The sequence below is a fragment of the Melanaphis sacchari genome, unplaced genomic scaffold, assembly GCF_002803265.2.
Source record: "Melanaphis sacchari strain LSU unplaced genomic scaffold, SCAv2.0 Contig132_pilon_pilon, whole genome shotgun sequence".
Taxonomy (NCBI): domain Eukaryota; kingdom Metazoa; phylum Arthropoda; class Insecta; order Hemiptera; family Aphididae; genus Melanaphis; species Melanaphis sacchari.
In genome coordinates this window covers 124,786-691,764 of record NW_020270545.1, presented here as the reverse complement: position 1 = coordinate 691,764, position 566,979 = coordinate 124,786, and the positions used below count along the sequence as shown (strand labels likewise).

General features: G+C 24.7%; 11 protein-coding genes across 21 annotated transcripts; 5 read left to right on the top strand and 6 right to left on the bottom strand.

The window, feature by feature from the left end:
• The first annotated feature begins 48,588 nt into the window (after positions 1-48,588).
• LOC112591386 lies at positions 48,589-61,318 on the top strand. 2 transcript variants are annotated; one of them, XM_025335194.1, is made up of 4 exons: positions 48,589-48,855; positions 51,125-51,238; positions 55,969-56,163; positions 60,802-61,318. In XM_025335194.1, the coding sequence occupies exons 1-4, from the start codon at positions 48,759-48,761 to the stop codon at positions 60,978-60,980; spliced, it is 585 nt and encodes a 194-aa protein (XP_025190979.1). In that variant the 5' UTR covers positions 48,589-48,758; the 3' UTR covers positions 60,981-61,318. The 2 variants fall into 2 exon arrangements, with proteins under 2 accessions (XP_025190979.1, XP_025190980.1); XM_025335195.1 differs by lacking the exon at positions 60,802-61,318 and adding an exon at positions 56,393-56,551 and having other exon boundaries at positions 48,710-48,855.
• A 2,900-nt stretch (positions 61,319-64,218) lies between these two features.
• Positions 64,219-88,736, bottom strand: LOC112591349 (dynein light chain 1, axonemal-like). The gene is made up of 4 exons (XM_025335135.1): positions 87,113-88,736; positions 64,881-65,032; positions 64,382-64,674; positions 64,219-64,325 (listed from the first exon to the last, which is right to left on the bottom strand). Exons 1-4 carry the CDS (start codon positions 87,215-87,217, stop codon positions 64,219-64,221), a joined length of 657 nt encoding a protein of 218 aa, XP_025190920.1. The 5' UTR covers positions 87,218-88,736.
• A 502-nt stretch (positions 88,737-89,238) lies between these two features.
• LOC112591357 (probable 28S rRNA (cytosine-C(5))-methyltransferase) lies at positions 89,239-98,138 on the bottom strand. The gene is made up of 7 exons (XM_025335150.1): positions 97,945-98,138; positions 97,729-97,869; positions 94,485-94,755; positions 93,605-93,870; positions 90,800-90,915; positions 90,109-90,275; positions 89,239-89,968 (listed from the first exon to the last, which is right to left on the bottom strand). The coding sequence occupies exons 2-7, from the start codon at positions 97,867-97,869 to the stop codon at positions 89,253-89,255; spliced, it is 1,677 nt and encodes a 558-aa protein (XP_025190935.1). The 5' UTR covers positions 97,945-98,138; the 3' UTR covers positions 89,239-89,252.
• A 2,177-nt stretch (positions 98,139-100,315) lies between these two features.
• Positions 100,316-104,182, bottom strand: LOC112591355 (EGF domain-specific O-linked N-acetylglucosamine transferase). Its single transcript, XM_025335148.1, has 10 exons — positions 104,075-104,182; positions 103,833-104,013; positions 103,579-103,767; positions 103,173-103,321; positions 102,853-103,007; positions 102,483-102,757; positions 102,141-102,341; positions 101,945-102,081; positions 101,738-101,840; positions 100,316-100,525 (listed from the first exon to the last, which is right to left on the bottom strand). The coding sequence occupies exons 2-10, from the start codon at positions 103,974-103,976 to the stop codon at positions 100,379-100,381; spliced, it is 1,500 nt and encodes a 499-aa protein (XP_025190933.1). The 5' UTR covers positions 103,977-104,013; positions 104,075-104,182; the 3' UTR covers positions 100,316-100,378.
• A 14,392-nt stretch (positions 104,183-118,574) lies between these two features.
• On the top strand, positions 118,575-120,704 carry LOC112591381 (mitochondrial 2-oxoglutarate/malate carrier protein-like). Its single transcript, XM_025335190.1, has 5 exons — positions 118,575-118,809; positions 119,451-119,536; positions 119,672-119,885; positions 120,417-120,516; positions 120,602-120,704. The coding sequence occupies exons 1-5, from the start codon at positions 118,575-118,577 to the stop codon at positions 120,702-120,704; spliced, it is 738 nt and encodes a 245-aa protein (XP_025190975.1).
• A 4,556-nt stretch (positions 120,705-125,260) lies between these two features.
• On the top strand, positions 125,261-133,117 carry LOC112591377 (adenylosuccinate synthetase). Of its 2 annotated transcripts, none has more exons than XM_025335185.1 (10): positions 125,261-125,788; positions 126,651-126,753; positions 127,474-127,604; positions 128,413-128,561; positions 129,007-129,212; positions 129,291-129,445; positions 129,721-129,845; positions 131,997-132,123; positions 132,199-132,319; positions 132,711-133,117. In XM_025335185.1, the coding sequence occupies exons 1-10, from the start codon at positions 125,663-125,665 to the stop codon at positions 132,764-132,766; spliced, it is 1,299 nt and encodes a 432-aa protein (XP_025190970.1). In that variant the 5' UTR covers positions 125,261-125,662; the 3' UTR covers positions 132,767-133,117. The 2 variants fall into 2 exon arrangements, with proteins under 2 accessions (XP_025190970.1, XP_025190971.1); XM_025335186.1 differs by lacking the exon at positions 125,261-125,788 and adding an exon at positions 126,264-126,385.
• A 4,481-nt stretch (positions 133,118-137,598) lies between these two features.
• Positions 137,599-140,835, bottom strand: LOC112591369. The gene is made up of 11 exons (XM_025335175.1): positions 140,752-140,835; positions 140,586-140,672; positions 140,340-140,488; positions 140,148-140,230; positions 139,887-139,962; positions 139,709-139,821; positions 139,569-139,645; positions 139,212-139,284; positions 138,976-139,123; positions 138,801-138,915; positions 137,599-137,700 (listed from the first exon to the last, which is right to left on the bottom strand). The coding sequence occupies exons 1-11, from the start codon at positions 140,809-140,811 to the stop codon at positions 137,599-137,601; spliced, it is 1,083 nt and encodes a 360-aa protein (XP_025190960.1). The 5' UTR covers positions 140,812-140,835.
• A 1,346-nt stretch (positions 140,836-142,181) lies between these two features.
• Positions 142,182-170,532, top strand: LOC112591368 (hexokinase type 2-like). The gene is made up of 9 exons (XM_025335174.1): positions 142,182-142,244; positions 156,450-156,612; positions 156,681-156,823; positions 156,893-157,111; positions 167,903-168,002; positions 168,720-168,909; positions 169,015-169,170; positions 169,340-169,613; positions 170,437-170,532. Exons 1-9 carry the CDS (start codon positions 142,215-142,217, stop codon positions 170,530-170,532), a joined length of 1,371 nt encoding a protein of 456 aa, XP_025190959.1. The 5' UTR covers positions 142,182-142,214.
• Positions 164,769-165,106, bottom strand: LOC112591359 (ATP-dependent DNA helicase pif1-like). Its single transcript, XM_025335155.1, has one exon. The coding sequence runs from the start codon at positions 165,104-165,106 to the stop codon at positions 164,858-164,860; it is 249 nt and encodes an 82-aa protein (XP_025190940.1). The 3' UTR covers positions 164,769-164,857.
• Positions 170,533-178,379: 7,847 nt separating the features above from the next.
• LOC112591366 (E3 ubiquitin-protein ligase TRIM33-like) lies at positions 178,380-199,360 on the top strand. 6 transcript variants are annotated; one of them, XM_025335171.1, is made up of 17 exons: positions 178,380-178,530; positions 178,596-178,663; positions 180,709-180,829; positions 183,155-183,207; positions 195,012-195,169; positions 195,240-195,418; positions 195,484-195,576; positions 196,163-196,311; positions 196,797-196,907; positions 196,972-197,166; positions 197,227-197,351; positions 197,418-197,515; positions 197,780-197,903; positions 197,990-198,140; positions 198,200-198,395; positions 198,457-198,603; positions 199,055-199,360. In XM_025335171.1, exons 5-17 carry the CDS (start codon positions 195,025-195,027, stop codon positions 199,157-199,159), a joined length of 1,818 nt encoding a protein of 605 aa, XP_025190956.1. In that variant the 5' UTR covers positions 178,380-178,530; positions 178,596-178,663; positions 180,709-180,829; positions 183,155-183,207; positions 195,012-195,024; the 3' UTR covers positions 199,160-199,360. The 6 variants fall into 6 exon arrangements, with proteins under 6 accessions (XP_025190956.1, XP_025190958.1, XP_025190953.1 ...); XM_025335173.1 differs by having other exon boundaries at positions 180,490-180,829; positions 195,252-195,418; XM_025335168.1 differs by having other exon boundaries at positions 180,490-180,829.
• Positions 199,361-204,548: 5,188 nt separating this feature from the next.
• On the bottom strand, positions 204,549-555,294 carry LOC112591365 (calcium/calmodulin-dependent 3',5'-cyclic nucleotide phosphodiesterase 1A-like). Of its 4 annotated transcripts, XM_025335166.1 has the most exons (16): positions 554,749-555,294; positions 433,689-433,694; positions 361,050-361,070; positions 256,399-256,509; positions 247,073-247,247; positions 244,685-244,801; positions 235,963-236,097; positions 211,235-211,487; positions 210,498-210,614; positions 208,660-208,800; positions 207,846-208,015; positions 207,378-207,539; positions 206,319-206,521; positions 205,786-206,151; positions 204,901-205,023; positions 204,674-204,795 (listed from the first exon to the last, which is right to left on the bottom strand). In XM_025335166.1, exons 1-16 carry the CDS (start codon positions 555,023-555,025, stop codon positions 204,674-204,676), a joined length of 2,499 nt encoding a protein of 832 aa, XP_025190951.1. In that variant the 5' UTR covers positions 555,026-555,294. The 4 variants fall into 4 exon arrangements, with proteins under 4 accessions (XP_025190949.1, XP_025190951.1, XP_025190950.1 ...); XM_025335164.1 differs by lacking the exons at positions 361,050-361,070; positions 433,689-433,694; positions 554,749-555,294 and adding exons at positions 334,903-334,968; positions 378,360-379,191 and having other exon boundaries at positions 204,549-204,795; XM_025335165.1 differs by lacking the exons at positions 361,050-361,070; positions 433,689-433,694; positions 554,749-555,294 and adding an exon at positions 378,360-379,191.
• Between the last annotated feature and the right edge of the window lie 11,685 nt (positions 555,295-566,979).

The window sequence follows — 566,979 nt, the reverse complement described above, 5'->3', positions numbered from 1 at the left end:
ATTAGGATTTGGACCATAATATACAGTTCTGTATTTCGTTTTAGCGTCTCTCTTTTAGAGTTGATGGGAGAGAAGGGTTTTTGCGTTAAACAAATACAAAATATAAATACATTTAAGTATAAAACCTTACTTGCATTTTAAATAAATTTTATTATATCTAATAAAATAATGGTATAATTCTTACATGCGTTTACTTTCATACCATTTTCAATATCAATGATAAATATACTTTATTTTTGCCCCCCTATAAATCGACAATAAAATACATACAATAACAAAAATATTTACCTTATATTATATTATAATTTATTAAAGAAGTAAAATAAACAAAAAAAAAAAGGTCGTAAACTTATTACCCTAAAGTTCAACCCTGGCCACCCCCTAAATGTACATTTTTAAATGTTGGAATACAGAATTACCTAACCTATCTGGCTATATCATACTTGAGTATACATTTTTAATATAAACACAAAAATAGATTATTTAATTTCAACGTTTTCAATTTCCGAATTGAATCATCTTGCATCCAAGCACGTTTCTCAAGCATCACCTACCTAACATACTTGCATGTGTGTATATGTATATTTTTATGCATATATATATATATATTATGTGAGTGTGTGTGTTATATTCTCACTTATTTTTCATTTTCTATGTGCAGAATATTATTATCATTTTTTTTTTTTTTTTTTTTGTGGTCTACCATATTCCTTACAATTTGCGATCGACGTGTTGTACTTTTACGACCTCTTCGGCTGGATCTATCGACAACAAACTATCTCTTTCAAACTGAAATACCATGAAAAAAACGACGTGTCGGATTCGAACACAACACCTTTGGGACCGAAAATAAAAATAACAAGAATTGTACTTTTCACTGAATACATCAGAGACAGTCAATTCCAAATAAATTGTTGAAATTCACTTTTCCTCTTCAATCCTGTTCTAATAAGTTTGTGTGTGTTACTTTACTTATAACATATAAAGCGAAAACATAGAAATCACAACAATTTGAATGTGCATCTAACTGTTGACATGTCTTATAAAATAAATTAAATTTATGTGATACGCATTGACATTCAGGCTCATACATTATAGAATAGGTGATCAGTATATTCACGCGTGTAGTTTTTTAATTCAAAAAATTAATTATAAGCTTAAATATTAAATTATTTTGATCACGGTAGACGATAGTAATTCTAACATAGTTATTAATAGTTTTTAAGGTCAGGCTCTATATCCGGAAATATACATTTTAAGTGATATAATATGTACTTATAGGACCTCGATTACTTATGACGTGATTAATAATATGACAAATATAATATTCAAAAAGTTTCAAATTTATAGATATTATAAAGTTAAATATATTTAATTTAACGAATGTAAGTGCATAATATTATATTGATATATTGAATGTGTTCATTTGATATATATTTTTAAAGATAGCTTTCAATTTTGAGGAGTACGAAACTCCTCATATATTGTAAATTTCTCAACTAAAAATATCAAAAATCTATCGTCACAATATTTTTTTATAAGCGATTCAAGTTAAAATTTTGCCAAAATTCATAAAAAAAAATGTATTTTTATACCGTGATTCAAAAACTTAATACAAGATTTTTTATTAGTTTTTCAACCTAAAAACATTTTTAACTGTTTTACAGTATTTACAAAAATATTTTATTAAGTTTTAATTTATATAAATTGATATTATAATATGGTGTAAATATAAATTAATATAATAATTAAATACTAGTAACATACTAAATGCAATTTTTTCGGAAAAAAATTATAACAACTTATTGTATACCTACTAAAAGTAAAATAAATGTTTTTCATAGTTAATTAAAAAAAAAAAACAAATCACTTGGTGATATAGGCTAACAGACCGTTTCTACATAAAAATCGTTTTCCATGTATAATGATATATTATTGAACTAAAATTTTTTTTTAGAATTAACCATTTAAAAAAAAAAATATTGTTCATAATTTTTATATTTTTATTTTAAAAGCTAAAGATTAACAACTGAATATAAGATTCATCTTTATTTACACATATGCTACAGTAGAATCACTCCCCTATTTTTTTTTAAATTATAATTAATATAAAAAAAAAAACACCCAGCCGTCACTCAGCAGAACAAAACCTACTTTCAACATTATAAAGCTTATCAATACATTAGTTTTAATAGATTGACATTTGTTAAAAATTTCTATTCCCCCGTCCACATCTACAATACAAATATTATGAATGCTACGCAGTCTAGAAACTTAGAAATATTAATTTGTATAATCGAAACATTTTATATTCTGTTAAATGAAAGTTATTATCACTAAATCATTAATTAATTAATGTTTATTATTGTATATACAATTCAATTATACGAAATAAAACATAAAATTTGTCAAAATTCTTATTATCGTTAATTTAAATAAATAATTTTGAATTAAATTATTATGAAATGTACTTCCAAACAACCTTAGAATTAAACATTCTTGGACATTTTTAAAATAAATATTTACGTAGTATACGATTTGAGGTACCTTGAAAAGAATAATACCACGTCATTATAATATATCTAATAACACCTATGGTGTTGAATTTATGTCATGGAATGTTGAAATTCAAAATATCTCCGTGTATAATATTATACTGATATTGTAATTTAAACTTAATGCATGTGTGTAATTAATTAACCCGTTGAGACCCGCTTATTTGTAAATTCATTCGTAGATAATTATGTTCAAATAAAAAATTTAAAAAATTTAGCCAATAGAAAACCTTATATATTAACTAGGCTTTAAGTTTATATGTCTTTATTTCCTCAATTATATTATATTAATAATACAATTGCCAAAAATATAGAGTAAAATTTAACACTTTAATATCCAATAAACAGTTATACAACGTATTATTATCTTGTGTAGTTTTTATTTATGTAAGCACATGATAAATGTTTCAAAACGGTAGTGAGTTTTTATTGACTCTGAAATATTTGTTAAATTCTATCTTCAGAGATTAGTAAAATATCGATACAATACCAAAACGAAAAATCATTGACAGTTGATCATCATAACAAATGACGTCACACGGTAAACTAGGAAAATAAATTATAAAATGTTCATTAAACCAAGATGGAACGTTTTTACTAAAAAACTTAAAATAATATAAAAACGATTGTTGATCTATCAGTAAATTTTAAAGATAAACTTACAATGTATATTACTTTAAAACGTTGATGTCTTGTATATCACTATATGTGTTTTGAAAATGACGTTGGTAAATAGGTATATCTAGGATATTGTGTAAATATTATATGATAATTTTATTATGTAAGTAGGTTTGACAAATGTAATATGATAAACAATATGTTACATGATTGAATTATTTACAGGTCGTTTCCAGAAAATCTATGTAGGTAATGAGTTTTGTATGACAAACAGGCGGCGTGTTATTGATTTCTTAAGTTGATTACGAAGAAATGGGCTTTGTGAAAAAATTCGATGCCTTCTTCGTATTATTACTCTTTTTTTCTTTTTCTTTTTGTTAACTTTTTTATTTCACTACTTTCCTTTTCAACCTTCCTTGAGACTTTAGAGTGTAACAAAGCAAATAATAATAAACTTCAAGCTTTTGGACTCAAAACGAATGTAAATAATATTTAGATTGGTTTTTTTTTTTATTTATCTCTTAAGGATTGTAATTTATTTCTTCTCATCCTAGTAACCAAACCGTACCCACAACTGAAATTTTATCATAAGGAATATTTGAAATTCACACGATGGCAACGCCAATGGTTCTACTAAATGCTTATTGTTTCTCTGTGACGCAAGCACATAAGGTGTGCCATGCAGTGTCATTGTTTTAACGTATAATAAAATAAAGAGGACACGTGGTTGCGTGACTCGAATTCATTATTATTATTAATTTATAATTTGTTGTTTGTCTCCTGATCTGTATCGACATTTAATATTATTATCCATGACGGACATGGATCATTTGTATAAATTAAAAAGAAATTTATATTTCACAAGACCAATAGACCAAATATTGTATTCGTAAAACAATTCGAATTGACCCAAGAAATACGAGTATTACATATTATTACCAGTGTATATATTTTTTTATATAATCCAAAATTTGACCAACTCAAGTTTGAATAATGAGATATAATATTAGTTAATAATTTATGGTATAATTTATCAACAATCTTAATCTTTAGGGTATCAGTTCTACTTTATTTCGTAACGCAATAACATTTAATAATGCAAAAAATAAAAACACAGAGAATTTGAAACCAAACAAATCTAAACATTTTTTTCATGCTATTATTTAAATAAACAAAACTCTTTACTATTCTAATATTATTTAAATTTAAATAAACATTTGCAATTTTATATAATATTTATATTTTAAATTAAATATTAAATAAAATAAAATCGTAATTTATATGTTATGAACTGTGTTATTCATTTTAGTTTGTGTAAATTACAATTACAAAAGCAAATTTATAACTAATATTTTCTCTTCAACCAACTGGATATTATTACGTTTCAATAATTATTATTCTAAAAAAAGATTTACATTTTAGTATAACGGTTTTATAAGATAAAATAAATTAATAATGTTTTTCTGATACACAATTGTATATACCTACGTTTTAAACATTTACAGTTTTTATTAATTTCTACCTAATTATTGTAATTTAAATATTTATGGTATCACTTTAATAAGATTAGTACAAGGGAAACGGAAACTTTTACTGTTGGATATGCTAATACACGAGTAGTGACGACTGATGAATACTCAATTGTATACTATTTTTAGCGAGTAATTTGTTTGATTAATAATACATTTACACTTAATAAGATAGGTTTATTGGTTTTTGCAATTTACACATAATAAAACAATATATTTTAGATAATGACCTAATATACATTTTGTGATATTTTTTATTTTTTCTTCTTACACGTTGTCTTTCATAATACCAAATATACAATATATTTACCACTAAACCATTGTAATTTTATTAGTTGATTAACAAATCTTTGATGTAATCAAAATAGTTATACAAATAAAAACTTGTATTCAAATATGTAAATGGTCAATAAAAAAACTTTGTTAAAGTGTAGATAAAAATAACACGAGGCACATAAATCTGAAAAAGGTAACTCTTGTGTTACCAAAGAACTATTGTGTGAAAAAAATTTAAATTCAAATAAGCTTTTTTTTTAATACTAGGTAGTCTACACAATTTTCAAGCAACGAAAGAAAATAATTTATTTTAAAAATGAAAATCTCAGCTGGTGCTCGATTGTATACAATTACTTTAACATAAAACAAAGTAAATATTCAATTTTAAAATGTATTATTATCAATATGCATTTATTTGTTTTGATTGTTTTTATTTTCTACAAGAATTTATCACTTATTTGTGAATTATTAAAAAGTTTATGGAATTTGAAAAGTGTAACAATAAATCACATGTCTATTCCTTTATATTTATTACATTATTTTTACTTTGAACATTTGCAATGTGTATATAATTCTTTCATAGTTTAATATTATTTTATTAGATAAACTATTCTTGTTATAGTTCTAACTAGAAACAAAAAAATTAGGCTTTTATAGATAATTGTATTTTTGTAAATTGTTATAATATAATGTATTACAGATACACCTGTATTAAATGTCTTGTAAATTAAAAACAATTTATTTTTAATAGAACAATTATATAATTTTTAGTATTTTTAGTATTTTTTAATATCTGTGTATATTATTTTATTTACTAGACCTATTTTATGTACAACATTTAAATGTGATAATATACATTTAATGAATGAAAAGTTACATAGAAAATTAAAATTTATAATTTTAGTAGATCACCGGACCATTTTTTTTTTTTTTAAGTTCTGTACACTATTTCAGGGAATGCAAAGGGTAGTTGTTAGTTTAGGATAATTTAATTGGTTTATTAAACGAATGCTATACTATTTAAATCACTATGTAATGAAGAGTACCTATTGTGTTTTAGCTAATTGTTAATAAGTTGGTATTTTTAAGTCTTTATAGAGATTTTTATTAGTGATATAGCATGGTGATGTCGTTAATTGGAGAGTTCAGAGAGTTAATTGACGCACGCAAATAGATTGAAACGCATAATAATATTATGACCTGGTCTTAACTTAATTGCATAGATCAATATTCACTTGTTTCATTTAGTACATCAAATAAAGGCATTTTAAAGACGGACACTAAATGTATTCAAGTAATAAATTAACTAAATATAATTAATTAATAAACTAAACACTTAATGTTCTATTATTTTTAAATTAACTCTTTAGTAAAACAACATTTATTTTAGTATTTAATTTATACATATTAGATAATCACTTATTAAATCAATGTACGTCTTTTTAAATTGTTAGTAAATATTAAAACATAATTTAATTATTTTAAAAAATAAGGCAATAACGAATTAACAATTAAGAAGTTAAGTTTATTCAAACTAATTGTTTCAAGATTTTTATTAACTTATTTCTAGAAGGGTGTTATCACTGGTAATCTCTCTAATCTTAAGATGTATATTAATTATTTTCTATGTCACTTATAAACCCTATTAATTGTATAAAACTGTATAGACTATAGATTAATTTTATTAAAGAAAAAAAATTAACTTATTTATCTTTACATTAATTTAAAACCAATGTATAATTTTTAATATTCTCAATTAAGTCAACTTTGAATGAACTTTCGAACACAGAAAAATATATTTGTTTATTACCTTCTATAAGTTTATAAAATATAGTTAAAAGTATCAGAAAAAAATATCTTAAATAACTTTTTTAAGATAAAAAAAAAATTGACAATAAGTAGGTATATGGTAATAACTTATAATATAAAGCAAACATTAGTTTGTTAAATTATTTTAGTTATAATAAATTAATTAAAAAGATTTTTGATAAATAATAAGTATTTATTAATACGACTACTGCATGAATCTCAGTCATATTAGTTTATACGTTCAAAATGCACAGATAAACTTAGAGAATCTGCGCTTATCAAAATTAAGTTTAAGAATCATTATTCCCGCTTCTTACCCAAATTGGAATTTTAAATTTCTGTAAGACTGATCATTAGAAAATAATTCATTAATTAAATTATAGATTCTATAGAAACGACTACTTCATGACTGGATCTAACTAAAGTCGTAAATCAACGAACCTACACCAAATTTCCAATGTAAATTTAAACATAGACAATAGGTTATTCATTGTAGAAACAAAGTGAACTAATATGTGATCTCCTCGCACCAATAACAATGTGTATAACTATCCAAATTATATTTTCATTCATATTAAAAATAAATAAAATAATTTATTATTATATTATTTTATCTAATAGGTTACTATTCAGAATATATCAACGGATAATCTATATCTTTAGTTTCTCGAATCTCAATAAATAATACTCTACTATCCATACTTGTAAGATTATTTTTTTGATAGTACTTATCTTATAATAATAGATTTTAATTTTAAGGCAAATTACATTTCCTATTTTTTACTAACTGAGTTGGTGAAAATTACATATCTTTTTTCTTTTTTTTTTGTACAAATAACGCATGTTTGTAAATATTTAGGGTCAGTTTATTGCCTTACGTATATAGCACTATTGCTGTCATAGCTACATCACAATTAATATATTAAGGTCCTTATGCCAAAGTTAATGGTATAAGTATACCGTTTTTATGATTTAAGCCCAAATATCATAGCTTTAAAAGTATTATAAGTTTCCTATAGCACTATTGTTGACAAATGTACAACATTATTAATAATATAAGGTCATTATCACGATAGTTGTATACTTTTCAGTTAATTAATTACTTTTAAGAATTAAATGAATCATAAATAGGTTGTCATATTGTTATATTCTACCAATTTAAACAATTAACATAAAAAAATGTAGAAAATAAAAATGCCCAACACAAAACGATTTGATTATTTTTAAGTTTACGAAATAAATAATGAACATTTTTACAAATTATCACAAGAAAAAAGAGTAAATTTATACGAGTTGAAAAAATGTATTAAAACTTGATAAAATAAATAATGTATATGTATACAAATTTCAAATAATATATAATATTATTTTGTTTATAACTTTTCTTATCAGAAATAACTTTATCTATACGCAGTGTAATGGATTTATAAATGTTAACATTTAATTGTGCAAAAATGTATTCGTTTACAGCATTATTCCAAAGAATATTTAAGTATTATGCAATATACTAATATAGTAATATGATTATAAAATAAATTTAAGTTGGAAAATGTCTAACATGTTTTTATCAGGATTAATTAAATTAAATAAACACATTTATAAAGATCAGTAATTACTGAAAAAGATGTGAATTATTCCGTCTATTGATTTAATTTAATTTAAATTATTTTGTGTAAATATTTAACCATATAATATTCTTTGTACACGATAGTCACAGTAAACTGCAAGTATTATTTTTTATAAATAGATTAAAATCTGTTCTATTAGATCAGATCGTGACAATAATAGACATTTTTTGAACTCAAAAATTAAGTTTAATTTCGTGTACTGAATAAAATAAAACAAAAAAAAAGGTAAAATAAGTTATTTATTATTTAAAAATTAAGCAGATAATTTATTTTAAAAACTATTTAAACACTTCCTATTTGTTTTTTTTTAGATATGTATTAGCAGTTACTATTAAATCTATTCTTAAGAAGTACACTTCTTAAATCCACATCCAAATAAATCCCCCTACCAATGTGAAATGTATAAAATATTCCATATTTAGTACCAATTCATAATCATTAATTATCCAAACTATAGAGAAGATTTCCACCAACAGTTAGTTGTAGAAGTGCTTAAAATAGCTAAGCTCTATCTTAAATAGATTGAGATAAAAATATATTTTAAAGATACAAATTTAATTAATTACGTTTAAGAACACCAAAACTATCAACCACCTAATAATGAAAATAGAAGCATTATATATTTAATACATTATGTGTACTAAAAGAGTTTTGTCTGTTATTTTGTAAAATTTCAAATTGGATACTGAAAATAATTATAATATTAAAACACTTTAACTAAAAATATTTGATTTGAAAATTTTTTTTAATTTTTTTAAAAATATAATTGTAAATATTTTTATACACTATCATTATAATCTATAATCACTAGCAACTATTTAAATAAGCCAAAAATATTCAATTTTTGTGAGGCAACACTTTTATATTGGATTTATCCTTTATCAATCTATAGAGGTTAAAAATAAGCTATAAATACCTTTCTCAAAGAATCTATTAATATAACTTTGAAAATGATCCGGTAATTTCAGGCTTTTAGTGTATTAAGTTTATATGACATAATATCCTTGCTGAGTCCGTTAATTACTATAATACATAATTACAATTCTTGATATTAAGATAATAAATAATTTACTGTTGATAAATACTGAAAATAGTTCCAATTTTTTGGAATATGGTTATTGTTTGATGAGGATCTAATTTAATAGTTTTATTCAAAATAAATTCATATTAGCCAGTGTAATTAAATATATAGGTACTAAAGGGTTTTAAAAGTTAAAATACTAAGCAGAAAGTTAACTTTGACTAGGAATAATTTAATAAAGCAAGTAAAATTGCACGCATTAAAATTAATAATTACGGCTGCTCCAGTTTCCATATTTCGATATTTTAATTACAATCGTCTTATCGAACATCTAAAAGAAAAGGGACCGTGAAAAATTAATCTTTGAGTTTAAAATAAAAACGATGAAGACTTATTTTATAACTTTTAATTTAAACGTTTAAAAAAATATTATAAAATACGTAAAATACATATTTTTGGCACTGACAACGGTAGTAATTAGCCGATAAAAGCTCATTTCGAATGAACTTAATGATACAAATATTAACAGGTACCTATATATTTAATGGAAATAAGTCATTAAAAACGATTATCATTGTGCAATGAGTTATTCACGTATTCGAATACTGTATAAATGTGTCATGAGTCATGACTACGTTTACCTTTGCTGTAGTTTTATATAGAATCCATGGTTTATGATAAACTTACAATGTTGATGTATACGTTCAACTTTTGTAAGCAACAACTCTTGATGATCTTGTTGGTATATATAATTCAAATATGAAAAATACACATATTTTATAATATTCTCAAACTCTTGAATATGTAAAATATGCAAAATAACATTTTTAAATATTACGTACTACAATGTAATTATTACATTTTTGTTAAATAAGAACTTATTAAAGAAATTGTATTGCCCTTTAAAAGCAACTTTAACAACATTGGGTACGTTAATTTATTATAAAAATCGTGTTAAGAAATTTAATTGAACGTTTTCATAGAACAAATAAACGATATTCAATAGAAACAAGTACCAACAACGTGTGAAATATATTAATTTAAGAATTTAGTTGTTCTTTAAACATTTAATAACATTTCAAGTTTTAGAATATTTAAATCTTAAAAAAAAAAAATGCTCATACACAATTTAAATTTCATTAGTCATACATATCATAAGTTTCTATCATATTATTAACATCTAAAATATAATAAATGTGTTTTTTGTTCTTTGTAATGCACAATGTTCGTGCACAAACTACAAATATATTTTTATTTTTATTTTTATTTTATTTTTTGAACAATTGGCTACTTAATAAACAAATGTGAATTGTAATGTAACACAAAATCTTTATGCTGATTTGATGACCGTGTGATTTAATAGATCTCTTAAAAAATGTAATTAAATCTCAATTTGCTTTTAATAATCCATCCACTCCAAAAGAATGCTGGCATGCAGCCTATTCGCATAAAGGTTTTAATCAATATATAGTTAATTTATAACAATGACCTGCTTGGTATCTATATTATATAGTAAGCCTCATTTCTAATAACAATATTTTAAAGTAATTTTATTTACCATTAGATAATTACAATATTTTTTAAACTGTTAGATGTCAATATATTGCTTATAACGCATTATAAATAGTTATTTATGGCCTAGTTTGGTGCAACGGTTGGTTTCAATCATTAATGTGTTCTGAGCTCAAGCATCAACCGGCGTCGCTAGCTCTCGGATGGGTGACCATCCGAATTTCTTAGTGACGAATCTATGCCTCACAGTACACACACAATCCACTCATGTTCCAACTGTACTAACCAAACTTCACAAACAAACCTAACACAAAAAACCTACTGTTTCTATTCATAGTTAATGGCCTTAATTGTCGAGCTTAAATAAGATCAATAAAAAAAAAAAAAATGTATTTAAACAATATCGGGTATAATTTATTACAGTTAGTAAATTTAATAAGATTTAATTAAAAGTTAATTAATATTGGCTATTTTATAATTATTTACATTCTTTTTCTTGATATTTAATTCATTTATTCGGCTATGATTGTTATAGAAAATATATTATTTTGTTTTCTGATTCAATTTTACATTTTTTAATTTTGTATGCTGTTTGCTCATGTTATTTCTTTCCGTTCGTGTTGGATACATCCTATAACTCTAAATGGTTACCTTGAGTTTGACTATTATTAACTAGGTTCCAGAAATTGGACAAATAAGTGAGTATACTTTAAGCATAAAATGGTCATAGTTTACGTTACTACGTTTATTATACAAACGATTCTTTTAGTCTATTATGTCTTTATGTTTCGTATATTATTAAGATTATTTTTAAAGATATATATCTAAGGTTAAAGTTGTTTTTAAACTAGGTAGTATGCACAGAAAATTGCCAAGAACTAATATATGCCTAATTTTAAAATATTAACTGTATGATATTTTGTTGACATTATATTAACATATTAAATGTTATTCTAGATTATTCTGTATTGAATTAATATCGTTAAGTACCTCAAAGTATTACATTATTTGTAACAAACAAATTGAAAACAGTTATATTATTTCAAAAACTTATTTCAATGAATTATCATAATTTTTATTTTTAGTCAATTATTTAAAGAAAAAAGCTTTTTTCTATACAACTTCAAAAATGCATAAACATTTTCTAAATTTATTTAGTAGTATTTTAACTACATTATGATGGTAATAAATTTAATCAAAAACTTACCATGCATATTCTTCAAAGTTTTTCATTGTTGTTATTTGAATAAATTATGGTTTTGATAATAAAAATTATGTTTAATCTTCGTTAGAAATTTGTTATTGAAATAGCTCGATTCGTAATTATTTAATACTTAAATAAAATATGCTTGAAAGCGTTTTAAATCACCTAATGTGTATGAAAAAATCAAAACTACTGTTCATAGTGTTTCTAAAAAAAATTTAAAACTATGAAAGCGTTTGAATCAGTTTTAAATATTTTTTTATTAGTTTTTGTTAATTTAAATTTATTTTTATTATCTCTTTTTAAACACAACTAATAAATTTATTTAAATTGTATGTTCTTTAAAAATGACCTACTTATAAAATACAAGTATATTCAGTAATTTTCAAACATGTATTTTATATTTGAAACTTAGCCAAACATATTTATTGACATGTTTGGTAACATTATTATCTAAAAGTCATTATATAATAAACTTTATTTGATTTTCTTAGGTATATGATAACAAATTTTTCTTAAAAATATGATTTTTGATAACTTTATCATAAAAATTCTCATGCAAATATTTTACTACAAAATGAGTTTATTTTAAATTATCTTATAACTGAATTTTGTAGAATTTTCAACCTAAACCATAATGTTACTCATATTATGTATAATATATATTTATTTATTATTTTGAGTATAACTTTGTTTATATACATTTTTTTTTTCCAATTAAATATCTAAAGTAAATTAATTTATAAGTAAAAATTATAATGTTATTAAATGTATTATATGATTATGTTACAGATTTTAATAATGAATATTTTTGTAAATGATCAAAAGATAATAGTATTATTTTAGATATTTTATTATATTATATTTATATATAATAAATAGTTAAAAAAAAAAAATAAAGAATATTTTATTATATATTTAAAAAATAGATAAAATTTAAAAACATTTTTAATGTATCCAAAAGGTAGTTATCCATTCGTCATTATTGTGAATGATCAATGTTAAAAGTTATATTGTTTTGCTTTGTACAGTACGTATACAATTTATTTTGTATTTAATTCATAAAAAGTAATATAACTGCATTTTATATTAGTTTTTAAAATCAATATACTTGATATTAATTAATGATACTTACAATATTATTATAAAATGTATTATTAAGTTGTCTGTTAGTAGTTGTAAATATGGTAATATTTTTTGGGCTATATAAAATATATTAAAATATAAACAAAAAAAACTTAAATATATTACTCACATTAATAATTAAATTAGATTTATCGTTATATGCTTAAAAAAGGTGATAAGTGTTAAGTATATACAAGATGAAAAAAATAAATTTAGTTAAGTGTTTTGAAAGTATTAATTAATGTGTAGTCTGTGTCTTAAATTATGAACACATTGGTATTTTAATTTTAAGAATGAATATTATTTTTTCATAATGTTCTATACTGAGGTATTTTTGATAGATATTTTTTGTTGTAAATACTTATATTAAAATTAATTTACGTTAAATCTACAGTGTAAATTATTAATGTTTTTTTTTCTTAAATTAAGCAAAGTTGAATTGTATTATGTAATCACATAAACTACACAAAAAATACGTGTATGCATATATCATTTATAAAATCCTGTATTCTAAAGCTTATAGTTTAACATATACTTAATAAACGTAAACTTATACCAGTAATAAATATAAAATACATTGTTATAAAAATGATTAAACCTTTTCTAAATTATCTATTGAAATAAAAACCATTGTCTATGACGCATTTTTAACTTAACGAGTGAATGTGTTATATTATTATTTAAAACCTACCACATATTTTTGCATTATAAAAAAATGTTTGAAACTTCTTTTTTTTACACATATTTAATCATTTGAATTTGACCATGACCTTTTAAGTCAATAATTGAACAGTGTCATATTTTAATCAACATTTTTAAACGATTTAAATACGGTAAAGGGAATGTATATTAATTAAAAGTTCAATTATTACACAAAAGCCATTGAAAAATAAAATAAAAAGAATTGTTTGTTCAATACATTCATTTAAGGTGAAATTATTAACTCATTCGCGTGATTTACAAGAGTTTCTTTATATTTAGTTTACAAAATACTTTTAATGTATTTTATTTTAATAAACCATAATTAAATGTATTGTAGGTAAAGAAAATATTGTGTGAAATATTTCAGAATTGCATTCAAAATCTCTTTCATATTATTTATTTTCAGAATTACTTTATACATATTATACCATAAACTTAATAAAATAAATTATATTTATTAAAAAAAAAAAAATAATATTATTTTCTAACCTAATTTTTCAAACTTTACAATAAATTGAATAAAAAATAAAAAGAAACGAAAAGCAACTCGAATAAGTATAGAATATTACCTTCAGCTCTATCAGGCACCATTATATGATTTGACGTGTAATTTTAGTTAAATTTTTTTGGAAATAAGCAATTTGAATTTTCATAATACTCATTAGATAATTATCAAAATTCATAAATCTTCACTAGCTGAAAACTAATTTTCTCTATACCTTATTATTCTATGTCTGTTGGTTTATTCATTGTATCTTTTAACACCCTGTACGTATTTTTTTTTCTATACAAAGTTTCTGAATTCATTATTTTTATCAGCTTTTTCCTCTCTTCCACAAATCTCATAAAATAAGACTCTGTAATCTAGATACTACCTTGATGTTCAACAGTATATGCCAGTATGAACAATATAATATTTATATTTAAGCGGATACACACTAATAAAATTTGTACAATTTATAAACGCATTGTAATTATAATATCATAATATTATGGCATGACAAAAATATAAAATATAAGTGTGTGTTACTTATTTGTCAATTGTCAGATTGCTTACTTATATCCCATGACATATTTCTATTAGATGCAACAATTTTATATGTCATGATAAAATTATCTTTCGTTTTACATAATTAATTTGAATAACATCATCAAATTAACATGGAAACCTTAGCTGATTATGCTAATAATTCACAAATTATACAGTGTCCCTCGAGATCTTAGTGATTTAATTATCGTTCAGTATAACTATTACTATACTAAACATTTAAAATCAACAATAATTCAAGTTAAGGATATTCATTTTTCATACAAAGCTGCTTTACAAAATAGTATATCACAATTTTTCCAAGACGTTCGTATTTTTCAAATTTGAGGGGTACTATTGCCAAAAATTAAAAAAATGAGTTATGTATAAAAACGTATGGAAAAATGACGGAGATTCGTTTAAAACCAACCATCATATTATGCCTAAGTGTACTATTTTCCATTTATATATTGATAAAAAATATCGCAATCGCATCAATAAAGCACTATTGCTAATGATAAAAATTGTCAAAACGTTCTATCTAAGAGTTTATCCAAAGTATATTAGCCCATAATGTTTTTAAAATCAGACAATAGAAATACCTGAAAATGAACTATTTCCTCAATTATTGTCAAAACGTGCTATACCCAAAGTTCGTCATTACGTAATATTATTACCCTTGTTAAAATGGAAGTTTAGTTTATTGGTTATATTCAAAACGCATTATGTCCATTGTTCATATGTGACCAAAGTACAAATTAAGTTTATATTTATTCTAAACTCATGTTATTATCGTAGCTGTACGAATTTATATTTATATGTAATAATTACAACAACTAAACAAATTTTAAAAAAAAAGGTTTATAATTTTATTTCAGTACAATATTATCAAATGTGCTTCAAAACTTTCATATCGTCCGTGATACGTTCAGTTTAGTCTATTTAAATGATAAATATTGTTGACTGCTTTTATGATAGGTACATTGTTAAAAAAAAAAAATTAATTGATATTTTTAATAGTTATAGCTGGTATTTACTTATTAAGAGTTAATTTTTATTATATAATATCGTATTAATATTCCTTTTACTAATAATAATAAAATTAAACTTAAAATATTAAAAAAAAAAATAAAAAAATATTTTTTTTTATTATAAATATTGTTATCGGCGTTATGTTAGAAGATAAACATACTAAAGTCATTATTGCCCATCCTAAATTTATTTTTGATACAATGAAACTTTATTTTTATCATAAAATTTAATTTAATTTATAGTATTCAATATTAAGAGAAAATACGAATAAAATACGTTTTGGAAAAATTTAATTCAATATTATTAAATTTCTATGGTTATGTCAAAATTCACTTTTAGATGGAAATATTATTTATTTATAAAATAGTCAACATTTTAAATTATCAATTTAAGTAAAAAAATAATATATTTAAAAACATTTTGGCATTCAAAATACATTAAGTATATTTTTTCTCAATCGTTAACATATTTTATTTTTTTTTTTACTATTTAATAACAATTCACAATAGAAAATTGTGTTTCCTAAACAATATGAAAAGTAGTGGCAATAGTATATTTTAGAACTTTATCCCTTATATGGTTTCGTTTTTTAATTAGATAGTTACTAAAAGAGAAACAAACAAATTTTATAAATACCGTAATAAATGAATACTATATTTGTTTTTTTTGAGTTTAACATTTTTAAACGATACAATGTTGAACGGTTAAACGCCCTGTATGGTATATAATATATTCATATATATATAGTTACCGTAAGCCATGTACGGTGTGCAGTATGCTTACCCGTGAAGTTCGTGCTTTCATCCCAGGACCCTATCTTTAAACACTTTACCGTGCATATTAATAACAACAACATAAATCTAGTGATTAATTGTGATTTTAGAGAACCGCGGGTTGTGTGGCCGCAAAAGTGGTGACCAGCGGTAATGGCGTGTTGAGGATTTAACTACCGGAAAGGGGGAGGGGAGGAATGAGAGAGAGAGAGAGAGAATAAGAGAGACTTCAAACTAGCCCACCGAAGGGTAATTACGAATTCGGATAAATTGTTCGGCACGTCGGATAGTAGAAAAGAGCACGTGATCCGCATACATTATCAACTCAAGAGAAACAATAATACACCCATCTGGACATTGTCGTGTCCATGAATTCAAATAATCGCATTAAAAAAGCACTTCCTGGATCACTCAGCGCGATCGTAACAATACCACATTTTGCTTTCAGACGACAGGTCAGATTTCTAATGGTTTCATATCTATCCAACAGAAAATAAACAACGCTGGGTAATATCGTTCAGCACATCTGCATACGCAAAATATAACAATATTGTGATAATATACCAACTGCGGGGAGATAAATCTTGATAGGCAAATTGTACGGTTATCATCACCGCTTCGCTATAGTATTAATTGTATCCGTAAGTCTTTTGTATTGAATTATTTAGATTAAAGCGTATCTATAAGTACGTCACAAACACGAACATTTAGGTATTTTATTAATAACAAAAACGATCTCGAACAAACAATAGTAATATTGTACAACATCAACTACAGTAGGTATTTATAATTCAAACGCGAACAAAATAATAATAGCGACGTATTAATTACTACGTGTCATCGAAATATCTTCAAACGAATCGTAAATTATTAATTATAAATGTATAGATATAAATAAAATGATTGAACAACAACTCGAACACGAATACTAAACGTAAATCGTAAACGATGTAAATTGAAACAGTCGGGTTTTCGACTAAAAATGAACAATTTAAATGGCGTAAAAGCGAATCGTTAGAAACTTGTACGTAATTAGCATTACAGTAACAAATGGTGATTTTAAATTATCTCGCTGCTGCGGGCGATTGCTGTTTGATTTAGAAATATGATTTTAATGCCGTAAATAGAAGTTCAACGCTTCAAAGGTTATAATTTAAAATGAAATCGAAGCTCCTTCCTAAGTAAGAACAGCTGGTGAAAACAGAAAATCGTAGATTCAATCTACTCACGGTTCCAGACCCTGAATTTAAGTTCACGTTTCCTTAAAATGTGGTAGAATATAAACGAGCCAATGAAACAACAAAACAATACCGCACAATGAGCTTTACAAAAATACATTACACAAAATATCAAAGTTTATAGTGTTTGTGTATATGTAGTTTTAAATTACTAACATTGTATATATACTAACCGGTGATAGAAATTTTCAAACATTAATAATGTTAATTAAACTTGTTAATAATTGGCAATCGACAACAGTTTAGAAATATATAATTGTATATCTTAATTTACGATTATGTAGAACGAATTATTGGACAAAAGATTTATACTAACATCGTCATAATCATATAACATATAGTAGACAACAAATCATACCAAATTGTAGGTTTTATCAATAGAAATACGAAAGAGTTTAAAAACACAATATACTTCATTAGTAAGATCTAATCTCGAATTTGGTTCACTTATCTAGTCTTTTAATTATTTAAAATTTATAAATGATGTTGATAATTTAATTTCAATTATAAGTTTTTAAAAGAATTGCTTATGTATTTAATAAGCATATACCGTTAATGTTATTGAAAACTTCTTGACCCTAGTCTTACTAAACAAAAGACATAAACTAGTAGATATTATGTTAGTTAATGATATTTTGAACAACCTCGTCGAATTTCCTGAGTTGTTATCTGAAATTGGTTTTCGTATACCATTTAGAAACATAAGAAAATCAGATCTGTTGTAATTCCTAATTATAATACAAACAGTGGAAATAATACATTTTTCAAGAGTTAATGCTCTGATCAATAAGATTTTCACCAAATTAGATGTCCTTATATTTTTTTGGAACAAATTTAAATAGTTATATTAAGTAAGGTATAAGAATTAATTAAATTATTAAATCAGTATTAATTGTGTAAATATTCTATACTTATCAGAAACATTACAATAATTATATTAGTCTTGTAAAAAGGCTATTTTTCCGTAGATATAAATTAAATAAATAAATAAATATGGAACGTATCGTGATATTACAATGTCTGTTATTAATAAATCTATTCATTTAGTTCGATAAATTACATCGTATAGAGGAGAAAATAAAATTAAGTTTTTGTTCCAAATGGTTGCGTATATAAATGATAACAATATTATAATATAGTATTTTACTCTTCAACTTTGATACCTATGTAATACTGTGATCAAAGCATAAACGCCAGATTAACAATACCATAATTATTAATACATTGAAAATACAATGAAAAGGGTTAAATAGCGTATGTCAAACCGTTATGTTAGTTCGAGATTATATTTTTCGAATGTATATGCACACAATAAAATATATATATGACATATGTACGTACTATATAATGCCGTACAAAAATTCGCGTTGATCAATACCTGGAAATATATTTTCGTCTGTAAATAGACAATATATTCGTAAATAGTTTTTACTGATAGCGTAAAGACATCCGTAATTATTGTTATTTAAATACTATAAAATCATTTTAATATAAACTGTAAAAAACGGTGGATGAGATTCCGATACATTACGTTTTGTGTGTGTTTGTTTTTATATTTGGTTTTGTGAAATTGAAAACGTGTTTTAGTTGGTACTGTTTATTTATTTTTGTTTTTTACTATCATTTTTTTTTAATGTATTTACTTTTAAAGCACGGTATCATTAGGTTTCAAATTGTATTCAAAATAATTAATATACGTATATTTGAACGAAAAAAAATTATAATAATTAATAATAATTAAATTAATGATTATACACTTTAAGGCTGTGCATTTATTGTCGTATACATTTACAATAATATAATAAAACATACAGGCTCTTAAAAATATTATCGATAACAGTTATAAATTTTAATATACAGTAAAACTTGCTTAAGACGCTCTTAAAGAGACTAGCTCTAGCTAGAACGTTTTAAGCGGGAAACCGTCTTATGCGGGAATAAAAAAAAAATGAAGTGATTGAAATATGGAGTTAATTATTTTATAATTGAATATAATTTAACAGACAATACATTAATTATAATTACATACATACATACATATATTTTTTGTTCCTAAATTTAATTAAAGTAAAAATTATTATTAGATATTTTATTATTGTTTAATAAAAAAATGATTTATTTTTGTTTGCTTATGATTCTGACAATGCGTTTTAGCAAGAAAGTTTTCTATTTTGTTAAAACAATCAAAAACTTCTTCAAAATGTTCTGCTGAAGATAATATTTTTCGAATTTTTGATAGGTGTTGCAAACCACTTACAAAATCTCATAATACAACGGATTACAGTAAAGCTGTTATAATAGGTAATGATAAAATAGGTATAGCGATAAAATAAAACGATAAGAACAAGCAAACGAGTAAAATTTCTATTTTTATTTTTACAAAACTACTAAAAATTATCGTAATCTGCTGAACAAAGAACGTTTTATACTAAGAGAAAGAAAAAAACCTTATCGTCTTAACAGGTGGTTTTTTTACATTGACTAATATTGGAAATGTCATGGACCCACGGTAAATAACGTCTTATGCAGGAAAACGTCTTAAGTGAGTTTTACTGTACTTTTTAACGGCGATCATATGATAATATTCAGTTACAATTCTTAATATTTTTATTGTTTTATTTTTTTATTTTAAGCTACAATCTTTTTTTTCATATATATATAAATATATGTACAATGAAAATAAAAATAATATTTCTGAAACCGAAGTACTTTTTACTTTTTAGTGCTTCTTTCATTTTATTCAATTTATTTTGTATTTTTTTTTTTTTTTTTGCTAGTACTTTTTAACAACTTTTTTTATACTCTAAAAATTAAAACTCTAACCTTAATAACAATGTATGCTTAAATATTAATGTAATATAAATTGTGATAATAATACATTATAAATTATAATACTTTAAAAATGAATTCAACATTCAAAAATAATAAAAATTATAATTTTTATTATTTAATGAAGCATAATTATTATATAATTTACATTCTACAAATTGTTCTACACACATTTACTAACTAAAAATTATTATAATTATTTAATAATAATGATAATTAGGCTAATTTTAGAAAATTATATTTAGGTATATTATTTATACATTTTTAAATTATTAAATACACATTAATATATTTTGTGGGAGCTAAAATAAAGAATTCTCAGGCCATACCCTGGTTGTACTGCTCTGAGTCTCTCAAGCGGATGGTAAGATTTTAGGGCATAAAAAATATTTTTATACATTGCATGTAAAATTTTTCATTTAATATGATAAATGTACAAAAGGCTTATTTTAGTGATTTACTCTAAGATTCAGCACATACGTAACAAACACATATGATATGTAGTAGTATGTAATAGGAGATCTAGGAAAATAATATTATATTATATTATATGCATAGAGTATTTATGATTGGAATTTATAAGTTAAGTAATAAAACATAATTTAAATAACTGGTTACATTTATGTTAATTTATATTATAGAATAATATCGATATTTATTTCACAATAGAATAATGTAAACATGGGTGGGATTTAATCCTATGTGTATATGAGATAGCTTTAATATTTTTGTCTTGGTAAATATTTGTTTTGATGTTGATGTTTAAAAAAAAAAAACATGAGCCTATGCCACTATAATTTGTTTCCACAGAAATTAGCCCCATAAAACAAAATACCACTTGTTTTTGTATGATAAATTATTATTGTTTATATTAAAATATTAATGGTTTAAAATTTTTAAAAATGAATAATTAAAATAGGTGGATTACGTCGTCAAAAACAATTAAATTGGTGTTCAAACCTCAGAGCACCGATAGTATTAAGGTCTATGATTCTGACTTAAATGTTCTTTTACAATTTAAAAATTGATTATTAATAGTTCTGACTTAAGAATGTCTTGCAAATGTGCAAGTTTTAAAGTTATAATTATTAGTAAATACATGTTCGCTACTAATATTGGTTCACTTTTGTGGTTAGGATGGTGTAACTCTAGAAAATACAAGATTGAATATTGAATTACATCATGTAATGTATTGCATTTTATTGACGTTTGTACCTGAATTTCGGGGAGGGAAGAATCCCACATAGGTATGCTGTATATTCTAAATCATAAATTTTAAAATCATTACGAAAAAAAAATTTTGTAAATATTCAAACTATATCAATAGGTACAATCTAATTCAGGTTTTTTTTTTAACAAGGATGATACGACAATAAATATCCTGTCAGTTACTTGTTTTCATCGTTATCACCACTATTAATTTAATAAACACAAGTTCAAAAACTAGGTACATTAGTATGTAAATATAGATGATTGGAATACCTAAAATTTCAAAAATATAATTAAAATATATGTGAAGTTAGTCCCTACATTTAAAAAATATTAATAAATAAGAGTTTTCAAATTCTAAAAACTGAATAGGTTTAAAATTTCAAAATGTTGGCAGAGATTTTGTGATAATTTAATAACATGATGAAGGATAGGAAAACATCACACGCGTCATTAAAACGTATCTTAGAAACTTCCATTTAGTTATGTTATTCGCTCAGACACCATCATATAAACCATTATAGTTTTCCATACAATAATAGGCTTTTACGTTAACTCTTGTGTAAAATTGATTTTTAAACTTCAATTTTGTTGACTCTTGTTGCGAAAAATAGAATCTAATCGTAATACAACAAAACTTGTGTATACTTGATTAACATTAAAAAAAAATAAAATATTAAACTAAGAATGCAAGTATTTAAGGGTATCTATAGTGAAAAAAACTATACCCTTATATATTTAATATCAGATCAAATACATCACACTTTCAATTTGGATTTTAGTAAAAAAAAAGATAATAGGAAAATCGGTTTCAGAAATTGTACTATTTTATATCATTACAAATTATTTGTTTCATAATATAACGAAGCAATTTCTTAGAAATATAATAGCAATATTCTTAAAATATTATAATTAAATAACTACAGTTAATAAAATATAATAATGAAGGAAATATTGTAAAAAAATAATATTAAAAAATTAAAGGGTACAGTTATAAATTCAGGAAACTCTAAATTTTAAAGTCCAAAGCTTATTTTGTTCAATGCACAGCTTTATATTTAATTTGTTGCTTGGTAATATGGTATCATCCATACTAACTGCAATAAACTTTTTAATTAAATTTAAAGACTGCATTACTATGAATTTCTGTGAACTACAATAAAGTTTGCAATTGTTTATGATTTTGACGAATTTCGTCAAAATTCTAACTTTAAATGAATATACAAAAAAAAATTGTACTTATGTCTATTTAATATTTTTGTAAAGGTATAATATTTTTTATGGAAACTTATATTAAATTTTCAAACTTTTCTACATGACAAATTATTTTATTTTTAATCGATATTTATAAAAAAAAAAAATACCAAACAAATCATTTTTAATGGACATAAAAAAAAAAAAAAATAGCTAAAAAAAATTAAAAATATTTTATGATTATTTCTAGCACAGAAATAGTTAAAATATTTTGAAATTTTATTGTTAATAAAAAATAATTATATAAATAATTCTAAGTATCTAAGGTTATTGGTGTACAAGGTACGAGGTACATCAAATAAAATAAATGGATTTTGTCAAAAATTGAATTTGTATAAAATTTTACATTTTTTTCCTAATTTTTTACTCGTTTTTTCCAAATTATAAAAATATTCAGATTGAAATGATATATGAGCATATCTTTAACTAAAGCCGCCTAAAACTCTTAAACGTTTATTTTTTTTATTGTATTTTTTTTTACACTTCTCGTAATTTATATTTATTATTATTTATTATTTACAATAAACCTCTAATTGGGTACAATTATTTTAATAAAATCTCAATAACTTATTTCATAAATACTTTTGACTAAAATATCTACAGGGTTTTTGATTACAAACTAATTTTGTATATATATTATCTTTATATTTATAAATTAGTATTCATCATATTTATCCCTAAAAAAAATTAAATTATCTATTGATAAACATAGTATTTTTTTTTTTTGTTTTTCTACGAAATTTATATGTATAACATACAATGAAAATAAAATTAATTTGAAAATGTATTGAAGTGACAAAAAAAATCATGCTATTATTAACATTTGAAAATTGAAATGCACACTTTTATGAAACTGTGTTGTTGATAGAGAATACAAACTGCCAAATTCCCCTAGGCCCTTGATTGTTTTGAACGAGAATGATACCGATTAAATACATGAATGAATAATAAAAAATATAATTAAAAAACTGTTAAGCTATATAATAAAACTTTCGTGTTCAATAACAAACTTGTGTTGATTTTTACGGTTAAAATATACTGTTATTCATTAAAAAAAAAACTTGCAACAAATTATCTCCTGTTATAAAACATTTCAAAAAATGAAATATTTAATAGACTGTTGCATTTATTCCATGGTATGCCAACTTTTAATATTTCAAATAATTGCCATTATAATTATTTCTCGTTTACAACAATTTTATATCCCATAAAAATAAACGAAAAAAAAAGATACACGATAATACTGTATGAATAATTTAATCGAAATTTATAACTTAGATATTAATTAAAACCTATAATGTATAATATTATTTTAATCATGTACATTATTCCGAACATTAAAATCTAAAATCTAATTGGGACAAAGAATATATTGGTCTTACAACGGTGTGTTTTGTGTTAGTTGTTAACTATAATAAAGTATTAAAATTACTAAAAATTTTAACTTAGAGTTTGGTTTCTTGTAGCTAGTAGAAAATAGAAAATACAATTAAATTTATTGTTAAATAAATTTCTATAACAATAGATTGTTTTGAAAAATTAAATGAAAAATATACGTTGTGATTTAAAAAAGTAAAATCTTAACAAATTATATAATACAAATATAATATATTTCAACAATTTGGTTTTATGACGAATCCAAATTACTTAAAAAAGTATATATTTTAAAAAAGATCAAATTTCAAAAAGATTTATATTTAAATTTTATAGATTTAACATTTTGTTAAATTTGTCAATTCAAATAAAAAAATCCCAGTGCTTATTAAGAGATAAAACTAAGAAAAACAGTAAAGCTTATATAACACCCGCAATTTTAGACAAAATCGATTTTTTTTGTAATTAAAAAATAAATAATTGTATAATTGAAACTTTCATCAAATATTTATAGAAACATTTTTATAAATACAATATTAGTTTTAAAATATTTTTGCTACTTCAAGCTACGTTTAAAATGTTATACTTTTTATTTTTCTGATGATACTTTGTTAAAAATAAACTATTTTAACATTTAACACAAGGTTCCTCATAAATTAAACTGAACAAAAATTAAAATATTTGAAATGTAAATATAAACAAAATTCATTAAAACAACGAAAATTTATAACATTTTTTATAATAAAAAATTCTTAAGTTAGACAATAATTTAAAGGATATTTTATAGTACATATTATAATATGTTTCTATAAGTAATTTATTTTTCAACTAGTTATACGGTAGGTTAAATAACTTTTCAAAAACCAAATCACATAATTATTATTCAATTTTAAAACATTAATAAAAATATTTCATATGATATTTATTAGCTGTAATTATTTAAAAACCAATGAAAAGAGATTCTCAGTATAAAAAGCTGAAAATCTAAAATCTTTAATAATTTAATTTTGTAAAATAAACATCTAATGTGATATTAATAAGTGGCAAAAAATGAATGAAAGTCTCTTTTTTTGAACTACAAAATAACTAAAATCATTATTTTATACTTAAATACCAATATTGTCAAACATTTTATTCAAAATGATTAAAAAAAAAAAAAATTAAATTGTCCTAATATATTCTTAGAATGTTTGGTTATTAGAAAAATCTACTTATGAAAATATTTTAGACGAATTTGTCAACATATTTTTAACTTCAACTCTTAAAAAAAAAAAAAAATCATAGTTTAATACTTTTAATATTTTTAAACTAAAATAATAATAATTTATTTAAATAACTTTTATTAAGTGTTTAACCTTTTTGACTACACCTATAAATTTTAATCACTGTTTACGAACAAGAACAAATTTGAATTTCATACAAAAATATATTTCAACATTATTATTAATCTTTAAATGTATTACTACTTTCTAGTAGAGTAAAAATACTTTTATCATTAACTACAATAAATTTCCTGTCAGGAATACAAATCTAATTGATACTTGTGAAAAAAAATTTAGAAAACGGGAAATAATATAAAAAAAACTATTTTTGTTATTAATTGGTAGTTTATTTTTAATGTCAGATTTTATTTGCAACTTATACATAGCTGCCCTAACTATAATGAAAAAATAACTCCACTGTTAAAATAAGATATAAATATATGAAAATCACATTATAAAAAAATTATTTTTTTGACACGCGGCATTATATCTATAGATATTATAATAGATAGTCTTTAAACGACACACATAGGTAATAATATAATACTTATACAGTCTACAATCATTGCATACTAATTAAATGCAATTATTGTACTCTCTAAAATTTTTCTTTCAAATTAAATAAATAACGTTAATTGAACTTACTATTTAATTTAATTATAAAAAAAATTTTAATTTTAATAAAATAAATTATAATAATAATTTACTCAACGTTATTTAAACACACGTACATTTGAAAAACTAGGTTACTGTTTAATCAATTAAATAGTTTAACACGTGTATAATGAGAAAAAAAAAATATTTATATTTTTTTGTGTGTCAAAAAAGAAGGTTCACATGTGGGTCATAAAGATGAAATAGATTAAACGGGTAAAAGATACATAAAATATTTTAAAAGGAATGTTAAAAAATGTCATCACAATTAAACGTAATATTTCAAGTTGCGACAAGGTGATGCCACAAAAAACCATTACAGATCAATCCGACTCAATAAAACATTTCCTATGTGTACGCTCGTATATGAGTGTGTATGAGTGTATGACGAACGTGAACGAACAAATCGATGAAAGGGTCGTTTATTTTGTTCTCATATTTCCCGATTTCTAAGGCCAGATATTTTTCGTATCCCAATCTGAGTGCGATAGATAGCACAGGAACGTATCCGTCGCGTAAAAATCGTACGCGCATCACTCTCCTGCTCATATTATCCAGAAATGGTAGTGGTAGCTAGGTAGACGCTGTCGAAAATAAAGCGTCACACAGCTAGTCATGTTTAACGAACCGTTTATTTTACATCCGTTACTCGCCACCGATTGTAAAAGGACGCCATCGTCATCGTCGTCGTGAATTCATGTTATATATCGTTACACTTAAAATGCAGCATAGGGATTACAAAAGGCCTATAATAATTAAAATTCCAATTTTATCGTTTAACTGGTTAGATAATTACGAGAAACGCGTGCAGATAAGTGCCAAATATGAATACGTGACAAGAAATGTGTATACAAGAAGATAGAAATACACTTAAAACAAATTAATGAGACTGATGTCTTCTGATACATCGACCGCGATTATCATGCTATTAAATAAAGTACGAGTAATTACTTATTTTTATGAAAATCAAACTAATGAAGAAACTATACTCGTAAGATCAGATAATGAAGATAAAAATAATTTTCGAAATATTAAACATGAATAGACCAGGGAAAATAGTATCTTTAGGGATAAACACACTTAGAACAGAGGAAAAAAGGAAATTGGTAAATTCATAGTTTAATTTAAAGTGGAAATGAGTTTGATAATAATATGGTAGAGGCAAATTCTGAAGGAAAACTAAGTTCACATTTGACACAGCTTTTTCTAATTTCATTCTGGACTGGATATGAGCATCTAGAACCTTGGTTGTTGGAACCTTAGCAGACTTTTTTTTTGGTTTGATATTTTAGAAAGAATATAATGTTACTTATCATGGATTAAATGAAGCTTTTCATAAGACGAACGAGTTAGATTAACTTAACCTTTTTTATTTATTTTTACATATGGTACTATGACTGGAGGTGGCTCTAACGTTCTTATTTTACTACCAACCACATTCTTTATTACTCCAATAAATACTTTATGATGCAATCAAATAGAATAGGATGCCGGTTTAGAAAAGCTCTATTCTCTCAACATTTATCTTCTCCGTATATCGTAACATCTTAACTAAGTTTTTTACCTAAACTGAATTTGGTTCTTGTATTCTTTGGATTCCTCTTTCATTCTCTTCCTTCTTCCCTGTGACGTCATTGACCTAACCTAACCTGTAGGTGGTTACTTGTTGGGCCAATATAATAGAATATTATTAAATAAATATATTATATAATTATGAATAAATAATAGTACATAGATTAGCTTTTAATTCGTTAAACTCCGATATGTAGAGTCCAAATTGGTTTTGATCGTTCAAATTGCCCAATAATAGAATAGTTTCTAATCAAAATTATTATTGTGAGCCTTTTAAGTGACTTCAAACAACCTAATTAAATCTATGACAATTTAAATAACATAATATTGTATTCTTTGAAATATATAAAAAAAATGTATTAGTTTTGATAACACATCATTTTACATTCACTCTCTTATTACAGTAATATCGTAACAATTTATTTAATACTGAGTCTTACTACTATCATGCGAAAATTGAAAAAAACTGTATCTTAAAAAGCTTCAAAATAAATACAGAAAGTAATCGATAAATCGATAAATTTTATTTCAGTGATTGACTATACAATTCAATCAATTACTCTCCGTTAACAAACTTCTGCACCTTGGTATGTTTCTAACAACTCTTTCTAAAATGACTCTAACATTAAAATGATTAACTCAGTTGCATTTAACCATTACAAAAAATTCCACTCTTAATTAGCCACTCACACCAACCCACTTATAAACATTCAAGGCAGATTCAACTTGCCAGAACCCCCCCCCCCATTGGTTAAAATGACATTGGTACAGAAATTTACTAAACTCCTAACCATATAATGTCACTTGAGGATTCCGTCACTAGACAGCCTCGTTTCTTATATTATATTATCATGTAATTAGTATCATCTCATATTTATTCTATTTGTTTTTGTATTTATATTACAAATTTTAATTTCTATATTTTAATTAAAAAAAAAGAAGTATAACACTAGTAATATTTTACCGTAATAATATAAAGTATGAATATAATATGAATTACGTAATTGCTAGTGATCAAATAATATTTGATAAACCAAACTGATTTTATCATTATTATGTGCTAACATTCCACACATAATGGACAAGTCTTGTAATATTATATTTAGTAAAAAAACAAGCGTATAAATTTTATTAAGGGTTTTAAATTTGTATTCAAATAAATATCTAAAAAAATGGTATCGAATGATGGCAATATATGAAAAAAAAACATAAAAAATATTTTTACAAAAGTTAAAATAAAATAATAATTGAAAAATATCACACACAATCATGAACCTGACGAAGCAAATATTTTAACTGCAGACAATGAGTAACTCTTTAAAAATAAAAGCACAAGACAATCATAGGGAAAGGTCATTTAAGTCATTGCATAATGAATTTCAAAATTAAATAGAAACTCTAACATGAAAACAAATCGTAATGAAGATTTTTTTTTTGTTATTTGATGACCGTGTAAATATCATAATTATTTTTTCAACAACTGAAAATTTAAAATTTGTATGTGAATTTAATACAATTTACATGGATAGTATACATAAAAGTTATCGTAAAATTTTTACACAAATGTTAACTTTACATACTACTCATAATAACCACTATATTATAATTATATATTTTTATTTTCTGTCTTTTATAAATGTAAAATTTTATTCACAAACGTTCACACTTATTTGCAATAGCGATAAAATAAATTTAAATTTCATACCTGAAATTGTTTATGCCGATTTTAAAGCAGCAATTCACATAGCTATTCACAGTTTAGCTACAAATAAATATTATGGGTTTTGATTTAATCTTGACTAAAATTTATGACGAAAGATCCAGAATCTAAGATTAAGTAGTTATCATAAAAAAGATATAGAATTAGATAGTTAGCTAAAACATATTTTTTTTAAACTCCCATTTTTATCACCGAACGAAGTTAAAAATTATTTAACAAATGATTTAGTTTTATTCTACTCACCCAAATATATTTCAATATTTATACTCATTTTAAAAAATGTTCAAATCAATGATTAAACTAAAATGAAAAGTCTAGAGAGAAAAGATAAAAACTTTATAATATCTATGGAAGATTTCGTAAACAAAAAAATTACAGGAAAATATTGAGAAAAATAATTGCTACGAATTTTTTTTACCTATATCTTATACATTTTAAACTAATTATTAACTTATTAACTACTAACAAGTAACAATCATACGACGAATGTCACAAAAATTATAGTAAATATTAGAAAAAAACATTTTTACCCATATTTTTAGACTTTAATAACTAAATGTTGAGATACAAATAGTCTTAAGTCTGTAAAAATGTAAAAATGGAAAGAAAAATGATTTTTTTTCTGTGAGTTAACTTGTGCAGTATGTATAATTTTTAACATGGAAACCAATTAGTACAGTACGATTTTTTTACACGGGACTCAATTGGTATACATTTTGAAACTGGGATCTAACAAGAATGCGCTGATTAAAATATTTATTACACACATTGTGTATTTACTTGAAATAATTGTTATAATTAGTATTTTGTTTTTGACAGTTAAGCGAAATATTTATAGATACAAGGAACTTATAATTAATTATACATATCATACCATATATTATATTCTATATACAGAACAAAAACATTTGTCTGTTATACAATATTACAATAAATTTAATTTTGAATAGTAACTAACGCATTATGAAACTTCAAACAAACAATAAAATGTTATTCAAATAACTTTAGTAGGTGCAAAATTTCATAAGAAATATGTACCACAGTAGTAAAAACTTTCTAAAAATATACGAAGTTTGACTGACAGTTTGTAAAAATAAATCAGACATCGTAATATATATTTGTCAACAAGGCGTATAATTGACTAAACATAAGTTATCAAATGTTTCTGAAATATCATCTAAAGATTAGATATTATAAAGTTAAAAAACACATATATGTATATTGTATATAATATAGTTGTTTTAATGAAATACCTATACATAATTACACAAATTCAAATTCAGTTTTAATTTCATGACAACAGTTTAATGTAACATATTATTATTGATGTAGTAGTAATAAATCATAGACTATAATCAAGTGGCGAATCGAATATTTTCAAAATTTTATGTTTTCAAAACATGTAAAAATACTTTCAAAACTATTAAATAAGGGCTTAGCCAAATCCGATGAGCCACAACTATAAATTTGAGGTATGAAAATATCTATTTAATACCTATGTAAGTACCATGTAAAATAATGTTTCAATATATGATTAAAAAAATATTGGTTAAATAAAGCCCAATTTTAATTAATTAATGGTACATGTTTATATAATAATCTATAGGTACCTTAGAAATGTATTTATTTAAATAGGTATTGAATGAAAAATGTAATATCACATATTTAATAAACATATAATAATAAAAAGGTGCTTTAGTAAGAATTTTATTTAACATACTAAAGATATAAATATAATTGTCTAAGTCAGGAAGTATAAAATAAAATACGTACTTAGCGTTTACGGAATATCTACAATGTTTTGATGGCCCTTTTAGTTTTTACGCGCGTCAACACTAAACTATATAAGATGATTGATGGTGATTAATTAAAAATCGTTACATTTTAGAAACTTTATTACATCAACTGTAGGTACACAGTAGGGAACTTGTTAATTAACGGACAAACGATGGAGATCAATTAATTGCACTTCGCCATTTGAATGATTTGGAGAAGATTATCATTATAGATTAGTACACGGCGTACCAATATAGTCGAAGTTTATTGTCAGATTAAACTAAGTAATATTAAGTAATATAATATCAAGTGGTCAAATTTATTGGTAATAAGAAGTAACATACTAAACAATAGAAAATAACAACCAAATTATGATAAGTATTAATATGATTTATAATTTACTATTATTTAATAAGTATATATTATTAGTTTCTTTGCGATTAATATATTATACTTTGAATTCTATAGTTTTATTCGTGTTAATTCATTGATACGTACATATTTTTAAGAAAATCACTATGACTATCTATACTAAAATATTAATTATACATTTATGCTTTAAACGTGATATTATGATAAAATTATCACTGAGATAAATCTAAAGCGAGTGAATACATTTTATTTTTTACTTATGTTAGTTGCAGTATTTTAAATAATTAACAAAGATAATTGAATATTAAACAATTATTTAATGATTATTACAATGTTAAAATGTTCGTCCTGAGTATAGATACTATTTATTTAACTAAATTTAACAAGACAATTGGCAATATTGCACTGAAAAGAAGTTAAAATGAAAAATAGCGCATATATTATCATTAATTATAATCGAAAAACAGTAATTACAATTAATAATAATAATAATAATAATAATAATAATTTATGCTGTTCAGACTAATATAATACGTGTCAAATACATTAAACTACTATGATTACCCTGGATATATTAAATATGGTTCAAATTTATGGATAACACACAAATGAAGTTCACGATGATTTAACAATTATTTCTACTTCTGATGTTCAAAAAACTAAAACTAAAAAGTGAAGACTAAGTGCGGTAGTAATACGTCAGTGAAAACAAAAACAGAATACTGATTTCAGTGTTTAACTTAAAAATTGGTGACAGATACCTGTATTTATAATAATTTATAAAATGTTGAGAGTGGTTGTAGTTGAATAATTATTAAGGAATTGAAATTTTTCAAAATACAATTGCGAAAAATGTTTTGACGTCCTAGCTGTAATTTATCCGAATAACAATTGAACATTAGTGCATGAAAACTGTCTAAGTTGACCAAAAATTGTAATTTAATGACGATAAATATAATATAGTGACCGATTTATCACATATCACCCACACCTCAACCTAGCTCTTACTCAAGCCCTCTACCAACCAGCTTTAATTAATACTAATATTTGCTAATAATTATTACAACTAATGAAGTTGAGACAATTAAGGACTCCGAACAATATGATTTTAAATAGACCAACTGTTATAATCTAAATACCAGCCAATAGTTAAGTATCATATAATCAACGCAATACTTTATAAGTAAACTATGTAGGTGACACCCAAACTTTCATCGTGTAACAATATTTCAAAAATAAATTTTTCAAAAAAAAACTTTATTGTGATTGGCTATACTAAAAATGTCCTACGTTCTCTATTTTCTAACTTTGTCTTTAATAATATGTTTATATTATATATGTAAGTAGACACATATAATCATTTGACTATACCTTACAACTAGCCTTTAAAAATATATTTAAAAAAAAAACTATTCCTTTAGTGAATTTTAAACTTTTTTTAGATTCATTACGGAACAAATATTATGGATTTATTTAAGTAATGAAATAATAAAATATAAAATATAAAAATAAATTCATATTTCTGAAGACAAGTTTTAGATAGTAAAGTAGTATTCTAAAGGTTTCATGTAATATTAAATCGATTACATTAAAAAAATAATACTATTACTAACTTTCTTGAAATATTTTATAAAAAATATGAATAACATTTTAGTGAACAGTTTAACAACTTTCGATCAATTCTACTCATATACATTAATAGCACATAATAATAGAAATGAAATGAAAAAATATACTATTCCTGAAATGGTTTTAATTTACGGCTATTATAATTCATTTTTATCGTAACATGGAAGCTGTAAAAGTACCTTGAAAAAATTATTTTAATGGTAAGGAAGATCATTATATGTTCTATTTTTACGTGATTTATATTTAAAGCTGAATAGGCCTTCGTTATTTTTTTTTTCTAAACCAACGTAAAGGAATATCAAATGTAGAGGAATCTTGATAATTTAAAATTATCAATAACTCGAAAAAACCCTTATAAACTTTTTACACACTATAAATAATAATAATAAAAAAACACTCGTTATTAAAAATATATGACCTTTCTCGATAACACGATTACTTTTGCTATAAACAAGTATACCCACATTACTGTAATGAAGACATTTGAGACCATTACAAATTTACTAATGCACTATTTATATAATTTCGTAAAAAAAATCTTTAAGTTATAGAAGTCATGATATGTTTTGAAGAACAAAAATATAATTTTCTAGCTATCCAATTACTTACTAAAATTTATCTATTAATAATGAACAAAAATACACACGTACTTTAAGAATTGACGCTCCTACACAAATATATTTAATAAATCTGTGTTATCAGTCAAATTTATACATAATAGAACTATTTAAAAGCCAATATTTCAGGTTATGACTGAAGCTATAAAAATATTGGTTTTACAATATTTGCTTTTTTTTTTTTATTTTTTTTTTTTTTATGTATCTGTCATTATATTCTATAACAATATGACTATCAGAAGTAAAAAAATGTCCAATACTTATCAAAATAATTGACAAAACAAAAAATAAATATAAATATTTATGTATAAAAAAAAAATTATTAAATACAAATAATAGTTTTTTATAGTATATTTTTCATTTTTATTTTTTTATTGTTATCCAAAGTCGATTTATTTTTTACGTTGAACATATAAATACACATTTCCTGGATTTTTTGTAATTTTTAAAATAATTTTGTACTTTTTGTCATATTTAATATGTTTGATATATTTTAATTTACTTAGTTATTATTATTAATTTTTTTTTAGTTTAGACATGAGAAAATGCTTGAAATTTTAAATACAAAGTCTCTTAAGCTGTCCTTCCTTACTTTAATCAAAAACTATTTAAAATACATAGTATAATGAAAAATAATTGTATTTTTAAGACATTAAGACATTTTAAGTTGAAATTTTTACAAAATTAATTTAATAATATTTTAAATTTTAAGACCTAAAAATGTATAAAAAAACTCCTCAGAAGTTTTTTCTTGTTTATTTCACATTTTATTTAACATATTTGTGAAAAAAAAACAACTAAAAATGAACATAACTAAATATAATAATCACACTTTAACAAAGTACATTCATTATAAAAAAAATAAATAAAAATACATCAAAATATTAATGATATTCTACTAATTAAAGGCTATATGTATGTATATATATAAACTTACACATATTAGAAAAAAAAATGTTAAAACATTCAATTTTACATTTATTTATAAAAAAATATATGTTGAGAGAGAAGATAGAATTAGTAGAATGCGTTAATATGCCAATAAATCACGATTGATAAATATATTATTAATAGTTGTTTTCCAAGTAAATTATTTCTTTATAAACTTGAGGATAAAGTTATCAAAAAATTATAATTACTTGTACCTACTAAAATAAATAACGAACAATTTAAATCTTTATAAATAATAATTTTTATATTACATGACAGCAATAGTTAAATAAAATAATATTCGATAAAGTTCGACTTAGAGAATACAAAATTATTATAAATATCTATATTTAATCTGTAGATACAATTAGAAATAGTTAAAAAATGTTACTGATAAAATACAAAATAATTATAAACTAAACATAAAAATTAAGGTAACTAAATTACTATAATAACATATTTCATAATATTTATTAATTTTACATCCTTTTTCATTTTATCATTAGTTTATAATTTCTTTAAAATGCTTAAATTAATCATAACATCAATAAAATATGTTAAGTTCGTCTCTAAATTTAATTTTTAAACCATGATTATTTTAATGAAAATCTTTCAAACATCATATCAAATTCATTTCACTAATCTATCCAAAAATATAAAATTCAAATTTAAAAACTATGTGCGTAAAAAGTACTAAAAACTACTAACAGAAAATAAAAAAATTTCAGTACGTTTTCAATTAAATAATATATTTTTTGCGTATGATTTATGGTTCGTTAAACATTTTGGTGATTTATAAAATCTAAAAACGAAATAATAATTACAACAAGATTTTTTTCTCTGTCCTAATGTTAATAAGTAATAATCAACCTACATCAGGTATCCATAATAATATTAAAAAAACAAATTATAAAACCAAAGAAAAATAATCAACATTCATTAAACATAAATAAATAAATATAGAAAAAAAATATAAAAAAATAAAATAACATTAATAAACTAAATGTAATCAATCTAAGTTTACAATTATTAATTGAGCTTGAGAATGAAAAAATAAACTATAGCCTAAGTTAACTTGGAAGAATTCAATTTAGTCAATTATTATTGTCAAATTAACCATTACCAAAAATTTAAAATCAATTTCATTGCTTTTAAAAATAAATTATAATTAATATCTTTTTTGATTTGTATTTGTGTTTTTTAAACAAAACTTTTGTACAATAAAATAACAATTATTACATAGTTAGATAAAATTATTATAAGTTAATCAGTCCAATTATAATTAACACAATATTATTTCACAAAATATTTATTTGAATCTAAAATAATATTATTAATATTTTACAAATTATTAAAAACATTTATTTATTTTAGTTGATTATGTTTATTACTTTAGAATAATCTGAATAATCATTCATCGATATAATACTATAGATATCTATTGTACCATTTTCAATTTTTCACTAGTACAAAAAACTTAAAAAGAATTGTACACTAAAAATTAATAATAAATGTTTATGCGCGATTCATTTAAATATTGTTATATTGCATATAATCTTTATTTTATATGCGTACAATAATTGTGTGCAAGATTTGAATTTTATTTATTCTTCCGATTTTTAATAACTTTTTATTATTTAGTAATGTAGTACTGTAGTCACTCATATATCATGGAAAGTACAATTTTTTTTTTTAAATAAACTTAACGTGAATTATATAAATAATTAAAATAATGCAACCAAACAAAATTTGTAACCTTACTTGATTCATATACTATAAACATATTTTAATAATTAATGTTGTAAAAACGATAACATTTTACCATTTATTGTTTTTATTAAATCTATTTCTAAAAAAAAAAATACATTTTTCTTATAGATTGCATCAAATAAATTTAATAATATTATGAACACATTCGAAATTTCAAACTTACATAATATAATAAAATGTTGATTTTTAACACTCATACTTGAAAGTAGATTACTTAGATTATGCGCGGTAATCTAATTTATAAAACTAATGATATTTGACATAATTTCACATAAATATGGCTTTAATATAAAATCTAATGTGCAACACCAAGCTTGGAAAACTACTTAAGTTATATTGTAGTAAGGAAGAATTTTAGCATTATAATAATTAATGCTGATTTAAATCTTATTATAATTTATAATAGGTAATGAATATTCAATCGAAATAACTCGTGAGAAGTTTACAAGTATAATCTATAATGTGCAGTCTAGTATATGAAACTAAATCTATTAAATTTATCAAGTGTCTTTCAATACAAATAGAATATTATAATTAACAACTAAATTAAATTAACTATATTTTATCAGTTAAAAAAAACCCATAACGACAACTGAATAAGTTTTTATTTTTTAATATCTACACTCTACAGTCATTATATTGTATATTTATAGGTACCAGACTCAAGCCAGCCAAAACATGCAATAATAAAAATAAATTTTAACATTTATTCTCTACTGATATTACATAATTATTATAGATATATTATTTTTTTTAGATTTAATTGATGTGTTAGATTAAATATATAAACTATGAACTACTGAAAGTAATTGCACAAAATAAAAACTTAAAACACTGGAACAGGCTGTTGTCATATATTATTAAAAATAATAATTAACTGGTCAATTAGATCTGTGTAATACATAAATTAATTTATTTTAGTTTTCAAATTGGTTGTCAAAATGATATTATATCAATTTAGATATAACTTTTATAATATTTTTACGGTCATGACTTATATTATGAATTAGGTACCTGATATATTATTCTATCAACATTAAAAATTAAAATACTAACCTAGCTAATATTCAGTTACGATTTAATTCTGCTTATTTTGATCTAGCTCTTGTAAATATTAAGACAAGTTTGATTAATACGATATTATCAAAGACCTCAAAAATAACAATTTAGTGGTGAATGCATACTATCATGAACACTCGACGTCCTTTGATTTTAGTTTACATTGATCTTGTTATGTCATTATTATTAATTTGAATTTAGTATAATTTACTTAATAAATACGTTATAAATATTATATTATTTAATAATTAAGTATTAAACATTGATTAGAAGTAAGTTCAATAAACTTAAATTAACATCCATGAAATACTTTCAATAGTATCTACTAATAAATTATATAAACTTAACACACAACATTTAATTGGTGGATTAATTGTTTCATAAAATTAATAGGTACCTACTTACAAAGCGTATATATTTTATGAAAGTGAGTGCAGAAAATTATTTAGGAAATGTAAGAAAATCGTTTAGTTTAACTTTTATGTTTCATGATTAATTATCGATTATGCTATCGTGTTGAATTAAAACAGAATTACTAAAAATATTTAAAGCGTTAGACTTACATAGCACCTGTAAATCTTTAAGTATACCAACTAAATTATTAAAGCATTTCTATTTAATTTTTTATCATGAAAATTAATCAGTTTTTAAAACACTTAAATACAATTTAAAATATTTAGTATAATAATTAACATCTATTTATACTACCGTTCATTTTTTTCTGCTCTGAAATTAATTAAAAAAATTTTGTTTTTATTGGTTACGGACCCTAATTGCATTTAAATAAAAAAAAAATAATCAATGGATAGGATAAAAACAACTTAGTACCCAGATACTCAATACACAAAAATTAAGAACCATATATTTGAAACAAATAAAATATAGAGACCATTAAAAACTTCGTTTAACAGATGCTAATAGTTTCAATACGTTCAACGAACTCTATATCCACTACAATACGCCTCGGCGATGTTCTTCGATCGTAGAATAAAACGTGTATCCTTGTATTCATGAACTATACTATATAAATAAAATACTTCAGATGAGTTAGGAAAACGCTTCGTCAGTGTTGGTGTTGGATTACTAAATATTGCCCCTACACTCATCGGTAAAACAATGGCTGTGGTAGATGTTTGCCGTGAAAAATAAATTTAAGTGTGTATAATGTACTCTAGTGCAGTGTGCGTAAACGGAAAACGTAAAAAATTGAATAACAAATCAAGCAAATGCGTAATGGAAAAGTTGTTTCTTTTTTGTTAAAGTAAATGTGCGATTTATGTTTCTTCGAGTTTTAAAATTTTAAAATATATGAATTCTAATAAAACTTTGTTTGTTGTGAATGATAATAATAATTATAAGCAAACACAAAATTTCGTCTAATGTACTATACAGGGATATTATGCATAGTGGTTTGGTACCCGAGGGCCTTATTTGAATAAAAAAAATCTTCTTGATCTAAAATATAAAATCTAGATTAAGCCGGGTAGGGTTGAAGATATGGCCACAGTTCCACACTGCCTTATATTTTATTATGATATCATAAACATAACACACATTTTTATAGAAAAATTTAAGTGTATATTAAAGTAGTCGAAATAAATTATAAGTAAATTTTAAAAAATTCTGTCATTATTATTAATAAATTCACTATTTTATCTACGCCAGATTTTTATTCGTGTAGATACCATCGTTCTTGATTTATAAAAAAACTAAAAAAAATAACAAAGAAAAAGCTTGAAAATCTAAAACAAGATTCTTCAACAGTTATACTTACACTACTGAATCAGCTAACAACCTAAAAATATCAAAAATACATAAATTTAGACTGTTGGATAGATTTTTTTTTTCAAATATATTTTAAAGTTTAAACTTTTACTAAATTGAATATTTAACAAAAAATAAAAATGTTAGTTAATTTTTAATTTTTTTTTTTTTAAAGTATTATTTACAGAAACTTAAAACTTATGGAAATATTTCAAAATATTTAGACTAATTTTAAACTATTTACACCACGAACCTTCACATATTTTTCAGCTTTCTACAGTACGTAGTTATATAGTCTTATATGTTAATAACAAATAATTAAATTTTATTATGAAATATTCATATAGTTATTATCACACAATCAATGCTTTTAGTATTTTTTTAAAACTATTTTAACCTATCGTATTACTAACAAACCTAATAGATATAACTAGTGGAATATATTTTATAAAATAAGACCGTCTGACTCCACTCAAAATAATTTTTTGTATAATTACAATAATTTAATACTGAATTCAAATTTTAATACATCCATTACATTTATATACTCTATGGCAATTAACAAACTCAGTGCCTTTTAAAGAGCATAAAGACTTCCATAGTTTTTCAAATTATAACTGTAACTATTTTTTTAAATGTCTATAAATTGTTATCAGCAAATCGTATCGTTGCTAATTTACAATTTACTGATATTAAATCCATCAGACATATAAAATTACTCCAATCAATAAAGTAATTGTTAAGTCGAAGATGATTTGACTACATAAAATTTCGAATATTCAAACTCATTTTTATTAGCGAAAAATTCATTCCACAAATTGTACGTTGGCGTTAAATATATCATTATTAAATATGGTAATAATAATTAATTTTACTATTATAACTATTATGACTATCAACATTGTATGGTATAAAAATATCGTTAGTTTAATAATTACTAATAAATATAAAATAAAAACCAATGTTTTCTTGATAATTATTATCACTATAGAAGTAAAAGGTGCTTACTTCATATTATAAATTAATTATTTTTAATGTTTTTTTTTTTTTTTTTTTAGAACGTACAAAGTTCACATATTTTAGGTAAAAATTATGTTAGGACTAATAAAAAAATTACAACGAAAAATCATTAGACTTAACGTCAACAATATATTCAAATATTATCTGATACCGTATATTATTTTAATGCCTTAAAAACGTAAGAGTATTTTTCTATTACTTTCAAAAAATACGTGATAATATCTTATTAATATTAAAATTATGCACATTAAAACATATTTAAAAAAAAAGATCACATCCTGCTAAATGTTAAGTCTAACGGATTTAGGTTTTCTTTTTTTAATTAAAATAGTTTATATTATTCTGCAATTCGGTACATGGATAATTGCATTTCAATCAAACACTAACTTGATTAGTTATATATTTTGATACGCCTCTCAGCAAAGTGCTGCTAGCTGGAGTAGCGAATCGGACAGCAACAGGTGAAAAACAAACTACGCGTACATTGTGTACAGTGCGCCAGTTCAATTATATCCAAACCGTCAGACGCCCTGAGACGGTCCATTAAAATATTATGTTAAATATTTGAAGAACTCAATACGATAACGCACAATGGGTTAGGTATTTATAAGTGTGTACCTACCGTCAGCTAAATGCCACGGTACAATATATATAATATAATATAATAATATTATGACGCAACACACAATATTTGCTTTGACAGTATTCCGCGTGGGAAGTGCGCATATGGCACGTCATATTATATCATATTATTATAGTCAGTCTGTCGGCCTCTCTTTCTTACGTATATCTAGTTGACACGAGCGTTATTATTATCGTTATTATTGTAAAAATGTTCCGCGAGTCGATCGTCGAGGTCATTCGCATCGAATGTCGAGACCTTCCTTCCGGACCACTACAGCTGTCTGAGAGCAACTCTACTTTCGTGTAAACCACGTTTTAGTGTGCGTAGACGATATTTTTATTATGATATGTGTACTAGGTATTCAATGCGACCATGAGACAGGTCGGATTCATCGTTATTCGGCTAAAAAGTATATAAACAAATAAATAATATTATGTTGTGCGGAAAATAGGTAATACGACACTCGTGCTTAAGAATTATTATTTTCTACGCGTTTTTAATATTGATTCGTTTCGAAAATATGTAAATGTACACAAGAATGATGCCGTATCGTTATTTAAGCGAACAATATATATATGCTCTACCGTCGCCAAAAGAGAGGTTCACGTCATTTTATTGGAAAACTGGTGTATGAGAACGATATAATAAAAATCAAATGTGCAATATTTAACATATTATTAATAATAGTTTATGATGTTTATTAATGACGTATATAAGACGAAAACAAACGTACATTTCAATTTTGCAATACGCACATATATTAACTAATAAATTAATTTAAACCTAAAAAATCAATTTTAAAAAATGTCTGCATAAATTTTAAATTTATCTGAACTTGAGACATCATATTATATTATTATAATTTATAACAATGTATTCACCTATAAGCTATTATTATTAATTTTATAAATGTATTATTTTTTCTATAACTATAGTTATAAGTTTGAACTTAATATAATAATAATTATGTTAAATTTCTTGAAGCCAATGACTATAGTTACCGCAGCAGTTATTTTCAATAAAAAAAGAATATAATATATATGTATGTATATGTATAACAATCAACAATACAGTTTTGACTTTTTAAAAAAAAGTTTATTTGAACCAATCGACATTTTTGATTGAATACAAAATGCTCCCAATATTTTTATTTATTTTTTTTTTTTTTTTTGTTTTTTTCACTATGCAATTCACTAATTATGAAATCACTTTTTATTACATTCGTTAGAGTATTTTAGGTTAATTTAAATAAAAACTCTTTTTGCTGATAACGAATTTAATATCAAAATAAAGAGCAATCAAATTAAAGCTATTTAAAAAATAATAACTCAGGAAACTTTAGAACTTAACTCACATTATTAGGATTTTATTATTAGATAATAGTGATTTTTTTTTATTAAATTACAAATACTCATATTTTGGTTTTTGAGTAATATTTATTTTCTAAATACTTATCCATATTATATTTATATAGGTATTTAAAAGCTTATTTAATATTATCCTAAGTGTATACAGTTAGGTTTTTAGCTTGTTGGAATACAGTTAAAAAATAACGTACGGAGTAAGCTTTTTATTTTTTGAATGAGCAATTGAGACGGGTATATTAAGTACTTACTGTGAAGTATCATGAAAGTATGGATAACTGACATTCATCACTTTACTCACCTTGAAAATAAATATTAATTATATACTATTCTAAAACGATTGTAAATAATGGCATTCGAATAACAGGTTGTAATGGAATAGTAATCACCTAGTAGTTTTGATTTTTAAAACGTATTCATATTTTAAATCTTTATCAAAGTAATATTAGTCAAGATATTTGATATATTACATATGAACCAAATCATTTTTTGGAACCAAAAGGTTATTTAACCGAAGAAATAAAAATAAATATTATAAAAAAACCTCATTAAATGTTTTTTGAAACAATATTTTTTAATGCAATGATCCACCTATAGATTACGTTAATTATATTTTAAACAAGGAACAAATTTTCAACAAAAACGTTGTGTAAAATCTATAATTATTACAAAACGCGTTTATTTTATAAATTAGAATACAGAATATTATCTATAATTTTATATGATTTTACGGAATATACTACAAAAATAAACAACGAAAAAAGTAAGTAAAAGATTAGTAAAATATTATGTAGGCTAATTGAATAGTACGTAGAGAATAATATCGGGGTGACGGCAAACGAGAATACTAAAAATCCAATTAAATGCTTATGGCAAGGTCCTACAACAACTTTAACCATGATCTCAGAAACTATTTATGGATCGCTGGAATGTAATATTATTTGGTTACGAACAATATAAAATCTTTATTTATTTTTATAGATCATTATACTTTAATACATTTATTAACTGATAATGATTGAAACAAAAATGTGTAATCTGATTATAATTACATCACTACTTCAATTTTCGCATGTATTGTATTTTTAAGTCATAAATCTTCAATCGACTATAAACAATATTCGCGAACTATATTACCCAGACCATATGAAAATTGTTATTTTTATTTTTGTGTTTTTGATTCGTATTTCAAACAAACATTTATCGGTAATATCGTTAAAATGCCATAATATAATATGATAAAATGTCAATTACTCACTTTAAGCTGCAATAGATCCAAACCATTTAAATGAAACGAATTCTGACATTCAATTAGTACTCGTACATAAAAAAAAAATAAAAACAATTTATTCAAAAATATCCTTGAATATTTTTATTTATCTATTATAACTAACAACAACTAATAAGATACGAAGGGCATGTACAATAGTAATTCAATGAAAAATATAATCAATCGCATAAATGTGGCTTACATATTATATACTAATGTTATGTATACAAAATAAAATAAATTGCGTAAACAAAGTACTTAAATGTAATACACTATGTACGTATTATTTGATTTAAGAAAAAACGAAAAATATTTTAAGAATAATTGAGTAAAAACAATTCGATAAAATTATATTTTATATTATATTAAATGAACAATACTATTACTTAACTTTAAAAGAAATTTAACTTAATATTATATGCACTACGTGTATAATGTTTGTGTAAAATATTTATGACGTAAATCTAATTGACAAGTATTCAATTTGATCAATATCAATTAGCCCTATGAAAAAATGTAAAATTTAAACAATAAAATATCCTATTAGTGTTGATTTTATCCAAGGTAGAATATAAATTAATAATTTGTTCATTGTTGTAAAGTTGGAATAAAAACATCGCCAACCAAATTAATTGATCAAAAATCAACATTTATTGTTGATTTGGTTTACTAATATGAAATAATAAACCTAAATGAAAAATAAAAAATTCATCAATAAAATAATAGCTTGAGTCCGTATCATTCCAGGAGTATTTCATACAAAATTTATTGTCTCCGCGTATAAGTACATACCTAAATATTATATTAAATTGCTAATTGTAAATTTTAAGTACCGCTATAAAGCTTTTATATTTTTAAATTATATAAATATATAAAATAAAATTACCAATTGTATAATTGAGCTGAAAATTAAAATATAGTTAATAATTTAATATAATAATCCGATTAGGTCTTTGTCAAAATTTCGATAGCCACAATAATGTTCGTGTTTTTCGAGTTAAAATAACATGACAAACATATTTTCGGGTATCTATTAACGTAATAGAGCTCCCCATGAAAATTCGAAAACTTCACATCCAAGGGATTGGGACAATTTCAAAATTTAACAACAGTGTAAAAATAACGCTATCCCTTACACTCGTCGTATTCGATACAAGAACGAAATTAGAATATCATATTTTAAACATCACATATCGCCACACCCGTGAAACGCACTGTAAATTCGCACAATAACTAAAATGTCACGAACATAATATTGTTGTACACATCTCGCGAGTGGATTAGATACACACGACTCGTGTTGTACACCGAATCAACATTGACCCCGTTACCGAAGTCTGGTAATAACAGGTCACATCATATGCATATTATGTGGCCCGAAGAGAAGACGGCGTGCAGTTGTGGGTACAACAATCGTTTGTAATGATATATTTAGACTTGTAAGTCACAACGAAATTTCGAGACCGTGTGCTACAGATCGCCCGAGGGTTTTAAGATCTCGAATCACATCAAATAAATCATACGGTACCTATACAGAGTTCTGATAATTAACAAACAAATGTGTATAAATACGCTGTTATAAACGATAACCGTCAATTTTGGTATGAAGTTTGCGTGATTGAAAATAATATAATATTAATGCCGTTGTTTGTATTGTAAAAAAAAAAACAAAAAAAAACATCTCAAGTAATTATTTATGAAATGTATACGATAATATTAATCAAATATTGGACGAGTCTTTTGATTTCATTCGCCGTGTATATTTCTAATTACTTGAAAAGCAGCCTCATAAACAAAAATTAATTTATTTTCCTTGTTTAAATTTCAAAGTTTGCTAACTATTAAAAACGGTGTTTTCGAACACGAAAACTGAATTTAACCACCGTAACTATAATACACAAATTCCTGCGCAATGATAAATAGCACATAACATTTTTAACGGTTTGAAAATGATATAAGCAACAATTGAAAAACATATAAAATATATTTGGACGACTATCCCCAACTAATTTGGTTTTAATGACGTCCGAACACATTGTCAAGTAAATTATAGTAATATTTTTTTTTGAAAAAAACATGCACCCACATTAGTCGACTTTGAACTATTTGCCACGACGAGTCGAATCGTCTAAAAGCTCATACTGTTGTGAATCAAACTTTTATCCATCAATCCGTCATATAGGTTCGTAACGATGCGAGGTGAGAGAAAGGTGTTCGAAATGAACGAAATACGTCGCCTTACAAATATCTCAGTATTTTCACACATAATGTGTATACTGTGTTTATTACCTCTAATTCCACTTCACCCTCCTTCACCGTCATTCGTGTAGATTTTAAACTAAATCCATGAAATTCGTCCAATGATTCCACGCGATTTCCAAAATATCTGTAAATATATGTGACTTAATGATATACTTGTATAGTAGAGTATAGAACAAAATAAATAAATAAATAAGTGTATAGTATGTACCTTTTGAATGATATTCCTACTACTTACATCGGTCCAATAATGTTTGCACAGGTGACAGAGTTCAATGAAGTAATTTCAATATTAACATTTTTTATCGTCTAGTAAGTACATATACATTTATTGAATTATTTATCAAAAATTATATTTTATAAATCTTATTTTATCAACATTAAAAAATAAATTATTTGTTACTTTATTTAATATTTAACCTGTACAGTCGTGTCAACAATGAGTGGCTTTTTTCTACACAATAATCATAGTAATAAATGTACAATGTATATTATCTAACACATTTTCTTCGTATACCTCTTTTTCTGACAATTAATATTTTGTTAAAATCATTTAAAAAAAAAAAATTATAAAAATATTAAATTTGTTAAAAATTAAGTATAATATTTATCTGCATAAATAAATCGAAAATAATTCAAATTAATATTATCTTGTAATAATAATATAATACATAAATCGTCTGCTAAGTAAAATTTTAATAAATACCAATATTACGCAATTACGTATTTGAAAAAAATGTTGATCTAATAAAAATAAATTAATATTTTAAACTTTTGTTACGGTAATATACCGTAATCGTAGATGGCATTTATTATTTTTATCAAAAGTGTACCTTACCCTTTTCTACCAAATGAGATATCAACTAAGTTTGCAAAAAAAAAAAACTATATTTATTAATAAAAAATATTATACAGTTATTTTATTTAAAATATTTAAAAATATTAAAAATATTATACATATTGAGGAAATCATTTTCGTAGCAATAATAATAGAATCAATCCGTATCAAGTTTGAAATTATGCGCTTGTCAGTACGCAAAATATTTATTAAAACTACATTTTCTTTTATACTCCAGGTAAAATTTTGTAAAAAAAAAAAAAAAAACTTAAGATTTAAAAAAATAAATTAACAAATATTGTATATATGAAAAAAATGAGGTATACTTTTAATCAAAACGTGTTACGCCCGTCATCTACAGGACAATATTCAGTGACAATATTAGTACGCACATAAATTACATATTTTGTACACATTGGTATCAATATAAACTATTAAAATGATTTATTATATAATAAAAACTATGCATTTTATATTATTTTAATTTCTGGCATGGCTCGGTACAGGCTACAAATCAAATTTTCGACAACCTACTGCAGCTGTGATAGTTTAAATTACGGTTTTTCCTTGAATAAGCCTCCAAATGACCGCGACCCATGAATGGTATGATCCGGTAAAAACACAACTTCGGTCGTAGTTTAGTCTAACCCTGATCGCCCCCCCCCCCTCCACGCCACGGCATATAAATATGTGTGCCTACCTGTTCAATGCAATTCGTTACAATAATAATGCATGACATAATGTATACTTTAATATTATTCAATGTAATACTTTTATCAGTAAACAGTAGTAGTCCTATTTTAAGTAAATGGACGTATTTTTGAACAATCTTTAGTTCAAAATTTGAAATCGTTTCAAAAGCGAAATTTTTTATAAAAAATATACATTTTTAATTGTCTATTCTCAAACTCACTATTTTTCTAAATTATAAAAATCGAATTTCAAATCAGTAATAAAAATATTCAAACTTTAGATTACGAGTGGAATAGAACGTAAAACATACCATAAACATTTTGTTCTCTACACGCCACTCCGCTTTTTACTTTAAAAATCTAAATGCTCACACTAGGTAGCTGTTGTAATAATCGACATTCGATTCATACACCAATACACTAGGAACAACGTTGTCATGCTTCGGAAAATGAATTATAAAGTGTATGTTATCGTGTTTAAAATGGCCGATTACTTAAAAAAATAAAAATAAAAATAAAAATTTTAGAAAAATATTGTAACAATGACTTGAAATTATGCAGGAATTCGTGTTTAACAAAACACACAATAATATGTTTGATGTCTACTCTAACCTTACCGACAAGATGGTCAAATAATGTCATACGGAACAATCACCCTGTACACCTGACGTAGCCTACGGACGACGACACGACACAACAATAATACTCATAATAATAATAACAACATTATATTATTATTATTGTTGCGTTCGCGCGCAACCGGATGGAGGGAAAAGTAACCGCTGAGGGCCGACGAGTCGTCCGTGTGCGCGTGCGATTACCGCCAGTGACATCCTAGTACTCCGACGCTATGCGCCACCGGTTCGTCCTGTCCATGCTGATACTGTTGCCGGCCGTCCGGGCCACGGTCGGCGCGAAGAACGGAGGCTCGATACGACCGAAAAACGGTACGGTATACGTATGGATTTATGTATTTTTTTAATCGTTTAGTTTTTACTTTAGTTTAAAACAATAATATAATAATATTTTGCTGTTGCCATATCGCCGCGATGGCGAAACGCGCGAAATCGGTCGGTCGCGGCAGGAAAGCTCGGGCACCATTGGACGCCTCGGCCGTCGATTAATAAAACAAAATTCATAATATTATCATCGTGACTGGTAACATATAGTACACGACTACATTATTATTATCGTTTACTGGATCGAACGCGAATTTATTACACATATTTGTGTATATTTTTTTTTAACCAAGTATTTTCTGTCCATATTATTCCGTTTAGTTTTCATGGTTTACGATTGTTACTTTTATATTGTATAAAATTACAATTTTATATTCATGCATATTTCATTAATTGCTATTCAATCGTTGAGTTATTCGTGCAATTATTTTAACAAATTCCACGGAGTTTTTTTTCTATCGCCACTTCTTATATACTGTATTTTTATCTGTTTTTATCGTTACACCAATTATTTAAGTACAATCTAAATTATGCACGTAATGTTTCTATTTCCAAAATATTTCTGTACGCTGAGTTTAGGATTTCTGTTAATTGGTTTAGGTAAGACACGTGTCTAGGACCTCACGTTCAAAAGTTATTGATAAAAACGTAATAATCCTAATAGTTGGAAAATAATTGGAAAAAAAATATTTTTAAAAACGTTATCATATTTTTGGAAAAATAATAATGACGTACACAATTTGTCTAATTATAACATAGTATTTCTGATTGAGACCATCGTTATTACGATATCTCAAACTTTCACAGCCGGAGAAACCCCATCAATCAATACTATTCCTATTATAATTATTAATCGCTGTCATACTAAGTAACACGGTCGAATTTAGGGTTAGGTAAATAGGGTTTATACTATAAATCTATAGTATGCTGAAGCACAGGAACCCCCACAAATTTGAGCCCCAAAGTTTTGTAAGTATTTAAAAGTTAATACAAAACAATTCGTTTTATTTGAATTTACAAGATTGTATTAAAAGCGTATAATAAAATGAAACAATCTTAATCGTCATACACTAACACGCGTGGATCGTAACAATATTATCGAAAACTTAAACAAACAATTGTCTATGAATATATTACGTACTGACGATTCGACATTTTCAAAAATTAAACCAATTAATTTTGTTATTTGCAATTTGAAAATAAAGCAATTAAACTCATTAAAATTTTAGAAATAAAACTAATTTGGTTCAAAGAATAATTTGAAGTTTTTAAAAATAAAACCAGTAAATTTAACAATTTGACAAAGAACATTTAATTTATAAAATGCATAACAATATGAAGTAAAAGATTGTTTTCCAAATATTGAAATAGTTTTTTAAATTTATCTTGTTGTAATGATAAAAAATAACAGTAGTTAAGTTTTCTAAAACAAATAAAAATATATTTCGTACTTCTATGAATAGAGAAAAATTTAAATTAGTCGTAAGAATGAACTCGGAGCCTAAAATTATAAGAAAACGTAATTGATAATTTTGTTAAAATAATAATATAAAGAAAATGTTAAGGCATTTAATTTTAAATATTACTTGAACCCATCAAATTAAGAGGTACTGTTACTGAATGGTTTCTTCTCCCCTCTTCAATCCATTCAAGCCAAAGTTCACATATATTATTTCATCTCATTAACTTATTGTGTTTATTTATATAGGATGTAAATTTAGCATAAAAAAATAAATATTTTATTTATATAAATTAATTTAAATTACTTACACTAATATTTAAGCGATTTGTATTTTCATAATACAACTTCTTATTACATTAGTTACCCAATTAAATTTTTTAATTATTTTTCATTGTTGAATTAAATTATATAAATAGCACCCTAATTGGAATTACAGAAATATTAGTCAATATTATTTAATAAGCAAAAATCACATATTTAAATCATACCCAGTTAAATAAACCAAAACCTTGTCAACACACGTGGTTGATGGATGTGGCGTTCACTTCAAATAAATATTAAAGGATTCGATAAAATATTAATTTTTCACAAGACTTCAAACAAAAAGTCTAATACAATATGCATATGATCAATTTCACATTTCCCAAAATTCTTAGAAATTATTCAAACACTAACTCTTTTGTATTTTTTCATATTTATACTTTTTTTTTTTTTATTAGCTATTAGTTTACAACTATGACAGCTCGACTATTACAGATATATTTATACTTATTGTTTGTGTTTTGAATGTTTCAGATGACGACTCATCGATCAACAGCCTAGAAGATGTGGACCTCAGTTGCGACGGAGGTAAATGTGAATCAGACGTACAAGACGTCTCAGCAGTAGATTGGACTACCACCAAAAAACGTACGTAAGCAACACCGCTTTCGCTATTTCAGCGAATAATAATGTTTCTTAAAAAAAAACTGTTGGAAAAAACCACTCTTTTAATATTTCCATGATTTTCTAAGAAGATTTGAAAGTCTATGTCATTTTCCATGTAAAACTCATCAGTTTGAAAACATTTTAAAGAAACTACGTACCTATAGGTCAATCAACTTACAAAGGTACAAAAGAACTATTAAAAGAATGATTTTGTAACTCCTTTTCTCAAACTGCGTAAATCTGACGGGACTTCTAATGTGCTTAAAAAATATTACGTAGAATCAATAAAATAAGTTTTTACTTAAAATCCGATTTATTTTTAATAACTATACACAATCTTCATTTCGTAATTTTATGTTATAAATAAAATATACAGAATATTTTGAAATAAAAATTTAAGTTTGAATATTTTTCAGTTAAATAATTAAGCAGCCATATAAAGTTAAAAGAACTTTGAAAAATTAAATTAATTTAAATTAAAATATTTTGAAAAAATAAAATTTACGGAATCGAGAATATGATAACATATGTCATAAAGGCTGATCGTAAATGTAAAATTGTATTTTTACTATTTATGTTTAAAACATTTAGTTAAATAAATAAAATAATTTTAATAAATATAATTTATAGTAGTTTCTAATTTGTTATCTACGCGTACATTTTTGTCCACATTTCTTATTTTAAAATATAATAATTGTATCAAAAGCACATTGCAGCGTGCACGTCAATCAAACAAATATTTTCTATGCGTTTGCTATAAGTTATAACCCATTTGTTCAGCAATTAACCAACGTATGTAATCTTGTAATTGTTCCTCTTTGATTTTTTTTTGATTTTTAATATTTATATTACATGCATTTATTGTATAGGTTTATAAAATCTCATAAAATCTAAAGTAAAGACATATTACCAACATTATTATTAATTGGCTCATAAATATTCTATGAGCTTTAAACAATTTTAATTTTATCAACATAAACGTATAGTTAAATTTTATCAGTCCACTAAATTCATGACCTTCGTTATTTTTGACGATTTTTTGTTGTGATGATTGTCGTCACCTTTTGATCTATCATGACCAAATGTTCCTGTCACTACTCATCGTATCCACCCCATTATTACGTATTTCACTTATTTCACACACTTTTTTTCTTTTAAAATTTCCACCAATATATCCATCTTTTTATGTTCAATGGTACGTAGTTTTCAGTAGAAAAAAAAACGGAAATCTGGTATCTTATTTTTTCACTATCGTTTACTTTTTTCTCTTAGGTTCACATTTTTGTACCATTCATTTTATTTTACTTTCGATTTCCTTTGTACGTGCAAACAGGAAATTTTTATCGATTTGACTTATAAGGTTTTATTATGGACTATTTTTTATCTTTACCATAGAGTTAATTAATATATTATCTAAATCTCACCAGTAGTTAGTTCTCTATACTTGAATATGTTTGTATTAATTGATTATAATTTATAAATAACAATTATCATTTTTATACAACCATATAGTTACTACTAGGAATACGTGAAATACATATTATAACTGTTTAAAAAAATGGTTACCTATTTGTTTATGTAAACTATATTTACCTTTATTTTCTTTCAAAATACAAAACTTTAAACCATTTAAAAAAAAAAAAAAACTTATCCTATAAGTATAAGTTGCAATTCTTATAAAATTTTAACACATCGAATATACATATCCATATTATTTATAAGGAATAATTTCAACTCAAAGCGTAAATTATAATGGGATTTTAATATTCTTTATTGAATAGGTTTCCCTATTCGCGTAGTATAGACAGTATAATATAATATTTGTTCATATCTCGTTTGCATTTAATTTGATATTCTATTTAAGTAATAAGCATACTTAAAGTAAGGAATCCGTAAATTTTAATCGGTTTCACTTTACTTATACTGAATATAATTTGTAAACAAACTTTGAACCACGTATCTATTGAGTTAAAAAAATGATACATTATGATTAATTTTTAAGTATAGTTAGATTTCATTGAATAATAACTAAATATTTAACCAAATTCAATAAACTCCATTATTTTACCATTTACTCATAAATAAATAATAAATAATAATATATCAAAATCACTTATTTATTGTTATGCTTTTGTATAATAAATTTAAAAAAATGTAATTATATTTTGTGTATTATTTAATAGATTTGGATTATGTATGAAATAAAAAATTAAGTAACTTATATTTTTACAACAATAATAGGATTTTATTCTACGTGTTATTCTTCTCTAGAAACTCATTATTGAGAAACCTAAAAAAACTCACATAAAAGCTCTAAAGATTATATAATAATCACGTTTAAATATTAATTCGATAATTTATCAAAAAAAAAAGTGTTGATTATACAACGAAGCAATTAAGTAGGTGGCATTGATATTTATTGCTAACTTAATTATTTTTTATTAATTTACATATAAAATTATATCTACTAGGTCCGGAAATTGCTCTGACCAACACAATACAATCAACAACTTCATTTAACTACAGCTGACTAAAGCACTGCAAATTACATAATATTGTAAAAATTAACAATTATTGAAAAAATTAATTAAATGTCAAATGTTTATTAATTGTATACTAGTTTATTATATTTTGTTTATTTTAACAGGTATTTTAAATGCCTACTGTACATATTACCTACATAATATTAATTATTTTGTTATAATAAAATCTGGTGTCCAGACATTTTGTTAATTTAAAATTATAGGCTTAAATATAATACATCACAGACTCATACGATAATAAATGTTGCATACTTAAGATAATAACGTCTTTAAACTAAATTTAAATTTTCAAGTATTTAAATTATAACATTTAGATGAAAATGTATAGTTAGTAGTTACCTACATATAAATTATTTTGACATATTATACATTTGTAAATTGAGTAATGCTAATAAAAATACTTTTTGTTTCTCACTCTTTATAACGGTTCAAATGATAGGATAGATCAATCTAGTAACAACAACAAAAACCTGCAAATACCATAAAACAACCTTCAAAACATATACCATATATGCCACTGATCATGATTGATCGATTGCATATTTCATACTTTTAAATCGTGCATTTTAAAGGTTAAAAACTATGGAAAAGTTTGACGTTTTTATATTAAACTACTAACAATAATAACATTTTATAATTGATTAGTTATAATCAAATTTATTTTAATTTATATTTAAATTATTGAGAACTGTGTAAAGTCTGAATGACCAAATAGTAAATTGTTCATTAAATTTTATTATAATTAAACATAAATATTATTGCAAAAAACTAAAAATAAAAATATGACTAAAAATAAAAATAAAAATATGACGTGTATTTAATAAAAAATAATTACTATTATATAGCTTAATTCATATATTTTTTACAGCACAGTTTGTACTTTATCATACGTTTCACTGGGTCTTGTAAAATGTTGTTGTATTCTAAGAAACTACAAAAAGCTTACAAATGTTACTTCAAAAGTATCTTCTTCTTTAAATTAATGTATAAACTACATAGAACTTTTGGATCACTTTAGTGCCTTAAAAATAAATATCTGAGAAAATACACATAATTTTAAAAACAATTGCTCTTTGACTACTATTCTGAATATTATAGTAAATTCCACTTTCATTTGACCTATAAAATAAGACAGTTTCACTATCTGTTATCATCTATTTCCAGTTTATTAATAAAATGTTTTAGTAAATGCTTTAAAAAATCTAAACTGATGATATTGATAAAAAGTGTTTTATAGATTTTATATAAACTATTACTATGTTCAGTTAATTATTAAAATAATATCTTTGAATCATATTTTATGTTACCAACATAAAAGTTACTAAAATTCATCAATTTTAAAAGGTTAATTAAAACTTAAGTTATATTAAAATACAATAATATGCTTACTGAATAATATCGAATAAAATAAATATATATTAATGAACACTATATTGATCGTGCATTGACAGTTAAAAATATTGCTATTAAGTATAAATTTAGTCTTATCAATTTTCTAACATATTATTCTTTCTCCAATAAAAAAACCTCAGGTCAACGGTAGAATATTACTATTTTTCAAATTTTCCTTTTGATATTAATTTATAGATTACATATATTAATATAATACTGTAAGCAATTAATTTAAAATATAGTATGAAAAATGAAAATGTTTCCATAAAATTACCTTCAGTATTTTTATCGTTATAAATTGTAAAAGCACTCTAGAACTCTTTCTAATAAAATAATTTTGAGATACAAAATTTACAATGTTTTTATTATTATTATGTTATTGAATATACTTCTTCTAAAACTTAACTACAAAAATTTAAAAAAATATACAGGGTTTTTAATTAGAGATTTATAATCATTTGTAAAAATAATAATATAGTCCGTACAGATTACATATTATATGGTACAATAAAATAAATGATTACATTCATCAAAAAAAAAAGTTGGTGGCATAAAGAAAGAATCATTATTCAATAACGAAACTTCAGCACGGAATGAGTGTTAATTTATAATTAAATAAAACAAATTCCAAAAAAAATTTCTCGTCAAATATATAGTTTAACAACAACATTATTTTTAAAGTATTTTTTATGGTTTGATTAATATATTAAATTATGACTACTAATAATCAATTTAAGCCTTATAGATACTATTTACATTATTATTACATTATTTCAGCAAATATTTTTCAACTCAACAATAAATCGTGCCCTGGATTTGAACTGCCACCAGTTTTTCCTCGGCAACATTGTGAATCTGATAGAGACTGCTGGCCAAGAATATGTTGTGGGTACGGTGGACTCAATGGTCAAAAATATTGTCGAATTCCTTTGCCAAGTTGGCGAAATGATTTATTGAAAACCATTATGAAAAGTAAGTGCACACATAAATAATACCTACATTTACACAATTAAAAAACTAATAATTAACGTTAATGTAATTATACATGACAAAACGTTTGATTGTATGTTAATTAATGAATTCAGAACAATCTTAAACTGACATATACCATTTCTCTTAAACGGCCATTTATTTACATTACAACACAATAATAAATAAACACATATTATCGACATATTTTTTAATATGTATTTTTGATTAGTTTTAGTACCTACTCGACTAATACTGCCAGCAGCTCAACCGCACTAAAAAGGATATGAGAAAATCACTGTTTATCTTACTGCACTTTAACATTACACCAATCAAAAATGTCAAGTGTTATATTATACTTCTTAAATTTCAAAATACATTATTCATTTTAACTTGTTATTATAAAATAAATTTAATTTATTATAAAAATAAATTGTACTTTTACATACATTTTTATAAAATATACCTTCAACAGTGTTGAAAGATATTAAATATCTTGATATATTATTAATGCTGTTTCTTAAATAATTACGTTTTAAATATGTGATTTATTCTTTCTAATAATTTCAAAAAGTATATTACCCACTTCGTAGGGAATTTAAAAAATGTAAGCCCCATTGAAAGACGTGATGGTTATACACAACTTTTCATAATGATTATAGTGAATTTTTGACCTAACCTTAATTGAACTTTTCAAAAAAGAAAATAGTTTCCATAAAATATTTTCACAATATAATGTATGCTTCTGGTAGTAGTCAAACTGCGCTTTATTTTAAAATCATAATTAAAAATATATTGAATTTTCTTAGTAAAATACTTGAAATTTCTCAACGATATCAATTGAAATAAGAATAAAAACTAAGAAATAAATGTTTACAATAAATTAGTTGGTATTTTAATATTCTCTCATGCTGTGTAATACCTACCTATTATAGAGTGCTGCTTTAGACCATTAGAATTTTGATACTAATTACATTTCTATGTAAAACGATAACTGAATAATGGTATTTACCCACTATTAAATTCAATTTAAATTAAATAAAGCTCTATTTCCATTTTCAACTTTGACATGAAGTTTATTATAAATCCATATTTTCAAAAAGCACTGCATCTGTATATACGTAAATGATATTTAAGGAACATCAAAGGTATTATTTATTACAATAAAAAAAAACTAATACTTCGCCGATTGAAATGTTAAACTTCGAACAGATACAATAATTTCTAGTATTCAAATTATTCGATGCAGATATAATATTTCTTCTATAACCATAAATTCATAAAATATTTAACTAAATTCTCTAATATGAACTGAGTTTTCATTGTAAAATTCATATCAAATAAATGTAAAATATTACTAAATAATAATCATACATTATATAAAAAAAATATATCTGTATTTATTATACAATACATTTTAATACTATTACTTTTTTTATATTTAAGATAATATGTTTAATTTAATCACAATAAAAAATATGTATAATTAGCTAATTGTTAATTATCTATTCCCACAAGTTTCTAGGGTATACTCGTAATATTCACTTTAATAAGTATTTATAAGTAAAGTTTTTTTTTTTTTTTTTTTAAAAAATTTAATGAAATCAAAACCGTTTTTAAAATTTTTAATAGGGATAAATTTTACACTAAAAGTTTTTATACTTACGCATTTTAGAACCTTTGATAATCATTTTTAAAATATTTTTTGTCTATTTAAATAAAATATTGACGCATTTTCTTATTATAATCATAGGAATATTCCATGCACTCGTATTATTTTAACTATTTGTTTAAAATTAAGAAATATAAATTGTCTTTTAATTAAAAATTTCATTAATTAACCATTATGTAAGACGTACACAAAATAATATTACTTTATAGAATTCAATGCGTTCTGCGATAAATAAAGATAAATTGAAAGTGATCGAATTTTCTTTTCTTTTTTTTCCTGTAGTATTATTCTTCAATTTTATTTTTCAGTCAAAATACAAAGTACGAAACCATAGTGATTTATAGTCGGAAAATAATTTTCAATTTAATGCATTAAAAATAATATATTTAAATTGAAATATTGTTTATTATTTTTCGAATCAAATAAAATAAAATATATATACATATATAAATTACTAAATTTAAAAAATAACTTCTATTCAACGTACATCCATGTGTTCTTTTTCGAAATTCGAACTCGATAACTTTGAGTCCCATCACCAGATTTTACTATTATCTTATGAAATACTAAAAAAATATTTTTCTTACTCAACAAGAACCACAACGCAACTCTTATACATAATAATAATACGTTAAGTCAAACTAAACTGAAAATCATTCAAGTCAACGCAGGAATTATAGAGATATTTTTTCCTAATAAACCTAATCTCAACACATATGACTTACTTAAACTAATAATATAAACTTTATTATGGTCTAAGTACAACTCTAAAAATTCAATTGAAAAAATAAAAACAGTCTTTACGACTTTTGGTCGTGAAATCAACCATTGCCGTGACGGGCTTAAAAAATCATCGTTCGTTGAAAGACGTAAATCGAATGCAGTAATCAAAATCATGCGGCCATAACTTTTTTAAGCACCTATAATAACGACATTAGTCATTCATTATACACAAAACAATTAACTCTAAGCCTATTATTTACGATTCGTGTAAAAACCTCAATGAAATTATTTACATATCATTGTTATTTATTTATACAATATCAACAATAAACTTTGGATCATTAAAATGTATTATATATTTAGATGTATTATAGTCTATGCAATGCGTGTTTTTATTTAATTCATTTTGTAAATACTATAAAATATGCATATTCCAGAATTGGTTAATAAAAATCATTAACTTACACGCACTTAAAATGGCTAATTTCAAAAATAAATAATACAATAATACCAAAAATTTCTACTCTGAATATTTTGAGTATCATAAAAAAAATGTATACCTACAAAATTTGGTTTTAATCAGGGATGGCGAGATTTATCAAACATCACTAAATAGTGAAATAAATAAATTAAAACTATCATATATTATCTATGTCAATAAATTTTGTATTTTTTTGTATTAATACTAATATAATTTTATATGTGGCCCGCTAATTTGTCAACACGATTACCTAACCAATTTTAATAAGAAATAAAAATATATGTGGCCTGCGAAATCGTAATGTATTTTCAAAGTGGCCCGCAAGGTCATTTGGATTGGCCACCTCTGGTTTTAATAAATCCATGACTTATTTACACATACTCGTAGTCATTAATCAGTTTTGAAACATATAATATGTAACATATTATTTTTATATAAAACCTGCTAAGTGTACAAAATATTTATCTATTTTCTATGTTATTATCTTAAATTTATTTAAACGTATTCGTAACTGCTTTTTTTATTCATTTTGTGTTCATGAAATTATTATTATTATAAATTATGACTGTTCCGTCAATAATATAAATGTTCGCATAACAAAAATTATAAAAACACAATTTATCAAAAATGAAAGAAAATAGTTAATTGAATTAATATTTTCTGTAAAAGTTTTTATATTTTAAAATCTCACACAATTTAAAATATATATATATATATACATAACCAAATAATTCCTCTACATTATTCTGTTGCACTAAGACAGAAATTTGGTTTATTTTTTTATAGAGAACTTGTGTTATCCAAAATTGCTTCACCCCTAATACTAAGCCCCCATCTGAATTTATCTTTCCCCTTTATTTTTAAGCTGCTGCATAAATAGGAATCGAGTGCGTACACATCACCCGAGTTTATCTATGCCGCTGCACATCGTATAGACATTAAGCTCTATACTCATTGCCCAAGAGATAATGTATTTAAGCTTAAGTTATACTTCTATTCAGATTGAGATTTTTGAAATTTAAAAATATATATTATAAGGACCATTTTAAACACTTAAATTTTAATTTATAATTAATTTTTGTTTTTCAAATAGAAAGCTGAATATTTTGTAAACTGTTGAAAAATCTTGATTTATTTAAATTTAAAATTTAAAACAATAGTTCCTGAAATATTTTACTGTAAGTATCTAAATAACAATAATTATTGATCAACTTAATATGACGTTCTGATTATATAAACAAGTAGTTAGTTAGAATTTAATTATATATTACTGTAACTTTAACTTCAATAAAAACATTATAATATAGATTAAATTAAATTAAATTAGAACTAAATTTAGTTTTATTTTAATCTGTTTATGTCTATTATCTATAATAGAGATATTCCATCTCATATTTTATAATATTATACTTAATTTCCAGATTTCCCTTATAACGCATTAAGTAAAATTAAGTCGGCAACTACTAGTTCGAATTATTGTTTCAGTACATCGTCATTTTTAACAGAACTATTGTTTAGTGTATTAGAAATATCTTAAGGTCAGAATTTTAATAGAAAAAAAAAACTTAAGTACGCTTCGTACGATTTTTAAGGTATATTTGTACCATGTCATTGAGTGCCAATCGTACCTGATAATGGGTATTATTATTTTTTTACCCGCAATTTTATTATTAAAATTTTGCGATCGCGAGATAAGAAATACAGGTCGCAAATTGCAGCTGCAGAATCGATAGTCACAAAACTATTACGATGATCGTGTTCGCAGGCTTCAGATCCAGCCGGCCACCGTACCTTCAGTGCAGTCCTCCACCGCCCAAGCGCTACGATCTGTTCCCGCGGAAGTGCCGGACCACCGTAGACTGTCTGCCCGACCTTTGCTGTCCGGAAACCGGAAGAAACGTCTGCCGGCCACCCAAGAAACTAATACGGTCAATCAGGGTCTAGATTTCCATCGGATAGGTGACCTTAGCGTTCGTTTTTACCAACCATCTGTTCAAACAATTGAAATGCGGTCCAGATAACATTTAAAAAACTTTTTCGATTGCTATAATAGTATTATTTTAACCTACGGAATAACATGGTTGTTCTGTGTTATTGCGTAGTCGTATATTTCTAGTCATTACTCATTAGTGAATTACTGTTAATCGTAGAACCCATCTAAACACCCGAAAGAAGAAGGGATTACGCGTAACAACCAAATTCACACCTATATTCAATTATTATTGAATATTTGTATTATCATTATTGTTATTATTTATTATTATTATTATTAAATCATTATTTCATTATTTTTATTATTACTGTTATCATTATTTCTAATTATATTATGTACGACACATCAACTACTTGAATGCTTTATCTGAACGAATCATCCTTCATGTCTACATCGAACCCACACTATATGCGACGTTTATATGATAAGCTAAGTTATAACTAATAGAACAGCGCCGATGATGAATTATTATTTTCCAGACATAGGACACACACAAAGTCCAGCGAAAAATCCCAAGTTAATGTTATTATTGTTTCGTTAAAACTCTTTCACAAATGCCAAACCTAAACGAACCCATTTGGCTCTTAATGCGTTTTCGATTTATCTAGGACGTGTAAGATAGACTATAATAATAGTTGTACAGATAAATCCGCTGATCTCGATAATCGGGGTGACAATGCCAGCCACTACCCACGTGTCATATCCAATTAACTATTTTGAGGAGGCGATAAAAACAATAATTTTATTTTTGAACCGTTAGTCGAATAAAACCGTAGACGCGATTGTGTATATGTGATCACAATCCGAAAAGTCGCTTTGGACAATAATTGAAAAATAATAATGTTTAAAATTAGTGATAAGCCTCTGCAGTTAATCAAATTTGAATGTTTAGCAAACAAATTACTGATGATATTTAATTTATTATTAACTGTGTAAACATTGTAAACACTGAAAACAATAAATTATTTTATTATTCTTCAATCGATTACCGGTATATAGTTAGCTTGCAAACAATAACCTACTCCAAATTTAATTAAATGACACCGCTGGATACCTGTGTTATCCATTGTTCGTCATAATTGAACCTGAAATAACTGTGATGAATATGACGTAAGTACCTACAATGAGGACAAATGTATACCCACTGGACAACGTATATAGTGTAGGTATTGCACGCTTAACACAAAATATTAAATATACATTCAATTTTGTATTTGTGTATTACAAGAGAATTTATTACTATAAAATCAGATTGTTGTACCACAGTTTATGTGTAATCGCTATTATTTTTTTTAACATAACGATTGATCAACTATTATAATATAATTTTGTAAGCAAATAATGTCGTAGATACTTAACCTACCTACTAATGAATAATAACACATAGCAATTAGAATTGTAGAATTGCACATTTGCACTCAGTGGAGAACATTAAACAAACAATTATTTTCCTCGCCATTTGGAATATAATATACTTAAACTACATCAACGGTAGAAAGGCCAAGTGATGTAATTCACGCCAGCACGAAATAACGATATTAGTTCATACTCAATATATACACCTATTTCTCGCAGTATCCATTTTCCTCCAAAAATGAGAAACCGTATTCCTTCGTTAAATTCATTCTCCGCAATATATACATATTTAAATATATGTATATATAAATATATAATTAAATATAAAAACTAGACTATTTTCTACATTATCAAAATTAGTAACTATCGCCCTTTTAATAATTTTAAGAAGTACCCAAATCATCTAGCCCAGACCAGTTGCTCTATATTATATTTGTAATATTTGTATATATAAACACCACGTATGAAATAAATTAAAATTAAAATATTTATGATAAAATGTAATAAAATACAAAATGTTTGTAATTATCAAATTTAATACTTGACTAAAACTTAAAAATTTAATACGATGTTCTATTTTGGTTGTTCTCAGAGTATTTAAAATCTCGGTCTTCAAAAATACAGCCAGCAAGGGCTTGGAGACTATTCTGTTAAGTAGATTTAACTGACATTAATATTATCAATATATAATACCTATCAATAATAATAATAATGATAAAAAATAAAATAAATTTGCCATAATATTCAAATATTTTCTTAAACATTCTATTGCTTCTTCAATCACTTTTGTAAATTTTTCATACATATTATAAGATAGACTTTTTTTCGACTATACTTTGAAATCAGTGAAAATAATGCAATTTTTAACTCACTATTTATTGAACTATATTTAACTACTTAACTTTTTAATAATAACCAATTTACTCGTGTGATGGATAGACGACAGTATAATAATAATGATAAAATGTGTTAATCATTTAATTAACGCCTTTTACAAACAAAAAATTTTATAATATAGTCGATATAGATATATAATATCGACTACGTAATATGAAATAGTATAAAATTAAATTAAAGACCATTCACTCTTATAATAATATATTTATTTTTTGATATATTTTTGTATTTAATACAAGTCACATCTCATATACTCTCCAATCCCTTAAAGTTAATTATTTGCTTTCAATGAGCCTCTCTGTAAAATAGCATAATATTATGAATGTAACTTTTATATAATAATTTATTAGTATAGCTTATCACTAAATTTAAATTTTTAATCGTACTCCATTAATGTAAATTTATTAAATTCATCAATAAATATACCTATTTAAAAATTAAGATGATTATAAAACAATAATTAGAATATATTAGAATACTTAGTAGTGAACATTTTGGAATGTGCTTCTCGATATTTTACATTTACACATATGATGAAAATATGTCATATTAAACGACAAATTACAAAAAAATAAAATAATTTTATGATAAGTACAAACAAATTATAATAGTAATGAACAATATACATGTTTTTATTACTAAAATAATATACTCCAATAAAAATCTAACAACATACAAATATTTTAAAATGTGCAAGTGATAAAAACACAATAGGCTTTATTATAGAAAAAAAATATAAATATTAAAATACATCCCTGCCAAAACACGGTACATACCTAACTCGATAACTCGAACTGATTTGAGTAAATGAGTATTTGATTTTTTTTTTTTTATATAATTCAATTATATAAAAACGGGTTTTCTGTGGTATAATAATATATTTAATTTGATATTTTTTGGAACAAACATTGCATTAAATAAAAATATTGATGATTATTATTCTCTTATTATAGGAATTCCATCTAATATTGATATTTGTGTTAGTCTCTTAATGCATTCAGTACGCCAATCCTGTTCTTCCATAGACTCTTGTATGGGATTACCTAAAAAAAAATTTATTTTAACCATAAGAAGTATAAATATTAAAAAAAATCTTTACCAGTCAATACTAGTTCGTGAAGATTTTCTAATTTTGATAGTTTTTGCACTTCACTCCAACTATCGATTAAATTATTACTCATATATAATACTTTCAGTTTCTTCATGCCCATAATACCTTTCGTTTTTTCAATATAATTATACGATATCCATAATTCTTCTAAAGTATCAGCCAATTTTTCTATTCCATTAAAATTTTTCAAGTTATTCCGAGACAATGATAATATTTTTAAGTTTTTTAAAGTGTCAAGACCATTTATTTTTTCAATACAATTTGTGCTCAATGATAATTTTCTACAAAAAAACACCAAAATATACATACTAGCAAAAATATAAATTGAAAATTATCTATTCTAAATATTTAAAACTTAACTATACACATATATTAAGTATAAACGTCATGTTCAGTTCAAAAACAAATCATAAACACACCAATGGCTTAACAAATTAATAACTCGTTAAAATAAATAACTATTTCTTTTTTTTTTAATTTAATTTACTCGCAATTCTTTAAAACTGATAGGTTAGCATCCATCTTTTCAATTGGTGGCCATTGAAATTGCAAGCCGACATATACGGCTTCTGCAAGTGGTTCTTTGTTTATTTCTTGCCATTTGAGTAATGCTTCTTTAATTGTAGTCGCCTTTAAATCCTACAAAATATTTTGATGTAATTTTTTCAATATTAATAAAATTATCAAAATAATACTTCTGAGTTCTGATACTCACTCCCATTCCTCTAATAATTACAATATTATGTTTTCTAATAGTTGCATACTACTATATTACAATTTTGTTTAGTTATAATTTTGGTTGTTATGGTTATATTGTATACCTACCTAACATATGATATGTTATTGTAAATATTTTCATTTATTTCAACTAAAACCACAAATTCTAAATTTGCTTTATTTTTAAATATGCATTGCAAGTATGTAAAAAACCATTGGCAAAATAATTAAAAACTTATTCATATTAGGTACAAAATATTTTGTAATCAGTTAATAATATCCAAATTTTTAATTTAATAAATTTGTTCAGAAATAATATTATTTATCACACAATTGTCTTAAATTGAATGTATTTTCATGAGTAATTTGAGATAATATTTTATTTTTTTTTTATCCCGCGGCAACATAGGGCCATTGGGATTCTTTTTTTATTTTGTGGTAGGGGTAAGGTTGGTACGGTAGATTGTTTTTTTTTACGATTGTTACGGTTGATAGCAAGCACGTGTATGTGTGGCAAGATTTTTAACCACTATGATCTCAGGTGGTTACCCATCCGAGAGCTAGTAGCTGTGGCCGTTACTTACTCTCAGTCGCATTCCGCGACTGGTAGCAGCCAACGCGCCACGCCAAGCCACTTGAGATAATATTATTACTGATTTATACTAATTTATACTACATTTTTTGTTATTATATAATTACTATTGAAAGAGGTTTTCAACTACTGAGTCTTATACTCTAATAGCTTGTATACTTTATAATATGTTACATTAATAATTGGATTTAAAAAGTACAATTTTTAACATATAAACATTCGTAAATCCTATGTACATAGTATTATGTTATTAATCATAAGTTATTTATATTACATTTATTTAATTTTATTATTAGTTGATTTTTATTGATTGCTCTAACATGGCATATCAAACAAACTTTAAGGAATACAATAGTAATTTTGTAAATTTCATTAAAAAACAAAGAGGACTTCATAAATTTAGTGCATATGTATAAATAGTTACACTAGGTTTTAGACAACTTCGAATCATCAGTAATTTATTAATAATTCCATTAAACAATATTATCTCAGGGTTAAATCTGAGATGACTTTAAGATCTAATTTTAAATAACTATACACTTAGGAAGCTCTTGAAATACAAATATTATTATTTCAATTGAAAAAGAAGTGAAATGGGATACAAAAACCATGTATTGGACTCTTGATATTGTTTACAAGAAAAAACTATTCCAAATAGAGCTCAGCTTACTTTGTAGAGCTTAAAATCACTCAAATACTAAATCGTAAATAACCGTATCGATTAAATATGCATCTAAAAAATTTAACAAACATTTAAAAACATACGGAAAATCCTATTCATTTTTAGTATCAAATTTATATTAATATATAATATATAAGTAATTTTTTATGACATATTATTATGTTTTAATTTTTTGTCATTATTATAATTACAATAATAAAGTATAAGGTAAAATAAAAAAAATATATATTATTAATACAATTAATTTTAAATATTAGAAACGTATAAAATATAGAACTTGGTTTTGAGGATAATATTCAAATCGAAAAATGTGAATATTATTCTGACTGTGTGGTAAGTGTCGAGAACTCGAAAAGGTCACAATAATAGACGTGTTAAATTTTAATTCAATTTAATATATATTATAAACATTAAACAGTAATTCATGGTATACGAAAAAAATATTCTGAGTGAAAACGGTCTATCAGCCTATATAATTAAGTATATTTCATGTTATGTTTTTTGATATTGTTATTAAACTATTTATATTACGGCTCGTTTAATTAATTTTTTTCGAAAACACGACACTTGAAAATTTCATTGTGTATATAAAATATAATAATATTCGTAAAAGTTACAATCACAAATAGTATTTTTGAATCATAACAAAATAATGAATATCGTTATTTATAGTTTAAATAAAAAATTTCATCGATAAATATTTATAAAAAAAAATATATTTTTATTTCTTTTTAAAACTTGTTGGTTTCATTAAAATTACGTATAAGAAATTTCGTGATTGATTTTCAACTGTAAAATGATTTTCAAATTTCCATGATCTCAAAGAATTTTATCACAATTTTAATTTCAATTGCTTATAAAACTAAATTATAACTATAAATATTTTAAATATTCTAATATGTATGTAAAATCAACTTATAAGAAATCTTGTATGAAATTTTCAAACATTTTTACCTTGTGAATAATTTTTTATCGACAGTTATAAAAAAAAAACAACTAGAAAATGTCTTATGAATAACTCAAAAAGAGTAAAAACTAAAAATATTTTTAAATTAAATCATATATAGAAAATTATTATATAAAATTTCATAAAAATTTCAATAACTATGATTATTTGTTTCTAAATCATACTAAAAATACAAAATCGATTTTGTAAAAAACTAAATTTGTGTAAAAATGCCCGTCTTACCTTAAGTTTTTGTTTGTTTCTCCTGAAAATAATTTAATATTGACCTTAAAAATACAAACTTGATCCAATTTTTATCCAAAACCACTCTCAAAGTTGATAATCGAAATAATTTTTTAACCACTTATAAATTATAATAGTCATAAAAAAAAACCGTCATTGAAAAATCAATACATTCATTGCTCTACTCAGAATCTTATATAAATAATTTTATGAATTATATGATTTGTACACTAAGAATAAGAAAATATATTTTTATCTTTTAAAAACGCGTAGAACGTTATTTATATGTTTAAATACTGTATTCAATAGTAATTATGATATTCAATTACTTATTTATTAATAAAAATCATTATTATATTAAATACAAAATATTATTATCTTTGTGTAAGTTCTCGTCAAAAAATGAATATTACAAAAATTTTAATAAATTAATTTTTATTTAAATATATTATATTTGTAGGGTCTAAATGTATCATGAAATAAAAACGTCATTTAAGTATTTTATTTTCATAGAATTACATTAGGTAAAAATAATATGTGTACCTATAGTAATTTTGTATGCAAAAGAATTATTAAAAAATACAATTTCATAGATTAAAAAAATGTAAATGATTAAGATGTAATTAAGTTTATAATTTTAAGATAATAATTGATAAATTCAAATTTTAGGTTACAATAAATATTCTCAATTATAATTATCAAAATATCAAATTTTTTATTAAGATCAAAGACAAAGGGTATTATAATAATAGATTAAGTGTAAGCTTAAATTTTGATAATTGGATAAAGTAGATATTTACATTAATTCTATACCTTATTACATATCATTATATATTCATTTAAAGTTCAAAGGCAATTAATGTATTTTCAATTACTTATATAATGATACAACTACTGAATAATAAAGTTATTTGTAATTTTACATTATTTTCGTTCAAAATAATGTATTGAACATTTTCATTATATTGTTCAAATTATAATACTTACACTGAATAATCATCTTCTAGAAGGTTTTTTTATTTTTATTTCTCACATTTCAAATAAAAAATTATTGGTAACATTGTAAAAATTGTCATTTGCAATTAACTTCAATCATTTTTTCATATTGTGAATAAAATAAAATACTAGTGGAAAATAAATATAACTATTAAATATAATAAGCATGAAAAATTAAAAATGTTATGATAGACGCACGAAATTTGAAGGCCAAAGATATGCTTTTCGTTACTAATCACTATTATAGCTACTTGCAGTATACCTAAAACACATTTAACACGGTAAATGTACTATAAATTACATTCACTAAAATACCTATAAAATATTTAAAAAAGCAATTAACAATAAAACATAATTCATTCAAAAATATGTACAGCTATTACAAATTTCTAACTTCTAAAACGATAAAAGTGTGTACACAATTAGTAAAAGTTATTCCTTAATACACATAATTTATTATTATCGTCTTTTATTATTTGTTATTTTATGTATCTTGTGTTAGCTTAAAAATTGTTATATTGACAACACAAAACTAGTTTCGCTTATGAAATTTACCATTATATGAATCTAATAAAAACTCATAACTCATAAGCTATTTTTTTTATCTATGACTTACCCTAAATAAAATCAACACATGAAACGTTAAACAATACGCTCAAGACAAATATATTTAACACATAATTTTTGGTATTTGTATTTAACATATTGATAAAAATAAAATTAATAACTAAATAAATTAGATAATAATGATATGTTGTCACACATTTACTCGTGTGTTATAATTTATAACATTTGAGTTTAATAAGAAAGTGTATACAATAATACGGGTGATAAGATTTTAAATATTTTATGACATAAACTTTGACTATGAATTATGTTGAATTTCGTCAAAAGCACTAATTATTATATATAATTTATTAACTTAAATAACCTTATTTATTTATGTACTTAAAATTTAATGAATATGCATTTAAATTTTATTTTTTTATAATATTCATATCGGTATTGATATAATGGTGCCAATTAATGAACTTGGTAAACGAATAATTTGAATATTAATGAAATTAATAATTGGTAATGTTTCTACACATAGTAGTGAAGTATTTTTTTTTCAAATAAATTTTTATAAATGTTCTTTCATATTTTATTTATATTTAAACAAACATGAACTCTTTAAATAACCAACTGAATTGGATTATATAGGAGAATAACTTTATATAAAAGGTAAAATGAGGGAGTTATTACTTTTAATAATAATTTTGATTGTTTTGATTTATTGATGATATGAAAGTTTTAAAAAAATGTCATGTATAGCTCCTTTCAATTGAGAATTAAAGACAAATAGATATTATTATTTAAATTGAATTTCTCATTTTAAAAAGTTATTTAAAACTATAAAAACAATGTAATTATCAGTTTTAATGACACATCATGCATTTTGAATAAATCAAATTAACAACAAACCTATAAACTAAGTAAAAAGTTTTTTAATGCAAAAAAACATACAAATTTTTTATTGTTATTTGTTTGTAAAAATATGATCATAATATTTTACTTTTTAAAAAAACTATCTAATTATTTCTTAGTTTTGGATAAACAGTATTATATCTAAATTCCCTATACATATAAAGCGTCAGGCATTCTTAATTAATTGTTTTATTGAAATTAATTAAATAAAATATAATTATAAATTATTACTGTTCGTAGAATTACAACTGGTTCATAAAAATGATATGTTTGATTTATTTTAAGCAATATGTAAATGAATATACTACACAATTAAACGTTAGGTACACGTGTTTGTAATGTTTGTATAGGTTTCAATCCTACTTAACTCATATATTAAAAATGAACAAAATTATTACTAATTTGAATTTATTTATATTTATATTACGTAAGTTTTAAGACCATAGCTAAAGTTTAATGGATTTTTGGCTCTCTCAAAGAAAAACTGTTAATTTCTTAAAAATTTTGAACTATTTTTGAATATTTGACTTTTTGATCAGGGAAAATATAGTTTTAAACACGATTGTTCAAAGATCAAAGTAAAATATGTTAATAAAGATGTATATTTCATTAGCTATTCACCTCGTATAAGGTATTTTTAATATATTATTTGATCTCATACATTTCTTTGATGAACGGAAAAAACCATAAATTAAATATAATATACCAATGCAATAATAATATAATTCATTTGAGCTATCCAAAACCTATGACAATAAATTAATACTTAAATAGCATTAATACTGATCACTAGAGCTCACGATGTTGAACCTATAAAAAAAATAAAATAAATTTGATAGTAATTTATAAGTGCCAGAGCTGTGCAGAATTTTATCTAGATAATAATTCGAATAATTTTCAACTATAGTTACTCAAATAAAATATTATTCGACTAAATTTCAAAGATAATTATTTGAATAGTTTTCGGTTTTATTTTTTATTCTAATTTTTGTTATTATTATTTAATAGTTCGATACTTTTTATTATTGTTGTAATTATTACGAAATATTATTATTAATTAATAATTATTAAATATTATTCATATCATAATATTGTTAAATTATTATTATTATTAAAATATGATTAAAAAATACATATCTAATTCTTTTTTCTATTGATATATAATAAATTGTTTTATAAATAATATTTTTGAATTTATTTCGAATAAAATACGATTTACAATTGTATAACTTAAAATACAATGCCAGTTATTATTTTTAATATGCGTTTTTATTTTAATTATCAATCATGTTTATTCAAATAAAATAACCAAAAATTATTCGAATACAATTATTATCTAAATAATCATCTAAATAAAATGTCATTTGAATAACACCCTACGTTGATAAATGACACACATGAAATCATAAAAAGAGATAACCAATTAATGTAAATCATTAATGTACGTCATTATTTTTCTGTTTTAATTTAAAAATAATTGATACTTAAAATGCATTTTTAGAAGTTTATAATTACCCAATACATAAGGTGAGTGATTTAAGGAATTTTTTGAGGGCGATACGTTGTTTTACACTCTTAATTTATGGTGGGGATATCAAAAATTGCTATTCACTAATAAAAAGTAAAAGATGTAACTACCATCTCAAGATCTTGATGCTTAAACTTATTTAAAAGGTTACTCTGGACTCTGGAGTTAATTTCATACCAGAAAAATTTAAATGAGAAATATAAAAGTTATTTAGTTATATTAGGTATGGGTTAATCCTGTGATTACATAATAATATTAGGAAAAATAAATATAAATAGAACACAGGTTATAATGGTTTAATCAAAGTTAGTTGGTACTGAATGAACTTAATTTTTAAAAAAATGTAATTTTTTAAAACTATGAAACTTAACTTTTCAAGGTTATCGTGTTATAAAAAAAGTGGTGCATATTCGTAAGGTGAAATTCATCACCTTGCAATACACTAGAAATTAAAATATTCTTAAATCTAATATGCAGGAGCCATATACTGCTTAGATACTCAGTATAAATTATTTGTTTGGAGTAAAACCCATAATTTAGCTTTATTGAAGATTCTATGTTATCAAATTATCTACTTATATATTAATAATAGTTCTAAACTGAATAACTGTATAACTGTGAACTAAATGGGAGTAACGCTAGTCCTGTAGATATAATAAGAGTAGTATTATCTCATACATTTCTTGATGGTACAAAAAACTCCATAGCTTTTGCTTCATGTACTTTGAGAATATATAAAACAAATATGCTTAGTTCGATAAGGACGGGTTAGCATTAGTAAAATATATCTACCAATAGAATATTTATGATAGAAAATTAATTTTTAAAACTAGTCACTAAATGATAGTTAATATTTTCAAGGAAAAACATCCACGCAGCTTATATTCTATTGCACGTCATGCTTTATTTTTATCTAGTTAATTTTATAACAATGAATTTATATTGACAATAGTTATGTAGTTGCATTATTTAAATAGCTAGTGAATATAACAGACCATATGAATAGTTGTAAATAAATATTATATAAATCTGATTACGTCTAATGTTAAACTATTGTTGATTTATTTATTTATTCTTAGTTTGACAATTATTTACAACTTACAAATCTTATTATGACATCTTACTTAACACAGTACAATCATATAAATAATTATTAATAGTGAAAATGACGTTCTTAACCAAATCATCTTTTTGTAATATAACTACAAATAGGTATTATAGTTTCGTTTTAATCCGTGGTTTGACAAGAAAAGAAAAAAATTCAATTTGGCATATTCTTAATGTTTATACATTTACATAATATGTTAAACGTGTTTAGGATATGTTTAAAAACTAGAATTGATACTATAACAATAAGAGAATTCAGTAGAAAAGTTTAAATCTCCGAAAAATCATACACGAATTATCTACACATTCTCATTGGTCTATTTCACTGTTTAGGATAAACTACAGCCCATCTGGGATCGAAAAATCTCTACATAAATAGTTCAAAATTTTATGATGAGTAGAATAATACCTCTAAAGCTTGCTTTAGGTTGGATTAGATGACTATATTGTAGCTATAACATCAGCTATAGAATTACGGAAGAACACATTTACATATTTTATTGGTTGTGACTTTTGTAATAGAAAGTTTTAAAATAAAATATTTTTTGTATATTACCCAAAGTTTGACACGTCAAAAAAAACAGATATAAATATATTATTTTTATCAAAAAAGTGTCATTATACTAAAGTGTTTTATATTTTCTATGTATTTTACTACATCAACATGGAAAATTAACTAAGTTTACGCTAAATTTAATCAATTGCATTGGAATATCATATTAGTTAAAAAAATTTAAACAATGTGAACATGCTACAAGATAATATTGTATTCATAGATCATAGTGTAATGTTTTTCTAAATCATTTGCAAAAAACTACCCCCCCTCCCCAACTCTTCTCAACACAATATACATTAAAGCATCCAATGTATAATTCGATCGTTTACTCTATAACTTTTTAATGATGGGTCAATAGCGTCCACAAACTCCGAATGTATGAACATTCCTTGAAAATTAGCAATTAATTCATATGTAAATTTCCCGTTTCAAATACCTACCACGCATTTTCAACTTCAATGTTAAAATCCTAGCCTCTTGAACCTCCCCTCATTTTAAATTACGATGCCAAACACGCATATATAGATTACAATTATGTAATATAATAATATAACATAGTTCTCTTGCACAGCAAGTCGGGTGGTCATTAAGAAATGGAATACAGTGGTTTAGCAGTGGCGATCATAACGCATACAATCCATATTATGCGAAAACGATGCAGATCACGCAACATATTTATCGATTTCGTTAAGAAACCTAAGTTAAATATTAGTATTATGCAGAACGATTTAGGTTTATGACATTATTACACAATATATATTATTAAACATGATTACCTTAAATCTTAATATATTATAATGTTGGAGTGAGCTCGACTTTTGTATAGTGCGCGATAGACGACGTAGTTGTGAACCCGACTTAATTAGAGTAACCTTTTATAATCTTTACTCTGCGGCATGTACACTTCTTGATACTATAATTTTAGGTAGTTACTGATGCGATCAATGCAGTCTAAGCCTCGACTAAAACGATACTGCAGAGTATAACGTTAAACTCGTTGTAGAACACGATAAAATATCGAAATATTATCATTGTTTTATAATATATAACAATAGTAATAGAACGGAGTGAATATATGTATATTATAGGTTCGTGATATAAATAGCCAATAGGTTAAAACTAATCTAAATGTTTAGAAAATGTCATTGTATATATTATAAATTAACATAATAATATATAAATACAATTTTCAAATCATCATAAATAATATTTTTGAATTACTATGAAATAATTAAAATTGTAATTGTTCATTTAATTATCTTATTTTATTCAAATTTAAATTTAAAATGTCTATAAAAAAAAATTTCTTATTTATGCTTAAGATTTTTTGGATCCATGATAAAGCTATGCAAAATTAACAATGACTTACGTGGTATAATTTATTCTAATAACTAGTCTTTTCATAGTCAAATAATATGTATGTTAATATAAAACAATATCTTAACTCTTAATCCTTTAATACAGTACCTACTTAATATGAAAATGAATGCGTTTTTATAGAAATTATTAATTATTAATCATGCTACCTTTTTAAACTTAAAACATATTATAATCATAGAGTATTTTGCTCTAAACTGGTGGTAAATGATTCTTGATTAAATAAAATTTAAACAAATCTAATTATTTTAAAATTTATGAGGATGTAATAATAAAAAACACTAAAATTTAATTTTATAATACGAACAATATACAAAAAATTTCATGTTTATTTTTAAAATTTTGTTATTAACAAATAAAAAAATTATAGAATTATTCATAAATTTAAACTTTATTGCTTCTTTTAAAAACAAATCTCTTTTTGATAAGGTATTCTAATTTTTTAAATGGAACAGGGGTCACCGATGTGAAAAATTATTAAAGAAAATAAAAAATATATAGTAATACGAAAAAATATAATAAGTATATAAAAGAATGCCAAACTACTCAATTGATAAGAAAACAAAACGCATTTTTCCTTTACTTTAGTTGATTTTGAACGGTAGAGTGCATATCAAATCATTCGGTTGCGTGTACTCCGGCGGTAGAACGCATACGGAAATATAACTTTCTAGCAATAAAAATCATAATACCTTGTAAATTTTAAAATATTGACATTATCAGTATACAAAATAATGTCTTCAGGAGGAGCATACAAGAGAAAAATACTTAAGGAAAATATAACAAGCAAAAAAGAGAAAACTGTGGAGGAAGGGCAAAAAATAATGCTGTTATGAGAGAGAATGGTTTGATAAAGCATTAAAGAAAAAGACAGTAGTAGAAATACTAGAAATTGATGAAATATAAGTAAAAATATGAAAAGAGTAATGAGAAAAAGATAAAAATAAATTATTTCAACAAATTATTAAAGATACTTATGACGCAAGTTGACTGCCATATGGGATTACATAAAAATCTTAATATATGATTAACCTTATCCGAGAAATAGCAACACCAAAAAAATATGAAGAATTCCATACTAATAGCCTGCTATCAAATGTCTCTAAAATACTAACAAAAGTTATAAAGAACTATTAGAACTAATAAATAAAAAAGTTAGACAGAAATGTATGCTATTTCCAGTCATATTTAACACATATACTCAAAAAAAAAAATGTAGATATAATAAAAGAAATTACTAATCAAGGCATAAAAAATAATTGTCAGAAGCAAGGCCGAATTTAGGATTTGTAGGCCCCTAAGCTCAACTGTGGAGTAGACCCTAACAGAGGAATTTTAGAAAATGGAAAGGAATATTATGCTCAAATAAAGAGACTAAGCCACTTTTAAAATATTTTCAAATAATTTTCTTCCCAAAATCGAGTGTAGTGTAACTTTCTAACTTCTAGTTTTTTGCCTGAAAAAAATAACATTTAAAATATAGTATTGAAGTGTAGATTCAATTACCATATGGTAATTAGGATATTCAAAAATATTTATTAATATTGCTACGGTAGTAATTAAATTAACAAAATAATATACCTAATATTACATAATAAGTAATAATAATTAGGTTTAAAGATCTAAACTCTGAGCGATTTACGTCTAAACTTTGTATTGATGCCCTTAATTACTGGAAAAAATAAATTTTAAAATAAATTATAAAAACTCAAGAATTAAAAATACATTTTTTATCATAATAATGTTAAAGCCAAATATTTATTTTTTTCCCCAACTAACACTTTAATGATAGCTAGAAATTTAGTATTAACTATTAAGTTAGATTTATTTTATTGTTCAATAAATAACATAAACTCAGCATTAAATGTATAAACATTGTCTAATATTTATACTAACTTTTAATTACGAATTACTTTAAATTATTAATTACCTAATAGGTACCTCTAAATTATATGTGTTCTATCAATAAGGTTATGAATTTTAAATATAATTTAATAATAGGCTTATTAATGTAATTGATTATTACACCAATATGTGGATTATTTTTGTTTATTTGTTGTCATGTCTTATTGTTATTTAGATATTAATTATTACAATGTTTTAATTTTGTATACTGATATATAACATACGTTTGACTGCTGTAATTTTTTTTTTGTAAATGGAGTTTACTCCGTATGAAATAAATAAATTATAATATCTTCATACTTTATTTGTCTTAAAATGTGTGATGTGTGGTGAAGGCCCTATTGTAGTGCGGGCTCATAGGCTAGGTATAGTATATATAGCCTACGCTTAAATCCAGTCTGGGTCAGACTGTCAGAGGATAAGTTTATAACGTTTTTCCAATGAAATAACGCTTAAACACTAATTAGGAAGTAATAAGCAAGTAGTTTTTCTACTACTATTCTTAAAATTTTCAAACAATATATGATTATAATCCATATATATATATATAATTTACAAACGTTCTAATTTTTATGTTTATATTCTTTGAAATAATATCAGAAAGGAAGCTTATAGCAAGAAAACGAAATAAACGGATAAACAATAATATTGAAGATACAACACGACATTAATAATTATAGTTCGAACTAATTATAGAAAGTGAGACTATACATTTAACAATAAATAAAGGGCGAAAGATGCGACTCATCAATAAATGAAAAGGAAAATATAATAAAGAAGAGAGGAAAATACTTAATTAACTTTGTTAATAATATAATATATACGAGTATAGCGTTATACTGGTCGTTTATTTATCAAGTATAATGATATTATTATATTCTGTTTACAATTCTATTATTTTATTATTTTAACGATTTTAGATCTAGTAAATTTGAACAAATATAACTTACTGGATCAAATTAACAATTTCATAACCATTTAAAATTCACGATTTTAACCCCACGCAACTCAATTTTAAAAATACTTAAACATCGTAAAATTACTTAGAGGTAATCAAAAACGTGTTGTACACTACATGGTGCACCGACAGCATAACACATAAACTTTCAATAACAATACGTATACGTACGTAATCAAGATACTTTGTTGAATATTTCTAAAGGCTCTGTCAAACAGAACGCGGTATTATCGTCGCGTGATTTTGTAATTTTGTACAACGTCGCGTTTCAGCGCCGCTGACGAGCTATGTTTGACAGCCAATATAATTTGTGTAATTGAATACAACTCGACGATCCTTAACGCGACGTTAATACTGCTTTCGTGCGCGTGAATAACGCGTTCTGTTTGACAGAGGCCCAGGGCTGATGCTACAAATAATTACAGAGCCCCGTGCAAAATATTTTAAACAATATAATACACAATAATTAATGTATAATATATACTCTTTACTCTTTTTTTTTTTTTTTGAATTCAAATAAAACGATACTATCAAACACATTATTACTATAAATGTTATATAATTTAATTTAGTTTAACATGTCATTATGTCAATAACCAATGTTAATTTAAATACAGTATCTACATCAATACTGTTCTCTAGGATCAGGCCCACCACTAGCCGGTTGAGGAAATAAAATAGTGGCAGGTTGGCTAACGTCAACTTAAGACAAGTCAGTACCACGGGAAATAGGAGCCCTTATCATACGCCGAACCGGCTTATTGCTCGGATATGGTGCTCCTCATGATGGAGGAACCTACCTCGGCTAATCGAAAAGGTTAGGGCTCAATTCCGGTGGTTCATAAGCGACCCAAGAAGGTAAAGCGAATACCGAACCAACCGTTCCTCAGTGGTTCGTTACTATAGCGCACATCACTAAAATACTGTCCACGTGAAGATAGGCGAGAGCCACGAACCCCGGGTAGACCTAAGTTTTCTCTAGGATATTTTTAAACTATTATTTCAACTGTAATTTTAAAAACGTAATGTTATTATATTTTCTAGATTATAATATTTAATCATTAATGATTTATTTTTCAGTTTTTTCAGTTTTCTAGAGTGAGCTCCGCTTCTGCTGGGCTCTACATTTGCGCAGAGCCCTATACAGATACACCGGTTACACTGCTCTTGCACTGGCCCTGAACAAAACATAAATTCATTAAATAACATTAACGGGTTTTGTCTTCGAATTGATATTTTAACTGTTTAATTGCCTATTTCATAAAAATTAAATCATTAATAGTTATAAATTATAAACGGATACATAATTTTCTGCATTTTGTATTCTTAGACTATTCATTTGGATAGAAATTTGTTTTACTATGACAAACCGTTTACGACTTAAACGATATTAATTTAAATAAGATAAAATATAAGTATTTATATTTATATAGTAATTATATTTTAATTATAATTAAGTATCAACACTATATGTCTACGTAATACATATACATAGGTACTGATACGAATGTTAAAATGTATATAATAGAATGGTTTAAACTATTTGTTTCTATAACTCTATAGTCTATACAGTATACATACGCTTTATGACTTATGAGCATCCATCGAAACTACACGTTATCGTCAAATTATATAAGTTTTACTTAATAACTATTATATCCGGTTATACACTTACACGCGATACGCATCATTCGATGTACCTACGTCGACCGCGATTTACGGTAAACTCACATGTAATGCAATCTACCACAATTCGAAAATTGTGAATATCTATCAACTAATATACGCCCAAACCGTACAACAATGTATTAATTGAATACTGTTTTTGTATGTACTGTTTTAATCGGCAACGTGTAGAGTAGTACGATACACGATTCAATTAAAATACACGCCGGCGAATAACCTAACCATTATATTAAATTCTGTTTTTGTATAATGAATAGAACGTAATGCAAATTAGAGGACGTCTTAATATGATCATTTAATATTGTTTTTAAACACTATCAAATACTCAAATTCTCGTATAATTATAATTTCACCATTGCATTATGCAAAAATCGAATACACTCAAGCGCATTCTAATAATTGCAAGACATTTTTGTACAGTTATACCTATAGGAAAAAATAGTTAAAACATTAAAATTACTTTTTATATACTTTTTAGCACAGATAATTTAACTTATAAAATAGCTAATATATTTTTATTAGGTACATAGTACTTATATTTTTATGTATACTTTTATTGAGGTAAAACAAAAAAAAGTCCAAAATAAACAAATTATAATTATTAACAAATAGGATTAATTTGTATATATATTTACCAGTCATCAACCTACTTTTGGATTTAACCACATAAGTATTATTAAATATAAATAATAAATACGATTGATCATATACAATATGATATATTAAGCTCAATCTCAAAAAAATAGAATTGTTCCTCCCTCGAAACCAACCTACTTCAAAGTACATCATATAATTTTCTTACAATTATTATTTTAAATTCTAAGCGGAGCGATGAATATATTAAACTTAACAATCATGTGTGTTTTTTTTTCTGTCATTACCTTTTAATGCAATAAAAACTAAAAATGTTCCGATTTTCAATTTAAGTAGATTTTTGACAGCAATTGGATCAAATTATAGTACTCTATGCCGCAGCGTTTCTCAAACTGTGGGTCGCGAGAAGTAGAGTCAATGACTGTGAGTCAATTGTTGGGGGTCGCGAGAAGTAGTATTATATTATTATTATAAGTATATTATTAAAATTATTAATATTATTATTATTATAAAGTAGTAAATAAGAATTAAAAATATTTGTTTTTTGAAATTACTTTTTTGATTTTTTAAATGTAAAACTATTGGGGTCACGATAGATTTTTGGAAAAAACTTTGGGTCGCAGTCCTAAAAAGTTTGAGAACCACTGCTCTAGAGGGTTACAAGTCAAAAAGTGTACAGTATTTATTTTAATAGTTGGAAAAAACTAAAAAAAATTAAGGAAAAATTTTTTTATACCCTAAACGGCCTAAACCAATTTTTAACAAGATATATTTCTTTATTTTATGATAGGTATTTCAAAAACGAATAACCGTAGAAAAATGAAATTTTCACAAAGTAGTTAGTTTAAGTTCTTTTAACATTTTACAAATTTACAATCTTTATAAAAAAAAATATTAACTGAAAAATCAAATAAATTTTAGTAATTGTTTGAAATTAAAATTATTATGACAATATAATATTATATATTCGCCTGTATAATAACTATTACTTTCAAAACGATTTTTGTTTTTTGTTATAATTAAATAATAAATAACCATAAATACTTGAAATTTTCACAAAATGTCTATATTGTCAATTTATATTCATTGTATAATTTTAAAAACATTGTGAATAAGAAATCTTGATAGGAATAAGAGTTCCTTTTATATTTATAGCTAAAGTATGAAAACTTAATACGATTTCTCTTGTAAATATTTCTCACTAGAATTTATAATAAAAAAAAAAAAAATGTTTAAACACAATAATTATTGTTTATATATATTTATAGTTTAATTTTGGACGAAATCACGAACTTTAACGATATTAATTATTTTGTTATCAATCACAAACATTATTCGTACGGAATTAAAACTTTTATGCATAATGCATCATAAATTTTACTATATGCAATAAAATTTTCAAAATATATAGATTAATATTAAGATATTATCTATTTATACTTCAAATCTATTCACTCTATTTTAAGATAAATTTATAGTAATGTATTATTAGTTTATTACTTATTAAGTCATGACTTAATAAGAATTATTTAATACAATATAAATATATATTTATTAAATACATTTATTTAAATATTAAATTATTGAATTTTAATAAATATTTTTTAGAAAAAATTAAACAAACCTACTGCAATACTAAAAATAAAATAAATGATTTTAATGGTAATTTCAAAAAAAAAATCATGAAACGTACCTACTAAGTAAAATAAGATCACAAACTATCTCTACCTCAGAATCGTTTTTCGTATACATTAATATATCATTGAATTCAAATTTCAAAACACACCCATAATACTGATCCACTCCCATTCTACGCATCGTGTACAGCAGAGTAGTGGTACCCACTTTCCCACCTTTTTTATACTTATATTGATCTTAATAACAAACAATAGGTATATACGCTTTACAATCAAGAACACGTTCCGCCTGTAAGTTGCGTGGTATTTCTATTCATACAATCTTATGATTATAATATTTATTAGGTACCTATACAAGTAAACGTGTTTTTTAAATAAGCTCCTGAAATTGTTCGAAGAATTTCCAATGACTTAACACCTTTCAGTAAACTATCGTTTCGAACAATTTAATTTTAAAGTAAACAATTTTTTTTCTTTTTGTTCGATGACACGGAATAAGAAAAGAACGATTTATTATCTGAAATCTGCAGTGATGCGTAAAAATTAATTATGGTATTGATGAATCCGTATTTTTTACGTGCAATTTTTGATTTCAGAATATTAAATAGGCATACCTATAACAGTAACACTACTACTCATGCCAATTAAATGCAGGTAGGAATATAATAATTGATAATAAATAGTAAGACGAAGTATCCAACATTATACAAGCTTGAATTTATTTTTTGTGTGAGTTAATGAATTGTTTTTTTGATAAAATTATACAAAAAAAAAGAATCTATACTTGAGATGTTTTAAGATATGGAAAAATACGTCTTTGGGAGGTAAGATAACTTAAAAGTGTCGATGGTCTTAGTTAATTATAAACCATTCAAAACGTTTCAATGGCTTAATTTTAATTTTATATAAAGTTGAACTTTTAAACATATTCTTTCAACATAAAAAAAAAAAAAAAAATAGTATGATAAACAACACTAAGTACAGTACATCACACATATTGATTACCTAATTAATACATAATTGAACAACAATTCAATATCTTCCTCAGTTAATCAGAGTTTATTATATTTAAATTTTTTTTTTTTTTTTTTTTTATTTTTTTTTTTTTTTTTATTTATTTAAGAATATTTACAATCTATATACAATTTATATAATAAGTAAATATGATGATATGAATATTACAGGACTTGAAAATCTTGAGGGAAGGGAGTGTCCAATGACACTACTTCCAATTTAAACTTTGTGGGGAGGTAACTTTATAATAATAGCACTAGGCATTATTTAGTAGATCACGCGGCCATTTGCGTTTGAGGCGTCGAGGGGGGTTATCAGGTATTGTGCAAGAAGAAAGTTTAGATATGAGTGGGTTTGGATGGTTAAAGGTATTTTTATGAAATTTGTTATAATGATAAGAGGCAAGAGTGGATATTGATGGTATGTTAAGATCATGATGTAGGGTGCGGTTGCTGACGTACCAGGGAGCATTAGAGAGGACACGCAGAGATATTGATTGGAACGCTTGGAATTTGATTAGGTTTGAATTTTTAGTGGTACCCCACAGTTGAATTCCGTAAGTCATTGCTGGACGTAATATTTGTTTATAAATAAGTGTTTTGTTATTTAAGGAGATTTTGGATCGAAGAAGTGGTCTTAATTTGTGAAGCCTGAGGTTAAGGGAAATTCTTTTAGCTTTGATGTGATTTGCCCAAGTTAGTCTTTTGTCGAGAACGAGTCCTAAGTATTTAACGGAGTCGACAATGGGAATTGTTTGGTTATTTATGTAGACTGGAGGAATTGTTGTAGGCCTGAGTGTAAAAGTGATGTGAGTGGATTTATTTTCATTAATTTTAATTTTCCATAAGCTGAACCAATCTTGTAGTTGGGTTAGGTGGTCTTGGAGGTTGTTTGTAGTGGTGGCTATTTCGGAGTTGGTTGATATTATGGCTGTGTCATCGGCAAAGGTAGCTAGAGTAGTGTTGATAGATTGTGGTAGATCTGCTGTATATATATTATAGAGAGTCGGGGAAAGAATACTGCCTTGAGGGACGCCTGCTTTAATAGGATGTGGATCAGAAGTTTCGTCTTCACATCTTACCGAAAAGGTACGGTTTGATAGGAAGGATTTGAGTAAGAGGAATAACGGAGTGGGTAAAAATAATAATTTGAATAGAAGTCCTTCATGCCAGACCCGGTCAAACGCCTGAGCAACATCAAGAAAAACCCCAGAACAAAATTTTTTTTGTTCCAGAGATGAAGCAATAGTGTCGATTAGTCTGTGAAGTTGGTGAAGAGATGAGTGTTTACTCCTAAAGCCGAATTGAGCGTTTGGAATACTTTGTTTCTCGTTAAGTATCGGATAAATTCTTTTTAATATGATTTTTTCTAAAATTTTTGAGAAGGTAGGAAGTAAGCTAATAGGCCTATATGAGGAGGGTTGGTCAGGAGGTTTTCCTGGCTTGTATATTAGGATGATAACTGAGTGTTTCCAGGTGGGAGGGATATAGGATAGACGAAGAATGCTATTGTAAATATAAGTGAGAAGAAGGATTGCTTTCTTAGGCAGGTATTTAGCAATAGTATTAGTTATCAGGTCGTGGCCTGGGGATTTATTATTTTTTAAGTTTTTAATGATATTTAGGACTTCAGAAGGGGAGGTATGTTTTGTAGGGAGACACATTGGGAGAGTGTTTAGAAGTGATGCTTCAATATTAGAGTAGTGGCTTCTATTGAGAAAGTTTGGATGTGGTGAGAATCTATTTTCAAGATCTGATGCAAATAAGTTTGCTTTGTCAAGATTTGACGAGGCTAGGGAGTTGTCGGGGTACCGTAGGGGGGGGTATTTTACTTTTTTCCTTTAGGATATTTTTAGTGGCTTTCCAAAGAGAGTTGTCTGTATTAGAGAGAGATTCCAAGTAGTTGTGAAATTTGTCAGAATTATGTTTTCGAAGAATATTTTTTAAGGAGTTATTGAGAGTGTTGAAATACTTTTTGTCACTCGGCAAGTGTGTTCTTTGCCATATACGGCGGGCTCGACGCTTTTCTGTAATGAGTTGTATTATGTGTAAGGGTAAAACATTGGTTGTGTGGGTGGTGGGTGAGTTGTTTTTAGAAGCATCAAGTGCAGCATGTTGTAAGATATTTGTGAAGGAGTGTACTGCAGTATCTACGTCAGATGGGTTCTTTAAGGAAATGTTGAGGGTGATGGCATTTTCTATAGTTTGATTAAATTTTTTCCAGTTTGTTTTACCCGGAGTGATAGTTGGGTGATTTTTTGTAGCAGTTGAAGTATCGTTTAGAGTGAGTAATATTGGTGTATGGTCAGAAGAGAGGTCTGAGGAATTGGTAATAGTGTACTTTATGTGGCTAGGGAGCGTAGTGATAAAAAAGTCTAGAACGTCGGGACGTCTATTGACATGTGAGGGCCAATATGTAGGGTGGGGAGGAGATATTATTTTAAGATTGTGATCGAGGATAAATCTGTTGAGGGTTCGACCTCTAGTATTAGGTTGACTAAAACCCCACTGGGGATGTTTGGCGTTGTAGTCCCCACCTACCAGGAAGTGAGTACCGAGGGAATTAAAGAAGAGCTCGAAATCATTGGGATTTAATTTAGTGCCTGGACGGATGTAAGTCGATGAGATAGTGGTAGGAATATGATTTAGTGTTAGGGAGATGTTAGTGGACTGTATGACGTTATTTTGATATGGGGGAAGAGGGGTATGTTTGATATTTGACTTTAATAATATTGCAGAACCCGCGTGGGAAGAGCCATCGGGATGGTTACATTGATATGTGGTATAGCCAGGAATGTTAAAGGAAGAGTTTGGTGTCAGGTGTGTTTCACAGATGAGTAAAATATCAATGGATTTTATAGAGAGGAAGGCATGAAGTTCGTTTTTTTGACGCACTAGTCCATTGGCATTCCATTGAAGGATTGAGATAGAGTGAGGAATATTATTTTGTCTATTTGTCATTAGACAAAATTAGTTTTTCAATGAGAGTAGTGAGTAGAGAGATCAGTGGATTAATGGTGGATTGGAAGTTTTGGAGAAAAAGCGCCATTTGGTGGGCTAAGTGGTCGGGATTTTGGGATGCGTTGGTGGGGATGTCTTGCCTCGGTAAATCGGTTGTTGTAGCTTGAGCATAAGATTTTTTGGGTTGGGTGTTCATATTGGAAGTAGTGTTTACATTAGTGAATTTTACAATAGAGGGTATTTCTTTCAGGTTAGCTTGAGTTAGGTTTGACCTCTTGAGATGGTGGACAGCTTGAATTTTTTTGAACACAGGGCATCCTCTGTAATTGGCTGGGTGGGCACCACTACATAGTGCGCATGTTGCTGGTTGGTCAGCCGGTTTTACACAGCTTTCAGACGCGTGAGAGTCTCCACAGCGTACACACTTTGGCGGGTGGTTGCAGTATGATTTTGTATGGCCGAAGCCTTGGCAACGGAGACATTGGATTGGTTGGTTGTTTGGTCGGGGCTCTTCAATTTTTATCTTAGTATAGTAAAGGTGGTCAATTTTAAAGACATCTTTGTTGTTGATATCAGGCTCCAAATCGACGAAAAAGAGCGGGAGAGGTTGTTTCGTGGTTCTATGTAAAACATTTGTGATGTTACGAGGCATGTGCCCGAGAGCTACGAGTTCTTTCTCTATTTCTTTGATTGGTGTAGAGTGGTGAAGATTTCTGATAACTATTCTGAAGGATCTGTCTTGTTTTAGTTGATAAGTGTGAAAAGCAGCTTTATTAGATTGTAAAAATTTAATGACTGAACGATACGAATCTGGTGAGCTTGTAGAGAGTTTTATGCCTTTTATGGAACTTTTACATACGAAGGGTTCACCATTCGTAAGTTGCTTAATGTTGTCACAGAAGGCCTTGTAATCATTAACCACACTAATAAAAATAGGTGGTGGAGGTTTGATAGGTGCGGAAGAGTTTTCTAAGTGCTCAGGTTCTTGCTCCATTTTTTCGGGTTCTGGATTGTTTTCGGATGCATCGATCGTATCCGAAAATAAGGAAAATCGATTTTGAGTAACAAATACTTTTTTTGTAGCTTGCGGTCTTGAGGTTGGGGTGGATGGAGAAGTAATAGTGCGTTTTTCTGGAGTGGGGGTAATCCAGCCATCGCTGGGATCAGAATTTAAAGATTGATTAGGCGATCTATTTGGCACGCTCTGTATACGTGCTTTAGAAATGATAAGTGGAGATACGACAGTTTTAGATTTTTGTGATGACATGGTGGTTTATCGCTTATTGAGTGCGTTGCGCAATCGAACGTCGATTAACGGGACGGACGGCCGAGTGCGTCCGCCGTAGATAACGATTACAATTAAATAGAGGTACCTAATTAATTTGTTTAAAGTTACCAGAGTTAGAAGCCGGAGCCGCTTCGGTTGGATGTCGTTGTGCTTGATTTGGTTGTAGATCACTTTTAACGAGAAATACGTTTTTAAATGATAAAAATCGGAGCAGAATTGTTTGAGTAATTTCGAAATTATTGAACAATATAGTGGCGAACAATGTTTCATGGTCAACGGTCGCCACGAGAATGATTTAAATTTTTAAAAACAAAAAATCAATCACGACAAGTTAAAAAAAAACTTTATCAAATGGGAACGTGATGATCAACTTTTGTGGCGTACACCGTATTATATTTGTAATTTTAATTAAAATATAACTACAACGATATTATAATATTATATGCTCAAAATATTCATTACTTACACGTATAAATATTATATGACATAATCCAAATGACCAATGAGAGACTTTCATATCCGAGTCGTCAATTTTCGCTAAAAACATTGTTTTTGAAAAAAAATAAGACATAAGGTAAGTAGATATAAAATACCTTTACCGACGTATTATTTACTCGGTTGTGAATTCAACAAGACATCGATCAAAGCTTTTAAAAGTATCGAAACATTTCTTTGTCTATGAGTACCTACACTCACGTATAAAATGCACTGATTAAAACAATAATATAGTAGATACGTTGTATTTAATTAACGTAAAATGGTATGAGCAACGCTATCTATTAGGCCGATATAACACTATCTCAAATATTATAACAGTAAAATAATGTAACAAATCCATTACAATAATTCAATAGAACAGATAAAGCATTTTTTATTCTTTCCGCATTTAAGGAGCCTTTATCTAGGCATTTATTAAGGGGGAATCATTTAGACGACCAAACGAACAACGCATCGACATGATGGATTGTAACTTGTAAGTAATTATTTTGGTATGCTTTTCATACAAACCAGTAGATAGGTGGGTATCCTAAATCTCATCAAAAATGCCTGTACAAATCCCTAGAATTAATAAACACTTATGTGAGTTTAATAAATGTTTAAAAATGTAATAACGTTATGTTTAAACTTAAACATTAGATAGTCAATAGGTGGTAATGGTGATGAGATAAGAATTTTTGTAAATAATATAAACAATTTTAATTGAAATAAATACAGAACAACTAAAAATTAACATACTCTTAATCGATTATTTGTTGGAGTTACTAAAATACAAATATGAAAGGAGATAAAAAAAATATACAAGGTGCACACTGTGCATGCAATATTGCAATGTGTACCTATCTCAAGTTTAAATTTTGAATATTATTTTTTTATCATTTTTACTACCAACGTTTGAAATGTGAAAGTGCTTGGACTGCAAAACTCAAAAATATATTATTTATCATCCTCATAATAAAAACGATAATGATGATGTCGTAAAAAAAATAAAATATTCTGATAGTGAAACATACCTCATTAACTTAATCAAGGATTAAAAAAAGTTACAAAACATAAGTCTAATGCCGAGTAGCAAGACAAACAATAAATTTAATGGTTCACTAAAATGTAGTCAAAAAATCAATTATTATGAGTTTGTTAAATAATTTTTAAGAAACCACCCACACATGATTTGTTCATAATATGCAATTGATTATGCAAATTTCTGAAATTAAGTAATTGTTAGTTTTCAAAAAGAATTCTAAAAATAACATTTATTTTTACATTTTATGAAGACTTAGTATTTAAATTATTCAATCCAACATTGCTTAAGATAGGCAGTATAATTTCATTATCAATGAAAAAATGCTTTGTCTCTGTGCCCACAGTAATTACTAAATTCTAATCTTTAGTAAATAGGATATAAACAGTATTGTCAATGAATATTCAAATAATTAATTTTCTACTCTTACTTTTAATTAAGCTATAAAAGAAATTTTTATTTATTTTATATTTTTCTGGTAATTTCAATGTTAACCATAACCCTTCTTCTCACAGTTTCATATTATACAATATTTGTGGTTAAAAATTAGTAATTGTTGTTTCTTATTTATCTGTTTAGTTTTGTAAAATTTTATTAATTATTATTATTTATTTTTAATATCAAGAATTAGATTTTATAGCGAATAGGTTAAAAAAATATATAATACACAATGTTCTTACTTTTGCAGTCGCAAACAATCAAATGAGATAGGATTTGGGTCCTATGATAGGAACTAATTGTTGTTTAGATAAATGTTATTGAAAAAAGTAAGGAAATAAGCATCTAAAAACAAAATAGAACCTAAATTATATGCAAAAGTATACAACATAAAACATAAAATTAGAGATTTAGCAAAACCAATTAGTTTTTAGCTGACTTTTTTTTTTTTTAATTATACAATACAAATATAAATTAACTGCCCTAAACACAATGTTGGTATACGTATTAGATCAAGAACTTAAAAATGTCATTAAATACTTAGAGAATACTTCAATAAGTGTTTAAAAAAAAGAAAAATCTACTAAAAGTATGATAGTTTAAAGTTTTAATGAAATTAATAAAGTCAAAATCAATAATAATACAAGAATTAAGCTTCTTCTATTTTGACTTTTTTTTGTTTCTTAAGTTTTTTAGATTTTTTAATATCTGTACCATATGATTGTTCCAGTTTAAGCCTTCTTTCCCTTCTTTTTGCATTTTTACTTTTTACTAATGGTGTACATTCAATATTCTCTTTTTTTTTTACTCGAGATTTACTCTCTACATTTTTATCAGTATTCATAACTAACGATTTCTTAGATTTTTTATTCTTCTTATTAACAACTTCAGGACTTTCATTAATTTTTTCCTCTTCTACAACTTCATTATTTTCAGTTTCTTCTTTCTCTTCTATAACTTCATTATCTTCAATATTTATTTCCTTTTCTGCAACTTCTATTTCTTCTAAATCTCGACGAACAAACACAGCAATGAAAAATCCATTAGTACAATCATCATTTGGAACAGCATTAAGACACATTTCTGAACAATCATAACCAGGAACTCCTTTGTTAGTCCAGTCTTTCACCATTTTAGTACAATCCAAAAGCTTAAATTTCCCATTAACAGATAAAGCTTCATCAACGACAGCTTCGTTTTCTTCGTGATTTGCTGAACATGTGGAATAAACTAAGCGTTGTAAATTAGGATAGCTCTTTAATGCATGATTTAATAATTGGGCATGCACATTAGCTAATTTTTTCAATCTTATTTGAAAATTTTGATTTTGTCCCGATGAATCATTCCGAACTCTATCCACAATACCTGAAAAATCATTTTTAAATAATATAAAATATCTGAAATTTAATGAAGTATAAAATTTAATTATCACAACTTTATTCTAAAAAACATTTATTAAATATATATATATTTATAAGTAATCATTACAAATAAATTTTATTTACCAGAACCAGAACACGATGGATCTACCAGTATGTATTTAACATCATCATAATAAGGAAAAGTTAATGCATCCATATTGAATGTTTCCACATTTTTTACATGATATTTTTCCAACATTTTTTGCATAACATTGAATCTCTCTTTACAGCGATCAACAGCATAGAGTTTACTATAAGATATAATAATTAATGTATAATGGCAAACGTTCAATAAAAATAAAAAATTAAATTGTAGTTCCTTATCAAAATATAAAACTTATTATTGAATAATTTATATAACAATAGTTTAAAAATAATAAATGATAATTATATACAACATGCTAACTACTATAAGCATTCACCCTAAATCTCTCAACTTAAAACTTTAAACAAATTATGATCAACTTTATAAAACCTAAAATGTGTGTGGATAGAAGTTATAGAAGAAAGTATATAAATATAATGCACTCATGCGTCATGAAGAATAAAATATTTTCCAAAAAAATTTTTTTAACATGTATAGAACTGTCAACTGAGTAATTAAAATAAGTAAATTTAGCAATATATTACATTATTATACAAAAAATATAATTAAATAGTATAGAATTATTAGTCAAGAAATCTAACCACAGGTGTTGTTTTTTTAACATAAAAAAAATACAATTTACAACTAATACATAATTGTATGTTGTATAAAGTGTATAAATAAACTCACCCTGTATTTTGCATAATAGCAGCTAAATGTGATGTTTTCATACCAGGAGCAGCACACATATCTAATACAGTACTGTTTGGTTCTGGATTTAATAAATAAGCAGCCAAACAACTTGCCTACGGACAATAATTCTTAATAAATAACTTATATATTTATTTAAATATAAACAATAACAATTGAAATTCATTATATTATATAATATTATACATATATTATATAGGTGTGCATACAAAAAATACTAGGTAACATATAGCATCTCCTGTAAAGATAACTCAAACCTTAACTGTCAATAACTTCATATAGTTGTTTTAATTAAAAATCTATTTAACCTTTTTAAACATAAAGAATTTATTAATTCTAAATATAATCACAGATATATTTTGAATAATGATAATATGAGATGTTAATTTAATTACATAACAATGAATAATTAATGAAAACTGTTTAACCCAAAAAACACAAGTATTATTAAAATAATAGGTTGACTAATACAATCAAAAACTGATTATTTTGATACTTCAAAAGATTTTATTTACTAATGGTTAATATTGTGGCAGTCTTTTACATTCTTTGCTAGATTTTGTAATAGACACATCTAATAAAGTTCATCAATGGTTAGAACTATTATCAAAAAATCAAAAATGATTCAATAACCATAAAGCATTGCAACTTTTGTGACTATTATAGTTATTAGTTGCTTTTATAAAAAACCTTTTTTTTTAAACAAAGTTTGGTAAAAATAAATTAAGAAAGTGTTTGTAAAAATAAAATAAAATTTGATGAATTATTATGATTTTTAATTTTTATAGAGTAAAAATTTTCATTGCTGATAAACTCTAATGATTTTATTGATGGAAATACATCCTTTCAACCAATGATTAAAACTTGAATTATAAATTAAAATTGTATTCTTACAAGTAAGTTAAAATTACTTTAATGTATTAAATAATTCTGTGAAAATAAATTTTAGAAAGAAAATTATAGTTCAGGCCCTCGTGAATTCTTTATACAAGATATTAAAAGCTATAAAAAGAGTTATCTTATAAAATATTGACATCTTCAATTAAAATCTGTGCACAGTACACACATTTTTCATATGTACACTAGCAATTATATTGTATATATTGTATATTATTATGAGAGTATGATTTATCAATACATATATTATATACTAGATAACTACACGGTTACAAACATTAGTATATTATAATTGATAATTATTTACTTTAATATATAAGCACATAATCTAATTTGAATTCTAAAAATTGTTCTACATTGAATGTACAAACAAGTGTTAATACCTACCTTTCATTTTTGCTGTTTGCATTGATAAGTAAATATTATGAGTTTTCTCATTTAAATTTTAAATGCCAAAAAATAGAAGTGGATATTAACTATTAGGATGTGATAGGAAAATAACTTTGTGTTGTATTACTTTTGTATTTTGTGATAAAATAATTTTATCACAAAATAAATAATGATTATGAAATAAAAAAATATTTTTCCTACATAATTTAGAAAACAGAATAAATGATTCAATCACACATTCAAAATCTAAATTAAGAAACATAACAATGAATCTTATGTATTTTATGTATCAATAACAAAAAAAAGCATAAAGTTCTTGCGTAACAAATAATAGTATTGCATTATGATGTTTTATTTAACTTTAAAATTAAAAGACACTATATAATTATTCAATTCATACAAGTACTTAATTTTCATTGTTGTAAAAAATAATTTTAAAAAGTATTTACTTAAATATTATACTATTAAAAAATATTTGAAACAAATTTTTAACTATCTACTTTTTTTTCATCAATTAAAAAATTGTACTAACTCGGATTTGTTTATTTATTATTTTTTTTTTTTTATTGTGCACTTCTTAGTTTTAAATATCAGAAAAAATTTACTTGAAAGTTTTAACAACTAAATTTAAATAATTTACAAAATAGTAAAAATGTAATTATCAATTATAATACAATAAAAAAATTGTTAACACCTTACTATTGACTACTACTACATTTACATTTAAAATAACTATCGAGATAAAAAATTAATAAAAATTTTATAAATGAAAATAAATTTAAATTATTATTTCAATAATATAATATAAAAGTTTATTTAGAACACTTAAATAACATTATTTATTATTCATATTAACAATGACTGTGGTATAAAAAAAGATAAGGTTTTGGAAGTGATTATTTACTTTTAAAAACAATCCTAAATACTTTAAATTAAACCAGAAAATAGTATTCAAAAGAAAATATTTAATGCAATAATTAATATTAAAAATTTAATGAAAACAAACCTTGTTGGAAAATTATCTTCAAAATAAATATTTATTACTAAAAAATATGCATGAAAACTAATACTCAAATACACAATTAATATTTATATTAACTAAAGTATGTACTTATTATTTAGTTTTAACAATTTTTAAAGAGGTAAGTAAAACAAAATAGCTATTTCAATTATTTTACATTGTTAATGCTTTATTTTATCTACGTAGGGTTTGAAGTTTTTTCGTTAAAGGACACTGACAACAGTCACATAGGCGCCCTATTCATTCTTATATCATCATTGGTCAACAGTGATGTGCTCAAATAATATACGATTATAGTTTGAATGTATAATATTATCATTTTAACGTATGTAAAATAACTATGAAGTATTATGTATTATGCTGTTACTCAAATTAATAAAATAAAGTGATTCTGATAATTAAGTATCATATGACTATTTACTCAGCTCTCACATCTATTCATATTTAATTTTATTATTTAAAAATACAAATTTTACCTTATCTTGAACAATTAAAGACCCATTATTGTACTCTTCGAGTTCATAAAACTTCACTTTTGAATTGAAAACTAACAATTCTTTAATGTGAACATCTTGAACAAAAACATTTTTTTTTTTAAATTTGTCAGATTTGATTAATTCCAAAAATTCAGCATAAGATTTTGGTGTTTCTAACTTAATAAATTTAAGTTTTGATAATTTTTCTAACATTTCTTCAAGTGTAGTTATTAATGTGTTAATACGAAAAAACCTAGGTTTGAAAGCTGAAAAGTATAAATACATAAAGCTTTAAAAAATATAATGTACATTACACAGACAGTAAATAAAAAAATAATTGTTTTAATAAGATGGCATGTATGTACTGTACATATACATGATATGTGTTCAGCGTTTTCTCTATCTTAAAAATGAATAAAATAGTAAATAATTATTTAGTAGAACCAATTTTTTGTTGTTGACTTTAATATTAGAGTCAATTGATCTATAATAAAAATTAAAGATAAAAATATTATCATCGGTATTACATAGACTTTAATTAATATTTTACTTTTGAATGAGTAATGAGAATCTTAAATTGTAATATTTTATAATATTAAAAGTTTAATTCACACTATAAGTACAAAACTACTTAGATAATAATTGGTTAATTCACACTAAAATTAAAGCTAACAACATAAAATTAATTTTACTGATTCTAAATTTAATATATTATATATTTGTATAATAAAACATGGATATGGTATTTTCTAAGTTTTTAAGTTAAAAATAAATAATCAATTAACTTTTAACTCAATAAATTAATAAATATGATTTAGATATACCTAGAAAAATGTATAAATACGTTTTTAGTTTTTTTTTTTTTTTTTTTTTAACATACCTTTAGAAATTGTGGAAACAGATAGTTTTTCTAAATCATTTTCTTTTATAAGCTTTAAAAATTCATCCTTATATTTTTTTACTGCTAATATATTTTTAGCATCACTCTTTAATCCAAATTTTGACCACATCATTTCAGTAATAAATACATATACTAAATCACGGTCCATATTATTTTCTTTTTCTAATATATTACTTTTTTCTACTAATACATCTATTACCTTTTCCCATTTAAAAACATTCATCAACACAGCATTCAATAATAATTTGTTCTGAAAAAAAAAATTGTATTATAAAATATGTGAGCATAGAAGGAACAAATAAAAAACTAATTGTATTTGTAAAATCACATTAAAAACAAAAACTAATTTTGAACAAAACTTGAATAAATATTTAATAGGATAACAGCAATTTTATTATTTTGAATTATTCTAAATATCCATAGTATATCTACCAAAAATTCTCTAATCTGCTTAATATTTTATCCTGTTTTTTGTTACAAGTAATTAATAAAAATTCATATTTCTAGTAATGATAAACAGTTTTTAAACTATTATATGTTATTTTATTCATTATAAAATAAAAAAAATCAATTTTATTATAATATGAAAATTGTAAATTGGATTGTGTTTTGGTTATTTTTATTTGCTTGTTATACACAAACATATGAAAAGAAGAATAACTTTCTAACATTTAAGCTACATTCAATTTTCTACATGAAATATATTAGTAATACAGTGGTCACATCACTGCTTCTATTTGAAAAAAATTATAAGACATAAAAAAAATATAAAATGAATATAAATAAAACATATTGCAATTAATGTGTTTATCACTTATACTCTAAAATAATCTAAAATATTTATAAATCATGTATGGTGTAGATCAATGATGTCCAACCTATAGCTCATTAAATTCTTAAAAGTAATTTGTGACTAATTTTAGAGTTTAAAACTAACTATATAGGTAACCCATTTGATATGTGATAATGAGATAGATACAATGGATTCAATAGAATGATGAAATATCAAACTTTTATTATTGGTGGCTTGCACAAAGCCAACATTTTACATAGTACCTCAGCAAAAATAAATAAGGTACATAAGGTTATATCACTGGTATAGATAACTATTAATAAAAATATTCAGCAATTAAAAAATAAGTAAATTATAAAATAATCTACCGACATAAATAGTAAAATTGTGAAAAGTCTATTGGAATTTTAGTTTTAATTGGTATAAACATAAACCAATAAGCTATGGTTTTTAGTTATTGTACTCTAGTAGCCAATGGCAACAATCAATATAAAATATTGTATCTGTTATTTTACTCCAAACTGTTTTTAAATAATAAAACTATCCAATATTAAAATTATTATATCATTTTTTTATTTTATAAAACAATAATTTAAAAAATAAATTAACTATATCATGTAGTTATTAAGATACTTCTAAATAAAATAACTATGAATAAATGTATGATATAAATATGAATAAAAAATAAAAATATTTATGCAGAAGATCTAAATTTAATAACGTCTTTTATGATTTTATTAAATAAACACTTTTAACTTGAATGCTCTTAACTTTTTTCATTTTTATTTTGTTCTTTGATCAATAAAAAGTCAAGATTTTTATTAGGTATATACCTGAGTCCCAAAATTATATTTGTGATAGACTTGTAAACTATTTGAAGTGCATTTTTATTGTTAAAAGATAATCTGATAGAATCACTATATTCACAATACGTGAGTTTAAGAGCGTGGAGTATACATTAATATAAAACGTATGAATAGGCAATTCAATTTTCACTAACATTCATCTTTAGTAGTTATAGGCTAACAAAACAGAAAAAGAATTGATGATTCTCATTCTCACAGAACAATAAAAAAACCAACATTTAAGTAAGAATAAAAAGAGATGTATAGCAATGTCATAGTTAACATGTTTAATACATTTTTATATAATCACCACGTTTACGAGTATAATATACTGCAATTAATACGCATTAAGTTAGTCCGAGAGTTAGGTGCATATAAATGTATTTTTAATTTGTATTAAGGGTACTGGTTTGTTATAGCCCCACCATCTATATAACAAAAACATATATAAATATAAAATAATTCGATGGAAAATAAATAGCATTAATATTAGGTACCTACCTAATAATTGCCAATTGGCCAAATAAGGAAACGATAAACATAAAGGAACAGACAGAAATGTTTAAACTCATATATGGTACAATTTATGTGGTAATCAAAACTGAATAACAGTGATGTGTTTGACACAATATTTAAGATGTAGCAGAATTTTGGGAATAACAGAAACCATAAACATTTTTATATACATTATTTATACATTTTTAACATTATCAAATTTTTTAAATTATTTTTCATATTATATCAATAAATTATTAGATTAATAAATATCAATAAATAAACTCATTATTTTACATTTATACAATGTATTTATTGTTATATGGATGACAGGGCTATAAAGTTTTCATTCGCTGTGGCGTGGCTATAACAAACCAGTACCGCGTCAATATAATGTACATTTATTATTTAATTTGATTCGTCAAATAAAATTAACTCTTACTTCGAGATTTAGAAATGTATGTTAACACTTTAATGCAAATTAATATTTTAGCAGGAATTTCAAAGTTATTTTCATTAAAATATAACACTATAATAATTATATTGGTCATGGAATCCAAAGTATGAAGCATGAACTAAAAAACATTTGTATTGACTTTTAATTTTATTCAAAATCTAATCTTGATATTTTAAGTGCATGTAAATCCGCTCCCTAATGTGCATTAACTACTGCATATAAACATGGTAAATATCACATCCATAATTGTTTTTTTCACAGTACACTAGAGTACAATAACTAAGAAGAAATACTATTCAAGCTACCAAATCATTTACAATATTATTTCTTAATGACATTTAAATAATGCATACCTAAATATTATCAATAAAGACTTGGGAATAGAGAAAAATTTCAATAATTCAAATACATTTGATTTAATTTTAATGTACTTGGCATTCCTCCACATCTTTTAGACTTATAAATTAAATTAGACAAGTACTAATAGTAAGCAATGCAACTGTGTAATCTCGTGCATTATTAATACTTCATTTTTTTAGATATCTAGTACATTAATAAGTATGTTACAGTTTTAAGTAAATGTTTTAGTACATTGCTTTCCTAAATAAAGGTTGAAAATTTAAAAGTTCTTACTGGATACTGAGCTTGATAAAGCTGAGTTTTATAGCTGCTTCCTGTTCTGACTTTTTTAAGTATTCTTGCAGCAATTTTATATAGTCCAGAAGTTTTCTCTTGATTTTTATTCATTTTTTTGGTGAGTTTTTCAAAAGCCATCTAAAAACACAGTAACAATAAGTCTAAATAAATAAATAAATTCATGGGTAGTTTATTTGAAAGCCTAATACTTACATTAACAAATTTGATACAGTAGCTAAACGTATACAAAACTACAAGTAATAAAATTCCTTCTAGTTTAATTCCCTTAAACTGTAAAATTTAATAACTCGGACATCACATCCACAAAAATAAGTTTAGACAAAAATTGTATAAAAAACAAGCTTAGTACAAACAAATCAGTATATCTATTACCTAACGCGCACGTGTTTTACTCAATATTTAACAATATTATTATCTACTTATCTCAATGTTTGTATGTTATACTTGTTAACACCATATCACAGTTCACAATTGTAGTATCACAAAATAAATGATAATTATATCAACGCGAGAACGATGAGAACTGATAAAAAACAACTCAAACAACTACGAATACAGGATAAGTACTAATAGTATACCGTTTAATGTTTAGTATTTTTTTTTTATAATTTATATAGCTGTGATGAATAATAGTTTTAGAAATTATCCATCAATTTAATATTATTGAATACTAAGTTATATAATTAAGTTGTGAATCATAGTATTACTATTAGTGAAACATATTATTAGTGTTCATTAGCATCAATATTTATTCCATTTTCAATATGACAAGGAATTTTGCTAATTATTGAGTTATAAAAATAAATTTAAAGAATGTTTGTGTCAACTAACGAGTACACAACTAAGTCATAACACTGATTATTTTGATCCTGGATGCTGAATATCTGGATAGTGTTACACAGTCATATCATTTATTTTAAGCACTAAAATAACATTGTAGTATCCCTGAGTAGGACTTTATTCAAATAAAATTATATTTAGATGATAATCTAAACAACATTTTATTCGAATAACTGTAAAAATAATGTATTAAAATAATTTGATGAACGTTATTATTCAAATAAAAAACAATTTAAATAGTTTTAAATGTAATAATTGGTTATTTTATTTTATTAAGAATGAAATATATTATGATTTATAATTTTAAATACACAAATATTAAAAACAATAGTTCATTTTTTATTTTAGTCACATGATTATAAATTTTATTTTATTCCAAATAAATACAAAAATATTTTAAGCAAATAATGTATAGAATTATAGAAGAAAGTATATTATAGATTATAATATTGTTATAATAATTTTTTAATAGTAATAAATATTAAATAACAATAACAAAAATAAATAATTACAACAAATACCAACTAATTATCTCATATAATATTTTGTTGCATTTAGGTAAATTTATCATAGTTGCAGGTATTACAAATTAGAAGTTACAAATCAATACAATGTTCAATTAATAAATTATTATAAAATTTAATTTAATTTAATACATAATACAATATTATTTAATATTAATTTGAATAACTAAGATATTCTATATGAGACTATTGTACTGAAAAATTACTCTCATTATCAACAAAATTTTAATTTGTTGCTTGGTTTTGTGAGTAGAAAAAATTAATAACCACATAAAAAATAATTATTATCTACAGACTGTCTAAATAAAGATAATACCTACTTGTGTGATATAATTTATTGGTACGATTGTTACCACAAATTATGAATATACTGTACATGTTTAATTAAATTAATATTCAATAAATTAAAAATACATTCCCTACTCCCACCTTAAAACTGTCTAGAAATGCCTCTGCATTCAATAATCATTATATTTTATAAGCAATTTTGAGCAAAAAATTGAATTTAGTTCATTATCTGTAATTACCCACTTTTTGTTTACAAATTACAATATACACAAAGAAACCAAAAAATAACCAACATAGAATCTGTGTTATTAATATTTCAACTACAATAATACTGTTTGAATTATTTTTTTTTTTCAATTTTTAGTTTAGAAATATTTTTTAAAAAATAAATTAATCTGTTTACCATAAAGTCACATTTTTATGTTTATTTAATATAATTTCTGTTATATTATTAGTGTTTACTATAGATTTATGATCAAACCTCACAGTTGTATTTATATTTTTCATACTCATACTTATCATTTTTTACTGATGGCAATGGGTTTATGTAAAATTTAAAGACATCCGAGTTTATAACAAAAACAAACCGTTAAGAGAATATTTTTTTTTTTTTTTAATAATATTCTATAATCTATTTGATGTCGTAGAATAAAGCTTACAATTTACTCACCTAAAATTGATAAAAAGGACAAATAAATATACCAATAATGGCTACCAATCAATTCAGGAAATGTATCTTCATACTTCAAACACAATTAAATATGTAAAAGAAAATAAAATTATAACAAACTAATCAATGATAAAAAAAATAAACAATTATTTATTTAAAAAAGTGAAAAATGACATAATAAAAACAAAAAATAACCAAACAACATATTTTAAAGTAAAAAGTAAAAATGTCTTAACGTGCAAGCATAACATTAATAATTAGCAAAATTACATAAGAATCAGTTAATAATAAAGCACAACAAATATTAAAATTCATCATGTAAATTAGGACTATAACCGTGTTTATATTTTTTTACATGTGCAGATGCTTCTTCCACTAAGCTTATGAATTCATCTTTATCAAAAGAATAATTAGTAAACTTGGCGTGCGCACCCTGGTCTGGATGATGACCCTAAAACAAACAATAATGAAATTATTTTTTAAATTATTAATTATAGTCCTGATTTCAATTTTTTTAGTAAAAAATTCATAATAAAGATTAAAGTATATACAAGTGTATAATTTAAGAATAATAGTACATCTGATAACATTTTCAAATCCTAGAAATTTGGTAAAAATTTTTTTTATTTTTATAAATTTTAAAACAAATAATAAAAAAGGGAGAAATAACCGCTTATTTTTATACTAGATGATAAGTGTTCTTTGTCATAGAGTATGTTAAAACATATTTTACATCAAATTAGGTTATAATATGTGTTTTGATTTGAATTAAATGATAAATCACTACAAATCAAAAACAGTCTGTCAGCCTGTTTCACTCAGTACGTTACATATTCATTTTTTTTTTTTTAATACAGCTATTTAAATTAATTTATTATACTGTTAGTATTAAGGTAGGTTAATTTAATTATAGCTTTAAAAATTGCATTAATTATATTATCAATATTTAATTTATAATGGTATATATTTATATCATTTTTTATTTGTATTAACTTTTGAGTGAATTACAACTTACCATAGAATGGTATAATGTAGCGGTTCTTAGCCTTTTGTAAATCACGGACCCCTGATCAAAGATTTTTAGAAATCTCAGACCCCTTTATTAATTTTAATTTTCAAATAACGACCATACCGCGTACCCCCAATATGAGTATTGCGGACCCCAAGGAACTCTCAGACCACAAGTTAAGAACCACTGGTATAATGGGTTAGCACTATAAATAGACAATAACTTAAAATCATTCTAAATATTTTAAATATATCACTGCACATAGTATAATTCATAACGCATGTAAAAATTTTAAGCCTTTTAATAATGTATTTAAATCATAACAAAATAATTAACATAATTATTCATTATTTAAATATGTCATTTTGTTAAAATATTAACTTAAAATACCTATCTATAAATAAAAATTTTGCCATGTTTCCATAATATAAAAAAATGTTTATCAACAATTAACAAAAATAAATAGCAGCATTTTTTAAAAAACATTTTCTTTCATTTTTTTTTTTTTTTTTTAATAACCCAAATTTGATTTCCTTTTCAAATTATTATAAACTTTGTTAGTGTAACAAATCTGAACTTAGTTAAAATGTTGATATTACAATCACCATTTTTGATTTTAAAAATAATTCATTTTTAAAAACATAATATGCTTACCTTATCTTGCATAGTAAACTTATTTATATCTCGCCATGTTATGTATTTAACGCCTCTCAAACGAGCTAAATCTTTGTAGCAGTGTTCGTCCTCACAATTATACCTATTATTAAATATAATACACATAATAATGAACATCTATTTAATTATTATACTCTTTTAACAATAGATAGAAATTAATTTTCTATTAACAAAAATCATACTCACAGTTCAAATAACACTGCCCATTTTGGTAAAAATAAAAGATGTGTTAACCCAGCGCCGTGCATTCCAATAAATATATCTGTGTTATATGTTATTTTTAATTGTTCTTTAAAAGTTAGAAAGTTTCCACTATAAACAACCTGAAAACCATTTTCATTAGTTTATCAAATGTGTAATACATTAATTAAAGCAAAAATACCTTTTTTACTTCATACTGTGAATAATTCCTTAAAGCATTTATTAATTCATCCTCATTCAATACATTTCTATACTTTGTACTTCTAGACAAAAAGGTTATACTTATTTTACCATTGCTACTTGGTTTTTGATCAATGTTTAAACGATGTAATACATGTTGAGAAAATGCTTTAAATAAACCACTATTTTCACATCCATCAATCTGAAGCAAAAAAATAAATCTTTACAACTAAAACACGTGCTGTTATAGAAATATTTCATTCTTAGATAGATTAACTAGCTTATAAATGATAATTTTACCTCGGCAGATTTTATATTTAAAAAATAAAATAATTATAATTACCAATGGAGTATTATAATATAGCCCAAATATCATTCGTGGCAGTAAAGGTAAGATTATATCATTAAAACAAACAACTTGTCCTCTGAATGTATTTAAATTCCATATTGGATGCATTGTAAATGCTTGAAAAGTATCACTAAATGCAGATTCGTAGGCAAATGACTCCCAAACTAATATGTGTATGTTTTTTGAAAACATACTAGCTCCTGAGTTATTCACATGCTGAGATGCATATAAATTCAAAAAATCACAAAAATGATGGTACATATTCACAGCTAATGAAATAAAGGTTTAAAAACATTATTAAATAAATATTATCATAGTAAAATAAAAGTTATAAATAACTAAAATTACAATTGAAAGTAATTACTTGCGTCTATTTTCATAATGACAGTAGGTTCAGTTATAATTAAATCACATTTTCCAGGATACTGATCAATTGTTGTAAAAAACCTTAATTCGGGACTCCAAGACTGTAATGGGCTCAGATGATCACACTGAGCATCCAATTTCTCTTTATGAAACCTGTATATGAGTTACCTATGATATTAATTATTATTTTTTTTTCTCATAAAATTATGTTAAATGAAAAATATATTTAAATAAATAAAAAATTCTATGATTTTACAAAAAAACACAAATCATTGATATTTGTTCTACTAACTAATTTTATATTAGAATTATGCTTACTTGCATTTTCCACCAATTTGACCATTACTAAGTACATCCATTTGATATCGTATTGGGTGGTTTTTGTTCAATATGTTTTCAAAATTTATCATAATATTATGTCCACGACAAAATTTCAAATGGTTTGTACATTCTAATGAAGAATCACCCTAAAGATACAAAGTCAAAATATTTACATTAATATCATTATATCAAAAAATTGATGTTTTTTACAACTATTTATTAAAATTTTGAAAATATAAATTGCAAATTTTCACATTTTGAAACCTAATTTATATTGGAATAAATAAAATAACAATGCATAAAAGTAGCAGTAAGAATAATTAGAGTAGTTTATAACTTGCATACACAATGTACAATTCCATGAAAAATGTAAGTCACTAAATCTGAGGTAATGAAAAATTACTTGATTTATTGGCTCACACATGTATGTGATTTCTTCTCGTTGTTGTTTTACATAACCAAAATCTCCTTGATCATAGAAAGTGTCGATTTGATCTCGTTTAGTTGGTGCCCAACTAGTTTCAGGACCTGGACACACAGGATCCAAAAAGCGGTGTTCTATATCGCAGCCATTTTCATAGCCCCAACAGCGCTACAAATTGAATATGTATGAGCGACCATGCATTCGTTTGATATATTTTAAACACTGTTACTTACAGTTGTGTTGTGTTTTTTTATTGAGTCCAACATGTATGGTAAATGTTCTGGATGGACATTTAAATCCATCGGTACTCCATTCGAACGAACGATATGGTTCGACAAGACGAAACATGGTATAGCTATGATCTTGAGATACAACATGACGACTGCACGTTAAACAGGATCGGCGATGCCTAAACTACACATTAGGTGTCATCATTCGTCGTGGCAGAGTCGTGTGTAATAAAAATATTAGTCACCTCGGGGTAGGCGGTAATCCATTGCCAAGTCGTTGGCGGGCAACGCAATTCGGAAATCGGTTAAAGTAAATACTAAATAACCACGGCCGATGGCAGGCGACAGCGCAATGTTTACTAGTTCAAACGTACAAACCGTTTGAACAGTGGAGACTGGAGGGGTTCTCAAAATGTTACCGTTAGGTATCGTTACGGTTGAGGACGTACTATAGTACGATACTAAAGTAGTACAATCAACAAGTATTTAAATATTTAATTATTAAATTTAATATTATTAATTTTAAAAATAATATTAGTGATTGCTCTAACCTTTGGATCATAATCATTTCAAAACAAAAATAATACAATTTAATAGGTACATAGTTGACGGAATTTACGTCGAAAATTAATTTAACTGCCAAGGTAGTAGATATTAAAATACCTATAGTATATTAAAATTACGAATCGAAAACATGAAACACGAAAACCTGTAACTTATTTATAAGTAAATCGAAAAATTTTATCAAAATTCTGTTACATTTATGCAACATATTAGGTAGGTACCTACTATTGGTTCATTTTCGTAGAAAAGTTAATTGCGAAGTGGAAAACTGGAAAGCGTAATAATAAGTATATAATGTGTTTATGTTTAAATAAATATTTATTATTTTACTTTTATTAATTAAGTACCATTTAATGGCAAATGCCTACTTTATAGATTATAGCAAAATTCTATAGTTGCTAGGTATTTGTATGTAGATACTAGAACTAGATGCTATATGAAAATGCAAGTGCTTTGTAAAAAAATGAGTAGGTTACTCATACTTGTATAGGTAATCTTTACTTATATATATGTAATCCAATATTCAAAAGGTATAAAATATGTACCTAGGTACACATATATTCCAAACAAATTCCTTAATTTTTTTTTCTTTTATTAATACTTCGCATTTATTACCTATAGGTAATTTATAAATACACTTATTTAACTGCATAATTTTATTTTATTTATTAGATATTACTAATAGACTTAAATTTCAATGCATTTGTATATTTTTTTGGAATGCCTAACACAGTGCTATTTCAAATTGAATCAAATGACTACGTCATAAGTAAAATCTGTTTTGTGTAAATTCATTTATTTTTTAAGTACCTATATAATAATTGTAGGCATTATGATTTTAAAATTTAAAACACAAAATATGTTTTAAAGAACGTCATTATATTGTGTTTGCTTTACTATTGTGTGACATTGGAGTACCAATAAATTGTATATTCACTGTTCAGCAATAATTTAAATTTTGTGTGGTTAGCTATTAGAGTAAAATACCTAGTAAATTCATCTATTATCAAACTTAAATATAAAAACATTAGGTAGGTAGTTATGTTTTCTAATTGGATTCTTACGAAATTTTAATTTTTGAATGAGTTTTGAGTAAGTATGTAAATTATAAATTTTTTAAATAATTCAGTTCAACATTAAAATACCTTAAACACTAACGAGAGAATACAATTAACATTCTTTAAGTTTAATAATAATTTAATACTTAATTCATTCAAATATTTAAGCTGATAAAACAAAATCGGAATTGCTATTTTCCAGTTTGGTATGTTATATATGCATTAGTATAAGCTTAAATCAACACATGCAAATCTTAGTTATTACCCATCACAGGCATTATATTTATTTAAAATACAAATTTAAGGCAGCCTTTTCAAAAAACTTAGAAAAACCTTGTAGAATTTGGTAAGTACTATGGGTACTAATAATTTAAATTAGGTACGTACTAGTCTACCTAATGGATATTTCACTTAAGATATAGTAGTTAGGTACCTACTCCCTATGTTAGTTATTAGTTATTAACTTGTATTTAAAATATTGATAGGTAAAATGTTTCATTTTTTCCCTTTATGCTTTTACGGCGCATAATGTATATAAATATTTATAAGGCATATTATACCAATTTATGTCTATAGTTATTTTGAAAGTTTTAAATTGTATTGTGTCATACCTATAATAATAAATGCTTATAAATATTTGACATAGCACTATAGCCTAGAAGTACACTGTACTATCTCTCTACTATTATAATGTCATATAGATAACATGGTTATAACAATAACAGCATAGGCGTTGCCAAACTTTTATAGCAGGTATTTCTAAGGCGAAAATGTTTTAAAATAATTATTGAATTAATTTTAAAATAGAACAGGTTATGAACATTTGGAACAACACTATATAAATGTGCAAAGCACTGACGGGTAAGACCTATATTCTATAATAAAATATCATTTAGGAAATCGGTTTAACTTATAATATTGATAAAAAATAAATAAAATTGTTTTTCGCATAATCTTAAGGGTTTAAAATTTAAATCATAGTTCAAAGAATTTGTTAAGGATATATGCATGCAGTTGTTGCTATGGCATACGCAGCAAAACCCATGTAAACACGCATATGAATAATAGTATAGATAGGTACATATTATATCTATAAATTAAACAAAATTATTTACTAAGCATTCTATCTTCATTTTTTCTCTTAATATTGAATTTATTAAAATCATAATTTTAAAAACTTTTCAAATGAACCTACCTAAAAGTTATATTTTCAAATACAAGAATTTATAAGTTATTTAATAAAATGTGCTCAGTGGCATAGGTGACAGGTGTCAACTTCTATTTTCAAATAAAAAATCATCTTGTTCCCCTGTAAATTGTACAAAGTATTCTTTTAAAAATAAATAGTAATGTTTTTAAAAATATTTTTCTAACGTAGTAAAAATTTTGAATTCTACTTAAAATAAAATTGTTTAAAAAAAAAGTATGATTAATAATATTTTTTTATTTTTTTTTAAATAGGTACTATAAGTGTAACATTTACATTTTAAAATAATCACAAAAATATATTACACTATAATATTTTAATAACTTCGATGTAAAACAAACCATAAACTACAAAAATTAATAATTGTATTTTGTATTCTATAACGTTTGTTGATTACCTACCCACAAAAGTATTCGTGCAAAGTAAAAATAAGTTGATAATAACTAATTACTTGCTAATAAATACATGTTATAGAAACTTTACTATTATACCCACACCCTAATTCTGTCTACCTACTTATAAAGCTATAAATATAGTACATGCATATAAAATATGTATGTATTATACATATATACGCGTGTATACTTAATATATAGGTATACACATCAATACACCATAGTAAACGATAATAACTGTTCATTTTACCGCTTACAAGTATCCTGTACGAAAATAACCTAATACTCTATTGAGTGTATAAATTTGTATATTTAATGGCAAAACGATAACCAATTTCAGTGTTTCATTAATAATTGTTTATTGCTTTTATATTATACATATCTTATAATAACGAGCGAAATAAAATATGGATAGATATAATACCTACACGACGCTATAATGTGCCTTTTTATTTATTATTCCAATTTATATGGTATATAATATTATATAGGTACCTATTAGATACCCACAATGAATAATATTTAAAAATACTACGTTATAATAGCTATTATTCGTGTGTGTATTGCATTAAGCTCTCCTTTGTCTACATATTATTGTCTCTATAACTTTACATAGGTAGGTGTAATGCATTTTGCATAATATTATAAACTTGAATAATACTTTTATGTGTATATCATAGTATTATATATTTTTATACTATTAACAAATAACAGACAGCAGTCAACAAAGTTATTTAGATTAAGCCATGGTAGGTACTCAAAACGTGGGTGGTATATACGTAAAAATTTAAAAAAATATTCGAAGGCCAGCCTGTGTTCTAGCATTACTATTAATCATTTACCTACATTTTACCAACAATATAAATATGCTTATTTTGTATTATAATAAGATTAATGTAATAAGTTTTGTGCTTGGCGCCTATACCAACAGCGCATAATAGTAAAATATACTGCTGTAAAGTATTTCGTAATACACCTAATATGTACAAGACGTAAATATTAACATATTGTATAAATATAGGTATATATTAGTTATTATTTATTACTTATTATCTATAAGTGTATATACTGTAGGTACCTCTTTTGAATGGGATACAGTTTTATGAAGAGTGAATCATTGTTGCCCTATATTATGAACTATTTTTATAATGATATGTAGCTATGATCTACTCTTCACATATTTTAATGAGCGTGTATAGATATATCTCAATAATTTCATTGAAATGTTTTAAAATATTATATAAAGTATACATTATTAAATATTATATTATATTGAATACCTAATATAATATTACAATCTGTGTATGATAGAACTTATCACGCATAAATGATGTAGATAAAAGCAAAAGCAAGGCCTTGTAAAATACATTTTTTAATTTTTTTTAAATACTGATGCTAATACATATCCATTCAGATAGTAATTAAAAAAACAAGTAGAAATTCTTAGTACAAAATATAAATACTTTTTTTAATACTTTTCATTTTTTATTGAAAAATCGAAATAAATAAAAATGTGTGATAATTTAATTCCGAAATACTTAAATATTAATTAAACAATAAACGGTTTATAATGAAATATTATATAAAATTATAAAATATTCTATTGATAATAAATAATATAATTTTAATTATTATTATAAATAAAAAATAGTTTAATGATTACTAAAAAAACAATCTAATGTGTGATAAATAATTCTTTTGAATTTGGAAAAGTATTTCATTTTCAAATACAAATAATACATCCAAGACAGTATTTTAAATAGGCACTATAAAAGTATTTAAATACATTAACTCAAATATTTTACAAAATATAAATTTACTCATTGATCATTGACGACTTTTAATCTTTAAATATAGATATGTCTAAAATATTTTTAATTTTATAAAATATCACATCATGACTTACGCTTCAATTACTTGGACTTGGTTTACTGCCTGCAAGTACCTACTAAGTATTGTAATATAAGTTAGATTTTTGATCAGATAATTTCTATAATACTCTGATGATCTTATAAATAAAGCATTATTTGGTTTCTTAAAAATCAAATGGATTTTAGTATAGGTATGTAATGTACTTTTTTGTATTTGATAGGTATTTTGCGCATACATTTTTCAAATAGATAGTTAAAATGGGTTTGAAGATTATTCTGAGTAATTCAAGATTAATAGAGATTATTATTTTTTTTTTATTGTAACTGGCCATTGATGTATTATTAATAAATGATTGGAATTAATTAATAAAAATCAGATTAAAACTACAATGTTTAAAATTAATGATATATATTATAACTACATGTCTTAAATAGTTATTATTTCTTTAATTAAACAGCAAAAGAATCATACTTACCTAATAAATTTTGTTAAATATACGTTGTTAATGTTGTGATTTTATGAAGTACTTATATTTTTTTAGAAAACATTTGTTTAAGATGTAATCTAAGTGAATCGAAATTGTTTCGAAATTTTTTCTATATTCTAAGAGCCAAGAGGAACTTGACACTAAATTTTTACATAACAATCAACAGTTATAAAGTCATCAATTATAGTTAAATATTTTAGTTTATATTATAACTAATATATAGGTATATACAGTATTGCTATTGAATTTCAAAAAATTTCGCTTACTTTAAAAATAGGTACTTTATCATCTTCAAAAATTTATATAATTAGTTAGTATACCGTCTCCATTTAGAACCGATAAAAAAAGTAACTGTTGTTAATGAAATAAATTAAATATTTGAATATAAAAAACTGTGTTTATACAGCACGCAAAAATTTAGAGTTTAACTATATTTTGGAGCTTAAATAATATTTAAAATGATATAAATATAAATACATATATTTAATATTTTTATCATATAGGCACCTAGGTTCTTTTAATTGTTGGATTAGCTGGTATCACCATTTCGATTAAAAATAATTAATGTTACTAAGTGAAATCTCGCTATCTCAAAGTTTCTGTATGATGAATTTTTTTTTTTTCGGTCTCGATCATATAGTATTGGACTCAAGTTATTTCGGTACATCGAATTTCCATAAGTCGAATTTTTCTATAAGTCGAAGTCATTATCCGGTACCCACCTCCTATTACGACTCACTAACTCAAATATAATATGATAGATTAGATAAAGTATAAAATGCCCAGATTATAAAATATAAGATAATAATGACAGAGCTTATACACACAACATTGTAATACGTTTGTTATACATTGTATAACGTTGATATTTAATTATAATTCAGCTAGAGATCGATAACAGCGATAAAGTTACAAGGACTTTTTTGGATATTGATTCTACTTTGAGTATACCAGAAAGTTTAACCAATGCAGAAATTTTTAAAACATTTAATGTTCTTAATGAGCCAGAAACAAATGCTGATGAAGCATATAGATTATTGAACCTATCATATGTGGTGCCCAAGTTGAAAATTATTCATATTTATAAACTTCAAAGATCCTACGTTCAACAACAGTCAGGAGTTTCTGACAACATTTTACGCACTTAATATTTTAGGTAGTTTTATTGAAAATACTTCTAATAATAAACAAAAACAAACAAAAATGACAGATTTTCTATTTTCATAGAAAATAATGTACACTTACCCAAATAATGAATATTAATAATATGTACACAATATTATATAAATACACATTTTTCTCAATTATTAAATATTTTTATTTCAAATTTTATTTATGTTTTAAATTTCCTCGGTAACTTGGAGTTTCGATATGTCGAAATTTTTTTAGCCCCTTGCGACTTCCAGATACCGAGGTTTCTGCACTGTATTTGATTAATACATATGACTTTAAGACATGCATAGTGTATACTATATAATATATATTTAATTAATTCAGAATAATGTAAATATTTATTACAGTTCATAAGATCATAACCACTATACCGTTATTACTTATAGAACCGATAAATAAAGCAAAGTATGCTTAACATACGCAAATGCAGTATTTAATTAAATATCTAAGTAAAATATAAGTGTACAAAACAAATTACTGGATGTTTCTTTATCATTTAGCTTAAATATCCCAATAAGAACATAAACATTATGTTAGAGCGGACATTAAGTAATATTTATGATGAATTGCTGTTTATGAAATTGATGACTTAAAATTAATAAATACCAACTGATGAAAATTATTCTACCTGCGCTATACTATCTCAAATTATGGTTCTAATATTATTTGTAAATCTAAATACATATTAACAATTACAAAATTTACTAGTTGAATAAGGAAAAAATGTATCATAAATCATAATATTATATATTTTACAGGGACCCCTGAAAAACAAGTTACTCCATTTAAATAAAAATAGGCCTTAACAATATTACATGAAAATAAATTACGAATATTCTTTTGGAAGAATAAGACAGACCCCAAACCCGCATAAAAATATAATGTACTTGAATCTATCTTGTTTTTCACCAGAAAATAATATTAAAGAGTACAAAATTGTGGTAACAATATAAGATATCTCAAAAATTAAAATTTTTTTTTCTGGAAAGTTTTGAATATTGAGTTTACTAGTTTTTATACAAACTCTTTTAATTATTTTATGTTACAAAACCTAAAATATTTCATTTAAGAACGGACATATTATACTATTTCGTTTTAATTTGTAATCATTAATATGTGAATGAACTGACTGTAAAAATACGTTTTAATGAATGAGAAGCAATCAAGATTCAAAACACACTATCTTTCAATGATTTCATTTGTTATTACTTATATAACTTATAACATACCTTATTTAATTTAAATATTATCTTAATTAATTAGACTAAAAATAACTTTATTGACGATTTAGATTAGAATATGTTTAATTTCTCGTCTATTCTAATTAATCTCATTAGATGTTATTGATTTTAAAACCATTATTATTTTTTTTTTTTTTAATTCGATATCCACAATATATTACTTTATTGAAAACAATGTTTAATTAGAAAAGAGTTTCTATGTTTTTTTACATCTTAATTTAATTGCATATATAATATATATATATATGTTACGGTAAATGATGTTATATCAGAAATTAACGTTATTTGCCGGTTATTAACGTTATTTACCTACGAATGTGGGAATTATCGTTATTTTCTAGAGTGAATAACGTTAATAACCGTATGATTTGGGAAATTTTGATCTGATTATAAAATAAAAGAGGTTATTGCGGAAGATTTAAAAAAAATAACCAAAGAACCAATCATCAAAGAAGACAAAATCGGAAATTAAATCATAGAAATCGCAGAAAAAAATTCGGAACTTGGTACTTAAATATTTTTTAATTATTTAACGATAAATTTCCGAATTTTAAATATAACAAAAATAAAACTAAAATATAAATATTTGAAAATTATTTTAAATATTTTTTTGATGATTGTCAAGAAAATATTTGTATTGCATGTAAAAATTCAAAAAAAAATTTAGAAAAACAAGGAGAGGAAATGATGAAATTTTCTAAAGAAAAATTTCCTCAGCTTGAAATAGGCTTAACTGTATGTGTATTTATACCAAACGTTGATAGAGCTCGTGGTTCTATGCAAAATATACTATCAGTTGTCACTCAAGTTGAACATGATTTATACAAACTCTGTAAGTTAATTCTTAATGAAAAAATATACTATTAAAATTAAAATTTGTTTTATTATTTTATAAATACGGAATATAGTTTTCTAAAAATATTATTTCACATGCCAAAAATAGCTGTTTGCAAATAAAATCTATTAGACATGGACAATGTGATAAAATTAGCAGATGGTAGACAGTTGACACTGAGGGAAGTAGCTAGTAATAATTCGGTTGCGAGCCCTCGAAGGTACCAGCGTTGTCATTGCAAGACTAGTTGTAATAATAATAAGCATTGTGCTTACCTTGGGGCTGAAAAATTATGTTATATTAAATGTCATGGGAGTAAAACTTGTAAAAATAAATAAAAAATAATAATGCATTTATTCTATTTTTAAAAATATCTGGGTACTTACATAATTTTTCAAATTGTAGTATTTGAGATTCATGCGCTTATCTGATTTATAACATCAATTACCTGTGTATTTGGTCATTAACGTGATTATCCAGTTTATAACGATAATTACCTGTATATTTGGTAAATAACGTTAATAACCGGTGAATAACGTTAATTTCCATTTAACATCATTTACCGTAACATATATACCTATATGGCTATATTAATTATAGTTATTATATAGTTTAACTAAACATTCAATAAATTATGAAAATAAGGACTACTTGGTGAAGTGGATTATACAATAAAGATGACAATAAAGAAAGTATTATAAATTATAATCATACATACTTTATTTTAAGTGGATATTATGAATATTAGTAGTATTACATAGGTATTAGATAAGCATCTCTTCAACTAACATTTTTAAATTTTTATTTTAATTAAGTAGATAAAGTATTTGGTACCTATATAGTAATTTTTTATTTATTTTTATTATGAATCATCTGACGTATATTGACGATTATGATTAATACCAATAATATAAACTAATACAGTAGTTGATTTATTATTTAATCAACAACACATTTTATCTTGTCCAAGGTTCAAGTGTTCCTGTTTCACACCAGTACAAAGTAAACAATGTTTATACTGACAACTGACAAGTATTTAAAATACTTTAGTAATATTAAATTTATTAATATTTAGAAATAAAATAATTAAAAAATATTACAAGTTATATTCCTTGCTATGTACTTATTCAATATTTAAAAATATTCTATTTAGGTTTCCGTTTAAGAATAAGTATAATATTAAATTATCTATTAGGACCTTGGTTTCATCAATCATTTGTATAGTTTTACAAACAGCATTGTTGTTATAATGTCATATCATACAAGTTTAAATTATTTATTTATAAATAACGAAATCTGATTGATTTGAAAGGCTAATTATTAACAGATCTTCATTCTCCATTTATTTATACATTAGTACAAAAATCGTATTAAATCGTTTTAAACGCTAGGTATTTCCAAATTATGAAATTTACAAGTTTAATTTAAAAATATTATGGCAATATTAAGTTTTCTTGATAAAATATTAATATTAAATTATTAAGTATCTTACTTATATTTTCTTTTAATTTAAGACTATTATTGCATATTTAAATTTATTTTACATTTTTACTGCATATATTTAGACATTATTTGGAAGTAATTGCATACACATTCAAGCGTTTTTTTTTTTTTTTTAGTACAAGATATTATGAGTTATGAGCACTGAAGATTATTAACAATATGTATTTTATTTATCATACAAATGCACTAAAAAATATCCTATATGGCTCTTAAAATAATATTAGTTTACTTTACATCATTATTATTTATATTTTTCTAAAATTTTAGCCATTAATCATCGGCTATTTACCATAGTAAAAATAATACATGCACAATAATTTTTATTACTATAGCCAGTAGGTATCGGTAAAATAATTTTTTTTGCATATTTATAAGTAATAGGTATGTAGTTGAGTATTTATGGTATTATACTAGTATACAATATAATAAATAGCAATGATCGAAAAAACGTGTTTGTTTTCCAAGTGACACGTCATATTACTAATTAGTTACTATTACACCATTACATTGTCATTGCATAATTATCTTTATTAAACGGGACGGACATATTCACATTTTAAAGTCCGAGTATAATATAATTTTTTAGTGATTTTAATTAATACGCAAACTGTAAAATTACGTGCAAGCCCAACTTCCTGACTCATTAGTCATCATTCATTACAAATTTAACATAATACATTTTTTTCTAGTATAGTTAATGTTTAAAATTAAGTTTGGTTGCCCAAGGTAAATAAGTAAATAACTAAGCTTAGGCAGTATTAACAGAATTCTATTAAAAAACCATTTCTATACTATACTATAAAAAATTCAGATTTAATTAAAAATATCATATTTATTTATCAATTATTTTTTAACATATTCAAGAATGTTCGCAAAGTAAAGAGATGACAAGTATATGGGCAATTTTCCCTCTTGGAGTTTTTTTTTAAATTTAAAGTTTTTACTGTTCTGTATTTCAGACCAAAGGCCGGACTATGGCCATCGATATAGAGTTCAAATTTGAATATATTTGTTACAATATTTTAACTCTTTATTAATTATTATTATAGGCATTTGAAATTTTTTATTTTTTTTCCTATAAAAATAAAAATGCTTGAAAATTTAACATTGGATTTCTTATAAGTTTTTCACTTACTAATAAAAAGATATCATAAATTTAAGGTCATTTTTTTATATATACGTTATAAGTTTAAATGTTGAAAATATTCGTCAAAATCTTGAAAATTTACAAATTATTTTGTAATTAAAAACTCATAAATTGTTTTTTTACACTTAGATTTTAAAATTTAAAACTAGATGCATTCATTTTTATTCCTTTAAAAAAATAAAATAAAGTTTATCGAGAACTCATAATACATATTTATAATCATCTGAAGAACAAATTTTTACAGTATTAGGTATAACATATCTTTTTTTCTCCTCAAATGACTTTTATTGTTTTATTGTAATTTAAAAACGAATAATCGTAAAAACTTTTACAATTTTTACCAAATATTTATACTTTTATTTTTTATAAACGGTACAATTTTCAAAATATTTAACCATTTTTGAGTATTTATTTATTTATTCTATGAACCTATATTCACACTGGTTTCACTACTATTATACTAACAGTAAAATAAATTATTTTAATAACTATATTAAAAAACATATCATGAAAATATATATCTAGTAATATAGACTGAAAGACTGTCTTTACTCAAAATTATTTCATATAATATGATAATCACAGAATTCACATTTAACACATTCATTACAGTAACCCACTCGACACCTTATGTACAACAGAACTGGCACTAGTTTACTCATACTTATCTATTTTTTTTTTTTTAATATATTGTACTATTTTAATTACGATACATTTTAGTGTTTTAATAAACTGTTTTGATTGTAGTCAATCATTTATTATGCTGTGCTTGCATTTTAAAATTATTAATTAAATATAAATACGATTCAGCTTGATTTAGTGATTCAGACTGACTTATAAGTTATATTGACTGAACAATTTTTTCTTTTCGATCAATATTATTGGAGAGTATTTCATATTCATTGTGTTTAAAGAAAAATTGTAGTAGCCTGTATAAACATTTTTTTTTTAGTTAGAACAGTTTTTTTTTGTTTGATACATTTGTAACTTTAGCCATCAAAATTCTAGTTCTTGAACTAATACGTCTATTTTGACACTTCAAATAATTTAACTCTCAATTTAAAACTTAAGAGTAAAGAAAATTATAAAAAATAAATGTATGAAGTATTGTTTTAGACAATGCGGCGTAAGCAACAAAATATACAGACTTAATCATAGAGTGACGCGATATAGTCACATGTTATTGGCTTTTCGGATATTAATAAAAAAAAAAAAATGATGAATAAAAAGACATAAGACATTATATATTTCTATAAGATTTCTAGTATTTCAGCCGATAAAATATTATCTAATAATAAGTTGACAAATACATACCACATATATATTAACAATATTGCCTAAATATGTGGGAAAAATGAAATTATTGTGAAACATGTATTTATAACGAAATATGTAAAATTAAGTATGGCTCATTTTATTACAAAACATTTGAAACAAAATTATTGCTTTTCGAAATTTATTTTTCAAATCATAATAAAAATATGTATTTATGCATTAAAATTTAAGCCCATGGCCATAATATTAATATAATACAACGAATATGAATTGTGTATAAATACATATTAAATGTATAGAATATGAATAATTTTCATATATTATAAAAATATGTTAAAATTAGGTAAGATTATAGACGGTGAGTAGTGATAGTGTTTTTTAGACAGTGATTTTGATGACTCATGTAGTCATGTATACAGAGTGATTTCATAAACATGCTTACATCATATTTTTCTTCAATAATCCAGTTATTAAAAATCTGAGTTTTTGGAATTTATAAATAAATTTTATTTAAATAAGCCATATTTTTAAATTCTTGAGATCTTTTGTACTACTTATTAAGTGTTCGGTAGAGATGCAAACTTCTGTTTTTCAAATGACAGTCCCCTTTTATATAATAAATTATTTTGTAGATAGTTTTTTAGAAAATATTGACATATCAAAATCAAAATTCAAACGAGTAGTTTTTGAATTATTTCACTTTGTGTTCTAAATATATAAGAGATCCATGATATTAGGTTATGACTTTTGACGATATGGAGGCTATGGCAGTAATTTTGATAATTTATATTTATCCATATTTATTTATAAAAATGGTCAAAGCATAATATAAGTACAAGATTCCGTTATATATATTTTATGTTTTTGTAAAACTATTTTTAAGGAATATTATCCTTAGTATAAACATTTTAATAATTGAAAAACAACTTAATGAAATCGGTATATTAAAACTTTAAAAAAATAATTATTTACAGTAAAAGAAGGATTTTTACTTAAAAAAATGAAGGTGAGCATACTTGGTGAATCACCATTCACTTAGTAAATAATAAATTGCCCTTTAAACAGGCTAAGTGAATTTAAAAAATATTTCAGTTGTTTGCTATTAGTTTGAACAATTTCTGTTAACGCCCATCTGCGTGTTTATTGTGTATAGGTACAATGTACATTAACAGTTAATAGTTAATACCTATTTACTATCAACATATAAAAACATAACATACATACTATTGTATTCACTTGCAAATAAAGAAATAAGTGTATCAAAGATTAAACTATTGTACACAAATTTAAACCCTGTACCTATAGATTTTGAAGGTTATTATTTTATGCTTAAACCACGGCGTGATATAATTAATTCGTACTTTTCGTAAGGAGTCAAAATAATAAATATTATTATAAGTATTATTTATGATGATTGGTATTTGATTGTATTATATTTTATTTTTAAATTAAATTCAAATATACTTGGATACAAATTGAAGTACTTACCTAAATCCATTAATATCCACATAATTGGAAACAGACAACCGTATTCAATTTTAACGATGACCATTATGTAGATATAATGGATACCTATTACCTAGTTAGGTATATAGTTCACAAAGTGATTATAGTTATTTTATTTATTCGCAAACATTTTTTTAAGTATTTGGAATAATAACTATCTTTAATAATATTAATATTATACGAACAAAGTGTTTTACTGTTTATCTGTTGTTAAGCATAAAAATTATACCATTTTTCGTACTCAACCGTGCACGCGTATATTTAGTGAAAATTAGTTATTGCAGTTATATCGTGAACGAATAGAGTTATTAAATACTCAATTAAATTGTCAAAAGAAAAGCAAAAAAATGTTCTACCATTTTTTGCAAACTTTACAATAGCTGGATTGTCTGGGTAATAATTAAATACAAATACTTTAATTTAACTAATTTATGTACCTATAAGTAATTGCAAATAATTATGTAATCGTGGTTTGCATCAGGATGGGAGCTTCGGTATTCGTCCATCCATTAGAAGTGCTTAAATATCGTATGCAATTAAGTGGCGAAAAGGGTACAACATCGGATCACAAGAACTCGTTTCATGCAATCATTAACATGGCAAAAAAAGAAAAACTATCAGGATTTTATAAGGGCATCTCAGCAAACTTTATTAGACAACTAATTTTTATGTCAACTCGGGTAGGCAGCTATACCACGCTTATGGATGAAATGAAAAAGTGAGATTATATTGACAGATATTAATATATATTATATGTAAGTGTACATTTTGAATGCGTCCTATACGAAAAATTGAATACCTAGTTTAAAAATGCTGTTTCGTTTAAAATTTAAATGGAATCAGGTATCCAAAAATTAAACGTATCTACACACGACTGACGACACGCATGATATAATATATTATAACATTTAGATATATTATATAAATGATCCGGTTAAGTATAAGCAAAAAACCAGTTTAAAAGTCACATGAATCTTGTGTGAACGTGTGTACGTGACATTTGAACATAATGATAGAATTGTATATATTTAGGTATTATAGAAACGACGGCGTCATTAAATTTGCATGCTAAATTATTTGTTTTAAATAGAGTTATTTTTAATTTATTTTTAACGTAATAGCAGTAAATATGAATGAATTATATTATATTATTATGATATGCGTACACTAGCTAAATCTTAAATATCAATCGTTCTACATATTATATAATAAAAAAAAATATGTATTCATAAGTACCTACATAATCTAACGAGCACATCAATATGGTAGTATGATAATTAATATATCGGTAAGATTGGAAATCAAGTGATACTAATACATAATACTATGACAAGTATTTTATTAATATATGTGTTACTAACGAGGGCAAAGCAACGTGATAAATAATGTGATAGCCAGCATGTCTACCGGAGCATTTGCTGCGTTCATTTCCACGCCGACCGATGTAATTATTGATTATTCAATGTGAATATTATTATTTGATGATATATAAGTCTATAACCACCAATAATATTGAACGCTGTTATGTAGTATATAATTTTGTCGTTAATCGTTTGAAAACTGTTTAAAATTATCACAGATTGCTGTAGTCCGCATGACGGCCGACGGACGGCTGCCAGCAGAAAGCCGACGAAACTACAAACATGTGTTCGATGCATTGTGGAAAATCCGAAAGGATGAGGGCATAACAGGGCTTTGGAGAGGTATGGCGGCAACTGTGTTAAGGGTGATGACAGCTAACGTAACGCAATTGATGTCATATGACGCGGCCAAAGTATACATGATGGAAAATTGTAAGATCATTGGTCATATTTATTAGTTATTACCTATGGTGGTTTACACTAATAATAAGGGTACGTCATAAAATAACGGATGCATTTTAAAAAGAAAAAAAACTAATCGAATTAAATGTTTATTGTATCTACGAAACTCTGAAACGAATACAATTTATATACGTAACATATCATCCATATTATAGTGTCCCTGCACCTCCATGGATATACTATTTGTGCATATTTAATAAAATATTTTCTAAAGTTTTAAAACACTTGTTTCAATAATTTAATTGAAACTGCATTAGTGGTTAATCAGCACTTCGGTCTTAAGCCAATTCTTTTGCACCCGTCTATTGACTAGTAACACCTGGTACAAATTCATCCGTTTATTATGGCTTATTATATTATGTATTTAATATTAGGCCAAAAACCCAAAAATTATATTATATAGACTATACAGCGAATATTTCACACATAGGTTGATTTGGGTCGTATGAAACTGGTAGTACAAAAATATTAAATGTACTTATATTTCAAAAACGGTTTTAGATAAAATGGAGAATGGTTTAAAGCTTCACACCGTATCAAGCATGATTTCTGGAATTGTGTATTCCATCTGTTCGAATCCAATGGACGTGTTAAAGACTAGGTAAACTTTTTATTATAACTTTATGTTTCTATACACATAATATATGTATGTTATTTACAAAAATGACATAAAATCACATTCGTAGAATACAACAACAGAAAATAGTAGACGGAAAAGCAGAATATTCAGGCCTAGTAGAAGTGACATCGACTTTGCTAAAGACCGAGGGAGTGACAGCTTTATGGTAAGACTGGCCTTTTTATTATTTACGAGTTGCTCCAGGTACTGTCTTGTTATTTATTTTCATGGAACAGCTTAAAAAAGGATATGAAGAACATTTTATGAAAGTCTTGTAATCAATAATTAACTTTACTATTGATGGATTGGTTTTTGAGCAATTATACGACTGTAATTTTGACCTGCCATAACTATAATTATACATTATACACATTTATATATATTTTATATTATTATAATTATAATTCTTACTAAGTTAAAATATGTGTGGATAATTGAAAATTCGTTTGTAATTAATCAATTATTTGAGCTACTTTATAAGTCATTACCAATATATTAAATCAAAATAATTAATTAATGTATCAAAACCATCAGTCTTATAACCAAATGGTAAACCACGAATAATTTAATCAAATTTATCAAATAAATCATACCTACATTTTTTTTAAATGATTGTATTATTGATTTTATTCTTATAAGATAGGTAGTAAAAAATTCTACGAGCTTATACTTTGATATGCTGCTCCCACTTATAGGTACGAATTGTGAACCGGAACTTTTATCAATATAATAATCATTGACCATTGGTATTTTTCTTTTTGCTTTATTTAATAAATAATGGATTAAAATGGACAAAAGTCATTCTATCGATAAAATTTCAAGTTTGCGAGACAAATTCTTAATATATCAACGTGAGCATGGCGAAAAACTTGTTGAACTTTAAACAATGATTGTTTTTTATTTTCTTGTTTATAAAAGATATGACCATTGATAAAAATGTTAGTTTATATAACAGGTTAAGTTTGTTTGGTCTATAGCCTAAGTAGAATTTAATAACTTAATAGCAATTTTTTTCCGTTTGACCGTTAATTTAAATTAAAGTTAAATTGTTTAAGAGTAGCGAATAGTTTGTTGTTTCTAACAGCAAGTTGTTTAAGTCTGGTTTTACATATTATTATGCTTATATACCATTATATATGAATAGTGTAAAACACAAGCTTTAAAATATTAACATATTAGTGAAAATATTTCATTAAAATAATAACAATTAGGACGGAGAACTTCTACCAATTACATATTTGTTTAGACAATTATAAAAAATGTCAACTAAGAATAAATTTGTTCTATATTACGACAAAGCCAAATATGAAGTTTTGTACTACATATTATTCTTGAATGTTTAGCTATTTTTAGAGACAAATTAAAAATTTTTTTATAGCATTTACTTTTTTTGAGTTATTTTTACACATTTTCTTTTAAAGTTTATGAAAACGATAATCTGGTATTATACCATTTGTTTATTTAAAACCATTACATTGACACAGACCACAGTCCACATTGCTCTTGACTGAGTCATACATGTCGATTAACGATTGTTAGGTACAATAATGATATAGCCATTAACCTTCGATGAAAAATATTTAGCCCTAATTATCAAATGTATTTAATCAAAATTCTTTTTGGTCATTAATCAGTTATGATCTACATACCTATTTAACCACTCATAAAATAGCTTAAATTGAAATTCCTGGTTCGATGTAAAGAAGTTGATAATTGTTTAATGTGTCTGCAGCCTTAGGCAAATTTTACATTCACTTCAAGTGATTTTTGTATTTTCTTGAGTTTAATATATTTTGTATTGTAACAAACGTATACCTATTATCTATTGTCCGAATAATTGTAACTTAATACATTTAATATGTATACAAATTTGGCAAATGTGTGATGTCTAAAATTATTCTTAGAAATATTAAGATGTTAGTAAATATAAATAAGAAATATTATTATTTTAATTAAAACAACCTTAAATATTCTAGTAAAAATACTTTAAAACATAAATAATGATTATATAAAAAGCGAACCTATATACCATAGAATAAATTTAATTTATACAATTAGATACCTTTTTGTGCCTACCCTAGTATCTGTGTAATTTTATTGTTAATATTTAATTTAAAATTGAAATATTATTTTAATATTACGTCGAGTGTTACTGCTGGCCGCTGGGTAGCTACTCTCCTCATGATTTTACAGTCAACTTGTACTTTTCCGCTCATGTGATTATTGTATCTACTATTATAGATTGTATATATTCAAATAAATGTTAAAAAAAAAAAATATTATTATACTATTAAGGTTTTATTTTCAACGTCCATAGACATCGGAGATATGGGTGTGTGCAATTATTTAATTATATTTTACGAATAAAAAATTATGATATAAGTAAGTAGGCGCAATATACCTATTACCTACTGCACTTTGCACACAGAAACAACAAATAACTGGTAACTACTGCAGGGTATAGGCATGACCAAATTAATATAGGTGTAAAAAGAGCTTTTATTTCAAGTCAACATCTTCATCTATATATATTATTATTATATTAAAAAGTAAATGGCTGTCACGTATCTTCTATGAAACAACTAAACCGATCACCTTGATTTTCTTTTATAAATGAAATAGTACACTGTGAATCAAGTTTTAAGCCGATTTCTGAATGTATATTCTATAAGTTAATGAAAAATCGAATTATTAATTTTTTAATACCTAATCGGTAAATTTTGCCGATTATTAAAGATATTTATTTTTTTTATCCTTGTTAACAGTTATTAGTTATAAATGTTATTATTAAAAATAAGTATTTTAGTGAATAGTTTATGTAGTATAACAGTACAAAACTTTTTCGTTGTTTTTGATTCACACCATTGAAACTTTATGAGATATTGATTTTTAAAAAAAAAAAATAATATTATTTTTTAATAATAATAATTTTAAAAAAAATGCTGCTAAGTGATTAAAAAAATCAACGTTGTGTGAAACACCTATGAAAAGTTGATATGTCGGAGGTATCATACACCAATTCAAAAAACCGAAAATATTAATCCACAGTCGTTACTTACACTAAAAGTAAGCATTAGACAATCAAATTTAACACAACTGCATTTTGTACGGGCAACGAAGTGCACAGAGATAGCTATAGTAAGTATAATATACATAATAATACGTTGTTTTAATGACTCCTTATTTATAAAGAGTATCAAATATATTATGTTGTTCTAGGACGGCTATACTCAATCCAGCTCAGGGTAAGGTGAGTATAATAAGTACCCTTCTCAACATTATTAGATTGTCTAGTGCCTACTGCCCGTATCAAAATCATTGGATTTTAATATCGATTTTGAATGAAAATCAAACGCAAAAAAACGAAAATTGCTAGTCCGGCGGTTTTTGAGTTTTGATAGTAGTTGCAAATAGTAGTTTCGTCGGTTTCCTTCGACAAAAATAAATAAATAAATAGATACGTTGGCCGTCACCTAGAATAGATGATAATGTGGGAGTGTCGATGGTCGTACGGGAAAAAGCATATCGTAAATTTATGATTGGACTACTGTAGTAGGGAAGACATAAACATTAAACACAAGTACGCTTTAGGTAGTAGGTACAGTAACTGTGTATGATAATTAATAGGTGATAGGTACAACGGCGAACGGCTACCCGTTGCAAATGCTAGACACGAAACACGATGCGGTAACACTGAAAACACGGTCGGCGGCGTACGCCGTACGACTCTAGTTCGCGGGAATGGTTACGGGCGTTACGACTTACGGCCTACGAATAGGAACAATAGCTAGTATCATAATACTCGGTCGTTTCACCATTCGAATTTTCAATTTCCATATGCCCGCAGACCACCCTCAGACCCTTTACCTCACCCACACTACCACCCATTTCGGGTGACAAGTGAATTCGGTTTACCGCTCCGTACGAATGCAACGCCCAAATCCCGCTACGGTCGTATGATATACGATGTGATCACGGACTATGCTTAGATTGATATTTTTTTCCTCGGCATGTCGAATTGAATTTCTGGTCGTTTTCCACCTGAAAACATTCGTGACGCGTACCCCGTTGCACACGTATAATAGTACGCGAGCGTTGAGCCGAGTCAAGCTGCCGTCATACACGCGACAGTGACACGTGCGGCGGCCTCTCGTTCACAATATCGTCATGCAAGACGCGCATAGTATATATAACACTATAATATAATAATATATTATATCGTGTGGCTCAACATTTTTCGAACGATATTGTGCAAATCTCGTTCGTGATATTACATTAAATCAACGACGACATCATAATAATATGTCGTGCGAATATGCAATACGAAATAGGAATAGTCGTCGTTCCATCGTCAATCCCGATCGGAATGATCGGATAGGTTGATAAGCCGTTCGAGAAGCGAAAATAATAATAATAGTATGAACAATTATGAATACGAATATTGTCGAGCAAAACTCTGACGTCTTTGATGCGTTTGCTTGAGTGTGTGTGTGTGTGTGAGATTGCGGGTCGAGCGGATCCGCGAACGGTGATAATAGTAATAATAATAATAATGACGATAACAATAATAATATGATAAGAAAAAAAAATAGCGATAACGACTTCTATAATACTCATCGTTACAGCCGGTCGTCTTCACCGATAACTCGATATCTGCTCTCGCACGCAAAGACAACGACGACCACACTGTATTTCCGTGCATACCGCCGCCGCCGCCGCCACCGCCGCTACCGACGACGACGACGATTTGCGCGCGCGGATGACGTTGTTCCGTTTGGCGCTTTAGTCGTTTATCAGACATTGGCCGGTCGCTTCCCCGCCACCTCTGCCGCCGCCGCCGCCGTCTTCGATCATTAATCCCGCGCCGTTGACGGGGACGTCCCTCCTCGTGTAGAATGACAGCCGGCCGGTCGTAACGCGTCTAACACGAACACATCACAAAATCATTCGATCGTCAGACTCGCGTCGTTACGGGCAGTGAAAACCCGCGACTGCCGTGGTCTCTGGCCCGTCGGTTATTTATTTTTCCGTTCACACTCTTTCATCGAGATAATCGCCGATTTTCGTCGGCCCGCCGTCCGGTAGTAGTTTTGGTTTCGCGGCTTTTCCATTTTCTTTCGCGGTGATCATGGCCGTCAACGGTACCGACACCAACAAGGTGACCGTCGTTCTAGGCGCCCAGTGGGGCGACGAGGGCAAGGGCAAGGTAGTCGATATGTTGGCCACTGATGCGGACCTCGTGTGCAGGTGTCAGGTGAGTAAAAGCCGTGCGCGCCACTTTTACCGTACGACGATCAAATCACTGACCGTGATGATTTTTTTATTTTTTTTTTTTTACCGACTATTTTGTGTTTGAGTGTCAGTCGGTCGCGTGAGATTTTGACGGCCGTCCCACTGTGATCTCAACAACAACAATAATAATAATAATAATAACTTTCAAGGTTGCTGGTGCGCGTAGAGACAGCTCTATATTTTTATTATTATCTATATTTTATCATTTTACCTTCGCGACCATAAGGTCAACGCACAGTGCTCATCTTTACATTCGTATACAGAAATAAGAGAGACATTGCACACATCAAAAAATATATTTAAATAAAAATTTGCCATACAGTGCCAAAACAATTCTAATTTTTTTCCATCTCCAACAGATCTTTTGGCCTTCTTTTCTTTCATAATATTTTTCATGTCATTGCATACCACCAACCTAGGTGTTATTTTTATAATTTATTTTTTCTTCTTCGTTGAAAAATGATGTATATTTTTTTATGATACTTGGTGGTCTTGGATTAAACACAATGTGATGGCAATGAGTTTTAATGAGTTTTCCACTAATACTATTAAGTATTATGTAGGCTAAATTTTCTATCTTTAAATCATACTGTCAAACAACCACTCTTAAATTTTCTTTCTCATTTCCCCAGATTGCAACATTTTTCCACTTTTTTTTTTTTCTAAGTTCTTATGTCTTTATTTTAAAAATATCTAATTGATTACATGTAACATTAAAGTTAAACTACCTATTATTATTTTATAAAATAAATGCATTGAGTTTGTAATAATACTATCATTTTGATTTCTCAACATATCTAATTTAGGTTAATTTTTTATTTTAGGGAGGAAACAATGCTGGCCATACTGTTGTTGTGGATAATAAGGAATTTGATTTTCACTTATTGCCTAGTGGAATTATAAATCCAAATTGCAAATCTGTTATTGGTAAGACTTATATTATTTTATAATTTTTTGATTAGAAGTTAAGTACATACTTGAGAACTAAAATATACCTATTAATAGGTAAATAAAATTGGAAATAACATTCCACCAATCTAAGTATAGTTAACTTTTTTAGTACCAGTAGCATCGTTTAGCACAGAAATATTTTAAATATATTCTTTGCAAATTTTTTTATTGAAACATTTTATAATATTACAAGCTTATAAAAAAAAAACTTAATAAATAAATAAGTACTACAAAAAAGAAAAATGGACTGGACTCGCTTTACTTAATTTATCACATACCAGTATTACATTTTTGTTATTATAAACTTGTAGGTAATGATAATTCATTATATTTGTTATAATTTTCTTCAAAAATCTCTATTAACTATAAATTATTTTAGTTGAAAATTAACTGTTTTCATAGTTTTTGCCATTTACTTAACTAATGTTGGACATTTTCCAATTTTATGACATTTGTTTATTAGTACAATTTATGTAATACTTTTGGTAAAACGGCGGGAAACACTTTTAATTCATTTTTTTATAATTGTATTAATCTGGGTAATAATAACTTAGTAATTTAATATAGTAAAACTTTAACTTGCCCGCATCTATAGCCAACTAACAGCAACAGTTTAAATTATTAATTTGATTATTTTATATTAATTTATATAACTTTAATATAAAATAAATATTTTGTGTGTTCAAAATATAATAGGTAATGGAGTTGTTATCCATCTCCCAGGGTTATTTGACGAGTGCAGTAAAAATGAAAAAAAAGGGTTATTGGACTGGAAGAAACGATTGTTGATTTCTGATCGTGCTCATCTCGTGTTTGATTTCCATCAGGTAGCCCTTAATATTTATGAATACATTAACTATAATTTAAACTAGTACTTATATAATTAATAAAGTTAAAGATTTAGAAACATACAAATACAAAATAAAATAAAAATAGTAATTTTTATTTATTCAGTGATTGAAATTTTAATAGTAGAAGCATTTATTGAGTTATAATCATTAATTATATTTACTTTTTGTATTAATCTGGTCTAGTTCTACTAATATTTTAATTTAGTTTTACAAGATACTTAGTTATCCCAATTCTATAACATAATATACATTTATATTTATACATCAATACTTAAACTATAGAAACAATGACATTATTACTATGTTATTATTTTTAGTCATTAATTTACTGTTAATAGTAATTTACTAATAGACATAGTTATGTATTTTTTTTAAACTTATATGAGTTATGTGTAATTAATTTTTCATTTATAAGAAGTAATAGCTTAAAAGTTATGCATATAATTACTGTAGTTATGACTCGTTTTATTATGCCATTAGAATCATTTTGTATTTGTATGTGTCTGGTACCAACTAAATTGTTATATTGCATGTTTTCATAACGCCAATTGTTTATAAAGATTTTTGCTCCATGTTGAGTATGAATATTAAATTAGTTCTTATATCATATAAATTATTATAGCTATTATTGTAATGTTTTAAGTAATAGTTGGTAAACAAGTTTATGAACTTCAAATAACCTATAAAATTTAAAATATTTAAACAAGGTTAAAGGGTCATTATATCTCAACTAATTTTATATCATGGTTATAAATGTATTTATTTATATATTTTTTAAATATAGCAAGTGGATGGGCTCCAAGAAATGGAAAAGGGTAAAAAGTCTTTGGGAACTACGAAAAAAGGTATTGGTCCAACTTATGCTTCTAAAGCTACTAGAAATGGTCTAAGATTGGCAGATTTACTTGGAGATTTCAACATGTTTAAAGAAAAGTTAGTTAAATTTCTAATTAGTTAAATAAATGAAAACTAATAAATATATAAAGTTTTGTAATAGCGTTAATTTTGAAGTATATATGAATGTGTTAAATAAAATAAATAATTTTTTTTGTAAATTATAATGTAAAAATTAATGGTTTAAGGTAAATTTTTTTACACTAATATATAAATTTTATCATGTTATATGTACCCACATAAATACTTCATTAATGTTTACCGAAATCATTTAATTAATATTGGTCAAAAAATTTTGATCACTATCTCTGTATTGTATATCATGATAATAATTACCTATTACAAGTCCATACTTTTTTTGTTGAAATTTTAAATATCATCTTGTATTTGTACTTATATTAATTATTTTAACGACCTATTATGAAGTCAAATGTATTTTGAAATCATGATATTAACAGTATTATAATTATATTTATATTTGAAGGTTCTACAATCTGGTTGATATACATAAACGAATGTTTCCATTATTAGAAGTTGATACAGAAGAAGAACTAAAAAAATATGAATATTATGCTAATGAACTAAGACCATTAGTAGTCGAAACTGTTGGATATTTGCATTCCGCATTAAAAGAAGGAAAACGAATTTTGGTGGAAGGTGCCAATGCAGCGATGTTAGATATTGATTTTGGTAACATCATTAATTTATAAGATTGTTTTGATATTTAGTTAATAAATTAAATATTTAAATGGTTTTGAAATTGTGTAGGTACATATCCCTATGTAACATCGTCAAATTGTAGTATTGGCGGTGTTTGTACTGGTCTCGGTTTACCTCCATCACGAATTGGTGATGTTATTGGAGTTGTCAAAGCATATACTACAAGAGTTGGTGATGGACCATTTCCAACTGAGTTATTTGATGTAAATATTTGTTATACATAAAATATTGCATAAGAATATTTTTACTTCTACTTAATTTGTTTTATTTAATAAAGCTATTAAACTATTCTATTTCTAAATTGCGTAAAAAACTTAAAATATGTAATGGTATGGTTAAACTTCAAACTATTCTATTCTAATTTTATTTTATTTTACTATTATATTTAAAACATATATTAATTAATGCATAGAACTTTAATTGTGATTTTAGTTTTTATTTTAAAATAAAATAGTGGAACGTTTTTGAATTCATTTAGAATGTTGGTGAGAAGCTACAGACAATTGGAAATGAAATTGGTGTTACAACTAAGCGAAAACGTCGTTGTGGATGGTTGGATATCCCGCTACTTAAATATACTTCGATGGTCAATGGATATACTAAGTAAGAATTTTTCTATATATATAAAACTACGCTGATTTATTAATTTCTGGATTAAGAACAACACATTATAATGATAATTTATATTAGTTGATTTGTATTTAAGATTAACTAATTATTAAAAGTATCATAAATTTACTTTTTTCGCCAACAATTTAAATAATTATTTAATAACTCTTGCGCTTTAATTTATTTAATTTTAAATTTTAAATATCAGTATGATATTTTATAATTAGCATCCGTTTTAAACAAACAATTAGGTATAATTTTATATTTTAAATCAGCTCGTGAATTATCAAGTAAAATAAAAAGTAAAAACTTATCATTTATGACCTATGACATTTTTATTATCTCTTCGTTAACACTAAACAATATTTACATTAATTTAAAGAGTAAAATTATGATTTAATTATAATATTAAGTTTAATCTCAATCATTTATAATCAATAATTGTAAAACATTAAATAGAAAAAATACATATATTGAGTAATTTAAAAATATAATTTGTCAATAATATAGTAGAAATCAGTTATAATAAGTTTCAAGAGTGAATATATTTTTTTCTTGACTGTTAACTAATTAAAGGCACTTAATCTCAGATGCAGAGCTTTTGAAATTCTCTGCATTCATATTTTTAGCCCATTTTTTAGTTTTTGCTTGATTATTTTTGTTTAAACAAACTAATGCTACTTGTAACTATTGTCAATTTGAAAACACTAGAACTCATGGAAATCATGTTTATATACATCATAAAAATTAAGTATAATTGTATAAGTAATAAGTAAATGCATGCCTTCACAACTAAAAATAATGAACAAAATATAAAGCTTGTAGTAACTAGAAAATCATTACTAATAACTAAAAAAATTTTAAAGTAATAAAAAAACCAAAATGTTAATTAATTTTTCAATATAAAATTTAAAAAAAAAGAAATGTAAAAACAAGAAATATAGGTTAGCAAAAAAGTACATACAGTAGAGCTCCAATAGTTCGGACCCTGATAATCTGGTGAACGCGATAATCCGGATGGCTTATGTCCTCCATTTATTCGTAAATACATTTGTAGTTTGTTTGAAATTCTTCAGAAAAAAATTACTGACTACTATACTTAAGTTCTATTATTATAAATTTTTTATTGTTATTCATTTTGTTAAAGTTATTTTTTATTTTTTTTATTTAAAGTACAATAAATATAAAGGTGGTGGAATTAAATATAAAAAGTCTTAGTCATTTGAATAGGTTAATCATGAAAACCCTTCAGTAGTCTGTATTTGTTTAGACTATCGAGACTCTACTGTATATAGTATTTATTGGTTATTTTATTTTTTAATCCTTTAATTACATATTTTTATATTGACTGAACAAATGTCCCACATTTACTGATGTAATAAAGGCATAATTTATATTAGCTAAATCATTGATGTCCTAAATTTTTTGAAATTTAGTTCATATTGTATCTCTTACTTTTATTATATTTTCCGGATACACATGCAAACCATAATTATAAATTTCCTGTGACCTTGTACTTCTTCAACAATTTGTAGAGTTATCTGATATGTGCATATTTCTGGTTTACAAATATTTTATCATGTGAACAGATAAAAAAATGTCCTCTGTGTAAGTTATGTTATTTTTAAAATTAACATCTAACATTTTCCATCAAATTAATAGCCATTTAAATAATGTTGAATATTTTCTCATTGTTAAAAAATCTATAAAAATTTTATTAAAAAAAATTGAATAGATCAAAAATTACTAAAATATTTATAAAAATGAGGCTTATTTCAATTAAAATGATTTAATTCATACACATTTCTAATTAGATTAAAAATTTCTCATTCCAATAAAAATATATATTTATAATGAAGTCTCTTCCCTACTAACGACTCATCAGTATTGTTTCTTTTATTGAACTCTTAGCTCACATCTTTTTTACAACTATACTTGCTGTAAGCATGTATTTTAACATGCAATCCTTTTGTCTTCTGACAAGACCTAATAAATTTATGATTATAACCAGTATTGTATTATTCTAACTGACGTTTGTTATAATGATTCCTATTTTGTTTATTTTTAAACTTGAGTAGAATAAAATAATGACAATATTAATCTATTTAACATTAAATAGTTAATAATTATTTAACTACATTTCAGAATTTGTTTGACCAAACTTGATATATTAGATACTTTTGATGAAGTAAAAATTGGAGTGGAGTATCAGTTAAATGGAAAAGCGCTCAATTATTATCCGTCCAGTTTATTTGAACTTTCATCTGTTGAAGTATGTTTAAATTTATATTTAAAAATTGTTATTTTAATTATTGTAAAAAATTTTACTATTAATTTAATTGTTTAGGTTAAATATTTAACTTTGCCTGGTTGGAAAACTAATATAAGTGGCATAAGACACTTCAATGACCTACCAGAGAATGCAAGAAAATTTGTGTTTACTATCACAGAACTCCTTGATGTACCAGGTAATTAAAACAAACTATTTTTAGTATTTGTTTATAAAACTATGATAATTGCTTATTATTTAGCAAGTATGTAACTTATAAATTATAATATAAAAAAATAATGATAGTCGATATGAAATTTAAATTTCTAGTTAGAGTTTTTTTTTTAATTAATCTAAAAATTAATTAAGTAATCTTTAACTAAATAACATTACTTTTATAAAAAAAAAAAACATTACAAGTAATGTAAATTTGTTATTTTTAATGATGCAAAGTTATTGACAAAATATATTTTGTACTATATTATATTATATTTTTATTTGTTTCATAGTAATAAATTAAAAACATTTTTATCAATATTAATACTGCTATAAATTAAAATATATATATGTATGTGTTGTTTTTATTTCAGTTAAATGGGTTGGAGTTGGTCAAGGAAGAGAATCAATGATCAATGTTGACTACTGATTTTTTTTTCTCTTTTTAAATATTTGCTGAATAAGCTTAATTTTATCAAGTTATTACTCAAGTTGATAATTATTTAAGACACAAATTACATTTTTTTACGCTCTTAAATTTCAACTGTTGAATTTTGTACAATTAAAATATACTTCCTTTATAAACTTAAATTTGTATCAAACTAGTCAGACTATTACTTGAACCGGATCAATAATACAGACAATAAAATCGAACTTAATTTATATTTCAAATGTGTATTTTAAGTTAAGTTCAAAATTATGATTTAGATAACATATAAAATGTGGTGTAATAATGGCTTGAATACTTATGAACAAAATTATAATACATAGAAAATCAGAATTAAGTGTTTCTATTTTTATTTTAAATTAATAACCATCGTGTATTGTTATTGTTTCAATTAAATAATGTTGCACTTAGTATTATTTTCTTTGATGAAAATTTGAAGTGGAAAATTTTTTTCTGGTAATAAATATTTTTTGATATATTTTTTTTTTATAATTGTAAATACATCTATTGTTTTTCATGTTGTTACATTGTTAAACATATAAAAAAAAATTCGTTATACATTTTATGATATAAACTTTAAAACACAATTAAATATTTTACCACACCTATATGAGCTGTTATTATTTTAAATTACTATTACTTAAATGATATTTAATTTATGCTAAATGTTTAGTATGTAAATATATTATACATTTCCTCACCCCTGATTTTATATGATGAAAAGTATGTTGATATTATTTTTATTGATTTTATATGGTACTATTAATTATTATTGATAAATTCAATTTATGTAAAGGTTGTCTTACAGAACTTTCAATAATTTGATAGTTGATTAGTTTTATGCTTCAAATATCTTGGTTCATTTAATCTAAATTTCTTAAATTAAAATATTTTTAAGAAATTAGTTTTTCTAAGACACCTTGTAAATCTACATCCATGATACAAATTTTTACAAATTAAAATCACTAAGTAGAATAGGTTAATAAAAATTTAAATAGTATTGTTATACTAAGTTCCTATAATTATATACAATATATTATATATTTGAAGGCTATACATCTAATAATAACTACACAAAGTATTTCAATTTAAATTATTATATTAGGTGTTTTATACCACTTGTTAACATAAGCTTCATTAATTAATTGTTTCCAATATTCATATTGTAGATACACAACTTCACAAGATACACAGATGTCTAAATAAGTAAAATTAGTTATAATACCTTACTGAACTATGAATTAGTCTAGAACATAATAAAATAATGGTGGTTTTCAACCCAATGAATAGCAATGTACCTATATTATAATAATTTACATGTTATTAAAATTTACGGATTACAGAGCATGCATGATTCATGATTAGGTATCGATTACAGTAATGATATTTTTTTACTCAAATCGGTAATTAATAATTGAAAACTAACTTTTAACATCTGAAATAATTTTAGGTACAGAATCTACAAACTTTATCAGTGCATTTATTAATGTTAATTAATTACTCAAATACTCAATAACCATACACAAAATACACAAGTGTCAATAACTAAACTACTTGTATAATAGACTTTTTCCAAACAACACAATTAAAACTATATGATATAATCGAGGCATATCTCTCTAATGTCTACGTTAACTGTTAAGTAGTCGTATGTGAAAAGTAAAATGAGCAATTGTGAGTTTTTTGTTTGTGGAACAGAAAACATAAATAATAATAAATTGATGTAGAAAATAAATAATGGATTCAATTAAACTTTACCACTGGTAATGTAATTGGCTCAAATGAACTCAATTAGAAAAAAATGGTTCCGAGAACAATTAAAATTATGCTCAACATTATGTAAAATTAGAAATTTGAACACATTTTTTCGTTTTTCATTTTTCATTGTCATCAGGGAATACCAAAAAAATCAAATTCAAAACAATTTTCTTAATCCAATTTTTTTCTTCTATGTTTGGTCATTATCTTGACCTTTCTTTTATACTTATTCAACATGTCTACTAGATCCTCTTGAAGTTCAGGAAATACAGTGCAATGTCAATAGCAACAAATTATTAACATTACTTCAATTAAATTTAGATGCATTGAACACTTTTTTAATTAATTTTTTTTTTTATTATTGAAAAATTAACAGAAGTTATCACTAATAAATTATATTTAAATGTTTGTAAGTGTTTGTGGCCATAGTCTGTTCAAAAGAAAACCTACCTTGGTGATAGAATTGTGCACGTGGAATGGCTTTATTACTAAGTTCAGGTTTTGGTTAGAAGATTGAGGATAAAATATCTGATTACCGATGATAATTAATCACAGCTGAGGGTTGAGGTAAGGTATTATTAAAAAAAAACTATATACCATAAAAATATAATAGATAAATAAAGTACATTTTACAATAACTAATTTCAATAGTAAAATAATATATATTTACATTATACATGGATAAAACTAAAATAAAACTGCTAATATTAGATTGAATAATTATTGTACATTAACAAAGAAAATTTAATAACATAAATATGTCATTTAGTTTTAAATAAACAAATATTTTGTTAAGTATTATATTACATCTTAAAAAAAAAAAAAAACCTTAATAGTTACCAAAGTAATATATCATATAGACTACTTGTATTAAATTATTATTCTTGACCATTGTAGACATGCTATGTCAATTTTTCATAACCATAAAGCTAACATTCTGTAGTTCATATTTAGATTTATATTATCGATTACTAATCTAAGAATAAAAATATTATAAAAAATAAAAGGTGTTTCATAAAGTGTGCAATTTTTTTAAGGTTGTCAACCATATTTTAATTATTTTTGTCATCTATTATCACTCCGATTCTAAGGTTATTCGTTTTTATTGAACTTAATTGTCATGGAGCGATTTAATAACCATCAGCGTATATTTATAGTCATAGGCAGTAGGCACACATTAGGTGTAAATTTAGAGAGTGCTGGAAAATTAATGGTACACAGATCCGTGGGATTTTTGCCTCCACCCCTCTCCCAATATCATAATAAACTGCATTGCAATAATTTTAATTTTTTAAAATTAATATTAAAAAAAAAGATTCAAAAGTATTTATACTATAAATTTGTAATTTATATAAATAATAATATGTAACCACTAATTAATGTTAAACAAGATTTATTTTTCTGTTTGATAATGCAAATTTTTGCAATATGATTTCTACATCTGTTTTGCTGGTAAGATCTCTATCAATGCTAAGAGTAAATTTTTCTTGATCCATACTGATGTGTAACTTGGAAAGTAGGTAAAATCATTATTCATTACCGGCATGTAAAATATAAATTGCAACAAATCAAATCGTCTGTATGATAGTTAATAAAATTTGTCATTTCACAATCAATTCAGCGTAACTCGCAGTTTAAAATGTTTAAATATCAGTAAAAATTAAAGTTACAAATAAAACATAATATTGTAATCAACTGTGAACCGTAAGATAAAAATATAAAGTAAGATAAGAATATAACATATTATGTGATTGCTGTTTATTATTTAATATTTTGGTGAAAACTAAAACAGTGAAATGTTCATTCATACAATATATTTTTAATCGTGAATTCATAAACTACATAATGTCTATTTTTAATGAAAATAAAAAAATTTCAACACAATAAATAACAATAATTTTCAAATAATTTGTGAAATACTGAAATAAATTTTACAGGGAACAGGGGCGTTGATTTGAAGCCTGGGAGTGCTAAGCACCTATAAGTCATAATTCATACTGAAAACACATTACAAAAATGGTGAGTGCTTAGCTGTGATGTAAACTTTACATAACTTTTAGACGTGCAGAAGTTTCTACTATATCAACAGCTCTAGGGTTAGTATGGAAATTTGAACAAACTGGTTCAGTTGAAACACAAAATAGTCCAAGTCTAACCATATAATTTGTACATAGCCAAACATTGCAGTAATGAAAAAGAGTATGAACGTAAGTCCTGGAAATGACGGCCTGTAGAAACAGTGGAAGTGGATATATGGTGGATATAATTTTTGAACATTATATCAAATGTATTTTAAGTGTAATAAAATAAAAAGGTTGAATTAATTTATGATTTTGGCTGATTTATTGTATGTTTAAAAATCACGCACTTTATGAAACACATAACCCGTTCTGAGTGCGTTAATAAAGAATGCTCACATGTTCATTATTTTCAATATTTTATTATGGTAAGTATGAATTATGGAATACATAAATAATATAACTACTTAATACAAATTTAAACCTATAAATTTGACTAAACTATACTAATAATAAACTTACAAACACTGAATTAAAATTATATTTAATGATTATCATTTAATTTTTATTTTATATTTTACAAAATTAAAATTAAATGTTCATAGCAACAAATTATAAATAAACACATATACCCTATTTCTTCAAATAAATATAGGTGTAATAAGATTATTTTAATTAATTTACTTTTTTAATAGAACTATTTACATGTGATTTCTAATAAATTAAAATTAAAATTATATTAAAGTGTTTGAAAGTGTTTTTAGCTATACACCATAAAATTATAATGGAAAAATTAAATACATTTTACAATAATTAATATAAGTATATACATATTAAATAAAATACGACTAATATCAATAAAATAACTAATTATACATCAATAATAAACATTAAATAATCTTAAATTTTCATTAAGTTTTTATAAATGCTACAATATAATTAAGCATTAAAATAAATCTTTAAAAATCTTTAATGGTCACTAACATAATATTATGTCGATAGACCTTAATTGTCAACTACTTGATTGTTGTTATTTTTTTATTGTAGACACGCAATGTCAAGGTTTGGTATCCAATTAGTTAACATTCTATAAAAAAAGATCTGAAGTTCTTCTGCAGACTTATATTCAGGATCACTTGGCTAAAAACAAATATTAGAAATATTAATAAAATATATTTTTAATTTTTGAACAAGTTTATAAAGAATGCTCAAAAATTCACAAATTTTAATAATATAATAATATAAAAATATAGAATATGAACCATGAAATATATAAACATAATTAATCTTTTAAAATATAATATTAAAACTTATAAAATGTATAAAATTAAATTAATAATGAACTAATAATAATTATATACAATTATTACCATTTAATTATTTTTTTTTATTTAATGAAAAATCAATTTTTTACCTATTTATTTGTAAAACCGGTACTAATATTTAATTATTTTTTATAATGTAAAATACTAAATATTATACAATTGACACAAGTATATATTAGACTGTAATTAAACAGTTCTTTAGTATTTCATTGAACAACGTAAAACTAATGCTTTTTATATGCTAAATGACAATATAAAATTAAAAAAGATGTTATTTCAATTCAGAAGTAAATAGAGAAAATTTATTTTTGTTATTTTGATAATGAAATACCAAAACAAACATATACAAATACGTTTAATATTGTTTACAATTAATTTAAATAAAATATTATAGGTAGTTTGCCAATATTTTTTCTTAAATTTTCATCTCTTATATACCTATACTAATATATAATATTGTGATTGTTATTTAATTATGCATGGTTTATTTTCGGCGACATAAATAATATATGCTGGGAACAAGTTTCATGTACTTAGCTACTGAACCATGCTGTTATGAGTTCTGTGAGAATAAATATTGTTTAAAATAATTTATCAACAATATACTTACTGAATAATATGACATTCCATTTTTAAACACTTTTTGTACATCCCTAAGTGCATGAATGGTTGATATATACGATGCATATGTTATTAAATGCCGTTTTATATCATTGAGTGATATAGGATCATTAATTTTTTCATAATACAATGGGTACTAAAATACATAATATTTAATTTTGACTTACAAAAATGTTATCTCATTAACAATTATTTTATATTCATAAATCTTACTTGATCTCTATTCAAACAATTTTGATAGTATTTACTGTAAATATATTGACAATATAACTCCAATAATATACGTTCAATTACTTTTTGTTCGGCATTATTAATTATATTATAATCTGTAAAATCCTTTTTGTATAATGCAATGACATGTGTTTCAATGTTTTGACAAAGTGTACAATTCCATTTTTTCAATGATGGACTATAAAAAGTTAAATACAATTATTATAAAAATAAATAAATAATTTTAAGTATTAAGTACTGGTTAGGTTTAAGATCCTTATCTATTGGAGGAATATGACAATTATTATGATAAAACCTCTGACAATTAACGCAGTGTATTAGATTATTTGTTAATTGATTACAACAGCAACATATTGCAAGTGATATAAACTTTGGACTATCAAAATCTAAAATATAAATTTAAAAACAATTAATCATTATTAATATGAGCATCAGTATTGTTAAAATCTAAATTTTGAGTAGTTAATACTTTACTTATATCTACTATATTTTTATTCTCAACAATCTCCATGTTATCCTGTATCTCAGAACTTGATTTGAGAGGCTCCTAAAAATAATATAGTCAAAACAAATATTTATAAGTTATGCACATGTGTATGATATAGAATATTTTAATACAAATAATCAAAATCTGATTACTAAATAAAAGCTGTTTATTTTGCCAATAAAATAAGCATAATTGTTTAAAAAAAAATCATGCTTTGAAGTTTTGAATCTTAAGATTCAGTATAAGCTTAAATGTATACTAATAAAATAAAATCAGCATAATTATCAGTATTAGAATAATATTAAAACAAAAATTATTGTTACAATATTCTTACAGATTCTTACATCAACTTGAAGAGCTTTATTTGTTAACTTTTTCTTATCAGTTTTTATTGAAATAACATTTTTAACTCCTTCAAGTACTAAAAAAATATATTTATTATTTTATGAATATTATTAATGTACTAATATGCTTATTAACTTACATTTAGCAAAATTTCTCAGGAATTGTTCATCTTTGTAAGCCAAAGAAATCACTATTTCTCCCTCCATAATATCAGTATAACTTCTATTAACGTTCATTCGATTTACGACATATCTAAAATAAATTAATCTTATTTATCTGCACATTTTTATTAAATATTTAACTTAAATTTAACATACTTTGTATGTTTAGTGATATCAACCGTTTCATCTTGATTGATCAAAATGCTTAATAAGTCAAAATGATTATCATTTTCTTTTTTTAAATGATTTAGAATCTCTTTATTAGTATTAATTTCATCAACAGCTCTATCTAATTTTTTTTCAAGCATTTTTTTTAGTTGGATTGAACATTTATCAATTGTATTGTGTAACCTGAATCAAGAAAAAACAATAAACAAAATAATTTTTATTTTATTACAAAGTTCATAACTTACACACGCATTGTTTTATCAATTTTGTCATAAGTTTGAATCTTTTGAGATGTCAATTTCTCAATAGTTTGATTTGATCTTTCTATCCAACTATTTAAAAATTCAGTACTTTTTCTGTAAAATAAAAATAATTTTAGAATATATTATTTAATAGGTACTAAAAATTAAACATTGTTTACTATAATTTTTTTAACTATACTTTATTTCAAATAACTCTATGTCAAATTCAAACTTGGATTTGTTGGCCATTGTGGTAATAATTTTGAAATTGTGGTTCTCGTGATATTTTAATTTACAAAGAGAACAAATTATTTCCGAACATTTAGTACAATATACTTCTACATATCTCTAAAACAAAATAATAAAAATACATGTCATGTAAAAATATTTACTTCTATATAAACTAAGTAAAATATATAAGTAGGTATTTATAGTAAAAACTTACTTCAATACATTGTATGCAAACTACTTTTTCCAATGGATAAGTCATTATTAAGGCAGATTGATGATTTTGTTGATTGCTCAGATGTATCTATAAAATTAAAAAAATAAAACATATTTTAGATTAAAAAAATATATATTTTATATTTAATAAAGAAATTTAAGATAACCTTTGAACATGATTCACAATATATGCTATTGCAAGGCATGCAAATTTTATTTGCTATCATGTCACAATTTTGTTCACAACATATTTTAACCTGCGATCCATTTGGGTAATTAGTGAGTTCATCCTTAGTATATATGTGGCATTCACACCGTATACCTAGGTAAAATCAAATTTTAAGGTTTAAGTAATTTTAAACTTTATAATATTGTTTAATAAAACAAAGTTAGGTTTACCTAAATCAGTACTATTTATTGTAATGCAATTTTCACAAATAAAATGAAGACAATTCAGGATTTTTGGATTTCCACTTATTTGTCGATGACAAAGACGACATTTTTTTATTGAAAAAAAGTCAACATTTCCAATATCATCATTGTTTGAATTCATTATTTTAAACCTGAAATTCCAAACATTATATAATAAGTTACACTTTTTTTATTTAATTTTTATTCAAACCAACAATATTGAATTCTTAGTAAAAATTGTAGAATTTTGTACTTATTAAAAGTATTAGATCATTATTTTTTTTATAAATGTAATACCATACACAATTATTCATATCTTGAATTAGAAAAATTAAATGTAATATTACTTTTTAATTTAGTAAATATGATTTTTAATAATAATATAAATTTACTATATGGTCAAAACTTAAAATTATAGATAGTTGATATGTCTCAGACCAAGGTTTTTTGGGGCGGTAAATTTTTGTAAATTATTTTTTGTGTATAATATACAATCAGCTTTTTCACTCCACAAAGAGTCAAAAAAAAAATCATAAAAATTGTATGATATATCATATTATGGAAAAAACAGACTTGAGAAACAACTATTATTAATAAAATAATAACTATAACAATGTACTGAACGCATTATAAAGATATACAAAATTATTTCATAGTATACACTATACTGTATGTCTATATATACCATATAGACGTTTATGTAATAATATTTTATACATAAACACGCATACAGATAATTATATTAATATATTGTGGTAGTGTATACGAATAGTTGTGACTTGTGATACTGTGATAGTATAAAGAATATTAGAGTAGTGTATTTGTTATATAGTTTTTACAATCATACTTTTTGTGATAAATGATACGGGAGAGAATAATTCTATATCGGAGTGGAAATAAAATTCTATTTTTAATCATACCCGTTTGACCGTAAATGTTGTGTGTATTATTGTTATTATAAATTATAATCCTGATAATATTATGATTATTATGAAATAATGAAATATGTATTATCCTCTACGTCCACAGTCGCTAATTGGCAATTGCACTAGTTAGTAGCTATGCAATACGCATCTATGTAGTGAAATTTTGTCGTCGATTTAGTTTGTTTTTACTTTAAATTGTTTATTCATTTTTTTCAAAAGTGTCGGGTGTTGCAAAAATTAGAAATTTGGCCAAGCAAAATAAAAATAAAATCAAGGATTGCATTTCCAGCTGTATGAAGTTAGAAAGTTATTTTAAAGTTAAGGTATGTGACTTAGGAATTTAAATTATTGTTTTTAATAGTATTAATAGTAAAAATAATTACTATATTATATTGTATTTGTTATTTGTAATTTTTATTAACTTTCAAGTTTCAGTTAGATTTTTTGTTCAAAAAATTTGTAGTACCTATAATTGTTTAGTGTTTAAAAAAAAAAAAAAAACATGTGTATAATGTGGCAAAGAAATACGTGTACAGATTTATTCTAAAATACATCTTGGTTACCATAGACCACTTATTTTAGTATTATAATTATACTATGATAAATACATTTTATTATTATTCATATTAGTACTTCTGTAATATTGAATTAGGTAATCCAATAGTATTTTAAATTATTTTTAATACTTAGAAATAAAATAAAAATATTGAACAGGAAACTCAAACATTTAATCTTCCTACCATATTAAACAAATTTTTAATATTTTAAGAAATAAAGATAATGAACTTTTTAAGCCATCACATTTTTATGAACAACTTAAGAATTGTCCTCGTTACACTTGGTGTTTCAGTTACACTTTTCCAGTTCATACAAATACTATAGCTACGTAAAAATTTTCTTTTAATATTACTGGAAGATGGAATATTTATTATGTAAAATGTTTATATTTCAATAACCAATAAATAATGATTAACTCCTATATTTGTAGTTATTATGGAGTTTATATTAAACATTGATTTGTGTCATGCTTAATGTACCTATCTTTATCAACAATAAAATAATATTATGCATATTATTATAATATATACACACATAAAATAATTTAAATTACAAATATCATAAAACAGTGTTAAAATTATTGTTTTTTTTTTTATTATTAGTTCAAAAATTCTTACATAATATTTGACCAATTAATAGTTCAAAGCATCTTATTTTCTATTAATAACAATGAACGGGAAGCTATTTTATCACGAGATAAGGTGGATCTTAAATAATTTTTAACATTTCAAAGCTCTAAAAATGATTGTTCATCGGTAGCATTGGTGCAAGGGCTTTAATCAATTTTTTTTTTAACCACCTGGCGTTAAAATATTTTGTGAATAGTTTGTTGTATTAGTAATTGTATCAGTGATTTAGGTTTTTTTTGTAAGTAATCAAAATTACAAATATTACAACAAATTAATATATCAAAAGTACATTTTATTAATTACCTACTGTATTGATTACTTATTGGTCATAAATAGGGGCGGGGATTTATACGCTCTAAAAATCTCAGAAATATTTATTATAAAATATGCATTTATACTCTTATTTTATAGAAATATATCCTATATAATTAAAAATATCTAAAAAAATCAGTTAAAAAAAAAATCTTTTATTTTCAATAAATAAAATCGAATGAAAGTTACGCACACTCAGATCATAACAAACACGATTAATGTATGATTCGTTAAAGATTACTACTTGTTTCCAATAGGTCTCAGATAAGATAAGAAAATGGCTTCGTCAAATTACATGGACTATAAATATAACTATAAATACATTATTTTGATTAAAATAAGCAAAACATTACATATTATTCGTTTAAAAACTGTATATATGCATTAAAAATCGCGAAATATAGAAATATGCAGTACATGTTAAAAAATGACTAAATATGCAAAAATATGCAAAATAAAACTTTATATTTTGGATCTATTAACTACAAATCAAATTTGAAGCTTAATTTGCTATTTTTTGGACTGTTTAGAAAAAACATGAAAATGCATATAAATATGGGCTTTAATCATAAGTTACGTATTTTATTTTTAGATAGTTAGGTTAACATTGTCTCTGCAAAATTGTGTTTCATTCAACAACTTATTTTTGTCATACATTTAAAATATGTTTTTTTTTGTAAATATAAATGTATTTGTCCTAGTAGTTATGTTTTTGGATGATTGTAATGAAATAAATATTAATTTAGTACTTATTGGTCAGAATTTATTTTTCAATTAGGACGAAATTAAAAATTTGTTTGTGGCAGGAAGATTAAATGTTTGAATTTCCTGTTCAATATTTTTATTTTATTTCTAAGTGTTGAAAATAATTTAAAATGCTATTGAAATACCTAGTTCAATACTACTAAAGTACAAATAAGATTAATAATAAAATGTATTTGTCATAATATAATTATAACACTAAAATAAGTGCAAAATAATATTGCCCACTCCTATATATTAACCTTTACTGCGCTCCTAACCAATCATACTACAATGTTTGAACACATTATAGTTAATGTTTAATTATATTTAAATACCTAGTATAATTATATTATGAATAAGGTAACATCTTGTAAATGTTTTTAATAAGTAATATTGTCATCATGTAAATAACATAAATAAAAATTAATGATAAAATTTAGTGTGTTCGTTCTAAAAAATAATCAGTTGTGTAATGTGTAATCATAAACATAAACTTATAAACATTGATGTTTGATGTTTAATATTACGAGTAAACTTTGACATCTATCTTTGTTTACACATTTTTATTTTTATCTGATAGATATTAAAATGCTTTTACAAAAGGAAATATGATAACATAATGTAATTTTTTAAACAAAATCTAATTGTTTTAATCTTATTTATAACTAAGGCTCAGACTTATATGCGTTTGCATGTTTTTCTGAACAGGCCAAAAAATAGCTAGGTAAGCTTCAAGTTTGATCTGTAATAAATAGATCCAAAATCTAAAGTTTTATTTAGCATATTTTGTCATTTTTTTGACATGCATATTTCTGTATTTTATGATTTTTTATTGCATATCAACGGTTTTTAAATGCATAAAATATAATATTTTGCTTATTTTAATTAAAATAACATATTTATAGTTATATTTATTGTCCATGTAATTTGGCGAAGTCGTTTTCTAATTTATCTGAGACCTATCGAGACAGTCATCTTTTATTGAGTAAGTTTTAATGAATCATACATTAGTCATGTTTGTCGTGATCTGAGAGCGTGTAACTTTCATTCGATTTTATTTATTTATATTTAATGAAAATTTAAGACTTTTTTCAATCAATTTTTTTGCATATTTTTATTTTATAGGGTATATTTCTATAAAATAAGAGCATAAATGCATATTTTATAGTGCATATTTCTAAGGTTTTTAGAACATATTAATCCGAGCACTATTTATAATGGTTTAAAAATGTAGTTAACAAAAAAAACAATACATTTGATAGATTTTGAATAAATTTAAAATAAATATATTTATTTACTTTTATAAATTACATTTATAGAAGTTAAGAACGGCTGTATTTGTTTAACACATCTAATTTTCAATAATAACAATAAGTTGATTTTAGATCTTGAATCAATAATTTTAATAGTATTAAATTTGATTAATATTAAATATTTTAATAAAAATTGTAAAAAATGAAGTACAATTATATAAAAAGTAAATATACTATTAAACAATCAAACACACAAATTGAACCTATAGTTGTATCAATAAATTGTATAAACAATATTAAAACTGAATCTTCTTGTTATTAAAATTTAAATAAAAATTTATAAAAAATACTTTGGTATTTATAACATAACGTTTGATTTTTCATTACAGTAGAACCTCTATAATCCCTCACCTTCGACACTGGGGGTGTGGTCGAAACGTGAAAAAGGTCGGATTATCAGAATATACAGAATATTTTTTTATTTACATATTACATACAAGATTATATCAGAAATTTATTATATTTTACATTACTTAGAAAAAAAGTCAGTTATAGATTTTTGTTTAGTAAATGACATTCTAGACTTCACTGCAATATTTCAAAATACGCACACCGATAGAAATGATACGAGAGAGATCGGAGTACTAAAGTGGACAAGCGATAAGGGAAATATTAAACTAGCAATAATTTTATATAATATCTTCTATAAAGTAGAAAATCCAAATTGTATTTTTAAATTACATAGTATTCATATCGATTATACTATGGTCGGATCAGGCAGACCAGTTGAGGGCGGATGAGAGAGGTTCTACTGTACTTGTAATAAACCAATAATTTATTACCCCACTTTTAAAGATTATTAAATAAATATAGAGAAATAATGTAAATTTAAATTAGGTGGAAATGGTGAAATATTAACAGATAAAATTTCTGAATACATATGATAAGTGAAATTAAAAACTAATTAAATACTTATGATTTGCCTAAAATAAATCTTGTATTAAATGATAAATTAATAAATATAAGTGTTTCAATCAGTTTTTCTTTTGCTGAATAATTATCAAGTTGTTTAGATGTTCAATATATTTGAAATTTAAAACCCATAAATAATATAATATGGCCTAAATCAATATGACTAGCACTAAATATTAAATATTATAATATAGTAATAGGTTCAAAAATCAAATTTTTATACACGAGATTTTATAAAAAATATTAAAGGCTTTGTTCAAAATCAAATTAATAAAACAGAATTAAAAGTAAATTATTTAGTTGAACTATTAAATAGTTTTCTATCATTGAATATAAAAATAAAAATACTAACTGTTATATTTCAATTATAAAAAAAGAATAATATTTATTTGATCAAAATTTTAAGTTAAATCTAAGTTTTTTCAATCATAAATATTTTTTTTGTCATTTTGAGTTAAATTCTACATTAAATAATAATAATAATAATAATAAAATATTTGAAGTAAATTTAAGTTTAATTGAAAAATCTATTTAACATAATGAAATTACTCATCACGAAAAGAAAATTTTATTTGTATTCACATATAATTCTAATGAACCTTTGATAAAAAAATTCTAAAATTTAATATATGACATTATTGACATTAAATATGAATAAGATTCAAATTATAAAATAAATAATTATGACTATAAAGGTAATATCATTAATTTTGATAAATATTTTATTGTTTATCTTGATCTAATCAAAAATAAATAACATAACTATTTAAATATTTTTATTGAAAAAAAAAAAACTATTATAATTTTAATCAATAATAAATTCATCGATTAAAAGTTTTTCAACATTAAATTTAAACTTTGCACTAAAAATTAAGCAAATATAACAAATTGTATTAGTACATATCATATATTTTCACCATCTCTTAAAATAGAAAATTACTTAAAAAAGTAATGTCATAGCTATAATAATTTTATTAATAGACACAGAAATTGGGATATTTTATACTTGTAATATTTAACAATGTAATACATAAAATAAGAAAATTGTATTTATTTAAATATAGTATAACTGACATGAACATATTTTTTATTACTCAAAGCGGTTAGACACCTGTAAATTTTAGTTGGAAATCCAAAATAATTTTTAACTTCAATTAGATAGGTATTTTTTTTGTATTATTTCTATCTATGGAGTCTATGGATTATGACCTATGAGAGTTTACCGTTAACAATATATTATAATGTATATTATGTATATCAATGTGTATACTATATGTATACGCAAGGTGTAATTATGATTTTGTTCTGAGGGAGGATATATAATTTATTGGATAAACATAAAGTGGAGGCTTGGCCCATACACCTCCCTTAACAAGTTTATCCTTTTTTAAACATAATTCTATACACAATTAAATTTTACATAAACGTTTAACTATCATAAATTCTAATTGGTTATTAGCACCATTTGGCAACAACGTCCAAAAACCATGTCACACCATACCTTTATAGCCCTATATAGCATATTATATCCATGATTATAACATAATATGGTTAATTCTATAATCAAACAATCTAACATCGAGTATAATTCAAAGCATTAAACATTAAAAACAAAAAGGCTCTGGAGAGTTCTATCTCTATCATCTTCCCTATAACTATGCCATTGCTTATACGTATACTTACTAACATAATTTTTTAGCCTTGTTTTTAGTTTATAGCACAAGCATAAAGTAAAATAGTTAATATAAATAATTAAAAGCAGTAGATCCCTAGGTAAATTTTGACCTGGTTCGACCATACATATCAAAAATATACTTATCAATGTATCGTAATATTAAATACCTACTTCATGTCTTCGTTAAAAAATATATTTCAAAATAATTATAACAATTAATTACAATGCACACATGTTATACAGCCATGGCAGCAGGCATATGCCCCAACACCACCCTTCCCCAAAAGGGACACCACTATTTTTTTTATACCTCATCAAACTCTCAAAAGCTTAACATTATTTTTTAGTTTAAATATTAAAACTTTCATTATATTCAAGATAACGTTTTCCGTTTAATTGAATCCAAATTTTTTTTATATTTTAATTAATAATCATATTAAAGAGTGTTTACCTTGTGAATCGACTGTGTGTAATTAGTAAAATTTGAACTCCGGACTGAAGCCACGAATATAAAACAAATATTGATTAGCGATTATGTTTCAAACAACGTAGTTGTTAATTCGTACAAAGGATAATACTTTTTTTGGGTGGTTATAACACGGAACGTTTAGTTAATAAATTGCGTCTAACCTTATTCTTAAGTCTAAATGACTAATCATAATAGTAGTTCGAATAAAACGACGAGAGGCCGCTGTTTGTCATACACCATATACCTACTATGTGAATGCGCATTTGCGTAGGGCGTACAGTATTTTAATAACCGTACTTAGAGATCTAATATAGAAAAGAATGGCTAAACGATACGTGATAATTCGTACACGAGCAATTTTTTATTTCGTTTGATCTCTTTGATTCCTGAATAGCATTCGAGTAATGCAGATGATCGATTCATATACAAATAACTTTAATATAGGAAATATTGAAAAGGTGATTGGTAACTCTGTTCATTGTTTCACTTTGCACATTTTGGCGGGCTTCAAAACATTTTCTTATTTTACCACATTCAATAATTATGGTGTTATCTTGGTAGAAATTTCCATAATAATTATTTTTAAACAATTATTTTCATCTAACTATATTACAAATTAACTATAGATTACTTATAATAAATATACAATAATAAAAATATTGAGATTAGAACACGCCACATTATACAACACAGATTTTAAAATATACTTTTTAAGTAGGAAAATTTTTGTGTGAAGCAAATAACATTTACACGTATAAGGTAGGTAATTATCGCGAACTTGGTCCAATGACGTTACTCGTTTTTTTTTAATTGCTAATAACTTATTGAATAATGTGAGTAGATAGTAGATACGTTAAACCTATCCCATTATTCTTAGAACTGAATATTTAAATTAAAAAACATATTTTTTTTTATGTTTTGTGCTCCTTAAAGACTAAAATGTAGAAGTGGTTTGTCTTCAGATGCTATATATTGTAGAGGAAACAAGAGTTCGTATTTTGAAATTGTATTTATCCTAGTATAAGTATACTTAGTGCAATTTAAATATATAAATTTAAGCTTCAAATTTTCAAAAAGAATAGTATATAAGAAAATTACTTAAAATAAGCAAAAGTAATGAAAAAAAAAAAATAAATAAAGCAAGAAAGGTAGATAAGTACCGCTCAGCTGTGTATGAGGTGTATTCTAAAAACAAAAACAAAATATAATTAGGCAACCATTTAAATATTTATCATAAAATATGTATTGAAAAGAAAATTATTAACTTAATTATTAATTATTAAATTCTTTTTATTTTGAATTCGATAACAGCTAAATAGACTAGCATAATGATAATGGAGAAGACGACCGTGTTCAATATGCTTAATGTGTATCATTGTGTTTAAACCACAGTTATCTAGATAGCGGTTTAGACGCTTTATTTATTTTTACTGAATCATTCTTACTAAGAAAAATTTTTGGTGTAATAAAAAAGAAAATTAAAGAAAAATACTTGAATTTATCAATGTTTATATCATTTTTGTTTTAATTTAAGGTAAAAATATATTATTTTATATATAATTATAGAGAACGCTGATTACAGCTCTTAGTAACTACCAAGACTTCCTTCACTAATAAATCGATATCGATATATTAATTATACTGCACCGTTAATAAGATATTAGAGCATTTCTGGTGACTATGGTACAGTGAATATAACTAATACATCGGTATTAATATATTGATTATTTATCAGATTATACTATGTATAAGATCGTTGATATTAATTTTACTAACAAATGATATAGTAAAATCGATAGTAGAATTAATAATTAGATATCGATTTTTTAGTGTAGTCACCTGTAGGAGACTAGAAGCGCTGTATTCGGCATCCTGAAAGATTATACAGGTACGACTAGTCCTGGAGATTGTCGATCGATTAGTATAATATATGCTGTTTGCTGAGGTAGTTCTATATCTAAGTAAATCGTGCAAGTGTGTTTGACTCCGTTTACATTTCATAAAATAATAATAACAATATAACGTTAAACGTTAAGGTTCTTTATTTTTATTATTCGTTTATTTATAATACGTTGCCGCCATGTGCTTCGATGAAATCGCTCCATCTTCGTCTGCCGACCAAGTAACCGTAAGTAATTTCTTCTAGTTAAACATTTTTTTGTCGAGATGTTAGTAAAAAATTAAAATTCATTTTAATTTATTAAAATTTATTGCTTTTCTGTGACACCAACGGTTTAGACCAGCAGTTCTCAACTCTCGGTCCGCGATAAAAAAAAAGAAAATTTTGGAAAAAATTATATTTCCAAGGTATATTTTATTTATTTATTTTTATAATTGGTAGACCGGTATTGTTATATTTTATTTATATTCATTTATGATTTTAATATTTTATTAACTTTATACACTAATCTGCTGAAAAAACTTATAAAATAAAGCAAAATTTTTTATTTTTTAAACCAAAATCCAAAGTGGTTTATAGTCCATCTTAAAATCCATCTAGGTAACACGCGACAACAAAAAGGTTAATAACCAATGGTTTAGACTAAAGGCACTTATAGATGAGATGCACATTCTTATTAGGAAAGAGACGAGCTCTTAAACAAATTTGCCAAAATAAAAAATTGAAAATAACGAAATGTTAAAATTAGTATTAGAATTAAAATTAGCTTATTATCAAACGTATAAAATTTAAAACATTATCTGTGTTCAGACCATAATATTACACGAAATACGGCAGTTGTGTTTAAAGTAATATTTTAAGACGTAGAAAGAAATCTTGTGAGTGGATTGGGGGGTGTATGTTTCATACTACGGCGGCTGACCTTTTTTCGTGCACATAATTTATTACCTATTCCCCGCGACGGTGATGAAACATATACCTACCTAACCGGACCCATGGGGTTGAGAAATGACAAGATTTTTGTGTCATTGTTGTTAGTAGTACCTTAGTGCCTATATAATGTACCCACCTGGATTATTCGTAGAATTGTTTGCAGGTGATCATCTCCTTATTGTTAAAGGTATCCTGCTGCGCTAACCGTACCTCGTTTGGATACTGGATACGAATAAACATCATTCTATATATTATTCCAGGTATTAGGTACAATGTGCATCTATATTCTTTCTTGATAGTCTCTATCAGAGGATCTCTAACTCAAACCACCATATTTATTACTTGAAGAATATATTAAAATTTGAAACTGCAATCTAAAACGTATACTATGCAACAGAGTTTCCCAACCTTTTTATAATGGCGACTATAAATTTACTATTTATTGGTTATGCGATCCTCCCCCGCCAACATTAAAAAACAATTTTTGTATTTTACTGAACTGCGTGATGAAACTGGTTGACTGGTACCAATGGATGTGGTTTTACAGACAATAAATTTATCCATTAGAAAAATTAAAACTTAATACATTATATAAAATTTGAGTATTTAAAAATGAGTGTCTAATCGTAAACTAAAACTTATCGTTTGTACCTACTCTCGTACTCTCTCTATGCATTGCTTATTGCTCAACTACATGGAAAATTGACCGATACCACATCGAAAGTCATTAGCATGTATACCGATAAGATAAAAATATAATACAAACTTAATAAAGATATATTGATATATACATTGTATAATCTATAATACTAGCAAGATTTCACATTATTATTATACATAGAGGTATCAAATAAAATAAAAGTTAGGCATTCATAAATTTTCTGTTGAAATTATTTTTATGTATATTTTAATTAAAGGTCGCGACTGGTGACGCATAAAAATATTTCGCGATCTATAGATTGGGAAACACTGTTATACAATATAATACATATTATTATTAGTAATTACATTTATATTTTTAGTTTATTATGGAAATTTAAAAAAAAGCAATGAGTATAAATAATAAAAAATAAATAATTTTTAACTGATGTTATACGACTTGTCGTTATCTAAAGTTATTTTAATTTTTACTATTATGTATTTTTCACAAACTAAAAAAAGTGTATTACAATTTTGTTTAATATAGATAACAAAATATTAAAAATAATAAAATAACAAGTTGATTTGAATAGTTTAATTTTGCATTTGGTGAACTAGTAAGAACTTATTATACTAGCTGTGACATGTGATCATATGCCGTATTTATACATAGTATATAGGTAGTAGGTATAACACTATATTTTATACACAGAATATTTACATACAATGATTTGAATCACTGAAATTTGTTTAACAGACTTGCCTAATAATTATTGATAATGACTAGATTAACGTGACTTATTGAGTCTCACTTAAGCTATATATTATAATGAATTGGGAAAAAGTTCAATATGCATTGATTTGTACTGTATAGAACAATGCATTCAAGGAACAAAATTAATTTCATTTAATAGATACTTCAAATTAAAAGTCTTATTTTACTTTTTCACATAATTTTATTAATTTTTAAATCATATTTACACATATTTTGATTTTTTTTTTTTAATGTAAGATTAGGTAGATAATTCAAAATATTATCTCAAGAAATTTAAAATTTTATTAGCTTCAATACATATGCAATGCTCATAATTTAGCATAGTTCATATAATTTTGTATACTTAGGAAGAATCACTATTAATTTAAATATAATGTTTTCTGATAAAAAATCATTGCCAATGAGTCTTTTTTTATTTTTTTCGTATTCATTTTCAATGATTTATTAAACTTCCTATAAATTATTATTATTTTAATTATTAAAAACTATTATTATTAAAGTGTATGTATATTAAATTAATTTTTGTAATATAATAAAAAAAAAAATTGTTTATTATTTTTAAGTACATTCGAGCGGTAAAAAGACATCTTTGGCTTTATTTTTGATAGTTCTTAGGTCATTTAAATACTAGCTTTACTTATAAGTATAACTAATGACCCTTGTTTTTTAGAAGTATACTCAAACATCAAATTATATTATAAATAAATTAAAACGCATTTTTCTTCTACTTAAATGATTATGTTTTACTAACTTATCATATAAAACGTATGTATACGTAATTAGTTACGTGGTCAGTGCTTTTATCATAAAATTATAATTCAAATGAAATATATTTTTTAACGTATTCAATTTGATGAAAAAAAAAAATATATATATATATATTTTCACAATAAGCAAGCAGTGTAGTTCCTCATATAAAACTGCGTTAAGGTCATTATGAATATAATAATTGTTGATAAATGGTAAAATATAATAGCGATATATTACAGACAACGTATCAATGTTCGCATTAATAGTTGTCCACTAATGAAACATTAAAACATTAATGATTATTGTCTGCTAATGAAACATTAAAACGTTAATGATTATTATCCGCTAATGAAACATTAAAGGTCTTTACATACTAGGCGAATAGTTCGCTCGCGGACGCCATTTTAAATCGCTGCGAACATTCGATTGAAATTAAACAAATTGTATTAAATTAGACCATTCACACTACGCAAAGCGAACGAATAAAATCCGCAATCATCCGCGATTGATCGCACATACTTAATTTTGGGAGAACATTCGCGGTGATTTAAAATCGCATCAGCGCGCGAACTTGTGTAAGGGCCTTAAAACATTAATGATTCATAAAATATAAATCAATATTATTTTTGATTATTTATATTGAGATAGATATTTACTTAAAAAATTTGTATTGCTGTGATTATTACAATTTTAAAAATTATTTTACTTTATATTATATTTTGTTTGGAGACACTTTTTAAGGTTAAAAAAAAAAAAAAATGCATCGATATTTGACTACAATAACTTTCCTGATACATACTTTTCCTAATGATTATGAATAAAAGAAAAATTTAAATTTAAAAACTAGTTTTTTAACTAAATCAAATTTTGTTATTTTGTTGTAATTTGAAAACGAATAATCGTAGCTCCTTGAAATTTTAACGCATTATAAATACCTAATTACATTTTTAGTCAGTCAAAAAGCTTGGACATTTAACATTAAGTTCTTTGTAAATTGTTATAATACATATTTAAAAATACTAAAGGTACATCTACATGATTTTTTTTTTATAAGCATTTAAGGATCGTATAAAATCTTTTGATTACTTAAATGTATTTAATATATAAATTATATAACTGTTTGAATAATATTTACAATAATTCATTTGAAAATACGTCAAAATCATGAAAATCACAAAACTATTTTTAATTAAAAATCTATACAATTGTCAGTTTTTACAGCTAATGCTTAAGATTTTAAAATAAGATTTCTTTAATTTATAAGTAATGACTTAATGACGAGTAATATTCAATGCCTATCGTATAGCAAATAGGTTATCTATATTTTTCCCCTTTTTATATTATTATATTTTAATTGTGTTTTTATCTATTAGTACTAATTTTCATAATATTTTATACTTAATAACACGTTAACTGCCATGAGAATTAATATGAAATGTTTAAAAATTTTAGAGTTTAAGTATTATAAGCATTATAAAAAATCTATATGAAGCCCTAGATAATATCTTTCTCTTAAAATTTGATAATAAATCAGTTTACGACTATAATAAAAATAATAGATAAAAGCAAACATTTTTTTTTTTTAATTTGTATGGTATGAAATATATATATTTGTTTAATTAGATTCTTATTATATTTTGGTTTATTGATGATTTCATGCTATATCTATTAAAATAATGGATTATGGCATAAAATTAAAAACTAAAAATATATAATTAATAGTGGTAAATTCTTAACATAAAAAGCATTTAATATCTACATAATGATAGCACTGAAATTAAGGTCTTATATTAAATATAAAATTAAGTATTTAATAACTGATACCCGTAACAAAATTATGTAATCTTAGAAATTTTACAATTTAATTTAGATAATAAATTAACTTACAAATGACGAAAATAATAAGAATAATCAAAGAAATTCGAAACAAACTAAGTCACGAAGACTTATTCGTACATCTTAGTTCGTAATTTTCAAATAAGATCTCGTAGCAATATATTGATAAAAGTTTGAATATTGATGCTGTGATGAGGTGAGCGATCATTAATACGCCTATTTTTATTAGAGGTAGCTAATGAAACTTATTCTTTCGGCTCACATTACTAAAAAATTCAGTTTAATTATTTTTTTTTGTCAATTTGTATAATATATGTACGTCGTACACAGTATACGAACATTTTAGAAAGTCACATATTTTTATTCTAGTAATATTTATTTTCGCCAACCGTGTTTTATATGAGAGAGTAGCAGGACTAGTTCGATTTTCTTAATGCGTATTTCGTTATCGTTTTTTTCATGTAGTTGTTATTATCTTCTATTGGCATTAATGACTTCCGGTCGTTTTAATTTTTTATCGAGATAATTTTTATAATGTTGTATTAAAGTATATTTATTTATTGTTGTTTGATTATTAATTAATATTTGCGTTGTGTAAGTACATAAGCTTATTATTATATCAATAATATTTCGTTGTTTAAATTTCAAATGAGATATTAAGAAGTTTTAATGTTAATGTTGTATCACATTTTTACATAATTATTAATAATATAGTACTTTATTAGATTCTAAAAGGTTATATAATTATTGTACCTAGCTACTTTGTTTTGTTGATTCTGATAGTAATTAGGTAGTCATTTTTATTATTAATCTTGAGTTAATTAATAATAAAAATTAATTAATAATGTAGATTGTATAAATCTTGTAGAAATAGGTATCTAATATTATACCTATTCAAATAGGGTTATTACAATTTTTATATTGTGAAGAAATTTTTTTTGAGTTTTCTTTGTGTATGTTATAATATGACATGTTATACACTTATACCTAAAGTTAGAAATAATCTATTTGAATTTTTATTTATTATTAAATATTTTTTTTTAAATTTTATTATATGAACAATAATAGACACTTATTTTTTAGATCAAAGTTGACTGCAAATCACTTATTTTGTCCAATGAACAACTGTTCACCTTGATGAAAGATATGGATATATCCATCAGGAATGGTTTGAGCAAAGAAACCAATCCATCTTCTGTTGTTAAATGTTATGTCACTTATGTACAAGATTTACCTAATGGAACAGGTTAAAACAGTCCTATGATTACATGATTTAGTTGCTAATGGCGTTTAATTAATTTTGTTTTCTTTCAGAAAGAGGTAAATTCTTGGCTTTAGATTTGGGTGGTACTAACTTCCGTGTTCTATTAATTGAATTGGGAGAAGAAAACCACTTCCATATGGACTTTGAAACCTTCAAAGTTCCCAGTCAAATCCAAACCGGCAAAGGCACAGAAGTAATAAAATATAATCTTATTATTGATGATAACTAGGTATTAAACTTTGTTTGTTTTTATGTTATGTAGTTATTTGATCATATTGCTAAATGTCTGGCAGAATTTGTAAATAAGTATAACTTAGACAACAAAAAGGCATTGCCATTGGGATTTACTTTTAGTTTTCCTCTTAGACAAGTTGGACTTACAAGAGGATTTTTAAATAGCTGGACCAAAGGATTTAATTGTTCGGGAGTGGTTGGCGAAGACGTTGTCAGCCTTCTTAAAGACGCAATCAAGAGGAGGGAGGTAAATAATAATCAAATTACAAAAATAATTAATTTTTTTTCTATATACTTATTAAATTTATCTAGTCTTTATAGTCTTTACCATTTATCTTTATAGTATAACTAACTATCCCCATGCACTTCGTTTCCCGTAAAAAATGTATCCGTGTTAAATTTTGTTACCCTAACATGCTAAAATGCTAATATTTGGCGTAATGCGTGTTGATAAATTATATTTTTGGTTTTTTGATTTAGTATATAGATGATATTTCCGAAATATCAACATAGCTATTTCGTTTAATGTTGTTTTCTATTTTTTTTTATCATTTAATTGTCATTTTTTAAAACTATTTTTCATTTTCTTTTTGATTTCCTTTTTATTTGGATCAAAAACCAACAACTTATAAAATTTCAATGGTGTTAACCAAAAACAACGAAAACGTTTTATTCTGTTATACTACATCAACTATTCACTTAAGTTCCTACTAATTATTAATAATAACTAATAATTAGTAACACGGATGAAAAAAAAAATATATATATATATATGTGCATATTTGCCAATTATTTAAAATTAATTTATAGAATTAGAAATGTACTATAAATCTGCACCGTCATGTACTCGTTCATAAAAAAAAAAATATCAAAGTAATCGAATTCGTTATTTTAGTGTACATGGGCGACACGGATATATATTTTTCTATTTATTTAAATATAAAATATATATTATCTATAAATTTCTCGGAATAACTGATATCAAACACATTTGACGGGAGAAAGGTCAGATTACAGGTATTTGGAAACCGGCAGGCCACCGCGCCACATATAGGTATATAATTACATTTTGAATATGAAAAGTGACGTGAACATAATAATTTAGACAGTGATAAAATATAGATTAAAAACAGGTATGGGCCAGGAGACCCTATTAAATATACACATAACCGATAACATATTTAGTTGTATATGATTTTAATAAGGTAAAACGAATTTGGACTGAATCATATAAGATAGATAGTAAAGAAAAAATATATAACGGAAAAGTTTTGTTAGACAGTGTTTTTTGCTATAAGTGCATTTAGGACTGATGCGTGGAGTGAAATGAGTGGGCTCACTAAAGCATTTAAATTGGATATGAATTGGCAAGAAATACCGGAAATATTTTCTGTTGATGTGTTCAGATTTTTGAAAGCTTCCGTATACGTTTTGGGCTCAGGTCAATTTAGCACTTATTTTAATTATTAATAACCAATTAGGTATTAACTGACTAAATATATGCCTATGACATTTTCATGATCATAAGTAACACATAAAAAAAAAAATCCTATCAAAATTAAACCAATAGTTATCGAGTTTATTTTACTCAAAAAAATGGGCTTATAGCTTTATATATTTATATAGATTATTTCCATTGATTAAATATACATAGATGGCCCATAGCTATACGCAATATGGAAACCCGTAAATTAGTACAAATTATGTGACAATAGATAGCGTTGATAAATACTAAATTGTACACAATACACAAACCGGTAGAATAAAAATAAACCGCGATAAGAAGAATTCCAAGAATATAAATTAAATTGAATATTGTTATTTACTAAATCCACAGAATATTACATATATATTTAATCAATGCTAAATCTGAATGGCTAATCATATTATAATGTTATTTTATTTTCGAATATTATGTTTTCTCATGGCACTACTATGATGATTGCTGAATAAAGTTAAGTTTAAAATGTTAATTTTAAGTAAAATAATTATTTTTTTCAAATAATAATTATTCAAAAGCAACTCAAGCACACTAAGGAACATTATTGATTTATTTTTTATTTAATCAATGAGAATACACGCACCGTAGTTAATTTATTTTATATTTTATCAATGAGAATATAGGTACCATAGTTGATTTAGGATCTAGCAAAATATTTTTATTTTAAATAAAACAACTTTAAAACTTACATATTCATCTAAAATTATTGATAATAAATTTTAAAAAGGCTGTGATTTTACACTTTTACAAATTAATAAACACATAGATACATTATTTTATAATCAAAAATTAAAACAAAAGTAAACACAGGTTGGAACAGATCTAAAATATTAAAATTTAAGACAATAACAATTTTAAATAAAAGTATAGTATAGATAATATAAATATAATTATTACGTTTTACGTACTTAAGAGTTTAATGATAATCTATAAATAATAATAATTAAACACTAATAAAACATAAAAAAAAGTAATTAAAAAACCCCCAAAATAATTTTACATAATAATAGGTGGTAGGCAGTTAGGTACCTAATAATTATACACAAATTAGAGAAATGAGGATCAAACATTCTTTAAAATCTTAAGTTTAGCAACTGTTTGGTTTTTATTATTTTTAGACTTCCAATTAAAATCTCTAAGCAATTTATAGTTGATCAAATGTAAAATAATGAACTCTAGATGAGGTTAACATTCAGTTTTGAAATTAAAATAAGATGGAACTAGTTTTTTGTAAATTATTCTTTCAATCGTTTTTCCGATTTTATTCATAAATGGTTTTTCAGCTACTATATTAATTGACACTCTGTAATGAATTTTCTAAAATTATCGGTTGGTTTTTTTAAATAAAAGTTTTCTGATTTTATGCCGTAATTTTTACAAAATATTAAATAGTCCGTTTGTTTATTATAGTTTACTGGGTCAAGTTAACATTAAATTTTGACAATCAACACAATTAAATTTTTCATAACATTTTTTTCCTAAGTAACCACTAAAATAACTATCTGAGCAAACAGAAAGAGTCACGATAGGCTTAACTAAATTTTCATTTCTTTTAGCCAGTGGTGATATTGAAAAAGAAGAAAGACTAGAGTTGGATTGTTCGTCTTCTTCATTAACGGTAGAGTCATCAGTTGGTTTTATAATTGTATTTGTATCAAACTCAAACATAATATTACGATCGTCATCTGCTTCACAATTTGACAATGCAGATGGTTTCATCAATTGTATATTAGATAACATTTTAAAAGTAATTCTAAATGCCTTTGCTGTAGGGTTTGTATTATAACCACCTCTTTGGCGAAAAACGGAAAATGTATTTTCAATTACATCTTGATTTAATCGCGTCGTTAACAAGTATTCAAAACCTAATTTTGATTGTTCTTCATAAATATTAATGACCGCGTTAATTGTTCATTCTAATCCATCAAAACTGTATGGTCTAGAATGGCCATTGCATTTTTTAGATTTTGGCACCATGTTTTTGCACTTTCTAAAAATTCGAGTTGTTTAGGTCTCTCTTTTGATATTGCACACATGTAAGGATTTGAACTGTACAATGATCGACTATTTAAACAGTCAAAAAGATTATTAACAAATGTAATAAACTTAGCAGTAAACAATGCTGAAGATGAATTAAGTTCGCCAGTTTTTATACAAGTTTTAATTGCTGCACTCATTGTATTGCTAAATATTTGTAAAGCCAGTTTACAGCTCATTTTTTGAAATGGCCCGGGATTAATATGACTGTCCGTTATTTTAAGAAGAGCTCGACTTGAAGTACTTTGTTTATCAATTAAATATGTTTGTTTGATGTCCGAAAATGAAACTTTATTATCTAAACAAATTATATCGCTTGATAATAAATTATTTCTTAAATTTTTAAAAAGATGTGGTACGTCATATATGGCAAAAACTTTTATATTATTAACTATTAACCATGGTTACTCTTTTGTTAAATTAAGTTTGTTAAAAGCAGACCTGTTATTCGGGCCTTGATCACATACTATAGCTCTAACTTTTAACCCACAGTTTATTAATTGTTGTACATGATCAACAATCAGCTTACTCAAAGTAGTTGCTTTCATTGATGTAGCTGAAAGAAAATACGAAACAGGCATTTTCCAGCTAGAATACATGCCTCTAATTAAAAAAACCATAGCTTGAGTAGCTAATGCGTTACTACATCTTTTTGTACCCAAATCTTCATATCCTTCAACAACATCTAAATATTTGGAGTACTCTAAGAACTTTTTAATTTTCATTTCGTCAAAGACCAGAGTACAATATTTTTCTTCATCTGACATTGAACCGACTTTTAACGTAAGTTGTTTTAAAATATTTAAATTTAAGCCTGGCTTAAATTTATAAGAACTAATAAAACGTCTAATTGTACTGACCCCTGGTAGATTAATTTGTATGTTTCTTAAAAACTTATAGGCTGACGGAGATTTGTAATAAAGTTTAAGAGCAAAGTTTTGTTCATCTTTTGACCATGATTTTTTTGACATTTTACCTCTCATAATTTGCATATTTACTAATATTTGAGCATCTTTTGATGGAAAACGCAAGGATTTTGTTACATCATGAGAACGAAATAAATGACGAGCGTTACTTAAACTTTTACGGAGCTTTGATATTGTCGAACGTTTACTTTTTAAATTTTTTCTTAAATTTTCTATTGTTTTTTTAAGTTTCTCTATTTCGTGTTTAGAATCTTCATTTGTATTTACAAATAATTGAACTGGTTTAAATTTGAGGGGACTAGGAAAATTAATTGAATTTTGAATTAAATGTTATGTTTTTGGAGTAAGAATTGGTGTTGTTTGTTCTGATACACGAGAAGAATTTATCTTAGTTGGTGTTGGAATATAAATAGATTTTGTGGGAGAGTATTGCTTTAAAGTTGACATTGAAGGTGAGTTATGCTTTAAAGTTTTAAATGAATACGTTTTTATTGGAGTGCGGACGTGGAAAAAAGCATTTTCTTGATATGGTATTGGAATGGCTGATTTTTTTAAATATTTTTTAGTATCATTGTTGAAGTCAAAATCTTGAAAATGATTCATGCATATATGTTTTTTATACAAATCAGCAGTTTCTAAATGAATGAGGTCGACATTGCCTAAAAAAGTGTTTTATTTAATTTTTAGAGTAGTTTGAAATATAACACAATATATTTTATTAAACCAATCTATTATTATTATTAGTTACATAATTTATTATTGTCACTTGGTCACTATACAACCATAACTTTTAGCAATAGGTTTAGAATATTATAATCAACATAACAAAAAACAACTTTATTAAATAAAAAGTAAAAAATTTAACAAAAATAATATACTATGTAAAAAAACTAAGTCTTTATATCTGGTTATTAAAATATATTTTACCTGAATTTATAACCCATTGTTGTTGAAGTTTTGTGTTTTTTGGAAATCGGTAGAGCTTAAGACCACTTACGGTTCGTCCACTTTTACTACAGTTGAAATATAAACACTTGTGTCCACTTTTTCGAGACATTTATATAATTATTATAGACGCACACTACCAAAACGTTTAAATTAATTAAATAAAAAATGTTAAAGTATTTTCTACTGTGCAGAAACAAGATAATAATATTCGTGAACCACAATGACGTGTCACTACAGAACTACAGACACGTATAATTGATCAGTATTACAAAATAAAATGTTTTAAATGTTTGTTTTGTCAAAAATAAATAGTATATTTGAAAACTATTTATATACTGTGATAACGAGTTAATACCCATTTATAACACATATATACAGCAGTACAGCACATAATATTCATAAATAGTGTAATATCATCGTTTTAATAGTCAATTGTCGTATTGTAAAGATAAATAAAAAAAAAAAATCTGTTGTATCTTTGCAGGATTCGAAATCGGAACCCCTGGGCTCAAAGCCGTATAATATGACCACTGAACCACAAAAATAGCGCACTCTGATGTCTAGTTCCCATACTACTAGATTTCTGGCTCCCCCGGTCGGTTATTGGGAGCTTCCATACATTATCATTGTATGGGCCATCTATGTATATTTAATCAATGTTATTTCCGATGTTTCCTAGTTGCGGACAAAGTCACAAAAACCATGCGAGTTGCGGACGAAATCTAAAAAGGTAACATACGAATTGCGGACACAAATATAACATACTAATTGCGTACAATCAATTATTCGTGGTCCATGGCGTAAAAAATAGTATTTACGTACCATTATTTTTTTGTTTGTTGGTGGGCAAATCAGTTACTGATTATTGTACAGCACTAGAATTTTTAAAAAAACGTTCACCAATCCTACCAACTACTTTTCATATTGATTTTGAACAATCTATTCACTCAGCTGTTCGTCTAGTATGGCCAATGAGCAAAATAAAAGTATGTCGGTTCCATCTCGGACAAGCTTGGTACCGAAAAATACAGTTATTAGGTCTAGCTAAAGTATATAATACTGAGGGCGAAAATGGGAACTTTTTAAAATCATTTTTTGGTCTACCGTTTTTGTCACCTAACGAAGTGGATGACTGCTTTACAGATGACTTTATGTCTACGCTGCCGGCTGGCTGTACTGCTATACACGATTTTACAGATTATGTTTTTTTGAACTATATAAATACAGATTCTGCAATATTTCCTCCAGAAATATGGGCAGAATTTTCTTCATCTATTTCACGAACCACAAATGCTCGTGAAAGTTTCCATGCTAAACTTAATGGTATGTTTTATCGCAGTCACCCTAATATATATCAATTGATCGAGGCCATAAATGAAGTACAGACTGGTAGCTATACTAAAATGAACTATACTGCTGTAAGAAATTTAAAACGAGCCAAAAGAACTGTCGAAAAAGAGGATATTATTAGTAAACAAATGTTGCAATATTCAAATGGTGAAATCAGTAGATTATCATTTATACATGCTGTTTCAAAAAAATTTTTGCCACAAAAACTATAAAAATGAAAAAGTGGTGAAGGGAAATATTTGTGTCCGCAACTTACGTGATTTTTATTTAAAAAAAACTTTGTACGCAACTAGTACTATGATAACGAAAAACGTGTCCGCAATTGTTATGTTACAATATTGACCTGAATAATTTCGTCCGCAACTAGTATGCGTCCGTTATTTCGACAAATATGTTTGTTTTAAACAATTAGCGATAAGCATGATGTCGTGACTAATCTCCGCGCAACCTTCTAATTTTTTCTTCTATAAGAACTTTCTCTTGACAATAACAAATACAAAAAAAAAAAAGAAGAAAAGAATTAGCGATTTTAGTCAGTCGTTCACGCGGTTGCTATGACCAAGAGAAATAGGGATTCATTTTTATTCATAGATATAGATAGATATATTGCTTAATACATTTATGGTATACGATAAATGGTTCATGATAGATAAAACTACAATTAATTGTCCTTTTGTAATAGTTGACAGTATATTCTTGAATAATAAAAATATTAAAATAATGACATGTTATATATAACCCGGCCACGCGTTGCTGTGGCTAAAGTTTTTGTTATATTACATTAAGAGGAACAATAAGAGAACATCAGTCACGGAGTCCATTATGCTTTTTCACACAGATGGTATTTGTAAAAAGATATGGTGATCTCCTTATTTGACTTTCTACTACTATAACCCTTTAGTACAATGAAATTATTTACTAACAAAGACGAAAATGTTGATGTTGGTATACAAATTCACTGGATTGAGATTTGAAGGGGACGTACGTTGAACACAATTAATTAAAATGTTCTTACACTTGATATTAAGCAGAAATCAATAGGTACAAAATAAAAATTTATCAGATTTATTATTTCCATTTAATTTTATAACAAATATAAGTATATTACAGTATAATACAGTAAATAACATGTGACGCTTAAACTCATGAATGAGATAGGCAAGGCAGACAGTCTTAAACTTTTAAACATTAATATCTATTTTTTTGAATTATAAATACTTTCAATTTCAATTTAATTTAACACCAATCGGTGCACAATGTTTTTGGTTAACCTGTCTTTAGCTAACACAAATAGATTCGACGGTTTCCCAACACGTGAACATGCAACATATAGTTGCCCATGAGAAAAACATGGATTTTCCAAATCTAAACCACAAATGGACATTGTTTGACCTTGAGATTTATTTATAGACATGGCGAAAGCTAAACGAATTGGAAACTGTAGCCTTTTGAAGGATATGGTAGAATCTGATGGTATCATCGGAATACGTGGCAGCAGGACCACTTTTCCTTTAAACTTCCCAGACAAAATGGTTGCTTCAAGAATGTTTCCGGTGATCTTTTTGATGACCAAACGCGTACCGTTACATAATTGAGGTGGATTCAAATTACGGAGGAGAATAATAGAGGAACCAATCTTTAATCGAAGATTATGTGGTGGCATTCCAGGGATATCTAATGAATTTAAAAATTCAATCGGAAAATTTACACTTTCATTTTCATCAACAACAGTATCGATTGATTTAAAAGACATCAGATCGCCTGGTAACAACTGTTGTATCTGGAAGTTAATTTCGTCAACATCAACGTTTTTGGCTGCCAAAATACGTAACGCTAATAAATAATAACGCTCTTCACAATCGCCCATAAAACAAATTTGAAGAAATTTCGGATTGTTATCAGGCATTGGCATCAGTGATCCGATTTTATGGTACACCTGGCCTTGAATTTTGCATGTAGTTTCAAAATTACGTCCATCGTATGCACGATCGCAAATTTTAGTTGCCCCAAATGACGTCATTTGGAAGCAAGAATTAAATTTGCGTATCTTACGCAAAAATAATTTGGAATCATCTGAATTGCCAGTAAGAAGGGATAATAAAGGCTTCGGCGGAGCGGGTAGAGGTGACAGCACAACTTTTCCTGATGCGCAGCACATGCCGGCTGCTTCATTCCGAAATTTCAATGCCTGACAATATTGACATACTTTATCCATTCCACCGATAGCAATTTTTGAATGCGCTTAGTAGTTAATATCTGGTGCATATTCAAAGGCAAGCCGAACGAATGATGCACGTGTTATTGAGCGGCTAATCCGTTGCCTTTGTCGATCTCTTTCTCGTACTGTAGCTATGTTTCGTTCTCGTGCCGCTCTTGTTCTCGTAATATTCTGTTGTAGACGTTCGTCACGCTGTTCTTGAGATTCTCGTGCACGACTTTCTGCAGTCCTGATTCTTTGAGCTGCATTTCTTGTTTCGATTTGTTCTGGTAATTGCTGAGCTCTTTCAACACGTTTGCGTCGTGACCCTTTGCTGCTCGCGTTGTTGAGGTTAGATTTTTTCGGTGGCATGTTATCATAGCACATTGAAAATAAATAAATTAAATAAATTAAAATAAATTGAAATTATTGTTCCTGTGCTCCTACTGTGGCTATGGTAACGTACTTTTTGTATGCAATCATACAAATTTATTAAAAAGTTAATTAAAATATTTAATGTATTAAAAAATTTGAAATAAAAACTATCCTATCTTTTAAGTTGGACCAAATTACACGCGATGTAAAAAATTTCATCGAAATCGGTTAAGTGGTTTAGGAGTCCATTGAGGACAAACATTGTGACACGAGATTTATATATATTAGAAAGATATAATACAAACAAATAAAAAGCTAATTTGATTAAGTATATAATATTATACCTATTGTTTAATTGCCATCTTTATCAGCTTCATTTTCGATTTCTTTTTGAAGTACACTGTAAATGCTTTCAAACATTATTTTAAAGCTTCATAATTTTTATTATTACATCCAAGCTTTTTTGTAAATCAGTTAATTTATTAGTTATTCTTTGAAGTATGATAAAAATGAACAGATTTATACTCATTAATATAATTTGATATTATGAATTGGTCAGTAGATATGTTATTTAAAAAAAAATGAATATCACATAGTTGCACTTATAATAAGAGAATACTGAATAATTATAAAAATATTATCCATATAAAGTTCTTTAATCTGTATCAAAATACAATATTGTTTATTTTATATTTTTTAGGGGTATTTTAACGTTAAAAAAATCATAATAGGAAGCTAAGTTTCGATAAGTCCCCCGAATATTCACGTTTGGTCAACAGTCTGTCTTTCGCGCGAATTCATCCATAGATTACTCTTTTATAATATTAATATTTAATATAAAATATGTAATATATTATAATCATTAACCATACACCTTATCAGATTCACAGCAGTGAATATATTAATTTTGTTATGAAAAAGTAAAGCAATACAAATTAAAAGACAACTCTTTAAACACTTGAGTCCGAATAAAAAACAGCTGATTTAGTGTCTTGAAAAATTCAGTTATCGCTCACAGAATCCTGTGTTGAGAGGGTTGCTAGGGTGGTAGGTGCACATGCACTGGCGAAGGAGACGATATGGTCAATTCAGTCAAAAAGGTTAGCGGCTTCATCAAAAGCATCTGCGTTCCCACGGAATTATCCTTATCCTTGGCGGTAGACTCTTGTTCAGCCTTCCCCAATTTCTGGTGGCACACAAAAAAGTCACACGCTTCGTGTCTCATTGTTACCAACACTTGTAAATATTTACAATACAAGTTGTTCCTTTCATCACTGATGGAAAGAGTTATGTCGGAATTAACCGTTATCTGCGCGCGAAAACTTGACCGTTATTTATTTATTTGTATTTAAGCTATATACAATGATATTTCATCATAACTTAATTACAATGCATACAAAATATCGTTTTTTGACTAAAAACGGATTAGGTTCTTAAAAATTACGTTTTAAAAAACCCATAGAAGTATGTTTTTATCCAACATCTTATAAATTATTCTCTGAATAATATTATTATACCGTGAATAATTTTAGATGTTTGTTTTTCATTTTCATAAATTTTAATTTATTTGTTTGTCTTGGATACTCCATAGAACGATTCGAACGTAGTGCGATTTGTCGTCGATATTCGTACCTATAGCATTTCATATTAAATTATACTTGAATGCTTTTTTTTGAAGGTTTGTTTTGGTGTTAATTTTATTAGGACGTAAAGATTGATGTATGTGGAATATTGAACGATACTACTGGTACACTCATGTCATGCGCTTGGAAGACTCCGAACACTAAAATTGGACTAATAGTTGGTATGTCGTGTAAACAGATATTTTAGTAGATAAGTAATTAATTCTATTAACTCAATAAGTGTATGCAAACTGTTAAGTTTTAGCCATACAGTTTTGTGTTAACACACACAATACCACACAATATAAATATAATGTTTCTTATGCTAGTTAACAATGATTTTTATATGATAATATTTTCATTTTTAATTTTCTTCTAATATTATTAGTTCTTATTTACTTAATAATAAATGTATAATAATTTTTAGGAATTAATTATCTAGCTAAGATTATTAAAAATTATAGTTTATATTGTTAATAATAATTAATAATATCATATATTTTTATAGCTTATAATATGTACCTACTTAATTTTAAAAATAAGTATTTACTGTTACATTTTTTGTTTTTATGAACAAAATAAATTCGTTCTTTTTTTCTTTTTTTTAATTTTTTAATTCTTTTTTAAACATTTTATTTTACTTTATAGAAATACATTTAAATTAATTTATCAAGTGATATATCTTGTCGAATATTATGGAATATACACGTGATCAGATTATAATAATAATATAATAAATTTTGATTAAATTAACTCGCCTACAATTGATTTATGTTATTTATGAACAACGGATATATATGTAAGACTTATTGTGTATTTAGAAATAAATATGGACGACAATTAATGTGTAGCCTAACGGTGCTCAGAGTTTGATTGTCTATAAAATTGTGTTTATGTAGGAACGGGCTGTAATGCATGTTACGTTGAAAAAGTGGAAAACGTTGAACTTTTTGACGGCGAAAAGATAAAACCTCATGTGATCGTGAACACTGAGTGGGGTGCATTTGGGGATGACGGAAAATTAGATGCTGTTCGTACTAAATATGACCGGGAGATCGATGAGTACTCATTGAATCCAGGACAACAGAGGTAAGTGTGTCTTTGTTCAATATAAACGAAAAAATAAAATTTTTATTAATTTCCGTTTTACTGTGTCGGTGTTTGAAATATATGCTCTCCATTCTGTTATTTCAGATTCGAAAAAATGATTAGCGGCATGTATATGGGTGAAATCGTGAGGTTGACTATCGTGGACTTGGCCAATCAAAACAAACTCTTCGAGGGAAGACTTTCCGAACAAATGAAGACCAGAGGAGCGTTTGGCACGTCTTTTGTATCAGATATTGAAAGGTATCAATGTTAATTTATACCAAGATAACAGTGTGACATAGATAGCATTTTTCAGTGGTGTACATGCTTTATGTTTTAATATTTTATACTAATGCATATACATGTTGTGGGAAGAAGGGAGCTCCAATCAGGGAGTTTTATAGTACTAATTGTGATTTTATCGTCTTAGCGATATTATCAACTACAAAAATACGTGCCGAGTTCTAAGCGAGATGGGCATTAACGACCCATCATTGGTCGATTGTGCTAATGTACGGTACATTTGTAAGTGCGTGTCTAGTCGTTCGGCGCATTTGGTGTCTGCTGGCCTGGCCGTGATTCTCAACAAAATGGACGAAAAATCTGTCACAATTGGCGTCGACGGTTCTGTCTACCGTTTCCACCCATATTTCCAGAAACTCATACTGGAAAAGACTAGACAACTGACTAAAACCGACATCAATGTGAGTGAATAAGGGGCTAATATTGTTACCTCGTAGTTTTTTAATACTAATAAAATCAGTGGCGTAGTTATAGGGTGGAGGGGAAATGATGAGAATAGATTCCTCAGAACCTATTTCTTTTAAATGTTTAATGAATTTACTTATACTCGGTATAAGATTATAAAATTACCTATATTATATGTTATAACCACAGGTATATCCAATATAGGGCTATAAGGGCATGGTTATACGCCCTCCACAGTATGTTTATTCGATAAATTATATATTCCCCTCCAGAAAAAAATCATAACTACGTCACTGAATCAAATACTTCATACTAATAGATCGGTTTTATCAATAAAGTAAAGCTGTAGAAAGTATAAATGTTTTTATGGATGTATTCTTAAAAAGATTTAATTCAATCTCGTAATTACTTTACAAGAAAAATAAATTGTTTTGAACAAAAAATATTATTTAAGCTCAAAAATTATGCTTATGTTATACAAAATTTATTTTTTCTTTAAATTCTATTTCATGGTTTTTTTAAATTTTTTTATCTTATATCTATTTAACTACATACACTAGAAGCAAATATATAAAAAAGAATCATAAAATCTGACTCCTAGTAATAACAAGTAATTACTATATATTATTATATGTTACAATACCTATCACTTAATTTTTTGGACAAATTGCTTTATGTGATACAATTATTCTTAGTCATCTATTGTATTAATTAAGGTTACTAATTCTATTTTTATATAAAATCATAATTATTACTTGCAGGTTGGATTTAAGTTTTAATATTAGAATAAAATTAAAACTTTTTTTTTACATTTTTCAGTTTGAGTTAATGTTATCTGAAGATGGAAGTGGTCGAGGAGCTGCCCTTGTTGCTGCTGTAGCTGTCAGGGATACAATACCAGTAAGTGAAAGTTAGAGATGCAGTACCAGTAAATGAAGAAATAGAAAAATAATTAGTGGTACTCATCTAGTAAATTTAAGTTGTTACCAAAATTAATGTTTTATTTTTTATATATATATTTTATTTTGTATTTTACATTTTTTTATTAGTTTTTAAGTAGTAGTGGTGCGTTTATTGTATGATGGTAGTATGTACTATGTACATTTCATTATTTATAACATTTTAAAGTTATATGTTTGTTTTTGTTATGTGAGGTTATTGCATAAGATAGTAATAGTGTTAATTTCACATTTTACTATGCAAGAACCAAACAATTATTGTTATAAACTTTAAATTATGTCTTATGATTAGAATAAACATTTAAACAACCAAAGTTCAACAACATTTTTAACTGTGCTATAACAATACTATAATGTTTATAATATTACTGTAGTCCAGTGGTTTCCAAACTTTTTTTCTATCACGGCACATGATTATGAGTCACAGCACACTTTGGATAAATATTATCTACTTTCTAATCATAACTTTGCATTTTGTTTATTTTTCATAAGTGAAAAAATTTTAAACAATGCATTAACAAATAATAGAATTATAAAATCTAATATAATTAATATAAGACATTAATTATTCCTGAAAGCACTATGCCACTATAATTCTATAATATTTCCAATTATTAAACCATACTTAACAAAATTCAAATCAAGCTAGACACTTATTGTTCATAATATTATTGAGTAGTTAAGTACCAATAATTAGAGATTTCAAAAAACACAGCTACAATGATACGTTGTATATTTAATATTCTTTTAAAGCCCCAACAACTTCAATGTTTGAATGGGTTTGATCCCATTTCAACAAAAACACATTGCTAAAATTACATTGACGTATCAAAGAAAAAATTGCAGTTTCACATATATTTTTAAAATAAGTTTATACAGATGTGTGATATATTACATAATATAGGTATGTTTCACATTTTGAAAGGTACCTACCTAAACTGTTAAGTGTAAGCTACTTATATAGTTATACTATATAGTATATAGTATATACTTTTTGATTTCATCTTCTATAATGATACAATTTATAAAAACAAAAAATAGTTTTTGCTCCATTATAAACTATTTACGTAATACAAAAAATTTAAATTTATTATGGAAAAATATACAATAATTTAGTAATTAATTAGTTGGATAAAAAGAGGTTGACACATTTATTTTAATTATCACCTGAATCATACCTTGACTGTAAAACTTAATTTTTTTTTATTTAATTCATAAACATATTGTTAAAATTTAATACAATCTATCATTTCTAGTTTTTTCTTTTTAACTATTGTTTTCCACAAGCTATAGTAGCATAAAACTATAAAATTTACATATAAAATGAATATAAATTAAAAACTATTGTTTAATACCAAAATTAGTGAAAAATATGCAGGTGAAACAGGACAGGATTCCAATGTTACATTAGCACTGATAGGCCTTTAGATTGATATTTCTGTAGGTATAATATTGTATGACATGTACATTATCATACCAATATACCGAGTTATATAAAGATTTATTTTATGTGATTAAATCCTTAGTAGTTATGTGTCACCGACATCTCCAATTATATAATTAATTATGGATTATAGATCTAAAAAAACCCATTTTGAGAATAAAATAGAGCTCACTGTTTAGTTAAAGCTTGCTGTTTATTGAGTATTCTAAAAACAATCATTTGGGATTTTGACAGTATTTTCATGTTTCATAGTTTTAATTTACATGTTTTTATATATCTTTAAAGACATAAACAACTGATGTTTATACAATTTGAATAAAGGTAAGAATCGTTTTTTTTGTAAGATGGAATTTTGATCCATTTCAACATTTTTCCATCATAACATATTGATTAGTTTTGTAAAAAATGTAATTTATGATTTTCTTTTTGATATTTTACCGATTGGCACCACAATATACAATAATTCATTATTATGGGGTATAAAATATAATATATATTGTAAACAACATGTTTAAATCATTGTGAATTTTTTTTTAATCTTTTACCCAAAGTTGATTATAAGGGCCAAGTGTTGCCAATACTTTTAGTTATTTTTGAAACATCAAAACATTCTTTTATTGTCTATTTATTGATATGTTTAAACTTCTTTTCAACTTATATGTAATACAATTTTTGTTTGCAAGTAAAAAATCTTGAAAATTTACTACAAAGCTCCTCATAACTTGTTAATTTTTCAATTCCAAATAATGAGAATTTATAGTCACAATATTTTTTAAAAGTATTCTAAGTTTTTTCACAGAACCATAAAAAATAGTGAATATTAACAAATTATTTTTTGTAATAAGAAATTTATAAAAAAAAATTGTTTTTAAACCTACAATTTTAAAATAATACAAGGTTTTTTATAAGCTTTCAAAACCTATACTTGAGAATATTTTACTGGAAAGCTTATTCATTTTATTATGAGCATTTGAAGTTCAAGCTTTTGAGACATTCGATATTCCTCAGTAAAATAATTATTTCTTTTCAAATAACTTTTAATATTTCGTTATCTTAAAAATAAAAATAATAATAACATTACATAAATGTTATTACCATCAAATATTTTATCATCTTTTTTATTATACGTATAATGTATATCATAAAATTTTCAACATTATTCAATTCTTTCATAGCTACCTATTTATAAGCATGGAAAGTTTTTATCTTATAAACGTTGATTAAAAATTATTTGTTGATTAGAAATGCAAGCTCTATATTTTTTAAAACTGTTTAAAGTCAGAGTTCATAAAAATTATGAAACTTAGCTAATTATTTTGTAGTTAGAAATTTGTATTCGTTTTTTGTTTTATATTAAAATGTTGAAAGTTTAATATAAGATTTCTTTTAAGTAGTTTATATTGGAACCATAAAATCTAACAACTTATAAGTTATAAGTACCTTAATTGTAAATTGTATCAGCATAAATTAAAAAAACAAATACATACATAGAATTGGAAGCAATATAAAAATAGCCGTTGATGAATTAATTTATTTTGTTAAACGGTATAAAATTTAGAACTTTGGTTGTCAAATGACAACTGTCATATTATAATTAATATTTTTTTATTAAACTATAAATTTGTAAAAAAAAAAAAAAATATTTTAAATCTATGAAATGTGAATATGAAAGTTCTTAAATATAAAATAAGCAAATCGTACAAAAAATAACAAAATACGCAACAAACATTTTTGTACATATTTGAAATATATTACGTAATATGGATCGAATTTGTATCAACCAGAAGTTCAATATGCAAATGTCTTAAGCCTTGATTATTTATAAATTATAAGAAAATAGAAATTGTACTTACGTTTCACAATTTTCAATTTGAAAAAAGTAGGTACTGATTTTGACACTAGTCTCAGACAATTTGTGTATGCATGATTAAATGTGCAACTTATAATTATACGAATTTAAAGTTCTCATATTTTTCCACAATGACAAATATTTAATTTTATAGAATTCATAATTATTATATGCATTATGGGGTGACGAATTAAAAAAAAAAACTGAAAACTATAGAATTAAATGGTAAAACGTACAAGACGAGTGCAACTGTGCAAGTGCCAAGTCCAAGTGAACAACGAACAATGATTAATTCGCAAACTGATAGTTAATAATCAATCGGCGTAGCCAAACAACCAGCCAGTGGATATTACCGCAACACAATCCAAAAATGAATATACCTATTCATATTTGGGATTTTACAGTACATCGCACTATTTTAGTTCTGTAATATGCGTCTCTATTACAGACTACGACTTATATCGGCGTATCGCAACATTCGCAACTGATGTGTTTTATGTAATAATACTAAATATAGTTTTATACTTTCATAATATTTCATATTTACCCGTGATTTAAAATCATCACACTCGTCACAGGCTGCAGTACACACACGTCATTAGTAAATATTTTGATAGCAATATAATCTCATAATTGATTGTGTAAATTATATCGTTTGGGATTTACCATACCTAACTACTTTTAGTACAGTTTTAGACGTTTTAGTAGTTATGGTTCATTATAACTCGGCATGTAACTGTGTAAGGAAAATGTGTGCGCAAACGATATCTAATATTTTCGTCATAGGTAGCCAAAATATATGTGCACAATTGAGTTGTGTTTCTATGCGCAAACGAGTTGTAGCCAATAATTAATAGGTACAGATTTATAACTACTGTAATGAGTTAAAAATATTATATATAATTATTATTAAGAGATAGTATTTTAAATATTATTTATTTTTTAATGTTTTTATCTCTAACTCATCACTTGTAAGATAAATTAAGGGGTTGGGTAAGAGAGTTTTTCCTTTTGAATAAACTAATGTATGGAAAATATCTATTGTATGAATTTTCACTTACCTTTCAAATGATTCGAAATGTGAAATTATAATGTTTGATGCGACTTGATGTGATGGATACTGGATAACCGGGGTGGAAAGTGGTGTGCAAGAATATTATATTCAACAACTCGAAAGATATTAAAGTGAATTAAATTTTATTAAACTTGTAATAATTTGACACAGAAAAATATTATACATTTATTAATATAGTATTTGGTAAGCGACTGAGCGTGGAATTGGTTGTTTTTTGCCCTTTTATAGACATAATAGGCCGTCTTTATAATAGAATTTTGAGATTGCGGCGTTGCTCATTATCAGTATCTTATTTATTTAGTAGCTCATATTTGTACAGCTGCAATGATTGTGATTATTTCTAAGTCTAAGAATAATTTAATCTTATTGTTGATTAATTTAGTTCATAATAATATATATTTTTTTTAGTCTATGTTTGTGCAGCTGTACAGATCATTTATTATTTATTGTATTAAATCCAAAAGGCATATCAATGAATAAAGATATATAATTTTCTAATTTATGTTTGTGCAGCTGTATGGATATTTTATTAACATTTAAATAATGATATATAATAATGTATATATCAATATATCATTATTCATTACACTATACCTAATACAATACCTAATGCTAGGATATCCAAAATGACTAACATTGATTGTAAAATGTAAATACAATATTTGTATTCATAATCAATGGTTATTAACTATTAAGAAAATAATTACAATAATTATTTAATATAAAATGTGGGTAAATAAGACTTGGGTAGATAACATTTATCCGAATTATTTTTGATATAACTTCTGGGTTTCAAAAAAATATTTCATGTAATAATACACGATTCGGTTACTATAAATTATAGAATAATATTATTTAACTATACACATTTTACCTATTTATTAATAAATAAAAATTTACTAATAAATAAATTTTTTATCTTCTTAGTGAGTATTGTTATATTCCGTGGTATAGCTGTCAACGTCGTCGCCTTTTTAAGGTCCGAACCGGTCTGCATAATCGCGCAGTGTATTGAACTTTTCGACGACTCACTTCTTCTATAATCTATAAATTATAATCATTAATCACGAATTTTGTCGACACCGCGTTCGCTCGTCAATGTCTTAAGTTCGTCTCTGTTAGCTTTTAAATATGGGGGTCTTGTCCATTTTCGCGCCTTTGCGACTTACCGCAAATCGTTCTAACCCATGCGACATATATCGTCAATCACACTTCAATATTGTGCGTGAAGTGCGCACGTCGTGTCGTGGTCATTGGTCGTCGTATTCGGTTGTCGACATACCTTTGGATTCAGTGCGACCTATCGTAAACGTTCCGTGAAACACGCATTATTTTTCGTCACTTCCGATTGCATCTTTAATATGTTTTAAGTAATGTGAGGTGCGAAATCATGTAGCAGTCGTTGGAATATTATTATATTCCATTATTTAATAAATTTATTTTTAAATTCGCGATACATATAGGTATCTAATATATAAAATTCTCGTGTCTAACAGAAAATGTTTGTTATTTAACTCCTCCGAAACTGTTTGACAGATTTTCACGAAATTGTGTGTGTATAGTGTATATTCAATAGGTCTGAAAAAATTATGTAAACTATTTTTCATATTCCTAGATGTAAAGGGTGGCTCTCCACAAATATTTTTTTAATATTTAACGTGTAAAATCATAATTATTATTATTATTTTTTTTTTTTGTTGGCTGAAAATAAATAATAATGCGCAACCAAGGACACTGTTTATGGTCAGTTTCCACATAATAATATACAAATATTATTAAATTTAGTTTAACTCTAATAACAGAATAGTTATTAATTCTTTCTTCAATCTCATAAATTGATAATATGGTAGTACAATATTAAGCACCTACTTCAATGTGATCAATTTGTATGTTTTGTTCAATAAACAATTCCAGCAAGATACAATGGGTCTAATTTGGCCCGTCGAAGGACTAATACTACAGCAAATAGAGATTTGCTATGGTTTACTTATCGGTTCGGATCCAAATTTTAACCTTTTCCTGTAGTCAATTCGAAAATTTAATTCATGTTTTAAAATGACATCGTTCAGAGAAAAGAAATAGTTAAAAATAATGCTCCAAATGATCAATAATTTAATTCAACATTCAAAATCAAAGGCCAAATTTATCATAGAAATAATTTATATGGCAGAATACGTTTGCATTGAAATCCTCCGGTAAATCATATACTTACTTGCCGAACGGTCGATTTCGGGAGTTATAATTTATGAAATTGATGTCACAGAATAGTAGACGATATTAGAAACACACATCATTGTAAAATCAATACGTGTGGACAGAAAAAAACACATAATATAATTTAAAAGTTTTAGGTATTCTTCACAATAGCAGCTTCGCCTAAGGAACATATTGCTTCGTTAATTTCACAATCATGATTTATGAAAGTTGCTGGTCCCAACCATAACTTAATAATTTCATTGGTATTTTCTGATATCACGATTGAATAATCTCGAATACCATTTGGAAAAAAAAGACGACTGAAACCGTTGTCATTTGTCCATATAATTCGTTAATTTTTGTATATATATATTATATATGTCAAGTGTCGCGCTGCCATCTGTCAAATCGCCATCGACGTCGATTCATGTATATCTATATAATATATCATTCATATTATATCTATATTTGGCGATCACACGGGTCATTGTCTGTGCTTGCCCATCAATTTGGACTGCCGGGCGCCGGGTAAAATATCGGTAACGGCCGTGAGCAGCAAATTAGCCGCCGCTGATATTATCGATCATCATCGGATATTGATAAGTTTTATCAATTATCATCATATTATAATTTTATTTCGTGTGAGTATGTGTACTGTTGTCTGTTAACAGATGTCTTGCAGTTACAGCATAAATTATATAGATATACTTAATATCAATTAGTATTTAAATTTTAAATATTATACATTTATTTCTACTACATATAAATCGCTATTTGGTTTATTATATTATAATTCACCCTTTTATTGATTCTTGTTATATTATATAAACCTTGTGTTTTAAACCGTTTTAAAGTGCGAGTTGTCGAGTCAACTGCCAGGTATAAGAGTCTGACAGCGCACAACAATGAGTAACAACTAGGATATAATGAATAACAATACCACGGTCGAGGAGTATTTATGATTTACTTTAAACTGTAGTAAAAACTCTATCATATAAATAATATACAATAATATAATACGACAAATCGACAAAGTACTAAATGGGCTAGTGAAAACTTAATAATGAAATTTCAAATGGTCATCACTTATCAGTCACAAGTAGATAACAGTGGAGGTACCTTCACCGACCGACACGTATCGGTACGTAAAAAAGATAAGAAAAATTGTAAACACATGCAATATCTTGTAGGATTGCACAGAGAAACGAATTTTTTGATATGATAAACGAATTATAGTTATTAAATCTTAACTAGGGCCTAGGCGTAATAATAAAAAAAAAAAAAAAAAAAAACATTATGTAAAAATTTAATTTATTCAGTGAAAAGAAGTTGAATATTAAAGCAATCCGTAAATGGTGTTTAATCTTTAAATCGCATACATAGTGTTATAGTAAGTTAAAATAATCATGATTTTTGTAATTATTCTCATCATATTATATTTTGTTTTTAATATAGGTGTACATTAATTTTTTAAGATCGCAAATTGTGCTTCCTATCATCATCCACGTAGAAATTTAACCAAGGTAATATAAGAAAGTTCTTACTTACAGCTTATTGATTAAAAAAAAGTAATCAATGAAAATTTATGAAGAAATTATGTATAGAAAGTTATTTTAAGCAATAGCTATATCGTTTTTATAAATTTTAATTGTTTTAAAGTACAGTAGAACCTTAATTATCTGGGGTAATGATGGGGAGAGGGTCACACGGATAAATGAAAATCATGGTTAATTGAGACTTTTTATAATAATGAAATTTTTTATTTAGTTATAATTAGAAATACATCGGTACAATTTTATAATAATGAAATTTTAAAAATTTTGATTCAATTGTAATTAGAAATATACATAAGAAAAGAAGACGCATACATACAATAAATTTTCGGAAGAGTGGGCATGGTTAATCGCAAACATAGATAATCAAGTTTCTACTGTATATTAAACTATTAATCACTCCTTCATATTTATGATCTCAATGGCACAATATAAATTTTAAATACAAATCAATATTTATGATAATTTATTTTACAAAATCAAATGATAATTTAAGATAGTATAGTTTTGCCAACATGATTCATCATGTATTGGTTGAAAAGACAACAATATCAAGATTTATGGGTATCAAATATGTTTTATTTTTTTCCATCTATGATTTTAGCAATACATTTTTATTAATTGATGTTATGGATTAAAAATTATGTTAATCTTAAATATCTTGGTGTGAAAATGATTAATTAATAATATAAGTTATTAATTTAATACAATTGTTTCGAACATAAATAAAGAAAAAAAAATAATAAATAAATAATTATCTAATTAAAGATAGGTTAATAACATTAAGTAATAAATTTATAGTTAATAAATAATAAATTTAACTATAAAAGTTACAAAGTTATATGAATAACTCAAACATTTAAAATCTAAAAGTAAGTTAAGTTAATTATTATTTAGTTACCACTTGGGTCACACACTTATACATAAATCTTTTTTTTTTAAATATTAATTAATTATTTTGTTAAAAATTCATCCTATTATTCCTTTGTAACGTCCCTATATTACACCTTCGTATTACCTAGATACTGTAACAGTATAAGAAATTATTCATTTGTATTTACTTAATTATTAGATCATGAAAAATTTAAATGATTTTAAATTTTAACCATAGAGTATTTTTAATTCAGATTTATACTCTAAGAATGATTTGATTTTACAATGATATGTGTTTTTTATTTTATGTTTTTTGTTTCTCTTATTAATTTAAGTCTATTAGATATTTTGGGAAAGTGAAAAATGAAAAATGTCCACCATTTTTAAAAATTGTCAAAAAAATAGAAAAATAAGGAAAAACAGAAATTTTTATGCAAAATCAAGTTTTAAAAAAAAAATTTATTTTTCTTAGTATAATTCCAAAACAAAAAACTGAAGATAGATGAATTTTTCATTGAATGTTTATGCTAGCATTTCTAATAAAAGTGTAACTTTAAAAATATTTTATCTCTTTTTAAACTATTTATGGACATTAGAATAAATTCATTATTTTTAATTATTTCATAGATATTGTTAAATTTTAAAATGTAATATAAAGTTGAAAGTAGTTCATACTTCATACTAAAACAAAACATATTTAAGTACAATTTTTTTTTTTTCAAACAAATTTAGACAAAATTACATACTTAAACAATGTATAATTATATTATTATTTTATTGCAATTTTTAAAAATTGTTTGTGTAAAACTAAAATTTTAAGTGTATTATGAATTTTACTACACTCAATGACATTTTCAAAATACATTTATGTAGATTAATTTTTAGATGTTTTTAATAAATACATATTCTATAACATATTACAGCATTTTTAAAAGCATATTTTGAAGATTTTTTGTGCATATAAATCGGGTCCCTTGTCATGACATTGTATGATTAGGTAAACAGATTGATCATTAAAAATGGAATCCTTTAAGATAAAATAACGATTGTAATCGTTTATCGTTACCACACTGAAGGTATAATATAATGTTTTCGTATGAAACACTAGCGTATGACCTCTGTCAAATCTGTTTTTAAATAAGGGTTCTTTGGTTCTTAACCAGTAGCGTCTTAAGTCTTTCATGCGCTCAGAACGATATGGGCATTTTGAAATTTGAAAATACATAATATGATGATCAACCTCACCACTGTAGAATCGCACAGGTAAGCCCGCCGTCAATAACTACAGTTATCGGTACTTATCGTGTTCTGTCGGCGGTTGGTGCTCGCCGCCGTGTTTACGGAACGTTATAAGCAGTGCTTGATTTGGAAAAAAAATAGAAGGGAGACTCATCGGATATTTGATAAACGAGTGTTCCACACAAAATTAACCGTCACATTACCGTGGGGGCAAATAGAAGGGGTACGCTAAAAAAAAATTAAAAAAGAAGGGGGACCCCCCCACGACCCCCCCCCCCAAATCCCGCACCCGTTCCAAAGCGAAACCAAAAGAGGATAGTAGACCCACCCCCCCGCGGCGGGGAGGAAAAACGTGGTCCCCCCCTTGTATGTACGTGGAGTGTTGAAAAAATACGTTCAGGCTGTATACAACCGGATCGCCGTAGTCAATAAGCGCCATGACAGACCTCATGGCAGCATAGCATACCTACGAAAAACCAGCTGTAGCATATTTACGGGAAACCAATTGCAGTATTTTCGTACACAAGGTGGATATATAAAGGTGTAAAAACTTCGATTAAAAGTTGATTGAAAAATGTACATCACTTGTGATTTCCACCGGGAGCGTTGCCTACCCGATTAAGGCTCATAATGTTCATATTTCTATACGAAAATACGATGCTCGATGCTTGCAAAGCCATAAAAAAATAATATAACAATTAAATTTAAATAATGAATAATTTGGATGAATTTTGATTAACATATATAAAATAATTAAAAATTACAATTTATTGTAACCATTGGCATAATAAATATAAATTAAAGGAATTGTAAATTTGTTATTTCTTCGATTTGCTTCCTTTCCTTAGTCTCCTTGACATGATATGTTTATTTTTGTACAAACATATTGTAGTTATTCTAGGTAAGGCATAATATTGAAAATACTAGGTATTATTATAGGTATATATTTAAAATATTACTCAATAGAAATATCTCTAAAATATTTAATATATGTGTATAATGACAATATTTACATCATATTAGATATTCTATACTCTTTTGAAGTTATTCATTTAAGTACTTTGTACCTATATAATATACTCATTGAAATTTAATTTTTTTTATTAATCAAGTATGCCTCTTAAGTGTTTTGTGCCTGGGTGTAACTCTGGGTTACCCAAACAAAATCAAATATTTAAACAGCAGGGAATAAAACTGCCTTCGGTATTTCATCCACTAAAGGTAGATATTTCTTATATTAATTAATAATTAATAATTACCTATTAATTATTATATTATTATTATATATTATGTATATTCAATGAATAATTCATATGTATATTTTTTTTTTATTAAAAAAAAACAATTTATTAAATAATACAAATACAAGTAGGTACAAGTATACTGAAAACAATTTGGTTTAACTACCATCTTTAAGCTACCTTTCTTTCTTTTTTAAAATATTATTTAGATAATTAAAATATGACAAATGAACTAAATAGTCAACAAATTTTTGATCAATACCTTTTTTTTTTATTATAATTGACTTTTAGATCATATCGTATAGATTCGTGTTACTTTTATTCTGATCAAATTTTGAGTGACTTTTTTTAACATTGTGGATATGGAACATTATTCTATAGTTATGGATGAAGTTAACATTACTGGAGTCCCTTCCAAAGTTGGCTGTCTGGAATATCAAAATGAATTAACAAAACATGTTGTTAATTTCTATTTGAACACCAGAATGATATTTGCATGCACAAGGCATAACGATCAAATATCATATAAGAAAAATACTATTAAAAGATTAAAAAAAATATCAAAATTAATATAAATAAAAACTATTAGGTACCTACTTACCTTCTTGTAATTGTAAATGTTTTTCAAATTATTAAGATATTATATGCATTAAAAGTACCATATACACATATAATACGTTTAAAGTTACACTATTTAAAATAAAAAATATTAATTATATTAGGGCGTGAAGTCCATAGCACTTGTAATTCCTAAATATATTATGAAATAAGAAAAAATAAATCCAAAAATGTATTTCGCGCCATACAAATTTAATATTTTTGAGCCCTCATCGGGTAGTCAGTGCTCCCGGTGGCAGTCTCAAGTGGTGTACTTTTTTCAGCCAACTATTATAATGATACAAGATAGGAAGTGTTTACACCTCTATATATCCACCTTAGTCGTCCATTTTTCCTGAATTTTTGGGCATAGAGTATTTTGCCATATCTCTACTGTTTACTATCGGTGTTGTAGCTGACTGAAAAGTATTTACTCCTAGTGGCTAAGAAGTATTAACATTAGTGAACAAGTTATTTGAAGTTTAAAAACTTATTAATATTCGTTTTACAGTTGTGACTGCAATTTATAACTCAAAATCGTTGATTACGCGCAACCATTTCAAGGTAAAAACATTTTAATATAATAATTATTTAAAAAACCGTTTTATTTTGTAGAAATGTATTTATGAAACGATCTTTTTAATTATATTATTTTCCGTGTTCTCGAATGGCAGTAACATTACAAGTAAGTAAAATTCGATCGAGGACAAATTTATGCGCTTGTTTTAATTTTGGACGCTGCTATTTTGACGCCGCCGTTTAGACGCGAGAATAATATTCAATTTTAATTCAATTCTTTTACTTTTACACATACCTAATACCAGTAATACCTATAATAATAATATAACAATATATAACATATTATACATATAACATTTTAGTTTTATAATGATATTAGGGATTATCCATGAAAACTATATTGATGTTGATGAGAGGGTTTTAAAAATAATTAGAAAATTATGAATGAAGTGAAATTTTGTTATTTTGAGAGGAGATAGCCCAAAATATTTTTGTACAGTAACAATTACATTTTTAATTATTATATTTTCAGCAACGTTTTTAGTTACACAAATATTTGAATAAAAAGTATGTTTATAAATTATAATGTTTTATACTTATTTCACTCTTTTTCTTATGTTAATTGTTATATTATTGTAATACATATTGGTATGTAATATTAATATGATTTTGTCCTTGCGTTCATTTGTCTCCATTTGAGTTAGATTTTATACATTTACTCCTAGTAGTGTGTTCAGATTGACTTGTCTTTCGAAAATTTATTGTAGTCATATGAAATTTGCAAGATTCCTGAGGTATACATTTTTACCCTTTTATATCTATGACATATTGACAAACATTTAGTGCTGGTGTTACTTAATTATTTTGTAGTATAGTTAATAAAGTTCAATATTGTTAATAATGATTTATATTAGTACATATATGTCATAAACTAATAAAATATTTTAGATAACAACACTGTACACATACAGTATTCCCAAGAATTTTAATGGGGGGAAGGTAATATTTGTTATAAGTAATGATATGTTTAAGTGAATTGTGATGATCCAAAGACAAAACTAGCTTATAAATGTGTACATACATTAATTAGTTCACTTATTGAATAAACTTGCCATTTCCAGCGAATAAACAATGCATATTGAAATTTTAGTTTCCTTTAACCTGATAATGGACATTTGAAAGCCGGATTTGGATATCTATTTTTGTTTAATAAATCAAACTTTTCTTTAGAAGTTAACTAAAATATATAATATTAATAAAATAACTACAATAGCATATTTTTACAAACAAGCAATACATTATTTTTAATACCATATAGCATGATGAGCTTGCCAAACACTACTTATAGGAGGTGAGAAATTAAATTATTATGTAAATGTTTTATTTTTAAGCGATCAAAAAAATTAAATAATCTTCTATAGGCAAGTTTATTTTTATTAAATCTTGAGTGGCTTTATAGCTCTTAAAATACATTTACTCAATAACTTCAAATGGTTATCAAATTTTCTAACTATTTGGCATCATTTTAAAAGTTTCCGTGCATTACTTTGTAATTGTCTTATAATAAGCTTATATATAAAAGCAAAAATATTTCTTTTTCACTCAAAATCTAAAATTAGCTATTAGAATTTAAATAAATATACTTATAGTACACTTCTAACTGTAGTATATGTAACTAATTTAAACAATATATTTTTTATCCAAATTGAAGATTTCAAAGTTTAATTTATTTTTAAATATAGATAATTTATTAACCAAAATTATTAGAAAATGTATATATTTTAAAACATTTTAAAAATTGTAGAGTAAATGTTAGAGTTAATGTATAAAATACTTAACAAAAATTGAATAACAAAATATTTCATAAAATAATGTAAATACATTTTTATTTATTGTGTATAATGTTAGGTTAAAAAAAGTTCAATAATGGTATTTTAAAATTGAATAGGTAAATTGACGTTAACATGTACAAAATATAAACAAATAATCAATGTTCTTTAATTGTATAAATAAAAAATAAAATAAAAAATGATTGTAAGTTAGTGTTATAATTATTGAATTTGGTTTAGTTTGAAATTTTGTATTATCTCACACAGTAAAAATAATGAGTATAAGCTATTAATAGAATATTACCTATAGTTGTATTATGATCATACTGAGATATATAAGAATAGGAAATTTACTGGTTATTGAAGTAGTTTATAATTTTATTTATGTCTGATCAGTGATTACTATCAGGGCATTATTGAATAATATTTGATGATTTGGATAAACTATCGAATAGATATTAGAATGTTTTTAACTTAACTGATTAATAGTTTTTTAATAAAAACTATCGAATAGTCTGGTAAATTATTAAATAGTTTGGTGGACTATTTGAATTGCACTATCAAATAGTTTTATTTTTTCAAACTATTTGAACATTTCAATTTTTAAGAAAACCATTGGCGCTTATGAAAGTGCCAGGTGGTGCTTAGGACCCCCGCTTATATTTTGAGATAAAAATATTGTTTAAAGTGTAATTTTGCGTTTATAAAACTAAGTTTATTGAATTGGCATTGATAATTCACTAATGTCATGGATGTAATACTTTATATATATATGTACAATATTGGTTATTTGTGTTTGCAATGTTAGTATGTTTCTTATCTAGTATTTATAACAAATTTGGATTTTGAAAACAGGAAATAAACATCATAAATTATTGGTTCATCAATATTTAATTAAAATTTTTTTTTACAGTTTGGTTTTAATAACTAAATGTTAAATAGGTATGTTTCACAACATAATTTAGTCAATATAATGGTATTTAAGTGGTGATGTTTTTTGATATTTAAATTTTAAACTTTTAACAAAAGTGTTGTTTAAAAAATATATTTTTTTTGTTGGTCTACAGAAAATTTGAAAATAGAAGTTGTAGCAATTTTCTTTAAAAATTAATAATTATATATTAACAAGTAAATAAAGATACTGTTCAAAATTATGCTTAAATTTAAAGAACTCTAAAATTTAAATCTGATGTAATTCCTTCCAAATCCATATATAAATAATAAAATAAATTAGTTTAATTTTACTACTAATAAACTAAATAATATTAGCTATTGGGTATATTGATTATTGAGTATGATGACAATTAACAAATTATCAAGTTAAAACTTATAACTATGTTTTGATAGTTTATTTGAATAGTTTTTAAATTTAAAATAATTGAAGTTCGATTAATTAAAAATTATTTGATAACATTTTTAAATATAATACATTAAAATTATTTGATTAACTGTTCATATAGTTTTCTTATTAGAATAGTTATGGAATGACTATTGAACAGTTCGAATAGTGAACTATTAAATATTATAGTTTGATAACGACTATTCAATAGTGCCCATCACTAATTACCATGAACATATTTATTATTTAATTTCTGTAACCATGATATGTAGTTTGTATAGTGAATGTTTATAACGGCCAATGGCTGCAGTGCCAGTCTAGTACCTTAAGAGCCTTGGATGCATTTCTTCAGAAGGGCTTCCCAAAAATATTATTATTTTATTAAATAACAAAATAGTGCTTATAAGTAATGCAAAATACTATAATTTTTAAAAAATACTTTATTTAAAATAAAACAACAATTAAGTTAAGAGCCAAGTTAAAGTAATTATTTCTTATTCTAAAAATTTTTTACATAATACAAATAATACTTTATAATATTATACAACTTAATATTTTTAATGAAATTTATTAAAATTCAAAATTAATTGTACAATTAATTTTTTTTTGTATAAGTAATTTATTTAGTAGACTAGATAAGTTAGTAATTTTGTATCAATTAATTTATCTGAGTCAATTAAAATATCCTTTGATGGACATTAGCATCAATGGATTAAGATGTTCTTGGTGTAAAGAAAACTGAAATTATGTTTTAATTATTTTCAACTATGAAAATATTATTTCATAGATAGTCTGTGTTGATGGTAATAGCAAATGAAATATATATAATGTGAACAAATTCACATTATATATAAATTAGAATAGATTAGTATGACAGCTCTGGGAGAAAAATGAATGCACAGTATAGACATTTAGTGCATTTTTTACATTTAATTTGTTCGATGGGTTTAACTTCAATATTTCCTCTTCTTCAATATGTATAATTTTAAAAGATTTAGATTTATTATCATGAAAATCATTTTTAGATACTTCTGGTATAAAGTTGCTATACTGGCGAGAAAACTGTTTTAACTCAACTGCAATGATCTCTTGGGCTAAATCTGCTAATTTACATTTTGTGTTCAATGAGTCTTTGGGAAATTATTCAAGTTTATTAATAAAAGAAAATATTTTAGGATCTAGCCAATTAAAATCTTTTAATAACATTTTATCAGGTACAAATCGTGTTTTTATGCTATTCAGAATAGTATCTACGATGGAATAAGTATTTGATTTAAATTTTGTGTAAGGTGTTATAATTCTAACTTCATCTGAACAATTTTCTTCAGAGAATGTTTATTTTTTATTTTTGAATATGCTTAATAGGAAGATCTTCTTGAATATTTATCAGGCTTTCTTTATAAAAAAAAAATTCATTTTTTTGGGGCAAAGAATTTGCATTTTATATACTGAGAGTTTAGGTAATTTTCATTAATTTTTTTATCAATTTTCTCCTGTAAAGTTTCAATCATATTCCAAGCATATAAATAGTCAATTGATTTAGTTTGCAAATACACTGATATGGGACTTATTATTGCATATAATATATCAAGCCATAAATTAGCAATTAATATTATTTCAAATTTTATCAATTAATTATTAAAGATTTTGCTATGTATTCAGTTTGAACATTGAAGTTATCTTTACAGACTTCAACTAAAAACTCAAGTAAAGTGACAAACTCACTATTTTCAACTTAATTGTTATTTTAAATTATCTATACATCCACGATAAAAGACATTGATTTTTTTTTTTGCTTTAACACTTAGTGGCACTAATTTTTTATAAATGATTGAGTTTTCCATGTGCAGAATGTTTCTCTTCTATAACACTTATCCATGTTGTCATTCACTTATGAGAAGTAGTTAAAAACATTACTGATTGTTCAATTAACCCAAATAGTTTTTCTGCCAACTGTGAATTATTTGTAGACTCACTCATTACCAAATTTAGAATATGGCCAATGAAGTGAGTATATTCAATATCTGGATTGATTTTTTTTTAGATATACTTGTACTTATATGCTTGTAATCCATGATATATTCTCTTCATATTGGCTTCTCCACCAAAAGAACATGCCACAATATCTTCAAGTAATAGTTCATGAAGTTTTAAATGATCTTTTTACAATTTAAAAAGTGCTAACATAGATCTTACAAATTACTAAATTTATTAACCGTTCTTGTATGATTCCATTGAAAATATAATGAACACAAACTGCAAGCTGATCCATAGTGTTCACATCTTGAGTACTATCAATCAAGCTAATTGTTTTACATTCAACAATTTCTTTTACAATTTTTCCTTGATTAGCTGCTTCTATGGACATAATTCATTTTTCATTTACAAAGTGTTTTGATAAAAATGTTATCATCTTCAGCTGTTTTGTTTTTGCTTGTTTATGTCACTTAGTATAATTGATTTATCTATGTGTTGCCCTAGAATAGTATACTTTGCCATAAGTTTAACAAATTCTAAAAAGTTTCCATGGTTTAAACCATTATCAGTTAATGAATGAGTAGCTTTTCACGATATGATATACCCTGTTGCCCAATAAACAAAATTATCAATTAAACGCTTTAATATTTGTCTTCGGATTTCTACTTGTTGGATCCTTTTTGCCATAACATCTCAATTTAGTATTGACTGTATATCTTTATTTAATTTTAAACGAATAGCTGTATTTGTAGAATTATTATGGAAAATTGAATTTTCATGGATCATAATATCACGATATAAATATTTATACTCATTCATATCCATTTCATAACCAGATATAAATTTATTTTCAATTTCCTCATACTTTTCATGCACTTTACATGCCATGCAATTGAAACAGTATAAAGAATTTTTATCCATACAATATAATACCCATTTTCTTTGAAAAATGTCACCATTTGGTAGCTGTTTAAAGTATATTCTTTTAAGTCAACTTTAACTATTCCTGATTATACATAAAGTTATATAGGATGCTTGTCAACAAAATATTTTTTGCTGTGATAGAATCACTCATTGAAGTAAAAATAAAATCTGAAGTTGTACAAACCTTAAAGACAAGAAATATTTAACTAAATAAATAATTCAATTTTATTCTTTTATATACATTTACTTTATGGTTCTTAATAACTTTAGAATATTGAGAATATCGAGTATTTATGTTTAGCTCAAAAGCTTTATTATACGTTAAAAACAATAAATAAATAAATAAAACTATAAAGATTGATTAAGGTATTAGTTTGTTTATTATTATTAATTATTGCTAAATTATTTAGCTGTATTTATTTAAAGAGAATATTAATATCTTTTAGCATTTTTTTGATAGATTATTTTAAACAATCAAGTAAATTATGCAATTAATAATATATTTAATAATTAACTTATGATTTATGAAGAATTTAGTAAACATTTAAAATTTATACAATAGATGCATGTAAGGTATTTTAATTTGTATAATGTTTTATGTATTTCAGTATAAAACAAATCTATAGTTATTTTCACTTATGTGTAAAGTATATGTTGCAGTTATATTTATCTAGTCTTAAATTTATAGAATACAAATGATACATTTTTTTTTTCATCAAGACGTTTTAATTTTATAGATTATGTGAATATAATTTTACCATTTGTGTCTTTAATATAACTAGCACATTCACTGTTTTTAGTGTCTTCAGGAAATTCAATAACATTGTTTTCTGCATGAAAAAATATGCTAATAAGCAAATTACTTAATGAAAATAAATAAATATATTTTTAATAATAATTTTACCATTTGTGACTTCAACACAATTATCACATCCACTGTTTTGAGTGTCTTTTGGACATCTGATAACATTGCTTTCTGAATAAAAAATAATAGTAAACTAATTACTTAATGAAAAAATAATTAATTTTTGTTTGATTTAAAGAAGATTTGATTTCTAATAGCAATTGTTTATTTTTCTTATTACCTTTTTCATTACCTAATATGTAAACATGTTTCATATTTGATTATTGAATTTTATTAAATTAAATAAATAAATTAATAAATATTTTGATATGTAAAAGAACCCCATTCAACCACATAGAGAAACAGAAAGTTTAAAATAATAATATTATAAGGTGCATGTAAATTCCATTAATAAATAAATGAATAAGTTGTCGCTCTACATTAAAAAACCGATGTACAATGATGAATTTATCATTTTTGGACATTGTCGAATACAAAAAAAAGTATGCTCAAGGCTCATACTTATATACTATAAAATTGCTTCTAATAGTTTATTAGTTTATATATATCAGAAAATAATTGAAATAAAGCTTATTTAAAAAAAAAGTATCAATACTAGAGTATTATCATTAATCATTGATTATAAATACTTTTTATAAACAATGATTTTATTATAAACATTTAATGTTAACTAAATATTTCACCCAAGATTATCACTAAAAACCATAAGTGATAAAAAAAAAACAACAAAAAATCACGAAATAAGTAAAAAGTGAATCACAAAAATTAATAAAATATCATGGGTAAAACAAAAACAAAAACTTAATAATCATTTGTAAATAACTTTGTCATAAAACTATAAATATGTTTGAATTATTTTCACCTTAGTACTACCTATAATAAATATGGACACAACTGATGCTTATACGCCAAAAGCATCTGCTACAGATGAAATTAGATCTGAAGATGTAGAAAACATACAAAAAGATAAAGAACTAACAGTAAATATCATGTTCGATTTTCTATCAATTTCATGCGCAGGGCAACGTGTTCGGTCAAAAGAAAATAAGATATCTGTTCCTTTGACCAAATAATTAAAGGATTCTAAGGATACCATTCTCAGTATTCAAGAACAAAATAAACTCTTGGCTACAAGCATGAAAAACCTGAGTGAAGAGGATGATATTGACGTAATTTTTGAAAGGATTGCAATGAAGGTTAAAAAATTGTCTCCGGAATCGATCAAAGAATTTAAGCTTAGGACGCTTATGTTGATCACTGAAATGAATGACAAATATTCAATTTTTCAAACACTACTATAAGTTTATCAAGTATCATCAGACTATAACAACATATTGTACCAATATAAACTGAGTTCACCTGCCAACTCATACAGTACCTCAACATCGTCTTGAGGGATTTTATCATTCAGTTACAGCGATGGGTCTAATGTTTAACCATTGGAATTTTTTTACTTATAAGTTATAAATATCTGGTGCTCATAGTATATGTGTATACCAATTACTTTTTATTTCATGTTTAAAGAGTTGCCTTCAAGAACAATAATGCTAATAATACTAACTTTATAATTTTCAGACGTTTAAGACTTGTATTTTAAAACTAATTTGTAATAATTCAGAAGTTTGTTGATTTTATTTATAAACATTAAATTTACTAAAAGACTGATTTAAATTAAAATATATTTTGTTATTATTTTCAAGAAGTTATATTACCCATAGCTTATTTTTATATTTTATAATATTGTTTGAAATAATAAAGTATAAGTACGTTTAAATATAAAAGTGAGAATTAGCATCTAATGAAATTGTATATTTATCTTATAGTATATTATGGTTCTTTTGATTATAAATAGGTATAGAATAAATGTTAGAAATTAGAATCATTTATAATAATTAAACACATTTTTCGTGGGTAAACAAAAATATTTATTATAAGTTTGTAATAACAATTACGTATAATAATAATGACAATATAGATAATAATAAATACTATAAAACTATTAAACTCATATTCGCTACGTTAAAGCTCCTTCTGTACTTAAAAAATAAAAATCCACTTTCATTGGCTAAAGACGAAATGTTAGCACTAGGAGGTTCTTCTGAATCCAATTGATAAAATATCTTTCCATTTTTTTTCTAAGGATGCATCTTGTAACATATTATATAAATAACATGTCATAATTATTATCACACGTTGTTGTATTTATATAAATAGGTTGAAAAAAATACTCTGGATACTTAACTTAATAATCCGAAAGCACTCTGTAATTCGTCGAGTACGACTGAGTCGATAATTGAATATTGCTTTTTTACTGTCTATTTTAACTGATTTTTGCGAAAATGTTTGTTCAGTCTTAAAGCGTGATCACTGTATATGACGTGTGGCACTTTTATGTCAGTACTAGGAAGTGCAGTAAGTGCACAATCCGAAGGGAAGCCAAATGTATAGTTCAAAAATTGTTGCCCCATATTCAGTTTCAAGAAAATGCCTCTATCCCTTCTTTCCTTAACGATCCAACATCAATAGCTATACATTTATAGTTTGAGTCCACCATAAACAACAAAATGACAGAAAAACATTCTGTAAAATTAGAGAAGAAGGAGCCTAAATTACTTGGATATTGGATTCTAACGCGTTTTTCGTCAATAGCTAGTACTCAATTTGGAAAGTTCCACTTCTGATAAAGACTTCTCTAAGTCAACTTTACTGGGGCTAGGTAAAAATAGTGGCATTAATTTTTGTTTCATAACTACTAAAATTTCTCTTACTATAATGTTAATATAACTTTGGGAAATGCCAAAGAAAAGGATTCTCCTGTTGCCAGATACCTAAAAAAGAATAAGAAATTTTAATCAATACCTAGTATACTTAAAAGACTATAACACCTTGAGGTAGTAATTTAAAATTTTATGTAGTTATTTTTTGTTACTTAATAATATTATTCGAATGGCATTGAAACTTTTTAAATATGATATTATATTTCATACACAGAATAATATTTTTTATGCAATATTTTAAGATTTATAAAATAGTATTCTAGATTACTAACCAGTGTTGGGAAAAAATAACCAAAAAATTATCTAGATAAGATAACAGATAATCCATTGAAAAATTATCTAGGTGAAATAATAGATAAAACTTAAAATATTTATCTAAATAATAGATAAAAAAAATCACTTATCAAGATAAAAAAACAGATAATTTAAAAAAGTTTCATAATTTAAAGCTTGCATTAATTGTAAAATGGCAATTTTTTTATAAATAAAATAATATTAAGTTTTAGGTTTTGCCATTATGATTTATTTCCTTTAAAGTTATTTTTATTTATTTTCCTAATTTGGAGACAAAATAAGTACGATCTCCTTTTGTTTTTTACTTGATATCCAATAATAATTTTTAACCATAACCATTATATTATAAAACCAATTTTTTTTTCTTAAGATATTGAGTTTTAAATCAATTTATAATACCTTATATTAAAAGATTGATAGTAGATCCAGGTGTTTCAGGAAAAATTAGTTTAGCCAGTCCTAGTTGGCCAAAGCTAGGGTCGTCTGCTATACCATTGAAATCATCTTCATAAATTATTTTACCGCGAAAGTAAGAAAAAAAAAAAATCAATAATGAACATCGAATTAACAGGCAATAATTGCGGATTAACAATGATAGAAATATAATATAGAATGTCGTATACTCGTATGAATCTATATTCATACGTGGATACTAAAAATTATTGAGTTATTATCAGGGTTCGGAACTTATAGCGCTAAAAAGTACTAAAATATGTGCTTATATATGACCCGATAAACTTAAAAATATGCACTAAAAATAAAAAATAAAAAGTATTTAAGAATACATTAGCAAAAAGGATTTATTTTATATACATATTAAAAAAATTGTAATTTAAATATAATTTTTAATTAATTAATCCAAAAAATAAAATGACATCTTAAAAAATTGGGTTTTGAATGTCCTGAAAAAAAAATACACATTTATATTTAATAGAGGTAAATATTTACTAAAAGTTTGTCGTTAATAAAATGTTAACTTTCGTGATCGCTTTGAACTATAAGGTATTTTCGAATGTTTTTGAACTGAAAGGCTCTTATATTATCGACTAGAATATACTTATCAGTTATCTATTTGCAGAAAATGAAGGTTCCACGTCGACGGAAGTAATGGGAGCATATTTAAAAAATACTAGATTATAAGTATGATAAGTACCTACGCATATCAGAATTTTTCAATTAACCATTTCGGATAATTACACGGTTTTTTTATTTGTTGAATATTTATAAATCTCGTTCATGTGCAACATTTTTGTGAATGTTAGCTACACAAATAGTATTACTACATTCAAAACAAATTTTTAAATCATATTTTGAATCAATCGATAATAATCGTTAAATATGCGTCAGTATAACAAAAAACAAAAAAAAAATAAATATGCAAAAATCTTTAAATTATGCAAAAACCTCAAAAACATGTAAAAACTCTCAAAATATGCGAAAATATGCAAAATAAAATTTTTCATAACGAATCAACTATTCACAAATAATATTATTTTTATCAATAATACTTCTAAAAATAATTTTTATCCATAATGAAAATTTAAAAATTAAAACTTATAAGTAAGAATTACGTGTGGAAAAGACAACGGTCGTTATTGGCTCGATTCTGTTTTGTAAAATTAAACTAAAAGAGTGAGATAAAATTATTAAATAAATCTATGGCGTCTGACGCTACCTAGAAAACAGGGTAAACGCAGCGTCCAGACGAAATGCAGCGTTTCGTCGAGTCTAGACTCCGCGTCTAGACGTTGAAGGAAACCGTACCTTTACACTATTTTCATTGAAAATACCTTAGTTAATTCGAGTAAAAAAATTAATATATGAGAAAATGTTTTGCATTTCAGGTCTAATAAAATAATGAATCCAGGAAATAAAAATATTGACCTTTGGTCAATAGAAAAATGTGTATTTTGTAATGGACGATTAGAGAAAAATTCAAAAATCCTTAATTGTCTTCATGGTATTTGTAAGGATTGCGTACCAGAAGATGTAACTGATTCAGGTAAAATTAATTTAAGGTTTCATTATACAATATTATAGAAAGTTTAAAAATTGAATTATTTTAAAATTAGATAAAAACCTAGGTATACTATGTAAATGTGGAATAGTGACTATCAGTGAACTCATTAGTTACCCAATTGTGTCATCAGTTGAATCAACAGTTGAAAAATGTTTTGAACAAAATTGTGATGAAATTGCAAACAAAATCTGCATATCTTGTAATAGCTTGTATTGTAAATCATGTTCAAAGGTACTTTTAAATTTCTTTTATATTTCTATATTTCTTTAATTTAAAATATGTATTTTTGTTTATAGATACATCTAAATATCAATCAGGATCATAAACCTATATTAATGAAAACTTATCCATTGAAAGAAGAATTTATTCCATGTCCAGAGTGTACTGAAGTGAGTATTAAATTAATTAAAAAGTATTGCATTATTAAATAAACTAAATAAAAGGGGGGTAAGTGGATACTGCTTTGCTGTACAATTGTGAGTCATGGGTATTTAATGATATATATAGGTAATTATAAACATAAAATGATTTCAAGCAAAGACAGTCTATGAGTCTTTAATAATATTACTAAATAAATTTCATATTTTATTTTTTGATATTACTAATAAAGTAATTTATTTTAATATTTGTTAGACGAAATACTTAAATTTGAAAATGTCATTACCTATGTGTATAAAATATAATTATTTACACTAAAGTTATATATCCCCACGAATAATGTTTTTTGAATCATAACATACAAAAAAAAAAAAAAAAATAATTTTTGTAAAATAAAAATATTCATTGCTCCTCTTAAAATCTAAAATAACATTCTATACTTAAATTAAAAAAAAATTGGGTTCTAATTATATTTTAACAAAATTTTAACCAATATTTTATGTATGTATTTATTTTATTATTTTACTTAATTTGTTTTTAGGTTGATATTTTTATAATTTTATATTTTTTTTATGTATTATATTTATTTTGTATTAGAAATGTATAGAAGTATATTGTCTAAGATGTTCAAAAATGATTTGTCCTCTTTGTCATTTAAATAAACACCGAAGTCATGGTTTTAAAATTCTTAAGACTATGGCCGACGAAACCAAATTAAAATTAAATATGGATCTACTTAAAGTAAGGTATGGTATAAAGAAATATTAAAAATGTTTAATATTAAATACCAATTAATTCTTAAACTTCAATAAACATATTGACATGCAGTGTCCAAACATATTGTTCTCAGCTATAAAAGTACTATTACATTCTTATGTCTATCAAATAAAATACTTATCTTACTAGTTTTGAGATTATACAGAAAAAATATAGCAATTTTATTTTTATTTTGGTATAAATCATATAAATTTTAAATTATTATTTCAAGTATTTACCAAAGTACTATTAATAGATGCTGTGTTTAGTTACCTTCATTATATGAATTTAAAATTTAATTCAATATATTTTTTTTTAATTCCAAATTATAGTTGCATGTAATTAAGTTTATCATTAAATAATAATATTAAAAAAAATTAAAATTAATTTAACAGATAGAGGTATTTTAAGAAATTAAAATGTAGTGAAAAAGATTATTGTTTTTAAAGTTTAAAATCTATTTTTTATTTTGCAGAAAAAATAACATTTTTTTAGATTCTTTGAATGAAAAATTAAGTCAAGATATTGAAAATCTGCAATTTCAGAAGGATCAAATTAATGAAAAAATTAATGAAGCTATGAATCTGTAAGTTATAACTTGTAAATTGTGTAATAAAATTCAAATGATTTTGTTCATTGTCTTGTTGCAGGTTATATCAAGAAATTTATAAACGCTCACTTGAACTAAAAACATCACTTGAAATACATTTCACAGATCTTGTTGGTAAAATTATTATAAATAAAGAAGTCCTTAATGATTTTAAAAAAGAAAATGAGTATTATTTTAATTTGACAAATTCTATTATTGACAATAATAAAACATTTGACATTGTTAAAATTTCAAAGTATGTTAAATAAGATAAATAAACAATATAACATTTGTAACAGTATATTATTTATTTTAGAAATGTCACAGATAAAATGACACTTTCTAGAAGCTATATTGATAATATGCCTAGAGAAATAGTAAGTTTTAATGCTAGTTTGGAATATAATAATCATGAACAATCCATAAGAGAATGTATTGAAAGTAAGTTAGTATACAACCGAGTTTATAAATTATATTAATAAATTATTATTATTTTTTTTTCTTTAGAATTTCGAGGAATTGGAAATATAACTTCAACACCAGTTGTTAGTTTACCAGATTATAGAATAATGGTAAATAATGCTCAACAACCTCTTCGAAAAAATGTAAGGGCTTAAAGTATTGCAATAATATTTTGTTTTTGTTAATGTATTCTGATAGTTGTTATCTTAATAGTATAATTTTAGAATGTATTGATTTTTAAGATTGAACTATAATTTTTTAAACAATTATGTTTATTTTGGTAACAATTTTATTGGCAAAAAGAACAATTTTGTTTTAATATTTTTTTTAGCTATCAAGTTCATAATTATTTATAATAAAATATTCAACATATTGTAGTATATAATTTTTATTAAATAATTTTTTAGCAACCTCTCAATTCAACTCCGATAATGGAAGAGATTAAACCAGAAATAGAAGATATTAAGGAAGAAATAGAAGAAGTAGAAGAAATGGAAGAAAATAATTTATTTAATTTATTTTCGCAGTCTGGTATAATATTATTTTTCTAAATTAAAAAACACTTAAATATTAATGCTTATGTTAATTATATTTTTTTTTTTAATTTTGTGTTTTAGATTCTGATAGTTCGGAATATGAACCACTTTTAAATTGTTCTTGTTGTAATCAATGGACTGTTGATGAACTACTAAATTGTAAGGGTTGTAATAGGTTTTATCATAATGACTGTCATATTCCTCTTATAGACAAGGAGCTTGTACCTGACAAGTAATTTTTTTTTTTAATTTTTATTTATTTATATAATTATTGTATCTTACCTTTTATAGTCCATTATTGAACACGTGGACATGTACTCTTTGCCAAGACATTTCATCTCATGTTGAAGTTTTACTTCAAAAGGATGTTACAGCTTATTTTGTCAGTGGTCATTCTGAACAAAAACTCATTGAACGCATATTAATGATGTTGTATTGTCAAAATGAAGATAGTGAACACTATCGAGAATGTTTGAATAGAGCAACTGTAAATAACACTATTGTAAATAAGATAACATTTTAGTAATACAAGATTATATGTGTTTTAGTATCCACATTATTATGAAATAGTTGAAGAACCTATATCATTGAATGATGTAAAAGAACGTTTTGTATCTACTTCATCGTATATATCACTTATTGATATACTTAAAGATATACATAAAGTGTTTAAAAATGGGATGGATTATTTTGATGTAAGTATTGTGGATATACAATTTTAAATACCTAATATTTATTCTTGCAGACTCCGTAAAAACATAGTACTACAGCATAAAAACTTGTTTCAAATACATTATATTTTTGTTGTCAACAATTAGTCATTTATTTACAAAGTACAAACAACAAATATTTCATAATTTACTTATTTAGTATATATATTTTTTATAATCTCTATTTTATTTTGAATTACTTTATGATGGTAATTATACATAGTTTTAATTCAGTGTTTGTATGTTGATAATTAAAATATTTTAATATATTTTTGAAGTTCAAATATATTATATAATAACTATATGCTTATACATTTCATAATTTATAGTCGCTGTATATATTTAAAAATTAGTTGGTATTCTTTATTAATTTGTTTAGAAGGATAAGAATTAAATGTTAATTTACTTTATTAATATTTCTATTATTTGTTTTTAGATGAATGATCCATATTATAAGTCTGCTTATGAACTTCAGCTTTCTTTCCATGGAATGGTAACTTTATGGTTACCAAAAATTGATTTAGAGAGTTTAGATGTATAAAATGTAGAATAAGTAATGTTTGAACCCACAGCACCCTCAGTGCGCTTCGGATGGAACAAAATTCACAGCCCTATCATGATTCAATGCAGTGGGCGGAACTTGTTTGATTTTACAAAACATATGCATTCTTAGTGCCTCCTTCATGTTAATTATTTATTTAGTCATATTATTGACAAGTCATCTAAATATTTTTTATTTAAATTCACCTATTATATTATGTATATATATATTATTATTAAGCTTTTTGGGATAATAAAATACGTAATAATTTGTTTGATTTTGATTATTTGTCAAATGATTATAGAAGATCAGGATATTAAGTTTTATATAGGTACATATTGTTATAAAGTCAGAAATTATGTTTAGCCTTTTTTACATGAAAATATTTATTCATAGATGCTTTGAAGCTTAACTGTACGCTAACTGACATAAGACTCGGATAGATGAATTAAACATAGGTAGGTGTGTTTAAATCAAATTTATTTTATTTTACTTAATATTATAATCTCAAATTAAATATTAAAAACAGAAATATAATAGACATGTATTAGCTTTAACCAGGAGATAAGGTGCAAGAAAAATATTGATTGATGTTGGTAGGTACTTGGTATTAATCAATTTACACAAAAACCAATTTTTTCCGTTCACATTTATTATTAGGCAAAACAAAAATAATGAACTTAACAAATAAACATTGTATAATATAAGTACTATAGTGAAATAATAAGTAGGCATATGATATTGGTAGGTATACATAATAAATTTAAACAAAAACTTAATAGTAGGTATGATTTATCAATACACATGGCACTAATGTAATTATGTTATGTTATATCTATTCTAAATAACTGCAATAAATGAAATATTGATAAAATAATGTTATGGATTTTAAATTTACCTAATGATAAATTGTAATAACGGTTTTAATTGTTTTCAATTTTTTTTTATGCGAATGGACATTATAACAACTGTTCACTTCACATATACAGGGTGCACGATATTATCGGTATGTATAGGCATAATAATGACAAGGTTTGAATGTTATAAATTATAATATTATGATAGCCATAACTGTAATTACCTATGTATATGTAGTATGTAGGTACCTAATTCTAATTGTTGATATTATAGTTTATGATTTATTATTAAAACGATTTATTGATAAATATCGATACACTGACGAATGTAGGCATCGTATAATAACGTATAACATATAAACTATGTCGAAATTTTCAAACGATCGATGTAAATATTGAGAAAAAAAATTCACGTTAATTCGATGTTGTATAGTAGGTATGAATATATTATAACCTTAAAAGAAAAACTAAACACGAATTCATCAAAGATATTATTTTCATAATAAAATAAATGATGCTAAACGTCATGATAAGTCTTGTTCATTTTTCAAATTCTTATGAAAAATGGCTCTTGGTTTTTTGTTCTGTTTTAACACCCTGTAGATATGAATGTAAAAATATCAGTGGACATATTCATATCATGTGAATTAATATTCAATCGCCAATAAAAATCGTTAGGTAAATCAAATCGTTATTCAAACATTAATAATAAAATCATATTATAACAATTCAAATTGTAATCATATAATAGTCATAATCATATTATAAATACATAATATGTGTTTACTATCAATGTTCTTAATAATAATTGATTACATTCAATAATATATAGTACTTAAATTTTTTATATTTATTAAAATATTATATAATATATAAATAAGAAGTAATATTTGAAATTATGTACAAATAAAAACATATAGATAGTCTTAAAAGTATAAATTAACATTTTATAATTAATAACAAAAATCTAATACACCTAAAATCGATAAATAGGTTGTATAATATTATATACGACCTTGTCTTATATTTGTATGTACCTATAGGTACAAAATGGTCCAGAACTATGTCAACAGAATATTTGGATATATATTATATAGGAAAAAAAATAAAATATATTTTAGATTTCCGTTATTCCAGTTTAATTAAAAAAAAAATATATAAAAATAAAAGAAGGTACCTATAACTTGTAATAGGTTGTGGCATTTAATTTTCATTTCAATAGATTTTTTTAAATTCAATAAACGATTGGTAATATTATTGAAGTAAACAGTATTTCCGTTTATACCATTAGCTTGTAGTTAAGTGGTGTCAATGGAAATATTTAAATAATCGAGAAAAAAACCACTTTTTCGTTTATTGAAATTAGCAATAACTATTACTTTATTATTGAAACCCACACGGATGTGACATGAAACTTTTACAACGGTACCTAATTTCTGAACCACTTTTTATCTAATGTACCTATTATGTACTAGATATTAATGTGTAAAACTGAATGTTATTCAAATTTGGCACTGCATTTTTATTATATTAAAAGTCATAATATAGATATTTAATATTTTGATCATTAATAATTAATTACAATATAAATGGTGTTTGCTTGTACAACAATCAATTTTAATGGACGGGTGAATAGTTATTTTTGGTCGGATCTAAGATCATTGTTTTAAATGTGTGATACATATATTATAGTATAAAAAGAAATGTATTTATTTTTTTATATGTTACTACTCAATACTTCCCGTCTCTCTATGTTCTTAAAATATTTAATATATATTTTTAACATATTACGTTAAACAAAAAGGTCCTAATTAATTATATTTGAGAACATCAAGATAATTAGAAAATAAACATCAATATAAAGTTTAGGTTATTCGATTAAATTATTAAACATTAGTAACGCACATAATAATATATCCTTCTGAAATGTGCCTTAGACTAAAGCGCAACCAGCACATCGAACATTTTCAATCCAATTAGTTTATTAATTACTTACATTTTCATATAATTACCTTTTGCTCTTTATAAACCACACAATTTTTCAAATAATATCAACCAGTCATCCATTTTTTAAATATATGTCAGAATATTAGACACATAAAAGCATAGTTTGTGCGCTACTGTATCAACATCAACAAGGTTTTTACACCTATGATTAATAAGTGTATAATTGATTTACTCAGTTTTGATACTTTTAAATTAAAAAAACACATTATTTAAACCTGTGTATTAGATAATCAAGTCAGGTTAACTTAAGTGAATTATTTTTATTTATTTTTTAACTGATTTTATTTCATAAGACACCAATAAAAACATGAAGTGTTTTTTGGGGTATCACAAGCAAAGGAACAAATGGATCATCATAAGTGGTTAATATAATAATAAATTGTAAAATAAACACCTAATATATTATATCATATATCTCATACTATATCTACTGAACAAAATAACTAGTATTACTATTTTTTTTTTTTTTTTTTTTTTTTTTTTTTTATTTTTTTTTTTTTTTTTTTTAATTTTAATATTTGATTTAAATTAAAAAAAAAAAAAAACATATATTATCACAAAACTCAATCATAAAAACCAGGCGCATTCAGTTAAAACCCCCCTCATTTCAGAAAAAAAAAAGAAGCCACTATAGGCAACTCAAACAAATATGTTCAACAAAAATGATCATAATATTAGTTCACCGATGTTTGAATATACTTGGAGATAATTTTAAATATTTTTAAATGATAACAAACCACTTTCTGACGTGCGTCTTATAAGTTTGAAATTTCCTCAACCCCCCTCCCACGAAAATTAAAACCTTATCAGGTAATAAATTTATAATATATAGTATGAAATTATATACTATTCGATAATGTTTCAAGTAAAACAACTTGGTGTTATGATATAATTGTTTTCTATCCGAGTAGGTACGTATGTCATAATGACTTGACGAAACTCGTAATTTGATGTTATGTAAATATATTTGAAATGCATTCAACCGCAAGGATTAAATACTTAGTTAAGCCAATGGCGGATCCATATGCTATATTTCGGGAAGTAAAGTCCTGTATGTATTTTTATTTCAGATGTTTTTATTACAAATATGCTCATTTGCCCGCCACTGCTTTCTATCTGGTACACCGTAGTACCACTTACGTATATTATATACACAATTTATAATTTGCAAATATTATATTGGGTATTATATGACTTAAAGGTAACATTTTAATATGTAAGTTCCTTAGAAAATAGAAGTACTAAACTTGAATCAGCTTATATTAAACAAACAAATTTTTGATAACTGTTTATATAAGTATGTAAAACAAGAAACGGGGTTCATTATGTACATTTTTTTTTATTTTTTTAAGTTTTAATTTTATTCATTTTTTTTTTTTTTTTTTTTTTTTTTTTGGCAAAAAACTTGAATTTTGTTTATAACAATTTATAATTTTGTAGTTTATGAATAGCTGATTTATTTTAAATTAAGCTGATGATTCGATAGTCGTTAAACACGATAATGCGATATATTCAAATATTGGCGAAGTAATTTATTATTCAACGATATGTGTCCATCGCACGACTATGAACCAGAAACAAAAATGTCTATAGTAAACGTTATGGCACAGATAAATAATAATTTAACCGTTAAAATTGAAATTAGAACGCACTAACCTTTCATTTTATTTTATACTTTATTGTGCAAGCATAATTTGTATAGTGTTTCAATATATAATAATTGAGCATAGCAGAATAGTATTTTGATAGATTTCAGCTTGTTTTGAAAAAATAATGTGCTACGTATGTAATCATTATAAATACCATTTTGAATGTTTAACACAATACACAATATAATCCTGTAGTAACTTCAACTCACAAAAAAATAAATGTCGCAAATTAAGCTCACTAATTGTTTTAAACAACTTACATTTAACTAATACGACAACAATTTTTTAAATAGTCAATATACATTTTGTACAATATATAATACATACATTTTTTTATACCTAGTTAAGTTACGAGTTTTAAAGTTGAATTAATGAATTAAAAATAATTTAGACTTAATATCTAATTAAGTTTTGTCAGAATTATGTTTGATCATCATGGATAATAAATACCTACTTAATAGATATTGAAATAATTGTTCATTTCTTATTAGAGTTTTATGATTGTTAAAGATGTAATTAGATAAAGAAGGTCAACAGTTGTGATTGAAAAATTTAAACTGGTAAAATTAATAATTTAGATGATTAGGTAGTAATTAAATAAAATTCATCTGGCAGCTATAGGTGAAAACGCCTTGTATAGCGAAAAAAAGAATTTAGGTATAATATTATATACACACACACATGCATAAATATAATACATTATATACACATTATGTATATAAGCATATATATACACGTGTAGATAAATATATACATACATGGAAAACCTCCCCTAAACTCATACCTATATATTATGTACAGATATTATTTAGTCTCTAATTTACCTATTTTAAAATGAACTTATATTTTAAATAACTAATTTTAAATTGTCTACAATTTATGAAGAGTACTTCTAATAAATATTTACAACATATTGTTAATATTTCAAAATTCCAAATTTAGAATCTAATAATTACATGTCGATAGTCATGTGACTAAAAATCAAACTGCAGTATAGTCGTTTATTCTGTTATCTCCACATCTGTTGATGATGATTTGTTATCGTCTTGTGAAATTTCATCAGGAAGCGGCATTCTGATGTCACGCATTGTATATTTTGTCTTAGACTCTCTCAGTTTTGCTTCTATAAATTTGTATATTTTACCATTATTAAATAAGTGATGGTTTTATTTTTAATTGGCGTATAACACACAGTATATAAATATATATTATATGTATAAAAAATTACCTCTAGCTGCTTGTACTTTCCACTTCATTTTGTTTATGGCTAAACAATCATTCCATGGTTTTTTTATTTTATATAATTTATTGCTAGTTTGGGGATTTTCAGCATTTGTTTCTTGTTTTGGTTCTGAAAAAAAAAAAACAGTTTATAACTTTTATAGTTATTTTTAATTAACTACAGCTAATAGTTTATTTTTATAGAAATATGTTATTAAACATATAGGTACTTGGTAATTTTAAACGTTGTACTTGAATTTTTGTGATTAGAATCTTGTATAAATATGTACAATAATTAATGTACGCGTGTTCTTAATATGTTATTTATATTAAAAGCAGATTTTAGATTTTATTAATTGAATGCAAAAATATTTTTAGTAAAAAATGCTTAGTCGAAAAAAGTATAATTTTCTCGATGAAATACATTTATAATTAATAATAGATTTATAGTTGAGCAGAGAGTGATTTACGTATCTTAATTTATCTGTAATAATTTATTGAAATTGTTGTGGTACTTATTTAAATATAGTTTTCGATTTAGTCTTCGCAGTTTTTAGAAATACAACCCATGAGTTTGAATAATAATTTACGATTTTGCTTCAAACAAAATCTAACGATATTTCGTTGTAAACAAGTCTACTCTATAATATTATATGCAAAATGTTTGTTAATTATTCAATTAAATAATACATATACACATGCTTCAAAAATAATTTAATATTTTTAAAATAAATTGAAATTTAATTTTATTTGGATGATTCAATGTTTTGTTTAGCAATTTTGATAGGTAATGGGGATATTGATTTATCTAGTGGGTTTTATAACTGTAGAAAGTTGTACTAAACATTTTAGAATTTGGTTCAGTTTCGGCTATCAGTCGATGACATATTACCTTTGTCAGATGTTTCTTCGAGTTTTATTGCCGAGCTTACAGAATCCGAGTCATTAGTGTCTTTGGTGCTTTCGGTATTTTTGGTCTCTTTAGTATCTTTGACATCTTTCTTATCTTTAGTATCATTTTTAACTTCGATATCTTTGTTGTCTTTTGTATCTTTTTTATCTTCAATACTACAGCTCATTGCTGTGCATGCGATAGCTACGTCGGATTGGTTTGATTTATCTTCTTTCTCATCGTTGTCGTCAACCACAAAATTTGAAATATTCCTGGGTGGATTAACCAAATTGATTGGACCCAAAATTAATTCCAACATATCGCTACACACGGCCATGCTAGGTTCAACTATGAACTCAATAAACCCTAGAAAGTAAAAATTATTCTTATTTACTTTATTAGTTACTTATACTTTATAATTTTGTTAAAAAGCTAGTTATCAGAATATTTTTAATATTAGTTATTGTGCTGTTGTTTAAAATCACTTGCTTTACTCATTTCACATATTATGTTAGATTAATTAAAATACTAACCGATTTGAGACTCAGCAATTAGTGTATTATTTCTGTCACATAACGGGCTGAATGGGAGTCCTAACTTTTTCTCCATATCTCCTTGTAAAAAGAACTCCTCCAACAATTGGCATGTCCATCGATAGTGCAAATCCCATTCTTTGGCAGGATGTGATATATCAGCACAATGTAACACCATTGACATTGCTTTGGACTTGTCGATTCTGTAAAGTTTTCATAAAAATAAATCGCATTACGTACACGGAAATTCACGAAATTGTAAATTAGTTATGTGGAAACTAATATTATGTCTTTCAAAATAATATGTATTATATTTTTCGAATAAAGTAAAATTTATATAACTATTACAAATACTAGTTCAAAGAGTTTACTAAATAGTTATTTAATTGTTTAAGATCTTGTGTACGATAGTGTTATAAAAATATTTTAATTTTAAATTATTGCAGCAAATAAATAGCGCCCCAAAATCTGTTTTTCATACGAATTGTGTTCCGATAATATTTAACAACTACACTAATAATTGCCTTCGAGGTTGATGTTGATATGACATTTGATAATTCCGTATGAATTAATTTTGATGGATTATCTATAGATCGTCTATTGTCTTAAATTATTACCTAATTTTTATCTATTTAATATTTCAACAGAATAACTTGCATAATTATGTTCACTATAATGTTTAATATCTAACATTTAATTTTTATTATTTAACTTTACGTATGACTTACGTGTTTATTGCAACACGTCCAATGCTGTTTATAATTGTTAAATAATTTTTGAAAAAAGAACGGTGCACGATAGTTAACAACACATATTAACCGCCGTATATATTTATTTCATACATTTCAAGCAATTATTCGATAGATAACAGTCATAATACTCACATGTCTCACATCGATTATCGATTAGATGATCATATAAAGTGATATTAGATAATCAGGACGTGATATTAATATAGTTGTATAGAAAAACTGGGATGTAATTTATTTGTATACCACTTATTGCAATTTTTATACCGAACGCAATTCGTACGCAGCCAAAATTATATTAAGTACTTACGTAGGTTCTGGTGACGCTAAAAGACTCTTCATAGTTTTCAATTGTTGGAAATGGAAGCTCATATCAGTTGCTAATACCATATCAATGACTAGTGTACGGAACTCACGAAATTCTTCTTTGGTAAGATTTTGTAATATGTTACAGTCATCATCTTTTAATATTCTATAAAAACATTAAAATATTACCTATTTAATTGATTTTTTTTTCAAACAAACTATTTGAATACATTATAAATATAGTATAGATGTTTTCAAATTAAATATTTATATACAAACGTGTTTTTAAATTCATTGGCATTTAATTTTTAACAATATTTAAACAGCTGGCAAAATATTGATATTGATATTTTTTTATATACATAATATTTATCATAATAAAATAATGAAATAATGAAACTACATAAAAATGTATTTTTTTTTTATAATTTAGTTTTATTATTTAAAATTTATTTTCACTTAAGCAGCTAACCTGAACGTGGAACTAATATGATAATTTTCCAATACAGCGCGATCATTATACAATAGAGCAATCTCTGTGCCAGACATTACATGGAAGTTATTTGTTGTTCCGGTGTGTTCAAAGTCGTGTGTAATAGCAGCAATTAGCATTGCGAATATTTCCAAATCACTTAGCCAATTCTATAAAACACAAAAAATATAAAATAAATACATAGTCGTTTATATTAATTTTATCACGTATATTGATATTCTATAGTTAACGAGATAAATTATTCCACCTTACTAATAAAAAGTATATACAAGTACAGTAAATTTAGAAAAATTTTAAAATATTACAATTATATGTGCTCAAATTATAATGAAGTACTTTGTTTAAAGGATACATTAAGAATAACATTTATTTGTTTTTTATTTCGAGTAAAACGTTAGAAAAATATATTGTTTATATAATAATAGTAATTAAAAGAGAAAGCCTATTTTAAAATTAAATTATTGTAGTGACATTGACAAGCAAAGTATTAAAAATAAACATTAAGTCAGTTAAAAAAATAATAAAAATTTGCATAAAAAAAATTTTGGATTAATTAAAAAAAAAAAGGAACATTAAGGGAACAAAGAAATAAATTCTGTGTAAGAAGAAAATAAATTAGGTAAAAATGCAAAATAAATTCTAAAATAATTAAAAAAAAAGTATCGAAAAGAAATTTTTTGCACTGATGGGTTCCCATGTTAGTTTGGAGACAAACCTACAAACCTTAATTTATTCAATAGACAATATTATACTACAATCATGATATAATGTTTTGTCATATTTTTAATATTACCATAAGTCCAGTTTGACAAAGCATATAATGCACAGTTTGTGCGACATCAGCACCATGTAAATTGTTATGATACGGATTCTTATGTCTTGAATAGCCTTCTTCGATTCTGCATAAAAAGTTCTCCATCACTACCGATGGAACCTATTGTAAATCACACAAATTAAAAAATAATATTATAATGTAAGTGCATTTTACAATTTTTTCTTTGCTTATAATAAATATTTAAAAATTGTTTTTTTTTTTATATATAAATAATTTAAACACTATAATTAGTTAATTAGTATCAAAAATATTCCACTATATATTGATGATTAAATTAATTAAAAAAAATACACGATGTTATAATTAAATATTTTAGTATTAGTAATTTGTTGATAATTTTACGAAAGTTTTTATTTTGGAGTTTTAAGAGTATTAACTATTATTTGGCTTTTTTGATTTTGTTTTATTTAAGCTTGAATCATTATTTACCAAAATAGTATAAATTATTTTATTAATAATTTATCTTATAAAGAATATATAGTACTACTTTCGAGAGTAACAAAATATTTTTGATAATGATATGTGTAGCTTATAGTCGATATTTGAAAAAAATATTGACAAAAAAATATTTGTCTAAAAATTATCCAATAAGTATCTGTAAATTAAGTACTTTAAAAAAGTAATCAAGAAATATATAAAATTCGCTTACAAAAAATGTATATCTATAAAAAATTTATGTATTTGCTTATAAGCAAAACTGTATATTTTATTATTTTAAAATAAATAAATAATAATACGAGTATTAAAAAAAAAAAATGCAAAATACATGAAAATTATTCGTATCGCTTACAGTTCAAATCATAAGTATGTTATGTAAATATTATAAATCTATGACGTAAAAAAATGCCAGATAAGTTAAAATAAAAAATAATTAGTTATATCAAGTTGTGGATTATTTATAACTGTTTCATTAATATATGTTAATATTATATAATTCTATGATTGTCGTATCTAAGACTATTGTTCACAAATTGTAAATGTTCAAATTTTATTAGATTTTGTTTGATGGTATAATACAATTTGATATAATACATTTTAATAACACAATTTATTTTAATTTAGTGTATTATTTTTAAATGAAACAATTTTGCCGTATTAGCTCGATCACTTAAAACTCATCAGGTAATTTTTAGTGATAGGTAGGTATATGTAATACAAAATGTGATATAAAATGGGGCATTTGTATTAAAATCAATATCATCTCATCTTAATATTTTGTACAGCTATAATATTGTGATTTGAATTAAATTCTGTAGAACACATATACATTAAAATAGTTTTGAATTCATGAATTTATAAACATAGTATAAATTATAATTGTAAAAAAAAAAAATTTAATAGTATAAATATATTAAATATTGTTTTGAATTTTCTCGACAAGTGTTTGGGGTTTATAAATTTTGCATTACATGTGTTTCGAGTTTATGAATAAAATCTAGGTGAATTTGTAGGTCATACGCCATACATGTAAACAATATTACAAGGAACCTATTGAATGTCTGAAATTGAAATATTAACAAATTATGCAATTATGTTGGACCTCTTCTTTGCACATAAATTTTTAATTGTTATACATAATTAATTGACTTGTATTCTTGTTTATAAGATCAAAACATCAAAAATTTAGTGGTATACAAACAAATTGTCATAATAAATTATTATATTATAGTATTTGTGTTTATAAGTTGTTAAACATTTCAAGTATAGTATCTGAAAAGAAATTGTACAGTTGAGAAAATATTATGAAACGAAAGATATTTGATTATAACTTATAATATAATAAATAGTAAACTTACTTTAAATTTTTGAAATATTCCATAACGATTGAGTAAGTCATATCCCAAGTACTTGATTGGTTGTCCATTTCCATAATTATCCAGTTTATACACATCAAAAGACCAATCATTTAAGTCCTAAAACAATGAATTGTTTTGTATTAACTGACATAGTTTATAATGTTTAATAAGTATTATATAGTATATCAAAACATTCTTTATACAAAAAAAAATATATTTGCATTTTAATTTTGTTCTTGAGGTAAGTACTGGGAATGAAATGAAATGAATTATGGGTATCAAATTTCATGTTAGATAATATTGCAATATAATTTTATTTATTAGTATTAACTATAATACCAATAACATCAATAAGTACGAAAAAATAACAGGTATATTTCAAATAATAAAATAGAGATATCGAAAATAAATTAGCATGTTTTTTTTTTAATAAAAGAAATAAAATTGTACTGTTTTTGGTCAACAATCAGTTTTTATTGTTTGACTTTTAATTACTTTTTTATGTATTACACTTATATGATAAAAATCAAATTAATCAAATTCAATTCAAATAAATATAAAAGTGGATTGAGATCATTCGTATTAAACGACTGCATGGTCAATGAACACTACGAGAAAAAATGAGATAATAATATAATATTCATTGTTGAATCAGTTAAATAATATGCTTGTGTATACTATGGAAATAGTTATTTAAGTATTTATTTATCATTAGGAGATGAACGCTGTGAGCTTACTTTTAGCACTTCGATAACGTCTGATGGAAATGTCATCATTGGAGCATTGATCACACGACGATACATACGGTCAACAAATATTCCAGCACGAATGGCGTGTGCAACAGACTTAAATTTGGGTTTTTCTTCACCCTTGCGTCTTGTGCAAGCCATTTGTCTTGTGAATGTAGATGCAAGCCAATCCCTAACTTCTTGTGGTACCGCGTCCGGTTGTACTTCCGAAAGTTCGTCGTCCTCTTCTGCAGCCAATCGTCTATAGTTAGCATACATGCCCGTGAACGCACAGGCACACGCAAAAATTAAAACCATTAGTCAAACAATGTCACAATGGTACATATAATAATAATATATTCTAATAAAACATCGTTGTTGAATGTTTCATACCAAATGTCTGTAATTTTGATGGTTTAAATCATGTGCAAAGAAACCACAGGTTTTAACTTTTCCCACGAATAAAAATTAAATTTATATTTGTAATTATAGAACTATACATTTAAACAATTTGTTACTATGATTACTATACGTGCATTAAATACTAAATAATATGAAGTAAATTATTATTTATAAATAATTGATAGCAATATAATGTAAATATTGTACAAAAATTGTGAGATACCTCTATGTAAGTTAAAATACAAGTTCAAGTATTGAAGAATAACCAATTATTACAATTTCAAGATTCGATGATTTAATTTGAAAGAATTAATTTCATAAGTTATAATTAACCTGAAAAATAAATATGGTGTATTTATGTAAAATATAAGTTTGTTTGCATGAAAATAATTATCGACCATATTAGTGAAGAAACAAAATAAATAATACTATAGCAGAATCAATTAATTATAATAAGTATTTTAAATTTTTAACTATTTCATAAAAAGATTTAAAACTCGATTAATACAACCATAGAATAATATGCTATATATTATTAGGTACTGCATTTAATATTTACAAAATTTTTTAATCTTCATTAATAAAGCGTAGATTTTTAGGTACTAAAAACTAGCTAAATATGAACTAAAACTGATTAAATATGAATACATTTTGTTTACTATAAATGATAATTGATTTACTAATTTTATGTCACGTTTTCAATAAAAAGAAAAATGAACTAAAAACTTCAATAAATCGACCAGTGGTGTAAATTGCGTATCTACCTATGCTGCAAGTTTTTTTTATAAAGAAAAAAAACATTCACTCAATATAATACGGCCCTCTAACAATGACGGTTTATGATATAACCAATCAGGGGTGGTGAAAATTATTACACCGCCATTGTTAGGCCTGTATAAACACTAGGAATTTCTATTTTCTTTCTCTGTTCCATAAGGAAAACAAATTGAACTTTTTTTACTGCACAACGTCAACACAGCAGTTGTGAACTGTGCCATAACTACGCGAAAAATACGACAAAACACAATGCGCGTTGTACTGTCAACCGAAAAGTGTCATGGTTTCATGTGGTGAAAAAAGAAAAGGAGACGATGTTTATAAAAAGTAAAGTGAAATAAAGCCTCGTCTCTAACGTTTCAGTGCGTATAAACTCGCTAACGAAGTCATGCCGTGTTTATTGGTTATCGATGCCCGTGCATCAAATAAATAAAACTATATAGTCAGTAATATACGTATACATAACCTAACTTATATATAGCTACATATAGTATAGGTACCTAAGTATATAATGCAATATCGTCTGTGCGTCACATCGTATGCTGAAGCAGGCGAGTCAAAGCCGTTGAAGAATTTATTATTTATTACATAAAAAAAAAACACATAACAAAAAAAAAACGAATCAATTTGAAACGTGTTACACTATACCGATTTACATAAATGTTTTTTGATTTATTAATAAAATGGCTACGTAAAAGAAGGATTGATGAGACATTACGTGTACTGTGTTGTATTATAATGACTAGGACATATTCTAATAGGTATAACTACATATCGTTTACTTAACTGTTGACACAATAATTATACAATTTTATTTGTACACAATCCTCAGAAAAAACAATGTATCTTTTTTATTAAGTATATAAGACGTGTATACAGTGTAGTTTTTAAAAATAATAATTTTTTTTTTCATAATTTCTTCACTTCAATAGTTTTAATATATTAAAAAAAAAAAACCATTAATTTTTGGGTTACAGACTAAAGTATCAATGTATTGATAATAATATTTTATTACTAACTGTTGATTTTTGTATTGAATTCGACTGGGATTATGGTACATTCAAAGAAATAAAAATTGAAAGAATAATCAGAAATAATATGAGAGAAAAGAGAAATTTAATATTATCTATCAGAATATTATTTGTTATACACTTATACCATAATATAATATTTATATTTGTATTAGAAATATGAGTCTTGGTCTGAACACAGAATACGGATCCGCGTTATTTTAATATCAAATTGACACCGGAGTACAATTGTACATACATACCAAGTTTCAGCTCTTTTAGAGTGGCATAATTTGGAAGATTTTTCTGTTGCAGATTTAAGAACGAAAACACTCACAATATTAAATATATGGTTAGGTCGAGAATGCAATGATTTATACGAATCAAATTAATTAATACAAATATTTACAAATTTGTTTTTTTTTAATTAAATTAAATGTATAAATATCAATGAAAAAATAGCTTAGCAAATTAGTAGCTAGTATGAACAATATAAACTAATAGTTAAAATTTGTTGTATTCTTAGTTGTACGTATTATAACAATGTGAGTTTCATGTTAACTCAAATTACCTATTGTACAAGTTGGTTAAATATTTGTTTTAAAATTAATAGATTTATGATAAAAATAACTCTAACTGGGACATCGTCAATTAATGGGTCCATTTTAATTTACTCAGAATTCATAATTGGATAATCTTGAACGTGATCTCGGGCATAATTAATTTAAAAAAATAAAATGTTGATTAAAAATGACTAAACTGAATTTAATTTAATTATAAAAATATTATTAATATAAAACATAAAATTGAGTTTTAGTTTAAATATAATAATAATAATGGCCTGGTGTGACATGGTGGTTGGCTTAGGTCACTAATGTGTTCTAGGGTCAAGCATCGGCTAGCGCGCTAGCTTTTGGATGTGTGACCACTCGGGTTCTTAGCGACAAATCCATGGCGCACACACATACACATACGTGTTCCACAATCGTACATACAATTCATACAAACTTTACACAAAAAAACTCAAAAAATCCTACTGTATCTTCTCATAGATAATGTCTTTATTTACCGGGCTTAAAAAAGATCAATACAAAATAAATAAAATAATAATAATAATAATAATAATAATAATAATAAAATACTATTAAAATACAAATTATAACAAATAAAAGGACTAGAAAGTCGCTTTGATGAAATATCTGTTTTTGTGTATTTGTATCGTTGTAAACATATTTTATTTATACAAACATTCAAACATATGATTCAATTTCCACCTGGGTTCAATTGAAATAATAATTTATTAATAGTTAATAGTTTCAATGTATGCTTACTCTGATTACGATAATCGATTTATGTAGTAATGATGAGGTTTAATATAATAATCATTTTTTTTCAAATTAGTTTTAATCAGAAGAAATTTATCTATTAAATAAAAATATACAAATTATTTACATATAGGTGTATACATATTAATGTTTTTAAGCTACTTAAATATCAACTAAAAATAGTAAATACAAATTAAATATTAAAAACAAAAACAATTTTTCAGTAGGTGGCAATTATATATGTTCTTTAATGTATATTTTAGTAAGAAAAATCTTATTTATCACAACTTAATTCAATCCAAGATAATTATAAATAAATAAAAGTTTGGTGTTTTTATTTATTTCAGATTAAAAATTATAGATGTAGTGTAATAAAATATCATAATTTAAAGTATAATTCCATAAATTTAGAATATTAAAGACGAGCATGAAATTCATAAAGGCTACAACAAGGTACAAAAGATAATCTCGTCAAGTCTTAAATATTGACGTCATGGACTAGATTAAAATGACGATGATGATGATAATAACATTACATCATTATTAAATGCTATATATGATGGTATGACAGAATTATTCCTGTAGTGGAGAAAACGTTTAAACTTTTCACTCTAATCGGTTTACGTTACGACATTATTCTTGATGAATTAATTACACTCTGAGAGCAATGTTAATAACGAAAAATAATATTATTTACCGTTTATTAACAACACGTGGTTACATTGTGTCACTAATACATTGGCCGTGTTTAGTTCGGATACGTCATCTATTCAGTTTTTACTACTTATTTGGATATCGAATACACAAAAACTAATTAAAAATTCGGCTCTATGGGAACATGGTCCTGAGCTGTTGTATTATAGGTTAATTAAAAAGGTGATATCACTATTAATTTTTAACTGGTAATTACGTATTTTAAATATGTTATTGAAATGAAAAAAAATTGCATTTTTAATCTTAAATATATTAGAATACTTAATCAAAGTAGCTTACAAATGGTATTGTGTCAGTCATGAATATAATTGTCATCATAGTTATTATGTAACTACGAAATTATAATATATGAATTATATAAAACAGTTTTGGGTGAAAAAAAACTACTCAGCATATACTCACAGTCCCTAATTAAGAAACCAATTTATATACAATACAAAAGACAATATTATTATGTTTTGTGCCATATAGTGTGTTAAATCTTCAACGTTGAGAGGGATTATTAAAAAGCAGTTTAAGTTATAGTTTTTTTTTTTTTTTTTTTTTTTTTAACAGAGTTGGGTTACGTTAAAAAAGTTTAATATTAATATAGTTAACTAATAGTAAAAATTAATCTAATTCAGAAAAAAATCATTCAACCTATTGTATTACTAATAGCAATTTCGAAAATCATTAAAATGAAATATACACATACGTACTTAGTGATATAGTTCGATATAGACCGTCTCCGTATTCAGAATCGTTTTTCGTATACAATGGTAGAATTGAATTTAAATTAAAAAAATATTCATTTATATAGTGATCCATTCTCCACTTATTATATAGCAGAGCGGTACATATAAAAATTCACTTTTTTATTTCATATATTATAAAAGGCCAATAGATAGTTAAAAATAAATGCTGTTGAAATAAATGATTTATGTTTATTGAAAAATTCTAACTAATAAAAACAAAAGTAATTTTAAAGATTAAACATTTAATTTTCTAATGATATGTATCATCAATTATAATTGTGTTATATTTATTGTTTAATTTTTATTAAACAAACGGAATTTGGATTTGTAATTCGTAATTTATTAAATTAATATATATATATATATAAATTAATGATGGTAATTGTTAAATTTTTATGTTAGCATTGAGATTTTAATTGAAAATAGGATCTAGTTAGTACTTTGGAAGATGAAAAGTAAAAACTCACAGAATTTTTAAAATAATTGGAAGTATATGTATTCACATTTTCTAGATGTGATATAATTTTCAAAATATCTTTGTTATTTTTATGTTATCTTTGAATACATTTGAAATTATCCACTTTTATATTATTATTTTTATGTTTTGATAAATGTATGATAATTTTTTTTGCGAGTAAAAATACTTAACAGTATAGTACTTATGAGTGGTTGTATTTCGTGAAAAACGGTTTTGTGAGTGTGTGGCGTTCGTTTAAAAAACATTTCTCCAACGAATGAAAAGCCGCTTACGCCTAATCCTTAAAATAGCTGTACAGTGTACACATATATGACACATCGTGTTTAATTTCGTTTGCTAGTTCGATATTAGTTATGTTGATGTGAGCATATTTGTATGTTAACTTTGGTTTCACACTAATTGTTCCGAATAGGTTTATAATATTAATATTTCATTATCGATGAACACTATAGCAAGTTTATTATTGTCCAAGGGCGAAAAAGTGGCTACAAATGGTCAGCGATTGTTGTGTCTTAACGTTACTAAATAATTTTAGTGTTGACCGCATTAATTATTCTTGGTCTAACACAATAAATTACGTTTGAAACTATCTAAAAATATGGCCATTCAAGTAGGTTATTATAAAAAATTATTTTGATTAAAGCCATGCAAAAAATAAAGCAGCTCACCACCTGGCCGGAGCTTAGAAAAATGTTAGATTTAAGTAAAATTAGTTAATCATTTAAGTTAAAAAAAACTGTTTTGATATCATTAAATTTAAATGCCAAGGTTACTAATGAATTATATAATACAACTCTTTGTTAAATACCTATAATGTTACTCAAAATCACAAAAGTCACTATCGGTTGGATTGCTACGTTGCAGGAAATGAAATGTTATATTTTGCTAAAGTTTTTATTTTATTTTAGTTTATTTAAATGCAAAAGTAAGCATTTACATATATCAATATTTTTATTTCGTATTAATAAACATAAAATATATGTCTTGAAAATTACTTTCTTATTTGAATTTTTAATTTGATTTAATCAGGTTAGTTTATAACTAAATTTTAATAATTATTACGGTAATACATAGATATAGTGTATGATTATACAAATATATTTTTAATTATTTATTACTGATTTACAAAAAAATAGTGTCAATTCGAGAAATCTATATGTAAATTTTTTATCATCATTGATTTTGAAAAGTATCGTGGATAACATTACACACAATAATAAGTCGCTGCGTTCAGTTGTAAAATTTTGAGTATCATTTAATATTTTATTCTGAAATTCTGAACAATAGCGTATATATAAAATATATTTTATAAAAACTATTTAAATACTTACTGAACCATATAAACAAATATAAAGTAAAGGTTAAACGTTTTAGTAAAATTGAATGAAATTTATCTACAAAAATTGAAGAAAATTAAATACTTACAACAATATAGAGCGACATAAATATATTATATTAATATACTAAATTATTAATTACCAAGAAGATTTTCAGAAATGGTTGAAGAAAAATAAAAATTGTAATATATATTAGAGAACAGATTACCGGTTCTAAGTAGATTAAAATGGATTGAGCACTTAATTACAGCCCCTTTCCTCATTAATTAATTACGGCTTGTGGGTTTACAGTTGTAAGGATTACTTGAAGCGAGTTCAAAATGTCCACTAAGAGTACGAAATTGTTATCTTAAATTAACTATCTATTGTACCTTTGAGTAATCATTATATTGATACGTTTATAGTAGCTACTCATTCACATCAATTAGTTCAATAGAAAAATCAAATAAATTTTAGTGGAAATAATAAGCATCAAACAACACACATTAGATGGTTATTCTAGGAAAGTTGTTTTTAAGTAGTTATGAGTAGAATTATTTTATGATATTTGACCATATATTAATATATCATTTATTTTCAATAATTTTTGATTTATTATTTAGTAATTAAAAAGGATTTGATATCTATTCGCATTACTATTGACTACTGTTTATGTTTTGATATTGTTATTTAATTTATTCCTATGTTTTGATAATCATTATTAAAATAAAAGTATCATTTAACTAAGGAATTACTCCATAAGTCATTTGCATATATTGGTATTCATTGTAAGTTACTCTATCAGAGATTCAAAGATTTATTGACCCTAATAATCGATGGTTGAGATGTAAAAATAGAAATGTTTGAATGTTTAAGTTTCCTCCATTTAAATTTGTGAATGTATGGTATTTTCCTATTGATATTTTGATAAAACATAAATAAAATAAATAAAAAATTAAACCTTTGGTTATTCGAATTACTTTAATTCAATAACTTTTTTCTTATAGTTTTTTTTTTCTAAAGATAACATTAATATAGCCAGATAATACCAAATTTAACTGGTTTAAATATTAGCTTTTAGCAATAAATATTAAATCATTTAAATTCAAATAGTTTTTAGTTCTACCAAATATTATTAGATATATATTTTTATTAAATTATACAAAAGTAAACATTATTGGCCTACTTAGTTTTTTGGAAAAAGTCACGTTTATGAAAATAGATTTAAAAATAAATAGTGTAAAATAAATTATTTTTGTATGCATAAGAACGCCAAAATTGAAATAAAAGAATTATATTTATTTTTTTTTTAATCAAAGAAATTAATTAAAATATTTTTTTAACAAATTTCATGAATTTTGATAATCTTATCTTTGAGTATAACAACTGCATAGTAAGACCAATATAAATACGTTATAAGTAAAGAAAAACACGATCGACTGAGGAAATAATAACGAGCAAAATACATCAAACAACAAAATAATCACTTAATTTAGTGAATTTCAAATTCTAGCGATGGCGATTTATTAAGTAATACCTAACCTATCCCAGCATCAAACGAATCGAATCTCGATACTATTAAACGAGTAAACTAAATTGGAAGCATAATTTAAACACGAATAGGATTGTTCCTTTCAAGTTTCAACATTATTGTATACGCATAGTTCGGTAAATAACATTGTTTAGAAATGGTAAAATTGTATTGTATTTTTAGTTTTAACAGATATGTTGTAAAAATGTATTTCAGTGAAATAGATGACTTTTTTGTTTAGAAAAAAGAGTTGTGTAGTACCGACAATGTCCGTCGGACATGTATGGCTAATATTCAAATTTGTGGTCAGGCTTATTCACACTGCTGTACGCGTGTATGTATAGATAATTACTGTTAAATTACACACATTGATTATTCACTAATAACCAAATTTAAAAGAAAAAAATACGTTTCTTAAAAAAAAAAGTTTACACTTACTAAAACAAAAGCTCAAAAAATTTATGAATATTTAAGTGATCATATCTTAAATTTTTATTACAAAATAATAAATTAAGATATATTATGTACACGGGTAAACTTGATAAATGTATACTGTTATGTGGATATTTGGGGCTATAATTATTATGGATTAAACCCAGGGGTCCGAGATGCAATTAATGGGTATATCAACCACAATGTATATAAGTATGTGATATGAACCGAGGACTTGATAAGTTGGATTTAGGATTATCAATAATAATGACTAAATATTTGCATACACGGCTAATTAATTATTAAATGTGCAAATACATAGTTAAAATTATGAAAGTTGAAAACTAATAATTCAATATTATGAAATGAAAAAAAAAAACATAACTAATTTATTTAGGACCAATACATTATGAATTCAGTAGGTACACGCTGGAGGCTTTATGAATCAAATCAACTCGTTACTATCTAGAGTTGCATTACAGTTACGTGTTATTGATTATTGTATTTTTAAAACGAATCTAAGCTGAACATACGGTTTCAAGTCGTTTAGTGCAAAACTAAATAATACGAAATGTTATAAAAATAGCCGAAATATACTGAAGACGTTTGTACAATACTAAATTATTTATCCAATGAACATTCTAAGTCATGGGGGGTAGTTAAGTAATTTTAAAATAATACTTATAGTTTTTTTCCTCAGGTTTTAGACTCAAGTTTTTTGTTAGGCTTATCATATTTCTCGATTTTCTTGATTTTCTTGAAACCGCAGGGAAATTAAATTATAAAAATGACCCACAATAGAAGAATGTTTCCAATCAATCTAGGGGGTTATAAAAGACTTTTGGAGAGTTACTTTTTTTCCAAAAAGTGATTATATTTATATATAAAAGGAAAAAAATATTGCACGACCAATAAATTCTCCAATAAATTCTTAATTTAGTACACAATCTAAAATGAAATAATATTTTTCAAATTTAATAAACTGCTTTTATATTTTATATAAGTACCTAGGTATATATTATACTTACAGGAATATATTGTATAGAACTATACAATATATAACCATGAAAACATTTATAGAATAAATTCAGTATCAAAATTTAAATGTTCAAGAAATTTATTTTCATAATTATGTTAAAATTTTCAAAAGTAATCAAATTAATCTATCTTTGCGGTAAGCTAATTTTATTATTATTTTTAGGGTTTTTCTTGTAGAATTGTTGGAATTTTCAATTTTAACACAGACCTATAAAAAATTCTTCAATTGATTGTCTGACCTTAAGTATTTTAACACATTTAATACTTTTTAAAGCATTAGTAGATAATTAAAAATTAACTCCGTCGTAAAACAAAAAACTTTTCGTTTCACAAAGAGCTTAAAACAACATAAACTTTTTATTTTATAAATGTATTAATCAATTAATATTTATTTTCAAAATATATTTGAGTTCTCCAATGAAATATTTGTATAATGTAAATTGTATAAAAATATATAAATACAAAAAAAAAATTTAAATTTATAAAAACCTTTAAATATATATTTTATTTTACCGGCCATAGAATTATGTTGAAAATACTAAAATTAAATTGATCGATTCGCTGTAAAGCAGAAGTTTATAATAGGTAGTGAAAAATTATGATTTCATTTAATTTCCAAAATTGAAAAATAGATATTAAAGTCATACATTCAGATATCAAAGTAAATAAGTTAATGATCAAAGTTCTTTCAAATTATATTGTTTTTTATTATACTTCATACTTAATAGTAATATTAGTAATAACGTAGTATTATTTAAGGTAAAAATTTAAATTTTCAATTCGATATACTCTGGGCACATCGAATAGGTACAATGCTGATTGAAGTTTATGAAAAAACCAGTAACAAAACATCTCTGTGCGTATAATTTACGAGTATCTTAAACAAACACTTACAACAAGATGGGTTAAGTAGTTAAGTTAAATTTAAAATAACATCATTAATTCTTTATCTTAATAAAGTACAACTGAAATAACAATATTCTAAATAGTATTTATTTAATTCTACAAAGTTACAGAAATCTTATCATTGTGATTACTAATAAATTGTTATCAGGTATTATGAGGCTAAACGAGTGCTTTATATTTACGTTTAAAATCAGCTCAACTTGTGTCTAGACAAAATTTGTTAAATAAATGTAAATAGCATTATCATACAATGCAATAAGGAATTACAATGTGATAATTTATGTTATTAAAGGTTTATCGTGAATCTATAATTCTTGTCATAATTTTTAAGTGTTTTAATAGGTAGTATAATTCCCCTCGAACTTCAAGTTGCCGAGTAATTTATATTTTTAAGTTTGTCAAAAGTGTGACTTGTCCTTGGGATTATAAAACAATCACGTTATATTCTTATTATTATAGTTTTTATTATTTTTATTGTGTAAATCAAATGAGAAAATGTTTAAAATGACTTAATAGATTTATCTCGAGAACCCTTCAGTATTTTATGTGTAGGTACTTGTTGTAGACAGCAAACCTGCACGTACATGCCATACAATTATCACATTCGTATATTATTAAATGGTAATTTAAGTTTGTATTTAATATGTTAATACGTTCACATTTTTTATTCGTAACGTCTAATTTTACGAATAAAAAACGTTTTGACCATTTGTTTTAATGACAACAATGTGTTCAACTGTAAAAAATATTAAGCTCGTAAAAGTAATTTTCGATCGGATATTTAAATTTATTACGTAGTAGACCTCGCTTGTCGAATGTGGATGTCTCGACATTTTTGTTAAGCATCTCGAATAAAATTATTGCTATAGCCGGAACAATTTTCCATTCATGTATTCCTCATTGCGATTTCATTGATGAAAACATAAAGACTAATTTGTTTTATCGCCCTTCCCATTTGTCTTGAACTTATATTATGCTATGTATGTATAGATAGACCCACCTAAACTGTATCGTTACGAATTCTAAAGTTATGATTAATAACTAAGTGACTCAAACAACATCACAAACACCGATATAATAATGATAATTCCGATGATTGTGATAATAATAACATTGATATTACAGGGGTAATGGAAGAGTGATATACCCATCTATATTTTGCGTCTCTGAGGATCCGTTTTAATTGCAATCGGTGGTAATTGATTACTATATGTAGGTTTTTGGTCTCAGATAATGTCATTGATATTTTTTTCAGTTGTGTGGTTGTTGTTCTATATAAAAGTCTAATTATGTTATATTATCATAATAAACTATGGCCACTCGTTGAGACTTTACCGAAGTCAAGCCATACACTTCCGCTCAGGAATTATGATAATAATAATAATCATAATATTTTTGTAGTAACACATGTCAAACCATTAAAATTGTTTTTGCCATTGCTATTAGTCACGAAGTTTACGATATGATCTGATTATTGGGTATTTGGTCTAAGGGTGAGATGACTGCGATGCTTTGAGATAAAAATTCAAAGACCTTCGTATTTAAGAAAGTAATATTGTTTTAATTTCAAAATTATGTAGAGTTTTTAAATTAATTCATAATTTATTCATGTCTAAAGTATCGTCTCGTAATATTTTGGTTATATTATTTTTATGAGGAAATGATATTAAGGGTTGCACATATTATTATTATTATTATTATTATTTTATGTTTATTTGAGTAGCTATGTGTTATTTTGTTGAAAGTTTATGTTTCTGAAATATATAATATTGTGTTTATATAACTTGCAAGTTGTGAATTAGAAATTATCTTAACATTTTTATTCATGGCATTTAAGTTATTACATTGAAGAAGCGGGTGTTAGCGATAATTAACAAATATTAATAATACGTAAATTCCGCATTAGTCTCAAACTGTTATTGGTGTACTCATATTTTAATTGAAAATCATACTATATACCTACTATAGTAGTTTACTGTTTAAATGGTTGAACTTAAATAAATATACGTAAAAATTGACTATATCATCGATGAGCTAGCGAAATATCAAGAAGAAAAATTAACATTAGTTTATAGGTTAGTTCTATATTTAAAATTACTATTTATTATATTATTATCTACATATTGTAAACTTTTTTTTAATAACCTGTTACTTTTTTTGATAAAATAACAGTAATGAGTTGATTAAAACTAGTTTTTCGTTTCATACATAAATTTTTTTTTTAGTATCCTCGCTCCGCCAAGAAAAAATAACTAGATATGCCTCTAATAGTAGGTATCTTTAATCCCATTTACAAGGAGTATAATGTATATATTATTAAAATAAAATAAAACAATTGTGATTCCAAATGAGTTGATTAAGAGCCATATATTTTATTTTGGTATAAACGTTAAATTTGAGTATATACAACTTCTAACTAGTATGGCAAACACAAATAAGAATTTAAATTTGAATTAATATTTGAAAATTGTATAGTACATTTCAGTTTGTTTTATGAAGTCTAATTATCGTGGTAACATCAGAGTTTATGTTTAAAATGTCAAGAGTATTACAGGAAGTCGAGAATATAACACGAACGTATTGATATTATACTGACGGCCATTAGTAGTCAGCATGTCCGCAGGTACTTAACTATAAATTATATTCGTGAACGTAATATAGATACCTGGGTATAACCAAGTAAAATAGAACGCGGCGAGTAAAAATATAATAATATAACAAGGAGAAAATATCATCGTTGAAGAGTGGTTGATGACTGATGATTCTAGACAAACGTATTCGAGTGATAAATAGGTCATCGAAAAAGCATTTATTTCGACCACACAGAACTAGCGAGAGTCTCGTCCCTGGGCAATTGTACTGGAAATTGAGCACGTAACGAACAATTGTGGCAAGCGGATATTATATAGTGTTACTTCAGACGATATTATCATTATTACAATCCGATGGCCTATCGTAACTATATAATATTCCCCGAACACGGTTACATTATTATTAGGTGTAATATTATTTAATCGAGTTCAGATTTCCTGTGAGCTATTAAAAATGCGTGGAATGAAACAACAACTATCATGAAGTTGTTATGTTATGCGATCCGCAGCAACGACTTGTGCTTTATTTTTACTTATTGTTTGTGATCGGGAGGGGGGAAGGGATGCTTGAGTATTATAGGTTTATATAATATAGGTATATAGGTCACGCATATAACACTCGAGGGGGTTTTGTCTTACAGTCCCAATAAAATACGTTTAAAAAAAATATAAAATACCAAGTATTATAATGTATTATATCAAATAATGTTTTTATTATGATTCACGCGGACGGTGTGACTTTTTCCAGATCAATAACATTTCCAAAATAATTGATAATTTTTTATTCGCTTTTCTGACCGCTATGAAACCAATTAATTTAAGAATTTAAGAGTACGAAACATAATCCACGAACCGGTCAAATAAATTTGTTAAAAGTTTGACGAATTCAAAGACCTGTTGTAGACGAAAGTACAAAGCAATGGCCCAACAAATACTATTTTTATCAAAAGTTGAAATTATTGGGACGTTTGATTGTCATGATGATACATTTGTTGGACACTACGAAATATAACAATATATCAGATACAGACTAAATATCTAAAAGCTTCAAATTATAGGGGGAAGTATTGTTAAAAAACGATTAATTATTTTGAACAGTAATATCACTGCAATTATTTGTTTTTACATATCAAAAACAATTTTTTACGTCACTGAGTAATTAATAGATTATCGATAAATTTAATACAGTGTTGGAATTTTATTCGTATCATCAAAATCGTACAGATTCGGTCGTGATTTGTTGTGCCTATTGATAAAAATTTAAAATGGAAGCTCTAGCATACGTGATAATTCAAAAGTCTGTTAAAGGGCAGTCCTCCCCATTAGGGGGGCCTGTGCGACAGTTGGGTTAAAATAATTGCACACGAAATCCGTTTCCGCGGAGACGCTAATCCGGAATTAGTGAATTAACGACCGTTCGTGCCACTGACCGGGTCGTCGCACTGCGACATTATATCGGGCGGTCACACACACAGACACAGACACATTATATAGATAGTTAATGCCACCAGCCAAAAACGGTTTTACCGGCTGTCGGATCGGTTTAGTATAATAATAACAATAAATATACGTACAATCTATATTCTATACTCAAAGATAATACGTTCGATGGCGGGCGGCAATGCATATGAGTTACGCGCTCCCGGCTTTCCCGGTAAGTCGGAAAACAAGTAGTTGATAATTATTATCATTATCATCACCATCATCATCATCATCATCATATTGAGATAATCTCAATCACTGTAGTCGTCTTCGTCGTCGCCGCAAGTAGAACGAGTTAAATCCAACGATTTTAGGAATTTGGTTACGCAGGCTTTATACTGTTATAACGGGTGCGTCGGTATACCCTAATATTATTATGATACGAGCGACGTGAATTATAATGCTGAGCAAAATATTATTTATTGTTTACGGTCGGGTTTGCGTGAGAAATTCGATATTTACAACTCTATTGCGTGTCGATCGTTTATTATAATTTGTTTATTCACCGCGTGTCGTATCTATAGATCGACGGATTTTTATTTACTTGTTTGGCGCCACAAATTAAACGTAACGCTTTTGACGCACGCGCTCCGTATGAAGTCTAAGTGGCGGACAATGCACGTTGTAATACGATAGGTGCTTGCATATTATTCGAGTACAGTTTTGGACGGTTTGACGTTAGGACCTTCGATATTATCAACAATATTGCACAAATTGACCTTCTGAAATTAATTTTTGCGTCAGAAAAATGTCAAATTTGGAATGCCGGGACAGCGATATTTCTAGAAAATGACGTGAACAATTGTTGTGATTGTTTTGTATCAAATATCAAGACTTTCGGAAAGAAGATGCAAACTTTCAGTTGAAATTGTGCCTAGTCGTTTTCTTCCCGCTGAATCGCAAAACTACCGTATACACATCCTACGACTACGACATCGCCAATCTATGTGGTTCATAATTCATATTATATTGTGGGATATTATCGCCTTCCAGACACGGACTAGACTGCTTAGGTTGGAAAATCGGCTGGAAAACTAATGCGGCGTTATGAAACTTCTCATTGGTCACGTAGTTTGCAATGCTCAGACATATAGTACGGGTGGTATAAACAGAAAATGTGGTCAGCTCATATAACTCAAGATCGAGCCCAGACTCAGTCGAGTATATTTTTAAAATGTGTAATTTCGAAATCGTCTTCGTGATGACACACGACTTGTTCACGACCTATTTTTTAAAATTTTTTGTAGCAATGGTTGTGGATAATATCGATTCCATTGAATTCTAAAATGATCTCAAATCGTCGATAACACGGACGATGGCCGACCGGCTTTAAGGAAATTGTGCAATAATAATGTAGACAAGATGAGATTGCACGACTGATTTATAGATAGTCAATGTTTAATATTATAATAACCACCGTGTTTATTATTTTTTTTTTTTGTATTTGTAAATAGTTCTTAAAATCTTATCGTAGGTATAGTATTATAAATTATAATAATTACGAAGTATATTCAATTTGGTTACTCATTGAAATTTTTTACCAACGGGAAACGATTGAATATGTTATTTATTAAGTCGTTGTTTAAGATTAGGTAAATTGAGTCTGTTTTTAATTAAATCACTTACTTTATTTTTTCTGAAATTAATCCGTTAATAATTTACAATTTTATGAAATAATTTATCACTATAAAATGTTGAGAAATTATTTAAAAAATAAATTTAGCGATAAACCAAGAAAAGAAACAAATCTAATGATTTGTTAGTTGATACCATAATGTCTGATCAAATAGAGATTATCATTTTAACTTACCTAGTAAAAGTTTTATATAAAGTAAATTATTTCATAACTTAAGTAAAAAAAAAAAAAAAAACTAACCAGTGAGGAAAAATAAATTCAATGGACCCTATTTATTAAAAGTTTTTTTTTAAAAAATAGAACACTACAATAGCAACAATAAAGTAAGTTTTTGCGACCAAGCACTAAGTAAAAATTACCTTTTTTTAAAGAATCTTATTTTAAAATTTGATTAAGCATAGTTCCATATCGGTACTACAAATAAATTGTTTTTATATTTTTAAGCTATTTAAATCGAAAATTTATTTATACAGTTCTACAAACGTCGAAAAAGACTTAAAAATATCATAACAGCTATTTAGTAATATTATTATCGAATATTTGTAATTTGATTTTGATAAAAATGAATTCTATCTACAGTACCATTACTTATAAATATAAATATATGATAAAATATCCTTGGGAATATAGACAGACGGTCTTTGCTCAAATTCGTTTTTCTTATTCAAAATGAATGCATTTATTAAAGTACCTAGTGACCTACTCATTAATAAGGTACATTTTACATGTACTATAAACTTAAACTATTGAACTTTACATTTTAATTATTTATATCGGATTAGTTTTCGCAAAAAATTACCATAGACTATTATCAAAAAAAAATCTCTAATTAATCATAATAAACAAAAATAATGGTATCTGTATTTAAATCTTTAGAATAATAAGATTTATATATTTTATCGTTATTTTATCATAAAATTACTAAAAATTTAATTTTGTTTGTTTGTTGAATTAGTTAAACAATAAAGATACCTATTAAAATAATAATATAGTAAGTATCTAACTATTTTGGAATCTTCATGACTCTTAAAAAAAAATAAATTTTAATTATTAACTTTTATTTATTTTATTCATAATAAGTTCTATGTCTTTGTGAATATAATTAAAATTGGAAACTTAACAAATTGTTTTTTTAGAAAAATAAGTCTTACGGATTCGTTATCTTAAATAACATGAAAATAAAATGACGTTTTGTCTATATTATAATAATGATTATCCATATGTCAGTATTCTGCGGAAAACAGATTTGATAGAAAAATTAATTGAAAATAATGGTGTTAAGGTAAAAATAAAAAAAAATAAAATAAGAAAACGCGGTGGTCAATTTTATATATTATTAAATTTTTATGTATATTTTTTTATGTAACCATTATCATATTGGTTTTGCTAATTTGGTTTTAAACCATTCCATTATTTTTACTTTATTTGCGCACTCTATAAAAACTATAATTGAAAGATTGAAAAATTAATTTTATTCTTTATAATTATTTATGTTTTACAGTTATGTATTTATCTAATGTTCAATATCATTTAATATATTATTGTAAAAACTTAACATTGAATCTTTTATCCGAGTGTTATATGTAAGATATATGAAATTTGTATTTATACACTAACATAAAAAGTAAGAGCCAAAACCTTTTTCAACATAAACATTTTAAATTTTCCTTGAGTTGAAAGAAAAACATTTGGTACACAGTTTTTTCGTAAGTTCGTGATGTCGTTATTTGTGAAAAATGGATGAAAACTGAGGAGGTAAAATTATATCCCTAAGACACATATTCACCTCATGAACTTTTGGCTATACCAAAAGTAAATGTTTAAAACGAAAATGGAATAATACAAACAAAAAGAACGATGAACGTTACTTATGTTTTATACAATGATAAATTATTCTACTCGTTTCTCGTTTGTAGACTTCATGTACTGGGTGATGTACTAGCATGCTGATAACTCACTCTTAAATTTTCTTTTAATTATGTATTTATTAAAATTATGATTTTTAGAATTAATAAGTCTCATTCGCATGTAAGTATTGTCTTGGTTTAATAAATATATATACAATATTGAAATATTTACTGACAGTATAAATAATTTTGTGTCGTAAAATATATTTTTATATCAGAGTAAATTTACAGATTATAAAACATGCAAAATAATTATATTTGTAGGTATGAAATTACTTGTTTTGGTACGTTGGTTTTTACTCAGAAAACAAATTTCATTTCAAAATCTCGTTTTCATACAAATTGCGTTTAGATAATATTTAAAACTAATTACGTTAAAAAAAAAAAAAAATTAAATGATTATTCTAATTGCATTTGACATAAAGTATATATTACTTCTTTGACCATGTAATATAGACTCAGAACTGTCAATATTAATATTGAATGTACATATAAAGTACATACTTAAGGTACGTTAAAAATATTATTTCGTAATTATATAGGTATCAGAGGTATCAAAATCAAAAATATTGTTTTTCATTGTTTCATAATAATTATATACACTAAAAATATTGTTTCAAACATCAATTATACAAAATATCTTATTTTGTTCACTACCCGTAACACCACTCAAATTAAAAACAGAAAAGTGCACAACGGCTAACGACACATAATCTAACACGAAACGTATACATTTTATTTCATAAATTTCAAAGTACTTTCCGATAAATAATAATCATAATACTTATAATTAGTTAGATTACAGTACGCAATTAGTATAGCAGATAGGATAAATTAATATAGGACGAAATTTGTACACCATTTATAGCAATTTTTATATCTGAGATGTGATTCGTATGTTGCCTTGTTTAATGACATTTAAATTTTTAGACGGGTATTGAGTATATGAACTATCATAAATTTATAATATTACGTATGATTCAACGATTCATCGAAAATATTAATGTTTTCATTTTATTCTAAATAATTATTGTTACAAACAATGTCGAAGATTGGAACTACTTCTCCGATGGTTATTTTATATTCTGAACGGAGCAATGAATGTGTTAATTTATAGCGATCTGTGTTTTATTTATTTGTTTGTTTTTATAGCATAAGTATAAAAAAAAAAAATACCGAAATCCACAATATTGAAGGTAAAGCCTGGTATTAAAGCTAGAAAGCTAGAAATTGGATCTAGTTTGAAACTTTGAACATCTGGTGGAGGGAGATATAAAATTCTTAGTAATATATATTTTATGAAATAATATTAAGCGATATGTTTTTTTCAAAAATTAGTTCAACTTATCGTGTTACTTAAATAGTAATACAAATATATTAGAGAATACCTAACCTTAGAAATAGAGATTGAGTAGACAAATCGTCTCTACTCAGAATAGTTTGTCGAATATAATAATTTATCATTTATTTTTAATAATTGTTCATACCCTTTATAATAAAATTATCAAATGACTAGAGGGTACACTCGACACCTGCTTATACAGTAGAGCCGACATTTTCGTTTTTTTAATTGTATAGTTCAAAATGTATTGAATGTATAAATATATTTCGTGTATATTGTGCGTATAAAGATTTTATGTCAAATACACTTTTGTCTACACTTGTTGCGTTGGTTGCAGCTCATCATATTTTATATTCTGACAGCTTAATTATATGTTCGAATGTCTAATGGCATCATCAGGAGGGGGGAACAAAGTGTCCGAAAGAAAATTATTAAGTACGGATGGTTTTTTTTCTAATTGTCGAACACGTCGTTGTATCCTCTTGTAATAAACTTGGTAAATGTGTGTTGTGAGGATATTATGTTTAATGCAAAATTACACGAGAACCATGTATATCAACGTAAATTGTGAATATATTTTTTAGATCTTATGATATAAAATTTTTGTTTTCGGATATTAATTAATATGGATATTAGTAGTAGTGTTTTTAGTAATTTTGTGGTGTTTAGAAATAGAGCATATTTATATGAGCTAGATAGATAAAAAAATAAATTTTATGATTAAAACAGTTGGATTTGGATATAATTATAAACGTATAAATTATTATTTTTAAAAATGAAATTTTTTTAAGTAAAAAATTATCACTAGCATTAAATTTTTATAGATTTTTTCCAATACTGTATGCACTTAAAATTGTTATGTATCGAAGTTTTATTTGAATATTGATTATTTGCACACAAAAAAACCTAACATTATTTATGCATGAGTAATAATCTAGGACAACCTATTAAAGGTGTAAACATGTAGTAGTGCCATATTTAATTTAAACACCACTATTATCTGGTTTAAAAAAAATTTCAAGCCAAATTGTTTTATTGTAGTTTTAGATAATAATATTTTTTTTTAGTATTACTTTTATTTTGTATTGTTAAGGAAATTTATTAACAGAATGTTTATATTAAATTACTGTTTTAATTTTTGGGATCCACACATTTAAATTACACTTGAAACAAAACACTAAAAATAAATTAGTTAGCTATACATTTTAGGTTAGGTTAGGTTAGGTTATACAAAAATTTGTTCTTGAGTGTTTTTGAAAAATGTTCATGAAAATTAATTGTAAATTTGTGAAAATTGTAAATTCAAAAAATGAAATTGGAGTTATGTGAATTTTTATGCTGTTTTGGAGTTGGACTTAAGCATCAAACTACCAATCTTTAGAAACTAAACTATAATTATTGATATTCTTGCGAAATTTATGATTGTTATATTTTTTATTTGTAGTGTTTGAGAATGTATTTCAATTACCTATGTGAATCTTATATTCCATGAGTATATTGATACAATAAATGGAAGTAGTTAATTGAGTTTATCACGAGTTTGACTCGAATAATATTATCCAGAGCAAATTTTTGTTTTAAGCTGCTTTTGTTAATTTTTTTTATAGAGTATCAGATATCACCATACATGGGAAAAATTCTATTTAAAATTGTTTGGAATTACAATTTGAATAAATTACCAAAATAGTATTTCCAAAATATTTTTTTGCCCCCGTTTAACAGATTAATTATTTAAAGTAGTATTTAGTTCATTTTTATTTCGGTAATAATTTAAATATAACCATACTAGGTAAAAATTTAATTTTTTTATTCAAGCATGTTTAAAAGTGTGAATTTTTATCATCATATAAATTAAGGTATGATTGTTATTTTATTATAAGTATTATGTTTCATAAAATTAATTATTCATATTAATTCATGTTTTAATATTCAATTATTAAAGTTATAAAGCCTTAATCATGATATATAATATTAAAGTTACAATCAACACAAAAACTATAACTAGTTTTGGTTGTGTTTTCTGTTGAAATAGATTAATCTTACTCCGATTGTACCGATTATTCCAGTATTTTAAAAAAAACTTCAAAAAATCTATTTCGATTAGTTATGAAATTGATTATTTTTCCCTTTTTTTTTTTTGAAATTAAACTCTAAAACTCTGAAAAAATATTTTTTCATATTTTGAATATTAAGTACTCTCTTATGTTTATAACATTGGACCAATATGATTAATTTAAACATGTAAAAAAGTTTATTTAAAGTAAACTTCATGATGAATTCAAATGTTTACAGAACTTTTTTAGTTTTTAGTTTTAAAACTAGGTTAAAGTTAATTCAGTTGGGCAAAATATTGATACTTTTTTTTTTTTTAAGTAGAAAATAACAAAATATTTAATATTCATGTTGCCCGTTATCGACACGTGCATGAGGGTGGATTTACTGGTTCGCTTTCCTATTACAGTAATACTCGTATACCTAATCATCACTACGCACACATTTTCATGACATGCACGTATACTTTTAGAATATTGCCTACATTGAACTTTTTAAAAACGATTTCTCTTTAAAAAAATCCTGATATTATTATTAGTATCTATTTTTAAGTGTTGACATATGCAGTTAGTTTATTATATCTATTATTAAAATAACGAAAATTAATAAAATAATAATTTAGTATTTATTTAAAGGAATAATAAATGCTTTAAACATATTATTGTATTATTATTTAAAAATATAGTTTTAAATACTTTGTGTATATGATTAAGTATTTAAAAATATTTAAAATAAACTATCTTCAGAATACTGTTTAAGTATAAGTATGACTATTATTTTTTTTTTTTATCTATACTTGAATAATGTATGAACACGACGGTAGATTTATATGAAGACGGTACAGATTTATTTAGGGGTAGTTGACATTAAATGGTTTATTATTAATTTTTATATTTCTGTGATTTTTGTCTTGCACTATGTATTAATTGATTATTGATTGTGAATTGCTGTTGTTATGTCCCGTGTCAGTATATTAAGGAGATTGAGATATTGATATTCTCGAAAATAAAAGCGGTATTGTGTATATTTTCGAAAGAGAAATATAGCTACAGTAGTTGAGGAAGAAAATCAAACAAAATGGTAATCGATTCAAATAGATTTCAATATATTTTAATTATTAGCTTGTTAATTGTTAGAAGGTATAAGAACTTATCAAATTGAAATTATTTAACTTTAGCTTAATTATTATTAGTGACGAATTAAGTTAACGTTTTTATATAGGTTTTAAAATATTTTTGTTATACAATGTATGTGTATAGCCAAGAGTAGTGTTTGATTATTTATGGCTGATAGATGGAAGGAGGTGAAACTATTTTTTTTTTTAATTTAATTTATCAGGTAAAATTTTTAAATACGTTATTTATTAAAAGGACTTGGTGTATATTTTGAATATTTCTATAATTCTGCAAATATAATGTGTAAACAATTATGATGATATTGTTTGTTTAATGCCATAGATCAAATATATAAAATCAGTTATATTCATTTTTTAAAATAAGACATGTGAAAGTAGTCTTAAATTGGTGTGTTCTTTTAGTGAACCTATTATTTATTTTGTAGTTTGAGTGTTTATGTTTTATTAGTTTGATAAGTTATTTAGACTACAATAATGTGCAGAATGATATATTTAAGGCGGTTACGTTGGAACTACTCATAATAAATTATTCTTATTTTTTTTATTAACTTGTACGAAATACTAATATAATGAAAGTATGAGATAGTTATATTACCAACTAAAATGTTAAGTCTTGTAAGTTGCCACTCGCTATCGGCAGATTAAATACCACACAAGTGTTATTCATTTGGGATTAAAACAAAAACTGACGCTAACAATTATTATGTTTCATAAAAATAATGTTTAATGTATGGCGATCGGATTACTTGTATGGGATATTTTTGAGATGATTAGTTAATTACAAACTTTCAACTGATTAATGTGTATAATGTAAACGTATACATCTCAATGTATGTATGTATTTTATTTCACATGGAAGCTAATGGTGTATAGGTTATTTTTGCTACTTTCGTTTATGTTTTCTTTGGTAATATAATGGAAAATGAAAATATTATGCATCTATTTTTAGTTGCTTATTTATATTGTTATTGAAAAAAATAAATTTTTTTTCGAAATCAAACTTAATGAAATAAATTAAAAAATATGATTTTGTTAACATTATTTTATTTATACCTGTCACCTATTTAAATTATATATATATATAATAAAATATATTTAAACAAGGAAAAACCATTTTAACACTGTATTTAAATTGTTGATTTTATTTAAACACGCACGATTCAAATTTCATGAAAATGTCTGCAATACATGATACTAAATTATAGAACCCGAAGTCTTTTAAAAAAAAATTATTATTTATATCATTTTTAAAATAGATTCAAAATAATTATTGCATTCATACTCTAAAGTTCATACGTTTCAATAAAGTATTTATACAATTCTGCTGAAAGAAAAAAAAGAAGAATATTTTAATTTTAGATTGTAGTCAAAATAATTTTGCCAAGAAAATTATACCATTTGATAAACTCATCGTTATAAGTGAAGAACTATATCGTTTAAAATAAGTAACAACAGTATATGAAGTGACAAAATTATTTTAATAATTAAAAACTGTATCTCACCTACACATAATACTATGTCTTATTATCATTATTTAAATAATTATTGGTAGGTATACTCAATAACTTTAAAGTTTAAATGTATCATGAAATTTACTTATTATTCTGATAATACCTATGCTTAGAACCAATAATAAAAAATCATGATAACCTTCTTTCAATGTGGCTTGGGTATGTATTGGTAAATAAATATCTTATAAACAAATAATATAAAAAAATATTATATAGGTCCATTAACAAAATATTTCTGACTATTTAAGGCTACTAAATAAATCGCATGCGGAAATCAAAGTAATGCTGACGAATTAAAACATATCAGCATTTAGAAAATGCCGATTAACACATGCGCGTATGGAATAGGTACATCTAGCTAAAGCCACACACATTTTTTAAGGTAAATAATGACTATATTAATATAATGTTTAACAACCTTGCCCATATGGGTGCACGGAGTCGTTTTTGTCGGATAACTGGTGAAGTAGTTGCAGTGGCCGATGAAGTTGATGGTACTGGTGCTTTCGAAATTTCCTCCATTTCCTCTTGACTATTTTTCAAATCGCAATTACTGATGGTTACGATAATAAACAAAAACAACAAACACACAAAAATAGTACATTCATGATATTATTATATTTTATTCAGAACTATATATTTAATTTTTTTTATTTTATTTTGAAGAGCGATTTCAATTATGATTAGTAAACATTTTGTTTTCAAGTAGAATGTCGAAATCAATCGTTTAACGCCAGCTATAATTTTTTATTTTAAACATTTCTAAAAAAATAATTATTTTAGTTATGTAATATTTTAATTACTCAAAGATAAGTATTATATTTATGCGTTTAATCTTTGTTTTATTTGTATATTTTAATTTTTTTTTATTTGAATTATATTAAATTAAATTCTTACAATTTAGCATTAATTGTTATAAACTAAGTAATTTTTTCAACAGTGAATGTTTTGGTATTAAATATAAACAAAAGAATTAAATGATAATATTTAAATATAAATTTAATAGTTCCATGCACCATTTTTATGCTTTAAAATATTAAAATAAATTTTATTTTAAGTAATAATTATAAAGTGCTGTATATTTAGTATTATAATAATATTATTATTATACTTTATTTTTATTTTCTATTCATTATTATCCGCACGAGTGTAAAATTTCACATCATTCCATTTTTATCGGTTTGAATGTAATTTATTGATTTTTTACACCGATAAAGTCGATAAATTGAAAAGATTATACATTTAATTTCTATTCTTGTATTCAATTTAAATAATATTTCAATAATTTCTTAAAATTAAATTGATTTGTAATAAATATTAATCGACCGATGCTGATGTTTATTAATTATATTATATTAAATAAGTTCCATACTAAACAATCTTATGCCATAAAAATTCGTTATCATATAGAATATTAGGTAAGATAATTTGCTAATATACAGTATCTTTTTTCTGCTCAGAAAGTAAAAAAAAAGAAAAACATCAAATAAAGATAGTTCATGATTTAAAAAATTATCAAATTATGGGCCGTTAAAAATTTTTAAATGTGTAAGTATCATAGAAAATCAACATATTTTAGTTAAGTGTACGAAAGTGTAATAATGTCAAAAAATCTACGAGTTCACAAAATTTACACGCACTGGGGACTTCAATCTAATTGAGTTTTTTCAGACAGACCACTCGTGTGACAACTACTTAATATAAGGCTTAGTAATAGTCTATTATATTCATTAGTAGATACTAAACAACACACTGAAATATATAGGTATTATTTAATATTATATTTATAGTCTCAATTGCATTTGAAAATAAAAGATTTGTTATTGAAACGTTAGTTCAACATTTCTGTAATTGTTAACAATTAATTGTTGATTTCAATATTAGAGTAAAATAATTTATTATTTGGTTGTTTTGTAAAGTATAAACAATCGTAGAAAAACCTCATTTGAGTTCAGTAAAATATTTTTGAAAAATTATTTGACAGCCTGCAATATTAGGGACTAAATAAAATAATTTTTTTTATTAATTGTTGACAATGACAAATAGTTATACTTGGCTATAATTATAAGACGTCGTCATAAAAAATAAAGTTGAGAGCCGAAACAAACAATGATGATAGTGATTAATATAATGAGTGAAAATTTTGGAATTTTTTTCAGGCTATTTAGAAACGGAAACAATATTCAGAAACATAGAAAAGATCATAAAAACAAATGGATAAAAATAAATGTAATGAGATTGCTTTTATAGATCCGTAAAATTGTCAACAAAAATAAATGTAATCGTTATTGTAATGTACATCATTGCAATTACTCATCAAACCATTATAACTTTTAGCTTTAGTAAGCGATTAAAAAATAGTACACATAAACGCTTTACGATCGTTACTTCAACATTTAAAACAAGTTGACATAATTAAAAAAAAAATTAAAATTATGTTTGTTATACAATATAATAAAACCATAGTATTAGATTAATTTAAATACTATACAATTAAAATTTAATATAATCTCATCTAATGATTATATTTTTAAATTAGAATTATTTATTGTAACTTACCTAGATATCATTCAAATATAATGATATTGTATTATATTACACAAAAAATTAACGTATAAAAAATAAATATTGAGTATTGATTGAAAATATATTTAAATATCGTTTTTATTTCGAGAAATTTGGGTTTGCTCTAGTGTAAAGATTAGATACTTATTTAAATTATTTGCCAATAACTTATGAAATATGTCAACCTAGAATACACTACCTATGGTCACTTTGTTGTTTTTAAGTAATGAAAATGACTCCATAAATGGCGTAACCATAATTGTAAACAAGGATATAACAAACATAGTCCTAGGCTATAATACTTTTAGTGATAGAATAATGTCTGAAAAATTCCAAGCTACGCCAGTAAATATCAATATTATCTAAGTCTACGTTCCAACATCTACATCGTTTGAAGAAAACATTTATTACTTTTACAAACAGTAAACCAAAGTAGTTAAAACTATTTTATAACTAAAGAACTACTGTTTGTGACTGATGTACCTTAATACGTACAAAAATAGTCATCACTATCAACGAGGGTCATTTGAGATTTGTAATAGGAAAATATGGGATAGGTGTAAGAAATGAGTGAAGAGATTGAATTCTAGACTTCTGTATAGAAAATAACCATTTATTACAGACACAAATATTAAATATCATATTCGACGACAGTATCAGACACGTGCAGTGTCAAGGTGGTCAATAAAGAAATCAAATTAACTATGTACTGGTAAGGAACAGATATAAATCCTATATTAAAGACATTAAACTTGATTCTGGCATAGACTATGGTAACGATCGTAATTATCTAGTTGCAGAAATTTGTTCCACAGAAGCAGCACTCGATAAATATAAACTAAAAGTTAATCTAGCAATACAAGGTATTATGATGCTTGAAGAAAACAAAATAAAAAAATGTAGAAAAACTGTGGTAATTATTTAAGAACGTAGTTCTAACATTTTTTAAACAGACATTTTGTATTGATGTACCGAGAAATCTATAGATCTCACATTATAAATGGGAAATAATTAAAAAACGAAAACAAACAAAAATAAAAGATATCAGAGAAAATTGTTTATTAACAGAATACAAAAATCTATGCCGAATGATAAACCAAGTTTTACGAAAAAAAGATCAACTTATAAACTCAATATGCAAAGAAATTAACAACATGAAATAATTAAGATCTTAGGTTTCTTTTTAAAAAAAGTAGCAGTTTTTTTTGAAGTTTTAAACCCAGATATCTACCTATTAAAGACGAAAATGGCTCAATACTATCAACAAAGTAGGAAGTAACTAAAAGATGGTCGCAGTATTGCAAGAAAAGTATAGTCTCTAATAATACGAATACGATGAATCAAATACGAGTATATATAAGAGACGAATCTGAACCACCTTTAATACGCAGTGAAAGTGAGATGTTCTTAAAAGATTATACAACCATAAAGTTGCTGGTTGAGATTCTATTGTAGCTGAAATTATTTGAACAACTGCAGAAAAGGGAGATGATAATATAATTCATATTATTTTTTCCAAGATATGAATCACAGGTGAATGGACAAAGAAATAGTATGAATCAATAAACATCACTATCCATAAAAAGAGCAACAAAGAAAATTTCAATATCTATCGTACTATAGCTATGATTCCCATATAAGTAAGAGCATGCTGAATAAGATACAAGAAAAGTTAAAACCATATCTGTTTTCACAAATTTCTCGAGAAAAATCACGATCGGTAAGAGGAACGAGAAATCAACTTTCATAATTAATATCCGACAGTTAATGAAAAATATTATGAATATACCTTTGATACTATTTAATGGAATTCTTTGAGGCTCATTCTAAAAGAAATGGGAGTTCCCAAGCACATTATAGTAATAATTAAAATTTAAAATTATATATGTCAATAACCAAGATCATGTTTTCAAATAGGACAAAGCGTATGACAGAGCTGCATAGTATTACTATTATTTTTTAATAAATTTGGGGAATGAAAAACGAGACAAGTTACGCAAGAATGAAGTAGAAGAGTGTTCATTGGTGTTAAGACAATTTCAAATCTAAGATACGCCAATGATACGGTGTTTTTAGTAAAAAAAAAGGACTAATTTTATAGAACAAGTAGAAAAATTTTTCAACGAGGTAGACCTTGAAACTTAATAGATCAAAATGCTCAATAATGGCTATTGATAGGTCAAAAACGTTGTATTTTTTGTTTGATTTTACACTCGATATAAATTGTAAAGACAATATAATATATCTATAGGCACATTTTTATCAAATATAGGGGGTGTTCGAAAGAGGAAATCAAACGAAGAGTAGATATGGGTAAAAGTACGACAATCAAACTTGTAAAAATATGGATATGATGATATCAGGAAAAGAACAAAGTTGTGCCTAATACATAATATGTAATATGGCTCTGAATCATGGAATCTAAATTAATTGTAATGACGTAATAGAAGTATTATAAATTGCCACATATAGAAAATTTTTACGAATTTCATGGACAGACCAAAGAATAAATGTTTCTATAATACAGGAGCTTAGAATATAAGCCTCAAAATTATCTATAGATCATAAATAACAGCCAAATACTTAAATTTTATTCTTTGACAAAATTATGAGAAGAACTGGTATTGAAAAAGGATGAATTATATTGAAAAATTGAAGAAAATAGGAATAGAGACAGCCGTTTTATTTAGTGTATAGATCAGATTAAAACCCAAATGTCAATATCAGGAAGGATCTGAAATACAGAGAATAGAGATTTTTGAGGAATATTATATCCAAGACAAAATAATATACTTACAAAAGTCACGATGTATGTATGTATGAATATATTCGTATATAAATCTTATTTATAAAAATTTTCGTTGAATACTGAAATGTATAATTTAAATCAATTCAGTCACATAAAAAGAAAATATTGTATAGTACACAGAATAAAATGAGTACAAATTTCACAAGGCAATTTAAATATATTTTATTATTAAAACAAATAACTTGCCTTTATTTTTAAATGAAAACTATTGTTTATAATAATCAATTAACTTAATAGTCTAAGTATTTTTTTTTAATAAGTTAAACGGATTTTAAGTGATATGAATTTGAGTAAAAAATCACTTAGACATTCAACTGAATAACATTGTGGTGCGAAAAAAGAAAAGGAAGAGAAAAGACTCATTTAGATCAAGCTTCCGAGCATTTCATGGAAAGTTCTTACTTATTTTTAATCCGTAGAAATTAATTACCTTGCATATTCAAATTAAAAAAAAAAAGAAGAAACAGTTGTGAATTATTTATAATATTATTGAAACGTAATGTATTTTGCTGATAAAAGCATTTTTTGTCGCAAAGTTTGCAGTATATTACAACAAAACAATGTTTAAACAGCAACAAAATTATATTTCATAAGTGATGAATTTATTATTTATGTAATCGTAAATTTGAAATTCAATACAATGATAATAATTGCACTAAGTGAAGGAAACAGTGAGGTTGTTAAATAGATCTTCGGTATAAAAATAAAAATTATTCCCTTTCAATAAATAGTATTACAGTTTTTGAAATAAGAAAATAAGTCAACGATAATATTTTAGTTTTATTGTTAATACATTATTTAGCTGTTGTTTGAAAATCGTATGAGGAAACGTCTCGTTTAGATTGAGCAATAATTGAACATTTAATATACCTAATCAATGTTTATGTTTCGAGATGAATACGGCGAACTGGGTATGTAATATTGCTACACGCATGTCGTGCGTGCTGAATATAGGGCATAATATTGTTGAGCGAACAGAATCGTAATCGTAAACAACTGTCATTAAAACTGGGCAGTTACTAGTTAAATAGTTTAAAGTTATCAGTTAATATATTCAACGAATTTTAACTTAAGTAGTTAAGATAATACTTCTTTAAAAATAACTCAGTTAACATCTTAATTATTTTTCGTTATAACTGATTTTAACTATATTATTTTTCTATAATTGAGTTAATTCTAAAATTTATTTTATTGTAATTAAAAAAGGAAGATAAAGCATTTTAAGTTCTATGTAGAATAATTAATGCATTGATTCAATAATGAAGTGTTTTATTGTTTATGAATAGGTAAAATTTTTTTTTTATATAAACTACACTCATTATTTCAAAAATATATAATTACTGTTTTTGATAAAATTTTTTTTACATAATTTTTAGTTGAACTAAAACAATATTATTCAAGAAAAAATTATATTTTTAAGTTTTTTTACTTTTTTGAATGACAATATGTATTTTAAATTTAATATTCTGAAGCAGAATATTTTTGGAGTATTTTAATACATAAAAATTAGACACGTAGTTAATGAGTTGTAAGTATTTAAAGTTAATATGATCAGAGTAAAAAGGTAGCTGGTCTATTACTCTGCTTACTTAACTTTAATACTTACTTTTAACTCGTAAATTACATGTTCGAATTTTAATTTTTGTGTATGCTGTTATTTAAACAAGTAAAACAACTAAAAAAATTATAAAAATAAATAATTAAGCAGTAGATAATTGAAATTTTCAGTAAATTTTAATATGCTCATTTTGTATACATTATAAAAAAAATTTTAAAAACTTTTTTTGAGTTATTTATAGACTTAGAAATTTTTCATTTTTCATTTTTATTATTATGAAAGTTAATGAAAAATTGTTTTATTAAGTCAAAAAAAAAAAAAAAAATTAATATGTATATTTTTTTTAACATTTTAAGTTTAAATTTGAACGAAATAACATAATATTTAAATTATGTTGATTTATTATCTATTTTGTTATAGTTAAAAATATTATTCAAGGAGACATAAAACTTTCATGTGTACTAATATATTTTATAAGCACAATGATATTTTCAAATGCAATATTTTTGGCAAAAATAAATTTAACCTACTTATTAATAGCTAAATAAATTACTTTTCTTAATAGCAAAATAAAAAAAATAAATTTCATGAAATAAAGTTCGTGGTATAAGCTAACAAATCTTCGTTCAGAATCCTTTTACGCATACAATTATATGTATATCAAATTGAATTAAAATTTAGCACATCCATTATAGTGATCTACTCAATACCTGCCGTTCTACAGAACGGTAATCACTTATATATATTTTTAAAATATGATATTATAATAATGCCAATTACTCAAGTAGAGTGGTTTTTTAGTGTTAGCGGTCATTATAGATGATTAAAAATACCGACATCTCACTGCTTATTGTAAAGGTATAAAAAAAAACTCAACTATTTTACAGTTAGTTTAAAATATCAGTGTGAATAATTAAAAAAAACTTACTAGAAACTTTTAATTGGACTGGGTAAATGTTTCCCTAAAAATGTTTAACTTTGTAATTAAATTTCATTTATATTTTAAAATAACTCTAACTTAACTTAGTTAAGTTTAATTAGGATGACTTAATTTAATTTTTTTAAAATAGTTAACTGGCACCCAGTTTGAATTTCATATAAGTATTCAAGATAAAATATTATTATAATAACATTTTATATACATTGTTTGTGCATATTATATTAAAAAAAAAAAAAAAAACTCTATCGTATATCATATTGAAAATTGAAATTGCTCCTGATGATCAGTTAATTAGTAACTGAGCTAAATAAAAATAGAACATGCAGAAAAAACAAAGCATAGATTCACCACAACATCAGTCCATAAAAGTGGCATTCACGTAAATAGAAATCTGTTGCTTACTTATCAAAACCACATTTTTAATAAGTTTTCATTGTAAATACTAGTTGATATAGCTAAATATTAGTTTTGTAAGTTAGATGATAATTATTATTTGTGGAGAAGTGTTAATGGAAAATTTTTATAGTACATTGGTATGATCAGTAACAAATATATTTTATGGATAAACATAATTTAACCGAGTAAAATTTAGAAAATAATTTATTGGAATATGTTCATAAAATTAAAGCTTAATTTGATAAAAGTGTATTTTTATTTTTCTTAAAATATTATTTTGTATTTTATTAATTGTATTTTGAATTAATATTTTAACATATTTGCATGCTTACATGATTCAATATTGCTCAAAAATAGCGTTAAGCTTAAAAAATTTTCAAGATAAATAGGTACATTATAACTTTTTGTTATTTTACCATGCACAATACTTCGTTTAGTCTATGATACGTTTTATGTGTTTTATTATTGGATCATAAAAATATTTGATTTATTTAATGTGGTTTTGATATGTAGCAATGGTTAAATATCACGAACGACGTGCATAAAATTTTAATATGGTACGTCGTACAATTGTCTAACCATCAGTAGCTTGATGAACATAAAAAAAAAAAAAAAAAAAATGAAAATGAAAAATGATAAAAATAGTTTATATGAATATTCAATGAGACTTAATTAATTTTTATAGTAAAAAATGATCTGATAATCTATGATGGTGCATAACTTATATTGAGCTTACCATCGATTTGATTATCACATTTTTTCACGTTTTATTGGTACACACAAACATTCCCATGCAGATTAAAATAATAGTTAATTTTTTCGGCATGTTATAAATTAATAAACATGTAAATTATATAATACTAAATTCTTACATTTGTTCCTCGTCCATAAATGCTGATTCCAATACTTTAGCAGCGAAAAATAAATTTTTGTGTAATACTTCGGCAGATATTTCTCCTTTTCTCAAGTGGCGCAACAGACAACGCAATCTAAAATTAAACATACAATTGTATTTAAATTAAATGTAAAAAAAAGAAATACAGTAATATGACTAATGTAAGGTTAAAGTGGTTTAAAAAAAAGATTTAAAACTAATTTTAGTTTATTTATTTTAAGATATTTCATATTTTTTAGTTCAATAGTATAGGTTAATAAAAAAATGTTTTTCACAATTAATATTATACAATATTTTATAATATTTTAAAATATAATTCTTATAGTTAGGTAAATAAATTATTGATTGAACATTATTATACAGTGTTGAGAAATATACATTTTAATAGCAAAGAAAAACTTGTATAGTACTCGTATATTCAAAAATATCTCTCCATTCTTAGTAATATTTTGACTAGAACTAAAGTTAGATTTTATCCATGGACTCTAAGTAATGGGTAGTTACTAGTTTGAAGTATTCTTTGTGTTGTCTAATGTTAGATAAGGGAATGAAAAGGTCTTTTTCCTCGTTTACCTTCAGTTAGATCTCACGTTAATGGATATTAGCGATGGTCAGAAAGTTTTACAGATTTTGGTAACATAAAAAATATAATGATTAATGAATAATAATAATTGTGAATAATATTGAATAAATATATTTGTTTTGTTTCACACATATATATATATATATATATATTAAACGCGTAATTTAATCAAAATACTATCGAAATTCAGAAATTCAGAAAAAGAGAATACTTAACAATATCTTTAAGACTACAAATATGTCAATGTCATGTCAAGTACATAACATGGTATTTAATAGAATAACAGAACACTTAAATATTTGACCACTTGAAATATGTTTTACAAATTAAGTCATATAACATAGTTTAAGTAAAATTTCGTTCTTTAAAATACACTTAGAGAGAGGACTTGACATCATAGTTATCAAATAAGTAAATAAGTTTTATGATATTAAAAAAAATTCTTAAGTATGAAAGTATTAACAATTAATTTATTTTTTATTATAGTAACAAGAAATTATATCTATTATTTTATACGAAAATGTATTTGTTGCTTTTGAATAAAAATAATTACCATATCATTGTGAACATGTCATAATAAAATAATAATAATAAGTAATTTGATTCGTCGATTGCTGTAAAAAATAATTCAAATATTGTATTTATAGTTAAAGACCCTATTAAGAGCAAAATGTATACAAATTGGTTATTTCAAAGATGAACATTATTTTTTTTTTTTTTAATATAGTATTAATATTTTTGGAAATATTTTGTCTTACATAATTTAAGGACATAAAAAATGCAAATTTGTTAGTGACAAGTTTTTATTATTAAAATTTTTTAAGTTTCATACTTTTTTGAATGATTTTATTTAACAATATTTTCTAAACAATTGTTAAGTATGACTTAAAATCACGTAAAAAATAAATTTGAGAAAATAAGAGTTTATATATTATATTATTGTACTTTAGTTATATATTTTAGCATTATGGTAATATCACCCGACTATACATGTAGATCGCTCTGCTTAGTAAACGTAATCTAAAATTGTAAATTAATTAATTAAATTCTTATTTATAATACCTAGTTGTAATGAAATATTATGTACTAATTAAATTTTTTTCCATATACTTTATTTAATTTTTAAATATTGCTCTTAAATTTTAATTTAATATTATATTTAAACACTGCACACACTTTTATAGAACACTATACTATACACGATTCAACAGCACAAGTGTTAATAATAATTCATGGTACTATGTTTTGTATGCTTGTAAAAATGTAATCATACAATCTAAAAATTACAAATAAAGTACTTAACAATATCTTAAAAAGTTAAAACCGATTTATCCGTTATTAAATTTATGAGTACTTAAATTATTTAATTATTTTTGTAAGCCTTTAAGCCATAATTATTTTATAGATTACATAATCTTACGTGACGATAATTACAGATAATATTGAGAGCTTAATATACAAGTATGTGGTTTGAGATTTTGAAATACAAACAGAACAATAGTTTCTTATATCTTATATGAGAAGCAACGCCAGTCAATACATAATGAACTGATAGTAAAAATTGAAACTCTTTAAAGTTGCAAAATTTATCAAATGGAAATATGTTTTTATAATTTTAATTTTATACAATCAAAGTTATGATGCTCAATTTACTACGACATTGTGTCTTCTAGCTCAACAATGTATTACTTTGTTCGTACAAAATATTATTTTAACGAGATATTTAATAACGTGATGAAATGTAACAATTAGATAAATTAATAATTCTCGATTGATAATTACCTGAGTGCTGCTTTATCGACTGCTTCTGACGAATCAAATGATGGCATTCCGTCAAGGCTGAGATCTACTTCGTCTAACATCGATTCATTTTCTCTGGACAAAGCCATACTATATTCGTCCGAATAAGTACTTTTCTTCTGGCTGCTTCGGCGTACAATTGTCAATGCACCTTGTCCTATAAATTTATAAATATACTTATATTATGAGGTTTTTTCCTTAGTAATATATTAAGAAAACAGGGAAATTGCTCAGCCGTATAGAAGATTTAAAATGTTTCTCATCGTTAGTCAAAAGTCCCTATGACGGACATATCTGATTTTAAATTAATACTCAAAACTGTTCTGAGTAAAAACAGTTCGTTAACCTACATTTACCTATAGTATCAAATTTTGAAAAATATTGGGATATTTATATATTTATGAAGTAAGTTGTTATTTATTTATTTTTATATTAATATGAGTTGTACGATAATTACAGTAAAACTTTATTACATGTTAAAAATTATAATAAAAGTAATAGTTGAATGTTTCAAATATATCAAAGTAACATAATAATTTAATAATTACAAGAAAATAACTACAAGTGTTCAAAGAACAATGTTTTTAATTTCGTTTGAATATCTAATTTTGTTAAAATTTAAAAGAAAATTTATATTAAAATTTCAAGTGCTAGGTTTTACAATCCATAATTTTATAAATATTTTGAAATTTACATATTTAGCTATTATTTTAAGAGTAATTATTTATAGAAAAAATTGTATTAATACAATTTAGAATACATTTGATATTAGGGCATACAGTTTTTCAGTTAATTGTTTAAATAAGAACACGTAGTTATTATTTATTAACTTAATAATAATTGTAATCAAAGCCAATTTGTGTAATATTTATGTTATCATGAAACATTTTTCAGTCAATATTTTTTAAATATGGAATGAAGAATATCGAATTATAAAATGACAGCGATGTTGCCCTAAATATAAGAAATATAATATTAATTTAAGTTTAATAAAATAGTTGTGTTTACAAAATACGATTTCTAAATGAATATGGGCTTGTACATCCAACTTATTTATTGTGTTTTAAGTTTAATAGAACAGTTCAAATTGCTACATGAGAAAGGTTACTTGCTTAAAAATTAAAATTAAATATTGGTTCAAAAACGTTGATTTAGACACCACAAAGCATTCGAATAATAATGAACTAGTACAATATTTTTGAGTTCCATAGTTTTAATATCGTGTTTTTTGTTTTATTTTTTGACTAACCATTAAATTTAAAGATACGCAAATAATCTACTTTTGGCGTTAAACTTTATTAATATTTTAACTTTAAAGAAGGATTTTTTAAGTATTTTTAAATAGTAATATTTGAAAATGCATGTATCTTACTTTAAAATCAAAACATTGGAAAACCAATATTGAATAAATATAGATAATTTTCTTACCATTAAGTTTGAAATACAGTTAATTCAATTTTATATTTAAACAAACAACTTAATGTTGAAATTGCTGTACGATAATTTGGTATGCCATGTTATATATTTGTATGATGGATAAAATACACGTGATATTCTCTTAAAGTTAATAATGATTGATTTCATGTAAAATAATTACTTAAATTTATGAATTCATACAAAAGTTTATGAAAATATAATAAGTTTATTATTAATTGATTAGTTTAATAATATAACTTATAGGATTAAAAGACGGTATGAATAAAATACAAAATACCATCTAAACTTAAAGTTTCTATTTTTAATTTATACTGCATTTGCTTTATTTATAGCAAAACTGAATAATCATTCATCCAAGAGGAGCAAAGGAGTCTTTGCGTAGGTGAAATTGATGACACCAATGTTAAAGGACAAATTTTTTATAATCTAAAAATTATATAAAGTTATAAGTTAATAATTTAATACAATTTATTCTGAAGTTAAAATTAAAAGAAAATAGGTATTGCATGCCCTGAATAATAATTATTAAAAATAGTTTTTTTCAGTAAATTATTAGAAAAAAAAAAATAATTTATCTCCAAACAAAAAAGTAATTACATATAAAACAGTTCATACAATTTTTATAAAAATATTTTCTTCTTTTAGTCATAACATTTTTTGAATGAGATAATTTACTCTATACATTTTATCATAATAGTTATATTACAATTTAGAAACATCATATTTTACAAACAAACAACATATGTTGTAAAGTCTTGATAATTATTGTTAACTATTTTAGTTAACTAAATGATCGTTCATTAGTTGCTATACATTAAATGAGCTGGTATATAAATCGTTTGATCATACACACATTTAGTTAATTATGTTTAAAGTTTCTGATGTTTTGATTGTAATATTCAATAAGCAATACATTTGACTTATCTTTGAAATTAATAATAAAAACTCTGAATGTTGTTTTACTTATTTGTCAGTTATTTAGGAAAAAATATTTCCTAAAAGGAATTTTTTTTTACTTTATTTTGAAATTTTAAGGAAAATAACTACACTCAAATGGGTTTAAGAACACTCAGAATGACGGATCTAATATAAATATAAATATAAATTATTTTAGTTTGTTCTAAGATAAAATGCTCCAAGTATCTAAAATTTTATTGTACTCAGATATATAAAAAATTTTTATATTATATTTTTATTATAAGTGAATTCAATAATCCAATCTATTTAAATATCTAATAAAGCTAATACTCATGTGATACACATCTATTTGATTAAAATTATTATTTTGATCAATACCTAATTTATTCATACCAAATCGTATCAAACTATCTTTAAGTATATTCATGCCTATAATTGTTGATATAAAATAAAATTATAAAAGTAAAACTTAATAAAATCAGTACATAATTTTATCAAGTTCTAGAGATTTGAGTTGTTTTGTTATAATTTTAATTGTATGTACTAGGTATAATAATATGTTGTTTGTAAAAATCAGTGCTACTTTAAAATCAATAGACTGTTTTTTTTTTTTTTTTTTTGGAAAGTCCTTAAGTGTAAGATTTTATTTATTTTTATCCTAAATTCGAGTATAAGTATTAAATTCTACAACTCTCTCACACGTGAATACACTATTCGTTTTAGAACTACTCATTGCGATTATTATAACAATACGGGTTTTGTTTATTATAATATGCGATTATTACCTGTCACTTGCATTAGTATACTACAATCAGTTATTGTCTTTCATTTGTATCTAACATAAGCAAATGATTAAATTATAATTTAATACTGTGCTATAATTATATTAATTGGATTTTATGAAATTGTAATTGGTTTAATACTTTGGCAACAATGAATTTTGAAATTTTCAACTAGTTTTCTTTGATATAAGATTTTACATCATATACACAAATCTAATCGGCTAATATTCTAGGAACTTATACTGCATATCAAAAAGCAATGTAATAAACATCGTTTACATATATTTAGTAAAATTAAAATTTGATTTTCTTGTTATTCAATTTAACTTATGGAATTTCAAACTTTCAAAGTAGGTAGTTAGTAGTTACACATTAATTTTCTTATCTAACGATAATATATATCTGTTATATAATATAGGTACTCAATGTCAATATTTGGTATTACCCAAATTAAAATGTATTATTCGTTTAAATTATAATTTATTTTATTTTAGGTATTAAATGATTAAAATTATTATAAGATATATTTTTATTTATATTTTTTTGTATTTGAAAAAAATATTTTTTATATACTAAAAATGATTCAATTATAAATTTATAGAGAATTTTTTTGTAGAAAATTGGGTGTAGTCGTACCATTGGAAAGTCAAAAGTGAACATTTCATGGTACTTTTCAAAATAATTGGGAAAAAATCTTATACCAAAATTACAAAAAAATAAATAAGAAATTTTATGAAAAACTAGTTTTTGATAACACAGATTCATAATTTTAAAACGAGTAAATTTACTTTCTAAGTAAGATACTTAGAAATAACATTTGGAATCAAATAAGTTTAAATATTTTGGCTCATTTTAAACTAATTATATGCATTTAAAATTCTTCTTTTTTTAATTTTTATGAGATTTATGTATCATGCAGTTTTCGATTGTGAATAAAAAAACTTGAAATTTCAATAAAAGATTCCTCACAAGTATTTCTTACAAAAATTAAAACGTAGGTATAGAGATAGATATTTACAATTATTCTTTTTAAAATTGAGTAAATTTAAAATGTTGATAAAAATTCATTATTTTTTTTTTTATCGAAAGTTTAAAAATATAATACAATGTTTCTTATAAGTTTTCTTTTCAAGAATTAAAATAAAATTATTGTAAATCTACATTACATTTTTTAATGGTTTAAATATAAAATGTAGTCAACAATCAAAAAAAAATATCATGAATATTACTGTGCAGATGTATAGGTTAACTGTTCGCTCAGAATTTTTTTTCGTAACATATAATGATGTATCATTGAATTTAAATTTCCCTAATAGTGATTTTAATAGCAACGGGCGCAGCACATGATATATACTAAACAACAGATTAGTTGCTTGCTTGTCTGCTTTTCCACTTTCACTTTTATTAACGTTTTTTGATATTAAAGTGTTTTTTATTGAATTGTAAGAGTTATCAGATTTTTTTGAATATATTAACCTATGAATTCGGAGTAAGAGTAGTAACATATTAGATAAAATGAAACAGAGAAAAAAACTAACGAAGATAAATTTAATATTTTCAAGACAATAACTGTTGACCAGTATGACTATTAGGAAAATAAAATAAATATTTTTTTCAAATTAGTGTATTATATCAATACGGTTAGACTATAAATACATTTTCAGTGCAAAATATCGTTAAGGCATGTGTATTATAAATTAAAAACTTATATTTATTCATTGTTCATTTAATTCTCTACCATATACAATAAAAACACACTATAAAGGTGCCTCTATAGAACGGAATCTTTCTTATTATGTAAAATGACAATAGTCTCATTTCAAAATGCTCAAATACAGTAATGAAATTGACTTTTCTATAACAAAAATATACTTATTGGTCCTAAGTAATTCTATTATAGAGAAGTTTTTCTGTATAATTATACATTAAGATTTTATTTACTTCAATTTTAGAAAATGACCAGATTAGCATATTACTTTCATATATAATTGCACTATACTTCGCGTTGTCAGCGATAAACAAAGTATGAAAACAAAAACCACGTGACTATCCTGGCAAGGATGTTTTGGTTAGTGGTAAATATATTAAATATTTAAATGTAATAAATATTAAGTATAATATGGATATACATATACTTATTCGCATGTTGCTTTTCGCTCTAAATGCGCATTAATGTGCACGCTCGGATGAGTACACTATATTAAACCATGACTGTTGAAACGAATCGGTTTGACCAATCGACAATGTCGACACAAACTCTATGTGAGAATACGATAGGCAAATGGTGGTGGGATGCGTGAGTAATTCGAACGATGTCCCTCAAAGTTTTGTAATATACATTATATACTTTCGAAGTTCACTCGACGTGTATACAGGGAGATCCGCCAAACATGATCAATGCTCATCCTCATTTTCACGTCTTATAATTTCATTTATTTAACCTTTAATTTTTACTTTTAACTAAACCAACTTAAAGACCATATTTTATAAAACTCAAATTTTTTCATGCCACTCGAAAAGCATTAATCTAGTGACAATATAAATTTTTTTATTTTACAATAGTAAACCACTGATTTTTACTGTAAATTGTCATCGTTTAAAAAGATAATATTTATGTCTATAATTGATTGCTAAAACTATAGATTTTTGATTAAACAAATTGAAAATGTTAAAAAATGAATTTTGATTAAAAAAACTTTTACTATGCTGTGTTCTAGTCTTAAAATTTTTTAATGAATTTGTTTTTTTTCAAAAAAATTTAAATTAACATAAAAAAATAAATTGTGTATTTTTATTATTACGTAAATAGTTTCTTTAAGATAATTAAAATTTTAAACTTTAATCTTACAGTTTTTCAGAAAATATAACTTTTTTTAATAAAAATATCGCTTTGTGTTTTTAAAAATAGTGACTTTAATATATTATACTACATTCGAATTGGCAACGAATAATTTAAAAAAAAAAACTATTCACATATACTGGATATAAAATGTTTGAATTTGACCCATTTATTCTACTGTTGATTTACTTGTCAGTTGTCGCACACTGAAAATCATTAAAGTCGCCAACATAATTTGCCTAAACGCCCTAAACAGTTCTGTTTAAAAACAACTGAGTATAATCCATTTAAGCAGATGATTTTTTTTTATGTCTAAATCGAAAATTTACTTAATATTATGTCTGTTTATATTTTAAATTAAGGACAGTCACTATTGTCTTTCATACTAATTTTCAAAAAAAAAAAATAAAAATAATTTCATTAACAGGTTAGGTAAAATTAAAAGTTGTCACTTTAAATCAAGAATTATGTATCTTCATAGCAAAAGCTATGTAAATGATGTAGAATATTGAAATATATTTTATTCTTTCCAAGAACACTTAAAAGTTCCAGAAACAAATGCGTTTAAATAAACGCTCATTTATAGAGGAATTAGGATGAACAAGTGTGTAGGGTGACTCACTCTGTATTTAAACTGTTATCTCCCAATTAATAGACGCCTGCAATATGTCTCGTTCGACATTTTGCAGTGTATTCGATATCTTGTTGGGGCCGAGCTTCCCAGACACGGAAACGTATTATCTGTTGTCACCGATCAAGATCTCATGTTTTTCGCATTATTTCAAATACTGTACGTCTCCAGATTTTTAAAAACTTGACATATACGAAGTGCAAATACACGCTTGTCGACAATAGCAAAAGGTATCGAAAGAAATGTTAAATATTTGAAATTTTACTGTTAACGCGAAATTTTTTCCACTGTAGTGTTTCAGTGTTCAAATAACTTAAGGTTTGTTATGGCGTGTATTGTTATCGTTAAACTGCATTGATATGTCGATAATACGAACATATTATAAATATATTTAAATTCAAAGTTCCATTTTACAGTTTATTTGATATTTTATTGTTACTTTGTACGCTATTAGTTAGTATGCTCATGTGTATACACATTAGAGAGACCATAAAATATTTTTTTAAACATAATTTTAAATGTTTATAACTTATAACTATAAAACCGCAAAACATTAAGTCCTAAACACAGACAACTGTAGTGACTAGTAAGTATATATTTTATTATTCGTTGTAAGAATAAAACTCCAGTAAAAAGTGTATTGACATTTATTTTTTTCTCTGGATAATAGTAAATAATAATATTTTATTTATTGCATATTTATGAATCATTCGCCTGATATTTGTAAGCTTAATGCGTGTTTATTAGGTAATAATATTAATACGCTAAGATAATTTCGATAATTTAAAATAATGTATAATTGTTCGTACCTTGGTCAACTATTATATTGCTCATAGCCGTGCAGAAAGGATCTAAATTAATAGTGTTTCAAAATAATTTAATTAAAAAATAAAGCTGAACATTTTTAAGACGTCGTTTACCTTTTTTTAAATGACCATTATCTCATGTAATAATTTGTAATGTATTTCTATCACCAGTTATATTGATAATATAAATAAGAATTTGTAAAATTTATATTGCGTTAATTATCTAGTAAATTAAAATAAAATAAATGATTTGATTTTAAATATAATGTTTAATAATTTTAAGTTATTAGCGATATTTTGTCTGGCAATAATAAGTTTTAAATTTTAAATTTTTATGATTTTTCCATAAAATATTTTCACTAGAATTGTTTATAATTAATATTTTCAAATAAAACAAAAAGATCCAGTTCATAAAAAATAAACTGTCATGAAATATTTCAATTGATTTATTGAAAAAAATATACGATTGCATGAATAAACATTATGTATGGAAATTCATGTCTCGAGAAATAGTTTTTATTAAAATTGTATACCACTTTTCCTAGTTATTGAACTTTCAACGTCTTATTTTACTACGTATAAACTATATATTCAATCAAGATAAGATCGCTGATTGATAATACAATTGTTATATTTTTTTAATTCTACGAAACTAAAATATTTGACTTTCAAAGAAGGAAGTTTATAGTTTATAAATACGAAAAATAATAAAGTTAGTTCCAACGAATCGTGCAATAATAAAATGTCAATTACGGTGACAGCGATCGTTTTTGTTTCGTTTTGATAGTTATTTAATGATATTTTAATATTCCATCTGTACTATAATTTGTTTTTTTTTTTTTTTTAGAAAAATAAATTTCCTTAAAAGATTTATAAAATATATTCTTATTTCATTTCATTTATTGAATATACTATTAAGTACAGCGATAAATTAAATGTATGAAGTGTTCTAAATATATTTTAATGAAAGTTTACACAAATCTATATTGTATTTTAGGTACACAAATTATTAAATTATTTATTATTATTATTATTATTATTTTTTATTCTAATTGAGAGTTTATCAAACATATCAATATTGTTCATTCGAAAATAAAGGATACATAAGTTAAAAGATTCCATACTCATACTATTATTATCAGTAATAATTATTATGTAACGTTAAGATTTATGTAAGTCAAAATTATGATAAGTCCAAATTATTAATAGTTAAAATTTACAATCATAAAATTGTATATCAAATTATTTAAGCAAACTTAGTATATTCTATTAAAAACATAATATCGAGTCCTTTATAAGTATTAGGTGTATTTAGCGATTGCAATTTAATTTTGAAGTTTTGTTATAGATTTTCAGGGGGTTTAATTTATTCTATTTAACAAAAGTAATGGCACAATTTAAAAGTTAAGTATCGAAATAAGTATTTACTGGATATGGTAGTACTTATGTTATAATAATATATATTATTAATGACCAAAAATTAAACAAAACTATGTCTGTTAGAATGAATAATATTTAAAAATATTTAAATGAAGAGTATAACAAATTATTTTTTATTTATTAAATATCAGTAGTTTAATAAAAAATATTTTATTTTTTTTCACAGAAACGATTTGAAATTAGATATATATATAATTATAGGTAGTATAAATTATTAATGATTTGTAAATATTCAAGGTTGTTTTAATAACTATATAATTATTAAGGAATACAATACAAAATTAGTTTTAGTTAAATCGATAAAGCTTTTAATATCAACATAGACTATTGCTTTTCTATGTCTTATGTTATATTATATACGTGCTAAATTTTCATAGTTGTTAATTGGTTTTTTCAAATTAATCATTTTTACATTTTTCTCAATTCATAAGCTTAACAAATCTCATAGTACTTACTCGAATTTTGATCTGAGTCCTGTGTGCTACTAGTGCCTTCGTTTGTATCCATAAATACCGGATCATCTCTATTTCCGTCAAACGGATCCTCGGAGTCTGGCGGGCCAGCCACTGATACAATAAAAACAAAAAGTTAAAGTCTTGATTCTCTGATTCTTGTAAAACAGTGTTGTTTATCTTAAATAATTTTTGATTACACGAATAGATATGTTTATTGTTAGCTCATTTACTAATACTGATAAAATAAACTAACAGTGTACCTATCTAATTAGTTTTGTTTGAAAAGTATGCATAGTAATATTAGCCTATGGTTTTCAAGTCTACAACTGCAGCAGATACACATAGTTTTTCTATTCGATAATAACCAACTCTAATCGTCTAAGTAATGGTAATATTAATAATTCGTATTAGGTATAGGCAAGTTAGGTAATAATATTTTTATATTTTAACATTGAGGAAGGCAATCAAATGTTTTTAACAATTTCATGTACATAAAAATTATAATTTTCAGTTAAACATATATATTTTGTTATTTCTATCTTATTTTATTTTATTGGATGTAAAAACCTCAAGAATTTTTTACAAAATTATAACGTGTTATATTAAAAGTTTAAAAAAAAAACAAGTAGGAATAATTAAACAACAAAATACTGTATTACAATTTAACAAAAAATAAAAAATATGTTCTGCTATCATGCAGTATTAAATGAATTATCTGTTTGCAAAAATACGATTTAAAAATTGTATATAAAGTCATGAGGTTTCTAATATACCTACAATGATTATCATGTAATAAATAATACTAAATAGATGTCATTGGTTTATAATTTAACAAGTGAAATTTTATTTTCTTTGTACTTATATATTATTATAATAAAGTATAACATATAATTTCAAATTCATATTACGAGTTGTTAACATTTATCAAAGTTAAAAAATCTTTAAAAAATGAAAATAAAATGTATTAATAATATGATTAATACACTATTTATCCAAATCTTCATATTATACGAAATCTGTATTTGGATGTGTTGTATTTGTTAAATACACGCATAACATAGAAAATCTGTGTTTTAGATTCCAACTATAATTTATTATGTTACTTATGATCGAATTCATATTGGAAAGTATAAGCTGCGCTTGAGCAGTATTTTATCTTTAATTTTTTGTTTTAAAACAAATCATATAAATTTTAAAATAATTAATTTAAGTACTTGTGTTATTACTAATTTTAAAATAAAAATATACATAACACACATAAACAACACAATGTATGGGTACGACGTTCTTTTATCTTAAATATTCTGATCAGCTAAAAATATAAATCATTACTCATTGTTTAAAATTACTTTTTGATGGGTAATGTATTCAATCGGAAGAGGTTGCCAAACTACTTTTTACTATAATAGATCTTCAGAAAAATATTTTAGGTCGATTTTATCGGCACAATGTAGACTTATTTATGCAATACCGGGATTTACCCTTAACATGATATTACGTATATTTTATCATAATAACGTCTTGAATCTCACACACGGTGTACGTACTTTATAATAAATTACCGGGAATTGTGTGGCGAGTGAAAACGACTCGAACGGAACTTAGAAATATTGAAACGAAGAACTCCGATGCATCGATGTTCGCACATAGGATATTTATACGTATATAGATACCTAAGCGCTATTTTTGATTTCCGCACAAGTGTCTGTGCAATAAAATATAAATATGTATATATGTATATGTATATATTGTAAAGTATGTGATACGAACGATATTTCTCGCGTGGTGTATTTATGGTTAGGTTAGGTTATTTTTTTTGTATAATATAAATAATATACTTCCGTATCCGCGTTGCGTGTCCTGGTTATTATTCGAATAAATCGTTCGGTGATTTGTCGGCGGCTCGAGTCATTTCACACACGTTTTGGCCCCGTTAACATGCGTATACTCAAAAAGCACAAAAAGTGTAACGCGTACGCACGCACGCACCTACGATACACACCAAAACGGTTTGACTGTGCGCGTCGCTCGGGAATAAATGACTAACGAATAAAAACGACGACGTGTCAGACGTGATAAATAGTGGCTGACAAAAAAAAAAAAAATATATATAAAAATAATAATAATAAAAAGTCGAAGCAGAATAATGAAACGTATATATATATATATATATATATATACATAAATATACACACACAAAACGGCGCGTACGTGCGTGCGTACTATTATTATTATTATACTGGTCCTTTGCGGTGGTGTCGGTATAAATAATATAATATGATGTGGATGCGTGTATTTTGTATATTTTGTACAATGTTTGTGGCGAGCGTGTGTTCGGATGACAAACTGTGATTTTTCGTTTAAACGGACAAAAAAAAAAAGTAAAAAAAAATACCGCCCACCGATCTGTAGATGCCCGTGGGCCTATTATGGTTTTCGACATTTGTTGTCATGTTATAATAATATTATTGAATATTCATTTCAAAAACGGTTGCGCGTGCTGAACGATGACGACGACGAAGTCTTCTTGCTACATTATCGTATATTATACATTTATATACTAGGTACCTACTTAAATAGTTTTCATCGAAGTCGTCGTCGTTTATCGGTGGCTCGCCGACTTGAAATATGCAGTTTTTCGTATTCATTATCAGTAAGCGTGTGCAAGCACAAAATACGTTAAATGCGGCCGAAATAATAATACATATAATATAAATGGTATATTAGCGTCATCCCATTTATCATTTTTTTCGTGTGTTTGTGTGTGCGTACGTCAGAAACGCGTGCTAGGAAAGAGATTTTTGGCATTATATTGTTGTTATTATTATTGTTGTATACAATTCCATAATATTACTCGGACCGAACGAGCGAACAATAGGACATGACACGGCCGCCGGTGGGTGTTTTGCCTGTGTCGTAAGACATTGTCGTCGGGTTGCCACCACCATCGTCGATTAAATGTTTGACACTATTCACTGTACAGAAAAACATCGTACGAACGTTGAAATTACTTAAGTCTTTTTTCGCCATTTGTTTTTCGAATTTCGTTTATAAAATAAACATAAACACATGCTCTCACATACTTGAGTACAATGATAATAGTAAATACATCATACGAAAATAATTTACACAAACATAATATTATTATAAACAGGACAAAATCTTTTAAGAAAAGAACTAATCAAGTTTGTAAACTGAAGGCTTTATTATAAAAGTATTATTTTCATTATTATTATTTTTTTCGAATTTAACGATCAGTGTAAAAACTTTTCTACACTTTTGTTACAAAATGCGTTGTATCATCAATGTTTTAATATCAAAAACAAAATTAGAGTTGCAAAAACTATGTTTTTATATTTGGTGATAAAATTTAATAACAGACAATAATTACTAATTCTAAGTTTGTGTATTTTAGTATGTTTGGTGTTACACCGATGGCAATAATATTGAGCATGGAAAATAATGTTTTGAAAATATATAGCCATGCGATACGATTTTTTGATATTTTAGAAAATAATATATTTTGCGTATAGAAGCTATCTCAATATTATTGATAGTTAAAACAACAATTAAAAATCGATATTTCCGTGTGTAAGTGAAAATTATATAAATAATAATAATAATAATAATAATTTATAACCATAAATCGTAATAACACTGTGTTGTGTTTTTTTCAGATTAACGTTTAAGGGATAATAGTTCTAAATATCACGCGTCATAAATATTTATAAATTTAACAGCGAAAAAACAATGGATTGTTTGTGTTCGATGATAAAAAAAAAAAAAAAAAACGAATGCAGGAACACATTTAATTTCATTTGCCTCGTAAGAAAATAAACCGTTAATAACGTGTCCATATACATATAGCTTAAAAGTTAGCTACGTAGGTAGATGTTATGGTATAAATTGGTGTCAAATATTTAACCGAAATTGGACGACAATGATGACTACGACAGCGATTACGTAAATTTGTACCCATTAAATGTTAACGACTCGTCGAAATTATTGTGATGGATAATAATGTTTTGAACGTCAGGCGTTCGCCTCTCCGATGTCGCCGCCGTTTAAAACATTTTAATTCAATAGTATACCTAACTTATTAAGGCGACAGGATGAAGAATGAAAATGACCAGCAAACGGCATATTATTATAAAGCATCCAAAGAAATGTATTATTACTATTTTTTTGCAAATATTTTGTTTATAATCGGTTTCACTTATTCGTTTAAAGATTAGTTTAATGTTTGCTCTTTTTGCATAGTTTATATTAAGAAACATGTGCGAATGAATAAAAAAAAAAAAACTTTATTAGTTGGCTGAAAAAGATCCAATTATTCGAACACACGTACATGATATTATTAATATTATTATTAGTGATGCTAGCCTCGTACTTTATTTACGGTGTACAATTATTTAACTAGTATATATTTTTTATCGTTATGAAAATAAAGTGACCATTCAATTTATGTGCACGTTTTTTGTATTTACTATCATTAGATTAGGATTATTGTTAATACAAAATGGGAATTAAAAAAAAAAATAAATAATAATAATAATAATAATAAATGATATATTATAAGAATTGTGATTATTGAGTACTATAATTCGGTAATCACTATGTAATTTATTTTTGTACCATTATTGATAGTCAGCGTTCTATTATCTCTTAAATATCATTTCATCAGTAAAATACTAGTTGATAATTATAGTCTGATTCATATCTTTACTATGTATATAGTTACAAGTTTACAAACATAAATAGAGATACCATAATTTTATGTTATTTATGCTGTAATAAAGTCAAACTGATCAATTTTAATTTTAATTTATAATTATTGTTCTTATTTAAATATGCATATCAAAAAATGAATTATTATTCATATATCTTATAAACAATTTTAATGGAAGAGTTATTGAGATTATTTGTAAATTTGAAACAATCACATAGACTTTAAAAAATGATTACGAAACTCCATGGACAAATCAATTTATAGTATAAATTTATATGTATAATCGTTCAGTTAGGTATTCAATTTTTTTTACGAAAAATTCACTTCACCAATCATTATCGTCATCTCTATTTTATTATTTTGTTGAAAGTACTTTGTCGTCAACAGTTTGTTATTACACTATAGTTATATAATATCACGACGAGGAGAGCCAATCTCCGATTCCAGTCTTTTATTTCTGCCATTGCTGCAATCGTGTGTGCGCCGTGTCTACTTTGATGTTAGGTTAGCAAAATATTTATACACTAGAAACTACGTGATGGAAGGGCGGGGCGCATAAGCGTTTTGACGATTCATCATTTAGGCGGACGACTATAATACACAACTACTGCTAAAACTAGTAACTACCTACAGCAACAACTACCAGCTACTACGCAACAACAACCTCTACTGCTATTATTCTACATCATCGTGACACACACACACACACATATGATGGTTTCGTTGGAGGGTGGCTATACGACAAAAGGTGCGATGTTATTTTATATAATAATATACGAGAAAACGCGACCCGTCGTTGTATAAGTAGGTGTACGGGTTGGCTCATGGCTGTTCGTGATTGTTAAGATGTGAGTTGTGTAGGGTATATTATAATATGTATGTCGGTATATACGGTCCGAGATTAATATAATATACACGCGTACGCGTATATTAAAATGTACGTGCGACGATCCTTTTGAGATTAGAAACTAGGTTATATGTATAATATTATTATGATCAGCTATTCGCATTGAGAAGAATTTTTCATGTTGTTATTTTTTTCCATGTTACTCTGGACCGTATAACAATATTTTGCTATAATACGTAATATTATACAGTAATATACTACTGGAAGATTTAGACGAAATATCCTCCAGAAGAATTTAACTTCATAGAAATATACTGTTATACAACTATATCTATTTATAGTTATACTCCTGCAGTTAGTGGAGTCTCATTGAAAAAAAAACCTATAAATTTACTTAAATGTTGATAATATGGTCTATACATTTAATGATAAAACATATTTTAAAAATATTTAAATGTAATAAAGAAAGCTTTTATTGTACATACACAATATGTCAATATAACATTTCATGTATATAAATAATTTGTTAAATTTTAATATGTATTGATTGCTTTTAAATATAAAATAATAAATAATATTGTTATAATAATAATAATATTAATTGACTAAATTATTGAGAAAAAATTAGACTGGATAAATCTTATTTTTTTTTAAAAAAAGTTGCTAAAAATTGTTTAAACACTATTATGTTTTTCATTTACATTATCTAACGTCTAAAAAAAACACATTTTTCCAGAGCCTCTTAAATATAAAAAAAAATATACTTCTTTATTTTTTAGTGCAATAGACATTTCAGCTCTTTGTTTTCGTGACACATTACTTATTGTTTTTAAACGTTTTGTATTTTGCTGTTTTTTTTTTTCATTTATATATATTCCATTATTTTTCTTAGAAAAACTTAAGAAATTAATGTCAGTAAGAAAATTTTACTTAATTCAACTCCAGGTATCATTTCAAAAATAGTTCTTTTCGCAGAAAAATTAAACAATAACTTTTTCTTTTTTAGATACAATTCAAAAAATAAAACGTACTATTACTTTAAAATTTGTTAGCTTATTAAATATTCATTTATACCACACATTTTATTAATGTGTAGGTTGTTAAGTACCTATACACTATTCAGAGATCAAACTAAATTTCAGAATGTTCCATTCTATAAGAAAATAATATTTATTTTATGAAAACTTGAGTTCATTGAATAGGTTTACCTTTGAACAAACTCTGTTTCTAGTTTATATTATTCAATATTAGACATAAGTATATATACATTATTACTACAAAATTGCATACTAGTCTATATAAATACATATAGCTACTATATTTTAGTTATTAAGGTAAATTTACTTTGGTTCTATAGATTAATATTGACGATACATTAGTACTATTACGTTGAATGTCATTGTGTAAAGACCCTATATTGTATTTTTTAGTAGTACATAGTTAAAATTGTTTATGTTTATATTAAATATTTATTTTAATTACTCTAAAAAAATCATTTTTTAAACTGTGTTGAGTACAAAGTTTTATCAATATTTTGGTTGTATTATAACTTTAATTTAATCAAAAAATATAAGTTTTATCAACAAATTTATACAGCTATTAGACTATTATTTATGGTATTTTCTATGGTAGGAAAAAATGTTCAACGTAATTCATAAATAAAATTATGATAAAACGGCGTTTAGAATAGGCAATATAGCTACATTCTGACGTAGGGTCCATTTTTTTGGTATTTCGAGCATGAAATATTTTTAATATTCAACAAGTTATTATCATTTTTTTTAGTGCAGAATGTAATCAAATATGCATAACTTCACAAAAAACACGTTACAAATTGAATAAACAAAAGCTATTTTTGTATTGTAATAAATTGTGACCAAAATAATTTTAAAACTATTACACAAGTCGCTATCATGGTAATTTACACGATAACAATGCTTAATAAACAAAAAATACTCTTTAACTAACGTTACTTTTATTGTAAATGTAAAACAAATTATATAAATTACTGATTTTTAATTAAAATTATTATAGCAATAAATACAATAATCATTCAAAATAATATTTATAACATTGCGTATTATAGATTTTGACATCGTAAAATAAATATTTACACGTGAAGTTAATATACAACTAATTATAATAGTGAAACCCTTAAAATATGTTATAAATTCATAATTTATCAAACCAAAATTATAGTTTATTCACGTAATGTCTCGTTATAACCAAATTTTATGTATTCTATGTGTAAATACCTTACTTAGTATAAAATGAAAGTATGGAACGTACACGCTGCAAAACATAACTGTACGGAAACGGTATTAAAAGACATAACAATACTGTTTTTTTTTTTTTTAATTTTAAGTTCATTGGTGTATTTTTGTAGTCAACACAATGAAAAAAATTTTGGTAAAAATCTAAAGTTAAAAAATGATTATTCATCGAGATGATGAGAATTGATGAATTGCAGTGTGACGTCATAGAGCCGACGAGTGAGCAGCCAACTATGTTTTACGTGTAAAAGTATTTTGATTTACACAATGGTTTTAATATTTTAAAATAGTATTTCAGATTTTTTTTTTATAATCCTGAATATATTTATGTGCTTAAGACGATGGTGTAATTTAAAATTGAATATATCTTGTTGTTGCGTACATATTATAAATTATAATTTAGTAAAATTATTGAGTTTGCGATTCGTGTCGTTTATTTGTATAACAATCAAATTTTACGAAATTAACTATAATAGTTTTATCTTTTATAAAAAAAACTAAAAAGTATATCTAAATTATAATCACACCAATGCCATAAACACTAAAAACCACTAAAAGTTGCATAAAAAAAAAAAATTAAAAATATTATATATAACGATTGAAATCCTTGTGTTAATCTAGACACTTTAGCACGTAAAACATACGCCACTGTTTTGCTTCACATGAATGACGTCACATGCATATTTTCAAACGCATATATCTCATTGAATAATTAGTGTTTAAATGTGAGACCCACACCATATTTCTTAGATAAAGACATGCTTTAAATCTAAGTAAACTTATTTTTAGTGTTGTGATGTCCTTTAACTTTAAATTAAAATAGTTATTGGTAAATTTAAGATACTTTAGGATTTATTCAAGTATTTTAATAGGTCTAAATCGGAAGTTAGGTTGTGTACTTTTGTTGGTATTTTTACTAGAAAAAAATACTGTAGAAGTATTAATTAAAAATTGAAAATTCTTGGAAATTGTTATATGTAACAACTTTGAGATTGTTAGCTATGGCCAAAAATAATTAACTTTGAATTGATCAACTGTAGTCGCTTGAAAGACAGTTGATACAGTGACGATAAAAGCGCTATGTGGCGATAGGTATATACGTAGACCATAGACGATATAGCGCACCACACTGTTGCCGATTCCACACAATATAAAGGAAAGTTTCACCGAATTTTAAATGAGACGTTTTACGTCAGCCGAAGTTCTAGCAGGCATCCCATTCAAATATTACAGCATAGAAATGAGTATCACGGATAAAAGTTCTATTAACAACAACGCATTCAATATTTTATAGAGACCTGTGATTATGCGATAAGCTCATTATAAAATAACTCTACACTGACACGATGGAACAACTGAACCGAATTTTACGTTCAACAACGTAACGGGAAAATACAAACATACATTTACTGTATAGAAAACAAAAAAAAAATTGCATAATATGATTGTGTAATATAATGTAGGTATGATAAACAAGCCAAAATAAATAATAAATAAAACCAGAATTGAAATTATATTTATTTACTCTTGGCAGATGTGATTTGTGAATAAATAAAGAAAATAAAACAATTTTTGTTTCTACCCTTAGCACTTAAGCTTTGTTTAGCGCAAAATAAACACCAATTTGATCATTGGAAAACAAATTTTGTAAAAAAAAAAACACATATTATGTAAACCGTTAAAAAAAACATGAATACTGGTAATGTAAATTGTCTTTTAAAATAAGAACACGTATTCTGGAAATCCATATTTATTGTTTGGTTCTTACATACAATTAAATTAATTTTTCTTGAACATTTTTTTTAAGCCAATGTTGTTGGGAGTTGAAAATATTAGCCCCTCTGGTGTGATATATAAATGAATACTTAACTCTGTCGTCATTCCTGAGATTTTATTTTCATGGTCTATTTTAATAAAACCATTAATGTATTACATAACACGTCTTATTATATGATCCAAAATCCATATTATGAGGGCATACTATTATATATAAAAATATACATACTTGGATTAAGATTTACAGTGCCCGTAGGCTGTGAAAAATTTGGTAACCCTACTTTGTGAAAATATTTTATATATATATTTATAAGTTTATTGAACAACTTTTTGTATTTTTTAACAGATATACAAAAACCCGTTATTATTCAATTCAAATAATAGTTTTTTTAACTTATTGGACATATATAATCAGAAAGTAAAACAATCAAAATAAAACGCGATTACATAATAGAGTTTGTTTTATTTTAAATACATTTAAAACTGTACGTGTTGACTGTACAGTGAGGTATGTGTCGTACTGAGATCTGACACTTTTAAAAAATTTAAATTAAATTACAGTACGACAACTACATATATTAGACTCATATGTAGCCTAATCTATCAGAAAAAATAATAAAAAATAAATATATAATTTGTATTTTATAGCAGAAAAAATATATCGTGGCTGGTACTCATAAATCCATGACCAATCATAATTCTATAAGTTGTAATCTACACAAACTACACCTTAATGCGGGTCAGTAGAAATATATATATATAAATATACCTATATAAACAAACGAAATATTACCTCTAAACACACACTGAAGATAAAAAAATAAAATGACCCATGTTTGTGAAAACAAAATATAAATATTACATATTTTATTCTTTAAGGAATACATGATACTTTAATGTTGGTTGAAGAGATTTTAACTCATTTGACCGTGAAAAATGTTTAATGAGACCGCAATTATACGGATAACTGTGCTATTCTCACAGTGAATAGTGAAATAATAATTTCTCACTTCTGTTTATACTCTATTTATAGAACTGTAAAATCCATAACAAGACAAGAATCTATCTGTCTAAATATATGATTAGACAAAATTTGAACACGAATTTTTTTTTATGTGCGTAGATCGCAAGGCGTTATTTACTTTATAAGTTATGTCCAATATGCGTCGCAATTACTATTTATCGTACTATTCGGATTTTTGGCAGTTACTCTACCTTTTGAGTATGATCGTTTCAATATAAAAATAAAATATTACGATTACAATTTTTATGAACAGAAAAAGTTCCCCCGTGCGTAATAATATATAAACTATTTCGTTGGATGCTTAACGCGTCGGTATGTCATTATTTATGTATGGGAGGAAATCGCCATGAAATGCTGGTGGCACTCCCCCGGGCAATCAGCGCCTCGATCAGAATCGTTCGTACGTCATCGCCATCGTCGGTTTGGAGAGTTCTAAGTTAGCGTGGGTTGTATTCTACACGTGTACATAATATAATTATATACGCGAGTACAATTTAACCGGACCGCCTTGTTGAATAATACCTACCGTTTGAGTTGCAATATAAACATATTTCATGGGCAGAACATTGATAATGATTGATATTACAATATACTGCCTCACAGCCACTGTGTGAATTTTATGTGACGCATTAAATATTTTTATTCGTGACGCGCATAGCATATAATAATATTTTCCACGCCTTGTAAGTTTCATGCATAAGCACTCGAACACGATGACGTGTTAATTTAATGCATTATAATCGTCTTCATGCCAGAACTCAATCTGTCGCAAAGACGATTGGTGTTTATTATTATTATTACTATTATTTTTTTTTTTTTATAATAATTATTTCGTTCAAGTAAGTGGTAAGAGACGTTTCTTGGGGTCATAAAGAAAAATATAACGTCGTCGTAAATTAAAAATATAATTTTCAGTGTGTTTTTGTATTCGGAAAGAAACAGCTGGAGTATCCAGCAAAAGTAGTTCAGTGGTTTCACGACATCATATATTTATATATAATATATAGAAAATGAAATTGAACATGGATTGTACTTTAGAAAAGTTTTTTTCGAGTTTTCACTTGAACTAAAAAAAAAAAAAGTACAATAAAGAAATAAAAATAAATTTACTCGATTTTAAGAAAACATTGACCGTCTTTGAGTAAACTTGGTTAATTTTCTATTTTACAAAAGCTTAATTGAATAATTTTTTTTAATGAAATAATGTTAATTTTTATGTTTTAAAATATAAAATACGGACCATAACTCTTAAATTATCTTTAAGATATACAGTTTGCACATTATATAACTTAATTATGTCTTGATTAAATTATTTACAATATTTTTGGTACATGTTTTCGAGTTAGCTATTTGGGGATTATATATACTAATTTCTCTTTATCTACAAGTTTTTCGTCTTATTTTACTTTACGTGATATTTGATTAGCATTTTTCAACTTACCATACTGTCTATTAAATTGTGTTTTAATACTTATAACCGTTAAAGGAGATTTTTTCAAACGTAAAATAAATCAACTAAATCGACATTTAATAAACTTACACGATATTCATAAAATAAGAACTATCATTATTATTGTTTATAATTAAAAATATAAATACAAATAAAATTATCAAAATCACCATTTATATATATATATACAGAAATTTACGAGATTAATTATCTCATAAATGGTGAAATAAGTTTATAATTTAAAAAAAAATCTCAATGACCTAGGTTAAACATAGAATTATATTCATTAAGCCAATGTGGTATGAATATTAATTCGTCATAGCTTAGGAAAAAAATTAGGTATTATATTATAACAATAATAATACTAATCATCATCATTCTTAGTATTAATTATTCATTGTTTTTTACTGTCGCATATACAGTTGGTTTGTTATTGTTTTTGAATATAATGTACTCAAGTAAATAAATACATAATTAAGATAATAAATTCAAAATGTCCAACTAAATTTATATTTTTCCAACTATGACGTACATTTCTTAAAATATTCACTTTATAACAAAATCATGTTTAAAAAAAGTCTGTAAGTTTTCAACTATATAGCTATAATGAATAAAAATCTAAAACGTGTAATATTGTAACAATACAATTAGTTAATATTATTTCAATACCTTTTTTTTTAGCAACCAATAAAATTACGAGTTAAAATTAATTTTGTATTTTTATACGAAAAATCCGTTTTTGTTACCGGCTGTTGAAGGTTTTAGTAACGCTATTGTATTTTTTCATAAATAAGAATCTTAATTTTAAATCCTTACCATTTTTACGTTCGAATCCCGTAAAAAAGTTATAACAATAAATAAAATTAAAATTTCTTGATGTTTGAAAAATGTTTCCATTAAAAATAATTATTTGATATACCAATTAGCATTATTTTCTTTAAATTTTTATTCACGCAGTAGTTATTTATAAGAAAAATCAATACTTAAACATTCATGTTAGTTTATCCATTTGTAAACTCATAAAGTTAACATATAATAATATTACAACCAAATCGCTCATATAAAAACCAACCTAATAGGACTAATATACTAATATATATTTATACATATATTTACATATAAATATATTATTTTGTATAATATTACAATTATCACGCAACGAATTTTGACAAAAAAAAAAAAAAAAAAAAAACCACTTATGATTATAACTATTAAACGTATTTACTTAATAATGATAATATTTATATATTTTTATATTCTGAACTTAAGTGGTTTTATATTAATGCTTATTTTTTTCTATGAATAATTTGTCGATCAGAATATTTGATTATTTCGATTCATCTATCCATTTCTCTGTAGTAAAATTTATATTTTTGGTACTATTGAGTAGTTAGTTTTTGGTTTTCGGACATCTTCATTGAAACTGTAAGAAGAAACTATCGAAAAATAACTGGATAATTGTTCTATCTGAGTGTTATGGATTTTTCTTAAAATGATTATTTATCAAAGTGTTCCGTGAAAATTGAAATATTAACAAGTTATTTTTGATGCCGCTGAGTCACGATGATACCGTAATGAAATATTAAAATTCTTTTAATTTTTTTTTTTTTTTTTGTCGATTAATACGTGATATTGTAAGTTTATTTTTAAGTTAATAAAAAATATTATTATTTTTACAACTATTCTAAGTAAAGTAAGATCAATTTGTATAGGATTTTTTTTAACGAATTAAAACCATCTTATTATACGTTCTAAGTCTTTTTTTGGAAGTACCTAATTATATTTTTAAGAAATTTTTATTTCTGTTCATTTCCTATGGAATCAAACGTAATGGACTGTATTTCTTAATTAATATCAGCTACTGTGATATTATGCAACAAAACAATATTTTAGTTTTAACATTTGTTTGGCTATAAAATAATGTACAATGTTTATAGTTCATCATGGCTAAAATAAAATCACACATTTTATACAGTGTCAAGAAAGCCATTTTATTTATTATATTTTTAAAGCGTTTCGAATAATTTGGCATCGAACTTGTCATATTATTAAATATATTTGTTCACGCCGCCGCCTTCTACTGTCCCGAACCGGTCCGCGTAATCGCTAGTACAATGAACTTTTCGGCGACCCTCTTATCTATGACTACGGCTTTATCGACACCGCGCTCGACCGTCATATTATAATTATAGACATTTTCAGTACGTTCGTTTCCGTCACCGCGTGAGCGTCGGGGTCGTAGCCTTTGGTGCTGCTAAGTGCTAACGGCCGTCTTTTTTACCGGACCCACACGACCCGTGCGCGATCGTCGCTGTGAATTTTGTTCGTGTGCGACAGGTCGGATTTGTGGTCAGTGTTCCGTCCGGCAGGTAGATTTTTGGTGTCGAGCCGTTGCTCTGCCGCTCTTCCGGCAAGTTTGCGGCCCGTCTTATTGCGTGCAATCGACTCTCCGTTCACCTCGTGTTCGTGTCGCGTCACGAAACTTTGCATCCGGATTGGTGCACGGAAGTGTTCCGCGTGTTGTTATATTTCGTTTGTGTAGCCGTTATTTTTTGTGGATCGGGCATTCACGAAGCTTTACAGATATACTCATACCATGTGATCGGTGGTGGGCCGGTGTGTAGTTAGGTTAGGTTGCCGTGTCGCATTCGTCGACGATAACCTGTGGTGGTTTACCTTTGACGTCGCGTAGCAGTTCATCGAACTCCGTCGCGAGGCATCTCCGTGATAACGGTGCTATCACGGTCGTATCGATCGATTATTATTATCATTATTATTATGATTATCGTATTATTTCATTGTGATATTGCTGATTCGGCGTAACTATTTTATTATATACCATTGTGTTATTTTATTTTTATTTTCACGTCATAGTATTAGCGTGGAGACGTCCACCCTTAGTATTATTAGTATTATTATTATTAATATTTATTATTTTATTTATATATATTGCTTTAAATATTACGGTGGTGTCTTTGGCAATTTATATAGCTTATAAGTTTGCGTGTTTTTCTTCCATTTTATTATTTTATATTTATTATTAATCAACCTACGTGTGTAAGTCGTTGGGGCTAACTGTCCAATAAGAATCCCTTTGGCATACAATATTTGAATATTATAGCAGAGGTGTATGATATTTAATAATTAATTAAAAAATACTCACCATTTCCAGGTTATAAATATGATTTCATAATATTAAAATATGATGTGGATCATAAAAAATAGCAAATATTTTTGTGTTTAAATATATACGAAAACGTTAAATATTTCAATCAACTGAAAATTTTAGAAAGAAAGTTGTTTCAAAATTATCAATAACCAGTTTATACAAAAGTTCCGTGACAAAGTAGCTATTGTTATTCCTATATAATTTCAGACATTAATAAATACAATTTACTTTTGATTAACATTAAGTTGTTGATTAATTTATTAAATTATTAATTTTAAGTATCAAATTAATCCCTTTGAAAATGGACTTATGATAATAATTTTATATAATTGGGAAGAACGTGTTCCTTTATTAACTGGTGTAAGTTATAAATTATTTTACACATAGAAGCGAGCAGATATTAATTGCAAGTGGTGAATTCTCTTGTAATATTTTAAAATCTTTTTCAAATAATAATTGCCAATTTTTTTGAGAGATATTTTAAACAAAACAATGTATTTATTATTTGTTTTTATTATTTATAGGTATTAGGTAATAAATACTAAACTTTATTTCCCACGGTAAAAAATGTTTTCTATAAATCATTATTTCCTTTGGATTTGATTGAAGCAGTTCATCGAATTATTTTATAAAATTGAAGTCTCAGATATGCATTCCTATTGCTTATGGTTTAGCGTAATAAACAGTTGAACACTTTTTTATTCATGTATACGTCATGATTAATAATAATTATTGATAAAGTAGTTATTAAAATATTATTAAAACACATTATTTTTATTTGATATTTGAATGCCTTGCTCCAAATTTATATTTTTCGTTTTAAAATAGTTAAAATTTATTCCCAATGTAAAAAAATAAGTTAGAACATTTTAAAAACGAATTTAAAATTTTCTGAAAATAATTTTCTGAACGTTTGTAGAAAATACGGAAAAGCTTCACAAGCTGGATACTTATATTGTGTGAAAACAAAAACACGAATATTAATAGTCTATAAAACCGAAGAAAAATAATTGCTCTATAATATCACTTGATGATCGAATGCCGGATTCAGATAGTGCTTTCGTCAAAATGAAGTGATTCTGAAATGTGTTGTGGATATTGATTTTCTTTCGGTCAAAACATTGTGAATTAATAGTAAGTAAGTTATATATATATAATATTCATGTATCTCCGGGTACGGTCAACCCAATTTTCATAAAAAATATAAGTATGTAAACTAAATGCAAAGAGTTTTGCATATTTTTATTCAGCAAAAATAAGTACCTGTATTATATATTATACTGTTCTTGTATTTTTTTTTTTTTTGTTTTCTTACGACTTACAACCTTTGGGGCAGCTTTTTTTTATTTATAATCACATTTATGTATTTTTATTCTGAGCTTTATTTTGTATTTTCCTCTGACCTCTGAATCATATGCGATATTTTAATATAAATTTTTGTTTTTATGTCATACACAGGCGATTATATTACAGATATTTTATTTTTCCTCTAAACACCTGACCTCCTCGCCTCAACCAGTTTTCAAAGCTTCTTATTCTAGTCGTAGACTTTATTTTTGAGTATTGGATGAAATTTTTGAATGCAACGAAAAATTAAGCGAGAATAATTAGGCCAATAGATGATTTAAGACTTTTTTGCTCATCACACGCGCATGATGATCGAACTAGCTGCGACGAAATGTAAATAATTCCAAAACGACGTCAAATATTATTATATTATTAAATAACCGTCATTGTGCGTACCGAATTTGGCTGTCAGTCGGTAAAGATTATTTTTCGCGGCGGTATGTATAATGTAATCGGTACCACCTAATAATAATAATATGAAACTGAAAATAGTAAAATAACAATAATATACGGTGGCAGCGAAGCGACAGAAAAGGCGACAATACATGCAGTTTGGTGAAATTTTAGACATTATACTGAATCGCATTATATGTTGTATTATAAAAAGGCTTGTCGTGCGACCACGGCTTATACACCATGATATATTATTATATATGTTGTAATAGGGTACCGGGTGAAATGAAAATTCCTTGGCGACCGCAGTTTCCATAAACTGTGAGCGTACGTATTGTACATTATATCCATATATTATGATTATTTTTTTTTATTTTTTATTTTTTATTATGATACGCGAGAACTAAACGAAAACGAATTCACGAGAAAAAAACAGGCACATCTTGTAGAACTTTTGTCTACTTTATTTAATTTTTTTTTTTTTTTTTGAATTATGTGTGACGGAGTTAATCTCGAAACGGTCAAAAGGGGAAAAAAAAAATAAAAATAGTTTGGGCTTTATAAAGTAGATTTATAGATTTTAACGTACACTATATATATTATTATATAATATGTCTACGTAATATTATGTACAATGTACGTCCACCTTGTGCATACACAGGAGTGCGATAATAATGAAACGTTCAATTCGCATGCGAGAGTCGTATAAATAATGATATCACAGGATTCACTTCCATTATTATTATTATTATTATTATTATTATTATTATTATTATTATTATTATTGTGGCTCGACCTTTTGTATTAATGCTACAAAAGAAAGTACTCGGTTTTAAATTAATTACATCAAAGGGTAAAAATCATTTGAGAATTCAAATAAAACATCCCGTTACATTCGACATTATATTTATTCATAAAATACTATATATATATATATATATATATTTTTTTTTAAGGTAATCAAATAAAATGTTAAATTAAGCCAATTAAACGAAAAAAAAAAAAAGTTAAAAGCAATTTTTATACTCAGTAATGTAAAAAATCCGTTTAAAATATCTAATTTAAAAAACAAACACTAAAATATAACGGAAAACTGAGTCTTATTTTAAATAACGTAAAAATATAACTATTCATCAATTATGTAGAGAATACGAGTATACCTTTTTACTTTGTAGAGATCGCCGCACTTTATATACATGAATAAAAATATGTTTTATAAAACATATTCTATGTAAATTTAACTTTTAGGAGAAGAACGACTGACATTTTATTTTCATGATATAATTTCATTACAATATTTTAAAAAGTTATCAGAATAAAGAATACTGAGTAGTTCCTATTTATGTGTTTTAATATTATTAAAACCATCATTGAAACAATACTATACTTATAAAACATCACAATGAGTACAGCTCACACAGAATAACTTAGGTTTTCTTACAGAAGCCATTAAAATAGATACTGAGAACTAAATTCTGCGTTAGTGTCAATCGTACAACTAAAACCATATAATATCATCAGAGGTTACTGATATTTTTTTTTTGACATCAAAAGACATTTTACAAAAATCTATAAGTACTCTTTAATAGTATAGTTTAATATACTTAAACTTAACTTTGAATACATTTTTTTATTGATGAAAGCGATACTAAACCAGTTTAAAAATTAAAATAAATTGATCAGTACTTGTTACACAGAACAAAAAAAATAATTTTGATCGTAAAAATATAATTGATTTATAATATTTTAACCGATTCTACAGTATCTTAAAATCCAAATTTGTGGTATATTCATTAGATAATTTAATATTATTGGTTTATAGCAAAAAAAAAAAAAAAAATTAGTAATTTCAATTTTTGTGAATAATGGACAAAAATGGGACCATTAAACAATAAATTATAGGAATGTAGATTTCAAAATAAGAACGATCTCCTTAATTTGAGATGTCTGAAGTTCATATTACGTATACTGTACATTGTATATATATTTCAAAAAACATTTTCAGTTAAAATATATATGAGTTTGAATAGTGTATGTGTTTGTGTGCGTGAGTACGCATGTTTGTTTTAGGACATTATTTTATGTCCATTTAGTTTAGCTGCAGAGGATGATAGAGAATTTAGCCGAATTTGAATACCACGACTGTGTGGATGAAAAACGAAGGGTCCATTTCTAAAAGCGTTTATTATGCGGCAGTGACAATGATGGATCTCGCGCGATTCGTAGACATAAATTGACTTTGTTCTGAAATCGCGAATGAGTTCCAACAACTCTGACAGAATTCTAAACGATATCCTTATACAATAATATTGCACAAATATTCATGATATAAAATACACATAGGTGATACGTGTCTTAAAAACTGTAATAAAACAATGAACCGAAACGATCGAAACGGATTAATAGTAATAATATACATAGTCGTCCTGCGTGGCAAACGTTATTCTAGAATTATTCGTATCGTTGGTGTCACGTGTGTTCAAATATAATTATAATTATTACTTTATGCCCAGGACACTATTGCGGGGTTTGCACTGGTCTGTAGCTATTCTGCGGTAATGCGATCGGTTGTCGTGCGCGAAGAGCGTGCATTTTCCCCCGAGACTTTACTAAAAGTTGATGAATATTTTTTATTCAGTTAAACTGAGTTAAACGAAGAAAAATAGTTTATAACGTAGTTAGTTCGATTTTTGAAATAACGTCAATCAGCTTAGATCAAATGTAATTAAAAACTAGTTTAGCGATTTTGTCGTTTACACTATTTTTCCAGTTGTCAACTATGGGGGTTGCTAGTGGAAAATTCAATTTTTCAAATCTGTTTACATACATTTATTAAATAAAAAGATCAACTTGATTTTTGTCTAATAGTGTATGATTCAATTAATATAACAAAAGAAAAAATGTCATCAAAATAAGATTATCTATTGAACTTTATCGGAGTACGAAATAACTAACTTGTATTTTACTGTGTGAATACTAAACAGATACGTATGTAATTAAATTACTTAAATTAATTAATACTTTAATTACTTAAATAAGGATTGTTCGCCTGTGTACATTGCACAAATATACTATGTGAGCACTGAATTTCAACACAATAAAATTATATTTTGTACATTATCTCACTACACGGTCATAGCATTATAATTTGGTTAGATATTACTGTTGATAAATTATATATATGATATATTCAGTAAACATTCATTGATGCACAGAAAATATGAAGACCATGTGCTTATTCATATTTACCGTGATAACGATTATTATTGAGCGTTCGGTATCAGATCTGTAATTGTATTATGATGTCTGTCTGAATCTTGTTCAATAATACGTGTAATTGAGCCCAACTTTTTTTTATAGTTTGACTAGATAAAATTTTAGACGAAAAATGTTGGTTAATAAGATAATGACATATAAATATCGTTCTCTACGTTCAGGTTACATAAAATCGAAGATAACAGTAAATTTTTATAAATAACTTAATGATTTATTTTGGCAACCAACAAGTATCTAAATATATTAACGTAATAAAATTACAATGAATGATTAAAAGAAATGAAAGTATAAAAATAAATTGAAAAATGTTCTTGCGTATTGTAACCCTGGTAGTTTTACCCCTTTTATCGCATATTATATATATTATTATATTATATAAAAATAGAAATACGTTTGAAATAAATGTGTATTACCTTTACGGCTTTACAGTGGCAGTTGATTGTTACGGTAATAATAGTGGCTCAAAGCGGCTTCTGTGGCAATAAAAGCGTGCACACTGTACGAATGCATTTTTTTTTCTTTTTAGAACAAACGATAAATGCACTTAAGAGTATAATATTATTCATTCGGTCTATATTTTGTATTGTTATCTTCATGATTGTCGTTGCAATAATCGTAACAGTATTATATGTGTATACATATAGCAACCTATGTGTGTTAAAAATAATGACATGAAATTACATTAATAAAACAATATTCAACAGTCATTATTACAAATGAATCTAATTCGATGTCGGTATTCACAGACTACCATTAAAATTACAAAATTACTACGATGGTTTTAAGTTAAAAGAAACTTTCTCGTAGCAGTATAGCCATTTAAGTGTAAAAAAAATCAGAAAAATTATTTGGAAGTGAATTTTAATTCATTAATTAAAAATGAACTTGATTAAGGTTATTTATATTTTGCAAATTGGTAGAGTGAATAGATTTTACTGTAATACATTAAATTAGTCTGAAAGTTCAGTATGCTTTTGGTTAATAAATTAAGAACTTTTAAGCTTTAATTAGTATGTCCGTACATTTTGAATTTCGTAAATATATGTTTAATGTCTTGTTACTACTGTGCATATGATATATACTCTAAGAAGTCTAAGATAATAAAAAGCTGTGAGAAAATTTCTCGTGACCGACGTGGAGTCCTATGAGCCACTCCAGTCTTTATTAAGGTAAGATGTAAAATAATTAATTTGCAAAAGTAAGCGATATAAGAACGCGTAATGTAATTGCAAATAAAAAAATAAGTTATCAATAGTTGGGTAAGATATTTAAAACAAAAACATTTACTTTCGGTAAAAACAATACGATGTTATAGTCTTACATAAGTTAATAAGGATGCACAGTGATCCATTTAAGTACCTATATATTTATTATTTTTAAAATATTAATTTTATATAACATGATGCATAGATGCAACTACAATATATTACATATAAGATATAATTAATTAATTACTTTTTCTTAGTTAAATTGTATGTATAAAAGTCATTGAAATATCCTGATTCGGAATATAATTTTTTCAAAATTTGTTTCACATTGTCATCAAATTATTGCATGTAAACCAAATGTTTTTGAAAAGGCAAAACATTATAATATAGTAATTTTGGACTGTAAACACTTAAATAGATCACTTTATAACACGTTATACAATTGTAAAATATATATGTTTTATACAAGGACAAAAATACTTACATAATATGACGAGAAGATAAAATGCGGATTCAGGATTTTGTTGTTATGTTTTCTCGTTTGGGAGTATAACATAATAAATTATGGGACAAATCGTACAAAACTTCGAAAACAGATTATAACCAATCGAATTCAATAAACAACGGTAAAATTATTATGTTATATTTGTTTCGCTTAATATATTGATAGGGCTGTTATATTATTATTTATGAATTTCAATAGTTTGTGACTATAATGATTTAGAACTATGAATAATTGAGCAATCATGGTTTGTGAAGGAGTTTGAGCTGTTTTATTATTGTGAATATTATAATGATTATAGAGAACAATTTTTTTTTTAAATTTAAATATTACTTATTTTAGGTTAGTTATAAATTAATTATTTCAGACGTTTCGAAATTTGCCTTCAGTAACAACTTTAATAATTTTGAATATCGTTTATATTAATGAGCTATATTATGAAGAACTGAAATTTTTAACAACTAAATATATCTTGTTCTTATATATTATAGAACAATATTATTATTCAATGAGCAATTAAAATTGTTATTAACAAATTTGTGTTTAATATAAATGTATTAAAGATTTGAAAATTTTAGAATATAGACCTAAATTACACGATTAAAGAAGTGACTTGTGAACGCAAATTAATTTGTACCGTAAATTATGTAATTTTTAATTTATTTTTCATGAGAAAGACTTGATATTTTAATATATTTTTGAAATAATCAGAGATTTTACCAGCATCAATGAATATTTTCATTTTGCCTAGAATATATTTTCTGTAATATATAAATAAATTGTAACGTTCACGTGTAAGGAATGTTGTTATTGTTAATATAAATCAATAATAAGTAATATTATTCAACTTATTTGTATTTTGCTTAAAAACGATTTTTTTCGTTTTTGTATTTTAAATATAATATATACTAGGGAAAATAAAATCCTCTTTCGTGAGATACGATATGAGACTTATTGAATGTAATATTGTAAAAAAAAAGTTAACTCCTGGTTCTAATTAAAAATTAATTACCATTCATAAAGTTTTTAAAAATAATAATATACATATAATATTAAATATATAAATATTATAACTGATAATTGTGAAATATTTTTATATTTAGGTGTGATAAGTACCTATTTAGGTAAAATTTAAGGGGTAAAATATTAATGCGTTATTTTTTTTTTTTTGTTGCTAGTTCTTTTAATAAATATCTGCGTTATACCTAACGATTATAGCAATGATCGTAATTAAAAAAAAAAAAATGTTACGGCCGTAGTATCCATTCAAAAAATCACAAATTAAAGAATAAATATTTTGTTATTATTAATACTTTATATTGTCATTCAATAACAAAATAAAATTGAAAACTTATTACTGCAGGCCATCCTAATTGATTTATAATAATATATTACATTATACACTTCAAGTTAATGTTGTTAATAACACCAAAAATATAGTTATAGTTTTGAAATAAATAAAAAATTTATATTACTTACTATTAATAATATTTAAATATTCAAAATAGCGTGTCTGTGAAAATATTTGATGATAATTTATTTGTTAATATATCTTTCATATTGCTAAAAAGAATAGCGGAGAAAATTATTATGCGTAATACGTACATGATAAAATATATGATATAAAAATACTTCAATAACAATATATTAAATATTATAATGTAAAAATTGTCTGCAAATATTCTGCTTAAGTTGTTTTCATAAAATTGTTTAATATAGTACTGCTCAAAACGTCTTGTAGTTCAACAAAAATTAAACAATAAAATAAATCAGAAAAAAATGAATAAAAACAAAGATATTAGTGTTGTTAAAGTTAAATAAACTAATTTATTTTTAATGCTATATTATAATATATTTAATACACATTGATTTTTGAACTATTTAAATTCCTAACGTTCAACTAATATACGAGAAAAAAAATAAATATACATTATGTAGGCACATAATTATATAATAAATATATTACCAATATCAATATAACATGGGCTTAAAAACAAATAAACAGTAGAACTAGACTACGTGACTGACTGAATACTTTAAATATGTATACATTCAGTAGAGCTTAAGTTCAAAAACATAAAAAAAAACAAACATTTATTGTTTTATTCATATGCTGTCGACGACGAATTCCTATTAACAAAATTGTTTTCAAATTAAAATTCTGCCAGACGGCTGGTCAGCCAATAACATTCTACTGTTCAAGTTTTGAAAGATGGAAAATTTATTAAAATTGTTTAGCTCAAAACAAAATGCAAATAAAAACAGTGTAGTCATGGGTGGTTGGGGTGCCGGTGTTTACGGTAGAAATATGATAGTCATTCGTTAGGAGGAACCGGCAAAAAATAACGAAACCAGCAACTCAGCCGTAGGTAGGTAATTGATTAATCAGAGTGCTCCTGTTTGCGTCAAAACTGTATCAATTTACGTTTTTGTGTAATATTATTTCGAGTGAAATATTATATTTCGCTTTGAGTACACGCGCGAAAAATAAATATCGTAAATCAGCCTGTCAGCGCCGTATTTGCTTGCTGGGTCGGGAAGTGTTGGGAAATCGTAAGTGGAGGTGTAACCCTTAATTTGTCTTTAAAGAAATCTTTTATCGGGACATTAGAATACGTGCTTGCGTGAACCTAAGATAAAAAAATTGAAGACCCCGTCAAAGATAATCTTTTTTCTTTTGATAGGAAAATATACTGAGTCTGTATCTGTAAGCATATTAAGTTTAAATTGATCAAAAATACTTATGTATAGTAATAAATTGTTTACGCGTGGTCTTGTACATGTGAATTAAAAAAATAATGCAACTTGATCAGGGCTAAAAATGGAAATTAATTTTTTCAATTACGTTTATCTAATCAGTTTTTTCTGATCTATATTTAAAATGATATATTCATTTTATTATTTTATGGTTTATATGCCTTTGCACATTATCAATTTAACTTTATTCCGATTTTTAAGTAGATTATAGAAATAGTTATTATTTTAAATATCGCGTACATTTTAACGATATTAATTTTGATTTCTAACTATGTGCCATACGTGTTGAATACGCACGACTGTGAAATGGGCTAATAAAACAAAATATTAGTTATTACGTACTATATTATTAAAAAATATCAATGGACATAATTATATATATGTTGGTTATTGTTAAGTTATAAATCTATTATTTTGATGTAAATTATTAATATAATTTTTATTTTTATTGAATTTAAACAATATTTTTAAATATTCTGAAAATATTTCAATTTTGATAAAATATTATGAGATTTATAATGGTTATGTTAGTTACAGTCTTAAGAAAACTCAGTTATAAAAATGCAGGTACGTTTGTAACTCAAAAATTAAAGATCTGTCATACTATATTTGTATGGATTTAAAATCAAAATAAAACGGAGTTGTTTAGAAGTACGTCTCGATTAAGCGTAATTATTATAATTCAATATAAAATGGTGATTGATATATTTAATAATGTGCTACGTAGGATTAAATTCGATTAGATTATTGATATTGTAAAAGCCACGATGTTCAAAAACGAAAAATCTTTTTGATAAATTTCAAGTGCCGATATTTTAAGAAAAGTAAAAGTAAAAACATTGTATAATCTAACCTCGTAACAAGTCTAAAAAATGCCTGTTCGCGGGCGCAAAAACACTGCCAACAGTGCGCTATTATTGTTATGATAACGATTAGCACGGCAGTTGAGCGAGACGCTCAAAACTACGCATTTGCCCGGCGCGAAAACACGTCGATATCAGAGGAAGAAAAAAAAAAACGTGTCGGCAATGCTCGAAAAAAAAAATCGTTGGCGGATTACCGCGCGTTTTTTTTTGTCATTCATTTTCGAATACTTCGACGTTTGCGACGGGAAACGTGCCACGAAATTAGAATTATTTCACGTGTGACAGACGCACACGCTGCCGCTGAACAACAATAATAATTATTATAACGACATTATTCATACTCATACGGTTATTACACCCGCGACGACCACGATAATAGCTGGCTAATATTATCATATTATTCATATCTACAGGGCTGGCGCTATGTAATGTGTGCCGTGTGTTGACTCATGAGAGAGACGCATTCGCCGCGTGTGACCGTATCGCATGCGAAACACAACAGAAATGCACAACATTGTACGCAGATAAGTCGAGTAAAAAATAATGTAATAATATTATAAAAATAGTGCGCGACATGTAAATATGTGTGTAATAATGATAATAATAATGTGATACGATGCTTATTATTGTTATTTACGCTGACGGCGTTGTTGTACCGAGTGGAGTGGTGTACGTGGTCGGCTGATCCGTCGTGCTACCTATCGAAATGAGAAACTGTATATATTAATAATATGCACGCACAAGTCAATGTTGTAAAGAATTTGTAAAAAGTTTTCAATTAATGTTTTTTTTTTTTTTCAACGATTTTATTTTGTAAAAACTCGAACTCTATTTTAAATAGATTTTTTTTTTTTTTTACTCATGAATGCTTATACTATTCATTAAATAATTTTTTTTCTTTTTCCGTATATTTTAAATTTGTTTTCATTTGTAATCCTTAATAAATAAAAATACCGTATTATTTTACGTTTACTATACATATAACGATTATGCGTATACAGAGTTTTTCACCATATATTAAACTAATTCCGATTACAAAAAATATAATAATGATTTATTCAATTATGATTTATAGAATGTTTTAAGTATGATAAATGACCGTAAACTAATTATTTAGATTTTTATTTTATTATTTAATTTGAGGAGTGTCCTGTGACGATACAAACATGTTATTTTCAAATAAGTGCCAACTATTTTACCGTAAATTATTAAATAATATATTTTTTTAAATTTAGTATATTATCTAAATAAAAATAATTGTCAAAAATGGTTTTATAAAAATTTTTAATTTACTCAATATTGAATCTATAGTATTTATTATATCTGAAAAATTGTTATAGATTATAAAACATTGACAGATAATATTAAATAATTATTAAATGTTCAAACCATCACCTAATCTAACCCTTGTATTATTTTATGTTCTAATCGACTATCGTTGACTTTTTATTCTTCAATAATACTATTCTAAGTTAAATAAATAAAACATTTTCTTGATTAATTTTTAATTTTGATACATAAATATTTAAAAAAAAAATATCACCTGATAAACAATTTATTGGAAAAAGAGAATGATTCTCATTTGAAAAAGATAAGTAAAATAAACCTTCTTCAAATGTTATTTGAAACCTGAGTATTTTTAAATATAGCCTTAAAGTATATTTAAAAGTTTCAAAAATCAGAGCTTGAATAAATTTTGATACAAATAATTATCGAATCACTCTGTATAATAGCTTTATATTTGTATATATGTTACGGTAAATGATGTTATATCAGAAATTAACGTTATTCGCCGGTTATTAACGTTATTTACCTACGAATGTGGGAATTATCGTTATTTTCTAGTGAATAACGTTAATAACCGTATGATTTGGGAAATTTTGATCTGATTATAAAATAAAAGAGGTTATTGCGGAAGATTTAAAAAAATAACCAAAGAACCAATCATCAAAGAAGACAAAATCGGAAATTAAATCATAGAAATCGCAGAAAAAAATTCGGAACTTGGTACTTAAATATTTTTTAATTATTTAACGATAAATTTCCGAATTTTAAATATAACAAAAATAAAACTAAAATATAAATATTTGAAAATTATTTTAAATATTTTTTTGATGATTGTCAAGAAAATATTTGTATTGCATGTAAAAATTCAAAAAAAAATTTAGAAAAACAAGGAGAGGAAATGATGAAATTTTCTAAAGAAAAGTTTCCTTAGCTTGAAATAGGCTTAACTGTATGTGTATTTATACCAAACGTTGATAGAGCTCGTGGTTCTATGCAAAATATACTATCAGTTGTCACTCAAGTTGAACATGATTTATACAAACTCTGTAAGTTAATTCTTAATGAAAAAATATACTATTAAAATTAAAATTTGTTTTATTATTTTATAAATACGGAATATAGTTTTCTAAAAATATTATTTCACATGCCAAAAATAGCTGTTTGCAAATAAAATCTATTAGACATGGACAATGTGATAAAATTAGCAGATGGTAGACAGTTGACACTGAGGGAAGTAGCTAGTAATAATTCGGTTGCGAGCCCTCGAAGGTACCAGCGTTGTCATTGCAAGACTAGTTGTAATAATAATAAGCATTGTGCTTACCTTGGGCTGAAAAATTATGTTATATTAAATGTCATGGGAGTAAAACTTGTAAAAATAAATAAAAAATAATAATGCATTTATTCTATTTTTAAAAATATCTGGGTACTTACATAATTTTTCAAATTGTAGTATTTGAGATTCATGCGCTTATCTGATTTATAACATCAATTACCTGTGTATTTGGTCATTAACGTGATTATCCAGTTTATAACGATAATTACCTGTATATTTGGTAAATAACGTTAATAACCGGTGAATAACGTTAATTTCCATTTAACATCATTTACCGTAACATATATTTATTTATGGATAAATTAAATGATGAAATTTATTGTACGCTTCCATTTATATTTTCAATGATTACATTTGCCACATATTATGTCGAATAATACATATACTTTATTTTAGTTTACTTATTTGTTAGAGAATAGTGGAGCATTATATGTTTTTGACAATCGTAAATTCGTGAATTATATTTTGTAATCGTCTTCAGTGTTGAATGTTAACTGTTGAGTGGTAATGTACCTATTGTTTTGCATTGAAGTAAAACCGTTCATATATATAGTTTTCATTATTTAAATGTTCAAGTATTTTAACTTTATTTTAATTATAATACAATGAGTTATTGTATTGATGTTTTTAAAATGTGATAAACACATTTTTAATTAAAATAAATAATTTCTGAACTAGATGACATTTTATTATTTTTCAATAGAATAATACTTTACTTTGTACGTATAGTAGGTATTTAGGAGGTATTTTAAGCGCTATATATTACAAATTTTTTAAATAAATATTTAAAAAAATTGTAGTATAACCGCTGTTAATAGTATTAGTTTTTATACTTTGAATATAATTGATCTGTGATCTGAATTGGGGAAAAAAATTCTATGACAATCATAATTCAACGCCCCAAATTGTTTAGTGCTTTTATAGTTGGTATGAAATATTTTTTTTTGATAATTCTAAATCTTTCACACTTATATAATATTTTACACTACAGATCCGAATAAACCAAATTGCCACACCATAATTTTCTCAACATTGTAATCATGTTATAAGCACGTTAAAAAAGATATCATTCAACTCACAAAAATTACAAAATGTAATTTATTATTGTGATGCGTAGTACAACAAAAACACAAAAACGAAGTGTTACTATAATAACAATCGAAGGTTCGAGTGGTGGCATTTTGTGAAAAATAATTTGTGTTCCACCGATGGCATATTAAAACAAGATATTAATTTAGTTAAACCTCTATTTTCAAAGATATACAGTTGATAAAGTTTGTATTATTAAATTCTTGTTACCAAGTAAATTGGATAAGGGTGTGAAAATTCCACTTGAAGCCCTTATCCATTAAGTTTTTAAATTATTATGAAATTTATATTAAAGTATTGTTTACTTATAGTTGGGTTATAAAATACAAACAACACATCAATATTTCACTGCTTGCGAAAAATTCGGTTTATCGTTCAATGGATTAAATGTCATCAATATCAAACCGCGCAAAATATTTTATTTAAACCTAAGACAAAAGTATGAAACCCTTTTGAATTTGTGTGATTATTTATCGTTATTTGATTGTTTCTTACACTCCTTTGTAATGTATTATTAGATTTTGAGTTTCTTCATTAACAAAATTGTTTCGCGAAAAACGGCTTTCAATAGAGCTTTGCATAAAATGCTTACTAATTTATAATGTTTTTATGGGGCGAATGTGCAGTCATATTTTTTCTTTAGTAATAATATTCTCAACATACATGTTATTGTTTATTAAGAGTCAAAATGTTTTTTAGAAGAATTGTGCACATCTATACAACCAGGTTGTTTAAAATGAATCATGTTAACAAACGTTTAAATGTTAAATGTAAACACTTAAATCCTATCAATAAATTATAACTTCTATTGTAATTAAAACATAGTTGGCTTGAATTTAATATAAGCAATAATCAATATTCTATTTGAAGATGTAGCGAAATCTAATGACTCAACTTAAATATATCTCAAATTATTCTGTTTATTTTCAATTTTATTTTGAACGACATTAAAGAAATATATTTTTATTAAAATAAAATACTTTATTTTTTATTATATTAGATTATAAGTGAAGAAAAATTCTTTAATCTTTAATTTTGAAAGTAGCTTTTGATTGAGAATGTTATCTAATTGATACTTAATTAGGTTAAAAATTCCTATTAAATTTAAAAATTGTAGAGATAACTTTCAAAATATTTTAGCTTTTTTGTACTATTATGTATACTATCTATGTATGTATAAGTATCTAAAAAATAGTAACAACATAATAATCTGCAGTGTCAGGAATTGGTTTGGTTAGTATATATTACGTATGATCATATATTATATCTTAATTGATTATATTCTGTATGAAAGGATAATAATTTTTTGTATTAAATAGTTATAGGCGCAAATAGGGCGGGGCTTGGGGGCTTAACCCCCTTGATTCCATCTAAGCCCCCAATATTTACTCTCATATTAAAATTTAATATAGGTATTAATAATCAAATGTAGTTTTTGACTACTCATTGGCTGTACACAATATCGTCAATATTAATTCTTTTTTTTCACATTTTAAATATAGAATTAATTTATTTATGAAATATTGGAAATATAAATATTTTTCTAAGAGTATAAGACTTCTAAATAGACAAGTTATAGTTAAACGATGATGGTTATCGAAAATGTCTTGAAAGTTAATGTTGATTTGGAAGTTCTGTAAAATCACTTATACTCATTGAATAGCAAACAAATCTTTCCAAATTATTATATACTATTTAATATAGCAACAATTTGGCGATTCATTCCGCTACTCGTGATAGGTCATTTTCCACTATGAGGAGATTGAATACATAAATGAGTTCTACAATGTTCCAAGAAAGATTCAGTAGTTTAGAGTTAATTAATATTAAAAAGGACATTAATATTTACACGTTATCAGTATTAAATGACTTTGCTTAATCCAATAGAAGAATACATTTAAACTTATTACTTAGTAAATAATAGATATATGTGTATTAAATAATATTTTTATTTGATGTGATGGATTTTTGTTGAAAATATTGAAGGGCTTGAACCCCTGCCAATGGACCTCCCTATTTACGCCTATGTACATAGTCCGTTACAAGTACCGGAATCCATAAATGTTAAAGATTGTACATTTTGTATTTTGTTGGACACTCGCAATTCTTTGACAATGAGTATTATTTTTTTTTTTTTATGGACTTATATAAGTGATCGAAACACATGTTTTTATAGCCACTAAAAGCCACTGATTAAAAATATAATATACTTCACTTGTTATCTATTCAAAAATATTCCGTATAATAATTTTAATACATTTTTCGGGAATTGATGGAATGACATTCTTGACGGATGACACTAACAAATTAAAATCAATAAAAAAAACAATATCAACATGAACACATCCTCTAAGAACTTCCACTAGACGCTTCATACACATTCACCTTCTATCTTTAATATTTCCAAGAAACCGTAACCGTTACGTACAACATATGCTTCGTATTAACAACAATGATACACATCACTAATAAACGCGTCATCGTATCTCATCAAATATCTTATCAACAAGTCTCAGTGACAATGAACATATGTAAAAAAACTTAATATTCTTGATAAAATAAACAATGCATATACTCGTAAATAATGTAACAATCAGTATAAAAATATAAACACTGTTATTAGTATCAAAAGGTGCTTACTTGATTTTTTTAAAAACCACATTGTTATATATAATAGTTTAGATATCAGTGCACAACACTTCAAGCAAAAAAAAAAAAACTATTTAGGCGCATTCTTCAAAAAGTTATTAAAAACTAAAAAGTTCTTAACCAAAACTGTCTAAAAACGTGTAAACGTATAATAACATTATATTTTGCTTCAGGTTTTATTTTTTGGAAAAAATGCATTCAATAAATTCAAGACAATAATGTTCCAACCAAGAAAAAAATTAATATTCACAACCAAAAAGTTCTATCTTTACAACAACTCTTTGGCTCTCAACTGACATGCTTCACATTGTCGTTTTTATTGTGTTAAATTTTGCTTAAAACAAACACAAAAGAGAACACCTTTGTTGGTTTTCATACTTTACAATCATGAAATCCATTTGTTACAAAAGAATATAATATTATAATAGTTTTGAGTTGAAAATTATTTCTCTCCGGAATCATTAAATATTTTGTGATGATATCTTCTATAATTCTGAACTCACGAAATGTAGAAATGGAAAAAATTTAAATTCAATTATGTATAGACAAAAGTATGCTCATCAAATTGGAATCATGAGTTATAGCTAACGGTATAACAATTATTAATTATTATGATCGGATGCGTACATATTCATATTGCATATTTATTTATTCTGTACCAGCGACGATTCCTAAAGAATAAAATATTATTGCATTCTAAATATTATAACACATATATATAACACATGGTCTATTCAACGTAAGATATTCATTATTTCAAAACTCATGAACCTTTTGAAAGCATTTATCTATACATATAAAATACAAATATTACTTAGTCACTGATCGTCGCAACTCAAAAACTACGCAACGTACAAACTTGAAATTTGAAATAGAGGTTTTCATATTTTCACCATACAATAAGAAAGGATTTTAAAAAGTATTTTAGTAGAGTAATTTATGAGTTAAAATAAATTAAGAAAAATAGGAATTTTTATGCATATCCAATAATTTTTATTAAAATTATTGATTTGTAACCATGGTTACCATTACAACACTTATGTTATAAGAGTTATTATAATTATACAGAATCAAATTTTAAAAATATTTAAATTAATTTAGAGATATTAACTATCTATTTATACGAGTACAATTCAATTATTCGCACTATTTAATGGTAAGATTTAACTAATTCAAAAGTTAATAATAAAGTTCTTGAAAAATTAAAAAACAAAGTTAATTTTTGAGCCTCTCTGCGAGTTCTGCAAGAACAGGTTTTTTTATGTTCCCATTTTGGTGTTTTCACCAATTTTTTACACAGAGTTCTTTCAAATACCTTCCTGAATGTCATCACATCACCTCATTCTTAATTTTTTTTTGTCTGGAGGGGATGAGGAGGATGTATTGTATTTAATTGTTCCAATTTTCTGACGATACTATTTAAAAATTTTCCAATTGTTTTTCAATAACATATACCAAATACTTAATATCGCTAGAAACATTTCTATATGTTTTCATTAAAAAATTTTTGCATTTACTTGCTGATCATATTTTTAAACTATAAAATTTGAATAAAAAATAATTCTATATATCAATATATCATATTTCGAAGGCAAAATAAATAACCAATCACGTGCGAAGCCGTGACGGGTCGGCTAGTTTTATATAATTTTGAGTCGGTAAAAACTTAATTATTCTAAAAAAAAAAAAAATGTATTAATAATATTAGTTTATTGTTATCATTATTTTTTTACTTTTTTTTTATAGACAATAAACATTTATATTTATTTATCCCTAAGCAAAATAGTTTCATGAGTATTTCAATACCTAAATTTAATATTTTTTTTAAAAATTTATAAAGATGAAAATTGTAACAAATATTACTTTTCAAAAATGTTGTTTTATAATAAATTATAATAAATTTAAAACTTAAGTATTTTCTAAAAAATAATTATCTTAAATTTAATGGATCAACCTGGTTATAGTAAACAGACAGAAGTAGTACCTAATTATTATTTATTTTTAAAATGCATTTATAATAAGTTAGCATAATAATATTATATCATATGTAAAATTACACGTGTGTTGTTGTACATATGCACTTGTAATCGATTGTTCTGTTGAATTTAAACTAGATATAGTGATAATAATAATAATACGCTGATCATCATACCAGTTTATAAGTAATAGCTATATTTTTAAAGACAGATTTAAAAATTATTTACAAAACTATATGCAATTTTCAATGATTTAAAATAGACAATTTACGTTATTACATTGTTGAATAATACAAATTTATCTTTAAGCAATAGTTACAGACATTTATTTTGATATCAGTACACTTCAAAACTTTTATGTCAGTTATTACTAAACAGTAATTTTTTTTGACACATCAAAAATTGACAAACTTTAATTGAATATAAGAAATATTGAACATATTCTTAAAATATATTTATGTACTTAATCCTTCCTGATTGAAGCACAAAATTAATTAATGTGTAGTAAATCTAATGATAAAATTAATTTTTCATTAGTGTCACGTTAAAAAGTGTTTGATTACTACTAATTCCAACAACTATCACTTAGACCTTAGTATTTATAAATAAAATATAAATTATAAACATATAATCCATTTTTATTAAATTTGCGTGTAAAATATAATTTAATATAGTTTCTAAAAGTGTTGTAGCATATTTTTAATACAAAATAATTTCATGACAAAAACAATTGCATGTATGCCGATAATTTAATTAAACTGTTTTTAATGGCATTTTTTATTACACTTTATTCTAAAACAAATAAAAAATTATGATTAACATTAAGCACATTGTTGTTTGATTTAATTAAATTTGTCTAACATACGTTTTAAATTCGATTAGTGTTGTTTTTAAATTTTCTATAAACAATAAACATATTGTTTACATGTTTGGTTAGGTTATTATATTTTATTTCAAATACAATATAACAATATTATGAAACTATTTAATTTTTGAAATATACAATGAAGTCGTGTACAAGAAAATAACACAACTATGCTGTACAATATAGTCGTGCTCGTAGATCCACGTGTTTTATAATTGTTGTTGTTGATGTTATTCGTTTATAATTTATATCGTGGAAGCGATTTACACGAAAAATGCCAGTACTGAAAATGAACCGGAAGAATTGAGTTTATTTAAGACTGGAAACTTGGTCTGCAATTATATTGCTTTAAGAATTTAATGATTTTATTTTTTGTACAGGGCTATCCAAATTTAATGTAGTGAGTATTTTAATAAATATGCTGTTGATTCTTAAGCGATCTTAACCTTTTTTTTTTACAATTTGGTAGTTTTTGTGTTTATTGACTAACAGGTATTCATGTTAAAAAGGTTAACGTTTTGGATGTTTGCCGTATTTGTGAAATTTTCTACGTTATGTGTGTTTACTTTAAATAGTTAACAATCAGAACACTCATTAATTCGAGAAGAAAAAAAATTTTTGAACACGTTTAACTACATCTATGTATATTATATTATGTTAGTAACAATGAAGTAAATTCAGATAGTGTCAAAAAATAATACTACCTATACAATATCATTACAGACTACACATGTTAGAGAATAATGATATCCGTAATAATTCAAATCATTGATTTAATAAATTAGACAGTGTTATAAATAAATAAATAAATATATATATATATATATATATATATGTATTTATTGACTTGGTATTTTCGTTTTTCCTGATTTTTTTAATACCAATACTTATATTACCGATAACGAAAATGATAGACAGGTACGGTAATTATCAAAATGATTATTTTATTTTATACATTAATTTGGGTTAAGAATTTTAAATTGTATACAATTATCACTATTTGGATTTACCTTTGTCTATATTCTTTTGGCTGCTGCTTTGTGCGCATCAGATTTAATATATTGGTAGATTAGTGATGAGATGAAAATGCAATATAATTATGTATTTTGTAATTCATTTGTATGATAAAAATATTATTGTTAAGTCGATAATAATATAGTGTTATATATTTATTTTTAAGTGTCAAAATATTCCTATTTTTATTAAAATTAAAAACAAACATGCTCCAATATATTAGTTTCATATTAATAAATAATAGGTAAGAATTTTTATTTTTATTTGTTAGAACTTTTACATTATTTGTAGAAATTCATAGCAATGACTAAATGGATGTAATATATAAATCGTTGCCTGTTTCAGATAAACATTATTAAATGACTTGGAAATATCGTTATTAATTTAGCAGAATAGTCATTGACATTATTTACTAGTAATTCAGTATAATGGCTAACTATAAACATTGCCGATAATACGTTTAATATATTATATATATTATATATTTTACACAATTTAATCACTATATTTTTTAATGCTTGTTACTTTTTTAGGATAGATTACATTTTATATTCCAAAACAAAATATTTTTCCGATAATTTCAGTGTATAGAAATCAAATCACGGACGAGTAGTAGCTATTTAGTTAAAACTTATAAATATCTAAAGTTTAGATGATCGGGAAAACGAATAATACAGGGCATTTTCAACAGAATGTTGATTCATCATTACTCTGTTGACCCAAAATTTTAAATACTTATTATGAACTAATAACTCGTTGTATTTAAATGTTTGTTCACCAATCCATTAAATGAAACGTTCTGTATATACTTATGTACATGCAAATTTTCATGTTGACCTTTATACTATCTTTGTTTGGCACTATAGTCTATATGTCAATATATTTACGTGCCTTGTTCGGCCGATGCTTTTTATTATTCCCATGTCGATATTACCATATTATGCTTTCACATGTTATTTTTTTCTTAACTCACATTTGATAACTCGTTTTTCTGATTATATTATCTGCGTATAGTCTGAAGCAGCGCGAACAAATCCAAAACTGAAAATTCGGAATATTGCGCTCCACAGACAAAGTAACAAAGAGTCCCCCTGATAGGTCATACAATATACGGATCTCCCGATTGTCCAACGGGTAAATCCTTAAATCTACTCATCATGATCTAATCCATCTTGAAAAGTGTGTGTTGTGTGTTGTGTGTACATGTATATTGTATATACATATATGTATTTACTGTACACAAGTACGTTACCTAAAAAGTTCTAACTAAAAGTGTAACTAAAATATTTTAATTTCGCAGCTCACTAATCTCTTCAACACATTTGGCTAAATTACGATTATTTTGTATTACTACTGTCATTGTTACGGTCATTATCTATTCTCACGGTGCATGTAATGAAGCAACCTTACGGTTGATTGTAACCAGCATTTAACATTCTGTATCAACCTTCAGGTAAGCAATAAATATGTATTTATAGTTTTTATATTATTTAATGTTGTATTAGTATATTGTATTATTATATAATGTATTTATGCGAATGAATTATTTCAAATTATTTACCACAAAATTGAGATCCCACATTATTAAAATCATTATAGTTTATTTATCGCTTAAACAAATTACTTACTAGATAGAATATAACGTTAAATTGTTGAATTCAATATACAGTAGACGCCGCTTATAAGACTCACTTTGGGACCAGCACAAAGTGAATATTATAACCGAATGAGTCTTATAGGCGAAATGGAAAAAAAAATAATTACGTATTTATAAATTTTATTTTACTACATATTTTGCTTTGATTTTAATACATTAACACATATTACATATTACATACTTTATTATTGAATAAATTTAATAATCCCGATAAAAAAAACTAAAATTATAATAGGTAAATATTACATATTAAGATAACTGTGCAGCCGCCAGATAATCAGTACACTATAATAACAATTATCGTTGCGATAAATGTGAACTTTTATCTGCGATAAAAATTATTATACGTTATAAGATACCAACAGAAACTAGAAATAATCAACATGAATATTATTTAATTTTTCAATACCAATTTATTTCTAAATTATAACCAAAAAAGTTTATTTTCTACTATTTATTTTACGAAATTTGAGTCTTATAACCGAAGTGTTGAGTCTTATAACCGATTTTTTTTTAATGTATTTGGATATGTCCGGACCATTCCAGACGATTTTGAGTCTAATAAGCGACTGAACCTTATATCCGTGAGTCTTATAAGCGGCGTCTACTGTATTAATATTTAACAAAATAAACAAATTTTCATATTTATGAGTATACATTATATGCATTGTATAAAAATAATATAAACACGAAAAGTATGTAGGTTTTTCTAATCTAACCAACAAATACGATAATTATTATTAAATACATTTATTTTTAAAATTTAAATATCACAGTTGAAAATTTAAAAAAATGTTTAATATAATTTTATATATTACCCATTAAATAACATTGTTGATATCAGCAATAAAAATTATTAAAATAGATACGTATTATTAATAATTTATGTTTTTACTTTTATTTAATATAATGAAAACATATAGGTACGTTAAATTAATTTTATGTTTGGTAAAAGAACTACGCGCATTACTTATTTTCAAATGTTATTCGTAACTTTGTGATGAAATACAGAAGACCAAGTTTTTAAAGATTTTTATTATATTCAAATAATACCTACCTCAAAGTAGGTTATATAGTAGGTACTATAATTTTTTTTAAAACATTTTTCTTTTTTCTTTTTGCCTTGTTTTATTTATTTATTTTTTTTTTTTTGCTTATAATTCTTATTTCTTCGACTTTTTTAAGAATTTTCTTTCGGCATTTACTTGAGTATTTTAAGTACATTTAGGATTCATATTTTTCACATACCTACATAAGTAGAATATAATGTTATTATTTTCACATTTTTAATATTTTCTTTTTTCTGTTAGTTGTTCATTTATTTTGAGCTTATTAATTAAATTATAGATACCACTTATTTTTAAACTATTAGACTATTACAGGGTTTTTTTTTAATGTTTCTTTTAATTTTAAAATTAAAAATAACCTTAGAATCATTTGATATTATATTTTTATAAATTATAAGCCAGTTATATTTTTTCAATAAAAAACTGCGCAATCGATACTTTTTTTTTGTTTATAAAAAACAATACGTTATTCTTTAGTTATAGGCAACCTATATAACAATGTAAATTTTACTGTTTGCTAGACATCTGATGAGATTTTGGGACTAATGTCGTGACTACACTTTATTATCATAATAACTATAAAATAAGCAAAATACAATTACTATTATATTGTATATAACTCACTAGTTATATGGGTACTTATAGAAACATATTGTGTTTGCTTTATAAATACAATGTTTTAAATACAAATAACTGAATAAATAAAAATTATAATAATTTAATAAACTATTTATATACATATATATAGTCTTATTTGTAAGTTAATGAAAACTAGTTAATATCTTGTGAAAATCTAAAATGCGATATGCACCTACTTACTCATAATTCCTATTATAATAAATAAGAAAGATAATTCATAAATATACACTTATTGCATATATTTTTCATTACATTACGACAAAGATAAATTTAAAAGGGTTAAGTAATTAATAATGATAGAATCTGCAGATTGACTTTAAATGACTTAAGTGCTTTTACTTCTATATTTTTAGATTGAACGTGTCAAAATATTATAATAGAATTAAATACTTATACCTATAATAAAAATTAAACAACAGTTTTGGTTTTTCATAAATACAATACATTGCATTAAAAAAACCATACAATTCCAAAATATACACCTATAAGCCATACATCGTTGTTAAATATGATTATAATAATATTATATAATGTATTATAATTCATAATATTAGATAAAACATTTTTTTGAAATGAATTTTGAATTTGAAAAACTTTACCTGTAATATAGAAAGATAAACGAAAAATAAGTAAACAATTCTTAAAATATTTTCAAAAACTAAACAACTTAGAACAACTGCCGGGATTAAACTTTTTATTTTTATATTCAAATAATTTAAATATGAAATACAGTGAAACTATAGAAGTATATCTACTGGAATAAAAAGTGAATAACAATTTGCACAGTCACCATTATATTAAACAACATAGGTATTTGTACCTATATATAAATTAAGTATAAAATACAAAAGTTTTTTAAAAAGAATCAAAAACTAATTTATAGTTATATTTACAGTATAATAATGTTGATAAAATATAGAATATAACAACCCACTTTGACATAGAAAACTAATCTACGTCAGTTTAGAAAAAAATTCTGTGACCATGAGAAAACTTGACATAAATAGTAAATTAAGAAAAATTAAGTCGTCCACTTCTTCCCTTGAGATAATGATTTTATTATTTCTTGGCGTACCCAAATTATTATTCATATACTCTAAAGATTCACAACTTTAATTATTACATTACTATTGTTATTAAACACCTACTCGCGAAATGCTATGAAATTTAAACGATTTGAAACGATTTCAACCTTTATCAAAATGTATGCTTAATTTATACTTTTAACATCATTAAACCACGATTCAGCTCATAAAATTTCTCAACCTATCGAAAAATACTATATTTTAATATTATACAGCTAATACTTGGATCAATTAAGTTATATGTTTTTTTAAATTGTTTATTGTGTTAGTCAATATTTAATTAAATATTGATGCGTATCAAAGAAAATAAAACGTGTAGATACCTAGTAAAAATATAAAAAAAAAAAACTTAATTTTTTATCAAATTTCAATTTAAAATATTAATTAATAATTTTGATTTTAATATTTTAATATTTAATTCATTAAATTGTTTTTTCAATGCATTTCTTTATGTATTATTTATATAATTAACTTATGTTTTTTTGGACAAAATAATAACCATGCGAAATCATAAAATTAAAATTATTCGATAATACCTATACAGTATAGTAATATTATTAAATATTCTGTCAATACGAAAATAAACTATAATTATCATATTCACGCATGAATATAAATAATATAAATGTAATTGGTCATAATTTTAACATAATTTCATAGAAGACTAACGTATAATAAAGATACTGTAGTTTAATGGATAGTAATATTTCTATGAAAAATTTAATCGTCTGCCTGCAGTGTAAAACGGTTAAGGTTGTACATAAAAAAATAAAAATAAATATGTTCTTTATATCAAAATGTAAAGGTTTGCTTGTACCTATATAACTTACGTACTTATGGGTACTTTTTATACGCTGTCAAAACGCCGCAGATAGTGTAAATTCCGTATATTATGTTATAAAGAGGATATTATGTACGATCAGATCATACAGACTTGACCCTTTGTCGGTTGGTTAAAGTACATTAGGTTTATGCTGAGAAACTTTTTAATAGTTCTATATAAAATTATGGGAATAAACTGTGAACAAATTTAAAAAAAAAAAATTACCTCCAAATAGTTTGTGAGTAATGTAGCATCGTTTTAATTTCAAGAAAAAAAAAATGTTTAAATAGTAAAAAACCAACCATCACGGCATTTTTAATTCTTGAATAATGAAAAAAAAATCGGTGTTTTTCATCGTTTTATATTTTCATGATCATAACGTTAATGATGGTATGATTATATTCACGTACGGAGAATTATTAAACGCAATAATAATTCGTTGATGTGAAAATCGTTATCATTATTATTATTATTCATTATTATTTTTTATTTGAATTGTCTTGAGAATATTTCAGGCAAATATCTGTATTTTAAAAGTAACGTTTACAATTTTTTAATATCTAATCAATCTTAATATTTGACTCTTATTGCGTATTTTCATATTATTTCCGGTTGTTTATTTTGCACACGAGAAAAAAAGTAATCCACCTATCTATAATAACGTGGAATCGAACTAATATAATATTTGTTGTGGTTTCATTTAAATTAAGATGCGATTTATTGCACTGTTATGCGGACGTTATTAACAGCGTCATTGCTGCAGCCAAGGGTTAGAGGGCCCCATCCCCCGCACGTCCTCCCGATAGTTGAAATGGTAGTGCTTTATTCACTAACTGATTTTACAAGAATTAAATATATATATATATATATATATTATATTATATGCACTGTTAGCATATAATTATGGGTATAATATGGAAAATCCATATACCAAACCGCTGTATTGCAATATTATTACATACGAATAGTATGGTGTCGTCTTCAGGCTTAACAATGATCGAAGTTAAGTATTTCACTTGGGTAATGTGTGATCAAGCCATAATTTGCGTAAAGACGTCAAACAGTGGATTAATCCTTGAAATTTATTTAAGTAGATATTAAATAATATATAATATAATATGTGTATAGTTTACGATGTAATATTATTTTTACGTAAATTGAAATAAAAGTATAACACCTTGTATGTGTAAAAAAAAAATAAAATATTTATTATTTATAAATATAAGCTGTGTATTTTGCGCTGCAAACATATCATAATAGTTCTACAACTTTTGCCTCGTGCCTTTTGTGTAGATCAAAGATTTGGAATATGAAGTCATGATTTTTATATAGGTACGAAAAAAATCAATTTTTTTTTTCATTATCGTAACCTGATAACTAATTTAAGTAACAATCTGAACGTTAAATCTAGCTCAATAATATTCTTAAGAAGACTTGTTTTCACCAAAATAATTTACAACTTAGTACAATTTTACATTTAAAATAATTCATTTTACTCTTATTTTAAATAAATTATTGTGAATTTATTTGTTCTCAAATATAATTTATAAAGGTCAGAATATCATCTAAAAACTCATATAGGTATTTTGTGATTTTTTTAAATTTTAGTGTTTTTTTTTTTTTTTTGCTTTTTTAAGTTAGATATTTAGGTAACTTAATATTCTGATTAACTTTAAAATTGTAAAAAATTTGAAAACTTTAAAAATGCTCATATTTTTACTATAAATAAAAGTATTAAAAAATATCTAATTGAAGCTTTGAAAATTTTCTCACATTTAAACTAAATAATTTATCCATTTACTCTTATATTAATAGCAAAAATTAAATGGCATAGTTTGAATGTAAAAAAATCTTTTCCATTCGTTAATTATACGGAGATAATACCTTACTAACATTATTTTAATTTATTTTATTTTTCTTTGCTTTCCAAATTTAAAAACAACACATTTTAAACATAAATATATATTTTCAATAAATTTACTCAGCTCACTATTATAAGATTATTTTTAAATACAAATTTATAAGTATTTTAATGATGTTATTTTTTATCTTCTAAAAATTAAACTATTTAAAGAAATAAAACTCTAATTATTATAACAGAGTTTACATTAATATAAAATTAATTGAGTTTAATAATTTGTTTCCATATATATTGTACTCATTTTCGATTAAGCACGTGCATATTACACAAACTTATATTACATATTACGTAGAAGTAAAATCGATATCTATATGTTAATTTGAGGGTCGTTAAAATAAGTCGTTATTTTCTTCCACTCCAATCGGGCAATAAATAATAATATTCGCTATAATTAAACTACGTTTATGGTTTTTATGAGTAGGTATAATGTAATTTTGTGTTTTTACATTTTACGTATTCCAATTATTTTGGATAAATTAAATGCTTACTGATGATTTAAAGCTTTTAGATACTGTAACAATTCTGAAAGGATCACGTAGAGAGGGATGAGAGGGTAAACATTTTTTTCAAGTAGATATATCAGTACATTTTAAACAAAATTGTAGGTTTACATATTGAATTAATCCCAGATGTACAATTACGTAGGTATAACATAAAATATATACAGACATCGGGATGTCATTTATTTAAAAATATTTTTGTTATTTTCCTCTATAATACATTATACAATATTATACTTTTATTGAGATTTATATGAGTATATACATTATATGTGGTAATTATAAATAGATTCAAGTAAAATGTATGGTGTTTAAAAGCTAATTTACGTTTTTCTACGTGTCTATGCTACCTTAAAGGTTTTCAATTTACTGGGAGGTCAAATACAACTTAGCTTAAAATAGTAGGTTCTGTTAAACATTATATGCCCATTGCCCACGTTTAATATTATCTATCGTTTCAAATTTCAAAGGATAAACATAATTAAATAGTATAATATAGTAAATAGTAATAACATTAAGTAAATATTACTAAGAAACAGTTTATCAATTAATATACTATAATTTTGGTTCATAGGTAAATATATTATAATACAGTAAATAAGTTAAATTACCTAACCTTATATGAAAGGTGAAGTTTTAATAATTTATGTGGGTATATTCTAATGCTCTCAAAAATCATCAGGATGCCATGGCATCAAAAGCTTTAGCTCAGAAATATACACTAGCAGTATAATATCATGATTATAGAATTCGATAGTATGTTGTACCTCAATCGTCTGTGACAGTGTAGCGTACCTACTAATGGCCCGTTTAATCCTGTGTCGTCTACACGTAGTTGCCAATTTCAGGTTACCGCAATCCCGAATGATGTATCGTGGTAACAGACATCGATAAAAGCAGTGATTCGCAACGTAAATTATACCGCCCATTGTGGGAGTTTTTAATTTTGAAGGAGTTTACATAAACATTTTTTTAAATATAAAAATGTCTAGATAATAAATAGACAATAGGCTAATTCAAATATATAATTTTAATTTAATATTATATTATTATAGGTAACATTTCCTACCTAAAATTTGTTGCTACTTTTTTTTTTTAAATTGATAAAGGGGTGGTGAGATTTTTGAAAATCTAAAAATTAGAGTTAAATAAATAAAAAAAAAAATTGAGAACCTCTGATTTAAAGTTTTAATAACGACTGATGAAATTCGAATTTTCTTCATATAATAATTATTGTACGTTTGTGGATCTGCAAATAGGCATTTATTTTTTAGAGGAAAACCTGTCATTAAGCGATCATCGTAAACCATTTGGGATTGGAATAACGATGATAATTTGCTTTACCGTTCATACACACTAAATACTCGACGATTAAGTTTCTCGGTCTTGCCGACTTGATTAATTATATAGGTGAACGATTCCAATTGATTAACCGACAATATCGCGATTTACAGTATAAAATAATATATTATATATATAGGTAACAGAATGATTTTCCGTAGACCTTTTCACATAAACAAGTGCTATAGTTTATTCCGTATTATCTGCTCAACTAACAAAACAAAATTAACAACATAACGCGTTACGTTGGAAACTAGAATACATACATGAAAAAAATATGTATATGTATATCTATACATATATATATATATATATAACAAACAAAACATTAGTTGACACATTTTTTTTCATTTAAAGTTTAAGCACGGCATACTTCCAATGCATACATTGTTTTGTTATTATTATTATTCATTTTTTTTTTGTAAATGAAAGCTTTGTTTAAAACTAAAATCACAACCCATACAAAATATTCAATACTATGAAAAGTTTATCAACAAAAACATCGCTGAAAATAGCATAAAAGAAAGTCTCAAAGTTGAGACACCTGATGATAAGTTCCGTTCGAGTCGTCTAGATGGATTTCAAGGAAGCGCGCGTATTAATCAAACTGTGAGGTGGGTTATAGCTTGAAGTCATAGTTTAGGATTTGAATAATATTTGGCCCCGAAGCCGTTCATAAAATAAAAATTATCATTTAAATAAAAATAAACATAGTGTAGTCGTGTAGTGCATGGTTTCGTTGCCATATTATTATTCCATTAGTAATCTTGACACTTCATTTTGGTACAGATGAGCTTTTATTTTTTTTTTTTTTACCAACCATAATACTGTTTATAATTATTACGTATTGGAATGTATATTTAATATCAATTTTATTTTTTAGCATTCGTATTTACTATTGGAAACGTTCCAAAACGTGATTGATGCTCGTGATGGTTAACACTCAGGAACCACAAGTAAACAATTTATAATATCATAAACAACGACATCAGTCACAAAATAAACGGTTTTATTTTAATGAGGTTAATGTAATTAAATTTTATCCAAAGAAATATTAATGGTTTATTATATTACAAATTAAATTAATATAAGCTATTTAATTTTAAAACACACAAACGTGATTCTGAATGAAAACAAATATAATTAATTATTAAATTCAAGAGTCAAAAATATGCATATTTTAGTTTTGAAAATTACCAATAAGAACAAATAATAACTAACAATAATTATTAGCTAGGTAAGTGTGCTATGTAGTTTAAAATTAAATTTTCTTACTGACTATGAAACATTCCTTAACGATGTTGGATTTTCAACAGTAATTTATAATAAACATCGTGTTTAATTACTAAATTAATTTTAAAATTAAAATACAAATTGTAAATATTTATCAAGAATGGTTATATAGGTGCTATACGCAATTAGTTTATTCTTGGAATTCTGATATTTTTGTAAAGAATACATCAACAAAAGTTTTTAAAATCCAAAGAAATGTAATAACGTCATTAATAGAGTTTTTTGCAGAATAATATCGTTTGTTCATTAAAAAAAAAAAAAAAAAAAAAAAAAAAATGAAATAAATATCGATTTGAAGATTTTCAAACTATTACCAAACTTGTATTATTAGATTACTTGGAATACTGTGAATTACCCCTATTCAAGTCGTTTACTTGAATACTAAGAATACTATTTTTACGGAATTGTGAAAAGAAAAATAAACATTTATACTAACTCGTATATGCTGAGATAAACTACATCATGGTTCAATTCGATCTACGCAAAACGATTGCATTATACAGAAAACGACTTACTTTATTCCATTTTGTGGGCACCTAATAGGTATCATATTGTATTGGTAATATTATTTAATATGTATTTATACCAAAATACATAACTACATACTTTTTGTGTGCTCAGACAGCTCGCAAATACAGTTTCCTATTATTGTTCTCAAACGTGACGTGACGCGAACTTTCGTGATGGCAAGTTCGGATTGTGACGTTCTTCGACCGACTAATAAACGACCAAACTCGGTCGCCATGTTTATTGTTATTTGTGGGTGTCTATACGTATACAGCACCGCAGGTATATTACATACACACGATATGTCTAAGCCCTAGAAATTACTTTTTTTTTTTTTACAAATAAACATTTACGATGTATGATTTTAGAAAGCGTATCAATGCATAGTAAGGGCATCCGTGGACAGTCGCCATTCCTCCCACTATTATTATGAAATATATAACTTGTTTGAATATTTTGATATGCTATGTAAAGTAAACAATGTTTCAAATAATTAGTTTGCTTTAAATTTTGTTAATCTAAATTCTGATTTGTAAATATCGTTTTTGGGGATCAATATTGTCTCAACTGTTCATAAAGCTACGTATCCAACGAGGTAATCAATATCCTTCATATATATATATATAACAGTGAACGTAAAACAATATTACCGCATTTTGATGAAGTAGCCCACTAAGTAATTGTTTATCTCTAATAATTAGTTTCATATAACGAGTAAAAGTGTATTACTGATTTTTGGTTAAAAATTGACAATTCGTATTTTATTTAGATTACACCTTTCCAATCATTTAAAATAACGTCTTAAAAATACTCAAAATTGCATTATTTAAACATTTAAAAACTTTAAAAATAGAAGTTCTTAAATCGAATGATGACTAGAAATATATGAAGCCTTTATAGTTCAAATAAAAATAACAAATGTACAAAATCTCACTGTTTCATGAGGTGAAATAGTTTTTTTTTTTTTTTGTGAAAAAAGTTTTTGTACTAAATAAGAGGTGGTTCTGATATAATTTTACTATAGTATTATTATTTATAAATTTGTAACTTGATATACGAGGACACTAGAGACATTTAGTATAATATGTTATTAATTGGAATCAGTATTTTGAATTTTTAAAAAAAAAATTAAAAATGTAGTTCTTTTTTTTTTCTTAAAAAAAAAAAAAAAAACTTCTGAAATGGAAAATTCATAAACATTTCATAATCTATATTAAGGTACATTAAAAGACGAATTTTTAATATACATATATATATTATATAGTTTAATATATATATATATAGTTAATATATCATTATACAAAATATTATGATCATTGGAACCTTAATGTGTTAGCGACCAGAGGATACAAGAGCCAGTTGAGTATATTAGTAAAATAATATTATAATATTCAGTAATGTGCACAAGTGCGGACACAGTGAGACACACTCAATATAAAACATATGAACGCGTTTATTCTTGAACGCATAAACATACATGACGTGCATACTTAATAAACCTTTTAAGTATACAGAGTGATCAAATATGTTAGCCACCTTTTTTTTATTTTTGTTCAACAATGTGGTCATTCAAAATCTTATTTTTGATATTTTTAAATATATAATTTAAGCCCTATATTATTTTTAAATTCTGAAAGAGTGTCTTTAAGAGATATAAACATTTTTTTTCGAATAAGTAGGTACCTTATTTTCTACTGTGTATTATTTAGCGGACAATTTTTCTTGGTAATTTGACGTACCAATATCATATTTTGAACGTGTAATTTTTGAGGTTAGGTTTTTAATTGTGTGCAGTGTGTACTGAGGATACAATTGCATTAAAGGATAATGAATTAAAATTTAGGATGATATGGGGACTATAATTATTCATAAATTTTAATTAAAAAAAAAATATGAAACAAAATATCCAAAATTTTATATTTGTATAAAACTATTTTTAAGAATTATTAATTAATTTTGGTATAAGAATTTCAACAATTGAAAAATTACTTGTTAGAATTTTTAATTAAGGGCATCAACATTTTCAAAAAAATCATTTACTAATATAAAAAGAGGGCTTCTCAGTTAAAAAAACAGTAGAAACATCTTAAGTATTTGACAATACAGTCTAAAAATATTCAATAATAAAAATAAATATGAGTGTGATCATGCTTCGTGAATCACTCTGTACAGTATTATTACATTTGTACATAATATACAATATCTGAGCTGCCGACCGAATTATGCGCAACCCCGTCCCACGTGCCTGGTTATGGGAAAACGCCGTACGGACGAATACCTCATTTACAATATACTATTGGTCTTGAGCGTTAAGCGGCGGCTCAAAACCATTTTTTTTTTCGAATGTTAGTGATTAATTATTTAAAACATTAACATATAGGCAGTAAGTAAGCATGAATGTCATACCTTCTTTCTTTATTTTTCTTATGATAATGAATTTATTAAAATTCTGATTTTTGAATTTTTTAAGTTCACTAAAGGAACTCGTTTTAGAATACTTAGGTTTTAAATTATTCTAATTTATAACGAGTATTCTGTGTTGAAAACAACTATTTTCTTTCCAAACGAATATTAATAAATTTTAATATAAAATACTAATCAGATTATTTATTTGAGAATATTGATATATTAAAGTTTAAATACAATGGAATACTTCCTGAATTATTGAAATATAGAATCTAAAAATAGTGATTCCTAAGAATATATAAAAAAAAATTTTATATAAAATATATTGAATAATAAATTATCAGTAGATATTTATTATAATCAAACTTTTAAAAATTATACAGCTTAAATAGATTAATATTAATTAGTAATTAACATAATTTTAAAACCATCATAATATTTTGTAAATCTATTATGACATTATTTTGGATCTATTATCCTTAAACTTAAAAACTACTAGTTTAAATTCTAATTTAGATTTATCTTAATTCAAAACTTATTGAAAAAAGCATGATTATCACTATATAAAAAATCAGTTGTATTTTGATACTTAAATGGTTTAAGACTCGTAGTTACCTCGTAGTTTTATAAATGATCTTCACTATACTTAAAGGTATTTTATGTATTTGGATTTTAATTAACTCATTTTCAAAATAATTAGGATATGCTTGGAAAATCTTTCTATATATAATGTAGGTATCTTAATTGACACTATAGAAGATTCTACGGTATTATATGCTAGCCACGAGTGTATTTATTACTCTCTGGTTCACAAAGTTACCAATGTTTCGTCCAAATATATCAGTAAACTAAATCGATTAAATAATATTTAATTATCATATAAAAGGAATTATTATTACATTTGTTGATAAAATTTAGTGTTTTTCTAATCGGTTATTTTTACAAGATTATTGCGGGTGGTTCTTAGTGCTAAATGTCATACTTTGTTTTCGTTTTAAGAAATAAAAGAAGTAATTAAATTAAAATGCTAATGAAAATAAAAAAGGTGATCATATTATTAATAATAATAAAATTGTGACTAGGAAAACGAGTGACTGATTTCAATAATTTGTTTTGTACAAAAATGGTAATTAATTGTCGATGTGGCCATCAGATATTGGAATCTACATCTTAAAACATGTTTTTTTCTCAACTAACACATTGTATTAAAATAAACCACAGCTAATAATAACTTATTGATATCTGTGGTTTATCTATGTTAAATATTTATCTTAGTAGGTATACGGATTTCATCTCTTTATTGCACAGCGATTATATCAAATTATTATAAATATATACAGTTGGAAATATATAGAAAAACAATTTTTTTTTTATTTGTATAAATTATCAAGTATATAGATTGTGTAATCTAAAAAATAAGTGTATATTTTTATAATGGTAAAGTGAAAAATTGGGAAAGTTAAAAATATCTGTAGTTTTATTAATAATAGAGTTTGTTTACTTAATGAAACTTTCTCTGAATTTTCGATAGTGCTTTGGATATTTGACTTTTTTATAGAAACTAAACATTTTTACAGCAGGTAAAAAATTATAGAGTTAAAAGTGACGCTAAATATATTTTAGCATGTATAGCACTTTTATTATACAATTACAATTTTTTTTTTTTATGTGATATACCTGAAATTTTACATAATATATGTATAAGCATACAGAGCTTGATGCTAAAACTGGACAAGTTTTGTTTATTTTCAGTGTTATTGGTTAAACCCATCGACTAAGATTTATTATTCTCTTTGAATTTATTTAACGTAGGTATCTAATTATAATCGAAATCGCGTGACGATTTCCATTTCATTTTGACTTATTGCTTTGCCTTCCTGTAGCTACTAGGTAGCTGTTAGCTTTTAATCTAAATATGCATTTCGATCGAAATTTGCTTATTTAGAAGTCCGTTTTATTCAGAAATTGTTATTATGAAGGCCTGGATTAAACTATTCGGCGTATATTCTACTGAAGTATACATAACATGTATATTGCAACGTAGTTAGTGATTATTTTTGTAATGATAATGTACTCATATTACTGACAAAAATAGCTTAACCATCAGATGTGTTATTGCCTATATTATTAGAAAATGTTAAAATTGCATTATATCGAATTACAGATAATCAGCCCTTGATGTGGAACGAGATAAATTCCGTTGATATTTGCACACGAATACCTATTTACATTAATCTTATATCACAACAGAACGTGTTAGCGATATTATGAGTAATAAATAATAATAATAATAAAATGTTAAGAAAGTGTCAATGATTTATAGTGACGAGCTTTAAAATATCGCTTAAGACAATGATTTTTAAAAGTATTAGGTAATAAATAATAAAATGTAATATCGATGGTATACGTGACTTGCATTATAATGTGGTAATAATAATATTTATATTGGACTATAATTAGTACAACTTTATTTTCAGGTAATGGTTGATAAAAAAAAAAAAAAGAATAGACTACATTTTTTCATTATTAATAATACCTAGTATAAATGACTTTTTGTTTATAAACAATACCTTTGCGATTTTCAGTTTTTTTTTAAGAATTCGATAATTCGATAAATTATTCGGTAAAGCATGATTCCGTACGTTTTACCTTTTTGGGAACACGATTCCGTACGATTTTGTTCAAACAATAGATTGTCAAAAAGGCCCCAAAAACAACACGATTGCGTACGATTGTCTGTGCAATGTTGCCATTTAATATTGCCAATTCGTGTAAAAAAAATTTTAAAATTTAAAAAATGTAAAAAAAATAATTATATAATACATGATAAATATTTTATATGTCGCTATTTAATATTAATTATAGTTAATTCGTTTAAAATATAAAATTTATATAATAATAAAAAGATAAAATTATACAATACTTAATAAATATTTTAAGTCGATTCGTATGAAATATAAAAAAATTTTAAAATTTTAAAAATGTAATCAGGCGGTTGCATTTAAAATCAAAAATTTTGAAATTTTTTGGCGGTTCAGCCGCTGCAGCTCAACCGCTATGTGTGGCCCCGGCCTAAGTCAAATAGACAAATCTGGCAACATTGCACTAAACTCTTGGGTACAAAACGTACGGAATCGTGTGTCTTAAAATGTACACGATTCCGTACGCTGATAAGGACCGTACGGAATCGTGTTCTACCCAAATTATTATTTACTGATTGCACAAAAAAAAAAAAAAAATGAACTTGAATATAGGTCATTATTAAATTTATAATATACATTGATCATTAAAGTTAGTAAAGTAATATGAGTACTTTAGAAATATATTTTTAGTAATAAATTAATATTTTCAGTCGTCGTTTGAACTTTTAATTCACAATGCTATTCATTCAGAAATAATATAGTTTATACATATAGTAATTTTTTAACTAATTATTAATGTGTGTAAATGGATATAATATTCATGACAATTGAAAATTTCTTGCAAAATAACATAATAGTCTATGTATTTTGTAGGTACACGTTATACGTGATTATTCATGAATCACGTGTTTTTAAAGAAATTTAAAAGTTAGCAAAAAAAAAAAAAATGTTGATAGATTTACTACAAATTACATGCAATATGTTGTTTATAAATTTAAATAGCTTCGTTGATACTAAACTGTATTTTATATTGGCTTTAACTGACTTTTGTCGTACGCGATTCAAATAGAAATGATTCGTATTTGACCAGACTATCATTTGATTTATTATTATTAACTATAATAGTTATTAAACTCACAATGCTAATAATATAATACTTGAACGAGGGCTTAAGATCCGAAATTATGATCAAAATTATTGTCAAGAGACTATAGACTTAATGAAGCTGTCTGGTCTTTTAATGTGCAGTCTATTGATTATAGATCAAAAAGCATAATAACCAGAAAACTGTCGCTATCTATTGTGGCTATTTACCTTTTAGTTGCATGATAAAATAATTTATTCTTTTTCCTCTGATCTTTGATGTAATATCAGTATATCACAAAGACGACATTTCAAGATGACAATATTATAATTCTTGATATACATTGTATCTGTTATAATTTAAGAGTATTCGGATTGTGAGATTAGAGTTGATGTTTGAGATCAATCTTTAAGAGATTATTAGTTATTCAAATTTAGGTTATCCAAAATTATTGTTAACAATAGTACTCCATATAATCATTATACATTTTACTATGATTATATCATGTACTTAAATCTAAATTCCAATAGCTTAATATGTTAATTTTATTAGCCAAAATTTTCTCTTCCAGTTTTATAACCCATGTGCGAATAATATAGTAGACACATAACATAAACATTCGTAGTACAAAACAGTACATACCAAAGATATAAGGTATAATATAAAATCACAGATATTGACACCAATACAAATATTTTTTTGAAACAATATTTTTTTTTTAATTTGAATTTTAATAGTGACAAATACAACTATAGAAATAAATATTGTGGGTTAAAGTCATAATTAAAGAGGGTTAGGTAGATGAAGTTAAGTCCTTCGAAAACTAATAATCACTATAATATAATTTATTAAGTATAAAGATGTACATTATTTATATACGTATCTATACAAAACAAAACAATAGTGATTTTACGTACGTATGTGGCTGAATTTTAAATTAGATAATAGTTAATATTTGTATATTTAAAATGGTTAAATAATTTACTTGCGCCTTCTGGTATTTTATTTACGAATATTTTACATTTATTTTTAATTTTAGTTTTGATGACTTTATACAAATTACAAGATTATATTAACTGTATTAAAATGTGTATTTTAAACCTGTCTAACATTCGTGGTAAAGATTAAAGAAAGTTGTTGCTTAACTAAAAATAACCTTAATTCTTTCGACATGGGTGAGTGCGTAATTAAAACTCCGCGAATCAGAATAAAAGACAACGACAGGGCGGTAAACAGGTCAAATAAGTTTTTATCCTTTAATTAAAATACAAAACAATAGTTTTGAAAAGCTGGAGTAAAAGAGAGAGATGCTAAGTGTGACTGAGAGAGTGGTTGGTAGAGACTAATTATTATCTATTACTGTTGAAAAATGGATGTGTTTTCACAGACAACGCGTGTCTAACGGAGTTGATTTAGTAATATATCGAATCGGAATGAGTACATTTTTTTTTCAAACACATCAGATTGAACTTTATTACATGGGCAGAAGAAAATATTTGATATAAAATAGATAAGTCAACGTTCATATGATTTTTGGTGCCGATAAGTCGTTCCGTCAAAAAAATGTAATTGTTATAAATAATAAAGTCTTTTGGAAATTATCAACAATTTTTCCCTGTGATATTATAATTTGTAGTTCCAGGAGATAAGTACTTAGAAAATTCGGTATTTTTTGCACAAAAGCCTTGCAACTGATGTGTATTGGCCGCTTGCCACACGTGATAATAATTGTGATATTTCGCTTTTTTTTCAATGATAATGTGTTTATTATTTATATCGTATATACTATATACAAACATAATGTTTCAATATTCTATTACTGTTTGAAAATATTAACCAACAAATACCGTGGTAAAAACCGAACAAATAATTTAAACCCTTTAAATGGTTTTGAATAAATACTCCAAAATTTAATTTCTGAGAAAAATTTGGAGTAGTAAACCAATACGCGGACCTTGACACACCGCTGCTGATTTATCCTACATATAAAACGCGGTAACCGGTATCAAGAATAAACTAGTACTCTGTAGTCTGTGATAATTGGGTACTTGGTCAAAAAATAAATATAAATAAAATATTCGTTTGTGCACTACGGAGGCATGCCATTATAACGTAACAAAAACATATTATATGCTCGTTGTCTAGCACCAAAGTCGTTTTCTGTCCGCGTGAACATCATTTGTGTGTTATACACTATTAGCCATTATTATTATTTTTTCATGAAGGTATTCATTCTATTTCTCTGAAAAACTGGTTATTATAATACGTGCGTTAGTGTGGTAAAGAAGTCTTAAGTTCTACAACTTAAACCGATTCGGTACCAAAATTCAAAACGGTACATCTTTAGTCCAAAAATTAATAAATTAGACAGGATACTATAGGTATTAATGCAGAGTGAATAATATTGGTTAGCATTATATTACATTTTATTAAGGGAAAATGTGGAGCCGTTTAATGAAAATGACATGATGACCCCTCTGAACTTTATATTTTGTTAGTTCGTGTTAACGCATACTTTATTAAATTAATCGAAAATGTTATCATTGAAAATAAACGGTAGATAATAAGCTATTTTTTATCATTCAAAGTTAAAGGTTTTTTATTCATCACACCATAAAACATAATTCCATGGAAGTAATGGATTTAAAAATAATAGTATTTTAAAATGCATGTGTAATTTTTTTAAAGAAAATATTTATTTATTTATTATGGACGGAAAAAATAACAAAACAAACATTAGAACTTAAATCACTAATTAAATTTACTATTGATGAATAAACGAGAATAATTATAGAGATAAGCAAATTAAAAAATTATTTTCAATAACTTGTCTCATGCGCTCACCTACGAATAATAAGACCAACGAAAGCCCGTTTATTATGGTTTATTTCTTACGATTAATGATTTTGTTATAGTTACTTAAGTGCTAACTAAGTTTTTTATAGTTGTATGCATAATAATGTATATTATTACATTGATGACAAAGAATACTAACTGAACATAATGTTAGCATTCCAAAACTTTCAAAAAAAAAAAAAAAAAACAATTTTCTAGGTATAAATTGCGAAAAATTCAATAGTTTAAATACATGAAAATAAGCTTTCTATGATTTTTTAAAATTTACTCAACTTTTTAAAATGGCGTTAAATGGATTCAAAAGTTATTTACGATGTTTAATTTAAATATTTTTAAAACATCAAGAGAACGGAAAAAAAAATATGACAGTAATGTTAAAACTAATTATTATTATTTTTTTTACTTTTTTTTTAAAAACACTAACTAATAAAATATATTTAAAATATGATAAATTTTAATCTTACTTAACAAAGAATACTATTCTAAAGTATTTACCGTAATCGGTGTACAAACGTATTTTAAAATTATTATTAGTTAAATACTTTGAAGTATTTTAATACTTTTAATGATAAAAAGCTTGTGAATAATCTTAAGAACTTAAAATAATTACAAATCATTTGTTCATATTAATATCATACTTTGAAGTTGACTTAAAAATAAATCATTCATGCAAACGTTACGTACAATATTTTCCAACCGAACATAAGATATTTATTTTTCGAGAACAAGAAGACCAATTCTTAACGAAAATCAATGGACCTCATTAGTTCTTTTGAGAAGTATAATACCTTCATACATAATGTACACGCTCATTTCGTTTGTTAATGACGTTATACAGTGCAAAAGAAAATATGACATCGTTGAATATACCACGTAACAAAATATTCCGATAATAATTTAATTTTCTTAATTAAACAACAAAATACTGATCCGTCAAAAACCGCAGTCCCGGAGACGTGTTGAATAAAGAAATGACAATATTTTACAATACTTGGATTATAGGACTTGGATATTTACTATTGCAGTGGGAATTTCGAAATACCATAGATATATTATTAAATCGCCATTGTTGAAAAAAATAAAATATCGGTCTCTTTAAACGTGTGTACTGTGTGTGTGTGTATATATATATATAATACAAGATAAAATAGTATTTTTATGACAACTACTTGATCACAAATCTTACCAATATCTTTTAAAATTTTGAGTTAAAAATATTGAACAACGTTAGCTACTGATTTTCTAGTTTTTACTTTAATAATACATACAGAGATTTTGGTGGATAAACCTGACCGATTGTTCGTCTCCACGCACAATAGGATCTCGTTTACTTTCTCCAGAAAAAAATTAAGACAGTTCTTTAGTAAATACAAACGAATTTAACCACATATTCATCCAAATTTTGCCACAGTAGACTTATTAAATATGTTTTCCAACGTAAAAAATATCACCGAAATTTAATAAAGTACCTATACTTCTTAAATAATAATTATATACGTGCAAATCATGATGACAAAATTTAGAATTAAATAAACTTAAATATTATTACAATTTTTCTTCGATTGACAATGTAAAGCGTTATCATAGTATTAATAATTTAAAAATTACTAAAATATTACGAAATCGTATACCTACTACGTCATTATCATCAATTTTACGTATTTTACTTATTTATATAGTAAAACAATAAAACGCATTCTATTCATAATCGCTTTCAATATGGCTCATCAGTTTATAACTAATTATTTGATATACAATAAATACCATAGATCATTAATGTAATATGGCGAGGCCTACTAGAATTTTTTAGCGATGTATTATTTAGTTTGATTCGTCGAATATTATAACACATTATTTGATTTATATTAGTCATTATGATTGAACTTAGATAATAACTTTCTGTGTGCTTTGAGTGTAATTAGTAACTTTGACGTTCAAATATTTATATAGAAACAGATAAACTTAAAGATATTTGCTCATGGATAGTATCTACCCACTTGATATATTTTCATTAATTTTACAAACGTACAAAATTTCAATGATTGCTTAATAATGTTTATATAATACGTAGGTACACTACATGCATAGATTTATTATTAGTAAATTATTTAAAATGTAGAATGATGGTGTTTCTTTTCGTGTTAAAATGTTATATTTGTATAAACAGAAAATGAAAAAAACTATTTTATTTTATTCAACCCCATAAAAAAAAAATACCCTATATTATATAAATTAAATATAACATAAATAGATACCACCCTGCCATTCATATTATATTATTGGTAATATAGTTCTGTTATTAAATATATATTTTTATTTTAGCTAATAACTTTAAATACACGTTGGAAACCGTTTAGCTATATATTAATTATTTCATATGGTAAATGGTTCACGTAGAACTCGTAAACCACGTTTGTAGATGATAAAATATTTCTATCGGGGCTATTTTTAATAGTGTAGGTGTAATCATCTACACACTTAAATTCGTTTAAAATGTAGTTAATATTTAAATCGTATTTATTTTCCAAAAATTAAAATACATAACAAATAACAATAATGATAGAGTAAATTATATCCGATGGTCCATGTTATTATACTTAATTAGATCCACGGAATTCACTGCTACTTGTTTTAATCTAGCATTATTACTGTTTAAAGTTTTAATAAATAAAAAAGTGATATGTACAATAAACATTGAAAATGATGAATATTTTTTGATACCGTAAATATTATGAAAATAAACCCATGATGTGTATAACACGTTATTGTTCTTTATGAAAAATGCAATGCACGACTATAAAAATAATTGCACTATTTCTCATTTTATCGGATATAATTGCATTGATCGAGTGATGAACTTTGGATTTCACGTCAAAAAATTTACAACAGATAATATTCTATAACAATATTTTATAAACGTACAATAATGACACATTTTTTTTACAATTTCTGAATAAAAACTTTATAATATGATCGTTGAAGCTTTTAAAGATTATGACAAAACGTCGCGGTCAGAATTCTGTCACAGAACATGCAACTACTGCATTTCCATCACCACGTTAAGCCTTTTTATTAACATTTTTTAATAGTATTTAAAGATTAATTACGTCACGCACATTATTACATAAACCGCTTTGCTCGCCCGAACCGTAATATCCAAATTGACGAGATATTCATTTTCATTGCATGTTTTCCTTGTATATTTATTTTGTTTAGTTGAATAGTAAACGTCTATAATATTATAATGATATTATTATTATATTATGACCATTGTGATAAATTAATATATTTTAAACAGAAATTTATCTAAGATTTTAAAAATTTTTGAATACTATCGTTGTAATAATTATTTCAATAAATTCATACTGCGAATACGCAAGCATAAAAAAAAAGAAACTTGTTAAGCTATAAAATAATAATAACCTCTATTTTTTTTATAGCAAAGTATGTAGGCTTTAAAAAGGTTGGATAAATAAAATTATTTTAACTACGCCCAAATAACCAATTTGGAAAATTATCTCGATAAAAATAAAAAAATAAGTTAAGATTAGAATTGAATGTTTATAATTAGACGAACAGTAAAACAGTTGTATCTATTAATTTAAGTCAGAAAAAATATTTTTATGAACAGTGCTGACAAGTTTAAAATAATAATATTTTCTTTAGAACTCGCAAATCATGGGTATAAAATTTGAATTAAAATTTTTGTAACTCATCACAATTTTTTATCGTATATAAACGATAAAAACTAAAAATATTTGGGAAAAGAGGCACAAACTCAACATTTTTGTCACACGAGAACTGCTTAATGTTTTATCTTGAATCAATATCCTGTCTGTTAAAATGTTATCGATTGCTCAATGTAAAAGTAAAGTCCATATTTTATGAATATACTTACTTGTGATGTCAATTCGATCTCAAACAACATTTGATAAGGGATTATTGCCAATTTAAGTTTGGAAAAAGAAGATAAAAACGGTTGACGAAAAACGAAGTTGTCTAATTTATTGTTTAAGACATCTCGTGAGTTATGAAGTATATAAGTGACTGAAAACAAAAGGAATAACACTAACTAAGAGATATCCTTCATTGGATACATTAATAACTACCTAAACGATTTTAGTTTAAATTCACTTAATCGAGTTATAATGTACTTGGAATATGTTTATATATATATTTACCAAATCTTGGAGTAACGATGGAGTAACTTTATTCGGCCCTTCGACTATGCGAGGAACATTTACGTTGAACAAAAGGAAATAATCGATCATAGTGGCTAAAGGTACTTGGGAAACCACGGTTGTTATGATATTATCATAATTCGTGCTTAACATAAACAAATAAAATAAAATTACAACAAGTCGCTTTTCAGTGTATGTGTCGTTATAATATCATACGTGTTACAAAATATCATCAATTCTATCCGATATTTATTGAGTTTGGATCATATTATTTCATGATTATTACACAATATTATTAACTCTGAATTGATGTAGCTATTAGACTCATTATTCTAGTAAATAAATCATTCTTGAAATGTTTAAAATGTTTAAAAAGTCAATTAAAAAGTCGATTGTTGTACAGATTATTTTGAATATCGATTGAAACGTGTCTGCGAGATAGGTACATAATATTATAATTTAATAATAATTAATCTGTTATATTAAAACAGTATGTTGTAGATAGTAGTTTCGAATTATTTTAAGGGTTGTGTGATATTAAAATATAAAGTATTAAATCTAGTTGCTTTTTTAATAGGATACTTTCAATTGATAAATAAATACAAATAATATAAGACTTGTTGATTCAAGTGTTTTATAGTTAGTTATTTGTTAAGTAAATTATTATTTTTATAAGTATAGCTCACTACATCCAAAAAACATAAAATATAAAATTTAATAATAATAGTTACAAATAATATTTTCTTTGACTTTACTAATAAATATTTAAAAATGAATATACTGCAAGACTGGTGTTTTTTTTTTAATTTGACTGTTAAAATACGTTATGTTAACTGCTTATTTAAGAATGGCAATAAGAAACAAAAAAAAAATAAATAAATAAATAAATAAATAAATAAAAAATTATATTTAAATAACACTTAAATATATTGAATACGATATAATTTTCTTGTCATTGGACATTCATTTCATATTTAGTGCACAAAAATAAAAACTCAGTAAAGGTGTAGAAAAACTGTGCTCATATAATGATAAAAATATAAAATATGAAGGCTATAGTCCCTCTGTGGTGGCACTAGTTGCGTTTATGACCTTAAAATACGGTCGAAAAAGAGGTAAAAGATATGAATTATAATATGTTTCAGAAAACGGTAAAATCGCGTTGAACCTATATGATACTCTTTTAGTGTATATGCATTATGTGTCTGATGTTTTTATTCCCTTCTGGTAGAGGAACATATTTTATCTTATAAACTTCTCACACATACAACGAAAATGTTTTAGGTATCTATATATACTATTATACTCACATCGGGTGTTTTTTGTTTATGTTGCATGACTTATAACAAATTATGAAAATATATATGCAATCAAATAATAATCTTAAGAATAATTTTATTGTCGAGTATTAACGATTATTCATTTCTATAGTATTCCTAATAAAATAGTATTATGTTTAGTACAGAAAAAATATTTTGATAAGTTCCAGTAATTTATCCAAGTATAAATTAATACATTATTGATAGATTATAGGTATTGTAAAAATGCCATGTAGGTAAATTTTTGCCATTGTCATTTATCTAACTCTGGCAAGCTAATTTTACGATATTTCTCGAAAAAAAAAATACATGAAGCTAGAATACAGACTACAGTTATGATGTCCTGAATATTTCATTACATTTTTGGTGGATTAACCTTGAAGTTATATAAAGATGTACTGGAAAGGTCCAGTGGCATGGCAGTATGAATATTTTAATGGTAATCCAGAAAATACAAAAATAGCGTTTGCTTAGCTTATAATAATTATATTGAAAATTACAGTGACCATTATTTAAACGACATATTTTACTATAGATGTTTAGGATATCTATTTTTTGTATACATATTTAAAGCTTAGAAATGTACAAGACTAACTAAAATAATAATCGTATCATGCTATATACCTACTAATTCGATTTAAAGGAAATTAATTAATTTTTCATTACATTTACGTGTCATTCTTTTACTTGATTAAAAAAAAATACTGATACAAAAATGTATGAAACGAAACCTTTGAACAAATTTATCATCATACATTGGTGAATACTCGTCAAATTTATTTATTTTAATTTTATTTTAACTCACAAAATAATAGAACATGCAATTGAAAACAATATGCGCATGTAAATAATTATAATACATGTATCAGTCTCACAAATTAAACACAAAAAACAGCCCAGTTAGGTTTATACCTGCCTACTGGTAAGTTCACCCGTAGGTATGAAGTTTAAATACGTTAGTTTTTAACACGTGTAAAATATACCGAATAGAATTGCATATATAGGTATAGATCGAGCCACATATTCTGTAAGTCATATTCAGTATATTGTGGAGGTGTTTGGAATAATTATTATTATTATTACTTTACTGGACTCCACGAAGATTTATGCTGTTGTTTGTGATTTTTTTTGTGTTTCGCCTCTTGACCCATTACGATCGTGTTATCATATTATATACTTGTTTCCCCGCACAACGACAGATTCCTACCGCTCAATCACCATCGAGCCACACGCATCGTGTAGGTATATGTAATATAATACAAGCGCATTTCTATCTATATATTAATATAAAACCGATATTATCCGCAACTATGTACGTATGTATAATAATAATATAATATATCTAAGCGTTAGTCGATTCGTCAAAGGCCACTACCGCCGACGTTTCTTTACGTAAACACGTCAACCGCGATAATACATCACTGTACATAGCGGTCACATGCACACGATATACGTATATACATAGGGTATAATATCTCATAATATAATAAACTATACTAATATAATGCAATAATACAATAAACGTATAATATAGTTTTAGTGATTAACGATAAAAATTATTGAAGATGAATGACGAATCGCGTTTTTATCGGACCGACGGCGATGTAATACCAGTAACATGCATATTAAATTATTATAATTTTAGACAACTGTCCTATACACAGTAGCGTACGCAGGGTTTTAGTTCGGTTAGGGTTTTCACTATGGATTGATTAGATATTTGTGAAGGCTCTGCTCCCCCCACTCTATAGCTAAACTAGTAAATATAACCAACATTTTATAACACAAAATAATTCTTTTCTTATGTTAGAATAAAAAATATCTGATAATAACAATTAATATAATATGTATACATTATAAATAAAATAATAAAATAACTATGCAATATTCATACAATTATAAAAGTTATAATTTTATAAATTATATTTATTTATATTTTTGTATTAAATTTATGATAAATTATTGTTTAAAAGACGTTATTCTATAGATAATAGACATACGTATAATTTAATATATAAAAAAAATTTTGGGAGGAGGAAGACATTTTAAAGGAAGTTAAAACCCTAGATCTCTACTCCCATGTACGCAACTGCCTATAGAATAGGAATTAGTGGAAATGGAAAATTTAAGAGGGGCTAGGGGATATTTTTTGGAAGGTTTGTCATCAGAATATTAACATCTATTCAAATTTAAAATATCAATTGTTGACCGGAAGATGTGCATGAGTAAAACTAGAATTACAAATTTGGGGGATACTATAATACTTATATTTATTTAATGTCAAACTGTGTACAAATTCGTCAAAACTTCTCATTTTTATATGTATTAACATATAATTATATTCTATCCAATCAATTTTATTTTATTTTACTACACATTTTTCGTCTTTTTAATTATACATTTAAAAAACATAGAATATTGTTGGGACAATAATTATCACCCCTCAATGAAAAATTCCTAAATACGCCGCTGAATTATAACTGCGGTTAACTATCTATAGTCAATATCGTATGGATTGCGTTCTGGAACCGCTTCGAAGTAAATCGATCGAACGTGTATGTACCTACAACGAGGTTTCGAATATTTCACGAGCGTTTTTATGTGGGTACCCGCCTACCTACGCACGTATATTATATTCGATATGGCGTCCAAAAATCCAAGGCGTCTGCCTGACCACGGATCGTGAGACGAAAAAAAACATACGTTTACAAAAAAAAAAAAAAAAAAACAAAATAAGTATAAAACATTTATTATACAGAGTGGGGATATAATATAGAGGAACATGCATGTGTATATGAAGTGTATACCTGTGTCGATGTATATTATATACATATTATATACAGGTTGATTCACTCACTATTTATCATCAATAATCTAGCTATTCAAAATCTGATCTCCGAAATTTTTAAAATTCTCTACTTAATATGTACAACGTAAGGAGTGTCATGCGGACATACAAATTTCTGTGATTCAAATAATAACCTTTCTTTTCCACTGTTTATTATTAAGTGGATAATGTTTCTGCAAATTCCGACATATCAAAACAAAATTTGAACAAGTAAGTTTTATGTTATATTAAATAGTAGTTTAAATAATAATAGGTCTTTAACAATATGTTTGGAAGATATGTGGGTAATTGTGGTGACTTAAAAACTTAAGAAAAATAATATTACTTAATCACAATTAAATTTGTAAAATTGTCCTAGTATTTTAAACACTAGATCAAATACGTATTACATAATACGTATTTTTACATAATATAATTAAATTTTTTTTTTTAATAATTTTTAAGGAATTTTATTCTTAGTGTAAACATTTTAATTATTAAAAAACTATTCGTTAGCATTTTATATTTATGCATTAAAATTTTCAAAAATATTATAAACTAAGTAATTAACAGTAAAAAAGGAGGTTCTTATTTTTTTTTTTTAATAAAAGTTTGTGTCGCCATAGGATACTTCTTTTTAAGCAGTACACATTTTAAAATATGATCTTTAAGTACCTACATTAAAATATTCTGAAAATCAAAACTTAATGAATTCATAACTTAACGAAAAAGTTGGAGATGAACACGCTTGACGTGATTCACACTGTATACGTAGAATAGGTACTATGCATAGGAACACATTTCCATATGTGTACGGGGGCCGATATCGTTCAAAGGGACTTTTATCCCATTTAGTACCACAGCCACCACGACGACGTACGTACCTATTGCGTATTTGTTTCGTTTATAAATTATTCATCATTACACCTCTGCATAGTTTAAATATACGTGCGCATCTACGTTTATTTTAAATATATTATATACGTGCTGCGTAAAATATTCATGCAGTATCTAAATAATATGAATTTCTGTCTGTATTGGATATACTGGAACTACGTCCCGAAATATTCCATCGCAATAACAGTCATATTATTTTATCGTCTGAAGCGTAAATAATTATTGTTATCGTCTAAGATGCGACCATTTGGTTTACGATGGTAGTGGTTTACTACAATAATAGGACTACCTATATTATAATACGTACATACTAAATAATATTATTTTAATACGCCGCGATCGGATTGTATTTGTGTTTTCTCGTTTTTCTGGAACGATTTTGCTTTGTCCTGACTGCTTTTCGTTTCGATCTAATAATATATACCATTGTACCACTATTATTATATTATTATGCCTACGCATTGTTGATTTATACAAATTAACCCTTTGTGACTACGTTTTAACGTTTGAATGCGCAGATAAGGTATATTACAATAATATAGTACTGCAGATGAGTGTAATTAATTGATATCCCTTCATGTCCATGATGTATCATTATAGTTATGATATACTAGATTTAATTAAATTATAAAATTATTGTAAAATTAAAATTGAATAGTTTCAGTTAAAAATACAAAAAGTGTGACATAAGATATAAGTATCTATAGTTATTATTCTTGTATAATATGAATAAATTCCAATATAATTATTGAATAATTAATTTTAAATTAAAATTTAATATAATGAACGGTATAAAATTTTCAAATAATAATTTTAAGTTGGTGAACTTAAGCTTACATACAATTATTAAATATTACATCAGCTGTAAAATACGATAAATATTAAATACTCGTACATCGATGATAACAGTTTTTATAATATCTACTAGGCTTAAATTTTTTTTTTTTTTTTAAAAGGTCCTTATTGATTATTACTACCTAAAATTGGTACTACATAATTTAAGTAGTTAATGGTGCACATAACAATGTAGTAGCAGATGCGGATACGAGAGTGAACGTCCCCTATCTTGCCATTTTTTTCACGTAATTCTCATATTATAATGTGGCTGTAAATTTATTATAAGCTATAGACATATTTGCTGGCAATATAACTCCACATCATACAAATCTTAAATACGTAATATTATTATATATCTACTAATATATAACTGATCTATTGTATAAATATTTTTCCTTCTTTGCAGAACCCACGTATTTCCTTTTGTGTTAAAAATAATAAAGTATTGGGTAAATCTCTAGTGGACTTTAAGATTGATTATAGATAAATCAGGTGAATTTATTTTATCAAATATAATATTGTTTATAACTCTAAAACGATACATTTTTAAATTATAATGATGAATACTTAGTTTAGATACCATTAAAACTAAAAATATAATATTATAGTATAAATATCTTAGTTGAAATTGAATGGATATTTGATCATAATAAATTTATCAAATGATAAAAAAAAGGAATATTATTAATATTCTAGTGTTATTACGAATATTATAATACTATGATACACATACGTTCGAATCACCGACTGATTGAGTAAACTCTACAAACTGGAACTCTAATGATTCAAAATACTCTGAGCGTTTACAAAAATAAAACATTTTATTATTATTTTATCGTTTTTTCTGTATCAATCGATGGATATCGTGAGTGCCTAAGTAGTTACGCGTATAAAAAGGTTTCAGTGAATATTTCAAGGCGTTTGTTTGTGGAATGCACGAGCGAAGGTGGGACGTTGAAAATTTCGTTTTTACACCGTCCAATCGATTCTCGCGTATATTTTCAACGAGTATATCGTCACGGGGTAGAATGCAATGCGACATTTCATTATTATAGTGCCGTTAACCGTAAGTATATATAAAACGAAATCGTTTGTCGTACACATTTCTTATTATTTTTGCGAGACAAAGTTTCGTTAGGATTTAATCGTGGACGGTAAGGATTTTTTTTAAACCGATTTTCTTTGAAATCGTCAAAAAGTAATTTTCACACAACCGTTGTGAACGCGTTACGTACGCTTCGTCTATTGCAAAAAACTGATGTACGGTCTCTAACAAGACTACAAATGCGTTTCTTCGATCAGTTCGTTGGCACTAAATACATAACATAGTATTAACCTGTATGTAGCAGTCTGTGACATAATTTTTAAAAGAGGTTTCAAATATATTAACTGGGTTACCTTTAGTGGTAAAAAAAATGAGTTTCAAAACCTATTTTCCTTTTAAAAAAAATGTAGTTGGGGGTGTTATCCCACTGCTTTGTTTGTATGACGCTGATTGTGATGATGGCCTGGATTTAATGTAATAATAAGATATTATTGTTCAGAAAATAATTTATGATTAAAAAATTATTAAACATTTAAGTTTAAGTTTACACGGGATCTCATTGAAGGTCGATTGGTTGGACTACAATATATTCAATATCAAGTTTTCTTCCCACCGACCTACTTACATCCACGCATATTTCGATATGTTTGTTTCATCTTCACTTGTTATAAATTATATAGTATTATAAAATTATGCGCATAAGGTAAATATTGCGTAGGTATATTTAAGGTTTATGAATTTGTTAAAATTTACACAAGTGACTATGATTATACAACATACAACTATGAAAGATCATTCGTATTTAATAATAATAATTGCTAGGTATTACTTATCGAATACTATGCATGAAGAATGTAGATGTGCGTGAAACTAAATGTTGAGTTTTTATTTACTCGTAAAAATTAAATCCTTTTTTTTTTATTTTTTGGTATAATGAATTTAATGTTAACTCCTATTAGTTTTAGAAAATTAATTTTTTTTTTTTTATTAATTTTTATTTAAATGTATTTAACAGTATAGAATTTGTCGTCACATATACAAGTTGAATGTGAAGATGATACTAGAGTATAATAATTATATACAAAATAATTTGAAAAACTACTATTTTTTATAAAATATAAGAACTTTAAAATATATTTTATATTTATAGGAGTATGTTATAAATAAATTTTAAGACAGAACTTTGAATAACTTTACCTGAAAAATACAATTACAATTTGAGATTGGACACGACAGTGAGCCAGAATGGTAGACTAAAAAACTATAACTTGGCTAAATGACTAAATTTGCTCTAGTCGTATATTTTATATTCAATTAGCTAGTGGCGCAAACATCGCTATAGGCTTTCCAGAATTGTATATTAGAAGTTAATTGTGTGGGACGGCTTAAACACTGATTTAGTTTCACTGTATTATTCATAAACATATCACATACACACACACACACACACACACACACACACACACACACACACACACAAACACATGTGCGCGCGTATATATAATATATACTCGTACTAATTTATAAACCCAGTTACATCATATAATATACTAAATTACTAAACGATACGTGGGCTTATTACATTTTTTAAGCCGTTAAATCACGTTGCTGGATTACTATACTACAAATGTCGTCGACCAACTGTTTAGAAAGTTTTATATCTTTGTTGCACCATCGTGATAGGTGGTGGTCATACTGCAATGTATAACAGAAGAGATTTTTAAAGACATTTTTTTTCCCCATCGCTTAGATTTCCCAAACCACTACTGCCGACAAATACAATATAATGTATTGTTTTTTTTTATAATACGTGGTAATGGTACACAAACACGACGTGCAATAAAAACAAAAACCATTTGTAAATGTCTAGACGTTAGGTCGACTAAATATCGTCACTGTCAAGAAATAAAGAGATACGGTGACGGCGCCGCGGTAGCGAGTTGAATGTTCTGTTGGCCGGTAGTGGTCTGTTGCTCCGAGACTGACATATAATGCACACACGTTCGGGATCAAAAGCTTAAATCAAATACAATCTGAGTGACCGTAGAACAACGAGTTAAATTTTGCCCTAAGTGGTCGATGGCTACAGTGTACGGAGCGAAGCGTATACGGTACGGCGTACGTAAGATTCCCATTAAAACATTTTTTTTTCACCACAAGAAATGCACTTATCAGCAAGTTGAACCGATGGTTTTTTCGTTGATTTTTATATTACGCATATTTTTCCACCTTGTGCTCAATTTTTGAGATTTAAATTTTTTTTTCTGTTATTCGTTATCAAACCTATTTGATTTAGAATATTTAAAAACTGAGGCATGCATGAATATCATATAAAATATAATTCAGCATAAAGCTTAAACAAATAATAAAATACACACAAATATTTGATGTTAGATTTTAGGTTGGATGGGTTTAAGATTTTTCTTAATGTTGATATAAAGTGCTATTAGTATTTTTGACAGTAGTTACATCAAAAAATGCATAGGGTCTACCTAAAAAAGTATATATATATATATATATATATATATAGATAGATAATGTTAAATAACAATATAACCCATAAGCATCACTATTAAATCAATATGTTTCGGTTCAAAAATACTTGAACATTATCTAATAAAAATTATATATTATATATATTTTAGGGCATAATGTACCTACATAACAGTTTAAAACCGTTTACGATAACTTACTATTCGGTTGATATTAAAGTATACCAAATAAAACAACGCTGTTTTCTCTTTCGAGAACATCGCAATACCATAATAATTATTATAATTCATATGAGTATTGTGAGAGGAACTATGACGCGAATGAACAATATAATCATCGTTATTTAAAATAAGTGATTTATACTGGCTTACATATATCATAATATAAACGTAATTCACGGAGGCGTACAATTTGTTTGCTCAAATATTTTATGATACGAAATAATCAAAAAAGTATGTTGAGGTTGCTCGTTTTAAATCGTTGTCAGTCGTTTACAAGATATCGTCATCACCGGTGTCCAAAACGTAAAATAAATACCATTAAAACACATACGATTCGTTTGCTTTTATTACAATGATAAAAGTAAAATCTTGAGCTCACTTATCGGTGTCAGTGTCAGAAAAATAATAATACATCATACTTTGATTTCGTCGTTATCATTCTTTGAAGTCGCCCACACATGATTTTTTTCCAATTACTAGTGAATGATATTTTCAAATCTAATAGCCATCGTAATTTGGGATTTTCACTTATGGTAGATATGTAAGGAGGCAATAGTTGAATTTGAAGATAGCGTATTAAATTATGCACAACAGAAAAAGCAATCCGATTTAAAAATACTAATAAATGTATAATATACGTATTATTTATACATTTGCTGTGCATGAATTTTCTCTTTAATTTATCATTAATTAGAAGGAAAAAAAAACAATCGTATTTATTTTTAATCTGACGACAAAGACTTGACACATTACGATGAAAATATGAGTGGCTTTATTGACCAAATATCAAAATATTATGTTGATTCTCAATTAATTAAAATTAACATACGATTAAAACAAATATGTATCTATAACAATTATTGTCGTAAAAATGTTAGTCAAAAATTATATCAATAAACTTTTCTTTTTTCATTCTATAAAAAATATTGAGCGTTGTTGGTATGAGCAGATGATATGTTATATAAAGACTAAAACTCTCGTGGGTATTACCGATGACCGATTTTCAGTCTAGTTTTCACTTATTAATTATAGCTATAAGCTAAATTTTTTTTTTTTTTTTGAGGTAGAAGAAAAGGTTGGGTTACTAAGTCTCTTGGGGCCAGAACGGGATGTCTCATAAATCATAACCGATTCTCCAGTCATTTCCAACCATCGATAAAATCTGCTGATTTAGTTTAAAAATACTCCTAAGGCGTCCACATCCTTTGTCACTAAATACATATATCCACCTCATTATCGATATTTTCAGTGATATTTCCTCTATTGAGTTCTATTTCAGTATTACATTGAGTAGTGAGTTAACAATTGTCTACACTATGTAGCGTTTTATATTATATATACATATACATAAGATATAGACAATATATATAATAGCTGATTTCCCTATCACTTCTTAAATCGATTGGTAATGATAATAAAATACGATTTATCTATTCCTATCACTGCTAAAGAAATATACAAATCAGTGAAAAAAAAGAATAATTAGAGTTTAAAACTTATTGATTTTAATATTCAAATTTAAAATAAAGATTGTACTTATACAGTTATACTCATTAAATTGCATTTGTTTAATACAATGCATAAGTAATTTTTATAACTATATAAAGGTAGACGTAACAAGGCTTATGCATTTGGTGGGCTTGTTTTTCTCCTAAAATTTTTTTTTTTTTATACACCAAGTACTCTAATTTTTAGTGAATTATAAATACCACCTTAAAATTAATTTCCTATTTTTTGTATGCATGTTTTTCCTATTAGACTATCTCCGTTTCTCACACACAAAAGTTATTTTATACCATTGATTGTATTGTAGATTCTTACATTTTAACATTAAATACGATTATCGATAAATCCCGATTTACCGAAAACAGACCACTCCCATTACTGTATGCATTATATACTGTTATTTTCTACCCCTGATGTAAGCACATGCGGCGATATAATATACATATACATTGTTGGCAAAATATCTTGGCCTCGAGCCATACCATCGTAATCGCCGTTGTCGCATTATCCTATAGAACGGAAATTGATTTTTTCTCTCGTAGAAAATCGTACATATATCGTAATATTATTATATTATATTATTCACGTTTGGTGTTAGATTATAATATTATAATATGGCGTGTGCATAATACATAGTATCGTCACCGAATTTTGCAGCTCAGCATAATATGCGCACGTTATCGAGACTGAATAGGTACCGGTTTTATGTTCACTCAAAGTCGCGAATTACGTCACAGAGCGTCTTGCGACCACAAGTATCACCACCGATATCGATGTCGTGTTGTTTCCCAAAACGTGTCTTATAGATTAAAATATTATTATTCAATGAGTTATGAAAAGAACATTGTCGTCCTAAAATCTATAGGTCGCAGTGTCCGTACTCGTAAATCCAAAAGATCCAAATGCTATGTCGGTCACGACATTCGGCACTTGCGTTTTCGAGTTGACGTGTGACGTAATTGGAAAAACGTTTTCAATTTATTAGACAAAAGATGAAAAATATTAGAGTTGGAACAAAAATCCCACTTCAGCTCTTAGCTGTCAATTCTCAAGTGTTGGGCCCGGCGACCTAGAGCTTTTCGATTCAAGAATTTTAGTTCGATTATTATTATTATTTTGATTAGGATGTAGGTTCCTCTACAGTAAATGATTCGTATTCGTTATTCATATTATATTATAATTTGTATATCGTGAATCTCAAGTTACAACGGCCGCAATGTCGGTTAGTGATACAGAGAAGACAACTCGACCTAGAATATTTCGAGGGCTTAATAATCAACAGTATTATGCCACAGCGTGGTTAATAGTTTTATCTATTGACAACAGTTCGATGGAAGTAAAAAAAAAAAATAATGAATAAATATTGAAACTGTATAAAAATTCAAAATGTTGGTCAAAAAAATTATGAGATTTTCGCCACTAGACCCGTTGCCATCAGGAAGTTAAAAATGAGTGTAACAAAATGACTGATTTATAATTACATGTACGATGATAAAATTATAGAAATGTCTAATACTATTATACTATATTGTCAAGGGATATTTTCGTGAAATGAAATTACTGTTAAACGCATACGGTCTCCGCACTTGAAACACGGCGTTTTGAAATTATAATAATTCTCATAACGCCGAGACATTATCTGTATAAATTAAATGTATTCTTTATAATAAAATGAACAGTGACTAATCGAATATTTTAATACGAAAAGAAAACATAGTATAGTGGAAATAATGTTCCTTTCATTCGGCGACTACAGCAACAATAAAAGCGAAGTTAATTGGGATTCAACTGTTTGGAAAAAAAGAAAATTGTTTAAAACTGACGTTATAAGTTTAGCCTCATGATTAAAGAATTGACGCTTGGTGATTTCATATCTCGTTACTAAAACAGCATCTGACATGGCTCTAGCCTGAACTAAATCAAACATTCAGTGAAAGATCTATATATTAAGTACTTACGTAATAAAAAAAAAAAACACGTACAATGTCATTATTATCGTTCAAATAAAATTAAGCCATGGAAATTAGTTAGCGCGAGTTAATTTTATTGAATTGGTATGTATTTGACTTTGTTTTGCTTATACAACATAATTAAATTTTTAGGTACTACAAAAATTATTCTTTTATTTAATTATGCTCAATGCATATACATTTATAATTTTTTGTGTTTTGTTTTCGTGAAAATTGTATATGAAATTTAAAACCAAAGAATTTCGATTTGTATTAATTTTTTATCGATAAAATCATGCACATAGAATATATGTTTGCTCAAATAAGAGTATAGTTTAACGACCGCGCTGTATAGAAGCAACTTAATGATATAACGTCGTACACGTTTAAGGACACTATAATTATTGTACACGCATGGAAGGAATAATTATTAATGATTATAGTCACATTTTAATCAAAGTATATATTATGCGAAATCGAAATGAAGTCATTCGCGAATCATTCATAAGTTTGTGGGTGTTTGAGTGAAGTGTCGGCCGCTTAGGATTTGTTTAAGTCAACGCGCTCGAACCCCTAAAAGTAAACACGGTTAGGTCACGGTTTTAGCATATTTGTTTCGGGATATTTTGATAAATAATTTATACGTAAACTTGATAAATTCAACTGTCACGATGATTTTTGTCCGGAACGCAGCAAATGCAAAAATGTCATTCTTATTTTTGATTTCACGTCTTACCGAAACGTGATTGTTTTCTTCGTTTATAATAATTTTTATCTACCATAAATCTGTTCATAAAATGTTATTTAAATTCTTTAATTTTATATAAACTCGTAAGATAGATAAATATATTTATGTGTTTCATAAATCAAAAAAGTGAAAAACAAATAATTAACCAGAAGAAAATACATAACTGCATAGATATGTAATATAAAATATAGAACATAGATATTGTATATATTTTATGTTTAATGGAATAAATTAAGATTCAAATTAGATGACATACATAGTTTAGGTTAGGTATTTTTTTCTAATATTTTAAGATTTCCACTCGTTTTAAAAATAGTAGCACATAAAATTTATGTATCCATAAATATATAAAAAAACTATTTACATTTTTTCTTGGCACAAAAACCTAATAAATCAAAATATCTAAACATAGGTAATTTGAATATTGGATCAATTGGTCAAAAAGTTAGTTATGGCCAACAAATTATTTAAATTTTACAATTTTTACCAATATTATTATGATCAGTTATGACTATATGTATTGAAATTAGTCATAATAAATTGTATAACAATATACGTTAATTTATTCTGGGTAATATTTTGGGTACCATATTATTTCTTAAATCTAAACACTATCATATCACGTGTATATTTTTCACATTCATTTTATACTCAATATAATTTTAAACAAAATGAAAGTTATACTAATAAATTTACCATCGGTATCATATACTATGGTTATTATTTAGATATATATTGTAAAACTATTCAAATTAGTAGAAAATGTTTTTTATTAAGTTATATAAGATATGCATTTAATAAAAAGCAAGTATCATTCACTAAGAGTTGATACGTACTTATATTATACAAATATTGTCTAAAAATGCACCATACAGTATATATACTGAAGAAAGACTAATTTTAACCTTTAAAATAGGTATCTATCATAATCATTTATAATTCAAGTATTGTATAGAATAATATTAAATAGTAAAGTTGTTTTAATACTAATTAAACTAGTACTATAGATAAAATTAATTTTTACATAAATACAACTCACATAAAAAGTTGTAGGTGTATACGAAATAGAGATAATGATATAATAATTTATGATCACACAAGCGTAATTAAAATTGTGATATTTTCGAGTATTATTAAATGAAAAAAATTGTACCTGTTTGTATGCACTTCAAAAAGTATTATGATAACGTGTATTCATCGATAATCGTAAGGTTTATTTATGTTGAAATTATATCCTCTTATGTATATAAAAATTACGCAATTTTCGTTTATATTTTGATACACATAATATAATATACTATTTGTTCATATAAATTGAATTCTCTAGCCGATTATTATCGATTTTTTTTATTCGAACTCTTTTTGCTGAACAGGCGTTTCTAATAAAACAAAAACGGTCTGATGAAATCATTGAATACCAAAACGATTAAAAAACATATAGTTTTGCGTATAAATGTTATGGCTTTGCGTGAACTGTACAAAACAAAAGTTATTTAACAACAATAATCACGAAACGACTTTAATAAGTAACAACTATATTGTGATATAGATTATAGGTGTTAGGCGCAATATAATTATTGTACCGAAGTCAAGTAAGCCCATTCGAACTGTAATCGCATTTAGTAAGCCAGAGCTCGCATAATCCATTAAAATATTAGGTATATTATACCTGTAAGGACTAGAGCGACGACGCGTCGCGTACAACCGAATCAGATCGTTCTCGTTTTATTATTACGGTCTCTCGGAAGTGCCAATTGAAAGAACGTCCGTGTATTTATCGACACGCCATCGACAGTAAAACGCATAATATTATGTCGTACTAACCATGATGTAATGTGACAAAAAGAAAGGAAAACGCGCACACAGTCACACAACACGGGGGTAGGCTCACGGTAAATAGGTAATAACGTCGGTGTGTTTACGTTTAGTTAACTACGAACGTGGGGTGTGTACTCTGTCTCCGCGGCACCGTACGAATAATACAATCATGATTTATTAAACGGCGGAAACGAGCGGTAAATGTCATAATGGTTATGACGTTAATAGTGCGCCTATGATTTGGGACCACGAACAAATTCATATTGACGTGTGTAACTGGTAGCTAAATAACAACAACGGCCTTTTACGGCGATCGGTGCATATTACTCGTGTCCCAGATTATATTTTCGTGAGTTTCGTTATGATAAAAAAAAAAAAACAACTCAAAAAACAGATAATATAGCCTTGCGTACTCCTAACAAACCTCTTTTGCAATCCAAATGCAAGCTAATATTAGAGCACATTATTTAGTCATTACATGCAATTTATTTGTGATTTGTTTACATATTTATATACACTAGCTAATCCCTCACGGCGTTGTTCATAACGTATTAAATAATGCCAATAGATTTATTCTGTTATAAAAGTATAATAAACACTATTAATAACTATTACAAAATCTTACTAAACAATAACTTTTTCCATTGTTTAGCTCTTTTAACACACTTTGGTTAGATTAGGTGGTAGTTTAGGCTGCAAAAAAATAAAATAATGAAAACAAAATTGACATATAAATTATAACAATATAAATTTCATATGAGTGTTTGTTGAAGTCATAATTTGATGACCGGTTACCTCTAATAAATATACATTATATTGTAAAGATATACAACGAGTTTGACCGAAAACAAATGTATATTATATATTATTAAATCTTGTTCTTATTACTTAATCATATAATTACCTATGATTTTAATGCTTAGGTCAACTTAAAGATTTCATCTCTAATTAATCCATACACGAAAAAAAAATATTAACAACCGTAAAAAATATTGTCAAAAGTCTTTTATACAAATATAGTAGTCACCTCTAAATATTGTTATTTCTTTTTTTACGATTTGTTCTAGTCGTTGTTTCTAAATTGTTATTAAAAAATATATTCAAACATAGAAAAAATCTTCGGTTACGTTTTCTTGGTGCAATTTTAAACGATTTCTTTTATCCTACTGACGATTATTAAAAGTTGAAAGCCGTTTTTAGGGTAAGGCTTACCATAAAAAATGAGTGGTTTTACTTCTTTTAATTCCTAAACACAATTTAAGCGTTTTAATTCTTTTTAATGAAACTCTCCGAGAATAATAATTTGGCGTTACACGAGTTATAATAAAATTATTTTTAAAACTCTCAAATAAATTTAACCTTATACACGTTTAACTCGTGTTTATATTATTTAAGTCATATACTGTATAGTTTTTATTTTTAAATGTTGAGCTTTTTATTATAACGGTGACAATATTTTAATTGCTGTTTTAATTGGAGTGTAAAAATGTTGTTATAATGTACGTTTGTTTAATACTTTTGTTTCTTTATTATTTGATAAAGGGCCTTTAATAAATTGTCCATAAAAACCAATAATCTAATTTGTATCATTATTGGTACCTATACTATTGCATAAAATGCAGAAAGTTCACGATTGGCCAAGTTCTCAAATTAACTACATTTGTACCGTATTGTGCATGCGATAAAATATTATATAAGTTACTCCAATAAATGACGACATTAAAATATAGAATATTAAGATATTATTGTAAATTGGAAATTTATTTCGTTAATAAAATATTATTATTATAAGTTGTGATACTATTTTCTTAAACTGCAGTACTGATAGAACTATATGACTGCATCGGAAATGACTGTATAATATAAAATACTATAAGTAATCTGTAATATGCGTTTATAATAACTAAGTCATACGCACTGTCACTTGCAATAACTATACCTCAACCACAATCATTGTTGTTGTACTGTCCGCAGTAAACCAAATATACACCTACCATAATACATGTTATATTATTATGTACTTATTGCACCACTGGTAAACCGCGGTTACCACTACGGATATACGTTATGAGTTCGTGGCGCGCTCGAACTAAAATTATTTAATATGAATTATGCGAGACCGGCGTGAATAATAATCGAGATACTGCGAGCATTTTCATTAAACATTTTTGGCATTTAATTGATTTGGCCACGAAATTAAATGCAGCTCTGCTCTCTGCCATAATAAAACCATAAAATATATTATAAACATATATAATTTATTCTAGTTCCACAATGTTCGTGACTAATTACTAAATCGTATAATGTTTTATATTTCGAAGAATATAACAATTTAAAAATTAATTTAGAAACCAGGTATCTGTGGGTGTGACAAAATATGTATACTTCAAGGTACGTGAAAAAAAAAATAATAACTTTTTTGCCAGTTAAATTAAGGTTTCGAGATTTTTATGTAAGCACCCTTTTCTGGGAAAAAGTCCCAAAACTTGCAGAGCAATAAAAAGTTCGTTTATATTTTTTAATCGAGAATATAATATTGCTATTCCCATGTATATTCAAATAATTTTGCAAACGTATAACATCCGACCCTCATTGTAAGACGTGTTGATAGACATTAAATAATGTATTTTTATTTAATATAGAGGTATATAAGTACCTATATTAGATTATTATTATTATTATTATTATTTGCACGTATTTACGATTTGTATCCACGTCAAAATGCTTCGGAAAATAAAAACCACCTCACAAGATTTGAACTCTACGAAATTGGTTAGTGTTCAAAGTCTTTCAATCTTTTTGGCAAAACCTTTTACTCTACATACACTAATGCTGGGTGTTCATAAATATATAATAGGTGTATATTCTAATATCACATACCAACCACATGGTCTATTTTCCCATTCAATGTTTTATAAAATATAATTGTTTTGATGTAATAGCATAACCACGATACGGAATTTCATAAAATTTAATATTTTAGATTAGTTTAAAAAATTTTCACTCTACCGATTTGGACGAATGGGTATCGAGCGGCTGCGTTGTCCGTTGGCGCGTTCATTTGATCAATTTTTACTGAAAAAATGTAATACAGTTTAGTGAACAGTACTAAAGTTGTATATTATAATTTAAAATATTAAACACAAATCTCTTGGTAAAACCAAGATTGCGATGACAATAAAAAAAATATGAATATATTTATTACTAATAATCTTTACACGAATTAAAATTCATACCTCGTAATCCGACTTGGTATAAATTTTGACCATTTTGAGCGAATATTTAAATGCCATTTTAGTATATAATTTACGTTTTGACATATTTCACATACCCTACCTACCTGAACATATTTTTATATTATATTTTTTGTAATATTTACAATTGAGTTTATAAAGACGCTTAAAAAAATATATAATAGGGGATCTGGTTAAAAAAAATTAAAATTATATAATTTAATTAAATAATATGATTGATTTTTTTTAAAAGATGTGTCTCAAAAAAAATAAATAGTTAAAAAAATCACACCTTGCCTACTCCATCACATCGTGAAAAATACTCTATATACTATAGGATAATTCATTTCTTCTTTTACCATCCATTTTTCTGTTTTAGATCCGTTGTACTTATGTATAGTAATTGTATTATATAAATTAAGCCTGTTGCAGTTTCTCTGGACGAGGGATCAAATAGTGAATGGTGAATTTACCCTTTCGTTACCACCACCAAGCATTTTTGTGTCAGAAGCTCGAAAAACGAGTCACTATGTGTAAGCGGAAACAGTGAGTCACACAGAGAAGGTTTATCCCTTTAAAGGATCAAAATCCATCCACCTAACCTTTCAATTGCTTTCCTTCTTGAAATTTATTTCTATAAAATAAACTTCTCCTTTAGTATCAGTAGTACGTAATTTCCGGAAAATGATTATTAGTACAACTCTATTAATTAAAAAATCTTATGTATAGTAGGTACTAAGCCCAGGGCATTGTAGTGTTACGACGACTATGCGTGAAACATAGCAGTGACGGTATCTTTGTTAATAATAGTAATAATAATTACTTCCTATACAATCACTCAAATATAAATTAAGTTATGCATAAAAAATTACAGGGATTTGACGAAATAGCTTAACAAGCTGAAATGTTTTCAGAATTTTATCGCCGTTTAAGAACAATGCAATCAAAACAATTAACGTTTATTATGTATTATATTGTATCGAAATAAAAATCAAATTATAGAGGCATTATAGAGGAAAGATGAAAAAAAAAAATTAAATAGCACGTTTTACACATTTCGACTAAGACTATTGAAAATATTATGATGCTATGGTGAGTAAAATCATTTGGCTTGTTTAACATTTTATTTGAGTTGACATAAATACTTAACGAAATAAATATATTTTGTTAAAAAAAAGAAAAAAAAAAGTAAAATTAATTTACAGAATAATGAAATGTTTCATTTTCATTGTTTTTAATAAATCTTGTGTACATTTTTTCTTTGTTTAATGAAAAAAATATCATCCCTTATACGTAGTACATAACAAACCGTTTGTACAATTTTAATATCCACGCGTAATATAATACAAAGGAACCTACTACGTCTTTGCATACGATGGAAATGCTTTAAAAACCGTTTCGAATGTTTGCAGAAAAAACGCATACAGTTTAATACATTTTGAACTGTGAATATTATTTGTTAAGCAATGTCATATTATACATAATATTTGAGTTGATGGATTTTCAATTTCTCCCGTCTGTCCATATTAATATTATATAACATTATATTCTATTTCTTTTTTTTTTATGCATATTAATCGTATGTGGATGATATACTGGAGTTGTTATAATGATATCCTTTGTTGATATATTTTATTCGTAGAGACTTTGTAACCGAAAACTATATAATAGTATCATATTATTACTTTATATAATTTTTATTAAATTTTGAATTTATTATTTTATACTTTTTCATGTTTACGTGTCCTTCAGATATTTACGTTTGTCTTTAGAATAAATGTAATACATTTTTAAAAGTATTTCGAAAAATCAAATTATAAACGAGTAGTTATTTTAGATAGGCTTTTGAAATAGTTTTGAGTTCGGGTATAAGTATTTAAAGTTTAGACGAGCAGAGTCACATAAGGGTACTCAGAAAAATATTGGTCTACTCCGCTCATTAAAACTTTAAATACTTTTAACCAGTACTTGAAACCGCTTAAAATATTTAAGATTTTATTTTTGAGAATGTTTTTTATTTTTTTAAATTTATTTGATTTTGGTTTAGGTTTCGAGATCAGTTTTCGAAATTGTTAGGTTTTAGTTTAGATAATATAGACAGTAATTTAAGTTAATACATTTAAGATAGATATTTTTATAGTATTGAACGCCTATAAATAATTATTAGTAATACACCAGGATTTTTTATTGTAAATTTAAATATAATATTATAGACGTGTGAAAATATTGATTTTACTTTAATATATACAATAAAAAATACTCTTTTTAGTTCAAGTTTTATACATTACTAAACAATTATATTAAAAATGGCATAACAACCAAATAACTCTGTGTATTCAAATTCAAAAATTGTATTTAATTAGTAAGAAAAATAATTAAGATTTTATCTTTACTTACAATCATTTTTCATCACTCTTAACGTTCAAATAGGAATTATATTTATATGCTATACTAGAAATGTCTAATAATAATTAATTTTTTTTTTTATTTCTCCTATAATATTTATGAAATTGGTATTGTGTTATTGTTATAGTAGGTCCTTCAATTTAAATAAAATATTCAAACTTATTAAAATTATAAATAAAAATAATTTGAATGATTGTCACTTCTTCACTATGTCAACTTTGCTATTTTACACTTTTTTAATAATATTTTTACACACGAATAAATGAATAATGCTTAATAAATTCTAATTGCCTAACCTAGCATACGTTAACATTTTATTACTGTGAAGACAATAATTTTCAAAAGTAAAAAGTAATTACTAACTTTATAATATGTTATGTTTAAGTTTAAGTTTTTAAATTACACAATAGCTACCTAACTTAATCTAACCTGTTTATAGTTCAAAAGTCGTAATGAAATCAGAAATATCATTAATACTCGTGTTTATACCATCAAGTCGAAATATAATACTGTAGTAGTTTATACAGTACGTATATTATACTATATGGCATTAACCAACGGAAATAGTTAACATGTAGTAGTAGTTATATGAAAAAAAAATCAGTTACTCCGTTAATTTTGAATTGGATTAAATATTATTTTGTGTGATATTCGTGTTTTTGAAGGTATACCGGATGTCATTGATTTTTAAGATTTTATTTATTTATTTTCGAAAAACATACTCAATAATGAATTCATATACAGTAATATAAACAAAATAAATCATAAAACAAATTTTATGCTTATTTTGCTTGCACTTTAAAAATTAAAACATATTAAAAAATACAAAACTAACTTAAGATTACTGATAGAGAAAAATCTTGATGATATATTTATGTATTATTATTATTATTATTATTATTATTTTTTAACTATTTAAAAAAAAAAATAATAAAAGCAACGTATTTTTGCGTAATGTATATTATCATTACCATAGTACTAGATAAGTTTGCTCGTTTTGTTCAAATAATAATACAGAACGACAAACGAACAAAGTGATTAAAATAAAAAGAAGTCGATGTCATTGTATTATATTTTATTGATTATTTTTTATCTAAAATGCATTAAAAACGGATTTACTATATTGTTTTGAACTGTATACCTGGAAACAATTCGAAATCAAACTGAATTTAACATGATTGAAAAATTTTAATTAAAAATAATAATTGTAAACGTGCTTATTATATTATTTTAATATGAACTCGTATATTACATTATTATAAGAACAGCAGAAGTGTAAGTGGAGGATTTTTTTAATTTATCCAAACTTAAGAGCAAGATACAAAAAAATGATTAACTAAAAATTATTGTGAATATATTCTAAATACATATATTTGAGATGTTAAAATAAAAACACAATTTTTTCTAAGTACTATTTGAGTAATATTGATCAGTTAATATTTTTAATGAATATCTTTTTGTTTTTTATAGGCATAATTATTAATGGAAAATATTAAATTAATTTATCCTTTCGTATTTATGTTAACAAATGCACCCAGTACCAATTACTCTTCATCAAGCTCCAAATTCTGCCAATTTTAACAGGTATATTACGTTATTATTATAAATAACTGCTTAACTAAAGATCATACCGTGGCCAGCTCGTATAATATATAAAATTATAAAATTTTACTTGGTTAACGCAACTTCTGTTGATGATTATTTTTTAATCGCACGTTAAAAAATCTTATTTATATATTCATGGCCAAGTGTATAGCTGTTTAATTATGTGTAGGGTGAATTAAATAAGAATACTTTGTGCTTTTGTCAAAATTTCTCATAATTTAAAAATATGTAATTTCATCAAATACCGTATTACTTATATACATTTTATATAAAATAAAACTCGAACATCGAAATCCAAGGAAGATCACGAATTCTATTTACAGTGAGAACACCATATTTTAACTCCATCATAACTCGAATTTCGTTTTTTATATTCCTTGGGTTTTCATTTAAAGAAGTTCAAAACTGTTTATTCTGATTGTGTCATTGATGGTTGGCGAGATGTCTTTATAGCAGCATTCTTAAAATGTCATCAGGGTCACGATGAAAAAGTAGTACACTGATATTCGGCATGAGTTAAAAGTGGGTTGGACGGAGAAGAGTGATATAAGTAAGTTAATTATTTTCAGTAGATTCATTACAATAAAATTATGTCATAATATTAAGAATCATATAGAGGATATTTTGCTCATAACTGATAAAATACAGATGTACCTTATTGATGTGTGTTTAAAACAATAAACAAATTATATGTAGACTTCTTGAAACAATTTTAAATAACTGCGTGAAATGTAAACTCAATTTAAATTTTAAAATATAATAAAAGAATAATTATTAAAATGGTCATGAATAATTAGTTTTCGTCCTAAAGGATATAAGTTATTATCCTTTTTTTTTTTAAAGAGTTAAGTATAAAAAAATGTATTAAATAGTACTTTGATCAGTGTGTGATAAAAAAAAAAAGTTATCGTAAAAATGATACGACAAAACGATTCAGAAACAAAATACAATTTGTCAATAATATAAAATGCTATTTTGAATTTTTGAATTTAAAAAAGGTTATTTGAAATACGACTATTCAAAACGTATTACAATCTTAGTAAACCTACCTCATATTACATCTCATCTCTCCGAGCATCAATCATAATAATTAGAGCATAAAATTATTATTATTATATAATACGTATGATACAGGTGTTATCATCGTGGCGGCGGACCTCCATGTGATGTGATATAACGTGGATAATTATAATTGTGTAAGCATGTGAACTAATTGGACGGGAGACCGTTGTTTTTGGGAGCTACACATGTTAAATCCCTACAGGATTTTCTGCGTTATCATATAGATGCCGTCGGGCGCTGTTGTTGTTGTTGGCTGCTTGTTAGTGTTGTTGTCGTTTTATAGTTCCCGCGAGTGTGCATTATCGCGACCACGAAATAACGACCAACAGATACAGTTATTTACAATACACACACACACACCTTTATATCATATACACATAATTATTATTGCTCGATTCCTACATTATATACGCAATATTATCGCGAAAAAATAAATTAAAACGAATACGCGTCTATAACGACCATGCGAGTCGTACGTGCAGTACAGTTGTAGTGGCTGTAGTATTTACAATAATAATGTCATATTTCTTACATACAGAGTGGTTCAGAGAAACGATTTAGTTTAAAACTGAGATTAAAGAATGAGATTTTTTTTATTTGTGTAAGTTAAGTTAGTCATAATATTTTACAAATTTGTCATATTTAAAAGTGATCTCTCTCTCTCTTTTTTTTTTTTTTAATCTGCATTGCTAAATGTTTTCAAATTTCATTGGATACAACATTGCTTTATGCATTATATTAGGTAGAAAGTTATCAATTTGTTTGTTGATCCGTCTTTTTATAGATTTGGAATATGCTTGTGAAACAAATACGCCATAGAAAATAAAAAAATTACAAATGATTTAATCTAAGGATTTCAAGATGTCCAATGAATGAAAGAATCAGCAAACGTCCAACTGATTGCATTGATGATACTCGAAGAGAATTTGAGGTTACTCCATCCCGTTGAAATTAGATATTTTCAATATTAATTGTCAGTAAACCTTGTAATTTCATTCTCTTCTTGTAAAAATACATTCATACAATATCACTATAAAAAGATAAGATTTAGCAAAATACATGGTAATATTTACCATGAATCTCGTCTAAACTGGAAAAACTATGATCGTCAGCAAAAAAGCCCAAATTAAATGAAAGATGCAAAAAACTTAAAACCTCAATCCAAATTATCTACCATAAACAAATGAACAATTATTATCTATTATAAAACCGATTTGGGCATTGTATTGTGCTAATGTTTTACTACTTAGTAAATCTAAGATTGATGTAACACAACGTTGTTAAAACATCGCGTTTTGGACTATCATTGCAGCCTACTAGTTATTTACTGTAATATTATGTTGCTTACAATAGTAAAGAAAATCTAAAGTTTCGCTCGTAAACACAGAACAAGGCTAGATCATCACGTCAATCCATTTGACATCCAATTACTAGATAAATTTAAGGACATCAGACTTCTTAAGCGTTTGAAACCAAACGACTTAGCTTCAGAATTTATATAAAGGACAGGAGTCACGCTTCATTAGAAGAGCGCTTTCATCCTCGTGCATTGTACATATTATTTATATCTTATATTATGTAAAATATATTCGTTTAACATGATTATTAACATTTTTAGGTCGTTAAAATAATAAAGCCAAGGACATTAAAATATATATATATATATGCTGTATTATATTATAGCTATGTTTTATTTAAATAATGAACTTTTAACCAAAATTTAAATGATTTAAAATTTAAAATGAGTAAAAAAAAATGTGAATAGTTCTAAAATCAATCATCTAATATATTATTTTTTGGATTTTGTAAAGAATTAAAAAAAAATTGAATGGCTGGTTTCGAAAATATTATGCGCCATAATATGATTAAGATGATGTATAGGTACTGTTATAAACTGTATTATAAATGTCCGGAATATATCGTGTTGATAACTGATAAAAATATTATGACGCGTGATGATTTATATGCATACAATATTTTTCGCATTCTTGGAGAACCGTTTAAATTGTATCAGTTTTCACGGAAACTTATACATCAACAAATATGAAACTATATCGAGGATGTCTCTCATAATATTATAAAGGTATGTTTACTTTGTACCAATTTACTTCGATGTTGAAAGATATTATCGTCTAAACGAATTATTAGGATAAGTGTTTAAATAATTTGGAGTAAGTGTTAAATAAAATGTGGTTACACGCAGAGGGCATGTATTTTTTTTTTTAAATGTAATTCTATACAAATACTTTAAACTTTAAGCTATATTCTTCATTTTATGGTAAAAAGATATGAAAAAATTTATTTTTCCAAGCAGATAAAAATATCCTTACTATTGAACTAATGGATCACATTCGATTTTTGTCAACTCTTTTGCAAGGTGAACAGAAATGGCTATGCTCTAGATGGAATATTTTATTTTGTTCCTTATTAAAATTTTCATCTTTAGATTTTCTAATTGTCTATTATTGAAGAAATTAAGTTAAAGCAGCTAAGATTCTGAAAGGTTTGTAAAGCAAAAAAAAAAAAAAAATATCTGCTATTTATTAGTAAAATAATACTATTTAACTACTATTTAATTATATTGTTATCTAAAATTTATGATATATGAATTCAATATGGTTTATGAGTTTATAAGTTTATAGACTGTATGACAATATAATAAAGTAATTAATTATTATTGACCTAAAAAATACTTGCATAGGGTTTGTATGAAACTGTAAACGGTTCGTAGAACCATAGCAGGCAATTAAATTAAATTTTATACAATCCGAAATATTACTATGTAAAACGAATTCAAATTGTCATATAGTTTCTTTTTCTAGTGAAATATTTGAAATATTACAATAAATTGCGCACAGTTATTCGAGTTTAGCTGTCTATTCGGTGTAGTTTTCGAGGTTTTATTTTACACAATATTTAGATTTTTCCTAACTCACTTATTGAACCAAAAGAAAATGATCACATATAACATTTTTACATTACTACATCAAATGGAACGGATCTAATACTACGTTATACTACCCTTCCGTGTTTAGGATATCATGTTTAATATAATAATAGCATGGTATCTATTAAGTAATATATCTATACATACTATACTATTGGTTTAATGGGATATACAGAGCAGGCGTTGCGATGAGCTATACGAGAAGAACTCGTCTCCGAAGTTTTAAGGGGTGATGAGTTAAGATCCCTAGGTGGTAAAGTGATATGATATGGGGAGATATATTTGGAAATCGCTAACCGTTGATACACGCACTCAAGGATGCACGGTAAGGGAGGGTGGGTGCGTGATAGAGTACCCATACTGAAAACTGTTATAAGTTTACCACGTCACAACAGCATGACGGATAATGTGTAAGCTGACAAATTGATGTCCCCAACATTCAATAATATTTAGGAACATGATAATATATAAATACTGTAGTTTTATTACGCTTGTAGAAGTGTTATCGTGTAATATACGACAATAATATTATGTCATACGACATACACCTGTAATATTATACAATATAAACGACGGGTAGCATGTACGTCACGACTCGTGACACAACGACGGGAGGGTCGTTAATGAATTAAAACCTGAGGTAAAATGGTTTTGTGTTTTTATACTTAAATTTGTTCCATATGTCATACATACATACATACATACATACACACACGCATACACTTTTTACGTCGTCATTTTGCATAGGTCAAACAATCGCGTAGTATATTTAGAGTCGTATATTTTGGGTTTATAGTTATTTGTTTTAGTATACATTTCCCCTCAAGCTTATAAATTCCGTATTGGTAGCCCAGCCTGTATAAATTGTTATCGCGTCGTGCGTGCGGATTAATTGATACGCTAGTCCTTGTAGTACTTATAGGATATATGAGAAAACAAAAAAAAAATCACACGTATGAAAAATTTACCAATAATATTTAATATAATTCTTAGGTACATAGATTATAGATAAGTAAACTTTTATGAAATTTATAGTTGCACCGAATATCTTATCGTTTTTGTCTCCACAGATAATACTAATTTTCTATTATTATTTTTGAAATATGATTATTCACAGTATTTTTAACTCTGTAAGTATAAATAAAAATTTTATATTTAAATCTTATATATTTTTGTATATGACACGTAATAGATATATTAAAATTATTTTTTTCATGTTCATTAATAATATACAATCTAAAATTGTTGATAGAAATTAATCCTTAAATCTTAGTTATTTATCCTTGAATAATGCATTTATTCAAATTTCAATTTTATTAATTTTTATTATAATTGTTAATATAGTAACTACTATAAAATTCTTACATTTTCAAACTATTTAAGAAGCGAAGTGTGATTATGGTGAAACAAATACTTTTATCAAATAAGGACTACTCTTTTTAAGTAAGTATTATAATTTGTTATGTAAGTAGATGATTTTTTTCAAAATATTTATATATCTAAACCAAAATTATAATGAGTAGCTTCTAAGCTATTCAATTTTATATTCTGAAAATAATATTATATAGTAATACTTTGTTCATAAAATATAAAATATAATATGTAATATTTATTATACATAGAATAATTTTACGAATTATAAAATGTTAAAATATTAATATAAATTGATAATGTTGTCTAAAATTTAAAAATTATAAAATTTGATTTAGATTAATGTATAGTTCAAAATAAAATTAAATGATTTTAACACTATGCGAGGCGAATAACTATTTTGTATATCATATAAGTGTATGCTGTAAAAAAAAAATAAATAAAAATATATTAGAATTATTGAAAAATAACTAAATATTAAAATATTTTAATACAAGATGGATGTCAGCTGTATGGACTGCAAAATGTGTTATTAAATTATATACTAAATTGTATGTTTCGATTCTATGGTAATAAAATGTTTCAGGATTAAGTGTCTTGAAATATCATATTAGCTAAGCTCTTTAAATCTGACTAAAAATATGGTACCTATTGAAAAAACGCATAAAAAATAAAAATAAATAATTAACCATCTAAAGAATATATTATTATGATAATAATATTATATTTTTTCAGTAATAATTACTTTATTATATTCTTAAGCGCTCATTATACAACAGTCGGTTTGTGTTTAAAATAGTTAGTGATAATCCGTATAAAGACATTAAAATTTGTGGATCAGTGACCTCCTCGCTGTACCACCAGTGATAATATCATTGCGCGAATGACTTTACACTTTTAAGACTACGGTGAACTACATTTTTATTATTATTTTTTCTTTTCCGGTTTTAGTTGAATTACTAACTTACATTGGTGACCCTCACCATATAGTACTACAGATATACAAGTATATTATACGCGTAGTATATGGACGGGTGGGTGAGTACAAACACGGTCAGATACTCCGTTTAAGCGAATTCATCGTTTAATCGTCTCATGGTGCGTGTAATCGGGAAAGATACGAGTTGATTAAAAAAACCTAATAAAAAATCATCGAAAATATCGCATTAAAGGAAACGTTTCGCTTGACCGGACGTAGAACGTAGATGAACTTCGACGACACGAAACCAACTACCATCGCAGAAATCGTAATAAATTATATATAAAAAAAAAAATTAAAAGCTTATTTTATGTTTTTTATGAAAGTATACGGTTTTTATTTGTTTATATTATTTTATATTGAGTCATTAATTGTTAAATAAAAGTAAAATAACGAAACAACAAACTGTAAATAGATAAATTAATATTAATCTCAGGTGGAGTAGAGTAATACAGCTAATATATAATATTATCTATTATTACAGAAATCATATATTTTGTGAAAATTAAATCAGAATTGCAGGAAATACAACGATGGTTTTAATCGCATGCGTATTATAGCACGCATGTTCATTGTCCGTGGTATATAATATTATAACATTCTACATATTGTTCACTTACTTAACCGTATATATATATATACATATATATATAAGATATTATCAAGTATTTTATTTTAATAATTGTGTAATGACAAACCATTGAACAGTAATCCAAAATTATTTAATATCTATTTGCTGAAAAACAAATATATTTATTTTTAGCTAATTAATTTACAAAGAAAAGATTTTTCTTTGCTATAGTTAAACTATATCATATGCATCTAATTTAATTAATTACAGTTCATTATAAACTAATGTTAACACGATGTATTTTAGTATTTAACATGTTTAAAAATGTTTATTAATATTTACTTACTGTACGCTTTATTAAAAAAAATTAAATTTAAATAAGTATAATAGTAGAAAGTACTTATCTTAGGTTATTATTATATCATAAGATTAAATAAGTATTGAATTATGTTTTGAAATATTAAAAGTTATTAATTAAATTAAATTAAAAAAATACCTAGTTTTAGCTTAAAATTGTGTTTATAAATAATTATGGTATGCCATTTTGTGCGACTAATTTAGTTTTGTTATTAGAGTAATAGGAAAATCGTAATAACTATACATATTTTACATTCTAAATTATTTATTTATTATTATTATTATTATTTTGAATATACAAATAAATGATTCAAAACTGATTCGATTTAATTATTTATTGATTTAAAATATGACATAGAATATTATAATACACCAAAGCTGTTATTTATTTTTTTTTCATTTCTTCTAATTACTAATTTTATAAGAAACTATAAAAATATTTTGATGTAGATTTACTACTGCAAAGTAGAATCACGAAAAAAAAAAATAATGAACATCATCATTTTAATAACAAAAAAAAAACTTAATTTTACTCAAAATCTAATATGTTTTTTAAAGGTAGTCATAATAAAGCTAATTTAGTTAATTATGTTATTTAATTTTCAGAGATATTAATTTTGTCCGCTAAAATTCATACTGTTTCACCATGCATCATATTAGCATCAACATGACATTTTTTTTAGACCGGTTTTGTATAAATCTGTTCATGCAAGTTGAACAAAAGTCAAAAAAACATTTTTGAGACTGCAATCACATTTCGATTTTGTTTGTCCGATAATCTTACGAAAGCAAATGTCTTTTGAGAAAATATATTTAAATTATAACTCTATAAAACAATAATATGTATATTATGCGGAAGAATCAGGTATCTTTAGATATTAGGGACATTATACTTTGACACCATAAACAAGATAACCATATATTACTACATTTTGCAATAAAACGTCATATTCACCAAACTAAAATATGTAAGTAGAATAAATCAATTTAAAATTTTAAAAATGGTTAAGTTATTTATGGTTAAAAATTTGAAAATTTATAATGCAAAAAAAAAAAAATACAGAATGTTAACGATATTTTTTTGTGATAATAATTGAAAAATAATTTTGTATATAACACAATAACAAAATGTGTACAGTTACAACTATGTGTTAATTAAATATTTGTGGTTCATAAACTCAGTTCTCATAAACATCTGTATAAAATTAAATATTTTAAGGAATATGTATGTATTTCTAGCTTTAAATAAAATATAACGTTATTAAGTTATTAAATTATAAAAGTCGATTTTGTTTCACTTCATTTTTTTAAAGTATGACAAAACTGTTTAATCTATATTACCTCATTATTTTATTATATTAGTTTATTCATTATATTATTTTTAATGATGTAAAGCTCGTTTAGGCTTATTACAAGACACATACACTTCAAATTAATGAATAATATTCAATTAGTTCACAAAATATATTTAGAATAATATTATAACTTTTAAGTTGCAAGATTATGTTAAATGTCAAAAACACAAATAAGTACAATAATCAAACAAAAAGTGTAAATAAAACCTAACTTACGTAAAATAAGCGATATTAATGGCAAAATGCTTTTGAAAGTAACATAAGTATGTCAACAACTAAAGTTTGGAAATAATAGCAACATTAAAAACCAATACTGTAACTTTTTTTTAAAGTTTTATTGATTGCAATGTAATAATACTGTAACACCTCGTAATAATAACAAACGGATTAATGCACTTTTTGTTAAAATTTATTAATATCCTCCTATGACCCTATCGGTATATTATGTCATATTTTGTTTATAAATTTAATTTAGGGATCCTCATCTAAACGAAACATGAACATTAACCAATTTTATGAGATAACGTAACATTCATCATTTAATAAATTCCAAAATATCATTCCGTGACAAACTTTAATTTCACAAAAGAATCATAAGGCTAGTTTAGTTTTATAGAATCGTAATCCTGGAACTTTTCCAAACCCTTTAATATAAGGACATTAATAAAATATGCTGCTTGCTACATATAAAACGTTTTGCCTGATTTAACGAGTAAACGTAAAAATAACTACTGAACTAACCCAAACCTTTATAAAAGTTTTCCCAAAAAATTAAAATATATAATATACTCCAATCATGAACTTATTTATTTTTTATACTCTCAAAGATACAACAGGCTATTTAAAACTTAAAGTGTATAAATTCATTAAATAATTACCACTAATTGGTGAGTCTTTTATAATTTATTTGTCTGTTCATTTATCAAATAAACTAGTTTTTTATATATTTTTGGTAAACAGGTACATATTATAATAATTAATAGTTGTCTTGTTATTATACTTAAAAAATAAAAAAAAATAATGAATTTATTTTTAGTTATAAGTAACGAGATAAAATCAAAAGAAATTTAAAAACAAGTTGTTTCAATATTTAAAATAAAATATTATGAAGGACTCTGTGGGCAATTGTATATCAATTGGATAATGAATAAATCCTTCATAAATGTTCTTCATCTTAATTACAGCAAAAATATCCTAAATTACTAACCAATCCTGTTTCACGACACACAAACTATTAATTTTATAACGTGGATTGCTGTCTTTTTATGATACGAATAAAATTTACTTTCAGAAGGTAAATGGGACTTCCAATGGGTGAGTAGTGGTTGGTAACTTTCAGTGAATGTATTTGAAAAAATTTAACGAACTGATAGTATTATGTTATATGCATACGTCATTTACAGTCAGTGCTTTTATGCAATCAACTATCGGTGTTGCATGCAGTACATAACATATTAACGTTTTTACAATAATGTATTTAAATTTACCTATATATATATATATTATAATATTATTATATATAGTGTATCAATATACTATTATATGATTAAATACAGACGTATTATAGAAATCAATCGTTCTCATTGATGAAATCATTAATACATTTCATGTCACAACATTAAAAACGTGTCGAAACCGTTGTGTGGTATGTTTATTACATAATATGTTCTAATAGATATACATTATAAACTTTAAAATATTTTTTTTATTTGTCGTTAAATTTTAATTACAGTTAATAATTGTATAATTAAATTTACATCTATCTAATAAAAACATTTAAAAACAAATTCTAATCACGTTCAAAAGAGGAATTTAATTCAGTTCGTTACTGAAATACATAATTACGTTTAATATTATATTATACCAAATTATAATATTAAACGCTCGTATACTGTTTGGTAATAATTACTATTATTTGAATGTCAAAGTAAGATGCTTTAAACGTTATCCAAACGTACATTATAATATACTAATGTATACAATTTATAAAAGCCAACGAGCTGTTTTTTACATTACAATGTATCGTAAGTAATGTATGATAAAAAAAAAAAAAAATAATCATATTGCAAATAACAACATATGCATTCGTGACTAAAAAAATGTTCCGTTAGCTTTAAAGTGAGTTTTTTAAAAATGTATACTCAGACAGGCGATGAAAAATATCGGTTTTGTATTGAGAAAATGAGATTTGTTGATGTAAATCTCACTTTTTTGAAAAATTAAATAAAATAACGATAGTTTTTATATTATTATTATTTTACACATGTGTTTTCATATACTTAAGTATGTAGAACGCATATTGTGTTTTGCATACTTATATATATATATTTTTTTTATATGTATCTGTGCAATAATTATTAATACAAAACCAATGCTGTTTACATTTCAGTTATACAATCCCTGAGATAAAATACCAGCAAATACGCGAATACCTATATTGATTGTTTTAAACAATGTTTTTTGATTATTAAATAATCTGTATAATAACCTTCTTCAAATAATCTTTTTAAAATCCATATTTTCAGTTAAATTTCAAACACCACGGACAAAGAATAAGCAAGTAACATTTAATGTATTTTAACATTTAAGTATAGTAATTGGATAAATAATTGTCGGTTTATGGCGAACTGTATTTAAGGTCCACAGTTGACATAATATATGTAGTATCTAAACGTAATATATATTCTTTTAACAAACGATAAAAAAAACAATCAAATGAAAATATACTCAATGTTTATTTAATCTTTTTATGAATTACATACGACAAAGGAGCATTAATTAATTTCCTTATCGCATATGTTTTTGAAATTGTTTAATAAACTAATCTAAATTTTCTGTCGTCATATTATGTGTATGTTTTAAATTGTAATTACGTGTATCTGTTTATTTTCATTATTATAAATGTATGTATACCTACTTGAAATGGAATCTCATTTTAAATCTTAGGTAATACTTTAGATAAGTAAAACTAGTTGCAACTGGTATGATTTTTATTCATTGAGTGTTATTTCAAAACATTATAAAAGTAACTATAGTATAATGTATTTTTCTAAATCTTTTTTAACGAAATGAAAAACATAAAATGGATAAACATACGTTAAAAACCGAATGGCTTATATGCTTAAGCACATTTATTCGTTTAACTCTGCTAAAAGTTGTGAATCGGATAGTTTTAATTGTTTTTCGGCTCGTTCAGCTTGCGCGTATCTTTGACTGTTTCGTGTGTTTCGCGAAACAACAAAAATGTTATTGTTTCGTAAGAACAATAAAATACATAATAAGAAATAATCAAGTGACTTATAGAAATTGCACCGCATGCTGAAGTCGGAATAGTGTGTTCCGCTGCCGGTGTAGATATAATCTTAAAGTTAAATGAACAACAAAATAGTGAGACTTGTTTTTCACTCTAATATCTAGACAAAAATAAACAACCATTTTATTCGTAGAGTTTAATAGTAATCTATTATTGCTATTGTTATTTTAAATATACAACTATTCTGTCTATTTTTTTCATATTAAATATCTTAAAGAATGTAATTAACATTTATAATATTTTATTGTAACTATATTATATTTTACTGCATATTTGATGACCTATTCGGCGATTTAATCAATATTACTGTACGAGTAAATAATATGTTATATTTTTACTACACACGTTTCCAATAAAACAATGGTTAATATAATGCGTACCTTAGTTAAAAAAAAATAATGTCTGAAGTGGATAATTACTTAGTTACTATATCGATAATGAGTGGTGTGTTATGAAAACTATTTATTTGAGCTGCTCACAAATGATTTCACGATCAAAACAAAACAATTCAAAATTTAGGCTGAGTAGATATCGCAACAATCTTATCTCTTGTTTAATTTATTTCTGTCTAAAGACAGAGTCATATTATAAAGTTACTTATTTTATTAGTGGTAATATTAATATTTAGTAATTTTAATAAATTACCAGTCAATAATGACAATGATCATTTTTTCCCCAAGTTAAAAACAATATTTCCAAGGAATTTTAAATAATATCTAACTGTATTAGGTAAATATTAATTTATTATAAATTTAATAATATTATTTGTTATATTTTAATATGAAACCAACAATGTGATGATACATAGTGCATATTTGTTTTTTTTAATTTTGATAAAAATAGACATGTTTTGACATTATAATAGAAAATATACATGTTTATCATTCTTTTTTAATTATCTATTTAATTATATTATCATTATACGAATGAATTATAAAATATAAATATTATCAAAATATGTATGTTATGATGATGATGAACTTGGCGATCATTTTATTTTTCATAATATATTCGTAATATACAACCAGGAAATACTGACAATAAGGTATTAAGTTATTTTTATTTCCTTAGATGTCTAGTCTCTAATTATATTAACTATGTAATTATTTTAAATAATATATTAATTAAAATTGTACCTCTTAAATAAGTATATACACGAATAATAAATTGGTTACACGAAAAACAATAACGTTTTATTTACAAAGATTTTTCCAGCCATTTCTTATGCTTTGTGAGGCGATGGTCGTAATAGGAACATAATATAATATATATATATGTGTGTATGTGTATGTGTGTGTGTATGTGTGTTAAATACTGCTTTTATATATATGTTGAACACGCATAATTGGTACTTATATAGGTATAAATGTGCGCTCACTGTGAAGTTTCACATTGTAAAAATGTTTACCTAAGTTAATACACACGGTAATTGTCGGTTGAAACACTCTCTCACACGATGTAAAATTAAAGTTGTATTTTCTTATCTAATAGTTATAAATTATTTTCGCTTTTATATTTTCTGGTGGTTTGTTTTGTTTAAAATAATTGTGGTTCAGACATTTTCATTAGATTTTTCCAAATTGTAGCACAATTACTGCACATGTTATACTGTCAAATAATAAAATTGGAATTGTGGAGTAACCACGTATAATAACATCTTAATATTTAGACAAATACAAAACAACAAGGATTTTTATGCGACTGACTTTCAAGTCAAAATAATCTTAATTTGGTACACAAAAAATTCGAATAATGTCTACTAAATAGGAACTTGTATAGAACAAATAAAATATATTTTAATAAACGATTGATAAAATAAATAAATAAAAATAATGATAATAATGAGCTACATTTGAAATGAATATAAATGCTATGTGTATTTATACGACGATTTATCATTGATTGAATTAAATCTCAGAAGACAAATGATCACTATTTCACTCTCCGGGCAATCACTGTTTCAGAAACGAAGAGAATGCTTCAGTTTTTATTATTTTTATTGTTCAGTAAAATAAGTTAGATAAACTTTGCTTTCTCATTTATTACATTACTTCTTTAATCTGGAATTTAACTTTCATTTTCAGCACGCGTTTGTGTTAAACCGATAAGGAAATTCGTAGCATAATCATTTATAATATTAATTTATTTTTTTCAATTATTCCTTAACTCATGGATGCTATTGATTTGATACCTTGGGATTATTAATCGGTTGGAGAACTACCAACACATTGGTTTTACGTTTCGTTTCATTAACAAATGAATTCACGTGATTTATTGGATTAAACATTATTGTATATAACTGTCATAATTTACAAATGGTAATATTTTATCAAGAATCATGTTTGTAAACGCGGTTTAGTAGATATTTTATTAAAAAATACCTAAATAATATAATAATCACGACGACGTTTTAATTAAGTAACATATGTGTTCTATTAAGATTTAGATTCTTATTATTTTTTTATTAAAACAAAATAAGAAGAACTCTGGCCCATGTAGCCATTCTCTACAATTTGTATACACTTATGTGTGGGTAAACTTAATCCTTAGATAGTAATGAGTAAACGGCAGAAAACATTATCGTTATCATGTCAATTGGGTGAATTAAACAAAAAAAGCAAAAAAAGAAAAACATGACAACACGATATCAGTCACAACTTAATAAACAAGTATCTACACACGTCACAGTCACTTGAGACGACTATAATTCGTGTGTTGATTTTAGAAAATTGTTGTCGAGTCCTTATGACGCACTAACCTGTGTCTTCGGAAATTCGATGTTTGATAACTGCATATTTTTTGTACGTTATTAGCTATTACTGCGTATATTTATGTGTATACTGTAGAAGTATTTTGTTAAGAAATAGGCAGCAATGAAAAGTTGCAGTGATAATAATATTCCTATTTTCAGTACTAAATCGGGTGAAAATTGATATATAAAGATTTCATAGAAGAAATAAATAAAGTATTACGTATTAATTATAATATAGGCCTTTGTTGTATGAAAGTAATTCTCATATGTAATATTAAGTACACAATTTGTACACTATTTACAGTTAAAATATTCTCAGTAAAAAAGTTACGAATTATTTATTAATTAATATTTCATAAAATCGTTATTATCAGTGTAATAACCATATTAAAAATTTCTGAAATTAAAAAATTTAACAATACGCTATAAACTTAAAAAAAATCATAATTATATAAATCGATTTAAATTAATTAAAATCTATAAAAATCATCTATGATAATCACGTAAATTCACAATACTGATATTAAATTATGTATTTCAGAATATTCTAAATACCGTTTCACTTTGTGAATTAAGTTATTTATACTATGTAAACGTTACACTTATTCCAATTCATGGTTCAAGTATAAATTATTTATTGAAACATTCTATGATCTATCTTGCTTTTTAGCTCTTAAGTATAATATTAGAGAATCTAAATTTAAATTAAGCTCAATTTTGAAATTTTTATCTATATAAAAATTAAAGTATCATGTTTTTAATTTTTTATTTTAAAAAATAAAAGACACAAAGAGGATATTTTTTTTTTAAATTCATAAAAAAAAAAAAGATAAAATTTTATTATTATAATTATTATAACTAATTTAAAATTAATCATTATTATTTGTTATGCTGAAATGGACTAACGTTTAAATAAATAAAATAAATAAATAATTTTGTAAATACTCGTCAAAAAAAAATATTATTTTTGTAGGCTAAAGTTAGTAATTATTATATTATAGTTATTATATTTATCTTAAAAGTTATATTAAACCATCATACCATTACAAAATAATATAAAATAGTAACCATAATGTTGAAGTTAGTATCAATAGTCTTATGCTCAAATTTAATATACATTTAATTTTTAATTTTTCAAACATTAGATGTTTTCTACAGCCAGTTTATATGATATTATATTTTCCCTAAAAATATAGTTAAAATATTTTCCAAATAGATTTTAATGATATTAAGACAAATTCACTTTTATAAAGATAAAACATATGAAGAACTTAATATCTATTTGTATTTTTTGAAATAAAGAAATTAAAACTAATTGTTTAGTAATTTTCAGAATAAATAATTTTTGCAAATTTTAAAAATTGCATTTATTCAATTAAAATATTTTAAAAAGATTACTAACAGGAAAATATTCATTGTGTTTAATAATTAATCGTTAGAATTAATTAAAATGCATGTATACTTTTAAATTCTTTAACGAATTAATGTTTTGTGTTTCGCGTATATCATCGCATAAATCTCCCGTCATGGTTTTTGAACTTAACCGTACGTGAGTCTGATTGTGCCTAAGTAACGCCCCATTTTTATATAATTAAAAATTCAAGTCTCGGTGCTTTAATTTGACAAAATCTTATTTGTATTTCGGTAACCAATTATGACGCACGCCGCTAAAACCGACTTGGTATTCATAAGTCACGCGATATTTATTTTATAACACATAACTTGCCCCAATCGACACGCTATAATTTACTCGTTAAGTATATTATATTATGCAAAATGGTTCATTCGTCCGATTAATGCGATTTTAAAAATATATACTTAAATTAAATAATATTAAATTTATTATATTATCATTTATACGAAATTTGTATTGACGTCGTAATATAATATTATTATACGGTGTGTGCATGTTTGGTACAATTATATATATAGTAAGCGCGCTCTGTAGTTTATTGCTAACATATGATACGCAACGGTAATTAGGCTAAACTTACTTAAGTGCGAACGTCGATGAAATACAACACTTTGATAATTTTAGTAATTAAGAAACTGGATAGCGGCTTAAAATATAAGTCGGTTACTTATAATCCGTCGAACCCAATATATATATATATATATATAATATGCCACTCATACAAATATGTATGCACGACGGATTAATGAAGACGATATCAGCCCAGTCCGTACTCTTCTTTACGCACGGATAGTTCGATACTCACCGAAAACTTGAAAAACTTTTGTAATTATTATTCTCGGTCAATGGTATCTGTACAAGCAATATCGAAAACCTGATCTGCAGGTTACGCACATTATATTTATTACACAGTTTGAATAAAGCTAGTAAAAAACCACAGGAAACTTGTTCCTTTGAACATCCGGTCTTAAGTTCCCATCTCCAGACACAAAAAATTTGATTAACATTAAATATATATGACACATTAACGTGTAATACAATTTTCTTATTTAAGTTTTAATATACAAAGACAACCATGCTAGGTTATAATATAAACCGTCTTCAAAGACTGTACAAAATTGTCTTTATTAATTTAACCTAACGCTGGCGAAGTACTGGAAGATAATATTATGGTTTACAATTTATAATATTTTAATACGCTTTCATAACGTTTGGCGGATAGCCCTAAAAACATTGAATAATGATCCAAATTATTGGTTAATTACGAGACAATAACGTTTGGTTTTCGAACGATTATGTTATATTAAGCTATTATTATCTAGTTAAGGTAGGCAGAACTGAAGAAAATTATACACTTCCCTAAAATAAATATTGCCTTAAGTTAATTTAACCTTTGTACTGTGAATTAGTGTTTAACAATACGAATATTGTTAAAACAATATAACTATGATTTTTGTACATGGACGTTTCAATACAAGTATTCTTTGTTTTATAATAAATGTGAATGTTATTCAAACACCAAAATTATTTTACATTTCAATAGAAAATCAGTTAAAACCATTTACACGATAAAACAAAATGTTCATTACAAAAAGATTACAAAATAAATTGTATAATATCAACTAATAGTTTAGTGGCTAATAATGCCGCTCAATTATCAAAAAATACAAATTTATTCGGAGATTAAATATACTTATATTATAACAAAAATAGAAGAATTTTAATATATATATATATATATATATTAATGGAATGGGTGAATGATTAATACAAACTAACAAATAAGGAAGTAAAAATAAAAATGAAATCCTATTTCTTTCAACGATAATTTAATTTTCAGCGATAATCTTACTAGATATGCAATGTTTACGAATATTACTACTTCTCATGTACCAATTGTTAATTAGCATTTAAACACTGAGAGTAATGTATGTGGTCGTTTAACAGGTAAATTAAATTTTTTATAAGAGTAAATGAGATACACACGCGATAAGAATACAAATATTATAAACCACGGATTTTGTAAATGAAGAGGAAGCTATATTGTATGAAAACGATATATCGTGTAATTTTGGTAGCTTGTTCGTAAAACGGAGTCTAACAAAAAAATATTAGATATTTTCTATACCATTTAGTTCACTACCTATTATACAATATCAATTTATAATAGAATTTATATAATAATAGTTAACCAATATTTTGTGAATAATCAGACATTGAGTTTATTTTGAATCACCTTTATTAACAATTTATTATCGATTTTATGTTTTGATAATATATTTATGTCCCACATTTTATATTTGTGTGTATAGTTGGTACATTCCGTTATGAATTACAACACTATTTATGGGTTTAAATTATTTAAAAATAATATTTTCTAAAATATGTATATTAAATTATCAACAATTAAAACCTTGCAAATCAACTTTTTATTAATATTTTTGGTAATATTTTTGCTTAGAATGAAAATATCAAAAGCTATAAAATATTTTGTTTCAATGTCATATTTTAATTAAAAAAAAAAAAAAAAAAAAAAACTGAGAATAAGCGTTATGAACATAATTTTTCCAACGACCTAGAATATTAACTAAGGAAATTAATAAACTTTAAGATATACTTTTCTTGGGTTTTAGCTTTTAAATATTTTTTTTTAGATATTTTTATTTTTAGTAAAATAAATAGGGTGAACCTTTTATGGACAAATTAATAATAATAAACGTATTATAGTATTCGTATAACTCGTATTAGTGTATTATCAATTCAAAGAGTTATGATAAATTATAATTAATTTAATGGATAGATCTTTAGTCACAATAATACATTTTACAAATAATAGCTATATTTTCGGGATATATTTGGTTGAATATACGAATAACATCAATAACTTAATGATTTTGGAAAAATGTGGAGCAAGCAAAAAATAAAATATGTGTATAATATTTTTATATTTATAGAATATTATAATGTTATAAAAAAAAATATTAATAAAAATTGTATTTTAAGAATGTTAAAATATTAACAGATTTACCTGTGAAAAATATTTCAGATGATGAAAAAATTAAAGCGTGTAACTGAGGGAGGCCGCTTGCAGGCCCATCGTCATTTGGCCTGTGCATTAAGGATGACAATAAAGTTAAAGCTCAGTAGGTACTTTGTTATTTATAAGAGATATCGAGAAACCTTACACGCCATTATCAAACGAGAGGTACAAGTTGGTTCAATTATTCACTCTGATAGATGGGTATTGGGTAACGTAGTAACGTATAACGGATTTTCTCAAAGTGGATATATCCATGAAGTACTACAGTGAACCACTAAAACAATTTTGTTGATCCAACTTCTAATGCGAAGACCCAAAAGATTGAAATCTTGTAGCCACCACTTAATTTAGAAATGATGAAACAACTGTTTAGAATTTACTTCCAAAATATTATATTATTATCTAGTATAATATAAAATATATAAATATGAATGATTTTATTATATTCTGTAAAAATGTATTTATAGATACCTTATAGAACTATTATATAGGTGTATGCCTTTAATGTTTTAAAGGGAATAAAACGATTAAAGATATTATCTATTTTTTTTTACTTATATTATCCATTATTTTTTAATTATATCATAGATACTATCATTTTATATGTATATATTTTTTTACGTGTATACACCTACAACGGTAATACAATTTCAAGTTTATAATTTTCTAATTTGTTTCAGTCTTTGTATAATAAGTTGATTTAATTTTATAACTAATTTTTGTCTAATACTCATATCAGTGTTTTTATTGAAGATACTTAAAGATGTTGATATATACGAGTAAGTACATAATATGTGTATTTATATTACATTTTAATAGAACGCAGATTAAAAGACAAAACTATTTGTTTTACAAACTGTCGTATATGTAGACAGTCATTAATATTATTTTATAAAATGTATATAGAAGTATATTTTTGATTAGTAAGTATTTAAAGTAGGTCGAACCAATGAAGCAAGATGTACTGAGATGGCATATTTTTTACCATCTAAGACCATCACACGCGCAGGCACAAAGAGGCCGGTCATTTTAGTGTGTGGGTGTTTATATTACGCGTGTGTGCTACTATCGTGGCATAAAATATCAATTTATACATATTTTGCATAACAGTTTGTTTCATGGTAAAAATATTTTCAACAACTATATTTTGTGTTAAACTGCTGATAATTGTTGAACGTCCTTACATTTTTAAGTTCTTACAGCGCTGTAACTGTAGCCGAGATATGCATATTATATGGTAATAAGTTTTGAAGATACATACCTTAAATGATAAAAGTATACCATTGTATCTCATTATAAGGAGGCAGTGCCAGTTAAATTAAATTTTGGATACGTCCATTGCTTTAAAGCGTATAAGGGTAAGACGTTTAAAGTGTTAACACGTATTCACTCGTGTGAGTGATACAACAAAACAAATTTTGTGTTAGAAATATAAAGTAGATACAATATAATAATATAATTTTGTTATTATTTTGAATTATTTTCATAACAATTTAAATAATTTTAAGCATTGATTGTGAAGATAAAAACGAAATAATAATAATAATATATCAATGGGGTAAACAGTAGGAAGCACTAAACAAGTGTTTTCATTGACAGACTTAAATTAAATTTACTAATTCAGTAATTTCTTTTAAAAAAATGAAAAATATTTAAAAACGTTTATATTACTTTGAAATAAACACGAGCCTATGTTCAGCATCGTTTTTACGTACAGTACAATTTATTATCACGACCATTATTTATAGTAAATGACGAGGCACATTTCGAATTTTTAACCAAGGATAATTCTTTGATTTTTATATTTTAATGATTTATAAATAATTAACAGTTTATTCTTTATTAATTTTTTTTTTTTTTGATGTGCTTAGAAGTACTGTTTTTATTTTCTAAAACAATTAACATTTATATTTGGTGAACAATTTTGGGGTAGATTTTTTTTCTTTTAGGTATTTAAAATAACCGTTAATGATCAAAGAAAAATTAATTATTTAAAATACGTAAGATTCAATTAAAATGTGACTTTTTCTAAGAAAAAATAAAATATGAAACAAAGTGAATTAATAGAATTTATTTTAATTTACTTTATTGAATCATTTTAGAAATATTTTCTCGAAATCCAAGAAATTGCTTTTTGACCATACAGCCTACATATTTTTTAAAGTTTTTGGAGGCCCATAACATACCTATTTAGTAAAAAATTAGGTATATTATTTTACTTAAGTGTCTATTTAAAAATATAATTATTAATGTAGAGTCATAATATCAACTTTTAAAAATGTAAAATATTTACAAAACACTCTAACCACAAACTTTTAACTTTTTGGAAAAAATTACAATGACATGCAATTAAAAATGATCATGCATAAAATATTAAAAACAAAAATGCCGTTTTAGTTTCTTAATGAACGTTATGAGAAAAAAAATGTTTTGTAATCAAAAATTATATTACAAATGTTTTATTAATTAGTTTTAATTTATTCAAATAGTCATACAAACAAACTATTTTATACTCCCAATGCATTATTATTGAATTTAAATGTTTAATAATAATTCTTTGATCCATACAATTATTGTTTAATTCTTATTATTGTCAATATTATCATATTATGTTAACTCAAGTATTTTGTTCTTACAGAATTGATTTAGATTTTTTTTTTCACATACTATAATTTTTGTTGATGTAAAATAGCTACTATTTACTTCAAAATTAATTTTTTAAATATGTTACACTTATAACTATAATCTTACCTCCATAAGATGGTAGTTCAACTAAAAAAAAAAAAAATGTATTAAAACAAAATTTAATTTATCAATTATTCAACACATAATTTGAAGATAATATCTGCAACAACTAACAACCTATATATTATGTTTATAACTTTAGCACAATTGTTTTCACAGTATATGTTATCAAGCACATTTCAATATTTATCATGAAATAAGGTTGTTATATAAATCAGTCTTATAAAAAACTATTCTCTGTTTACATCAAGACAATCATTGTATCAATTGTAGTAATTATCGGTAAACACATAAATTCAATATCATGCATTTAAATGTTTTATTCTTTAACTTGTTTTGGTAAATTAATCTAAAACCTACTCGTACATTATTATTATTTCCACTACCGGATTTACGGCGATGTAAATACTAAATGTTACATTAAAACATCAGTCTTAAAGTTCGCGACATAGTAAAAGTTAACACGTTTGTTCATACAAATTGTGTTCGGCTTAAATTGTGGTTTTTGAAATACGTTATATTTATACAATACGCAGGGATAATAAATATTATGTATTCTCGTGCCGTATTTTTCATCTAACAGGCTTAATATCATAATATTCGACCCATTGTTTACCGTCTAAGATAATTAGTAAGTACGCGTGCGTACCATAAATTGTGATACTATCATTATATTTTTACAAACACCACCGTTATCGTCATGTTTACTTGACCCATTAGCCGCTGATAATATCGGTAAAAGATAAACAAACCTTCGCCGACGAAATGCTCGCCTTTTTATATTGATCAATATGCGGTTATATGACGAAACAAATACAAAATGTTTGTAGAATTTTGGCGCCGATGACGAATAAACGAGCAACACTATTATAATAATTTCCAACCATATAAAATAATATTATTGTGAAGTGTGTTAAATACGCCAGAACAATATACGAATAGTAAATATTTGTAACATAGTAAAATGCAAGGGAAAAATTTAGAGTAAATTATTATTTATTTGGAGTAAACTATTACCTAATTAAAAAAAAAAAAAATTGTAATGCTTCTAATAGCAGCTATGATAATGAAGACACGAAATAGTCAAAGATCAATAAGAAAAAATAAATGTTTAATCATAATCAAAGTAATGATTCATTAAATATTATTTGCTTATTTTTAATATATTATTATTTTAAAATTTGGTATAATTATGTTTTATTATTATTATTATTATTTTAATAAATAGACAATAACAAAAAAAAAAAAAAAAAAACCTGAAAAAGTCACTCAGCTATAATAAAAGATTTTGAGCGTAAGTTAGGTTATTGAATAGGTTCATTGAATGTGTGACGTTATGGGTATGCTAAATTTGAATTCAATAATAAACTATTGAACATGTAATGAACGTAAATATTTCTAATGAGATATTTCTCTTGATTTTGTATAATTTATTCACATTACTATTAGTAATTTATTTGTTAAGCAGTAATATAGTATTTATTAAATTCTAAACAAATTAATACACAACCATAGTAATATATTAGGTATTTAATATTTCTTTTATATAATGTATAAACTTACTTTTAAGTACACATTAATGATTCGTATAATGATATAAATAAATTGAAATAAACCTACATTTTTTTTTTTTTTAATCGTTGAGTATAAGAAATAATAATAGATGATATGTGAAATAAAAAATTAAAAAACAAAGATTTGGAACTCAAAAATAATTGAAATGGTAAAATGTTTCAAATTTTTTTGAATAATAATTATTGAATAAATAAAATCATTGGCTGTCGTTTAAATAATTTTTACTTTAATCAAAATATTGCTCATGTGTCTTAGATATTTTTAAATTACAATGAGAGCAACTTTTGATAAATCGTTTATTTAATGTTAATATTTTTTATCGCAGAAATTGATTATTATTTTATAACAAATATTTTGATAGATTTTGAAATAGAAAAATAAAATTAACACATTTTATAATAAGTACTAAATAATATTATTTTATTAATCATGATGTTTTGATAAATTAATATGTACTTACAAGGTAAATGGTTATGGTTGTTGGTTTGTTATTATTAGTTTTATTTAGCTAATTTTTTTATGCATAGTACATTTAATAATTTTGTATGATTATAACATATATTGATACGTGCATTTAAATTTGATTATTTTCATAACATTGAAAAAATAAAATTTTATTTTCAATTATCTAAAAACATATAAATACGAAACCGTGAAACAAAATAAAATTATAACAAAGTCCTGAAAGTTAAAACAACACCAATAAATCGTTGGTCATTTTAAATGGTAAACAAATTAAACTATTTTGAGTGTTTGGTATAATAAATATTAAAAATCATAAATATAATAATCTGGATTTTATAATCTCGAATTGAATAGAGAGTTAAAATATTTATGAAGTAGTCAATGTTAAAATAAAGTTTGTAATTTTCTGTTTACTTAAAATTTGTAACGGAAATAATTTCCACACAGCTATAATAGAAGAACAAAATACTTTTATACTAAATTTATTTAGAAAAAAAAAAATAATTTAATTTAATAAAGGATCAAAAATAAAACTTTTTTTAATAAGAATAATGAAACCAAAAAACTCTTGACAAAATAAAAAATAGAAATATTTTAGTGTGCCATATTATGACCGAAAATGTTGAGTATAAATAAAAATTTCGTTATTATTAATACTCTTAAAATACCGTTATATTAATATGATAACTTTAAATAAAATGGAATGAATAGATTTTATATAAATCTCAAAATATGAATATTTGTTGATACGATTTATAAAAATATTTAATAGTTACAACATTACATTGATCAGATTTGATAAACTGTATGTAAATCATTTGTAAAAATTACTAAATACAATTTTAAATAGTAAAGTATTAAGAATATAATTTATCAGAGTTGGTTTTTGGTTTGTTATTTTTAGTTTTTATTTTATTAAGTAAATAGTATCTTTTTGAATATTATTTTTTAAATATATTGGGTATAGCTATGTAAAATTTATAAATAATTATAATTATAAATATATTCAAAATGTATTCATATCTAAATATAAATGTTATAATAACATAATTAACATAGTTACTTATAGCTTAAATTGCACCTACCTATATTATATAATTTAAATCTGATTGTGATATAACAAAATATTAAAAGAGTAAGTAATTTTTTTTTATAACATTATGTTATAAAATTTCAATCTATAATAGGAAAACGATTTATTTGAGAAGTCCAAGAAAAATTCCATTAAAAACAAAAATCGCTGTATCTGAAATTACAATTGCATTTTCTTAAATAAATTTACTATAAAATAAACTAATTTTTGTATTTATGGAAAAAAAAAAATTGTACATTTTTGATAATGTAGGTAACTACGATTTCTAGTTAATTATTGTATTTGATACGGAAAATCCCTTATTTTATGCAAATTAAAAACATTTTAGTAATATATTACCAAATATTTTTATATATTTTTTTATAAAACATATATTTTATAAATTGTATTTAAGAAAAAAAAAATTAACAGAAAATAATAAAATTGAATTTAACTTTTATAAATATAAAAATAAATTAAAACTTAAATTGAAGTATTTATTCTACTTTTAACTAACCATTAAGGTTTTACAATGATCAGTATTATATGTAATCGCATTTTGTGTTTATGAGTAAATTCTTTGTGGACATTGATAATAAATCATTTTTATTATAAAACTTTACGTGTTAAATGTTACACGGGCGTATATTAAGTAACTTCAGCACAGTATGGAGAAAACCAATATTATCAAATTGAATAATTTCTATAAAAATTTATATTGAATAATAATATTTATATTAAAAGGTAACAGAAAAAAAAGTGATATACTAGTGTTAGCAGGATTATTAGAAAGGTTTCTTTAATATGAAAGCAAATATATAGTACGTAAATTCAAAAATTACTCTTTTAGTAAAATACAATAATTTCTAATTTATAAACGTCCTGTAAATGATATTTTTAGCTTTTCGACTGTCCAAAAGTATAAGCCAAAAAAACACTCATTATAAAACTAAAAGCTCTGTCGTTCTATTCAAAAAAAAAAAAAATGAGTTTTTCAATACTAAAACCGTTAGTTGAAATAGCAATAGCGTAATACTGAAGCGTAGTATTAAAAAAAAAAAATAAATATTTTTTTATATATTATATGAAAAATTTTTAATTTAAAGCTAAAGGATTTAGTTATTAAGTTTTTTTTATATTATCCAAGCCGTTTTAAAAATTATCCCATATAGAAAAATATCTACCTCGCCTAACTTTTTTCTAACTCTAAATAGCCCTAAAAGTACTGATAGAAAATGTGAGTATTAAACTATTATTTTACAAGAAAGGTCTCTAAGAAGAAATAAAATGACTTCAAGCCCTATAGACCATCTCGCTGATCAATAAGGTAATACTCCGAGTTACCGAATAACGATTCAGTACATATGTTCCATTAAATGCAGACTGACCTAGGGTGGCGTGTAAAGATGATATGACGGTTAACGGCAGATAGCGGACATTATAATAATATTATAAGCTTTTATTCTCTATTTCTTTACTACTCACCCCTCTAAACCGTTGAGTTTGTGCACCTGATCCTGAGGATATTGCGACGACCAGGTGCAGTGGAGGGATCAGCACATGACACAAGGGAGTGGTACATCTACGACCCAAAACCATCCTCTTCACCCTCACCACTATCGCGAGTATACTTAAATTACCACGTGGTGGGTCAAAATAAACTTAACAAACGCTGAATAGTAGATATTTCCATAGTGTACCGTAACCGCTAACATACTAAATATATTGTGTCGGCGTTGGTGGAGAAAAAGTCCTGGGAAAAGGTTATTATTACTTTTTCTTTTTTTTCAAAAGCTATTACCACGCCTTTGCCTGTATTGTACTTGTATACCTTATCGGGTCATTGTACTAATTTTGTGCGACCAATATAACATGTGGGCGAATCATAATCAGCCAGTGTAAAAAAAAAAAATTAATTATCCAAAAGGGTCATGGTGAACACTATACTTTACAAGTCAATTTTAAAAAAATACGCACACACACGCACGCACACACGCGCACACACACACACACACACACACATACACACACTATCTCTTTCTCTATCATATTTCTTCATTCATTCTTCTTTCCTGGCAGAAATAAAAGAGTCCTATTTCTGGTGAAAATTTACCACTCGAACAGTTGGCGTGCTTTGATATCTTTCGTGTAAATAAATGATACACGTTGAAAATAATGCTCCATTAAAATATGCTAAATTCTGATCCTGTATATACATTAAAGCTAATGGCTACTCTAGAGAAATCTATCTCGACCAATACCGCGATTAACTCAATTGAAACTTTTATAAAGTTGTGTTTTCTCACCTACCAATAAATAGATAACCTTTGAATTCCCATAGAGTTTTAAGTTTTCCAGAATACGAGAAACTGTGAAAAACAAACTTTACACTGCAGGGTAACGAATTGAAAACAAAAATGTTTTATTTTGTTTGTTTATACGATTGATTAAACAACACGAACTAATCATTTGTATCCCAGTCATTGTTATTGTGTAGCTTAAGGATGAATTGGTTTCATTAAATAAACAATAATTAGGTAATCTGATGAATATATTTAGTACAAATATTTAAAAAACAGCTGGAAAAAATATATTAAAATTAGATTTTAAGATGCGAATGGTTATAAAAGTACTTGATAAATTCATATTAAAATATATAAAATATGATTTGAATTGATAAATATATAGTTTTTAAACCATATTACGTGAAGTACCATCTTGATAATATTTTTCAAATTGTATATACTTAAGTATAACTTTATAAAAAAAAAAATAATAATAAATTGTATACATTGAATTGAGGTTGTTATGATAAAAATATGTAAGTATTTTTTGAATAAGCACGTGGCATATTGTAAATCATGCGCATTGAAAGATGTATCAAACAAATAATATAGGTTTATAATAATAACGTTGGTGTCGCTATGTTTGTTTTTCTCCTTGTAAAGTAAACTAAAGCCAAATATTATTTGCTGCTTTCTAATGGTCTGCCAATAATCAAGTAGGTAACTATTACAGACTACAACCGAAAATAAATCGGGCCGACCTTGTTCGATGTATATATATTTATATATATTTATCCAATCGTTTATATCAAGCAATCTATAACCACTGCCGCGTAACACGCGTTTCATATATTGTTGATGAGCTACTGTCAATCAAAACACGATTGTGTACATAAAAAAAAAAAAAAAGAAAAAGAAAAAGCGGAAATATCGACTCAGAGCCGTGTAACGTTTTATTGTACAAATGTTAATTTACGTATAAACGGAAAACAGAAAATATATTCCTAGCATACGGTTTTCCTCGAATACTATGTAATCGAATTATACCGTTTAGTGTTCACATTTTGTTTAGTGATACAAATAAGAACAAATTTTGTTTGTATATACGCAATTACTATAAGAATAAAAACTTCGATATGTTATAACTTGATTTTACTTAACTATCTTTCGTGGATACCTAACAACAATATTATTTTTATAATGTGAAGTATCTTTTAAGATTATGTATGACATATTAAACAAGATAAATTCTAATACAATTTAAAATTAGAATTTTTCAATATTTTATAGAATATGCATTAAATCATATTTTACTTTATTATAAATTAATAAACGAAGATATCCGTGAGCTGTAATTATGTAAAATCATTCTCATCTTTTATAAACAAATAATTTTATAATGAAATTATACAGGGTATTATATAATTTATATTTGAAAACGAATAAGTTAATAATAATTAAAAGTAGTAATAGTATATATATATATATATATATATATATATATATATCATTAGTTTTAAACTTCCATAATATAAAATATAAGTAAAAAAAATATCACCTAATCTTAGAGTTAAAACAATGTTTGTAAATAATGTTATCAATTATTAGACTTAAAATAATTTATGTACGGGACGATTAATTTTTTTAGTCATATATTCACTGGAATCCTTTACAACCAGTGGCTATATATTGATATACTTTACTATGGAAAAAATTTGAAGGAAAGTCTTAACTTTTTGTACAGAGCTTAAAAATGTTAAGGCACTCCCAAGTGATAGATTATATTACAGAAGTCTAAAACCGTCTCCTAAAGCAATACACATTTTACACTTTTATGGTTCATTAACTTATAATAAATGTTATATATACAACATCGGTCTGTTTAATACGAAAACGATACAATTTACGAACGCATGATTTGTCACGTTCAAACGTTGTGCTTTGTTTGCGTGAAGAGTAAATCCCGACACACAATAATATAAAATAAAATCGCGTGCGTCCATAAATGACGCAAATTGAGGCATTCGATAGCCTTTTAATTGTTAATGCTTTGGCCGCATATAAGTTTGGTCCTTGATACTGTATGACGGTGCCAGGTTACGCACTCACACGGTGCATATCAACCACTAAACTTGACTGAACATTTACGGTTATCTGTAATAGACAGAGTCACATTGTTGTGCACGGATTTCGGTACTAGCAAATCGACTCGTATACAATTCAGTTATTCCGAAAAAAAAAGTTTACGAGATAACGATATTTTTAAAAATAATTTGATAACCCACAGCAATTTATCTACATCAGCGTCACACGTAGCTTATTATCGTAAAATAAAAGAGAAGGATAAAAGATGCGTATTGCAAGTATGTTATACGAAAAAATAAACAACTTTAGTGGCTGCTCTTGTAAAATAATTATTGAGTAAAAAGTAAAACACAATTCATTTTTATCGTATTACAATATAAAACACACGAATATAGTATAGTTAACGCAGGTAGCCATACATTTTATATTTTAGTTATTTTAAAACAATGCGGAAAAAACTTAAATGTTTGCCACTGAAATTTTATTTTACTTTTCGCCTATTGTTTTGGTTTATTATTATTTATTTATTTATTTATTTTTTTTTTTTTTGATGGTCAAAAGTTTGAACAACGGTAATTTGAACTTTTAAAGTTAAAAGAAAAATGACACGATAAACCATCTTAAATTTGGTTAGATTATCAGGTGTGACAATAAATATAATAATCCTTTATGCTGTACTATGAATACTTTAAAAAAAAAATGTTTTCGGTACAATACCTATGTTGTTGAAGTATTTGTTTAAAGTTAACAAAATATTCTAAATAATAAATAACAAACAATTACAAAATTAAAATGGATACCAGGCGTTTAATACTTTTTATGGATATTTCACGTAAAATAAAAAATACTTAACAACGATATAAAACAATTCTTTTATAGAAACTTAATACGTCTACAGTTATTAGAAATCCAAGTGTAATGAAAAATATTAAAAATTAACACTATTTACTTAAAAGTATTATCACTTTAATACAATTTAATTTTATCAAACTTTTTATCGTTTCAAAAATGAAAACAATAGTTAAATACTTGTATTTCAATAGATTTATTTAATAATGTTTGAAATTATATATTTTACAACGTTTTATTAATGATATTAAGTGCGCATAAAAAGTATTATGAATATCAAGACTTAAATTATTAAAAATAGAAAAAGTAAAATATATTTCCTGTTTCAACTAAATTAAATTAAACAAACTAAAACATAAGTTAATGCACCTTATCAGAAAAAGCTGTCTATCAGAAACGCGAAGAAATTCTTTTATAACTACCATTATATTAAAAGAACTTAAATTATGAAGCAATATGACTACCGATTTATTGTGATTGTATATTAAAAAATCATCTAAATTCTTGTTAATAGATTGTAAAATATATCAATATTAAATACAAATTATTTCAGTAACATAATCATAGTAGAAATTTTCAATGTTAATTATGCATTTTTGTCACCATTACAATAAATTTAATTTAAATATAGATAAAAAAATAAAATTACAAAATTTACTAATAATTTATTACTTAACATCTCTAATTTACATTTTTAAATTTCAAATATTATACTAAATATTGTCATATTTTATCAAATTAAATAACTACTAAGACAATTATTTTTTTTTTTTTTTTTTTTATTTAGTTGACCCGCGGCTACTAAGGCCATTGGGTTTTTTAAGTAAGGTTGGTTCGGTAGGTTGTATTTTTTTTTTTTTTACGATTGATACGGTTGATAGCAAACACGTGTATGTGTGGCAAGGTTTTTAACCACTGTGATTCCGAATGGTCACCCATCCGAGAGCCAGTAGCTGTGGCCGTTACTTGCTCCCAGTGGCATTCCGCAACTGGAAGCAGCCAACGCGCCACGCCAAGCCACTAAGACAATTAATTTAATTGAAATAATAGATATATTTTTTTATTGTCGTATTCATTAATATTTTTTATTTGTTAATGGTAGCAGTATTTGTACATACCTATGTATATATTATAAACTGATAATTTTTATTCTAAACTGTAATTTCATTTAAAATAATATCAAACTATTGCCCATTAAATTTGCCACTTTAGCTTTTAAAATGATTTAATGACCAAGTTTATCGCTCACATAGAATATATTTTATTACTTAGTTTAAAAATAAAGTAAAAATAGTGATTACCCTTCTGCTGTATAGTAGGCGTCGAATAAGTCACTGTAATGGATGACATTATATATGAATAATGATATTGAGCGGAGACGGTTTGTCAATCTATATTACTAAGTACATTTCATGTGTTTTTTTATATCAATATAATTTTTAAAAAAAACATTATATTTGTAAAACTATTAAAATTTAATTATTTCAATAATAATATAATATATTTATACCATAGTACTATATTCCTATTATAAACTTTTAAGTAAATACAAAATCAACGTAAAATAATGTTTGCGTAAGAATAGGTGTAAATAAGTAATATCTTGAAAATATATATAAATGGATTATAATAATCTAGGTACGAATTTTGATAATGTCATTCAGTAAAGTTTAATTCATAATACAAATAAAAATTTAAAATCCCTACAAATAATAATTTGAAATTATAACAAATTAATTTGTTATTCATCGTTTAAAAATACCATTTCGTACAAATTTCAACTCTAAATGCTTACATAAAAAAAAAAATTAAAAAAATATACTCATGTATTTTTAATACTTTTATATAAATATAATATCAAATTATGTGGGATCTTGTCTATAATTAAATAACTATAAAGCAATAAAATATTTTCAAAATTATAACATCAAAAATAATAATGTAAATATGTATATGTATAATAATATATTAAAGAATTTACAGGTGTTCTTTAGGTATTCCAATTTTAATTTAAAGAAAATATTCTAAATGAGCGTTATTTTTAATTAGATTCATAAGTCTCATTACTTTTCTGAATTAATCATAAATTAAAATATTTGCATTTTTAGAGAAATTCTTATGTCAGAAATGTTTTCATTCTTTGTCAAGTTTCAAACTATTAGATAATTATAATTACTGAAATTTTTGTCTGAATTCTTTTTGCTATATTATAAATCATCATATTTTTAATAATTTTATTTTATTATATGTGTATGTTTTTACCAAAAACACTAAAAATATTTTATAATTTTAATTCGAAAGGTCCAAAAATATTCGTTAGTTCCAACTCAAAAACGTGTCTATGGTATTTCTAAATTAGTTTTAAAAATATTACAACATATTATATTGTTCAATTTACGTAATATATAAATATTATAGAACAATTACAAATAAATATTTTTGTTTTTTTAAGTTAATAAAATTAATAATGATTACGTTTAAATTTTCTTCTTATGTTTCAACGAGTTATTTTATTTTATATATACATATATAAAATATTTAGATATAAAATTAATCAATTGCACAAAGTCTAAATATTAGCAAAAAAAACTAATACTCTCAGGAAAAAAATAGGCTAACTTACCATGAAATGAATTCTAAGATAAAGAATTATGGTGTAAAACTGTAGAAAAAATGTTTGAGATAGTAGTCACGAGTAATAGGATAAACAGTGAATTTAATTATATTTTAAACAGTTCAATAATTAACATCAAGAATTTTTGTTATGAATTAATTGTTTTGAATAGATTTTTGGTTACTTTATATATTATTGAATTATGTGAATTGACACAGTTTAAATTAAATTAGATAATATTTAATACTCTTTAGAGTGTTTAAAGATCAATAAAAAAACTAAAGAAGGATATTAAACCATTAAATTAACAATTGCGATAAGAACCCAATAGTTTAATAATTTAATAATTAAAATGTGAAAAAGTAAATAATTATAAATTAATAAAATGAAAAATGAAGTTGACACTTACACAATAATTTGTTTATATTTATAAAATATGTTGATAACTTCGTCGGGTAACTAGTAACTTTTAAAATTTCAAATAATTATTATTGATTATTTGTATAAATTGCGCGTACTTACGAAAATAAGTTTAACTAAAAAATTAAATAGTTACGCTTATATAAGACGAAAAATATGCAGGAATTAAAAGTCAACGAATATAGAAAATTGATTGTAACAAAGAAAATGTAATAATTAAATAACTAATTAATAGATAAAAAAATTTCATCCAAAACATAAAGTTATGTAATATAAATAGTAATAAATTGTAAGTTTTTATGAACTGATTGATACATAAGACATTTAAAACAATTATTTTAGTACATATTTAAATAACTAATTAAACGCTAACTGATAACACTCAATAAATTTGCGTAGAGTCCTGCGATTTGAATTCTGTCTTTTGATCGGTTTTATGACATAAAAATACATATTTTTATGGCCTTTGAATATATTTAAATTAATTAGACATGCGCATGCGCAGTACAACTTTTTTTTTTTAATAGTTACCACCTATTTTAATCATTAATTATTTTTTGCCTAATTTTTTTAATGAATTTTGGTAGTTAAACTAACTTTCTAAGTCCAAAATTGACTAAGTTATAGCAATTTAACTAAAAAACTGCAAAATTCACGCGATTTACAGTTTTTTGACTTATAACTCTAAAAATAATTATTCTAGAATTGTTTAAGTTTGACTTTTTATCCCTAATTATTAAGTTGATAGTCGCATATAATTATAATTTTAATTTCTGTATAGTTTTCACTGTAATCTGTATATGAGTTATAAATTTATAACTTAAAGCATTAAAAACGAAAATAAGTATGTTGTTTATTTCATTACATTTAATGAATCTATTAGGATGTATTAATGATTAATAACAAATTCAATTTGTATTTAAGTTATAAGTTTATTAAGTAATTAATTAATTTAACATACAAATTTTTCAAGTCATTGTCTGCCGTGAACAAAATATAATTCAGTGCGTCGTATAAATTCTTTATTTGTTGCAGCTGTAATTTGATCATCAGTCAGTTGATTGCATACTGCTGTTATTTTATTATTTTATCTTTTAAAGATTTAGTTCAGCATTTACGTTAGGGTAATACAAATCAGAGACTTATTTTTTTTACATAGTTGATGATCGATTTAGCCGAAAATCCATTAATTTTAAATTCAATATTATGGACAGATGAATCTAAGTTCACAAATAATGGTGTTATTAATAAACAAAATAACCGTTATTGGAATAATCAAATCCACATTAGACATTTGAAATCAATAATCAAACTGTTTGGGGAATAAACGTTTAGTGTGGTTTAATTGGTAGTAAATTGCTTGGTCCATTTTTTTTATGATAGAACATTCAATGGTAGACGATATTAAAATTTTTTATTAAATCAATTACCGATGATGCTTGATGATATTCCTTTAGCTCTAAGAGAAAATATTATTTTTCAACATGACGGTGCTCCAACATACAATGCTCACATAGTTGGCGATTATTTTAATGCACAATTTCTAAATCGATGGATAGGAACTTATGGACCCATTGAATGGCCACCACGATCACCTAATATTTGCCACAAGATTTTTTTTTATGTGATCACTTAAAAACAATAGTGTATGCCGTCCTCCTATAAATCTTCAAAATTTAAAAGATAAAATAACAGCAGCATGTAATCAACTGATTGATGATCAAATTATAGCTGCAACAAATAAAGAATTTATACGACGCACTGAATTATATTTTGTTACTACTGGACAATGACTTGAAAAATTTGTATGTTAAATTAATTAATTACTTAATAAACTTATAACTTAAATAATAATTGAATTTGTTATTAATCATTAATACATCCTAATAGATTCATTAAATGTAATGAAATAAACAACATACTTATTTACGTTTTTAAATACACTGTATATAGATGTTTTTGTTGGAAAATGCAACATATGGTAAATAAAATAAAAAATATCACATTAAATATATTCAAGTCTTGGTAAAATTTAAGTTATTACATGGAAGTAACTTGAAAATAATTTGTTGTCTAGCTCCGGGTATAACATAGTTTTACAATATTTTTTTGTTAGTATATATTCAAAAGTTTAGTGAAATATTTGAAACAGACAATCGAAAACATAATGAAAAAACACGAAGTTCAACAAGTAACTATATATCATATCATATAATATTTATATTATCTACCAACACCAAATAAAATAAACATTACATTATATTTCTATAACCCTCGGCATAAGGAAGTTGTTATAAGCTCTAGAACTAAAGTAGTAGTGCATTTTTTGTATTTCTTATCATTTGTTTTAAGTTGGTATGAATTTGTGTTCACTTACTTTTTTTCTTATTATGAGTTGATAGTATTATCAAATCTTGTATAGTAATATACTTAATATACAAACTATCAATAATATTTAAACAATATTGAAAGTTTAAAATCGTCCACAAAACAACTAGTTACAATTTCCGTCTGCATTGAAAGTTTCTCCAGACGGGCTAAATATTGTTTGTGTAACCGAATCAGGCCTAAAAAATATTTTTAAGGAATTTAAGAAAAAAATTAGTTTAAAAAATAGTTTATTAAATGAGATCAAAGAAATACAGGTTTAGAAATAAGTAATATTATGTTTACTCGTTTAAGTAAAAAATAAAACTCCAACCGTTTAAAAATATTATTTTTTAGAATGTAATATTTTTCACTCTGTATAATATTATCGGAAATCGAGATTCGCAATTATAAAAAAATATAAAAAATATTTTACTATGGTGAAAAGTGTAATATAAAATCTTAATTTGTTAATTGAGTTATTTTCATAAACCTTTTTTTCTATTTTGTTTGATTTGTTAAAACTGTCATAAACTATTTTTACGAAGTTAATTAACTAATATAATTGATTGTATGTCACAAACCAAACACAATTATCTGAAATGAACCGATTTAAAAATTGATAATCAATTTTCATTTACCAATCTGTTTTAATTACACATCTTGCATATTGTAGTTTAAATATAAATAAAATTATTAGATTTTTAAATTTTTCTTTAATAATAGAAAATTATAATATATAATATACATTAAAAAATAAATATTACATTTCATAAATTTGAAAAACTACTATTTGTTAGAATGGTAATAACAATAATTTCTAAAAATGTGAGCAAAGAAAAAAAATAATGCATGTAATATAATATACGAGCACGTTAATGTAAATTTATATTGTATAGTTAGAATAAAAATATCGTTTATGAATAATATAAAATAATACAATGAATTCCCAGTGTTAATAAAGAATCAGTGAAAAAAAAATTAAATATTTTTAATATCATCGTCAACATTTTTTAATTTAAATAAAAGACTACATTATAGTTAGATAAATTGATTACTAACTTCACTAAAAATCTAAAAAATGCGACTATTTTCTAATTAACAATTTATCTGATCTATAAACACGTATAAAAGTGAGATATTATATTTAAATTAGTTTAAAAAAGTTTAAACTAATAATAGAAAAAAATATTTATAAACAAACCCAAAATATATATATCTGACTAAACAGTATCAAGACAGCGTGGACTAATAATAATTGTAATTTAATAACGTTTGAAAAAATGTTCGATTGTGCTCATTTTTTCGGTTAATATACAACTGAACTATCTATAATTATTTATATTTTTTCAAAATAATATTATACATTTTTATTATAAACAAAAATAATGTGAATGAAAATAAATTAAAAAATAATTTAACAACTTTTTTAGTTTAAGTTTAGGGCTACACTATTTAAAAATGTACATACTATGTTTATATTAATATTTTAGTTTGATAAACTGTTGAGTGAATCTATAATATTTCAAAATAAAAAGTATAAAGTTAGTGTTGTATATCATTAAGAAACGATTGTTTTTACCTAATTTAAATATGGAAAAAACATTGTGATAATTTTTTATATATTATTCTAAAAATCGATCAATTAAAAGCATATACAAATTTGAACAAACAGAAGAGTAAATGCTTCAATAGTTTTGAAAACCGAACGTTTGGACAATTTTTCTTACTATTTTATATGTTATTGTAACTTACGTATTATTAGAAATATAGAACTATCATCGTACCTAGTATCTAGTTATATGATTTTAGATTAAAAATAAATTAATATTTTAAAAAATTGAGTAAATGTATGAAATATATATATAATGTATACATTTATCATTTTTTCATTGATACAAATATTAATTACATATTTTTCAAATTTATTTTGATGATAATTGAAATAAATATCATAAAAGATTAATAACATAATCTTACAATTTTTTCAAGATTTCCTGTACTTATTGTTTCATCCACATTATTTTTGAGGTATACTTATTATACTACGATATCAATCCATTTATCTTATTATATGATAATAAACTAAAATTAGCTAAATTATTTGTTATAGATAAAAAAAAATGATTAGGCCATTGGATGCAACATCACACAGCAGATATAATTTATAAATTATTAAACACTTAAAAAAAATTCAAATTAATCACGATAAATTATCAAAAATAATCATTTTTGTTCGTTTGTTTTTTAGAGGAATTTAAAATTGAAATACAATGTGTATCATTATTTAGAGAACTACGTAAATACAAATAAAACATTTTAAATTAAACTTAACGTTTACACTTGAAAGTGATGATGAAAACACTGTTGTCTTATTTAATTACTTTTTATGGATCTTTGGTTCACTTAATGTTCATACAAAGGTAAAATATGTCCCTGACACGTTAAGAATTAACAGGATTTAAAATCAAATTATTTTTTTATCAGAAATAAGATGAAGAATAATTTTGAGAAAACTTTTTTAAGTTAATTATGCATCGTATTATTACATTTTCCTAAGCGTAAAAAAATGAAATCTCTTACGATATATTCAAAACATTTTGATATTTTCTAAATAACCAAAATCAAATGATTTTAGATATAATTCAATGTACAGAGACTGACGTTATATAATTATAATTATTGTATATTTGAAAATTTGAAATATGTATGTTTTCCATGTTAGAATAAAAAGATGTAACAAATATAATAGTCAAGTTATAAATCAAACAAATATCTTCAACACTTATAAAATATATTTATATTTTTATTCCAATAATTTCAAAAATGTCAAAAATGATATCAAGAAATGTATTATTTAAGCTGTTGAAGAAACTGAAAGTCTGAAGGCGGAATTCGACATTTTATGTACATACATAAAATACGATTTACTACACTTTAAATAGATCTATAATCAATCAATAAATACACAAAATTCACGCAGACAATAAATACGATATAATATTATGTAGTATATCTATCATAATTATAACATTTTAAAAATTGGTTGGTAATTATTCGATAGAACGACTTTCTGTGAAAAATATTTATAAATTGTCGTTAATAATATTACATTGCAACACTATGAATTAGACTAACAAGTATATGTGTATCGGTTGTTTTCTGGTAACTTAAACGTGTCTTTGCGATAACTTATATTTAAACCAGATGAGTTTTAGACTTTTGGTAGTTATTTGAATCCAATGATTTATTTATAATAATATACAATAACATCGCAAAAATATAATACGACGTATAAGAGTGAAAAAAAATACAATAAACAATATACAAAAATATATAAATTAAACAATTTTAAGGTGTAAGCAAAGCAATTCCAATCCTAAGTACTCAGCTTTTTCTTGATCGTTTGTAACACGCATATAAACACAAAATTAAGTACGGTTGTGTATAATATAAACCTACTAATATGTATCTAATACCACCTATTTGTGTATTATAGGTAAAACTAATTAACTGAACGAGTTATAGTATTAAAAAAAAATATAACATTATCGTTACGAATGTCAAATGACGAACATACTCACCGATCACGTACGAATAACCGTCCATCGTGAGCACGCACCTCTTGGTATTGCTTGGTAATCGTGAGATGGGCACCTGTACCATTTGATCTCTGTACCGCGGTTCGTTACCGACCATCAACAACGGTAACATGTCCTCGTCGTTTATCTGCATGGCGGTCTCGGTCTGGTCGTCGGCGGTTTGCCATTCTAATGGAAACTCGTCAGCGATTCGCTCTTCTCCCGACCAACTGACGCTGATCGTCTTCTGCTCACCGGTACGATTGCCGGCCAATCGCCCGTCCACGGGCACGGCACCAAGACTGTTTGGACCTTCGCGACCTTTGCTGTTGCTAGAGACACAGTCGTCTACCGGGACGTGGTCTTCAAGACCGCCGACTAAGCTTGGACTGTGGTGGTCATCGGTGCGATCGTCGGTTGCCGGGCGAACGCCACCGCCGAAAGTGCTCATGTTTTTCTCTCCGTCAGCGGTCTGCACGGTTTGTGCGCGGTCGACGACGCCAGCCGACTTCTCCTCCATTCGGTCCATTGGACGAGAGAGAGAGAGAGAGAGAGAGAGAGAGAGTGAGAGAGAAAGAGAAAAAACACTAAACCGGCTACGACCACAGATATACCATACGAATACACTGTCGTGACTTTGCGATTAATGTGCGCTCATCGATATCAGTAGGTAGTGTCGATTATTAGATAATTTATATTTTTATTGTCTGTTTGCTGTTTAATCGTTTGAAAACTGAAAAACGGTTATCTGGCGACCACGACGACGACGACGTCTGTAATAGCTGCGAGCAGGTGGCAGAGTCGCGTGTGGTATACGGTGTGTGTCGCTGATCGAGTGTCGCGAGCGCACTGCCTGAGGCGTCGGTGGTTGCTGCTGCTGCTGGACGGAGGCGCGCGCGGAATAGGAGGCGGCGGGCGGTCCGAGTGCGCGCGCGGGCGCGGACGACGGCGGCGGCGGCGGCGATGACGACGACGACGACGACGACGAAGCGCCTCGTGCGTATTATAATTACGGCACACACTTGGAATAATATAGGTATTCCGCGATAACAGTAATAAAATATAATAACGCGTAATAGACGGACCGAGGTTAGGTTATCTCGTCGATATATTATTATTATGTGTTATTCGTTTGGTCATTCGTCATCGACGAGAATATACCACCCGAAGAAGAGCACCAGCTTCTTGTGGTAAAACCGACGTCGTAAAAATGCGTTCGTCTTGCCACGCGTCCAATAATAAGACGTGTACGCGATAGTAATATATCGTTGTTTGGTGTAGTGTCCGCGGGCATCGGCTTTGTGGTTTTCCAAAAAATATACGTAATATTCATGCGATCGACTAAAAAAAAAAATATTATAACACGACTACCTACGTACTTATAATAATAATAATAATAATAATAATAATAATAAACGATCGGATTGATAAACCCGTTTTAATAACGACTGTTGCGCACCGCCCTCGACACGATGTGGATCTACGTAGCCGATACGGCTGTAGCGTATTAGATATATATTGAAATAATAATAATAATAATAAAAATATGCTCTAAATACCTAACCTACGCGAATATACGATAAAATAATAATAATGATAATACTATCATGTCCTGAGGCCATCGAATAATGTTGCGGCGTCCGTCGCTGATTTTTATTCGTCGGTGACAATAATAGTTATACATCGCATGGCAATAACTACTAAGTAATAACCGTTTACAGCGGACCGATGCCGGGGCACTTGTTGATCGGCGAGCACGATGATGATATAATATTATTATACACAAGCCTGTAACTATAAACATAGAGAGAGAAATTTCACGATTTATTTAACAATACATATTATAATATACTTAGTATCTTGGTCAATCATTTTCAATCATTTTTATTGTTAATCGTATTTTATTTTTTTACCGATATTTATTATAATAAATATTATTATCGTTGTGTAATATCAGATAAAAAATAATAATTATCGATACTATATTTTTAAATATTTTTTTTTAAATAATATACATGATACAAAGTTTAAACAGTATGTTTTAACTGACAATTCTAAATGTCATCTCTAAAGTAATTGAAAAAGATAATGATAATTTTATTTTTTCGACATTTTATTGCACTTTAAATGTTTTTGACACGAATTATACAATAATGTTCTATGCTATTAAAGTATTAAATTGATAATGATATAATAATATTAAATATTACATTGCTGACAATAACATTGACAGTAGCAAATTATTGCATTCCTATACGTATATGTATAATATTATCGATGATCAATTTGAAAATATCTAAAAATCATTCTGATTTTAGCTTTAGAAAATATTTTATCCAAAAATGATGTTAGATATTTCTAATTTATACATGTTTCTACAACAATTAATAAAATATAGTGATGAAAACCATTTTAAATACTATGTTTCATGGTTATGATCAGTAGTTGAGAAACAATGTTCTTTGGATACGATTTCGCTGAGTGATTGTATTAGATATCAAAAGTGCATTAGTAAGACATCTAACCAGTAATAATCATTTAATTTTAAAGATAAAAAAAAAACAACGTCATGACGATATTGTTTTGTTTCTGAAAGAGTTTCTGTGCATACAAAATTAATACATAATAAGGTTAATTTTAAAAAGTAATTTTTTATCGTATTTCAAAATTCACGTTTTCATTTAGGTTTATTACTCTCAGTATGTATACTATAATAATTAGTTGGTAATAAATATATAGCATTGTAAAATTTAGATAATAAAAAACTTCTGTCGTATGTTTTTTTTTTTTTTCATAAATTATGTTCATAATACGTTTAGTAATAATGCTTAAACATTATTGGTTTATATGTATTATACAATATAGTGTTATAATGGTAAATGATAATTTATAACAGTTTTTGGTATATTCTAAATAGGTATCTGTATCATTAAAAATACTCTTCCATCGAAATATAGTGACAAGAAAAGAAAATTATTTAAGATAAAAATACAAAAATATAAAATCATAACCAGTCTACATTTTTTTTTTTTTTACGTAATATATTGTGTAAGTTGTACTTTGTATACGGCGGATTGGATAGGCAAAATAGGTACATTAAAATGTGAAAGTAGGTACTTAATATGTACTCAAATGTTTGTATTTGTTCGCACTTATTGAATACGTAATTATTAATGTGAAAAATCCATAGCTTATTTTAAACAATTGTTTAACTACAAATTTTAAATAAATAATAAAGAAAAAAAATTGACATTTTATTGATACCAAACGCATAGAACGCGAAACTATATATTATAATTAAAATGTAATAAATGTATTGAACAACCACATTCTCAAATCAATAAACATAAAAATATTACACACCTTCGATAATTATATTAAAATGACACGAAAAGCTTTACAAATGTATCAATTAATAATATAACGTAAAACATCGGTGTGTTTTATAAGAAGATACGATAAACGTTTTTATTTTTTTTTGTTTGAACAAACGTAATATAACTTGATTATAGAAGATAAGTAATTCTACGTAAGTGATATTATTGTAATAACTACTGTAAGTGAAATCGATAACGATTTAATTTAATAGTGGCATTACTGACAATTGTTGTTGAATAAAAAAAAATCAATTTTACAAGTCATACTACGTAATTGGTTTTTTATTTTAAAAATATTGCATAAAATATTTTGTATACATATTTTTTAGCATAACAATTGTCGTTTACAGAAATAAGGATTGTGAGGAATTTGTGATTTTACATGGTTATTAAGGATTAGATGATTATTGTAAATACAAACGACAGTTTAATTAAATTAGGAGTAGGTTATACAAATGGAACGAAATAAAAAGCTTTAAATGAAAAAAAAAATATAAAGTAATGATAAATTAATGATAAATTAACTAATTCCATAGATAACGCGCGTCGTATCGCATTCCAAAAAATTGAGACAATATTGCCGTGATGTGTTGAGTTTTGTGTCGAAAATTATACGTTTTCGATAAAATTAATATAATTTATGTAATATATAAAGCGTAAGATGATAAAAACTACTGAAAATTATATGTATATTTTACTCGAAGAACATTTTGCTGCAAGGTATTGCGTGCTAAAAGTTGCAACTGTGAAACTTTTCAGACGTTTAAGTAATACGCAGTCTCGTGCGAAATATACGGTGAAAGTATGGTTTACAATTAGTTGGATAGTTGCCAATGTCTAATTGAATAGTTTAATTTGTTTTAAAAGTAATATTCACATGTTTGGTATAAATTGTCCATCAATTACAGAATTAAATTACCACGTATACATATAGGTACATAGGTAATTTATAAATACCTTAATTTATGCCGCAATATGCGTATGCACATGTCTTACTATTACTATATATATACTCAAACAATAGCTAGCTTATGGAACGTGCGTGCGCGTGGTGTAATGACAAAAAGAACGAACAGATATAATAAATATAACATTTAAAAACAATTTGAAAGATTAGTATCTATTCTATAATATGATCTGCATTTGACGGAATGAATTTGTATATGTCATAATAGATACGCAACTGCTACAACAAAATAGGTAATTATAATATGATGATAATGTCTGTTGAAACAAATTAATACATTTTGCCTGGACAGAGAATTTCAAAAACAGAAACTCCAAATGAACCTACGCAATTTAATATTATTATATTGTGATAATTGGTATAAGATTCAAATTATTGTCGGTTTACGGATTGAACGGCTTTAATGAAATCTAATGACATTATCCTTTAGATCGTTTATGACGTAAATGACAAATGAATAGTTATTATTTTGCCAATTAAATTGTAATTTATTTATTTTACTGCTTTTACTAAACATTCAAATTATTCAAATTGTCATTCTAATATTTTCAATATAATATTGTTAAAGAAAATATTACGCAAAACAAAAAGTAATTATACTTAAATTAATTTTATAAATTAAAAATCCTGTACATTTATTTATTGTTTTTCATGTTTATGTTCTACTGAAACCTCTAGATTTAATCTTTTAAACGATATAAAAACAAAATTAGCTAGTAAATCAGATACCACCCAATTATTTAGGGTTTACTCTAATTTTATTCACTTTATATGAACAATATTGACATAGATTATAATATATAACTTGTATTTGGTAAAAATAAGAATGTAAAATATATTCTTGATATCAATACAACAATGATGTGATGAGTCTAGAAAAGAGAAATTCAAGAAACCATCTAAATTGTAGATATTATTTTCTGATCAAATTAACTTTAAATAATAAAGAAATTATTATCAATCAATATTTCAATTAAAAATTAATTTTAGTTATTGAATTAAAAAAAAAAGACTCAATATGCTTATGTAATTGTTTTTACGTTAATTTATTCAAATATATGAGGATAATAATTACTTTTGTAATAACATGTTATACAATAATTAGGTCAAAAGTTAATTTTCTTAATTTTTCTATTGAAAATAAAATAATTTATCTGACTCTGAGGTTACCTAATTACCTAATTTTTTATTGAATTAACATTATGAACTTAAAAAAATAATGTCATTTCTATCGTCACTTCCAGTTTTTATCATACATATTGCCTTGCCTTTAAATAAAGTTAAACATCAATAAAAAACAAATTGAATAATCATAATTATTTCGAGTGTTTCATCGCGAATAATTATTGCAATTTATTTTTTCAGAAGTCCTTTTTTTTTAATTTCTCAAAAATATTACTTGTAAAAATTAGAAAATTTTACCATAATATTATTATATTTTATACAATAATATTTTTACGATATTAAGATTTATTTTATGCCTATTGAAAATATTAACTAACTTGAGAGTTTTTACGACTATAAGAGAATTTTTAATGTATCGAAGTGATTTTCACTTAAAATATTTGCGTAAAATACCTAAAAATGATCATCTTATTTTTTTGTACAATAGATCTCATCTTAGAAAAAAAACATAAACCATACATTTATAGGTTATAATAAAAACTGCCAAACATAGAATCGTTCGTGTTATGACATGGTCGATAACATCATCTTGTCCCCTAGAGTACGATTTTTATTTGTTCGACAAAGGTCTAGTAGAATTGTTCTTTTTTTCATTTCAAAAATAGTTCTCCTGCGTTATTTCTTATGCCAAAATCCAAATATGTGGTATGACCATTATCAAGTTGTTCGAGGACGCAAAGCATACAAACTCTGAAGACCTTTAGGTTATAGATGTAAATCGAAATTGTAAATGTTTTTACTATTCAACGCATTATTGCGTCAGCATAATATAGTCTTCAAGTGTTCACATCTAATAAAATATAGAACGGAAATATTTTAAATATTTTTTGTTTATCGTTAAATATTTTTACATATATTTCAATATATAGTACCTGAAATTTCTAAACAAGATAATGCAAATTAATATTAAATGATCAATCTGTAATTTTTATTTATTAAATTGTTTTGTGTAAAAAGCAATAATTTAAATAATCTGAAAATATTAAATTCTATTGTAAAATAATGAATAAGTAAAAACCTAGTATATTAATAGGATGCCTTTTAACGATTTTTTTAGCTAAATATTGCATTACATATTATATATTAGATATTAGTTTGAATTTAAAAGGTTAGTTTTAAATTTAAAATTAACAACAGCTAAAGTTTTTTTTTTTTTTTTTTGTAATAAAATGTTAAACAACATTAAATAAATATGTCATAATACTGCTGAATCAAATTAATTAATTTTTTGAAAATTTTATATTTATTTTCTTTTAATTAACGTTCCTAGGGCTATAAAAGTAACGAAATAATTCACTAATATTTACATCGAAACTAAGCAACAGGTGTGTAGTTATTTCGTGTTCATGTTGTACAGTAAACGTTTCAATTAGATTAACTACATTAAGTTTTATGGTAAACATTGTGTACAATTAGTTTAATTATTATTCGAAAAACTTGATGTCGTTCAAAGTTGATTGAAATGAAGCTTACCAAAGCTATAAGTGTTTTCAAAGTACGAAAAAGGGAGAAAAAAAATAACATTTTGAATATTTTATATTTTAAGGTTGGCGTTACTATGGATGTTTAAATATTTAACGAGTAGATACGTTTTGAACCTAAATTTTGATCATATCTAAATATTATGTAATATTGTTATTCCGGGAACATGAACAATATAAATTAACAAGTGTATTATATAGATTTAATTATACGAAAAACCCATAATACGTTATAATATATAATATTTATAAGTACTAAATAATAGGCACTAAGTAATAATACTTAGAAATAATAAATATATTATATGAATTACTTTTAATTACAGGGAATTAAATAAGGGCTTATTATATTTGAAATATAGGATATTATGATATTTCAACAGCTTCAGTAAAATGTTGCATACTGAAATCAATTTTTAAGCTATATATGTCTAATTCATATCATTTTTAGATCAGTTAAAAAACATAGCTTCAAATGTATCAGAATCGGTAGTTAATGTAAAAATATTTCATTTGAAAAAATCTGGGAACAGTACAACGTATAGTTATTCGAAATTTGCATGTATTTTTTTTTTCTGAATGAGACCCGCACCTCACGTCAGCTATCCAAGTATAACATATATATTGTACAACCCACATCGTGTAATATAATATAAAATGTTTTATACGGCGCCCAGCAATCGAAATTCTCCTTAGCGAACTGCGAACAGTAACCGATCGTCTGTCGATGAAACTATATATATATATAAAGATGTATGGGTTTATGTGCGTGCGCGCACGCGTGTCGTGTATAGGTGTGCCCGAGTAGAATTTAAAAGGTCTGGCAAACCTTTCGCGAGACCGCAACCAATCGGTCTTATATTGTACTAATGCCACGCTGGCATTTTTGTGCATGAACACTACCATATATACGTGTGTATACATATGTACCACTATATAATATAATATACAAATGTGTACGTATACACACAATGATAATGCACCTATATTTCCTCACAACCCCCTACCCACCAACATGCCCTAAGTACACCCTCGAAACGTGTTTTTTTTTTTACCACCGGGCAATGTATGTATATATATTATACAACGTATATTATATAATATTATACAATCTGTGTACCTACTTGCATGTTATTATATTTTATACACCCATGATCGTTTGCCACTCAGGTTGCTGGACCCATAGTACGAAACGCGCTTTCGGTTTCGAACCGATCGCGCCCAGGACCGTGTCCAGCATTTAACGAGGCGCCGGAAACCCGTTCGTGCGTTAAAAGAATACAATGACTGCATTGCGTAGTTGTATATTTCTCGATATTTATACGGTGCCAATATCAATATATCATATTATCTATTTGTGTTCTTTAAATTCATAAAATTTTCATTGATTATTTACCGGTGGGGGTCACAAAAAGAGTGAAAAATACAAAAATAAAACAAAAAACTTAACATTTTATATCTTAAAATAGGACTCTAATAGAAACGATGAGCTTTTTTGCATGATTTTTTTTTTTTTATTGTTTCTTCGTGTAACTCTTGATTAGAGAAAAATTCAGAAAAATATATTATGACATTTTAAATTCCTTAAAGTAAAGTTGTCTGTGAGCAACACTATACATTTGAGGTTCTCAACAATTAATGAATAAAAAAATGTAACAATAATAATATGTATTTTGTATGATAATTTGTTAAACAAACTCTCGATTTTCTGATGAGTAATGAAAATAATATATTTAATACAATATTATTGAGATAGTGAAATAGTTTTGACATCCTAGAATTGAACTAAATTTATTTTATACGGCTTCAAAAAAATTGTTACCTGTGGGTAACGTTATGCATTGTAGGGCTAAAACATAATATGAGTAAACACTCTTTCCATTAAATTATATGTAAATAAAACTAGAAACATTTTTAAAATAGTTGTTCTCAGTGGCGTATATAGGGGGGGGGGGGGGTTAGGGGTTCAAACCTCCCCCCCACCGAAATGTATGGTTGGTATTGGCCTTGATTTTGATTGTTATAATATTATATCATATTATTTAACATTATTATTATTATTATATAATGTCAGGATTTCTATGAAATACTACAAGATAACGACGCGTCGTAAGTCGTGACGGACCGCTGCGAGTCGTCGACGGTCTATATACATATAATATATAGTTAGTATAGAAGTCTGTGTTCAATATACGACGATAATCTAAAGACGAAATTATCGATATTATTATTTCTTATTATTTGGTTGTTAATTATTATGAAGAACCAGACAAACAAAATTTAGTTTGTTTTCGGACGTCAGTTGTTTCATTAAGTGTCGCGTGTGTAACAAAATATTAATTATTAAATATGGCATCACAACCTTCATTATTACATTTTTTTAATAAAAAAGTAGCTGTGACTGAGCCTGAAAAACATGATGATAATCCTTGTTCATCCACTACTATCAATAATAGCAAAATTGATAGTAATACTGATTTAAATGAATTAAATGTCTATAATTATTAAAATAAAGTTAGTTTATAATATTGATTAGGTAAATAAATTTTTTTTTCCCCCCCCCCCCCCCCGAAATTAATTTCTATATACGCCACTGGTTGTTCTTATTAGAAAAAATAATAATAATAATAATAACAATAAGTTATTATTTATGAGCATACTAATAATAATTTATGGCAATTATTATTTATTTGTATTATCAATGTCATAAACAGTGTACATAGGTACAAATATAATGTATACATTTTATAGACTATATATTTTTTTAATCAAATATCATATCATACTAATTACCAACCTCAAGCATAAAAATATTTTTAAAATACGCAGTGTAAATATAATTGTACACAAATACATAATTTCTTAAGATTATTTAATACATTTTTCAATATTAAAACTCACAGTATAATTCTCAAGAATACTTATATAAAAATATAAATTTTAAGGTAATTATTTTTATTTTATGTGGTTTTTCAATGCACTTTCAAAATGAAAATGGCTGAAAAATCCATCTTGAAGATACGGCCAATGAAAACAAAAAAATATGGATTATACTAACATGGTGAAAAACCTAAATTACAATTTCTGTCTTTGCTATAAATAAAAGAACTATAAATTTTATTTTATTACTGTTTGAAGCTAACATTTATTTTCATACACAATTGTACGTAACTTCTTATCCATCGACTAACGGTTTCAATAAGATACCTTTCCCCAGAAAAAAAACTATTTATTCTTTGTAAAGTTTTGTAAAATAAGTTTCAGTGCATAGATAATATACTATTATATATATTTATAATTAATAATTTTATTCATAGATTCATCATAATTAAAAGTATATAAAAAAAAAAAAAAATGGAAATTTTTATTATAGAATTAATAAACTTAGGGGTTATTTTTGGTAAATATATGGTTTAAATAATACTATTAAATACATTGAAAAATTAAATTTCAGATATTAATAATTGTTATATTCTCAAAATAGATTATAACAACAAAAAAAGCGCTTAAATCGTGTTAGATCGTTAAAAAATAAATTTAAAACTGATATGCTGTAAATACTAGGATTTTTGATATTGAACCACCTCGAAGATTACATATCTAATCCAGGAATTAATTTGTAAACAATAATTATTTTTCAAACCATTTTGATTAATTCTCTAGAACTTGGCAATTGAAAAATGATTTATATATATATTTTTAATAATACGATAAAAAAATTATTCATAGAATAATACAGCATATTTATTATTTTAAAATTGTTTTTTCTTTTTATTATAATAAAAATTTTTTTCCTCGGCATATTAAAAAAATATAATACAATTTATTATAACATTAGTTTATTTTCATTGATTTCTTATTTTATAGTTACCAATAATATTATTATCTCTATAAAATTTACTATTTATTTTTACTTAAATTTAAAATTACAAAACTTAATATAAATTGTTTGACCTTTAATAGAGATCACTTGTTTACTATTTTGTGTTTTTAACTGATTTAAGATTTGTTGTTAAAAAATAACAAGCCGTAATAGTATTTTATATTATTCATATAGACTTTAAAATTGAAATGAACTGCAAAATAAAATATATATTAAAAATAACATATATCTAAGTATTAATCCACCACAATATTAAATACAAGCATTTATACTGATATTTTTGTATCATATACTTTTGTATTTAAATTTATATAGTATATATGTACATGTGTGTTATTCATCGTTAATTGTGTTGATAATATATTGACAAATCTATAAAATTAGTAAACTGTTAATTTTCACACATTGTACTAACGTTTCAATTTTGATCACTTGCTATTCAAAATCATTGACCTTTTAACAACGTACAAATTTTCCACCCAACAATATTACTGTAGACGCAGCCGCGTATATTATTTTCTGTGGGAATTCGTGGAGTAAAAATAAAATGGTCTATTTTCGAAAACCATTTAGGACGGGTAAATACAACATAATATAAATATGTTTGCGTGGATATAGACGTAGCTATAGATGCGTAAAATCACGTACGTGATCACACGTGGATTCAAATGATAATTCGCACAGTCATAGACTACGGTACTCATTTCGACTGCAATACAGTTCGTAGGTTATTGTTATTTTGTACAACGCATATATAAAAATATATCTGTAGCGGATTTTAAATTTAAATATTATAATTTTAAAATCCTTTCACAAATACGCACCGAGTGCACTTAGGTATAATAAGACTATTAAGCGACATTAAAAAATTGAATTGTTGTTAAGATAGTGTTATTGCGTATTTGATTCTAAATTCACATCAAATATGTTCCAAACGAGAATAATATACCGGAAATTGCGAGTGGGTGCTGACAGCTTTTACTATAGTTTATAATACATAAAGGTGCGTCATAATATTTCGCTTCTATATTTACGCAACTGGGCTCGAACGTGATTAGCTACCGTCCAATCGTGAAATCGTCCAACGACACTTATTAGTGTGTACACTGAATTTCCAAAGAATAATTTATAATAATTATTATGGTATATGAATATGATATTACTGAAGTTGGTCGAAGTGAGCAGTGTTTCATTTTAGTTGTGGACAAATTAATGAAAATCATATGAGTTGCAGACGTGATCTAAAACATAAAATTGGCATACATATTATGTACACAAATACATTTTCTTCATTGCTTTTTCTGCATGATATACAAATCTGAATATTTAAACTTTATTGAAATGATAATTTTGCTTAAAACTATCATTATTTTACGAAAAAGCAGTCATAATTCTCGGTGTTTTTATAAAGGTGAATATCTAATTATTTAATTAATTGTGAAGAAATAAAGTTTTGAACATTTTAAATAAAATACTTTTACTTAAATAATAATTATTCATTTGCATATTAAAAATAAATCAGATGTTGCAAAAACTGGGTTTTCTCCGTTTTTTTCTAAATTGTTTTTTTTTTTTTGGGGGGGGGGGGGTTCTCTGGATTCCGACTATTTTTGAAAAATATTGGAAATATTTACCTCTCAAAAACACTAACTAGATTCAATCATGTTTAAATATTGTAAACTCAAACATTATTGTCTCCACTTTGTTTGACTTTTTGTAATATTAAATGTTCTTAAATATTTAAATCCACGAAAAAAAAATATTTTATATTTTAAATCTTTTACAATAATATAATCAATATTAAATGTCAGTGATAAAATAAATAAGAATAATAATACAAAAGGTTGAATATGAGTTTATGAACTACAAATAATACATACATATGAATATATAATATATATTCAACATTTATTAGAATATAATATACAATCTGTAATCAATATATAAATAATGTAGTAAAAGGTAACAGAACAATAATAAAATATTTTAATAGTTATGTTGATATAAATAAACATAATAATAAACAATAATAATAGAACGAGTATGTAATTAGAAGTATCTGCTGCTTGTATGATATTTTTTTACAAATATGAAACAAAAGAACCTCACATTATCGCTTGGCTTAAAATCTAAAAATCTAAAATTAATGTCATCAAATAATATTTGTATTTGTATACATTTTCAAATTATAAAAATGTTTTATTATTTTTTTGTACAGATAAATAATGTTATAATATCTATTATGGAACTATTAATAGTTTTAAGTTTTTATTTGCTTGAAAAGTTGTTTTTAACTATTGCTAGATTTGATGTAGGATGTAGAAAAAAATAATATTTAATATTATGTAGTACATAAGTTTTGAACATTGTCTCAAAATAATTTTAATTCCAGAAAAAAAAATGAGGAAATACAAAAGCTATAAATATTAAAACTAAAAATATCTTTGACATCATTGTTAATTAAATACAATAAATTAGTACATTACTATACCTATTTTATATGTGCTTATTTTAAGCTTAACACGTATCATGTGTTTAGAACCAAAAGACGTTATCTTGAAATCTACTTTTTCTATGTATCTTTGGGTTATCAATGTATTAACTTACATTTCACATTTAAATATATTTTTTACATACATTACTTAAGAGTTTTTTATATTAAAAAGTTGTATAACATCACAAATTAGTTAAAAAATTGCGATCTAAAAGAACTTTTTGATTCATAACTATATAGTTATAACCAATATGTTCTATCAGTATGATTAAATAAATTAATACTTATAAGAACTCGGATTTATATAAACTAATGAAAAAAATGAAAATGTACTAAAAAAATATGCGTTTGTGTATCAATTATTGTCAAATCTTTCAATAGTAAAATATGCTTATATAAAAACTATATTTAATACAAATATTACGGGTAATGTTAAAATTTGAATAATATAATATTAACCGTAATTTTTATCAATAGCTACCATAAATGTTATAAAATTTGGGTTAATTTTAACCAGATATCACAATATCATCCAAAAATTTTCGAATAATATTTTAAAAATTTACTATAAAAACGTTTCACGCATGAGATAAAATAATTATAAACTATTAATTTTAAATTTAATGTAAAAATAAACCCATTTTTTTTTTTAATATTAAATTATTTTAATTTATACTGTTTTTTTTAAGTTGTATAACAAGAGTGAGTACAGTTAATAGCCAAATAATTTATTGTAATTATGATTTTGTCCGAGTAGAATTAACTAAGAACAGTAGAATGATAATTTTGGACTAAAGATTATATAAACACATTCTGGGAGTTCCCTATGATATAATCATATATTTAAAAATAGCAATAATTAAACAATAATTGAATATTAAGGATTAATATTGATGGGAAATAATAGTAACTCATGCGACCAATGACGTTGTAAATAACGGGATCAGTACATTTTCCCGACATCGTTTGCCGACAATACATTTTCTCGATACTATATTTGCCCAATACTATACCTTCCCGACAATATCAAATTATAAATAAATTTATTTGATTATTATATTATAATTTATATAATTTATAAATAAATTTGTGTCAAAAATTAATAATAATAAAAACATTTTACTACTTACAATACGTTTTTCTCGTTTAGCGTATTCTCTGCAGGTTGGGGTATGTGCCCTTCCACGAATTATATCTTCAGCTTTCCGTTCCATTTGCATTTGCTCTTTTTTAATTTCTTCTATAATTGTGTAAACACCAACATGACATTTTCCAACAAGAGTTTCAAAACGTCTATTCCAACTCTCTACGCGATTTTGAGTTTTAGAAATTCCTAATACCATTTGCTCAAATACGGACCAAAATTTTGGTGGAAATAAAGGAGCTATGCAACTTACATTACCTCCGCTCATTATTCTTCTAATTCTACTATACACATAATTGTTCTCAAACCATTGCATTATCTCAGAAACTTCTTCGGGAATAGTAGATTTCAATTCATCGAATGCACTTGGTATTTTGGTAGGTAGAAGAAAAGTAAGAGCAATAATCTGACGTAGTTTTAAATTAAATTCTTCATCTTCTCCATATCTTTTACTAAGAGAATTTACTTGAATTTGACGCTATATATTTTGTCCTAAATGAAAAAGACAACCTATACAATTTGTATCTGGATATTCACGTTTTGAAGCATTTATAGCCGCTTACTCAAAATCAATTAAAATACGTATATTGAGGATTTAACTCCAATTCATTTTCGTCTGTAAAATCATTTAAATTTTCAAAATGGCGAGTATAGTATTCATCTGTTTTACTCGTCATTAAAGCATACATGAGAGACAATATTTTTGCATTTTTTCCTGTTCCTACTATAGAATCAATTGTATATAATTGTCGAAAAATTGTTGGAACAGTTTTAAAAGTATCGTCCATGATCCAATATGAACTTTTTTTCAAATGTTCAACATTAGATTTAGTTGTAAACAAAAGTATTCGTTCATTGTCAAAGGATGCGTCTTTTGCTAGAAAAATTTGTCCATTAATAGTTCTAAGGGGTAACGATGCATCTATATTGTCAATGGAAGTTGGTTGAGTAGGTATATTTTTTCTGCATACTCTTTTTATAATTTGACGTAAAGCATGATTATTCGGCAACGATGGTTGACTTAGGCTAGGAACAGCATTGGTTTCAATTTGTATTAATTATGCAGGCGTGTCATTAGTCTCACGAGCCTTTCGTTTTAAATTATCTTTTCTAGTAGCATTGGGGCTATGGTTATGCTCTTTTTTATTTCGTAAGTTATGCTGACTATTAATTATAATAGTACAAGCATAACCATCACAGTGGAAAACTTTTCTTTATTCGCAGCACCAATAATATTAATCATCTCGATTTTTGTTTTCTGTCATTATATATCCATCAATAATAAGTTTTATACCACCTCTATTTGATGAAACAGTTTCACAAATTTATGCCATCTTCCAATTTATATTAAAAAAAAAAATAATTGAAATAGAATCAAACGAAATAAAATCAAAATAATAATATTTTTAAAAGAAAGGAGTAAAATTTGTACTAAATATGTACCTATAACAAATATAACTGTACTGTACTGAGTGTACTAAACTATTAAACGTAGCGTCAAAAACCTACGGTCGCTTTAACTGTCTATCGCCTATTGGTTTATTTGGAAATATAAATCTTATTGGGAATACTAGTATAGATCATGGACGATAACGTAATAACATTTTATTTATCTTATTATTTCACATGGAACGATATTATTTATGATAAAATATTCGTCTGATTTTGGTTTTTTTTGAATTATTGTATAATAATAAATAACAATAACAATAATAATAAAAAATTGTATATTAGTATTATGTACAGTAAAAATATGTAAAAAATATTGTCGGACAATTAATGTAGTGTCGGGTAAAAGTATTGTCGGGCAAATGGTGTCGGGCAATTGAAGTGTCGGACATTTGAGTGTTGAGTAAACATATCAGACGTAAATGATCAAATAACCACGCGACTAACGAAGGGTTAACAATATTAAATTTATTTAAGGCATACTATTAGTAATTACTATAAAAAAAGTATTAATACTACAATATAATTATTATTATCAATATTATTTGTTTATTTTAAATTAATTAGGTACCTACAAATGACACAACATCAAATTGAGTATTTTATTTTATATATTAAATATAGAAATAAATAGTTATCCTTTATTGGCTTTATTATTATATATCATGCTTCCATAAAATTTTAAATTTCACAAAATACTTGACGATTTGCACTAACATCGTTATCAACTATTTTAAATTCATTCAAAAAACAAGATTAATTGCCATCTTTCAATTCATTAATTGTATTTAAGAATTTTTCATTTGATAAATAAGATGAATTATATTTTCATTTTTCGGACTACAATTTTTCGAATAAATAATGCAATTTGTTTTTATTTTATTTAAATTAAAAAAAAAAAAATAATAAATAAATAAAACATTTGACAATCAAACTCTAAAAAATAGACCAACTACATAATATAATCAGTGTTGTGCATTCATTGTATATTATAATGTTATAACAAAGAGATTTTCCAATTAAGATGCTATACCTTCCTATAATAATAGTTTCATTTATTTTTCAATTTAACGTTAAAATTATTTAATAATAATAATGATAATAATATCTTTATTATAACAATAACATTCATAATTGACAATTTTGAAAATAGATTACAATATTACAGCTATCTCTAAAATCAAATCTTGCACTGGGATAGTGATAAATAAGATTAATTTATTTATAAAATAAGTGATTGTATTATTGTGATACAATAGGATATAGAACCCTAACAAATTTTTATCTTTTATTTAGTATGAAACTTTTATCATTAAACAATATTAAATGGCTAATGACGACATTATCTGGATAATGTTGATATTTAATATTTATAAACGAAAAATTACACATTATCCAAATGTTAATATAACCCATAACATACGTATTAATATATAATATATATATATATATATATATTTATATTAATTTTCATTTTAAATTAACACATATCAAGTTACCATTATGGTTATTTTTTAATTTATTATTTTATATAAAACAAAAATTCATTAAAAATATAATATGATACTTATAAAATAATAATTGGGTAGTTAGACTTTAAATCAATTTGTGTTTTATGTATATTGAAATAGCAGTTTTGATAAAAGTCTTTTTTCTCCAAATTTTACATTTAATTTCAACTTGAATTATTCCATAGGACTAAGTAATAAAAATAAAAAAATATGGTTTTAAACTGTAAATTGTTAAAACATCCACAAAATGTGTGTTCGTTAATTCGTATTTTTAATTATGCTTTCATAAAACATATTATTTTGTGCTAGTTTAGTATATTATACAATATATCGGTAAAACTATGCAAACACATACAAATCCTAGCTCTAAAAATGAGTATATTATGTCAATCGTTAAAAATTATTCATTACCAAAGAATATATCAAAATACAAATTTAAAAAGTATCTCTTAAACAATCTGATATTTAAAAAAATTAAAGTTGGCATTGTATAATTTTCAACTAACCATATTTTTGAAAATGACACAATTTAACATAAGGCAATCATAATATATTGGTTGGCATTAGTATAGAGTTATTAAATATTAACTTGAATATTTTTTTATGTTAAATAGAAGTCTGATCCCGAATAAGTAGTCTATAGTATCGTATTTTATTACTGTTTTATAGTTTGTGTACATTATACGTATTATAACAATTAAAATTGTATATTATATCAAGGCGTGAAAAGTGACGGTATCGATACTCATAATATTTTTCTGGAATGCCGCAATAACACAAAAATATTCACAAGCTTAATTCAATTTTATAATAATCTAATATTGATACGCGGAAAAAGTAATATTGACGTATGGTATCTTTTTAATAATTGTTTATTCTATTTTTCACAGCACTCAATATTCTGTCGTGTTATATTTTCTCGTATATTTTTTGAATCATAATTGACGTAGAATATCGAACAATAACGATGTGCCACTAAGTTAATACCACTACAGTCGTCTACGTCATCGATTCTTCTAGATAAACTATTAAAGACAACAAGACATAATATTATTATGATGTCAATAACAGTGTTACATTTGGGATTTGACGTAAACAACAGTCAACATCTTCAGATATATAATAATATACATTACCTTATTTTTATTATTAATATTCTGCGTATTACCGTTATTATGTTTATTTTTAAAATATGCGTCTTATTTTAATCATTGTGTACGCTTCACGTTGTAAAGGTTAGGTCGTGGATGAGCTTGGACGGCATATATTAAACACATTTATGTCATGACAATATTTATTTATGCGATCTGTATTTTTTGTTCAATTTTTTCATTTGACCGTTTCCAATAAACAAATAAATGCATATAATACAGAGAGATCTCATTTGTATTTATTCGACCCTTTTTTAAATAAGTTTAGTTTTATTATTCATAAGCTATAGGAATATTGTGTACATAATGTGAAGACACATGCATCATGTCGTCATTCACATTATGCGTCTTTTATGCGCACTATTCGTAAGTGATAATACAATTGGATAGATATAACAAATATATCTAAAGAACGAACTATGAAATAGTTTTCTCTATTTTTCTCTCTCTGCATAAATTGATTAAACATCAGGTTCCGTGTATGTAAACCAAGTAAATTCATGCGCTATAATGGTCCACTATAAAATTAATTTTAAAGAGTCACTACTCTTACATGGGTTGTCTCTATCTTACAAACATAAATTCATTTTTAAGCAAAATATAAGTATTGTAAGCATTATAAGATAAAAATATAATAACTAGTTTAAAAATAATACTATCGAAAAAGCCAATGTTTAAGTAAAGATAAGGCTATTTCCTTTAACTTTGATAATCTATAAATTCATAACAATATTAAAGCTAACAACACAAAATCAGTTTTATTAAACGTACATTTTCAATTTTGTATATTTTTAAAACAGTAATAACACATGTGAGTTTAGTGTCCTCTTAATATGTGAACTTCATATGACAGGAATCGTTAGCGGCGTACAATGTACGATATACAATCGTATCAATAACTTTATAATAACCGTGTTCAAGGTCTAAGCACATCAAAAACGTACAGAGTTTTAAAAAAAACCCCGCGTTTCTTTTAAGAAAAGTGTACCTAATGACAAAACGTGACCTCGTGAGTGCATCGACACATTTTATTAGAAAAAATAATGTTCTATCTTATATACATATTATTTATTTTCATATCATAGTGTTGGTAAAACAATAATAAATTAGTAGTGTTATTTTCTCGTAAAAAACTTCTCAATACTCAATGACGATTTAATAACTATTATATACGAGTATACTTAAATTATGTATATTTATTAAACGCTTCTAGACGAAAATCGAACGCAAAATTATCACTCTAATAATAATATAAGCGAAAGTAATATTAAAATTACATAATTAAAAAAAAAGACTCATTTAAGATTTTCTTGAATGGGTGTGTATCGCAAGTTAAATTTTTTGTGGCTCACTTTATATAATGATATTTATAATAAACGTAATAAACTATAGAAAAGTTATAAATCTAATTTTCTTTTTTGTTTAGGACAGAATCTTATTCAAGTTTTTCAATAATCCTATAAAATATAGATACTTATTTATTGTTCTAATAATTTTTAGACAAGGCCAACCAAATAGCTATTAATAAATATTTTCACTTTTAAATTAATAAAATTAATGTTAAAAAAAACTCGTGTGTGTGTTACCAGTACGCGCGCGGGAAGTTAAACTTCTTTTGAACGGTACTCACTGAGTGAGTGAAAAAGAAAGTAAAGCATGGATAGAATGGGGTAATGAGGATAATAAAGAAAGAAAAGAAACAATGTAAATTATATTTTTTATATTTTTTTTATTCTAATGATTGATTATCATTTTGCTCAATTGGTATAGTAGTTATGATTGGCATAATATGATAACTAAAATAGGAAACGTACATTTGCGACTAAACTTTATCGATATATCGCGTAAAAATCGAAGTAACCATTAAAATTTAAAATAGGAATTAGGAACTACTTATTATTTAATAACAATGGCTAAAAGCACACTGACTGGATACGTGTACAACTTAGCCACCACGGGAACGCGGGCCGCCGCCGCCACCACCACTTCAACCCACCCAATAATCGAAAAACCGGCTCGCCACATGATCTGGACCTTTAATCGCAAGTCGCAACTGCGCGTGTATGGTATTATTATTATCATCGTCGTCGTCGTCGTCGAAACCGCATCAGCTGTCACCGTCCAACATTATAATTTATAATATGTAATATTATTATTATTATGTGATATTATGTACATGACGTACTGATACGCTTCGCACCGCCGCCCCGACGACCGTATGAAATCATCTCGGGCGATCATTCCGTTTTTATCTAAATATTTATCTCATTAATATTATTGTTGAGTATTCTTTGTTTAATAACCCAACTAAAAATACTGTCGCTTAATGACACAACCCATAGCCGTTTACAAAATACAGCTACGACAATCCACGGCTGCGCACAACGACATGTACGCGTTTGCGTTCGTACGGCCGCCCGTTCGCTTTTTTTTTTCCTCACTACCCTGCGTAAAGAAGTTTAACTTCAAAAAAAAAAAAAAAAAACCATATCTTCTAAAATCGTTTTTCCTCATGATATCATATTGTAAGTAATTTAGAATTAAATATATGCCCATATTAAATTATTGCGTAAACTGGTTAATGTGTGGAATAAGAATGGGGCAAAAGAGAGAATAAACACGTGATAGAGTAAAGCAAAATACATTTTATGGGTGAATTTACGACAATAAGTCGGTATAGAAACACATAGATCTACTGAGATAAATATGGTGAAGCGTCTAAAACTTTGACATTGGTCTTAAAAGTCGATTGAGGAACGAAAAGTAAAATAATATACATTGGTAAAGGGTTGGTTAATGGACCGTGAATTTATCATAAAAAATTTCGGTTTAATATGTTGTGCATGTTTGTTCGCCAAATTCGGGTAAAAAACAATAACACTCACAGAAATGTTGGTAAAAAATTATATTTTTTTTCCTATTCAAATCAAAACTAATACCCAAGACCGTGGTGTAGCTATATTGCCTATTTCGAATGCCGTGTTATTATAATAAAATTATATTATATTAATCAATTTAAAAAGTACCATTACATTAAGAGGTATTTTTCAAAAGATTAGATCCACAATAGTAAAAAATCGATGTCAATAGCATGGGATATATTTTACTTTTCAGTTTTTACATATACCCAAATTACTTTTTTATTTTTTTATAAATTAAAATAATTACATTGTGCAGTATATTTTTTTTTTATTTTTTTTTTACTTTTTTTCTTGGTGTAAACTGTACATTTATTGGTGTATCGAAGTAGAAAATGTAATAGAAATAACCTATGCATAGATAAGCTTATTTTTAACTATTTACTCATATTAAAATCACTTAAAATTACTACATTCTATTTATTAAGATTCGGAATTCATGTAATTTCTAATCATATGACGTAGTGCTAGTCAACTATTATATTTATTGTAAACGACCGTTATCTATGAGTGTTAATTCGTTTTCAATTATAGTTATATAATTTAATATTATTTATATTAAACACAAATTCACGTACCGAAGATTATACATCAGCTGGCAAAAAAAAAATAATGTCATGCTATTTCAATGAGCAAATATGACTTTACAAGAATCACGACCCAGTCTAAATAAATAAAGTTGGATTCAAAAAAAAAAAAAAAAAATGAATCATTTAAAAAGAAAAAATTTATTCAAGTCAAACTTGTCCTTTTTTTTACTCACTGAAAAAATAAATAAAATTTGTTAAATTTCAAAGAGAAATTCAATAATACTTTTAAAAGTCTTTTCATTACATAAAACAAAAAATCGAATTGAAAAATTCATTAAATACAAACGTTTTTTCGGTAAGTTAAGCTATTTATTTTAACATTTGATCGGTTCAGGTTATTAAAAATGCATTCGCAAAATAAACTTAAAAAATGTTGTAAGTCACTATACCTCATAGGACTCTATAATGGTAAAATTTTATATTTTTTAGGTTTTATTCGAAATAATTAATATTAAAATATTTTATAACAATTAAAGATATCATTCGTATTGAATACATTTTATTCAAATCTATAAGATATATACAAAGAAATTAATAATTGTTTTTTCATTATTGTTTAAGCAAAATATAATAAACTTTATTGTAAAGTTCAAATTCATTTAAAGGTTTTTAATATACTACATGTATTGCATAACCATACAATATTAAATTATTACATATTTTTCACGTAAAAAAATGTTTAGTTTTTTTTTTTTGATTTTATATTTATTTTATTTTTTTGATAGAATATGATAGTATATATTTAGGAATTATAGATATTTGAAACCCTTTTTTGTAATGTAAATAAGATTAATACGAGAATTAAAGTGCAATGGGTCTAATATTATTTTAAAATTAACAATTTAATGAAATTCATAATTTCTTCGGCTAGAATTTCCGAGCCATGGTGATTAGTTATGAAAAAAACGTTGGCTGGCAAGACCAGCTTATACATATTCTATACACGTAGTACAGGGGGCAACTTAAAAATCTTAAAATTTTCAAAAGCTGTCGAGTACTGAAAATAACATTCCGTGAAATGTATGTAAGAAACATAAATAATAAAAGTAATTTTCTTGTTATGAATATGTCTTGTTAGAATTGTAATTTATGCACTTACATGTAGAACTTTTTGTGTGCAATTTTCAAGAATTATTTTTGACATATAATGATAAAATAGGCAATCAGTTGAAAGCATACCTATTGTTTATGTCATATTTGTTCAAAATATATTTATGTTTTTAAAAATTATAATTAGACAGACTAAAAGTCATGTGAATATGTGGTTTGAAGAGTAACTGTTCTTGAGCGAGTTAGTGGTTTGTGTAATTGTATGATTTAAGTCATACAATTTATATTATATGAAATAAGACGGGGATATAAACTATAAAATATACTATCTAATATTATAATTTATATAAGTATAATTAAATACATAGTAAAAATAATTTATAAGACCTGAAAATTATCAACTTGACATTTAAATGACGCATATAAAATTACGATTTTTTAGTTATACATTAAATTGTTTCCAAATTATTTTCTGATATATGAGATTAAGAATTTTTTAACTTAAAATGTAAATGTGCTATACACTAAAAACTAATTGATTTTTTTTTTTTTAAATAAATATATAGTTATATTTATACATCGTATTATATACCATATGTGCAAAATAATATAATATGTTATCTTTAACAAAAAAAAACAAAAACTAGATAACTAGGTATATAACTAAAAACTATTAAGAATACAATTATATTTAATTATGACTTACTTTTATTTAATTAATATTACATCAAAAACAAAATAATACCCTTCTTTTTTATTTTATATTTACTATTATTTAGGCATCTTTATTAACATAAATTCTAAGACAATTTTCCTTTCACAATTACATCATATCATATAATATCTATTTTTTCTAAATAAAATATAAATGCATATTCTCTGTTCTCAACATTATTAAAAATGATTCATTATAAATAAAAACACTAAACATATAAATCGAGTAAATAGCAGCTATATTTGGATATTTTTGTCTCGTACTTTTCAAATATAATAAGTTAACATTAATTAATTAATTGCTTAAAATACCTTAAAGTTATTTGAACATAATATTGTTAAATACATTTGCCAAAGTGTATAATATTGTATAGGTGTAGTTCATGAATAATTAAATTTGTATAATTCATCTGTATTGAACATTCAAACGAATACTTTGTCGTATTTATTAATTGAAATATTGATATTATTATATTATTTAAAGCAACAGTAATTATTTTTATTAAATTTTAGTTTTAAATAAATGAACATAACATTGAGAATTTAATCAATCTATTATAATTTAAAAAAAACAGTACTACAAAGCTCAAAGCGAGTTTTGACAATTTCTTTTGTGATATTCTAATTTCTAATGTCTTACTAACAAAACAATATTGCTCACAATAATTATCGTTGATAAAGTAAAAAAATACAACGAAGTGTATTCGGTGTCATACTATGTACCATGTGGTGTGTTTAGAATTATTTAGATCGAAAAAACTGTTAAGGGATTGCGAACACCGGTTGAATTACTATAATACCAAACAAACCACTAAAGATTTAATGCTGTCACCATAACACGTTTTGCTGTCATCTAAAAATAATGATTTGTATACATACACATTATAATAATATAATCGATCCGGACGGATAATGAGTGGTAAGTAACCAGAACAGGCGTAGTACAAACCTTATGATTTCTTCGTCAAACTAATAATTATTACGATTATAATGTATAGTTTGTGGAAATATATGGTTTAATTAAGTAGTTCTTTCCTATTTATATAAACGATGGTGATATATGAAAATGATTTAAATATGTCTATGTCAGGGGTCGCCAGCAAGAAGAAACTTGTAAGCCGCCCAATATATTAATAAATATGGAAGAGCCAAAATTAAAAAAAAAAGTTTATATTAATGTATATGATTATCGTATAGAAGATAATTAGATATAAATTGTAATAAAATGTATAAAATGCAAATCAATATATGGTATTGAATAATAATTAAAAATAAAAATAAATATATATTAATTATTATATCAAAAACGTTATTTATTTTTGTAAATTTTTTCTATAAATTGAAATTTAATAAAATATTATAATTATTCTTCAAATACATAAATTCATAAATTCATATTAAAATAATTTTATTGTTTTAATAATTTTCATATTTTACGATAAAATGCAAACCGGGTCTATGGCGGGAGCTGCAGTTTGGCCACTCTTGGTCTATTTATTATACACAGAATTAAAAATGAAAAAAAAAAATTATAGAATAAAAATGTTCCCAAAAAGATATTTTAATTATTATTCTAAAGGCGAACATCATTTTTATTTTTAGCACACCCTCATAAATTGTTTCACATATTAAGAAACCAATCTATAGTCGTAAATCCAAGAAAATATAAAATATTATTTGGTTATTTTCGAAGAAAATAGGGACTTTTAAATATAACCATTCGTATAATTTTTTAGTTAAAGGTTAAAATATTACGTTTAATGCATATTGTGCAGGAAATAAACATTTTCACTGAGAATATAAGTATCAGTTAAACTGTAGGTCGTAAAATTATCTAAATTAAGTTAAGCCTTCACTGTCAACGTGATATCACGTGAAAATTATTTTAACGCGTGTTTATTTTTTTAATCGTATAAGCTTCAAATACAGCGTAGTTATTATCTATAATTGCTAATAACTTTATTTTTATCATAATTTATTATTTATTACTCGTGTTTTATTTTCAATTCATGGACCGAATAAAATATTTAATGTTAATAATAATTTGCTTTAATATTTTTTAAATCTTATTGTTTTATGAGAACAATGCATGTATTTGACGCAATTATCACACTACATATTTTTTATGTAATACATAATATGATATATATATTAATAATTATACATTGTTTTTTTTCTTGTATCGTGCATGAAAAAAAAAATGTGTGTACATAATGAATACAACAAAATGTTTAACTTTGCTTCATTTAAATGTATATTTGATTATTATTTATTACTACACGTGTACACAAACCGACAATATTCATATTATGGTACTGTAGCAGTGTATAGCTTCACAGGACTAGCGTGTCTCTTTATGTATTATATTATAATATTATTATACGCATAATGCATTAGAACGTTTTAATTACTGTTCCGAATGATTAAACAGCACATTTCCATATTTAATTAAATTCTACGTATATACACAGCTTAAATTAGTCATTATTATGTTTGGTGCACAATAAAAATAAGTGTGCGTAAATTTACTCAATCCAACTATCGTAATTTACATGTATGAACTTCAAACTGAATTATTGATTTGATGTAGTAGAATACATTTTTTTATAACTTTAAAGTAGTAAGTGGTTTTAAAAATAGTTTTAAAGTATAAATATACTGAAAGTATCTTGTTCAAATTATAATATTTCACAAACACCCTAGAACTATTTATACCTATCTATAAAGTGATTATTAGTGTCAATTAAAGACACCACAAAATAAATCTTTTTATTGTATTTAAATAGAGTAATGCTATTTTTAATTTTTATAACAATAGATATTATTTGTAAATTAATTATTTTCAATGTAAAATAATATAGGAGAATAAAATACTTTATGAAATAATAAAATAAAGGTTCGGATAAAGAAAGTTAACGTTGGTGTATTCTTACGTCTTTTCTACAAACTATCTCAAATGCCATTGTTAAATGAGATGCCTACTTAATGGGGTCATAGGTTCATTAGATAAATATTTGAGGGGTGAAAGTTAGAATAAATAATGAAGGATTTGGTATATCTTTGAAGAACTTTAAAATTGAATTGTGATAAAAGGTAAGAAGAAGCTATTATACCACACAACAAACCATATAAGAAATCAAGTTCCAAAGTTTCTCTGTAATTAACTAGTGAGCATAATTCAATGATAATATTATAATGCACGTATCAAAACTTTACAAAATCAAAAAAAAAAAGTGTGATAAATTGTGTTTAGTAAACAATAAATATGAATATGAACGCTATAAGAGCTTGATATTATAATATACTGATGAGAACTTCTTCAGAATATGAACTGAGGTTTGTCTTTTATTTAGAAGAAGAACTAAATATTAACTTCATGTTATAAGTATATTACTATACAATACTAAAGTTCAAGTTTTCAATGCACATCCAGCAAAATACATTCAGCTTATTATTACTACGAAATTGTATTTATTTACTATTATTTTTTTTTGTTTCATGCCTAATTGTTTTCGTGTATCGCAAAATAATGTATATATAACTTGTATGTGATGATGTAACCAATCACAGATTTAAGATTTTAGAATTTTCTACGTATACACCTATCCATTTATAATGCATATGACGTCATAATCGAGTAAATTGATTTTTATCAAGTATTTTCTGATGTTGGTAGCTCAATGCTTCACTCATAAGTTGTCATTTTGCCGTGTCCCCATTAGCAAACATTTTTTTTTTTTTTTTGGTAATAATTATTTGTTTATCGCTGAAACAAAATTATCGTGTATAAATTGTTGGTTTTATATTTCACTTAGTTGTGTTTTTTTTATAAAATAATTTAGGCTTAAATGAAAATTTACGAAAAACTTTAAACAACACACAGTAAATATGTTTTTGTCTTTACGAAAAATGTCCAGTCTAAGACTGTGAGATTTCCATATAAATATGTAATGCATATACCTGTAGTACGATAAAAAAATATTAAAAGGAAAATTGTATGTCAAATATGGTGTGATTGCAGTGAAAAATCATAATACACTTTGAAAGATAAAATATTATAAAGCACTATTGACAATTGAGGACCATATTATATTGTCTGTCTGTCTCTTAAAGTTGATACAATACAATAAATCATTTATTATATTAAACGAAATAAACTGTCGATTTCCCGTGATACACTCACTTATATACACTTTTCGTTACGATTTTTTCCGATATCACGATATTCCGATAGCCACGGTTAACACTATATAATATCTGACTCTGGAAACTCAACCGAAAAGTTCACAGCAATGCATTATGGTTTTCTCGTTAGCGGGATGTGATGTGTGTATCGGAGGGTAGAATTAAATTCTAAACTCATGAGCAAGAAGGAAGATATGGTAAAAACCGTTGAGGCCGACAACAATGATCAAACAGCTTATAACAAGTAGCATAGCATTGGCGACAGCTATGGTTGCCACTTACTAGCTGTAGTGATATTATTCTAGCTCCAGTAGAACGCTGTACAGGAATTATCGTCGTTTCGAATTACCACAATTGGGATAATTGCAATAAATTGACTGTCGTCCAGGTAATACAATAAACTCCGACCTTGTTATTATTATTTCATGTTTTCATGTCTTGCCTACGTCGTCGTGTTAAATTTAAAGACATTTACTAAAAGTGTTCTCGTTAGTGTCTATTGTACAAGTAAAACGCATAAATGTATACAATTATATAGCCATACAAGTGGTATAATGTATATATAATATATATATATATAAAGTTGTTTAGGATGGGTAAAACAGCAAACAGACCGTGTTCGGTATCTATCTTATAGTTGGGTAGGCTTTTCATTGATGTTAACTGCTGCGATCCTAAATCGTTTATACAGCTAAATTAATTTTTTACCAAAAAACGTGAATATAATTCTGTACATACAATTGAGTCTTCAAAGTTAAAACATTTGCATATTTTTGTTTTTTTAGTTTTAAAACATTCAATAAAGATAAAAAGACACGTCTTATTACATTTCTGATTTTGGTTACAATAATTTTCAATGTTAACAAGTTTTCGATCAAATTTGCTAGTTTAAAATTTTACGTGATATTTTTTTATTTATTTTTTTTTTTTTTGTATTCATATTATATTCTCATATTTAATAAATAAGAGCTAATCATATAAAAAAAAAAAAAAAAAAACATTTCAAATAAACATTTATAATTTAAAACAATTATAGATTTCAAAATTTTCAGATTTCATATTTTACAGTGGTTCAACTCCTGGAAAATTGTAATCAATAACTTCAAATCAACGCATGTCATTTTTTCGCTCTGCCTCGAATACTACCCAGACCTCCTCTTCGAAAATACAATTATACCACATATAAATGAAGTAAAATACCTAAGATTACTTCTCGAAAAAAGACTCACTTGGGGCCCTCATCTCAAATCCAATCGAAAACAACTTAACAGCCGCCTACATATTCTCAGACCTTTCCTCAAATCGAAAATAAACATCTCTTACTGCTTACTTAATTATAAAAGTTTACTGCAACCAATCTGGTCATACGGAATTTCACTCTGGGATTCTGCCAAACCAACCAATACCAGAATAATACAAGCTTTCCAATCTATTTGCGTTAGGATTATTGCTAAAGTCAACTGGTACATCACTAATATTTCATTGCATAATGATTTAAGAATTCCAAATGTTAATCAAACACTTGTCACATATTACTCTCGCTTCCACTCCAAAATAGAACACCACACGAACAATCTCATCGCTCAACTTTACTCCAACAATATTCCAGGAAACCCAGTCAGACGCCTCAAACGGAAATGGCCCAGAGATTTCATAAATATTTAATTTAAATACTTAACCTAAATATTACTTATGCCAATCATGTTCACCGTTCATTTTATATTATATTTCGTCCAAACAATTTACTTATTGTACACCAATGTATAGATTGTAAATAAATAATAAATTAGTTAAAAAAAAAAAAAGATTTCAAATCACATTTGTTCCTATTAAAACTGCTATTTTAGTTTAGTATTTATAAGTGTTTATTAAATTGTTAAATCAAAATCGATTTACTATAACGTTAAAGCCTTATGTACGAGTATAAAATATATAAAATATCTAATGATTTCGTGAGTTTACATAAAATGATTTTTAGTTGTAAAAATAGATATTTTTGAGGAAAACGAAAAAAATTAAACATTTGTTTATTTTAAATAAGCTTTTTGGTAAATATTAAATAAAGTTAAACAATTTAATTTTTATCTGAAATAATGCTTTTTAATTAGAATCAAATCATTTATTTGTGTACACCATATAAATCTGTATAGATTTAATACATTATATTACATAATTAGCAGACAAATAGTTAAAATTCACGTTTCAATATATACAAATAAGAAGACTATTTCAAATATACAATAAAAATAAAAGAAAAATCCCATACGTTTTTATGATTTTGCTGTTGTCATAAAATAGATTTCGTATTCATAGGACAAACACGTTTACTGTAAAATTTCGAAATACGCTTACGAGTTAATGCATAAAACTTTTGACCAATGTCATCCACTTACATTTTACAGTTTACTGTAGTTATTTTACTTTTATTTTTAATTTTTTTTAGTGGTATGCGGCGCACTTTACATAAATATATAATTTATAAGGTAAATGGTGATATAGTATCATTATTTAATTAATATATATATTTTTTTCCAAAACTTAAATTATAATTATAATCAAATAATGATACTATATTACCGTATACATAAATATATAATTATGAATTGTGACAATAGATAGTTGATAGTTTTCATCACAATCATCAAAATAGATATATAGATAGATAGATAGATCTGGAAAAAATATTCTACTCAATGACAAAAAAAAAATGTATAAGCTAACGTTAAAAAAAAAACAATATTAATTTGAATAAAATATAAAACATAAAATATTTGCACTTAAAATATAAGATTAATCACTCTATTTTTAGAAAAGACTCAATGATTCATCAAAATTAATTTTTTTTGTTCGACCCAAACTCTACCCTTGAGGTAGAGACCATATTATTCTAAGAAACTGACTAACAGGAAAACATCGTTTCATAGCTTCTAGACTGTGCCGTTTTAAACAGACAAACATATGAGCAGGACATTATTAAGATTATTGATTTAGCGTAGGTAGAATTTAAAGCTTGGGTTATGTGGAGTAATTTAACAATGATTTATATACATATATATACCATATTGTCGTAGAAATGCAATTCCACATATAAATCGTACCAACACTAACTAGCCGAAAGCCGCAATCGAATTTCCAAAAATGTCTTTGACTTTCATGGCTGAGATAAAAATAAACTATTTACCGACTACAGAAAATCAAATTTGTTTCACAGATTTTATTCACAGCAACTATATTTATATCTTTGTCTTACCACTCATCATAGTCTCATATTTCGTCTCATAGTAGTTTATAATTATATTACATTTTATTTTTTCACAGAGAATTCGCACTTTTCACCGCGGTAATCACGCCATGTTCAAGCTAGAATACCGCAGTCAAAAATCTTAATTTTACCACATGCACATTTTAAGTAAATTAGTCTATTATAAAAAAATTACTATACATTTATTATAAAATAAGTTAGCTGAACAAAAATATTAACTTTGAGTATGAAATTTTTTTTTCAATTTATAAAATAACATAATTAATAAGATTAATAATGATTCACATGAAATTGAAAAAATAAAAATTTCATGGTTAAACAATGATTCATTATTAATTGAATAAATTATTTTAATTTTTATTTTGAGTGCTTATTTATTACGTCTTATTCAATTATTTATATTTTATCATAAGAGCATAAAAAAAAAAAAAAACAACAACAACACAATATTTAATATGATAATCTTGAACATGATATGATTATTATAGCTTAAAAGTTAAAAGTGTAAAATCCACTGTAGAAAAACAAATATATACTACCTACAACTGATATCTAGTTAGACAATTTAGAGATCATTGTTCTACAAATATTATATTACTTATTACGACAGTAATAACTGATTGAAAATTTTAAGAAATTAAAATTTTTTTTTTTCATCGTAATTAGATATAGTATATATTACTATAATATTTTTAATTTGGCAGAGAATAATATAATAAGTAAATATATCAATTAAAGTTACCTAAATTGTAATTTATCAATCTAAAATATTATTATTATACAATTTTAATTCATATTAGATGAAATTAATTAAAATAAAAACTACTATTTTAATTATTTCCAATCTTTCGACTATTTTATCAATTTCGATATTTTTTATTGTGGTATATCGCAATATATAAAAGGATAAAACTGCCAAGATGTTCCTGTGTCATGGTTTAAAGCTTAGTTTTAACATGTACCTATACCTTTTTATATTTTTAAGTTATTTTCAAGTTAATATTATTGTTTAATTTATTTTTATGTTATTATGTATAACTAGCTGACCCAGCAAACGTTGTTAAGTCATATAAATTCTTTCTTTGATAAACTTGGCCTTTGATTATGAATTTTGAATTAAATTGTTGAAATTAATTAGTTAATTAATTTTTTTTTTCTTTGGCCAACAAAAAAAATAAATAGCTATGATTTTACATGTTTAATATTAAAAAATACTTATCGAGAGCTTCCCTTTACACTTAGGGGTATCAAAAATAGTTTACATCAATTTCTCAGTTCTACTGAATATACACACAAAATTTCATGAAACTCGGTCAAGCTGTATCGCATTAGTTTGGTGACAAACATTTTCCGTTGTGACACGAGATTTTTATATATTATATTATTATTATTGTTTGTATTATGTTATTATGTAAGTAATTTAACATAAAAATAAGAACGATTAGTTAAAGAAAACTTTTTTTTGTTATTTTGGAAGTTTAAACAAGTTCAAATACATGAAAGACAAATAACAGCAGACTTAAGTGAAAATAAAAATAAAAACCTTTTAGTACGAAAAAGTCACGGTTCGGGTGTGTTGTTAATATATTTTTTTTATTAATACATGATTGATCATGTGATTATAACATGATTTAAAGGAAAGTACAATATATTTATACTAAAAGTATTTATAAGTTATTGTAATATAATATTTTAAATAACATATATTTAACTAACGTTTTAAACACTAATAAATGAAAATCCTAAGACTCCGATAATATTTATAATATATTTTATTGTATAACCTATTTACAGAATTCTGAAAATTTGAATTTTTGACTTTAGAAAAGAATTAAACATGAAAATAGTACGATAAAATGGGTTCTAAATTAAACATGCATTTTGGTTTGAAAACATGGCAAAACGGTATTTTAATAATACGATTTATTTCTTTTAATTCTTATAATATTTTGATACATATTTAGGTTGTTATGAAATTAATATGCTTCAAGAAAATTTTTCTTAAATATTAATTTTAATTGATAATTGATTAATATTTTTTTCCCCATTCTAACCATCGATTTTCAATAAAAATTTAAAAAAATTGATGATAATTTTAAGTTTACAATCTTTGATATTATTGTGTTAAATGTCGATATTTAATACATCAATGAATACAATTTTTTTTTTTTTTTTATTGGTTTTAAATAGTGATCCGTATCGTAGTATCGTATATAAAAATATATAAATGTACATTTTTGATTTGCGAAAAAGTTATTTAGTAATATCTGTAATAAATTACATTTAAATTAAATTATTTTAATTCCCAATATGATGTTTACATATTAATTAAATTCAAATACTATTAATTTTAATAAAATTAAATCCTTTAATTGTAGATATTAAAAAAACAAAAAAATATATTAATGACAATTCTAATCTTCAAGTTGAACGTTTTTGTTTTTATTTCTTTCATAAAAATATACATTTTTACTTGTTTATTATATATTTTTTTATAAGAATGATATTCTATCATATTAAATATTACAAAAATAAGTTTTTCTTAAAGCTTTAGTATACTTAAAAAACTGTTGTATATTTCAGTATGATATATTTTTTTGTAGGTTATATTAAATCTATGAAAGATAGAGGATTCTTACAAGATTTAATACCATTAAAGTTTTATATTAATATTTTATCGAAAAGTTAAGCTAATAAAATATCAAAACGTTTATACTTTAACAACATTTTGACTGCAATAAACAGTTTCCACAACTAGATAAACATTGTCGTTTTTTTTTTTTGGGGGGGGGGGGGGGGAAGGATTTTATTTAATCACTATAGTGTATCACCAAAATAAGTAAACATACGTGTATTATACTTTATTTCAAAATAAATTTGAAATTGAAAAATACGCACAGTTAAGAATGTTTTTTCATAGAAAAATAATCATTGAAAACGATCAGATTGTACACTATAGTAAATTCAATAATTTATTTTTTTGATTTCAAAAAAAAAAAAAAAAACAGTAAATAAACATGGGTAAAAACGAAAAACAAAATGGAAAAACATCATAAACTGTTAGCAATACTTTGTTTTGACTAAATTACAAGCGGATATCATCGCACAGTTATATCTTATATGCACTCAAAATTATGTTATTAGTATATGCAATATTTGTATTCTATTATAAGGTATACAATTATTATTATTTATATCACACAAAAATTTGTGAAACTAATATCTACTACCTAAATAGTTGTCAATGACTTAGATTTTTAAAAGTTAACCACTATTTTAACCGTTTCTAAAATTTTGCAATTCGTTGTTTTAATTTTAATAACAATAATTATTAATCATTTTCACTAATTTTAGTAAACAAATAAAATTATAATAAAAATAAATATTGAAATATTATCGTAACAAGAATATACACTACAATACAATATATTATGACAACCTTCTCCAATAACATATTTACTTATTTCATACTAGAGGTCAAGATATAGATATCTTATGCCTTTATAAAACTTCAATAAACAGAGTATCGTCTTGGCTATAAGCTAATCCATCTGTTTTCATAATATTGACATACTGTTTTCGTGTACTACCTAATGGTAATGTCCCCGTTCTGGATTTCTTAGCTCTAAGGTCAAAAATATTGTTTCAAAATTTACTATTTTTTTTAAAAGTAAACGTGACAATTTTAACGTATTATTATGTAATTATATGTAAGGATAAGGCACGTAATTAATTAATTGTATTAGTCAAATCTAAATATTCATACTCAATAAATAAAATTTGGTTGCTAAGCCCCATCGTTTATTAGAAATTTCATTAATGCTAATCAAAAAAAAAAGTATATGTAATATTAAAAGAGAAATTAATCCACAAAAAGCCTGAAGCGTGGAAATCAAAGTTATTACTTTTTTCATCATGACAATACACCAGCAAACTCAGCATTATCTATATGAAACTTTTTGACTAAAAATATATCAGAGGTACCCACATCCATCATTCACTTGAACTTAATCCCTGTAACTTATTTTTGTTTAAAATACTAAAAACTACCATCAAAGACCAGAGATTTTAGGACATGTATATATGTATATTGTATATATAATAATATAAGATAGTGTATACTTACTCAATAACAATGTTGAAGTTATAGAAATGTTTATTACCTATCTTTTTTTTTTTTTTTTTTTTTAACGCAATATTCGAAACAAATTGAAATAGCAACAAATAATTCTATTGAAATTACTTTTCAAAAATAATTTTCGTTACATTTTTATTACTTGGAACTTGTTAATTCTAATATGATTATATATCACATTACTTACATTATTAGGTACCTAACCATATTTTTTTTTACATTTTGTGAACATATTATGTGTGTATTGATTTCAGATCTTTTGCTTCAGTTTCCAATATCTTGAAATGGTCCGATGATATTTTAAACATTTTGTTAAACCATCGGCATAGGTATATGCGTTTATAAAATATAATCCTATTAAGCATGACATAAAATGTTTAATATTCTCATTATAATAAATATTATATGAACATATGGTTGTTATACAGAGAAAACTAATCTCGTGAAACTGTCAAAGTTTATGACAATATTAAATCGCTGCGTATGTATGTATAAATAAATGTATGTTAGTTTCATTAACAGTTTGAAGAGATTAAAGCGATATAAAAGTGCACGGACTTCCTTCCAACTTGTACATAGGTACCTACATAATATACTGTATAAGAGTTTTATATTGTATGTGGCATATAATTAAAAATTAACTATGAATTCACGTTTTTAAATAAATATTGCTGTTTACTGATGAATTGCGTTCTTTAATAACGTGCATAACAATAAACGCCTCGCAATAGTTATGAAATTTTAAATTTATGAGTTTAATCAAGTTTTATAGACAAACAATGAAATATTTTTAGTGATTTTATGATAATAAAAAAAAAAATATTATAATTTTCACTAATATTATATAGACATAGTCAAATAGATAATCGATACATAAAAACTATTACAATATTGTACACCCAATTTTCAAATTACTTCAATAATTTAATAAAATATATAGTCAATAATATTAAATAACTAAAATTTAAAATATGAAAATAAGGTCTGACCGATACAAAATAAACGTATTAAAATTTAGTACCTATGACTTTTTCAGATGCGTAGGTCAATTTAATAAAAAATGTATAGAGTTTTCTTTAGTATTGTGGGCTTAAGAATGACGAAAAAGAATCAATAAATGAAACGAGACCCTCAACGGTTAGTAGTAAATATAATATGATTAACAGATTAAGGAGTTTTATCTTCATTCAATAACATAGCAACCAGCTAGAAAATATTTTTATTACGTATATTATAATAATATGTCATTATTGTCTAAGATGTTTACAAACGAAAAACCTATTAACATACGGTGGCATTTGCATAAAACTGTTTTCAACTTGAAACTGAACGGTACCCGTGTCATGTTGCAAATTATACAAATAGATTGTTTTACGTTTGCAAAGTTACGTTCGCAAGAAATATAGTATAATATATTATATAAGCGTAATACAAATATGAACATTGTAATATGAGTGCAGATTTCTTTATGTAAACACGTATTATACACGTAATATTATTTGTAATAAACGAGAATAATACATCGATTTGGAATCTTATCATACTGCAGTGGTGGGTGGTATATTATTTTAAAGTAGACAGCATTACAACTTTACTCCCATACAAAATAGTTATGTAAAATTACAATGACCTTTTCATAAAATATTAACAAAGAGTATGAGATTATATTTTGTTTAGCTATTATGTATCAATTCTACGAAAGATGTATTAAATATTAATGTATAAATTGATTTATATTTCTTTGAAATAAAATTATTTTAGTACCTATATTATATGCGACGCATGAGAGTTGTTTCTCCAGAGGGAGAACTGATTTCATACAGGAAACCTTTCCAAGAAAATCGCTTTCAGTCAAATATGCAAAATTGTTCTGAACATATTTATATGGCTATAGGCAAGATATTAAAATAAATAAACAATATTTAAACAACGATAAACAAATCATAAAATAGTTACAGCATTATTATTAGTTATTTTGCTTGCGCATTGTAAATGAAATCAAAAAACTAAGTATAATTTTTAAATAATGAAATTTGAAATTTGAAAATATATAGAATGATAAAAAATTATAAAAAGAAAAAATTCAATTATTTTGGAGATAAAAATATTCTCTCTGGCAATAATCTCCATAATAATATGATTTTATCTACTACAGTAAGTAATTAGTACTATATTATAACTAAATGATGCAATGTAAACGCGCAGATTGTAAAATTGTCCACAATAATATGTAGAACTTTTATAGCACCCACTAAGTTAATTGTTACTAAACACACATTTTATAACATTTTCAATGTTTTAAAAAATAAATAATTATTTAAAAACAATTAATATATTTTTCATTAATTATCTTATGAATAATTTATTCTAATTAAGCGTAAAATTATTTTGTAAAAATACAGAATGCAAAATGAATTCTTCTAACTCTTTTAGCGAGTACTCATCAATATTTTTTGCAATTAAATTTGAAAAACTTGTAATGTTAAGATTTTTAAAACTTATCTTTACAAGCATATAATGTAAAAGTGAAGAGTAAATATCCAATGAAAAAATGTCCTACTTAATTTTTTATTTATTTTCATTGATGTTTAATTCAATGGACACGCCGTCGTTATCATTTTAATAATATATATATATATTACTTATTAGTGTATGTTTATAAAATAAATATGCATTAATGATATTTATAAGCATAATTTATAACATTTTTAAAATATTCTGAAGAAGCAAAAACGATATATTAATAAAATTTAATGTTTCCAATACTTCAGATGTAAGCACATACGAATTTTTTCTATCAATAACATTAGTAGCTCACGTCTTTAAAATTATAATTTGGTTTGTTTAATGTACCGTAACTATGTGAAAGTCGATCAAGTGAACCGTGAACACTTAAAAATTTTATCCGAAGACTATTGAGATTCTATCGATATGCTCACATCATCAAATTCCATAAATGAATACTCCAAGAGTCCACCACGTACATTTGCCTATATATTATAAACGATCAATAATTATATATTATTTTAACATCATATTACTGATACAGTAGTATAATATGATGTATGGTTATAAATATTATTTGCTAACATAGTGCGTGAGTTTAAATTGGCTTCTTGAACCACTTTTTACAGCCAAATAATATTCTAAACTGTTAAACCATTCTATCCATATCTGAATATCTAAGATTTATAATTTTGGTAATCGTAATAATATCGCATCAATATTACATACACTGCTACTTAAACTTCACTTATAATTGATCTAAACCAATTGGAAGCCAAACTGTCTAGGCTTATCCTATAACAGGTTTCTTGATGCATTACTTAACTCAACAATATCAAAAAAAAAAAAAAAAAAAAATGTATTATTACATCTTATTACATTGCGCCTAAACTTGAAATACAACGTGTATTTAGAATAAAATGCAAATCGGAAAAAAAGATACAAAAATATTACTATAATTTGTCAAACCCCATTCGGAATTAGCCATCTAAAACAAACGTCTATTGTATATAACTATTATATTTAGACTTACGACATTCAACTGTGGAATAGTGTCAGTATATCTAATGTCTTTATTGCAATACGGAGCCGTCAAAACATTACGCTTCGGAATACCACTACAGTGTACCGGTTCAAAACAAACAAGGCTATTCACCGTGATATAATGTTGCATACAATAGCAACAAACGAAATCCAAAGGTTTGCTCGTTAACACGAGACGAGGCTGGATCACAACATCATTCTATTGACTTTCCAAATAATAGAGAATTCTAAGAACAAAATACGTCTTAAACATTTAAAATCCTACGATTTACTTTAAGAATTCAGGTAAATGACAAGATCCACTTCATTGGAAGTTATTCCAATAAAATATTTATTTTTATCTATCCTGTAAAATATGCAAATTTGTTAAACATAAGTCTTTAGGGCGTTTAAAGAATATAGCCTTAGGAAGAAAATCAATATGGATAGCTTACAACAATTATGAATTATATATTGGATGTCAACTTTTAAGTATTATACGAATATAAAATATTGTTCAATACAATTATTAAATTCATCAATCATCATCAAATATTCTGATTTTTTTTTTTTTTTTAAAGACTCATAATTTAATTTTTTAAATACTTTATATAAAAAAAAAAAAATTGTATGCATAGAATCATTATAAAAAAAATATATTAGGTATATTATATTACTCACTTGAATAATACCTTTTCATAAAAAAAATATGTTTTTACTATAAGCATAAAGTGAAATAAATCTTGAAAAACGTAAGGAAAGTATATTTTAAATATTTATTTAAACAATTAAAATCACTCATAAGAACTTATAGTTCATTTCAGAGTCTGTTAAAAAACTTTTTTCATTTGATAAGTTTTAATTAATTTAATTTTTTTTTTATTATTCACATTAATTATAATAAGATGTTATTAATTAAAAGTTAAAAATATGTTTGTATTTGATTGTATAGATAAACACGTAAGAATAAAACATATATTCTGTTTTAATTGTGTAGTAAAGATAAGTTTCATCAAACGATTAAACTCAAATAATATGTATATATATAAACAATCTTAATACATAATTTAACAGACATTTTATGAGAAATATTTGATCATATTGTAATGATAATAACGATAAAAGCAGTTTGAAACAGTTAAACAGATAGATATTAATTTAAATCAAATGAGATCAAACGAATTAAATGCTTTAATCACATTTTCGAGTCAAAATAACAAGCTTCTAGAATTTCAATTACAGTATTTACAATAAGCTACAAATAAACAATGTTACAAAATTCGTTTTACTAACGTTATTGCTGTGCTATAATAATATATTATTTATAGAAAAAAAATCAAAATTTAAATCATTTAAAGATACATTTTTAATAATTATATTTTTTTACGTAATACAAATTTTAAGAAAGATATGATTATTTTACTATGGTATTATAATTAAGTTATTCATGCATCACCTCTTCAAACGTTTTCTATATTAACCGAAAATCTTGAGAATTTTAAGATTTATATTTTATATTTCTTCATATTCTGTATTATGTTTTAAAATCATATCGAAATTCGCATTATAATATAATAATTTGACATTCTGAAAATACCTAGCTACTGTGAAATATAGTATATTAATATATCTAATTAATAATAATATATCAATAATTTTTTATTTAACTTAAGTGGATATAGTTAATATTTATATATTTCATTTCGTTTTACTATCGTTAAAATGTAAAATATAAAATCATTTAATATATAGATTATCGAAATTATTTGATTTTAATTTATTATTCAAAAAATAAACATAAAGAAATAAGATAATATTATAAGATATTCTAAGTATGTATATAAATATAATTAATTTATTATGTATAGTTAAAGTATTTTATTATAACCTGTAAAATATTACATTTATTCAATAATAAACTAACATTATACTATTTAAGCAATAGTAAACGAGCTTATAAATTTTATTGTGAAATAATAATTACATAACTTATAAGTTAATTAAAACAATATATGAAATAATTACATGCTGTAGAACAAAACTGAAGATTTTTGTTGTTATAAATTCAACTTAAACATTATTAATACATTTTCTTGAAAATGTTAATAATCATAACGAGTAATTAATTTAAAGATTACAGCTTCCTTTATTTTAAACGTTTATGGATACTTTTTATACTACACTGATTATGCTTGTTAGACATATATAATATTTATTTCAGTAAAAAATTGTATACTACATAAAATTCCTTATAAAAATGTTTCCTACGTTGTTTAAATTAGATACAAAAATATTTTTATAGATAAAAAAAATGTATAGTTTGTTAGTAATAAATCCTTACACTCTGACCTGAAAGTTAAATATGTAAACCAAGTTACAACACTGGCTACCTTAAACTAAACAAAAATTCAACACACATACTAACCCCAACATAAGATACCATATCCCTGACAATCCTCCACGAAAACTCAAACTAAAATGAATCAGAGACCTTCTCCATTAAAAAACTATTTTCTTCAAAAAAAAAAATTCCCTTAAGTAGGTAGCTCTATTGGAAGCCCTCCGACATCGTGCCTCTATTATGTTATGTAAACCATCTATATCATTAATACTTGTTGTGCAAAATTTTGTATAATTGTATATTTCTTACCAAATAAAAAATAAAAAAGATAAAAAAATTAAAGATATTATTTAAACTTAACAAATAATAAAAATTAAAGTACATCATTGTTTAATCTATCTTTCATAGTTTCAAGTTAAAATATTGAATAAAATGAATATATTAATACTGGTGGCATAGGTGAATTCGAGGTTTTTAAAAATACTGACTATATTGTAATTAAATAAGTAGGTACTTCAATTAATTTATATGAAAAAAAAGTCTAGTTCAAATAGTTCAAAGTTTAAAAATTGCATCTTTTATTTAACTTAAATGTTTGAATTAGTTATTACTTATTGTCCATATTTGAATTAAATATAAATGCTTGTATTTCGAGGTTTCTATAAAAAAAACTTACGAGAAACTTTGTATTGAATTTTCGAGATGTTAAAAATATTTGACTACAAAATTATTTGGAAATTTCCACGTATTTAACATATTTTATCAAAATTTTAACTTCAAATATTTATTAACAATGTAGGTTTATATTGGTCCTTTATGTTTCAATTAAAAAGCAGGAAAGTTACTCTGTTATATAACAAAAGTTGAATGTACCTCGTAATTGAATTAGCACAGTAATGAATGTATTAAATTTAAATTCACTGATAATTAATAATAAAAAAAAAAATGTTAAATGAAACATTTCATATTAAAAATGAATCTAATCGAAGACAGTCTGTTAGTATATATCTCTATTGCCAAGGAAATTTTATGATATATGTAATTTATTTTTCTATTACCTACTCATAATTTTATCTATATTGAATTATTTGTTGCCAAAAACAGTTTTAATTTACGTATAATATTAATTATTATATTAATAAGTATACAATATTTTACATTTACATAATAATAGTACAATCTAATAATTGAAAGCTTATAAGTCAATATTCATACCGAGGTACTATTGAACGTTGTAAATAGTTTTATAATACTAATTCTGTAATTTATTTTTAATTATTCTCTATGAATAATTTTTTTTTTCAACATAATATTAAAAACTAAATCCGTAGTATTTTACGTTAGTCATATATCCATAAAAATAATATATAATATCCTTTTAAATCTTAGTTATTAAAATGATTTTAATTTAATAAACTTTACTCATAATAGTTTAATCACAATTTATAAATAACAAACAATAATAATGAAACGTTTTATAGTTTTATAGATTTTTAATTGTGAAATAAATTTCACATTTTCTTGATTAAGCTTTAAAACAGAGGTGGCCAAACTGCGGCTCGAATCTTGTTTTAAAATACAAAATATTTTTACAGAAAAAAAAATTACATGAGTTTATGGAATTGTGTTTTGAAGAAGTATATTTTAATGATTACAATTTATAAAAAAAAATATACAAACAAAATATAGGGATTTTGATACAATATTTTAATATGTATTATTTATTTTTATTTTTAATTATTAACTAATATCTTATATTATTTTTTAATCTACACATTTTATTACATTTGATATTTTATCTTATTAACGATAATCACATACATATATAAATTAATAATATGACATTTTTATTTCATTTTGGCTATTCCATATTTATTAATATATTTGGCGGCTTGCAAGTCTTTTCTTGCTGGCCACCCCTGACATAGATGTATTCAAATCATTTTTAAATCAAAATATCAATACAATTAATAATAATAAGTTAATTCATTCTGATACCTACTAAAGCTAATAACATAAAATTTGAATTGTCGTAATGTATATTTAATATTTGCTATGTTACGTGTGGGTTGGAGAGATAAAATAATAAAATTTTGTTGAAATCATCTAACATAGTTACAATTTGGAAACATGACAACTCCTAACTACATAACTGATGATTTAATTTGGTATATGTTAATTTTTTGACATATTAGCCAATCGAAATATTGCAATTCAGCTCGACGAACATTTCATTGATTGATTACTGAATTAAATTATTTTACTAATATTTAGGTCTATAGTACATTTGTACACATTACCTAACTTTACTGGCTATTTTATTTTATTATTAGGACAATTGGTTTTTATTTAAAATAGTTATTAAATGTCCTATTTTAGATTATTATTGTATAGAGTTATATACAGAGTTGAGCAGTATCTAAATACATTTATCTAGATAAAACTACAGTATATTTATCTCATCTAGATAAATAAAATACTAGATATCTGATTGTAATCTAAGATAATCTGTATTCCTATCTAGATAATTAAATTATTTCTAATTTTGAATTTTTGATAGATTTGCAGGAAATTCGGTAGGTAATTTTAATTTTTAATTTTATTGAACATATTTTAGTAAACCTATCATTGATCAAACAAAATATTATAATAATATTTTTATTTCACTATTCTTGAAAATAAACGTGAATATTTTTATTTTTTTTCATAGCAATTAGTATAATATTGGTGTTTGTATGTAATTATTATTTATTAAATGAATATAATAATTGTGGGTACCGAGTTTGGAATTCAGACTTCTTAAAAAATATAATATAAGTCACCAATTAGCAATAATTGAAAAAAATTAATAATTTTCACAGTATGATTCGCTATATATCCATGTTCAGTTTGAATTGAAGTTAAAAAGTAGGTATACAAAAATAAATCACTGTTTAACAATTAAAGTAAGGCATTACATACAAAACTGTTAATTAAAAAGAAAGGTGGTAGAATAATAGAATAATTCATTTGAAATAATTAAGAAATATATTTGTTTTTTATGTATTTTAGACAAAAAATGAAAATATTTTTTACAGTATCTAGATAAAAACATTTTTATCTTTATCATTACCTAGATAAAAGTAAAAATTATCATCTGAATCTGAATCTAGATAATTGTTCATAAAATTATCTTTATCTCAACTAAATATTATTTTTGTTATGTGTGCTCAACACTGGTTTTATATATATACCAATAATGTTGATTATTATTTTTTTCATGTTAATACCTAGTAAAAGAAAAAAAAATTATAGAACATTTTAATAAAGATACAGTTCAATAAAAAAAAAGGGTTAATATTAATACTTATAAAAATATTATATTTAGGTACTTCAAACAACGTATTTTGTGTTAAGTATGTTATAAACATGTATCTCACTATATTATAAAATTAATTATGTATATAACGGATTTTTTTAACATTTTTAAAATTAAAGATTAAATTCTAACATTTACTAAATTATAATCTTATAAATATTATTTTTCTCAAGCTTTGTCAAACTTACAGCGACATCTAGCGGATCATATAAGTCAAAGTGGTACGTGCCCTTTTCAGCAGAGCGCGCTTCATAACTCGTAAAACTAACTTGAGTATAAATTTCGTATACAAAATATAGTTTTTCGTATTCTTTTCTCAATCGTAACATTTTCAGCTCAAACCTTGTTGATAGGCTTATTGACAATAAGTATTGTATAATTAAATATAAATTCTGAGCATTTAATTATTATGTATTTTATTTATAAATATTTTTGCTTCACATTAAATTTACGACGCTGCATAGGTAACGAAATTATTCAAACTACAGCACGGTTAAAAATATTTTAATGTTTTGAAATTTTGTTTTTTTACGATGTTTAAAAGATTATTTTAACTCCATAAAAATGTGTATTATGAAAAAGTAACTAATTTTTTGATACATGATGTATTTTTAATGATGTAATTGATATTAAAAATATACACATAATATGTAAATTAACGTATAAAATATTTTCAATTAATTTAATTCTAGCTATTATTAGTATTTCATTCATTGCAGTAGTATGCTGCATAAGTAAAGGATAGACGAAATACTCGAAAAAAAATGTGTCAAAGTACAATGTAAAAGATACATTTGTCATATCGTAAAATATGCTAGATACTAAATACTGTATCTTTTTTTTTTTTTTTTTTAACATTAATTTGAATATATACAATCTGTAATGATAGTTACATTGGGCATTTGAGCGGAAATATAAAAATGTATGCTGTGAATGCGTAAGGGGAGTAGCTACCTAGCAGTAGCACTTGAATAAAAAATACTGTATCTAAAACACATAACGCCTATATTTGATGAAATAATGGTTTTACAAAAGATGCGCAATATACTTAGAAGATAATAATATTATTGTAAAATATAGTGACGTTATTAAAGTCCTAACAATTATTCAGATTTGTTGTGGGTTTAATTTATTTGCGTTCCAAAGTAATATTTATAAGGGAGGAGTTCGATTGTTATCAGTTGAAATTTTTTATTATTAATTTGTCGATGAGTATTTTTAAAAGTGAGATAAGTGGGTAATAAGAGTTTTAAATTCGTTTATAAAAGAGGTCAGTTGGGTTGTCATATTTTCGTTTTGTTGGTTTTGGTGTTTGTTATTTATGTGTATCGGATTTTTATTTTTTTAGGTGGCCTGTGAATAGGTTAGGCTATTATTTAAATTTTTTGGGTGTGAGGTAGTTTTGACAGAAGGTTTGTACAAGGTAGAGTTTTTACAATTTATGTTTTCTTCGATTTTGTTTGTGTTATTTTTGCTTGGTACTTGTTTTTTGTGGAATTGTTGCAGGTTTTTTAAAAAAAACAAGACATCCGCGATAATTTGCTGGATGGTTTCCATTACATAGCGCACGTTTGGCAAGGAGGTCTCGAAATTTGATATATGTGTCTGTTCTGCGGTTATCACCACAATGGACATATCTAGGATGGATGTTGCAGTAAGTTCTGGTGTGTCCGTATAGTTTAGGCAATTTAAGCATTGTGGCGTTAGTTTGTTGATTCGAGGTGCTTTGATTTTAACTTTGGTATAGCATAGAGTTCTGAGCTTAAATATATTTTTATTATTTAGTGCTAGTTCTAGGTCTATAAAAATAGAGGTAGTGGTATTTCTGTGACTCTATGATGAGCGTTTGTGACATTTCTCGCTAGAAATTCTTCTTTTTTTATGTAATCGGGTTCAGTGGTAGAATGTAAATTTCTGATAACAATCCGGTATGTCTTATTTTCTTTAAATTGGTATGTAAAAAATTCTATTTTTGATTATTTTAGAAATTTAATTATTATTCTGTATGCATTTAACGGGGTAGTATTAAATTTGAGTGACTCAGTAGAACTTTTGCAAATGAAATCGTCGGTTCGTTATATTATATTTTTAATTTTATTGCAAAATACTTGGTAATTTTGGATATTCGTTTTAATGAATATTAGCAGAGGTAATTTAGAAACGATTTCGTTTACTTCGGTTTCCATTTCCATGTTTTAATTTTGCGATAGAACATTGAATTTATTACAAGTGGAAAATTGCGCGTTAGTTGTGGTTTTAGTTGCTTTTGATTTAACGAATTTTGTTTATCATAACTTAAACGTTTGAGAGGCCTGGGAAAGACAACCTCTATCTAGTCGTAATTGTAAACATCGTTCGTATCAAGCTCGCTTGACTGGCTGTTATTGTTTTTATTTTTTTTATGGAGTTTCGGTTGATAAATTTAATTGGGAACATAGTTTTAGTTTTATTATTATTCATTTTAATTAATTTAGTTACGTAAGTGAACAGATACGCGGATGGGAAGAGGTTTGTTTTAGTATATAGGTTTGAGTAATTAAAAACTTAAAAAAAATCTTGCTACAAGGTTTAAAGCCCCAGACGGACGATGAGTTTTTTATAAAAAGCACTTATGAATTTTATTTGTTTTTTAACGCTTTTCACAACAAAAACGATTAAGTATTTAATTTAATTTTTAACGAAATGGTAAGTAACGATTAATATAGATGCACAATGCACACATTATGAGTGTGGGACAATGGATGATTTAATTGTTAAATGAATAATTTTTGAGGAACCTAGTAATGCTTGATTTTCGAGCATATAATTAAACCTATAAATAACTTTTTATCAACGTTTACAGAAATCTAAAAAAAATAATATATATATATATATTAAAAATATCAAGTATCTAAAGTTATTCTTTTCTGTAAAAAAAATAATAAAAAAAAGCCTTTTTTGTCAAAAACCGGTTTAGTGTAAAAATTCTTGTTTTTTTATTAATTTGTTGTTTATTTTTCCAGATTATATTGAAAAATTACTCTGGATTTTCAATTTTGATCTTAGAAGTATAAACAAAATCTATACTCAAGGCGGAATAAGAAAATGATCAAGTGGCACGATGAGTTTTCAAAACAACTTTATCAAAGGCCACCCGAATGTCGCTACTCGTTTACAAAGTGTGCGTAATCAATCAAAAACTAGCTGAGCGAAAACAGACATTAATGCATCCGCGCCTAGCTATTTATTTGCGCCTTATTCAGATTAGGGTAAAATTTTATATTCAAAACCACTTACAAATTTTAAAACTTTTGCATTTTTTTGACTACTTATCATGTAAAGCACAAATATTGTTTTTCAATTAAAAAAAAAAAAAAAAATTTTTTTTTATCCTATGTATTTTTACTCATAAAAAGTATCTAGATATTAAATAGTGATACATATCTTAGATATTGACCATTCCATTTATAAATAATACTGTACTTTCTTAGTAATTTAACGAGATTTTAAGCTTAAATCTTCCACTCAAATCCAAAAGTCGGACTTCAGTACAGAAAAATGAATAAATTAATATATTGCACTAAAAAATTAATATTTAATATTTATTTATGAACTCCTTCTAATTATACATAAACAACAAAATAAAAGTATACGTGTATATAATACGTATTTCTAAAATTACATTTAAGATACTTCGTAAACGGATGTAAAATGTACAATTACAATTTCTCAATTCTCTTTGGTATGTGTACAAAGGTAAAAACACATATCTTGGAACATAAAGTTGTGGTGTTCGAGGCACCGGATAGTAGTAGAAATGTTAGGTAAGTTTCCGGGTTCATGCTTGCTGAAATATTGCTGACGTACAAATCTTATGTGAAAGTACTTCCTTTTTGGAAATCGAAAATGTTTACTAGAAATTAATAATTTCCCGACGTAGTTTCATCGTTATTATATTTGCATATAACTGAGACTTATATCATATTTAATATGAAAACAATATTTTGATTTTTAAAGTTTGTATTGGTATTTAAAAATATTTAGATAAAATTATAAAAAACTGTCTGATATTTTCTTATATAGTTAATTTTTTATTTAAAAATATTTTATGAATCAATTTAAATTAAATTCATTGTAATTTCGATATTTAATTATTTTTATTTTCTAGTTTTAGTTTAGTTTATGTCACCTCATAAGTATAACACAGAATGATAATTTAATATTAAAACAGACAATTTTAATGTTTATCAACTTTCGGAACAAATATATTTATTTATCCCGTATTCCCTTATGGTTGAGTAAACTTCTATTATTTTCCATATGTTTAAAAATTTAATTTAAACATTTTGTTGTATTTACTATGATAATGCTTTGGTATACGATGGCTATGGTTTGCGATAAAATGAAAATATTATATATTTCATACTTAATAATCATGATTGTTGAGAGAGCTTAGTCCCAAACTTGACCATACTACTCCTATAACCTAACCACCCTTCCAAATTTACAATATGTAATATTAAATGGTATATAGATACTTGTTTTTATATTTAATAAAGCATAATTAGATATAAATGTGATTTTTATAGTAAGATAATATAATATATGAATATATTTAAATCATAATTTAGCATTATTTTTAAGGAGGGTCATAAAAAAAAAAAAATAATAATAAAATAAAATAAATAAACAAATTAAAATAATAATGATTATATTTTGAGGCATATTTGTTTAAATTATTTTAGACTACATTTAAAGATTGACATCAGATATGTTTAATATAACTCACATACAGTTAAACATTGTATGTTTATTTTTTAATGCAACGAATTTAAATTATTTATTTGTGAATCTATTATATTTAAGTAGAACAAACGAACCATATTATAATATTTAAATAATGCAAATGGATCCAATGTGCGATATAAAGTTTTTTGGTGCGTCAATTATAAAACTCTAAAGTTTTGTTTTGAGTTAGTTTTACGCTGTCAAAGTAATGCCATTGTAAATCAGACCAAATACTTATACCAACGTCTTAAATAAACCTTATCTGTATAAAATTGAAATTAAGAAATTAAACTGTCATAATGAAGAAAATACGTTATTGAAGATACTAGTATATATTTTAAAACAGTAAATATGAAATGTATAATGAAACAAATTACCGTTATGAAATTTAATGACATTCATAATGTTTTGTTAAATATTATTTACAGCTTCACATTTATAACTGTGTTTGTTTTTTTTTTGAAACAACATCAAAAACAATTATATTGTAATGTGAATTTAATTAAATTGCGATATTATTTATAATAAAGAAATTTTCGACCCACGTCTAATTATACATATAAATACATAATACCATTTTATGATCAACACAAACAGAGTACTTACCATCTAGAATTTAATGCTAATTTTTCGATATAGATAATAATTTAATTAGTTTTACATATTTTAAATTGTATTTACCATACAACACGCTCGTGTACGCATGATTTAGTATTGCTGCGTATATTTATTTTATTCGAAAAATGAGTGAAATAATTTATTGAAGAACTAATTTTATGGAATCATATAATTTAAACTTAATAAAAAATATTATAAGATAGTATTCCTGATTTTCTTCTCTATAATATTTTAATCAAACTAAGTAAACGTAAATGATTCATGTACAATTAACCTGTCATGGAATTATTATTCTTCGTTAGAAGAACTATATCTCACCCCAACACACTACTGTCATAACATTCTTAATTTATGAGAAAATTAAATATTTCATATTTTCACATAAATGTATAAATCAGAGGAAAAATTGTATGTATTCAAGAAGCATAAATAACTTCTGGACGATAGATATAGTATTATAATAGTCCCTACGACTCACTGAATATTACTAAAATTAAAAATAAATGGTCCGGATGAATATCGTGATTACTGAGTTTGAATCCAATTCCCTCATCCTACTTGTCAATGTTTAAACAACGTTATTAAAACCTTTAGTGGACGGATGAACGTACAAGTTAATATTATATTAAATAACCACCAAACGGCTGCAAATTACTGCTCAACGTCATCGATCTGTCTTTTAACTTTTAGGATAAACATCGTTAATGTAATCATATTATGTGTTTTAGATTTGATTAATATTTCTATAAAAAAAAAAAAAAAAAAATGTATTCACTATTCGTCATTTAACTAATACTACCGTGTACTTCATTCTCGTATTCTGCAGGTATTTGCAAAACATTTTTATTTGTGAGTTTATCTAAACATGGGTAATCACTAACCAGTAATCGCTCGAGCGGGCGTCCGATGATTATTTCCTAAAATATAACAGTGGTGGCCATAAGTCATAACGCTAATACGATATTACTAGTATAATATTTAGGGATGGGGGACAATTATCCAAGCCAGAATTGTATTGAGCAGGAATAATAAATTTTATTAGGCGGTGTATCATTATAATTTATAGGTATATTCTTATAACATAAGATATATAATGAATCGTACAAGATGATCAACGATAAAATTATAACGTAATATTATACTGCATTTGTTGATCTTGCACGGTATTGTCACCAGCGACTAATTAAGAAATTCCAGTGGATTTAACACTGTGAAATATAAACTACAAATATTTTTAACACAAGTATTTGTTTAGTTTTGATCAAATATAAAATACAAGTCTACAATTATTGTGGATGACAGCAGTTAAATTATTAATCTACATTAAACCTTGAATCTTTGTGAATATTAACAACACTATAAGAAGAAATAAAATGATTTATGATTATTCCAATATTAACAAAAAATTGAATTTAGCGTTTTTTCATCGATTTTCATTCAAATAGTTACACCGACTTATTAGTTCGTTAATAAACCGACTTTCTACTCACAAAATCTTCAAAAAATCTTAGAGACATTTAAAAATTAAAGTAACCAAAATATCTTCAAATTTAATCTGTCGGGTGACACTACTAAATGTTCCTCTTAAACATCTTATTCTAGTCAAATAAAATCACCTATTGTAGTAACTACTTATTTATGTATGGATTGTAGTTTTATTTTAATAAAATTAAAAAATTAAAATTGTTAAAAAAAGGTTATGGTGATAACTTATTTTTATTAAGATAAATATATTAACTAAGTATTAGATAAACAGCATACCAACGTGTTTAATTATTTGTTATTTATACATTGTTGTACAATTTCGGCATTATCTGAGTCGAATAGCATTATTATAACTATTATTATAGCGACAGTGTATCGGTTATTATATCGCTATCATCAATCAAAACTAAATATGTTCATGGGTCAGCATGCCTATTTTTGTTGCCGACCGATACAACACACACATTATACATACTTTGGCTATGAATTGCAATATTATTACGAAGTTAATGCATTTTTGTTTGCTTTTATTGTTATATTTTTCGTCAGTATCGTTTACATCATCAAAACGTTTGTGAGTAGTATTTTAGTGCTCTTGTCACGTTAATTCGTAAATTATTTTATATCCATTATATTTTTTACTACACCGTATTTACTAATTGACGCGTTAAATATAATTTCGTAGACACGAATCGTTACATTATTGTTAGTTATATACTAAAGTCTATAATATTATATCGTTTATATATATAGGTATTTCAGAACTACGCTAATCGCAGTAGTCGTTTTTTATTATGTGCAATTGTACAATATTTTAATTATTATTTTCTATTCCATTACTTTTATAATATTATATATAAAAAAAGGTCCAGTTACTAATGTTGGAGTTTATGCATTTAAATGTTGTTTAGACATAGGTAGCGGTTGCAGGTCAGTAAATGTACTGGAATAATATCTGATTAATATTCTACTACTTTTTATTATGAATTATAATTTTAATTGTTAGGCCAAAAGAGCAAAATATTGCATTATCTCCATTATTACTATTCGAATTAAAAAGGACTAAGATTTATTATTTATGCTTCTAAATTGTACAGGTTACTGTATTTATTTTTAGTGCTTTATGCAGTTTAATTTTTAATTATACCTACATCAACAAACAATACCTACCTATATCAAACCGTTATAATAATTATATTTTCGTAGTTTTATTCATACAAACGATGCATATACACAGTAATGCACTTATTTCACTACGTATAAAATAAGTCGATTAGTATTTTTCCGGTGACTCTTACCAGTTACCACTGCAAATCGAGCTACTCATTCTACCACACATACATACACTTATAATTCGATCTATAAACTTATTCAACAAAGTAATATTATACATGGTAATCGGGGTCACGAATTATTATTATTCGTTTACAGTATACATGTGCAGTCATTAAATAGGTGTGTACATATTTATTACAATATACTCTTATGTTATTACACATTATGTGATTGATATGTTGTATGAGATACGACGTGAGAACTGAAGAGTACGAGACATGCACCATGTATGAGAAAAATTACGCCCAGAGTGGTGGCAGGTTACCGATATCCTATAAACATATGCCACTGCTAAACAATTTCATCGGCGACAATCTTCAAAATCGATCTCTTTTACACAAATACACTCATTTACTCACTCACTCAGATAATGTGCATAATATTATAAATTTCATATATATATATATATACATAAATGTATAATATTTTAAAACGCCCATGTACGGTCAACGCCATGTCGTTTTAAAACATATTATTCAGTTGCGGCGGGAATGGTGTTTCCGGCGATATGTTCGGCACGATGGCCATCGGTTTATATTCAATGTGGCTAAAAACAAACGAAAAAAAAAAAAATCCGCCAACATAAAACGCCCCAATCTACCGCCACCATTGGAAGATTTATATTCAAACAACGGCAAACAGGTCCCCTGAAAAATACGATCGTGTCACAACTGCCGCCGACAATAAGTTATCAGACGACCGGAAATAATATACGTGAGCACACACGCGCACACACGGACTAGTATAATAATATGTATTCGTGTCGTACACTATATTTACGCGTGCGAGCTAAATATGACCAGCTGTGGTAGTTCCAATAACATTCATCATGTGATATTATTATTATTACAACCAAACCCGCGCACGCCACTGCACGCGCCGCGACCGTTGTCCGACGGTCACACGCCACAGCCGCCGCTACTCGAACGGTGTTCGTTTTTGTCATTTTTATTTTTTCATTTTTTTTTTCATTATTAATATTATTTTGTTTCGCCGCTGTTTTGTTTTTTTCGTTTGTTTTTCCATTTCCCTCGGCACGAACACGGACACACTTGTGGTTTTATACGACCGCCGTAGCTGTCATCCGAGTTTTTCACACCGGGATACCGAAAAATCGTTTCTCCGTGGATTGAACAATCGCCACCGCCACGGTGAGTGCCAAACATCTCTATAGACAGCTGTGGTTTTCATCGCCCTCGATTTCACAATCACAACCTTTAAAGTAATTTTTCAACGACTTCTATGAAATTTCAGTTTCACGCAGATGTGTCGAATTTATTATGTAGTTGTCTACTTGTATAATATGATCATCAGTGTAACGTATTTTAATCCGATAACCATTCGTCGCAACATTTGTTGTTTTAAGCGCATTTCAGCAAAGTGAAAAAAAATATTAAAACTTGATAACCTATCTACATTTTATAATATATTTTAGTTGATAATATTACTTGTATAATATATGCAGTATATATTATAATATAAATCAGAGTTGAATAATGGAATGAATTCAGAATGCACTCAGAGTGTTAATATTATTATAGGAAGTCTATGTACAAAATCGTTTTATTTTGCCGGTAATTGGTGATGCGGTGAGAGTAAAATTGGATTCGAAGATTTTGGAGATTTTTGGAAGGCTAATCCTACCCTGCTGTCTATACTGTTGGTATTCATGACTACTTTGCATACCGCCGAAGAGCGTACCTATACATGCAGACCTGCTATTAATGCATTTGCACGCAATTTTTACAGAAACCTTATCCCATAACACCTCTCTGAAAGCAGAATCAAAGGCGTTACAATAATAATATTACATTTTTGTTATAGAATGGTTTTTACTTATGCCACTTCAACGCGCGATAGCAGCGTAAGTAATCCGATTATTGCACACGCATTTATTATTGATAATAATACTTAATAATAATTTTAAATTATTTCTTAACGACATTCATAAATTAAGCATTGAATCATTCTATACACAGCATGAAAATAAACAATAGGTCAGTATAATACTCATACCTCTGATCTCCCAGATAAAAAATTTAATATTAGTATCATTATTTTATACTAAATTATCAAGTGACTCTTGGTACATTATTTTCACTTCGGCTATTTATCGACAATTACTATTTTTTGTTTAATTGACAAGAGTACAGGAACAATTTCGTTTAAATATACCTAATAAATAGTTTTTTCTTTGTCTATGATACAAATTGAATAATTTCATTTTAAATTTACTTAAATCTATAGTAGATCGTACATGCGACGTGGTATTGTAATATTAATTTACAATGCATCTATTGAAATATTCAGCTACTTACTATTTGTAGTTTTTTTTTTTTTATTGTCATAATATATAGGTAGATGTTGTTGAAATTAATTGTTTAATACAAAAATATTCACCAACCTGATCCTGAAAAATAAAAATCCACAGTTAAAATATAACATTAATAATTTATTCCATAAAGATGATTAATGACTCTGTTCTATCAGGTATTACACGTTTTAATAATGTCTCACAAAAAATTGATAATGTATTCAAACAGTGTCAAATATTATACTAAAAGTTATAATATAATATAATATTTATAACTCCACGATACTAAAGCCCTTAATTTGATAAATAATATATAAGTATAAAAATATTTAAAAATATATTAAACATTTAAATATATTATGGTGTATGTATCTATTACGTAAATAAAATTACTATAAAATCTTAAAACTTTTTCCTTATATGTCTTACTTTATTTGTCTGTATTATGTTTTATTAAAATAAATGATTCTAATGTTATTAACTGATAATTTAAATAAGTAAAGAATCTAAGCAGTTTTAGGTTAACATCTGACAAAATTAGTTTTAATTACATTTGAAAACATACAAAATAATAAATTATCATCAAGAAAATTTCAAGAGTTTAACACGTTCGTTATGAAATTAAAATATTTCTAATAACTAACACAAATTGAATATGATCTTATATTTATTTTATTCCTGTTGAGTGAAAAGTATTATAAATTATTATGGTTTAAAAAATAAACATTATTTTGTTCAAAAGTCAGAGCCATAACAATATTGATATTTAAACTTCTTGACATATGTTTTGAGCTTAGTTGATACCAATGACAGTAAACAGAGTGACGAATTAATACAACTCATATTTCTTTAATGTAATCGAAATACAGTTAAGATATTTACATAAAAAAACCCATTGTACATATATTATAATGAGCTCGTAAAAAATATGTCTGAGTACTAATTTATTTTGATTTTAAAATTTAACTCTGGGTTCTGTTAAAGTAAAAATTAAGAAAATGTAAAGTAACTCGTAACACGCAGATTTAATGATTTAAAGTCCTTAGGTATTTTAAACTTTTGGTCACGAAACGGCTTGCGCAGAAAATCACAGCGCCACATGACCATAAAAAAATTTAGAACTGGGATGTTTAAAACTACCAAAATAGTTATCGATAAAAAAAAAAAGTTGATGGGTGCAGGAGAAAGAATTCCAGAAAAATGGCTTCCCATGACAAGTCGGAGGAGTAATAAAAATAATCCTCACCAAAGCTAACTTCCGGACATGGGATTACGGCACGACGCTCGTCTTTTTGTGACATCATTTTCAGTTCTTTCCTACATCACACTAGAAACACACACACACAAAACAAACTATATATCATTTCTCATCCTTGTTCATATTCAACTCTATACAACTTTTTTGTTGCGAATAATAATCCTTAAATATATGTTAAATGCGCGTCCGTTTACCATATATATATATATATATATATATATATATATATACGGCCATTTTCTAGGCACACGTAAAAATGAATATTATTAATGAAAATCTCAACGTAAACAATAACAACTCGATAAATTATCGTATAATAGATGATAATCTAAATTTATGTCGTGTTACATACGTTAGATGTTCCAAAGCAAGTTTTAAAAATTAGAATATTATACATGAAGTTTGCTGTTTAAGATTTTACGACAGATATTTAAATCTAATTATAAGCAAGTGTAATAAATATACAATGCTAAATATTTTTATACATTATCTAATGAAAATGTCGATAAAATAAAGATTTTTAAGATAACCAGGTGTGAAATTGTTTTATTTTTAAAATTTTTAATGCTGGTTTTAAAGATTTTTTTCAAATTTTTATTAAAATTAAATTATCTGTACACATTTTATACAATAAACTTAAATAATAATAAAGGAATGTTTAAAAAAAAAAGATAATTTTTGTTTATATTATACTAGATTATTGAAAATTATTTTTTCAAATGGATATTGTATTTTTTAAAAGCTGACAAAAAGTACGTATAAATTTTATCCTTCCTAATAAACTACATTAAACTACCTAACTTAAGGGTAACTTTCAAACAATTTAAAATAATGCCGTATTGTATAAACTAATTCATAACTAAGATCATTAACTAACAATTAATTCATTAAATGTTTAGTGCTTATATATGCAATCGAGCATAAGTATTACATACTTATGTATTATATTATTCAGGCAGTATCATTACGAATGATATATTATAATAAAAGTTACCGTGTTAACGATTTTTATGAATTCCTTCATGATGTATTTTGTACTAATAGTATGCAGATTTAATACCGTGTTTTTGGTGCTAGTACGAGATAAACGCGTATTATAATATATTAGTAAATTAGGTTTTAAAACTTAAGTTTGGGGGATAAAATTTAAAAAAAAATTATTAAGATTGCACACTTAATCACCTACATTTATCATATTTTTTAATGCATTTAAATGATTGAAAAGTACATATTACACTGTGATAAATTTTCCCGAATCTCTCAGAAAAAAATCGTACCCTTGTCTTTGTAACGTATGAGGCCAGAAGTTCAATGACGATGGTGTATCGGCAAACACACACAGGAGAATACCATACCCGTGTTACAAGTCGATGATTAATAATAGCCAAACTGACGATACACTGAATGATTTTCACGAGCTGAATCTTAGATGCATGATCGAAGAGTCGAATGAACAGTAGTTAATTGAAATTTGGCTATCTTATCATTATATTGCTGTTCATGTTTTAAAAAATTTTGATTTTATAGATATTTCAATATTTAGCTAGCAGTGCTGTAACGAGATACATTAAATTAGTATCTACATACTTTACTTTAAAAAGTATCAAAATACACAAAATGCAAGTAGAGATATATTTTTTAAAATGTATTTAGATATTTTAGATAGTGGATACAGATATAAATATCTTGAGATGCATTTAACAGATTCTTTATAAAGATTTAATAAAACAAACAATAAATAATTTAAAATATAATTAATTTGGTATAAAAATATAATCCAAAACTATAATACAATTTTCAATCTAAAAATAATAATTCAAATATAGTAAACAATATTAGCTATGAGTTAGTTCACGATACATCACAGCAGTTTAACATTTTTTTTTTTTTTTTTTAAGTATCTAGTTACAGCTTCAAAATACAAAAATGTATCTAGTATACTGCATTTTACCTATATATACATGTAAGTGTCTAAATACATTACATTATACTGTTTGCTATTAGCATGTTTATATGAAAACATTCCTATATCATAAAAATATTCTGATCATCTTAAGTTTTTTTTTTTTTTATTCATATAAAATAAAAATAATGTAATCCAATAATATTAGATTTTCACACGTCTCGTTTATGAACATGAAATCATAAGACGGCTGTATACACAATGTACTCATACCTATATGTATGTATGAAATGCAATTTTTAGTTTACACGAACATTATGAATTATAAATATGGTATGTAACCTAAAAATTCTAAGCTATCGTTATGTAAATTCATGTATACATTCAAAGTTAACAAGGTCGTTTTTTGGATAGGTTTTGTCCACCATGACAACGGAATTGCCGTAAAAATATCTTTATTGTTTTTTCTGAGCTAAAATATAAATGAATAAATAACGTTTTGTAGAATGCACAAACCGCGATCAGGCGTTGGAACATTTTTTACAGTAATGCCATCACATTATTCGAGTTGAACGTAGCAAGGAAACTGTAATATGTATTGCTAGTAGGGTTATGCCACGCCATGATGGGTGTTTTTTTTATTTTAATTTTTTAGTCGGGAAGCAAACATTGCTGCGGTTGGAAAATATACTCTAATATTTTTGAGTGCGCCGTAATTCGATTGAAAATCACATGCAAATCATTGAAAGACACTTTGAAAATATTTCGAATAATAATGTATTATACTATTATTATTATTCCGAATGCATTTCAAGTACTTACTTAATATAAATATTGTTACTATTATTTTTAATAAAAAAAAAAAAAAAAAAAAAAAAATGAAAAATAAACTTATCTATATGAAATGTTTTTGTATAAAATGTTCATTTATGCAATACTATTTCATTATTTTTTTTTCTAACCCTAATAATATTCTGATAATTTGTGTATGATCATAAATTATTATCAACTAATCGATTTAACTACCCTATAGTATTATAAATATTTATTTGATAATACATTTTTAAGAAGATTATTTTTAAGCACCAACTGCATCTTTTTTTTATTTACCTATATTTTTAATAAAATTTATGTCTATTTTATTCTTAGGGTTCTTAATTCTTTTTATTTATTGAAATAAAAATGCTTTTGCATTATTTTAAGTGCTTTTTTTAAAGTTTTATATAGCTACAAAATCATAGCTCTAGTTAATATCTTTCAAATTTAATAATCTAACATACGTATATTTTTCTATTGCATCGTTTAATTATTTATTGAAAATATTATAATAATACGTTATTTATTTAGTATTCTTATTCATTAACGAGAAATATTAATATTCTTAATTTATAACTTTGCTCTTTATGATTTAAAAGAAGTAAGTTAATTTGAGTACTTTTAGTTTTGTATATATATTTAGTATACAATATTCAAGAAATCTAGGACAAGAATATTAAGATATTTTAGTAAATTTAAATTGTCCATTCCATAAATTCCATTTAATATTCAAAATAAAAAAATAATCGTAAAAGTTTATTTTCATACAAGTATATGTGATAATACATATCAATTATATATTAATGGATCTTGAACTAATTTTTCCTTAGTCTTTTTTATTATTAAAAAGGTTTTAGCTATTTTATTGATTAATTTATGAAGGATTAAAGTGGGTACACATTAGATATTTCTAAAGAATAATGGGCCTTGTTAAATATTTTGTTTGTTATTACATGATAATACGCCTATATTATGCATTTGTGAAAAAAGTTTTTTGTTCGCAAAACAAAAAATAGACTATTTATCATTTAATTTATTTATAAAATAATAACATTTTATCATAAAACTATTATTATTTTAAAGCGTGAAGAAAAGTAAGATAGGTTTTTTTTTTCAATACGTAGATATAATGTATAATACCTACTGTTTGTACAAAAATATGTTTGGTTAATTTGTTATGCAATTATTTTTTTTTTTTATTCGATTAAAGTTTTTTCTATGAGAAGGAAAGCTGTATTCTATTAACGCTAGATTTACACTTTTGTACAGCCGGATAATTTTTTTAAATTATATTTGCGTGGAATTAATTTAAATGAACTAACTCATAAACACATACATGTGCAATAAATAAAAACAAGTTAACTTAAAAAGTGAATTTTTTATTATATATGTATATAATTACAATTTGGCGATGAAAATAAAATTAATGCTTATACTGAAATTTTATTAAAATGAGCAGAAGTATAACTATTAATATAATAATAATGTCAATAGATTATATTTTGTATTTTCGTGATTTCATAAAAAAAAAAAATAATAAATAAATAATGAATATTTTTGACTTGTAAGATACTGGAATGTTCTTGATAAAATGGTGCAGTATCGATATGAATTTAGTTATACTTTTAATAAAAATAATCATATACGTAATTATTTAAATATATTTCCATAGACATTATACTCATTCTTATTTTGTGTTGGCTTGATTGGTAAACCACTAACGTTTTATACTTATAATAAAAAAAAATAAAAAAATAGTGGATACCTATTTTTATTTTTTATTTTTTTGTTTAAAATATTTTCAATATATTGTTAATCGTTAAAAGATTTTACATATAATATAATCTGTAGGTGCAGATTGATGATATTTTTAGGAAATTTTTAGAAATACTTCTAAAATATACATTTTGTATACAATGTGCATGACGTACGTTGTACGTTACATTATTTTGGTATTGACATAAGATAATATTAATTTGATAATACTGTGAAGAAATAATTCAAAATTAACTTTGTCCTTCTTTTAGGTATTATTATAATAGTACTAAGTTCAAACATAATAGTGTTACGAACATTTGGGACGGAATGCTTATCATATCAAAACCATGTAGATAGTTCGGCGATAGATACTCGTTGAGTATTACTATATAACATCAGCGTTACAATAATGTATTGACAGTGAAATTTTCTCAGAAATTTAGAAATAACAATAAAAGAGTATCTCCATTTCGGTATAGCCACTGTAAACAAATGATGCATTCTGACGTTTTAAGCACTGTAAAGGCAGGAATATAATATATTTCTGTCTTTGAAATATATATTATAATTCAAAAACAATAAACATATTGTTCTATAACAAATAAAATAATAATTCTTATAATAAATTATAAGCAGTATTATTGATATTACGATACATTACAGTTTAATTCTGCTGCAAATAAAATACATTATTTTGGTATATAACTACTTTATATAATATGTTTTATTCATTCTAATTACTTATAAGTTATAAGTTATAACATACGAGTATATAAAAATGTACATTTATAGTAAACGTAACATTACAACGTGCTTTAAAAAAAAACTTACACCCAGGGCTAGATACCCCCTTTATTCATCCATTTAATCCAGCCCTTATTGTGCAGTACGTCGTTTGTTTTGATTGTTGTAATTATATATTATGTAATTTAGGTACCTGCCATACCCTAATCATTTATCATTTTGTGACAGTTTTTATTACCGAATTCAAGAAAGGGTTGTGCTGTGAAACTGATACGATGTATAATATAGACATTTACACGTACCGAGAAAAAATAAAAATAATTTCTGTGATAACTACCTGCCCTTCCTTTTAACCACAGTTAACGAAGTTATTTTTCATTTTGACACTATCGTCTTGTAAAGTAAATCCCGTAGATTTCCGTCCCATATTACGTGGCGAATCGTTTTCGATTATGCACCCGATGCCAGTTATGAATAAATAAATTGTCAACTCCAAAGTAGAGTGTACACGTCGAATGAAGAATTATGACTTCTTAAAATATATACAAATGTTGCGATTTATGCGCGAATATCTGGGATTTGCTGCAGTATGCACACCTGCAGCCGTGGATCGCTATGAACAATTTATTCATCGACACCCATATTTACAGTCACGTTTCGTTAATATTTCTCAGGATCTATTGAGATATTTTTTTATTATTATTATTTTTATATTATTTATTGCATATTTTTGTATTAGCAAAACAAACGTAGATAATATTATTACACTTAAAACTGTCAGAACCAGATAACTGGGGTATATGAATTAACTACTCGCCATCCAGTATTGGGCCTAGTTTTTTTTATAGGTGCAATTGTATTTGTGCGCAATACTACAATTTATTATCAAATTAACATTGATTCATCTAAAAAAAAAAACGTGTTATTTAGGTCTTAATAAAATTGTAAGATATCTATTTTTATTAATTTATAAGACAATATGTGTTTAATTTATTCACAGAATTAAAAAAAAAAACAACAACAAAAAAATGATACATTTTATCCTAATGTATAACATAAATGGTTTTTGGAATATTAAAAACGTAATTTAATTGCAATCAAAATTCATCTTCAAACTTTAAACTCTTTTAACTTACGTATTTGCTACTGTTTTTTGGGACGATATAATTTGATATTTTATACATTATTAGAATCTCCCATTTTTATTTTTAAATTTCGATCGATTCTGGAGCTCAATCAAAATATTATTTAATGTAAGCATAAACTCGTGAACAATATAATTAATTAGTTGTGTTTGGTTATGTATTATTATGTTGAGTATACAGTACACTCCTACCTATGACCATGAATTGCTTTTCTCACGATGTGCTGAAATCGCATTATATTCTTTACGCGATACTTAGGATTGAAATGATTCACCATTAATTAAAACATTACCTACCATTTAATATTTGTTGGTTTAATCGTTCCAGTAGACACTTTTCCCTTTTCAATACAATAATATTTATTTAACACAATACCCTTTTGTAAGTGATAAGGCTGGGTAGCCATATAATATGTCGTAATAATAATAAATTGTATTTAATATATTATATATAATGTTTATGTTACGTTTATATTTGATCATGTTCAAAAGTTAAATCATTATATATATAATATTATAAATTTAAAATGTTCTGGTCTAGAAAACTTTCCTTTTTGAGTATTAGTTTTATATTATTTACGTGCATTTGTGAATACCGTTTACGAATGAAATTGTTTCGCACAATGCGCTAGCAGTACAAACTGTTTAAGTAAACTTAATGAAGTACGTCTTATACGTTCTAACACAATGAATTATTATCGTTTACGATTGAATAGGTAAGGGATTTGATATTTTGATGTTATTACCATTATTATAAATTGTATTGTTATTATTATCAATTTTGTATAACATACTGTTTTTCTTAAAAATACATTTTAAATATAATATATTTAATCAAATAATTTATTTTAATATAATACTAGTATCATTAGTTTTATTATTGAATAGCGTGTCCTGTTGCAAAATAATTTTTTTAGACAATATACATTTTAATTTATTAATTTAGAATAATATATTAAGATTGTCATAATTATCTTTGCAATTTATTATTAGAAGTCATGTTATTTAAATGAATATTTTATTTTATTTCTATAATACTAAGGTTAATTTGTTTAAAAACTTAACTATAGCTTAATAAACATTAACATGACCAAAACCAATGTTATTATTGTTGATAAGAAACGCCATTTTTTATCTAAACAATGCCAAGTCTGTTAGCAATAACTTATTAAGTATATTTGTGACCACATTTAAAGTTGGTATAATATTATGTATACATTTTCTGCAGGAAAAATATAAATTATTAATAATAAACTGATATAGTATAATAATCATAAATATGATAAAGACTATTTGATTAGTATTTACTGATCATTATCAATATGAGATATGAATGATATATTACCGTGTTGTACAAAATTTGAATTTAATATTGCAACTGTTAATAAAAGACACAGATCAATCTTATATGTAGTTTTATAATTATGTTTAATGTTATCACTAATTTATTAATTGAGATTGGAATTATTTTCAATAAAATTTCACTGAGTGATATTTTTGGAAATAAAGTTATAATACTACTATGCTACTTATTATGTATTTTTAGACAAATACAAATGCCACTTCCCACATGATAAATTTCATCGGACACCCTTTTGGTACCTACATAATAATAGAGTCATTACTATAGGTACTCATATCAGTGTTGGTAGAATTGTTTGATGTATAGTATAATATATTATTCTGCTAAGTAGGTATATGCAAATGTTTCATCAAAAGGTATAATTTTTAACAAGGATTTATTTTCCATTGTTTTACAGTAAGTATTATTGTTACGAATATTGTACAAGATAAACTTATTTGATTCTAAGACCTATATTTAATAGATAACTAAATATAAAGTATAAAGCCTGGTAATAGTATATACACTTTTTATGTGATGTTTCCTTTGCCACATTTTTTGTATTTTCATAGATAATATTACGAAGGTTAAGATCTGATCATAAAAGTACAGATATAATATTATTACAATACACATATATATATATATATATAACTTAACACTAGAATTCTCAGTTTATTATTTATTTTTTGTATGCCAGAATATGGTACTAGACCACTAAGGAATCTATTTATTTAATATAATCGTACGTTAAGTTTAAATATTTTGAAAATTTAACTATAAATAATAGTATATTTAGAGTGAACATTTTCAAGTTCCTACGAATAATATGTTTTTAATTAGTCAATAATATAACTAAATTATCTTTAAATATTTCTAAAAATTAGTTCGAATCCTATCAAGTTCATAAATGTATCTATAAAAAAAAAAAAAAAATTTTAAAAAATACCATGTAATGAACTTCATTTTTTATTCATTTAAGTAAAAATATTATAATCTTAAATGTATGAGATTAATAATCATTTCACCAGACATTTATTTATACGATAAATTAAAGTAATATTTAATGTATTTATACTAATTTTATTGTTTTATCTAAATAAAATATTTTTTATATATGCATTTACGTCATGTACTACGATTTTCACATTTCTTCTTCGGTAATAGCAAATAAAAGGTTTTAAATAGTATCTAAAATATATATGTAATTAGATATTCTGTTTAAATATATTTTATAAATTATTTATAAAAAAAAAATTTGACTACTATTTCTATTATGTTCTGTCGTTTTTGTATCTCAACAAACATTAATATGTTTCCTTTATAGAAACAATATAATATTAACGGAATAAAAAATGTTAAATAATGATTTATTAATGCTATGTTAATACAAGGATATTTTTATTTTTTATGAATTCTGATATATATTTCACTTGAAAATACAATTTTTCAAAACAAAACAAAAGTATACCAAATTGGGTTAATCTAAATCTATATCTGTTGATGTATTTCTAATTTTTTTGGAAAAGTAAATAAATTTAATTAAAAGCTGATCATTTTACTAAAATAGTAAAAATGAATTAATATATTATGTATATTATTTAAATATATATTAACTAAAAAGTAGTATTTATCAAATATAATTATTTTTTTTTTTTCAACATTATTTTCTCTATATTGATGCAATTAAAATAAAATATAATCTGAGCCAATGCTTTAACAAGAGTCCTATTTACATAATAATACATACACATTATGAACAAAAATATTAAATTATATTTATTTTAGTTCAAAACCACGTGTATGTCTCTGATATTAATTGATACATATAGGAGTATATTGGAATATGAAATAATATGATCTCATCATCATCATCATCATATTAAAATATACATATATTTTACACATCACAATTGTTTAAATATCATTGCAGTTGATAATTGATTCAATAAATTTAATGTAATATTTAGGAACAATATACCACACAATTGTACTATATCTGTAGTTGGTATAATAATTTGCAGATTTTATTAATCTTACTCTGAGTATAATAATAATAATAATAATAAAAATAAATATGACGTAAGGAATATTACTTTTATAATAATAATTATAATTCAATAAGTAGGAAATAATTTATTTTTATACATTTTTTTTTTATCATTAATATATACGAATCTTCGTTAAAAGTATAAAAAAGTGATTGGATAAATTTATAGGTAATCATAATGTTTATATATATATATTATATGAATATACATTCATATAATTTTAGGTTTTCGGAAAAATAGATTTTTCTGTTTCAATAATTATTTTGAAAAAAAAAAATATATAATACAATTAAGTTACTAATAAAAAAAAAAAAAAATTAAAAAAATTAATAATTTATTGAATTTACGTAATAAATGCAAATAAATTAAATATATACGATTCAAATTAAACAATATATTATAAATATTTACAGTCATATTCATAGGTAAATATAAAATTTTAAATATTTGCTATGATAATTTTTTTTTTTTTTAATTAAAACTATATTACAAAAAATTATTAAAATTATAAATATAATGTTAATATGATATAAAAATGATGTGACTCATTTAAATTTGGTTATTATACTTTTTATATGTTTTTTTATAATTTAAAAAAGTCACTCAAATTTAAGATTATAATGATAACTAACTCTATATATTTTAATTTGTGTTATAGTAAAATACGTTTTTGGTTTAATACAAATAAAATATAATAATAGTATATTTAAGTCTCAATAACTATTAAAATATAATATAACATAGGAAATCTGCATTCCGAAAATTATAAAACACGTTAAATATTTAAATGAAAAAAATGTATAAAAAATTAATTAAATTATAAATAGGCATAGCTACTTGTTATAAACATTTAATTTGTAAATATCTTCAAACTATAATAAATTTGATATTATATTAAATTAAAAAAAAAAAATTATTAAATAAATAAATTTGATACAAAATTATTTAATGTAAAAATCAAGGATATTTTTTTATTTCAGAACTTCAAAAAACTAATATTTATTGGATGTACCGACTATAGAGTAATACTCGTAATTTAATATTTATTTTTGTTTTTTTCAAATATAAAGTTCAATATATAACATACTAAAAACTATAAAGATTATTTATGAAAAAATGTATTTTTTTTTTTATCAGACTAATCAAATTAATAAAATTTTTAAGCTCAAAGTTATTTTCATAATGTATCACGAATATATATGTATAAACGATTAACAGATATATACTCTAATGGTTTTGAAAAATTAGTGAAAAAAAATTAAATATTACTTTATTCATTTTACAGGTATTAAGTCCAATATAATGCAATACAATATTGATAAAGTAATCTGCATAACATATAAAAGAAAACAAATATAATATAGTGTTGTTACATTAATAAGCTAAACTAGATAAATGTGAAAATTAACTCTAAAACAAAACAAATGAAGATAATAAAATAAATTAGGCCATTCATTGCTTAGAGACATCGTTATGTCTATGGTATTGTTGCAACCGTAATTGGTTGTTTGTGATTGGGTGCAATAAAAGGAATTAAGGATTGTATGAAACGGGAAGGAATCTCAAAATTTAATTGGAGGCAAAAAGCATAAATAGCCTTTGCAGGAATATTAATTTAGCCTTTTCTTAGTCTCGGATCTTTGATGGAAAGTATTAGATAAGGGGTTTGAATAGTGATTTCTGCCCTCAGGTCCCGTAAATTAAGGAACACCTCAATGACGATCACTTGAAAATTTTATAATGAACTGTTTCACACAAATAATATGAAAATTATTAACCATCAGTTTGCTTTTTTTTATAATATACGATTGGACATAATATAAGTAATGTATATGGGTATTACATATTGAACCTAGACGGTTTGAAAGTATAATTATATTTACTATTTAGGACTTTAGGAGTGTATGATACATAGGCACCCACTTACAATCCATTCATTCAATGGGATTTTTGATAAAGGTTTTATGATCAAGTTTTATCCTAAATACATATTTATTCACAATTATCATTGGTTACTTTATTAAAATTGAAAATTATATACTACCTCTAATAAAAGTTTAAAAACATCTAACCATTAAAAATTTTTTTAGTAAACTATTACAATAATTTTAAAACAAAACCATTTCTGATACTGACTGATGTAGGACTATTATCTACTCGTATAATACATAGAATACATTGACATACCGTATTATTTATAATCTACAAATTTTTAGTTAAAATAGTGGCTGAATTTACAGCTCTATTCTTACTTAAAAAGGAATCACAGTGTAGGTACAGTCATTACTCAGTAAAATTTTTAAAAGCATTTTATTTCATGTTTTCAACGTATTTTTTGTGTTAGTAATAATGGACAAAAAAACCTAATGGTGCTAAAAATCGGAAACAAAAAGACGAAGAACAAAAAAAATACAAAAATTATAAAATAATATATATTAAATTACTTTAAAAAAAAAAATAAGACAAAAGATAAGGACTTTTATTGTTTTATATTTAAGAAATAATATCTATCAGTTTTCAAAGTAGATTAATGTTCTTGTATAATATAAATAGATATTTTGTATAAGTATACTTATAAGTAAGGTATTGTTCAATTAAATGATTAGTCAAACATCGTCCTATAATGTTATTAAATATACAGCAAAATAAGATAATTTAAAAGTAATGATATTTTTAAATTAGAAATTTATTTGAATAAAAATATATTAAAGGATATTATTGAAACACACTCAATTTATTTATTTCCGTTATAGCATTCAAAGGTTTCAGTTATCAAATAATTTATGGGTACTATACGATTAATTGCATGAACGTTGTAATAATATTTCATACTAAATGGTTGATTTGAATTATGTCTACTCTGATTAATTATAATAGTATTAGGAATACGTTTACTTTAATTAATTTCCCATAAGCTATAATATATATTTATATATATATGTATGTATAAATCTATTGTTTTAGATTTTATCGTTAGGATTATCATAAAAAACATTCAAACGTCAATGTTTATAGGTAAGTGTATTATGAAATACAAAAAAATGTTTGAAGTGTTGAGTATGACGAAGTTCAGAAATGTTTTTGTTAACCTTAAGAACTTATAAATATTTAAAATTTATTAAATGTTCTTAATTAATATACTATATTGAATAATTTTTATTTTTATATAAATTGAATTATAAAAATATTATTGTTTTATATTTTAACGATTTACATGCAATTTGAATTATTATTTAATACTTTGCATTAAATAAAAACACAAATTTAGATTAAGTTATCTCACTTGTTAGACCATAAATAATAATAATTATATGTTTATATTTCAATCAATAGTGAACGTATTTTAATATTCACCTTAAGTTCATTAGCTAATTTTTGTGACTTGGCTGACTTAAGGTTTATTTACATATTATAAATGACACATAGAAAAGGGTTTCTGAAAAGGAAAAAGCAACTTAATTCATTGTTGACATGTGTGCTACATTATACACATGCTTATAGAAAGGCATAATTTTATAATGATATAGAATCGACACCAAAGTTTAACCGTTATAAAGAGCTACCCGTATCTTGAACTTGCGTTGGTCTGCAAGGGTCTACCTACATAACGGTACAAGTTTTTATGGTATTTGTTTTAAGCCCAAAACGTGCCCGTATAAGATAATGTTCATACGATTAAATACAGTTTACTTTAAATACACAATATAATCAATATGGTTTCTTACGACTAGAAAATTAAATAGTTTAGGCAGATTTTAACCAAATGTTATTTGGAATTCCGGATTCTTGGAAATTATATTAAAATATTGCTGTATTGAAGTAAATATTAGATTTTATTTTAGAAAATATATACAACTTTATGTTTATAATTTAATTTAAAGTATTTAAAAATAAATGTTTAACAAAAATATAAATTTATAAATTTAAAAAAATTTAGAATTAACAAACAATAAGGCAATAAATATCTAATATATTTTATATTTATTTAAACGGATTTAAACTTTAAAGTTTTTAATTTTCTTTAAATAATTACTCACACTTAGTTTTTGATTTACTAAACATAAATTATATCCTTTGAACTAAATATCACTAAATATCATGCTAAAATATATTTTATAAATTATTTGTATAAATATTAAAATAATGTTTGCTAATAATCCATAAATTATAAATAAAGATTAAATGATTTATAGCAAAGTGTTGTAATTGAACAAGGAAAATATATTCTATTTTATTTCAAATTAAAATTAATAGTTGAACATGGCATACCATGTGTGTGATAAAGAGAATATTAATAATGAATGAATTAACTGTATTATTATGATAATATAATACTATACTATCATTCAATTAAATGTGCGTCATATTTTCAACTTAAGACACAGCTTTATAACTTTAATTAAGGAATATTTTAAATATTTTTTAAACAAAATTTATAATATTTTTATATACTATTGTATTTCACCAAACTTAATAAGCATTCAATTAGCATTATTTATTAAATAGGGGGTTAATAAATAAACTAATTAAAATAACTTATTATTATTTTTATTATTATTATTATTCCTATTATTTTTTTAAATTATCCCTAGTAGCCTTTTATACGGTATAAAAAAATGTTTACTAATTTTCCAAATCCGGTCATAACCAAATGTTTCTTCTCATTTAAGTTTAGTGTACTAAGTAATAAAATATATTTAATTAGCGATGGATAGTGGTTTGAGGAAAAATAGACGTATATATTATAAACTTGTGTTTTATTCTATAGCAACAGTATATAATTATGTAATAAGCATATTCATATTATGAGATTTTTTAATTTATATCAACACTGATGACTAATGCTTATTTATGAGTTTACCATTAAAGAAAACATGTCCTATTGTGATGCAAGACTTATTTTTTCAATTAAAAATTGTTTATTAAATAAATTGTTAATTAGATACGTTTTTAATAGTATTTATTTACCTATGTAAATTTAAATTAAATTAAAACAAGTAATTTTTGAATTATTTAATTTTATACACTAAAGATAATCTAAGTTCATAATAATTGGTTTAGATGATATAAAGAGCCACGATGGTTAGACAATTGTATTAATTATTTATTATCTATCAAAATACCTTAAAATTGTCAGGATACTTCCTAAATAATAATATTATAACTGTCAAAACTGTATGAATAATATATTAAGTACCTATTCGATTTTGCTACGTATTTTACATTATTGTTAAACTATCTTTAAGAACTATTTTCCTTAGTAAATATATTTTAATAAGTTGAACTATCTACTTGTTCATATATTGATTTAGATAAATTAACATTATCATTCATTTCTCAATTTTCAGAGAAAGAGAGTAGTTTTTTTTTTTTAAATATTCATTTTTCTCTCTACGAGAAATTTCTTAAATAGTATAGGGAAAATTGGGAAAAATAATCATACTTAAATAATTAATCAATATTATATGTTCGTTAAAAGTGCAATTGATATTATTTTCATTCCTTAAAATATAGGTTATTTTTTAGTTTATTCTTAGTTATCTCTGCCCTATTAACTATGAATTAAAATGATTATAATTGAATAATTATGATATATTTTTTCTAATAATAGTTAAAAAAAAAAATCATAAAATTTACTTACCTAATTGATTAATTGTTATAATAGTTATTTAAGTTTAATAAATTTAAAAAAAATAAAATACAATTTCAATAGGTTTGGATAAAACATATTTGTTACTTCTTTCAAAAAAAAAAAAAAAGTATTTTATAAATATTCTCATACTCCTTCTATATATTTGATATATTGTGGTATTTTTGTTCATATTAATTTACTTTTTTTTACAGAAGTACAATTTCTATTTAATATTCATGTAAGAAATGTTTTGATAGTGACAGTCTATGACTTTATTGATTTTTCTGTTTAAATATATTTTTATCATTTTTATTTTTGTTTTAATTATATGTATTCATATATTTTTATGAATGAATGTTTATTTTTTTATGATGTAACATAATGTAAATGGAGTTTCTGTTAATAAAATATTAATGATTTATTGTTATTTATTACTTATTAATATATTTTTTTTATAACCGTCATTGAATATGTTCGATTTGATTAAAACACAGAGTTGGTTTTTCACGATTTACTTGTTCATATTTTTGTAGTTATAAACATTCATCAAACAAAATATATTCTTGTGTATTTGTGTTATTTTGTATTTTGATCGTATATTTACATTAAATTAAGTATGTTTCCATAAGCACAAGATTAAATAATTAGTAGTAATGTTATACAATTTAATATAAGGTATACTTACCAATTTATATCGGTTAATTTTACTGATAAAATATGTACTTTTAAGCAGTAAAAATAATGTGTTATATTGATTATTTTTTAATCTTAATTTTATTATTCCATTTTTGCATAATTTCTAATTTTTTTTGTAGTTTTATAATTTTATAATATGAATATATTATATATTTAACCCTCAATGGCAGTCCATTACATGTTCTAGACAGAATAATAGAAATGATGAATTGCATTTAATTTTGTAAATGCTCAAGAAAATGAAGCTTGTTTATGGTTCCTCACAGTAAGGTTGTTTCAAATGCAAATTTTTGACATTCTTAATAAATTGTTGGTCTTGTTATTTACAAAAAATAAAAATATTTTACAGTGCAATAACATTTTTGTTTGAGCCTTGTTTTGTAAAAATACAATTGACAAATATCTGATACAGTTGTAACTTATAACACAGAGTAAGAAAAAAATTAGTTCAATAAAAAAATATTCTTGTTCACATTAATATAATGTAAAAAATACTCTATAACAACTGTGATATACTTGTTTTTATATTTTATCTTTGATGACTTAAATATTTATAATATTCTTAACTGCTTGGTTATTACGTATACACAAATGTTTTCAACACCATTAAGTACCACTTCTGTCTATATATTACGTCATGTAATGAATGAATAATGAAAAAAAAAATAATAATAATAAAATAATATCAGACACATTCAATTGATTTAGAAAAATTTATTAAAATTAAACTTAAAAATATTATTTTTGTTGAAATATCAAATATTAAATAAAAATTTACTAGTAATGTATGTTGATCATTAAAAAATATAATGTGTTCAACTTGTACTGTTATCAATATGACATTGAATATGCGTTAACAACACCATTGATACACATTAGTTTAAGGAATCTCATTTAAAATTTAATGCTTACATTGTAATCAATTTATTGATAAAAGATAAAGTGATTGATTAATGCAAAGTTTCATATATGGGCTATTATCACGTTTAAAATTGACATATATCAACTTATAACTTTAACAAAAACAATATGTCATTTTAGCATTTATAATATTTTCTATTTTTATAGCGTTAGTTGTAGCACTTAAAATGAAGCTTCAATATGCTCTATGTTCCTGTTTAACTATTAATTGCCTCATATTTTTTATTCAAAAGTACTGAATTAAATTAAAATAATGAAATACCTACGTAATTATATAAAAATGTAATATTTTGTCCAAAAGCAATTTTCTTTAGAAATTTAATTGAAGCGTTAAATTAATTATAATTCTTATACTGACAAATATCTAATTAACATATTTTTAATATTATTATGTAAATTATTACATTTACTATTTTATAAACCTAAGATAATATATATATTATATACTTTATTAAGATCTATTTTATAAATTTAATTTATTCTGTATTTGTTATTATGGCCGTTCAGTTCAGATGGTATAGTTGTGATTTAATTAAGTTTTTTGACAATCAATGGTTTAATAGAGATTCTGGACAATGGATATATTAAAATGGTAACGTGCACTTTTAGATATATTTTATATACTAAAATAATAAAATTCGTTTACCCATGATAACTTAATTTTGTTAAATTTGTTCACAGTTTTTTGTAAGCACCCGTATTGAAAATTACACATGAGATATAACTTATATTTTTATAGATTTATGTAATACAATTTCGGGCCATACTTGTAGCTGTGGTAGTTGTTACAGGTAAACATAGATGGAATTATTTTACAGTTAAAGCTAATAAAACCTATTATATGCCGTGGTACTGAAAAAGATACTTTGTACCCATGGGATAGTTGAATTGTTACTCATGGAATTTCGAGCAACGAAAATCGATTTCAAACAATGCGCTAATGTTTTCATGAGTTGATTCTAGTAAACACAATAAAAATGTATAAAATACAAGATTGGATACAACTTGGTGTAAATATTTCAAAAGGAGGTGTGTCCTAGAGAAAAAACTGTCTATTAAGTTATATTCTATCAGATTATTCTGGCTTTACATATGACATATTTTGCTCTCATACATATTTTAAATTGAGACAAAAAAGGAAACTCAAAATCTGGTGTAACATAGTAATAAAAAGTGAATAACATTTTGTTTGATAGATGTTAAATATTAGTTATTGATAACTTATCCAATATCTTACAACAAAAAAAATATTTATTTTGAAAATATATCTTATGCTTAAATATTATATATATCTATCGATGATCCAAGCTGTAAATAACAACTAAAAACTAAATCTTTCAAAGTGTTGTATAGTACGTCGTACATAGGTAATTTTTTTACAATATGTATGTAGCATTCTACCTATAAATAATTTTTTTTATTTTTTAACATTTGTATAAATCAATAATTTGAAAAATTTGGTGATATTGAACATCAAACACTTATTGTAAAAAAAAAATAACTGCGATTACATTTTTAACATTTTTCAATTAAAAAATGAGCAATTTATGAAATAATTTATATTACACTCACAAGCTTTTTGACAATCAAATAAAAATTCTATCAATATTAATTTAAAAAAATGAAAATAAACAAAAAAGTAGTGCGTTTAAAATATGTATATATTTTTTTTTATTTTAAGTCGAATTATACAATCTATATCAGATGGACATAATGAGTATTTATGATTAAAGACAAATAACATGAGTATACTGAATACAAATTGGATAAAGAAGCCACCAAATGATGACACTTTAATGTTAATTTTAAGTTGTGAAATTATTATTTATTTAAATTTTTTTTTTTTTTTTTTTATTACAATTTGGAATATATCTCTGCACTATATACTTTTCTAATAACAAAAAAGATCTATTTTGTCAAAAAGTGAGCTGCATAAATAAGACTTATTCTCGTTTTATCGTTTTATCGCTGTTTTATTTGGTTTTTGCAATTGCCTACTTTTAACCCACCAAAGTACCAGCTATCGACTAGTTTAGTTCGCACAAAATACAAAATTGTTCATGAAAAAAAATCTCACCATATCATTTTTATCCCTCTGTCTTCTTCGCTGTCGATTTGTATTGATATCGCGTGATAAAGCTGATAGGTAATTTCCTAATATTACAGTAGTCACACGTGTAGCACACTCGTGGATTGTTCATGTATGATTATTGTCTCGAACGTGTTTTTTCCGCGAATACTGGAGATGATGACAATGATTTTTTTTTTTTGATTTTTTCTACTATTGGTGCCGCTGCATGACATCGGAAACGATTCCGGCGACAGTAGAATCGCAAATATAAATTATTATTTATTTCACTTGGTTAACGAAGGCAATTCCGTGTTCTCATCTACGATCCTTATTTTAATTGTCTTTGGAAAAACCTCGTTGAAACATGATACATTCGCGAACGATCAATGTAGTGGTATAAAACATGGTTATTTTTAACTTTGCTGTAAAGCCACTTGGTTTTAATAAATAGGTAGGTATGTTACAGAATTTTTCTAATCACCCCGTTTTATTTAAAAAAACAAGGTTAGGAAGTGGTGCCCATATTTGTTGCATTAATATTCCGTAATATTACACTACATATTAAGCATTTCATTATTACTTGTACATGTAAATGTATTTTTTATTTTTTTTTTTTTCGATAAAGTAGTAAGTACTCTATACTTAACTTCATGTTAATGATGAAATCCAACACTATTGAACTTAATAGTGAATTATAATAATAATATTTTATTATATAATATTTTGATAATACAACCGAATATAATTTTATTTACTATTTTATTTTTTTCAATGATCTAAATTTAATTTAATTAACTAAAGGTTCTTTTATTTAATAATTAATAAAAACATTCTACATACAAATAAAATCATAGAGATAAACAAACATAGGTAATTTTTATAACAGTTTACTATTATTAGTACACAATCATACAGAATATATGTATACGAGCGAATAATTAAACATGATATTCATGAAATTAGAAAAATATAATACCTTGTTTATGGATAAATCGACTTTAAGATGCCTATAATTGCTGCAGAACAACTAGAGTTTTTGAAAAATGTACGATACTTTGTTTGACGTATCAAACGTTGAGAAATATTTTGAACATTGTGTCAGTATTTTTGCTAGGTATCATAATTCAAACTATTATAAAATCATTATTAATTGAAAATTTTATTTGCATCTATATTATATTCTTGATTGAATAAATTTCACAACTCATGAGGTAGTAGAGACTTTAGAATTCCCTTGGTTTTATACTGACTATACGTTCATTGTCAAAGCCGTTAAACTAAAATTACGTTATTCGAGATTTCGTAGATCTTTTAAAACAGGATATGTATATTATTTAATGGTTCTATATTTATATTGGGATCATTTAAAAAAAACCAAAATTGATAAGCTATACGTTACACATAATATATGTAAAATATTATTTTGTTATATAAATAATAATGTATAATAATTTTATCATGATAATTGATTATTGTACGATATTGTGGAATAATCTGATAATTAAAGCCTAATTTTATTTTACTGTCTTATTGATATTATTAACTGGCATACACTAATTTACTAGTTTTACTCCACTATTTCAACAACTAAGTATAGAATCTACAATATTGTTATCTAAATATATGGTTTTATTTATTAATAATAAATAGCAAGTAAGTATAATACGAAATAAAAATAAAAACTATTAATTAATTGTTTAGAATTAAGTAATACAGATATACAAACAAAAAAGACTGTATTATATAAAGTAATCAGGATAAAAGCATATGAATATAATATATATATTTACTGACTAATAATTCAAAATAAAATAGAAAAACTAATAACAAACAACAAAAAATACTGTCTAAAATAAAATTTATTTTACGAATCAAAAAGATATGATAAAAAAATGTAACCTAAAAAAGTAGATATCCATTTGTAAATTAAAAGTTTATATAATACGAAACATATTTTTAAAGATAAATAAATACTTAACAATGGCGAATTTATGGTATTTGATACTTTTAAATGTCTTAAAAGATATTTATTAATAATCTAAAAATATAAAAATCTATTAACATAGACAAAAAGTATACCTATCATTCATACTCAGAAAAAAAATAGACCAAAAGAAACAATATCGATATTCAAAAAATTAAAAAAAATATATTACAAGTAGTATTACGTAATATTTAATAAATAAATACTTATTTATTCATTTAGTACAGCCAGTGTATATTTTATTTCTACACATTCATATTTAAAAAAATTAAATTATAATTTTAAAAAAATAACTGTGTAAATATATTATAATATTATGCAACTCCATAAAAAATGTCTGTAATATTAAGTAGATCACGTTTTATCTAAAGTCATACTAATATAAATATATGAGTTTGAATATAATGATGAACTTATAACATAGACAATTTTTTAAATTTTAAATCTATAAAAGAACTATAAGCATAGATTACAATAATTACAACAGTTTTAATCATGTTTTTATTAATTCTTTAGTAAATTAAATGGATGAATTAATAGATGCAATTTTCTAACCTTCATTATTTTTAAGGAAATTAAAAGAAGAACAAAATAAATCATTATTTTTATTTATAATTTAACTGTAAGTATATATCTATGCAAAATTATAATTTAATTATGAAAGAAATAATTTATATATTAATTTATATTTATCTATTATTATTATTATTATTATTATTATTTAAACGAAATTAATATTTCCTTACTATCAAATTCATTTTATCAAAACTTAATTAGAAAATTTAAAAAACTAAAAACTATAGAATTAATTTTGCTGTAAAATACATTTAAAGTAATCCTTGTCATTCAGTAAATCATTGTAATATTTGTGTTAAACTTTAATTCGAAATTGTACTATTGCATACAAAAACTGAGCAGAAATGATGTGTAGTCCTATTTCTATGGGCGTCATTCATTTGGACCAATAACCTAAAATTTACCTGAGTAGAGCTGTATCATTTGGGTGAGAAATTAACCGATCGTTTAGGCGAATTTAAAAATTATTGAATAATAGGGAAGTAACATAATATTATATATAACATATATAATAAATACGATCATATTAAATATACAAAAATATACATTAAGCTAAATATATGCAAAATCATGCTAAATAAAAATAATACCATCTTCATCACAATAATATAAATCGTGGACATAACTCATTTAAATTTAATTATTTGTATGTAGCAAAAAAAAAATGCTGTTGCATACAAATCCTAGCCCTGGTGGTAACTATTTTAAAGTGTTAAAACCAATAAAAATTATTTTTTTTTAATAACTCGGTTTTCCCAAACGATGTATTAGATAAATTAGGGGTCTGTGTAAATTTCGTCCAAACGATATGCTATTTTGGGTTATTCGCACAAATGAAAGCCACCCATTACTATTTAATAAGATATATTTTTTTATACCTGTCGAGTAATTTTAGTATTGATAATAAAAATATTGCATTTTATCATAAATTATTGTTATTTTGTAACTTATAATGTAGTACCGTAGATTAGTATTTATTATATTATACATAGAAAACAATAATTTATATAATTATAATAAAAATTAATATACAACAACTATTTTTAAAATCACTACAAAAACACAAAACAACAGAAACCGTAAAGTAAAACCAACTTATGAGCAAGAGAACCTTGTATTTTCTAGTCTGCTACTCAGAAAAACACGGTCATTTTGTGTTGCGTTATTTTAATATTAAAAAAAAATTACAGTGAATTCCCAAATGTACCAATTTACATACTTTGGTTATTTTTCTTGAAAAATGTTTGAGTATAACGATTATGGATTAACCCATCAAAACAAAAAGAATATAGTATAGTTCATAGATGTTACAAATATATTTGTTAAATATATAAAAATATTTAATTTTATTTAAACAATTAGTTTATTTATTAGAAAACAAAAATACAAATCGAATTATTTTTATATAAAAAAACATTGATCTCTTATTTTAATTTAAATAATATTTTGGAAACGTACCTGTATTTAAAAATTATTAGAAAAAATATTTAAAAAAATATAAAATGTCATGTTTATGTATTGTTAGGTTATTATTACAATAACATCTGTCCCTTTCAATAAAATCTACAAATTCTAAAATTTATAAAATATCATAAAATATTACCGAAGACATTTGATATCATCATTACTAAACCAATAACATTTATCTACCGTAAAATTGAAATATTATATTTATTGTCCTCACAAATTCAATTATCATTGATAAAGAAAATGTCACGTAATAATATTTAGTAGAATTGAAAAAAAAAGATCTGATGATTATTATTTTTTTTTTAATACCTTAAACAATTGTATCAGTTTCGACAAAGCTCTAATTATAATCTATATTTTTAGTTTTTTAAATAATCTGTTTAAAGACATTTTAGATAGTCTTATTCGAATGATTAGGATTATCTATATGGTTTTATTATCAGTGGAAGAAGATTTATTTTTTCATCCTTATACAATACTTTTGTTAAAATTTTACCATAGTTTGTTTTAAATACTGTAGAATTTATTGAAAAACAAAATTCTAACTATTAATAATTGTCTACCAACATATAATCTTTTTTTAGTCTTTACTTATACTCGTATGAAAATAATATAGTTATTAATCGTTTATATTCGATTAACTATATAAGTTTTATTTCAAGTATAAATATACTTGATATCGTTGTTTTTTATGATAAAATAATAACTAAAGAAAAAAATAAATGTAATTGGTGGACGAAGGAATCGTAAGGAATTTTTTTTTTTTTTACTTGATGATTTTTTTTACTTTTATAAGGAATTTTTAATATATATTTTTAACACCATGCATTGATTATATTATACATACAAATTAGAAACATTAAAATGTTTAAATATTTGATTTTAATTTATCTTCATAAATTAAAATGATTATTTTTTAATATAGGCAATACATAATTTTTTGAAAGGTCAGCATTTCCATATGTTTTTATTTTTACAATGCATTAATAATAAGTAATTATCTATTAGATGTTTTTTTTATGATTAATTAAAGTAGTTAACTTTTAATTCTGCTTATGTCATCTAAGGTTAGTAACAGTGAAATTTAAAATTAATACTGATATAATAATAATTTTAATCAAGTATCTAACTTCAAAATTAATAAAAATTAATTTTTTTTGTATTTTAAATGATTTTAATCATATTTTCTATTTAGTATACGGTATTTCACATAATTTTGTAAAACCAAAAATTATTCAGATGACAAAGTTTCCTAATTCTAAATAAATGTTATGCATTTGTTTTTTGTTTTTTGTTTTTTTTTTTTTTTTTTTTTTTAAGATTATTATTAAATAAGCAGAAGTTTATTGATTAGTATATGCTAAATTGTCGTGTATGTATATTATTTATCTTTACTTATTATTTTGTCATGGTATCTTAAGTTTAATTTCCTGAACCTTAATTTTAATTTTATTTATATGTATTAACTATTTCAAATAAAAAAGGCTATTTTGGATTTTAAAAACTTAAGCTTAAGTCTAAAACGTAAAGTCTATATGGTGCGTTAAAAATAACCTTTAGAACTAGATAATAAAAAACACTTAACGTATGAATGAAAGTTCTAAAAATGAAAAAATTATAACTATATTTGATTCCCTATCCGAGTAGTGAGTATTATTATTAAAGCACTCGGTCTAAGATTCATATTATAAGTTTTTTTGGGCCTCCTGTCGTGGCAGACGCTAAATCCCAGAAACTGTGTTTTCCTAACAACACATGACGTTAATAAAAATGATTTTACTGTCATAGAGACGTAAAACTACGTTTATATATATAATATATATATATATATATATTGTCATGAAAAAAGTGGATAAATTTATTAAAGTGACTAAAGTGAAAAAATATTAAATGTATTATTTTTTCCTGTTCACTAACTAAAAGAATATTTAAAAATAAATAGTTTGAGAAAAAATCTATCAAGATACTTGCTTATTTTTTAAGCACATATTATTAAAAATTGTATTATTTAAATTAGATCATTATAATAACTAAAACATACTAATCATAACTTTAATGCTTTTTTTTTTTTTAATGAATCATTTTTTGTAAAGTCCTAATTTTTACTGTAATATTATTTTTAGTTATAGTTGATATCTAAAAATTATTTTTCTAGATACAAATTATTTTATTTGACATTTTAGCCAGGTTAAATTTTACGAATAATCTTATAGTTTTATTTTAACTATTTTACAATATTTCCTAACTATTTTCATGTATGCATCCTTTGGACAAAATAAAATGAAAATAGTTAATTTTGCGCTAATTTTTATTTCTAAACATACTTATTTTATAAATAGTATTTTAAAAACTATAGAAATTTTATTTTACCACGTATTTATTATTTTTATTTTATTCTACAGGAGCTCTTAATGATATTAAATATAAATTAATGCAAAAACCAGTACAAAAATTTAAACATTAATACTCATATTTCAATAAATGAAATGCAAATGATTCCAAAAACTATTTTAAATCTTTACTCATTTCCTATTTTTTGTAAAAAATAAAATATTTTATCTCCATACATTTTTATTTACAAAACTTATTAATATCATAGTTGCTAAATTATTATTAAAGATCATTGACAACAAAATTAAAAAATAGATCACTTTTGGTACTTAGTCAAATAATAATGGAAGTAGATTAGTATTGTTGGATAGAAATTAACTATGCCATATTTTAATCCATAGTGTAAAAGACTATTGATTGTTACAATTGTATGTATATTTAAATATTCTATCAATTTCTATTGATATTATAAAATTCAGTTTAAAATAAATTTTGAGTTTTCGAGTATAACATCAAAAAATATTTTATTTTATCAATTTTTATTAAAAAAATCTGGCGAACACCATTTTTCATTGGCTATAACTATAAATACAAAAACTCGAGACTCTATAATATTATGAATAATTTAGAACAGATTTGAATGAGTAAGCAGGATTGTTTGAAACCATTTTCCATTTTTTATGAGATATTGCATTTGAGAAACTAAACAAGGACAATGAACATTTTTACACGGAATATTGTTTAAAACTCAGACAAAGCGCCATCGCAAGATAAATCTTTGTAACATACCAACATCAAATATTGATAATTGTGGTGCTCAACTGTATTAGTTACAAATTAAAAATTATGAAGTTTAAAAAAAAATTACTAATTGATTATACTGTTTTAATATTATTATCAGAATATGAAATATAAAATTATTTGAGTGGGTCAACAACAAGATCTTTTAAACGTCTGAAGAAAAGTTAATTTATATAATTATAAAATACTGTAGTAATACTATTCTTTCCATATCGAAGAAAATTAATATAATATAAATTTAAGTGAATAATATAATTTAATACTACTTTTATATATATATATTGCTTTAATTTTAATTTTTTTTTTTTTTTAGTACTTGTATTTATTATTTAAATATAAATATAATTAACTTAAATAAAAAATATTTTTACAACATGATCTCCAAGACACTAATGTTTTTTTTTTTTTTTTTTTTTTTTTTAAATACATTTTATTTGTTATAAAAATAAAGATTTGCTTTTAACAGAAAATAGGTATGTTGTTTAAATTCGTTATTGTTATCAATATATTTATAATAATTAATAACACATTTCACTTTTAATAGTTGTTAACAATAGTCATAATATTGACTTACAATGGAGTTTTTTACTTAATTATTCTAACGAATTATTTTAATTTATAATTTTAAAGTAAATTTAAAATGGAAAATATACATTTTACACTAACATTACAAATACCCATGCTTGAAAAAAAGACTTGACCATAAAAATGGAAAAAAAATTGATCATATTAATAATACACATTATCACAATTCAAACAATATTAAGTTTTTTATTTTTTTTAACAAAATGTACAGCTATACAATTAAGCACAACAAGTAATAATGATGATGAGGAGGTTTACATAACATGAAAATGGCACGATGTAGGAGGGCTCCCAATGGAGCAACCTACTTAGATATTAATTAATGAAGTAGGTCTCTAACCCATTTACGTTTGAGTCTTCGTGGGGGGTTTTCAGGGATATGATGTGAAGCAAGATAACTAATGTTGGGATTACTATGTGTTTGAGTGTGAGTTTGTCATTTTACTAGTAGAGTGTCGATGAGTTTAATGAGTAGTGAGATAAGGGGGCTTATTAGAGATTGAAATTGGACTAGAAAATTAGTTAATTGGGTTGTAACGGAGTCGATATTTGGATTTTCATAGGGTTCTACGATATTATGGTTTTATGGTGGGAGTGGATATTTAGGAATGGTTTTGAGGTAGACTGAGAGGTGCTCTAATGGGGTTGACAAAGTGGGAGGAAATTATTTTCTTGGATGATGTTAGTTTTGATTGAAATTGAGGTGATGTCTTGAGTTTCGATTGGCCTATTGGTTTTGTTTGAAATTAGTCCTTTCTGGAGAAGTTTGAATTTGGGGCATCCTTTAAGATGCTGGATGATCTCTATAGCAAAGAGCACATGTTGCTGGAGAATTGCCATATTCATTAAAGAGGTGAGTATCACCACATTTTACACACCTGGGCATATGTTCTGGTATGCTCGTAATTTTAGCATATTAACATTGAACTAGGTTTTTTTTTGGGGGATAAGATGCTTCAATTTTAATTTTGGTATAGCAAATTAAATCGACTATATAAATGTTTTGATTTAATGAGGAAGGTTCAAGGTTCATAAAAAATAATGGAAATGGGTTTTTAGTTTTATATTGAAGATAGTTTGTAATTGATCGAGTGATAAAACCGAGAGAATGAAGCTCTTCTTTAATGTAATCTGTTGGTGTGGTATGATGGAGGTGGCGAATTACTACTCGGAAAGCTTTTACTTCATTTGTTTGATAAGTGTGGAAGTTCATATTATTATTTTCGAGAAATTTGATAGTTTGTCTATATGCGTTAATTGAGTATGTCATTAATTTTAGACCAGATGATGAGCTCTTAGTGTTAAGCCCTTCGAAGTCAGTGAGAGGTTTAATTTTTTTGCAGAATTGGAAGTAATCGATATCGTCTTTTATGTATATAGGTGGTATTTTGGATTGAACATTTGTGTTTTCTTGGGATTGCATTTCGACTTCATTTTCGTTTTCATTTGATTTTTCGTTGTCAACGAGAACCGAGAACCGATTATATCTTGAAAAGGAGCTGTTTTTTTGTATTTTTGGTCTAGGAAAAATTGGTGATTTAAGCGATACAGTTTGCCAATTATTTGAGTTGTTGTTGCATTTAATAATTCTAATTGGGTTTACTGGCGAGTTTGTGTTATTTTTGATAGTTCGGTTATGACTGAGAGATAGTGAAGGTTTGTTCGGTGGACTCATTGAACAGACCGATTTGATTTGGTAATTAATTAAATTGGTGGATAGATTAAGTAAATTAAAATATTCATATTACTTAAATAACGACGATGTTGATTAGCTTAATTACTAAGATAAGGCAGATTGTTGAGGCACTGTACGTCTACTCACGAGGAGTGCCACACGTAAAACTGAATAATATTAAGTTCAAACAAATTTAATAAAAACTATATAAAACTACTTTTATTGTGATGAATGAGATGTATATATAAGATGTATAATATAAATATCTAATAATATCTTACAAACATCTGTTTGTCTTGTAAAAATTCATGAAATATTCTACATGATTAGTATATTAATAAATCTTAATATTAATTTATATTTTACAATATTATAATACAATAAACAAAATATTATATTTATTTACCATTAAAATATTTGGGTAATATTTTTATATAAAATGGATAGTAAGCACTAATATTCAAAAAATATACATTTTAGTGTATTTCAGAACACACTACGCTATAGATAAAAATAGCTAATAATATAATTTCGAATTTTTTCTAAATTTTGTTATCAAAAACTTTATTTGCTAAAAGTAATTCCATGATCACACAACAAAAGATTATGAATCCAATTACTTTTTTTTTTGAAAAAATGAAGAATTCAGTGTAAAAAAAAAAATCACCATTATTTAATTATAATTAATTTATTTATTTATTGATTTAAAAAATAACTAATATATATCAGACGGATAAATAATGTGTCATAGCCCGTGGGATGTCTTCCAATTAATTTTACCTTGCGTCTACGATCGCATTATGCATATTTAGTACAAGTATTCATTTTAACCAGAAATACCTCCTTTTACATATTTAACTGAATACAATTATGGGACAGTTAATGATTATTGTATGTAATTCTAATAAAACATGCATCCATTAAACAATGAGACGTGTCTTTAAGTGACACCATAATAAAATTAAATAATAGAAAACTAAAAGAGCTGTTGTTCTATTAGAAATTTGTGTTTTTTTATTATTATGTATTTTTATTACAAAACTAAATACACATTACAAGGTATAATAAGATGCACACATTCAATAATAAATAAATGTTTTTATGGTAGGATGAATGAAGTGGAAACTCAATGTTGAATACATTGTTTATCAACCTTTTTACCGTGTATTGTAATTTCATCCAATAAGACAGAAATCAATAGATAAATATTTTATTTCCATTTTTATTACATAAAGGGCAGCTGCCTAACCATTTTGTTAACGTATAATATAAATAGAAACATACCAAATAACAAACCATTCTAATAAAATAGAAAAACTAATATAATAGAAAAAAAAAACGAATAATTTAAAAATAAAGTTATATGTGTATAAAACACACGTAGTGGTCACTTATTATCAAAGGACATCAGACTACCGATAGGGTAGTCGCATGCATAATAATTGGTTAAAAGATGAACACGAAAAGGAACAACATTATGGGAGAATACAAATTGACTTCTGCAAGTATAAGAAAATTCGTCAAGTTTTGGAAGATCATAGATACGATATAACGTACGAATAATATTTTATATTTATTTAAATTGCCTTAAACATGACTGTCGTTACTTATATTTTATGCGTTGAGCCGCTAAATCTCTTTGACCGATATACATATTCTTATGTCATTCGCTCGACGGTGTTGAAAAATAACCAGGAATTCACCAGTCATATGAAAACAATACGTATATTACGTATACATAAGTGCACTACAAGTACAAGTCGCCTGTATATAGTAATGTGTAAGAGTGCATGCGGACAAGCAGCATTGTCATTAAACCAAGTACTGGGAACGTGCATAAAAACACAGTGTTGCACCATGTATACCGACATTTTGGAGTGAACAAAAAAGGTTTACCGTGTGTGATATTCGTGCGTGAGAGGAGGTCTAACGAGATACGATGTCGTCGAGCTTAAAAAACGTTTTCCTGCACTCGAAAAAATATGATGTATAGACGTCACAGCGTGGAAAGAAATTATAGTTTAGTTACACCGTGTACGAAAATCGTTTAATAATTTATTTTTCTATATTAACGTAAACGTAAGTTTTCACTGTTCGAATAACGATTGCGATGTTCGTTATCGTTGAAAGTAGTATAAATGACTATAAGAAACGTAAAATATCGGGCGGCAAACAAAATACCGGAAAATCCGCCAAAACGTCGGCGGGATACGGCGGCGGTCGGTCACCGATGGACGGCGTCGACGCGCGATCGTTCGCCCGAGTGCGACAACCTGAACCGGCCGACCGAACGAGGCGACGGCCGCCGCCGCGGCTGGGTGGTCGGTTTGGCGGTGGTCAGCGGCAGGGGCCACCGTACCGTTGACGGCGGCCTCGTGGTCGGCGGGGGCGGCCGCGGCGTCGGGGGCGACCGCGTCTTCGGCAACGTCTGAGACTTGTGGCCGTAGACGCCGCGACAGCACACCGTCGCGGCCGACGTCCTCGACCGTTCGAACTGCTCCAACAAGTCGTTGAAACGCCGCTGCAGCGCGTCCATGTCGACGACGACCGGCGGCGGATCGGCCGGCTTAGCCGCGGCCGTCGTCGCGGTCGCGCTCTTGGCCAACGCTATTTCCACGCACTTGTCCATCAACCATTCGACGTGTTTCGCCGTCCGCTCGGCCTCGTCCAACCCGCCGTGCGTTTCGTCGTACCGCTTGAGTGCGTCGATCACCTCTTTCTGTTGCTGCGCAGCTTCCGTTCGACGACCGCATCGTCAACGTCGACGCCGCCGCCGCCGCCTACCGACGAGGCGACTCGCGCGGCGACCGCCGTCACTCCTGCGTCGTCCGCTTCGCCGTTGCCGATCATCCGGCGCAGGCTGTCCACGAATTTCGCCTTGGCGGACGCCACGTCGTCCAGCCGACGTCGACGAATGACCGGCACCGCCGCCGCCGCCGCTTCCATTGACGCTCTCGAAAGCTACGATTTCAGCGTACAGGTCTTGTATGGCTTCCTTGAGGCCGCCTCCCCCGTTGACTCCGCCGTCGTAACCGTCCGCGGCACCGCCGCCGAATTCGCCGCCGCACGCGACTCCGGCCGTCGACGTCGCCGTAGCCATCACCGCGACCAGAACGATCGCCGTCGCCGCTAGCGCCATACCTTTGCGCCACAACACGTCCGTACCGAAAATGTCTCGTCACGGCGTTCGCATGGCATCCCGTCGCTGCCGTCTATGGTTTCGGTTTGTTTTTCGCGCTTTGCTCTGAATCGTTTGTTTACCGTCGTCGCCGTAGTTTGCCGCCGAACGGACGACGACGGTTGCCCGGCGACGTGTCCAATCACCAACAGTAATAAAATAATGACTTATGTGCTTGAAAAACAAAAAAAAACGGCTTTCCGGTCACAATCGCGTATAAACGGTATATTTTGTTAAAACGTCAAAACCACGACGTACGTCGTTCTACAATTCGAGATTACAGTTATTTTTGCTTTAAATACGAATAAACATATATATATATATATATATATATATATATATATATAATATATATATGTGTGTGTGTGTGTGTGTACTTTAAATATCGTATTTTATTTTATATTTTACCGATTTCCGAGACGGCAGTTATAATGTTAACATAGCAATATTCGCGTATACTGACGAGTCCGTTCTTTTGATATTATATAGGCAGACATTCGTTTCTATTCAAAATACACCTCGGCATGATGAATCGACGACAGACTTGGATATTACATTTCGCTAAAACATTTCGTTCGTAATTAAAACCGTAATACGAAAGAAACACAAATATTTTTGCTGCTTTTTAATACAGTTGAAAAACTCTTCTAAGTTTTAAAATAGAAAAAAAAAACAATTAAAATATGACAATCGTTCACATACACATATTTCTCTTTCGTCAATATTTTATATTATCATTATTATTTCTTTCATTGGCGTTTTTCCGGCGAAACAGTGTTTGTCAGATCCCTCCCTTCGCCTCTGTTTATAACATGAGAAGAGCCCCAAGACTTTATACATGATTATACATTGCAATATTTGCGTACATTACTACACTATGCAGTGTGTATACCTATCGATTTTTTAAAATAGCTCATTAACTATAATACATTTTATATTTAAATGTAAAATTAATGTTCAATAATAATTTTACCGATGAAACAACTGATTCATTTTTATTACCAAGATCTGTTTATATTATAGTTATAATAAAAACAAATCATTGCCTTTATATATGCTACAAAGATGTCAATAAAACCATACACTTAATATTGTATTAGGTCCTTTTATTATTTCCATTAATTTTATTACACTAACCAGAATTTATATCACTACGGTCTATAATATACAACGATATATGAATAAACACATTACTTTCTACCTAATCCATATACAATGCTATATATAGCACTTATTAACCGATAAAACTTCAAATAATAACATACTTTTAATTACATTGGCAAATTATTGCTATTACTTACCTAATTATCATTATATAATTGTCTCCCAATAACACGCCAAAAAAAAAAAAATAGCTATTACATGTACTGCATATTAAAATAGTTATTTAAATAAAGTAACAATAATATATATATATATATATATATATATATATATATATATATGTGTGTGTGTGTGTGTGTGTGTGTGTGTGTGTATTCAGCAGGAATATAACCTTTACCATACATATTATTCTAATTGTCTTTATAATAAATTGTGTTATATATTTATATACATTTTGACATGTATACTGTGTATTGTTATATGTAAATTATAAAACATATTTTAATATGCGTTAATGTTAAAAAATTTAATGTGAGAAATTGCTATATTATATTGGTGAAGCATACATTTTTTGTACGGGTAATTTTAATGGTTGTTGTGTTACGTGCTCATCGAGCAATATGGTTTATTGAATAAATAATCGCATCCGCGTGAGATCACATTTTTTGTATGTTATAAAAATTATTTTGAACAACGCAGATTAACGCGTTATAAATTATTATTTTATCATATTCAATATTTTTATATCCCCTTTGTTGATTTATTATACATATGTTTTACTTTCTTGAAATGTATTCTATTGATTTTTACGTTTAACATATGATTGTAAACAAACAGTGCACGTTGAAGTGGAAGAAAAGTAGTGAGAAGTTGAATTTAATGAGAGACGCTAGAATGAATAACATATTTTATTCATTCCGACAAGAAGACTTAATAACATATAAATTATAATGTATCATTATTCATTATTAAAAACTAAAAGGGGTACCGACTGAACAATTTGCATATAAAATAGGTACTACATCCTCCACAAATCATGAATGTTAAATATTTTATTTATATCGATTATGGAAAAATTTGTTTAAATAAAAAAAAGCTATAGTCGATAACTGAGTTTCTATGTATTATTATATAAAATGTATTTAATCACTAAAGTAGATGAGATTTTTAATTTTTAATTTTTTTTTTAGTACTACAAAAAATTACATGTCTTTTTATTTATTTTTCTTGTAAATACACAATGAAAACTTTATTTTTTTAATTAAAATATATGTAGTTATATGTTTAAAAAAAAAAAAAAATTAACTGTTTTAATTACTGTGATCAATTATTTTAATTTCCAATTTGGCTTTCTCAATTTCCTTTTGTACAAATATAATTGTATTTTAACTTGGTATTGTCTCATTAGACAGCAGCCTTCGTCAACACGTTTCCGTCAGAAATTCGTGTCGTTAGGTTAGGTTAAGAAATAGTTTCAATTATCCAATTTTTGTTTGTTAAGAAAACCTACACTTTCTTTATATTTTCTAGCTTACATTTTTCGTTCACTTGGTAATTCAAACACGTAGTATTTTAAACTGTGATAGAATTAAATATATGTTTGATAGATAAATATTTATTTATTTTTATTTTTATTTTTATTTTTTTGTTTTTTGCTCTTGATAAAAATAAAAATATGTATTTATTTATATAAATTTTTCAATAAACATTTGGTTTTAATGCAATTATTTTGTACAAAAATTAAGAAATAACTCTACATTTTATTTTATTGTTTTATATTAATTTATCGTTTAAAAACGATCGATGATTGTTCATAAGAACATTTTTTAATTATCAATAAAATTAAGATGTACAATTCTTTATTTATATTAACATAACTCTCAAGCCAATGGGTAAATAAAAATAAACCAATGATTCCCTGTGCAGTTTAACGCATATGAATGAATTCCAGGTAATATCAATCATAATCAGAGATAGCTGTGTATTCTTTAGATATCTATTATAAAATAATATACAAAAATATTTAAATGCAGAATATTAAAATCAGAACACGCGTACACATATGAAGTATATCATCACTCGTCTGGCATGGTCGAAAAATGAAGCTAGAAACTATTTGTTATCCTGAAAGACAAGATGACATATTCCAGATTGCTTTATAGACCTGCGTGTGCAAGGCGTTTGTAAAAAGTTAACAACAAGTTCAATGTGACATGTTGATGAATAGCTTGTATTCCAAAATTATATAAGTATGTATACATAAATTACCTTGAAAACGTGCTAAAAAAAATAAATATTTTGTGGAACGGTAAACTAAGCATTTATGTTAAATTAGTACCTACTAGTGCAATAAAATTTTGGTTTTTCAATTTATACCTGTATAGCTATAAATCTATTTTATTTATTTTGTTTATTTTATTTAAAGCAAATAGTGTTCTTTTGAAAAAAATGTATTTTATTCTAATATTGAAATAAACTGTTCCATTTTATATTTACTGAAAAAAATGGTAAAAAATCATTGAGTTTATTTTAAATCATAACAATAAAATTTTGTTTAAAATGAAAATAAACTGAAATCAGTTAAAAAGTGTAAGTATAGTTGTGCTACGACTGATGGTCACGATATATCATATGTGTAATGGTATATATTTCAGCCGCAAAAACATTTTAAACGTTTAACATAATAATAATATTATTACCTATTACATTATTATTATTATACCAGTCTTGTAAAGAGTATTTATATTTAGTATTTGGAACACGTATTTAAATAATTTAGCATTAGAAATTCGGAACATGTATTCGAATATTTAAAAAAATATATATTTAGAATACATATTTAAATATACATTTTGCTATCGCTAATTTGTATTAGTTTTGGAATGAATGGAATTTAATGTTAGTTATTACATGTATAATAATTAATAATATATCATTATAATATAATTTTCTAATTTATTATGATTAATAAAAAATAATAATAGATCATTGCAAGACAAAAACCACATATAACAAGGCCATAACAGTTACATTAAATCAGATTCAACCAACCCAAATCATCTCATAAGCCATTTTAGAAATACATTATAATCCCGTGGCATACAAAATTATACATACCCATATTTAGACCCGATTCAAAAAAGAAACGTATTTTGTAAAAGTGTGATAAATCTCGAAAACCATAAATTTATTCAAAGTAATCCGTAAATTTCCACCTCTGCACTATATTAATGTTATAATATAATCATATCGCGAGATCATAGATGAATTATAATTCATTCGAATAGAAAAATTAATTCAAAAACATATTCATAATTTATGAACATGCTAGATTTTTAATAGCAAAATTCGTTTTCGCACAAATAAAAAATTCAAAACTATTTTATTAGTTCAAAATTATTTTTTTAATGAATAAAAAAACAAAAATAAATATTTGGAATATATTTTCAAATATTTTTAGAAATAAAATATTTAAAAAATAATATTCGATTAAAAAAAAAAACAAAAAACATTAAAATACATTTATTCGAATATTTTAGAAGGCTGTTATATATACTTGGGTAGGTATTTTAAAACTATTTCGGTAGTCTCGGACACCATTTTAGATAAATTTATTTAACGAGAACGACACCTGTCGGACTAAAAACGGCCCCCTCTTAGTCTAACAAAAATATATGATACGCATCGTGTCCAGTACGGTCTATGCTTTCGATGATTGGTAAACTTTATTGCGTGTCTATTATATTGTTCAATCCCGGGTGTATATAAGTACATACGTATAAAATAACAACGATCATCAGTGTGGTCCGATTGACGTGAGAGTGAGGGAAACCGTTTTCGATTTCAAAACGGACCGATCATTATATATATATATATATATATATATATGAATGTAAAAATAAATGGAATTCAGATCTCATTTTGTCGATTTGCCGTAAACTGGATAATGCCACTACGCCACACCGATACACTTTATATTATCTATCAGAAAAAGTATAAAATATATTACGTGTATTCAGTCGACTCTCAGAATAACTAGAAATTCAAGAAGAATGAAAAGAATTACAACTATTGATAGGTTAGGTAAAGCAAAGCGTATTTAATAACGGTTTGAAGGTGATATATTTTGTTTTTCTTGAAAATATTATAACGCATATCAAGATACTGAGAATAGTGTGACTAGGTAGGTACCTACTACCTAGTAATATAACTTTACATCGCATTATGTTTATGAAATAGCACACGAATACCTAGTGAGTATAAATACTATAAATTCTATTAATATTATTTTTCCTTAGCATTGTCTTCATATATTATTATGAGACAAAAAAAAAAAATATGTATAAATATAAGAAAATAATATTTTTTTTGGCAGAGGATCACGAGAATTAATAAGTTATAATTTTATTAAACTTATTAATTTGTCCCTTGAGAAGCAAATTAATTTCTCCTTGGTATACAATGCTGGCTTAAAAGAATATTCTAAAATAATTTGATGGTACTTAACGCTAATAATATATTTTAAAATCCTATAAACTGACTTTGTACATATACTTTATTACGTATATACACTCTTATTTGTCTTTAAGCTATGTACGGAAAATATTGTTTGATCGCTTATATATTATTACTGAGTTTGAGTTTTGAACTGTTTGTTTGTTAATATTTAAAAAAAAATAAGAAAATACAAATTTCATGAGACAGAGTTCGTTATCTTTGTTATAACTTACAATAATGTAAAATAGTTCATTAGAGTATAAATATAAAAAGATAACAAAGTATATTCTTATTATTAGGTACTATTTCCCTTACAGTAAGAAGCAAAGTACATTTAAAAGTTCATGCTAATAAAGGTAGATATAATACATATTTAAATTTAATGTACATATTATTTTTTCTTCTGTCGTTAAATTATTGTTTATCCAACCAAAAAAGTTATTGAACAATGCAACCTGTAAACGTTATTCAAATCATTAAACAAATTATGTCTCGTCAATTTTTTTTTTTTTTATTTTCATGACAATAGAACTTTAACAAGGTAAGAAAATAAAATATTTTTAAAATGCAAATATATTGCCAACATTTATTTTCAAATATCAGATATATTTATTCCGTATTGTTCATTTTTTTTTTATTTATTTTTTTTTTTATTGAAATAACGATCAACTTATCAATTTACCATTCGTTTAAAAAAAAAAAAAACCATAAATCAGTCAAATGTATTTATGAACAATCGTGTTCGGTTGAGTTGTCATTGTAATACAATTTCAATGCATTTAATGTATGTCCATTAAATAATGATGATAATAATAATAATAAAATAATAAAAAAAAAAACAATTCCGACCGTTCGTTAGTCCAAGGTATTTGTCTACCGTCCTAATGTATTCTTTATAAAATATTAGTGTGGTAATTTTTGACGTTCTGCTATAAATGGGTCCGTATTTGTTTTGCCTAAAATATGTTTTATCGTTCTTTCGAAAAAAAAATTAAATAAATAAATAAAATGATAGTACAAATGAAGCTATTACAGTTATTTTTTATTCACAGACATTATATACTAATAAATTAAACAAATATCTATCAACTAAATATATTAAAGTTAAATTTATATTTGAATCAATTTAAATTCGAATTTTAGCTTGTAGATAAAGTATATCGACCACAGCTACGTATATTTTCATATGTATATATAATAACCTTTTAATCCACAAAACCATGGTTAAAACTGTTATGTTATTTACAAAGATGTTAACAAAAACAATTAAACTCGTTTCTGAATACGAGACAGATAGATTGATTTTACCAAAACTATTAGAACACTGTGTACAGTAATATAAGTTCTGTTTGGCAGTTATTAACAGAAAAACGGGTTCCTAGATATTCTGTAAGTTTCATGTTTTTATTCTAACTGTCGACGATTGTAAGGCCTTTTTCAGTTACCGTCAACTGACTACTTGCCAACGTTAACTTTAAAACAATTCCCATAAGTCCCATTCGTTATTTTCAAATTTCGTTGGTTTTTTTTTTTGCCTATTCGATTTTGTTCTACATACACAGCGGTAGCAACTGTTTTTTCATCCCACGTGTTCAACTAACAAATAAATGGTGGTACATAACTTCTGTGTAGCATTACTTTAAAGTATTACATATTTCGTATAATAATGATCTAAAATAAACATACAGGTAGAAATATTATTTAATTCATCTTGATTGCCACCAATATAATTTTAATATTTTAATGTAGGTACCTACTTTTATTATTGGAATTATCAACAGTTAAAAAATTAATAGGCACAATTTTTTAAGAACAAACCTTATGTGTTTGTACGGCATAATTATACCATAAAAACATATTTACTCATTTAATGCATATTATAGGTATTAAGTGCACGAAAAAAAGTTAATTCAAATGTTAGTTTGTTTAATTTTTTAATCGTTTAAGTAAATTGTAGGTAGCCAATTCTCGTTTATCAAGCAAACATAAAATATTAATAAAACGGTATAAATTCAAGGTAAAAATTTTGTATAACTATTTTGTTAAGTATATAAAACAATATCAATTTAATTTTCATTTATATATATAAACTTTTTTTTTTTAATAAAGAAATACCTTTTAAAAATTAAGTTAAATATACTAAATTAATTTTGAAAAATATGCAAGGATTATTAAACGTTTTTATTTTTTACTATCTAGTAGTATAGTTAAGGCATTATGTTACGTCCGGAGGGAAAATCCAATTGATGAGTATAATATAATATAATATGTAAATTAAGTATAGCGTATCTAAAAAAACACCAATCCGGATATTAACTGTAAATGTACGATAACACGTACTGGTACAAAGAGAAAAATAAGCCCCAAAGTTTTGTTCTTTTTTTTTATTTTATTGTATTATTAAACTTTCTCGGGGTATTTGATTATACGAATTTCCTATCCACATTGACGCATTTTTCTAAAGTCTGCCGGATATGTCCAAGAAAAACTTATCCGGATATTGTGAAACTATAATCAGAAGAAATTTCGACACTGATCTGTAATATGTATAATTAGTAGAATAACTAGCTAAGCGTTACGTTCTAAGGAAGTAGGTATTCTTTCACTTGTTATTTATTATAAATATATACTATTTATTATTTATTATATGTTTTATTAAATATTATTGAATCTACAACGATTGACACGTTTTCATAAAATCGGTATTGAATGTTCATAATTCTCACTTAAAAATTTGATGATTTAAAAATAATGTAACTTAAACGTTTAAAAACCATTAAATTTTACTAAAAATTATTAAATAGGTATGTATTATATATATAATATATTATAAATCCATAATGAACGTAAAACAAAGAAATGCATATTTTAAAACGCCTATAATTTAAGAGATTGATTTTTAAAGATATGTTAAAAAAATATTTAATGTACATTTTATTATATTTTGTGCTTTTGCATAGATAATATGATAGTATACAATGGAAATAGAAAAATAATTAATAATAATTAAGACGGTTTAATCCAATTCTAATTCATGAATAAATGTATTAACTATTTAGAATAATATTTTTCATCGTCGCTGTTATCAACAAGAAATGTTACTAAGTATTCAATATAAAGACTGCTATGTGGTATATACGTAGTACCAATTAAAACATTTTAAATTGCAACCGAGTAACAAAATAATTCTAAACGGGGAATATGCAAGGATTTTTATGTTAATAATATTATACAAGGCACTTAGTTATACTGAGTGGCGAGTTTAGCGTTTACCCATTTAAATAAAATGTTAATAAAACACATTTTATTTTACTAATGACCTGGTAGCAATATACTGAGCAAGCTATGTATGAAACGTTAATAATTCGACACACAAATATGTAGCATGCCGAGGTATTATTATTATAAACATTTTTAAATTATCAAAATAGTTATATTTATATAATAAGAGTTCATAATAATATAGAACGAATGTAATGTGACATATGCATCTAGGATATATAAGTATATTATAATAGAAAAATAAAAATACTGTATGTACAATTAATATTTCACACCATTAAAAGTCTATTGCGAGTACATTTTGTTTAAGATTTCAATTTCAAGTTGCTTACCTTTTTAGTCTGTAACATTATGTATATAATCAGAATATTAAATTAAATGTATATTGGGTGCGTCTTCTATTAAGCAAATACGTAAATATTGACGCATTGATTTTACGTCCAAAGACAAATTACTGATATAATTAGACGAAGCGATAACGCACACCGATTACTGTAATTAATTAAACCTTTAGCCAAACAATAAAGCCCCTCATTACATCTGTTTTCCTGTGTAACCTCCAAGTGGTAATAATGAGAATTTCACAAAATAATATAATCGAACGTACTTCAAACTTATTAAATTGCGTATACAAATTTTGTATACTAATAAAATATTATTTTTAGCCGTAGGAAATCCATTTTATCGATTATTTTCATTGTACTTTATATACGGATCAAATGATACAAATATACGCCCGTGGCCCGTTAAATATAAAATCAATAATAATAATATACGTATTCAATGAAAATTATTTTTGACAGAAAAGCGAGTATAGAAAATATAGATTTGGAACGAAAAAATTCGAGGGAAAATTAAATAATATAAAATAGACAGATTCTTATTTTTAAACGTACAATTTTCTGTTTTCTAAATTTTATTAAAAACTATCTAATTTACATGAAAATACAAACGACTATAATCATTTATGTAATATAGAACGTAATAATTATTATTTATACATAATTAACTATCAACATTTTTGTTAATCCACAATTTTCCAAAAATATCAATAAATAATGCATTAATTTGAACTTTTTGAATTTGAATAATTATTTAAATATAGTTAATAAGTAATTAAATAATCACATTTTGTAATTTATTTTTCATAACATACATTTAATTTATTCAAAAAATGTAATTAATAATATTTTTATTAGATTTATCACCTTGTTAACTAACTCAGATCTATATAATAAATTGATAAAAAAGAAAAATTTTGCATATTACTCTGTCTATATTAGATATCCTAAAGTTATTTTATTTTCATTCGATTATTATGTGTAATTTCACATTTTCTTTAAGTAATTAAAGAATTGAAAAATATATTTGGGTATAATTGAAAATCTGTTCAAATCAATTATTAATATAAATTAACAGAAATGTATTATTTTTTTATCATTAGGTAGATACATCAATAATGACATTTTAAACTATCATTAATCCTTCAAATATTTTTCTTGACATTTCTTTATTATAAATTGGATATTTAATGAGATAACTTAAAACTATTTTATTATACTATATTTAGAAAAACAAATATAAAAAGTCATTAATTTACACATGCAAATTAATTTTTAATAGACAATATTTTTAAATTATTTTTTTTTTTTTTAATTCTTTTATCAATTTAACATATTATTCAATTTACTTCCATTAAACAAATGTATAAATAGTGTTAGGTTAACAGAGTTACTTAATTGTTCGGATTCCATAATTTTTACTTCGATACCTATCAGGTAGATTATATAGATTGATTAGTTTATACCATATCTTTCAAGTTAAAAAAAAAAAAGTACTATCTCGTAGTATTCTCAGATACTTCTACCGCTCAAGCATATCGTTTAGCATGTACGTTTTTTTTTTAAATTAAAAAAAAAAAGTATTACTTCCCTATCAAATATATTTTTTAAAAGTCGTATCATATTGAAAATCGAAACTTCACAAAACAAGAACGTGGATACTGATATTTCTTTTCTATCTTTAAAGTTTCTCCATAAGTAATATTATTCTAATTCTGTTTAACATTTTATCCTATAATTAACTACTACAAACATATCCGTAGCATAGCAACAAATGAAAAATTTATTTGCAATACCCAAAGATCATAGTTCTCTATTAATAACCTAAAAAATTACGTTTAATTATTTTTGATTGGTGTGTTTGGTAAAGAGTTAAAATAAATTTCCAAGGTATCAGCCGTAACTTTTACCAAAGAGTTATTTCTCATTCAGTAGTTCATAATTTAAATTATATCAAATGCTCGTTATTTAAATATGTTTTCAGATAAATGACTTATTTGAACTCATAATTAACTGAGCCAATAATTTTATAATTTCTTTCAAATAAAAACTTAAAAATAAATCTTTAGTAATGAAATAAATAAATTTTACATAAAACATTGCTATATTGAATACAAATATGTGAATCAAATGAAATACCATTAAATCTACAAAAAATATCATTCCAATCTACAATATTCCGTTAAACAAGTGACCTATCTTTATATTTTATTATATTTTAAACTCCGATGTACATGTAAATATCAACTCCAACATGTACCATCTATAAACGTTTTCTACTAAACTAATCATACAACCATCCTTCCAGTTTCCACCTACATGAGATAATTCATTACTAATAATTAAAAATTCATCCAAATTCATGCGTCGACCATTTGGATAAATCAACGAAAAATTTGATTGGTTTAGGACTTAAATCTAAATTTAACTAACCTAAAGTTTAGGTGAATTCACAATATATGCAGCAACATACCCTTAATAAGTCACTTTTAGAACTCGATATATGATATCTAATAGGTATAGAAATATGGTTTTAGTAGGCTATCGATTACAATGGAGAGTGTGCTTTATCTCTTAGTTCGGTCTACTTAAACCGATATCTAATGTATAAAATAATTATTTCGGTGATCGGACCGACCTGTAAGCTCGAGAATCGTTAACTCAGCTGGTTCTCGTCCTATTGTAAATACCTTAAAAGCAATTGTTATACATTCACCGTGGCGGCGAATCCAAGGTGTTATAGCTATACAACAAGCACATTGTAGTGCAGGTGTGATGAATATCGTGAGTACGATTTACGGACGCGGCGTGCCCATTGTATAAATCGGATCGCGGTCGTTGGACCTTCCTCGCCTTCAAATTTCGCGCTGCGGTCGAGTATAGTACGTGCGCCGCCTTCGTGAGGTCCACAGCACGTGGACGTGTGGTGGATGCGGTGTTGAGGCCTCGGACGGTCGACCGGGTAAGTCCATTAATTATTTACTCGGTCTGTTAATCATCCAGGGGAGGTGCTTGTGTCAGACGCTGATATCTAATGACGCGGTTAATATTTTGATGATAATGCGTATGGTTTTGTCGGAAAAATTGCTTGGTAAGAAAAAAAAAACAACAAAACACTTTATGATATTTTGATAATATAATAACGTAGTTGATCGATGTACGGAAAAAAAAGATTCACACACTGGTTGAGGTAGTCTGTGACGAGAGCAGACTGGTCGTCGCCTTTGGCAATGATGTGCCTGGTCGGTCACTAGCGCAACCAAAAAAGAAAAAAACAAAACAATGAGACAGTGTAATCAAATAAATACCATTTACCTTTTGAATAGACGAGAAGACATTATATAATATAAAAAGTAAAAGTGGAAAAAAAATATAAAGAAACCCGCCGCGGTGAATAATAGTAATTAATCGTGCTTTTGTTATGTTAATCTCAAAGGCCATCGCCATAAAAACTAAATAAATTTCCACACAAATGAATGATTTTCACAACAATAAAAAGATTGCAGAGGGGCTGACTGCAGTTAACTCAAAAAAAAATAATATTTTTACATACATAATATATTTTTTTTTCTTACATTATTTTTTTTTCCGCCGTAATTCTGTTGTTATACTTACAGCACTTTTATCATCATTATATAATTATTTACTAAATACCAACACTTTTTATATTGGGATTGATATTTATTTATTTAAATTGTATATAATACGTCTGGGAAAACAGTTGTGGCAGTAAATCACCTGAGTATCTACCTAGGTATCCCATATTTAGTAGACCAATATTATGTGATCAAAATATCAATTTATTGTTAAATTGTATTTAAAAAAAAAATTATAATAACGTTTATAAATAATTACCGAGAATATATTAAACACAATAATGAAACATGGGAAAATTTAGGTCAAAAGCGTGTATTTCTAAGTCTGTTGTAACAATACCAAGAGATTATTATAATACAAATTGTATGCTTAGTTGTATATCTATACTGTTACAAATAAATAATATTTCATAAAAATCCTTATGCCTTTTTTTAAAACCAAAATGTGAACTAAGATTTATGTGTTAGTGTTGAATAAAAGTATACCCATGCTAATAATCACGTACAACTATCAAGTCAACCCAATATTTTTACGTTACTTGTGCACATAGGCATTTTCTTAGTACGCAGTTTGAATAATTTAATCTTACATCTCCCATTGTGTTGTTACTTAATACACCTGTGATCCATTTAATAGGAAAACAAGTCAGTACATCTGAAAACTATAATATGTTACATTCTATGATCCTTTGCAAAACATAATATAGAAAGATTCAGTAAACAAACGTCTGGCCAGTAGAATATTGTATTTTCTGCTTAACGAAACACTACGTTCGATTTTTTTTTTTTTTTTTTTTGTAGATCTGCAAATTGTATTACCATAACTTGTGTTAGTGATAGAGAAGTGTTATAATTTTTAGTATTTATGTTATAAACATAAAACAGTTAATAATATAAACGTAGAGTAATCCACCAACTTAAAGTAATTTAAAAAATATAAGCTCAAGTCTTAATCATGTGGATGTACGTTGACATAAATTCAATATTTTAATTAATTGTAAGACATAAACCGAAATAGATTAAAGGAATAGATAATAATTTTAAACTAACATAATAACTGTGAAAAAAAAATATATACTCTTCATAACGTTCATATCAAAAATTATTTACACTTAAAATATACTTTAATAGATAATGGAAAGTATACTTGTCAAGAATAATTACAATATTTTAAGTTTCTATCGCAAATAACTTTACAACTAATAAGAGAATAATTTGTTTAAAAGTTGTATTGAGAATAATCAAACATTTAATAATTAAAATCTTTAGATGTGTTCATATATTTCATATAACGTGAATTATTGTTATAATTTTGTATTAGACAAAGAAAAATGAATAAAATATCAAATACATAGATCATACATTTAAATTTACTTCAATTAAAATCAATTATTCATAATATAATATTATGGACTCAAAATATTGTTTGTATATAAATTATATTATGATAATAATCTACAGTTTTTTATACTTTATATTTTATTGATTTTAATTAATATCCGATGTTATATGTATATAGTTACTTGGAATGAAACAAATTAAATGATGTTTATAATAAAGCATAGTGTATAGTAATAATTAACGAGTTTCTCTTATTTTACTTAATTAAACGATGAACTCATAAACAAATGACGATGTTATAAAATATTCATGGTTTTTTAGACATTTTTTTGATTTTAATTATAATTATATTATTATGTTGGTGCATAAAATAGTCACGGATTATGGTTAGTTAAAATTTTAGTACTATTTTACGCAGCTTAAAATGAATATAAACTTGTATAGTTATTCATTATTTTACTATTCTTCATAATTTTACTGTAATTAAATTTGTATAATATCTTTGAACTCTGACTTTTAATTATTGTTAATTTTATTTTACAGATCAAATTTTGAAATATTTAGTATTTATCTGAATCATATTGTATTGTTTTTAGTTATTACTTTGCTAGTTCTTTCTTAATTTAAATTTAATTATTTAATGGTTCTCCCGGTATAATTTTTTTTATAAGTTTATTTAGTGTAAGTATTTTTTTATGTGTTTTATACTGTTGCAGCAAGTTAAATATATAACAATTGATAAATTATGAACGACAGATTATAACTAAATCAGGAGAAATTTATTAAATTATATTTTGTTTCTTTGACACACTTTCTAACGAGTAACGATAATTCATGATAATATGTTCTATAAATGATCATACATTTTGATTAAAAATTTAGTCGTTCAAGTAATTTTTAAGGAGATAATATAACATTAGAAAAAATTATTAAATCTACACGGTATCAGTTACATTGCATTTTTTTTTTTTTTTTTTTTGATATTATTTAAGCCCGACAACTAAAGCCATTAGCTGTGCATAGGTACAGTAAGTATTTTGTGTAAAGTTTGTTTAGTAGGGTTAGAGTACGTAGATGTATATGTGTGTGTCATGGATTCGTCACTAAGAACTCGGGTGGTCACCCATCCGAGAGCTAGCAATACCGACCGATGCTTGACCTCAGAACACATTAGTGACCAAGGCCAACCACCACGCCACACCAGGTCATAAATTGCATTTGTATATATATTATATTCGGTTAATTTTTTAAATATATATTTGAATTTATTAGCTAAAATTTGAAGTTAACAGTATAATATATGTTACAATTAAATAAAATTAAAATGTGAATCTAGTTTTATTACTTCTTAAATTAATTGTAAAACACCATAAAATTTACCTAATCTCTGATTTTTCCGTTCCTTTTCGTAACAATAATATTTCTAACAAAATAAAAAACCTATTCAGTTCTAATATTTAATAATAAACCAACACAAATACTGCTTTGCCAAGCTTCTAAATAAAAACCGTAACTTAACCTAACAGTACCTATACATTTTTTAGTTAACACATTATTATCTATTTCGGTTGTAAATTATTAAATGTATATATATATATATATATATATATATATATATATATATATATATATGTATTACCCTATCATAAATCTGTATGGTATGTAGACAAACAAATATGTTTAGAGGTAAATGACAAAAAAAAAATAAAATACACAATAATTAATTTCTGTATTTGTATTTAAGATCCCATAAATATACAACCTCAATATAAATAGAGAATATTAAAAGAGCTTATGAGTATTCAGTTGTAAACTGAAAAACTATCATAATAAAAGTTCATGTGGTGCAGTGTAAATATTAAAACAAAATTAGCTTATTCATAAATTTTAAATTTTAAAACATGTTGTAATATTGTTAAAGAATTATATTCTTTATAATATTTTTAGACGAGGCTAGTTATATTAATAATACCGATACATTAATATTATATTATGTAGAATAAAATAAAAAATAAGAATAAAAAGTATTTTAAAACCAATGTAAAAAGTTTTTAACGTTATAAGTAAATGTTTTTATAACTAAATTTTAACTATCTTACTTTTGATTACCATTTAACATTTATTGTTCTCCCGCTATTTTTCTCCGTTAATACCTGAATTATGTATATTTTTTTTTTTTTTAGTATAGCAAAGATTATAGTTTTTTATAAATATAACTTATTTTTATTAACTATAGCAATACATTTTATATAATTACAAACCGTTATTTTATATTTCTGTAAAAATGTTGAGTAACATTTAGATAAACAATATTTTTAAACGAATCAATTATAAGTTATTACTGTTTACTATTAATTAATTTGAGCAATACTACGTTTCTAAATTTACAGTTATTAGCTAACTTAAGCCAAATAGTTTGTAGTGTGATACTCAAACAAGATATTTATATATTTTTATAAATAAAATATTAAATATTTCTATTTTGTATTGATTAAATTAATCAAAATTAATTAATTAAAGAACTTTAAACAGTAAACACTACATTAAAAAAAAAAAAAAAATTATTCCTATTAAACTAGATCAGTGGTTCTCAACCTGGGGTACGTGACATGATTTCAAGAGGTATGCGAAAAAATTGAGTAATGGCGGAAAAAGTGAAATTTAATGTAACTTAAATAGTTTACTATTAATGAAATATTTAATAATTTAAAAGTTGTGTACTTAACACAATATAAAGTCTGCAATTTAATGTTATTAATGCGATAACAATTTATCGTTATAATATGAACACTGTAAAATGTACATAATCAAAAACAGATAATTTTTATAGCGATTGTAAACTGAGCCCAAAATACAGATAAACTCAAAATCACACATTTAAACTGCGCCGGGGTAAAATGTAAAAAATCAGTAGCTACGAGTATTTTTAATGTATACTCAATTCATTACAACCATATAATATCTAATTAAAATTAAAATTAAATTATGAATAAAAACAAAATATATATCTGATCTTAAAAAGTAAATTATTACAAATATTACAAATAATAACATATTGTTATTACAAGATATTCATTAATTGGAGTTTTGCCACTATTATATTATATTATATTTTGTAAATTGTCATTTTTTTTTTTTTTTTTTTAGAATGCAATAGTTATTTGATAACGTATTGGCATTTCTAGACAAAAATAAATGTTTGTGATATAATTTAAAATGTGCACAATCATAGAGACTTTAATAAGTCAAAAGTTTTGTATATTTTACAAACGGGACAAAACTTAAGTTGTTGGGCGCAATTTACATTACACCTTTTTAACATAGATGAAAATTCGGACACAGTTTACATTATAGCTTTTTAATATACATACAATTTCGTACGCAGTTTACGTATGCCCCATTTTTAGACAATTATAGAGACTCATTACATCGCTGTATTATAAATAAGTCATAATATAAGGTAAGTTAGGTTATTAATCTACACATGTGTCATGTACGGTTAATAATCTTCAACTATTCGGTTGCTATATGATATTTTTGCGTGGTACATGTACACATATTTTAACTATTAGTTAGTCGCTTGATTTCAAAGTGTCCGCGAATACTAAATCATAAATCAATGATTAAAAATTGACACTGAATACTAATTTTGTTGAAGAAATTACCACAGATTAGTGATACTAAGATAAGAATAAATAGTGAAGAATGTCTGTCACATGGTTTTTCATTTTTTATGATTAAAAGTATCACTAGACCTGAATGCGTTGTTTGTGGAGAAGTATTATCTAATAGCAGTATAAAGCCTTCACTACTAACTCGCCATTTAAATACTAAGGTTAAAAATACAAAAATACCTCTTTTTAAACTTTTGTTAGAAAATAAAAATAAATGCAATATGGTTAGGTTAGATTCTTACTTAATTTATCATTAAATTTATAAAAAATTAAGTAAATAGACCCATGGTCATTTATGATCAAAAAATAAATGATATAATCACAATAATTTTTATTGTGACATGTTTAGGTTAGGTTAGGTAACATTGTATTTAGATAAATTTGATTTAAGAATATTATTCATAAGTTAACACCTAAGCACTTTGATTATATTTTCTTTCACAGTGAATATTTATTATATTTGTTATATTTAGCTAGGTATATCATTATTCCGTTTCAATTTTTATTAATTTATACATTAGATACTTTGTTATTTAAATACAAACTAAGTTGATTATATACATATTATATTTTTTTTTGCACAATAATAACATAACGTTATTTTAAGTTTAATTATTTTACTTCACAATACATATAGTATAATAATATTGATATTAAGTCTTTATTTTAAATAATTTCAATATTTTGGCGTAAGATAATTATTTTACTGTAAAATTTTTATTTTTCTTTGTTATAAACTAATTTACAAATTTTAGCAAAACAAATAAAAAATATTATAAAAATTCCTATTTATTAATAAATAAATAAAACATTTTAAAATAAATAATAAAGTACTATATATTTAAATGGATTTATTCATATAAATTATCTTACATGAATATTTATATTTCTTCGTTTTAAGATTAATTGCGTTTATGAGTACGATAAATTATAATTTAAATTAACTGCAACAAAGGAATTTTATACAATTTAAAGAATAAATTTGGCCCATTTTTTAATTTTTTTTATAATTACAAATATATTATTAAATTTATCCATCTATTAAAGTTTATTTTGTGTGTAATTTTAATTACTTTAAATTCAAATGATTAAAAGTAAAGATGTACGTAGTTAAATGAATAATGTTATCTAAATGTCTCCAAACATTTCGTATTGGTAGGTCAAAATTAAAAAAATATTGAGTTCATGTAATATGTGTTTACCTATATGTACATAACGTATTACATAATAAAATTGTATTCATGTGTATAGTACGTCAAATGAAATAATACGTGGCATAAATTGGTATACATAACACTATAAAAATTTTATATTATGAAAACGACAGTAACATTATATGAAACCATGATAAACACACTTTTGTATACAATATATTAAAATCATTTATACATTTTATCATCGTATAAACAACAATTTAGTAAATTTATATTAATAACAACAATATATATATATTATCTAAATGTTCGTCCAAAACTTTGTTTTGTCAGTATTCATCACATTTTATACTGCAGGCCACATCGTAGATACCAATCTGTGAATTTATATCCCATCACCCGTGATCTTATGTTCAAAGCTTCTTAACGTGGTGTTATCATTTTTCTTTGTGATGTTCTTAAGTTGGGCTTGAATGGTACACTAATCTTTTCGTACCTCTTATTCTCTGCTCATATTTTAATACGTTACAGTTAAATCTAAGGATTCCTTATATTGGAATAAGTAACATTACCGGAACAAATTTTTTTTTTTTAAATATATCATAGCTATATTATCAAAGTAGTTTTTAAAAATGCGATTAAAGCAAGATTAAAAAAAATAATGTTTTATTTTTTTACAAAATATTATTAATTCAACATCATTAAATAAAATAAAATATGTAATAAACTTCTACAGTAAATCTATTAATCCGAAAAAATGAAGTTTTTTGTTCCAATGGTTGTTGTTTCTCAAAATTAAACAACATTGATTTGTCCTTTGCTTGAAAAGATATGACTGTCAAAATAAATTATATAACAGCAATTTTCATATAGACCGCGTTTTTAATGATTTCATATGATATAAATAATGCAAGTGCTAAAGCCAATTCCCGCTATTTCTCAAATGACGGTGATTTTATCAAACGATAAAAATGTATTTTTAATGGAAGTATTAGTAATATAGTTTTAAGTATTTATGATTAAACTTAAGTGATGGCTAACTATTAGTCTAAATTTATTTAATTTTTTTTTTTAAATACGACGTAGTTAATGAAATTCATTGTCAAGGACAAAATTACTAATTTGTTCCTATTTTAAAACAAATAATAAATTTTAATTAATATACAAATTATTTTATGTCAAATATTTATTTTTGTATTACTCCATACTTCATATTAAATAATTGTACTTGATCTAAAATTCAAAATTTAAAATTGGTCATATAACCATTAAAATTCAAGTAAGTTATTACCAAAAGTTGTATTATAATATTTATAATAAGGACATGATAACGTACGTTTTTTCTAGGTATTTATAGTTTTGTAAATTTTTAATGCATCCCGTGACGTATATTTAATTTAAGTTGATTGCATTAAATTAAAATACCAACTCAATTTAATTTAACTCAATAATTGTAATTACTTAATATATTTAAACACCTATAGAATTACTTATCAAAATATTTGTATTGACATTGTGCAAAAAAATAATTGAATACTATTATTTTTTGCAAATAAAATTCGATGTATATTGTATTATTATTTCTATATATTTAAGGTATAAACATTGTATGTAGAATATATTGTTTAGAAAAGAATAAACTAAGTCTACATAGATAATTGAAACTATAATTCGAAAAATTTCAAGATAATAAATCCAATATGAGGAAAAGAATCGGAGCATATTTAATAATAAATCATTAACATACCCTAGTCATTTTAACATAAATATTAAGGGTTCTATGTATTACAAAATATAAATTAAGGTAGAAAAATATAGATTTTATAAATGTATTAAAATGTAAATACTTAATTTACAAATAATAATATTAATTTTTTATCATTCTCGATTAAAAATTGAATTATTATTATTTATATAAACAACAACTCTTGTATGCTTAAACATTATTAAACAACCATACAATAATCTTGAGCCTAATACCAAAGAAGTATACTATTATCGTTAGGTACACACATATAAAATAGATCTGTTTGTGATTACATATTATATTTTAGGTATTTGTGGATGACATATATAATTATTATTCAATCGAATAATTTATAGAAAATTTTTGAAAACCAATTATCGTTGTATCCGTTACCAAGTGATCAAAATTTTAAATACCAAAGCGTACCCAACAATCTTATACGCCTGACAGGCACAGTGAACTTATAAGTAATATATTATGTTCTTGAACTCGACTGCACAAAAAACATTTCACGATATATAACCGTGGTTTCATTGGATTATTTTACTCTCGCATACGATGTAAAACTTTGAACTATACGTCTCATCGGAAACAGATGAAGAGGTTTGGGAAGTATTATTTAATATACTTTGGTTCATAAACTTTACTATTAATCGTAAAATTAAACCTTATACCAATAAAATTTAAATAGGTATTAATAAATCCAAAATAAAATGTAACGTTGAAATTATATATAACTGTTTTTCAGTTACCTATCACTAGAATATAATATATAATATAAATCATTAAATAATTGAATGCATCATAATGTTAGTTGAATACATTCAGCATGAGTATAAGATCCGAAAAATCTAAAAGTCTAGAAACATTTTTTTTTTCCACATAATAAATTTGAAATTTTTCCCAAACAAATATGATTGCAATCAAAAAAAAAAAAAAAATTATAACAAAATTATTGTCTATAAAAAAAAATATATATACTAATACAAAGTTGAAATTAATTTACAATTACAAAATGATTTATCATATTATGTTTTTTTTTAAGAATGTATAAAAAAATATTTCGTACAATCTGTACGTTTTGAATAAACATAATAGTTGTATATTTGAATGATTCCCAGTTATTTCATTAGTACGAAAAAAGAAAATAAATTCTACACGTTTATTACAGTTGGGTATTTACAATAGTATTGCTATTGGCTAATAATAAATATTACATAATATTACAAAGAGAGGATAATTTACAATACAATATTTATTATTTAAAATTTAAATATAAACCTAACGAGCTTGTTGAATTTTATTTTAAGTGAACTGTAGGTATCTAAAAAAACAAATATTATGATAAAAACTGTGTAAGTAATAGCAATATAGTACGAGTATATTCTTAAATATACAAATAATCGATTTAAAAACAGAGAACAACTAAATAAAATAATCACTAATATTTAACTTTTACAGATTTTTCAGATATATTAAGGCATAAATATTTACTTAGTCAAGTCAGGTAGGTAAAATATTTTTATTTTTTACCAAAATACAAAAGCAATATTGTAAAGCCAAAATTTTCAGCAGTTTTGTATAGGTATATATTATTTAACAACTGTAGTTAGCATGAAACTACAAAAAGATACATAATAAAACTTATATACATTATAAATATACGTTTTAGTATTATTTTATAATATATTGTTTAGATTTAATAATTTTATTTTTTAATTGAAAAAATGTTTTACCAAGGGGTTGATTTATATAGTTCTTGGTGGTATATGTTAAGTGTACTCAGGGATACGAAGTCAAATATAACAAGCGCTTATATATTAGAGTAAAGGGGAAATAAGAGTATTAACTTTGAAGAAGCCATAGGGTAATAGCGCTCGAGGCAATCGCTCTTCTCAAATGGTAATTATCACACTTTGGTGCAATCAAATAAGCTAAGTGAATGATACTCAGTCAAGCAATAAACAAAAGTTAACAAAATATATGAAACCAATTATTTTCAACTTAATCAAATATTGATTTATTTTTAGGTAAAATATAAACCAGTTCGTATCGATTGATAATCACCAGTAAAATACGAGTGTAATAATCACGAATGTCATTAAAACTTATAATTAAGGTACATATACCTACATAATTATATATTTATAATTATCTATTTTTCCACTAACGATATATCAATATTTTTAAATTGGATTATTATAAAATATCAAAATATCAAAAACTATACAGTATGTTATATACTATGATATTACTAGTTAATATAGACAGTTAAAGGGACGTACCCATTAATTGTAATTGCATCATAAATATATAACTTTTAATATGACTAAAATATAAAACTTGATGAAAAATAAAAAAATTTCATTTGAAATATTTCAATGGTATACAGCTCTATTCATAATACCTAGTGAAAAATTATATTTTTTATATAAGCATAAATTTGTTGGTCAGGTCAAAACAATATTATTATTTACAGGTTTTTTACGAAAAATATTCCAACAATATTGATACTCTTATCCATATAGTTTATGGTCAATTTCAGTTGCAGATAACTAAAAATATTTTTAAATAAATTTTTTTTTTTTTAATTTATAATAATATACAATACGTACGATAAGTAAATGTGATAAACTGGAAGAAGTATTGGGTAGCGTGGGCAAGAAAATCACATATTGCTAGTACCTTAGACAAATAAAGATAAAGTATAATTATTGTATACTTTGGTTTTCACAGGAAACCCATAGTTATTTATTTTACTCCATATACCTAACCATATTTTTAGTTATTCATACACCATAAATGATAAAATTAATTTTTCATTTAGGTAACACCATAATTATTTTTACGTGTTGTCAATTATTTATATTCTTGTCAGTTATAACGTCAAAAACGAGACAAGCGACCATATCTAATGAAATAATATTACGTGTATAACTTGTTCACATTTTTTTTTCAAACTTATTAACATGAAGATTAAAATATTATGCAACTTTTAATTCTTCCTAAATGAGTTTTTAATTACCAAATAACGTCTAGATTAAATGTTGTGATAGCTGTTTTGTTATGTATTGGGTTTGTAATTAAAACTACAAAAACGATTAATACAACGTATGTATATATACATAATCATATATATATATATATATATATATACTATAAACATTAAGTACTTTATTATATTATACACAACAACATTCATTAGGGATTATATTAGTATAATAATTATAACTATTTCTAATCAGTGAATGTTAAATTATTGTTTAAAATGGTATTATTATTAAACGAAATAACGTACAATATATTTATCACCACATTGTATAAGTATTCAGTTAATTTTGTTGGCTTTGTTATATGATAAATTATTTACATGGTAGACTATGGTGTTTTAATTTTTAATCACTTTTAACATTAAATGTCAAAAAAAAAACTAAAAATATTGTAGCCTATTTCATGTACATGGACGATTATCAATTTTATTTACCCTTATATTCTTCTTTAATCATAAAATTACTTAAATTTTAGTTCTTAAAATTTTTAAGTTAACACATAAGGATCATATTACAATTTTCTATAACTTAGATTTTTTGTGCATTTTAAGTAGCCTGTGGCGATTAAGTTAATTTTTTCAAACCAAAATTAAATAGATGATGTTTTGGAGCATGTTATTATACTATCATAAAAATTCGATTAAATTCTAAATTATTAAAATATTTATACTAAAAATAATTATATATTAAATTGTTCCTAAAAATAATTCTTTGATTTTTACAAACCACAACGTTTTTATAAATAAGTATATTTAAATTAATAAATATTAAATAACTTAAATAATAAATTAAAAATATATTTTTTAAATAATCATATTCCCAATATTTTCCAAACATTTTTTTTTTGTCATGCTCCTATCAATTAAGTTAAATAACATAAAACTACTCATTAAAATTTAATTAAGATATATAAACATTTTCTAAAAATTCACAATATTAACGATTTACAAGAAAAAGAATGATTTTTTTTTTTTTTTTTTAAAGTAGTTTTTATCACCAAATAACCCTCTAAATGATTTAAAAATATAATATTTAAAATAAATAAAGGTAACCAGTGACCATGATATTTTATTTATAATTTTAAACATTTTTTTGAAGAAATTTTAAGTCAGTAGATCTTGAAATACATTTTTTTTAATTACGTCGATGACGAAATAATACTACGCTACGGAATAGAAAAGCCTTTCGGGCCGGTATGAGTAATTTTTATACTATTTTCATCGTTATACGTCATCATAAATAAATAAACCAGAAAAACAATAAAAAAATATAAAAAGTTATATTATATACCTATTTATGTATACGGACGGTGGCGAACGAGTGTGTATATATTATTATATTGTATACGTTTATGGTAAAACCTCAGTGACGTTGAACAATAGACGACGTTAACAACAGACAGTAGTAAAATCCCGGTAAATCGCCGGTACGAGAGCGCGGTTCTTAAATTGCTAACGCTGAGTCCGTCGTAAATATATTTTATACCGCAGTTTTGAGTTCAGGCCAGAGTTACGACGGTCGCCGGTCGCCTCCACGGCTTGAAATATAAGATTCTCTGCAGTAGGGACTAGTAGGAGATGCTTTATATATATATATAATACTGTAAGTCATGATGTATGTTATAAAATCTCCGTCGAGTTGCACGTATATTATATAAGGACAGTCAAATTCTTCACACACAACATTCTCACCTCTCGCATCGTTATCGTCAAAGGTACTTGTTTTGCGGAAAATCGTAAAAATTTAAAAATGTATATTTAAAAAAAATAAAAATATTTTCTTTCTCAGATATAATAAATAATAATACCAACTAGCTCCCATTGGAATACCTTTTTTGTGTTATTTGTTGCTAAGCAAGAAAAATAAAAAAATTAACAACTGCCTATATACCAAAATTTGATAGCGAAATTTCCGAGAACGTAATTTGGCGCATAAATTTCCTGGAATTTTGACGAATAGCCGGTAATCTCGTATGATTCACGAGAACAATTAAAACTATTTATTATTCACTATGATGATGGATAGTGTATTTCAACTAAGTAATCAATGCACCTTTATCGGATACAATATATAGTTAAATTATTATTAAGAAATTGAAAATAAATAAACTACACTAATTTTAAATAGAAAAAAAAAATGTAAAATTAATATAAAACAAATATTAAAATAATGTTCATATATATACATATATATATTTAGTGTGTTATTGAAAATAATTTAAATTTTATAACTTATTAAGTACAATAAATTATATGTATGATAAAAAAATTTAAATAATTAAACGAAAATTGAACAATGTTAAACCAATTATGATTGATATTACGGTAGATATAAAAATATTTACTTCGCACGTGTGTAATTTACACACAAATATAAGTATTTATTTATTTAAATAATTTATTCTTTATTTAATTTCGAAGATAAAATATTAATAACAGCTACAGGCTTTCTTTTAAAATCAAAATCCCATATTGAGTATTGTTAATTTATAAAAATGTCTTTTTGTTTAATGTATGGTAACTTATGTACTTGCCTGATATTTTTATAGGAATACAATAATTATCTACAAAATATACAATTAGACAATTTTTTTTTAGTTTTAACTTATATCAAAATATGTTATAGAATCTATAATATAGATTATATAATTATGGGAAATGTATCAAGTATGTAATTTTTAGATATCAGTATGAACTATTAAGTTAACACGTGTACTAATTTTAAAGTAAATTGATAATGGTAACAATTAATATCTGTTTGGTGTTTTTATTTTTGTAATACTAAAAAATAAAAGTTATTGTATGGAGACAAAGCTACATCACATCATAAAAAAATTAATAGGTTCATGGAATCCAAGTAAAAATACAAGTTTTGAACAGAATTACCCATAAATTTAAACATTCGATTGAAGATTAATAATTGTTAAATTGTAGTTATAATGGAATGATTCACATTTTTTATATTTGATTTATTAACTACTATTTACTATTTATTTGAGCATCGATGTTGAACTCTTGCTTTACAATGAATTATATTTTTAGTCCTAATTTTAACCTATACTCGTAATTATAAAAGTACTTATTATTATCAAAAAAACTATTCTTAGGAACGGATTCCGTTCTCATAACACTTTAAAAATTTCCGAGACTATCAACCCTAGACTTTAAGCTCGAAAAAAAAGTCTACCTATTTAATATTTGATGGCTATTTCAAATATTTTAAGTATGTTACAAGCAATAATTGTTAGCCTAAAACCCAAATAGTACTTACAATACAGTAACTATATCATATGAATAGAATGATCAGAATGCATTTACTAATAAACACCCTAATTCTAAAATTATTTAAACTATTATTCTTATTTACTACGAGATTTTGTAATATTTGTGTTGGTAAGCTTAATGGTAATTATAAAAAAATTAAGCTGCCTAAAGTATATCACCACATACGAAATATAGTTGTCTATCGTCAATTTTAAGCTCCTAATTTCATTGTAATGCCTACGTCCTCTCATAAGCTGTACATGATAATATTTCTATTTTTTTTTTTTGGAATGTCAGTACTTATGTATTTTTAATAATGAAATTGCCTCGAATTAAATGTTTTTAGATAATACAGATGAGTGGTAGAGAAGACTATCGTTTCATTAGTATTATTTCAACATTAAAAACACGTATAATATTACAAAAAATTGTCAATAATAATGAATTTGTTCATAGAAAATAATTACATTAATAAAAAAAAAAACGAACCAAATTTTTATTGAGCATTTCTGTACAGAAAAAAAAAAGCCTAACATTGGGCAATATAATATTATGATCAGTCTATTAGGAACAGGCGTACCTACTAGTCATGACCATTTGCTAAATTTGACAAGTTATATATTTCTTCAATTGTATTTCTTTAATAAGGTAATATTTTCTGTACTTATTCAAAGCAAGGTAATGATATTTCTTTTTTTTTTTTTAATTTTTTTAATTTAAAGGTCAAAATCTTTATTTCCTAAATTCACATCAATATAATATTATAAGCTTGCGCATAACCTGAAAATTAAGTTTAAACACTCCTAGAAATTTACAAATTAAATTTTATAATGAAAAATATCTTTATGGTAATTTAATAATAATTATTACAACTTGTTAAGTAAGTACTTTTAAATAAAATTGAACGTCGTTATCCATATTTAAATCTTTATTAATTATTATCAATATATCAACAGATATTTTATTACATTTTTTTTTTTTTTAGTTCATTAAATCACAATATTCATCGATAATAATCAAATGTTTGATTGATTGATTTATTTACCTATTTAAATAAGTATTTTGTATATATTACGTCTATATTTATACTACAAATAAAAAAAAGTGAATTATATGAAGAAGATATCAAAAGAAAAAAAAGAAACAAATACAATGTATAAACTATGAATTGTTGATCTTAAATTTAGATTTATTATCATGATGTCATTCAGTTAAATTTTCAAATATTATTATTTTTTATTTTTTCTTTCTATTTAAAACAACGTTATAAGTTATAACCACGTTTACATGAACAATAAGTAAATTTGTTATGCTTTTATACTATTAAACAATACCATACAATTTTAAGATTGTAACTTCTGAAAACGGTCAACGAGTTATGACTACATTATATTATGAAAATAAGAAAAAAAAATGATTCAAGTAAAAAAATCAAAATAATTTTTATATAATATAAATTATTGTCGTTTGTGATAAACTAAAAAACTTATAATCAAATGAATGATTATTTAAATAATATTAATATTAATATTTCATTTGTTGCTACTATTTAATAATTATTATTCTGCGAAGCATATCCATGTAATAAATGTATTCATACGTTCACTATAATTTAAACATTTAAAATTTAGTTTTGTTCACAAACTACAGAACTATATTTCTTTTTAACTTATAAAATATAATAATACCAGACAAATATATATATAAAAAATATGTATTAATTCTGTCCACATCGAATTTTGAAACTTAATTTATTTTTAATGTGTACAGAAACTATTTTTATTTTATTTTTATTAAAACAAAATTTAACTATTTAAAATTCTAATTGACTCTTTTCAAATCAAATAATTCTTTGAACAAAAAATTAGTGACATTTATTATTGATTATTTATTATTTATAATGATTGTCATTTGCCTATATTATAAAATTGACAGTAATACATTTTTATGATTATTATCTCCATAAAACATTCAAATTAATTAGGATAATATTATTTGACAAGCAACTACACATAATGTATAAAATTTGTTAAACCAAATAAATTACCTTAAAAACTGTTTATTTAGAAAAAATATTTTTTTTTTAAATTAAATAACGTTAAATTACTCGTTTTAATAACTAAAAATATTAATAAGTATGGATATATTTTTTTTGTTATATTATTATACGAGTAAATTTAAAATTTCTTGAAGTAGAAACAAAATAAAGAAAATGTTTAAATATATAGCGATTTAATTACTTTATTTTCTTACACAAATAAAGGATATAATAGATTTAAAATTATTAAACATAAATATTTAAAACAAAATCATAAAAATATGTGTTATTCTAATTATGGATAGATATTCATATAATCAGCATAAAATATTATTTGTTTATGATGTATTGATATAATAAACAACTTTATTATTTAAACCAAGTACCTGATCAATTCAGCAAAATACTATAACTCAACATTGAAAACACAAACAAATTGTTTAACTTCATCCTACATGTGAACTTATAAGAAGATTAATATAAATAATGTAAATACACATAAATAAATGAAAGCAACAAAATTAATATGTACATATAAAGTGAATGTCTAACTTTCTAGAACTTAAAATGAAGACTGATACAAAACTCAAAGATATATTAAGTTATTTATGTATTCAGTATTGTATGTAAAATAATTAATATTGAATCAAAGCAAAACATCTAAATCAATATTAATATTATGTTTTGTTTTTTATGTTTTAATAAAAATAACAATCATTGAAACTAAATATTTTATACATAAAAAATAACAGAACAAACTTATCCTAAATTATTTTTTCGTAAAGAATAAATAGTTTCTACTTTATATCATGAATTTTAGGCATTATTTATGAAAATATATTCTAAACTCAAAATCATAGATTTTTTCAAAATATTTACGTTATTCTGTTTTTTTTAATATTATTTAATAATAAAAATATTTAAAAACTTAAAAGTTATGTTTTTAATATTTAATAAATAGTTATAATGAAAAAATACATTATTTTATCATCGATAATAATAAATCGTCAATGTTAAATGAACTATTTATATAAAATAATGAATTTGTGTCTAAAACTAATACTCTTAATTGTATTGAGTGTTTTTCAATTAAACTTAATAACTTTATTTTCATTACACAATCTGTTATATAATATTATATATCACAAAACAATATTATAAGTGAAAGTAGTACCTAACTATAATGAGAAAGAAGATTTTTATCCAGAATTAGAAATTCTCCAACTTAGTATTTAATACTTGATATAAAAAATTTAAACATTATTTAGTATTGGAAATATGTTTTGTTTTAGAATATGTTTGTATAGTATATTGTACATTGCATACGAAAATCTAGTCCATGACGGAAATAACATGTCAACGACATTAATACCGAGAGTATAATATATTAGTATTGAATTAAAATCGTTCAAAACTTTCATGAGTGTATAAAGTTACTTTTGAATATTTTGAGTATCTAAATTCCATTGAAAAACTTACAACTTGTTGGTGTAATTTACGCCTTGCGCACAAAGTCTATACGGCCAAGGTTCTTCGTCAACTTTGCACATCTTTCACGCGTTAAACTATGTTTACCCACGTTGTAATTTAATTAACGGATCGTAAGAACAATATAATTTCCTACCACAATATATAAAACAGCAAACAGATAATAGAATTGAACTTTTAGAAAAATCTTTATTGAATCGTATATATCAGGTTATAAGGCAAATATAGTTCCCCAAAAAAAATATTTAATCAAATTATTATATGCATACTTTTCAAAACAAGTAATTTTAGTCAGCAGGTAGATCATAATTTTATGTGAGATATTAACTTTTATTTTATTTATAATATATAAGAATCAAATAGCTTTAAATATTTATAAAATAGAGACATGTTTTCGACATATTATTAATTTAGAAAAAAAACACTTAAGGTGGAACTCAACTATACCAATGTTTTTTTCGTTTTTAAACTTATTCCATTGTAAAATAGTTAAAAAAAAAATCCCTTGTTGTCAACCGTTTTATAGTGCAATTAAAAAAATAATATAAATTGTCAACAGGGATGGGAATTCTGTCTGGTGTCTCTAAAATTATTTATGGTTGTAGTAATATTGTTGGTGTTAAGTGTATTCTTTATACGTAACTACATAATTTTGAATTTTAGATGAAATAAAATATATTCTCCATACATTTTTTATGTAAAACACTTAACAAACTCAAAAGTTTCAAAAACATCTCATTTGTATTGTTGTAAAAAAAAAAAAAAAGTTTGTGATATTTAATTAACTTAAACAATAATTATTGTTACATCAATAATTTTATTACTATATTTATATAAATATTTTAATTCAAAAATAAATTGTTTGATTCTAATTTATAGTTGTTAACTTAAAATTTGTAAAATTAATTTAAAGCTTTTCAAATAATTATTTATTTTATTCAAAAAATATATAGTAAATTAATAATTTTTTTTTTAAATATTTATTAAAAACATAAAATATAGATTTTCATATTATACTATAAATTATTTTACAGTAAGAATTAGTATTTAATAATAATTGTATTTTGAACTTACAACAGAAAATTTATTTTTAGTGTCTTCTGTTGTACATTCAGCACACAATTATTAAAAACAGTGTAATTATAAAATTTATACAACTATGATAAAATCGTCATTATTTTGTAATAAAAATAGATAAGCTGCAAAACTATTTAACCGCTGAAAAAAAAAAAGAATGTATATTAAAAATAATAATTTGCGATACTAAATAAATAAAAATATATAACATGAATGGTAAGAAAGAGAAAACAAGTTGTTCAGATGCAACTTAGAACATCTCACAAATGATTTAAAGTACAATCACAAAATAGCTGCGGAATTTATGTGAAGTACCTTTATTTATCTACTGAACATATCTTGTCCATATATTTTGAGGAAAATCCCACAGTCCAATAAAATATATTGATATATTATAAACAAAGCCACCTATGCTGTATACATTTTATAATAAACTCAATTAAATATACTAATAAATAACATATCGTATAATAACATGTCGTTTTATATAACATAGTATTTGATATTATAATTTATCATAAAATAATATTCTTTAAACTTTTAAAACAAATGTAATGGACTTGCAAAAATTAAAAATCGATTAATTATTTATTGTAATTATTTATATAATCATTAATCTCTTTGTTTTTAATTAAAAAGTTAAATTATCTAACAATAATTATTATTCGTCTTATGTTCAAGTGAATTATTAAATTTTCTCAAAAGTCAAATCAATTAATTATTAACTATAAATATGTATTCATTAAGTTAAATGTTTTATAGAATATAGCAATATTTTACACTAATATTTCCATAATAATACAACCAGGCAAAATCTTTAACATAATAACATATAAAAATTCATAATTTTCCGATAGTTTAACAATTAATTACCAAAAAAATTAATATAAATTATATAATCATTATTTTAATACTTTAAAATCTATAACACATACAACTGTTCAATTATAAGTAACGTTCGATATTTAAATATCTAATTTCATAAATATTTTAACTTCAAATGTCAATAAATTTAAATTACATATTTATTTTTAACAATTGCTGTTTGCTGTAAAAATAAAACTTTTTAAAAACTGCTTATTTTATTTTCAATTTAGGGCTATATAAATTTAAAATTAGATGCATAAGTTTTTTTTTTTTATTATTATTATTTACAAAAAAAAAAAGTAAATATGTTATCATCAATAAATCCAACATTTTAAATGTAAATAAATATTTAAGAGAAATGTATAAAAGCTATAGTTGTTCATTTTTATATAGCAACAACAAGCAGGAATAACCGTTCTTATATACAATAGGTATGGAGTGTACCTCATAATTAATGACATACTATCATGTATGTGTTAAATTTCAAGTCAATGATAAATTGATAAATCCTTTTGGTGTATACCAAAAATGATATGAGGAAAAACGGTTTATATACCATTTAGTTAAGTATATTTTATGATTGCTATTTTATTATAAGTAATACGGTAAGTTGAATTAATTTTTATTAAAAATATTACATTTTAATGTAAAAATATAATTATATTTGTTTATTATTAAATAATTATATTTTAAATAACAACAAATATTCTAAAAATTGTATTCTCTATTGTTCAAATTTTGTTTAAATTTTATTTAAAAATGTCTAAAAAATAAATGAAAATTGTATTTATAAATGTTTTTATGTTTTTAACACACTGAAAATTACTTAAAATAAATCTTAGTTTCAATACTCAAGCTTTTTGTTTTAACATTTTCTTTTGTTATTAATATTTATAGAAAAAAAAACTAAGAAAAATTCAAATTCCTATAAATATTGCTCAAAAATATTTAAAATGTTTTAAAAATTATATCGTATGTAAAAAATGATGAAATATTAATATTTTATAGAAAACTAATTTTAAGTAAAAATTGCAGGTTTCCCTATTTTTTATGCTCTTCTCAGTTATTTTGAAAAGTGTTTAAGATTATTAACTGTTTTATAGAAAAAGTGCTAATAAGTCTTGTATAAGAAGCTATCTTCAAGTTTAAGGTCGAATATTATATATTTCCACTGTTTCAACTATATATTGCGTATACATCAACAAAAAATCACACACACATAAACGTTGTAAAATGTAGACATTTATTGTTTCTGTCTAAATCTGAATAAATTTTAAACTATCTCTAAAGGAACGTGTATACTTTGAAAATTGAGAAGATGATTTAAGGTTTTGATAGTATTAAAAATAAAAAATTGGATCATCCGTCAAAATAAAACACACAAGAAGAACGCCTATTTAGTCATAAAATATAATATACCAGTGCCAGTATAGCACACGTGTTTCAAGCGATTATTTAGAACCGCTCGACAATATTTCTGTTATCGGGTTTCCTCATCTTTTTATAAAATATATATTTCAGTGATTTTTTCGAAGTTCTTGCAAATTCAACCCATAGTGGCGGCCACATGAAAACACAACAAGCCATGCTCCGTGACCGTCTGCAGTTGAATTAATTTAACAATTATTATTACAATTCAATTTTCAGGAAATCCATTTTTTTCTCCCTCAGTAATATTTTAATCAAATAAAAGTCCGTTTTTAATTTACATCAAACATAAAATGTTAATTTAGATAATTCTGTATGTCAAAACTCGTTATCCCGTGTATGAAATTCCAATTTAAATATACTTCATGTTCATTGTTTAGAAAAATATTTTATTTTTTTATTTGAGTATAAGTAAACAAAAATAACATACATAATACATTGAATTTAGGCTTTAGATGACTGTATATTTCTTCATTAAATTAAAAACATAATCTAGTTTAAAAATGTATTTTGAACACTAAAACCCATATGCATTGTTTTAATTTGTTTTTTACGTATTTATTGAGACTCATTAACTATTCATAGGAAATAAATTTAAGATTTTAAAGTTTAAATTTAACTTTTTATAATGTTTTACTTCATTAACTGATGAATACTTCTAAAGCTATAATGACTTCTAACGATACTAAATTGTTTAACAGAGTTTTTTCTAAGTTCCATAAAAATTTAGAATGGATTGAAAGTCAAGTTATAAAAAAAAGGAAAATATACTAATTAATATGAAACGAAGTTCAATTTTAAAAATAATTATGTAAGTAATAAATATCAAATTATTTGCATTATTTATTTATTTAATATTTTTTGCTAATGGAATTTATAAACTTATTTTGTTCTTATAAATTACCATATTTAAATAGATATTTTATTGTTATACAGAGTTTATATAATATGTTACCATTTAAATAACTGAACCAGTTATTTTATAATTTAATATGAAAATTCATGAAATAACTAGTTAAATTAGGTAAACAAATAATTATGATTATCACTTTTATTTTCTAAAAAAAATATTTTATATAAGATTGGTTATGGAGCCATTTTAGTTATAATTATATAGTTATAGTTAAAATTATTTTACCTACATTTTTTATAAAAATTAGTGCACAATTGATTTTAGTGATATTTTGAATTTCAGAAAACACCATTCTTACGAAATATATATATCGATTAGTGGTACATTTAGTTATATAAGCAATTTAAAAAAAGAATCCGTTTTTAGTCATTTTGAGAACCACAGAAATTACTGATTGAGGATGTTCTCTTTCTCTATTAACACATTTTATTTTGAAATATTGAACTTTCTATTGCTTTTGGAAATTTAGCATTTGATAAATTCTTCATTCTTTTTGTTCGTCTTGTCTATTTTTTCGTTTTCTCTTTGTTTACGTTTTCTATTTTCGATTGATGGTATTTTTTGTAATATAGTGTGTTATAATATACTTGACAATAAGCCAGTCTTAGGGTCAGTTTCAAACATTGCATTGTATGGGCTTCAATTAATTCCAGAATGATAGGCTTTTTTTTTATAAATTGATCGAATCGGAGTCCTCACTCCATTTGTTGGTGATATTATCTTGCATCTAAATTGTCAATATATTTTCATTATCTTAGTTAGCTCGTTCAATACTACTCTGTGACTAGTTATATCAGGGTTTACCGTAAACGATATTTAAATAAAGCCTCATCTCACGTAATGAATTAATTACTTTATTACAAAATTCCCTGCCATTTTCAGGTTGAAAAACAGCGGGTATACCAAATAAACAAAAAATATCTAACAACACACATGCCACTTGTTAGGTTCGTTTTGAAGTTATAGGTTTAAAAACACAAAATGCTGTTGAATTATCTTAATAGACACATATAAATTTAAAATCTCTATATGGTTGTAATTGAAAATCTATATGATTATACGATTAATTTGATAACGACTATTTGAATTGTTAAAAACTATAGGTTTAACTACAATACATATATTTTTTGTGATTTTTTTCTGTTGAAATGGAATAAAAAGATTTAAATACAACTTCAGAGTAATATGTATATACTTTTTACTAAGTTTAAATACGTAACATACGGTCTTTTCCTCTTTGTCAGATTGGCTTATGCACCATTGCTTAAAATGTCAAACATATCATTTATCATAACATATATTTTGAAATTAAGATTATTTTAATTAAATAGGTAAATTAATGTTTCAACGCCATTTATTATTATCAAATCGTAGTGTTTCACAAGCTAATAATAATTACAGGTTTTTGTTTTTCTAATTTTCATTTTTTCGACGTTAAATACTATATTCCAATATTTTTCACTAGATAAAGTAGCATTGTTGTTTTGACATTCACGTTTTTCAATTTTTTCGTCAAATTATTGTTTCATATTGAATAAAATTAAAATAAAAAAACTCGGTTTAAAAATTAAAACATATCCATTAAACATAAAATTATATAGTGTACTACAGATAACTGAACAAGAAACAAACATATTAAATAGCTGGAGTTCTGCCACAACATGAAATACAATCACTTAATACTTAAAAATTAACATATATCTACACTAAAATTAAATAATAATTTAAATGTATATCAATATTTATATTCATTTGGTAGTACTTCAATAATTTAATAGATTTTATTATTAGAACTATACTTTATAATACATAAATATATATATTTATAGACAATATACCAGTCAAACATTTTGTTACGTTATTTAGATTTAAAAATTATAAGCCATGGTATTTAAAAATTGTATATAATGAATTATTTCTAAACCTATTTTCAACTACTATCTGTGAAGCTTAGATAACTTATTTAAAATTACTAATCCTAGTAAAAATAATAAATAAATAAAGTCATAATGAAGTACAAATAATACAAGTACTTCAATAAATAAAGTTACAATTCAATATTTTTAAACTGTAGCATAAGTATAATAAGTCATAATGCCTAAATATCATAAAAACTATAATATTATAGAATTAAATCAAAAAATAATATTATTTTATACTATTCTGAATTTGAAGAAAATGATAGAATTCTCATTGATATTTTCAAGTATAAATACATTTTGCAAAAAGTCTAGTTTACTGATTTTCCATAGTTTCTTTTTTTTTATAATTTTTTGAAAATATCTAAAATTACAAAAGTTACCTCTTTAAAGTGTCATAATCTATGTCAACATTTCAATATTCTAAGAATCAATATAGAATTAATTATAAAACTTTTGGAGTCATTGAACTTTATTAGAAGTATAAAACATAATAACGAATATTACATTATGTGAATATTGAAAAATCTTTTATAATAATACATTTTACAATTTTACGCATCATTATTTCTAAATTTAAACTTAAATAAATATTACAGTAAGTTTTTTACCACAACAAATTCGTTGAAAAATCACTTAATAAATTACAAAATAGGAGAAAATGTAATTAAAAAGTAATTTCATTATTATTATATAGAACTATACTAACTGAAATATTGTGTTTTAAAGTAATCGAAAACCGTAAAGCATGTATTAATTCAACTAAAAATATCACTATTCAATTATAAGTAATAACCAAATAAAAAAAATAATAAAAATAATTATGTAACAATTATTTAAATTAAGTTTTCTTGAATTCAAGACGTATTTTTATTAGTAATTATTAACAATAATATTTCTTGATAAACTTTTGTTTTTTTTTTTACTTATGTTACAAAATAAATAGTTCTATGGCCTGTGTCATAATTTATCAAAATTTGAAGTGTCTTATATTCTTTTTTAAATTGAAATCATTGTTATTTTGTTAAAAATACATACTAGATAACTTCAGTAGGTATATATAAGTAAATTACTATTCTTAAATTTCTGTTTCAATAAATTTAGTGAATAAATAGAATATTTATAAAGAAAGCATAAACGTATTGACACAATACTAAAAACTTAATCATTATTGGCAATATATAGATAAATGTATAGTTTTATAAAAAAGAATTGACGAACGTATTGGTAAATATTTATTTATTTATTTACTATACCGACGGTAATTTTATAGTACATATTATAGTTTAAAAAATAAAAACTATTTAATAAATTATTGATAGACATTAAACACATCAAAAGTTAATAGATAACGAAATAGAACAATCAAAAAATAGATTGTTACACAATATAAGATATTTGGAAAAGTATGATCAACAAATATTTTTACTTAAAAATAAATATAAAAATAAAAGTAAAGATGAAGACAAGTTTTTACTTTTTAAAAACACAAATTTAAAATACTATTATTATAAAACGATTTCAATAAATGTTTAATATTTTAGTTTGCTTTCATTATATTTTAAATACCAATTTTTTTTTTTTTCTATAATATTATGAAAAACAAGTTATGTACAAATGTTTTTTTAAAGTTTAAAATGCAATGTTTTTAGTTTTACAAAGTCTGTAACATATTATTATCTACATTAAACGGATCTCTCAAATGTAATTCAATTAACCGTCATTGGAATAATATTTTTAATGATGTATTGATTTTATTTATTTATTTTCAGGACGATCACAATTGGTTATTTAAGATTGAGCATGTCTTAATATATATACTTTATGCCTAAGCATATATAGTTTATTTAAATGCATACAAGAAGCATTTTTTTTTTTTTTTTTTTAAAGTAAATAATTCAAAGTTGAGCAAATTAATTATATTTTTAACTTAGTTGTGTTTATTGAATAGAAAAAAAAGAGTCCATAATTAAATACAATAAAGTGATTTTTTTTTTTAACTTGTTAAAACAGTTAAGTTAAAAATACTAAATAGAAACTAAGATAGAAGAAACACCAGATAAATTAAAAATATTTATTAAATAGTAATATATAAATAAAAATATGATATGGTCATATTCCAAATAGTGAAGTACTTCAGCTATTAACAATATTTAACATTCTATATCATGATGAAAAATATATTTTATCATTTATTATTTTGGGGATTATACAAACGTATATTTATAAGCAAGCATTATTATTTCCATCAATAACTCTTAACATGCATGCTATCAAAAATAATTTCATTTTAACTGGACAATTCTAGCTAGTAACAACAAGAAATGCAATTAAAAACAATTTTAAATATTTTTTAATGTGAAAATAATTCTATTGTAGTTTATTTTTATTGCATAACTTTGTATATTTTTTTTTTTTTTCAAAGAACATATGTTAATGGTTAAGTGATTTTAGACTAATACAATTTTTCTGATTTAACTACCAATCGTTTTCACATCGATAAACACACTAAATTATATATTCATTACGAAAAACACACACACAGATATAAACGCATTTTTTGTGTCAAATATTTCGTGGTCAAACGTTGTTGTGGTTGGCGGCCGGTCGGCGGGCAGTTGAGTCGTATAGTTTCGTGTTGATCAAACAAAAGCTATTAAAGTTTCTTTGCTCAAAAGTCAAAAGACGCCGATGGAATTCGCACGCTCAGGTATGCCATACCCACACACATCTATACACACCTACATGCATGCAGGCACTCATTGACGAATATGCACACACACGATACAGGTAATCTACCCCTATCCCATCATCTATCCCTGTCACAAGGTTGTTCCAATTCGCCCTCAGATGGTGGAGAGGGGTCCTGTCAAATATATCATTTTCAACGGTTTGCCTCCTTCACCTCGCCATTTATTGTGTATAGTACCGTTTCCCTCTTCTATTGGTCACTCTACAGTCTACGCTATACATATGAATATTACAGCCACTAACGTCGGTCTAGCTGAACAAAATTCTCCGGTAATTGTCACGCATAACCGAAATGGAGATCCTATAGATACAATAAACAATATTATCTTATCGTTTTTGTTCACCACCATTTCCCCGTCATTTCTATTTTCCGTTTTAGTTACGATGCTCTCAGCGTTTGTACTGTGTTCGTGTTGTACCTTAAAGTATACACGATAATCGCGTTAACCTGTCACGACGACCGCAATATTATATGTGACGTTGAGTGGAATCATTCGTGGCTGAAATCTTAAACGCAAACTCGTCGGTCACACACCCGAAATCGTTTTAATGGGTATTTGTAGTATTTGTATGTCGAAAACTTCTATTCGTGGATATGCTCTATTCATCTAAAAACGGAACACGAGTGAAAAACTTATTTATACAGCCAAATGTATATCTTGAAACGTATTTCTTACATGTGGTCTAAATATTCAACACACTTATATCGAAGAACATCCTAAAAATACGGTTTGCTTTCCACGAATTAATATTATATAATATTTTTTAAGCGTACATAATATATTATATAAGTCACTCATTTATTTCAATTTAATATGATCTCATTGCTATATTATTCATCATCATATTTTGATACACTCTCGATGAACTTTTAAAATCATTTTTATCGCAATTTTTAATCACTAAGCAGTAATAACATACAGGAACAATTCCATATTTAACGGTTCAGATCTTCCAGTAGTGTTTTCATATACATATAAATATAGGTAATAGAAAGTTGGAAAATAGATAAATCATATTTTACTCTTATTACCTTGTGGTATTTATGGCGGTAGAAAAAAATTGTTCACAGATGCGATGGGCGACTGTTATTACTTTAAGTATTAAATATATTAATAATTAATCACTTAGATTTGATTTCGGTTGAAAAGCAATGTAAGCAACTTAAATTGGAAAACTGTTAGAAATAAATTTAAAGAATATAATTGTACACACTTCAGTACGATATACTTTGGGTGGCCGATATGTATAAAAACAATAAAATCTTTTAATTTTAAAAGAGAAAAATAATTAAAAGATTCATTTTCGTAATAAACGATGACAAAGACACTAACATTGTATGTATAATTCGTTTATTAGACGGATACGTCATTATTTAACACAAAACCATATACAAAATCTAAGTTAAAATCAATTTTGAAAGAAAAATATAGATTCATATATGGACAACTATGTTGTAATTAAATGATGCGTTTTATTAGATTTTAATCAGACTGGATATTTCTAAGCAGATAACATCTAGACGTGTTATGACAATAGTTTTTATTTTTTAACTATTTAATGTATTACGCGTTCTAAAAAAAAAAAATGTTTTGTTAGCAGTTGATTTTTAAATATAGTCTAAAAAATATTAATCATTCATTAATATACTGAAAAAAAATTGGGTTAAAATACCTAATTTATGATCCATTTTTTTTTTTCTAGACGATAAAGATAATTCTCTATCATAATTTTAGCAGCTAACTACCAGAATAATTACATTTTTGTGTTTTAAGAGTGAGAATTATTATTGGTATTGGTGATAAAAACAAATAGCTTTATTTTTATTTTTTTAATGGATAGTATCCATGTGTGATGATAAGAGACACTTTTAATTAGACCAAGATGTTTTACTAGAATATTCGAAATTTTTGACAGAACTCCGCGTTTAAATGCTATCAATTCATAGAGATTAGAAAAGTACTTTTTTTTTGTTTTTGTTATATTTTTGTAGAGATGAGGTAAGATGATTTTTATATAAAAAAATTTATAATGGATAGAGTATTCATAAATTTTTAAAGATTACTATACTAAATAGTTTCTATTTTTTAATAAAAAGGTTATAAGATTATGTAGAATTTCCTAATTTTTGAAGAACCGTTGTATTTACCAATTGGCTAAGTTATTTTAAAGTGATTTTAAGTTATCAGCAACAATAACTGAGTATTTATTGAAGGATCAAATTGTTTTATCTTCAGCTTAAATTGTAACGATGGTGTTAATACACTTTTCACAATATAATATAATTATATGATTTGTGAAGATATTTTAAACGAAAACTGAAATCTATAAGTGTTGATAATACCAAGTTTAAACAAACTTATCAGAGCTAAGAAATTTTTAATACTTAACGTTGCAGTGTGAGTTTATCTTGTCTCATTTTTCAATGTTATCCCCTTATTTAAATTTAAACTGAACAACCGTTAAGTAAAAACGAATAATAATTAATAATTCATAGCAATTATATTACAGTATATTGATACAAAATATAGATTATGTAAACTAAATTTATTTTAGATTTGTGTCATTTATTTTTTTTATTTTTTAATAAATAAATTATCAAATTACTTAACTATACAATAAAAAAATTAATAACACCTCATTAATTACAAAAACCCATTTACCCTCGATAAAAAATAAAAATAAAATTTCTGTGCTATTATAAAATAATTTTCCAATTCAAGCCTATTATTTTTGTATTAATTAATTTATTTATTTTGTTTTGTGCATTATATACAATATAGAATTTAAATATGAAAAAAATAAATAAATAATTACAGTTTCAGAAAAAAATCTATTTTGGAACAAGACTATCAAATATTTTTATTGCTTTAAAAAGTGATAATAATCCAATTTAAATAAATATATGAATTGTTGTTAATTCATTGCATTCATCACTCTGTTAAGAAGCTAAAATAAGAATAAAATAAATATAATATTTTGAGATACTTCCACAGTACATTATATTTATTAGTATTTCATATTAAGATATTCTACTTATGAATTTTTTAGTATTAAAATTGAATTCCCAAATAATTTTTTCCATTCTAGTATAATCAATGTTTTATTTCTTAATCTAACAATAAATTTTAAAATTAATTACAAAAAAATGTTGTGACTTGAAATTTACATTAACTATTAAAATAACTAGTCTTCAATAGTAAAGTTACTTCAAGTTTTTTATCCAGATCAATCTATCAACATAATGGATGATATTTAACAATCGAAATAAAAAAAAAAAGTATAAATTAACTGTATTCATTTGGACTTAAGATATTACTTTTTACAAAAACAAATTTGTTATAGGACTGCAAACTTTTATGTTTAATAATTTTTTGACTTTCAATTATATTAATTAATTATCTGAGTAAACTATTTCATAACATTTTTCTCGTTAATACAAGTTGAATAAAGGAATAGAATAACATTTGTTTATCAAGTATATAATTTGAATTTAATCAGGTCAAATAGTATATATTGAATATTAATACAAAATTTCAATTTATTCGAATAATAAATATACTCGGTAATATGTTTTTAATCTAATTTAATAATTTTATCAATCGATGAAATTTAAAAAATCGATTGAGTTAAAAATATATATTTTACGTATATTTATATATAATTTAGCAATGGTACTCGTATAAATAAAAAAAAATTAAAGAAATAATGTACTCAGATTATTTTACTTCAATCACAATTTTACCTTATAAATGTTAGAATAAAAAAATATTGCTATTTTTTTTTTTTATTATCTAAGCATATTTATAAAATAATAATACCTACGGATTCCTTGTAAGATAATTGATTCATATTAATTGTTATTAGACATAATTAGTAAGAATAGAAAATAACATTAAAACCGAGAAAACCTTTTTCTTATTATACTTATATTTTATTAGTGTACGAGCCATAAGCTTGTAATTAAGATGTTCCTAGATATTAATTAAACTATCTACTAAATTAGAACCACTTTTTTTTATATTTTATAACAGAATACTCGTATGTTACAATTTAATAATAATTAAGAAACATCAATTTTATTTTAACTAAAATGTGAATTTATATCTTTCGTACATAAAAATTATCATATAATATTAAGATTTAATTTAATCGACTAGTCATACATCATCAGAATGAATAATGAATAATGATGATAGAAAAGCTATGCATTGGTTATTGTTGATTTTTTTTTTTTTTTTTGAATAAACCAATCAGATTTGTGTTAAGTGATTCTACCACTCTGGTTTTTAATTTTTCTATGAGTATAGCTCTGATTTTTTTTTTTTTTAATTATATAACAATTTTATATAAATAAAATTAAAATTTATTAAATGATAATATTTAAAATAAATTACAATTTATAAAAACATGCTTACGCGTATGTATCAAAATTGCCTATACATCACGCCGTGTTACCACCAATTAATCACTACATTCTAATTGTAATACTGTCGTTTAAATATATATGAGAAATAATTAAATTGTACATACAATTATTCAGAAACTAGAAGTTACTATCATCTATGGCTTTAAATATTTACATGAAGATTTATTACAAATAATGGACTAACAATGAGTTTGTGATTGAACATAATTTATTATAATTTAAGGACACCAAATAAATTCTCAACAATTTTCATGATAGTCAATGTAAACTGTAAAGGAATTTTTTTTTTTATTTACAAAGCGATTTTAATTTATACTTAACGATATTATATTGTATGGTTATATAATATTTTTTTAAATCCATAGTATTATGATACTTACCCAAATTATTCTACACAATCTTACTAATTTAAAATAGCGATTGGTTTTGTAAGTTTTTATTCTACTATTTTCACTTATTTCTACTTATTATTTAAACCATCACAACTCGAGAAACTACAGTGAAACGTAATTTAAACATGAATTGTGCTCACACATGAAAAAATGGATTCAAAATGTGAATGGAAATGATACGTGAAGAATTTTCGAAATTGAACGTTTACCTTCGAATGTATGATATAGTAGCTTATAGTTTCACATTATTTCAGTTCTTAAATCGAAAAAAAAAGACTACTTTATATACAACTTTTTATGAATTTATGCCTAAGAGCGGTTTACTACAGTAACAAATAAAACTCGTATTCAGTATTTTTTTCACCGTAACCTGGGGCAAATGACAATTTTTAAGCTTCTTATTGTTTTTAAAATTCCACTATCTTTTAGGTTTCTGTGTTAATTATTGATTTATATTATATCTTGGCACTATAGTTGTACTTGCTATGACCATAATGCATTATAGTGATTATTTAATTTTCAAATATATGGCTTTTAGAGTATTATAACTTAAAAATCAACTACCATTAAATTACGAAAATGTTAAATTATCATAATACAATAAACCAAAAATTTTCAAAAATAATAAAATATTAAAACTAATTAATCGAAATTATAAAATTAATTTATATGGTTTAGTTTACGCACTCTAAAATATTGAAACTACGCTCCAAAAACGTATAATTCTAAAACAAATACAATTTTCTTAAACTAATTAACCATCATAATATATTGATATACAAATATTATCTTAAACTTACGACCTACAGTGCATTAACAACATTTTAATAAATGGAATTAACCTAACCATAATATGAGATAATATATTGTATTTATTTGCTCAAATAATTCAATTTTTTTGCAATAATTTATTAACTACTCGAGGCTATGTTATTATATATGTTTTTAGATTTTAAAATCTCCTAAATTATTAACTACACCATAAAACAACAATAATTCTCAGAATTTTTTATTTTATGAAACATGATTTATTGTTTATTACTAATTTGTATTATTTTAAATATAAATTAAATCAAAAGTAAAAACGGTACTGTATATATTATATTTTATAAAAAAAATTTCTTGATAAAATTGTATTTAACATTTTTTTTGAAAGTATGTCAAATTACGTTAACATTTTTTAGCTTAAATAATTTGAAGCACATTGTTTGAATCTAACCTATTTAAAAAATTAAAAATTAAATTTAAAACAAAAATAAAAGTAATTTAATCAGGTGTCCTTACACTCCTTATATTTATTATGGTACGTATGATAATTCGCATAAATAAATGATTAACTAGCAAAGAATCTAAAACAAAGGAGAACAAAGAAAAAATTGTGTATAAAACAGGAATATAACAATCTGTCATTATTAATTAACATTTGTGCAAGTAACTGCTGCCTGTAACAGTTCGTTTAATGATAAATTGTTTCAAATCGGAGGCGATGAGATAACAGTTTTACATTTTTCGTTTAAATACTGACCCAAGCGAGCTTATCGAATATAGTGTCTAATGAGACGTATCGTAACTTAGCGATTATCAACAGAAAATTTAACTTATTGTATTCGACAGGCAGTAAAAATACCATAGCCGCTACAAAAATATAACACACATAGATATAATTTGTTATAATCAGACTCATTCATGGGTACAGAAATATATTTATTTAAACCGAGTGAGAAAAAAGTTTTTATTTTTTACACATAATATAAATAATATGCAATTATTGAATTCTGCAAGTGAACTGAATATCGACGTTGTATAAAAATATTTTATTATAGATCTTAATACACCAAACCGAAAACGCTGTTTAGTTATATATTTTATGTAAATGACATGTTTTGATACATTATTAATATATTCGCTATCTAAACGTTATAATGCCCATAGCTTACAAACGAATAGGCTTATTTGAATTGATGAAAATTCAGAAACTCCGTTAGTAATACTGAAGTTTATATTAAATTATCAAATAAAGCAATTTTGATATACCTTAAAATAATATGATTTCATGTTCATCATGTATTCAGTATTCACGTTATACAACTATATCTATTATTTTAAAATAATTAAAATTTAATAAGAATCATTATTTATAGGAAAACTACACAAATACCATACAATTCAAATACATAATTTATATATTATGTGTAATACATTGTGTTGTTTTTATCTTCAGGTGGAATTTTGACAAACAACCTATAACTTATTATAACTTTCAAAAAACTAGTTATATATATATATATATATATGAATAAATCAATAATTTTTAACTAATTCAAAATATTTATAAATATGTATTGTTTAGTTTTAAATCAAATAACATTCAAATTTAATGTATTAATATTAACTCTGAGGTATATACTCAGCTATCTATCATTTGCAATACTCAAAACTTTACAATTTAATTGAAAATACGATTGCAATTACAATCTTGCTTTCCTCTGTAAATTGCTTTACATTTATAATTAAGTATTCATAGTAAGTGCATAATAGATGAAATGAAAATCAATATATCATGTTTAATTTAAAAATAATAGTAATCAATTATATTTACGCATATACGTATATTTTGTATATTACAGTTTAAACAATTTACTTAGTAAAAATAAAAATAAAAGGTTTTAAAAAAACCATATAATTTGACTGTGTTGTCATTATAAGTTACTATAAAGAATAATGATATCATATTTTTATTGTAAAATCAAAATCATATGAAGAAGACTAATTAACATTATGTGACACCAGAGCCATGCTATCAATTTACCTAAAACCAACAATATTTATCTTCGTTAGTGTTCACTTGTACCTCAAGTAAATAGCTACCGTAAGCAAAACATGAGAAACATATGAGATATATGTTGTAATTTATCTTACTTGTATGCCTGTGGAACTGTTTTAAACGACCTCTTTAATAAAAATGTGTTACGCTGTACTGATAAGAACGTTCGAACACTTCTCTGTTAATAGTATTCCATATATCAACGTCCTATCTATGCATCGGTTAGGACATCGTGCCAACACAATTTCAAACGTGACATTTTTAAAATGGATAACAAATTGAAGGACTCTTAAATAATTGTTTTACAAATCTGTGTCACAATAACATGTCTTATAAAGAAATTTAAAGAATAATCGTTAATATATAAATTAAAACAGGTTAATGTTGAATAATCAATACATTTGCTTCAAGAACAGTGAACAATATTATTTTAACTGTTCCATTTAAAGTATATAAGTTTATATATGTATCTATTAATAAAATATATTGATATACTTTTAAGTTTTGAGTTTAAAAGAAATGTTTTATTATTATTTATTGGTTATCTTTTAAAAATAAATAAATATTGGTTTGCAATTATTTTTCATGTATATTATTTATAAAATTAAAAATATTGAAATTTTTTTTAATACTATTAGTATATTAGTTATTTCAAATTAAAAATAATGAATTAATAATATAATGATAATGCTCAGTAATAAGTGAAGCAAGATAGAGGATCAACATCTAGTCTTTGCTATACTTTTCTTTTCTTTTTTTTTATGTTGACGTCTCGTTATCGATTTAAGCACAAAAATTCAGTATTGAGATTATTGTCGGTTTGGCACTGATCCCTTATTAAGCTGTAGTAAGAAACAACATTTATACACAAATGAATGGATTTAAATAAAAAAATATCTAAACCCAAAACTGTTATCTTACAATAATAAAATATGATAACTATATATTTATAATTTATATTGATGACATTTTTTAATATTTTCGTATAAAATAATTATTAGTAGTTACCTGTTAGTACTCTTATGATTCATAAATATATTATTTTAGTATCATTAGAATATTTATTAGAAAATATTGAATTGAGCTTTAGAATAAGTTTTTTTATTTATTTAAATGTTTTAAATTTGTGAAAAATATAATAAATATGTACTTAAAAACTTTTTAATAAAACTAGAAATGTATTGATTTTACTTTTTTTCTTTATCAATTGAAAGTTTTTGGAGTAGAGAAATTTCATCAGTCATCAATACTTAGGTTGATTTTTAATAATAATTTTGGGATCAAAATATTAGTAAATATCTAGTACATTACTTACTAATTTGATAAAACCAAAAAAATACTGGAACAAAACAATTAAATTAACATATTAAAAAAAAATTTAAAAATGTATACATATATATATTATTTTAATTTCTCGTAGTACCGAATAATTATTGTTGCTCTAAAATTTCGTTTTTTTTTTTTTTTAAATGATTTATTTTTCAAATGCGTAGATTTTTTAAGCTATTCCTATTTCTAGAAATTTTAAAATCATAAAAATCGTAAAATTTTGCAAAATATATTTATTTTTAAAAATTCTCAACATTTTCGATGTTTATACCAAAGTCTTGAAAATAAAATACAAACTTTTATTCATGTATTTTTCTAAAAATTAATACATAGCATGTATATTTATTTTTTATAGATATATTCCAATTCAAACAATATTATATAACTGAATAATAAATATCGATATCTTTAATGTATAATATTTAAATCATTACAAGGTACAATAATATACATAGGTAATGAAAATAAACAACTATAATTTGTTGTACTTAGTTCTAGCACAAACATTTTTTTAAGTTTAAAATTATAACATAATTAGTCATACAATATACTAACTTTTGTTTTATTTTTTTTGCAGATAATTAAATACTTATAATACTAATTATATGCCACTAACTCAGAGAAATATTATGCTTGATCTATATTTAAGACTGGGTTGTTTCTCAGTGTGCATAATAATATATTTGTACATCTTAAACAAACATGTAATACGAGCAAAATAATTATGTTTCAATAAAATTACACCTCTGCCGTTTAGAGTTATATTAATTAACTAATTTATAAATAATGAGAGACCTATTCAATTTTTAAATTTTTTTACCAGGCAAACAAAATTTACCAAATTTTCTAGAAATAAAAAAAAAATGGAAAATAATAAATTTCATATTATAAAATAAGTTACTTAAAAAGTATCGACATTTTTTAAATGTATTTTATTATACACGAAAATTGTTTGTGTTAACATTTTAAAACAATTTCAAGTATCTACAGTTTTTTTTTTTTTTTTGTTGTTGTAACAAGAAAATAAAATCGATTATGTTTAAATCAGGTTTGTGTAAAAATTTCTATTTTCCCTTAATTATAACATTTTGTTTATATACACAAAAAAAATAAACAAACATAAAATTAATGCATTCATTGATTGACTCAAAATATAAAATCGGTTATAATTAAAAATAAATGACTTTTATAATATTTAATAAATCTGTTTAAAATATAAGCTTATATAACAATAATGAATAATTATTATTAAATTGACTATGATAGAAAAAGAAAACAATGAATGTTTTATATTTTTAAAATTGCATAATAACGATTGTTAAACTATTTCTAAAATATTTATATCTTATTAAGTTACAGTTATAAAAAAAAAATTGATCGAAGTCTTAAGATTTATTATTTAAAGTATTACAATAAAATAACTGGAGTATAATTTGATCAAACCAGGATTCGCTTTTCTATATATATATATATATATATATATATATCTTTTAAGAAATTAAAAACATACTTTTTAAATTCAACGCTGTATCTTTGACATATTTAAAACTCCTTATTCAAAATAAAAAAAGTTAAGATACAAAGAACACTACTTAGAATAAAATAAAACTTTTAATTTTCTAGCTCTGCTAAATACTCTTATCTAAAACAAAACATATTTGTATTTTTTGTCTTATAAAGAATAAATTCAAATAATATTTTTATGTAGGTATTGAAAACATAAATCTGTGTTATATTTTACACATTTTAGGAGGTTGAATTAAATTATATAATATGAGTTATCGCAAAAAAATATATTCTTCTATTATATCGCTTTTTATTATATTATGTAACTATTATTTTTTATGTTATATGTAATAAATAATATTAAATTTTTGTTTGGAAAAACATAATTAAACAAGATTTAATGAAAATGTGTAGTTTAATTTAATTATAGTTTGTGAAACAACTACATTTAGAAAAATCTATGAATACTGTATTGAGTGTTATTCATTAAAATATTTTCAACTTATAGTAATCATACATTTTTTTTTCAAACGATTTCAATGTAAAATTGATTTTTTTTTAAATTAATTTATCACAAATAGTAATTTTTTTCCTTTTATTATCTCCATTTATAACATTATATTTATAAAAATTGTTGATGTTTAAAATTACGTTTTCGCAATGTCGAAATGACTTACTTGACTAACGATAAATATTGTATGAATAATGTATAGCATAATATAAAATATACCCATACAAAATAAAAGTAATCTCTTTTAGAAATGGCATTTATGAATACCGTTTTCCATTGCACTAAAATTGATAGGGACAAATATGAACCGTAAACTTATCAAAAACATTAATTTATTCTTCCAAATGGTATTTACAAATTTAAATATAAAATAAATGTTTTCGTTTTGAAGTTTACATTTGGTGTATATCAGGGCAACATTAACATGTTTGAAATAATTCATTAAAATACCTGCACCGTTTTCCATGTTTTTCATGAAATAGTCATAAAGGTTGTTATCGCACTTAAGCAGCTAATAGATGTGCATAATAATACATTTTCCCCGGAAAACGGTTAATACACCGTGCTTGTTTCATTTTACGAGTATTTTACCGTTTAAAAAATATATCAAATAAACGTAATATATCATAATTTTATAAAGGTGCACAAAATAAATAAATAAATAACATTTAAAATAAATAATAATATATTATATTTTTATATGAAAGACATACATTCGATTTTTCTCGTTTTTGTAACATGAAATTAGAATAATGTTTTAATGAATAAAATTAATTCTCTAATGATTTTGAAGTTTATAACATATGTTATAACTATAGAAACATCAAATAGAAACAAATCTAATGAAATATTTAAAATCGTTGAAATATTATTTCATGTAATAAATAAACATGGAAAATAAAAAATAAAATAAAATGTATTTAACTTACCTACACGAGTTGATAATAATAAAGATATGATGATTTTTTTAAATATTAAATTAATAAAATAATTGTCCATGTTTGAACTTTGTAAAAAATCAACTAAACAATTATTATTAACTATAAAATGATTTCATTGCTAATTTATTTTTGATTGAATAATATTTTATTTTTTTTTTTTTTTTTTTGAGTAACTACAACGATATGGTCGTCTATATATTTAAAATCATTGAATCTAATTTAATTTAATTTAATTATTATTTTAAATACGTACTTAAAAATGGATGTTAATTTATATTGTGATGTTTACTCTTAAAAGTAAAAAGATCTATCGTAACATGATGGCTGCAGATTAATATTATAAACTTAATTCCATAATTGCATATGTGTACAAGAATAAATTATAATTTATTACATTATCAAAATGTTCAATTAATTTTATAATCGAGTGAAAAAAAAATCTACTATTATAATACTGTAATACTATATTATTATACAGGTCACAGTTTCATTAACGTTAGTCTAAAGTATATTTAGTTATCGTAGGATTCTAGTATTTAAAAAGGTAATTTCTGATATTTTAAAAATAATAATACGTTTTTAATATATTCGATTATTTTTTTAGAGTTATTTAATGCTCACACATTTTGGGATGTACGTTAATTTATTATTATTATGTTATTAAACACAGCCTTTGCATAACATGCAAAAACACTATAGGTTATCAAAATCACACAACACGTACCACATTATTTGGAAGTTGGTGAGTGAAATGAAATAAATAAACATGATATATCGAATTGCTATTTACGATGATGTAAAGACAGGTTTATTGAAAATGCCTTATACTCATTTATTCTATGATATTTTTGAGAGTTAGGTACACTAATTTCCTCAGTAAATTTTAACGATCTTCAGAAAGTTTTTTTTTTGATAATAAAAATTCATTATAAAACAAAATTAAAAAAAAAAAGAAAAGTGTTTGCATTTTTAAATAAAAGCATATACTTTTAATTTTATACCATAAAGTATAATATATTTTATGAACATATTTATGTTTTAAGATTGAATTTTGAACGAACAGTTAATATATGTTACAGCCATAACCATTTATAATACAATGTAAATACAGAGCATCATAATATACTTAAATTTAACTAAATATATTCAATATTGTTGCATTTTAGTTTTTAATTAAAAATCGTGCATAAGTTGTGTACTTTTTCGTCGATAGGCATAAACGTATTATCATAATAATTACTAATTAATATGGGCGTGTTTATATCATAACTGAAGTTAAAATTTTGTTCGTGTCAAGAATGTTCAGATGACCATGCATGCTAAAAAAAATTACACCCCTAATGGGTTACTGTTCGTGGTACAATATTGTAATCTTGTGAAACTCTACAACTCTTAAAAGTCAACTCATGGAACGCTATTGTGTTCTTTAAACTTCAAACCAACACAGACCACTCAATGTCATAATACATTTTTCGGACAACTGCAAAGGACAAGAATAACGCCTTTTAATTTATAATTTACTTTTCCATGTTCTGTGATTATTGATTTTTTAATATTATTTCATATATTTTACAGACGATAGAAAAAAAAAAAAATTCAATATTATTAGACAGTGTTTATCAATATTATTTTATTAAAACTCTTTGTAATTATATTTTATTGGTCTATATTAGTGCAACGCAAAAAACTCGTCTAAAATGATTTATTTTATTCTGGACTTAGCACACGCACTGACGTAGGTACTTAGATATTTTATCTTTGCTATTTTCTCATATGGTTTCATCGTAATTCCTTTATTTTACGATAGTTTCTTTTGACATATTGATCTCCGAATGTTAAAACACCACAGTCCGCTGTTATAACGTAAAATAGATTCAACTACAAGAGTGAGCTGAATGTAAAACAAAAAAAAATCAATTTTACTCGGTGCACTTAGTTTTTACAATTTATACTTTTTTATTTTAAATCAAAACGAATAAAAAAAAAAAGAAACCAATAAAATCTTACTATGACTTGAACACGCACGGTGGCTACAAAACATCAGAATAATAATACGCCGATATAATAATATTTCACCAAATGGGCCCCGTCGCGGATATTAAAATATAAAATAAAATATTCATTTTGCAAAGCGGTGGACGGTGACGAAGGCTACGCGAGCGCAAAAATCGAGTGGGTAAAAATTCTAAACAGGCGTTCGAAGATAATTGAAACAAATGATCTTATTTTCGGTGCTGCCGCAGCCTCGTAAATAACGATTATAGATGTACCTACGCATTATCACAGCAGTGGTATATACGAGCGATGAATAAACGGTGGTGAGACGTTAAGACTGCTGATGAAATGGATGGATGCTGGGACATTTATTAGAGGGGTTGAAGGGGTAGAAGATGGGAGTTGGGTGGCCGGATACGCATTTTTCTTTGAGACGACGCCGAGAGAAGAGTATGGTATCGCGCGACGTAACACGTTATCACGTTTTTCATTATAATTTAAGCCATTATTTTATAGTTATACACCTCTACTACTAGCATAATATAAAATAGTATGTATATATACTCGTAAGAATAATTAAAAAATCGCAATACGTACGAATTTTTCGCATACCAGTAATAATATATTTATGTTTTTACCTTTTTACCTTATTTCATAGAGTAAATTAATATTTAGAGCTCCATGTTTCATGGCATTTCGTTCTGAGCGTAGAAACACGAACTTAATACTCTCAAGTACACCGACAAGTCTACACTACTTTATGTTAATGCTTACGAAAACAAAACACCCGCGAGAGTTATTCTCTGTCTTAAAAATTGACAACATAGCAAATATGTTACATTAAGCACTCGTTTTTACTTGGAAATTAGAGTGACTTGATCCATTAACAAACGAAATTTTATAAACATTGTATGTGTTCTCTTTTTGATATTTACAGTTATTTAATTTTAAAACGATTTAAGAGCATACTAAAATTATTATTTATTACATATTCATTACTTGCTTGAAAATTAAAACATCATGAAAAACCAAAATAAGAATACGCTTATTTTAATGTTTTTTCTTTTAATTTTTTTTAATAAGTGAATTCAGGGTTTTATATTTAGGCTTATGACACGAAATTGAAATCGCTAAACGTACATTATGGTATGCGTTGGTAGGACAAAGACAGCACGTGCGGGTACAAAGTCGTTTTAAAAATTCTTTCGTACCAATAACCCTGTGACGCTTGGGAAAATGTTCATTGTACAGTGTACACGTGCATTATGATGATATATCACATCGGTCAGCTAGTCGTTCATATGTGTTTGTTTTGTTCATAGGGATACACCAAGAAGCGATTACGTGAATAAGGAACAGCAAGATTGCTGATAAACACATTTAATTCGACAAAAAATAAAATATCATTTTTTTCTTTTTCATGCATGACATGAGCGAGTGAATAAAAAACATACCTACACTAATCTTGAATGTTGATAGAAAAGTAATTCGTGTGAATAACTGGCGCGCAACCGAATTGCATGCAACTGAAATGTATTTTTGGTGTGTCCGAGCTGCGTGTGGCATTAATAATAGCTACATATCATGATGAATTCAAACTTCATCTTATATCTTGATAAAATTATAAAGTATGAACAATCTATTATTTATAGATGAAAAACACAGCTTGAAGTTGTTGATAAATTAACATACACATGTTTACAAAAAAAAAAAAAAAAGCTAAAGCTTTAAAAAATAATAATGTATACATTATTTTTAAAATGATATGTGTTTATGGTTACAAACTTTCATTATTAGATGATACCTATAAAATGATTATCAACTATTTGTCGAGTGCCGTAAAAACAATTTTTTAGTGGACTAAGTATTTAAGAGTTAGTAAGCCAGAATAACAATATATTATATGTATTTAGTAGCGATATCTGATTTTTAATACAAATAATTAAAACAATTGTTTTGTATTTATATATATATATATATATATATATATATATATATATATATGGTACATAGGTATATTCATTTAAATGAATTGAATTAATTTGTTTTATTTGCTAAATGTATTCTTGTAGACTTTATTATTTTATTTTATTTTTTCAATTATAGTGTATGAATAATTGACGTAAACCTTAATAAAGCAACCAGCTCTTATGTAAGATTACCTACCAAAAACTATTAAATTTGTTACATAATATTGGACCATTTTTAAAATCAGGAATTAATTGAAATATAATCAACCTCAAAACTATTAAAAAAAAAAAATTAATACAAGAATTGTATTCATATTCTATACTTGTAAACTTTAAACCCCACTTTAATTTGTCTAATCAAAAACTATTCTAGAAATGAATCTAAATAAGTAATTCTTATGATGCACTTGTAGTGCCATTTTTCACGGATTAATGAATACTGTTTTTGTGTTTTTTTTTTCAAATCTTCATTTGGCATATGATTATTTAGAACAATTTTAAAAATAAAAAAGAAACATAAATAACTAATATGTATAATGTATAGTGTGTATATACTATACAAGTAATAGAATTCTAACATAGTAACATACTTACCTATTTAAAAAAAATTTACAGACAATTCTAAGGATAACTCAACTACAGAACTATTCATTTAATTTGTCTGCTAAGTTAATATGTAAATAATGTTTAATGTAACTTTAATATTTTACAACATTATTGACTTATCTCTTTTTTCATTTTACACGTTATTGTTCGATAAAAATTCAAATAGATATGCTGTAGAGTAATCCTTTTATAGGCCAATTCAATATAATACGCTTTGACGATAATTTTAAATTCATACGTATTTATTTCTTTTTTTTATAAAACCATAACAACAATATAATAAAAAAAAATTATATTTTGTGATTATTATTTAAATAATTTGTTTTACATTTCTACAATAAATTATGTGAATCCTTCATTTTTTAATACTAAATTAAATAACCCTATGTTAAATTTTATTTTTTCATTTTCATTTAAAACTAATTAGTGAAAAAAGTTAAAATATTAAAATTATTCTACAAGTTTGTTAAAATATTAAATTACTGATTAATAAGTACCAAATAAATGTAACTAATCAAAAATTAATATTTTCTTTTAATAAAATAAATATGTATTATTAAAATATTATAGAAATAAATTTGTCATTGTAACTGATAGGTAATTCAACAACAATGTCATGTAAGATAAATATATCTGAGGATTTAATATCGACAGACTGACAAAAGTTAAGCTTACATGAGTATTGTTAAAAACCTTATCCTTCTTATAACCTTTTCTGAAGTTTTTATTGAATCGTATTGATTATTTTTCGCATACATATTAACAAATTTTCCTTATGGAAAACACTTATATAACAAACACACTTCTTTTCGTTGTTAAGTACTTAAAGAACTTATAATATGTGTAAACAATCATTATGGAACATCTAAAACATTGAAATATTACAAACAGCGTGTAAAATTCTTCTTTTATATTCTCAACATTTAAAAAGATTATAATCTTTTCTACATAGTTTACAAACAAGTACTTAAAAACAAAATTTTCAGCTTGATTGCTGTATGTATACTAACTTCACTAATGTCTAATACATAAAACTTTTGTTTGTATTTACATGAATAACAAGAATAAAGTTGAATTTTATTCAATATCTATGAAAACAACTGTAGAATAAAATCATAATATAATAAATATATTTATTGATTACACATTTGAAATTAATATATAATTATACATATAGTGTATAATATAATCATTGATCAAATATATTTAATTTAAATAAAAATGTTTTTATATTAAAAATAATTCTAATATTTATATAGCTAAAACACTAAAAACATAAATAAATCTAAAAATATTATAAAATAATTAATAGAGTTATTTTTATTAGCTACCTAATTTGTATATTTTTAGGTACTACATGATCAAAAAAATGTAAGTACTTATTTTTCAAATAATTAAACATTTAAAATTAAACAGTGAAATTTTACAAATCATATAAATAAATTATCTCATTCTTAGCTAGTACAAGATTAATTGAAGTAATTTAAATTATTCTAAATATTTCATTGAATGAAAATTCAAAATTTTAAATAATTTATAATTGGTTAATGTAAACGTATTTTTATTATAATAATTTTTACTGGATTCAAAATTTATTTAATACATACTACACAGTTTTGCTAAGATAATGTAAATGATAGCATATGCGTATTATAAGTATTTTTGATTTTGCTTGTATAATGTTTAATTATCATTACCATTGCCATTGCTTTAATTACCATAAATAAATATTTTAATATTTAAGACATTTTAAAATTATTTTGCAAGTGGGGATGAGAAATTTTTGAGCTTGATAGATATACATAAAACTTCTTAATATAATTCAAATTAATAAACTCCAATATAAATATTACTTATCATAATTGACAATGGAAACCTGTTTCATAGACTTAAATTATTATCAAATTTATTAGAGATCCATAAACAATTTATTATTTTTATTGTTATACTTAAGGAAAAATTTTAAATAAAACTTTTATTTACATTTTTATAAAATAAATATTTCTTAAATTATTTTTTTTAGACTAATATAATTATTTATATTGACAAATTTAAAACATGAGAGTAACATGATTAAACTTCTTAACATTTGTATTAAGTTGATACTTGAATTTAAATTAAAAATTGTAATAAAATACAATTTTAACTACATCTGCGTAAAAACGTGTTTTATTTTGTTTAAAATTCATAAGAGTAATAAAATCATACACAAACCTCCGAAGACCTGATCACTCGTCAAAAATTATTTGCAAATTAATGATAATAAAATCAGTTAAAATAACAAAAACTAAAATACCAGATAAAATTTCTGAATAAAAATCAATCTAATTGATAAGATATAATAAGAACTATCAATCAGTTATTATTCTTCAATTTTTATTAATACTATTTGAGATTTACAGCATATTTTATTAATGATTATTGTAGCAAATTGCTCAAACAAATCTAAAAAAAGAAACATATAGTCGTATCCACTATTGAGTTATAAATATTTTAAGATTATCATTATATGATTATATAAAAATAATTTAATGTATAAATTATGTTTTATAAACTCCAGTAGTTCTACGAATTTATACCTATTTTTATCAACTATCGTTATAAATTACCACACTTAAAGAATTTTGTTCAAGGAAATAATATTTCAATATTTTTTTTTTGAATTTAATTTTAAAGTAAATAAGTACCATATAATATTTTATTATTGCTTTTTTTAAAAACCCGTACTTATAGCATATAAAAATTTAAACTTTTCCTAGAACTTTTTTATTTGTGAAGTGCCTTGCTGATTTTACATAATCAGCAGTGTTGTGTACTTTAGAATTATAATTTCATGTGTTTGACATAACATAATATGCATAATATGCACTTAAAATAATTTTTTTTGTGAGGTTTATTTATTCATATAAATTTATAACAATTATTTTATCGTTGTGCTCTATTTATAAATTACACTTATTTTATATTAAATTGATACAAATAAAATAAATATTTTTATTTAAGTTTAAAAATATTTCGTTTCGAATGAATAACAATAAATTAAATTGATATAAATTTGTTATATCTTAAAAGTATTTATAGTGAGCTTTATAAATTCAAATCTACTGAATGTAAAAATTCAGGACAACATTGCGTAAAGGAAGTAGGTCAAATAATTATTTAAAAAATACCTTTGTTAAACTATATGCCGTATCTCATCCAATTAAGTTATTTATTGTCAAACATTTTTATCTTGATTTATATTCGATGTATAGATATATTCAATAACTTAATATAGACGTTTAAAAACAAGTAAAACTTAACGACATCATGAACCTTATAAAACCGATCTTAAATTATAACGCATTGAGAAACTATTGAACAAAAAAAAAAAAATGAACATATAATCTTAATATCTTTGAATCCTTCCATTGAATCATCATCGTTTATTTAAGACTTGTTCCGAATGCGTTTGCTCGTATATTTTCAGGGGATTTTATGGTGATGATCTCCCCCAGTTTTGAATTTATCAAAATTAGCTCTCTCATAATTTATAAAATTTTTTGATTAATTAAAATAATAATGAGCTTCAGAACTCCCCATTACAGTTTTTTTTATTGAAATTTCACCACTATACTGAGTGAACAACTTGTCATGCAAGCGTCGCATGGAAATTGCTTCTCATATGTATGCCAACCATTGTAACTTCGTCGAATTTCTATTTGAATGAGCGGCTTGTCACAAATATTGCACAGGTACAGGTTCTTTCTCGTTTACCTCCACCGTTGTAACATCAGTTAGCTATTATTGCTGAACTTCTAGTCAAATGCATATCATATGAATATAACTATCTATTATCCATACACGTATTCTAACTGCATGTGAAATCGTTCGTTTTAATGATTTTAATTTCAAATCATAAACATCATCTATATCACAATATCACATGCATTTTCTCAGTTAATTAAATATATTTAATATATGTTTAACGACTTCTGATTTTATTAATTTTTATTGATAACTTGTACTAATTAATTACGTTTACGATTGGATCAAATTTATTCTCATCGTCAGTTTTAATGACAGAATATAAAAATGTTAAATATACTCATACAATGGATTATCTACTGGTTAATAATTATCTCAATTACATATCATGTTTTTTTAATACAGAAGTATAATTTTTATGCATGCGTAAATGCTTATTATTTTGTACATTTTCAATTTAAAAGGAAACCACATGCTATAATAAATAAAATTTCATGTGGTGGTAAATTCGTGACATCTTAAGTTCATTTATTTTTCAATATCTCAGGCTTAGAAAATTAACTATATCTTAATTAAAGAAATATGTATTATTTTGATTATTCAAGTAGGTAATTCAATAATATTTAAATAAATAGGTAGGTAATAAAATTTAAATTTAATTAAGATAAGTGAAACAAGACAGACATGAATTAATTACTAGAGATTTTTTTGATTTTTTTTTTTCATGAAAAATGTTGATTAAATACCGTACTCATAAACTCATTATATATTTCAAAACTGCATTAAAAACACTTATTTGCGCGACTAACTTTAAAGCCGCATTTAAATCATGAATATCTATTATTCACAAACCAATGTGAAAATTGCATTAAAAAAAAAACCCCTATTAGTCTTTCACTTTAACACACAGTTATAATGGATGCTATTTTTAATGTAATTTCTAAGGAATTTGATTAAGTATAATACATACACAATACATATTTATTAAAAATAATAGTTAATACGCTGTGTGCAATTCATAAAAAATGAAAGTCTACACTAAAACCTACAAAATTTTAAGTCCCTATAAATATCCATACTTGATTACTAATACAAAAAAGTTCATACTTCACTTCAATCTACACATAAAATGTCCACCATTTCAACATCTAAGACTCGGTCATTTATACAATATTTTAAGTTAATTATATTTTATAATTACCTATTTTAATTTTTATTATAAGTATTAACTATAAAATATTAAGCTACCTAATAATAAATAATACTTATCGTTTAATTAAGTATATTATACTAACATACAATTTAAACTGTAGAGCACAAATTAACACTCATAGAATATTTAGAATAATCTACATAATATATAAGTAAGATCCTTTTTACTTCAGATTAATTTAAAATAGATAAACAAAATAAAAACTGAAATACTATTGTATAAATCATTAACTTTCTACAAACACATAAAAATGTAATTGATAAGTGGTTATAAATTGGAAAATTAGGATTGACCCATATTAATCAACACGTGTTCTATTTTTTTTTATCGTAAATATCGATACCTCTTTCTCTTCATTTCTAAAGAATACTAATCTCGATATCATTAGAAGTGAAATATCTCGAAGTCATACTTGATAAAATACTTAATTGAGGCTCCTACATCAAATCTAAAAAAAAAAATCCTCAATGGTCGATTTACCTTACTTCACACAATTCTGAAATAAAAACTAGCTTTTCACTCAAAAATTGCAATCTACATATCTCTATTAAGACCTTTTTGAATCTATACAATTTAAACTTGGAGATATGGAAAATCGTCCCAAATACGTATCCTGCAAGCTTTTCAATCTATTACCTTTCGCATTATCTCTTCAAAACTATGGTACGCATCGAATTTCATACTTCAAAATGACTTTAAAATAGAATCAGTAAATCAATTAGCCTCAAAGCATTACATACAATTTCTTTATAAGTTACAAACTCTTTCTAACCCTTTATTGCTGAACTGAACTCGTATCCAACTCACTTTCAGGAAATCCCCCCATTCCAAGAGAAAATTTTGTCGAGATTTATTGAATTATTAACTAACCACATTAATTAAAAATATTACAAACGTTGAGTTTTATTATTGGATAGTCACCTTTTCGTGTATATCTTGTATATTTTTGTGTTTTTATTTTTTATTTTCTAATTTTTTAATTATGCATACAATATATATTTTAAATGTTTTTTTTTTAATAAAGAAAAAAAAACAAATATTGATTTTATTTATCAGTTCATAATAGTTTAACTTTAAAGGATAACTGAAAAAGAATAAAAAAATAATAAATCAAAAACACAACATTTAAACCATATATTGGACATTTTAAGATTTTCTTAAACCTTAGAAATAACACTAACCATATTTATAGAATACGGAATGTGTTCTGAGGCTCTTACGTTATGAAATAATAAAAATTGTCTCCATAGTCTTCAGTTATTATACCCACTAATCTTTGATGGTGAATTAATTAATCATACTCCTAACTTTTTAAACTCTATTGTTGTATACTTTAAAGGCGAACGATGAGAACTAACGACAAATTTATTTTTAAAGCCATAACTTACAAAATGGACTAATAAAAAACGTATTATTCAGAGCAAAAAATGAAAAATAATAGACCAAAACTTATACATAAGAGGATGTCAACGCAATAATTGTTTTTTCATTTTCTCTACGTGCAGTATTATAACAAATAAGAGGAACAACTTTGCAGTATTATTACTTATTAACTTTAATATTTGAGTGAATTGACCTAATATCAAACTTTAAAATAAGAATATTATTTTTGTTCTTAGATTGGTTTTTTACTTTATTTAAATTTTAATGCAAGCTATATACAACGTTAGGTATAATTTAAAAATTTTAATAATAAATCAGTTCACTCTAATACTAAATCTAACATCATAAAGTAGGTTCTACTGAACACAAATTTATTATAATGCTAATAGGTTAGAGAGAAAAAATAAATAATACACTGGAAACCTCTTTAAGGATATTAAAATATCGAATACATATCGTATAAAGAATTTCAAAGTTAATTTCACCCGACTGAATATATTTATACATACATTTATATTATACATTGTTTTAAGTACAAATTAATTTTATACTTTGCTATTTTATTGTTTTAATAAAATAACTTTTCAATATTTTATTTTAATTTTAAACAAAACTTCAATAAAAATATTATCTCAGTATTAAATATATTGTATTAAAAATAATTAATACTACATAAGATTCGTACACACAAGTTATATTATAATATTTTAAATGTTTTTCTATATTCCATCAACTTATTTAAAAGTTGAAATTAATATAGATGTTCAACATTAACATCAAATTAATTTGTTTCGAATAAATTGTACACATTGATTAATTAACTTCAATAAGGCGTTTTATATTAAATAAATAAATATATATCACAATAAAAACAATCTGTTGTTGTTGTTTTTTTTTTTTAATATTATAAACGTTATTTAAAAAAAATGCAATGTTATAATCCAATGCAAATATGAATTATTTTATAGATACTCTAGTCATATGTTATAATTAAAGTAACATTATTAAAGTGAACTATTACTTATAAAAAGGACAAAAGTAATAAACCTATACGAAACTGTGAAATAAAAAAAAACTATTTCATTATTTTTAAAACTTTTAAAAATGAAGTACTCAATAGTGATAAATGTTTTTTAATACAATTTATATTGATAGATGTCTGAAAACAATCAGTTCATGTCACCTGAAACAATATATCAAATCTACTTATATCACCTTAAGAGCAAACGAAGAATATTTAAGTTAAAAATATGCATTATTATTACTAAAATACAACATTAATTGTATATAATATGCATTATAAAATACATTTTAGTAAAACCAAATTAAATTAGAACCATTTACGCTTTTCAGTATTCTTATAACAAATTAACAATTTTTAGTACCTGCCTGTTTTGCAAGTACCATTAAGAAGAAATTAATATTCTAAATTTCTAACACTAGTAGATTGATTTAAATTTTTTAATAAAATCCCTAATACTTGTTTTCATTTAAAAATCTGTTTTTATTTCAAAGTCCATTTTCTCTCATATTAAATACTACCTTAAAATAGTAATATTATCAATTCTATCTGACTTATGAATTATTTTTTATTTTAAACTTACTGTTTGATTTTTAATTTTTTCTTTTTGTTAATAATAAATAAAATTATGACTATATAAATTACTATAGCTTTTAATTTAATTGACTTTTATTAATTGTAAATAATTGGTTTAACTAAAAAATTTTGTTTTTTGTTTTGTTTTTTTGTTTTTTTTCGTTTATACAAATTTTAAAACTATATAAATACTAATTTTGTTCAATAACGATAAGAGTTTGTTATTTTCAATTTTTATTTACATTTTGAGAAATTATATATATTAATTTTTATTTTATTTAAATATTTTCCACGTATAAATTGCACAAACACATCTCTTTCAACTGATTTTATCATTAATAATAATTTTTTCCGAAATAAAATACCAAAATCTAAGAAATTTCATATGTAATATACTATTTAAAATAATATTTGGCAATAAATTAAGGTTTAGGGTGTGTTGTAATTATTTATTAATTTAATATTGCATAAGATCCATACATTTTCCTCATACTTTTTCTTTCAATTATCCTTATCCATCTCATGAAATATAAAAAATGTGTTGTTTTATTTATTATTTAAAAAATAAAATAATACACATTCATTGTATCAAATAGTTCAGAAATCAATATTGTTTTAATGCTTTCTAGGTTGCTACACGAGTTTGATTTAGTCCCTAGAATTTAAACCAAGAATATTATTTTTAGTTATAATGCCTGCACATACAATACAATTCATTTTTTCTAGTATTTTAAAAAGAATTAAAAAACAAATAACCGGTAAACTGTGAAACTGTGAAAATCTAGAAACCACTTAACTTGAGTTATTTATTTAACTTAGAACTGTGAATACTCTATTATGAAAGAGAACCGTACAAGTTGATATAATAAATAAGGTAGGTACTCATTATACCATACTTCAAATCAGAGACAATAGAAACACTGAGTATTTAAAATATTGCCTTTCTCGTATTTTTATTTGTATGACCTGAAATATAGTTAAAAGTTAATAGAATACTTTAAAATATATTCGAAATTAGTCAGAAAATGATTAAATGAGCTAGGACAATCGAAATAGACCACGTTATTGCATTTATATTTATAATGTTAATCGACATGAGTTATACATATTATTGATATTCATAAAGTATCGTTATTATTTACAATTTAAACTTTTTAACTTCATAAAAATGTAATGAAAATAAAAATAGTTATTAAAAAAAAAAAAAAATCAAATGATACCTTTAGTTTATAAGATGCATATCAACTTTACTTTATCAATTTATTAATCCCAATAAAAAAAAAAAATAGATGCATTTTGTTTTATATTTTGTATACAAATTTAAAAATTTATCAATATCGATTTTTATTTCCTACTCAAACATCATATAGAAACTAATTTTGCCGTATAACATAGAACATATACATTTAATTCTACCATAATTTTCGTTACGGTGACAGTATTACAACAGTATATTGTACATACTCAACATTGACAAAAACAATTTTCAATTTCCCAACCAACAATTTTGGAATGCCCGTTACACTTTTATTGACGCAAGGATGACATGGTAGAGAATTTAATAAGTAGGTACTCGTCTTAGTGGGTGACATGATAATATTTGACGTCACCGAACCAATAACTTTTGAGATAGAGTATGTGAGGGTACCAATAAAAAATTCCAATAAAAAGAATAAATGTTCTCTACTCTGAACCCGAGAAAAAACCACTCATATACATATATAAATCATTAAAAAAAACTGTTCTTTTCATATTATATCAACCGAATTTAACCTTCTGCTCTGCTTTACCTATGTATTTCTCAATTGATAGGTCTTCAGCTAAGGTAAGCAAGTATTAATGAAGTCGAGTATTAAGATAAAAATGTATAAATATGAGTTAAGATGGATTATAAACATAATCTTCAATTCAATATTGGATAAATATCTGAGCTTTAAGATATAAAAGACTGAATTTTCAAGTGTTCTTTTTTTTATTATTATACTAAACATTTTCTATTTACGCACGATCAAAGAAAAATGTAATCATACGCCTCAAAAATAAAAGAATTTAAGTGCAATGGACAGAAATTCGACAGTAGGTAATATAAATGATAACTTATTAAAAAAAAATAAATAAATGAATGTTTATTTTATAATTTTATAAATATTAAATTTATCTTGTTTAAACTATGGTAAATAAACCGCGAAAAAATAGATTTAATTTTATATTTTATACTAATGTCTACTATAAAATTACTTGCGATAAAGTTAAGCTACTCTTAAATATGTAATTATGACCAATACGTTATTTAACTAACATATCTATTCTAAAAAACTATTTTATTTATAAAAAAAACACAGTATTAAAAATTTTACAAATTTATAAATGACAGATTAATATTATTAAATTTAAAAATTCTATAATACCAATATTTATGGTATTTTATTATTATTATTATTATTGAATAGACAAACTATAATAAGTATTTATCACAACTCTAATTAATACAAAGAATATAATAAATTTTATTGGTATAGTTTTTTTGTAAATAATTTCGCTATTCTATAGAAATCGTTTTCTTTTCTAATTATTCGCTTGAGAAATTACACTTATTTTTTATTAGAAATATGTGAATATTCTACGGATGACTAAAAGCCAGATTTTTATTTTTATTAAAAATAATTCAATTTAAAAATTTCATTAAAACTATTAACTTTAACTCAAAGTACACAAAATCTAAAAAAAGTCGCAAGACCGAGCTTTTAGGTGCTCTAAAGATGTATTTTTTTGTTCAAAAAAAAAAATATATATATTTTATATATTCAAACTAACTCATACAGTAACTTTTCAACTGCGCCTTGTTTAACTGTTTTTATTCACAAATTATCGGCTGCAATAATTTAGTATATCAAATTCTTGTTACGCTTTATTACCAAAAATTCTCAAAATATAATAGTTATTTTTTATACTTAATGTATAATTTTCAATGAATATAAATCAATAATAATTAACATTTCAATTATTCATTTTTTACAATTATAAAAATTAAGTTTATCATATTGTTATACTTCAATATTAACTACATAATTATAGTATTATTCAGAACTTATCTCATAATCATTTTTTAGTAATTTCATTAGTTATCCTGCTCACTTATCCATATTTACAGAGTAAAATAAAATAAATTAACTAAATAAATTTTACCAATTTTAGTTAAATGGTAAAATTATTAATTATTACTTGAGGTCTGATTTTTATGATTTCACATTTTTTTTTTTTCTAGTGTATGCAGTTAAATAGGAGTAAGATATGTTTACGATTCATGAAACGTGAAATTCATAAAAACAATTTTATTTTGTATAAAAAGCATATTTTAAGGGTTCAACAATATTCAATACATTAGATCAGTATTTTTCAACCGGTGTTCCGCAGCACACTAGTGTGTCGCGACCGTAATACATACGTATATTATTAGGTATTAGTTTTTAATGATATGATAAAAGTAATAATTAAAATAAAAATATTTTTTATTTTGTTTGCTTCTTATTATTTTATTACTATAGTATTCCGTCAAACTATATAGTTATAAAAAATATGCCGTAAGCATAAAAAGGTTGAGAACCACTGCATTAGATAATATTTGAAAATAAAAAACAATATTTTTACTTTTGTAAATAGTTTTCCAAAGAAAATAATTAATAATTATATTACATGTTATTTTCATTTACTATTTATACTCTAATTAATTTTTACTGTAAAAAATATTAAGTAGAATAAATTTAAACTTTTATTGTAAACCCAATTATTTAAATAAATTTTAACTAAATAATTTTAGTATTTTTTATTTTTTTTATATATATAAAAATATAGAATATTTTAAGAATATTTTGTATTTTTTAGAATATAAAATATCATATATCTGATACTTACAAAAAATATTAAAAGAATATATTGCTTATTTTTAATAACATACAAACATCATATTTAAAAATTTTAAGAGAATATAAATCAGACCTCTAATTATTACCAATAAAAATAAATTTCATCTGCATTAGATATATAGTTACGTTTTCGATAATAAATAATATAATATTTACTTAATAAGTTATTTAGTATCAGAAATATACATGCATTTTAAAGTTACTATACACACACTATTATAGTATATTAAATCAAATGTTTTTAAAAAAAATGACTCCAGTTAAAACATTAAATACTTGAACAATCTATACATTCAATTTCACCGATGAGCTTTTCCCCAAAACCTCTTCAGAAGATAAATTAAACCCTGCAATTTTCGCTTTTATTTCAATACATCTCGTTGATAAGTATTGCTAATATTAAATAAAAATATATTTTTCACGTAAATAATATGGAAGTATTTTAAATGCTAAGTAATTATTTCTTATGTTATAGATTTCACTAACAATTATATAAAAAAAACCACAGTTTTTAACATTTCAGTTATGTACCACAAATGTATAATCACGTCTATCTAAAATCTAATACATAAATGTCCAATTTAAAAAGTATATTGATACTTTGGCAAACTTTTAATTTGTTTTTATTGCTCCAAAGAGATTTTTTGAAACCAAACCCCCAAAAGAAACACATTATCCCGTTAAGAATCTAAAATAACTAAGAATTGCTACGCATAACACAACATTACCTACGTGCCTACGTGTAAGGTTTTAATTAAATATCTATTGTTGAATTTGAAATTTCTTACTGCTTTGGATACAAATCATATTTAAAATTATGTTTTAAACGTTAACGTTCAAGCTAGTTTTACAGTTAAACACGTCATTAAATTATGTTTTGATTTAAAAATGTCTTAAATATTTTATTTAACAAAATCAGTTGGAGGATACTATTATTACTCATAAATAAACAAGTATTTATATACTCAACTATTATAAAGAAGTTGATTAAGTTACAAACTGATGAAATAAACAGTAAAATGCTTCAGCACTTAGTCGAAAAATACTATTCTTATATTTATACGAATTTATACCAAGCTTTTTTTTAAATATTTTTTACCAAAGAGTCGATTAATGGTTTTGTATACTTCTAAACAGTCGTCAGAAATAACATTTACTGTTAATCGATATTATGTTTTAAAATGAACTTTTCCATTTACAAAACGGATACCATGACAAAGAAAATGTAGGCTTTTAAATATATATATTTAATAATGGTATTAAATATTTTATTTAAATAATGACGTAGCCTACAAACATAAGTCAAAAACAATCTCTTTTAAGATTTGGATAGTACCTATATTATTAACGCTTGACATGTAAATTATAAAAAAACTTTGTTTATTTAACAAAAAACATAAATTTTGGAATCATGTTTTTAAAATATACGTAAGAAAACTATAGTTGTGTATTTATTAATTTTAATAGTATAAATTTGATTGTTTTTTTTTTTTTTTTGGATATATTAAAAAAAAAAAAAATATTTAAAACATTTATTTTTTTTCAACAAAAATGACTATATTATTTTTTTTTTATATTTAAAACATTACAAAATAAGAAACTCGGTTTGACCATAAAATATTTTAAATATTACAATTTTATTTTACATTCTACGTATCTAAAATAATTTACACAATAGTTCTTGAAATAAAACTGAAATATCAAGTATAGTAGTTAAAAGGTCCTAATATTTTTGATTTTAGCTAAACTGTATTAAATACATATTTTTTTCTTATATTGATATGTTTCATATATCAATTAAAATAGTTGTATATATATTTATAAACTTCACTATCAATTATTTTATTTGTCAATAGTTTTAAAAAAACCATTAATTTATCATAATAGCAACCTATTAAAATCAGAAATAAAAGATCTCTTCACTAGATGTATTTTTTTTTAACTTATCAATTCAATAAACGATTTGGTTTCTAAAATACATGCATAAAAGTACGTATCTATAATATAAGTAATAAAAGTAATTATCTACTTATTTACAAAATAAAAAGAAATGCTCATAAATAAACAACATAATAATTCATTATTTTTAAATGCATGATTTTTGTTTATTTCAAAAAATATATTTATAATATTATTACAGTAATGATACACAATTAAAACAGTAATGAAGAGATCATTTTTTTTCTGTGTAGTATTATTGTTAATTATTTAATCAGGTATAAATTATAAATCAAATTGATTTAAATAGATTTAGTAATAAAATGTATACATATATTATATATTTATACAAGTGACTGATGACAATAACCTTCAAGCGTATAACTTATTTTAGTTAACAATTTAACGATTTATAAACCATATATATATATATATATATATAGTCATATATTAACACACTAAATCTATTTAATAGTATAGCATTGTTTGGAAACTAAAAAATATTATATGACACGTTTGAAAATGATATGTGTATAAAGTATTTCATTAGTATTTTTAGTACTAGAACAAAATAAACTTAAGTGCACTTATTGCTCTTAACTTGAACTAAGAGCTCGTTGTCATTAGTTTTATTATCATGAAAAACTCTGAAGGTCCAACATCACTAAGTATTTGACATGATCACTCTACTGATACCATTACCAATAGGTCTTAAAGAAAAAAAACTTCCTCACAAGTTTAAAATTTATTATATTTTTTTTTTCGTTTCTTCTATTCTCAATTTTATGTCAGAAACTTTCGCCTGTCCGTCAGTCGAAATTTATGTTTTCGCCGTTTTTATCAACCACTTTGATTATAACCAATGATATAATATTTTTTAAATATAGTCAATCTGTCATTGTCATTCAACTTAAACTGCTATACGATGTTACGTGCCTTTCGAAATCTTGTCAATCATCAAATTTATACACAGCCTTCACAGCCTACTATATTATGAACTATAATATACAAATATGGTAATAAAATTCATCATATAAATGTAAAACCTCAATATCTATGTTCTTTTAATTTGATAAGAATGAAATTAAACGAAATTTTATTATACTATTATATATATAATATATATATGTATAACATATACGATTATTATTTTTATTTTTTTACAATTAAAAATATTTTTCTAAAGTAAATTATTAGAAATGTATCATGACATGATGATGTATTTGTAAAACTAAAATGTAGTTGAATAATGTAAGAACAATATTTTATTATATTTATTAAAATTTATTTTCATAAGAAACCATTAACAAGATTATTTTATACTAAGCATCTTTACTTTTTTACAGCATAAATATTTGATTTTCTACAATATACAATAATTTAAATAATATTTATACATTACATTTGAAAAAACACATAATTTAAACTCTTTGTTTATTACATGAATGACAAAATCGAAAAAAATTAATTGTTATTTATGATAACATGGTCACCAGTCGATGTTCGACAGATTCGAAAAATTATTACCAATAATTATAGGATAAAACCTGTTGTAAATGCCACAGACGTAGACAATTGGTGTTACGCGTGGGATGTCTATTACATAAAAAAGCTTGAAAATTGTGTTTCCGTTAGATTTCCAATCGATTACCACAGTTTCCATAAAAAAAATCGAATGCAATTTGATCGGAGCAAGACGCGTGGGCTCAACACATAAGTGCGTGGACGTATACTGCATCTGAACGAAGAGAACTACGGCGCGTTTGACAAAATCGCGACACGCCATCAATCATTGAGCGTAAAGGGACTGCTGTCTAATTCGTGATCGGGGACACATATAATAATGGACGTGCGAGAGTTTTTGGGTCAATTGGTGGCAATTTTTGTCGAATTCCCGGTCAAAAATGCGGTGTACAGTAGTATAGTACTGTATGGTATACAAAACACACACTCGCACATACGTGTCGAATACCGACCACCAAGTTCCTTTCTTCGTAATAATAAATATATGCGTGTACGCGTTTTGGAAGCCACACGCCATATTATACATGTATATATTTCATTAGACAATGATAGACAATGTATATTATATATCAAACTGAATATAGAATTGTATACGCCGAGGTCGTCAAGGGCCGGTAGGTCGATCGTTGTCAGGGATAGCGAACTGAATGAAACGGCGAACGTGGCGCGTATGTGTATAATATATTGTTATTAGCCTTGTTAAGTCGTGTAGGGATTTTTTCAGTTCAACTTCGACCCAACGCACAAATACCGTACACCAACGAACGTTCACGGAAACTCGAGTGACGAACGCGGATACCAAAGGAAAATTTCGTAAGTTCTTGTACACAATTATGTTTTATTCACAATATCATTCCTGTACGTGTGCTCTTGGTTATCACGAAATTATTGTCAGCGGATACCATGCGCGGCCTCACACTTTTACTGCTCTCCCTGCACCCGCACTTCCTCTCCGCTCATTATGAATATCAAATCTACGATGTATTAACTGCAATGTACGAGACCCGTGCTCGATACACCAGAGGGGGTGATATATGTTCATTTGCCTTTACAAAAAAAAAAAAAAAAATACAAACATAATATCTTATGCGAAATAAAGAAACGGATCCATTTTTTGACCGGTTACGCGCAACGCTCGGCAATATGTTACTGTCAAACTAAAACCATTTGTAGTAGTAATATTATAACGACACAAAATAAGCAAGCTGGCGGACGGCTGCTTTTGTCAGCTGCAGAACACAATTCAGTAACCGGCAGGACAATTTCTCTGTCCGTCGCATAACAGCCATATATACGTAGGTACTACATAATATTGTACCATACGACTTTCCAAATGAAATACATACAAGAGATTGAACTATTGAGACTATAGTATATCACCATGTTTTAGTAGCTTATTTTTGGAAATGAGTGAGAAAGGGGAATTCCTCAACAATTTGGATTTGGAATTTTTGTATATTAAATCAGTAGCGAAGCGCAATGAATTGTATTAGTTTTACATAATGTTGTGTTTATAAATATTCTCAGCTATGCGATGTATTTTTTGGTTTTACAATGTTATATAATATGTGTGTACGTGTATGTTTTATTTTAATATACCTAAAGATACACTTTTTTTATTAGAAAAAAATTATATTTAATAAAAATAATGAAAAAATTTTAATTTCTGCTTTTTTGTAACTATTATTTGCTTCAAAGTAATTTTAATAATAATACTTATTTATACTGAAAACTATTAATGTAAAACATGTGAATTAGCTAATAATACTGTAATTCCTAATATATTATTGTATAAATATATTTTAATATATTATGTTATGCACTAATTTTTATAGCAAAATAAATTTAAAATAAAATATCATTAAAAATATACACTTTCTTAATTAACAGAACTTTTTTTATAAGCTTTGAAGTTCAAATTTTGATGAAACTGAATATCTAATAAATTAAGAATAAAATGTTTTTATGTAACGATTTTTGTTATTTTAATTTAAAAAGCCTTAATAGAAGGGACTTGAAACTTTTTATCGTTACAGATATAATTATTTTCCATACACAAAACCATTTTTAAAACAGTTGGATTAATTTTAAGCTGTTCATATCACGAATTCATTAGTTTTTTCTATGGTATACATTTACATAGAATTTTATATAAATCAAATAATCATTGAAAAAAATATAAAATCAATATTGTGTGTGTGTGTGTGTGTGTGTGTGTGTGTGTGTGTGTGTACGCAAATTTTTTTCTTACGTGGTATATGTGTCAATGATATACAATACGACGAAGAGAAAAATGCCTACGCATAACATTTAAAATAATATACAATTCAGTAAAATATATACACAAAATATTCTCTTTTAAGCGCCCTTTGCACAATATTTCAACCAAAGAACTGCGTTTTCCATCTTACAATCAACGTACCGTACGTATTTATTTATTTTTATTTTCCTTTCTAAAAACGAACGACGATATCACTCGTATACATACTGCCCTATACTTTTGAAATACATAGATACTTACAATTTGACGCACATTCATGTATATAATACATACCCAACCTATACCGTGTTTCAATATTACTATGGTTCACGCATAGGTATTTTTCTCGTTCATTTATTTATTATTTTTTACATACAAGAGTACGACAAAGAAAGGTTCGAAATGACACCCATGGAAAAAAATAATGTGTGTCCGATCGTGTGACAATAATATGATGTACAGTTATTTGTACTCGTTAGTACCAACAAGTTAAAAAAAAATGTATGTAATAATAACTGAAGATATTGACTGAAAAGGTCGCCCAGAAATCCTAATTTTTTTTTTTTTTTTAATAGGATACATATCTACCTAAATGACTTTAACTTATAGCCCTTATAACACTCAAAGGCACATGTCACAATTATTAATGTCTTTATTTTGTTATAGTTCAAAAACGATTAACCAGTAGAAACTTAAAATATTTATCAAATTTTTTTAACTCATTATTTTGTCTCTTTTTTATTATTATTTTTATTTAATAAATAAAATAGAAAAATGTTTTAAAAAGTAAAATAAGATATTTATTTTTAATAATGTCCATAAAAATCAAAAAAAAAAAACAAAAATAATAAATTTTTACAAAACGGCATTTAAATTTTTCCTCTTTTTATTGTTAATACCTACCTTTATAAACTAAGTAAAAAGCTTTAAATTCTATACAACTCTCCAATAAAATATAACAAACCTTATTGAATACTTAAATAGAAAAATTTTAATCAAACCGTTGATACACAAATATACAAACAAAATACGTGATAGAACATCGCAGTAAAATAAGTCTAGACACATAGAAATATAATTTCCGCAATATGTGATGATGAAGCATACACAAATACATACTAATATTTATTTATTTTTCCCCCATCACTAACTTTATCAGTTAACAAACGAACCAAATTGCATACATTGTGTTCCTGAAAAACGTATTATTATAAGTATAAAGTAACTAAACATATTCCATGAAAATGTATTTTGATCACTCGTACAGAAATATAATTCACAATATAAATTCATACAAAAACAATAATAAATAATTTAATGGTTACGAGGTAAAAAAATACCTTGGTTGTTACTCGATACTTCCATAACATACACTTTGCTTATCGTATTTTTGAGAGCTTACTTTAAGTTATCTATTTATACATATTATACGAGTATTACGTACACACGTATGTATGAAGTTATTAAATAAAACAATTTCTTTAAGTGTACCATGTATACATATATTTGGTAACTAAAATAAATTTTCCTTAATAAATGTATTAGGAATCGAAAATATAAATACAGGTGAGTGGTAACGATGGTACGGTATTAATCGTAAATATTGCACAAATATCAGTAAAATGCTTCAAAAAAAATATCTTACTGTGATTATTGTAGGTGAAAAATATAGTAATAATCATTTTTTTTATTTTATTTTAAAAAATTTACTCCCCATTCTAACAACAACACTAATATAGTTTTTAAGGTATCAATTAGATCCAATTTTCTTCCAGAATCCACAGTAAAAGTTAATAATCAGAGCATTTTTATTATTCTAAAAGGTGATGACAATTAAAAAACTAAAAAAATATACATTTTCGTGATATCAATAATAAATACCTTTATGACTCAGCTCAAAATTTAAAAATATATAAAATACTATAAAAGTTTGTCATATTTAAAATCTGTATATTATTTTTGAGTGTCAAAAATAATTCTACCCATATATACATTTATGTATATTTAAATATTGAAAATATATTAAAGTTTTTTAATAAAATAACGAATAAGATGTGTTAACCATGTATAAGTATACCTATCTATTCATTTTAAAAACCGAATCAAATATTAAACACAAAAATATTAATTTTAAACTCGTATAATTTGTCTTTATTTACGTTCCTCATAAATTAATTTACATAATTATAGTTTAACAATACAAACATAATAAAATATGCCATATATGTACTAATATAATAAACGTATACTAATTATTGGTTAATATTAACCTAGTATATTAAGCTCTAAAGTTTGTACGAGTATTTTAACTGTATGGATGAAGTAGAAATATCTAATTTATTGTACAGTGGATTTAAAAATAACGATAATAGATAATTGAATTTCTTATCATTTTAATTTGCGTTTTTTTCTACTTTGTTTACTAGTTTTTATTATAAAACTCACTTTATTGTTTATGATTTTTACACAGGTATTCTCTACTGATTAAAACGTTTATGTTGGATAAACAATTTAAACTTTTTTAACTAGACTAAAACTAGACAAAAGTGCTACAGAAGTGTATTTTACATTAACACATTTGAACTCAAAAACGTTCTAAAAAAAAGATTTTTATGAAAAATAATAATATATACTATATAAAACCAAAAGCTTTCTCATTTCACATATTAATAATTAGTGTTTATAATAAAATATGTACCTTATTGAAAAGTATGTACATTTTAAATTACATATTAATTAACTAAGTAGGTAATAATGATTTTAATACTAAAAATAATATTTAATAAGTTTTTGATGACAATAAAGTGTTCTTTTTAATCTAAACTAGCCTTTAAATTGATTAATATTCATTTTTTAATCTAACTGATAGATCAAATTAATATCTATAAACTACACATTAGTTAGTTCTAGAAAATGTTTAAAACTAAAAACTATAAAAATGGTGTCCGAAATATGTATATTTTATATATTGATCATAATTCATAACAAAATAATGTATGCAATATGAAACAATAATGTGAACAGTATTTAAATTGGTATGTTTCAAATATTCTGTTTGTTGTATGGATTAACAAGTTCTAGAATCAATACGTTATACAAACACACATATATTATTATAATATACAACAAATTTACAAGTGACTAAGTTACTTGAAATAAAATTACGTATTGTTATTTAACTAATGTGTTAAATAATAATTTAATTGACTCAAATTAATTAAATACTAATATTATTTTGATGTATAATTTAATAATTAATAAACCTATCACAGATAATTGTATATGATTGTAGAAACTATTAATGAATAAATGATATTTCTGTATCATTAAAAAACTGTCAATAATAACATGTTAGAAACATCCTTGATTAATTACTTATTTGATAGCTATACATCAGACTAGACAAACTTGGTAAAAGAATGACTAATTAGGGTGTACGCCAATCATACCGTTATTCAATAGCATTTTCAATATAAGTTAGTACCAACAGTTTGAAATATATTAAAACCAATTTTAAAATTAGAGACAGAATACTGAGATCAAATTAACTTTATGGGTTCACACAGGTTAGTATTGTATATTGACATAATTTTAATTGCAGTGATAAATCATGGAATTCAAATACAGTTCTGCTGATTATATAGTAATTATAAAACACATATTTATGTTATTTTTAAAAGTAATTGATAATGAAAGCCATTATAATTTCATTAAGAAAAATTTATGAGTATATTTTTACAAATATTAATTATTAATAGGTATACACATATGCAATTAAAACTAATAAGAAATTTAAAAATAAATACTATTAATATTAAACTTACAAATCGTAAGAAAATTTTGATTTACAACTTTTGCAATTTTTTAATTGCGATTTTACCTAGATGTCTTTGATTACAGGAGTATCCAAACCTTTCAAACTACGACCCTTGCAGGACAAATTTTTACTAGCAAGCTAACTGCCGTGAATAATCTAAAAATTCAATAATCGAAATTCAATATTAAACATAACTATATAGCTTTTTTCAGTGTATAGTTATTTTCCCAGTACTCTTTTTGTAAAATATAAAAATTTCTTACATTTCTATACGTAAAGGCATGCCGTAACAACTTTTCATAACTTGGATTTATTAATAACATATTTAAAGCATTTCTATGAGACTAACAATTTTAAATATGATTATAGTTGTTATGGTCCAAAGAGTCTTAGTATTTATATTTTCAATAAATGTTTTAAATTTGATTTAGTTAGGATAGAATTTTTATGAAATTATTTAATTATAAAATACTTTAAATAAATAATCTGAAAAATTTCAAATATCTAATTTAATGTTTTTTATTTTTATTTTGTTACGACAAAATAACCAAAATTAATTTCATTAATAATGGCTATACCCTAAAGTTCCAATCAAGTACATACAAATTTTTGAGAATTCTTTCTTTTTACAGAACAAACTAAAATAATTAACAATTTCAGTAAACAAAATAAAAATTATTGTAATACCAATATATTTGTTTCACTAATTTTTTAAAATTTAACTGATTTGTTTGACAAAATTTATAAAATTTACTCGATATTATAGTTCAAAAAAACACTAGAAATTTAAATTTGCGTCTATTTATTGCTTAAATTAGGTAAATATCACAATGAAAGTAATTCCTCTAGCCCCAATAGGAACCTACCAAAATAGTAAAGTTATAAACATTTCACAAATTACACAATATCTGAACTTTATAAATTTGACGTGGGTACATGTGAACTCCATTGCACTCTGAAGGCAATCCCCTTTTTGGCCAAAATGCAACCTTACCATTTCGGCCAATGTCACTTTTCAACCAAAACTTAGAGTTCTTTTTCGACCAATTACTCTTTTCGACTAGCCCAATAAGTTGTCTTTAAAACTTATAAATATCACATCTGAATTTGACAATTTTTAAATTAATAAACCAGAGTTGTTACTTGCTTAATATTCAAACTACAACTCTGATTTATCTTATTTTTAAAACAACAACTATAAACGAAATTAAACTTACATTGAAGACTATATAAACTATAAAATTTGTCAAACAAAAATTAATTTTTAATTTGACTAAAGCAATATTTTAAAACATTTTATTTTATTTTATTTTTACACATGAATTTTTAAAACAAATATCATATAATTATAAAAAAATTTCAAGTTTAGTTGTTATAATTGTGAATTAAAAAAAAAAAAAACTGTAATGGCCGAAAAGAGAAATTATACCCTTTTAAAAGTATAAAAATCAAAAAATCACTAACAGTATCAAGTTAATTTGGTCGAATAAAGTCTTCAGCTATAATAAATAATCTATTTTTTTATCTTCCAATGTATGATTATATTGTTTCTTTTATTAGGAAAAAAACAATGTCTTAATTTGAAATGTCTATAAATATTTTTGTACTCTATTAAAACAAATTAAAAACTTTAACTAAACATAATAATTGATAGAACTTCAATTTTAATATAGTTAAATTTCATAAGTAGTAGTAATATGCGTGAATATTAAATATAAATAAAAAATCACTAAAAAACAATGAATGAAAAAATTCATTTATATAATAGGTATGATGATTCAGATTGGATTTTTGTGTTTCCTCATTTCAGTGAACCATCAAAATCCGTAATTTATTGTTGTACCTATTGGCTTTTACTTATATTGACGTAACGAAACTGCTAAACAAGAACAATTAAATTAAACGACATTGGGAATTGAATTGAAATTTAACGATAACACAACAATATGTATGTGTGTTCAAACTCGAACGGACAAAACAAATAAAATGACGGTCAGGTATAATAATTCAATTTGCCCGTGGAATACATTAAAATAGAATCATCATTCGAGAGTATAATATTATATTACGGTGTTGAATAAAAACAATATTTAAATTATAAGATAGACGGTATACCAAAATTCGGTTTTTAACGTTTAAAAATATGACTAATTACTCGTAAATAAAAATGTAAATATTAAAATGAGAATTAAATTCCTAGCACTTATTGAGAGACATCCTTTTATAATAATATATATTCAAAAGTACGTATATACACAAAATTTTATATTATCGTTACTGTAGTGACGACCGGATATTAAAATGGTCGCTTTCACTAGAATTTTGACGAACAGAAATATCTACTACTGTAAATCGTTTACTTTGCAATATGTGTTTTTAAAACGATTCGATTCTAAAATATTATGCTCGGCAAAAATTTAAATGTCACGTCGACGTACTTAACTCATCATCGGACGGGATGGAGCAATGGTGATAAGCGTACGTGCACCGGAAGTAGAACCACTATATCAGCATCCGGCCTGATATTCCGGCAGAGGGTTGGATACACGTTTGGTTTACGGTAGATGAGATGTTTATCCGACATCTTCAGCGTTCGTGCATGAAAAAATATAAAATTATAAACGGATGGATTCACCCATCGACCACGGTTGCTATTGTATAGATTTAATCACGACGTTTGGTAGCTATTTTCCCAACCTGATGGTCGGGTCTACTAATGCGTCTCAGATCGTAATTCTTATTGGCTGATGGCCCTGCTACCACCCCAGCCGCCACCATCACAGCCGTTCTCGTGCATAATGCATTATCGATTCTATATAACCAATGTATTATTATTATTTTAACGTATAAAATACATATTTGACCAATTGCATTTTTCCAAAGCTTTGTTTCTGTCTACCATAATTTTTCAATAGCAGTATTGAAACAAATATGTGCTCACTCACGTTCTATCAAATCCTATATTTGTAAGTATAAACAATTCTCGAAACACATTGTTCATATACATTTACAATAAACCTATATTTATCATATTTTTTTTTTTTTTTTTACAACATTTATTCGATTTGGAGAGCTCGAAATCATATTATAAACACATATATTTTATATTGAAATATTCTAATATCACCCAAGTGCGTAGCTAATGTATATTATATCTCAACGCACTATAGGCGTATCGATGTGAATACAACAAATGTGTGACAGTATAAATTCACAAAATAAAAATGTGAATTACCATAATGATTTCTCTCGTTTATATTCTATACAAAAAACAAGAAAAATGATCATTTTTATGTTTAAAAAAAAAAAATTAAGTTCTTTTTTTTTACATAGACAACAGAAAATGTATTAAACTTATATAATTGATAAAATAGATACAATCTACGTTTTACCAACTAATAAAATATTATCACTCAATATACATGTATAAAATAATGTGAAACCGCCACATAAACAAAGTATAAGACGTGAAGTAACAAATTTTAAGTTCTTGTTTTTTGTTATACTTTGACATTAAATTAATATAATGTAATGTTTATATTAATTTATTAAATCATGTTCCATAAAGATAATGTTACTCATCGGCAGAATCCTGCTGATTTTGTTTTTTGTTATTTTGTCGAAAATCTTTTTTTCGTTTAAATTTTACATTTTTATTTCCAAATAGTTTTCACCGTAGGCGATTTAAGTTAAGTACGTCATAATGATGAGTAGTGAAAAACCCAAAGATAAAAACACTGGTAAAAGAGCACTTAAACAGAGACGATTTTTGTTCAGGATTTTTTTGTTCTTGCTTCCCATTCTATGACAAACAGCATCATGACACGTTTACAAATTTGTACCATCTACATTGCGAACAAACAAATGTTCATTCATTTATCGTAATTAAGAAAAGAAAAGAGAAAATTTAAAAGTATTTGACGAATTTGATATAATTAGGAAGTCAGAAGAAACGACTCTAACGGGGTTGTTTGACGACACAAAGATTAAATAACTTAAACACATAATTAGAAAAATATCTCTGAAAAAATCCGTTGATATTATAAAATATAAAAATTATATTTAGAATGTATAACATGATATATTATACAACAATTCGCGTTATTTTGTTTAGTTAATCGATTTTGTAATTTACACCTCTGAAAACATAATTTTCAGTGATTTTCTGTTCATGTTAGATAATATGATTCTACCATTAGCCTTGTTAAATAATATCTATCTCTCCAAACAAATATAGTTGTAGTTCCTATGGAAAATACCGGAAGAACAGACAGTCATAAATGGCCAATAACTACCACCTACTAAAGATGATATTATTGTTGTGTCATTTCGTTGCGTTTCGAATTTTGAAAGAAATCATTGAAATGTGTTATCATTTGTTATGACTTTATGAACAAAATTTATATTTCCATAGCATTTAAAATATTATCATAAATCATTATTTTGATGATTTAAATAAAAACATTTAACACCATTTTTATAGTAAGGAGGAACATTATATATTTTTTTTAGATTATTTATTTAAATTAAAAGGATATCGAGTATTTTAAAATTATATAACATCACATAAAATGAAAAACAGTTACAATCAATGGAATTAAGCCAGAAACAGTAGCTTTTCAAAAAGGTACTCGTAAAATATATTTTATCCATATCATAATAATATTCTTAATTAATATTTTTTATTTTACGCAATAATATGTTTATGCTATTACGCAATGTATAACTTAAGACTTAAAATCACAAATTTATGATAAAGTTACTTACATCTAAATTGTATCACCCACATAATAATTAATTAAGTTATATTTTTTTAGTTACAATCTTCAAAAAATATACTAATGTACATACCAAGTTATATAATCTTTGTTTTAAATATTTATTTAAGATACGATGTCTAATTTTCTAGATGGCTTATGAGCTATTATTAATAAATAACCCATAAATATCATAAGGTACTCATTGTCATAATTTACATGTATAACTAATATTTTATCTAATTGTCATTGTCATTATAAATATATTTCAATCGCTATTTTCTATTGATGACGACATTGTTATCAATATTTCCATAAATTATATGCATATAGATATTGTTTAGATTATCAGTCTATCTATTTTTAAAATTTTAATGTAATAGTTGAGCTGTAATGTTATCAAAAAAAAAAAACTAAAAAAAAAAGAAACATTTAATGGTAGTAAACATAGAAAATACACATTAACGTGTCATGTAATGTCAAAAATAATCCTAATTATTTCTACATATAAACGATGCAGTTTTATTACACAATGTGTATCTATACAATACATATTATTAGCTAATCCCAAAACGTTATATATATATATATATTGTATAAATATAAAGTTATATATTTTATTTTATTTTATATATTAGATTATATTATATATTATTACTTCTTAAGTATATAAATATACAAAACCAACCATGTCCGGCATCATATATTTTGAATTATAAATTCAAAATTAAGCATACCAAATATATTGATAAAATCTTTATCAAATTACAAGATGTTATTATTATTTTATACTCATTACAACGGCATACAATTATTAAATTTGCTTATAATATATCATTATTGAAAAAAACTGAATGACTTGATATTATAATATTATAGTGATATTTGTGGTCGATGAAAATTACCTCCTACATAAATTTTTCCGATCCGATAGATAACAAAAAAGGTTAAGACCTATGGGTATTAAAAATAATGATATAGGTTTACAGTAAATTACAAATGGACTTGCATTTGTATCACTATCATATATTTTTGTATTAAATATTTTATGACATTTTATGTAAGATAATACTTACTGTTTTATTTTAAATCAATTAACTATGACTAACTCGTGTATTGTAATATTAATTATGATGTTCGAATGTATTCGTTCACGGTGAAAACTACAATTAAAATAAACTTTATGACTAATGATTGATATAATATAGTAGAGTGTTGGATAAAATTATATTGCCTACAACAATTTTCAAGCTAATACTTATATACAATACTAGGCTCTTCTGCCAATACCAATTATTAATATAGACAATTAATCAATTAGATGTTATTTTATTTATTTATTTCTTATAAAATAAAATGTAATTTTAAGTTTCGATTGGAAAAGAAAAGTGATAAACAATACAATGTATAATGTAAAAAATAAAACCAGAAAAGTTACTCTGTTTGTATTCCTCGTCACTTAGTAGGATATTGTAATGGATGTGTTTAATTTAAATTCAATGATAAATCATTGTATACGAAAAACGATTCTGAACGGAAACGAACTATCAATCTTTATTCCTAAGATTATTGTATTAAATATTTATATAGTTATTAGTAAATTATTTGTCTATCAATTATTTAATAATAAATATTTTTCCTAAAAAAATCATATATATTATAAACAACAACCAAAACCTTTTTTAAATTATACTTTTTCAAGAAAATTTTGATATAAAAATGTATACAAATTTCAAGCATTTATGGGTATTTATTTTTGAATTACAAATAAAATAAAACTAATTAAATCAAAAATTTATGTTATTTAAATAACTCTATTTATACTCGTATTTCCTTAATTTTTAGTTTTTCCCAATTTCAAGATAATTACAGTTAATAAATTTTATTTTGACCCCTAGAAATACAAACTAGATGATAACATTTTTAAAGGTTATCTTTAAACTTTATAACTAAAAATAAAAACATTTTTTTAATAGTACTATATGTCATAAAATATTTTTTTAAAAATTAGAAATACTGAACACGCATTGTTGTTTGTCGTATAACTAATTGCTGCTATAATCATCGCTCCACTCAGAATCTAAAATATAGTTACACTTTTAACTTAATCATTGAATAAGGTATTGAAAGATTCACTGAACTTAATTTTTATTATAAATTTATTTATATATGTTAATAAATAGAACTATGTAAAAACATGTTGAATTGTACACAATATAGGTAAATTATTACCTCATTATTCATTGTTTAAATATTATCATTATTTAAATAATTTGCATATAATTCATATAACTAAGTATATATATATATATATATATATATATAACGTCAAACACAAATTTAGTACCAATATATTATTAATAAATACTAAATTTGAATACGCTTTCAACAATACATTTTGTTTTATTTCTCGTAAATATATATTTTAGTACTAATAAAACAAAACATGTTGAGTAATTTTAATTTTTTTTTTTTTTTGAAATATTTACGGTAATTAATTAGTAATTAAATATTGAAGTATAAATTCAAAAATTTTTTTTTTAGAGTAATATTTCAATATTATTTATAAATAACAAGTAAAATATATAATCTAAATGTTGCATTAAATATTTTATACTCGACAAAAAGTGTTTTTAACCTGATAAAACATTCTATAAATAATCAAGAAAAAAATTTAAAATTTAAACTTGTAACGATAGACTTAAAAAATCATTAAATAGCAACTTTTAATTTAACAGCTAATTAATTTTATTAATTATGTTAATTATGTCATGATAATAAAATAATTAAGCTATTATGATAGGCCTAATGAAGTTGGCATTAAAATAGTCTAATATAATTAGAAAAATTAATAATTTATACACTGATAGCACTTGTATATAGTTGTTCTAAAAATTTTGATGTTGACGTCAAGAAAAAAAATCTTAATTTTTAAATTCTAAAATTTAGAACTAATTTTATGAATTCCAAAGTCAATAACTCTAATGAATAATTACATAAAATAAAAATGTTTCATATAAATTCTCTAGAAAATTAACTATTTCTATAGTTTTATTATATAACTTAAACAAATTATAAAATCGGTTATTTATTTATTTTTTTCACATTTATCTACTAGATAGTTCACAAGTTTAAAAATTGAATTATAATTTATTTTTATTTTTTTAATAATTATAAATTTCAAATTTATACTTAAATAACTTCTTTTTAATAATTGTAGTTGTATTTTATTTTCATTACATATAGTAATAATGTATTAAATTATTTTAATTATTAAACTATAGTGTAATCACGTCAAATAATTTAAAGCTACATGAAATTTAGTAGATGGGTATTGGTTTTAAAATGCCATGTAATCAATATTTTAAATTTATTAGGTTTTAGCATTGTTTTATCAACAAATGTACCAATAATATGAATTATTATTTTTAAGTTATGTAAACAAAATTAAAAGTATATCTTATTCTAAATATTTAACCAAACCGTTAGTGAGTTCGCATAAACATAATTGAAATAGAGATCTACTGTTAAAAAAAAAAAAGTTTATATCAATTGTATCATACTGTGACTATGAGCATTCTCCGATGTTACCAATATTTTTTACTCCAACAATAACGACCAAAAAAATCCTTATGGCTCATTCAATGTATTATACAACGCAATGTTATATAACATCACTTTTTATAATATGCTCACATAAGATCTATAGAATATAAAAATAAAACTTTTCTCAAAATGTTTGATATTGGTTTTAATTAAAACCTTAACTTTAACCCTTAATTCATAATTTTCAAAAACCAGAATTATTTTTGAAATAATTAAAAACATTGATAAAAATAAGTTTCAACCCTTTCCATATATATTTACTACAAAAGACATGAATTCAAAATATACATAAAAAATGCGAAAACAATCATTTCTTAAAATGTTGACTACCATAAAAAAAAACAATGACATTCCAGAATATGAGAAATGTTTTAAACTATATTACTCTAATATTAGTTATTCATTTTTAAGAAAATTGAATTCAAGCAATATGTGATAACTGATAATAGTATGTTAGATAAAAAATATTAAGAAATATTCTATGTTTCTGATATTTAAATTTAAATCATTGCTAAAATATAACGATATGTTTATTTTCAAGAATTAATATAAAATAATTCAATAAAAAAATAATGAAATGTATTACAAGTAAGTCATAAATGTATATAAATATAATGAACGGAGTAAGTAATAAAAATTACATGTTTAATTTTTTTATTTTTTGTTAACGTCGGAATTAAGGTTTTAGTTTTAGTCAAATTAATTCGATATTATGACGTAATTCAACAGTTTGAAATTTTTAATGTAATATATAAATGAAATGGAGATAGAGTAGTTAGTACACTGAATTTTACAAGCATAAGAAATAAAAAATTACACAATACTTGTTTCATAATTTTACATTTATTTACTAATTGTTTTATCTTCTATGAACTTTCAGTTAATTTTTATTTATTATTGACATTTTCATTTCATTTTTTTTATCAAAATAACCAAAATCAACATTCTTTGATTTCATTCTTGAATTCGAAATGAAAAATAAAAACTTTTTGTCTTACAATAGTTAAAAATGAGTACTTTTTTGTGGGGAATTTTTTTTTTCAATTAAGGTCAGAAAAATTTCAACAATTTCTTCTAACTGAATAGTGGAAACCAAAGGAAAATTCATTAGGTACTTAAATTTGATCAATATAATTGTATTTATTCTAATTAATAAAAAAAGTGTATTTTAAAAATATATACCTCCTAATATGTAAATGTCTTTATTTTAGTAATTATACAAGGTACTTAAAATCATTCTTAATAATTAAAATTAAATTTAAATATTAATGATATAATTTTAACTAAATAGTTTTACTTGCGTAACGTGTAATAATCGTAATAATATGAAGGTAGTATATTAATAACAAAATTAAAAATATATTTATCAATACCCTAAAAATATTAATTGCATGACAATTTTATTAAATTTAAGTATATTTGGTACTGTATACTCAATAACTTAATTCATATTCTAAAAACAGCTTTCCATGATATTCGTTGTAATCGTAAAAATGTTTTAATTTATACTTATTAAATCAAAATCTATGTAATCTCATTTATACTAGTTAAATAGTTTATTTTATAAGACAATAATATTAGTTTATTTGTGTCAAAAATAATGTACTTAGGTAGTAAAAAATATCGATTTAACAGATAAAATATTTTTTAGTTTGTTAGATCTCTACACTAAAAAAAAAAAAAATTATAATCCATGGAATTATTTTGTTCTGCTAGCAATAATCATAGAATACTACGTTAAAAAAATCCAAATTTTAATATGCTAATCGTAAAGTGTTTGAATAAAATCATTTTTTTTTTCTATTTTTACATACGAATTCGTTTTAAAACTATACGTATTGAATTTATAATTTGAAAACAACACAGTAACCTCTATATAATAATATTTCCTGATTATAATTCAGTTAAAATACTACAAAGTCAAAAAACCTGCCACCGTGTATCAAAAACATTTTGAATATAACTTCTGGATTATAGTATACCTATAATATAGCTATATATCGGTTTCGTTTCGTCGAACATAATATCATTATAATTCACCTACTATGATATACCTATTGCCTATGTGTCAAAGGTACGCCAACCACTCAAATTTTTCGATCGTGATTCATTTGTGGTTATAAGGTGATATTATATTATTATTATGATTATTAACGAGGCCCGACATGTCAACATAATTTTTAAAATATGTATCAACAGACCATAGACGTCTGTTTGTACGTTAATCAAACGTAATTTGTAAAGTTTAAAAATCTCTAAAAATACTATAATATAGTATATATATATATATAGTTTTATATATTATAATATATAAAATATTATTATAATCATATCAACCAGGTTACAAAGCGTAGTGCACATCATGTTATATTATGGCATCATGTGTACTAAGTGAAAAAAAGTGTAAATCACTTACCAATTGAATAAACTGCGCCTTCTAGCCGGAATATCTTGCTCCGCCCGTCGATAGCCACTTCTTCGGGCGGCATGTCCGAATCGTTTCCGTTCTCGTCGTTCGCTTCCGGTGTGCCATCTTCAGTGGTCCCTCGTTTTTCTACCTTCCTATCTGCTACGGTTGAGGATGAATTGTGGTCAAATGCACCATTATTTTCCGCAGACCGTGGTCCATGCTCGTTTATTGCGTGGTTTGCGACGGCCCCGGACGTCTTTTCCGATTCTTCTCCCTTGTCCATGTCCTCCGCGCGATCTGCAGCGGTCGCGAATGATCGGACTTTTAAGTCCGTTTGTAGTCTGTTCAGTACTCTCGGGTCTTATATGAATTTAATATTTTATTGATTCTTGTGTGTGTTATATGTTCGTGAATATAATACAGGTGGCGGTGTGCGGGCTTAACCCGTGTGATAGACGAGGCACGCTTTGAACGGGCAACGAATGGTCTCAGTGGATCGAGTGGTAGTAACAGTAAAAACGGCACCGTCGACGCTCGACTGTCTGGCAACCGATCCACGTGGTGAGTGGTAGTAGCAAAGGCGTTAGCGGCGACGGTGGCAGCGACAAAATCGGCGGACCGCGTCAGCGCGTGAGCGTGAAAAGTGCGTTTTCCGGCCGAGTCGCGCGCGCGGTTCGCCATTACTGTTGACGTCGTTGGCCAGTATTCGTTTATTATGCACTATAACTGAGATATACGATATTATTAAAATTACCACGTTATATGGGATTTTTAATAGGTATTGAGTTAATGTATGTTAACATGCTGATTTACATGCATCTAAATTAGTAAAATTAAAAGAAATTTAAAATAAAAGTTAATTTTAATATTTTCTTATTCTATATGATCTACGTTTTATCTTCCATAACCAAAACAGTTATAATTTGACGTTTTGAAATTCATTTAAAAAAATATATTAACTCGTTTTAGACTGTTTATATGCATTTCTTAATCCTGAAGTAAGAATTGAATAATTAATGCACATTAAAGCATGTTTAATTATTAGTGATTGCGCATAAATATAATAATTGTTACTTATTTCACTCATTATATTATTTGTCGATGTGTTTTTTTAATATTATTACTTTTTTGTGATTATTCTTAACTGCTTTTCATTTAATTTTTCTATCGCCGTTATCTATATTTGTATTGTATAAACATAAAAATTTTAAATCTTCACCACGTACTCGTTTATCTTACTCCACAGCCATCTATACAACATTTTGCGACTGTTAGTATTTTGAAATTTTAAGTTTAAAACTATTATTTTATTTTTATAATAGGATCGATAATTTTCAATTTTATCAAGATTCTTCAATCTGTATTCCCGGATTAAATTCCTTAGTCTAATCAGTCATTCCTACTGTAACACACACTATCTATTTAGCGATTTATTCACTACCAAACTGAACTGAAGTGACAGGAATTCAATGAAAATTCATTACATTTATATTTACTAGTTGTAGGTTTAAAAAAAAAAAACAATTCATATACATTAAATAAATTAAATATTTTACATATTTTTATTTCAAATACCAAATTTAAATTTTAAAATGTGAGCCTTTTAAAATTATTCTTTAAAACAAATTATAACCATTATAAATAACAAATTTTTAATATCATAATATATCTTAAAAAATAATATATCAAAGCATCTTATATTTTGGCTATGTAATAAGTATATGAACATGAATGAACAATATCGATGTATTGCAAAAGGCGATCATCATTATTTATGCGATACATGTTGTACAGGTGTCTAAAAAATAAACTTAGGCAATAAAGTTAAATGGTTAAAATCACAAACTATTTTATTCACAAAAAATCACGTAACATTTTTACTACTTTATGCCTTTTGCGAAATATTTCAATTTACATATTTTCATAAATGAATTTAGACTTAGTAAGTAATATTGTTAATAGTTTTTAATTTATAATGATTTTTAAAATTTATTATCAGTAAATATAATTGTAATGATGTAATTAGGTCCATACAGATTATTTCGTTTTTCTTTTTTAAATTATAATTTTTCACAGTAAAAATGTCTTTTAATACTTAATTTGAAAAATTGTTATTATGTATTGGATTATTTCGTGGATAATTTTAATTCGTTACCATCTTGAAATAGATCATACTATTAAATAATATAATATCATAATAGTCGAACACAGTAATTTGGATCAATATCGTTCATAATCCCAATACAGCCCAATACAGATAGATAATTTATTATTCACATTCAACCAATTTTCAAGAAGATCTTTACAGATATTTTAAACCACTACTGAAAGTATAAACAAAACTAGAGTCTTTACACTATTATATTAAAATCCATACACTATAATGAATAGGTAAATAGTAATAGTTAACAGTACATTTATTTTTTAAATGAATCGATGAGTTAAATTAGTTGTACGAATATATGTCTTATAAACGTGACCCGTGAGGTTTAGTAAGCTTTGATCTCTGTTGTTTCAAAAATGTGACAAAGGTATCTTAAATAATAACATTTCTGTGAATAATTTTATATTATTTTCGTGATTATAAGTAATATTAAGTAATATAAAAAAAAAATTCTTGATCAATAATATTAAACGTAAAATATTTTAATTTGTAATAAAATATTATAACATAAAACCAGATAAAATTGTTACTAAAATGATTCATTATATAATATTACTATATTATGATGCATTAATTTAAAATCGTAGTTACAATCTCATAAGTATAAATAATTTATTTTTACTACCTTATTCGAGTAAAATACAGGTATAACTAATTAATTGTTACAATCTCCTAACGGAAAAATATTTTATATACTATACAATCAACTGTTTACTATGTATATATTGATTTTTTTTTTTTTTTTTACAAATTTTTTAAATAAATCATATTAAATCCAATTTCATTATTGTACATTAAATAAGTGCGAGTGTTATTACACTTAAATCTCATTATAACTATCTTCCTAGTGTTACAAAAAGTTTTGAAATTTAAAATTAGAAACCACCCTAATTTAGTGTCGTGGTAACCATCAGTGACACCCCGAAGCTTAGACTTTAAACATTAACAATCAGCCGACTTTTTTTTTTTGGTTAAATGAAAAGGTGTTTACCATTATGTCACAAGAAAAATATACAAAACTATACAATTTTTTTTTTTTTTTGAACATAAGGTACTATAATTAGGTATGCAATAAAACTACGCGAATAAGTAGTAGTATATATAATAGTAGATGTATAAGTAGTAGTAATAATGGCATAATTTATGGGAAGAAACTTCTTATTTTCTCTAAGAAAACATTTTTTTTTTTTTTTTTTATATATATATACATGAATTTATTGGCTGTATGAAAGAATGTATTATAGTCTATAGATAATGGATATAGTTAAAATATTATCTTTTTTATTAAATATAATTGTTTTTCTGGTTTTTTAAAATACTAATATTATTAAATTGAAAACAGGTAATACCTAACATCAACATTTTATATAAATTATCCATGTGGTATATTAAATAATACAATATCATAATTTTATTAAATTAATTATTAACTATTGTAGTGTGATAAAATAATTTTTCAATAATTTTAGTCAACATTTAATTTAAATTAAAATTAATTCGTAAAAATATAAACTTATATATATCAAATTTTAATCTTTGACGTAAAAATTTATTTTGATTTTTTCACAAGTAATTGGCTATTATTATACCATTGATTATAGTATATTTTATAATCAATGATTATACCTATAGTTAAAATAATAAAACTATTAATTAACTACCCTTAAGAAAAATATTATTCAATAATTTCTACACACCACTAGTATTCCATATTTTATACTTTAAAGTATTTAAATAGTATATCGGTAATTTAATACATTTTTTTTCTGTGAAAAACTTTTTAATAGTAAATTTTATAAATTATTATACTTATAATATGCATTAAAAACATAATAACTATACTTAATATTTATACCTAGTACATCATTTGAGCGTAATGTTAAAAATAAAAATAAATAATTTTAAAACAATCCAATGAAAAAGTTTTATGACCATTTCCATACAATACTTCACACTTTTATAACCATTTATTTTGATTTGTATGAAAAAAGCGTAAAATTTAAAATAAAATATAACGATTTCAGAATATAATTTTATATCAATAAAGTAAAAAAATATATTAAAAATAATTTTATATTTAAAGCATATTTTACGGTAATTTTTTTATGAAACAAAAGTTGGTAAATACCAAGATATTCATATATTAAGATTTTAAGTAGTGAATGTAAGAAGTAATTGATTTTACAATGATGTGAATTCTTATGAATTATTTTGTGTCAATTATATTAATTTTATCATTTTAAAAAATTTAAAAAATTATAAGAATTTTACTTTTTATTAATAAAACGAAATAAATGATAAATAAAAGAGTAAAATCTAAGAACACTTTACAAATTTTCAAACATGTTTTAATGAATTTATAAGCTCTTCTTTGAATCGATTTTCATATGAAACGACTTATTATTTCACTACTTTCGTATTTAAAATTATGATATAATAGTAAATACGTACTGGTTTTTCTAATAATCTGATTTACAGAAGTAATCTTTGATTTACCTACTTTTTCAATACACGATAAATGCAACAGAAAATTTTTAATTAAAGATACATCAATGAAATTTCTAACAAACTCAAATTGCTTCATGCAATAAGTTTCATTTAGTAAATTAACGAGTATTTATTTTATATCAAATACTATCTATGTGATTTAATAAGATAATAAGATAAGAAAATAATTGTACAATTCGTATATTGGTAGTCTTCACTTTCACTTACCTTTTATTGTGCACATAATATTATATATTAAATATTTAAATACATTAATGCTGAAGATTATAATTATTTTTAACCAAGACAATATTGTTTACTGAAGATTTATAATGCAATAATATGATATAATTTCTTGATGTTTTGATGTTATTACAACAAATTGTCATTACTTATTTATACTTAACGTTTTTGTTTGTTATTTGATAATTGATACACAGTATGTATTTCACATACAAGTATAAACAATGTCATACTGGCATATTATAGTATTAAAATAATATTAGTGCTCACCCAATCAATAATTACATAAATATAATAATTTAAATGATAAGCTAACATTAAAAAATTTAAATAAATAGTTTATCAATTGGACGTATAATTACACAAAATAATATTTTGTTTTTAATAATAATAAATTGTTTATGGTAATATATTTACAGTCAATAATGAAGTATTTTATATCCATTGCTTATCTATTTTTCGCACTTATTTTATTGTTTCTGCTTCCAATTATTGGTAATAATTATAACAATATATTTATTATTTTAATTTATTTAAAATTTTACTATTTAAAGTATTAACACTATCACTTACTTGGATTTAAAAACTCTAAAATTGTAGTTTTTCATATATTAGGTAGTAAAATAAGAATAATTAATTTTATTGAATAATAAGTAGGAGCCAGTGAAAGTTTAAAAATAATTTTCTTTAAAATATAAACTATATTTACTATAATAACAATTAAAAGTGTCAATCTTGTATTTCTATATAATCATGTGAAGTGTGGTTAAACTAATTAAACGCTGAATCTATGGCAATATAGTTGTATCTATTATTTATATTCTATTAAATTTCTTTGGAAAAATTTTGAATTCTCTAGCATTCCATAAATATTTTTTTATGGCCCATGGTAAAAACATTTTGGTCACCACTGTAATCTAAATGATCCAATTTTGTCACTATGATGTATCAGTCTGCTAATATATACATGTATATAAGTAAAATATTTCGATAAATATATAAATTCGAGACCTAAACTAAGTCAGTAGGTACTTCTTGGAAATACAATGACAATGTATCTAGGTGCATTGCGGTTTTTGAGTCATAGGTAAATTATTCTTAATTATTGTCGATACAATAACGAAGTGGTTAAAAATGCTCTTAATGAAATTGATGACAATAAAAATAGTTATAACAAAGCTGTCCGAATTAATTAATTCTTCAGAAGTTAGAACAATAACAACAAATAATACAAAATATTTTTTTAACATTGCATTTCACTCAAATAACAAGACCGAGATATCAGGCAATTGACAGTGGTCATGAGTTCAGATAAATGAACAATTTTTCGATAAATATTTGACATCATTAAACTTCTTCTATACATTTTCACTGATTCACTGAGACTTACCAAGCATTCAACTATTAATGAAACACGAATAAAACTTATGTTTTTTCACTCAATACGAACCATTTTTGATTTATTAATTCCAAATACAAATTAAATAGTTATTGACAATCAAATTACTAAAATTTAAAATGTAGAAAAAAAAATATCAACTTAAAAAATTCTGAAATTCTTTTCTTAAGTGAAAAAAAATTTACGTAAACATCATTTTTACAAAAAATAAAAATCACACATAAAATTAGTAAGCCCAAATATTCATCATTAAACGAGGATTATTGAATAATTTGTAGTAAAATATTATAGTTTTGTTGAAGAAAAATCTGATTTTTAAGGTCTAAATGGGGAGTTTAATACAATATTTATAGAGGAACTTAAGTAACTATGAATAGAACTTTTAATTGAAATGTTTGAATTTGTTTTATTTAGTAAAGTTTTGCTATAGTTTAAATGTAGAAACTGAACATTAATCGTGATTTCGACGAAATATTTAGTATTATTATTTTAACCGATTAAGTTTTCGGTTACTGAACATTTTTATACTTAAACTATTTATTAGACATAATAAATATTTCGATCATTATTTACCTATTTATAATTATTTTAAAATTATAGATAATACATTTTTTTCTATGAGTGAAAAAACTTAAAAAAACTACTTAAAAAAAAAAAATACTTGAAATACATGAATGTATTAATTCAAGGTTTTTCATTCGTTTTTCTAACCCCAATCAAAAAATATCAAAAATACATAGGTAATCATATATTCTTTTTATAAGTTTTTAAAGTTAAAACTATTTTACAAATATTTACACAATTTGAAAAATTAGCAGCTGAAGTTTTTCGATTGTATACAAAATTCCTTGTTAATTTTTTTTTTATTCCTTATTTCTTTTCCTTATTGTTACTTTTTATTTCGAAATTTAAAAAAATATTTAAGTTACACTGTTTTCTTATAAGCAATTTAAGTTTAATTTTTACAAAATTAGTTATTTAAATGTACAATCATAATGTTTGTCTTCAAATAGTTACAATATTTTATTGTAATTAAAAATTTTAAATTCTAGAAATCTAAAATATTCTATTATTTCTTAAATTTCAATTAATTATACACAATTCTATTTTAAAAAGGCAGATGCAAGTAGATATTACTCTTCTATACATTAGGTATTGAATCACTATTATAGGTGTGTTCAACTTGAATTAAATTGTATATAACTACATATAAAGAATATAGTATCAAATTTCCAAAAATTAGGTATAAAAACAAAAATGTTTATTTAATTTAAATTACAAAATAATTTGCTAATATTCGCAATTTTTATGAATTTTCTCAAATACTAACCTTAAACGCTTATAAAAAAATATTATGATAATACACTTTTTAATCGAAAAACTAGCACTTATAAGAAGCTTTATATAAAATTTTCAAGCACTTCTACCCAATAAATAATTTTCAATTGACAATTATAGAAAAGAAACAAAAAAAAAAAAAAAATATAGAAAATCTATTATGTTTATAAATAGCTCAAAAATAGTCAAAGTATTTTGATGATTTTATAATAAATAGATAATGATAATAACAATATTGGATCCTGTTAAAGATTTTAAGTATCTACAATAATTCATTTTTGAGTTAGATCAAAAAAAAAAATCGATTTTATTAAAAACTAGATTTACGTAAAAATTCTCATTTGTTCTCAATTTATTATTTTTTTCTCCCGATTACAAATTTATTACTTTATTCCCATATAATACCAACTAAATCCAATTTTCTACCAAAAATGTTCTTCATTTTTTTAAAAGCATTTATTAGCTCCAAAAATTGATGACAGATAGAAAAAAACTGACTTCATTGTAAATCAATACATTTTTCACTCCGCTCTGAATCTAAAATAAATAAACTAATTTTATGTTTTATAAAAACATTTGAGGTTTTCAAGTTGTATTAGTTTCTTATGATATTGTTGATAAAATGTATATTACACTTGGTAATGTAATTCAAGACTCAAAAAAATTGTTCTTAAATCTTTTTTTTTAAATATAGTTAACACATAAGGACATTTTCCTTTTTAAACTTTTGAAGTTAAAATGTTGACTAAATTTATTAAAATTGAGAAACTTAAAACTTTTTAAATCGTTTTATAATGAGAAATTCAAAAATGTTTAACGCTTTATTGGTATGTAAATTAGGTATCATAATAACAATAATAAATTTTTGTGAATATCTAAGGTGTTATTATGTTTAAAATATTGAAGGATGAAAGAGAAAGATGTAGAAAAAAAGTATAAATTATAATTATAATATAATTATACCACACACAACAGATTTATTATTTAAATTTTCTGCATTTTAAATATAGTTATTTAAATATTAATATTATAGTATTGACTATTGTTATCATTTTTAATTCTAAATGAAGTAATAAATGTATTGGTTTTACATCTATGTGTTTTTTTTTTTTTTTGAAAACATTATTTTCTTGAAACTTTTCACTAAATTTGTATATTATTTTCATCATAAAATAAATTTTTCAAATTGTTTTAACTATTTTTAAGCTATTTAAAGGAATGAAAAATTTTTTTCTATAATTGTCAATTAAAAATTACTTTGCTAATTCTGGGTAAAAATGTAATACTTGAATGCAAAGCTCTAATTTATTTTTCTCATAACTGTATATAAATATTAAAAATATATAGCTGCAATTTTTTTCGTATTAATTTTAAATTGAGTTTTAGATAAAATTCGACAAAATTGTAAAAAATAGAGAACTATTTTACAGCTAGAAATTCATTAAATCTTTTCTTTTTAAATCTAAGCTTTAAAAATATAATGCAAGATTCCTTATTAGTAGTTTTAAGTTTATATTGAAACCATAAAATCCAAAATAAATATTTAGATGATAATTTTTTTATAGACATTTTAAGTTCAAATTTGAACAAAACTACCTATTTAAATAATAAATAAATATGTAAATTATTTTTTTATTATTTAAACACATTATTTGTAAGAACTTAAATCTTTTACGTATATAATATAACGAATTTTATTATAATAAATTATATTTTTATTTTGTTTTAAGATATTATCGATTTATACTATGAACCTATTTTTACTGTTTTACGGTATTTACAAAAATATGCTATTACGATTTTGGTAAAAATATATATTATTATGATAATTAAATACTAATAATATAATAAGTTTAATATTTTTAGATAACATTATATCAATCTACCGTATATCAAAATAAAATTAATGACTTAAATAGTTTTATGTATCAAAAAAACATATTATGAATTATGAAATATACTTAATGATTTAGACTGACAAACCGTCTCCGTTCAGAATTGTTTTTTGTGAACGATGGTATATTATTCAAACTTAACACCCATAATCTCTAACTCAGTGTCTTACTCAGCACCTATTGTACAGAAAAGCAATACCTACCTACTTGCCTACATTTTTATTAATGCAGTTAACAAATACAAAAAAATTACGTACAAAAAATATGTAATATTTAACATTTTTATTCATGATTCTTTATCCAGAAATAAATTATAACAATTCAAAACAAAATCGTTCAATAAGAAGTAAATGGTTTTGCATCAAAATTTAATGATAAATGTTAAAATGATTGATAAGTATAAAATTACTTTAAAAAACAAAAAAAACTAGTTACAATTAAATTTAAAATCAACAATTGTTTAATTTGTTTTTAAATTATTAATATACACATAATTTTCTAACAATAAAACAAATAATATTAACTCACATTATTTGAATTGTTACTGTTTACATCTAAATTATTCTCAACCAATTCTGTAAATTTGACAAATTATTATAACTAAATATATTATAACTTATTTAATTCTGAGCCTGATAACTAAAACTACTTTATTAAAATAATTTTAAAAATATATATATATTATTTTATTTTTATTTATAGTTAAGTCATTAAGTTTATATAGGTAGTTACACAGTTGATAAAATCTCAGTTTTCAATTTTTACAATAATTGAATGTTTTAATAGTTATAGTCTACAGTAGTTATAGTTTTAACTTTCATACTTAAGTTATAAAAATGAGGATTTTCATGGTTGTTTATCTATAATTGAATGATCACCTACTTAATAGACCATAGATACACAAAAATATATGTATATCAATATATAAATAAAAATAATGTTAGTATATTAAATAACAATGAACAATCCAGATACTTAAATGTTGCAATATATGGTACATTAAGTACACACATTATATTATTATCTGTTTAAATCTTACAGATTAATTTGATAGAATTTAATACTTGTGGAATTGTTGAATAATAAATTAAGCTAAATATTCCGAAAACATTTAAAGTTTTAATACGTTTAAGTTTTAGTCAATACTCATAGGAATAATTACAAACAACAAACCCTTTGCAACATAATATTGAATTATGACTGTATAGTATTATCAAAGTGAAAATGCAATAAATAATAATGTTCTAAACTTGTACTTTTACCTAATAATGTCCAGGTCAGATGACATTAGAAGTAAATAGGATTATTTATAAAAATAAAAAACACATTTTATGGAGCCACTAAAGCTATATTTTGTTAAGTACAATTCAGTAATATTCTCATGCGATATTGACATTTTTTTTTATTATTATTATTATTATTATTATAAAATAATGCACAATCTTTACAAAAAAGTTAAGTGTATGATTTAATCTTAATTATTACAAATGAATTATTATCTTTAATTTTTAAACATATCAATGATAATTTTATAAAATGAACTAACAAAGAAGCTATAATATTTTGAGCCTATATCTGATATTCTAATACTTACAAATAAAATTAATGATTTTTATAAAATAACCTTTAATTTTCTTAAAAAGTTTTAATGTTTTTGAAAATATTTTTAAATTTATTACTCATATTAAATATAGTTTTTTTCCAACCATTTTATTTTGCAAGTTTCGAATTATTATTTAAAAACTTTATTTCCAAAAATGATAATCTTTTTGAGAAAACGAATTTTTATTTAAACTAAATTATAAACCATATAATTATAGTGATAAGACGTACTTTTTTTTATAGGACAATTTTTTTTCTTTTTTATGTGTTATTCTAATATCCTTGACAATACTATTAAATACATGAAATTTTACTCATTTTTAGAAAATATTACGAGTTAATACATGTGAATGTTTTTTTTTTTTATATAATTTGATTATTTATTAAATTTATATTTCATGATTTGACCTATAGCATATTAATTTAAGATAATATGTAATGTTGCTGAAATTAAAAATCTAGGAAACATGTAATAAATGCTTGAATTAATTTTTTTTTCAATAAACAAACAGAATATTTATTATATTTTCAACGAATTAAGTTTTAAAGTATTTTCATTAAAAAGAAACACACATCATAAGTATAATGAAATTATAATTTCAAATAATTAGTTTTTATGATTGTTGACAAAAACTAAAATAAGTGTAATTAGATTAGAAAAAAAAACAAACAATTTATATAGATAGAAATAATTTATGAAAAAATAAGTTGAATACTATACACATGGGCCAGTTTTCTCAAGGGTGAGATTTTTATGATAAAGAAGCAAAGTTTTAAAATGTATTTTTATGGATTTTTATATCTGGTTTTTATACAAATAATACATAAGCAATAAGCAACTAGAATAAACTTGGAAACTAATACTTATATTTCTATCACTAAACAAGGACTACTCAACCAGTTTCTTACATAAATATTAAAACTTATTAAATATTTAAACAAACCTGTAACTATAAAAAATATCATGAATTATATGTACGAGTATTAATGTAGTAAAAATAAATTGTGCGTAAAATGATTAAGTATTACAATATATAGCAAAATAAGTATTTGAACTTGATTGATTGCATTGTGTAAATATGAACAAATCATTAAGATCGTCAACTCTC

Excerpts from the sequence above, each read along its gene's own strand:
- LOC112591377 (XM_025335185.1), top strand. The coding sequence starts at position 125,663 with ATGGCCGTCAACGGTACCGACACCAACAAGGTGACCGTCGTTCTAGGC. Across the intron at positions 129,446-129,720 it reads TTCCAACTGAGTTATTTGAT|AATGTTGGTGAGAAGCTACA; the intron begins GTAAATATTTGT and ends GAATTCATTTAG. Across the intron at positions 132,320-132,710 it reads AGAACTCCTTGATGTACCAG|TTAAATGGGTTGGAGTTGGT; the intron begins GTAATTAAAACA and ends TTTTTATTTCAG.
- LOC112591381 (XM_025335190.1), top strand. The coding sequence starts at position 118,575 with ATGGGAGCTTCGGTATTCGTCCATCCATTAGAAGTGCTTAAATATCGT. Across the intron at positions 118,810-119,450 it reads GCTTATGGATGAAATGAAAA|AACGAGGGCAAAGCAACGTG; the intron begins AGTGAGATTATA and ends ATATGTGTTACT. Across the intron at positions 119,537-119,671 it reads TCATTTCCACGCCGACCGAT|ATTGCTGTAGTCCGCATGAC; the intron begins GTAATTATTGAT and ends AAATTATCACAG.
- LOC112591355 (XM_025335148.1), bottom strand. The coding sequence starts at position 103,976 with ATGTTGTATCTCAAGATCATAGCTATACCATGTTTCGTCTTGTCGAAC. Across the intron at positions 103,322-103,578 it reads TGTGTGAGCCAATAAATCAA|GGTGATTCTTCATTAGAATG; the intron begins GTAATTTTTCAT and ends TTGTATCTTTAG. Across the intron at positions 102,342-102,482 it reads TATATTATAATACTCCATTG|ATTGATGGATGTGAAAATAG; the intron begins GTAATTATAATT and ends TTTTTGCTTCAG.
- LOC112591359 (XM_025335155.1), bottom strand. The coding sequence starts at position 165,106 with ATGATACCATCAGATTCTACCATATCCTTCAAAAGGCTACAGTTTCCA.
- LOC112591366 (XM_025335169.1), top strand. The coding sequence starts at position 195,025 with ATGAATCCAGGAAATAAAAATATTGACCTTTGGTCAATAGAAAAATGT. Across the intron at positions 196,908-196,971 it reads ATTAATGAAGCTATGAATCT|GTTATATCAAGAAATTTATA; the intron begins GTAAGTTATAAC and ends GTCTTGTTGCAG. Across the intron at positions 197,516-197,779 it reads AACAACCTCTTCGAAAAAAT|CAACCTCTCAATTCAACTCC; the intron begins GTAAGGGCTTAA and ends ATAATTTTTTAG.
- LOC112591349 (XM_025335135.1), bottom strand. The coding sequence starts at position 87,217 with ATGTCTTATTTTTTTTCAAAAACAATGTTTTTAGCGAAAATTGACGAC. Across the intron at positions 64,675-64,880 it reads TCAGTTTTAAAGAATTGCGA|AAAATTATCATTGAGCACAA; the intron begins GTAAATTAAATT and ends GTTTTTTTGTAG. Across the intron at positions 64,326-64,381 it reads TCACGAACTAGTATTGACTG|GTAATCCCATACAAGAGTCT; the intron begins GTAAAGATTTTT and ends ATTTTTTTTTAG.
- LOC112591368 (XM_025335174.1), top strand. The coding sequence starts at position 142,215 with ATGAAGTTAGAAAGTTATTTTAAAGTTAAG. Across the intron at positions 142,245-156,449 it reads AAAGTTATTTTAAAGTTAAG|ATCAAAGTTGACTGCAAATC; the intron begins GTATGTGACTTA and ends CTTATTTTTTAG. Across the intron at positions 169,614-170,436 it reads TGACTAAAACCGACATCAAT|TTTGAGTTAATGTTATCTGA; the intron begins GTGAGTGAATAA and ends TACATTTTTCAG.
- LOC112591365 (XM_025335164.1), bottom strand. The coding sequence starts at position 378,885 with ATGGACCGAATGGAGGAGAAGTCGGCTGGCGTCGTCGACCGCGCACAA. Across the intron at positions 210,615-211,234 it reads ACGTTATCGAAGTGCTAAAA|GACTTAAATGATTGGTCTTT; the intron begins GTAAGCTCACAG and ends TCATTGTTTTAG. Across the intron at positions 207,540-207,845 it reads CATATTAGTTCCACGTTCAG|AATATTAAAAGATGATGACT; the intron begins GTTAGCTGCTTA and ends ATGTTTTTATAG.
- LOC112591357 (XM_025335150.1), bottom strand. The coding sequence starts at position 97,869 with ATGGCTTTTGAAAAACTCACCAAAAAAATGAATAAAAATCAAGAGAAA. Across the intron at positions 90,916-93,604 it reads CTTTAATTGTTCAAGATAAG|GCAAGTTGTTTGGCTGCTTA; the intron begins GTAAAATTTGTA and ends TATTGTCCGTAG. Across the intron at positions 90,276-90,799 it reads GCTATTATGCAAAATACAGG|TAAACTCTATGCTGTTGATC; the intron begins GTGAGTTTATTT and ends TATATCTTATAG.
- LOC112591369 (XM_025335175.1), bottom strand. The coding sequence starts at position 140,811 with ATGATAGCAAATAAAATTTGCATGCCTTGCAATAGCATATATTGTGAA. Across the intron at positions 139,822-139,886 it reads GATATCACTAAACATACAAA|ATATGTCGTAAATCGAATGA; the intron begins GTATGTTAAATT and ends AATTTATTTTAG. Across the intron at positions 138,916-138,975 it reads AAGGATCTTAAACCTAACCA|TCCATCATTGAAAAAATGGA; the intron begins GTACTTAATACT and ends AACTTTTTATAG.
- LOC112591386 (XM_025335194.1), top strand. The coding sequence starts at position 48,759 with ATGCGCCACCGGTTCGTCCTGTCCATGCTGATACTGTTGCCGGCCGTC. Across the intron at positions 48,856-51,124 it reads CTCGATACGACCGAAAAACG|ATGACGACTCATCGATCAAC; the intron begins GTACGGTATACG and ends TGAATGTTTCAG. Across the intron at positions 56,164-60,801 it reads ATTGAAAACCATTATGAAAA|GCTTCAGATCCAGCCGGCCA; the intron begins GTAAGTGCACAC and ends TCGTGTTCGCAG.